Source organism: Nasonia vitripennis, assembly GCF_009193385.2.
Source record: "Nasonia vitripennis strain AsymCx chromosome 1 unlocalized genomic scaffold, Nvit_psr_1.1 chr1_random0004, whole genome shotgun sequence".
In the NCBI taxonomy this organism is placed as follows: Eukaryota; Metazoa; Arthropoda; class Insecta; order Hymenoptera; family Pteromalidae; genus Nasonia; species Nasonia vitripennis.
In genome coordinates this window covers 284-576999 of record NW_022279590.1, presented here as the reverse complement: position 1 = coordinate 576999, position 576716 = coordinate 284, and the positions used below count along the sequence as shown (strand labels likewise).

At 37.8% G+C, this 576716-nt stretch overlaps 3 protein-coding genes and 2 long non-coding RNA genes across 42 annotated transcripts in view; 2 read left to right on the top strand and 3 right to left on the bottom strand.

Moving 5' to 3' along the window:
* Window positions 1–281692, top strand: part of LOC100113758 (AP-3 complex subunit mu-1) — an 835720-nt gene extending 554028 nt beyond the window's left edge. For 18 of the 38 annotated variants that reach the window (XM_032601272.1, XM_031933577.2, XM_032601274.1 and 15 more), the window contains 8 exons: window positions 62711–62895; window positions 62959–63193; window positions 124976–125135; window positions 194851–194964; window positions 195061–195240; window positions 222332–222490; window positions 222577–222627; window positions 281462–281692. In XM_032601272.1, coding sequence (XP_032457163.1) covers window positions 62711–62895; window positions 62959–63193; window positions 124976–125135; window positions 194851–194964; window positions 195061–195240; window positions 222332–222490; window positions 222577–222627; window positions 281462–281596 — 1219 coding nt within the window. In that variant the 3' untranslated portion in view covers window positions 281597–281692. Of the gene's footprint in view, window positions 1–3410; window positions 3676–3783; window positions 3964–4046; window positions 4295–5766; window positions 5808–34977; window positions 35305–53719; window positions 53798–62710; window positions 62896–62958; window positions 63194–124975; window positions 125136–194850; window positions 194965–195060; window positions 195241–210911; window positions 211829–213527; window positions 213834–213921; window positions 214201–214280; window positions 214364–222331; window positions 222491–222576; window positions 222628–281461 lie in introns of those variants that run through there. The other 20 variants (XM_032601276.1, XM_032601275.1, XM_031933641.1 and 17 more) reach the window with 9 other exon arrangements.
* Window positions 17050–22236, bottom strand: LOC107981647. Its single transcript, XM_016987888.3, has 8 exons — window positions 21861–22236; window positions 21635–21749; window positions 20290–20453; window positions 20012–20219; window positions 19737–19925; window positions 17993–19668; window positions 17734–17905; window positions 17050–17201 (listed from the first exon to the last, which is right to left on the bottom strand). Exons 3-6 carry the CDS (start codon window positions 20296–20298, stop codon window positions 19544–19546), a joined length of 531 nt encoding a protein of 176 aa, XP_016843377.1. The 5' UTR covers window positions 20299–20453; window positions 21635–21749; window positions 21861–22236; the 3' UTR covers window positions 17050–17201; window positions 17734–17905; window positions 17993–19543.
* On the top strand, window positions 28286–32841 carry LOC107981646. The gene is made up of 3 exons (XR_001729494.3): window positions 28286–28552; window positions 28636–29288; window positions 29360–32841. It is a non-coding gene; the product is annotated as an uncharacterized LOC107981646 (long non-coding RNA).
* Window positions 281693–300195: 18503 nt separating the features above from the next.
* On the bottom strand, window positions 300196–572521 carry LOC100680504. Its single transcript, XM_031933565.2, has 16 exons — window positions 571893–572521; window positions 566045–566188; window positions 565796–565976; window positions 536409–536533; window positions 536148–536340; window positions 498434–498599; window positions 450451–450598; window positions 428680–429474; window positions 428151–428526; window positions 390231–390935; window positions 356665–356917; window positions 338443–338696; window positions 338218–338381; window positions 302122–302380; window positions 301912–302043; window positions 300196–301838 (listed from the first exon to the last, which is right to left on the bottom strand). The coding sequence occupies exons 1-16, from the start codon at window positions 572519–572521 to the stop codon at window positions 300444–300446; spliced, it is 5919 nt and encodes a 1972-aa protein (XP_031789425.1). The 3' UTR covers window positions 300196–300443.
* Window positions 351373–353014, bottom strand: LOC116418389. Its single transcript, XR_004228411.1, has 3 exons — window positions 351718–353014; window positions 351558–351640; window positions 351373–351469 (listed from the first exon to the last, which is right to left on the bottom strand). It is a non-coding gene; the product is annotated as an uncharacterized LOC116418389 (long non-coding RNA).
* Window positions 572522–576716: the final 4195 nt, after the last annotated feature.

Below are 576716 nucleotides of genomic sequence, written 5' to 3'. Positions count from 1 at the left end.
TTAGTAGTCTGCAAACGACGTGGAATAATACGGCAGGTTACAGTAACCCAAAAATTAAAATCGCTGTACTTAAACTCGCTGGTGATACCAGATAGGCATCAGTACATTGTACCGAGGAAAATGCTTCTAAGCAGTGTTCTCGACAGTGGGGCACGAAAGTAAATTTTAAGGGACTCTACTCGAACCGCTAGCGTCCGTAATTATTATCAATACGTCCGCGAACTATGAGGAGGGTTACGACCAGTTTCGTACGTCAAATGCACATGGTTGTCGAGATACGAAAGGCATTTATTATTCTCATCGTTTTATAAAACCGTTCGAAGCTTCTCGTGAGTTAATCTAACCGTCGGACACAACAAATGGCAGATATTGTCGCAATTCTTTTCATGGTATGAAATTTATGTTAGACCGTTTAGGATGATGCATGTACGTCCGGTTGAAAAGTGACAAAACCCGTCCATACGTATTCGATCGAGTTAGTCAACCACCGACTGAATAATGAGAAACTTGCTTTGACAAATGTAAAACGGGTTATTTGTTCCAGAAGTTAATCTCTCCGTTCCTTTTCGTTTTGCGTTCGACGTTAGGCATAAGTCTGCCGACATTAGTCTGTATACAAATTCGGTAACGGCCGTGAATGACGTTGTAACAAGCTATAGCTACCCCTCTAACTTGATATACTTTTGTTTGATTCCATATTCTTTTCTTTTCTTATCATCTTTATTTCTTTTTGATTAAATAAAAATAGAATTGTCCTGGATCGCCCGGATAGACGTAGTGGATAAGAGCTGGTACACCTGACCGGCCAGTGCAATTAACGCACGTTGAGCACGTTACGGCGTCTCTCCGGGACAGAATCAACATTCTGTATAATACTTCTGTTGTTACAGCTAATAAAGGCGCAGCATGTGAGAGAGTAAGAGAGACAGAAAGAGAATAAGCATCGAGAGAGATTTAAATTCAGCAACTTACAATGTTGCCACCTGCTCGCACACTGCTGTTAAGAGTTGACAACAGTGTGTCAGAGGGCATAGGTAAATCTGTGCTCGCGCTAGCGAGCCATTCCGAGCCTGTCTTCGTTTCGCGAATAGACGCTTCCGTCATAACAGCTACTTTTTTACTATAAAAAGTATCTGAATAGTTTTAGTTAAAAATGCATCCCTTATGAGCTACAAATCACTGCAAATAGGCAAAAAATACAAAAATTGTTTGTAATCCCAACTTTGACCAACTATAACTTAGAGCCAAGTAAAGGAATCGCGCAGAAAATTTTTTTTGGAAATAAGGTACAAAATGTAAAATATATGTATACAGTTTAAGCAAAAATTAAAATTTTCATCTATGATTTCACTTATTCATTTATTTATATATATATATATATATATATATATATATATATATATATATATATATATATATATATATATGTGTGTGTGTGTGTGTGTGTGTGTGTGTGTGTGCGTGCGCGCGTGCGTGCGTGTGTGTGTGTTTATACCTACATATACATCTTTATTCAATAATATGAAACTCTAACAAAAATTAACTTTCGAAAAAGTAAAAGATTTGGCGAGTTTGATATATTCCGCAACGAAATCACAGATAGAAAAGAACTGAGATCAATCAAACAATGTCAAGTTTATTATATTTAATCGTAATAAAGCGAGGAACAACTCTCAAGATAATTACTACGTAACTTGCCATGCCCGTTTCATTTTGTTTATTGGAGAACAACTAAAATTTCCTTTTTATGTATTAGAACATCATGCAAACACCATAAGTACAATAAAACGGGCATGGCAAGTTACGTAGTAATTATCTTGAGAGTTGTTCCTCGCTTTATTACGATTAAATATAATAAACTTGACTTTGTTTGATTGATCTCAGTTCTTTTCTATCTGTGATTTCGTTGCAAAATATATTAAACTCTCCTAACCTTTTACTTTTCTAAAAGTTAATTTTTTTAGAGATTTCAATCCTTTTTAGTAAATTTTTTCCAGTATTTCATATTCGACGTCGTAAAAATAAAATACAAGTATCTTTAGCATCTTTCGACCACAGCCTTTTTTGTAACATATTCATCACTAATATGAAATCACTGATTGTTCTGATATACACCACCCTCGAATTATTTCTACACCTAGACAAGCGCACCACCCAGACCTCGTTATTGGCCAACCCTGTACACCTGGACATCGCCCTTGAATAATTTTTACACCTAGACACCAAAAACCACGAAGCGCACCACCTAGACCTCGTCATCAGCCACTCTGTACACCTGGACACCGCGTTCAAATATTTTTTACACCTAGACATCAAAAACCACGAAGCGCGCCACCTAGACCTCGTCTTCGGCCACCCTGTACACCTAGACACCGCCCTTGAATGATTTGTATACCTAGACACCAAAAATCATGGAGCGCACCACCTAGACGTCGTCATCAGCCACCCTGTACACCTAGACACCGCCCTCGAATGGTGTGTTTACCTAGACAAAAAATCACGGAGTTCGCCACCTAGACCTCAAAAACATAACCTTAAATTCAAGCAGAGAATGTCAACACATTTACTCTACGGGAAAGCGATACCCTACTGTATTACACATAATAGCTTACTGTGGGAAAGCGATGCCCATCTGTATTACACATGATAGCTTGTGCGGCCAACTTCACGCTTCTACCACTTTTCAGCTAGAAAGCCAACTTCACGGTCCTACTACACTGGAGAAAAATGTAGAGAAACTGTTTCGAGCATTCGCGATTTATACACTTGTTTATTATTAAAACATACGGCTTGTTTACAAAAATTTTCGTTGGAAATCATAGTTCAGCTTAGAAAAGATACTAATAAGCCAAACAAACTTACGAATAGTAACGATAAGTAATTTTTTCTGTATCATGAAAAATCCGAACATCAATATATAGAAGTAAATAGTGTCACAGGCGCCGCGGCTCCGTCTGCTTCTCAAACTCGCCTTCGTGGCGCTAGCGCGCCACTTGATACAGCAAAATTTTGATGAAAGAAGAAATAATTCTATTAATCAAATATATTTAGTCCTAGTACACGTATTGACGTGATGTAGATGTGGCCTTGTCGGCTTTGTCGTCGATGGTATCTTCTGAAATCAAAACGATTATTTTTCTACAGACTGTACAGCAATACATCGATTTTATATTACTATTATTATTCTAACGATAAATACCTGGATATGCATACTTCTTTACAACTTGGAGTAGTTTTATCCTGTACTCGAGCCTCTTTACTGGATGCAAAATCATCATGAATGGCGTTAGAGTTTCAAAGAACTGCTTATCTCCACTGTTATCGAAACTGACTTAAGTCGCTACTGCATCAAATAAACTTTACTTGCCACTGTCACCCATTTTTCACTAATAAGATTAAAACGATTTCAGGTTTCTGAAGACAATAAGTGCGCGAACCCGGCGTAAGACGTAGCGGTCCTCTCGCGTGTTACTGCTTGTTCTATCTGTCAACCTATAGCATTACATGTGCAAGGCGCTAACCATACTTCTGTTGCCGATCACGTGACCGTAAAAACCTCGCTCTTGCTTTGAGAGTCACTGCAACGATAGTCAGTAAATAAAAGTGGATCGTTCCGAAGCTCCCCAAAAGTTGCCAAGTAACGTGGAACTCCAGTTCGTCCTGCCTTACAACTTTGTAAGTTGTTTCCCGTCATTGTTGATACGTTCTTTGTTGAGTCCAAGAAATCCTTATTCTCTAAGAAACTGTGAAAAACATTCTGTTACATCCATGGCAATTTTTTAGGTCGTTTATTTGGCATAAATATTTCCGACTTTTGGGATAATGAGAAAGAGGAGAAGTTAATCTCTCTCATTTTTAAACAACCGGCATTATGAGATGAAACACATAGCCAATGGATGAACAGTCATTACGAGACGGGGGGGATACAGTGGGACGAAATAGCAAAAATGATGGGTATATCGCGTAAGTATATTTTATTGTCACAAATTGAATATTCTATTTGAATTTAGATTGCATCTACAAGTATACTTTTTTCTCTTTTATAGATGAAGAGAAAGCGATAATGAAATGGAATAGTCTGTATTCAAAATATTTAACAGAAACCGCTAAACTAAAAAGTTTGCGGTCAGGTGCTGGGGCTGACAAAGTTGTAGAGAGGCCACACTTTGAGTCCTTGCGATTTTGCTAGCAATGTTTAATTGATATTTTTCAGATAACAAAATTTGTTGCTAAGTATATTTAATTCATATTTTCTAGAAATGTCTCTCGATCAATCCGAGGCGGCATGTTTAAGGTACATTTTAAGCCCGGATAGAAAGCCGTGGCAAGTGACTAAAAACACTTATTTATATAGTGAAATGTCATGAATTTTGGTCAATGGTTTACAATGTATATACATGTTTTTTTTTTCGATAAAAATGGTGTATATTTTATATACTTTCGATAGAATTTGTTTTTCAAATTACATCAAATAAAAAATTTTCGGTGAGAAGAATATCTTTTAGTTTTTTTGCTGGATTTTACCCAGGCTTGACCTCTTAATAACGTCAAGCTGATATTATTGAAGAATTAATACGTATTCAAAATTGATTTTTCCGTGAAATTTCGGGTGACAAAGCTTTGTATGTAATATCATATTATATTGAATTTTTTATTTGGCTTTAGAAACAATTTTCCAAATGCATACTACAACTGGTAAGATAGATTTTTTTATTACACACACCTACATAACGTCATTTAAAAAATCACATTGTAACTAAATAAATCTGGATTGATTTTCGTGAACATGATGCGATACATTTTTTATGTATTTTTATTATATTTTATTAGTTTTTATGGAGTTCTTGCGTGCTATTACAAACATTTTACAGATCATGTTCAACGAGTCATAGACGAGTCTATATAACGCACTAATAGACATTTCTTATAAAACGCATTTAGAAAGTGACAACTAAAACAATCCAGCGCTAACGATCGTGTACCATGACCGATTATTAGTGTGACTCACTAGCGATATAAGAAAGAGATGGATCGACATGTCAAATAATGCTCGTTGTGCGAGAGGGTGCGACTCACGTGAGATGTTTTTTTCTGTTATTTAATAAAAGGGAGGTGAAGATTTATATTATTTATATAGGATCTTTGATCATTGGCTCAGATGGTCACGAACACAAAGCACGAAGAGAGAGAGAGGGAGAGAGAAACTATATTTATTATGTGTGTGTGTGTGCTTTTATGTTGACTCGAAAACTATAGGACCATATTTGATTTTTTTTTAGTATTTGAATTACAAGATCTAGTAAGACCGTAGTGTATAAATATAAAGGTAATTCGACTGATCACAAATCAGGATTCGTGGTCTTGATAGCCCATTTTGTCTGTAGCATTAATTTGTTTTTTTCTGTTATTTTAGGTATGTACGCAGCCTTCTAACGAAACAATCAAAGGTGCCCGTGATCATTAAAGCGTTATATTATGTATCATTACAGTCAGTTATATTTAACTGCTATTTTAAAATATAGTGTTTTTAAAATTTGTTTTCGCTGATTTTGAAAGCACGACACTATAATATCGCATTCACATAGTTTTATAATGCCTTGTGTTTTCACGAATATATAAATATAAATTTCAAACTTCATTATCACACATTAGAATTATTATTTAATCATGGCAATATGAATTATTAAATTTTTGTAAAAATGAGGTCTAACAGTCCAAAAAATTACAAGGATAATAATTATCAGGTACTTTGACATATTAATGTATAGTATATATACATACATGCTACGTGCAGTGTTAAATTCAAGGTAAGATTTTTTATAATATTCAAGACTCGTATAATATGCGATGTTTATATCGTAAAAAAGAAGTAGAAGATAACAATATAATTTAAAAAGATCAGAGGATATCGAGTATGTGTATATATAGTTTTAAAAGAAATCTTAATTCCATACGAGTCGTTTATCAATATATCTACCTATATTATATAGTTCTAAGTGTGATTTGAGGCCAAAGGTCCTTCCCCCTCCATTCCCCTCCACTGGCCCCTTCACTGGCCCTTCCACTTTTTAACGTGAAATCATTACAAAATTTACGTTATTTTGAAGGGTCGATTCCCCTCTACCCCCTCCACATCTCCTCCATCGGCCCCTCCACTGGCTCCTCTACCTCATTTTATATTAACCTCTCATCAGCCTCTGTCAGCACGGTGAAGTCCGAAAACGACTTGCGAATATTGCAATAAAAAAAAATTAAAAACTATATGCGTTACGAAAAACGATAAATTCAGATTTTCTTTGATCTACGTTGATCTACTGTATGCATTGCATAATCTATACTATAATATGTTTTTGACTCACCATGTAATAATTTTAAAACTCTATCATTTAAGTTTTTGATGTCTTCATTGTGAGGAGCTAATATTACACTATTAATAGAAGCTTCCAAATTAATATTTTTGTAAATTTCTTTACAAACATTAGTAGTTTTTTAATTTTGGGGTGTTTCAAATGTATTGATTTTGCCTTCTCTTACTTCTAGTAAAAAAGAGGAAAATTCTATGTTGTTTAAACGTATATTTTTATTGAGTTTTAATATTTTAAAAATTTAATTTGCCTGCAAGGAATATCGTTACTACATATATCTCTTAAGGTACGATCAATAATTTCTAAAGCTTTTTTATGTATCATTGAAGCTTCATCCCAAATTATTAAATCTGCCTCTCTCAATATTTTTTGTCGGACTCTAATTTTAAAAAAGCACTATCTATTTTATTTAAGTTCAAAGGTAATCTAAAAGTTCGATGACTTGATAAACCTTTCGGTAATAAAATAGATGCGATTCCAGTCCATGCCATTGACAAAACTTTTTTGATTAATGACATATAATAATAAATTAATGTTTTATATAAAAATGTTTTTCCTGAACCTCCGGGACCATCAATAAAGTAAATTTTGTCTTTATTGCCAATTAACTCTTCAAAAATTAACTGTTGATCATTATCCCGCAAAAAAATCGCTGACACGCTGGCTTAGTATCGGCACGCAAGACTGGCGTGACGACATTGGCCCGGTGCCGGACCAGTACTGCATCTATATTTGCATAATTTTCAAAAAATGATCAGTACCGCTACGACGCTAGGCTGATGCTGGCACACTCGCAGAAAGTTTCTAAGTACTTATGTCTCGTCCGGCTCGCGGTCCGGTCGAACGGTTTTTAGAGATTTTCATCCATAAGCCCGCGGGCTTTCAGCCATACGGCGCCGATGCCCTTTTGGGCGTTTCAGTATATGTAAGGCGATGAATAAATCATTTCCTACAATACTGGCACAATGCTGGTCTAGTATCAGCAGAAAGTTTAGGAAACTTTTATTTATTTTTTTCGACTTTTTAGGACTTGGCCTTAGCATTGTTTAGTACTGGCCCGACGTCGGGATAACACTGGACCGAGGTTGGCTGATAATTGGCCTAATACTGGCACAAATATAAGTATATAAAACCCACCAAAATATTACGACCGACCCAACTTTGTCTAAGTATTCTGTGCAAGTATTCGTTCAGAATACTTTTGCAAAGTACTTAACTGAAGTTGAATCGGTCGTAATTTTTATTTTATTATTTATATTATTGGATATTTTATTTAAGTATTTTATTCTTTTTGTTTATACCAGCACTGGGCCGACCGTCAACCAAGCTCGGCCCAATGTTGACCCATTAGTTTTAGCCATACTTAAACCAGTATTGGCTTGGCGTTATCATTCCGACGTCGGGACAGTGCTGGGCCGATGTTAATGCCAACACTGTGCCGACGTCGGCATATCGGCGTCAGTACCGGGCCGACGTCGGGCCGGACGTAAATTTTTTCGCGGGATTTGATTGATTGAACATACATTTAAAGGTATCAGCACTAAGTAAAATGATCTGTAGATGTTGCATTATCTTCATTAGTCATATTTGGTTCTGGTAAACTGAAATCTTTGCGAGATCTTTCTTCGTTCCATAATTTTATTTGAATACGAGATAGAATATTATTTTCTTTATTTGTTTTAAAATATTCTGTAAAATAATTTTTAAATTTATTCCGGATTGTATTAGCATGTATGTTTTCGGCTAAAATAAACCATGCAAAAAAATTTCGTGATTGAAATGGTAACATAATGTGACAAACTTCTTCAAAAATAATAAAAACATGTGATATAATTATGTTAAACATAATCACAACAAATCAAACATATCAAATAATTTACTTCCACCTCCTCCGTTCCCCACCCCCCTTTACCTTCCCTCCACTAAATAACGCAAAATTGTTTTAAGGGGGTTCATCTGATTTAGAAATAACAAACAGATTCGGGGGAAAAAATCCACACACGTAGATATGTCTAAATAAAAAGCTTTTGCAAATTTTTGAGTCATTTGGATACCTTTAAGACGAGATATTAATAAAAGTATTTTTTCCATTTTACATAAAGTCTTATGGAGAATCACATTTTCCCCGTTTTAATTTGCAAATAATTATAAATTAACAGACAATTATTGTCATCACAATTATCAAAGCAAATAATTATTTAATTAACAAACAGTTTCTGTTGCAAATTTTTGTATGAGAAAACTAATATTTGATGAATTCAAATTGCTTTTGAAAACGATTAATGGGTACATCTATGCATAATAATTAATTGGTCTAATAAAAAAGATGTGCACTTAACCTCAAAAACGGAGTAAAATGTCGTCTGTATTAAATTTTTTTGTCACATATAGAGTTCGATTTCTTTATCTAAAATCATTATTAGTTATAAATTAGTTTTTCATAAGTCCTAAATAAATTATGCCTCTTGTATCAAAAGGAAATAAGAATTTATAAAAATTATCCTCTGGTTAAATAGCGACGTACCAGATGAACCTCCTTAGAATTAACGTTATTTTAAGACTTGAAATCTCCTCCACCTACCCCTCCACTTCTCCTCCACTTAATAACGTTAAATTGTTTCAAAAATAATGTTATTTTGATCAAACTTTGCCCCTTCACTTACCTCCACCCCCCTCCACCTCCCTCTACTGCCCCTCCGCTGCCCTTCCACTAACCCCTCCACTTCCCTTCACTCCCCTCTACTCTATTTTTATACGTTTTTCGAGCTCCTGCACTTCCCATCCACTTCCTCTCTACTTGCCCCCACTTTTTCTCTTTGTCTATCTCTACTTTCTTTCTTTATTATTTATTCTAATATTGAATGTAAACTTCTGTCTCGGTTTATCAGACTTGAGACCGACATATATTTATTACGTTAATATTTCAAATATAATTAGTCATTAGTAGTTTAAAACAATAAATTAAGGTTTGAAAGATCACGGAAGTAACCTTTTTACAATTAGCAATGCCATCATGTCGTATGATAACAGGTACATTTTATAGTATATAATTAAACTTGCTCATACGCTTTTATCACATTGTATAAAGATAGGTACATCTTGGAGTATGTAATTTTATTTGCCAATACACTTTGAGAAGTAAAACATTTTAAGGTTTTTTTGTAAGACAGAAGAATGCAACAATTAGATGCATATTTATAACATTCTATGATTAGATGGAATTAAATTGGAAGGTATTGAATAAAACAAAGTGTAACGTTATGATTAAAGTTATATTAAAGCGTCTAATGGTTATTAACATCAAAAGTGTAAAGTTCAAAACCTCACTAAATTTGTAATCGATACATTGGTTTAAAGTTTAAAGTTTAAGATGACAGTTTTCTACACCACCCAAGAGTACTGTCAGAAGCACATTATATTAGAGTCATAATACAATATACTTCAGGCGCGTGGATTTTTTTTTTATTTTATTGTATCCGCGAGTCTTAGCGTACCTCGTGCGTACCACTTTGGGCCGATAAAGGCTTCAGCATCAAAGTGATCACCGGAACTTTAAGCTACTACCAGCTGTTAGCTATGTACCCGGTTGACCCAACGAACACTCGTGACGAGACGTACGACATGCCATCACATCAAAATCCAAGATGGCGTCGGGAGGCAAGTAGCCGCCCGATGCCGCTCTTAATAATAAGTACTTTAAATGTCATACAACCAATAAAGTAAGTGCAGTAGTATGCATAGTTTGTGGTGATTCCTATCACACGAGCGAATTTGTGTCAAATTATAACTCTGGAAGTCCTGTGAAATTCCTAAACAGCTCATTTGTAATCTGCCAGGAGAAGAAGTCAAACGTGAGATATTAAATGACATGGAACTCAGCAAGAAACAAGACGATGAAAACAACAGTACTATTGATGATTATAGTGAAAATGAAAAACTAAAAATCGAAAACAGTTTACTAAAAGAATTATACAAGGAACTACAAGGTAAAAATCAACTACTAAACGAATTACTAATTAAAGAAAAATAAAGAATCAATAACACTGATTTTAACAAAGTTAAATCATTCTCTGAGGCATTAACAAGTTCAATAAACAATAGCAAACCCAAACCCAAAAGAGTTCCTAAATTAGTTGTCAAGAAAATAAATAAAAATGACAACACTAACTTAGAAAATACAATTGTCAAATATTTAACCAAGGATAAATTCATACAAACTAAAAATGTCATTAATAAAAATAAAGATACCGTAATAATAAATTGCATGAACGAGGAAAGTATTAATTCACTCGAAAAAACTTTGATCAGAAAACCAACCGTGAAAGTGATTGATATAGACAAAGTTTATAATAATGATAGAGATTTTGAACAAGATATTAATCAAAGAAATTTCAGTGATTTTGATAAAAAGTGCAAAGTTTTACATATGTACGAAAACGTGAAATCTAAAACCATGTGTGCAATACTAGAAGTTACACCAGCGATTTATAAACATATAAAAGAAAACAAAAACAGATTATTCATTGGATATCAAAATTGTAGAGTTTTTGACATCATAAATACAAATCCATGCTACAAATGTGCTAGATTTGGTCATAGTGGCAAAAACTGTAGGAACCAAGCCACGTGTTACCAATGCGCGGGAGATGACCCAGCTGCTCAGTGCAATAGTGAAATAAATAAGTGTCCAAACTGTGAATTTAGCAATAAAAAATATAAGACAAATTACAACATCAATCATAGTGCCATAGATAGTGATAATTGTGAAGTTATAAAACATAAAATAAAAAAATTCATTGAAATAACAGACTATCCAATTCAGCCTACTCACCAAAGATTCTTCGGTAAAGTAGAGCGCACAAATGGTAACACGTACAAGAACAAGATTAGCAAGTGCTACATCAGCAGGGTCATTAACATCGCCCATACAAACAGTACCATCCAAGAATACTAAGAAAAGGTAATGGATATAGACTTTCAAAAGGATATCCTTAATCAAGAATACAATGTTGATAATATAAACATGTTAAATAGGCACTTGTTAAATGATAAAGAAATAATTTTGTGTATTAATATAAGAAGCTTAAATGCAAATTATAACAAAATACTTGTTTTTTTAAACAGCCTAGAAGTAAAACCGTGTATTATTGTTTGTACTGAAACTTGGAATCTTGAAAAATATGAAATTTTTAATATAAAAGGCTATAAAATGTACTACAATGATAGTAAAATAAATAAATCAGATGGAGTAGCTATATACATAAGTGAAAACATAATCGAAACAACAGAAATTATTCAAATAAACAATCTCAAGATTATCAACTCTACAATTACTTTAAAAAATAATAAAGAAATAATATTATCAACAATTTATAGATCGCATGATATGCACAAAACAGAATTTTTATTAAACATCAAAAACCTTATAAAACTTAACAAGAAACATAAAAATAACTTAATAATAGGAGATTTTAATTGCGATATTTTAAATCAAGATGTGGTAGGCCAGGAATTCTTACAAGTATTTCTAGAGAATGGGTATTACCCGGGAATAACCAGCATAACTAGACCATCGACTACTAATATAAATAAGGGCTCTTGCATAGATAATTTCTTTATTAAGCTAAGCAAGATAAAATACAAAACTTTCACACTCAGTGTCCCTTTCAATGATCATTATCCAATAATGATATCGCTAAAGGGCATTAAAAACAATTCTAGTCAAGAAGAACATAAAAAGATAAATTACAACAAGCTAAGGAAAGCTGCAGAAAGGGTAAATTGGTCAGACATCTTATTAATGTCAGATCCAAATCCGGCATTAAACGACCTAATTCTAAAAATCGAAACGTGCACAAAAAAGGCTGAATATAAAGTGCGAAAGAATAATCACAATAAAATGAAACCAAGAAAAGACTGGATAACGAAAGCAATAACGATATCGTGCAATAAAAAAGAGAAACTGTATAAAATATGGAAAAGTGATCCTAGTAATCTAACAAAAAAAGAAGCATATAATAATTATGTCAAAATACTTAATGGAATTATATACAAAGCAAAAGAAGAATTTGATAAAAACCAGATAGAAATGAATATGTGCAATCAAAGGAATTTGTGGAAAATTATTAATAATAAAATGGGTAAGAATCCTAAAAAATGCAATAACATTAATTATATTATAAATAACAACAACAAAATCACTGATGCAAATGAGATGGCCGAACATATGAACAACTTCTTTTGCGACATAGGTAAACAGTTACAAGGCAAAATAAATATGCCAAAGAATGAGAAAATAAAGATGCCAAGCATGAACAACAAAAGTATTTTTATACACCCAACAAACTATAAAGAAATACATGAAATAATTAATAATATGAAAAATAAAAATGGTGGAATTGATGGCATCAATACTCTGACTTTAATTTGTGATCCTCTGGTTCACATAATAAATCTGAGTTTGGAAAAGGCAATATGGCCAGGAGCTCTAAAAATTGCAGAAATTATTCCTTTACACAAAGCTAAAGAAAAATATCTACTAAACAATTACAGACCAATTTCGCTAATATCTAATATTGCAAAAATTTTCGAAAAATTGTTACACAAACGTATACTAAATTTCTTTAATGAATGTAGCTTGTTCTCAGATAAGCAATTTGGTTTTAGGAAAAACAGAAGTACTAAAGATGCCCTCTCCCAAATAACAAATCAGATTTATAATCAACTTGACAAAAGCAGTCCTATCGCAATCACTTTCCTTGATCTTGCCAAGGCGTTTGATACGGTGGACCATCAAATTCTCCTTGACAAGCTATATAACTATGGAATTAGAGGAATCGGTCATGAACTTATAAAAAATTACCTAAGCAACAGAAAACAAAGGGTAAAAGTAAATAACAAAGTAAGCCATTTCAATACTCCAAGCATAGGTGTACCTCAAGGTACTATTCTTGGGCCATTACTCTTTATCATCTACATCAATGATTTACTAGTTACAATGCCAAACAACACAATTTTATCTTTTGCTGATGACACCGCAGTTATAACTGCAGGTAATGATTGGCAAGAGGTTGAAGCAAAAATGAATAACCGCCTTGACAATATAGCCAACTGGCTGGCATTAAATAAATTGTCACTTAATACAGAAAAAACTGTATACGTAGAATTTGGTAATACCGCTACTAGTATCCCAAAATATCTAAACATAAATATTCATGGTAAACAAATAAAACGAGTTGATGACGCTAAATATCTCGGCGTTATTTTCGACAGCAACATGAAATGGGATATTCATATTAACTACATATATAACAAAACTAAATATTAAACTTTTTTGTTTTACAAGCTTTCAAGAATGATGTCTACCGAGAATTTGAAAATGCTATATTATGCACTGTTTCATAGCATCACCTTTTATGGCATCATAGCCTGGGGTGGTGCATATACAAGCTTAATTGGATGTCTTCAAAGTCTACAGAACAAACTACTCAAAATAGTAAACAAGAATAAATACTTAGTTGATAATCAACCACTTAATTTGGAACAAACTTTCACATATGAATCACTGATGTACCATTATATAGAACTACAGGATAACTATTTAAATTCCGATAAACAATTAAGATTTTCTCTAATATTGTTTGCATTGCCAACAATAATAATACTTTGTTGATAGGGTAAATGTACTGCCAATCTTATTATAGCATGACTTTTGTCTTGTAATATTTTACTAAGTATGCGGTAGATTGCTTCAACAGGTCCGACATATCGAGCTTCTAGAAAATCTTGAATCTCATCGTGATTAATTAGTGTTTCTTCATTAAATTCACCAATTACAATATTAGCAGCATCATGACCTTTATAAATATATTTATATAAATATTTAACTGATCGGATACTTGTCACTACTTCTACGTTGATATGACAGTTGAACATCTCTAATAAAGTTGGGCAATATGGTACGACCCATGTATTGTTAACTACATTGCCATTATTTAGTTCGTATGTAATTCCAGTATTTCTTCTACGATAATTAGGATAACCGTTTTCATCCATGTTTGTCTCGTCTACAAAACGTTTAGGAAATTTTTTAGAACATTTTCCTTCCACCTTACACCAATTACCACAAGGACCATGTATCATGTTTTTCAAAACTATTTCTTGCAATGTTGGTTTTTGAGCATCAGGGATTTCGGCAAAAATAAATTTATCAACAATTTCAGGCGTGGTAATTTTAAAACCATGTGCTAAAGTAATTAATAAGTGCATGTGTGGTAGACCTCTTTTTTGAAATTCAATGACATATACATATGCTGCAACTTGTCCAAAAAAATTTTTTTTTATAATAAAGCCAAGCAAACGTTCTTTTTTTAAATGAAATACTCTGGCTACTATATCGGGTCTATCAGAAACTTGTTGATGAGGTAAAAGATTTTCTGTTATCTCTGACCACTTGGGGTTATATGTCATTGTAAGAAAAATATCAGGTTTACCCTTGCGATTAATTATGGCCATTGCATCTTGATAACACTGTTGCATGTGGCGGGGTGAACCGATGAATGTTGATGGAAGAATAATTGTTTTTCCAACTTGTCCATTCATATCATTAGCAGATCGTTGCATATAATCATGCAATCCTTCATATGTATCTGCCTTAATTTCTTTTTGGTGATTTTTGCAATACATAATTCTATCTTTTTCTATTTTAACATAAGAATCTACTACATATTGTTGAAACAATCTACGTATCATAATAAAAGGATTAAATTCGTCGGGTCTAATAGCTATTTTGTATCTTGTGTAAGCTAAACGTGTTACACGTCGAATATTACCATTATTATTTGTACTAATACGTTGTAAATTTTGATGCCATCCTTGAGTTCCGTAAGGATAAAATAGTGGATAAATCCATGGTTCCACATTAGGATCCATTATACTGACATACTGTAAAGTTTTAGTATTCTTGTTTCGAATAGTTACATAAGACTCTGGAATTTCGCCATCAGCCGTTGTAGAAAAAATAGCAGCAACTTCATTAGTTCGCTGAAAATTGTATCTTCGTCTATCAGTACCTGGCTTTAATGTAAATAATAATTGCAACTCTGGAACTGTTTCATTAGGATCTAATAAAGTTTGTTGATTATTTATTTCTTCTTTCATCATTTCATAAGATTTGGCAAATATATTATTTTCTCTTATAATTTTATCTAATATTTCTAACGTTTCATATTGAAGATCAGAATTTTGCTGCATTCTAAAATGTATAGCTTCTAGTGGATCAATAATGAAAAGTTGTCCATAAGAAGAACAGTCATTGTCTTGCGGATATAGGGCCGTATTAATCTGATAATATATTTGTCCTTGAATTTTGAAACAATACGGACCTCTGCGGGTTGAATTGAAATTGACTAAATTAGAATTGAAGGAAGCAAATGCCAATGAGTTATTGTAGACGCGAATATGTTGAAAAAAATCATTGGATTTAGCATGAGATGCGTTAAACAAATCAAGCAAATCTTTAGGAAATATAGGTGAAGGTTCTAATACAACTCCTCCATGACTACAACAATCGTGAAACGATAATCCTTTGTTCGAAACTGTTTCCGAGACAAAATGTTTAGCTTTACAATATATACATAGAGTATTCATTGGGCCTAAATAATCCTGAATGATATGTTGACAATTGTTTTGATGAACATCAGGTGCTACATCATTTCTACGTTCATCAATAATAGCGTCACGCGGAGCCTGTCGTCTGCGTCTTTGGTATTCAGCTCTTTTTTCTCGTACGCTGTTTCGATGTATTATTTCTTCTTCGACAGTACGAACAATTCGTTGACGAGGCATATTGTTATATGGTTCAATCAATAAGATAATAGTTAATAGCAAGATATACCGAGTAACTATATATATATATATATATATATATATATATATATATATATTATATATATATATATATATATATATATATATATATATATATATATATATATATAATATATATATATATATATATATATATATTATATATATATATATATATATATATATATATATATATATATATATATATATATATATATATATATATATATATTATATATATATATATATATATATATATATATATATTATATATATATATATATATATATTATATATATATATATATATATATATATATATATGTGTGTGTGTGTGTGTGTGTGTGTGTGTGTGTGTATATATATATATTATCTGAACTATTGTATGATAAATGCGAAAAACGAAAAAAATGTATTTATAAATAAAATGAATTAATTGATTAATAAATAATATAAAAATAGCACGTTATGTAGCACGCACAACTATTTAAAAGTGTAAAGTGGTCCTGATTCGCTTTCTTTCTAATGGAGCTAAAATTTAAAATTGTTATCTTCAAATCTAGTATAAGTAAATTTTGTATTTGTAAATGTATTGAAGTTGTAGGTAAATGCAGTAATAGTAATTATAATTGGGTAGGTTATTTGTAGTTAGAGTTTTTGAAATTAGGTAGGTTGTTTATTTATAGTTTTTGAAATTGGGTAGGTATTTGTAGTTAGAGTTTTTGTATAAGTTCAGTAGTTTGTACTTAGGTATCAGTTAGGTTAGTTATTTTATAAATTGTTAGGTATGGTGGCTGAAAAAAGTAAAACAATAATTAATTATATATTCAAATATTATTTTTGTTATTTTTTATACAAAAAATATTGGTTTAAATAATAACAGGAATAATAAGGCTATTGTATCTTCTTGAAAGATTTATAGTTGCAGGAACTTTGTTACTATTCGGCCGTTTATTTTCACCCCAAAAACCTGAAACAAAGAAAATGAATTTGATTTAGTGTTTAAAAATAATAACGTATGACTAATAAGTTCCTTATGAGCAATGCTAAGTACGTTTATTTTACTGTAATAAACTGTATTCAGATATATTTAACGTTGAATATAGAATGCATAAATTAAATACTTATACGTATAAATAAATAAAATAATAATCTGTAAGTAATGTCCTTGATCAAATTAAGGAGAATGCCGATGGATAAACATTGATATTATTTATATATATATATATATATATATATATATATATATATATATATATATAACTTGTACAGATAAATTTACATGTTAATTGAGGTTATGAGACGTATTGGTATTCTCCTTAAAAGGTTTTCATTCAAATCCCTACTTAAAAAAGAGAACAGAGAAAAGTGAAGCCGACTAAAACGCGTTTTGATTGGTGGACTGAAAAGACACGAAATTTAAAGATTCTAACCTCTAAATTTGACGCGCGCGGAGCGCGCATAAATGCACTTGTGTAGTAAAATTATCAATTTATACTTACAGAATTTAGCACTTGTGATGAACACGTAAAGTAGTAAGACACTCGTGCTGTATACAATTATATTCACGTAGCTTTGATATAGATGAGCAGGATTTAGCCAAGAACAATAATAAAAATTTGTTTCCAGTTACTTTTACTACGTATACTTCTTTCAGCGATTTGGTTGCCAATTCTATATTATAACAAAGAAAACAGCATACATTAAAAACCAATTCATCAAAAAGTTACGTCTAAAATTGAAAAATAACATGTTATATACCTCAATTTTGTAATGAGAAGATAATGTTTGGCGCCTCGTGGAAGATGATAGATCCACAGTGGCTAAAATACAATACACGTGGTCATATATGACGTGTATTGTAATAAAACTTGGCTTAGCCTGAGTCCAGACCACTAAACTACAGCAAAACTGTTATAATTAATTGGAGGGATCGTACACTGACAAATTTTCAACACTTTTTTTGCATTTAATGAGACACGTTATTCGTTATGCGAAGTCCGTACATGCAATGCTGCCGCCATGACAGTGATGTAGGTAGTTATTGATTTTTCTGCGCCAATTCTGTGAGTCACGTGACCATCGTTTTCAGTTTACATATAACGGACCTGTCGCGTTCCGAAACTCACTACAATCTGCGTTTATATTTAAAATACGCTTATGCTTTTTGTGATGAATAGAATAATTGTTAACAGTAATGATAATTATTATATTTATGATGTACAGGGCCTCATATGATGGCAAAGCTCATTTTAGATTTGAATAATAAACTATATAAAATAGTAGCCTCACTTGAACATGTAGAGAAGCATACATGTAAAGATTAGATAATTTATTTTGTAATGTTTGTGTGTCAGATGACGATATCAATTGTTCGTCTCTTGATTATACAGGCGGAAATAAATAAAAACAACATTGTTAGTTTATTGACATTTTTTAAATAAGATGAGTTTTATAAACCTTTCAAATCATTTCATATAATAATTTATTGATTAATCTTTATAGCTCTATCTTATACAATTTAACCGCTATATCACATGTACTGTTTCTATATATATCTATATATATACTTTGCTATATAAAGAAAGATTACTCAATAAATTAATATAAGCTTACATATATGTTACATTATAAATGGCCTTATTGGTCCATCATTAGTCATTATTTAACATTTTTGTTGTGTAATAATACTTTAAAACCCTTTGTTTAAATGACCATGGCCTCTGTACGAGTTGCAATGAAATAATAAAGTTTGTATCGAGTCCATTGTCATTCAAACCAAGAATTTTTTTATTGTAGCCGCAGGCTAAACAGGTTTTTTACAGTATTACAGATTTAAATAGTTAATATATTTAAAAATACATTTTTCATTTAAAAATATCATAAATAATTCTTATAAAAATTACATACAGTAATTTATTGATTAATCTTTATAGCTCCACTAAAAATACTTAACCGCTACATCACATGTTCTATATATTGCTAACAATACATATTTTGCTATATAAAGAAGATCAATCAATAAATTAATGTAAGCTTACAAAGCTTAAAAGTTATAAATGAACTTATTGGTCCATAGTTAATCATCTTATGTATTTTTTTTTTAATACTCGAAAACGTTATCTTTGATAATCTAGCAAATATTAAACAATCACATGCTTAACGTCGAACTTGAACAAAACAAAATAAATGTAAATTATGTTTTTTTTGGAATGATTTTTTCCAAGGACAATAAATCTCATTGTAATACCATAATCTCAATACGTAAACACACACGAAAAAATACGAACTATAAAAATTGAGGTATGAGGCTTAACCTACAGGAGCTAGCCGCTTTAGGGGTTTTCCACCTTGGGCTAAGTCTGCATCCGACATTGCTGGAGTGTTGTCCCTGAGGGTAATAGCATTCATGTTGTTGCACGTAATGCACAGTATACCTGAAAAGTAATTATTCTAATTTAAAATAAACAAAGTATAGAATTGTGAAAATAAAAAATATCTTTACCATTAGTGGCATCTACTGTTCCAACTACGTTTACGGCTACACCTTTCTGAATGTTGTCAACTACAATGAAGTTTGTAATTTTGACAGTTAATTTAGAGCGTCCATCAGTTATTGATCCGCAGCCATAACTGGAGTTTTCAAAACGACTGGGGATCATTGTAAACGTCATCCTCACAAATCCATCAATGGCTGTAAAATCAATTAAATATATTAAAAATTCTCATTAGATATGTATACAAAATTACATAATTATAAAGTATCTATTAAAAACTTACATATCAGGCCTTCAGCCTGATTGATGTTTTCAAAAGTAACTGCTGTTGGTAAAACCTTTATTGGCACTGGTATTTCTTGTTCAAACATTCCAGAGAAAGTTAGCATGGTTGTAGGTTGAATCACCAGATCGAAGGGAACGTATCCCTCATTTTCCATTGCCAATGAAATCCTTGAACTCTTGCAAAGAGCACCATCAATATGCAACCTCTGTAAATAAAATCAATTGTATTAATATAATGCAAATTAAAATATTATTATATTGATAAATAAGACGTACTCGGTTCATGATGATATCGTTGTTATGCACATCAATCAACGGTTGTCCCCATATGCAACAGTATACTTTCTTGCTGCCATTTGTCAGAGAAGATTTTAATAGACGATATTTCCCCAGCTCGCCAACACTGGTTGCGGCCTTAATCCAACAAATATAACCGTTCACTGAAAAAAAATAATAAAATAGAAAACTTTGAACTTTTCAATTTGAATGAGTGAGCCCCATTCATTCATTGTATAAAGCTAAAGATGCTCTATGCATGCTTTTTATGGGTTATCCAATGATTTGGTAAATTTTAAGAGAGCAAAAGCTGCTTTTTGGTATGAATTCACATGCGCCCTGTCAACTTTGTATAGGGAATAACGCCTTTGACTATCTGAATATTTTTTAAACTGTTTACACACCATGCAATACATGCTAAAGGTAGAGTATATCAAATTTCAATTCCAAACAATCAATCAGTTTGGAGAAAATCAATTTTACATTTGAAAAGTACACACAAAATGCTGTATTTGCACACTGACTGATTGTTTGGAATTGAAATTTAAAGTACTTTATCCTTCAGCGTGTATTGCATGGTGTATACAAAGTTTAAACAATATTCAGCTAGTCGAAGGCGTTGTTCCCTATAAAAAGTTGACGGAGCGCATGTGAATTCATGCCTAAAAGCAGCTTTCGCTCTCTTAAAATTTATAAAATCATAAGATATACCATGAAAAGCATGCATAGGGAGAGCATACAAAGTTTTAGCCTTATACAATCAATATTTGTGGAGAAAATCAATTTTCTTTTTGAAAAATAAACACAAAATACTGTATTTCTACACTGACTAATGATTTGAAATTTAAAATACTCTATCCTTCAGCATGTATTGCATGGTGTATAAAAAGTTTAAACATTATTTAGCTAGTCAAAGGCGTTGTTCCCTATAAAAAGTTGACGGAGCGCATGTGAATTCATGCCTAAAAGCAGCTTTCGCTCTCTCAAAATTGACGAAATTATGCAATATACCATTGAAAGCATGCATAGGGAGAACGTACAAAGTTTTAGCTTTATACAATCAATATTTGTAAAGAAAATCCATTTTCTTTTTGAAAAAAAAACACAAAATACTGTATTTCCACAGTAAATGATTGTTATAAAACTGAAATTGAATATACTATCCCTCAGCATGTATTGCATGGTATGCAAACAATTAAAAAAATATTCAAATAGTATAAGGTGTATTAGCTATAAAAAAGCAGCTTTCGCTCTCTGAAAATGTACTTGGCTATAACATACACCATGAAAAAACATGCATAGAGAGAGCGTACCAATGTTTACAATGAAAGAATAATGTACTTACGCAGTTCTGTCTTTGTCTGTCAGATCATCGAAAGCTTCATCTGTAGAAAAAGGGATGACAGCTTCAGCCATTGTCCCCGTTTGACTCGTGCTCGAGAAGTTACGTAACCTTTAAGCTACATATAGAAGAAAAAACAAAGAATAATTAAAAAATATGATTACCTGTTGACAAATGAAGTATGTTGAACATTTTATAAATTTTATAAAAAATTGTTTAATATACTTACGGAGTGCTGATTACAGCGATAAAAGCGGATGCGACTGGACGGCCACGAGGCTTGCTTTAGAGTAGGGAGAAGCCGTACACACACACGTCACAGAGGCACAGATTTTGAGCACTATTATTGTCCGATTCACGACACTTACTAAGCACAAAACGTTAACTTAGATTCCGATTGCCCTTTTCTATTGTATACAGACTACGTTTATTATACACTCGTGTGGAGAGTAGAGACTGCAGGAGACATCCATCCGTCTTCGTTCGTTGCTGCGATGGTTATGGGTTATGTTTGTCAGGCGGTACAGCAATGGCGGACGGCTTAAGGAACAGGAATGGGACACAGAACGCGGAATTCTACCGGACATTGAAATTTTGTCTCGGTTGTTCTGCGGCATTTCTAAACGTTTCATAACGACAATAGAAAACTGACCACACTAAAAAAATTAATTATACTTTATCAATTTAATACTTTAACTATTTGTTTTTCAATTAACATGTCCAAATTTTCAAATCGACCACTACATCGAATAACTGAATCAGCGGATTTAAAAAATTTTAAATTCTAATAGCGGACCAATCACATTGTCAGTTTTCGGCGGACCAATCACGGCTTTCATTTTTAGGCTTCACAACATCCGGTCATGACTTTTTAAAGAGAGGATAATCAGAAAAAATTAAGTGTAGGATGTTATCAAGGTCTTGTTGATCACGTAACATTGAGTGCGCTTAACAATAATAAAAATTTAAAAAATAACGAAAGATTAGGTAATTTATTTGTTTTGCCATCGAGTTATATAGGAAGTCCTAGATACATGCACCATAGTTTTCTTGATTCAATAGCTATAATGCGAAAAATATGCAGCCCACCGGATATATTTGTTACAATAACAACTAATCTAAAATGGCCTGAGTTAAAAAAAGTACTAAAAGAATTTCCGTCAGGAACTTCATGCATATATATTGCAATAATTACTGTTAGATTATTTAATTGTAAATTTCGAGCAATCCTAGCTGGTATTCTTAGTGGGAATATTTTAGGAAAAATTATTGCCTATGTATCGACTCCTGACACAGATAGTGACCGGGCACATCCGCTTAAGGTACCACGGTCTGAAGATGGGGAAGGAGGCTACGGGTATATGCAGGTGGTGCGAGGGGGCGGAAGAAACGCCTACCCATGTACTGACTGTTTGCCCAAAATTTGCGCAGCTCAGAGATCAGTGCTTGGGGGAGCTTTTCCCCACGTATGAAGAGATTAGGACACTCGACGTGGGAGCCATATTGACCTTCTGGAGAAGGGCAGGCTTACCTGCGTAGGGGATGCCATGACGAAGGGTGGTACAATGGGTTTACAGCCTAAGTGTCAGGGATCTTGGTGGTCCACCCTTCATAGTAATAATAATAATAATAATAATAATAATTGCCTATGTATACGAAATTGAATTTAAAAAAGAGGTCTTCCGCACGCACATTGTTTTTTTAATGAGGTCCATGTGACATATGTTTGAATACTAATTCTTGTAATTCCACATCAGGAATTTCAGCTGAAATATGTTCATCAATCTTATCAGGATTTGTTAATTTTGACTTATGATCCAATACTAACAATAAAAGACTATGTTATGATGTAGTTAAAAAAACTTGTTAAAAAAAATTTTCAAAAGCTTTTTGTGATGCAACGCAATTTAAAAAGAATGGTTTTCCTAGATATCGTTGTCGTAATAATGAAAATAAAAACTATGTCTATGACAAAAAAATGTATGATAAACCTAGAAAGGTTGATAATAGAGTGGTTTTTCCCTATAAAGCAACTCTTGTTATAAAATGTAATTACCAATTTGTGCTTGTTCTCATAGCGTAGTCAAATTAGCTCTTTATTTAGAGAATCAACAAAAAATAATTTTTGATGAAAACGACATTGATATAGATTCTCTTAAACGCGAGACAACTTTAATAGCATGGTTTAAACTAAATAAAATTGATGATTATGCCAGAAATTTGTTGTATTATGATATACCAGAACATAATGTTTTTACGAAAAGAAGTGGATTAGACGTAAAAACTATTCAAATACTTTAGGAAGATTAATCTGTGTGATTCCTAACGAACAACAGTTATTTTACTTAAAATTAATATTACACAGAGTTAAAGGTGCAACCTTATTTGTTGATTTGAAAAACTTAGAAAATAAAACGTATTCAACATTTACTGAAACAGCAATAGCCATGGGATTAATAGCAAACGATGAAGAAATTTTTCATATATTTGATGAGGCATGTACAATTATGTTCCCAACGCAATTAGATTTTTTTTGCTTGGTTTTTAATCGTAAATAAATTAACATTAGCACAAACTGTTTGGGAAATAAACAAGAATGTTTTTGTGAAGACTTTGTAGTAACTTGAATTCATTTGCCTTGCATGAAAATTGTAATGTTTTTTTGTTATTAAAGTAAGCCAAATAAAAAATAAAAGTTGTATAGCATAGCTTGATTTTTTTACCTTCGCTTTACATTTTAAATTTCTGAACCAGTGGCAGTACAATTTTTTTGTTAGATTTAGATTTAAATTGATGAAAGAATATGGTTTATATGTGTGTGTGTGTGTGTCTATATATATATATATATATATATATATATATATATATATATATATGTGGGTGGTTTTCTGTAAAATCAAAGATGTACGTTTTTTGTCCAAACTGTGTGTGTGTGTGTGTGTGTGTTCTATATGTTGTACCTGACTCCCAAAAAAATTTCAGCGCGATTCCTTCATTAAGCTTCGGGTTCTAGCTGGTCAAAGTTGAGGTTTTAAGCAATTTTTGCATTTTTTGCCTATTTTCAATGATTTGTAGCTTGTACGGAATGCATTTTTAACTAAAACGTTCCCGATACTTCTTTTGCGAAATTTTCTGAATTTTTCAATAAAAATACTTTTGAAGCCCTATATGTATGTTAAGGCTACCTTATTTGCATTTTAAACCTTAATATATAAAAATCTGAATATTTGATCCGGACTTTGACAACCTCAATGCAGTAAAAAGATACCTTTTTATAGTAAAAAAGAAGCTGTAAAGTTTTAGAATAGGTCTGAACTTCTACTAGAAGTTATGTAGAAAACAAACATGATATAATGGCTAATAAGTGGTTTTACATTCAAATTTGACACTTATAACCTAGTACATTTCATGACTACCGATACCAACATGTGTTTGTATCAGTAGACATTGAATTTACAACAAAGTTATTTTTGTATATGTTTTTTAAGAATATATGATATTTTTCTATACGAAACGAAAACTTAATAATTGTCGCTCTCTTTCCCGCCTTTCTCTGTTAAATAAAAATGTTTTTTCATCTCCTCTTTTATGCTTTTAAGATCAAAAAAAATTTTTAAGGGGGGGGGGAATGATACGGCCTCGGGATAAGAGAGCGACAATCGGTAAGTTAGCGAAAACTGATGTTACCGATAGCGGTTGGTTACCAGGCGAGCGGCTACTAAATAGTTTACAGCATTAACACAGATGGCAAGCGCGCATAAAGCATCGCGTAGAGTGGCTGGCCCAGGTATAAAAGGAGCTCCACGAGCAGCAACGAGACACTAGTCTACTAGTCGTACGAGACTCTAGTCGTCTCACTGGCACTTACTACGATTTAGTTAAGTACACCCGACTACCTATGCATTTAATTATTGCACGCACGTAGTATGCCTGGAAATGTCAGCCCATCCTTTTTGTACAAGACTAAGAGAAGGTTAATATAATAAATAGTTCAAATGAGTATACCTTGTAAAATCTTTTTCACTCCTCTCCATACTCGGGATAACCTCTAGTAACACAGGCCAGTAGAATCCTGTAATAAGCTAGGGGAACCCTCTAACCGGCATACCACACGAAGGCACCCTGATACACCTTCACTATTTGTCGGTCTGCACGACTCCTAGAGAGTCAAGTGTGCGGACTGCAGGGGAATATTCCCTCCCCGTTGATGGCCTCGTAGGCACACTACACAGCATCCTTATCACGGCTACATTGCTCTCGTAGTCGGGTAAGGTCAGGGAAATCCCTAATCAACGCAACCTACTACACGTTGATAACGGATCTAAAACCGACTACTAGTGCATTCACCGCCCTTTCGCATCACTCGTGATCGATACTCTCACACTGCCTCGCGGTTTTGATCAGGAAACAGTCTGGCCCGTTTCACTCTGTTTCTATACTCCGAAAGACTCGACAATACCCCTCCCCGGCATATCTACTTTTATGAACGACAGGAGCAACTAACGAATATCTATCGCTGTATATTGTCTGTACCCGTGGTCTGTACTCAGCTGATTAGAACGTAGTCCAGCTTCAGCATCGCCAGTGAATAATCAGTTTCAGTTTATCGGTCGTCCAGCTTACTGTCAGTGAAAAATTGTATTTTTTTTTTTTTTTGTACCACATAGTTTTTACATAAAATAATAAGTTTAAGGGGACACACCACCTTTGAAATTAAAATCAAAATTTTTCATTAAAAGTTTATAAATACTTATATAAATAAACCAATTTTTTTTACTATTCTTAGACATAATTACCTTTATTTTGATGGGTTTAGACCTTCTATATACCTCTATAATAGCTACGCATATTAGGGAGTCCATACCGTAAGATTCCAAAGGATCGAATGGCCCAAATGAGCTCAAACTCCAGGATATTGTTTAAAAGTACATTAGTTATAGTACGAATGAGGGGATTTGGTTTAAATTTCATAGAAAAAGTTTTATAAGCATATTACTGATTTTTTTATCAATTTTTGATTAATTTTCACATAATTATCATGTAACTTTTTTTCCATGAAATTTAAACTAAATCCCCTCATTCATACCATAACCAACGTACTTTTAAACAATATCCAGTGAATTATGGACTCCCTACTATACGTAGGTATTATAGAGGTATATAGAAGGTCTAAAACCATTAAAATAAAAGTAATTATGTCTAAGAATAGTAAAAAAATTTGTATTTATATAAGTATTTATATATTTTTAATGAAAAATTTTGATTTTAATTTCAAAGGTAATGTGCCCCCTTAAGCTATCAATTACGCGACTCTTGATTGTACTGTTCCACGTTTCATAAAGAAGCTTCGCCATAAGAGCATTTTATACGTTAGAGGATTGCGAAATGGGAGAACTTAATATAATGTAATTGCAAATATAATGCAATATACTATCAGGACCCTGCGTGTGCGTAGACACAGTTTTAAAAACTGTCAGAAGATATCAAGTTCACGAAGTAAATAAAAAACGTACTGTTTTCAGCAAGTATTAAGAAATATAACAACAAATTTCAAAAATATACCAAAATGACTTTAGATTCATTCAATGACGTCTTGACGAGGATCCATAGTAGTTTGAAAAAAAATTGGTGTGACTTACACAAGCTACCCATTGTACCTGAAGAAAGATTGGTAATTCCACTAAGGTACGTTGACAAAATATTATAAAAATAAAATATTCTGCTCATTGAAAGTCAAAAATAGTAGATATAATCAATTTTTCAGATTCTCAGCTACTGGCTCATCGTACAATAATGTGTCGTTCTCATTCCGCATGGGAGAATCAACAAATTGCCATTTGATTAGTGAAGTAATGGATGTTTTGTGGAAGGAATTGTGCCCTGTGCATATGCCAATGCCAACCGCAGAAATGCTTTTCAAGATTGCTTAAGATTTTCATTTATTATGGGATATCCCACACTGTTTTAGGGTAATTGATGGTTGCCATGCGCAAATCTAGAAACCTCCTAATTCTGGAAAATTATATTTCAACTATAAACAGTACTATTCGATTGTCTTGCAAACAGTCATGAATTCTCACTACAAATTCATCTCTATTGATGTGGGTAGTTACGTTTCTCAGCATGATGCAACAACATTCAGGATGTCTACGTTTTATAAAGCATTGATGGATAAAACTATAAAAATTCCAGAAGACGATGAACTGCCTAATTCTGATATTATTTTTCCATATTTTCTGATTGGAGACGGTGCTTATCCTATCAGAGAGAATTTCATGAAGCCATATCCAGGGAAACGTTTGTCTTAAGATTAAATAGTTTTCAATATAAGATTATTGAGAGCTCGATTTGTCGTAGAGTGTACATTTGGAAAATTGTTTCAAAAGTATCAAATATTTTACACCATTATTCAGCCTTCACCAGAAACAGCTGAATCGATTGTTAAAACTGCGTGTATCCTCGCAAAAGAAAGATAGAGAGAGAGAGAGAGAGAGAGAGAGAGAGAGAGAGAGAGAGAGAGAGAGAGAGAGAGAGATTTAATTATATATATATATATATATATATATATATATATATATATATATATATATATGTGTGTAATTGATTCGAAATAATTTTATCCATCAAACAAAAAAAACTTGATAGAATTATATATGAAGTAAAAACAATTCTGATATTAAGTAATACATAATGTTGAAGGAAGCTACGTGCCAAAGAATTGGCAGCGGTTTTAGGTTATAGATTGTGGTCCTTTATTTGGCATAAACATGTCCAACTTTTAGGATAACGAGAAAGAGAAGAAGTTGATCTCTCTCATTTTTGAGCGTCCAGCATTATGAAATAAAACGCACAGCCAATGGATGAACAGTCGTTACATGGGCAAACAGTAGGACGAAATAACAAAAATGATGAGTACATCGCGTAAGTATATTTTATTGTCACAAATTAAATATTCTATTTGAATTTAGATTGCATCTACGAATATACTTGTTTCTCCTTTATAGATAAAGATAAAGCAAGAAACAAATGGAAAAGTTTGTGTTCAAAGTATACAGTCGAAACCTCTAAACTACAAAGTTTGCGGTCAGGTGCTAAAGCTGACTAAGTTGTAGGAAGTAACTGGCCACACTTTAAGTCTTTGCGATTTTTGAAAAATGCGCTAACCAATGAGTCATCTGAAAATGTTGATGTGTTGCAACCAACCAAAAAATTACATAAATCAAATGATGGCATTTCTACCAATGCTATTAATAAAGCCCTACATGATGAAGCAGGTTACTCTACCGAGAACAAATGTTCTGAAATCCCTGCTAAATTACAGAGCCCCTTGGACAAAATAACCTTTGAAGAAGCAGATTCGTATCAATTCTTAAGTTTGATACCATATGTAAGAAAAATCACGAATGAAAGAAATAGATTGAAATTTCGACTGGAAGCAATGTATATCATAACTGAATTTGTTGAGGAAGAAGGAAAAAAACTTGAGTAAAACAGGAAGAACCTTTTTCTGTTAAAGTAAAGCAACAAAATCCTGTTTCTGCTGAATCGAAGAAGGAAAAACTTATTTCTGCTAATGTAAAACAGGAGAAGCCTGCTTTTCACGAAGTAGAAAAAGAAAATAATGCTACAAATGATATAATATATTTAGATGACAAAGGTAATAATTATAATTAATTATGCTTGAATACTTAAATTTTAATGAATGATTAAGTTTTATTTTTCCTGCAGATTGCATGATTGTGGAGGTTGAATCGCTGCTAAAAAAATTAAACTCGATAATCAAAAAGTATCAGCAAGGCTGATCAAAAAGAAATTTAAAATGTCAAAGGAGTTCGATGAGTATGTTGTAAATTATTTCTTTGTTAAGAGAGATAATCAATTTCTCATGCGATAGGCCCTCTTACAACTTAAGATGAATGGTGAAAGTGCGAAAAGGGGTTTCATCCTTATGATTAGGAGTGTTTGTGTAATGCTTGTATCGCTTAATATAACATTATATTAGTTTTGGATGTTATTTGTATATTTTTAATATTCAAGAAGGGGTCGTTCTACTTAATTTAATAATAAATATACAAAAACGGTTTTTATACCAATCATTTAGTTTGAAAAAAATAAAATTTTTTCTGTAATTCCAGATCAAAATAATATTTTATATAGTATCATATTATATTAAATTGTTTTATTTAGTATTAGAATAGATGTAGTCCTATTATTTTTTAAATCAAACTTATGTTTTTAAAGTACTTATAAATACACATTTTATATAGGTGTTACGTGTGAGGGTCGATGGTTTTGTTCTCCGTGAGGTGTTAAGCTCACGGTTACTGCGAAAATACCGGGGTAATGAATGAACACGAGAGATTATCGGTGAATGTGTCTGTTTATTAATCGTAATTCACAATGGACTGATTGTATGAAAGAGAGAACGCGTGTTAAAGTGATCTCGGAGAATGTGTGTTCTAAGTATACGATCCTATCAGTCGTCTCCGAGTCAAAACTACCTGTCTAGTGCTGGATCGTGAGTGGCGGAATCGAAAGGGAGCACCCGCATGCACCCCTTTTTATAGACTCCCCGGGTGGTGTGATTCCTACCCGCTCGGTCGTCCGAAATCGTGGAAGGGAGGTTATGCTGAATCGGATGAAACGGGCTTCGGGGTGAGTCCGAGCTGTTGCTGTGCGCGTATTTGGTGACTTATGCATCGATTGCATTATAACTAGCAACGCGATATACTTGTGAGTATTCACACGTGACATAGGATTATGCATGAAATATTTTCTGAGTTCATCTCTCACTTCTTGGCCAAGGCCTTTACTTGATGAACATGCATACTTAACGTCTCAGACTATTGATCACGCAGCATCTGATGACTGAGAACTCGGTTGTGTCTCATAAATATCTCCTTCGAGGTCTATGATAACGTTGTAGAGGATCTTCGCAAAGCTCGCATAGCTAATTGAATGTAGGTGCATGTGCATTCGTCTAGTATATATTATTTATCACATATGTGGGGGAATTCACGTTGGCTGCACTGTCAAAAAGATAGACCAAAATACTCTCGGGTATCTTCGGTATAATCTTGAGTATCCTCAGTATACCCTCGGGGACTTCCGGTATACCCCCGGTATACCCCTGGTATATCCTCGGTATATTCGAAAATATCTTGGATGGCATCGAGTACCGGAGGGCAGCCGTATACGCACCGCGCCGTCGGTGTTGGGGTGAGAGTAAAAATTTTGAAAAATAAATATTTAAAAGACGAAAATTACAAATTGAATTACAACGGAAGGTAAAATTTTGAGTCCCAGAATATTGGAAAGGTATGATTCTGAAAACCTAAATTTGAAAATTCCTAAAAATATCGCTTTTGCAATATTTTAACTACAAATATCACCTTTCGCAATATTTCAATTCAACATTTTTGTTTTATAAATTTTTTCATTTCAAAATCTCATCCCCGGCGTTGCTGCCGCCGCTTGCAAATACTGACGCAAGATGGCAGTATGTCTGAGGTGACCGCGAACTCCAATTTCCATGTACCCGCACGTTGAAGTTAAAATTACTTAACCCACCCGCCACTGTGAGGACGCTAGAGATATAAGCGATGCAGTTTTCAATTATGCAAAGTATACAGGGTGAGAAACAAAATTTTGAAGCTTAATATCTTTGAAATCAACTGGTATATATATACACAATAAATAATAAACAACCCAAAGAAAGGAATCAAGATGCTATTTAATACTAACTAAATCCAAAATTTTAAATTGATTATTGCCTTTTTACTCCAGTTATCGCGTCACGTATAAAAACGACTTTTTTCAGTTGTTGATGTTTTTCTCATCTGCCCCATAAAATGACCTAAAATTAAATTATAGACCTAATAACTTCCAATAATCATGATTTTTTTAGAAAGATTCAAAATTTAGTTTTCGAGTTGAAACAATTTCAAAAATTTGCGCTTTATAGTGTGTAATTAAAAAGCGACGAACGATAATATAAATTTTCCGCGGTAAAAAGATAGGTAATTTTATTCTCTTTCAGGTACATTGTAAGCAATTTACTTGCATCAAATTTTTGAATAACTTTATTAGAAAAAACTGAAATCTCAAAACTAAAAAATCGATATAAAAATAAACGGATCCAGAAAATGTAAAAACGGACTGTTATTCCGCTATGTACTAGTAAAAACAAAGAAAATGAGATTTGGTGGAATAAAATCTACTGAGTAGAAGCTGAGCTAGAGGCGATACGAACGAACACACACACGCACACACATATACACACACTTCTATACGAACATTATCTGAAAACACTATTTTTCGACTTAAAATGCCTCAAAACATATTTCCTACATGTTTTTTATACAAACTCCAAAAATTACCATTACAAGGCGTCCTTAAGAAGGAAGCAAAAAACTAATAATGCCTGTAAATAACTGTTGTCTTTGTCTCAATTCCGACATTCTTTTACTGAAAATTTCTGTTTTTTTTTCAGTTATCTTCTGTTTTAGTCTTAAATCTTTAGATTATGTGCAGAATTTTTCTATAGAAAATTATGAAATTTTATATAAAATCATATTTCATATCCTTACATAAAGATCAATTAATTTCATTGTCATTTTATTTAATACTTATCTAAATTATTAAATAAGTCAGTATTTAAAATATATTTTGATATAGTGTGCGTAAAGTGCACTATTACGCACGCTCCGCCTGCGTTCAAGCACATTTTCCGCTCCCTGTATCGGAAAATAACGTTCGCATGCAAAAAATTGATTTTTGAAATATTATAAATAGATAAAATTCAGTTGTCAATAATAGAATGACACTTTATTGATTGCGGAATCACTATAAGTTACTCACCTGAAATTTTATTATTTAATATTTTAAAATCAAAATATTGCTTGGAATGCTTCAATGCATCTATTTTCGAATACGGTTTCACAATTTAAAAAATAATTTTTAATTATGACAAACTTTATAAGAGTATTTTAGAAGTAAACCTAATAGTAGAGATGTCATTTGAGATTTATCAATAGGGATGACTATAGATAATTGATGAGAACGTTAAAATATTAAAAATTCACATCAGCTTGGGGTGTGCAGTCGCACGGCTCGTGGGAATATATATATATATATATATATATATATAAATATTATAGTAAACATATATAAAACATTAATCAAAGTATATCATTTATTGTGATGTTTATTTAAAACATCTATTTAATTATAAGTTACGGTTTATTTAACAAAATTTATATTGTTTGTTGTTTATAAACAATCAATTTTCTAATATTTTAATTGAAATCCTACAAACGAAATATCATCCTTTTGTTTACTTCCTCTTGAAAACTGCGATACAAAAGTGTTGTATTATTTATCTTAAATTACAATAGAATAAAATTAAAATAAGATATATTTTAAGAATATCTACAAACAAAAATAAATAATTGATACAAATACAAATTAGTTACTAATTTTCCAGTAGTTCTGATGATAGTGTTGATGACCGCCAAAAGAATACCAATCAAAACTTTGACAACAATATTGAAAAAAAAAACAGGATAATACTGTATAAGCACCGACAGGTATTACGAACGCGAAGCGCGAGCATTTTGCGTACCTTGCATCGCAAAGCGGTGCAAGGCGGCAAGCCAACGCGGCCGTAAAGCCGCGCGTGGCGCGCTAGTCTTAAGCATACAAATACGACTTAAATAATTAACATAATAAATTCAATGAAACTGAAAAATGGTGGGGTTGACAGAATCAATGCTAAAACTTTAAATGCAATCTGCAACTATATTGCAGAAGCTTTGACACATATTTTTAACAATCGTATTGAGAAATCTATATGGCCGGATGCACTAAAAAAAACGGAAGTTGTACCAATTTACAAATGGTGAAAAACATAATATTATAAACTATCGACCTATTACACTAATATCAAATGTTGCGAAATTTTTGAAAAGAATTATCTATAATAGAATATACGATTTTGTTGAACAGGAAAAAATAATATCAAAACATTAATTTGGTTTCATGAAAAATATAGGTACAAAGAATGCTTTAAATTTTATAACGAATATACTGTATAACAATATAGATTGGAGTAAACCGACAATTGTAACTTTCTTCGATTTAGATAAAGCGTTCGATACGGTTGATCATAGGATATTGTTAGATAAACTATATTGCGTGGGAATTAGGAGACAGGCGTTGGATTTACCTACAAGTTAGCTTAAAAACAGATATCAAACAGTTAAAATAAATGGCAAAGAAAGTGATGAATTTTTAATAAATACAGGTGTACTGCAGGGTACAATCCTACCACTACTGTTTCTACTATATATTAATGATGTCTTGAAGGAAATCCCCCTGGAGGCCATAATGTCGTATGCTGACGACACTGCAATAATATCAAGTGGTGACAATTGGAGTGAAACTCAACAAATAATGAATAAATATTTACTAGTCATATCTAAGTGGTTAGCAGTAAATAATTTATCGTTAAATATAGATAAGACTGTTTGCATAACTTTCGGTTGCTATAGGTTGATATTAGGATTCAGGGTAAAAACATGACTAGAGTTGAAAACGTTAAATATCTGGGAATAGTTTTTGACTATAATCCAAAGTGGGACAAACACATCCAATTTATAGTTAAGAAAACGAAATATTCAGTATATATTTTTTACAAAATTAAGCTATAGGATCATCGCTTGGGGAAGAGCATACCGAAATAACCGAGACCTTGTACAAAAACTGCAGAAAGAAATTATAAAAAGAATCAACAAAAATAATTTTGTCATTCAAGAGAATCCCATGAATCTAGAGCAATTGTTTACCTATGAAGCTTTAAGATTTAACTATAATGATCTCAAAGAACAATATCAAAGATCAGAAAGATTCACTAGGAATAAAAGTATTATTATACCTAAAAACAAAAAAAGAATTAGCAATAAAAATAATTACATTAAGGCCATTGTTATGGCCAACTTTCAATCATTTACTAAATAAAATGAAATTTTTGAATCTTGAGAAAACCTCTCAAAATAAAGCGATAAAAAATTGGATATAAGCCAACTGTTAAATAGTTTTTAAAATGTTTTGTACTAAATAATAAAGGGATTGTTACTTTTTTTAGTTTTAAGTTTAGTATTTAAGTAATCTATTTTGTATAAGTTTTGTTATATGAGCCCAGACCTGCAAACAGATAACCATGTTTATCTCTGCGGGGTTAAGTAGTGTTATGAACACTATGTAAATTTATCTGGTGTAAATAAATAAATAAATGTGTGTGTCAAAAAAAACATTAATTACGTCTATTTTTTTTTTAATTGTTTTCACAGCTCCCAATCTACATGGACCAAATCTTGAACGCATTTCTGAACTGTGCTTCTCTTCGTGGCAAATCGTGAGTTGTGCTAGTTTTCGTTTGAAAATTTGAACTGTGCTAGTCTTCGTACGGAGCGACGATATGTACCTGTCTTCACCATTAAATAGTTTTTTGCTTATAAAATACATTAAGTTTTGTTGTATAAATGCCAAAAAAAAATCCAGATGGACGAACGGAAGGACAAAGTTCTATGATTGCTAAAAACTAATTGAAATTTGATACATTTGACATTTTTTTCGGTAACCTGAATGATTTACGTTCAAAGAACATATCTACCGTAAGATAAATTTAATTTTTATTTTTCACGAGTTTTGGACGGTTTTTACAAAATAGACCAAATATAAAATTTTAATATAGTGTAGATAGAAGATTTTATTCCAAACTACATATTTAATTTCTGAATTATTTTCATTTTTATTTTAAATAAACAATCGATTAGGTTTTTTGTATCTAGATAATGATACATATAATTGCCCATGAAAAAATAACAGTTTTTAAAAGTATATTTCTACCTTATTAAAACTTTGTCCTTAAGATTTATTAATAGTCATATAGCAAACGCTATAACTACAGAAAATTGTTTCCGGTACAAAATAATTGGCAATGAAGATTCATTTCCGGTATTTAAAGTAATTCTAGGTATAAGAACTTTATTTCGAATTTTTTCCCGAGTTATAATTTTGGCTTCAATATTGTACTTAAGGGGGCACACCACCTTTGAAATCAAAATCAAAATTTTTCATTAAAAATTTATAAATGCTTATATAAATAAACCAATTTTTTTACTCTTCTTAGACATAATTACCTTTATTCTGATGGTTTTAGACCTTCTATATGCCTTTATAATACCTACGTATAGTAAGGAGTCCATAATTCACTGACCGTAAGATTCCAAAGGAACGAATGGCCCAAATGAGCTCAAACTCTAGGATATTGTTTAAAAGTACATTAGTTATGGTATGAATGAGGGGATTTGGTTTAAATTTCATAGAAAAAAAGTTACATGATAGTTATGTTAAAATTAATCAAAAATTGATAAAAACATCAGTAATATGCTTATAAAACTTAATTTCAAAGGTGGTGTGCCCCCTTAAATAATTAGTAACTTTTAATCGCGTGCCATTACGCAAACTGTCTGTTATGCTTAAGTTTCTTATTAACATAATAATAGATTCGATTTTAAATTAAGTTTATGAGGTGATAATCCTCCACAAATACTACTTAATATTTTGATCAGAAAATTCATGTAAATGTCATCATCAAATTTATCAACACCTTAATAGGTTGCAGTATCTACACTGTAATATGTTTTTGTCTCTACTTCTATTTGATTTAAGATTTTATAATTCAAAAAATAAGTTTATTTATTATGAGAAGTGAGTATTACACTATTTAATGAAATATCTATGCTGTAACCAAAGATTTTTGAACATAAATCATTCGTTTTCCATACTTAGGGAATTTTAAATTTTTGTATTTTTCCGTCTCCTACTTTTAATAATAATTTTGCAAATTTTCTATTGAGTAAACACATGTTTATGTTTAATTTTTAAATATGGAAGTGTAACCAATGGTATGATGTTTTTATAGCTTCTGCTATTATAATAGTTCTACTAATATTCTTTAAAACAGGTAGAATTTGCCAAAAGTCTTCCTATAAAACTATTCATTTATTCCCGAAAGGAATTTTAGTATCACATAGCTGACGTAAAGTTAAACCGACTATTTCTAGTGCTTTTTTAGGAATCATAGAAGCTTCGTCCCAAATAATTAAATCTGCTTTCCGTAACTTTTCTTTATCAGATTCAAATTGTAAAAATGCAATTTTCAATTTTCTCAAATCTAAAGGTAAACGAAAAGTTCTATGACTCGTCATTCCTTTTGGGAGTAATATTGAAGCAATACCAGTCCATGCCATTGATCAATTTTTTTTATTCTGCAAAACTCGTTTTTAAAACTCAACTGTATAAACAGAAAATAATAATTCACCAAAATTATTTTTGTGTGTTATGTAATTCATTGTTGATTGTAATTTCGTGTGAAATAGTCTAACGATGGTGTGAGCTATATCATTTGGAGTTGAATTTTTTGGAAATCGTTTACAAATTAATTTTAATTCTTTCCATTTTAAATTGCATGTTACATATTATAACTCGCAATTTTCCAGGTACATCTGGAAACCATATAAATTATTGATAGATGTCGGCAGCTACAAATTAGTCGAAAAAGGAAAAATCTACTATTATATTAAAGTGCTTAATATCCCCGTGTGCTGTGAAGCCTTTCACATCTTTTTCCAATAACTTAACATCTTGAATATAATTTTTGGGCCTTAACAGTTTTGGATCCTAAAATTTATAATCCTAAACTGTTCCAATCGGTTGTCTAGAATTTCAAAATACTGTGAATTTGTTCAAAATTCAATTTTCTACAAAATAGCTAGAGTACTTTTATAAAAAAAACTTTTTGTAACAAATAGCACAAAAAGAGTTGGGAAAAAAAACATTTTTGGCCAAACCCAATATGCTTTCGTTCTAGGTATGAAGCGGTCACCACTCTTCTCAGTCCTGTGCGCATAAATGAATTTAGTTTTTATTCAAGAGTAGTTCACATTTGCTAATCTGCGTCGTAATTATAACGACAGGTCATAAATATAAATTTATTTTTATGTTGTAATATATCAGTTTTGTTGAGATATGAGTAATTTATATGCTACTATCCGTACACACTATAAAGAGTATACGAACAGGCATGCGTGCGCGACTATAGCAAGCAGGATATACTAGCGCGCGGTAGCGGTAACAATAGGTATAGTGTGAAAGCGTGAGTATAGAGTAAGAGAAGCAGCTCGACCGCCGAGAGCGTAAGATGGCTATATAGAGAGCCCGAGCACATGTTGTGCGTATCCGACGATGTAAGTGTAATCTCCAACAATGAGTATTTAATAAAGGTACAACACTAACCCGAAGGGTCCACTGGAACAATGGGTGATATTATTTATTGCACCAAATCCCTCATTTATTAACATGTGGAAACAGGCTAGCGTAACAATTTTTACTTGACTGTCTTTGCTAGCTGATCTACACCGAAGACCAGGGCTCCGGGGGCAAAATTTACACATGGGTGTTTACATAAGAATTTAAACTACAGCACTTGGGATGAATACAAGTAGATATATTGTTTTAAAAGCCTAAAATAAATCACCATGCAAAATTTCAGCTCTCTACGTATGATAGATTTTAATTGAGAGCAAAACCAAATTCTCAATGATTCTACGATATCTTTTTTCTATTTTCTTTTTGCTCTCAATTAAAAGATCTCTAAGATCTCGACTGCTCTCTTGCAAACCTCATGCGCTTATTTCCCCGAAATAAAATAAGATTTTGAGACCTTCTTTTTTCTTGTGCTGCCCGACAATATGTTGGAAAAATGCGTCTATGACAATGATCTCACTGAGTCTGAGAACGATGAAAAGTACAGGGTCGTCCAGGACGATGAGTGAACACTTGCATATAGGTCGTCTCAATCACGACGTGTGAATTTTGTATGAAGACCGACGGTAGACACAGTAGTGCGCTAGATCACGGGCCAGTCTGGGATCCCAGGAATGCAACGATGAACTAGATACTGAACATTGCCAAGTTGATCAACAACAAGCACAATAATGCGATCAAAGGCCACTCTGCATGAGCTTGTTTTTAAATTGATGTGCTCTGACCACTCGAGATTGACGACAACCCCATCGATTTCAAAGACGATCTTCACGGTCGTTCGACTCGCATCGGAGCCTTTCTCTACGGCAAGTATATATTCTTCATCCAGGATGTCAGTTCGCTCTTCTAGAATAAGTCACAAATGAACTATAAGATCTTTCTTTTTCCATTATGATTGTTTCAACCTCGACCTTAGTGGCTGGAATGCCTCCTCGACCATGGTCAACTCCTCTGAACTCAATCGGGCCTCACATATCATCGGTACAAAAGAGTTTGATTAAATAACTAGAGGTTTAAAGAAATTAGACGATTCAGAGTTTTAGCTTTTTTAATTTAAAATTTTTAGTTTTTCTGATTTTTTTAACAAAAAATAAAAAGTTAATACAAAAAAATGTTTTTATTATAAAAATACAGAGTTTATCCCGGATCGGGTGCGGCATATTGGGCAAAGACGACCGTCCTGAAGCTGCCTAAAGCAAGCTCTGCAAGCACAGGCATGGTGGCAAAGTACCCACTAGACTTTGAAACGGTCACGACTCTTCTCGATCCGTAGCGCGTATGAGATTTTAAATTTTTTAGAGAAGAGCAGTAATCATTTACTGATCTACGTCCGAATTTTAACAACAGATCATAAATAGGAAAGTAATTATATATAGTAGTGTATTATTATCATATAAGACAGGTCCGAGATACCAGGTAGTGGAAATTTAGTTCAATAATAAAAGTTTTTATAACAAAATAAATATATTCAAATTATATTTAAGGATAAGAATATTGCATTAATTGTTGCATATATTCAGTGTCACATAATATATGAATAAATCCGCTTTGATTTTTACAAATAAGATTTTAAGTAGATACGATTGAATTTGCGTTATCTGCTTTAGTTTGAATTTTTATAAGTGTTTGACAAGTTTTTAATTTTATAACAAGTGTAGGACTGATACGCTTTAAGATACGATATCGTGCCTGACTCGAAATTTTATAAGTATAGAAACGATTCGAAATAATTCTAAGTCGTTTATCTTCTCAAGGCGTGAGTTGCTCTTGAGAAGAGATTAGGCGCTTAAGTTGCGCTGGAGCTAGTGAGCTAATACGAGTTGTGCGGGTCCTTTTATAGGCCATGGAGAGAGCGAGAATCGAGCCGCCGGAAAAATTATCTCATTCATACTTGCACACAATCATTCACACCTATATACAAAAATCATTTACATACTTATAATATAATGCGCACGCCGCGCCGCCGCTCGCTCTCTACTCCTACTCTCATTATAATTGCGCCGCTCGGTCTATATAGATATAAGCGCGTGTTGCGCGCTTTCCCCGCTTTCTTGCTGTTTGCCGCTGTTGCCGCTGGCTGGCTCGTGGCACTGCTGTTGTACTGCTGCTTTGAGCTCAGCTGACAGCTGTGGCGCGTAGCTTCATATTGTGAGTGGGGGAGCATAAGATGCTCTTGTATAATCTAAAACGTGATTTCATATAATTTAGTATTTATTATTTATACTTTTTTTTTGCGGAGCTTGTACGGGGTGTTACATGTCCTTTGACTCCACATTTGTAACAATGGTTACTTCGATCCTGTGTTACTGTGCAGTTTTTGCCGATATGTCCAAATCCTAGACATTTATAGCAGCGAAGTGGACGTGCATTCTGCTTTATCTCTTGTATTGTGCATACTACCCAGCCTATCCTGATTTTCTGCTTTGCGATCATCTGCTGAGCCATTTTTGCTGGCATTAGAATGACTGCCGTCTGCGTATTGCCATATGCCTTGCGCACAGACTTTACTGTCGTTGTTTCCACTGCATTTGAGCCGCTATCTTGAAACTCCCTCCGTAGCGCTTCCACGATGTCCTCCTTAGTGGTTAGAACATCAAGATCCTTTACTTCAAAGACCTCTACATCTTGTTGGGTTCTTACAATGACACCCTCTTCTAGCACTTCTTGCATCGCTTGTCGAAGTTCCGTTGCCTTCCCTTCCGATGTGCGTTGGAGTTCCAAAAGTTGGTCACCAACCGCCGATTTGGGTATCCTATTTACGCTATCCCCTAGCATCTTCAGTTTTTGGTCTGCTTTCATCGTTCGCAAGATATCAGCGTAGGACTTCCCGTCGGTAGCTTTTATGATTAGAGCCACCGGTCGGGTTGGTCTTGCCCTTGGCGGCTTAGATTTTCTAGTGCCTTTTTGATCTACAACGATCTACAACACCATTCTTATTCTTATCGTCTTAGATTTCCTTTTGAATTTTGACATTTCCGTACATCCCCTATCCACCAAGGTGATTAGGGGTTGAGGATCAAACTCGTCTTCTTCATTCTGCATCGTCCTGCCGTCTTCTTCCTTCTGCATCGTCTAGCTGTCTGCTTCCTGTCGCATCGTCCGGTCGTCTACTATGAGCAGCATCGACCGGCCATCCTCTGAACTAGCTCAACCCCGACACCTACGTTCCTCTGCATCGGGTGAGGGAGTCTGGGCTCAACTCAGTTACCTACGTTCCTTAGCATTAATCTGAGGAGCACTTGGAGGTACTCAACCCTAGCTCCTACATTCCTCTGCATCGAGCAGGGGAGTGAAAGCTCAACTCTGTGACCTACGTTCCTCTGCATCAGTCCGAGGACCGTTTTGTATCTATTACCTACTGGACTTCGTCTAGCAACAGTTTTACTCAGCTGTTTTGCCATGTTCTTCCCTTCTATTCTCTTCGTCATTTCTAACCTTCTTGATAATAGTCTTTACGTAGTTGTTTACTGCTCACCAACCATCTTTCGATGCGAGCATAGCTGTCATCGTTGACTCAGGGGTCACCCTAGCCTGAAGGTACCGCTCGAGTCCCTCTCGTTTAATTTCGTATCGAGAACAGTTGCAGAAGACATGTTCCGCATCTTCGTTTGTTTCCAAACATACTTGGCAATTTGGATTAACCTTTATTTTAAAGCGGTGTAGGTAGGCTCGAAAGCACCCATGTCCACTCAACAACTGCGTAAGGTAGTAATTCACTACCCCGTGTCGTCTATTGGTCCAGCCAACAATAGATGGTATGAGGCGGTGCGTCCATCGCTCATTTCCACTGGAGTCCCATCGTCTTTACCACTCAGCTAGGGTTTGTTCCTTTGCGGATTTCCAAACTTCCTCTTGAGTATTGTCACTACGCCGGTTTTCTTCGTATATATTCTTTCGTTCTGTTTCTAGGAGGTCAATAGGCGGCATACTTGAAATCACGCACACTGCATCTTCTGATACTGTTCGGTAGGCAGAAGCGACCCGCAATGTACTTCTCCTATAAACTGTTAACAGCTTTCGTGCATAGGACTTTACCAATATAGCGTCCGCCCATATTGGGGCACCATATAACATAATTGATGTAGTTACACTGGCTAGGGGTAACCTTCGGCCCTGCGTTGGCCCACCTACATTTGGCATTAGTCGCGATAGTGCAGCACCAACTTTTGCTGTCTTATTGCTCGCCCTCTCAAGATGCTTCTTAAACGTTAGTCTAGCGTCTATGGTGATTCTTAGGTACTTAATGGTCGGCTGAGAGTTTATTTCGTGTCCGTCCACTAACAGCGTTATTGTCTCTATTTTCTTTCTACTGGATATAAGAATGGCCTTCGTTTTTAGTGCCTCCTGTATCTTGCCTCAGCTGGCTGAGTTAAACGCATTTTTAACATCCAGTGTAATAATAGCACAGTATTTCTTGAATCCTCCTTTCCATCTTTTTCCTACTGTTGCAGTTTTAGCGGTGTCTACTACTTATGACGGTAATTACTAAGCTTATGACATCAAGAGTGGAGCGTTTTTTCCTGAATCCGTATTGATATTCCGCAAGTCCGCCTGGTTTTTCAATGACTTGATATTTTAACGCCGACGATGCGCTCTAAGATCTTGCCGGGGGTATTTATGCATGCAGAGTGGTCTGTATAAGGAAGCTTCTCCAGGTAGCTTATCTCCTTTTGGTAGTAGCACAGAAAACGTCCCTTTTTCAAGATATGAGTTGTACATGTCCACGAAGACATCAGGGCGTGCCTGTATAGCTTGTTTCAATGCAATATTGGGTATGCCAGCCAGGCCTAGAGCCTTGTCGTTCCCAATTTTTTTGCATGCAGCCAGTAATTCGTCTGTGGTGATTGCTGGAATGGTTTCGTCATTCCCCTTCTCTTCAAGAACAGCTGTTACTTCCAGTTGAAAAGGAAACAGTGTGGTCACAATACGATCCAGCAATTCCGGGCTCTTAGGAGGGCGGATATAACCTCCCTTTATCTTCTTCATTACCACTTGGTGCAGACGCCCACAGGGGTCCAGCTCGTCCTGTAACTCTTTCAGGCACCGTCGTTTTTCTCTCAGATTTTCCTCTTGAGTATCCGTTTAGCATTCTTCATTTCTTTACCTAGGACGTCTATTTCTGTCGACCAGTCTTGTAGTATTTCTTCCGAACCCGCTGTTCCCGTCTTCTGGTTCGATGACAGTCGTTGCGGGCCGCGTCGATTTCTTTATCCCACCAGTATACTGTCGGTCGTCTATTGTTGGGAGTTCTCCTTGGCATTGTTGCTTCGCAGGCTTGGGTAATATTTTCCATTACCTGTTCGACCTTATCATTCGCAGATCCAGACAGCTGTATTTTTTCTAGAGCCAGCAGGAATGTCTCCTTATCCCATTAACGTCCAAAACAGACAAATCGTAACTCTGTTTTCAACCGTAAATCTATCACATATTCCACGAATATATTCAAAGCAAACATACTTTTTCTGAAGTATTTTTTTCTCTACTTTCCATTTCTGGTATCAGAATTGCGTATTTTTCACTCAAAAATCCAATATGGCGACGTTTAAAAGAAAAAATGCAAAATTTCGATACTTTTTTTTTTTTAAATCCAATTTCTTGTTGTGTTAACGTTGGTCCCGAATCCAGAAATTCAATATGGCGGCTAGAAAATGGTGCCTGAAGCGCAAAATTTTGCCCAAACTTTCACGAATTTTTTTCACGAATATAATGCATTCGACGAAAAAATCAATAAGAATAAAAAGTGCTTAGAATCAATCAAGGAATATGTCTAAATTTTTTCACTGAGTTTTGAGCAACTTTTTTATATTTGCCAATTGGCAATTTATGACAAATTGGAAAATTTCATCGAATCGTCTCGAAAAAATTCAGATATACTTCTTGGTCAATTCTAAGTACTTTTTATTCTCTAACTTTTTCTTATATAACGCTTTGTTTTTGAGTAAAAAATCAAAATCCTTAAAAAATTTGAGTTATGCAACTTTTGGAATTGTTTCATAAACTATATTGAATTCTCAATCGAAAAAGTCTGAATTTAATTACTATATTCAATTTGCCGAATTTTGCCAAAAAGTGTCGGGAAACGTTGTACATCAACGGCTAAGAAATGAGAATTTTTCAATGCGAAAATCATATCATCTGGAATGTGACAGATACTCGGGAACAAATTTGAAGTAAATTTGCTCATAATTGACCAAAAAGTGCGTCTATATTGAATTCTCAATCGAAAAAGTCTGAATTTAATTACTATATTCAATTTGCCGAATTTTGCCAAAAAGTGTCGGGAAACGTTGTACATCAACGGCTAAGAAATGAGAATTTTTCAATGCGAAAATCATATCATCTGGAATGTGACAGATACTCGGGAACAAATTTGAAGTAAATTTGCTCATAATTGACCAAAAAGTGCATATAGAACAAAACATTTTAAAGTTTTTAATTTTTTTTTTAATTTCAAAAAATCTTAAGAATTTTAAGGTTTTTGATTTTTTACTCAAAAACAAAGCGTTATATAAGAAAAAGTTAAAGAATAAAAAGTACTTAGAATTGACCAAGAAGTATATCTGAATTTTTTCGAGACGATTCGATGAAATTTTCCAATTTGTCATAAATTGCCAATTGGCAAATATAAAAAAGTTGCTCAAAACTCAGTGAAAAAATTTAGACATATTCCTTGATTGATTCTAAGCACTTTTTATTCTTATTGATTTTTTCGTCGAATGCATTATATTCGTGAAAAAAATTCGTGAAAGTTTGGGCAAAATTTTGCGCTTCAGGCACCATTTTCTAGCCGCCATATTGAATTTCTGGATTCGGGACCAAACTAAATTTAAAGTACAACTCATTTATGCACTCATAGTTGAAAAATAGAGTTCCGTCCTCAACGTTAACACAACAAGAAATTGGATTTAAAAAAAAAAGTATCGAAATTTTGCATTTTTTCTTTTAAACGTCGCCATATTGGATTTTTGAGTGAAAAATACGCAATTCTGATACCAGAAATGGAAAGTAGAGAAAAAAATACTTCAGAAAAAGTATGTTTGCTTTGAATATATCCGTGGAATATGTGATAGATTTACGGTTGAAAACAGAGTTACGATTTCTCTGTTTTGGACGTTAATGGGTTATCATAATCCTTTGTTTTCCAGCCGACTTTATTTGTCGTTGCCCTCCCGTTGGATCTCTATTTTGATATTCTTATCTCCATTATTATCGCTTGGTGGTCACTGTTTGTGTAATGATCGCTAACCATCCACGATCTAACTGAGCCAATTAGGCAGCTGCTGACAAACGTGAGATCTATGATGGACCCTGCGTCTCCTCTTTGAAATGTGTAAGAACATCCCTGGTTAACTAAGACCAAGTCAAGAAGGGCGAATGCTTCCAATAGCGCTTGTCCTCTTTCGTTCGTCCTTTGGCTACCACACTTTACTGCCTAGGCGTTAAAATCGCCTGCTATCAGTATCGGTGTTCTTCCTATAGCATCATGTACTATTTGGTCCAACAGTTGTCTGAATTGTTCTATTGACTAGTTGGGTGAAGCATAGCAGCTGTAAATGTGTACGCCTGCGACCTTAGCGCATACGAATCCTTCATTACGTCTTGTCATTTTTTCCTGGAAAGTGACGTCTCTGCACTCACATATCGCCGCTTTACTAGTACTGTCCATATCCCACGATGGTTTGTCTAGGTCTCTTTATTGTTCACAGACGATGGCTATGTCGATTCCTGTCTCGTGGACATACTGGCTCAGTAGGTCCTGTGCAGTCGCGCAGTGATTTATATTCAACTGAACTATTTTAATTTTCTTCGTCTGTCAGTGGCTTCTACTGCAGCTCGGTAAACTGGGCATGCATATCTACCAGCTGCGTGGTCACTCTTCACCCCTGTGCCTCCTTTGCAGAGTATACAGTTGGGCTGGTTCTTATACTCCTTTGCTTTGTGCCTATCTTTTCCACATTTAAAGCAAAGCTTACTTCTGTCTTCAGTTACTGCGCACTTTCTCCCGATATGGCCAAAACCTAGACATTTATAACACATAAGCGGCTCGTTTTTGTGGTTAGCCACCTGGATCCTACAGTTGTCCCATCATATTCTGATCTTCTGTAGCTTAGTGATCTTAGCAGCTATCTGAGCTGGTACCTGTATCACTGCAATCTGCGTGTCACCATACGTCTTTTCGCGAGATCTTATCGTAGAGACTTCTATGATGTTCTCCTCGCCAATTTCCTTCTGTAGTACTTCTAGTACCTCCTCTTTTGAGATAAGCATGTCCAGATCTCTTACTTCAATGGTTTCTTCTTCCTGGAGTGCTTTTATTGTGGCACCTTCCACTAGTACCGCTTTAACTGCTTCTTGGAAGTCCGAGGTTTTGACTTCGTTTGCGCGTTCGAGCTCTATCAGAAGATCCCCTGCAACTGTCTGCGTATTTTATTTACGCTATTTCCCAGTGTGTTAAGTGACGGAGCCGCTTTTATTTTGGACAAAATGTCTGCATAGCTCTCTCTCTCTCTCTCTCTCTCTCTCTCTCTCTCTCTCTCTCTCTCTCTCTCTCTCTCTCTCTCTCTCTCTCTGTGGGTGTGTGTGTAGGGGAAGGGGGAGTGGAAAAGTGTATACAAAGGATAGCTCCGAATTTATACCTGCGTTGACCGTCGATGTATAGGTATACTTGCTTTTAAAAGAACGAATACTGTTACAGTTCCGTCACAGAATATAATATTTTACGAAATATAACAAACACATACGCTTTGCTATTTTAAATAAAAATATATATTTTAAATATATAATTGGACTAAAAATATTTATGAACAACATAGTAGTCGAGCGCGCAATTAAGCACGCAGCGCACTGTTGTGTCGACTGACGGCGTATGTTAAATAACCATTCTGGCTGACTATGTTTTTTGGATTTTTCCTATTGTTAACAACTTGTATACCAGATTTAATATTTTAGAAAACAGTTTTACCTATCATACTTTTTGTATGACTTTGACGCGCGACTTGCGCGTCCCCTTACGATATTTTCATGACTGACGGTATCCAAATCATTTTTTAGTTAATTCACTATTTAGAAACCAAGATTTTAGATTTTAGAAAACTGTTGCGACATTATATTATATTTTATATTATATTATATTATACGTTATATTAAGCATGTACACTTTTTCTCCGCTCCTTCGGGGTCACACTATCTATATTTCTTAATTTTATTAGTATTAGAGTGACCTCTTTGTAATTCGCATCTCATTTAATCGTCCTTTACGTACATAATCCTTCGAAAGAAAAAAATATAGAAACTATATTTCTAAAATATTTTATAGCACAGTGTGGCTAAAATCCGCTGTTAAGTCACGCCTATCTGTGACTAAAGTAGTCCTTTTTTGCACCGTGTTTATCACACTTGCTACGCTCGTGCGCTAACCTCACGGTGCAAATAAGGACTACTTTTGTCACGAATAGGCGAGACTTGCGGACTTTAGTAGCAGTCTGTGCTATACAATTTTATACGATACTCTTGACAAATGGTTCAGTTTTACACGGCGCTGAGCGCCCTCGCTACGCTCGGGAGCTAACTACGCCGTGTGAAAATGAACCATTTAAGTCACACGTATCGTAATGTACTATTGATGTTTACCGTCCTCTCCGCTTCAAAGGGCAAGAACAGACTGAAAAATAAAAGCACTGTCCTGGCTATTTATATACAAAGTTGCGCATGCATCGGGGCAATATGGAAATTAGTGTAGTCTAAACTGACTTGTTAATTAATGCTTAGTCAACTATAGTTTAAAAATCACGTATATCATCCTTCGAATGAAAAAGTAGATTGAAAAAATGTAGAAATTATATTTTTGAAATATTTTCATGTTTTACCAACCTCTCTACTGTAAAAGGCAAAAAAGACAGGAATAATAGCACTGTCATGGTTATTTATGTACAAAGTTTCGCATGCATATACAAACATCGATTTTCTCTTATACGAACATTGATTTTCTTCTTACAAAATATAATCTTAAATTTTCAACTTTTACAAAAGCGTCTACGATTGCCTGTTGTGTAATTTTGCCTAAATTAAGGTGAGGATTAAATTTATTTTAAAATTGCAAATAAGAAATGTTACTATTGCCAACTTTACACTTCATATTAGGCATCCATCCATAACCACCATTTGGATAAATAAGAGGATATGTCATTGAATCTGTGTGTTTACTTATTAAAGGGATAGTAATTTGTTTATCATGCCTTGAATATATAATAATATCAGGTTCAACAGGTGGTTGACCGTCTTCTCCAACAAAAACCAACTTCATCGCAATTAGCTTCGTTATGTGTATTTTTATCAAAATTGTTATTTCGTTTTATTGACATATTAATTGTCCTTGGCTGACGGTTACTATTATTACATCGTTTAATTTCTTCTCGTTCTACCTCATACATCATTTTGTAAGCTCCAGCATTAGGATTAATTTTTCTAAATAAATTATCTAATCGACTTAATAGGTTTAATTTTGTGTCTGAATTACTTTTATTACTTTTTCGTTGAGTTGTTGCCATTTCATTATCTAAAATATGCAATTCTCCGTATTTTCGTGCTTCATCTTTATTTGGATGTAAAGAATAAACATTATGATATATTTGACCACAAATTCTTATAATTTCAGGACCATAACCAGTTATTTTGTCAAAATTTGCACCAGACTTGCAAAAGCCAAAGAATTATTGTATTCACGAATATTTTTACGAAAATTAATGCTGTCCTTTGATAGACCTGTAGCCAATAACATCAACTCATCTGATAATGAGGATTTCCTGGAAAATTTATTTTTCCTTTATGAAAACTATTAGAAAAAAATCTGCACCTCTGGTACCTTAATAAATGTGTGTGTGTGTGTGTGTGGCGCACGGTGTGAAAAACATTTTTTTGTATTAAAACGTAATATCTCACGATTGAATTAATGGAATTGGATGAAATTTGATTAGAGTATAGTTTGAACTATGTGGAATACGAGAAAAATATTGAGAAGTCCCAAAATAGTTTTTAAGGGCCCCAAAATTCAAGGCAAAAAGGCCTATTTTGCGAATTTAGCGATAAAATCTTACCTTTTAATTTTTTACCAAACTTTTTACCATAACTTTTTATCAAAAATACACGATTTATCATATTTAAGTCGATTTTCTTGAAAACTGAAGGAGCTCAGATAACTTTTCTTGGTAAATATAAGTTCAGTAGACAAAAATTTGCAAGTCAAATAGTTTTTTTACCAAAAATATTATAAATATTGTAAAAGGAAAAGATTATATCGCTAAAATCGCAAAATGGGCTTTTTTGCCTTGAATTTTGGGGCCCATAAAAACTATTGTGGGACTTATCAATATGTTTCTCGTATTCCACATAGTTCAAACTATACTCTAACCAAATTTCATCCAATTCCATTCACTCAATCGTGAGATATTAGGTTTTAATACAAAAAAAAAATGTTTTTTTCACACCGTGCGCCGGTGCGAACAGACCTAGTCATCTTAAGTCTTTGTACATAGTTTAGTTTAATATAATCTAGTCACAATCAGCACTCGGTATTGTCTTTATTCCTTGTACCTTGTCTGTTCGTCCTTGCCTACCTTATCTCCTATTATGGAGCGTAGAAGAAGAGATTCAACCCTCAAAAAAAAAAAAAAAAAAATATATATATATATATATATATATATATATATATATATATACAGGGTGACCCAATTTAAACGAGCACCGCTCATAACTCGTCAGGGACAGCCACAATCGAAAAAATGGTAGAGACCAAAGTTGTAGGATATCGAAGGGGCAACCCGATGGTGACCTTGGATTTGACTTTGAACGCGTTTTTCAAGGTCATTTGAAGGTCTTTGTATTTTTTTAACGGGAACCCCTATTTTGACCTCGGAATACGGAGCAGCGGAAAAAATTACGTCGGAAATGACATTTCAAGTTTGCCTTAGTGACCTTGAGAAGGTCAAATAAGAAGTATCAGCCTAAGATTGTTTTCCTTTCAATTTTTTCGTAGAATTATCATTTTGTTATTGTAATAAACATTAAGAGAATAATTGACTTAAAATGTGATTATGCTTTGCTGACTTTAAAGCCATTTTGTAAGGTCAAAAGTGCAAAAATGCAATATCAAATGTTATGTGAAGTCCATATTTATATCCTAACTTTAGCGTTACCCAGGAACAACGACGTGGATGTAATAGGATTGTGTTCCCTTTGGGGTGCTTGACTATAGTGAGTCCCCTTGCCTCTCACTTTTCGGGGTGCTTGATTAGAGTGAGTCCCCTTGCCTCTCACTTTTCGGGGTGCTTGATTAGAGTGAGTCCCCTTGCCTCTCACTTTTCGGGGTGCTTAATTAGAGTGAGTCCCCTTGCCTCTCACTTTTGCTCAAAATTCAACGCAGGTGCTCAAAGACACCACCATTTTGTTGGATACACAATTCAATTCGCTGCTGAAAATGTTCTACTGTTCTGAGTAATACAGCTCTTGGGATGTTTTCACAAGCGGTTTGAATTCTGTGGATCATATCTTGTTGTAGTGTCATGTTCATAAACAACATCTTTCAAATACCCCCACAAATAGAAATCGGGTGGTGTCATATCTGGAGATCTCGGTGGCCATCGAACACCCAAATCTCCACGTCCAGTGCGTCTAATCCACCTGTCACGGTAATTTTGATTAAGATATTGTCTAACTATTCGAGCATAGTGCGCAGGAGCTCTATCTAATTGAATCCACATTCTTGCTCTTGTGTATAAATCTACTTCTTCAAGAAGTACTGGAAGACGTTCTCTCAGGAACTGTAAAAAATTATGGCCATTTACATTTTCATCGAAAAAGTATGGGCCTACAAGGTATCCGTTAACAATTCCACACCAAACATCAAGACTCCAACGATTTTGGTTATCTATCTGCCTATACCAATGCGGATTAACATTCGACCAATAATGACAGTTGTGTCGGTTAAGCTCTCCATTGCTTTTGAATTTTGCTTCATCAGAAAACATTACGTATTGAAAAAAGTGACGATCATTAGCAATCATTTGTCGTGCCCATTGGCAAAACTGTAGCCTTAACCTCATATCAGCAGGTGTGAGATCCTGAGTCAAAGTAATATGATATGGATGATAACGTTGACTTTTCAGTATTCTCCAAGCAGTAGCCATAGGTATACCACTTTGCCTTTGAATTTCACGGGTACTAACGTGGGGATTCAAATGAACCATTGCTAAAACGACCATTACACGAAGAACATCTTCGTTGTAATTACGACGTTCTCTAACCCGTGCTAGTTGCCCTTGTTGAGCTCTACGGTAAATCTCACGAATGGTTGTATGACTTGGATGTCTTCTATCGGGATATCGAATTCGATACAAGGCTGCAGCTTGTCGATAATTACGTCTAGATTCACCAAGAATCATTAAAATATCAACCCTTTCAGCGGCTGGATAATCAGCCATTGTTAAAAATGTATAACAAGTTCAATAAAAAATTTTGTTTTTACCAAACTGAACAAATTAGCTTTCGATGAGTAATAAATTTTAATAGAAAAAATAAAGGTCAATGAATGAAAAAGAGAAAATGTTAAACAAATGATATTTGATTAGTTTGGCTAATCAATAACTATTCAATAACTAGTAAACTATTGAATACTAAGTGTAAGTAACAATGAGTAGAGGATAAATTCATATGAAAAGAGATCTCTTATTAGAAAAATTGTCTATTTCAACAATGAGTCGCGGGAAAATTCAACATGAAAAATCATCTTTACAAATTAAATTATTTATTTCAACAATAAATTCAGGCAAAATTCGATGAGGAAAATTAATAGCCAATTGTGTCCACGTCGTTCCTGAGTAACGCTAAAGATAGGATAAAAATTCGCTTACGAAAACATCCCAAGAACTGAATAGAATCCAAAAAAATGGTGGTGTCTTTGGGCACCTACATTCAAATCTGTACATAATAAAAGTGAGAGGCAAGGAGACTCACTATAATCAAGCACCCCAAAGGGAACACAATCCTATTACGTCCACGTCGTTGTTCCTGGGCAACACTAAAGTTAGGATATAAATATGGACTCCACATAACATTTGATATTGCATTTTTGCACTTTTGACCTTACAAAATGGCTTTGAAGTCAGCAAAGCATAATCACATTTTAAGTCAATTATTCTCTTAATGTTTATTACAATAACAAAATGATAATTCTACGAAAAAATTGAGAGGAAAACAATCTTAGGCTGATACTTCTTATTTGACCTTGAATTAACCTTCTCAAGGTCATTAAGGCAAACTTGAAATGTCATTTCCGACGTAATTTTTTCCGCTGCTCCGTATTCCGAGGTCAAAATAGGGGTTCCCGTTAAAAAAATACAATGACCTTCAAATGACCTTGAAATCAAGTTCAAGGTCAAAGGTGTTATTAGATGGCCCCTATTGCTCCCTTCAACTTTTGTCAAGGTCATCTTTCGACATCAGTAAAATAAAACCAGACAAACAGCTGTTTAGCAGATTTTTTGTTATTTGACCTTGAATTGACCTTCTCAAGGTCACCCAAGCAAACTTAAAATATCCTTTGCGACGTAATTTTTTCCGCTCTATCCGATTCCAAGGTCTAAAATAGAGGTTCCTATTTTAAAAAATCACAATTACCCTCAAATGACCTTGAAAATCGAGTTCAAGGTCATAGGTGTTTGTGTCATTCGATGGCCCCCTTTACCCCCTTCAACTTTTGTTAAGGTCATTTTTCGTTAAAATTAGTTTTTCCATGGTTCTTTGTCGTGGTCGGATTAAAATGAAACACCCTGTATATTGAAGGTACTATAGCTAGAGATTTTTCTAATTTTTCTAATAAATACACTCTAACTCCCAAAGAGTAAAAATTGACGCAAAAAAGTAGAAATTTTGTGATTTACCAGTTTGAAAAAGCAAACTGTCACTTGCGCTCTTTGTAAAGTGGAAATCGTCAAATTGCTCTTTTATAAAGAGTAAACTTATAAATTTCTACTTTTAGAAAAGAGAAAATGTTTCGTCCTCACTTCAAAACAGTAAAAACAGAAGTTCGCTCTTTACCAAAGAGCAAATTAAAAATTATCTTCTTTCTAAAAGTAAAACATCGTTAAAAGCGAAACGCTTTGCTTTTTACATAAGGCACTCGCTGATATTTAAAGGTTCGCTAAACTTCATTAAACTGTAATAGGGTAAGACTTGACGATGAGAGAAAACATCGTCTTTTTTTCCTGTTCTAATTACCGGTTGTGTTATCAGATGTTATTTTCAATATACTGACCATGCTTTCTAGAAGAATTTCGTATTTTTATAAAACAGATCAATTTTTCAGATCAGTCAATTGCATAATCTAAATAAAACTACTCAGTTTCATTCAAATACTTTTATTGATCTGCTGCAGCAAAAAATAATGTTGAATTATAATGACCATTGATTTGTGTATAAAAGATTTTAGAGATTGTAATGATAATAACATATAAAATTTATAAGTTAATAATACGATTAGAAAATAATAATCAACGAGACTTTTTTGCAACAGCATTATTTCAGCTCAGAAAACAGACTAAACTATTCCTCATAAATGCTGCAATACGGGATAATACTTATTTAACATAATGGGTCAGTATTTATTTGTTTCTGTTCCTTTTTGCATGTAACGGGCCTAATCTTCAGTCACGACAGTGGCAGCACTTCCATCTGTCTAGCAGCTACGGCTATGCTGGAGCCGGAATGGCAATACGACACTGCAACGTACGTAAGTCCCGCCATCTACAACATGTTGTACGATCTTTGTAATGGTTTATGTAGCGTTGTTGCGGCCTATAGTATTGGACTTGCTGAACGACTACAGCGCCACTGTGTGCTCTCTGTTAAATAGATGTGTTCTTATCCAAATAGTTCTTAATTCTGTTACTATAAAGTTAAGTGAGATTTATATTTATGAAGCAAATTATATCCCTCTGTGCATTAAAAGTATAAGCTAATGTTTTTTAGCGAATTAATAATTTTAAGATTTTTCGTAAAATCCATGGAGTCATACTAGCAAATTGTGTAAGGAGTGCAGTAGCCTTCGATTACTAATAGTGTTATTCTATAGTTATATTTATGTAGTTTATGAGTCAAATCGTTTGTCCAATTTTAATATTGAAGTCTGCACTCCATATTTAGTTAGTATTTTAAATTTTAGTTTGTTTTGACTTTTCAATTTTAAATTGTAAATTATATCGCATATATTGTTGGTCCATAATAATATTGTTTGATAGTTATTATTTTTCTCTAATTATTAGTGGTATATGTGCATGTATGTATATAATTTGTTGAATTGCACAAGTGTTCCATGTATGTGTATCCTGCCTTTAATAAAGTACTTCAATGGAATTATTAGATAAGTGATTCATTATAAGTTAAAAACAAACATTATTGTTTAAAACTTTTTCTATTAAGCATTTACTTTGTGGAATTTATTTTATTGTTGCAGGTTCTTCAATGTTTATGATGTTTGTAGCAGATGAATTTTTCTATCAGCCACTTGACTAGTATATTATTTTTAATTTATTAAAATTATTATTTATCTTGTATATAAATGAGTTTGTTGCATTTTATTGCAAAGTATAATGTCATTGATATTTATATGTATTTTCATAATTATCAGGCATAGTGGTACGTTCAGAGCAAGCAAGATTAAAGATTTATCGTTTTAGACTTTGTGTTTATATGCGGTAGTTGTATATGTATGTTATACACATCTACACATATGTAAGTGTTTAGTGGATGCAAGAGTATAATAAATTCACTAATGCAAGATTTTAAGTAACATGCGAATATTAAATGTATATACATATATATATATATATATATATATATATATATATATAATATATATATATATATATATATATATATATATATATATATATATATATATATATATATATATATATATATATATATATATATATATATAATATATATATATATATATATATATATATATATATATATATATATACATAGTGATACAAGCAATATAAATGACTTGCTGATGTCAGCCATAGCAGGGTAGCACAAATTTTGTGTACGACATGACAAAGTAGTGGTTGACAAAGACAATCCTCTACCGTTCACAGGCTTACAGGATACGGGCTGTGCAATAATATATCGTGATGATACGTGTGCTTTTAAAAAAAAGGAGTGATAAGAAAGTAACAGGATTACAAGATTCACGAAGACAGAAGAAAGAGAAGGTTTAGTCAGAAAAAAGGTAAAAGGAACTAGGGTAAAACTATTCTAAAAATTTAGTCTAGGCATGGTGTAGAGTTTTTAAGTGCAAAAAGGTCGTTTAAGAAAGTATGAAGTGTAATATAAGGTCACTTCGTACAAAAATTAGTAAACGTTTGCGTATATATACATGGTGATGAATATAATAATATACAGTTACAGAGCAAGTGTTTAATATAGTTAGAGTGAAAACAATTCATATTTTCTTAAGATTTAAGGTTATGCAGAGGGATAAAATATCAAATATACGTATATTTAGATACATATGCTCAGTGATGATTTTGAATATAGTATATTGAACATATATAGTCATTGTACAAGTATTTCATAGAAGCAAGTGAGAAAAGTGTAGTTTTTCAAGAATTTAGTATGGGTATAGTAAAGAAATGTCAGTTTCTACCTTTATTGGTCAACAAAAGTATGTCCAAAATGATGCATATACATGGTGATCATGTAGAATATAGTATATTTTATACATATTGAATTTGATTAAAAAAAGTTGTTTTGAGCAAGTATGGTGTGTAATATAAGATCACTTCTTACGAACATCAGGTCCTGCGCACGGACGGAAAGTCAATTTTTGGAGAATGAGGCTTCGCTCGTAGAAAGACTTTTTTTAATTGGGTATTTAGAATTTTTAAATACTGTGAATTTGTTCAGAATTTAATTTTCTACAAAATAGCCAGAATACTTTTATGAAAAAACCTTTTTGTAAAAAATGGCTTAGAAAGAATTGAAACAAAAAACACATTTTTCGTCAAATTCAGTAGGCGTTCGCCCAGGGTATAAGACGTTTTTTTGAAACCCTTTATACAGGGCAAGTGCCTAAAAATGTATCCCAAAAATTCAAAAGCGTAAATTGAGGATTTTACTCTTTACCAAAGAGCAAATTGAAATTTTTTTCTGCAACCTTTACTCGTGTATGAATTCTCAACATCAAAAAATAAGATTAAGCAAATATAATTGAACAAAAATGTGTGCCTGAGTTATATCATCATCATACCCTAAAAAAACATGTTTATTATTCTATCTGCTCTTGTATAAACTAATCGTTTTTGCTCGAGAAAAAAGTATATACTTCTTTTGAAATTTCCAGAATACATTTTCTACTTTGTAATGAGTGTCGTTTTCATGGGGAAAACTCGGCTATACACAAACGGATCAATATCCCCCGTTGCGTCGGTGAACTCTCTCAACGCCTGTGATTTTACCCGCGTTGCAAGGAAGCTCGCTGCAAGCGCTGCTTTGCGAACGTCGTGTTCGCACGTGTGCTATCCCTCTGCACTCTTCTGTGCGGAGCCGGGTTCTCAGATTTGCGTTGCAACCGCTTATTGCAACGCCCGCGGAGGCGGCGGTATTCGCGATGAGGATGTAGGGAACGGGAGAGAACAACTCGGGAAAATAAAGCTAGTCCCAAATTAAGCAAAATAACAAAATAATGTATTGTGCGGACAATATTGTTTCTATACAATTGTGCGCCGAGTCACCGTAATATCGACTCGGCGTGGAGAGTATCTCGCGAAGCGTACGCGCGCAAACGAGAAGGCCGCTACTCGGTACTGCTGCACCAAGTCGCAAAGCTGTAGCCGCTGCTACTGCTGATGCGATACAGAAAAAGAGCTCAGCCCTACTTACTCGCTGTCGCCGTTCTCGGTAGGCGCGCACCACACACTCAAGAACACTGCGGCGTGGTGTTGGCTCACTCGCAGGAGCCGACGTCCTCTCGTTCAGTCGCTAATCGACAGGCCAGGTCGTCCTTCCCTATATAAGCAGAAGTTGCTATGGACGTCTTCTCGCGATCACACACACTCTCACTCTCTCGCATACTATTGGTCGTCGCTCGATTGCGTCAGTCTCACACACGACTCGTCAAAAGTACCAGTGGCATACCGTTGTTCTTACTGAACAGTTGTTACGGTGGCAGAACGGTTAAATCTACCGGACTTTACAGCAGAAACGACTGTTTTTTTTTTCGTTGTGACGCGTTCGCACCAGTGGCCGGAAGCTATCTATTCGTCCAACGAACCGCGACTTATACGCGAGGCCCCGAATCTTACCACGCGCTTGCGCAACGTCGCGTTTCAACGATGCGCGAATCTACCTGATTTCGCACCTCGTTACAACTTTTAGAAAGAAGAAAATTTTCAATTTGCTCTTTGGTAAAAAGCGAATTTCTGTTTTTACTTTTTTCAATTGAGGACGAAACATTTTCTCTTTTCTAAAAGTAGAAATTTATAAGTTTACTTTTATATAAAAGAGCAATTTGACGATTTTCCACTTTACAAAGAGCGAAAGTGACAGTTTGCTCTTTTCAAACTGGTAAATCGCAAAATTTCTACTTTTTTGCGTCAATTTTTACTCTTTGGTAGTCAGAGTGTGTGTGTGTGTGTGTGTAGGAGAGTTTTTGCGCCTTTTGGCTGAATCGTACGCGTTTTATTTGGGTATACTTAGTGCACTGTGTTTTGGTAGTTTTGGAAGAGTAAGAATAGTAAGGGATAGAAGGGGAGGGAGAGGAGAGAAAAAGGGAGAAACCAAATAATAAAAAGGTATAAGGGAAAGAAGGGAAGAAAAGAGGGACGAGAGAGAAGAGGAGATAAATAAAGTGAGGTTAGGGCAAGTAGAAAAGAATAGAGATAGAGGGGAGAGCGACAAAGCCGCAAACCATGAACTACAGTAGTGACCAGATAGAAGAGATTGTAGGAATAAAGTGGAACGAAGAGGAACGGAAACAGGAATTCAAAACCCCGCGAGGATTTGAATTGGCGCGAGGAGAAGAGAGACGGGAAAACTACTGGGAAAGCACTCCTAAGGAGGAAAAGTAAAAAGGACGACAAGAGGAAGAGGGGGGACAGAAAGGCAGTTAAGCCTCACAGAGAAAAGAAAGAAAAGAAAGGGAAGCACACCGGGGGAAGAAAAAAAGGAGAAAAGAGATAAGCGAGAAAAGCTCGTTCGAGAGTAGTAATAAAACTGCGAGGACTCTAACAAAAGCAGAGAAGAAAGCAGTAGAAAAGGGAAGAGAGAAGATGGATAGCCTGCAAAAGTCACTGGATGAGATTTTAAAGAAGATGGACGAAGAGAAGGAAGAGAGAAGGAGGGAAAGAGAAAAGTGGGAAAAGAGGTGGAAGGAGGCAGAAGAGAAGATGAATGAAAAGGTGGAAGAGGTAAGGCGGCTAATGGAAGAAGAGAAAAGGGAAAGAATGGAACTGGAGGAGAGAGTGAATAGGGATGCGGAGAAGGAGAGAAGAAAAAGGGAAGAACTGGAAAGAAAAATGGATGAAAGGGTAAAAGTGTTGGAGGAGAAGGCAGAAGGAGAGAAGACAGATAAGGCGGAAGCAGGAAGTAAAAGGAAAAGGATGATAAACAACTGAAGGAGCTAGAATGGAGGATTGAGGAAGGAGAAAGAAAAAAAGGAGATAAAGGAGATGTAAAAACTACAGAGGGACAACCCTAATGCATACAGGATACAAAATATATGCAGAGCTGATAAGAGGGCGAATGGAGAAGAAGATAGAAGAAGAGAACAGACTGAGCGACACGCAGATGGGATTTAGAAAAGGGAGAGGGACCATAGATAATATACGTGGTGAGTAAGGCAGTGGAGCAAGCGCTGAGAAACAAAGGTGGGAAGGTTTACGCATGCTTCGCAGACATGAAAGCAGCTTTCGACAAAATAAATAGGGAGGAAATATGGTGAATGATAAAGAGACTGGGAGTGAGCATGATGATTAGAGAAAGGGTTGAAGAGATTTATGAAAAGACGGAATGCGAAGTGAACATAGGAGAAAAAAAAGTAGGTAGCTTCGTCACGCAAAAAGGGTTAAGACAGGGATGCCCACTTAGTCCACTACTTTTTAATGTGGCAATGGCAGACCTAGAAGTAGAGATGGGGAAGATACAGGAAGGCGGGATCATTCTAGGAAGAAAAAAAATATGGTCGATTTCGTATGCGGATGATGTGGTGCTCTTAGCAACGAACGCGAGTGGACTTAAGCAAATGCTGAAAAGATTTAAGGGATTCATAAGAAGAAAGGGACTAGAACTGAACACTGAGAAAACAAAGATTACGATATTCAGAAACGGGGGAAGAAGGAAGAGAGAGGAGAAGTTCGAGTGGAAGGGAGAAGAGATAGAGGTGGTGAAGAAATTTTAATACCTAGGCTACACTATGAAAGAGAACGGGAAGGAAGATGAACAAATCAAGAAAATGAAAGGAAAGACAATCGCCGTGCTAGGCACAGTATGGGGAATAGGGGAGCAATCTTTAAAGAGAGCTGGACGCTGAGGATGAAACTCTTCGACGCACTAGTTCAGAGCGTAATAGAGTATGGAGCGGAGATTTGGGATTGGAAAGGGCAGGAAGAACTGGAGAAAATACAGAGAAGATACATGAAATGGGTTCTGAAACTGGAGAGAACAACTCCAGCACACATTATACACTGGGAGACGAAACGCTTCAAACTGGAAACAAGAGCAAGAAAAAGGGCAGTTAGATACGGGGGAAAATTAAGGAAGGTTAAAGAAAACTCCTTGCTAAGAGAAAGCAGGAGTTTACTGAAAAAAGAGGGAGAAAAAGAGATACGGAGAGGAAGAGGGAAGGATGTAAGAAGGAGTGAATTAGAAAAATGCGGTATATCGGTGGAAGAACACAACAGGAGAGTAGAAGAGGGTGAAGAGGTAGATGAGGAAATTGAAATTATAAACAAGGACACACAATGGCAAAAGTGGAGAGAGGAAATAAGAGGGTCGAAATATGCAGAAGAGGTAAGAGTAACTGATGGAACAAGGAGCAATACCAGAATATCTAGGAGAGACAGGAGAAAGGAGGAGAGGGTCACTGGAAAAGATAGCAAGATCCAGACTAGGAATCAAAACGAGAGGCAACCACTACTGGATGAAAGAAGAAGACAGAAAATGCAGGATGCGCGGGAGAGAAGATGAGACACTGAGATACGTAATGGAAAAATGTGGGAGACGAAGATATCAGGGAAAAAATGGGAAGAAATATAAGGAGGCAAAAGAAGTCCAATAGAGATCCTTAACAGTATTATATGGAAACGGAAAAACAAAGAAAAAGTAACAGAATAAGGAAAAAGAAGAATAAAGAAAGGGAAGGAAGACAAAGTGTGCCGGGAGCAGTTTCAAAGAGCGCGCGGAAACCACCTAGGGAACTCCGAGGAATAGTCCCTAGGAGTGTAGAGAGAAAGAAACTAGGAGCGTCGGCAAGGAAGAAAGGAGTAGAAAGAGGGAACGGACGAAAAAGAAAAGGGAACGAATGAAACAGAGGCGAAAGCAGGGGTGGAAAAAGGCAGAAAGAGGTTAAAAAGAAGAGATCAGTCAACTAGATAAGAGATAAAAAAGTGAAAAATCCAGATAGCGGAGATGACTTACTTCGAGAGAAGAGTGGAGAGGGAGATGAGAGAAATAAAAGAGGAGGTAAAGGAGTGGAAAGTGAAGATGCAACTAGAGAGGGGAAAAAGAGAAGCGGCGGAGAGGAAATTGATGGACCTAGAAGGGGATGTGGAGATCCTGAAGGGAAAAGTGAGAGAAGAGAGAAGAGAAAGGGAGAAGATGCAAAGGGCAGTTGAAGAGATGAGGGCTAAGGAGGGCTAAGATAATGAAGGTGAAGGAAAAGGGGAGACGCGAGAAAGAGAGAAAGGGATCAGAAGAGGTAAGCAAAGTGAAAGTGAGAAGTGAGGTTAGGTTGGTGTCAGTAAGCAAAAGAAAAAGGATGGAAGAGGGAAGAAGCAAGAGACATCCAACAAAGACACCAAGAAAATTATTTTCGAATCAAGAGAAGAGATGGAGGAAGTCTGGAAAAGGAGAGAAGAGATTAACGAAGAGGACAAAGTAAGAATGGAGCAGTGGATTTAAGTTTTTAACAATTTTAGAAAGGGTAAGAAGAATGGAGGAGGCAAAGAGAAGGGGTGAAGTAATGAGAAGAGGGAACATCAGGGTGAGAGTAGAAGGAGAGACATACGAATGGATAGAGGAAGAGGATAGGATAAAGAAGGTGGAAGAAGCGGAGATGAGGGATGAGGAGGAGGAGAGAAGGGCAAGAAGGAAGAAGGAAGACTAGGGAGGAGGAAGCTACAGTGCACTATGTATAAGAAAAAAAAGAAAAAAAAGAAAAAAGATGTACGGGGAGAATTTTTTGTATACTATTGTAAATACGTTATGTATAAAAACAATAAAGCTATATAAATATATATATATATATATATATATATATATATATATATCGCTCGCGCGCGCTCGGCCGCTTTTGCCGATTTTTAGCTGCATGTTTCGACCATTCAATGCATTTTAACAAAAACTTAGAATATACATATTTTAGTATTTTACTTATACTTTTGAATGCTGTTAGAGAAAATCTGACCATTTATAGAGCAAGAAGGCTTCCGACAAAAAAATGCATAAAAAATTGAAATTGCAATTCCGCAAAATCTATTGGTCCGACAGTGCCTGCCTTATGCACACTTAAAGTTGATGTAACTATCTACGTCTGCGCCAAATTTCAGCTCTTAATCTTTATAAACTACAAAGTTACGAATTTTCGAAAGAAATGCCAGATTTTCCGGGATTTTTCTGGTTCTAATCAACCGATCGGATTGTTCGACGTCTCATTCTCTTCGTAATTTAATTTCCTACAACTTTTCTTTTTAAAAAATTCATATTAATGAAGTATTTTTCGTTTTATAAGCAAAAAACTAAAAAAAACGCGTTTTTTCACTAAATTGTTAATAACAAATTTAGTAATGCGTGTTGCGAGTTGGAAACACATCATTATACATCTACGGACTGTATTTTAAATGATGTATTTTGGTCAAAATATCTATTTTATTTTGCTCTATTGACAGGCCTATAACCACTGAGTTAACGTCTACGATGCAAGCACATACTATGCATCGTAGTACGGCTGTGCGGACTCTTATCGCTGACTCGTCTCGCATCTCGCGTTGCAGACGTGTACGTCTGTGACACTCTATAATCTGTACAACGTAACTCTATAAAAAAGATATTTTAATGTTCCATTAAGTCTTTTAACTCATTGTCAGTACTTTAATTGCGTCCTTTTTAAATTATTTTTTCGACGATCCCCTATAGAGTGTTTAATTTGTTATTTACCTTAAAACACCTGGAAAATGTAACTAATTTTTAATTTTTACTTTGTACCTAATTTACTCTGCTCTCAAACATTTACATAAGGTTATAACTCACATTGTCATGTACATTAGTATATAAATACATTATTCCAATAATGTAGAATTCAAGAGTATTATAACGATTATTATTTTACATCACTTTGTTTTATATAATATGTTTATATTTGACTTTATCGGTAACTATGTTATATATGATTAAAAGAATATATATTCTATTAAATAGTGATGTATTCATGGAAAAACACTGGAAAAGTGCTGTTGCGCGATCTCTTTGTGATTATTTTTTCGATCAACAACATAAAGCTTCAAATCCTGATGATACTCCTCCAGTTATAGCAACACCTCATCATTATCTTATTAGTATTCATCGATGTAGTATGTTCTTTGTTGCAGTCTGCATTTCTGAAGGTGAGTTACTTTAATTTTTTTAATTTATCCGTACTTTTATTTTATTTACAATTTTTCTTTCAGTGCCTACTTTGTTTGTAATTGAATTTTTACACCGAGTTGTTGATACGTTCGAAGATTATTTTGGAGAGTGTAGTGAAACAATCATAAAAGAAAATTATGTCGTTGTTTATGAACTATTGGATGAAATGTTAGATAACGGATTCCCTCTGGCAACTGAATCAAATATTTTAAAAGAACTCATTAAACCACCTACTATTTTAAGATCCATTGCCAATACTGTTACTGGAAAATCTAAGTATGAAAACAAATTTTATGTATTAAGTAATCGTTGTATAATTTGGGTTTAAAAAAGGTTCTTATAGCACATTGTGGCTTAAATCCGCGTTTAAGTCACGTCTATCCGTGACCTAAGTAGTCCATTATTGCACGGCGTTTTATCACCCTTGCTGTGCTCGGGCGCTAATATACGCCGTGAAATAATCGGCAACTTTGATCACACGTATCGTAATATACTATTTTATGCTTTTCAGCCAGATAGAAAAAATTAGTACTTAAACAGGAGTAATGTGTACAAAATAATATATTGTGTAACTAGGGAACATTTAATTTTTCTAGCGAGGATGATGTTTGAGCACAAGTGGGAGTTGATGGCATCGAAGGCCTTCAGCGCCCTCGACTCCGACTCGTGCTAAAAAAACCTCACCCGAGTCTGACATAGGTTTTATTCCCGTGTTGCACGCCGTGTTTTATCCAACAAGGGCATGAAAGGGACTTTTTTTATGCGTGAAAGTTGGGTAGGAGATCGTGGATCTCAAGTCGTGCACAAAAAATTTGAGAAATTTGAAAAAATTAAAATATTTGAGAAAATTTGGAGAGATTTGAAAAACGAGTATTAACAGAGGGGAGAATAGTACATTGCACAACAAGGGGCGAAAATGGGCATTCGCAAAAAACACATTCGCCCCTTGTTGTTCACCATGCTTTTTATAACAAGTGTATAAGGAAGACCATTTCTGTCGCCTATGAAATAGATCAAGAAAAGAGTTTTTCAAGTCGTTCACTACGGTGTGCGTGTATAGATGCATATATATATATATACATATATATAGGTCGAAATTTTGAAAATTTTGGAAATTGTTTCAAAAAATTTTAAAGATTTAAAGCTTTATTAAGGAGATGGAAAAAAGTGAATCAAGAGGATCGAAAATGTTCGTTTTCACACCTAACGACGAAAACGACCATTTTCGCTCCTCTGGATTTCCGATTCTCAAATTATTGTAGGCTCATTCTACCTTATAGTGAGCGAAAATGGATTAATTTATACATGTACTATGACCAGAGACTCTTGCTCTACATTTTGTCTGACGCTCGGAAAACCCTATTTTCGGTCCACTTTATAGGCGCCGAAAATGATCTTTTTTATGCAAGTGTTATAAAAAATGATTTTCTCCCCGCTACTCCTCAAGCGAGGAAAAAAAAATTTCTCCCCGCTAGTCAAGCGGAAAGAATAGTATATTGTACAACTAAGGGCGAAAATTGACTTTTTCTAGCGAGGGTGATGGGTGATCACGGGTGCTCAAAACATCACCTAAGAGTCTGAAAAAGCCACTCCCCCCTTGTTGCACACCGAACTTCTTATAAGTGCCCACTTATCATGCATATGAAAGGAATGGGAAATTCGTGGACTTTTCAAAGTAAAAAAAATATGTATTTTTTGGTTATTTAATTATTTATTGTTTTTTCGAAAATTTTGAAAATTTTGAAAATACTTATATAGACACACACATCCATCGGATAGGCTACAGAGTGAAAAAAAACTACTCCCTTGGGAGGAAAAAGTTTTTTCCTCCCAATGGAGTAGTTCTTTCCCGCTGCTAAGAACAACTTGATTTTCCATTTATTTGACATGCGTGGAAAGTGGCCTTTTTCGTGCACATAGCATGAAAAATTATTTCCTCCCCGCTCAAGATTCAACTTTTTCTAACACGCTTGGAATGGACGTTTTTTTACGCTACTTGATGAAAAAACGCCCATTTCATGAGCGTGTTAGGTAAAAGTTCTTTTCCTTACTCTGCAGCGACATTAAATTAAACTAAGCCGTAAATTGATCTTACCCTTGCGCAGTTGTAATCAGCAGCTGTAGTTACGTAAAATTACATTGCGTTTACCAAAGGGCCGGAGTAAATGTATAAGAAAACTGCTGATTTTTGGCTAATCTTGCGAAAAACGTGAATTACTCTTCAACTAGGCAGTGGAACGACATGAGCCTTGCGCGGTTGTATTAAGGAGCTCGAGTTGCGTAAGATAGCATTGCATTTACCGTTCGATTAGAGTAAATTAGCATAGAAAGCTGCTGATTTTTGGCTGATCTTGCGAAAAACGTAAATTTCACTAAAACTAGGCCGTAAATTGATTTTACCCTTGCGTGGTTGTAATCAGCAGCTTGAGTTACGTAATAGTATATTACGATACTAGTAGCATAAGTCGTACTGTACGGCACGGCGTATATAAGCGCCCGAGCGTAGCAAGTGTGCTTAACGCCGAGCCATGAAGATCGACTTATGGCGCGTGTATTGTGCGATATTTTATAGCACTAACTAGCATAAATCCGCTGTCACGCCTATCCGTGGCATCAGCAGTCCTCTTTCGCACCGTAAGGTTAGCGAAATGCACAGCGCAATAAAGAACTACTTATACCATGGATAGGCGTGACATAAATGCGGATTTATTCCACGCAGTGCAATAAAATTATATGGCGATTACCGTCATGCTAGAGCAAATAAACATAGAAAACTGCTGATTTTTCCCTTTGACTTCTGCGTACGTCGTGTTTTGCCCCACTTTCACTAGAATCCCTTCAGGGTGCTTGTTTTTGTTGGGCCTGGCTTTCGCCGGTGGCTCTGGTGCATTGTAAGGGGCTCTCGGGGCGAGGGTCTCACGTTGCATCACCGCTTTCTCCTGTCGTCGTCTCTTCCTGTCATGTTTTCCTTCGCTCTTCTCTTCTGAGCTGTTAGTGAGACTTCCTCTTGGCCTCTTGCTTCCGACACTGGCAAGTACCGCATCTTTGAGAAGACGTCCTCGCGCGCCTCTCCTTGCATTCTCTCGTGTTACGTGCCACATTTGGTAATAGTGCACGTCACCTTCAAAGCGTGCATCTTTATTATTTCCTTCCTCGTGCTTTTTCCTTAACTGCATCAGTAGAACTTTAAGTTGTTAAGCACGTTCTGTGGTTCGTTTCACGTCCTTTGGTGCTGACTGACAGTCCTCGATAAGCTCATATACTTTCTTTTCTTACTTTGTTATATAGTCCTCTTCTTCTTTGCAAACTTCTATGGCTTCTTGCCGAGCTTTTCTGTAGTCTGCTATTTGTGCCATTGACGAGGTGCTGTCCATGCTCCTAGCACTGGAAATGCTCGCTAAACTCTCCATACTGGTCGTTATTGATCCCAGAGATTCTCGTCCCAGGCGAAGCTCCTGCACCTTTAAGAAGGACGTACTTTTTTCTTCTATCTTTCCTAGCTTTTTCATCGCGTTCACGAGGCCCATCTTTATCGGACCATGCACGTTACGCCTGCCCTCTGCGTACTCGATTGTTCCGGTGATTATACTCTTCAAAAACTTGAGGTTTTCTCTTTGGCTTTTTTCCACAACCTTGTGAGTTTTGCCCGCCCTCAAATCCATGGAGCCTGCGCCGGCCTCCAGGGCTTTCACCCGATCGGAACCGTCGGCGGGATTTGGCTCTGTGGCCTTACCCGCTTGAGGATATGTTGTTTTTAACTCACTTATCATGTTTGATTTTTTTTTAGGGTTTCTTCCCTTATCCTGTATCCTAGGAAGGAGCCCTTTAACAAGGTGCTAGCATCCGGGCCAGATGTATCTTGGTTATTTTAACAAGGTTGATACTCCTACCCCTCCTACCTTGCCGCTTGCACTACAGGGCCCCGGGCTTGGGACCGGTGTAGCGGAGTTGCAGTGTGTGTATGTGTGTCTATGTGTGTGTATGTATGTGTCTTCATCAGTAAACCTTAAAATATCAGCGAGTGCCTTAAGTGAAAAGAAAAGTGTTTCGCTTTTAGTGATGTTTGTTTCTTTCATTCTTCTATCACGTGCTTCAGTAACTCCTCTTCTATCCCGCATATCCTGCATTTCCTATTCTCTTCTTTTCTCCAATACTTGATTCTCCTTGTCTCATTTGCCCAACCTGAATCCCGCTGTTATTCCGAGTGCCCCTTTCCTTTGCTTTTCTGTTTCCAAAAGATATTCCGGCGTTTCTCCATAACGCTTCCTAAACCCGTGTTCGATGTGTCGCAATGCAAAATAAAATCTGCGTTAGAATCCGGTCTGTGTTTAAAAGAGGTGCCTCGATAAGAGCTTTCTTTATTATTTGAAACGCGTTTTTGTGCTCCTCTTTCCATGCGAATTTGACCTCTTTTTGTGTCAGTTTTGTAAGCGGATCTGCTATTGATGCGAAATCTCTAATAAATTTTCTGTACCACGAGGCCATTCCGAGGAAACTGCGCAGCTGTCGTAGAGTTCTTGGACTCGGGTAATTTAAAACTGCTTTGGTTTTGTCGGGGTCTATCATAAGCCTTTTCTCATTAACTAGAAAACCTAGGAATTTTACTTCTTTACAACCGAATTGGCTTTTATCGCGGTTTATTGTTAATCCGGCGCCCGTAATACGGTTTATTAATTTCCGTAGCATTCGCAGATGCTCTTCGAACGTTTCTGTTGCGAGTACAATATTATCTAGATAATTATACGCGTATGGTTCGAGGTCGCCGATTAACTTTTAGCAGTCTCTGGAATGTCGCTCCGCTCCCGCTCAGCCCCATGGGTAAACGCGTATATTGCCATAATCCGCGGCCCGGTATCGTAAACGCCGTAATTTCTTTCGACGCTTCCGTCAGTCGTATTTGGTGATACGCATTGCTTAAGTCGATCGTAATTATGTACTTTGCGCGTTTTAATTTATTTTAAATGATATCCGTATATGGTAATGGATACGCATCTTTTTTTGACAAACTATTCGCGACCTGCATATTTACGCACACTAGGAATGAAGGCGCGCTTCGCGCGCTCCTTATTCTATCTATGTCTAATAACCCTGGTAGAAAAAACAACATAAGTTTTGGGTACACTAATTTCTGCTAATATTTTTACCATATTACCTACCATATGTTACCATATTCTGTAATACTTTTAATATAAATATATTAACAACGCCCAAAGTCGTTGTCGTTAAGGTCTGAGAAGTGAATTTGAAGAAAAGTTCAGTAGAAGAGTCAGTGAGTATAAGCCTATTATTACAACCCTATTCATTTGCATTGTAAAAAAGCTAGGCAATTGAAATTTTACACAGATACTTGATATGCTACCTATAAAAACATGTAATCCAGATGATTTTAATTTAACTGTTTTCATTCATATTTTCACATTGAGGCACATGTGAATTTTTTAATTTGGCGGGTCACATTTTGCTTATAGGCAATTACGCAGTAAATACTATCTCTAGCACATTGTATTTTTGGTTTTCAGTGTATTTTTACATGAAGAAAGTGATAAATATTTTGCCTTTCTTGTCAAGACATTAATAAGAATTTTAACTCTTAACAGTCGTGAGAGATTTTGAGATCGATGCCTATTTCTCTATTTTTGCATTTGCTCTCATTCGAAAACTAACGGGTCTAGAGAGCACATATTTTACATATAGATTTATTTTGTGTCAATGAAACAATATACAAAGTTCAATTAACCTTAACTGAAATACTTTTTATTTCGATTCCGACACTGATGTGAATAACTTATACGACTAAATAATTATCATGGGTGTTGAAGTCGAAATCAAAAGTATTTCAGTTAAGGTCAATTCAACTTTAAATATTTTCACAACCAAAACAGAAATATATATGCAAAAAATGAGCTCTCTAGAAATTAGTTTTTAAATGAGAGCAAATGCAATGCAATGGAAAAATCTCAAAATCTCTCACAACTATTAAAAGTAAATATTCTCATTAATGCCTTAACAAAAAAGCCAAAATATTTATCATTTTCTCCAGGTAAAAATACACTGGAAACCGGAAATACAATGTGCTAGAGATAGTAGTTACTGCGTGACTGTCTATAAGCAAAATGTGAGCCGCTAAATTAAAAAATTCACATTGCCGTTGGTGTGAAAATATGAATGAAAACAATTCAATTATCTAGATTACATATTTTAAAATTTAAAGGGCATTGTAGTGATAAACTCAAATTCACTGACTCGGATACTGAACTTTTCTTTAAATTCACTTCTTAAACCTCACCGTGGGCGACTTTGGGCACGGAGACACAATATATCTTTATACTTTTTATTCTTTTAATTGCACTTCTCACTTATATTTAAAAAAAAACTAAATAACATACACACACACACACATTATTACCTACTTCAAATAGGGTTAGGGTGACACTTTTCAATGCACATATTTCAATACTACACTTTTGGTAATGATTAATTTATCAAGATTTCTTGTTGGTAATATTGCATATATTTTTTTCTGAATCCGCTATTCAGATTTCATACTATTTAACCTCATTTCATTTTATTTTAAACACCTGAAAAATTTCTACCAGGGTTATGACTGTTATGAGGGTTATGAATTTAAAGCGTGCGGGTTCTCATCTGTTACCTAGGCAACCGACCATAGCAACCAATCAGAATCACGTATTAAAGGCTTCACAACCAAGTCCATCATTTTTTTAAGAGAGGATTCTAAACGAACCGTTGCTCTTTTTTACCATGACTATCGGGCTGTTTCATGCGCTGTGCGACTTTTGTCTGACATTATTTTTTGCATTTTATCCGAAATTGGGTGATATCTCTGCTTAACTGGTTTCGCGTTAGATAATAATTGTATTTCGAGTTCAACGAGGTCAGTTGCTTTTAGGATTTTATTGTGTTGTCCGTCGCGCAGCAGTAACTCGTCTATCAGATTATTGATTTGCTGTTGCTCGTTAGCCGATATTGGATAATCCGCAACTAGCAACATTTATCGGACTGTCGCATGTATCGATTGACCACACTTCAAAAGTAATTTCTTTCTTGTCTTTTCGGTCTGGGAGTTTGAATGTATCGCGTCGTGCATCTATTTTCATACTGAATAAGCGTACTAAATCCATACCCAGAATGAAATCGGTCGGTATTCCGGGAATAACGAGAATTTGCACTCTTTTGCTCACTCCCGCTATTTCCAACGGTACAGTAATTTCTCCGTCAATTGGCTCAGGAGAGCAGTTCGCCATTACGGCATTTTTATAAATCGTCGGTTTAATTTCCGCGCCTAACTTTCGCGCTATTTCTTTTCCGTATTTCCTACCATCGTACGTGATGCTCCTAAGTCGACTAAGGCTTTGAATTCCGTGTTGCCGACTCTTATTTTTAGCCAATATCGCGGATGTTCTACTGGTTTTCCCGCGTCCGGTACTGACAGTGGCTCCTGCGAGTTAATGCTGGGCTGCCTGGTATCGCCGTTTTTTAATTTTCCCTTTCGTGTTTTTGAGACCTTACACTTTTTGACTAGCATAGTGGTCTCACTTACGCTGCCCACTATTCGTTTCCCATCTCTTCGGTTTCTATCGTGTTCGTAGGTGGTCCGCGGTTCTGATTCGGATTGGGGTTCGCGTTATTTCCGCTGTAGCCGCGCGCAAGAGAGAGAGAGAGTAACAGGTGCGCTATGCTCCGACACTTACAGGACAATCGATGCGCTGTAGGTCTCTACTGCGTCGTTGAAGTCGGCCGTACGCTGCTCCAGGAGTCCGTCGAGCTGATTGTGCCCTGTTTCCTCTTGCCCTCACGTGCCCAGGAGATTCTGTCTGTGGCTGCGCCTTTCTCTCCGATCGGGCTGATGCTCGCCCTGGTCGATCGGGATCGCCGTGTTGAAGTCCCGCTCCGTCCGCTACTCGCCTCGTCGAGAGCGCCGGGCATTTCTTGCTGCTACCGCAGCTATCGGAAGAGTGACCAGGCTCGGTTTCGCTGCCTTGTATTTCGGCTCCCCTCTCTTGGCCCATCGAGATAAGCTGGTGTCTCTTTCTCGGCGGCTAGGCGCCGTTTCGGGTATAGCGCTGGCTCTTGTGTCGCGCTGTACTCGCTTTCTCTCTCTCTCTCTCTCTCTCTCTCTCTCTCTCTCTCTCTCTCTCTCTCTCTCTCTCTCTCTCTCTCTCTCTCTCTCTCTCGAGCGCTGGCTTAATTCCTCGCGCAGAAGGTGTCGAGGTGTGCGCCCGCACCACTCACAGGTACACTCGTGCAACGTTGCAGTATCGCGAACAGTTACAGAAAACATGTTCCACATCATTGTTAGCGTCTAAACAAATTGTACATTTTAGATGATCCTCTATTTTGAATCTGTGTGGATACACCCGAAAACATCCATGCCCCGTCAAAAACTATGTCAGGTAGTAATATACTTCCCCATGCCCTCTTTGCATCCAGTCCTCTATTTTTAGAATGAGGTGAACTGTCCATAGCCCCTTATCACTGAAATCTTATCTTTTTTGCCACTTATTCGTTGTCTGTTTTCTTGCGGAGTCCCGAATTCCATTTTGCGTGTTGTCGTTAATTTATCTCTTTGCCTCGAATATGTCCTTCCTCTCCATTGCTTAATGGTCAGTAGGTGGTATTCTTGTACTATCTCTTGTAATATTCATCTTTTATCTACATCAATTGGATCAAATCTAATTCACCTCCAATTTCTTTGTCAATTAGGTCAAAGATCTTACTTGGTAAATACGCGTCTGTTAAAGTAGTTTTTACTTTTTTCCATTTATTGCTAAAATCTACAATTTCCTTAACGAATAAATCTCTGGATACCTGTGGATAATTATCAATTATTTTCAAATATATATATATATATATATATATATATATATATATATATATATACACATGGCGATAAACACAATATAAGTGGCTTGCTGTTGTCAGCCACAGCAGGTCAGCCAGCAACTCTACCGTTCAGTGGCTTACAAGCTACAGGCTGTGCAATAATATATTGTGATGATGCGTGTGCTTTTAAAAAAAAAGAGTGATAAGAAAGTAACAGGATTACAAGAAAGAGAAGGTTTAGTCAGAAGAGAGGTAAAAGGAAGTAGGAGAAAAAACTCTAAAAATTTAGTGTAGGCATGATGTAGAGTTTAAGTGAAAAAAGTTAGTCAAGCAAGTATGGCATGTAATATGAGGTTTTTTCAAAAATTAAGGCTAGACGTAGTGTAGAATATAGTATATTCAATATATATAGTGAGTTTGAGTGCAAAAAGTTCGTTCAAGAAAGTATGAAGTGTAATATACAATTATTTTGAAAATTTAGTCTAGGCGTTCTGCAGAATATCGTATATTCATTATATATAGTGAGTTTGAGTGAAAAAAGTTGATTCAATCAAGTATGACATGTAATATAAGAATCTTTTAAAAATTTAAGCTAGGCGTGGTGTAGAATATAGTATATTCTATATATATATAAGTAGTAAGAAGGGCGATATAGCGAGACCGGCGTTATTGATTTTCCCCCTCCCCTCGGCTTCGGGACCTAGGCCGGTATAGCGTACATCCCCCTCTATCTCGCGGTATGTTTGATCTGCGCCCGAATATAAGATAGTCGTTCGTCATGGCGGAGCATTTTCTTGTGTACACGCAGACTATCAGTGTGCTGATTATGCATCAAACCTTCATCTATGCGCAGAATATCTTGAAATATCTGCAATTCTTGGGGCTGCTCCTGCTGTTGTTGCTTCGGCTGCTGCTGTTGCTCCTGCTGCTGCTCTGCTTCACAATCAGTCGGTGGAATCAGGGCGAGTATTTCGGCAGTCATGAGGCCAAACATTTCTTCGTCATACGCTGCGAGATCGACGTCGGCACTATCACTGTTTACTTCGTTGATGACGTTACTGGCAGGTATCGCGGGCACGGATTCACGACACTCGTTAGCAGGTGACGATATATCCATGGGCTCACCCTGGGCTGGTACTTCGAATAATTCTTGGAACAAATTATCGCCAATTTGCTCAGACCATACATTAGACACTGCACTAGTGGGATCATTACCGAACGCTGAACAGTCGCTGTCGGCCACTTCACTCGCGGCGTTACTAGGAGAATTTTTCACTTCTTCGCACTGATCGCCTATCGCTTCGGTCAACACCCGTATCATATCCGGGTCGAAATACGCAGCACATATTTCACGCTCTGGCACATCACTAGTCGTAATAGTCGCAGCAGGCTCTGTTGCAGTCCTGGACTGCAATTCGTGCAGAATGGTGTCTAACTCTTCCGGGTCGTACTGGGCGTCCGTCATAGCGCACACTTGATCGATTAAACTGTTGTCGAAAGAGGCCATTTCTACTTTTTTTCTAAGCTTTGAACGTGGAACTACGTGTCGAACTATATGGTTCGGAGAAAAGTTTTTGACTGAATTAGCAGAATAACTTTATCTCCGAGAAGCTGTGTGCTTTGGAAAAAAACGGTGGGTCTAAATAATATCGTCGTTATCCTGGCGAAGGGACATCTGTATATTTTTGTATACTCAAGGTGTGCGGCTGCTGAGGTGGTAATATGCTGTTTAAGCCCACGCTAGGATGTTCGTGTTTCCCGAAACATCTTTCACGGAATGTATACAAATGCCTTAACGAATGATTATCTATAGGGACCGGCATATGTACGTTACAACCGCATATCGATGGCGGACGACGTCCGCCGTGTATGAGTATACAAGGGGGTAGTGGCGCAATGGCGCTAGCATTGCAGCTGAACGAGTTCTGTATACGCGTGGTGATTTCGGCGGGGGTGTTACAGAAATCCGTTATTTTAATCGTTTTCCCTATTAGACATAAAAGGCGAAGCATAACGAGAAGTGTGTGTCCCTTTCATGAGTGTTGTGCACGGAAAAGACCTCTTTCATTTACCGTTCATAATGGAAAAGTCTACTAAAAATAAGTTTCGCGGTATTAGTATACGTGTAGTGGATTTGTTGCGGTTAGCTACAGTAGCAGCAGCGACAGCCTCTACAAACAATGCTCAGCGCGCAGCAATACAAAACTTTTACTCGCGGCCCATCCCAGAGGCCGAGCATTCTGATCATCAGATCGTCGATCGCGCCCGAATGACGTATCATCGGTACGATGAAAGAGATGCTTTTGACAATAGAATAAATGAGCGTAAGTTTAATCTTTATTTCTGATAATTTATAGTTTGAGTAAATTTTTAGCTTACATTTTTTTTTCATTTTTTTTTTTTTTTTTAAAGAAAAGTTATAAGATGAATCGAAAATGGCACCGATTCCATAGAGCGGTTCAACGCGCCAAATTTAGAGGTTTATATTGATCTATATACAAAGTGCGTAGAGCCCAAGAGATTCGATGGTTGTATACACAGGCCGAAGACGAAAATTCTCCTCTGTATACGGCACCGGACATCGTAGATTTACTGGACCGTGTTCATGAAAGTTTTAATGGGCCGCCAGAAGAATGAATTCAAAAGAAAACATTTATTACTTCGCGCATGTGTGTTTTTAAAAATAAATAAAAATAATGGCTATATAAAATAATAGACTTGTTTTTTTTTTTTTTTTTTTAAGCTATTATTGCAGCAGCCGGTAGTGCCTCGATATCGCCGGAGTTTCAAATGCAGAACCATGTCGACGATTTCGACTAATCCGAAAGTGTCATAAATACTGCTGTAAACACGCCAACACAGATAGGCGGTGAATCACCCGAAGCAGCAGCGGCAGCAGATATTGCAGCTGCAGCAGCAGCAGCCGTAGCAGCAGCGGCACCCGTAGTAGCAGCAGCAGCAGCCGGAGTAGTAGTGGTGAGCGTAGTATACATAGCGACAGTATTGTGCATCGTGAGAAATTTCCCTACGGCCAGTTGCAAATTTTTTCGTGGATGATTTATGGATGCTTGTCAGCGGAGTAACGCAGAGCAATGAAAATTTCGAAATAGACGATAATTTTTCTATTGAAGCTACGTACGTGAAGGTGCCGCTTGGGGCTGGACGAAAGAAAAATTTTGGCATAAATATACTGGGTCAACGGTCTTTAATTTCCGTCATTCGAAACTCTGATAATTTGTGCTCGCCGCGAGCATTAGTTGTTGGTAAGGCTTTTGTTAACTTAAAAGAAGACGCGACTGACACGACGAAAAAAGCATGGACTGTAATACGTGACAGACGTCGCGCTTTACCAAAGGAGCGCGCGTTAGAGTTAACTGCTGCAGCTGGCGTTACAATACCGCCGGCTGGGTGTGGGTTTCGCGAAATTCAAAAATTTCAATACTATTATGCGCGAAAGAATATAGCGATAGTCGTGTACGATAGTCAAACTTTTGGTTCTGGGGAGGCTCCTTTTTCGACGGTCGCCTTATGTTATACAATCTTCTATCACCGAAAGTTGTTAATATTTGTTGTTGTTAATAATGCCCGCGTTGTTTTGTTACACCTAGTTGTAGCAAAGATGACATTCAGCTGATTAAGTGCATCGACTGCTTTAGAAGTTTTTTCGGAAACAGTTGTTTTCAGAATCATAAAACGGTGGAGTCGTATAAAAAGCGAAATAAGAAAATTTGCGATTTGTTGAAAATATGTCAAACATGTCAGAAACGCGTACACATACATCGTGGAAAGCATGAATGTGATATTTTATTTTGTAAAATTTGTCGGACTTTTGTAAAAGAATCTAAAAAGTACCTTTACGTGTTTTACGATTTTGGAACACAACAAGATACGCTGTATAAAATGCGAGCGGATACGTGTTTGCATACTCCAAATCTGCGTTGTTCAACATTTGTGTACGGACAGTCTGACACGCGCCGATGATATGAAAATACGCTGCGACACCTGCGGTATACGCGAGCACATCTTTCGAGAAAACGCCATAAAGCATTTCATTGAATTATACGTTCGTGAAAAATCGGTGTTTGAGCGTATTATATGCATCGCGCATAATGCTAGTGATTTCGATGCCCAGTTTATTTTGAAGTATTTAGTCGAAGAGTGTGAAAATGCCAATCCTCGTGTCGTGCTCAATGGAAAAAATATCGTTTTGCTACAATATGGCCGTACCAAATTTATTGACAGTCTAAATTATTTTTACATGCGCTTAAGTTTATTGCCCGAAACTTTTGGTCTGCCACCGTGCGCGAAAAAGGGCTATTCCCCGCATTTGTTTAATATCCCCGAGAATGGAAATTATCATCCTCTAATGAGTCGAATAACTTTAAATCCGCGAAATGCATTTTTTGGAGGGCGAACAGAAAACATCATACCTTTTTACAAAGTCAAAGACGTCGAGAAAATCAAATATACAGACATTTGTTCGCTGTACCCGTACATCTGTAAGCGTGGAAAATTCCCAATCGGTCATCCGCGTATTTCCGCAGGTGAAGAATGTCGCGAATTGATTGGCGATGATTACAACAATCTTGACGGTGTCGAGGGCTTGGTCAAGTGCAGAGTTTTACCGCCGCGAAATTTGTATATGCCGCTGCTGCCTGTTAAAATGCACGGTCGCCTCCTCTTTGCGCTATGTCGCTCTTGTTGCGCCGAGGCGCGCACCGAAGATTGTCATCACGAGCAAATAGCGGATCGTGAGTTTACCGGTACTTGGGTGGCGGACAAGCTGCGCAAAGCCGTTGAGCTCGGTTATCATATAAGCGAGATATACATCATTTGGCAGTACGACACGACGTACTGCCATTCGATGGTACGAAAGGTAGGCTCTTTGCGCAGTATGTAAATCTATTTTTGAAGATAAAACAAGAAGCCTCCGACTGGCCCAGCTGGTGTATCAACGAAAATGCGAAAGCGCGACATTTAGCCGAGTACGAGCGCGATGAGGGTATAGTTCTAGATCGTGAAAAAATTAAGAAAAATCCTGGATTACGGGCTGTTGCCAAAGTTTGTTTAAATAGCTTATGGGGTAAATTCGGTCAGCGCACAAATATGAAACAAACCACTGTTGTCAAGTCACGCGAAAATTTGTTGAAGCTTTTATTTACTACCGATAAGGAGGTTTTCGGCATCTTACCTATCAATGATGATATTCTGCATGTAAATTGGCAATTCAGAGAAGAAGCTGTAACATCGACACCGTATACGAATGTCGTCATAGCAGCGTACACAACGGCGCAGGCACGCCTCGAACTGTATGGTTACTTGGAAAAACTCGGATCGCGCCTACTATACTGTGATACAGACTCGTGCATTTTTGTGAAAAATGAAAATGACCCGGCCGAATATGAGCCGCACAATAGGTAATCTCTTAGGTGCTATGACGGATGAGTTAAGAAGTTATGGCGAGGGTACGTACATAGAAACCATGATGTCTGCAGCGCCGAAATTTTACGCTTTTCGGGCAATCACACCGGGCAACTGTGCCACTATAGAATGTTGTAAAGTCAAAGGTATACGTCTAAATTAAAATAATTTTTTAAAGATAAATTTTGACAGCATAAAATCTCTAATTGACGATGAATTTGGTGAAAATGCCGACAAACGCGACAACGACAATGACGATCGCGATACCGTCAAGGACAAGCGTACACTTAAGGTACTTTTCAACAATCAGGCGCACACTTACTCACGAGGTTGTGACTCGTTCAAAACTTGTAGCGTTGTTCTTAAAAAAAGACGATATGTGTCGAAAAACTGTTCTCTTCCTTTTGGTTATAAAAAATAACTAATCCATTGTAAAATATGTCTACATCTCAATAAATATGATTGAAAATAAAAGAAAAACCTTACCTTGATGTATTCTTATCTACACTGTAAAAGTAAAAAAATAAATATATTTACCATTACCCATCACTCCAAAAATCAGCTTATTACCGCGGCGGCCGATCATCAGCTGATCACACCGCGTGTAATAGGCTAGAAAGGAGCGGTCGGGTCGTTTCAGCTTATCTTGCGCCCACCCGCCCGGGAAAACAGCTGATAACGAGGCACGCTATGAGCTGACTGTGACGTGCCTCGACCGCGCCGTCACCGCGCCTTCCGCCGTGGGGATCGTCGACAATAAAACAGGTGGGCGGTTGTTTGTTTTTGTCAGTGACGAAGATGGATATTCGTTGGAAGCATCCGTTCACATGCATCATATCAGGCCCAACGATGTGTGAAAAAACCGTATTCGTAAAACGGTTTCTCGCTAATCTGCCTGAAATGTGCAACGTGCGCTTTGATCGCGTCTTATTTTACTATGGCGAATGGCAAGATACGTATAGGAACGAATTCAAAATACCCGGTAATTAATGTAATAAATGAATATAGAGTTTCGGGGAGGATTGCCACAGCCAAGCGACTATTCCAACGATAACGATAAGAAAAAATTGCTAATTTTAAACGACTTGATGCATGAATCTTCTAACAGTGTAGTACTCGATTTATTTGTACGTGGCTGTCATCACGAAAACATATCCACTATATATCTATGTCAGAATCTTTTTTACAAAGGTGCAAATCAGCGTGATTTGTCTCTCAATTCGAATGACATCGTTCTGTTCAAGAATCCTCGCGTCCGTGCGCAAATCCAGTACCTAGCGCGACAAGTTTATCCCGAAGACTCGAAATTTCTGCAAGAGGCCTACATGGATGCATGTAGTCGCCCCCATGGTTATCTACTCTTGGATCTAAAACAGGATACGCCGGACGACTTTCGATTTCGAACATGTGTTTTTCCTGACGATCAGCTGCAATACGCGTACGTGCCTCGTCGTGGGAAACCGACTCGACGATAGATGCAGTGTGCGATACACAACATTATTTAATGTGCCGATTGTAACGAGACTAAAGCAGTCTCTCTGTGACGATGGCCGTACGAACATCCTGCAACAGCAGCACCGATCCACGTATTGTTTGTGGTAAACATTTTTCAAAAAAACACGTTGCACTTTTGAACGCCCTCAGTCACGCCAACGCAAAACAGCGCGATGCCTTGATACGGACCGCTGATAAACAGCTCATCAAGTGTATCTGAGAGTGCGCGCTCAACGTCTTACACGGAATAGTCGAGATCAAGGAGTGCGAAAAACATCGTCTAAAAAAGCACAAATGCGTCTTGAGAAAATTGATCGAACCACCAACCGCCGCTCAGGGTAAGGTAGCCGCAACAGCTACCGCCGCCGCCACCGCTGGTACTTGGAAACGTCGAAAATACATTATAATTCAGAGCGGTGGTTTTTTCTTACCACTGCTTCTCGAACCGCTCATCAGCACGATTTATTCAAAAATTTTACACTAACATGGAGCACGCCAGAAAAATGATTGTTGTACCGGAGACGATGGCCGAGCGTTTACAAAACACCGCCCAGCTTAGCAGCAGCAGCAGCAGCACGCGATACCAGCATCACCAACAACAGAGGGCAGTGTACAAACGCCTGGGGATAACTTATTACGACTAGACGCGGAAATGCATGAGATTCTTAATTCAAAAAATTTATTAGTGAAGAAGAAAAGTGTAAAATATACTTGCAAGCACTGCGACGATTTCTGTTCTTCAAGGAAAGCGAACAACTCGAAGAGCCTCGCGATGAGAATCTCGCGACACAGCTGTCGGAAGAAACTATTATCGAAAGTGTGCCAAAAGTTCATCAGAAAAAAGCACGCTTGCTGCTTAAACACTGGCAGGCTAACGAGTCCGATCGGCTCAAATGGAACAACACGGGTGTCAATCGAATATAGCAGACTTACTGAGCGATATATTGATAAAGCCAAAAAAAGATGCCCAGTACGAGCCGCACGTTGGACAATTTCAATTTGCAAAGATTATCGCCAGCTCCGAAACGCCAAATGAATTCGTCGCACGTTTCAAAAATGATTTGACAAATATCGGCTCGAATAAAGGTGGCGAAACGCAAAAGTACGGATACAGTAGCCACGTCACCGCCGCCGAGTAAATTCAGACACGAGCCGCGGCCGCCAAGACGATTGGCTCGTGAAAAAAGATGGTTAAATCTGCCGGTATGAAGTTTGAGAAACAGTATTATGATCCCGGACACGAGGCCGGTTACGCCGGTGCTTGAAATCTCCTCCGTGTCAATACTCGAGGCAAATCTTTAACCGACGACTGGCTGAGCAACCAGGACACGTACACACTTCATCATCCGATACGCAACAAATTTTCAAGATTGCACTATAACGTCACCAAGATTGACGACGTTTGGGAGGCAGATTTGTGTCAATTAACCGCGATCAAAGAAGCGAATGACGGATTCTGTTACATACTCGTCGTCATAGATGTTCATTGATGACGCCAGCATCAATAGTGTGTAACACCGATAATCACACTAAACCAGGAATACACTGGGTAGCTATTTACATTGACAAAAATAGATTGGGCATGTATTTCGACCGTTATGGCCTGCTACCGGTATCAAGACATCATATAGAACGCCTACGTAAGAACTGTAAATATTTTCGCTGGAATACAAAAACTCTTCAAAGCATCGACTCGATTTGCTGAGGACAATACACTATTATGTTTTGATATCACATGTGTTGCGGTACGAGACTCGGGATATTTTGCCGCTTATTCTCACAAGACACTGGGCAAAACGATACCCTTGTCGTTAAATTTTATAAAAAGATTAGCAATAAACTTAAATATAAAAAATATAAACGAGCGTCTACATTTGCCGATGAGCGTTCTCTAGGCTCAGAACCATGTTATCAAGCGTGTACCTCTAGATTAAGATGTGTTTGATGTAGTTGTAATCTTGAATAAAGAAAAATATTAAACGTAATATAAATATGTTCTCATTCTACCTACGCACATGTATTCCTTTATTAATCAATCAGTAACGAATTTTTCTTTTCTAAACAAACGGATGTCGTCCGTCGTATTTTTCTCTGATGAAAGATTTATTATTTATTTTTAACGGCCAATTTGTAACGTCCTTACGCCGTATTTTCAACAACCGTATAACTGTTGGACTACGAAAGGGTAGTGGGGGAAATTGTATTAAAGAGACGACGCCGGGCGCGAGGTTTCATAGTAGCATCGAGACTCTCTGACTGTGCACTTGTACGCTATAACAGCTTTCTTTTTACAAGTGAGATAGTACCGTGAATTTTTTTTTGTGCTTCACCATGGCGAACTGTCAAACACCCGGCAAACGTAGTCCGACTGCTGAATTTCCAAATCTACTGCTGTCGACGACCTACGCGCTCAACAAACCCAATTCAAAGAGAGTCTGCATCGGCCTGGAGTACAGTGATGGGTACTATCATCAAGTTATTAAACTCATAAGTAACGGGCCAATGTACAAAAACATAACTCTTGACGAAACAGCTGGACTCTTTTAAAAGATCAGTTTGACGCTATAACAGCTTATTTGAACAATTCTTATTCGTTTTATCACGAATTTGGACACCCGGTTAAGATCTATCTTACAAATCACGACTTAAACTTTACAAATCACGACTTAAACTTTTCAACCGCGTACGGCATCAAGTAAATCACAATCGACGAAAGGCCTAAAAACACACAGCCAAGTGAAGAAGATGAAGAAGGAGAAATCGCTCAGCCGGTTTGTAAAAAAATGAAAACATCCAACCCACCGGGTATAGTAATGCAACACCCAACATTTGAAGGACTCCGTCTACATAGTTCACTAGTCGATCAACGTTTGGATGCTTTGAAAACTCGGTAAGGTAAACCGTACCTACAACTACGTTCTCGAATATTTGAAGACTGCTCTGATTTCAAGGAATTTAAACAGTTTTATTCGAGACATAACATCGCTATAGAAGGCTTTGTACTGGATAAAATGGTCGACGATAACAACGACAATTTTAAAGAGCAATATTTGAGAATTGTATTATCCGAAATCCTCGTGTCCGGTTTACCGTTCATCACAAAATATGTACTAAATTATGTAAAATTTGACTAATAATTTAACCTCTTGCGTACACCATGTATATACTTTCCTGAATAAACTTTTAATACATTAAAAAAAAAAAACATTTTATTATTATTCACCATCACATCTTTCCTTATTTATACCGCAACAATTATTAAAGCTCCTTATTCGGCAATCAGCCAATGCGCAAGATAGGTGTATGCGCAGGAAAATTAGCGTTAGCGCGTTCGAATGACAGTGGGGTAAAAAAAGACTGTTATAGAGAGTGTTAAAAAAACGACACACTAAACTAGAAACATTTCGTAGAACCAACAGAACAGATAATTTCAACGAGAGAATCGTCTTTGACAATAAATGTTTACCTATCTGGAGATCGTAACGTTTTCCCTCTCTTTCCAACTATTATTTTACCGCTATAAATAGCGCCCGATAAGCGTCGCGTCTCACTTGAAGACGACTAGGCAACCACGATGGGTCAGGAGCACAGCGCAAAAAAGACCGGCTATAAGCCACTCATCGATGATAAGAAAAACCAAAAGAAGGAAGAAAAAAACGCCTTCAAATCAATTACAGAAAAATACTCTACAAATACCGGATCTATACCCGAAAAAAAGGGTTATAAAAAATTATAATTTATATTTCATAGAAACCATCGGCCCTTTTCAGGGCCACAAAAACATCCATACATATAGAACAAACGCACACACATGAAAATGGAGGGCGCAAATATAGCGCTTCTACACCATGTCAACCTCAAATAAGGACATATCTGTTGCATTATTTAATGTACACTTAACAACCGGTACACCTTATCTGCCCCTAGAAAAATCAAAAATGCCTACACCATAACAGACCCCCAGGCCGAGAGGGAGATAACGAGATAGATGGGATGTACGCTACACCGGCCTAGGCCCCGAAGCCGAGGGGAGCGGGAAAATCATTAACGCCTGTCTCGCTATATGGCCCTTCTTACTACTTGTATATACATTTAATATTTGCATGTTACTTAAAATCTTGAATTGGTAAATTTTTTATTATACTTTTGCGTCCACTAAACACTTACGTATGTGTAGATGTTTATAACATACATATACAACTACCGCATATAAACACAAAGTCTAAAACGATACATCTTTAATCTTGCTTGCTCTGAACGTAACACTATGCCTCATAATTCTAAAAATACATATAAATTATAAAAATGTAAATCATTAACTCAATGAAATATGGTTACTGCATCACAGAATCGACTTCTTAAACAAATATTGAACAAGATACTTTTACTAAATTGTAATTTACGCATTGTATACATTAATTAAATTGTAACTAGATTATACATAGCAAATTATAACAATCATAAATAACAATCACTATTGAATTGAAAAATTAATAATAATAATAAGAATTAAAATAAGAACAATATTTTAATTATAATGTTATTAAATTAAAAATAATATACTCTACTAGTCAAGAGGCTCATAGAAAAATTCATCTGCTACAAGCATCATAAAACATTGAAAAACCTGCAACAATAAAATAAATTCCATAAAGTAAATGCTCAATAGAAAAAGTTTTAAACTATAATTTTTGTTTTTAATTTATAATGAATCACTTATCTAATACTTTTATTACAGTACTTTATTAAAGGCAGGATACACATACGTGAAACATTTGTGAAATTCAACTAATTATATACATACACGCACATATATCACTAAGAATTAGAGAAAAATAATAACTATTAAACAATATTACTATGCACCAACAATATATGCAATACAATTTAGAATTAAAAATTGAAAAGTCAAAACAAACTAAAATCTAAAATACTAACTAAATATGGAGTGTCAACTTTAATATTAAAATTGGACAAACGATCCGAATCATAAACTACATAAATGTAACTATAGAATGACATTATTAGTATTAAAAGGCAACTTCAGTCCTTACACAATTTGTTAGCATGACTCCATGGCTTTTACGGAAAATCAGAAAATTATTAATTTGTTAATATACATTAGCATACATATACATAACATACTTAAACGCACAAGATGATATAATTTGCTCCATAAATATAAATCTCATTTAACCGTAGTAATAACAGAATTAAGAACTATTTAGATAAAAACACATCTATTTCAGACAGAACACACAGTAGCGCTGTCGTCGTTCAGCAAGTCCCAAACTGTAGGCCTTAACAACACGACATAAACCGTCATAAGTGTCATACAACATGTCGTAGATGACGGGACTGTCGTGCGTTGCAGTGTCTTACCGCCATTCCGGCTTCCGTATAGCCGTGGCTGCTAGACAGATGGAAGTGTTGCCACTATCGTGACTAAAGATCAGGCCCGTTACACGCAAAAAAAGAACAGAAACAAATAAATACTGACCCACCATGTTAAATAAGTATTATCCCGTAGTACAGCATTTATCAGGAATAGTTTAGTCTGTTTCCTTAGCTGGAATAATGCTATTGCGAAAAAGGTCTCGTTGATTATTATTTTCTAATCATATTATTAACTTATACATTTTTCATAACACGTGCATCGAAAACCATCCGCCTACGAAAAAGTGAAGCGAAAGTCGAGTTTGTCAAGCCTGGGCGAAAGGCCTTTTTAGTGTTTTAGTGTGTATATGTATAAATAAACACACCTAAACACACACACATATACATATATCTTAAGGCGAAAGTGTTTTTTCCCTAAGGGCGAAAGTGAGCACGTCCGCCCGGGAGCAGAAGTAGAAAGCACTTTCTCCACCAAAATTTTCAAAAATTATTTCAGTTTTAGCATTTTTTAAATTTTCAAAAATTTCGATAACACAACCCGTAATTAGAACAGGAAAAAAAGACGATGTTTTCTCTCATCTTCAAGTCTTTCCCCATCACAGTTTAATGAATTTATCAACAATTTTCGAATATCTGCATACTTTTTGTGTGTATGTACTGTGTATACATCTATGTGTGTGCATATATGTGTGTTCATCAGTGAACCTTTAAATATCGGCGATCTCAGTTTTTAACCAAGTGTTCTAAACTCTGTTACGTTTTATATTGCAATGCAATTCTAAAGGTATAAACTCTGTTGTTTCATAGTAAGTTTCGTTTATAATCGATTGTATAATATTTACATATGGTGCCCAATGAATGTGCTTGTCGCTCACGAATGTTCTAAAAAATCTTTCCAGTTCTCTGTTTACCCTTTCTACCACATTCCCTTGAGAATGCTGAAGAATACACCAATTGCATTTCTTCCTTTTTCAATTTTTATTGCTACTTTTTAGATGTAAATTATGCGCCATGATAGCACATTATCCTTAATGGTTTTCAAAATTCTTGATGTAATGTTCGAAGATTTTTTTCAGTACCGTTGCGGTATTAACCTTTTTATTGGATATAAAACTACAAGCTTGCTAAAAACGTCTATCGTGGCAAAAATATATTTCATCCCTGTGTGGAGGTAGGCAAGAGATCGTAAAAATCTACAAATAACAAATCACCTGGCTTCTCTGGAGTAATGACTTGCCTCTTTGCTGAGCTCGCTTTTACTGAGACTTTGTTTTTGACATGAGTCACACGTTGCTATGAGATACGGTATTTTATGACGCAATTTGTTAATGTAAAATTCTTCCTCTATCATCATTTGCAGCTTTCGTGTCCCAATGTGTCCATAAAGTTCATAAAACTCTAAGATAAGTTGAGCTATGAATTTTTTCGGTATGATCAGTAAATATTGATTGAAAAAATTGAAATTTTTGAAGACTCAGAGTATATCTCTACTCAGTTTTCTTTTTTTTTTTTTTTATTGCTGATATTAATATTTCGCCTGGTTGATTTCTTACAGTTTGTAGATAGTCTGGATATCTCGATAACAAATCAGGTATAACGTTGTCCTTACCCTTTACGTGCTCCAATTCGAGATCGTAATCTTGAATAGCCATAATCCACCGGCGTATTCTTGGACTTAAATCGTACGTAAATCTACAGCTGAACATGTATATCAGTGCTTTGTGATCAGTCTTTACCTGCACTTTGGCCCTTCTCAAATAAGCATCGAATTTAGTGATACTAAAAACAATGGCTAAAAGCTCCTTTTTAGTTGTGAAATATGCTAGTTTGCTGTTTTTCAAGGTACGACTGACAAACTTTACGACTGTTTCCACTCCGTTTTCATCCATCTGCGACAAGGCTCCCGCAATTGCAAAGTCACTGCTGTCAGTTCTCAGAATATAAGATTTAGTGGGCTCTGGGTGTGACAGTGTTGCATTCTTTATGAATAACGCTTTTATTTTCTCAAAAGCAGTATTGTCCCCCTACTCCCACTATTGACCCTTTTTTAACAAACGTAGTAATGGGACCATTTTCCCTGCAAACTGGTCTGCCATTTTTCCATAGAAATTTACCAGTCTCGGAAAACCTTTTAGCTGTCTCTGATTTCTTGGTATTATTTTTGGTGTATGTTGTTTTTGTCCTTTGGTTTGGTTCCTGTACCCTGGTGACCAAAATTAGTTACGTTATTCTTTGGCCCGTGCGAAGTTCCTGCGGGATTGATTGTTTAATGTGGGGCCGCTGTCCAATTTCCTTGAGTTTTTTGCTCTTGTTGTTGCAAATAACTATTAACTTTATTATTTGGCCAAAGTCTAGAAGTTTTTTGTGGATTTTGGACGCTTCTTTGGACGTATCCCCGTCTATACAACTCAATAATCGACCTGAAAGTTACAATGTGCCGCCAATTTTCTGACCAGTTCTTTCTCGGTCAAGCCCCTAACGTCTATTTCTTGACTTATCAGTTTGGTCGTGTAGTCTACTCGGCTTTTTTTCATATTTGGATCATATTTTCCGAATTTGATCTTTCTTTTTATTTGATCTGTGATCTCGGAATTTTAGAATCTCTCCTGAAATTCTTTTTCGAATTTCTTATACGAGGTTATCGAACTCTCGATCATATCCCACCAACTAGTGGCTGAGCCTCGTAAGGATCTCGCATGCACATATTTTATACTTCCATGTGCTGTTTCGTCGGGATTTGCGTAACTTCTGATTTCTCTGAGAAATTTAATTGGTTTTTCGTGCAATTCACCCCTGAAAATTGGCGTGGACACTTTCTTTCTCTGAATTATTGATTGAGAATCCGTGCTTTTTGCTGGAAATTTGCTATGAGTCGACGTCACACTAGGAGAACGATGGTGACGAGCTGCTCGATAGTCTATTTCTAGTGGATGCTCTTATCTGCCTCCTATACACGGATTTATTCAAATGAACCGAGCCAGCTCTGTATTTTCTGGTGGATCTGGGTGAGCGTTCAATACTCTCGGTTTTTTTTTCAACAAAAACTTCTTTGAGATTCTTGGCCATTCTTGCTAAATCAACCAAATTATTCTCATGCGTGTGTAATTTATTCTCGGCTGTTCCCATCCTGCTGTCTAAAGTATTAATGCCTTGAGTGAGATCAAGCTTGGAGATCCTCAAATCTCTTAGTTGTTGGTCTCGATCCGCAAGTTCCAACTGTATATTATTTAAGGAATTCCAATACTCTTAATGAATCTCTTTACATCGTTTTATTCTATCCATCTTTTGTAGCATTGGAGTATTCTTTCAATTCTCAAATTCATTAGCTTCATCAAATCACTTTTGGCACTAACCATCAATTTGCAGCCGGCATCAATGTCCGCTCCTAAGCCCTCTAAAAGTTTTTTGATGATTTCGACTTCTGATGTTAAATCTTGGATCTTAGGCTTCAACTCATTCAGTACCATAGAGGTTTCATTTGAATTCTTTATACACAAGTCTCGAGTTTCTTTAACTCTTTCCTCGCACCTTTTGTTGATTTCTCTCTCATTCAAGTTCATATTGCCCTTGAACTCCTCTATCTGATTCACTGCTGATTGATAGTTAATTTCAGTTCCTTTAATACTTTTGTGCACTTCTGTCGTCACTTCCTCATTTTTTTTTTTCAAATTATGATAACACACATTGTATGTTCTCATGTAATTGCTCACTGAAGACGAGTGCTTCAGGCTCAAGCGATGACTTATTTCCGGCATCTCCTTTTAGTTTGACAAAGGACTGTTCGAGTTCGTTGTGTCATTCTGTCATTTTATCTGGTGCTAGTTCTAATTGTTTATTCTTCTGCATTTTCACTATTTTGATTTTGCTTTTATATTTATCTATCTAGTATGCACAATATCAGGTTGTCCCTGTGACAGCAATTCTCTTACTCTTGACTTAATGCATGTAACATTATAAGTCATTAACCATACATTAAATATTAAGCTAGAGTATCACTAGTGCAGATGGGATTCTAGATATTACGACATCGTAAAGATTCCACCTTAACTCTTCAAATCAATCAGTTTGAGAATTTCTGCTCTATATTTCTCTTTAGCTTACTCTAACTAGCCTTTATCGCCGTATTCTACCGCTCACAATATAGCTCAGCGGCATATTTCGCGTCTTCCCTCCCCGCGGACAAGGGTTCAAGTGAATTTTTTTTTTATTTAAGTCTCGTTTTTATTCGTTATTCTTTTTCTTTTCTTTCACTGTCATCTATACGTTTTCGACTCCTTGTTCTAATTCGCCAATCGGATTTCCTCTGGATTTATTCCCTGCAATTTATTCTTTCACAGAGATACTCAGCCATTAAATTCCTGTTTTATAAGTCACAGTAAAACCCATGGTACAAAGGTCTCTTTTGAACAAATGACAAGAAACAATCCAGTCGAATTCTTTTCCCGGCTTCTTATTCACACCGCACAGCAACGGTAATTTTAAATTCCAATATGGCGGTGTGTCGCGTCGTTTCTTGACGCCACGAAACCCGAGATTTGCGCGGGAATCGCGCGTCTCTTTCTTTTCTCGGGTAAACTTTGCTCTCACTGTTGCAATGAATTATTTTTTTTCGGGATTTTTCAGTTGGACTTTCTAATTAAATTATTAATTAAGATAGCTTGTTTAATTAATTTACTTTTTTTTCCAACTATTTCACTGAAACGCCTTCCACTCTACAAAAAACCATGCAACGTTATAAGTCATTGGCTACAATTTGTCATAGAGCGCAAACCGCCTCTTTGTGTAAATAGTTTCGTGCCTATTTCAAGTTGATTATTCTCTCATTGTCTTTCTCACTTTCGATTTATAGAATTTTGCTAGATTTTTTTTTTCACGATGGTTTTCACTACCGTCTCCTCACAACAATCACTAATTTCAACTTTGATGGTTTCTGACTTTATTCGAGAATTCGCAGATTTGCAGTTCTAAAAATTATTTCGATCACGTTTTCCTCTAATTTGGATAGATGCTGATCGACTTTAGCGCGTTCAGCGGCTAACTCTCTTTCCAACTTTTCGACCAGTTCCAGGGCTTCTCCGAGCCTTTTACGGATTTTTCCGTTAGTTGTCTCAAGCGCGAATGTTTCCGGTTTTTTCTCCCCACACACTTTCTAGACGTACGCAGACGTCTTCACTCTCCTCACTTCGTATTCCTTCTCTTTCTCATCATATGCGCACGCATTCCCTTTCCTCTCTTCTTACCCTCACTCTTTTCATCTCTCGCACTCATACATACATATGTCACACTTATTGTCTCGCGTCTCTCACTATCTGCGCACGCATTTCATATCATTTAAATCGAATGTTAGCGGTCCGTTACAGACTTTTATTTTAGTTTATTTTATTTTAGTTTTAACATTTTGTCTCGAAACGTATCAACACTGTTGCAGTTTTCACTGAAAAAAAGCATCTTATGCATGCAGGGAGATACAATTACTAATTGGAATACAGGGTAAAATTACCTATCGTTTATTAAAGCTGATTACATAGTGTACAGACAGTGTGCCCTGTAAGGAGAGTTATGTCCATCTGACGCTTTGCAGAGCGCCTCGCACCTCGCGGTGTCCAGCTCTCAAACAAAATCCTATAGGTTTCCCGACTTACTCTTCAATATTACGTAATCTATAATATATTACACTCCCCTCTTCTTAGTTTTTACATTTTTCCACTAATCTCGCTGAGCATCTACACACTTTTTGTTCGCTGCTATTACCTTTATTAAATTGCTTTTTATTTCCACTATTAACAATATTTACTTTTTTACATAATTTTTGTTGAGATGACAAATCAGTATATACCATATTCTCCCCTCTTCTTGAAATTGCTTCTGTTTGCGTTGTTATTATTTGATTTTTGTTGCGTTTGGTAATGTATCAGTCGCTAAACTTAATTAAATACGAAACTGGTGATTTTTGCTCTACAATTATTGCTCCAGATCTATTATTAATGCCTCATGGATAATCTTTTGCATATATAGTATCTCCATTTGAAAACTCACATTTCCAGCTTTGTTTGATTTTAAGTTTCTTTAAACACTCTCAAAAATTAGCACTCGTCAATTAAGGACCGTTGTTACTCACTAATAATTTGGACAACCCAAAACGATTAAAAATTTTATCTAGCATTTCTATTAATTTCTTTGTGGTTGTGTCTTTCTTCATATTGATTACTTCGGGCCATTTCAAATTTGCATCTATGTTAATCAGATGACTCAGATGCTCTGGAATAGATCGAATCTTTTGTTAAAAGCGTTCGTAACCTTGTCAGATCTGATGAGAAATTTTGTTTTCCGAGATGCGACAGGGGTATTGAGTTCACAAGCCAGGCTAAACAAGACCTGCTAGCTAGGTACTGCGAAGAATTTTGTCCTAACACACCGCAACACAATGGTGTTGCAGAAAGGTTGAATTGAATACTTGAGAATATACTAAGAGCAATGATGCATGACTCTAGATTACCGCACAGAAATTGGGATTTGACTGTTAAACAGCTGTTTATACTTATAATAGAACACCGCATAAATCGGTAGATATGAAAACGCCATTAACCGAATTACTATTCAAACAATCTGAATGTGCAAGCCAAGTCAAGCGCTTCGGTAGCGTAAGTACACTAAGTTAGGTTTCGTGGTAGGATACTTAAGCACGGGTTGTACGATAGCAAACATGTTAGATTTGTTGAAAATTTAACATATAGGAATTTTCTTGATAAACATGCTTAAGTAAATCAAATCGAATTGAGTTTCGGAGATTCGCAAGATACAGATAATATAGACCAAGAACACCAAGAATCCAGGGAGATCCTCAAACTTGTAAAGAGGCAGTTAACTTATCAGAGAGTAAACACTGGATTGGAGCTAATAATAACACAGCCCCACAATAAAAAAAATTGTAAGTCCCAAAAACTTGACCACGATACTTATATGTTTTTGGGATCGCTGAATCCGAATCCAGGGTCATTTTAACCCCATCAGAACTTTCTCAAGGTCAGTTGAAGGTCAAATTATCGAAATACATGAAAAATACACTAAAACCATGGTATCTTCGGGTTTTTTCGGGCGCTGAATCCGGATCTGGGCTTATTACAACCCTATCAGGTCATGGTCAAGGTCAGTTGAAGATCAAATGATAAAGATTCATAAAAAGTAAAATCAAACCATGACATTTAGGAGTTATTGGGGTCGCTGAATCCGAATCCAGGGTCATTATAGTCCCATAAGGTTATATTTATGGCCAGTTCAAGGTTAGTTCAAGGTCATGGACGTAAAGAGAGTGAAAAAATTAGTTATAAACTGAAAGAATGCAAAAGGTAATGTAAACCATAAAGCAAAGAACAATATGTATGCAAGTACAATCGTATCCTTTAAAACTATATCATAGTTTGCTGCTCCATCGTTTACTTTAAATTTGTTAGAAGTATATGTAATTCAATAAAATACCCGTAAAAATATTAAGCCCATTACTCTTTTTTATGGTAACGAACTATTTTATTGTCAAATGATCTACGAAGTGGATTACGCTTCCGCTTCTCCGATGTTGATGGTAGATCTCTTTTTAACGACCAACAGTAATCTGCTAACATATTTCTACTGCTAATAGTCTTCATTATCGGGTGTCTCTCTCAGTGTAAGTCCCAAGACGATTGATGTTGACTATCTTGGGTTTGTGTTAAGGTCTTATTTTCCAAAAGGTTTCCAAAGTCATGTTACAGTAATCTTCATCTCACTTGTATCAGTTGTATTTCCTACTTGATACGAATGGATATGAATATGCTGTTTGTTTGCTCCCACAGTACCTCCACGTGGTGACGGTGGGAAACGACCGATTCTTTTTTTCGGTCGGCTAAACCCCTGGGTGAAGGTTTTAGAGCCGTCATGGCAGACAAACAGGAAAAAATTACGATGCAGGGATTCGGAACCCCAGTATCGGCGGCTGGTCAGGGTGAGCAAGCGGGCCCGCAGGCGTCGTCATCGAGCGACCGCAGCTCTTTGTTAGTGGGAAACTTGGCTTTCGAAGAGTATAATACTACAAGAATTTATCACTTGAGGTCTGGTGACCAATTAGGCAGTGGTGATTCATTAGGCAGTCTTGATTTTTGTAACTATTTACTAAATTTAAAACTATTTGTTCGTAATTTGGGCTCTTATGATTTCCAAGAAAATTTGTAATTACGTCCTCTAAATATAACCATGCTTCTCTCTCTGCATGATTCATTTTCGTAACAAAAATTTCATCATTTATCATCTTACGAATCTGAGGGACATCGAAAATTCCTTCATTTACTTTAGCATCACTTAATTTGGGAAACTGATTTCGCAGATACTTAAAGCAGCTACCATCTTTGTCTAAAGATTTTACCCATTGTTTCATAAGTCTCAATTTAATGTGCAGAGGTGGTATAAGAATTTTTGATGGATCAACAAGTGGCTTTTCTTTTATATTCTTAGAACCCGGTTCAAACTTTTTTCTAAGGGGCCAGACACTCTTTATCTAATGATTCTTTCTATCCCTACTATCCCATTCACATAAATAGCAAGGATATTTTGTGAATCCCGATTGTTGCCCCAGAAGTATTGTTATGATTTTAAAATCCCCACATATTTGCCATTTATGATCATTGTATTTTATTCGGTCTAATATTACTTTCATGTTACAGTACTCTTCATTCAGTATTACCGAATATCCTATGGGAATGGCTGTATAAACATTTGTATGGTGTAACAGAACGGCTTTTAAACTTCTCGTCGACGAATCGATGAACAATCTTCACTCGTTGGGGTTGTAACATCCATGTTTAAAGCAATTCATCAACCCAACTATATCTTTGCAGTAAACTAAGGAAAATTCTTCATCTTTAGCGAAATAATCACGATATTTCTTATCTCTGTCTCGGTAGTAAGAAATTTGAATTTTTCCAGCTTCATTAGTATTTTCTTTTAGCCATGAAGCCAAGTACTCCGCCCCATCCTTTGGTAGGCCCAAATCGCGTAGATCATTCACTTTTTCTTGTGTAAGTGGACCTTTCTCCTTCTTAGCATTATAGGGGATGTATTCCTCGTCACTTGTATCACTTGTACTAGCAACGTCATTGTCTTCATGAGGCGATTTTTCTTCTTCCGCAATAACATCTCCTCCCTCCATTTCTTTTTCTATCATTTCATCTTTATCATGTCTTTCTAAATTTTCCTCAAGATCCATACTTCCACTTACGTACGTACCCAGTGGATCTTCTCTTTTATCAATTGACGATTCATATATAGGTTTCGTGACACTTTCAACGTTAGCGTAATTAATTTGCGACTTGATTTTACTATTAACTCCATGCAAATTCGTATTACAAAAATAACAGTCTTCTTTCCTTAAAGGTTCCTTCCATATCGTAGGCACTTTCATTTTTACTTCAGTTTTACCATTTTTGCCTTTCTGTAGCATTTTCCTACATATTCCGCATATGATTTTAGGAACCCAATCAAATTCGTCAATTTTCATGTCTAAGTTAAACATGTTCTTGTACTGCTCTTTAATATTTTGATTGATTTTTCTTCTATTTTTTGGGGTCTCATACTTGCCACAAATCTAACAAAAACTATCCCGTTTTGCTATAAGGCATTCTTGGTCACCAGACCTCAAGTGATAAATTCTTCTAGTATTATACTCTTCGAAAGCCAAGTTTCCCACTAACAAAGAGCTGCGGTCGCTCGATGACGACGCCTGCGGGCCCGCTTGCTCACCCTGACCAGCCGCCGATACTGGGGTTCCGAATCCCTGCATCGTAATTTTTTCCTGTTTGTCTGCCATGACGGCTCTAAAGCCTTCACCCAGGGGTTTAGCCGACCGAAAAAAAGAATCGGTCGTTTCCCACCGTCACCACGTGGAGGTACTCTGGGAGCAAACAAACAGCATATTCATATCCATTCGTATCAAGTAGGAAATACAACTGATACAAGTGAGATGAAGATTACTGTAACATGACTTTGGAAACCTTTTGGAAAATAAGACCTTAACACAAACCCAAGATAGTCAACATCAATCGTCTTGGGACTTACACTGAGAGAGACACCCGATAATGAAGACTGCCTAATGAATCTAAAATTACACTTTTTATATTCGCATGTTGATGAGTTTCCAGAAAACCTAGGTGATTACAGCGAAGAGCAGAGAGAGAGAGAGAGAGAGAGAGAGAGAGAGAGAGAGAGAGAGAGAGAGAGAGAGAGATTTTACCAAGATATCAAGGAAATGGAGTGCAGGTACCAAGGAAGATGGGACGTAAATATGTTAGCAGATTACTGTTGGTCGTTAAAAAGAGATCTACCATCAACATCGGAGAAACGGAAGCGTAATTCACTTCGTAGATCATTGTCAATAAAATAGTTCGTTACCATAAAAAAAAGTAATGGGCTTAATATTTTTACGGATATTTTATTGAATTGCATATACTTCTAACAAATTTAAAGTAAATGAAGGAGCAGCAAACTATGATATAGTTTATAGGATACGCTTGTACTTGCATATATATTGTTCTTTGCTTCATGGTTTACATTACCTTTTGCATTGTTTCAGTTTATAACAATTTTTTTCACTCTCTTTACGTCCATGACCTTGAACTAACCTTGAACTGGCCATAAATATAACCTTATGGGACTATACTGACCCTGGATTCGGATTCAGCGACCCCAAAAACCCCTAAATGTCATGGTTTGATTTTACTATTTATGAATCTTTATGATTTGACCTTCAACTGACCTTGACCATGACCTGATAGGGTTGTCATAAGCCTGGATTCGGATTCAGCGACCCCAAAAACCCCAAGATACCATGGTTTTAGTGTATTTTTCATGTATTTCGATATTTTGACCTTCAACTGTCCTTGGGAAAGTTCTGATGGGATTAAACTGACCCCGGATTCGCATTCAGCGACCCCAAAAACCCCAAGATACATTGGTTTAGTCTTTTCTTAATGTATTTTGATAATTTTACCCCTATTTGACCTTGACTTAAGATCTGATGGGGTTAAAATGACCCTGGATTCGGATTCAGCGATCCCAAAAAGATTCATAGACAAGAATGTGTATGACTTGCGTTAAACTTATGCCCCAGTGTACAGGATGCCACTGATTAGAGCCTATTTTTCATAAGCAAACAAATTGAAATTCAGAATAAGACAATTGGATGTCGAAACTGCTTTTTTCTACTTAAAATTGTCCGAGGATATATACTTAGAAATTCCAGAGAGGATGTTGGTCAACAGTGACACTAGAAAACGTTTCATCTGGAAACTAAATAAATTCTTGTACGGTTTAAAAATAAGCACAAAGAAATGAAATTGTACGTACACTGATTTGTGACTAGACTTGAATTTCAGACAAAAGTCATTGATCCCTGTTTCTATATTCAACAGGCAAGTGTTGGTGTAGTATTGGCAATTGTATACGTCGATGATATCCTCTAAGCTAGCCCAAATGAAGGTTTATTAGATAAACTGAATATGAAACTGAGTCGAAAATTCAATATTAAAAATCTAGGTAGCCCTAAAAATTTTTGGGAATTAAAATCAATAGAGATTTTCAAGGACAGGTTATACAATTGAATCAAACTAAGTTCATAGACAAAATGTTAAGCAGGTTTGGATTTGAAAAAATGCGAACCAGTAAACACGCCTATGAGAGTTAGCAAAGCTATGAGCCGTGATAGAAAAGAGAGGGAGAGAAAAAGAATACACAAAAGAAGTAGCGAATAAACCAGGAGTACCTAACAGAATGTGCAGAAAAGCAGTAGATACTCTATTATATCTGGCTAATGTAACAAGACCAGATATATCATATGCAGTAAATGTCTGCAGCCGACATCAAACATTTGATAATTCAAGAGACGATATGGTGGCTTACTCTGATGCCAGTCTATCAGACTGCAAAGATTCTCTGAAAAAATCTGGATTTGTAGTCAAGCAGTCTATCCGCGCGATCGTCCGAAATCGTAAAAGGGAGATTGTACTGATCTGAAAGAAACGGGCTCCGGGGTGAGTCCGAGCTGTTGCTATGCGCATATTTGGCAATACACAAGAGCCTGTTTTTTGTTACATGTAAGCCGGAATATGATATTGGCTATGCATGATCCAACCTAAGCTAGCAATGCTCTTTAAAATTACATAAGGAATTGCTTAATTCTTGTTACTGTAAATAAAAAAAAATGCAAAACAAACGAGATAACACAAAACACAAAAGCTATAAAAAGATGTATTACTAAGGCCATAAAAGAATCGTGATAAAAGAAAGATTTACTATATAAGATCTGGCAAATGGAACCAGGAAATACTAGGCAATACAAAAATTCTAAATATCAAGTTATTATTGAGGAAAAATTAAAATTTATTTATTCATTTTTTAAATCCATAATACATATGCCTTTACAGGCATCCAATAGAGGTAAACAAGTTGCCTCTACATAGGAATGGACAAAAGACTTAAAACTAAGAACCTTACGTATAATAATCATGGAGATAGGTCACATTTGTAAATGTCTCACCTAAACTATAATTTCTTTAATAAAACTTTTTAGTTTTCTTTTTATTGCGACTTCACTTAAATCTAGGGCTTTGTGATCATTGCTCACTTCGTTGAACACATAAATAGCCACAGAATAGCTATTGTTTTGAGTGATAGTTCTATAAACTTATGGCAACTGAATGCTTTTATTTCTAGTACAGCCTATAATTGGAACAACTGCCTAACTGTTAAAGGACAGTCATGCGGCACGATATGATTGTTATTTGAATTTTTCAACCGTTTGTTTTGAATACTCATCGTTATATTTAAACAGTTGTTATAGGCTCCTCCCCATGCCATTATACCTTAACCAACTAGGCTTTGGAAAAAAGCATGATAAATAATCAAAAACGTTTATCTATGCACAATATTTCTAATTTCAGCAAAGATCAAAATCAGATATCTAGTCTTTTTTACAAGGGAATCAATATGTTTATCCCAGCGCATAATGAAATCGAAAATTAGTCCTAAATATTTATGGCTTTCTACTCTCTTAATAACATTATTGCCGATAATTACATGCAAATTGCCCAGCATACTATAACAATAGTTTCCATATGCAATATGCACAGTTTTATACATTTAAAGACAATTTCTTTAGAACAAGCTATTTCGCCAGTTTATTTAAATGAACGTTCATCTTATCCTAAGCAGAGGACCACTTTACATCACTCGAGATGATGACAGTGTCATTCGCATAGGACATAATGGTATCCTGGTTCATACCTATCTATAGATCATTTACATATAATATACAGAATAATGGTCCTAGTATGAGCCCTTGAGGGACAACACTTACAATTTAGTATCTTTACGCATTGTTTTCCATCAGATAGATTGTTTAATAACAATTTTAAAGCACTGACCCTTGAAAAGGTTTGCAATATTTGATACTAGTGATATAGACCTGTAGTAAGACATACAAGCAATTCCACCAGTCTTGCACATAGAAAAAAAGTTCACTTTTTTAAGTGCTTCTAGCCATGTGAATTGCTGAATACTGAGATTAAAAATATGTTATAATAGTTACATAATACAATTCGCAATTATCTGTAAAGTATTTGCATTGATATTATCCACTCTTCCAAATTTATTTTCCAAGTCCATTATATATTTATATATATATATATCTTGACTACTAGTTTGACAAATAAAAAATTGATTTTTCATTATTATCTGGTAGCCTTATTTGATCGTCACCCAAATTCGGAATTTGGTTGCTTAAATCAATTCCCACTTTATAATAGTGATCATTCATAGCATTAGTCATATCCGTTTTATCAGATATTTTTTGATTATTAATTACTAAGTTTGGCGCTTTTTTTTCGTTGTGAGTTTTTGCCTAGCTTACTGTTTATGTTTATGTTCCATAGGTGTCTTGGATTTTGACTGCTTCTTTTTATTTCATTTTTCTCAAATCTGTACTAAGCATTTTTAATTACTCTATTAAAGATTTTTTTTGTTTTTTATAATTATTTTTAAAAGATAAGTTGGTTGGATTATCTTTCCATAATTTATACAAATTCTATTTGTGCCTACAAGACACGATAATTGCACTAGTTATCAATTTATTTCTTGGCGTTAAAGCTTAGTTCTTACGCCTCTGTTGTTTGTAACAGGTTGCTTTTTCCGCGCAACTATGGATCATTATTATTAATTCAGTCATTGCATTATTGGAGTCCCGAATAGTTTGTAAATAGTTCTAATTAACTGTGAAATGCTCACTTTTAGCAATTCAAATCATTTTAATGAAAACACAAACAAGTAAAAACAAACAAACAAATTTTGAATATAAAGACAAATTAATATTGAAAAGATCAATGCCCTACCCCATAGAAACCGAGAGAGATTAGGCACCTCGATTCCGAGTAGCGAAAAGAAACTAGGCATCGAAAATCAGAAAAAGTTATCCGAAGACGATAATACAAGAAATACAATTAAATTAGAAAAACAATAGGATTTTATTGAATTGAATCGAATGTTGAGACACTCGCGAAAAGAACTGAATCCGCGAACATACAAATGACAATGTAAAATTTTCAAGCGCGCAGGGCATTGATCACGGTCTGTATCCGAATATATCAGCAACAAGAACAATGCACTCTACAAAGATATCTATCTATCTACACTATATTAAAATTTTATATTTGGTCAATTTTGTAAAAACCCTCCAAAACTCGTAAAAAGAAAAAAATTAGATCTTTTTTACGGTAGAAATGTTCTTTGAACTTAAATCATTCAAGTTACCGAAAACAAATATCAAATTGCAATTAGTTTTTAGCAGTGAAAGTTTCGTGGTTTTCTATTTCTAGGTACATACATCATACGTGGACGCCGTCTTGGTGTACAGGGTGGCCGATGACAAGGTTTAGATAGTTCGCAATTGGTTTTGGTATCTAGGTGTAGAAATCATTTGAGGGTAGTGTATTAGAACAATCAGTGATTTCATCTTTGTGATAAAAATGTTACAATAAAACAATGGTCAAAAGGTGCTAAAGATGATTATATTTTATTTTTAGGAAAAATATGAAATATCTAAAAGAACTTACTAAAAAGGACTAAAATCTCAGAAAATTAACTTTTAAAAAAGTAAAAGGTTAGGCGAGTTTGATATATTTTGCAACGAAATAACAGATTAAAAAGAACTGAGATCAATCAACATAAGTCTAGTTTATTATATATAATCATTATGAAGCAACAACATTTTTTTGGTTAATAAAGGGCTTACTTAACATAAGTTAAGTTATATACTGATCAATTAGAAAAATGTGGCTGTCTCGGGGACAGCCAATAGAAGTGAGTACTTAAATAGATGGTGTGGAATTTTGGAAAATTTTGAATAGTTTCGTTGCCAGAGAATAAACGTATACGAAGTAAGAAATGTACTAGTCTTCGCAGCAGGACTACAAATGTACTTTATAGTCTTTGACGCAAGAGTTAAAAATATATATACTACAGTCATTGCGGCAAAACTTGAATGAATTAGTCTTCGACGCAAATTCAAATGTGTCTTCGTTGAGTGCAAAGTACTAATCTACAAGGATGCATTTAATTGTGACTTTTTTAATAAATTTTTATAATTTTTTTACTTAGTGATTTTGACAGAGAGTTAAAAAATCTTAGGTGAAGTAATCATTGATCAACTAGTAAATTTAGGATAGGCAAAATATAATACGAATAAAAAAAATATAATAAGAATAAAAGTATCGTACGATAGTTTATGACACGTGCGTAATCCAAGATTTAGAAAGTGCATTTTCGAGGTTTACGCCAGGGCGTGTCATACATTGATAATGTTTACCGCAGTAAGTCGATAATGTTCACCTGCAAACGTTTTGCGCATATCAAAAAAGTCACGTCGTCTAGTTGACGCAAAAAAATTAAAGTACCATGAAAAAGTACCGCTATATATAGCGCGTCCGAAATCCGAGAAAATCCGATATCCGCTTGCAGCGTGTGTAAATAAGTGCGGCTGATATGTAAGGAAAGAGCTGAGCTGTGCGAGCATGCTAATATGCGCGGCGAAGAGTGCGTGGTGGGGAGAAAGAGCTGCCGCGGCTTTCGTGACGATCAGTCTGTCGCGCCGCCGTGACAGTCGCCGCTCGCCAGTCAAATGTATACCCGGCGAGCCTATAGAAGTATTTAATTCAAAACTATCAAGACACTTACTACGTAACTTGCCATGACCGTTTCATTTTGTTTATTGGTGAATAACTAAAATTTTCTCTTTGCGTATTTTATTATAACGTCATACAAACACCATAAGTACAATGAAAAGGTCATGTCAAGTTACGTAGTAAGTATCTTGAGAGTTCTTCCTAATCGATCAGTATATAATTCAACTTTAATTTAAGTAAGCCCTTAAGTTAATTAAGTAAACTCTAGAGCGAAAGCCGAGGAGACTCTCAATTTTCATAAAATACTTGGACTATGCGGAAGCTTTGCCCGTTTCTTCGTCGGTTAGTACCTTCAACTTATTAAGTTCAACTTCAACTTCAACTCACGAACAAAGTCTTATTCGCATAGTGTCACAATTTCGATTCAATCAACATCGATTTCATTGTCTTGTGTCGCCGCCAAGTATTGTTGTATTTGAAAACGCTATAATTTATAGAATTCCGAACATTCGTGCGTGCGTCAGTTTAATCCTTATTGTGAATTAATTAACTAGTTCGATCAAATTAAATAACTCTACAAATTAACACGTGTGTGTGTATTATTTTGCGACCTCCTAAATCAACCTGCGCCAATCCAGTCGCGCCGCAAAACAACGACATGGAGGGCGAGCAGGTAGTGGACCTGTTTGGACCTGACGTCGATAAAGGTAAGTGTCATTCAGTACGTCAATAGGCCAATAACGCATCTCTCTTTTCCTCTTTTATCCTATTGTAAAGACCGACTAGATAGTAGGACGGGCTGCGCGAGTCTTACAAATAATTATTTATTTGCGAGAACTAGCCTTCGGCTCGAGAGCCTGTTCTGTTACTAAAGTTACACGCGGACTGTGGAATTGAGGATGACCCGCGCTGATAGTCTGCGCGGACGCGTATTTTGCGTGCGGGCGGTATTCTGTCCTAGACTGCGTTTGGCGGACGTGTGAGTGTCCGTTGTAATTACTGTCGTAGCAGGCAAGTCGCTTATGACACTTCGGTGTCCTGCTGACTCTACGTTATGTTCGCTCAACTTGTTTCGTGTGTAGATGCTGATGGTTAGTCCACAAGTAAAGTACTCTTACCTGCACGTCGTGACTGCGAAGCTGATTCGAATTTATTTGTTCTGATTGAGGTTTAGTTATTATTATCAATTTAATACACAATGGTTTTATTTATATTGATTGTTATGTTTTTATTGGCCCAGAGCACTTCACAGACGTTTAGTTTACAGAGTTGCCGGAGATTCACTATATTTAGCTTAGGATGTTGTCGTTTTACAGTTGTATTTAGTAAGTTTAGTCTTATTTATTTATTAATTGTAAAGTACTTATGATTTATCTTAACAACTTACTATTATTTATATCCTGCGCACTCTAGATGGTTCTAATCACCCTTTGTGGCAGATGCTGACTGTATTATCTACACGCGTTCACGTGGTAATTTAAAATAGGGATGATCAACTGCTCTTGCTAACGCCGGAGATTCCACTCGACGGACCTTAGCTTGTACTTCTCTCTGTGGCACTGATCTGTATTCAAAGGGCTCTCCGGTGTATGCTATGCCAAGGGACGGATTTAGCACGCTCCCAAGGTGATGGACGGATTTAGCACGCTTCAAACACTGACACTAGCAAACACCGCCGCTTCACCTTAGAATCAGTCGTAACCGCCAGGGAATAAGTAACTACGCAAAAAGGCACTGCGTAGATCGGCTCCGGGGTTTTTAAAGTCTCGGTACCGATTCACGCAGTTAAGAAATTTAGATGACAAAGATCGTGGTAGTCCAATTAGCAGTCGCCACAAAGGATCGACGCGTACGCCTTGTAGTCGTCTTTCATGCGCACGAGGAGTGCTGATACAAAGGTCAGAACCCTCGCCTCGATTTTCGGCGATCAGTTGTGTAATGTCGCAGTCGGATGCACCTGCGATCCGTATGCACTATCTATGTGCTCACATGGTTGCCGGTTCGCAGGATGTACAAATAAATAATTTAAGAGTATAAACGTGGGACATTAAACTCTCTTTCAAATAATTAACATCCAGGTAGTTCCTCTTTCTTACAAATTAATGACGTAACGGCAAAGGGTAACGTCCTATTACTTTATTAGTCCAAGCATCGACTTGTCGTTTTAAAAGTGTACTCGGACAGTTGTCTCCGGTTGTTTTTTAGGATCGCGGAGATAGTTAAGCACCGTCGGCGCCCAGATCTATTATCTAGAATCTCTGCCGCCCTCTGTGCTCCCATATTTTTAAGCAACCGCAAAACGTTACTGTCTGACGAAGACCGTCGCGTCTAGGACATACCATAACATTAGTTGCGACATTTTTTAATTTTTGTACTTTAAGTAATTTTTGAGGTTTCTATTATTATCCCAACCTTTAAGCTGGTCAATGCTTAATGTCAATGGATAATGATCAGTAAATGGAATATTTGCTTTTAATGCGTACAGCTTAATATTCTTCGTTTTTGCAAAGCAATTATCTATACATGTACCGCTTAACTTGTCATAAGACGATCTTGTGATTCCACTAAAATATGGTACATATTCTTGTTCAAAAAGGTTATTCATTAATTCATGAGCAATTGATTTATCGCTAATGTAATGTCCCACGTTTATACTATTAAATTATATATTTGTACATCCTGCGAACCGGCAACTGTGTAAGCACTTAGAGAGTACTTACGGATCGCAGGTGCATCTGATTGCGACATTGTACAACCAAGCGCCGAAAATCGGAGTGAGTCCTCTGACCTCTGTGTCAGCACTCCTCGTGCGCGAACTACGACTGCAAAGCGTACGTGTCAATCCTTAGTGCAGCGAATGCTGATTGGACTACCGCGATCTTCTTCATCTAAATTTCATAACTGCTTGCATCGGCACCGAGGCTTTAAAAACCACAGAGCCGATCTACGCAGTGCCTTTTTGCGTAGTTACTTATTCTCTGGCGGTTACGACTGATTCTAAGGCTCTTGAACTCAGATCCGTGCCACAGAGATAAGTACAAGCTAAGGACCGTCGAGTGAAATCTCCGACGTTAGCAAGAGCAGTTGATTATCATAACTATATATTGCCACGTGAACGCGTGTAGATTCTAACAATCAGCATCTGCCACGAACGAGTGATTAGAACCGTCTAAAGTGCGCAGGTTTATAATAATTGTAAGTTGCTAAAATACATTATAGATACAGTTAAGAAATTAGACTAAACTTTCTAATAAACAACCGTAAAACGTACAACTTGCGAATCTAATAATACAACATCTAAAGTCAACTCTGTATTCTGAATGTCTGTGAAGTGCTCTGGACCAATAAAAACAGAACAATCAATATAATTAAAAACCTTGTGATTTAAATTGTTAATAATAATTAACCTCAATCGGCACAAATAAATTCAAATCAGCTTCGCAGTCTCTTAAAGGAGCATTACACAAATAATTAACGACGAAGAAAAAGTAATCTCATATGCAAGTAGAGCATTACGCAAAAATGAATTAAATTACAGCACGACCGAACGTGAGTGCTTAGCGATAAAATTCGCGGTAGAAAAATTCCGATCGTATATAGAAGGAAGTAGTTTTACCGTGATAACCGATCATAGCGCACTACAGTGGCTTTTCAAGAAAAAAGACCCTGTAGGAAGATTAGGCCGATGGGCGCAAGAGCTCATGAGTTACGATTTCAAAATTGTACACCGAAAAGGTAAATATAACGAGAAGTCAAAACAAAAGCCCGAAGAAAACGTCAAGAAAACCGGCAACGCCAACAAGTCCAAACTTGTCTCGGTCGGAATCAACCGAGGCGAACTCTTGAATACTTTGATGTTGTTTTTTTTAGATGATAATCCAAATTTCGGAATATAATGTTTCCAACTTGTCTTTTTTCTTTTACAATTTGGAACATACACTTCATGACTCTTTGACTGTCCCATATTGAAAGACTCAAAATCTTTTATATCCTTATTTTTCAGGCATTGAATTAGTGTTTGTCGAATACTTCTGAGAGTTATTGCTTCCAATTTGAAGTTTTTTCCTTTTTCTTCTTGTTTTTAGAATCAGGTAGAGGAGTATATCCTGTACTGCTTGGTGTTGGCCCCATAGTATACAAAATACGAATGATGTGGATAGCAATCAATGCAGCATATTTATATATTCTTACTCCCACTCCATTGACAAGTGATTTAATGGTATACTTCGCTCCTTCAAATATTTATGCATAAGTTGTACATTATGGAGAGCACAGCTGGCTATATAAGCGCCATTATGATGAGGGCAAACAGTAACAACTTTCAACTTATGCAATGGCGGATACCCCTCCTCAGCTATATCATGAACATTTAGCTTAAAACGTTCTAACCACTTTTTCTTAATGGAACCCATGACTAGTATACGAGTTGCATCTCGGAAAAGTTCTCGAAGAATATTTCCAATTTCTGTATACTCAACGTCACCTCATAACCAAGATATACCGTGGTAGTGTTGTTCTAGCCACATATTTTCATTTTTATATTTTTCTGTGAGTTTCCGCCATTTAAAAGGTGCTTTGAAGAGTAACACTAGCGGCTTAGCATTCTCACCTAGAGGAATAACAGCGAGCTCTTTGAGAATAAAATCATTGCCTGGCTGCTTGAAGCCTTGCTTATCCACAAGTACTCCATCTCGAATGAGTTGAATCAACGATGCTCTCTCTCCTTTATAGCACTCTCCCCACCTCTCTCCCCATTCAAACAAGTTGAAACAAGTTTTCTCACATTACCATTGGCAGGATTATACTGAACAACACGATCATGTAGAATCAAGCAATAAGCAGATGTTCCAAGAGGAAAATTCTCTCGACTCAAATTCCAATCGTAAATCGACTGATGCGTTTTTTAAAGACTCATTTTGCTTTGAGCAATCAATTACGATGAGAGGTATTGTTGGGTTATTGTTGGGTTATTGTTAGGTTATTGTTGGGTTTGAGAGATATTGATATACCTTTCAAAGCTAATGTATCATGTAGATAATTTTCTATATCTTAAATTTCATAGCTACCTGTCGGTAAGTAAATTATCTCCTCACCTACGTAGAACTTGTTATTGTCTGTATCTATATTAGGAATTGAGTTAAATGTGAGCAATTCAACTAATCCGAGAACGTAATTTTTATTTGGAGATAGTTCAATGGGAGGAAAGTATTGAGCTTCAAGTATAGAAGTTGTAGCAGAGAGACTCAGAGTTAATGAATCCTCCATGACAGTTAAACTAATAATGACTTGTCAACTATTTTTTTATCTTCTTATATAGGCTTCTACTCAAAAACTTCAGACAAAGATGACCACAATTGAATGTATTATAATCTTGATATCTTTCATGATTATATTTTACTTCATTAACACCCAGATAAAGTACTAATTCTATTGGAGGTTGAAGATCATCAAAACTATCGAAGTAAATTACATTTGGACCGCGCTTACGGTATGCAACCCAATGCGTACCAGGGCCACGAGTATCATCTAAATTTACTATAGCTAATTCATTGTAATGCGGGCCATTTATCGGTAATGAATCACGCATAAATATACCACGAAAGTTCGAGATCTTCATAATTTTAGCATACTTTAGAAGATCAAAATCTGTTAGAGCTCTGTCAGGCAATCTTACTACGAGGATCTTTTTTTTTTCTCAATCCATTTCCAAGCTCCAGATGAAGACCTAATCCCTTCTTGTGAGGTTTTAAGTAGAGTCCTTTACCAAGTGTAATCTCTTCCATCTTTTGATTATGTCTCTGACTCTCTTCCAATCTAAGTTTGGCAGCTTTAGCATCATTAACAGCCTTAGCTATTCCAGCAGCGCCACCTGTTAGTGCACCAGTTGTACTAAGCCCAGCAAATATAGGAACAAGAAATGGTAGAAAAGCACCTACCTCAGATGGAACTGGTAATATTCGAGGAACTATAATATTTTTCTTATCACCAGCCTTCTTAACTATTTTGCGAGCACCTTTTAAAGCAGAAAGAATAACTTTATTAGCAAAGTTGCTTGGTACAACTGATTTTGAAGCAGCCTTCACTACTCTTCTAAGTGTAGTGCGAGACTTCATTCCCATTCCAAGGTTTGATTTAATTAAGGAAAAATCAATCAGAGTATTGATAAAACTCACGTTGCTTCTGATGGTGAGAATAGTGACACTAATGGTAATGATAGTCTCGATGAAACTTTAGCTGATAAGGATGCTCGAATGAGTGGATTTGAAACAGCTGCTAGTGATGATGATGAAGATGATAAAGAAGAAGTAGAAGAGAAAAAAGAAGAAAATGATAAGTATATGAAGATGTTAAAGCAACAACAGAATGTGGAATATGATTTTTCTATCATCTTTGGTGATAAGAGTATCAAAGTAAAAGATGGAAGATATCATAAAACCCTAGGATTGATGGAGTTGCTAATAGCAAAACATCCAAATAAGCAGATATATAATCAAACAGATCTACAGAACTATCAAAGTATACTTGAAGCGACGAGTGCTATAAGAAAGGCTTCAAAAGTCATGAATCAATTCGCATTCATAATAGTAAAAAGTATACTGATATCATAGCACCTTTGTTTCCGAAGAATGGTGGAGCATTACCTCGATACAAAGTAGCTCGAAGAAATACTCAAATGGACTATGTATATTGGAATGATCCTAATGAACTAGTCGATCGTCTTCGTCTACTTATAGCTGAACAATCAGCTGGTAATCCAAGCCACATCAATGAGATTCACTCAATTTTTGAGGAGCTCCATGAGGAAGGGTATATATATTGAACGCTTTGATAAGTATGCATCATTTTAAAGATGAGTGTCGACGTGTTCGGGCGTTATCTTAAAAAAGCGAAGGTGGTCGTGGTCCTCCTGGTTTCGGTTTCAAAATCACAACAGATGGTCAATACGACATGGATAAAAAGAGGTTATGCAACGTGGCAGGTGCGCAACACGTAGATGAGGCTATTAGTTTGTTTCAACTTCAAATGGAAAACCAAAAAATTCTAGATTTAATATCCCGACAAGAAAGAGACTTGAACAATTTAGATTCTCTTTTTGAAGCATACAGAGAACAATTTGATTTAAAATTACTTACCTACAAGCTAGAAATCGATACTATAAAAGAAACTGTGTCACAGATCACAAGCAACATTCATTCTGCAAACGTTTAACATGCAACATAAAGTAGTAGTTGAAGAACTCCACAAACCAGCTCGACGGAATTATTCTCGTCGCAGTTTTGATGTTCGAGGATTAGATGAGATTTGGCAAGCTGATTTAGTAGAAATGCAACCATATGCTAAGGAGAACAAGGATTATAGATATCTTCTCACAATCATCGATACATTCTCTAAATTTGCATGGGCTGTTCCAGTAAAGAGAAAAACTGGAGAAGAAGTTACAGCAGCTATGAATTCTGTATTATGTCAAGGTCGAGTACCAAAAAATTTGCATACAGATAGAGGTAAAGAGTTCTACAACGCGAATTTTGAAAAGCTCATGAAGCAATACAAGATTAATTTATACTCCACATATAGCAATCTTAAAACTTCCATATGTGAGCGTTTCAATCGTAATTTAAAAACAAAGATTTGGATTCAGTTTAGTCTTCAAGGAAACTGCAAGTGGCTAACTATCTTACCCGATTTGATAGCTAAGTATAATGGTAGTAAATATCGAACTATTGGAATGAGACCTAATGAAGTCTCTATCAATAATCAAACTCAAATTCTAAAACGTTTTGCTCATACAATTACAAAAACAAAGAAACCTAAATTTAAAGTAGGAGATCATGTACGATTGAGTAGAGTAAAGCAGATTTTTGAGAAGGGTTATACACCTAACTGGTCAACAGAGATATTTACAGGGAGTAGAGTAGCTGCAAGGAATCCAGTTACCTATTATCTAAACCAATCACTGGAGGATTTTATGAAGAGGAGTTATCGAGAACAAAGTATCCTGACATATATCTCATAGAGAAGGTTCTGAAGAAACGAGGAGAGCAAGTCTATATCAAGTGGCTTGGATTTGACAATTCTCATAACAGTTGGATTAATAAAAGCGATATGTGATTTTGGGAAGTGGTGGAGGCCCCTACCATCGCCCCCACCTGTGATGTATAACCATCTTGAATTTACCTCTCCATTGATTTCCCATTCAATACAGCTTGAGGTTTAATCTAACCCTTTTTGCAAGTGGTAGCATCTTGTTAAATAGATCTTCATCATTAACTATGCTCCAAAACATCACATATGCAGAAAGTCTTCTATCGGCCTTGAAAGTTAGATTCAACTTACCATGATTTGCAACTGATATCATTTCATCAAGCAAATCATCATCATTCAACAAACATGTAGACAGATGATGTGGAAGCAACATTGAAAACTTCTCATCGAGAACTGTTAAGATTTTTGGACTATACTTAAACGATGTTATCACGTAAGTATAATCTTCTTTCGGTTTTAGGAGTGGATAGCTATTCACCAAGAGAGACCAGCTCATGAATTCCATTTCAGCAGTAAATGATCTCCACCGTCTGCTTCACTACCTTTTAACCAATTGGAGAGAGCATTCAGCAGGTTAAAGCTTTAACAACTTGTTGTTGTTTGGAGTGGTGGGGGCCCCAACCACGCCCCCACCCGTGAGGTACAACTAACTTCTAACTACCTCTCCGTTTCTTTACCCACTTAAGCGTTACCAAACTGCACGCTGTTATCTCCAAGATAGGTTATGTTCAACGAGCTTATTCGCAGCTTCATCCTTCATCACGCCGAGAACCTTCTTGTTCTGGCATGGCATCCCGAACCTGTTGTCCTCAGGGTAGTCAGACGTGTCGAATCTTGCAATGTCTTGCTTCATCACTTCGTACACGTCTGTACCTCGTACCTCGTAGACGAGTCTATCGGTGTCCGTGTATAGAAGTTTGCACCCCACACCGTAGCGCTCGCGCATGTACGAGTAGTGAAACTCGTACACATTGATTTTTGAGAGATCAAGGACTGAGAGACCCACATAGATGGGCTTGCCGATCTTGATCTCCGTCCTGGCGAGCTGATCGCTACGAGGTTCTCCGAGATGATGGAGCTGCTGTGGAAATTCGGTTTGGCTATCAGCGCCTCAGCGCCGTACCGACCTTCCCACTTATTGACCAGCTTGACGCCCACTCTCTTGCGCTCGTTCTCCATGGTCTTGCCGTAGACTGCGTTAATGAGAAGCTTGAAGAAGAGCTTCTCAAACTCATTCTTCGCTTGCTTCCTCTTCTCGGTGGTGAGGTCTACATAGGGCTTGAGCCATGGCTTCTGCTCGAAACGCAGGGTTCTGTGGATCTTGCGTAGGACCAGCCCATGACTCAGAGCCTGCTTTAAGGCGCGGTTGTATATAACATACCGTTCCTTGTTGTGCAGGGTGGTCATGAGCTTCTGCTGTTTCGAGCCCGGCGCAGCTCGATGTTCGGGGCAGAGTGGCAGGTCTCGGTGCGTATCGTGGAGGATCTCCGGGTACTCTAGGTCGACCTCCAGGATGTAGCCATAGTGATCGTTGTCATCGATCTGGGAGATGGCACGAGTGTCCATATTATCTACCCACTGGAAGCCTTTATATGGTAGGGCCTGAGTTATAGCCCAACCATAGAGGTTATTGACGTCATAGTACATTAAGTACTTCGACTCTTCCAGTGGGTTGTAGCCCTCGCTCATGTAATGGTTGTTCGCTTTCCCATAACGATTGCAACACTGGCTTGCACCACCCCGGATACCTCTCTCAACGAACAAGAGCATGTCTATGTCCGTGAAGAGTTCTAGCTCGACCATGGTGTACTTGAGCATAGCATCCTAAGTGAGGCCGGGGGTGGTGTAATAATGAGCGGGGTCGAGATCGTACGCTTCGAGACATGTCGAGCGGAAGTTCTCGAACACGTCTGCAAGCAGGAGTACTTCCATCTTAAGGTATAGATCGGAGTACTCACCCAGGCTTGCGATATTGAAGCACTGCCAGACATTCTGCACATGCGCATACTCGGCATCATCTATACCGCTCTCAGTCAGCTGACTGAAGAAGTCGGTTTGAGAGGGGAGCTTTGTCTCCTTTAGCTTGTCAAAGCTGGAGACGTAGTCGTAGGTAAATACTCCCTTACGTTTAAGCAGCTCCATCTGCTCACTCGAGTAGCCATCTTCCTCGAATACTCGCTTGGCGATATCGAGTTGATCGAGGTAAGAGGCTAGCTTCTCAAGGGAGGATGCCATGAAGCGGAAGCTGATCTCACTTCCATCCACAGACTTCGTGAAGGAGATGTAGCGATCCTTGTTCTCAGGGATGAGGTTGATATGTCCCTTGAAGTTTGCAGCGGTAGCGATCTCCTTGATGATGAAGTGTGAGTCGTATCCGGTTAGATTGTGGAAGATGACCGGAATGAAGCGGGAGTCCTGGAAGTTCAGGTTGCATCCCTGATGGCCAGCTCCACGGTATCGTCCAGTTAGGTGGCAGTGGTCGCGCACTTTCGTCTGCTGTTTGAAGAAAGACTTCTTGCAGATGTGGCAGGAGGTAGCCAGAGAGAACGCCTTTTCCTCATCCTCTGTGAGCACCAACGGTTTAGGTTTACCATAAACCTCCTCCATCTTGAATTTTACTGCGTCAAGTTCAGCTACAAACCATTGGGCAGTGGTTTGCCCATCCTCTTCCTCTACTTGTCTATAGCTTCGATAGCCAGAGTGGTTGTCATTGAAGCTACTCTTTAAATAGTAGCCTATACTGTAAGCTTAATGCTCTTGGTAGGCATACTTATCTTGCATAGGCTTCAAGAGACACTCAAAGTCGGCATAGATGACATAAGGAACGCGCTCGTTGTGTTTGAAATTCTCAAATTTGAGAATTTTTTCCTTCTCACTTGGTAATGTAACCTTACACTTGTTGACTAGAGCACAGTCAAGTTATATAGTACTATAAGATGTTAGTAGAGAAAACATGAAAATATACTAAATAAATGGGTTTTTTCAGCCGGTCGTTTTTGATCGGGAGTTGGATGGGCTGCTAATTTTGAACCTCTTGAATCGGGTTCGATTGATTCGTTTCGAAGAGGTGTACTCGTGGTTTATACCCGACTTCCCTGGTTTCACACCCACCTTAGTCTATGAGAGAGCTCTCTGGTTGTGTCAACCAGGAAAGGAAGACATCATCACCGTTGCCATACTTGCTGTGAAGGAGGAGGAGGATGTAACTGAAGATTTTATCCTGACAGCGATAAATCGCTTATTGTTTTTCATGCTAGCTCCTGGTGACATTTGAAGGCCACCATTGAATGTGAGACCTGATCCAAATTCGGATGATATGATAATCTACTCTACATTCAGTGGTGTGTCGAGAATCACCAGGAGTTAGTGTAAAGCTAGTACAGTTTTGTACTTTTATATTTTTGTAAAAAATAAAAAAAATATTTATTTATTTCCTGTTTATTTTTATTTATGTATACGTGTGTGTGAGTAAGTTGGGTGTGTGTATGCTTGTATATATGAGTGGCCCTCCGACACCGTCAAACTCGTCTTATTCTTTCTGCATCATCCAGTCGTCCGCTTCTTGCAGCATCGTCCGGTCGTATACTTCTTGCAGCATCGTCCGGTCATGCTCTGGACAGACTCAACCCCGACACCTACATTCCTCTGCATCGGTCTGAGGAGCACTTAAAGGTACTCAACCCTAGCTCCTAGGTTCCTCTGCATCGGGTAGGGGAGTGAGAGCTCGACTCTAGGACCTACGTTCCTCTGCATCAGTCCGAGGAGCGTTTTGTCCTAGCGACTTAATGGCCTTCGTTTAGCGACTTTTTACTCGGATAATTCGTCTTGTCTTTTCCTTCTTCCTTCTTCGTCTTTCCTGACCTTCTTAAGAATGTCCGCGGCATAACTGTTTTCCGTCTTCCATCCTTCCTCTGAAGCCAGTAATGCTTCCATTATAGACTCAGGGGTAACTCTGGTTTGGAGGTAGCCCTCAAGATTTTCTCGCTCCTGCTGATATCGTGAGCATTCACAAAAGACATGCTCTACATCTTCGTCAGCGTCCAAACAGACTAGGCAGTTTGGATGGTCCTCTATTTTAAATCGATGTAGGTACGCCTGAAAGCATCCGTGCTCCGTCAAAAACTGTGTGAGGTAGTAATTGACTTCCCCATGTCCTCTTTCCATCCAGTCCGCTATTCTTGGAATAAGGCGATGTGTCCATCGCCTCTTGTCCCTGGAATCCCATCTTTTTTGCCAGTCGGTCATTGTCTGCTTCCTAGTGGAGGAATAAGACGTGCTCCACGTCTTCGTCTACTCCAGGGCATATTGGACACTCCGCGCTCCTGTACACTTTAATACGATACAGGTAGCTGCGGAAGCATCCGTGTCCGGTTAGCACCTGGGTGAGATGGAACTTGACGAAGCCGTGTTTCCTGCTCGACCACCTGCTGATGTCCGGGATGATGCGGTGGGTCCAGCGACCCTCGCTGAATCCCACCGTTGCTGCCACTGCCGATATGTGTTGACGGCCCATCTTGAGCCCAAGTTGTCCTATTCTTCTCGTTCTGTACGCAACGCTTCACGATATTTTTCCGCTCTCTCGGATGCTAGGAGGTCGATGGGAGGTAGACCAGCGACTGCCGAGAGAGCGGCATCCGACACGGTGCGGTAGGCTCGGGCCACGCGTAGCGCGGCGACCCTGCAGGCCCGCCGACAGGGAGCTCCAAAGCTCGCATTCCTCATCAATGCATCAGCCCAGATTGGGGCTCCGTATAAAATGACGGAGCTCACCACCGATGCGAGGAGGGACCTTCGAGGCTGTTTTGGTCCCCCGATATTGGGCATGATGCAAGCGAGCGCACGAGCTACCTTTGTTGCCTTTAAGCCTGCGTTCTGAAGATGTTCTTTGAACGATAGTCGCGCGTCTAGCGTGACCCCAAGATATCGGATGGAGTCTACCGATCGGACTTCCTTGTTACCGACCGTGAAGGTAGCGTACATCCTCTTCTTTGTGCGAGAGATGAGCACCGCTTCCGTCTTTTCTGCCGCCAAACTTAATCCATGGTCGCTCAGCCAGTCCGCTACTACCTGAATGGAGACGTCTCCGAGGTATTGCACCTCCTCATCGCTCTTCGCAACGACGACAAGAGCTAAGTTGTCGGCGAAAGCCACCATTGAAACCCCCTGGGGGAGCCGCTGTCTTAACAGACCGTCATACACGACGTTCCAGAACAGCGGCCCCAGGACCGAACCCTGTGGTGCGCCTCCAGTAATGTTGTATGAGAGCACACCTGCATCGGTGTCGTAGAGCAGGATCCGGTCCCTCAGGTAGCTCGAAACGACTCTTCGTAGGTAAAGCGGCACCTTGAGATGTTCTAGGGACAGCATGATGCTGTCCCATCTAACCGAGTTGAAGGCGTTCCTGATGTCCAGGGCAATGACTGCGCACAAGTCTGGCACTTCTACTGCCACCGATGGCGTTGGTGGCGAGCTCGACAACTCGGCTTATGGCGTCGATGGTTGAGCAACCCTTCCGAAAGCCGAACTGGTTTTCGGAAATGTCTCCTTCCGATAGGATGGCTGCCTTCAGCCTGGCACTTATTATCCGCTCAAATAGCTTCCCGGGTATATCCAGCATACAAAGTGGTCGGTAAGAGGATGGCTCCTCCGGGGGTTTACTTCCCTTCGGTAGGAGTACCAACTTTTGTACCTTACACTGATCCGGGAAGCATCCTTCCTTTAAGCATGCGTTGAAGGTGTCTCTAAAAAGGCTAGGGACCTCCAACGCTGCGGTCTTGACTGCCAGGCCAGGTATACCGTCCGGCCCTGGGGCTTTTCTGGGGATGATCTTCTGAGCAGCCATCCTCAACTCGGTTTCTGATAGGTCTGGCGGCTCGGCTGCACCGTCCGCTACCATCAGGCCCGTATCTGGTGCCCTTTCCCGTTGTTGTGGGAAAAGGTGGCGAACGACCCTGTCGAGGAAGTCGGGGCAGGTGGGCATTGCCGCACCCGTGGGGTTGATCTTGTTCATGACCGTTTTGTACGGCCTGCCCCAGGGGTCGTTTTCTACTTCCTCACAGAAGTCGCGCAAGCACTTTCTCTTCGCAGCCTTGATGGCAGCTTTGAGCCTCTTCCGTTTAGCCTCATATTCCGCGGTCAGCTCCTCAAACCGCGGCCTATTCCTCGCTCTCTGGTGCAGCCTTCTGGCCCGCAGACACTCGCGGCGCAGCTCTGCGATTTCCTCTGACCACCAATAGACTGGTGGTCGGCCACGGGAGTTTAATTTTGTGGCCATGGACGCATCGCAGGCCGCTGCTATGGCCGTCGCGAGGTCTCGGGCTCTCTCGGTGGGTGTCCCTTCCACCACTGCTCCCTCCAGAGAGCAGAGGAACACTTCTCGGTCAAAGGAAGCTGGTGACCACCTCTTCTTCACAGCTCGCAGCTTTGCCCTGGATCTTCTGTTGGTCAGCTGGAGCCGATACACGATAGCTTGGTGGTCGCTACCCGTGTATCGACCGCTAACTTTCCAGTCGTGCCCTTCCCCCACCATGATTGGATCGATGAAGGTCAGGTCAACTATGGACGACTTGCTACCCTTAGCGTAGGTAGAAGTCGTCCCTCTGTTAGCGATCTCCAGCTCCAGTGAGGAGAAGGCTTCGAGGAGTGTGCGTCCGCGAACGGTGGTCTACGCGCTGCCCCATTCCGTCGCCCAGGCGTTGAAGTCCCCCCCGATTACAACTGGCAACTAGGATGATTGGGCGCTGGTGACGATGGCGTCCAGGGACCTCGTGAAATCCTCGATGGTGTCGCCGGGCGGAAGATAGCAGCTGTAAATGCGTACCCCGGCTACCTCCACCCAGGTAAAGTTGGGGAGGGGGCAGCCATATTGCGGGATATGTGGAGGCTTCCACATACCCAGATAGCCGCTTTGCTGGTACTGTCCCTCACCCAGCTTGGGTCCTCGAGATCCCTATACTCCTCGCTGATGATGACGATGTCTGCCTTCTCCTCCCTGACCAACTGAGGCAGGAGGTCCTGAGCCATCCTGCAGTGGTTCAGGTTGATCTGGAGTACCTTAGTCATTTCTAATAGGTACTCCCGCCTCCTGCGGGGCCTTCACTATGGCCCCGCAGTCCACTACTTTATGGCCCTCTCGGCCGCATCGGTAGCATTGCGCCGACCGGTCGACTGCGCTTTTGCAGTCCCTCGCGATGTGTCCAGCTTCATGACACCTGTAACACCGCGAGGATCCTTCTCGCAGTCGAACTCTGCAGTTTACCCATCCGATCCTTATTGTCCCATTTTGTAGCAGCTTTTTAGCAGCTGCTGCCGGGAGTTGGATGGTCGCCGCTAGAGTGCCGTTATAGGACCCTCTGATTTTAATGCTGTCAGGGGGCAGCACATTTAGCCCGATCTTTGCCGCAATCACCGCGGCTACCTCCAGTGCTGTCGCCGACTCGTCCATGTTCTTGATAGTGATGGACTCTTGGTGAGTCAGCAGCCCGACCTCTGCTGACCCGCTCAGGGTAGATGAGACCACTGTCTTCAGGTCTGCTGTTTCCGTACCCGGTCGCCCCAGTTCGAGGAGAAGCTCCCCAGCCCTGGTGCTCCTGATACGGGTGACCCGATCTCCTAGGGTTTTAAGCTCCGGTGCGGACTTGACCTTCCGGAGGATGTCAGCGTGGGAGGAGCCCCCGCTTGATGCCTTGATTTTGATGGCATCTGGGCGCGGGGGTCTCACTCCGGCCTTAGACTCTGACGTGCCTTTGGCCGGTTTGCTGGCACCTCTCTGCTGTTGTTGTTGCTGCTGCGGCTGGCTGCCCTTTGTCCTCTTCTTGCCCTTCTTTACTACGGTGGCCCAGTCAGGGGCCTTTAACTGGCCTTGCGTGTCGCCATCCGCCTTCCTTTTTTTCGCCGCCGGTGGTAGTGGCGGCGATGGCAGCTCATGCTCCCCGGTGTTCTGGGGGATATTCTGGCGGAAGATGGGGGAGGTTTGGCATCCCCCATCCTTCCTCTTGACCGTCGGTGTTGCCAAGGCTAGGCTAAGATGGCGCAGTTTGGCATACTCGCCAAGCGCCTTGCTAGTAGCCCTAGCCAGCATCTTAATCTCCTTGTGGACATTGCTCCTTGGCAGAACAAAGTCCACAAGGGACTTAATCCGTTCGCTGAGGAGGGTAAAGGCTTTGTCAGCCTCCTCCTCGCGGTCCTCCTTCTTTGCTCTACTGTCACTTGTAGCATTGGATGCTGCAGGGGCCGAGTGACCAACCTCTGCAGCATTGCGGTCGCCGGATGACGACGCCTGGGAGCCCGCTTGCTCACTCCCTGTAGGCGCCGGTACTGGGGTATCCCTCCCCTGCACCGTAATGGTATTCTCCTTCACTACCCTTTCCATATTTGGTTTATTTTCGGTTCCTTCCCCTAGTCGCTTCTTTTGTCCACCTCGTGTATTTTATTTCCACCATACCCTCCACTAGTGGCGAGCGTTCCCCTATTCGCAACCTGGGGAGGCGCCAGATGGGAGAAAACAGCAAAACTCCGCACTAGCGAGTGTGTAAGTCTGTATGCTTGTATATGTATGAGTGTGTGTACGAGTATGTTGTATGTTTATATACGTGTGTATGTTTATATACGTGTGTATGTTTATATACGTATGAGTATATAAATATACATGAGCCAGTGAGTGTGTGTGTGTTTGCACATATATGTGTGTGTTTGCACATATATGTGTGTGTATGCACGTATATGTGTGTATGCACGTATATGTGTGTGTATGCACGTATATGTGTGTGTATGCACGTATATGTGTGTGTGGGGTATTTATGCATGTATATATGGGTGTGTGAATATGTATGCGTGTGTGTGAGCGTGCTTGTGTATGTTTGTGCGATTGTGTGCTAGGTTTGGAGTATAGCTCCTTGTACTAGTAAAAGTGTTTTTTTTTAGGAAGGGTGGGGGCCCCTGCCATCGCCCCCACCTGTGAGGTACAGCCATCGTGTAACTACCTATCCATGACTTCCTTAGGGATTAGGGTTTATGAGGGAGGAAGGGGGGTTGTGCGCTTGCGGATCCAAGGCCCAATCTTCTCCTCCGCTGGCCGCTTAATGCTGGCAGCTCTTCTTTTGCGCTGTTCCTGCATTTCTTCTCGGGTAGTGGCATACTCCTGCAGCCGCTTTTCGCTCAGCACTGCTCGGCTTCGCACTTCTGGTATAACTTCCAGCATCTTCCTCCGGGGATGTTGATGTGGATTTCCCAATGGGATGACCTCCCTGATTGCCTCCCGTAAACGCTCCCTCACAGGTCTCAATTTTTGCAATAACTCCTTCTCCAATTCTTTGCGCAATTCTTTCTCCCACTCTGGGGTTGACTCTATCTGAGCTGCATTTTGCGACTTAAGGTATCTCGGGATACTCCACTCCTCATTGCATAATGCAGTCTCTGGTAATACTGGTAGAGGTTCCATTGTGCAATGAAGGATGGAAATTGATTTAGCTGGCGACTAACTTTTACTTATAGAAATCTCTTCGCTAGTTTACTTGTGGGAAAATAATACGCCATCTAGCGGATTAATGCTTTTTAACAGGTTCGAACCTGTTAAGTACGCTTCCCCCCACCACAGCAAGCGTGCTTCCCCCATCAGTGAACGCACAGCTCTGTTGCCACGCGTTCTGCGCACATGCTTTTTAACAGGTTCGAACCTGTTAAGTACGCTTCCCCCCCACCACAGCAAGCGCGCTTACCCCATCAGTGAATGCACAGCTGTGCTGCCACGCGTTCTGCGCACTGTCCCCCACCATCACGCGTTGCAGTGGAATCTCTACCGCTAGGTACCGTTGCGCAACCTGCAAGCGAAGTAGCTTCACGGAGGGTACATGTAGCAGTGCGCTCGGGCGGCCGACGGCCGCAGCGGCCTCATGGGTGAATCGAGGTTCGGTGACTTGGGTGAGCCCATGACTTCGGTGAGTCCGTACCCTTCTGTCCCCGTTGTAGAGGATTCGCCCTGTCCCCGTACCGGCCTGTCCTCGTACCGTCCTGTCCCCGTACCGGCCTAGCTCACCTACTGAATAATTGTCAAAAATTCTAAAATCTATCGTCATTTTCTTTACTAACTTTTTATTAACAAATGGTATCACTGCGAGGCAAATAAATTTATAAAATACAGTATCCAAAGAATATATTCACTAATAAAAAAGTCATTTGAGGTGCAACCCCGCTTGAAACACGAATTTTGTCCATTATTTGTATTCTGATATTCAAGCGCGATAGCGACTAAAATAACTTCTATCGCAGTAAAAATGTTCCTTTATAGGTGTTCCTACCAAAAGTTACAGCCAATTTGAGAATTTGAATTATTGAACTTGAAACACGCTTTAGTTCATTTGTCTGCAAATTCGGTGAAATTGATGAAATTCTAATGATTTTCCTCCTCCATGCCAATTTTTCAAATTGCTAGGAATTATCGTGGAGGAATCGGATCCATAGAATAGACTTACTAAAGAACATTTTCACTGTGGTAGAAGTTATTTTAAGTGCAAACCCAGCTGACACAAAATTTTGTCAATTTTTTTTTCATTTGGCCCCACTGTGCGTCGTTACGTGCTCAACATGCATTAATTGCACTGGCAACTGTTACGCTGTTTCCTTGAAGAGTGTTGATAAAATCCCTATATGTTTATCCCATTTCATATTTGTGTCGAAAATTATTCCCAAGTATTTTGTTTCATTTAATCTTTTTAGTGTTTCATTATTTATTTTAATTTCAAATTTCTTTGGTACACTATCACTATAGATTCCAAAAGTTATAACTGTTTTTTGTATATTTAATGTTAATTTATTTAACGCTAGCCATATAGGGACATCTTTTAAATATTTATTTATTTTGTTTTCAACTTCTGACCAAGTTTTCCCATTTGCTATAACTGCAGTATCATCAGCATAGGATAGAATAGAGTCTTTAGGCATGCTTGTTAGCAGGTCATTCACATAGAGTATAAAGAACAGAGGACCAAGTATAGTTCCTTGAGGGACACCCGTATTGACATTCTCAAAGTCACTTACATGAGAATCTATTTTTACTTTTTGTTTCTATTGCTTACGTAGCTTGTAATCAATTTATGCCCCTTTCCTCTTAGACCATATAAATAGAGTTTATCTAGTAGTATTTTATGATTAACTGTGTCAAAAGCCTTTGCCAGATCCAGAAATGTAATAGCTATAGGTTCACTTTTTTTTGTCTAAGCTTTCATATATTGTTTTAGATAAAAGGCCTAATGCATCCTTAGTTCCAATATTCTTAATGAAACCAAATTGTTTTTCGCTTAATATTTTACTTTGATTTATAAAGTTTATAATACTGCTGTGAATAATTTTTTCAAAAATGTTTGCTATATTTGATATGTCTATAGTTTCCCATATCATTTTTTTCCTGCTTTATAAATTGGTATAACTTCAGCCGCCTTTAGCATATCAGGCCAAATTGACGTTTCAATACAGTGATTAATCACGTAGGCCAAAGTGTCTGCTATAATGGGAGCTATAGTTTTTAATACCTTTGCACTAATTTCATCTATACCACCTTTTTTCAGTTTTAAGTTGTTTATTACCTGTATAATTTCTGTTTCATTTGTGGGATTAATAAATATTGTTTTTGGATTACTTTCAGGTAGTTGTAAATTTCTGTTAATTGGTGTAGTTATTTTATTACTCAATGTTTCTCCAAGTTTACAATAGTACTCATTCATTTTGTTCGCGATTTCTTTCTTATCTTTTATAATATTATCGTCAATTTTCAAATGAGAAATATTAGTATCTGTTTTGTTTTTAGTTTTACCTATTTTTTTATTTATGCATGTCCAGAGTTTTCTGGGATCATTACTATTTTTTTCTATTGATTTTTGATCATGGTTGATTTTTGCTTCCTTTATAACCTTATCTAAGGTTTTTACAAATTTTTTATAGTTGGCTTTTAGTTCATGATTATCTGGATTTTGTTTTAGTTCATTAAATTGTTTAAAATTTCTTGTATTAATATCTGTTTCTATTTAATTTTTATCCATATTTGTATTATTGCTTATACCAGTTATTTTTATTTTTGGATTACCTTGTTGTTCTATTTTGATTTCACAGTTTTCCAAATTATTTTTTAATGTAGCCTCCACTGTTTCTATACTTTGTGAATTCATACAACTAATTTCAATTACACTGTCATTCTTCTTGGGAATGAACTTAGTTTGAACTTCTTTCTCTGTGACAAGGCAGCGCGTCAGCAATTCCATTGTATTACTCTGGCTGGGGTCATTGGCCTTCACTGTTTTGGTTTAATTTCACTCATCACTCCAGCATATGTTTTCTTATTTACCTGTGTTTCAGTTTTTTCTAACTTTTGTAATTCTATAATTTCTTTCTGTAGTTGATTTTTATCTTATAGTTCAGCAACTAGTTGTTTTAATAAGTTGTTTTCAGTTATGAGATTGTCTATGTCACTTTCTTCACCATGAATCGTTGAATTATATTTTTCCATTGTTGTATTTTGTAATTCCTGAAGCAATTCTCCTCTGATTTCTTCAGTTTGTTTCATTTTTATGAGTGCAATAACTTTTTTTGCCACATCATTTAGCATATGCTCACCAGCGTCTGTTGTAATATCTCTCAGTACATGTTCTGGACAGATTATTAGGTGTTCATCAACATATTTAGGTACTTTCTTTTTATTAAAATCACTCTTGTAATATGCGTTTCCGCATATAATACAAATGACAGTTTTTACTTGTTTATTAGGATGATACTTATAGTATTTTAAGTCGGACTTATCCGGCGGTGGTTTAACACTCTCGGCCATCTTAGTTGTTATTATTTAAACAAAAATCACATGTTTATCACTAGCTATTTATATATACAAAGTCTTATATACTGCCCCGAGCAAAATGGACACGCGCGCAAAAGACGACCGCTCGCTCTGAGCGCTGCTGACAGAATGGAATTATCTGAAACTACAATAGAATAAAAATAAAATAAGATATATTTTTAAGAATATCTACAAACAAAAATAAATAATTGATACAAGTACAAATAAGTTACTAATTTTCCAGTAGTTTTGATGATAGTGTTGATGACCGCCAGAAGAATACCAATCAAAACTTTGACAACAATATTGAAAAAAAAACAGGATAATACTGTATAAGCACCGACAGGCATTACGAACGCAAAGCGCGAGCGTCAGCGGCCGTGCCTTATGCGCAAAACGCGAGCGTTTTGCGTATCTTGCATCGCGAACCTACTGCCTCGTTAGCGATTTCCGTCACCTCTTCCTTTTGATTTTCTACTACTACTACTGCAATTTCATCTGCAAACCTTACAATCGTTGCCCCTTTGGGTAGCTCTAGCCTAAGTGCTCCATCGTACATGATGTTCCACAATAATGTGCCAAGCAGTGACCCTTGTGGGACCCCTAAGGTTACTTGATTGGTTTTCGTGCCGCTCTTTGTGTCATACAAAAAGTCTTTCAGGTAGTCAGACATAATCCTTCTTGTATATGCGGGTACCTCCTTTTTCCTGCCTCTTGCCCCAGCTGGCTGAGTTAAACGCATTTTTAACATCCAGTGTAATAATAGCACAGTACTTTTTGGATCCTCATTTCTATCTTTTTCCTTCTATTGCAGTTCTAGCGGTGTCGATTACTAAGCTTATGGCATCAAGAGTAGAGCGTTTTTTCCTAAAACCGTATTGATATTCCGCTAGACCGACTGGTTTTTTAATGACTTGGTCCATTCTAACGCCGATTATGCGCTTTAAAATCTTGCCCGGGGTGTCCAGCATGCGAAGTGGTCTGTATAAGGCAGCTTCTCCCGGTGGCTTATCTCCTTTTGGTAGTAGCACCAGGCGTTTGTTCCCAATTCTTTTGCATGCAGCCAGTCATTTTTCTGTGGTGATTGTTGGAATGATTTCCTCATTTGCCTCCGCTTTAGAGATAGCTGTTTCTTCCAGTTGAAGGGAAAACAGTGTAATCACAATACAGTCCAGCAATTCCGGGCTCTTAGGAGAGGGGATATTACCTCATTTTATCTTCTTCATCACTACTTGGTACGGTCGCCCCCAGGGATCCAGTTCAACCTCGACCTGTAACTCTTTAAGGCACCGTCGTTTATTTTCTTTGGATTTTCCTCCTGAATATCCGTTTAACATTCTTTATTTCTTTATTTAGGGCGTCTACTATTTCTTTACCACGACCAGTCTTGTAGTATTTCTTCCGAGCCCGCTTTTCCCGTCTTCTGGTTCGATGACACTCTTTGCGGGCCTCGTCAATTTCTTTATCTCACCAGTATACTGGCGGTCGTCTATTGTTGGGAGCCCTCCTTGGCATCGTTGCGTCTCAGGCTCGGGTAATATTTCCTATTTCCTGCTCGACCTCATTATTCGCAGATCCAGCCAGCTGTATTTCTTCTAAAGTCAGCAGAAATGTCTCCTTATCGTAATCCTTCGTATTCCAACCGACTCTTTTTGTCGTTGCTCTTTTATTGGATTTCTGTTTTGATATTCTTATCTCCATTATTATTGCTTGGTGGTCGCTATTTATGTAATGATCGCTTACCCTCCACCATCTAACTAAGCCAATCAAATACCTGCTGATAAACGTGAGATCTATGATGGACCCTGCATCTCCTCTTTAAAATGTGTAAGAACATCCCTGGTTAACTAAGACCAAGTCAAGGAGGGCGGATGCTTTTAATAGCGCTCGTCCTCTTTCGTTCGTCCTTTAATGGCTGTCCCACTCTACTGCCTAGGCGTTGCAGTATTGCCTGCTATCAGTACTGGTTTTCTTTCTACAGCATTCTGTAGTAGCTGGTCCAACAGTTGTCTGAATTGTTCTATCGACGTGTTAGGAGAAGCATAGCAGCTGTAAATGTGTACGCCTGCGACCTTAGCGCGTACAAATTCACTACGTCTTGTCATTTTTTCCTGGAAAGCGGCGTCTCCGCATGCCCATATCGCCGCTTTATCAGTACTGTCCATATCCCACGATAGTTTGTCCAGGTCTCTGTATTGTTTACAGACGATGGCTATGTCGATTTCTGTCTCACGGATATACTGGCTTAGTAGGTCCTGTGCAGTCACGCAGTGATTTATATTCAACTGCACTATTTTCTTTTTCTTCGTCTATCAGTGGCTACTACTGCAGCTCGGTAAACTGGGCGTGCATAGCTACCAGCTGCGTAGTCATTCTTCTTACCTGTGCCTCCTTTGCAGAGTACACAGTTGTGTTGGTTCTTATACTCCTTTGCTTTGTGCCCATCTTTTCCACATTTAAAGCAAAGCTTACCCGGATCCTACAGTTGACCCATCCTATTCTGATCTTCTGTAGCTTTGTGATCTTAGCTGCTATCTGAGGTGGTACTGACTACAATCTGCGTGTCATCATACGTCTTTCGCAGAGATCTTATCGTAGAGACTTCTATGATGTTTTCTTTGCCAATTTCTTTCTGTAGTGCTTCTTACACTTCCTCTTTTGAGGTAAGCATGTCCAGATCTCTTACTTCAATGGTTTTTTCTTCCTGAAGTGATTTTATTGTGGCACCTTTTACTAGTACCACCTTATCAGAAGATCTCCTGCAACTGTTCTGCGTATTTTATTTATCCTATCCCCTAGTATGTTATGTGACGGAGCCGCTTTCATTTTTGACAAAATGTCTGCATAGCTCTTACCTTCTGCAGCCTTGATGATTAGAGCATCCGGTCTAGGAGGTCTTGCCCGCTTTGGTGCATTGTTGCTGGTCCTATTCTGATTTGTAACGCAAGGGACACTTTTATCCTTTTTGCTTGCCTCTTTCTCCTTTTTCTTTGACTTTCTTGTGACGACTTCCTGCCACGCTGCCTTTTCAGGTTGATTTTCCTATTTTTAATTTCCTCCATTTCTATCCTGTGGAGTAGTTGGGACTTCCTCTGTTGTACCCGCCTTCGGAGATCTGAGACTCGGGGTTGTCTGGGTTTCCCTCCCCTGAGTTCCCGGGTGTTGGCTTTGCTGTAAGTTATCGTCTGCCATGCAGAAATTCTTATAGCTTGCTCTTATGATTTGGGCAAGATCTTTAATTTGTTTGTGCACATCGTGCCTGTCCCTGACATAGTCCATTAATTCATCGATTCTGCTGCCAAGGCAATCCAAGTGCGCATTCCTTCGCGTTATGCAAACAGCAAACAGCTCTCTTATCCCTGTCCGCCTCAACCTCCATTTTCATATCACCTGCATCCCTTGATGCAGCAGGGGTCAGGTGCCAAACCTCTGTGGCTTTTAAGTGAGTTTGCCTTTCCCCCAAACTTCATGGGGCCAGCGTCGACCACCGGGGCTTCCACCCGATCGGAATCGACGGCGGGACTGGGCACTGTGGCTTGACCCGCTTGCGGTAGTAATGTTATCACTATCCATGTTTAATTTATCTGAGGTTTCTTCCCCTAGCCTGTTTGGTCCGCGGATCATATTTTATTTCTGCTCTACCCTTCGGCTGGTTGAGGAGACCTCGACGCGCCGATGAGCATTCCCCTATCTGCCACATACGGGGTATCGGCATCCACGAGTGCGCGCGTGTGTGTGTAATGGTGTTGGAACAACTAGTAGACATTTGTACCGTTTGATTAGGTTGTTCTTCTTAATAGCCTAACTTATAATTCTGCAAAACTTACAATTTATTTGTTTCAGTGTAAGTTCTACGTTACCGAGTGGACAATTATCGAACGTTCCTTGGAGACGATCAGGTGTAAAATACACAAACAATGAAGCATATTTTGATATAATTGAAGAAGTAGATGCTATAATTGATAGAACAGGCGCAACTGTCTTTGCGGAAATTCAAGGATATGTAAGTAGACTTTTTAACCAGTTTGCTTTCCCAAAAATGAGCTTGAAGGCAATTAACGTTTATTTATTTATTTATTTACACCTGAAGTAATGCAAATAATCGGCGAGATACAGTCTCTAAAACGGACTGCCTGTGAGCGACCAGATAGGTACGACGCCAAGAGCGAATGGAGAACCCCACTCACACCAAAGTTCCACAGCTTTGACAACAGCCTAGAATGATTGACCTTATCAAAAGCCTTAGACATATCTGTGTATAAGGCGTCAACCTGCCGATGCTTAGCGAGAGCGTCTGATAAAAAATCGTTAAAGTTAAGGAGATTAGTGAGCGTTGATCTCCTTCTGACAAAGCCATGCTGCTAGTCGGCCAACCGAAGGGTAAGAGCACCAGCTAGTTTGTCCGTCACTAAGCTATCCAATACCTTAGGTAGACAGCTGTTGATGGAAATGGGTGTATAATTGGCAACGTTATGTTTAGCATCTGACTTATGTATAGGCAAGACGTAAGATAGTTTAAACCTGCTTGGAAAATGACCAATTGTTAAAATCCTATTAAATAAGCTAACAATAGGTCTCTCGAGGGCAAACCAGCAGTATTTTTCGAAGTGAGCCGGGATGCCATCCGGGCCGGGATTCGTGTTGGCCTTGAGACCGTGCACAATTGAGCGGACCTTGAGAGGGGTAGCGAGAAAGCTTGGGACAGGCTCCAAGTCATCGCAGCGAGCAAGTTTAACTACCTTGTCTTTCGTATAAACCGAGGCAAAATGTGACGAAAACGCGCTCGAAATTGACATGTCATCGTGTGCATAGCTCTCCAGAATGAACATAGGAGGGCAGACCCGATTCACTGCGGAAAAGCCTGACAAACGCCCAGAAAGCCCAAATGTTATATTTGATCCTGGCCTCGGTGGGCTCGATAAACGCACGATACTTGCACAAATACAAACGGCTCTCACACGTTTCAATTCGATTTGGTGCGAGGCAGCACGTAACTCCTTCCAGAGGCTATGAGCCATTTTCTTATTACAAATCGCAGCAATAAGCTCAGCGTCGTACCAGCTGGGATAAGTATAAGAACGCTGCCTTGAGAAAAAGACATGACTCTCAATAATACTATTTACATTAACATAAAAACGATCTACAATGGAGTTAATATCACCCCCGTCGAGGACAGCGTCCCAATTTACAAGGTAAAGCGAGCGATTGATTACGCTATAATCTACCGCGTTAAAATACGTTTACAAACAGAGAGGGCAGATGCTGGATGTAATTCAGCGTAGAATATGTGGAGCAGATGTACTCAGCAGATGACTTTTGATTTGGCTCTATAAAGGCTGCTGCCTTAAAGGTCAGCAGATCACCGTTCTAGGACAGTTGTGGAAGATTGAAATCACCTGCAATGACAATTGGTGATCCTTGAATCTTAGGGATAGTTACTAGACACATATAGAGTGCTCCTTGACTAGAGTTCAGTCAGACCTTGGCTGGAAGTAGCAAGCACTTAATAAGAGTTTCCTGGAAGGAAGCTGTATGAACAGCTGCTCAGTTGTAGAATCCACATCCACTTTCAGAGCCGGAATAGAGCTCTTGACAGCAATAAGTATACCACCTCCACGTGAGACAGCATAAACAGGCAGATTCCTATCATGTCTGAATACGCTGTAGTTCTTCAAGCCAAGCTCGCTAGAAGCCAAGTTTTCGTAAGAATAATAATTTTAGGAAGAGAATAAAGTTGGTAGAAGTTGGGTTTGAATAGAGACACTTTAGTATGGCTACTAACCGAGTGAGCATTCCGATAGTATACTAGGATTCTCTCTTCCTCAGCTGACTCTCTGCTGCTTAGTTTTTTTAAATTCTTTTGCTGGAGCTCCCTTTAGCATCCACTAGGGTAGGCGTCCAATGAATATAACGAACAACATTTCTATTGTGTATGTATAGTGTAAACTTGAAGAAAGTGCGAAGATGTTTACTCAAAGATAGGTTTATTTAGAATGTTAGTTATTATTTACAATCAATAATATAAAGTTGCATGAAAAACAATAGAACTTAAAAAGAACGTTAATTGAAATATACTACATTTCCTCCCTCCTTTATAAAGATTTCTTTAATTATCATGGTGGAGAGTAAATAGTTCGTGATTTACGCATCCGAGATGATCGTCGAATCGGCGGTGTGTTTGGAATGAAAAATCACTGTTCTTGAGGTAAACGTTCAGTACGTTGATCTTGTGTTTGAAACGGAAATTCTTCTTGAAGAGTTACAGAGGTAGATAGATTTTGGAATGAATCATTTACAGTAGGTGGAAGAGATGCGTGAGATGTTAAGGATTGAACTTCCGTTGTAGTCGTAGACATCTCAACACTTAAAGTTGGTGAAGATTTTAAAATTAAAGATTCTTGAGTTGACGTGGCTTGTATAGTTGGTGATTCTTTAAACGACACAGTCTGAGAAGTCGAAGGATTCTTATATGATGGTATAATTACTTCAGTATTTACTTCTTGTTGTGCACTCATAGATCTTGGAGTTACGTTATTTTTGTAAAATCGAGTACGACGTCGTGTGCTTGTGGTGGAAAGCGTTGTCAAATTAGCACCAATTTTATCTTTAAAAAATGTTACTCTTTCTGGTTTCTTTCTTGTTTCTTCCCCTTCTTCTGATTTCTTTGTGAAAGCACGAATTTGATTGACGTGTCGTTTATACTTTTTATCCATGTACCTGATTTCATAATGTAGATCTCCCAGACGAGAATTAATTTGTCCTGGAATCCATTTATCTAATTTTGGATTACCGGAATGAAAATAAACATGATCAAGTGGTTTAAATTCTCGGTACGTATTGATAAAATCAGCGTGATGTTTCTCAGAAATCTTCTCGTTGATAGGTTCGGGTCGAACAAGGTCTAATCGTGTGCGAATGTTTCGTTTTAAAAATAATAAAACAGGTGGTTGTCCAGTAGCTGAATGGTGAGCTTTTCTATATTGTCTCAAGAACTTATTCAAGTTCCGTTGCAAAGAACCTTGTGTCGTATCCATTTTAAGTAAGGCTCTTTTTGTTGTACCCACGCATTTTTCTGCTTGACCATTTGTCGAAGGGTGATAAGGAGCAGTAAGTTTGAGACATTTCACTCCACTTATCTTGAGAAATGTGTCAAACTCATCTGAAACTAATTGACGGCCATTATCTGAAACAACAATGCTAGGTACACCATAAGTAGCGAATAACTGATCGAGAATATCGATTGTAGCAGTGCTATTACTGGAACTTGTGATCTTGACTTCAAGTCATTTACTAAAAGCATTAGTGATAACTAGAAGCATCTTACCAGCTACTGGTCCAGCGTAGTCTATATGGATACGTTCCTATGGGACTTTAGGATATTCCCATTGATGTGTGTTAAATTTAGGAGGAGCATGAGCATGCTTGGCATACTTAGCACAAGATTTAGCAATAAGTTCAATATCTGCATCAATTCCTGGCCAGTAAACAAATGATCGTGCTAAACCTTTCATTTTGACAATGCCCAAATGCGCCGAATGAATGTCGTTTAAAATTGCTTGACGAAGAGACGATGGAATCACAACTCGATGTTCAAAAATCAAGCAATTTGAAGATAGACCGTAAGAAGACTCAGGCGCTTTGTATCCATGACGAGGTAGATCTTGACCAGGTTCGAGTAGTTGTATAATTTTACCTAGGTTAGAATCTTTACGAGTTTCCTTTGCAATCTACTCTGCTCGTACAGGAAACTGATTTATCTGGTTGATAGTAAATGTGTCAAAAGAATCAAGTTCTGAATTTTTCTTCAATAGCGTCAACCGTTGAAGGAAGTGGAGCACGTAAACAATAATCTGCATTTGCATTAGCTTTAGTTGGCTTGAACTTAATATCGTAGTTAAAATGAGCTAAATAATCAGCATAATTAGCCATTTGACTGATTCAAAGAATAGGAAGTGATTTTTCAGGATTAAAAATCTGTGTCAATGGCTTGTGATCTGTAAACAGCGTAAAATGATGAGCGTATAAATAAATGAAAAATTTTTGACAAGCCCATACAATAGATAAAGCTTCCTTGTCGATTTGAGGATAGCGTTGTTCAGTAGCAGTTAATGTACGGCTCGCCTAAGCAATTGGCCTTTCGTTTCCGTTGCTAAGTTTATGTGATAAAACAGCTACGAGTCCTACTTTGTTGCATCAGTGGCGATTATGAGAGGTAAGGATGGGTCGTATGGCATCATAACTTGGGGCGAAATGAGAATATTTCTAAGTTCTTCTTATGCTTTATCAGCAGTAGGCGACCATTAAAAAGATGATGTAGGAATCATGTCCCGAAGTGGTTGAGCTTTTGTAGCTAAGTCAGGAATAAATGAATTGTAGTACGTAGCTTTACCAATAAACAATTCTAATTCTTGAGGTGTAAAAGGTTTAGGTGCATCACGAATTGCCTTGATTTGAGAATCAGATTTATTAATGCCTTGAGTATCTAGTTTATGACCCAGAAATTCTACAGAATTTGTAGCGAAAACACATTTACGTCGATTCAGACGAACCCCATTTTCAAGAAGACGGATCAAACACGTTCTCAGGATAATCAACAATTCTTCAAAACTTTCAGCCCATACAATGATGTCGTCGAACAAATTTTCAACGTTTTATAGACCTTGTAAGATTTCTTTTAATCGACGTTGCCAAACTGCAGGAACGTTAGCTGCGCCGTAAACAGCTCGTGTAGGACGAACTAACCCATGTGTAGGAGTATTGAGGGTTAAAGCATGGCTGTACTCGTCGTCAGCAGGAAGATGAGTATAAGCATCTATAATATCAAGATGTGCGTAAATTTTGGCTCCTTTTACTTTGTTGAAAATGTCACTAGGTTTTGGAATAGGACATTCATCTATTATTATACGTGGATTCAACGTAGGTTTATAATTGCCAGTTATACGAATATCATCATTTTTTTTAATAACGACGTGTGTAGGCGAAGCCCACTCGGAAAAATCAACTTTTTTGTAAAATCCAGATGTAAGTTTAGCGTCAACTGCTTTAGAATATCTGTCGCGTAACGCATATGCTATACCTTAAGCACGAGCAAAAACAGGAGAAGTTCCAGGTTTAAAATGTACCTTAACCGGAGGTCCAGTAAGTTTTCCATCTGTTTCACTGAAAACTTCAGTGTACCTTGTCAAAAGTTAATCCAGCTGTGCTTGTTGATCACGAGTTAATGAAGGTGGAAGAGTAGAAAGCGCATTAACCTTAATTGGAGAAAAGAGTTCGGTGCAATCAATTTCGTAACTGAATTGTGCGATCCATTCACGACCAAATAAGGACTCGTAAAAGCCTTGAATAACGTAGACCGGAAGTTGACGAGATGTAGAACCAAATGAGACATTAACAGAGCAAGTAGCGATGCAGTTGAAGCGATGTTGTGAGTAACTCATCAATTTCTTAGAAGTTGGCTGCAATTGAAGATTAGGTTTGAGATGACGAAGTGTATCGCTACCAATGAAACCATATGGTGCACCAGAATCCAATTCCATATTTAATTTATGGCCTTCAATAAGCACTTGGAGTATTTTCTTACCACAAGAATCAATAACGTGGATTTCTTCGACTGCGTTGAAACATTTTAATGTATCTATTTGTTGTGCAGGCTCTTCAGAACTTTGTATTTGAGAAGTAGAAAGCGAAGATGAAGCTCTGCAAACTTTCGCTATGTGTCCATGTTTTTTGCACTTATGACACTCAGAAGTACGAAATGGACACTCACTGCGTTTGCGATATTCTCTTCATCCATAAAAAGCGTACTGACCTTAATTTTCACCATGATCTTGCTTCCGAGAAGCACTGCGCGATGTTTGTAAAGCATTCCGTTTATGCTTGAAATGTGTCGTTTAATAGGATAGTGCATGTATCTTATAGAAGTAGAGGTAACCTCATTCGCTGTTTGACGAGTTGACTCCAATGTATGTGCTATTTCGTAAGCGTCCTTGAATGTAGTAGGTTTCTTGGCGATTATTTCGGCGCGCATATCACGATCCGTGAGACCACGTAGGAGCTGCTTAATTAGCATCTTATCAAGAAATGTGTCGTATTCGCAGAACGTAGCTCCTTGCTTTAATCGTAGTGAGAAATTAGTAATGGATTCATTCTGTAGCTGTACAATTTGTCGGAACTTAACACTTTCTGCATATTTATTTTTTCTTGACGTCGAAATGTGTACTTAAAACAGTGCGAATTTGTTGATACGTACGACTTTCTGGTGTATCAGGAGCAACAAGAATTTTCAGAGCATTATTAAGGTCTGCACCCATATATACTCGAGCGAAATTACCGTATTCTTCTTCCGAAATTTTACTCAGTTGTAATGCCCACTTGAATCTCTTGAAATAATCGTCGACTGTTGTTCCGTCGGACGAACAATATTCTTGATACTTGAACGAGGGAGCTTTGTAACAGAAGTGGTAGCTTGTGGAATAGCCATCCTCAGAGCATCCGCAAACGCCTTCGTCACAGCAGCAATCAATGCAGTAGAAGGTTCCTCTACGTCCGATATGGTTATGCTGACTTGTAATGAAAATATGCACTTTTCACTATTTCTTTCTGCGTGTTATTGTAGTAGAATATAGGAAATCAAATAATTGGCGTATTTGCGAAACCAATTCTGATACCAAAATATTATGTATGTATAGAGTAAACTTGAAGGAAGTGCAACGATATTTACTCAAAGATAGGTTTATTTAGAATGACAGTTATTATTTACAATTAATAATATGAAGTTGCATGAAAAACAATAGAACTTAAAAAGAACGTTAATTGAAATATACTACACTTTCTTAAGTCCGGATTTGCCCTGTTGTGAGTGACAGCCTCGACACAAAGCCACAACACTTCTCGTCAGCTGAATTAAACCATTCAACATTAAAAAAAAAAAATCGCTGTAAAGTCATTGGCACTTATCTTCCTCCTAATCATTTTTTTATTATGACACAAAATATACTTACAATTTTGTATTATATTTCAATTGAAAATTAAGTCAATGACCTTTAAGTGTATATTTATATTTATTAAGACGGCAGGCCCAGCCCGGGGGATAAGAGAACAGCAACAGATAACTTGCTTGGCGTAGGCAAGTTACCGACCGAGTGGCGCTAGTAGCCACATGTAAATAGTCTACCTAAGCGCTGGTAGAGGGCGTGCGCGCAGATAACACAGGAGAGAGGGAACATCCCGGGTATAAGGAGCCCCGGAGCCAGCAGCGAGCACTCATGATCTGGCTCTCAACTGAGCAACGTGCGAATGGTAGTACTCGCTGCTTGCTCCGGTCTCCACCATACCCAGTAGTCCATGAGCCCCAGGCTCTCGAAGAGTATGTGTGCAGTCCACTCCCTCTCCTTGTAGACTGAGATCCAGCATCGCTTATCATAGAATATTGAATGATTAAATAAATAAATGAAAGACATTTAAAACATATAAACCCTTATTTAGTATTACCCACTCCCATCCCCCCATCAGTTGTGTCACCGGTGTAGGATGGTAGTACCCTGCATTTAGGTGGCGCATCTGGTTCTAGACTCATGGTGAGATGGTAGTACCTCACACATCAGTCTAATAGCTGCGTGGTTTACCTAAGTGTGCGGGATATGCGTAGCTGGAATACCCTACTCATCTCCCTCTACGCACGAGCAGCTCTCCTCTGGTGGTTCGGCCATTACAGAGGATAGGGAGGTCTTTTGTCCACTCAATAGATATTACCGGGTGGATCAAAGACTGCTATCACTCTTCGAATGTGCTTCTCTCCCGCTTTACTAACCTCGGGTCTCGAATCCTTCGCGTTCGCGTAATAACCCTTCGCGGACCGTTTCATTATTGAGAAAAGCCCTGGTCTCGCGGCTATACTGTACTTATAAAAAAACTGCGGAGAATTCAACGACTAAAGGTGTTGTCGTGTAGCTGCGTATATACTTGTATTATTTATACACGTGCATTATAACTTTTATTACTGTTTTATCATTTTAATAGCCGATTTGACAGTTTGAACGCATGCACAGTATATGAGCCACATGACATTGTTAGGTTGACAAGAGAGAAACTACGTCAAATGAAACTAAATGGAAGTCTTTTGGATTGTTTGTGTTGTCAAGGATTCCTTTCAAAGCAAAGCTATTTTTGATGTTTGATGTGGGTTTCTCAACTTATTAATTTGACATATGCATTTCAAACTTTTTCAATAAACTTATCCCTAAACCTTGGACAAAGGATGAGACAGCTACAGGTTATCTTCGCGACCCTCTCCCTCTCCACATCCCTTGGGTCGCCCTTAGATAAGTAAGTTTACTTTCACGATCGCATATAATTATGCTTTCTCCAAGAGAAAGCTTTGTGATGGTGAAAATTTCGATATTAAAAATTTTGATAGATTTTGAGGATTTTGAGGTTCTTAAGTCAGAAAAAAATTTTGAAGCTGTTTGATCAAAGTAAAGTTTTTTTTTTAATTTCTTCTTAAATATTAAAAATGGCATATTAGGCTAAAAATGCTTACCACGATAACTCGAATGCATTTGTATTTTTCGCTAAAACTACACAGGTCCATTAAGCATAACATGAAAAGAATTGATTAAATTTTGAAGCTGTTTGATTAAAGTAAAGAGTTTATTTTCTTACGTGAGATTTTTGAACAGAGTATGCTATTATAAGTATGTGTTAAGTTTTTAATATTTTTATTAAGAAGCTTTGATTAATTTTCTTAAAGAAAAATGATTCTTTTAATCATCGTATCTCTGGGAAAAAGCAACTGGTTAGCTACTTCACTGTATGCATTTTTATACGATGCAATTGGTAAGAATTCTATTTCAACTAATTTTTCGGTCATTCAATTATTTTTAATTATGATTGCAAGTGGTTATTACAAGAAAAAGTAGTACAGAGTATTTCTCAATGCTGGAAATACCCATACCTTGCAGAACTAACTATAGTTACAATAGGGAACAGACATGGTTTTGCTATATACATATAAATACTTAAATATAGTAAAAAATAGCATAAGAATACGTTATGTATCAATTTTTTGCTGATTTAGTACCTCTAGGCCCTAATATGATTAATTGAAAATTCATATGTTTGAGTAGTTTTTAAAACGGTAGTTCTCCAATATTGCAGCTCAAAGGATAAAGACCTAACCTAACGTACGGGCATTTAAGTACATAAATTCAGTCATCATAAATTTATTTTAATTTTGAAGCATTATCTCTCAACTCTATTATGATTTTGAAGAAAACAGTAAGGTTATTTTATGTATTAAAATGTACATACGTTTATACATCTATATTGTAACGGGGCTTGATTTCGGGGGAACACTCGGTGATATTCGACTGGATCACAATCCCTCGGTGCGGCGGAGAACTCTCTTAACGTCAGTGATTAGTTTTACGCCTCAGTTTTGAGTTGCAGCCGCTTGTTGCAACGCCCGCGGAGGCGGTGGTATTTGCGATGAGGACGTAGGAATCGGGAAAGAACAACTCGGGAAAATGAAGCTAGTCCCGATTAAAATAAAATAACAAAATCATATATTGTGCGGCCAATATTGTCTCTTTACAAATGTGCGCCAAGTCACCTCAATGTCGACTCGGCGTGGAGTCGAGTCGACTTCTCGCGAAGCTTACGTGCGCGAACGAGAAGGCCGCTACTCGGTGCCGCTGCACCAAGTCGCAAAGCTGTAGCCGCTGCTACTGCTGGCGCGATACAGATAAAAAAGATCAGCCCTACTTACTCGTTGTCGCCGTTCTCGGTAGGCGCGCACCACCACTCACACACACTCTGCGCCAATAGTGTTGTTAGCTCAGTCGCAGTAGCAGACGTCCTCTCGTTCAGTCGCTGATCGACAGGCCAGGTCGTCCTTCCCTATGAAAGCAGAAGTTGGCAGGGACGTCTTCTCGCGATCACATACACTCTCACTCTCTCGTACGCTATCGGTCGTCGCTCGATTCGGTCACTCTCACACGAGAGCTGACGCGTTCACACCTATGGCTGGAAGATATCTCTCTCTCTCTCTCTCTCTCTCTCTCTCTCTCTCTCTCTCTCTCTCTCTCTCTCTCGCTCTGGTGAGTCGCTTTGACAGCTTTTCATTCTGCTCCTACTTTCGCACTGCTTTTCTGCCGCTTCTTGCCTTCGGGCCCTCTTTTGTTGTAGATTGTTGCACGCTCTTTTTTGCAACCTTTACGACGACATATAAATCGCTGAAGGTTGCAATTTATTTTCAACATCTTTTCTGCACAAACTTTCTGCACGGCTTCTAACCTCAAAATCTACTCGGCTCGGCTTGGCTTGGTTTCCCGCTCGCACGGCGTCTCTCTCCGCTCCTAATCAACATCGAGGAGACATCAACCGCATCGAGGGAGAACTTCTAAGGCGTCTGCACATTGTTTGAGGTCGGTGCTTTCTCGCTCTTTACACTAACGCTCCATCTAGCCGTAAGAGTTTTAACAACGACTCTACCACTCCGTCGATAACTCAACATCACATCACGAATTTCTGCTCTACCGACTGCCAGTAAGTTATCGACGAAAATGAGTGAAAACGGCGAAAAGAGCGGGGAAGTGCCTTTTCGGCAATGCGGCAGCTGTAAGCAGCCTATTCAGCACAAGGAGCCGAAAAGGTGTGCTTTTTGCAAGCTCCATTACCACGTCAAATGTCTGAACACCATCAACATCAAGACAGTCGTGGTAAACGATAGGCAGTTTATAGCCTGTCCTCCCTGTGCGGACGCCAAGGGTGCCAAAGCGGGGCCCAGGTCAACATTGGCGGCGGGGGTGACTGCGATAACAGCGGCTAAGACCACCCCAAAACAACCGGGGATGAAGAAGACGAGATCGGCACCACCATCAGCCAGCAATTCACGAAGTACTTCACCAACTCGCTCACCACCGACCATCAAAGCTACATTGAAGGACATTCGTGAAGCTCTCGATGACATCCGCAATGCTCATGCGGAAGCCATCCAGGCACAAAACATCGTGTCGGAGAGGATCTCGAGAATTGAGCAACGTCTTAGCCCGCTGGAGAAGCGCCTAAAGGCCCTCGATGAGCTGCCTGCACTCAAGACTCGCATACTTAATGCTGAGTCCACCATCACCGAGTTGCAGGCGCAAGTCCAAGATCTCTCATCGAGGAGCCCTGCATTGCAGCAGGACAACAACAACAACAGCAACAACAGCAGCAGCGCTGCGGAAATTAGCAGCCTCCGCAGTGAGCTGGCTGAGGTCAAACGACGGCAGGAGCAGACCTCAAATAGTGTTGTTGTTATCACGGGCTTGCACTACACCCGTGAGACCTCGCTGCATCTTCTCGCGTTTGCAGTCATAAACGCACTTGACCCTACGGTCCTGTGGAGAGATATTGCATCCGTCAGGGTCATGGGTAGGCTCGATGCACCCCGGAACACCGCCAGGAGTGACGGCAGATTGCCACCACTGGCCGTCACCCTCTCGTCGAGTGCACTAGCACGAGCAATCGTCGTTGCCAAAGCTCGTAAACGCAAGCTCCACACCAACGAGCTGGACGCAACCATCTGTCATTTTAATGCGAACTCTCTCACGGGTCACATTGAGATGATCAGGCTCTTTTTATCCACTCGCTCTTTATTCCACGTAATAGCTGTTACTGAGACCTGGCTAAGCGAGAAGGTGACATCCATCCCTTCGCTGGATGATTACCTGCTCTACAGACGAGACAGAAACAGAAACGGTGGAGGTGTGGCCCTCTATATACACAAATCTCTGACGGTTAGTGTTATTTCAACATCCGACGGTGAATGGTCCGGCAAGCCAGGCAAGCCTGAATACCTCTTTTGTGAGATATCGGCCAAGGGAGTTTCTCCCATCTTCGTGGGGGTTGTGTATCGTCCACTTCATGCTCCTTTTTTCCAAGGCTCTAACTTTATTAACGAACTAACAACTCACATGCACAACTACTCCACGAAGGTTATAATGGGGGACTTTAACTCTGACCAACTATCCTCATCTGAAGATGCCAATTTCATCAGGGCCTTCATTGATGAGAACTCCCTTTCGTCCGTTCCCTATTGTGCCACACACCATAAACAGGATTCTGACACCTGGCTTGATCTGTGCCTAATCGACGAGCAGGATCGCCTGCAGTCATACTGGAAGACAGACGCACCTTTCATCAACGGACACGACCTTATCACGGCCACTCTCGACGTACAGATTCCACGCTACGTACCAAATACATACTCATATAGAAACTTTAAAGAAATCAGCGCTGATAAGCTGAGAGACTTTCTTAGCGACTGTGACTGGTCATCTCTCACCACCTCATCACTTGACGACTGCATATCTTTACTCAACGCTAACCTCACTAACGCCATCAACCACCTCGCTCCATTGCGGACTGTGACTCCAGGACGACAACGTCACCCGTGGTACACTGCGGCTCTTCGTGGCCTTGTATCCGAGAGCAATAGACTTTACAGGCGTTTCAGGGACTCCAGGCTCGAATCAGATCGACGCGTTTACAGATTAGCTAGAGACTATGCTCACAAACAAGTCGAGGAGGCCAGGCTGAATTATTACTATTCACGCCTGTCCACCTTGACTGATATTGCTGAGATCTGGAAAGAGCTGGAGAAACTTGGAATTTCTGCCACCAAGGCCCCCTTACCATCTAGATTCACCACATATGAACTCAACACGCATTTCAGCGCGATCTCAAATGATCCGCTGGCTCCTGCTGTTGAGGATTATCTTGTTACCCTGGAAAGTCTTGACCTCCCGGAACATTTCGAATTCAAACCTATAACGGAATCGGACGTGTTGGCTGCGGTATCGCACTTTGACACTCAGGCCAGGGGGAGCGAAGGCATCCCACAGGTTGTCATCTCAAAAGCTTTGCCGGTTCTTGCTCCCTTACTAAGTCATATTTTCAACCTGTCCCTTAGCGAACCCTGCTTCCCATCTGCCTGGAAAATGTCACTTGTGCGCGCACTCAACAAAGTCAGCTCGCCAACAGCCCTGACTGATTACCGTCCGATTTCACTTCTCTGCTTTCTCTCCAAGGTTCTGGAGTGGCTAGTGCATAGGCAAGTCTCAGAATACCTTGAATCAAGGCTATTACTAGATAATCTTCAAACAGGCTTCCGCACTGGTCACAGCACTCAGTCTGGCCTAATTAAGCTAACTGATGATGCCAGAGCTGGGATAAACAAAAAGAAAGTAACACTACTCCTTCTCTTTGACTTTAGCAAGGCGTTTGACACTGTGTGTCACGTCAGGCTCCTGAGAAAGCTATCCACCTTCGGCTTCTCAAAGCAAGTCATCCGCTGGTTTGCCTCCTACCTCTCTGGTAGAGAGCAGGCCGTCGCTGGTGACAATAACGAACGTTCTTCTCCTCGGCGTCTCAACATCGGCGTTCCGCAGGGGTCCGTTCTGGGTCCACTGCTGTTTGCATTGTACATCAATGACATCGGTTTCTGCCTTGATACCGATGTTTTCCATCTCATCTACGCGGATGACTTGCAAATTTACAGTCAATGCCACCTCGAAGAGCTCAATTCTTTATCAAACAAGATGAGTGCCAATGCTGAGAGGATTACTGGTTGGGCTGAACAGAATAAGTTAAAATTTAATGTTGCTAAAACTAAAGCAATTGTCCTGGGCTCTCCCTACTACATAAACGCATTACCCTCAACAGCTAACACTTTCATTAACATAGGGGGTGCCCAGGTCAGCTTTGAATCTTCCGTGCGTAATCTGGGATTGGTGCTCGACTCTAAGCTTACGTGGAGGGAGCATATTACACAAGTGTGTAAGCGTGCTCACACACTAATGTACAGGCTTTACTTTTTCAGGAAAAGCACCAATCTCAGGTTGCGCAAGCACTTAGTGCAGGCCCTCCTGTTTCCTCTTATAGACTACTGTTCCCTCGTATACTGTGACCTGACGCAGGAACTCGACCTAAAACTTCAGAGGCTCGTGAATACAGGAATTCGGTACATCTATGGTGTAAGAAGAGATGAGCACATTTCCCCATAGAGGCGGGAGTTGCAGTGGCTAACCACTGCCGGACGCAGGAAGTATTTCACTGTTTGTTTCCTAAGAAAAATGTTTAACACAGCCGTACCATCATACGTACTGGCATACTTTGACTTCCGCGTGACACTTCGGCCTGTTAGGGGGGAGGTGATACCTCTGGATATTCCGACATTCGCGACGGAGACGCTGAGGAACTCGTTTCATATCAGCGCCTCATACCTATGGAACAACCTGCCATCTCACATTCGTAACACTACATCTGTCTCAGGTTTCAAGAGACTAGCTAAAGAGCACTTTCTTGAGCTTGAAAACACAAACACTTGAATTCGCTTGTACACATTCACTCAAACGCACACACACACGCCTGTACACACTCACGCAAACGCACACACTCACACACTCTCGCTTGACCCATCTTCACATTATCATACTTTCACAATACACATTTTTGCTGTACTACTATTGCTGCTGTATACAATTTATCGTACAACATATTGTACGTCAAATAAATCTAATCTAATCTAATCTAATCTCTCTCTCTCTCTCTCTCTCTCTCTCTCTCTCTCTCTCTCTCTCTCTCTCTCTCTCTCTCTCTCTCTCTCTCTCTCTCTCTCTCTCTCTCTCTCTCTCTCTCTCTCTCTCTCTCTCTCTCTCTCTCTCTCTGTCCGACGGACAAAAAAATCGTAACTCTTGTACTTTTGTTTAAGATTTATCCTTAACTTTATTTTAAAAAACGTTTTCAAAATCATGTCTGTTCCCTATTACGCAAAATCTGAAGGCGCAGGCTCTTACCATTAGCCAATAGCGCACTACCCTGCAATCGCGCCGACCAGCTGTTAGACGGGCGCTGTTCCCGTTCACCGCCCGTCACAATATCAAATCATATAATTTTCATAAAAAAAATTTAAACCTCAATACTTTAAATATCATAGAGTCCTCATGATTTCATAAAACCATGAATTTTCTTAAAACATACTGAACTCTAGTTAGCGTGTGTACAAAAATAGTAATTTTCAGTTATACAGGTTATACAGGGTGAGAGACAAAGAATTTGAATCTTTTATACTAATCGGTTTTATATACTTAAAGTATTTTTACTCCTGTAATCGTGTGACATGGAAAACCCATTTTTTCGGTTTTCGATTTATAGCTCAAAAACTAGTTGCTAAAGGGGCTACAAATTTTTACAGTAATTATATATTACGTTTTTCGTTGTCATTAATTTTTTTAAACGAAAATCTTGCGGAAAAAATTAGGCAATTTAATGCTCTTTTAGACACGCTATTGCTAAATTTATTGTATAAAACATATCATTACAAAAAAGCAAATATATTTTTCCTAAAATCGAAAAATGGTTATAAAATAACCATAAAATGGTTGGAATCATAAAAAAAGTCCGCAGAATCAGAAAATATATATGCATGTTGAATTTTATTACGACCGGTCACGTTCTTCCAAAATTATGACGTTATACATACACACACACACATGCACACACACTAAACCATTAGCACGGACATTTTCCAAAAACGTATGATTCGAACTCCATATACCTTTAAATACGTTTCTATGATGCTTTATTAAAACTAAAAATTTTACTGTTACAAGGCTTCCTCTATAAATTGCTAACGACCTAAATCCTGTAGAACATGGTTGGGTCGTTAATGACGATAATAAATACGACTTTCTACGGTTCATGGGAGCCCAATTTCAAGAAACAGTTCGGTATGTTACTGTAATAGATGATGATATAGAAGCGGAAGAAAATAAATAGTGTAAAAGCGATGAATCAAAAAATAATTAATTAAAATTATATATACTAGCTAAAAACTCACTCGCTAACGCTCGATCGTTATATTTAAACATTGATTCAGGTTTTAATATATATATATATATATATATATATATATATATATATATATATATATATATATATATATATATATATATATATATATATATATATATATATATATATATATATATATATAATCCACAAATTTTTAATAATAGACATATGAAACAAATACAATAATTCAATAATATACTACTATTAAAATATAATTTTATTTGATAATCAGATGTAATTACATCATAACATTAAAGCATAATACTTATTGATTAAATTCAAATTGAATTCGAAGAATGTATTGTTATTGAGTAATATTATGTAGTTATTAAAAAAATATATTTATTTTGATGCGATGTGATGTATTAAACATAAACTACATCACTATAAACGATAAATGGGACATTGCGAAATGTTCGTCATGGTGGCGGTCATAGTTTTTCAAGATGTTCTTTACATCGAGAGCTGACGATTAGATGAATTAACTTAATAAAGGCGCGATATAATATAGATTGTCACGGGGCAACTGGGCTTTAGCGCGACAGCCGCGAAGGTGCTGTCGCGTCGACGAGGGCGACTACTCACTCTTTTTATCTCCGCACGGCTATCCCTCGATGATGCTGAAGTCGGCGATGGATGTTAGCCGTCGGTGCAATACTGACTCCGTACTATGCAGCCGGGTAGCCTCGGTGTACAACTGCGCGGCGAGTGAAGCTCGCCGCGCTTTCTTCGCGTATAGAGTCTCCGGCCAGGCGCGCGTTCTGTAGCCGCGCCGAGATGTAACCGGCTTTACTCTACCGGGTTCGTCGGAAGGACGCAACGAGAATACGGAATAAATACTCATGCATTCGTGTACAATTGAAAGATGGCTATATTCTTCAAGATGTTGGTACAATAGATCGCGCGTCGCGAGAGGACGAGTTCGCACTCGCGGCTCGTACTGGAGACGAGCCGATAATATATAAATCGCGCAATAGCTAAGATGACGAACTTCGACGTTTCGACGCGCGCGTTGGACGCTCGGTCGCCGCGTATCTGTTGCTGCCGATGGGGAAAAGTCCTGGGTAGCCGGAAAGCGTCCCTCCTGGCTAAGCGATGCTGTGCTGGGGTACCCCGGGTGCTCGAGATGATGATGGCTCGGGTATGCTTTTCCAGCGGATCTCGGGTTGTCGCTGCTCTTTCTCGTCTCGTGCTCGTAGATAATCGCGGGTGATGTACCGGTCAAAGGTCTCACACGTCTTGGTTGTACTCACGCCTTTGCCTATCTGCCCTCGCGCTCCGAGTCCGCGCACGCTTCCCGAGTATCGCCGAGCTGGCAACGTCGCATCACGCATGAAATGGTCACGCGACGTGGCGAGCGCGCGAAATACGAATTCGCGTTCGCTCGTCACAAGATGTTGATGTCATGTTAATTGAACTACTTCGATTAGTTGTTAGAGTCATACAACAGATATATGACATTGTGATTTTTTTAACTCGGTTTTCTAATATGCTTAATACTGGATCTGTTGCCATATTATGGTGCGTTTATCAAAGTTACTATGCCAGTTTTGTCTATTTATTATTTATTACTATAAATTTAATTGTAAACTAATATAAAAATTTAAGTTTCTAACATTGAAGTCTTTAATTTAAGTTGAATATAATAAGATAATTTTTAATTTATAAATAAAAAAATATTGCATGAAAAAGTATATCAATGTAGTAATATAAAGTAGAATAAAAGAGCTTTAATTTAAGCCTTGGATAGTTAAAAATTACTGCCTCGGTCAAAAGTTATGAGCATTGTCACTTATGAACATATCTACCAATAATCTCAAATAACTAGGTCAAAGAATAGCCTGCGCCGTTTTTGCTTTTTTAAAATCCTCATAACTGTCGACCCAGGCGGTCATTTTTAACTATTCAGGGCTTAAATTAAAGCTCTTTTGTTCTACGTTTGTTTGAAAAGCAAACCTGCGCGAGAGTGGATGTAACTACCTGCTTGATCGCCATTCTCTCTCTCTGCATTAGATTCCGCTTCGTCTCTCTCTTGCCTCGCGCCGTATTTGTGCATTATTTTGCGTTACATAAAACTATCTCTAAACTCGCTTTGTTATTTCGCTCCTGACTCTTTACCTTTCCCAGCGCTTGTCTCTCATATACATGAATTACTCGCGACCGAGCTGCGTAGCATAAAACTCACGACGCCTCCGCGGGCTCATATGTTCAAGGACGAGTACGTGTAGTAAACTGCGCTAAGGGCCAGGCTTCGCATAGCCTGCAAGAGGCCTGCAACAAACTGCTTTACATACTTTTATTGTTGCCTCTAATCGTTTAAAACTATTTATCGGTTTATTTTAATTAACCCTCGTTGTATTACTTTATCTTGTGCGTTGCGTTTCCCTCGCTACGTTCACGTGTACCCTCGACAAATCGATCCAGAATTTTTTTTTTGTTAATCCTGCTTGCTGAAATTTGTTTTTTTTTCTTCCCGTTTTCAATTAAAAAATAGGCATTAATATAAATTCGTAAAAATGGCGTCAAGTTGGACTTTAGCTGATTTGACAATTTTTAAAGAAAACGTAAATGTTAGAATACGCGACTGGATTCAATTACTATTCGAGCGAGCAAATAGATTATTAAGAAGACTATAAGGCAACTACACGGCCGAAGATTTTATTCAAGATAGTGATCCAGAAGAAGATATAGCTAGACGAGTTGATTTATGCATGACCTTCGTACAGTCACCAAGTTTTCCAGAAGAGTTGAAAAAGGACGTCCTAACAGTAAAGAAGAAGCACTTAAAGACAGTCTCCAAGACAATGCGCAACTACGGTCAAGCTCGCCACATGATCGCCAAAAGGCCGAAAACATGTCGCTCACAAAGACTGTTGATTCGAGGCTACTCATGCGTAGAGAACAGGACCTTATAAGGTTCAAAGAGACACAAGTGCCAACGGTCCTTAATACAGGCACGCCAAATAGTGCGGCGCCATCGCACGTTGCTACCACAGCAGTCACAACTACAATTACATCAGTGCCTATAGGCGCACACTATAGTAGATCAGCTGGCGCGCAAGTTACTGTAACCTCCACAACGCCGCAGGGCACATCAAAGACAAGTCAAAGCAGGGATGTGCCTCTGGTCCGCACAGTTTTGCCGAACGATGATGTTCAATTAATCCAGGTTGCGGTAGCTACAGAACTGCGAAGAGCTTGGATAGCGGAAGGTGAACTGCAGAAAAATCAGTTGGATATGAATAATTACATCTCCGAGCAAGCAGAAAAAGTTCAGACTCATCATCAAAAATTGTTGACTTAGAAAATTTAATAAAAGATCTTCAACAACAATTAAAGAATGTAGTCTCTAATGCGCAACAAGTAGCGGAAGATACGTTACGTAATAAAGTAAACCGTAGTGCAAAAAGCGTTTAATTTCAAGATACGTTCGACTTAAATTATTATGATATCAGTAAATAAAATTTAAACGAGATAAAACCTCTGAATGCACACGCCCCGATATTTTACTCCACAGCTAAGGATTATTGCCCGAATGCTCCTATAGCAGCACATACATCATTACCTAGGTCCTTTTATGCGGGCGCTCCGCAGCATCCTAAAGTCTGCTTGCCGGCCGCGATCATCTCTAGTCAGCCCGTATGCTCGAGCTGTGACGGGGGGGGGGGGGGGGGTTGGCCTCAGTCGATTAAGAATTCGCTCTCGCAGTTGAATGCTCGTACAACTTATCCGACTATGGGAGTTGCACCAAGCGGCACATGGTATAATCCGGACAACTTCCGTCCGAGAACCAAGAACCTCGGTAAAACCGTTCGAGAGTGGAAGCTAAAATTCTCAAGCGACAAAGGAGTGAGTATCGAAGAATTGTTAGAGCAAGTCGAGGAGAATAGGCGTTTAGATAATATTCCCGATGAGGAGCTTCTAAACTCCGAAGATCTGGAAAAGCACTTTGAGAAGTTTTTCCAGAAGAAGACTCAAGAGCTTGGCTCTCCCAGCCGCAACACGTTCGGCTCAGGAAATAATTCCCCAGGAAATAAGACCCCCTCGACTAAAGCAGAAACTTCACTGAAACAGGGAACGGTTGACAGCAATGGAGTGTCAACTCGCGGTGGTGGTCGAGGTCGCGGAGGAAGATGTGGTAGAGGTGGCTGGCAGCGGGGAGGTAATCGAACAGAGACGATTACTCCCAAGTCAGATAAAAACGAAGATAAAACGGCAGGTCCTGATGGCGATAAAGTTCTCTGCTCGGATTGCAGCTGGTCTGGTTATACCAAGTTTACCTGTCCAGAATGTGCAAAAGAATTGCCAAAAAACGAGAAAGAGAGCGTGTAGATAAGGTCTCTACCGCTCCAAAGAATCCGCGGACCTTCAACACTGATAGCGTAACAGGAGTAGAGCAAACACTACACGGCACGGCGAGCGACTCACCGCTAGCAACGAGAAGTCCGACCGATGTGGAGTTGTCTTGCGATGGAGGTACTGTTGCCAGCGCTTTAGTAGAGAAATACCCACGGTGGTGGCTGGCCGTAGAAGTTGGCCAATATAAATTAAGAGGACTCTACGACACCGGAGCTTCGCGCACTGTCCTCGGCCCCATAGGCATGTCTCTCGCGGCCTCGTTAAATAGGCGCGTCCGACCTCATGTGGGCCCCGGAGCTAGAGCAGTCGACGGTGATTATGTTCCTATAATTGGTAGCGTTAAATTGCCCTTCACTATGGGAGGGATAATACATTCGATCGATGTCCTTATTTTGAGCGAAGTCGATATTAAATGCACCTTGGGTGCAGACTTCGTTCGCGCATTTTCGGCGATGCTTGATCCAGTGGCAAATAAGCTACTGCTCCAAGGCACAGATGTTGAGGTATCCGTTCTCTCATCTATGCGTGCTGAGGACCCTGCGGTATTACCCTGTTTCGAAAATCTTAGAGGACGAGATGCACGAGCAAGTGCACAAGATGCTCCTTGCTGGAATAATTAGAAGATCCAAAATTAATTGGTCAAGTCCGGTGGTTATGGTACGGAAGTCTGATGGCAGCTTTCGCTTCTGCGTCGACTACCGAAAGGTTAATGCTGTGTCAAAAATAGCTACGTACCCGCTTCCTTATATGGACATGATACTGCGGAAAATACAGCATGCTAGATACATAACTGCGCTGGATTGCTCAGGAGCGTTTTTACAAATACCTCTTACAGAGCGATCCATTCCAATCACAGCTTTCACCGTACCTGGACTTGGCTTGTTTGAATTCGTCAGAATGTCGTATGACCTGGCAGGAGGGCCGGCTACGTTCCAGATGCTGGCTAACAAATTGATTACGCCGGAAATGGAGCCATATGCTTTCGCATATTTAGACGATATTATTATTGCGACTGATACTTTCTCAGATCACATCAAGTGGCTGACTTTAATCCTGAAACGGATAAATGATGCCGGTCTGACCATAAATCGTAAAAAGTCTAAGGTTTGTATGTCCGAAGTGCGCTACCTCGGCGTACTTGTGAATCGCGAAGGTTGCCGCCCTGATCCAGAACGAGTTCGACCTATTGTAGAGTACCTAGCTCCCAAGAATCTAAAGCAACTGCGTAGGTTTCTCGGGATGGCATCATAGTTCAGAAAGTTTTTAGAAGATTTTGCCACACTATGTGAACCGCTCACTGCGCTCACCCGCAAAAATATTAAGTATGAGTGGAAGAATGAACAATGGACTGCTTTCGAGCAGGTTCAAGCACTAGTTGCTACCGCTCCAGTTTTAGCAAGGCCTGACTTCAGCGCTCCATTGATTGTTGAATGTGATGCTAGTGATACAGGGCTTGGAAGCGTTATTCTACAGCGCATTGATGGCGAGGACCGCGTGCTCTGCTTTGCGAGCCGCGTCTTGTCTGCCACAGAGCGAAGGCTATCGGTGACCGAGAGAGAATGTCTCAGTGTAATTTGGTCTATCGAAAAATTCAGACCTTACATTGGAGGCTATCATTTCACAGCCGTGACAGACCACCATAGCTTAGTGTGGCTTCAAAACTTAAAACATCCGAATGGAAAATTAAGTCGTTGGTCTCTACGTCTTCAGTCTTATGACTTTGATATTTTGCACAGAAAAGGAAAGGACGATGTCGTCCCCGACGCACTTTCTCGTATGTATGAGACCGACGAGGACGAAACAGCTGTTTTAGCATCCCTCTCCGGGGATGAGTCCATCAAGGACCCATGGTACTTGAAGAAGGCGAAGCAAGTGGTCGAGGATCCCACGGTACATCCCTTTTGGAAAATCACGGCTGGACGGTTTTACCATGACCGCCCTGATCCGATAGTGGATGACTTACTGGGACAAGATGTGAATGCTTGGAAACTTGTACTACCTCGCGAAAGCTTAGAAAAAGCCGCGCAGGACGATTGGCAAGCTCGCATGGAAAAATTGGACGACTTTAGAGCCAATGCCCTTGAAAATTCTAAAGCCGCTCAGGAAAGGCAAGAAAAATACTATAACGCTAAACATCGCGACGTTGAATACAAGGTCGGTGAAAAGGTATGGGCAAGGAACCGTATACTCTCTTCTGCTACGCAAGCTATCGCTGCAAAGCTCTGCCCGAAATACGCAGGGCCGTTCATCATCACGGCTCGTGTAGGAATGAACTCTTACAAGCTCCAGACAGAGCAAGGAGTAAAGTGTGCGACTTAAAGCCGTGCCACGATGAAGAGCAGTTCTCAGAGGATCCGCAAAAACCTCAAGGTTTAGACAGTACAACATCAGAGCCGCCCACTTTGCCGAAGATAAATGGGCACGTATCGATTGTGCAACCTGCGTCGGCGACGGACGCGATTACTGACACTGTGCCGCAAATTCTAACTACGATCGTACCGAAGGGCAGGGGCAGACCTCAAGGCTCCAAGAAAGCTGTATCACCGCTGACTGAAACCTCGCCTCGGCGATTGCGCCCCAGAGACAAACCTAACTAATATTCCTTCTACTCTTTGCTTGCTTGGACTGCTTTTATACCTGGCTGCTTTCTCTTCTGCTTAATTTTTTTTTTTTTTTTTTTGCAACATTTACATCTACGACCAGGAGACCGGCCCTAACAGATTCTATCATCTCTCTCGCAGAAGCATGCTGCCTGTCAAGAAGTCGACGACGGTCATTAAGGTACCAGCGGAGCTGCTACAGCAAATCAGCAGGTAAAGCAGATGATCCTCGCGCAGACCAGTGAAATCCCGCCGACTCTAGGAGAATTAACTCCGTGGTCGGACTTCTTCTTATTCCTGGGAGGAGTAGCCAGAGAACCTGCTAGGCCATCGCCAGACCTACTAGCTCCCGCCCTACCAGCTCTGTCTCCAAGCCAGGAGAAACCACCACAGGACATCGTGCCGGAGGCTCACGCCCAGCAAGATCTTGCTAAAGAAGAAGACCGGTTGAGCACAACTCCCGACACTCCTCCTGCACCAACCACCAGCGATCCCCTGACATTGATGCGCGAGAAGTGGGCAACGCTCGAAGCCAATGCTCGCACTTGTCGACAAGCTCGCCGACAGGTCCAACGAGAGGAGGAAGCGGCTTATAAGGAGGTGCTCCTCTGCGCGCGAAATCCTGACGCTAGGGTAAAAGCGGTGATTTCTCCGGACTTCCTCACCAAGGTCCAGGATGCAGTTAAGCTAAGGGAGCATGTGGAGAAGGCTGAAGCTCAGTGGTATGAGGAGAAGAAGAAGGAGGAGCAGAGGAAGGCCCTGAAAAGCTGCACCAGCTCGAGGTTCCCCAGGCCAGCAAGCAAAAGGCTCAGCATATCAGCGAGCTGCTTCCAAGAGATCCTGGACCAACAGCCATAATGAATAAACATACTACGGTGCCTTGTGATCAGATGGATGGCCCTCGCGTAGATCTGAGATACGTTAGATACTGCCAAGTATGCAATCTGACAGGGGTGTCAAGGACTAAGAACTGCCCCAACTACTTCCTTCACCGCAAGTTCCAGAGTGGAGAGTTTCAGCGCTACCGCTACTAGAAACATCTACTGGGAAGATCATTACACCTCTTGTCAAGCTTCGCAGCATTTAAAATCAGGAGACTGATCGTGTTATACTTTCCTACTTTTTTTTGTTGTTTGTTCGCTGTAACAATATGACAAGCATAACGATTATTATATGGCACCGACGCCTTCGAATTTCGTTTATTTCATTATATTTTCCTTTATTTAGACAAGAGAGACGAAGAGGCTAATTAAGGCTCTTTAAGATATAGTACCTTATTACACCTTAATTTAGATGTTTAATAAATCAAAATATTTTTCTACTATTCAAACTATAATCTTTTATTTCCCATTGGTCGAGAGAGACTAGTTGATCGAGTTGGTACCCCGTACTACCAACGTCTGGGGGTGTGGCATATAACGAGCTGACTCTCGTACACTCGTTATGTCTCTCTCTCCCACATTATATATAAATATATATAAACACACCCATGTGTTATTTCAGCTACAAGTTAAGCGAGAGAGCAGAGAGCTTTGCGAACGCACAGAGAGAGCCGCGCGCGCGTGTGAGTGTGTCGCCAAGAGGAAGAATGAGAGAGAGAGAGAGAGAGAGTGGAAGAAAGTCCGCACGGCCCATGCTGCCGCGTTCTGCGCCGGACGACTTAGCTTCCGATCGCCGAGCCGAATAGTCGAGCCTCCCGAGAAATCTCAAACTTTGTTTCTTTTTGCGTGCGTGCGGATCCCGGAGGATTGTAGCTGCAATAGTACCGTGTCCTCGGTGTGTTGCCAGTTGAAGTATTCCTGATGCGAATCAGTTCCGCGTATTTGTGACGAGCGGTGCATCATCTGCCGCCCGTCTCCCCGCTGCATCCGGTCACACACTCAAGTCCACGAGGCATATTCCCTGGTGCCCAGCCAGGGCCACGGTCATCCGCCTTGCGCCACTCCGACGGGCCATGAGGCATAAGAGCGAACCTGCGCGAGAGTGGATGTAAGTACCTGCTTGATCGCTATTCTCTCTCTCTGTATTAGATTCCGCTTCGTCTCTCTTTTGCCTCGCGCCGTATTTGTGCATTGATTTGCGTTACATAAAACTATCTCTAAACTTAACTCGCTTTGTTATTTCGCTCCTGACTCTTTACCTTTCCCAGCGCTTGTCTCTCATATACATGAATTAATCGCGACCGAGCTGCGTAGCATACAACTCACGACGCCTCCGTGGGCTCACGTGTTCAAGGACGAGTTCGTGTAACAAAATGCGCTAAGGGCCAGGCTTTGCATACCCTGCAAGAGGCCTGCAACAAGCTGCTTTTCATTCCTCTCGCTTTAACGGTTAACCCCGTTACAATTTTTTAAGTTTACAAAAATATTTCGTTAACAAATTAATAAATTATTTATAAAATATGTACAGAAATAATTTAAAAATTATATGTAAGTTTTATTTTTGGAAGGTTTCATGAACATTTTACTCATGTTTTTGGGACATGCAAGTTTTCGTAATTCATATATTATGAATCAAGAGGCGCAACAGCGCCACACTGGCAAGAAAGGACGAACTTCGGTTCAGGACAGGGCGACCCTATATACTTTACAATTGGGTTTTCTTACCTTCAACAAAAATCTCGATTGCATTTGAATCATTAGTATTACGCGTATGCGCAATCTGTTGGTATTTGAAATATATTAAGCGAATCTTTCATCTTTAAAAGGATTCATTTGAATATATTACGTTATATTAACTTAATATTGCAAGTTAAAAATTCGCTCAATGAGTTTCTTTTCGTCAGATTTTCTTCTTTCGATATTTTGTCTCCTCCGGTCACGTGACTTCCGGTGAGATGTATTATATGCCAGTGGTTACAGCAGTTATAATCTACTTTACCGACATTGGTCAGCTACTCGGTGATACGCAATTGTGCTATTATATATTATGTACATATAATAATGCTATACGATTATATGAGCGATGAGATCAATATCTTAAGCAATAGTAGCTTGTTGTCTATCAAATTTTCAAAAGTAAAAACCTTGGCAAGAAAAAGACTAATAAAAGTAGTGAAATCTATAAATATAAAAATGACAAGTAAATGATCTTTTTTTGCTATACGCATTCAGATATTTTTTGAAAAAGGTTTCAACTTTAATTTTATCTTAGCACGTATAGCAATAAAAGAACATTTACTTGTCATTTTTATATTTATAACTTTCACTACTTTTATTAGTCTATTTCTTGACAAGGTTTTTACTTTTGAAAAAAGTGATGGGGATTTGAACCAGCGACGTTCTACGCGACAGTCTGGCACTCTACTCAGTACGCTATGGATGAACTTAGAATTATAGCTTAAAAAATTTCACTTATACACCACCACAATGATTTCGGAATCTTATACTTGTCATACAAATGTCTTATACAAATCATGTACTTTTGTAAATTACATGACGAATCGCGCAATCTATCTAAAACAAATTTTTGAATAAAATAAATATGTTTAAAATGTAAAATTAGTTAGAAGGGTGGCTTGTATAGGTGTTACTATCCGTATGGTAACACCCAAATTAGCCACCCGGCTTAATAATTTTGCATTTTAAACAATTTTATTTTATTAAAAAATTTATTTTATATTTATCGCGCGATTAGTCACGCGATTAATCGTGCGACTAATCGCGTCGTTACAATTTTGATAAATTAACACAATTAATCGTGCGATTTTTTTTCAGTAGGGCCGCAGTAAAAAGATAGGTAATAGGTTATATTCTCTTTAAGGTATATATCAGACAATTTACTAAAATTAACTTTTTTAATAACTTTATTAGGAAAAACTTAAATCTGTAAAATAAAAAAACTATAAAAAAAACGTGTTAACAAAATGTAAAAACAGCTGCTAACTAAATTAGCAGTATGCTTTCTTAAAGATTATGAAATATTGATAATCGTTAAATATAAAAATTCAAAACAAATCAGTCATTTAACTCCAAAATTTAATCAGTTCTAAGTTGAGACATAGTCAAATAGCATGCAAAATTTTAGCTTATTATATGTACATACGTACAGTTTTTTAAAACGTATTTTCCGCACTCAGGAACCTCAAAAATATCAAAATTTATCAAAATCTTTGATTCGATAATTTGCACTGTCCGTGATTAATAATCTTAGAACGAATGAAAGAACTCAGAGTGAGTTCCAACAAAAGGAAAGGGTTGAGTGAGTGAAGGGTTCTTTTTAATTAACACACACGATTTCGCGGTACACAAAAAGCACTTGCTTTGGCGTAAAAACCCTCACGGTTTAGAGGGAAAAGCCTCAGCAAGTGTAAGCTTTATTGAAAATAAGGAAAGGGAAACTATACAAATAAAAGAAAGAGAACAGTGACTCTAAAAGAGAAAAAACTCAAGTGAAAGAACGCACGCAAACGCAAAGACGCGAGGTACCTTTTCCGCACGCAGAGAGAGCTCTCTTACCGCAAAGACGAACGCAAAAACCGCCGCTGAAGAGGGCGTTGAGCAGGCCTCGTCGTAGTCCGCCGCTGCTTCCGTCCTGGCCTGGAGGTCTGGAAGCCGGGCCTGGGGAGCGAAAGGATGGTCCGCAACCGTGCACCAAGCGCGCCCCGACGTCTCGGGGAGCCAGACGCTTGGCACGAGGGCAACAAGGGGTGTTGCCGCTGTTCGCTCGCCCCGAAGGAGTCACGTACAACACGTGGACACCTTCGCCAACAAACCTTAAGACTGTCGCCTCGAGGCACACTCACACACTCGCACAAATACACACACGCGAACGACGCGATCGCGAATTTTCCGCTAAACACTATCAACACGGCGCAGAACGAGGTGAACAGTGATAGCTCTGAGAAGAACAAGTCACTGGCTCACCGTCAGAAGACAAAAAAAATCGAAAAGCGTAAGGAAGCCAAACGTGCGAAGCGCTAGGCAGTCCGAACAGGAATCCGCGCGCGCGGGCCCTTCGCGCGCTCGCAAGCGGGGCCGGCGGCGCGCAACTCGACGCATGCGCGCGCGCTCTCAACGTCGCAACGGAGAGCGAGCAGCGGCGCGAAATTCAAAAAGCCTAAATTTACACCTACACTATTTGAACGAATAAAACGAACTGAACAGTCCGTACGATTACAAAAACACTACTTTTCAACTTGAATCAAAACACACTTCCTAAATGTGTTTACGCAAACTCTAAAAATTACTATTACCTACTGTTGATAAAGGTTGGATCAATAAACAACAACTTGAGGTTTAATTATTGTTTAAGTATATTGTAAAAGGCTTGAGAGCCTAGTCGGCGGCACGTCTGCTCACATCGGAGTCTTACAGGCAAGAGAGAGAGTGTATAGTACAGTACAGCATAGTCTGGCTCTACACACGGAATATGATATAGTACGTAATAGGCGATTAGAGTATAGCGCGAGACATGCGCGGTTCGTCAGCTCTCGCGTGAGCTCGTCTCAATGCACAAAATCGCAGTTGACCAATAGATGGCGCGACGTGTACCATTTTGGTACTAATAATCAAGATTATAATACTTACTATATTACAACACGCCTCCTTAAGTTTATAATCTTGATCTTTAGCATTAACTTTTCATTTTCGATACATTTTTCTATTACATTTCAAATTAATCTTAGCGCTTTTCTATTTACTATAAACTTTGTTTTATCTAGACTTTTCGTTAACATATCTGCTAAATTGAATTGAGAGTCTATTTTTATAATATCAATTATGCCATTTTCATAATTCTCATTAATATAATGATATTGCACTTCAATGTGCTTCGAGTTTTTAGTGAAGTTACCATATTTTGCAATCGCAATTGCACCTGAGTTATCCTCATACATATTAATTGGTTTATCGAATTCTACATTGAACATTTCGCTTAATAAATTTTTTACAAACAATATTTCTGTTACTGCTTCTGACATAGCAGTATATTCTGCGAAAGTTGAACATTTGGTTACAGTGCTTTGTTTATGAGTTTTCCAGAAAATTACATTACCATAAAGTCTTATTACAAAGCCTGTTGTAGATTTTCTATCTACATTATCACCTGCATAATCAGAATCTACCATACAATCTAATATTTCGTTTTTCAAGTTATCACAATATGTCAATTTTAGATCTTTAGTTTTATACAGATATTTTAGGATTCTCAATGCATATTTATAATGTGTTTGGTCGTAGCAACTTTGGTATCGACTTAAATAATTTACGCTATACGCAATATCTGGCCTTGTGCCTGTACTAATGTATAATAATTCTCCTATCAAGTTTCTATATTTTATATTTTCATCAATTTCACTAGCTTGATCTAGTTTTAAATTTGACTCCATTGGAGTATCATATAATTTGGCTTTTTCTAAATTATATTTAGTAGCTAAAGATTCAATGTATTTTGTTTGACTTAAAGTCATTTTGTGTCTATCATCGCTATAATTTATATCAATACCTATATATTGGCTTATTTTGCCTAAATCTTTCATCACAAATCTTTGCATTAGACTAGCTTTAACTTTATCTATTTTATTTTTATCTTTGCAACAAATTAGGAGATCATCAACAAAAACTAAAATATATATTGAATCTTTGTTCGTATTATTTACGTATAGACAGTAATCGTAGTTACTTCTCACAAAATTTAAGCTTTCGATAAATTTATTAAAACAATCGTACCAAGCTCTAGGACTTTCTCGCAGTCCGTATAATGCCTTTTGCAGTTTGCAAACTTTATTGTCACCTGTTTCGTAACCTTTTGGTTCATTTATATACACCTCGGTTTTTACATCACCGTTTAAGAAAGCTGTCTCTACATCCATTTGTTCTATAAATAAATTGTTTTTACAACTGTACGACAAAGTAAAATTTGTAAAATTTTCAAAGTTTGCATTTTTCCTACGGGCGAATAAACATTATCTAAATATTCCTTTTGTTGAAATCCTCTTACAACTAATCTCGCTTTATACACATTATTGTTTTTCTTTTTGTAGACCCATTTCACATCAATGACTTTTTTGTCTTTTGGCCTTTCAACAATTTGCCAAGTTTTATTTTTCATAAGACTATTGATTTCGGAATCCATCGCAATTTTCCATTGTTTATATTCATTTGAGTTTAACGCCTCCTCGAATGTATTTGGTACATTTGCATCAATATGATTTACATATATAAAATGAGTTACAGGATTTCCGTATCTATTTACAGGACTTTTCTTTCTATTAGATTTTCTTTGTACTTTTAAACTTGAATTATCATTTTCAGCAATATCAAAATTTAATTCATTTTCTCTACTTTCATAATTATCTATACGATTTTCGAAATTTATTTCATTACCCCTACTTGACTCGAGAGTCGAAGTATGGGTAAAAGAGTTTAGTTTGTTTTCTACATTTTCAGATTCGCTATTTTCCAAATCTCTATCTTTTTCATCATCAAGTTTTTCTAAGCAAATAATTTCTGTATTTTCTTCGACTACTTGTACATGTCTAGCATGAATAACTCTACCATTGACGAGAACTTTATAGCCATTTTCTACATAACCTACTAGTACACCTAATTGGGCTTTATCGTCCCATTTGCTTTTTCGCAACGCTTCTGGTACTCGTACAAAGACTCGACTGCCATAAATTTTTAAATGTTCAACATTTGGTTTTTTACCAAAGAATATTTCGTATGGCGTTTTATTTTTAGCTGTATTTGCAATTGTGCGATTTTTTAGATAAGCTACTGTTTTCATAATTTCAGGCCAATATCGCCTATGAATTTTTGCTTCACGCATTAAACATCTGCCCATATCCATTGCGGATCTATTATATCTTTCCGCTACTCCATTTAATTCATGGACGTACGGTGGGCATGGCAATAGTTCAATTCCTTTTGATTTTATAAAATCATGAATTTCCTTATTTAAATATTCTTTGCCATTATCACAACGTAATTTCTTAACTCGCTTACTAAATTTATTTTCTACTAAACTAACAAATTCTTTTAAACAACTGGCAGTCTCTGATTTATTTTTAATGCAGAAAATTCTAGTACACTTACTATAATCATCAATGAAAGTTACAAAATATTTTTCTCCCCCATAACCGATTGTGTTATGTGGACCATTTAAATCTGTGTGAATTAATTCTAAAATTTCCGTAGTTTTTGATCTATTATTTTCGAACGGTACATTTGCCATTTTACTCTCTATACAATTTGCACATTTCATTTCGACATTTTCTATTTTTTCTGGCAATCCTTTTACTAATTTATTTTTCACTAATTTGTTCAAATATTGAAAGTTAACATGACCTAGTGCTCTGTGCCATTTCTCTTTATCAGTTAATTTTAATGAATTTACAAACATTTGCTTATTTTCCTTTTGAATTACATAGCTTTTCATAAAATATAGATTATCCTTTTTGTTTGCGACTGCTATTAATTCTCTATTTTTATTGTAAATTTTGGCATCATCATTTTTTGCTACTACTGTATAATTTTCTGTGACTTTAGAGAAACTCAGTATGTTTTGTCTAATGCCTTGAACATAATAAACATTTTTTACGTCTACTTGTTTTTGATTGTAATAATTTTTAAAAAGTAATTTTACAGTTCCAATTTTAGTAGCTTTCAAACTTTTACCATCAGGTAATTTTACTTCAATAGGATTTTTTAAATATACGAATTTATCAAAATATTTATCATTATTTACAATGTGGTCTGTGCAGCCACTATCTAGTAACCAATTAATTTGACCTAAACTTTCGCTACTATTTTCTAACGCAGTTACCTGGTTTACCTCTGGGTTGCAGACCTGGGTCAGCCATGCTTCGGATGAGTAGTCGCCCTGTTGTTCGCCTGAAGATTTAGCTTTGGGTTGACCTTGACCTCTGCCTCGCTGATTGTCTCGGTAGTTGCCTCGGTTGAAGCCTCTGTTGAACCCTCTGTTGTAGCCTCGTTGATTTCCTCGTTGGTGACCTCGTTGACCTTGACTGGATTGAGCACCTCGTCCTCGGTTGCTCTGCTGCTGTAGTCTCGTACACTCGTTTATGACGTGGCCAAATTTTCCACAGTTAAAACATTTGCCTTTGGTTTGTACCGCAAAGGTACTGGCATTACTTTTATTATCTGACTCAGCATTAGTCATATTTTTCTCTTTTATTTTCGACTTTACATAGTCTACTGTTCTTTGGTCTTCTGGGATAACATCTATAAAATCCCCAATGTAACTATAGCTTGGTGGTAAAGCTCTAAGTAGATATCTCAATTTTTCGACTTCTTCTAATTTCCCACCAGCTGATTTGAATTCATTAGTTACTTTTTCGAATTCTACAAAAAATTCTTCCACTGAATTATAATTATTTAATTTGATTTCTTCGATTTTTCCTCTGCATATAATTTGCAAGGCTGTTGATTGTGTTAAATACATTTTATCGAATTTTGTTATCATCTCGAGAGCTGTTTTACATTCACCGATGTATTCTAATTGTTTGTCTGAGATAGCACTAATTATCATAGTGCGAGCTTTTAAATCAATCTTTTTCCAATCATCTTCTTTGCCTTTATATTTATCAGGCATTTCATTTATTGCTGGTTCGTTGCACTCTTTATACTCTAACAGGATCATTAATCTAATTTTCCAACTGGAATAATTTGCACCATCAAACACTGGTATCATAATGTCTTCGATTTTCGCTTGCTTAGCCATTTCTTTTTCTTTTGCACTAATGCTCTCGTATACTTGATTTTTCAATTTAATAATCTTCTTGAGTGCTTTTAAAAATATTTTTCTAATTTAATTTCTTGATTCTTCTTTTAATTCAATATTTTTGGCTTCTAATCCGTCTTCTTGTTTTACTTTAGGCTTAAGCCACAAGTACATGTGCTTAACCTCTAATTTGCACGTGCTCTGAAATAGCACTTCACCACGTGTTTCACTCGCCGACTTTAATCTTCTTGCATCGCACTTAAATCTTGATTAGTTTTTAAAAATCTTTTTATTGTTGAGTAGCTGACGACTTTATCTACGTCACTGAGCTTATATTTTTCTTCTTTAACCCTTTTTGACCGGTTAATTTTCACTTGAAAATCTTCTTCTATCGACAGACGTTTCTATACGAAAATTCGAATATCAATGCTTCACATGCATATAATTTCTCCAGATATTTTCTTCTTTAATTTCACTGCTCAATTTTTCACTGTGCGATTTACTTTTTTTAACAATAACCGTTAACTACTTTCCACGTGGCTTTTCTTCTAACCTCACTTTGTTTTACACTAAATATCTCTCATGTCACTCATATGAGTAGACATGCGGGATAAAATATAAATACCAACCACGCTCTGCTACCATGTTGATAAAGGTTGGATCAATAAACAACAACTTGAGGTTTAATTATTGTTTAAGTATATTGTAAAAGGCTTGAGAGCCTAGTCGGCGGCACGTCTGCTCACATCGGAGTCTTACAGGCAAGAGAGAGAGTGTATAGTACAGTACAGCATAGTCTGGCTCTACACACGGAATATGATATAGTACGTAATAGGCGATTAGAGTATAGCGCGAGACATGCGCGGTTCGTCAGCTCTCGCGTGAGCTCGTCTCAATGCACAAAATCGCAGTTGACCAATAGATGGCGCGACGTGTACCATTTTGGTACTAATAATCAAGATTATAATACTTACTATATTACAACACCTACATAGCTTCCTTAGGTAGAAAGAAGAATAAATAATCATGCATTACCCGAATGTGGTCTCTTACTTATCTCAACTTAAATAAAAAAAAAATTACCCCTATCACAGACGCCCACGTCTGCAACGCGAGCTGCGAGACGAGTCAGCGATGAGCCCGCACAGCCGTACTACGATGCAAAGCATGCGCTTGTATCGTAGACGTTACCTCAATGGTTAGAGCTCCCTCTTGTTAATCTCGGAGTCCGCGGTTCAAGCCCGCGTTTACTCTTTTTCGCTTTCCGAATCGTCTTCACTCCGTCCGTTACACTCCTAAAATGTTTATAAAATATTGCAATTTCATTAATTTTAACCAAAATAGCTATTTGTTTATCTCCAAAACAATTGAATTTTTTCATGTAGGGAAGATCTGAAATGTACTAGTCTTCACGGCAAATCTGAATCGTACTACTCTTCGTAGGGAACGACGATATGTCCAAAGTTACCAATAATGAGGTCTGAAAAGTGAATTGCACAGATATTTTCATCTCATCAGTATGCGAGCCAGTTACTGTCAACGTTCAAATCTGTCATTATCATGCTAAATCGATGATATTGAAGTTCAATGTCTGTTCTGCCGCGTATAGACTTGTTAAATTCTCGAGGCGACCCGGCTGCATTGTACGGAGTCGGCATTGCACCGACGGCTAACGTCCGTCGTCGACTCCAGAATAATCAAGGGATAGCCGTGCGGAAAGTAAAGAGTGAGTAATCCCCCTCGTTGACGCGTCAGCATCTTTGCGGCTGTCGCGATAAAGCCCAGTTGCCCCGTGACAATATATATACAACTAATCGTTCTGAACATAAACACTTTTACGCAATCCCCTATTATATTAAAGAGAAATCCATTTGGGCATTCTCCGTTTCTCCGGTCCTCCGGTTCTCCAATCCTCCGGTTTTCCGAGGTCATAATTTTTTTTATGAATTAGAGTGACCTCTCTATTATATTAAATCTTATTTGAGTCATTAATTAATTAACAACCTTGTGCAATAGCATCGACTTAAAGGTAATGATTTCAGATTCGTCTCACCGATCGCCAAAGCGAACAGCGTCCCTCCATTGAAACCTATAGAGTCAATATATGCACAAAGTTGTCGTTATTAAAATTATTTAACACGCTTCAAATGAGAAATAATATAAATGATAACCTGCGCAAACTTTAAAACGTTTCTGTTTCTGATACTAAATTATCTATGTCTGTGATTTACCGATCTTAACACATACATATTACGCATACGTACTGCTTCTACAGATCAGAGCAAAATAATCAGAAGAAAATTTAATAAAAGTTCATTGATAAATAACAGGAAAGTATTTATATAAACTCAACCTGCGCAGTCTTCCGAACGTTTAGTCTGCTTCTGATAGTGCAATAAATTCAATCGAATAACTATGAAAGTATATTCCAGATAATTTTAATAATCAAAATAATGGGATTCACCGATGTTACCGCTTCTAGAGGTCAGAGCAGAATGAGTCCTGGAACCAATTTTTTACGCTATTTATACCTATTTTCGTGCATGCGCAGGCGTCATTAATAAACAACATGCGCAGTTTTCCGAACGTTTAGTCTGCTTCTGATACTACAATAATTCAAGTGAATAAGTATAAAAGTATATTCCAAATAATTTTAATAATCAAAATTATAGGATTTACCGATATTACTGCTTCTAGAGGTCATAGCAGAATGAGCACTGAAACCAATTTTTCACGCTATGTATACCTATTTTCGTGCATGCGCAGACGTCATTAATAAACAACAGGAAAGTATTTATATTAACATAACCTGTGCATCCTTTCAAACGTTAAGTCTACTTCTAATACTGCAATAATTAATAAAAATTAAAATAGAAGAAAACTCTTCAATATTTTATTTAATAAAATACTATGATTCACCGATGTTACCGCTTCTAGAGGTCGGAGCAGTAAGAGCACTGGAACCAATTTTCACGCTATTTATACATATTTTCGCGCATGCGCAGACGTTATTCATGAACAACAGGAAAGTATGTATACAAGTTCAACATGCGCAGCCTTCTGAACCTTTAGTCTGCTTCTAATACTGCAATAATTTGAGTTAAAAATATTTAAAGAAAATTCTAGAAAATTTTATTTATTAAAATGCTACGTTTTAACTATCTTACCGCTTTGAAAGGTTAGAGCAGAATGCGCACAGAAACCAATTGTTTATGCTTTTTATACATATTTTCTCGCATGAGCAGGCGTCATTGATAAAAAACAAGAAAATATTGATACTAATATATTTCGAGTGAATTTAGTACATTCCAAACAATCTTAATGCTTCATATATTTAAGATTTACTGATTTCTTATCGGTCAAAATTAAGAAGATTTTTAATCTATTTCATATAGTTCGTCTTACCTATTATTAAGTATGAAAAAATTTTCATCGATGGTGTCTCGTAAAAGGTTGTGATGTCCGATATTCTTGCAATTAATAAAAAAAGAAACAATAAAAAATTATGTTCTATTCTTTCAACGTTAGCTAACTTTATTATGTTGTTAACCGACTTTCACGGCGAGGACATATTGGTAAGGTATATTTTTCGAAAGTCATATGAATTTTTTTTCTTTTATTTTATTCATTTTCAACGCATCCTTTTATTAAAATGCTGCAACTGTCTTATGTTATTTCATATTATGGTATTCAGCGCATGCATTTATCTTGAAATGCTGCAGCCGTTTCACAAAATACTTTCTAGTGTTCAAGCGCATTAATTTGTTTAAATGCTGCAGCCGTTGTATAAAATTTTCTATTATGGTTTTCAGCGCATGTATTTATCTTAAAGTGCTGCAGTTGTTTCACAAAATTTCCTTTTAAGTATTTCAGCTTATCCATTTATAAAAATGCAGCCGTTCTATGAAATTTTCTATCGTGGTTTTTGTTGATAAAAACTATTTGCAGACTATATATACAGCAATGTTAAAAAATGCAAAGTATACTTGAACACAATTCGTTAAATCTATATATATATATATATATTGTTAATTTCAAACATATACATGAAATGTAAATATAAAATATTAAAAAATAAATGCTAAATTACTATTTAATTTATTTATTTATTTATAACCAGAATGAAAATACAGAGGTATTTACACCCTCCACATTCATGCAAAGATAAACAAGATTATCTGACCGCAGGCCTGGCATTATAATTACATTAATCGAAAAAAATATATAAAATAATAACTTAAAAACTAAAACTTATCCTATATCATGCATACTTAGTAGCCTTCTCACTACTTTAGCATCATCTGTATATACATTTTTCAATACTCAACATTTAACATTTTAACTCGCAGATATATATTTCAGTTATCAACAATTGGATTTAATCTATTCTTTGATTATTTTTTGTTGACTTGGTTTGCTTATAACTTTTAAGTTGTTCGGCAAAGCATTAAGCAAGATCGCTTTAATATATCAATTCTTATTACTAATTCTTTTTTTGTTGATCGGTACAATAATGCTTTTATTTCTCGTAATACTAGATGAGTTGAGATATTGCGCTTTGAGATCATTATAGTATATCTTTAAGGCCTCCAGTGTAAACAATTGCTTAAGATTAAGAGGATTATTTTGCGTGACAAAATTATTTTTGTTTATAATTTTTAGAATTTTTTTCTGTATTTTTTGTATTAGATCTCTATTGTTTCTATAGGCTCCACCCCAGACAATTATACCATAACTCATGATACAATGAAAAAAGGCATAATAAATCAACATCAAAGTATCAGTTGACATTGATTTCGCAATTTTGTAAAAGATATACACTAGATATTTAGTTTTCTTAATAATATTTAACATATGCATATCCCATTTTAGATTGTAGTCTATAATTATGCCCAGATATTTGTAGTTCTCAACTCTAGTTAAGTTTTTATCTAGTATTTTTATATCTATTTGGTTAGGAACACTGCCGACATAGCTACCGAAAGTCATACAAACAAATCAACAACAAATCAACATTTAATGATAGCTTATTTACCGCAAGCCATTTGTGTATGCGTAGCAGGTAATTATTTATATTTTCCTGGGTTTTCGCCCATGAATCCCCTGTTGCTATTATAGCAGTGTCGTCAGCATACGACAGAATAGCTTCCGTAGGTATCTCTTGGAGTATATCATTTAGGTATAAAATAAACAATAGTGGACCAAGTATCGTACCTTGTGGTACCCCAGTATTTATTAAAAGGTTATCACTCACACCATCATCAATTTTTACTCTTTGGTATCTGTTACTAAGGTAACTAGTGAGTAGGGTCAAAGCTTGTCCCCTAATTCCCATGCAGTATAATTTATCTAGTAAGACACTATGATCCGCTGTATCGAAAGCCTTGGCCAGGTCCAGAAAAGTGATTAAAGTAGGAATACTCTTATCGATATTGTTGTACAATGAGTTCATTAAATAATTAAGCGCATCTTTGGTACCCTTTTTCTTTACGAAGCCAAATTGGTGTTCAGAGATTATGTTAGATTCATTTACAAAATCATATAGTCTATTGTGTATTATTTTTTCAAATATTTACGCTACATTCGATATCAGTGAAATAGACCTATAGTTATTGATATTACTTCTTTTGCCAGATTTGTAGACTGGGACAATTTCAGCTTTCTTGAGTGCATCAGGCCATATACCTGTTTCAATCCTTAGGTTTATAATATAAATTAGAGCTTCAGCTATATAGCTGCTTATTAATTTCAAGGTCTTAGAGTTAATCCTGTCAACTCCCCCACTTTTAGTGCATTGATTACAGATACTATCTCATTCGTGTTCGTTGGATTAATGAATATTGTATTTGGATTCATAGCCGGTAGTTTGAGTTCCGCATTATCCGGTTTCTTAATGCGTCCACTTAACTCTCGACCTATTTCACTGAAAAATCTGTTCATATTATTTGCAATTTCTGTTTTATCCGTTACTTTGCTATCACTAATTTTTATATGATTTATGGTTTCACTGGATTTCTTGTTGTCGATTTTATTATTAATGACTTCCTAGAGCTTTTCTGGGTTATTGATATTGCTTTGAACTTGTTAATGATCATATTTGATTTTCGCATCTTTAATAACATTGTCTAGTATTTTAGAATATTTTTTGTACTATAATTTCAGTTGGTCATTGTTTATATCCAGTTGCCATAAATCATACAAAAACTCTTTAGTTTTACATGATTTTATTATTGCACTTGTGATCCAGCTCTTTCTTCGACCTTGTTTGTTCTTTCTTTTTTTTTGTGGTAGCTATGTCTATACAGTTTTTAATCTTATTTATGAGCACATCCGTCGCCAAGTTATTAATCTTGTTTAATGCAATGAATATTGGGTAATGATCTGTTATTGAAAGTTTTATTTTATATGTAGTTCTTGTTAAATTATTTGTTTTGATAAAAATATTGTCGATATAGGAACCCTTTTCGACTCCGATTGGCGGCTTCGTGATACCAACAAACCCGGGGATGTACCCTTTCTCAAGGAAATTACATAGAAATTCCTGGCTAAGGTTATCATATTCTAGTAAATCAATGTTAAAATCACCTATTACTAGGTGATTTTTAACACATTTATTCGCAATTAAGAATTTGTTTATCTCTAGAATAAATTCAGATTTCGAAATCCCGTGTGACCTATAGAACGCTGACACCTCAAGATTAATTTGGTTACTTAGTTTAATACTCGTATTTACAAACTTAATCCTACCAGTTTCAATCACCTCAGTGTATTGTTCTAAATTAATATTTACAAATACTATTACGGCATCATTTTTATTTATTGAACTATAGTTATAATAACATTTGTATTCATAGTCAGATCCTGATCATCAGCTGAAAAGTTTCAGTGCATATAACAATAGATGGCTTTGCAACCAAACTATCAATTAGTAATTTAACTTTGTCAAAGTTATATTCATACTTCTGATATTTATATGCATAATCGTATCATTTTTACTACTACTAATTTTGTTGATACTTTCAACACTACTACATGTTTTTTCACTTCGAAAAGAATCTTTTTGGATCATATTTATGAAAACAAATGTAGCCATTTTTACCTATCTTTGTTTTTCTTTTCTTTGTTAGACGTTGGTGGAGTAGTGTACAGATCTAGTTGTTGCTTCTGCTTCTGATTCGCTGCCTGGATTATTGTAAGAGCCGTCGTATTCTGAGCTTTGTCTGTTTTCTGTGGCTGTGGAGTACTTTGTTTCCCAGGTGGTTGCATTAAATCTGGTTCTACTGGGCCCTTGTTATCAGCTGTCGGTACCTGCTATCTTGTAAATTTTCTACTATTGTAGACTGTGTCGTTTGACGGTAATGAAGGGGTCAGCGGATAGTCCGTTGAGTAAATGAACTTTGACAATTTCTTTTTTAGAATAGAGCATAGGTTAGCGTCATACGCAGTGTGATTTATCTCTAGTTTTGTGGAATACTTGTTGTTACTAAATGAACAGTTGACACACTTAATAGTTTCACTTGTACAGTCACTCGTTTTATGATTTTCAGCGCATTTCAAACATACAGTTTCATTTGTGCATTTTTTTCACTGTGTTCAAACCTGCCACACTTATTGCACTGGCTAATGTTTATTAAATCGTAGGCTCTACAGTTTGGATAACCTACGAAAACTCTATTTTTATTTTCTCTTATACGTATATTTATACAGGGTGACCCAATTTAAACGGGCACCGCTCATAACTCGTCAGGGACAGCCACAATCGAAAAAATGGTAGAGACCAAAGTTGTAGGATATCGAAGGGGCAACCCGATGGTGGCCTTGGATTTGACCTTGAACGCGTTTTTCAAGGTCATTTGAAGGTCAACTTTGGATTTTTAAATAGGAACCCCATTCTTTTATTGCGGGAATGGAAAGAGCGGTAAATTTTACGTTCAGAATGGTATGTTCGGTTGCGGCACTGAAGGTCATCGCAAGGTCATGCAGCCAGAACGAAACCCCGCCTACGTAATTCCTCTAGCAACGCCAAATTAAAAAAATAATATTTTTGGCGGAAGGCCGAGTGTGAGACTTTCGACAATTTTCGGAGGCTATTTTTATTTTTGCAAATCGAAAGTTCGGGCGGCAGGTACGGCGCGGGGCCGGGCGCCTGCTTGAAAATCATTCGTGAGTTAAGCGTCGTAGGGGAAGGTTCGACGGAGTCGCGGTGGCAAGACTGAGCGCGGGACTTATATTAAAAGGCTTATTTCGGGAGCCATTTTTATTTTTCGCACATCAGGAGTTCGGGTAGGTAGGTGGCGACCACCTAGAGGAGTCATTCGCAAGTTAACCGTCGGAAGGGCTCATTCGGGGAATAGCGAGACTTATGTTTGGACGCTAGCGAGGGCTCATTTGCGTCTTGGCCGCTGGACAGAGAACATCTAAGAAGGGATTTCATCTCGGATACAAAGTAAAAGTAAAGTTTGAAAAAAAATAATTTGACCTTGAAATGACCTTGTAGGACTGGCTCAAATTCGAGGTCACAATTCTCCCCCCCCCCCCCCCTATACAACAACTTTGGTCTCTACCACTTTTTTTTTAATTTGGCGTTGCTAGAGGAATTACATAGGCGGGGTTTCATTCTGGCTGCAGGACATTGAGATGACCTTCAGTGCCGCAACCGAACATACCATTCTGAACGTAAAATTTACCGCTCTTTCCATTCCCACAATAAAAGAATGGGGTTCCTATTTAAAAATCCAAAGTTGACCTTCAAATGACCTTGAAAAACGCGTTCAAGGTCAAATCCAAGGTCACCATCGGGTTGTCCCCTCGATATCCTACAACTTTAATCTCTACCATTTTTTTAAATTTGGCGTTGCTAGAGGAATTACGTAGGCGGGGTTTCATTCTGGCTGCAGGACATTGAGATGACCTTCAGTGCCGCAACCGAACATACCATTCTGAACGTAAAATTTACCGCTCTTTCCATTCCCGCAATAAAAGAATGGGGTTCCTATTTAAAAATCCAAAGTTGACCTTCAAATGACCTTGAAAAACGCGTTCAAGGTCAAATCCAAAGTCACCATCGGGTTGCCCCTTCGATATCCTACAACTTTGGTCTCTACCATTTTTTCGATTGTGGCTGTCCCTGACGAGTTATGAGCGGTGCCCGTTTAAAATGGGTCACCCTGTATATTTCTGCAGGTACTTCCATTAACACTGTGCTTAGTTTGCTGAATTTACTGATGTACATGTGCAGCACTTTACCTTTCCTTGGAAAATCACTAAAGTTCCTAGTATTGATATCCATTTCGACTTCTTCCATACTCATATTTGTGTAATTGTCTATTCCAACAATTTTTATTTTCGGATTATTTAGTTCATCTTTTTTTACACTGCAGTAACCTTTTAGTTTTTCTTTGAGTACACTTTCTGTTAAACTATCTATACTTGTACAACTAATAATCACTTCTTCTTTCTTATTTATGTAAATATTTTTGGCTTGACTAGTTTTTTGTGCAGTCAGACAATTTATAACTGACTGTTTGATATCAACTTGGCTGTTTCCACTTTTGTGTACCTTGATCTTAGGTACCTTTTTTGCAAAGGTTTTGGTTGATTAACAGCATCTTTGTAAGAAAAGGTCTTAAACGTAGCTTGATTCGAGTTTCTTCGTAGTTTTTCTTTAAGTAGGTAATTTTTCTATGTTAGTTCATCAACCAGGCTTTTCAGTAGTCTAACCTCTGTTTTCAAAAATCCCATTTCACTACGATTTACAGTCGATTCTTGGCTAAGTAGTTCAGAAGTCTTATCCTCATTCTCAGCCAGTAAATCTCCTCTTATTTCCTCAGTCGTTTTCGATTTAATCTGAGCAATCAATATCCTTGCTGGCTCAGTCAGGTTTTTCTCCTCAATTTTTGAGGTTATGTTCTTCACACTGTGTTCGGGGCAAATTACAAGATGTTTCCCCAAGTATTTTAAGGTGCCTGATATCTGGTTTAGGCAGTTGATGTGAAAAGCCTCATCACAGATGATGCACACTGCTGTATCCACTTGTTCCACAAGATGACACGCAAGAAAAGCGGGACGCTTATCAGGAGGCTTGCGTACTTCCGCCATGTTCGATATAATTTTCTATTGAAAAATGTTTAGTGTTCTTTTCCTGAGAGTATTATAAAAAATGGATATGTTTAAAAAAACTCAAAATATTCTTAAATTAATTCAATTATCTCTTAATTCCAAACTTAAAAAATCTAAATTTTATAATATAGAATGAATTATACTCACAAAAGAACTAACTCATATAATCTTTAATCTATAAACTAAAAAATCACGGGTACAAGTCCGGATCTCAACTCTCTTTTAATTGTCAAAAATAATAATTTACTGTATATTAGTCTACTCTGATGGTATGAAATTTCAAGCGAACATCTATATTAAAATAATGCGAAACAAAACATTTTTGAGAATTATTAGAAGATTTGTCCCTTTAATAAGTTTCAAAATGTAATTTTACAATATTTTAACAGTGTCAGATTATCTGTAATTATAAATTCCAATACTACAAAATGTATTTATGAAATATATATGTATTTATGAAATATATATATATATATATATATATATATATATATAGACACACACACACACACACACGATCGTCATCGATATACAACCGAGCGAGCGGCAGCGAGCGAGGCATCTGCTACTAGTTTTTGATTATAATGAAATAAATCAATCAAGTGGCGCGGTAGCGCCATGAAGGCGAGTTTGAGATGCAGACGAAGCCGCGGCGCCGCTACACTATTTACTTCTATATTGGTGTTCGGATTTTATAGTATCCAGAAAAAATGCATATTATCACCGTTTTTAATTAATTTTTTGGATCATTAGCATGTTTTTGTGCTAAACTATGATTTTACCCAAAATATTGGCAAAAAAACTGTTTCATTTTTAAAATAAACGGATGTGTAGCAATCAGTGATTTCATGTTAGAGATAAAAATGTTACAAAAAAGCCATAGTCGAATGGTGTTAAAGATCTTTATATTTTATTTTTATGACAAATATCAAACTCTAAAAACATTTTCTAAAAAGGATTGAAATCTCTAAAAAAATTAACTTTTAAAAATGTAAAAGGCTAGGCGAGTTTGATATATTCCGCAACGAAATTACAGATAGAAAAGAACTGAGATAAATCTAACAAAGTCAAGTTTATTATATTCAATTGTAATGAAGCAAGGAATAACTCTAAAGATAATTTCTACGTAACTTGTTATGCCCGTTTTATTTTGTTTATTGGTGAACAACTAAAATTTTCTTTTAATGTATTAGAAGGTCATATGAACACCATAAGTACAATGAACATTATTCACAGTTTATGAATAATACTTATCAAAATCTTCAAAATTTTTATTAATTATGTATTGTTTAATTTTTGATATATATATATATATATATATATATATATATATATATATATATATAAAATTAAGCAATACATATTTAATAAAAATTTTGAAGAATTTGAGAAGTATTCCGTCTAAAATGTATTACGGACCCACTAGGGCCGCCAGTGATCTTTTTCCGGGTATTTTAGCTCCGTTTATAGAACGGATTCTCTGCATGAGTTTGAGTCTAATGGCGATCCTATGGTTAGTTTATCTAACATCGTACTGTCCATTAAAACCTTACGTGGCATAGTGGCCAATTTAAACGACAACATCAATGGCGGCCCTAATGGTATTCCACCGTACTTCATAAAGAAATGTTGGTCATTATTCGAGCGTCCTATTGTTCATATTTTTGAGTCCATACTTCGCTCTGGCTATTTCCCTACCTTTTGGAAATACTCTTTTGTCGTACCTATTTATAAAAACGGAGATAGTCATAGCGTAGCAAACTATCGATCAATATCCACGTTAAGCTGCATTCCCAAGATTCTCGATGCCTACCTGGCATCAGAACTGTCTGTCTCTCTCCTATCTAAAGTTGCTCAAAAGCAGCACAGCTTTATCAGTGGGCGGTCCATGATTACTAACCTTCTCGTATTTAACGATTTTCTGGCAGAATCTCTTTGTAACCATGAGCAAACTGATGTTGTTTATACCGATATGTCAAAAGCGGTTGACTCCGTCAATCACAGCCGTCTTATTTTGAAACTCTTTAACTTTGGTATACGCGGGAAGTTTTTGGATTTTTTGAGATCCTATTTAACAAACTGTTCGCAAGCGGTAAGAGTCAACGGGGCAGTGTCGTCTCCCGTGGACGTACCATCCGGAGTTCCGCAAGGTTCCTACCTAGGACCTTTATTGTTTTGTTTATACGTTAACGACCTCGTTCCTAAACTCAGTGCTGCGCAGGTTTTGATGTATGCGGACGATATTAAATTGTTTATGCGTGTTCGTTCGGCGGATGATTCCGTTAAGCTTCAGATGGATTTGGATACACTTGCGGCCTGGTCAGTTGAGATCGGACTATCTTTTGAATACCAATAAATGCTCGGTGATCTCATTTTCCATGAGCAAGTCGTTGCTTCTCTTTGATTATTGAATTAATGGATCAAGGCTGGAAAGAGTTGATTTGGTCAAGGATCTTGGCGTGATCTTTGACTCATCATTGACGTTTATACACAGCAAACTGGCGCGGTCGTGTCCAGGTCCATCCGAATGCTGGGTACATCAACAGATCCACCGATGATTTCTCGGACCCCTCTGCGATCATCTATTTATATAAGACTTTGGTACTCCCTCACTTTCTATACTGTCCACAGATTTGGCGACCTCACTCTCAATATCTAATTTATAAACTTGAATCGGTACATCATTCCTTCCTTAGATATATTGCTTTTAAAATTGGTAAACCCTTACGTAGATTTTGTCATGACTCAGAAATCGCAGAGGGGTGGCGATATCCCAACGGTGGACTCAACGTTTTATCTCCATGACTGCGTTATGACCTTTAAGATTCTTCGTGGTCTAACTAACGTGAGAGACTGAGTAATCTCTTCGTTAGTCGAACGGTGGCGTATCTGTTAAGGAACTTGCGAGATCTTCGAGAAGGCGACTTTTCCTCTCGGGTTTTACAGCTCTATTAACCGAATGAAACGCCAATGGAATTCTAGCCCGAATAACGTCCAAAGTAATCCGCTCGGTATCGCTGGCCTACTAGCCAGATATATGTATTTCCGTATTATTATTGTTTTTGTACATTCGAATCTAATGAACTATCTGTCACTTGTTTTACATTTATCAAAATTTAACGTATTTATTACCTATAGTATTTTTGTAAAGGGTGCTTCGCCCGTTAAATTATATTATATTAATATATATATATATATATATATATATATATATATATATATATATATATATATATATATATATATATATATATATATATATATATATATATATATATATATATATATATATATATATATTATATATATATATAGGTATATATATAGGTATCTGTGAAATCAAAGATGTGAAAATTTTAATTTTTGCCTAACTGTATATATATGTTGTACCTGACTCCCAAAGAAATTCAGGGCGATTCCTCCATTTTTTTCGAGTTCTAGCTGGTCAAAGTTAAGGTTTTAAGAAATTTCTGCATTTTTCGCCTATTTTCAATGATTTGTAGCTCATAAGGGATGCATTTTTAACTAAGAACTTTAACTACCTTTTTTTGGTGAAATTTTCTGAATTTTTAAATAAAAATACTTTTAAAGTCCTATATATATGTGTGTGTGTGCGTGTGTGTTATATTTATCTTATTAGCTATTTAAGCCTTAATATTGGTGAAAGTAATATTTCGATCTGGACTACGACCACCAAAAAATTCATGGAGATACCTTTTCATAGTGCAAAAGTTTCGCATGGGTTCCAGAATGGCAGAGACCCGGTATCTTTGGATAAAAATGAATTTCTTGGAACATCCCTAAAAAAATCACAGAGCAAACATCAAAATAAAAAAAGTCGCTCTAAGAAAAATTGTTCCTTAATGTCCATCAATGAGTAAAAATTAAAAGCTTAGTGATGAATTATTTCAATACATGTTTGCTCATAGAAATAAATTGTGTCACTTGGATCATCGCCAAAAAAATCATAAAACTTGATTTTATTGTTACAAATATTCCTACCGAAGTCAAGAAATCGTAAATATATTATATCTCTTACAAAAATTAACTTAATTATCCACTGACTTTGAAAAATTATGATCGAGTGTATGATTTATGTTATAATTTTTTCCAAGAGACATTGAACATTGCATAGGTAAATATTAAATACAATAGCGACTGCAAATGCTATAACAGAAACACCGCAAGCATAATAATCAGTCTGATACTGTACTTGTTAAAAAATATGCGTAAGTTATCTTTATTCGGAAACAGCCTATCAATAAAATTTTTATGATCATCATCAAGACATTCTTTGTTAATACTGTAATGTGCCATGTTCAAATATATGCATATATGTGTGTATATGTTATAAATGAGTATGTATGTACGACTACATGAAAATATATATACATGTGTTTATATACGACTACAAATGACGCCTGCGTGACTGCAACCATGCGCTCTGTATTTACAACCGATCAAGACGAAGCAATTAGATTGCAACACACGCTGAGCCGATAATCGGAGCAAGTGCTTGGCCTCTGTGTCAGCAGAGTGATTCTAAGGTATATTTTTCATTTTCATTTTCATCAGGTATTTCTGCACTAATTATTGGTTTGCAGCATAAATTTCTTTTAACTCTTTTTTAAACAAATGTCACATCTACAGTGACCAACTGACGTAGGAAACTAAAATAAAATTGTATTACAAAACAAAATCACGTCAATGTTCTTGCCAGTGATAAATAACTATATGCAAACATAACTAAAGCATGAAAGGCAAAAATTAAAAAACTGAAATTATGAAATCAAACAATTTCTAAAACGAAAATGTAAAATTAAAATATTAGGAAATATAAAATAAGAAGAGTTCAGAGTATTTTTGTTTAAAATTTACAATTTAAAATTTATGTTTTTGACTGTTATCTACATAATATTAAAATTCTTTAATTTGGAAAACTCTGTCTTCTGTAAACATTCCTATCTTATGTAGATATATTTTGTGAAAATAAATTTATGTTAAATTATTGTAATCTTCGTATATCAATACATAGATTCATCACAGAAATTGAATTTTTAAATGATTAGTCTTTATAAGCATTAACAGTAAACATTAGCTAAGTAGCGTACGTACGTACAAACATAAATATCTCTTAATTATTATAAAAAAATATAATTTTTTCTCATACACTAATCGTACAAGATTATATGTATAAAAATGCCAAATAAAAAATATTAAATGTGGTCCAGATTACATGATGTTGGGAATAATCATGATAAGAACAAAGTTGATATTTCTGGTCTTTATAAGATATATACACCTAGTGCACTCATTCGTAGACGATGTCGTGTCATCCGTCCTGACACCTGGACATCGTCTACGAGATATGACAAATATTCGACGATTATTTTGATCGAGATCTAGTGCTCTCATCTGTAGGCGATGTCCCGTCATCATGGTAGTTGTACTGGCACCTGGACATCGTCTACGAGATATGACAGATATTTTACAATAATTTTGATCGAGATCTGGTGCTTCCATCTGTAGAAGATGTCCCGTCGTCCTGGAAGTTGTACTGGCACCTGGACATCGTCTACGGAATATGACAGATATTTGACGATAATTTTGATCAAGATCTGGTGCTCCTATCCGTAGACAATGTCCAGTCATCGTGAGGGTCTTTTTAGACCCAAAGTATATATTTTATTTCAAACTATTATAATAATTCGTGAAAAAATTTGGATTGTAGTATAATAGAACTTGCTCTCTTATACTAATTAATTGATTTATTATTCCGTGTGCTATATTTCAAATAAACAATGGACGTAAAAAACGGTAATTTTACTGGTGAATTATCTGTATTGTTAACTAAATTTAAATGTGAAATATGTTTTAAAATAATGAAATATTATAAATTATATGATATTTTTCAATAAAATATGTTAATGAAATGTTTGAGTGTTTTAATATATATTAAACAATATGAATATGTTTATTATATGCTATGCTAGTGCAAGTGAAAAATATTTACACAGGTCGACAAATCCATTATTATATTTATTTGATTTAGATATGTAATGATAGTTCATATTATATTTAAATCAAATAAATATAATAATGGATTTGTCGACCTGTGCAAATATTTTTCACTATAAATATCTTAATTTATAATTAAAAATAATATAAAAAATAGTTAAAATATCACGCTTAAATAGTTTCTTTTTGTTTATCCAGAGAGTGGAGAAATGCTTGATGCACTATCTCACGAGTCGTGTAAGACTCCCCGTGTGTGGGACTCTCCTGATTCGGGACTATCGCCAGGCATACCCACTTAAACTCCACCTCTTATAGGGCCGCGAAAACCCCCCCGGTATCCGCTTTCGCATTCCTTTGGGGGGTCGCCTGTCTTAAGCTATGCTAGCCGTCAACTAGTCTTGTAAACAACCGTCATTGTTTTTCGCGCGGAGAACCGTCTCCACGTACACTATTATCTCTCCCCAATTCTGCTTGCTGCCAAGTGTTGTATCGACTACAGTCTCAGGCGTGAATGCCCCTATCGTCAACTCCAGTACTCTACGCTTTTCAACCCAGTGGGGGCAGTCAAAAAATGTGTGTCTCACGTCGTCTTGTTCGTCACCGCAATACTTACACCCCGTTGTTGCCACCCTGTCCATCGCGAACAGGTAGCTCCTAAAGTATCCGTGACCGGAGAAAAATTGGGTAAGGTAAAAGTTGACCTTTTCCCATTTCCTGTCCACCCAAGGACCTACATATTTTATAAGGGTCCTAGTCCATCTAGCTTTTGGACAATCGGTCCATCTGGTCTGCCAATTGCGCATTGTTATCTTCCACGGCAATCGAGATGCTACTCGATTGCCGTGGACGCGGATCTACGAGGCTAGCTTACTCGACGCTAAGCTAGCCTCGTAGATCCGCTTGCGTTCGATCGCAAGAAGATCCACGGGGATTACCCCCGCGATTACCATCGATGCCTCGGCCGCGACTGTCCGGTAGGAGCATGCTATTCTAAGGGCCCCTCTTCGCTGTACCACCATAATCTTTTTCCGATACTTATTCATAGTCATAGCGTCGGCCCACACCTCTGCTCCATATAACAGGATAGAGTTAGTGGTCGCCATAAGTAGCCGCCTAACTGTTGGCCTAGGTCCACGGATGTTAGCCATAAGCCGGCTAAGTTGCGCTATTCTACTCGTGGCTTTTTTACAGACGCGATCTAGGTGTTCTCCATAGTTGAGCTTTGTGTCTACAGTTATTCCTAGATACTTGGCTGATGGTTTCGTCGTTATAGTCTCGCCGCCTACCTTCATAGGTATAATGGTCGGTATTCGCTTTTCTGTCAATAGGACAATTTCGGTCTTATCAAGCGCTAAAGTCAATCCGTGGTTCGATATCCACCATAGCACTCTGCTCATGATCGCGTTAACATTCGCTTGCGCAATGCTCACATTCTATGCTGTTATAACCGCTGTCACATCGTCTGCGTATCCAACGAGCATCACGTCCCCCGGCATTTCAAGTTTTAGAAGTTCGTCGTACAAGATACCCCAGAAGTCTGAACCCAAAATCGAACCCTGCGCTACTCCTGCAGTTATAGGTCTTCTTCTGTGCCCTTATTTCGTTTCATATTCGATAACCCGGTCCCTCAGATAATCTTCCGTAAGACGCATAATGTCGGCTTCTTCGTGTACATTTTCTGGTACGACGACGTTCTCTTCGACGGCGTTGTCTAACGTTCTCTGTAGTCGTCCTTGGGTTCCTGGGTCCGAAATCAGCTCTTCCAGTGGATGCGGATTAATGTCGATTCTTTTCTCTTCTGCACAAGTGGTCTCCAAGAATGATCTGCGGCTCTCCGCTCTCTCTTGTTTTACTGCCGCGGCTCCTAGTTCGCCTTTCACTTTTCTGGTTAGGTGAGGAACCACCCAGCTTTCCCTGTAAGGGTTATTTGAAGCTGGGCGGAGGCACCACCCTTCATCCACCCTCTAGCCCCCGAGGTCACACTCGATGGACAAGTGCACCCCGTTCTCTCTCTTTCACTCGCTGACTTTCTTTTACTTCCTGATTCTCCTTTACTCTCTGGCTCTCCTTCACTCTCTAACTCTCCTTCACTCTTCTACCTCCTTCTTGCGTTCAGACCCTCTTCCCGGTCTCTCCTCTCAGCTTCACGACGAAGCAATTCTCTCGTCCCAACTATCGCTCCTTCCAGGCCTCGCAGGATTTGCAGAATTTGCTCAATGCTTTGTGGCTGGGGAGCTTCTCCTGCTTCCTGCTGGTGCCGGTTGGGCTCTCTTCTTTCTACTGGCTGCACTCGTTCTCTTCCTCGTCTCTCCTCGTTGACGCTTGCCGCGGCTCCGATCTCGGGAGCTCTTCTAAGTGTGCTTTGTCAACGTTCCTCCCCGCGGGTATCCTGGTTGCGGTATGCCTCCGCACAAGGAGGGCATTCTGGAGTGGTTGTCTCACGCCTTCCACAATTAAAACAAAAATCGCGAAAGATCCCACGAGGGCAGTTGTTCCACGTAAGGTCTTGCTGCCAACAGTTGAAACAGTGGTACGGCGCTGGATCCACAGTCGGGTCGGTTGGAATTGGGTTCAGACCCCCAAACCACACTCCTCTTACCCTGATCGTTAGGGGTCTGCGTCCCAGCGATCTACTCCTTCCTCTATCTCGCCCTGATGACTGGTTCAGCGCACCTTGCTCCACAGATGACCCTGCGGCCAATCTCCTTCCTCCTCGTTGGTCCCTATCTCTTTTTTCCTGACTACTCCGACCCGGGGGGTGAGGTGACCGCGCCGTCGGGTTTTCTATTCCTGAGGCTGGTCTTTCCTCATTCCCGTCGGCATTTCTTCTCCTTCTCCGTGTTTCTCGTCTGCGAGTAGCCCTAGCTACATTTCGTCGCTGATTACATGAGGTCACACTCCCATCGTCGGTTGAGTCGGTGGGCGAGAGCTCCAACAGTGGGATTTTGAGGTGATTTACCGTAAAGGGGAATTAAACCACTTTCCGGATGTCCTTTCCCGGAGCGGTGAAGACGACGGCGATGCTGTCGCCGCTTTCGAGGAAATTTCGGATCCGGAGTATCTCAAATTGCTCGAGCAGGTGGAGAAATTCCCGCAAAAGTATCGGGGTTGGAGACTAGAGGACGGGATGCTGTATCGTTGGCGCAACGATCCGCTGCTGGATCCGGTCATGCATAGAGAGGAGGCGTGTGATGAGAGATGCACATTTCTCGAGTGTCAGAAATACAAGGTATTGCAGAGTAGTGCAAAGGGACTCATGGGACGGCGAGTGGTCGAGAGGCCTTGGGCCATCGTCGCAGCCGATCTCATGGAGTTTCCGCCAAGCAAGAACAGGTTCAAGTACCTATTTTCGTATTTCAGGACCTGTTTACACGATGGATAGAATTGAAACCTCTTCGGAAGGCGGATGGAAAGTCGGTCGCCAGGGCGTTCGAGGAGTTGATTTTGTTGAGGTGGGAAGCTCTTGAATATTTTCTGCCTTTGGAAGTATACGGAGTAGAACATATCACAACTCCGCCGTATCACTGCAGGCGAACCCCGTAGAGCGCACCAACCGCACGCTGAAAACCATGATCGCGACGTACGTCAAGAATGACCATCGTGGCTGGGACGTGCACTTGCACGAGTTCCGGCACGCTATCAATACGGCGGTCCAGACGTCCACTCGGGTTGCTCCGGTGTTTCTTAATTACGGGCGACACCCTCGACGTGTTAAGTTTGCTTCGGGAAGTCGAGGCAGGTAAGCCAGGCGTGAGCCAGAGTAGTGGGTAGAAAGAGTAAAACGGTTAGATGCGCTACGAGATTTGGTGACAAAATTCACGAGTTTGGCGACAGAGAAATAGGAGCGGGTATACAATAAAGGGAGGAAAGATGTTCGCTTCAATCAAGGCGACTGGGTAATGAGAAAAACTCACGTTTTGTCGGACGCGTCAAAGAGTAAGTCGAAGAAGTTGGCGCCACATTGGGAGGGTCCGTATGAAATCGTTGAGGTCAAATCGCCAATCGTATACATACTGGATCGGGGAGATGGGAGTTCGAGGCGGTTAAATAAGGCTTATGTCGACGAACTCAAGCAGTGGATACCGCCGCGAAAAGCGAGAACAAATTAACTAATGCCTTTAGTATATTCTAGGAAAATGGAGGAGCACCCGATGGATGGGCAGGACCAACACCCTAGCCCACCGCCGCACGTTGTGAAAAAAACATTTTTTTTTTTTATTAAAACCTAATATCTCACGATTGAGTGAATGGAATTGGATGACATTTGGTTAGAGTATAGTTTGAACTATGTGGAATACGAGAAAAATATTAAGAAGTCCCACAATAGTTTTTAAGGGCCCCGAAATTCGAGTCAAAAAGGCCCATTTTACGATTTTAGCGATAAAATCTTTTCCTTTTTCAATATTTTTAATATTTTTTGGTAAAAGAACTATTCGACAAATTTTTGTCTACTGAACTCATATTTATCAAGGAAAGTTATCTGAGCTCTTCTACGACTTATATTGTAACTTTGCCTATCGTTGGTACAATAATCAGAGGAGCAACAGGGTTAAAATCGACTCGACTTAATAAATAATTGATGTGTCCTACACAAATCTGTACTATTACAAAAGACTTAATCTTCTTGATCATTCCTAAATTAATTCGGGATTGTATTCTTGGAATTGATGTAATTAAAGAACTTGATTTTCTTATAGACGCGAAATACGATGAAATCACAATACGCACGAATAATAAAATTGAAAAATTATCATATAAAAATGTGAGGTTATTAGAATCGAGAATGGACCATCGTTATATTGAAATTATCGAGGAGGATTCAATCAATAGTGTTGATTCTCTCTCATCAAACCGGCCAGTGCTAATTAAAGCCAGATGCCAAAATTCTCTAAATGAATTAATGAGTCAACAAAGCGACCATAATTCATTAGTCAATCCTTACGATATCTCCGATAAGGAAATCGACGAAAAGTTAAAATTCTGTATAGCGAGAAGTCCAGAAACGATCGATAAACTCAAAAATTTACTACAAAAATATCGTAAAGTGTTCTATGGAAAGCCAGGTAGATTAGCGCCATTCGAACATATAATTAAAGTAAAAAATCCTGAACCATTCTTTATCCCTCCGTATCCTGTAGCTACAAACATGAAAGGTAAGCTCAGAGAGCAGATTGGAATAATGTTAGATTGGAAGGTCATACGTCGGTCAAGTAGTAACTTTATAAGTCCTATTGTACCAGTATTTAAAAAAGACGGATCAATTCGTTTGTGCCTTGATGCGTGAAAAGTAAACGAGATGTTTGAGGATGATCTCGAGTTACCTCAAAATATCGAGGAACTCTTGCAACAGTGTTTCGGGGTCGAAGTCATGTTTAGTTTAGATTTAACGTCCAGCTTCTGGCAAATACCTCGTAGTGAGGAAAGTAAAAAATACACGGCATTTATGTTCGAAGGGAAACTATAAGAATTCGAAGTGGTTCCTTTCGGTACTAAAATAAGCAGTGCAGCTTTATTACGTGGTCTATTGCATGTTACAACAAATCTTGGGGATTCTATATTGAACTTCGTAGATGACTTCTTATGCATCTCAAAAAGTGAAAAACATCATTTGGGGCACTTAGAGGCATTATTTCAAAATTTAATAAAATGGAACTTCACTTTGGTTTTAAAAAATCAGAATTTTTTAAAAAAGAAACTAAATTTTTAGGTTATATCCTTTCAAAGACGGGCATAAAACCACAAGAGAATAACATTGAGGCAATAAAAAATTATCCAACTCCAAAAAACTTCAAACAATTACAAGCATTCCTAGATACTATTAACTTTTACGCAAATTTCGCAAAAAAATCATGTTCAAGAATTATTGCAATTGCTAGAACTTGTAAGAAAGGAAAAACAAAAATCCTGGGGGTGGGAGGACAGACAACAAAAAGCATTTGATAAAGTAAAAGAGCTTTTTGAAAAAGATGTTTGCCTTGCATATCTCGTTCCATCCAAACTATACATTCTCCGTTGCGATGCGTCGGATTTCGCAATCGCCGGTGCATTATCACAAATCGATGACAACGGGTCATTATATATATATATATATATATATTTATATATATATATATATATATATATATATATATATATATATATATATATATATATATATATATATATATATATATAAAGTCAGTCATACGCTTAAAGCAGCCGAATTAACGTATTTCACTAGAAAAAAAAAGGAACTACTCGCTGTCGTATGGAGTTTACAAAAACTAAGTACTTACCTACAGGCCGCGCAAATTTATATAAATAAAAACTGATTACAAAACCTTGATCTTTTTATTTAAATGTAAATTCGCGGGTAACAGAATCCGTCGGTGGATTCTGGGAACCCAAGATTATAATTTAGTAATTGACCACGTACCGGGCAAAGATAATGTTGTCGCAGATATGCTTAGTCGACACTCTAATTTTAATCCGGAAGAGCAAAGAAAACCGGGAGAAATTATTATTGCACTTTTAAGGCACAAAAATTCTCTCAAGACTTAATGTACAAATTCAAACATTTGTCAAAGTTCCAACAAAATAACGAGTATTTAAATAAACTATTTACTAAAATTTTGGATGATAAGGATCAGAATTTGAATTTCACTTACATAATTGAAAATGATATGATTTACAAAAAGAATCAGTCAAATCAATATAAAGTAATGGTTCCTAAAGAAATGATAGAACCTCTCATTCTTGAAACACACGAAACTTATGGTCATGTAGACGCGAAGAAAATAATTCGTGTGTTACAAGAAGATTTTTACATTAAAAATTTGAGACATAAGGCGCAAAAACTTATTTCATTTTGCGACTCATGTCAAAGGAACAAAGTTTCCACTAGACCATGCGTTGCGCCAATGGAGCCAATAATTCCGGAAGCGCCACATAACTTATTATCAATCGATTTTTTTGGTCCGCTATCAACCGGGTGCGGCGGTATGAAATATATTCTTGTAATTATATATGCGTTTTCGTGCGTAGACAAACATATGCTACAGCGATAAAGAACATTTTTGACGATTATATTTTGTTGTACGGAAAACCGAAGCGTATTTCATGTGATCACGGCTCACAATTTACTGCAAAGGCGTGGATAGAAAAATTACAAACAGAAAATATTGATTTAGTTTTTTTATCTATTCGACATCCACAAAGTAATATCGTCGAACGCGTGAATAAAGAATTAGGTAGATTTTTTCGTACGTTCATGAGTCAAAAACATACGGGTTGGGTCGGGTACATTAATATCATTCAAACTATTATAAACGAAACCTATCACGATACAACAAACTTTACTCCAATCGAATTACACTTAGAAATAAAACCTAAACGTGAGTGGAAAAATCGATCCAAAAAATAAATCGTCACATGAACAAAAAATTTTCTTGGAGCGCGAAGGAATTATTTCCAAGGCTCAAAAGCGGGCTGAACAATATAATTTATTAAAAAAGCCATTTTTGTTGAATTCAACAAAGGAGACGAAGTCCTTGAAAAATCCAATAATGTATCAGATCTAGAAAATAAAAAGATTTAAAATTCTTTTACAATTTACAAAGGTATCCGTATATTATACACAGAAAAATCGGAAAAACCTCATACTTTTTAGTTGACCGAGAAAATCAAAAAGAGAAAGGTCGTTTTCACATAAGTGACTTAAAAAAATATAAGCGAAAATGTTTAAAATCTTTAGAATAATTAATTATTATAAATGTACATATGCAAATATAACTATATATGTAAAAAAAAAATTATTCACTGTATAGAACTCACCCTACCAGTACTGCTTTTATCATAAAAATAAACCGAATCATTTAATTCGATTAAATACTTGTAGAGGAATTTAAAAATCAATAATATCACTTAGAGCAATGCAAACACGGCTTTAACGTACTCCATACAGTCTAAGAATGGAATGTAGACAAAGCCCCTGTCTTCCCCATTTTTCACTCAAACACTGCAATGTCGTGACAATACCTTCAAAACAAACTCCCACTACGAGTTTGAGGAGTTTTTTGTCAATTTTTTTGTGCAAATTTTGGCCTATATAAGAGCAAACTAGAGCTGACTATCGTCAGTGCATTTTTGGAAGTCGCAATTTTTGAGCGCTTTTAAAAATTCAATGGTAAAATGGGACGCAATTTTAAGTGCTCAGTCCATACATCAATGGTTTTTTTTTTTTTTACATGGCATTTGGAACTCGAAAGTTCATCGCCTCATCTACGCAAGCCTTCCACGCTGCCCTATCTTGTGTCAACCCCACCCAAGATGCACATCTCCGATCGACACCCACCCGTCCTATTTCTACTAGATCCGCTTTTACGTTGTCCTCCCATCTACGTCTACGTCTACCTACAGGTCGCGTTACCATCGGCCTGCCGTTCATGACACGCGCTGCCGTACGGTCGTCTCCCATTCTCACTACGTGCCCTGCCCATCCCAATCTGCGCGATTTTATTATTCTGTTAATATTTGGTGACGCGTACAGATTGTGTAACTCATCATTGTGTAGTCTCCATTCCCCGGTTTCCTCATCTTTCTGCGGCCCGTATATTTTTCGCAAGACTTTATTTTCAAATACCCTAAAACGGTTGTCCGCCTGCTTAGTGAGAGCCCACGTTTCGCACCCGTACAGAACCACCGGCAGTATTATTGTCCTGTATATTCTTATTTTAACGTTTTTAGACAACAGCCTCGACTTAAGTAAATTACTCACGGCGTAGAAGCAAGCATTTTACCCGAATGGAGTCTCTTATTTATTTCGACATTAATCTCGTTTCTATCATTTATGATCGTACCCAGATACCTGAATTCGCTAACCTTTTTAAAAGTAAAATTCCCAACTCTGAGATCTTCCTCCCCTCTGCAGATGCCTAGCTTATCCACAATCATGTACTTTGTTTTTGATTCACTCACTTCTAACCCTGTATACTCCACCGCTTTTATGAGGATTTCCGCGTTTCTTGCTACCGTTTCCCTACAATCCCCCAGTATATCCAAATCATCTGCGTAGCCTAGTATCTGCGTTGTTCCATTAAGCGTTGCGCCCAGCTGGCTAACATGCATTTTTCTAACGGCATACTCTAACGTTAAGTTGAACGGCACCGTCGAGAGCCCATCCCATTGTTTTAAACCATCGCGTATCATGAAGGGTTCTGATACATTACCGCCTACTCGGACCTTTCCCGTGCTTCCATTCAGACATATTTGAATTAATCTCACGAGTTTTTTCGGTACACCGAGAAATACTAGAATTTGATACATTTTGCTTCGCTTAATAGAGTCGTACGCTTTTTTAAAATCTATAAATAGTTGGTGTATGGTTTCGCAAAATTCCCACTTTTTCTCTAACAACTGTCTTATGATAAACATTTGATCGCTCGTCGATCTGTTGCGCCGAAATCCGCACTGATAATCTCCTACTATATCTTCCGCGAATGGAGTGAGTCTAGCTTGTATTACGTTTGACAGAACTTTGTAGCACGTTGCTAAAAGTGAAATACCCCTATAGTTATTGCAGTCTGTCTTATCCCCCTTTTTAAAAATCGGTATAATGATAGATTCCTTCCAATTTTCGGGTATTGTTTCATTTTTCCATTTGGCACATACTAGTTTATAGATTTTGAAAGTGAGCTCGACGCCCCCATATTTGAGTAACTCAGCTGGTATACAGTCATTTCCCGCGGCTTTATTGTTTTTTAGTTTTTTAATCGCGGCCTCTACTTCTTGGTAGCTCGGTTCCTCCACGTGGGGTTCAGCAGTGTAAATTTCGTCCCCTATTTCTTCGCTATTTTCGTGCACGTTTAATAATTTATCGAAATAATTTTTCCACAGCGACAGTAATTCGTTGTCATTTGTTACGAGGTCCCCGTTTTCGTCCTTCATAAATTGCGCTCTACTCCTAAAACCCTTTCTGATGGCGTTAATCCCTCTGTACATTTCGCGGGGGTTATTTTCCTTACTGTTAGTTTCTATTCTCCTAATAAGATTCTTTTGATACTCCCGCTTCTTATTTCTGTAGATCGCGCTCGTCTGTTTCCTTACGTTAGAATACTCTTCTACGGTCCTATCGCTTCTATTTTGTAAGCTATCTAATTTAGCCTTTTTGCGTCTTTCAAACCAGAGTTCGCACTCTTCGTCAAACCATGGTTTGCTCTTTGGCTTTTTCTTTTTACCCAGTACTTTGTTCGCGGCCACTTTTACCGTTTTTTCGATGTCCCCCCATAAGCTATTCGGTTTGTCATTCCCCTCCGGCGATGTGTTTGCTTCTTCAAGTGCCTGAAACCTGTTATTAATTTCTATCTGGTACCTAATTCGCTCTGTTCTATCTCGTAGTTTCTCAATATCGAAGCTTTCTACCTTGTTTGCTCGCTTACTATTTTGATTCGCTACTAGTCTAGCTCTTAATTTGGCTACTACTAGGAAGTGGTCCGAGTCGCTATCTGCCCCTCTGTAAGCCCTTACGTCAAGAACATTAGTATGACGTCTTTTTTCAATGAGGAAATGATCAATTTGGTTCTGTGTGGCCGCGTCCGGCGATGTCCACGTTGCCTTGTGTATGTTCTTGTGCTTAAAACACGTAGTTTTGATTATAAGATCTTTTGCCGCCGCGAAATTTATGACCCTAATACCGTTATCATTGCTGGCTTCGTGCAGGCTTTCCTTACCTATAGTAGGCCTAAACATTTCCTCCCTACCTATTTTAGCATTGAAATCGCCTAATACTATTCTTGTGTCGTAAGACGCGAACTGATCGATTACCTGCTCTAAAGTTTCGTAATAGAGATCCTTAGCTTCTTCTTCTTTGTCCTCCATAGGACAGTGTACATTAATAAATACATATCTATACCATTACCCTTCGATAATGATGGACGAGAGCCTATTATTGACGGATTTGAAACTTTTAACCGAATGTATGATGCTTTTGCTTACGAGAAATCCGGTGCCTAGAGATCCCCCACTCCCGGCCCCATACAGGTACGTGAAGTTACCCGATGCTTGTACTCCGCCATCTGGCCACCGCGATTCCTGTATTGCTACCAAATCTAGATTGTACCTATCAGCTTCCTTTACGAGTTCTTTAAACGCACCTGCTCTGTATAGACTGCGAACATTCCAAGTTCCGACCCTTAAGTCCCTTTTGGTTCGGATTTGATTTTTTTGAGCCATGATGTTATGTTAAACCCGCGCGCTTCGGATCCTGTTCCGATCGCAGGTGAGTCCACCGTTCTAGAGGTGATAACCCCCATACCTCTCTAGAACTAAGTATGAGAACTTTCCGACTTTGACGAGGACAGTGTCAATTCGTCGTCAGACACACTACGGTTTCATTCTCGCATCCTAACGCCCCCCTGCAAGGCAGCGCGCCTTCGCTGGCATCGTTACCGCGTAAGACCAGGTGACGAATCATTCTACACATCCCCTTTCGGGGCAGTTGTCATCGCTTCCGCATCCTCCTCGGCAGCATTGTTGTAATGTGTGATGAAAGAGATAGATTGAGAGATAAGAGATAATGTGAAGTGTTTTTGTTGTTGTGGTGCTTGCGTAGTGTTTCTAGATGAATGCGTTCGATAGTGTGGGCTCATCACACCCACGCCTGTTCCTATCGGCTGTCCGCGGCTGCTTATTCAATTTATTCGCAGCTAACCTCTTTCTTAGGGGCTGTTCCTCTATCCGCAACCTAAGGACGCGCTGTGTAGTGGTGATAGGCACCCACCCGTCCGATCTGGACGACAACGCCCAAGACCCGCTTAGGGTAGCAGCATTGTAACAGACATCAATGGTTTATCCACGAAAATTAATCTCTGGGCAGGACGTTTTGGTCCAGACTGTTCAAGTTAGACAGGAGGTAATCCAGCCCGGAGATCGCGTGATAATGCCGAGAACGGTAGAGAGCGGGCGCGATTATCGCACTCGTGAAAATCGCGTGGCATCCGGATGCCGTATGGTCGGGCAAATCAGTGCGACCTCGCACCCTCAGTCCAAACGCCAACTACTCTGCAGGAGAGCCTCACGCCTCCTCCTACAGCATTAACTACACCAGCGAAACCGATAGTCACGGCAATCAAGTCCGTCCGGATCAACCTGGAGTGGTTCCAACGTCAGCGACGGGAGGAGGAAGCTCACCGGATCGAGGCGGGGCTGCATGCGCTTTTCAACGCACCTGCCATCCTCAGTTCCACCATGAAGGCCTCTCTGGTGAGCGGAAACAACGAAGTGCTTGACGCTCTCAATTTCAAAGTATCGTTTAGACTTAGATTAAATATAGAAAATATCACATACTTATAAATTAATTCGATTAGTTTTAGATGACGCAATTTACGCGCATCTAATTATAAATTGTATCTCACCGAAATAAACACTTGCGTATTTAGATTCAAATGATAACGCAATTTAAGCATATCATTTACAAACAAATATAACATATAGATTGTACACGACATCTATAAAAACGCACTTTAATTAGTTAGAGATATCGCAAAATAAAGCGTATCTGCTAAATAAAGCGTATCTATTGTAGAAATCAAAAGCGGATTTACACATTCTTTTTGTTAAAAAGAATATTGCAATTCACGCAATATTCTCCATAAAAAACGATTCATTGAATATATTTCATTTGTCATTTAAACATACAACAAGATCTTATTATTTTGATAAAATTCCAATACCTGGTATTGCGGACCTGACCTATACTAAAATCATTAATCACATTCACTCTTTCTTGACCTGTCGTCAAAATTACGACGCAAGGCAGTAAATGTTCACAACTTTTCTATGATCATGTAAATCAAATATTTGCACCGGACCGAGAAGAGACGTAACCATTTCAAATTCTAAAACAAATTTGTTTAATAATTTATTTATCTTGTATCGCGAGCAGCTTTATTAAATTATTAGTATTTATTCAACTATTTAGGTTTAACTATTATTTTTCCCGATTCATTCCTGGCAAACAATAGTTTTTCCATTTATAGTTTTCAGTATATCATTAACTAACACTAACCTCACAATATTCTAACAACCCAACAAATGTTTATTCGCAACCATTATAATTACTATTTCACGATCTAATAATACTCTACGACGCACAATATATGTTTATTTTGAACAACTTCGTCAACATTGTACTTGGACAAATTTTTTCTTCTGTGTTGACTTTTATATTTCTTTCTAACTAAGTCATACCCTGCTTTAATTGTTGGATAAATTGAAGGGATGTGCAAAGCTATATAATGTTATAATAGTTATATCTACTCGTATTCAACTCTCAATAAATAAAGTAAAATAAAGGCTTCGTGTTACAACCATATACTATATAATCATAAATATATGAATTTTCATTTACCCGATACCATCAATAATCACTCTGTACCACAGGTACTCACGCAATTTATTATAATTATATAACTCAAATATTAATTACAAATATTAATATTTTGGCTCAATTAATCTCAAATTTTAGTTACGCAATTAAGAGATACTCATGATTAATCTTATATATGAACACATAATTTATGTTCGGGTTATGTATGGCCGTTTAGCGAGATTTGAATTTCGCGCCGTAGAGCGTCGATCGCTGCGGAGAGAGCGGGCGAGCGCATGCGCGCGCCGCCAGGGGCGTATCTTTTTTGCGCGGGATTGGGGCTCGCGAGCACGTGCCAGTAAGTTCTGACAGCTTCTCCCGAGGAACCGGTCGACTTTTGCATCTTGCGTCTACACCTCTTGGATTTGCGTGCGATTAAAGTCGTCACTCACGTCCTTTTCAGGACGGTCGACTCTACTTTTAATTCCGTGCGTCGCGTATTGTGTGCGAATTACGAGCGGTGTGCTGTGTGTGTGTGTTTTCTTCGTGTGTTGGGACGTCGGCCACGTTCGAGTTTCCTCGGCGTGCCGATCTCCACCCGGCGATCGCTACCTACGCGGCAGGGCTGAAAAAGTCTGTCCGTGGTCCAGGATAGGTTCCCTCGAGACGTCGAGACGTCCTGCGACCGAGGAAGGTGCATCCCACCCACGTGCGGCCAGGGCTTTACGTCGCACCGTCCACGTTTCGTTCTGCGAACAAGGTAGGAGAGCTCTCCAGCGTGCGAAAGGTACCTCGTGGCGAATTTAGCGTTTAGTCATAATTGCGTTTTTCTCTCTCTCTTTATTTGGTCTATCCTAGAGTCAATTTGCATTGTATAATTTCATTATTTCTTCAATAAAGCTATTCGCTTGTCCCGGCTTTTCTCTCTTCTCCGTGAGAGTTTTTACGCCGAGACAAGTCGTCTCTTTCCCGTGCAATTCATTGTGTTTTTATTGCGTTTGATTTATTCACCTAACCTTCCCTCACTCATTCCACCATTTTAGTTTAAAACATATAAATATATATATATAGAACTCAGTAGCTTTTTTACATGGTGCCCCGGGTGAGGAGTGAGTGATTGTTGGGTGAAAAATCAATAACTTCAAAAAGCGGCCGTTGTTAGCGAGCGCGCTAGGACCTCGTGCGTCAACTTGGCGCTGCGGCGTTGTGCCGTAGGCTCGCGACGTAAAACACGTCGATCATCACACTCGTGCCGCGTATTCTGCTATTATTTTGACTTCTCTCTTCATAGGTGTGTTTGTTCTTTTCCCTCGAGCATTATTAATTTCAGATTTCCATACGAGTGCAGTCTTTCGAATTTTGTTTTTTTTTTCTTCTTCTCTCGTTCGTCCTAATTGGTTTAGCAGGAAGGCCAGTCTACCATGGCTCCCTCAGCGCTGAAGAAGATGACAGCGTCACAAAAAAGGCGTTTGGCGGAAATTAGGGGCTTGCATAGCCGGTTGTTCGCTAAACCATGGGCGTCGCTCAACAAAAATATACTTCAGGCACGCATCGATGCTGTGAAGCAAATCTGGGATGAGGCTCGAAAAGTTCATGCTGACATCGTCGCTAGGGATGATGCTGAGAGAGATTTGTACGTCACCGAGGACGAGTTCGGTACTCTTGAACAGGCGTATGAGGAGGTTCTCGACGAGTTTTTGACTTTGCTGGCGCAGTTTTAGTTAGCTGATCAATCCACACTTGCTGGTGGAATTCTAAATTCTACTTTGTCAGAATTAGGGCTCACGAAACTCCCCAAAATTAATCTTCCTTCGTTCTCAGGGAATTATGAGGATTAGGCAAGTTTTCGGGATAATTTTAGGATCATGGTTCATGATTTGCCTCGGATTGCTGATGCCACTAGACTTCAGTATTTGAAAATGTGTTTGACCGGCAGTGCAGCCGATTTAGTTAAAGATGTGCCAACCACTAACGCTAACTAGATATTTGACGGCTTTCATGGAGCTTCCTCACCTCAAAAAGGAATCAGCTGAGGAGATACGCTTCTTTATTGACGAAGCTAAGCGTATCGTTCGTGCTTTGCGGGGACTGAAGATGCCAGTAGATCATTGGGATGTTTGGTTCGTGTTTCACTTGTCTGAGCGCTTAGATCCAGAGACTCGCAGCAGGTGGGAGTCCTTTCTTAGCGAAAAGGAGCGGACAACAGTCGAGGCGGGAGCAGAGGCAGTGCAGGGGGAAGCTGAGCAGACGTACACTCCAGCAACCTTCAATGAGTTTGTCGAGTTCCTCGAAACAAGAGCTCAAACTCTGGGCATGCTTGCTCCTGAGCGACGTGGTGAGAAGCGGCCGGCTCCTCCGTCTAAATCGGTTCAACCTCGTAAGATTTTCCATGCTAGCCCTTCGCAGTGTCCTCTCTGTGCTGAATCCCACGCTCTTATGCGATGTCCTCAGTACAAAGGCAAGAACCCCCAGGATCGCCAGAAGGAAGTCCAACGGTTGCGGCTCTGTTTCAGCTACCTGGGACATCATCGAATGAATTCTTGCTCCTCTTCTGGTCGTTGTTCGGTATGCAAGCAGAAGCATCATTCTTCTCTTCACGATTCTAGCAGGAGCAGTCAAGTTTCACCGTCTGCAGCACCCAAGATCAACCAAGGGAACCTTGGTAGCGGCTCGGCGGTGGTGCTGCACGCAGCTAAGTCCGTGAAGCCTTCAAGGAAGATTCTGCTCGCTACAGCTCGTGTGTTGGTAGTAGGTCCAAAGAGCAAGGGCACGCATGTTCGGGCGCTCTTAGATCAAGGCTCAGAAGCGTCATTTGTGTCCGAGGCCATTGTGCAGTTACTTGGACTGCCTAAGCGACGTATACATGTGCCACTGTCTGGTCTTGGAGCTAGTGCAGCTGGCACTGCTCGTTCGATCGCTCCACTCACTCTTAGATCAGCTGTAGATTCGGGCTTCCAGGTCGAAACTGAGATGTTGGTTCTTTCTAAACTCACGTCGCTTCTTCCTTCCTATGAGGTTAGTGAGGATCTGGCGAAGGAGCAGTTTCCAGACGTCACTCTTGCTGATCCTGAGTTTGCGGTACCGAAGAAGATCGATATGATCTTAGGGGCTGATCTTTATGGTCAGCTACTCCGCTCCGGGGTCAAAAGATCCGCATCGTCGCAACTCGTAGATCAGAATACTGTGCTTGGTTGGATCGTTTCTGGGCCAATGGATGCAGGGATGTCACGGCGGGCGGCAGAAGCTGAGGTTCACCCTCCAGTCCAGGCGCTCCACTGCGCTGTCCAGGATGATTTGGATAAGCAGTTGCAGCGGTTTTGGAACCTCGAGGAGATCGTGGCGCCATCCATCAAGCTGAAACCGGAGGATGAAAGATGCGAGAAGATCTTCACAGACACTCACCGGACGGACGCACAGGGTCGGTTTGTGGTGAATTTGCCTCTGAAATCCGATCTCCCTTCCGTTGCTGCAGAGTCTAGAGGGATAGCTCTTAGTTCTCTTTCCCATTTGCATCGTCGTTTTTCACGTGATTCGAAGCTTGCTGAGAAGTATCGTGAATTCATGGAGATGTATGAGAAGCTAGGGCACATGACACGCGTGCCGCGTTCGGAGATACCCAAGTCTGACGCTTGGTACCTGCCCCATCATCCAGTGGTGCAAATCCTTCTCTTGTGGTGGAAGCTGAGAGTTGTGTTTGACGCTTGTCGCCGTACCAAGGACGGGCACGCGCTCAATGCCTTCTTGTTAGCAGGGCCTTCGTTGCAAAATGATCTCGCCTTGATTCTCTTAAATTGGCGTAGGTATCATTTCGCATTCACTGCTGACATAGTCAAGATGTTTCGACAGATTCAGGTGGATCCAGAACACCAGGATTACCAGAGGATCGTCTGGTCGCCCGACGCAGCATCTGAACCGGTCGATTTCCGTCTGACTACTGTCACTTATGGGACGGCTTGTGCTCCTTATTTAGCAATTCGCACTCTATTGCAGTTGGTTAAGGACGAGGGTCATCGCTTTCCACTCGGAGCTCGTTGCTTGGTGTCGGAGACGTACGTCGACGACACTTTCGCAGGGGCTGATGATCTTTCGGTTGCAATTCAGAAGAGGGTCGAGCTTACCAAGCTGTTAGCTTCAGCGGGAATCGAGCTGGACAAATGGGCTGCAAACCATAGGGAGCTGCTTCCAGAGTCAGCGCGTCAGGTCTCGGAGAAGCAGATCGGCGAGGACGAGTCGGTCAAAGCCTTAGGCGTTCACTGGGTTCCATCGCAGGACTATTTCAAGTTCAATGCTGCCAGGGTGGAGAGCTTGTCTGCAGCCTATACGAAGAGATCTGTCCTCTCGAACATTGCTCGCTTATTCGATCCCTTAGGTTGGCTTGCTCCAGTCACCATCATGGCAAAGATCCTGATGCAGGATATGTGGATTCTGAAGTGAGATTGGGATGTACCTCTACCAGCCGAGATTCGTGAGCGTTGGTACGAGTATTGCAAGGGTTTATCCGCATTGCCTTCCTTGTCGATTGAGCGTTGGTTAGGTGGTACGGCTGATTGCTCTTACCAGATACATGGGTTTTCAGATGCTTCCTCTCGCGCGTATGCTGCGGTTGTGTATCTGCGAATCGACGAGGGCAACCGACATTTCGGGGTGTCTTTATTAGCGGCTAAGTCGAAGGTGGCTCCAGTGAAAACGGTGAGCATCCCCAATCTGGAGTTGTGCGGCGCAGCGCTTCTTGTCAAGCTCATCCAGCATGTGACCAAGTTAGATTTTCTGCAAGGGTTACCAATATTTACCTGGTCTGATAGTCAGATCGTGCTTATGTGGCTCCGCAAGCATCCATGCCACTGGAAGACCTTTGCGGCCAATCGAGTTTCGTTGATTCAGACTCACGTTCCGACTAAGGAGAATCCGGCTGACTTGGCAACGCGACGAGTTCAGCCGGGGGAGTTGGCCAACAGTACTCTTTGGTGGCAGAGCCCGGCGTGGCTATCTATGCCTCCAACAGAGTGGCCTCAGCCTGCTGGCCCGGTTCGGACTAATCACGTTCGCCCAAGATCCGAGGAATCTGAGATCCTGACTAGATTCTCGTCTTTGACTAGGCTTGTTCGTATCGTGGCGCTCTGCAGACGCGCTCTTGATCGAATTCTGAACAGGAGAACGCCAACAGAGAGCTCTTCGCCCTCATTTTTGACCACTGCTGAGCTGTCCTCAGCTCGGGTGGCAATCCTTCGTCTAGCACAGACAGATGCGTTTGCTGAGGAAATCAAGCTGTTGAGATCGGAAAAGAGACTGCCGAAGGGCAATCGGCTCAGCAACTTAAACCCGTTCTTGGGCAAGGAGGATGGACTCTTGCGTGTAGGAGGTCGATTGGCTCACTCCGGTCTCTCTTTCGATCAAAAACACCCCCCGATCTTGCCACAAAACTCTGCTCTGAGTTTGTTGTTCGTACGACACGCTCACCATCAGTGTCTTCACGGTGGTCCCACGTTGACATCGAGCATTCTAATGCCTCAGGTATGGATTTTAGGTAGGAATCGGCTGGTCAAATCGACGATTTGCGCCTGCGTGCCCTGTCAACGGGTTAAGCCTCACTCTGCTCAACAACTTATGGGTGAGCTCCCTGCCGATAGAGTGACGAGTAGTAGGGCCTTCTCTCACTCTGGACTTGATTATGCTGGTCCCTTCCAAATCCGGATGGCGAAAGGTCGTGGGAATCGCTCTTTCAAGGGATACATCGCTCTGTTTGTCTGCTTTGCTACTCGTGCTATTCACTTAATGCTCGTTAGTGACTTGACTTCAGCGTCGTTCATCTGTGCGTTCCGTCGCTTTGTAGGGAGACGAGGCATTTGTGCGAATTTGTACAGCGACAACGGTACAAATTTTCAAGGAGCTGATAAGGAACTCAGGAGTATGTTCCAGCGTGCCTCAGCTTTTTACAAGGACGTCGGCGCTGTTCTTGCCAACGATGGAACCAACTGGACGTTTATTCCTCCTAGCGCACCCCATTACGGCGGTTTGTGGGAAGCAGGTGTCAAGTCGGTGAAGCATCACTTGAAGAGGGTTGTCGGCGAACACACTCTCACTTTCGAGGAGTTTTCTACAGTCCTGGTTGAAATCGAAGCCTGTCTCAATTCTCGTCCTCTGGGTGCGTTGAGTACTGACGTCAACGATCTAAGGGCGCTCACTCTCTCTCATTTTCTCAATGAAGGAGTCTCTGTGTTACTTCCAGAAGCTGACTGTCCAAAGTTGCCAGAGAATAGGTTGTCTCGATTTCAGTTGCTTCAGCGCATCCGAAACAACTTTTGGAAGCGTTGGTCGACAGAGTATTTACTCCACTTGCAAGAGCGGGAAAAGTGGAGGGATCCGTGCGAGAACTTTTCGGTAGGTCAGCTGGTGCTGGTGAAGGATGATCGGTACCCTCCATCAAAATGGCCATTGGGCAGGGTCGTTGAGGTACACCCTGGTTCAGATAGTCTAGTGCGAGTCGTCACCATCAAAACAGCCACATCTTCTCTCCGACGACACGTTGCTCGTCTTTGCCCTCTGAGGTTAGAGGAGAAAGCGAAGTGATCGGTTCTTTCGACTTTCTTAGGGCTTGATTCGTCCGTCGGACGAAGGAGGGCGGAATGTTCGGGTTATGTATGACCGTTTAGCGAGATTTGAATTTCGCGCCGTAGAGCGTCGATCGCTGCGGAGAGAGCGGGCAAGCGCATGCGCGCGCCGCCAGGGGCGTATCTTTTTTGCGCGGGATTGGGGCTCGCGAGCACGTGCCAGTAAGTTCTGACAGCTTCTCCCGAGGAACCGGTCGACTTTTGCATCTTGCGTCTACACCTCTTGGATTCGCGTGCGATTAAAGTCGTCACTCACGTCCTTTTCAGGACGGTCGACTCTATTTTTAATTCCGTGCGTCACGTATTGTGTGCGAATTACGAGCGGTGTGCTGTGTGTGTGTTTTCTTCGTGTGTTGGGACGTCGACCACGTTCGAGTTTCCTCGGCGTGCCGATCTCCACCCGACGATCGCTACCTACGTGGCAGGGCTGAAAAGGTCTGCCCGTGGTCCAGGATAGGTTCCCTCGAGACGTCGAGGCGTCCTGCGACCGAGGAAGGTGCATCCCACCCACGTGCGGCCAGGGCTTTACGTCGCACCGTCCACGTTTCGTTCTGCGAACAAGGTAGGAGAGCTCTCCAGCGTGCGAAAGGTACCTCGTGGCGAATTTAGCGTTTAGTCATAATTGCGTTTTTCTCTCTCTCTTTATTTGGTCTATCCTAGAGTCACTTTGCATTGTATAATTTCATTATTTCTTCAATAAAGCTATTCGCTTGTCCCGGCTTTTCTCTCTTCTCCGTGAGAGTTTTTACGCCGAGGCAAGTCGTCTCTTTCCCGTGCAATTCATTGTGTTTTTATTGCGTTTGATTTATTCACCTAACCTTCCCTCACTCATTCCACCATTTTAGTTTAAAACATATATATATATATATATATATATATATATATATATATATATATATATATATATATATATATATATATATATATATATATATATATATATATATATATATATATATATATATATATATATATATATATATATATATATATATATAATTCAGTAGCTTTTTTACAATTTATTTAAATTAAAAATTCAAATTTGAGCACAAAATAAGATCTTTCATGTTATTACCTTAATCAATATCTTTATAGATTGATTGCTGTATCAAACTAAGTGGTATGCCAGATCTAACGCTATCTTTCGTTAACTCAAGATTATTTGATGATGTTAGTTTTCATCCTTGTGTTAGATTCAAAAGATGGGAGGTACGTAGAAGACATTTTAAAATTATAAAACCATTAATATTTTATTTTTTACAGTATCATATTATAACACAACAGTAATTTAATGTTTTATTTTAGTCAGAAAAGATACTTTCTTTTATACCTCCAGATGGAAATTTTCGATTATTATCATATCATGTCGGTTCTCATAGTATAGTAGCAGTTCCTTTATATGTGAAACATAATATAAATTTGAAGGAAGCTGGTGGTGGAAGATTAGATATAACTGTTGGGCCAAAACAAACAATCGGAAGAATTGTAAGTAAAAAGTGTCTCTATTTAATTAGTACTATTTTATATCCCTCGTAGGAAATTCTGGCTAATATGGCCACGATATGTCCCTGTCAACAGGCGACAGTAAGTGGGCATAATATGCTATAAAATTATGGCCAACGTTTCAAGAATGTCAACCTAACCTTGCACACATTTATGCATATGTGCAAATATATCCACTTGTCTTTATCTCAAGTGCTGTAGTTTCAATTCTCATGTAAACACCCATGTGTAAATTTTTCCCCCGGAGCCATGGACTTCGGTGTGGATCAGCTAGCAAAGACAGACAAGCAAAAATCGTTACGCTAGCCTGTATCTACGTAATAAAATAAGCATCTACATCACAAATTAAACATCTTGCATGAATACACTGTACATAAGGGAATATAATGATAGATACTGCTTGCGACTGACTGGAACACTGAGTTGGGAGAATATCTGTCAAGATCAAGAATTTTACACTTCATTGTTGATAATCTTGAACTTACAAATTTCATCTGATGTTGTTTCTAATATTCACACTTACATAAAACACGCATGACAGAGTAGTATACATATATGTTAGTAAGTTTTAAGTTTGATTATATTGTAAATTTGTATGCATGAATATTCAAGGTTAGGTTACTACTCTTAACACATTACCTTGTATTTTCAAAATTTATTGTAAAATCCATTTTTAAACGTAAATGATTTTAAAATTTATTGCGTTAAAAGAAATTTTATTATTAAGATAATGGATTTTAGGTTATAAACCCATTGGTGGAGTCAAGTACTTAAAATAATGTGGGCATATTATGTTGACATATTATGCTAAGAAAATATGGCCAATAGGTATTCACCGGCCATATTTCTTATGGCGTATTTTCTACGAGAGATTATACTATTAATTATATATATATATATATATATATATATATATATATATATATATATATAATATAATATAGTAATATAGTGAATGTAAAACCACTGATTAGCCATTATATCATGTTTGTTTTGTTCATAACTTCTAGTAGAAGGTCAGACCCATTATTATGAAACTCCACATCTACTTTTTCACTATAAACAGGTATCTTTCTACTGTAATAAGGTGGTCACAGTTAGGATCAAACATTCAGCTTTTTCTATTTTAAGGTTTAAAATGCAAGTCAGGTAGCCTCCACATATATACAGGGCTTTAAAAGTATTTTTACTAAAAAATTCAGACGATTTCACAATAAAAGTATGGGGGTAGTTTTCGTTAAAAATGCATCTCTTATACGCTACAAATCATTGAAAATAGGAAAAAATGCAAAAATTGCTTGAAACCTCAACTTTGACCAACTAGTACTCGATGTCAAATGAAGGGAATTGCGCTGAAGTTTTCAGACCAATACAATACACATGTTGGTATCAGTAGTCGTGAAATGTCCCAGTTTATAAGAGCCAATTTTGAATGTTAAACCACTGATTAACCATTATATCATGTTTGTTTTGTTCATAACTTCTAGTAGAAGGTCAGACCCATTATGAAACTCCACAGCTACTTTTTCACTATAAACAGGTATCTTTCTACTGTAATAAGGTGGTCATAGTTAGGATCAAACATTCAGCTTTTTCTATTTTAAGGTTTAAAATGCAAGTCAGGTAGCCTCCACATATATACAGGGCTTTAAAAGTATTTTTACTAAAAAAATTCAGACGATTTCACAATAAAAGTATGTGGGTAGTTTTCGTTAAAAATGCATTCTTATACGCTACAAATCATTAAAAATAGGCAAAAATTGCTTGAAACCTCAACTTTGACCAGCTAGAACTCGATGTCAAATGAAGGAGTAGCGCTGAAATTTTTTTGAAAGTCAGGTACAACATATAGAATATATATATATATATATATATATATATATATATATATATATATATATATAGAGTTGGGCAGAAATAAAAATTTTCATCTTCGATTTCACAGACCAATACAATACACATGTTGATATCAGTAGTCGTGAAATGTACCAGTTTATAAGTGTCAGATTTGAATGTAAAACCACTGATTAACCATTATATCATGTTTGTTTTGTACATAACTTGTAGTAGAAGGTCAGACCCATTATTATGAAACTCCACATCTACTTTTTCACTATACATAGGTATCTTTCTACTGTATTGAGGTGGTCAGAATTAGGATGAAACATTCAACTTTTTTTATTTTAAGGTTTAAAATGCAAGTAAGGTAGTCTTTACATATGCAGGGATAATAAGTATTTTTACTAAAAAATACGGACAATTTCGCAAAAAAAAAGTATGTGGGCAGTTTTAGTAAAAAATGCATCTCTTATACGCTACAAATGATTAAAAAAAGGCAAAAAATGGAAAAATTGCTTGATACTTCAACTTTGACCATCTAGAACTCGATGTCAAATGAAGGAATTGCGCTGAAATTTTTTTGGGAGTCAGGTACAACATATAGAACATATATATACAGTTTAGGCGAGAATTAAAATTTTCATCTTCGATTTCACCGACCAATACAATACACATGTTGGTATCAGTAGTCATGAAATGTACCAGTTTATAAGTGTCAGATTTGAATGTAAAACCACTGATTAACCCTCTACTACAAGTTATGTACAAAACAAACATTATATCATGTTTGTTTTGTACATAACTTGTAGTAGAGGGTCAGACCCATTATGAAACTCCACAGCTACTTTTTCACTATAAATAGGTATCTTTCTACTCTATTAAGGTGGTCACAGTTAGGATCAAACATTCAGCTTTTTCTATTTTAAGGTTTAAAATGTAAGTCAGGTATCCTCCACATATATACAGGGCTTTAAAAGTATTTTTACTAAAAAATTCAGACGATTTCACAATAAAAGTATGTGCGTAGTTTTCGTTAAAAATGCATTCTTATACGCTACAAATCATTAAAAATAGGCAAAAATTGCTTGAAACCTCAACTTTGACCAGCTAGAACTCGATGTCAAATGAAGGAGTTGCGCTGAAATTTTTTTGAAAGTCAGGTACAACATATAGAATATATATATATATATATATATATATAGAGTTGGGCAGAAATTAAAATTTTCATCTTCGATTTCACAGACCAATACAATACACATGTTAGTATCAGTAGTCGTGAAATGTACCAGTTTATAAGTGTCAGATTTGAATGTAAAACCACTGATTAACCATTATATCATGTTTGTTTTGTACATAACTCCTAGTAGAAGGTCAGACCCATTATTATGAAACTCCACATCTACTTTTTCACTATAAACAGGTATCTTTCTACTGTAATAAGGTGGTCATAGTTAGGATCAAACATTCAGCTTTTTATATTTTTGGGTTTAAAATGCATGTAAGGTAGCCTTCACATATGTACAGGAATTTAAAATTATTTTTACTAAAAATTCAGAAAAGTTCACAAAAAAATGTATGTGGGCAGTTTTAGTTAAAAGTGCATCTCTTATACGCTACTAATCATTGAAAACAGGTAAAAAATGCAAAAATTGCTTGAAACCTCAACTTTGACCAGCTAGTACTCGATGTCAAATGAAGGAATTGCGGTGAAATTTTTTTGGGAGTTAGGTACAACATATAGAACATATATATACAGTTTAGGCGAAAATTAAAATTTTCATCTTCGATTTCACCGACCAATACAATACACATGTTGGTATCAGTAGTCATGAAATGTACCAGTTTATAAGAGCCAATTTTGAATGTAAAACCACTGATTAACCATTATATCATGTTTGTTTTGTATATAACATCTAGTAGAAGGTCAGGCTTATACTAAAACTTTACAGTTACTTTTTTACTATAAAACGGTATCTTTCGACTGTATTCAAGTTGTCGGCGCCTGGATTAAACATTCAGATTATCATATTTTTAGGTTTTGAATGTAAAACCACTTATTAGCCATTATATCATGTTTGTTTTGTACATAACTTGTAGTAGAGGGTCAGACCCATTATGAAACTCCACATCTACTTTTTCACTATAAATAGGTATCTTTCTACTCTATTGAGGTGGTCAGAGTTAGGATGAAACATTCAGCTTTTTCTATTTTAAGGTTTAAAATGCAAGTAAGGTAGCCTTCACATATGCAGGGATAATAAGTATTTTTACTAAAAAATTCGGAAAATTTCGCAAAAAAAAGTATGTGGGCAGTTTTAGTTAAAAATGCATCTCTTATACGCTACAAATTATTGAAAACAGGCAAAAAATGCTTGAAACTTCAACATTGACCAGCTAGTACTCGATGTCAAATGTAGGAATTAAAATTTTTTTGGAAGTCAGGTACAACATATAGAACACACACATATATATATATATATATATATATATATATATATATATATATATATATATATATATATATAGAGTTGGGCAGAAATTAAAATTTTCATCTTCGATTTCACAGACCAATACAATACACATGTTGGTATCAGTAGTCGTGAAATGTACCAGTTTATAAGAGCCAATTTTGAATGTTAAACCACTAATTAGCCAATATATCATGATTGTTTTGTACATAACTTCTAGTAGAAGGTCAGGCTTATTCTCAAAATTTACAGCTACTTTTTTACTATAAACGGGTATCTTTTTACTGTATTGAGGTGGTCAGAGTTAGGATGAAACATTCAGCTTTTTCTATTTTAAGGTTTAAAATGCAAGTCAGGTAGCCTCCACATATATACAGGGCTTTAAAAGTATTTTTACTAACTTCGATTTCACAGACCAATACAATAGACATGTTGGTATCAGTAGTCATGAAATGTAACAGTTTATAAGTGTCAAATTTGAATGTAAAACCACTAATTAGCCATTATATCAGATTTGTTTTGTACATAACTACCACTGAAATCATTCGAAATATGCCACTGCAATATTTCATGCTGTGTGGGTACCGTGCCGCATTGAAAGTACTAAAGATCAATGAAATTGAAGATAGTGCAGATAAATCTAAACCACTGTGAGACAGCACAGTACCTACTCAATCAGTATGTCCGCGAGAGAGAGATAGACGTAGCTATTATGTGCGAACAATATAAGGATCTAGACGAACCATCGTGAGAAATGGACACGACGGGTAAAGGAGCGATCTGGGCATGTGAAAACGTTGCTTACTGTGATAAAATAAAGGTAGCAGCTGCTACACTTCACCTAACGCTTCAATCGAGTAGTTCGAGCAACTGCTAGATCGGCTTATATTGGGGCAGCATAAAGACTAACCACAGAAGACGAGTACTCCTGGATTTGATCCTATTTAACCAAGTATGCACCCACACATTTAGAAGAGGAGACGCAGGCTCTATTGTCGACCTGACGGTTGTTAGTAGCACCCTTATTGGCTCAGTTGATTCATAGACAGTAAGTTAGCACTACACACATAGTGATCACGAGGCCATAATAATGAAGGTAGGAATATCAAAAAAGGGACATAGCGCGAGTACAACGACAAATAGATTTAGTTGGAAAATGAAGGATTATGATAAGGAGATGTACCTGTGAGCACTAGAAGAAATGCAATTATCTGGAACGGCGAACAGCAAAGCAAAGCAGGTGACGGTAAACATCACCCGAGCATGTAACGCTGCCATGCCTCGAAGAGTGTCATGCAGTAGACGACCACTAGTATACTGGTGAAACAAGAAGATTGCGAATGCATGTAGCGAGTGCCACTGGATCAGAAGACGAGAACAACGGACGAGGAAGAAATACTATAAAACTGGTATAGGCTAGGAAATAGTAGATGCCTGCATACAAGAAATGAAAGATGCTAAAAGGAGTCTTAAGAAGAAAATGCAGAAACAAACAACGGTGCTTTAAGGAATTACAGGATGAGGTCGAACAAGACCCTTGGGGTCGACCGTACAAAATAGTAATGAAGAAGATTAAAGGAAGCTACGTGCCTCCACCTAAATGCCCAGAACTATTACACCGGGTGACCACACTGTTCTCCAGGCAACTGGAAGAGCCGAGTGTGATCAAAAGAGGTTTAAATGAAGAGACTATCCTACCGATCACGATTGAGGAATTTTTAGCCGCCTGCAGAAGAGTAGGAAACAACAAGGCCCCAGGGCCGGATAGCATTCCCAATATTGCATTGAAGCATGCCATCCATGTTCACCCAGAGGTCTTCGTAGACTTGTACAATTCATGTCTAGAAGAGGGAACATTTCCCACAAACTGGAAAAAACAGCGACTAGTGCTTCTGCCAAAAGGAAAGAAACCACCCGAGGAGTCCTCATCATACAGACCACTCTGCATGCTGGATACCCCAGGTAAGACCCTCAATCGCATTATCTGCGTCAGAATAGATCATTTTATAGAAGGAAAAAGTGGATTAGCGGAACACCAATATGGCTTCAGAAAGAAGCGTTTAACCCCGGACGCAGTTAGTCTAGTGATTGACACTGCACAGACAGCGATAGACGAGAAAAGATGGAAGGGAGGAAATAAGAAGTATTGCGCCATAGTTACATTGGATATCAAAAATGCCGTACGGTATCGGACGATGCTGCCTGCATTATAGCAGGTATGCCACCGATTGACCTCTTAGCGTTGGAAAGAAAGGACGTATTCGAAGCTAGGAGACGATCGTGTGACAAAAGCCAGAAGAAGATCTGGGATCCCGCAAGAAAGAAGACGATGGCTGAATGGCAAACAAGATGGGACGCTAGTGGCAAAGGGCGATGGACTTATCGCCTTATACCAAGGATAGAAGACTGGATCTGAAAAAGGCACGGGGAAGTTAACTACTACCTCACGCAGTTTTTGACCGGGCACGGATGTTTCTGGGCGTACTTGCATCAGTTCAAACTAGACGACCATCCGAACTGCCCAATATGTTCGGATGCAACAGATGATGTTGAGCATGTCTTTTGCGAGTGCTCACGATATCATCAGGAGCAAGAAGATCTTGAGAGTTATCCTCAGATCAAAGTAACTCCTGAGTCAATTATGACGGCGATGCTGACCTCAGAGGATGAATAATGCGCAGTCTGCAACTATGCAACAGACATTCTCAAGAAAGTCAAAAAGGACAAAGAAGACAGAAGAAGACGAAGATGCTGAGTACGTACGTGTGTATGTGCGAAGCAGAAAATACAGGATGAATATAGTGATGACGACCACATCAACCAGAAGCGGCCAAAAGCTTTTCGATCCCCCCCCCCCCCTCCTCCTCCCCGCGAAGCATTGCTTGACGGTAGTACCGCGGGGTTCAGGGGCATAGAAGAGGGCTAGGCACCTTTACCAAGGGTCGATAAAGGCAAGAAGGGCGTTTCTTTTACGGCTGGGTGTTTTTTCACCTGACCGTGGAGGGAATGGGTTTAGTAGGTGGGAATTCGACATACGGCTGACATTAGGGATGGGGCTGTTTCGACGACCCCATAAACAAGGTCATGCTTTGGTCTTTCTAAGATTCTCCCTAATACCACTTTCTCCGAGAGAAAAAAAACAGACACACACACTAGGGGGGTTTCGCCTGCTCGCTCCGCTCGCCCACTCCCAATATAATTAATTTGACATTTATCTGAATATCAAAATAGGTAATGAATTATTTATACATCTATTGTTTCCACAGCACCCACGAAGTAAATAAAAAGGCGCGTTTTTTTCTCTGTTTACATTAATGTTATGGTTTATTTAACTTGATTTAAATATGTTTGAATTATGTATTTTATTCGTTAATATTTAATACTTTCATCACTTTTATTCAAAATTATATAAGTACATAAAAATTTCAAAAGAACTCCATATCGCCACACAGTGTAAAAATTCAATTTTTGTGGCCAAAATATGCTTGACAAGCTGATTTGCAATGATTCCTAATAAAAAATTGCAAAATACTTGTCCGATGAGTTCTGTTTGTGTAGAACTGCTTATATTTAATAACGCGTTACATACTCTATAAGAAAAATAGAAAAAGTTACAGCATTTGTTTGATAACACAACCCCACAATAAAAAAAAATTGTAAGTCCCAAAAACTTGACCACGGTACTTATATGTTTTTGGGATCGCTGAATCCGAATCCAGGGTCATTATAGTCCCATAAGGTTATATTTATGGTCAGTTCAAGGTTAGTTCAAGGTCATGGACGTAAAGAGAGTGAAAAAAATAGTTATGAACTGAAACAATGCAAAAGGTAATGTAAACCATAAAGCAAAGAACAATATATATGCAAGTACAATCGTATCCTTTAAAACTATATCATAGTTTACTGCTCCTTCATTTACTTTAAATTTGTTAGAAGTATATGCAATTCAATAAAATACCCGTAAAAATATTAAGCCCATTACTCTTTTTTATGGTAACGAACTATTTGATTGTCAAATGATCTACGAAGTGGATTACGCTTCCGCTTCTCCGATGTTGATGGTAGATCTCTTTTTAACGACCAACAATAATCTGCTAACATATTTACGCCCCATCTTCCTTGGTACCTGCGCTCCATTTCCTTGATATCTTGGTGAAATCTCTCTCCCTGCTCTTCGCTGCAATCACCTAGGTTTTCTGGAAACTCACCAACATGCGAATATAAAAAGTGTAATTTTAGATTCATTAGGCAGTCTTGATTTTTGTAACTATTTACTAAATTTAAAACTATTTGTTCGTAATTTGGGCTCTTATGATTTCCAAGAAAATTTGTAATTACGTCCTCTAAACATAACCATGCTTCTTTCTCCGTATCATTCATTTTCGTAACAAAAATTTCATCATTTATCATCTTACGAATCTGAGGGACATCGAAAATTCCTTCATTTACTTTAGCATAACTTAATTTGGGAAAATGATTTCGCAGATACTTAAAGCAGCTACCATCTTTGTCTAAAGATTTTACCCATTGTTTCATAAGTCCCAATTTAATGTGCAGAGGTGGTATAAGAATTTTTGATGGACGCTGGAGTAGCCCACGGACGTTAGCCGTCGGTGCAATGACGACTCCGTGCAATGCAGCCAAGTCACTCGCGTATACAAAATGCACGGCGAGTAGAGCTCGCCGCCCTTTCTTTGCGCACAGAGTTGCTCAACTGCCAACAGCGACGACGATGCCGCGGCTATATCTTAGTCTAACCCTATCAAGTCCGCAAACGGAAGATAGGAAGGACGGGGTTCGTAACAGCACAACGCGAAAACTTGTGAATAGAATAGTTGCATATATTGATCACTTTAATTAGGTATTCGTAATAAATGCATCGTAGAATCAACAACATTGTATTGTATTTTCTGCTATCCTGTTTGCCTGGGGTTCCCAACCTCGCCTGTCGGCGCCGGAGCCAGAGTGGCTTCCCGGTGCTAACAGAAAGAGCATTACTCGCGGTAATAGCGCCAATGCGGCCCAGCAGAAACCCTGGGTCGCTGCTATATCGGCAGAACCGTCGTGCCTGTTGCTGGTGACGGCACCAGGAAGCTTCGCGAAGTCCTTGGGAATACGAAAGGATCCTCGCGCGATAGCCACGAGCCCGCAACTGACTGTTGCGCATCGTCGTCGCGCATCACTCTCGCGAGAACAGTCGTACGAGTAGGTAAGCGCCGAGCCGCGAGCATATAAGCCGCGATAGTATATATAGTCGAGCAGTGAGACAGCGATAGCCGCGGACAGAGGAAAAGTGCGTGCGAGACTCGGCGAGAGAGAGCAGCGCAGCTGACTCGCGTACAGTTGGCGTAAAGACGCATCGATACTCCCGAGCGCTGCTGGAAAATATCCCGCGTCGCCACTAGCAGTCCCCGTACTATGCGTTATCGTCGTGAATGACTGCGTTATGGGGCGTCAGGATGAGACTATAGCGCCAATTCGTAATTGGCGCCGCGGGACGCCATAAATATTCATTATGACTCGCGTTCTTTCGCGCGGGAGAAAAAATATATAAAAGGCGTTTCGAATGCGTCTTTTCCGGGACACGCAGTGTCTTGCACCGCGAGGAAGCTTCCTTCTCGTTCACTCTGTCGTCAACCCTGGAGCTGAACAGTTGGAGAAGTTGGAGTAGTCGTGAAGTTGTACGCCGTAGAGTCGTCGAGTCGCGAGTTCGGAAGTATCGCAAGTGTTCGACTTAATCACGCCGGAACGAAGTTGTCGCAAGTGAAACCGTAGATCTTGGTATTTTGGTGTTCTGAAAATCGCGTAAAATAAGCTCACGAGCGAAGCAAGTTGAGTATCGCATTGTTGGGACAAAATGTCGAGAACTAAATGATAGACTCGCAATTCGAGACGCGGAAGTAAATAGCGACGTCGGAAAACAGAACATTCCTGAGTAGCGCCGGCGTCAAGCCATTGCGACCAAGGATTCTCTCCTCCTATTATTGCGCCACAACCGGCTCCGAGTCCCAATTGTTCTCGCAATTTCAGGAAACCAAGGAGGATTGATACCACGGTCCACGGCTATAATCGTAGACGTCACGTTTCCCAGGATTTCCTCCAATGACGAGTTGTCGATCGCCATCTTGGTCGAGACGCGTCGGTTAGTGGGACGCCACCGCCATCTTGGACCACATAGAGTGCGAATGTCGCGGAGAAGTGCTGAATAAAGTGTTGAGGTGGTTGTTTCTTGGTATATCGAGGAGTCGCGTGTTATTAAAGGTTGTACTTTGAATTTAAAAATCGCGCTTTGAATCACGGACAGATTCGCGTATCCTTGAAAGTAAATCGCGTCTTGCCGACTAATAGTGCCATAAATTATGACGTAACATAGACCGCCGTTTTGCGAAAATGCGAAAAAATAAAGTAATTATGAACCGTGACGAATCTTTTACCCGTGGAAAACATTGTAATCTTATCGAATGCAACCAGGGGTTGAAAAATATTTTATGACATTTTGTACAGCATAAACAATATTGAGTGACGATTTATTCAACCATCCGCCACGCCAGGCATTCCTGTTCCTAAACCTACACGTTTGTCCCCCTCTATAGATGTAAGTGTCTGAAGGGGGTGGATCGGAGTAAAACTAGTGTAAACTGACGGTTTGCGTAGCGACAAGGTTCGCTATTAAATGTGCAACGTCACAATATTAATTTCTAATTCTAAAACATTAAAATTTATGACATCAGAGAAAAAAACGAGCTCTTCTATTTACCTAATAGGTAGCGAGAAAAAATAGAACTTCAAGTATAATAAATTATGTTATTACTATAAATGTTGAATTAAGTATGTCTGAGAAGGCCAAGGGTAGGCTGACGGGGGGGACAGAGAGGGACTAATGAGGAGTGGCGACGTAGGTGAGGGGAGGGGTGGAAGGGGCTTCAAGAGTTAAAAATATCATGTTTTTTGAAACGTTTTAACCTTATTTTAAGGATGGCGGGGGGCTAGAGGTGTTGAATCTCACCATAGTACAAAACAACTATATAATATAGGTATATATATATGTGTGTCTGTGTGCGTGTGTGTGTGTATATATATATATATATATATATATATATATATATATAAATACTGAATTTTTCCATGGCGAAAAATTTATTTAAAAAAAAAACGAAAACCATCACAAATTTTTGTGAATACTCATGATTTTTTGCATTTTTTCGTAAAAAATGTGATGTTCTGTAATTTATTGTGAATTGATGTGATTTATTAAAATAATTAAGATATTTTTTCACGAATTTTTAACATTAAATGACAAATATTGACAAAAAAATGACAAAAAAGCACAGCAGATAATTATTAATGTATCTGTATAAAATTCACGTTAAGACCTTCATGATCTTTTGTTGTGATAATTTATGACCTTTTGGAAGTTTTTGTAAATATTTGTAATTTTTTTGAGAATAAATCGTGAAATACATGTACAAACTCTGACAATAAATCACAATACAACATAGGTTATTTGCTACATTATTTAATATAAATGAATATTTTTCTTCAAATGAGAGTACCATAATCATTGAAAATACAAATAATTTGTCTATGAATTACTTACCTACATAGTCCACTATATTTTCCAGCATCACCAAATTTTAAAAAGCTTTTAAAGAGAAATGTACTTAAATTATACATTAAAAGAAACAATCTAATTATTATTTATTATCATAGAAGTTTTATTTTCTTTCTATAAGAATAATTTTTAAGATATGAATTACAATTTAATTTAGCACCTAATCAATGTTTTAAATATATTTTTGTGATTCCAATATTTGCGATAATATATACATTATATACGGAATAAAATATGCGATAAAGAAATCATATAGTACATATATGTCAAAAGCCAATGCATACAGTAGCGCACTTTTTACATATATTTACTATTTGATTTCTTTATAGCATATTTTTACGCGAAATTACAAAAATTTTTTTACGATTTATATATAAGCACCTCTATAACTATTTAATTCTTATTTTAGATGTTTACTATTTACAAAATTATTTATAGCTAAAATATTTATTAAAATTATCAAAGTTTGATAATAGTAAATACAGCATATTGAGTGAATCAAGGCCATGCCAATAATTCTTGTCAGTAACGGCTTTCGTATTCGTGTAGAATTAAAAAATATTAATTATTTTGTATAATTAACTTTTTTAGAGATCAAAGTAAATTTTGAGAATATTCGCACTAATAATTTTTTTGACATTGGTTGTATATTCAAAAAAATTATGAAATTAATTTTAACAATAAGTACTTGAATAATAACCATACCAATAACAATAGCTAGCATCAAAACCTCTAATCTAGTTTTTTTGAAAAGTCGACAGTACCCCAGGAACCAATATAAGAGCTAAACAAGGTGTATATCATAGAAGTTTTCATGCACCTATTCACAGATTTGATACTTCGATTTTTTAGCCAATTTCAAACGGCAATATCTTCAATTCTAGAGGGGCTAGAGAGTCCTCCAAAAAATCAAATTGAAGGTTTTGAAGTCTACTTTTACAATATATTATTTTGCTAACTTAATTTTGTTAAAACATAATTAGAATCTTCTTTGTATATTTTAAATCCTTTAACTCCCACTACTCCGTACAGATGTCGCGCTAACTCGCTTGTACATTCACTCACCACTTACTCGCTCACCTTTTTGTTCAACCTCTCGACCATAATGGTCGCCTGTATAAGTTCTAAATAAAGTTCCTCATTTATAACTAAGTTCTCTCGCTCATTTGCTCTGCTTAACAGGTTATGAGCCTGCGTATCACGCGAACAATCACAGCGCATAGTAATAGTGTAGCGAAACGTTCTCAACTAAAGAGAAAGCAGTGAAGTGCCAAACGTAACCTAAAAGTGCCGCTTCCTTTTCACACGCACTCGGACGCACGATATCAGCCTAGACCACCAAAATGTCAAACGGCTCGAGCATTACGCACTCAACGCGATTGGAATTGCTGACACGAAACAATTACGATACGTTGAAGATCCAAGCTGAGGCATTACTCGTGAAAAACGACACGTGGGCATACGTTTGCGGCGAACATCCCGCACCGACCATATCGGAGGGAACTTCTAAGAACGAGGACGAGAAAAAATACAAACAGTGGTTGGATGCCGATCGAAAGGCAAAAGCTGATCTTATCCTGAGCATAAGCCCGTCCGAGTTAAAACTAGTCAAAGGTTGCATAACAGCAAACGACGTATGGAAAAGGCTCGAGACGACTTTCGCTTCACAAGGACCTGCCCGAAAGGCCACCCTCTTAAAAGGCCTGATACATCATAAAATGAAGGAAAGCGACGACGTACACACACATGTCAATAACTTCTTCGACACAGTCGACAAATTACAGTCCATGGACATCGAAATCAACGGTGACTTGACGACGATCATGCTACTGTATAGCCTACCAAGCAGCTTTGAAAATTTTCGGTGCGCGATTGAATCTCGCGACAAATTGCCTAGCGCAGAAGACTTGAAAGTCAAAATCATCGAAGAGAGCAACGCTCGCAAAAACGAATTCCAAGAAGCAGATTCAACCATGTTTGGCTAAGCAAAATAATCGCAGCAAAAGACCAACCCCAGCGCCACCAAAAACGCCACGGAGAAACGCTAAACTAACTCGAGTGCCTCGAAGGGGAAAGTAAAATACAAATGTGGATTTTGCGGTATAAAGAGCCACAAGGAATCAAGCTGCTTCAAAAAGAGAGACCAAAATAAGCAGGACGCTGATTGTGATGCTGCAACAGCTCATTGTTTCTTCATCAAGCCAGAAAACGTCTCCGCAAATGATTTTTGGTGCATCGACAGCGGCTGCACTTCACATCTGTGTAGAAGCAAAGACGCATTCACAAACCACGTGGACAGTGATGGCTCTCTCAAGCTAGCAAGCAATGCCATGAAACATTGATATTTTCGCATTATTTGCTTAGAGAAATTATTTAGAGTGAGTTGAATTTATTTCTATCCTCTTAAGGGAGAATAACTAGTGTGTTGAAAGCAAGACGTTTTATATGTCGCGGTATATGTTAGGTACACGAGGGGTTATGATGATACGATTAGTGATACGAATAAAAAAAAAACGCGAATTGCGTCCATAGGCAGCCGACTTGGACGTGATATGATCACCATCAGCCGGACAGCGACAGCTGTCTTTTTGTACCTGTCAGTGGCAGGGTTATTATATTAGCACATATGCAGAGTATTCTCATGATGGGAATGACTCCCCGGATCAGTCTACAAGAGAGATCCCCGGGTGCGAAAAAAAAGAGTTAGTCAAAGCAAGTAACCAAAAAAAATTACTGTTAAAATTTACAACGGAGAAACCAGCGGTGAGGCGAGGCTGCAACTCAAATGGCTGGATCCGGGCTTTCTGCTGGACTCCTCCTCCACGTGGCTTCGTCGCACTAGGTAACGCAAGGAGAGATATAGTCAGCATAAAGGTTGGGAAGGAAGTCAGCGCTGCTGCGCTCATGCTGGTCAGCGGGGCTGCAAGCGAAACAGGAATGCTTGGAGAGGGGTATGCGCAGCGGACGAAATCTCGTTTTCGGCGTAGTTCGGTTGCGTCGGCCGCTCTCACGCGATCAATACTTGAATGGGATCCGTGTAGGCGCGCGCGCGCGCGAGAGAGAGAGAGAGAGAGAGAGAGAACGACGCACCCCCCTGTACCTGCGCTCCTTGGCTCCTGGGCTGGTAGCTCAGGGCCGTACCTGTATGGGCCTAAAACGTGGCGGTTGCAGCCACCACAGCAATAAAAGCCAGAGGCGACGTCAAGCTGACGACAGCAGACGACACATGCAAGTCAATAACACTGAAGACACACTATTCGTGCCGGATTTGCGCACCAACCTGATAGCTGTAGCCAAAATAGTTGATAACAACTACGAAGTGACATTCACGAAATCACGCGCCATTATTAAAAACTCACAAGGTCAGGTACAACTAACCGCAGACCGCATTGGCGACTTGTTTTATCTAAAGGATAAAACACACACCTCATATGCTGCAGCCATTTTGAGCAACTAAAATTTGCACTGGAAGTGCACTTGTCTATCGCTATGGACAATTACTGTAGATTTTTCAAGCTCGTGCGAATCACATCCTACTTGAAAGCCTGTATACCTCTGCTTTACTTAAATCAGGTATTCCAGATTCTGATTATCACATTATATTATATTTTAAAATTTTATCCTGGAATAAAATGAGTGATTAAATAGACTAATCTCAATGGTCTTAATATTTTGAGATAAAAGATTATTCAAATTGTTTCAATTTGTTGATTACAATAATAATGTTATTACAGGTTTTGAGAAGAATCACCTTTGGACATTCAAAATATAGGACTGCAAGAGGTGCGATAATTACAAGGATTGAAGCAATACAGGCAGTTCTAATCTGCTTAAGATGATCGACGAGTCCTTCCAGAGCATCGCCAATAACAACTTCGACATTATCAAGGAGATCAAGAAGATCAAGAACATCGGCAACATGCGGGCCATAGCCGGGGCGGCCAATTGGGAGCACCGCACCCTCGTGACGCACTGCAACTTCTCTAGAGTCGACCAACTGAAGCAGCTTTGGCATAACTCGCATGCAGCAGGCCCAGACCATGGCCACCAAGTGCAAGATCGTCCAGTCGGCAGGGGAGGTGCAAGGAGTCGCTGCGCACCCACGAGCGCATTTACGAGCGCAAGCGCCAAGCATACAGGTCGGTCTACCCCGAGACACAGCTCGCCTCCAACATCCTCGTGCAGGCGCTGATACGCGACTGCAAGTTCGCCTTGGACATGGCTATGCTCGAATAGCGCCACGAAAGCGAGAAGACCGCGATCGGCGCCACCCATCCGGACTGCATGCAGACTCGGCAGAATATGGCCCTCATGTACCTGCAGCAGGGCAAGTACCACACGGCGCTGCGCATCTACCGCGAGTGCCGCGACAAAACGGCCGCGGCTCTCGGCCGCAACAACCACAAGATCAAGAACTACGACAAGGCACCCGCGGCATCGCGGAGGAGATGCGTCGCATCGGCTACCTAAACAACACGGCGACAACTTGGAGAACCTTGTGCGCATTGCCATCAGAAACGAAGACGAGGAGGTGATCTGCTGGCTGCTGGCTTCTTCGCCGTAAACCGGGGCAACCCGCCGGTGGTCCGAGCTCTGCTCGACGCCAAGGCCAACGTCCACGTCTCGACCAACCAGGGCAACAGTTGTAAAGGTAATGGCAAATATTTTTTTAAATTCTATAATACTATAATACTAGCGATTCTAAATCGCTAAAATAAAATTCTAAAATCTATAATACTAGTGATTAAAACACAATATGAAACTTATGACCATGAAGGAAAAATGTTAAAATATAAAGCAGTATGATTATTTATGGTAATATTTTTTAATTTGTTAATAGACAAATAAATTAGTCTCTTTTTTAAATAGAACTTTTAAACATCAAAATTATTTCAATATTTGTTCATAAAATGCATGGTATATAGCACAAATATAGTAAATCCTTCTCATTTTCTTTATCTAACGTTATCTTCCTGTTATAAAATTTATATAATGGATACGTTTTACCAATGCACTTTTTGGTATCTATTAAAATACGTTGTGGTTATTCCTTGTATTCATATTTTATGAAACAATTTGTCTCATTTGGAAATACAGCTATTTCTCTCACATGTGAAATATTAATTGCTTTCCGGTTCTGGTCCATAGCCAATGTCCGGAAATTCAAAATATCGTTTGAAGAAAGCTGTCTGACATTGTAAAAGGGCTCTTCTTTCTTAGCTTTCAGCATTATGTCACACCATTGCTCTTGTGTGTACACTGACAAACTTTTGCATGAATTTTCGATTCTCGCGTGCGAATGATTTCGCGTGAAAATAGCGAATGACTGATCGAAAACTTACAATTTTGCTCAAAAGCATTAGTAAAACTAGAGAGACTATTTTCTGGATAAGGTATATCTACAGAATCTAATTGTTCGGATAATTTTTCTAAATCTGTGCTATCGAGAGACTGAAATGCTGCAAAATTAAAAAGAAATACATTATGCCTATCCAGAAAATGATGCATGTTCTTTAATTATAGATTATTCATGCTACTCTATAACAAAAAACTTACATTTTTCTGTTTTGAATAAAAATTCAGAATCTTCTGAATTAATCGTAGTATTTTCCACAGATATTATTGGATTATTGAAAAAAGCCGAGTAGAAATCTGAATCTCAAAAAAGGAATAGTTAATTATATAGTTACCTAGCACTCCGATAGATTCAGAAGGATATTTCTTACCATCCATTGTTCAAATCTTTGTGTGCTTGTGTCGAACAACAAAAGCATCTATTTTTCTCACTCGAAAAATAAAATTTGTATTTTCACTATGGGAAAATTTCACTTTCACTTTGATGTAAAACTACCTACAGCGGTCAGAGACAAAGACAAAGTAAATGTTGAATAAAGGTCACTGCTCAAGTGTGCCTTTATCTTTGTTATTTGAATGTATATTATATATACAAGATCATGGAAAATAACATGCGTGTTCATAATATGTGAAGTTGTAATTAAAGATTATATACACGTATACTCCTCAAAAATCTAAAGAATATATTCATGATAGCTATTAAATATATAAATTTTTCAAATTGTTTAATTTTATTTATTTTATAAAATACTTATGAAATGTATAGGGCATAAATTATGTCAAATTCAAAAAATTGCGCCGAACACCATCTACCAGAATATTTGTAAACGATTATTGTAGGTTATGTTTCTGACAGTGTAAATTGCATTATAGTTTTGCTGCATCGTCTGGCCAGTTTTTCTGCTTATGGATACAAATATCGATTTCAACATTCCTACATAAATTTCAATGAACAATAATTTTCTTTTAAATTTATTTGTTCATTTTTTCGTCAGGTTTGCTGTGTGAATGATTGTATCTAGTGCTCGCTGCCTCATTCCTATGGAAAATTGGGAAACATTGCATAACTTCAACATTGATTAACAAGTAAGGAAGAATTAGTAAGCCAAGATGAGTCGTTTCTTGGCCACTGGTTTGGACTCAGAGTCCAACACTTAAACTGAGAAGGATGTTTGGATAGGCTAGCCATCAAATCATTCCTGATAACAGTTTAGCGGTGCAAAAGAAAAAACGAATAGATATGAGGAGATCACGAATCTCATCAATTTAATCAGAAATTACAAGAAAATCAAAGATATGAGGTAAATTCTTAGCGGTATGTACATTTAATTGCTTCAGAATACAATCTATGTTATTACGATACTGAATTTAATATTCATTTATTTATAGCATTTGAGGACCTGATGTGAGCCTACCAAAAAGCTGCACCTGTTATCTCAAAGGAAGAAAGTGGACAAACTACACGTTCACATAAGTTGTTTAGTTGGGATTAAATATTTTATCAACGAAGTGTGGGAAGACAGACGAATGTAAGAGTATGTCAAAGAACAACTGTAAATCATCAACATCCCTGCGTCAAAAACTGAGGATATACTACAGAGTTTGAAGAAGAAATTGCCAAGCTCCGTTAAAATCCAGGCCAAGATGATAATAAAGAAGAAGAGAAGAGTACAAATTTCTACTCTAATCGTAATTATTTTACTTGCTTTTTTGAGCAAATGTACATTCATTGTGAAATTTCTTTTCAGCTGAGCAGTTAGAATCTGATGATGACGGTGACAATGAATTCAGGGAACAAGAATCCAGTGCACCAGATACTTATAAATTCAAGGTATTTAAACTAGGGGACGCGGATCTCTCTCTCTCTCTCTCTCTCTCTCTCTCTCTCTCTCTCTCGTGTAATAAATAATGCATCCGGCAGCGCGGCAACGGGAAATAAAAAAGAATTCACACGCCAACCAATTGATTGATTGATGCTGCAGCTTTTAATACCTGTCGGCCGAGCGAGTCTTTTTTTTATCTTGGTAATCTTGTAGCTGAAATTGTAGTAAAGACATTAAGAATGAAAAGCCAGTCGCAAGGGCGGTAGAAAAGTGAAAAGAAAGGGAAAAAGCTGCGGGCTTAACGAGTGTTTCATCGCGCGCTCTCTTTCGCTCTCACTCAGCCCGGCCTTTATAAAGCTCGCGAGCACCTCTCTTCCTGGGCGAACGGAGAGCGCGGGCTATTCATAGGATTTGAAATTTCCTCATTATTGCAAGGAGGACGTTAATCATTTCATCATCGACAATCTGCGTGCGTAATTCGCGTACACACGTGCCCGCGTTATGCCCTGCCAATGCAAATTCAATCACTTTGCCTCGGGACGATGCGCGCGAACTAGCCTGTAGCAGCAGCGGCGGCGCAGCGCCAGTGGTATTATAGCGGCTCTTTTCCACCATTCGTAAATAGCCCTCTGTGTGTTCTGCCGATAATCAGGCGCGGCCAGTGTATGCGACTCCCGTCAGCGGATGTTTATTAATATAATGTACATTGTACGAACGTGCCCAAGTGCGTATAAACAAACGGAGAAACTCACGCGCTACTTCCCGGTGCAGTATAGTCGGCTCAATAGTGGGAATTTAGCCGATGGCGGGTAGAATTATACACGAGCGCGCGCGCGGAGCGTTAATGCGCCCGCGAGCCTCGTGAAGCACCCTTGGCTCAATTAAGCTTTATCTGTAAGCTTGATCAAGTTTCACGTAAAACTTTAATCCATAAAATTTTATGGCAAATAATTGGTTTTTAAGCAGCCAAAAATCAATTTTGGGCTGTAAACTCGAGTTATAAGAATTTCATAATTCAATGTTAATTGGAAAAAGTTGTATTTTTCAAAGATCTACAACTATTCCGTTTAACTTTTTTTTTGTAGAATGCTTAGAATTTGAATTCAAGCCAAAAAACTATTTTTAGCAATTTTTGGAGGTGACCGCATTTTGCGTATATATGCTGGATATAGCCCAAAGTAAATTTGGCACCTTACTATTACAAAGGGAGTTTGCACACAAATTTTTAGCCCGAGTGATTAAGGTCTCTCAAAGATAATCGTGTAACACTACATTTTTTATTCAATAAACACGTAAAAATTAAACAATGTGCCCGCATTTTGAAAAAACGTAGACGATCGGGATAAAAAAAAATTAATTGTAAGGTTTGCGCGAGAGGAGACACCTCCTAAAATTTTAGCCCGATCGGTTAAAAATCGCGTGAGATATCGCATCTCACACATTTTTCGATGACAAAACTATAAGGCACTTTCGTGTCGTGGCCGTGCATAAAAAAATAGAATATTTATGAAAGGGACTACAAAAAATTACCTATCTCGCCAGTGACTTTGCTTGCGGGAAAAGGAATGACTGTGACGTATAATAATGATCAAAGGTCACCCCATTTATAGAACAAAAATTGTGTCCATTTTTTACGAAAATCGTTTGTTTTCGTGATACGATTAACACAAGTCAGGGGTGAAAAAAATGTTGTCCAAACATTTTATTCTCCTTTAGAATAATTGCTACCGAAAATTGAAATAATTTTCATCCAGCGATTTTTTTTTTACCTTTTCACCCACGCACGCCTATATCCACTCTTAAAATAAGGGATTATCGCAGCACGGTTTTCGAGTACGAAAGGACTCAAAAACCACTTGCGAATATTTTTTCACCGATTTTTTTGAATTATTTTAAAGCCTTGTTTTATAATTTTCACCCCCAACATAAGTGATGATAACCAAGTGGATGTAGCTGTAGCTCCCTGCAAAATTTACTTATCGCGCACCGTTCCAAAGTTTGATAAAATCACTTTTCAAGATTCTATCTCGTAAAAGAAACAATGAGATTGCCGGTTAAGAACAGCACGTAAACAAAGCCCCATTCCTTACGGCGCGTGTGAGCAGCCCCCCGCGCTTGAACATTATCAATTCCTGCCTAATCAAATACTTTAAAGTTGTCTGGGATGTCTACTTATTGACTCGCGCGTTAAATTGACTGGTTTTTGAACTAGCTCTGATATAGCTGCTTCTTGCTACTGGAAAAAGGAATCTGGTTGTTGGACGATTTTCTCGACTACCTGCTTTCTGACACGCTTTCTAGAGCAGCTGCTTTCTGGCTCGTTTTCTGGAGTGGCTGCTTTCCAAGACTTTTTCTGGAGTAGTTGCTTTCCGAAGCGATTTTCTGGAGTAGCTGCATTCTGAGACTTTGTCTGGACTAGCTGCTTCTCGTTCTCGACCGTCAAATATACTGGTGGTCGTCTACAATTGGGCACTCTTCTCATCATGGCAGCGTCACAGGCTCATGTGATATTACCCATCACCTGTTCCGCCTTGCTGTTCGCCGTCCCCGAGAGTTGCAATTCTTCCAGTGCCAGTAGGAATATCTCCTTATCATAATCCTTCGTTTTCCGACCGACTCAGTTGGCCCTTGTACTCGCGCTGGGTCTCTGCTCTGATTTTCTTACATCCATTATTATGGCCTGGTGATCACTATTTGTGTAGTGTTCACTCACGGTCCACTCGTCAATTGAGCCAATAAGGCAACTATGCCCCACTCTACGGCCTATGCGTTAGAATCGCCTGCGATATAATTATTGGCTTTCTTTCCGCAATATCCTGCACGAGTCGATCTAACTGCCGCTCGAACTGTTCGATCGGTGCGTTAGGCGAAGCATAGCAGCTGTATACGTGTATTCCTGCTATCTTTGCACGAACAAATCCTTCCTCGCTGTTCAACATTTTTTCCTGGAATGCCACGTTTCCACATGCCTAGATCGCTACTCTGCCAGTGTCGTCTGTTTCTCACGATGTCTCGTCCAGAGCCGTGTATGGTTCACATATAATGGCTACGTCGACCCCCGTCTCATGAACGTACTGGTTAAGTAAATCCCGTGCCGTCTCGCAGTGATTTAAATTTAACTGCACTATCTTCATTATCTTCGTTTCTTCAACTTCTCTACTACCGCTCGGTATACTGGACATGAGTAGCTACCAGCAGCATAGTAACTTTTTTTCTGTCGCCCCTCTTTCTTGGCAGAGAACGCAGCTCGGTTTGTTATTACAATCTCTTGCATTATGTCCTTCGACTCCACACTTGTAACAGTGGTTACTTCGATCTTGTGTTACTGTGCAGTTTTTGCCGATATGTCCAAATCCTAGACATTTATAGCAGCTAAGTAGACGTGCATTCCGCTTTATCTCTCGTATTCTGCATACTACCCAGCTTATCCTGATTTTCTGCTCTGCGATCATCTGCTGAGCCATTTTTGCTGGCATTTAAATGACCGCCGTCTGTATATCGCCATATGCCTTGCGCACAAACTTTACTGCCGTTTCCTTCACTGCATTTAAGCCGCTATCTTAAAACTACCTCCGTAGCACTTCCACGATGTCCTCCTTAATGGTTAGAGCATCAAGATCCTTTACTTCAAAGACCTCTACATCTTGTAGGGTTCTTACGGTGACATCCTTTTCTAGCAATTCTTACACTACGCTTGTCGAAGTTCCGTTGCCTTCCCTTCCGATTTGCGTTGGAGTTCCAAAAGTAAGTCACTAACCGCCGTTTTGCGTATCCTATTTACGCTATCCCCTAGCATCTTCAGTTTTAGGTCTGCTTTCATCTTTCGCAAGATATCAGCGTAGGTGTGTGTGTGTGTGTGTTTATGTACAATGGGCAGAGCAAGCTCTGCTGAAGTGGACCTCCGACACCGGATCCCCACAGGTACTATTATTAAACAATACTTCCGTGGGGCTCGTTAACTAGCCTTTTTTGGCTTCTCCTTTGAAGTTTGACGTTTTCATACATTTCCCATCCACCAAGGTGATTAAGGGTTCAGGATTAAACGCTTCTTCTTCATTATGCATCGTCCTGCCGTCTTCTTCATTCTGCATTATCCAGCTGTCTGCTTCCTGCAGCATGGTCTGGTCGTCTACTTAGAGCAGCATCGACCAGCCATCCTCTGTACAGACTCAACCCCGACACCTACGTTTTTCTGCATCGGGTAAGGGAGTCTAGGCTCAACTTAGTTGCCTACGTTCCTCAACATCGGTTTAAGAAGCATTTAGAGGTACTCAACTTTAGCTCCTTCGTTTCTCTGCATCGGGCAGGGAAGTGAAAGCTCAACTTTGTGACCTACGTTCCTCTGCATCAGTCCGAGGAGCGTTTTGTATCTATTACCTAGTGGCCTTCGTCTAGCAACAGTTTTACTCAGCTGTTTCGCCTTGTCCTTTCCTTCCATTCTCTTTGTCACTTCTCACCTTCTTGAGAATGGTCCTTACGTAGTTGTTTACTGCGCACCAGCCATCCTTCGACGCTAGCATAGCTGTCATCATTGACTCAGGGGTCACCCACGTCTGAAGGTAACGCTCGAGTTCTTCTCGTTCCATTTTGTATCGCGAACAGTTACAGAAGACATGATCCGCATCTTCGTTTGCTTACAGACATACTGGGCAATTTGGATTATCCTCTATCTTGAAGCGGTGTAGGTAGGCTTGAAAGTATCCATTTTCGCTCAAAAACTGCGTAAGGTAGTAATTCACTTCCTCGTGTCGTCTATTGGCCCAGCCAACAATACGTGGTATGAGGCGGTGCGTCCGACGCCCCTTTCCGCATGAAGTCCCATCGTCTTTGCCACTCATCTAGGGTTTGTTCCTTTGCGGATTTTCAAACTTCCTTTTGAGTATTGTCACCACGCCGGCTTTCTTCGTATATATTCTTTCGTTCTGTTGCTAGAAGGTAGGCGACATACTTAAAATAACGCACACTGCATCTTCTGATACTAAGCGACCCGCAATGTTCTTCTCCTATAAACTATTGACAGCGTTCGTGCATAGGACTTCACCAATATAGCGTCAACCCATGTTGGGGTACCGTATCACATAATTGATTTAGTTACACTGTTGAGGAGTAACCTTCGACCCTCCGTTGGCCCACCTTTAATTGGCATTAGTCGCGATAGTGCAGCACTGACTTTTGCTGCCTTATTACTCGCTCTCTCAATATGCTGCTTTAACGTTAGTCTGGCGTCTATGGTGATTCCCAGATACTTAATGGTCGGCTGAGAGTCTATTTCGTGTCCGTCTACTAACAGCGTTATTGTCTCTATTTTCTTCCTACTAAATATAAGGATAGCTTCCGTTTTATGGCTAGCAAGCTCAAGTTTAGTCTGCTTTAACCAATCGTAGATTATGCCTACTACCTCGTAGGCGATTTTCGTCACTTCTTCATTTTGTTTTGCAACTACCACTACTGCAATGTTATCTGCAAACCCTACAACCGTTGCACCTTCGAGTAGCTCTAGCCTGAGTACGCCATCGTACATGATGTTCCACAATAGTGGGCCGAGCACTGACCCTTGTGACCCTACGGTTACTTGATAGGTTTTCGTGCTGCTCTCTGTGTCATACAAAAGGGTTCTATCTTTCAGGTAGTCAGAAATAATCCTTCTTATATATGCGGATACCTCGGGTACCTCTTTTTTCAATAGTGCCTCCTGTATCTTGCCCTAGCTGGCTGAGTTAAACGCATTTTTAACATCCAGTGTAATAATAGCAAAGTACTTATTGGATCCTCCTTTCCATCTTTTTCCTTCTGTTGCAGTTCTAGCGGTATCAACTACTAAGCTTATGGCATCAAGAGTGGAGCGTTTTTTCCTGAAGCCGTATTGATGTTTCGCAAGTCCGCCTGGGTTTTCAATGACTTGGTCCATTCTAACGCCGATTATGCGCTCTAAGATCTTGCCCGGGGTGTCCAGCATGCAGGGTGGTCTGTATGAGGCAGCTTTCCTAGGTAACTTACCTCCTTTTGGAAATAGTACAAGGCGTTACTTCTTTCATATCTTGGGAAACGTCCCTTCTTCGAGACATGAATTGTACAGGTATACAAAGACATCGGGGCGTGCCTGTATAGCTCCTTTCAATGCAATGTTGGGTATGCCATACAGGGCTGGAGCCTTGTTGTTCCCGATTCTTTTGCAGCTAGTAATTCCTCTGTGGTGATTGCTGGAATCTCTCCTTTATTTTCTCTATTTCTATACTGCGGAGTAGTTGGGGCTTCCTTTGTTGTACCCATCTTCCGAGATCTAAGACTTAGGGTTGTCTGGGGTTTTCTCCCCTAAGTTCCCGGACGTTGGCATTGCTGTAAGTTATCATCTGCTATGCAGAGATTCTTATAGCTTGCTTTTATAATTCGGGCAAGATCTTTAAATTGTTTGTGGTCATTGTGCCTGTCCCTGACATAGTCCATCAATTCATCGATTCTGCTGCCAAGGCGGTCCAAGTGCGCATTTCTTTGCGTTATGCAAACGGCTTTCTTATCCCTGTCTGCATCAACCTCTATTTCCATATCACTTGCGTCTCTACATGCGGTAGGGGTCAGGTGACAAACCCCTGCGGCTCCTAAGTGAGTCCCCCCCCCCACCCCCAAACTCCATTCGGCCAGCGCTGACCACTGGGGCTTTCACCCGATTGGAATCGACGGCGGGACTGGGCTTTGTGGCTTGATTTACTTGGGGCAGTAATTTTATTAACTCACTATCCATGTTTGATTTATCTTCGGGATTTCTTTCCCTAGCCTGTTTGGTCTGCGAAGCATATTTTATTTCTGCTCCACCCTCCGGCTGATTGAGGAGACCTCGACGCGCCGATGAGCATTCCCCTATCCGCCACCCAGAGGACACGCTACATATGGGGTATCGGTACCCCGCGAGGTGTGTGTGTGTTCATTCGCGGTCGTGTTGATTGTATGAGACGTTAGCCGACTTTGGCTCTCACTAAAAAGATAAGCTCATAAATGCGACATTACTCTGATCTAGCTAACGTGCTTACATGCACCATGTGCGTATCGCACTTTTCTGCAAGAGAGAGAGGGAGTTGTTCTCTCTCTCTCTCTCTCTCTCTCTCTCTCTCTCTCTCTCTCTCTCTCTCTCTCTCTCTCCTTCTCTTACCCGTTCCTTATATGCTCTGTGGGCGGCACCTGTCACCTCGATTCCTGCCTCGGCACGCATGTGTATAGTTGCATGTACTTCTTCCGATTCATGCACGTGCACTATCATAACTTGATTCTTGAGTAAAATAACTTATCTGTACGTAAAGTGATTCTTATCATTTTTCATTACTATAATTTCTTTTAAAAAATACTCGGTTTGACAATCTAATTTATAACAATTTTAAAAATGTTTAAAAAAAATTAAATTTCAAATATTTTTCGAATCAAATTTTTGATTATGCTAATGTCTTTTCAGTAATTGAATTTTTTCAGGAAATTATTGGTGAAGTAACTCGATATTCATACAGAAAGTGGTTTTTATTATAGTTGATGATCGTTAATTTATATTTAAAAGTTCCATTTTGGTTCTCAAGTTAGAGCAGTTACAACAAATTTTAAAAACAAATTAAATTTGCAACATCTTAAAATAGATTAAAGTTAATAGCAGCCCAAACTTTTGATATGATTCCTGCATCTTTAATTTTTCATTGCAGTCTATGTTTTATTCGTAGAATTCTCAGGAAATAAATGAAATTTTATAATATGCAGGCAGCTATCGTAATCCTTTTTAGCGCTGTAGTTTTGCAATCTAGTTGCACTTTTTTGTTTGATTTGTATGTGATGTACGCTTGAGAGCATCGTTGCAGTCACGTAGACACCATATGCGGTGTTAAAAATTGCATGTTATGAAGTCGTATATAAAATTTGGATGACGTTTATATCAACATATATTTACTATGATTAAAACTAAAATGTACTATAAAACATAAAATTATTTTTATAATTTATAGGTAGAAAATGTACGTTTAGAAATACCGATGTCTAGAGTTGTTCTAAATTGTAACCTCATTCCAAATCAAGGAAAATATTCATTTGATTCAGTTAATAAGATTTTGCATTGGAACATTGGGAGAATTGATACTTCTAAACTGCCTAATTTACGAGGAACGGTATGGATATAATTTTGTTAATGATAATAATAATCCATATCGATAATTTAATTATTTTGAGATTAAGTTTTGTTTTCTTTATATAGGTTATGGTGCAATCATCGTCTATCTCATTAGAATCTAATCCAGCTATTAACGTGAGTAATGCTTTGAATAATACATTTTTGTTGTCTTACCTGCACTGAAAGCACCTCAGAATATAACCTACACGATTTGCTGGCAAGCAGCGTCCCCCAGATTTGCATGCAGCTGAGTCGCAAGTTTCGGACTTCAGCAGCCCAAAATCGCCTCGAAAGAGCAATACAGTGCGTGCATAGATAGGCACAACGTAGCGTGTTTTCGGGCAGCAGAAGCTTAAAATCTTTTGCATTGAGCCATACATCGTTTCGTGAAGTGGGGGCACTGATTCGCGCAGTGGTGTCTTGAGGTGTTTTCAGTATGCACTAAAAATATGCTATTAGGTCTACTAAAAGAGCACAAAGTCATTCTTTCAAGTTGTAGGTCAAGGAATCCAGGTATAAATTTTATCACAATATTCATAAATGTTTTAGAAAAAGCTTTTAATGTTTTTTCCGGCCCATCTAATAAGCGTAATGGTAGTCCTGCTTAATAAGGTAAATAAATGCCGGAGTCATGCACGTGTTACATAAGAAAAAAAAATTAATTGCTTGAAATAAAAAACGCTGTAAAAAGCCTTAAACATTTTTTATATATACCATAACGGAAGCAATAACATATAAGGACAACAATTACATTTTTTATTATTTCACTCACCTTAGACTTATTTGAGACTGAGGACTTCATGGGGGTCTATTTGAGGACTTCATGGAGCACTCTTTACTATAGATATGTTTTGAAAACTGCTCCCAATACTTCGTCATGTGGTTTTTTTAAACCAGTATAAAAATCTCTCTCTCCCTCTCTCTCTCTTTATTCCTTTATCATAATACACTATATTTGTTAGATGTACAACAAAATGTACAAAAATAAAGAGCAATTAATCTAATCTAATCTAATCTCTCGCTCTCTCTCTCTCTCTCTCTCTCTCTCTCTCTCTCTCTCTCTCTCTCTCTCTCTCTCTCTCTCTCTGAGTGAAATGTTGCTAAACGAAGGCTAATAAGTCGTAAATACGAAATGCTCCTTGAATCGATGCAGAGAAATGTAGGTCACAGGGTTGAGCTTTTACTTTCTTGCCCGATACAGAGGAACGTAGGTGCTTGAGTCGAGAATCTCTATGCGCTTCTCGGACCGATGCAGAGGAACGTATGTCACAGAGTTGAGCTCTCACTCTCCTGTCAGATGCAGGAGAACGTAGGAGCTAGGGTTGAGTACCTCTAAGTGCTCCACGGACTGATGCTGAGGAATGTAGGTAAGCTGAGTTGAGAGTCTCTCACTCGATGCAGACAAACGTAGATGTCGGGGTTGAGTCTGTCCAGAGGATGACCGGTGTGAAGTGGCAAAACCCGCAGAACGAATTTTCGCTTTTGTTTAACAGCCCCGAATCGGCGACACTATAATTTATGAAAACGTTTCCGAATCTCCTTGCGATCTCGGGTGAGGTCCCGTTAGATCTCCTCGAGTCGGGTTACTCGAGGATGATTGGAAAAAATACACTTAAATTCTATAAACTCACTATTAATTCTTTCTCTCTTGCGCGACAATACGCCTCTCCCGACTCTCCAACACTCGCTCTATCTCTCTCGCACACACACACACACACACACACACACACACACACTCGTTCTCTATCTCGCTCGCTCGACTCGACCCGTCCCGACGAAATCAAGGAAAACGCGATAATTTGCGCTTTTCTCTTAAGGGGGCTATTCTACGTCAATTGAGCTACAGTAGTTCGATTTAGCGTAAAAAAATAGATTAGAAAACATGTCCAGAAATAAATTAGATCTATTTTTTCTAAGCTTTGGAAATAAATTAATACATTTTTATCGAAAGTTTCCATGTTCGGGCACCTTTATTTAGGTTATGTAACAACATTTGAATATCGGGGCTATATATATATATATATATATATATATATATATATATATATATAATGGTTTATTCAGCCTTTTACATGGCCCAGAAATGGACTTGATTTTTACAAAAAATTTTTACAATCTTTTATTATACTCTCGCAATTACATAACCGTAGCAATACGGTATTTTTTATATTTCCATGCTCTCCCCTCTTTCTTCCCTCCTATCATTATGGTTTGCAATTACATTTATTACCTTTACATTTATTTTATCTTAACTTAATTTCGGCGTTACCTTATACATTTTTACACATTTATACATTTATATAATTATACATCTATACATATTTACATTTTTATCTTTTACATTTTACCTTTTACATTTTTTATATTTTACATCTTACATTTCACCATCTATTTTACAGTTTCTATATTTCTACATTTTTACATTTTTTACACATTTACCTTATTACATTTTTGCCTTTTTTACGCTTATACCCTTTTCCAATCTTACATTTTTTATTTTTACATTTTCATTCCTCCTATTTATTACAGCACTTTTACATTCTTATCTCTACTTTTGCGCTCTTTCTCTTTTTACAACTTATTTACGTTTTGTTTTTCTACCCTTTTGTAATTTTACCCTCTATCCTTCTTTCCCCATTTTGTGTCCTATGCCTGCCCTTGTCTCCGTCTCTCTTTTTCTATTTCTAATTCTAATTCTTTTACCCATTTTCCTACTTCTTCATTTCTTCTTCCCTCCCAGACCTCTTTCAGTTGCTCTAATCTTATTACTATATTTTTGTTTGTATCTGTTTCCCATTTCCTAATTATTTCACAGTTTTCGACTACGTGTTCCAATGTTTCTAGTTCTTTCCTACATAGCTTGCACTTTCCACGTTCCCACACCTAAGCCTAGCTATTTCCCTGATGTTTCTGTTCTCTTTCTTTAGGTACTCTGGTCTGCCTAGCGTTACTATCTCTTTGTATCTTGTATTATATCTTTTTATAATCTCTTCTCCTATATCTTTTTCTAATCCTTTCAAAATTTCCACCTCCACCATGCTAAGTCCTATATTGTTTAAATATTTTTCTTTTTTCATCATGTGCTCATCTTCTTTCCTGTTCTTTAATTTTTCTTCCCAGCATATCCTTATTAGTCTCCCGTTTTCTTGCTTTCTTATCCTATCTTCGTGCTTCAGTGCCCTTAGAGCCCATCTTCCCTTTAGCTTTGTTAACTTCGCTTCCTCCTGAATTAAGTACTTGGGCGTGCAAAAATCTAATCCTAAGCTCCATCTCCAATACAATATTAGAATGTTTTCCAATTCTAATTTTTCTTCCCATCCCCATATTTCTACTCCGTATTCCATTACACTTCTCACTAAATAATTGAATAGCATCTTTCTTACTTTTATATCATACTTGCAGGACCTTTCTCCTAATCCCCATACTTCCTTAACTGCCGCTAGGCCTTTCTTTTTCATCTCCTTTATATGATCTTTATAGTTGCCCTCCCTATTCAACGTGAATCCTAGATATTTGAATACTCTTACTTCTTCTATCCTATCTCTCTCCCATCTCCATACTTCTTTCCTTTCATTTGCTTTTATATTAAAAATCAGTATCTTTGTCTTTTCCGTGCTCAATATTAAGTCTCTCTCTTTTAAAAATCTTCTTAGAGTATCCATCATGTCTAGAATTGCTTCCCTATTCAGTGCTAGAAGTACGATGTCGTCTGCATAGTCTAGGTTCCATATCCTAACTCCATTCGTCTCTACTCCCCCTATATTCCTTTTCCTAAACTCTTTCTCTAACTCTCCTATATATAGGCAGAACAGAATTGGGCTCAACACGCAGCCTTGTCTTATCATAGTTCCGTCCAGAAATCTTCTGTAACTCCTCCTTCCGTTCTTACCCTCACCCTGGTTTCCTCATATATTCCCTTCAGTTGCTCTATTATATATTTACTTACTTCTATGTCTCCTAGAATATTCCATAGTTTTTTTCTGTTTACCGTGTCGAACGCCGCCTTCAAGTCTATGAATAACGCGTATAGTTTCTTTTTATTTCTTTTACTTTTCTTTATCAAATGGTCCAGTGTGAAAATGTTATCTATTGTCGATCTGTTTTCCCTGAACCCTGCTTGACTTTCTGACAATAACCCTTTTTCTTCTACTTCCTTTACTAGTCTTTTCCTTAGCACTTCTGCATAGATTTTATACGCCGTCGGCAACAATGTTATTCCTTTGTAATTGCTAGGTTCGTTTACGTTTCCTTTTTTATATATCTGTACTATGACCCCCGTTTTCCAGTCCTCTGGGATCTCCCCACCGTCCCATATTTTTCCTATTATTGCTACTAGCTTTTCCTTTATTTCCTGACTACCGTGTATCCATGCTTCATTTGGGATTTCATCCCATCCCGGCGCTTTCCTCCTCTTTATGCCTTTCCACGCTTGCAAAATTTCGTCTGCCGTAATACCTTCTCCCTCTTTTTTTTCTGCTATCATTTCCCTTTTTTCTCCTACCTTTTTTGTCCCAGATCCCTGTAGTAGTTTTTTAAAGTGTGTTTTCCATTGTTCTTCTGAGATTTCATTTTTAATCCCTTTCTTTGTTTTCTTTTTCCTAAATTTTCCTATGTAATCCCAAACCTGACTTTCCCTTTTTATGTTCTCTAATTCTTTCATTTGTTCTTCTTTCCAAATTTTTTCTCTTTCCCTGCATTTCCTTCTCCATTTTATTCTAGCTAGCCTATACTTTGCATTATTACTCTCCCCTTTTTTCCACTTCTTATACTCTTTCTTTGCTATCTTTTTCATTCTTGAGCAGTCCCTATTCCACCATCTCCTGTAGCCTAGTTTTCTTTCTTTTACCCTTCTTTCTTCTACAATCCACGCTTTCTTTATTATTTCCTTTGTGTCTTTCCATCTTGTTTCAATGCTATCTTCCTCCTTTTCTTCTATCTCTCTGCACAGCTCTTTTGTTTTTTCCTTGTATTTTTCCACCGCTTCTTCCTCCCATATCAATACTTTCCTTGTTTTTCCTTTTTCTTTTACTTCCTCTTTTGACTTTTGACCTTCATTCCTATATTCGAAAACTAGTGGTGCGTGGTCTGAATCTATGCTCTCCTGAATTTCAAACCTTGACTCCTCTTCCCAAACCTCCTCATTTACTATTATGTAGTCGATGACCGTTGCTCCCCTACCTCCTATAAAAGTGTATTCTCCTTCTTCGTCCCCTTCTTTATTTCCATTTAGAATTTTCCAACCTTTTTCTTCGCATAAATCCACTACTTTTTCCCATTCATTGCTACACTTTTTGTCTTTGCTTTTCCTATGTCTCGTTTCACCGTTTTCTATGTCTATGTAGCCCCCTTTTTCCCCTATTCTGATGTTAAAATCTCCTCCTATTATCACTTTCCCCTCTTCCTTTATTTCTATCTCTTCCAATTTTTTTATTATTTTATCCGTGTTCTTCTGGTTATATACTGACCAAATTTTTACTATCTCCTTTTGTTCCCTGATTTCTGTTTTAATTAAGCCTTCTGTTATTTCCTCCGCTATTACTATCTCCTCCTTGCTCCAGTTTCTCTTGATTCCTATAATAAAACCCCCTGCTGCTCTTCCTCTTTTTTGTGTCCTCTTTGCCTCTACTATTTCCCATTCGAACTCCTTTGGTAATAAATCTCTTACTTTATCTATATCTTTTCTTTTCACCCATGTTTCTGACAGGCTTACGAAGTCTTTCCCTTTGATGTATCTCCAAAAATCCATGTCCTTATTCCATAACCCTGCAATATTCCAGAACAGTAGCTTCTTTGTGTTTGCCTCCCCTGTCCCTCCCTTACTCTTCTCCTCTTCCCTTTTTTTCCATTTTTCCTTCCCTTTATTTTCTTTCTGCTTACTTGTAAAAATTTTTTCTCTTCTTCCTACCTTCCTTTCCTCCCTCTCCTGTTCCGATCTCCATTTCTGGCCTACTCGAAATGTTCTTCTCCGTCCACCTTTTCTCCTTCTGTTACCACCGACCTATTTTCCTTTCTATTTTCCCTCATCCACTCAAATTGCTTTGTTACTTTCTCCTGTCTTTTGTTGTCTTCAGCTTCTATCTCTTTTAATCTATCTTTTTCCTCCCACCTTACCCACTGCCCGTTGATTGCTACCCTACCTATTCCTATTCTTATATTCCATCCCTTTCTTTTCTTTTCCATGCACCATCTCTTAATTTCCTCCTGCTTTCTCCTTTCCTCGTAACTTAAATCATGCTCTATATAAATGTTCGTCCCTCTTAGCTTGCTCTTATTCTTCATCACTTTTCTCTTCTCCTCTTCGCTTCTTAATTTAGCAATTACGACTCTATCTACCCTACTTCTTCCTCCTCCTATTCTCGCTGTCTCTACCTTTACTTCTGTTCCTAATTTTTCCTCTATTAATTTTTCTACCCAATCCTTCACCTCATCTTTCTTTCCTATCAACCTTTCTAATTCTACCATGTGCTCGGCCAATCCTTTCACTACGATGTTGCACGCTCTTTCTGCCCTATCCTTATCATATAACATCTTCTTCATCAAACTCACCTCTCTCCCTGAGAACGCATCTGACGCACCGCTGCCCCAGCTGTTGCCGCTTCGTGCTGTGCTTCTGCCGCTGCGCATCGACCGCATGCTCGTCCCCGCTCCTTAAGCTCCAAGTGGAGCCTCTCGCGCCCTCTGTTGCTCCGGCATCGAACCGCTCCTCTCCCGCCTCGGCTGATGTCTCCGCCTGCCTCTCCGTTGCCGCCGTTAGCCTCTCGTTCAGCTCCGCTACCGTGCTCTCCAAACTTTCCACCTTCTCTTCCATGGCCTCCATCTTTTCCTTTCCATTTTTCAATGCTTCTTTCAGCTCTCTCACTACACTTTCTATTTTCCTCATCTCTATATCTCTCTCCTTTCCTTCTTTCGCGATTTTCTCCTTCATTTTCTTGTTCTGTTCTTTCATTGCTCCTAATTCATCCCACACTTTCTTCACTTCCGCCTCGTCTTTGAACGTCACTTTTCTTCCTCCTACTAAGCCTTTTAAAGTTGACTGCCTTGTTAATACTTTTTTCTTCTCCTCCTTATCTTTGCTCGCCGCACTCTTCTCTCCGCTATTTCCCGCTCCTTTCGGTTTACCGTCCGCCATGACACTCGTGGCTTTCTAACCTTTTGTGCCTTCTTTCCTGTTCTTCCTCTCTTTTTCTTTTCCTATTCACTTTTTCTTCTTGCTTCTTTCACACACATCTTCTTACACTTTATCTTTCCTCCTTTTTTGCTTGCTTTTTATTTTTTCTCACCTTCTTCCCACTCAAAACTATCGTAACTGTCGGTCTCGCTCGAGACACCTGTTGTCGCTCACGCGCCCTTCAACCAAGTCCTCGAATATCGGGACTATTTTTTCCATGATCTAGAATACTTCATCTTATAGCATACCGAATTTCAGTATCCTAGCTCGTTTCTACTGGGGGGTCTACGATTTTGTCACGAAAATCCCAAAACACGCCACTGTGCGGCGTTTCTCTTGAGTCAACTCGCGTTTTCTCCCGCGAACTTTTCTTGCGCTTCTCTACACACACGACTCTCTCGCAAGTCACTCAAATCTCTCTCTATCTCTCTCACACGCACACTCGGCTCCACTGCTACCTATCTCCTCGTCGAACTCTCTCTCTCTCTCTCTCTCTCTCTCTCTCTCTCTCTCTCTCTCTCTCTCTCCCAAATGTCTTCTTCCTCAGCTTTCTCGCTTGCTCGCCCAACTCTCGCCCGCTCGCTTGCTTCCTCTCGTACTGACAGCGTGTCCGCTTCCTCTTCCTCTGGACCTGATGCTGGGCTGAATCTCTCTATCCCACTCTCTCTATCTCTCTGTTCGTTTTATTTTCAATTTCAGACCTGACTCAGCATTGTAACCATATTAGAAGCAGCTAAATTAGCTTTCACTTGCCTAAAGACGAAATTACTTTCTTGGTATATTGTTGTTCAAAATTTTTACACGCCAAATCCAAGCTACTTAGCTGAGTTCTTTCCAAAAGCGACTGAAGAAGTGCGTCTTTCAGCTAGAAATGAGTCTTTTGCTTTTCTATTCCCGTTTGCTGGGACCGAAATGTATAGGAGTTCATTCACTATCCAAGGCATACATTTTTGGGACTTGATACCATTTAGCATTCGACTCAGTGTATCATTAGAAAGTTTAAAAAATCGTATATTCGAACATCTACGTATCCGTGAGCAGATCTATGTTAGATAAGTTAAATTGAGATTAGAGTTTATTACTAATCATACATTATATTCCTAATTATACTAGAATTATTTTAATTTATTTCTCTGTATCGATATAGCGTATGATAAGCAAATTTAGATTTATTTTATTTTATTTTATTCATGCGAAAATTTTGTACAGATTATGCTGTGCAGCATGTAAATGATTGGAAATTTTCTTATCATTTACACGCTACGAGTCGTTACTATGCCTTGTAATTATCCACCATTACTATGCCTTATACATTCTCTTAAAGTATAAATCAATACTCTTTGCTTAAATGTACGTAATTAACGGTTAGATAATGGTAGCGAAAAAATACGACAAGTAAATTGGATTCTAGATAGCGGTTGTGCAGACCACATTGTAAATAATGATAAATTCTTTGATAAATTCATATATTTGAAAAATCCTATCGAAGTAAAATTACCTGACGGTAAACATTCGAAAGCAACAAAAAAAGAAACTGTAAAGTTATATTTCAAAAATTATTACAATGAAAAATAAGTAGATGTTAACAACGTAGAGAGAATTAGACAAAATCTACTAAGCTTATCCAAAGTCACTGAAAATTATACCGTAGTAGCCAAAAATGATAGTGCTAAAATTTACAATAAATCTAGAGAATTAATAGCAGTTGCAAATAAAAAAGATAACTTATATGTCATGAAAAGTTTTGTATTACAAAAATATAAAAAATCTATGTATGGGAATACAGTAAAAATAACTAATAAACAGAAATGTCATAGGGCACTTGGTCATGTAAATTTTCAATATTTAAATAAATTTGTCAAAAATAGATTAGTTGAAAACTTGCCATATAGCATTAAAAATATTAAAATGAAATGTGCAAATTGTATAGAAAGTAAAATAGCAAATGTACCGTTTGAAAATAACAGGTCAAAAACAACCGAAATTTTAGAACTTATTCATACAGATTTAAATAGTCCACATAATACAATTGGTTATGGTGGAGAGAAATATTTCGTAACATTTGTTGGTGATTATGTAAATGCACTAGCATTTTTTGCATTAAAAATAAATCAGAGACAGCGAGTTGTCTCAAAAAATTTAGTTGAAAATAAATTCAATAAAAAGGTGAAGAAAATACAATGTATTAACGGTAAAGAATATTTAAATCGCGAGATTTATGATTAAATCAATAGGAATAGAACTAGTTGCATGTCCACCGTACGTCCATGATTTAAATTGAGTAGCGGAATGATATAATAGATCCGCAATGGATATGGGCAAATGTTTAATACTAGAAGCTAGAATCCACTGCGTTATTGGCCTGAAATCATGAAAACAGTTGCTTATCTAAAGAATCGCAAGCGGTATAGTTATTCATGCTAGACATGTTCAAGTAGTAGAAGAAAATACGCAAATTATATGCTTAGAAAAGAACGATAATCAAAAAGATAGAGATTTGATAAGCGTATTTAAACTTGATCGAAATGATACTGATGTGGATAATATTCCAAGTAACCTTGAAAATAATAATTCAAGCTTAAAAGTGTAAAGGAAATCTGAAGAAAAGTCATGTAAATAGATTTGGAAATCTGGTAACTCATTTTATTTATGTAAATCACATTGATGCAAATGTATCGAATACATTTGAGGAGACGATGAATTCTAACGAATATAAACAATGGCAAATTGCGATGGACTCTGAAATGAAAAGTTTAATAAAAAAAAAAACTTGGCAAATTGTTAACAGGCCAAAAGACAAAAAGGTCATTGATGTTAAATGGGTGTTAAAAAGAAAAGTAATAATATTGATAATGCTAGACTAGTTGTAAGAGGATTTCAACAATAGGAATATTTAGAAAACATTTATCCACCAGTAGGAAAAATGCAAACGTTAAAAATGTTATTGTCATACAGCTGTAAAAATAATTTATTCATAGAAGAAATGCATGTCGAGACTGCATTTTTAAATGGTTATGTAAAAACAGAAGTCTATCAAATAAACCGAAAGGTTACGAAACTGGTGACAATAAAGTTTGCGAATTGCAAAAAACGCTGTACAGACTGTGAGAAAGCCATAGAGCTTAGTACGATCGTTTCAACAATTACTTAAAAATAAACTTTGTAAGAAGTAACTACGATTACTGTTTATATGTAAACAATGCAAGCAAAGATTCAATTTACATCCTAGTCTTTGTAGATGATCTCTTAATTTGTTGTAGAGACAAAAATAATATAATCGAAGTCAAAACTAGTCTAATAAAAAGGTTTGTAGTGAAAGATTTAGGCAAAATTGGAAGCTATATAGGAATAGATATAGATTAGAATGATGATAGACATATGATGACCTTAAGTGAAACAAAGTACAAAAATATTTTTAAAGAAAAATGGTTTTTCTCTGTCTGATGCTGTCCCTCGATGGTGATCAAGAATATTGGTTCGTCTCTATCGGTCTTCCCGAGGCAGGTTGTGTGGTGAGAAAGGAGAGAAAGAACTTTAACACATTTTCTCATTTCTTCTCAACGTTTCGACGGACAATGCCGCCCTTGTCAGGAGACTGATGTGAAAAAATTTTATTAAAAACTTGTTGTATAACAATATATGTACAGTGTGAAGAATAGAACTTACAATTATGGATAAGATCGGTACAAAGTTTTGTCGAGAAGGCGCTTCCCCGTCGCGTGGCGGGGGGAACGTAGGTGAACAGTGTTTCTCTCTAAGCTGTTCGATTCTAATTCGCGCGAGTCAAGATTTTCGTCGTGTTTATATAGCGCAGAGCAGTGAGAAAAGAGTCGAGCGGCCGTGTTGACAATTTCTTCCGCTATTGACATCAGAGCCTGGCTTATGTTTGTTTTGTTTTCAGCTGGTGTATAAAATGTGTGTATACTGTATTAAAATTTTGAGTGTCTTTCTTCTTATTAATACCGTTTTGTTGTAGGTGTATGTGTAGCATTTCGGAAACTAGTCTTTTATTTAAATTGATCTCTCTGTCTTTAATGTGGTAGTTTTCAAAATTGAAAGTGTGATTCAGATTGTTGACGTGATCGGAGATTACAGATTTTTTTTTTTTTTTTTTTTTTTTTTGTTCATTTATACGTATACACACATTCCTTTTTGTTTGGCCTACATACGTGGCAGAGCAATCATTACATTCAAGTTTATAGACAACGTTGTTTTCTAGATCTTTATCTTTCTTGTCTTTGCCTTTTATGATGATGTTTTTCATTTGGCTATTTATTTTTGGTACAGTTTAGATGTCGAGAGTCTTGAATGTATGACTGGTCTGCTCGTAACAACCTTGAATATAGGGTAGGCTTACAATACTATATTTTTCATTACTGCTAATCTGTTGCCTTGACAATGTGTTCGATGTTAACGTTGACATTCTTTTTCGTATATATTTGTTAACAAAGGCGGGTAGATAATGATTTTAGAGGAGGACGAAAATTCAATCCAAAAAGTGAACTTGATGACACAAAAACAATCGAATGTATAAAAAACATAGAAAACTTGATTACTCACAATAACATACCGGATAAAACCGCCAATGACATACGAAATATACTGATAAAAAAAATCACACGATACAGACACAAAACTAAACACACAAAAATAGAAGAAAAATTGCAAGACACTAAAGATTTTATTAAAAATAACAAAAACGTGTTCACTTTAGCCGACAAAGGAAATGTGACCGTTGCGATGCTAAGATCCGATTACATAGAAAAAATGGAACTACAATTGTCAGATAGAAATACATACACCGAAATAGCGAAAAATCCATTATCGAAAATCCAGAACAAAGTTAAAAAATTCATGAACAATTGGAACACTAACGGCTTTTTCAGGGAAAAATACAGTAAATTCAAATTCACACAAACAGACACCACCTTGCCAAAATGTTATGGATTACCTAAAATTCACAAAAAAGATATCGTTTTACGACCTATTATCTCTACAATTGGCTCACCTACGTATTTTTTATCAAAAAGCCTTCTTGAAATATTACAACATAGCATCAAAAACCTGACTCATACGTAGAAAACAGCTGTGATTTTATAGAAAAAATTAAAAATGTTACACGAAATTTTACAAAAAAAAAGTATATGCATATCTATAGTGAAAAATTCTTCCCTGAGGAGCTATGAATTAATTAATTTGTGCTGAAAACCCAAAAATTGACATCTTTGGCACCTTACCATTTAGGTAAAAAGTAATTTAAAAATCTGAAAAAATTCAAGTGCATCGGAAACTGTTTTTGGACCATATTTACCATGAGTTGAAATAGAAAAAAATGTTTGATCTTCGATGTGACAGAAAACAATATAGAGACAGAATATATATATATATATATATATATATATATATATATATATATATATATATATATTATATATATATATATATATATATATATATATATATATATATATATATATATATATATATATATATATATATATATATATATATATATATATATATATATGACTCTCTTCACCTCAAAAAATTACTTAAGGAAGTCATACGCAAAAATTAATAATCTAACAAGGAAGGGTCCTTAGGTGTACCTCACCGATTTTGATCATTTTGTGATATGTTGTAGTACTCGAGAACTATCACGCTATCCGAAAAGTGTCTTACATAAGACACTTTTCGGACAGCGTGATACTAATGAATGAAGAATTTAATCTTCATTTGAGAAACAATATCATTAAACTTCAATTTTTAGTGCACAATCAATTATCGTTTCTATCAACATCTCTTTTCCGAGATACATAAATCTGTTTAAATATTCATGGTATAAAAGTGGTTACACGGATGTTCATCCTGAAAATTTTTAAAATCCAATAAATTTTGCTTTTAAATCACAATCTAATATACTTTGTGAAATTGCAGGGTACTCTAATGTCCCAATTGTTTAATGTTCATGGTGGAAAAAACCTTTATGCTTGAAACACTTTTTTCATGATTATCATTATTCTACTTATGATTCTTAATTACAATTAAGAAAATTATGCAATTTTCAATTACCGACGTATTATACATAAATTGCATATTCTAAATAATTGTAATATCATAAGTTTGCAGAATGTATTTAAAATAAAATTTATTACACTAGATTATTCGCAGTTAATATTACTCAGCATCTCTAAATACAATTATTGGTAATAGAATCTTGACAAATAATTTATTACACTAGAGTTCAAAATTTAAATTCATTTCAAACGTCATTGTTGCTTTATTAAAAAGTAAAAAATATACAATAAACGTGTGAATCTGCAAATTAATTAAAAAAATTTTAAAATAATTTAAGAATATAATTTTTCATTTAAGGATACAATAAAATAATAACCTTAAGGGTAAAACAATCGAGAAAAAAGTTTTTTCTTCGTAAATCTCGAAACACATTAACTTTAATTTCTTATTTTCTTGATGATTTGGCAATTTTTAACCAAATCTATCCGATTTGATCAATTTTATATTGAAAAAATAGCAAAAAATTGCATATTTACCCCTAAAAACAATAGGGGTTGACACCCTTCGGAATAAAAATTGTGTCTATAGTAGTGTCTTTGTATAATAAAGAATTTGGCGTTGGTTTTATTTAAAAACTTCAAATAGTTTTTGGGATATTAGAAAAATCCTGTTTTTGGGTTTAAACTTTAGGGGTGATTTTCACCTCTTGAATCGATGGGTTAACACGTAAGAAAAAACACTTGTCTAATATTTTTTCGAGTACTACAACATATCACAAAATGATCGAAATCGGTGAGGTACACCTAAGGACCCTCAAGGATGATCATAGAAAGAGCATTTGCCCTTTTAACTAAAACGTGGAAAATTCTGAAATCCGCACTTGATTGGATATATGAATACTAATTATATATAAATTAGGACTTATGCTGACAAAAAGTACATACACAGGGGGACTTATGCAGACTGTCAGTATAAGTATACCTACACCATATGTTTGAATAAATGTTTAACACACTTCAACGTTAATGTGAAAGTTAAATTTCAATAATAATATAATACCTCAAGTTCATCAATATTAATTTTATCAAAATTTAATTTAAATTCAGCAAATTTTATTACGTAAGTAACAATTCTTATATTTGAAATTTCAGCAATTGTTTCAAAATAAATTTTATTTTTATAATCTTTTGATATTGGAAAAAATGATAAAGTTTATGTATCAAATATTCTAATTAAATGTTTTCGCATTTTACTAATATTAAATTGAACATTGCATGGGCAAATATTGAATACAACAGCGACTGAAAATGATTTAGAAAAAACACCCCAATTAAAATTAGTCTGATACTATACTTGTTCAAAAGATATGCGTAAATTATCTTTATTAGAAAACAGTCTATGAATAAAAATTTTATGATCATCGTTAAGAAATTTTTTGTTAATACTATCAAAAATTCGTATTACATTGCCTTTGCACCACAAACAAATCCAGTGTCCGTTTGTACTCAAACTAGAAAAAAGCATTCAATTCAAATATATTTTTGATGTCTATCAATAGGTTGAATATTAGACAATGTCTGAAAATTAACTGTAGATTGCATGTCAAAAATCAAGTAAAATTTTGAAATGCTGTTGAATTCAAGTATATGGTTATCATTTAATTGACTTTAATAACAAATTGACGTAGAGAACTATAAAAATTTAATACATAACAAATTCTCGCCAGTGATAATTAACTATATGCATGGATGACTTTTTTAATAATATAAAAATTTTAAGTTGCTTACTAGATAATAATAAGACATCATATTTTTCTATTTGTTTACTAAAATTTTAGCGTCTTTAATTCCATGATAACTAGTTAAAATTCGAAAAAATTGAAGCATGAAAAACAAAAATTAAAAAACTGAAATTATGAAATTAAACGATTTCTAAAACGAAAATGTTGAATTGAAATATTAGGAAATATAAAATAACAAGAGTCTTTTTACCTTCCATTAAAAATCAATGCGTAATTTTCGTGTTTCAAATCATCATTATTTAAAATTTTTCAGTTCCACTCCTATTAGGAATTGAGAGTAGGAAAAAGATCTTAATAAAACTTGAATTTTATTACTATTACAATATATATATATATATATATATATATATATATATATATATATATATATATATATATATATATATATTACCTTATATTACACATCGTACTTGCTCGAACCAACTTTTTTCAGTCAAATTTACAATATATATATATATATATATATATATATATATATATATATATATATATATATATATATATATATATAATATATATATATATATATATATATATATATATATATATATATATATATATATATATATATATATTAACCGAGCGACGTTAGGTGTGAGCTGAATCGCGCTAGAAAATTAAATTTTGAACAGATCCACAGTATTTCAAAATTTAAAATACCTAATTGGAAAAAGTTTTCCTAGTAGCGAAGCCTAATTCACCAAAAATTGACTTTCCGTCAGTGCGCAGGACCTGATGTTAATAAGAATTGACCTTATATTACACATCGTACTTGCTCGAACCAACTTTTTTCAGTCAAATTTACTATATACATTAAACATACTATATTCTATATGATCACCATATATATGCATCTTTAGACATACTTTTGTAGACCAGTAAAGGTAGAAACTGACATTTTTTCACTACATCTACACTAAATTCTTGAAAAAAAAACCGCTGCCAATTAATTTGCACGTAGCTACCTTTAACTAAATTTATAGGTCCAATAAATAAAATATTGTTTTAATATACAGTATATCTACCTGCTAATGAATCAGGCGGTTTAGTGGTCTGTATGAGGAAGTCTCTGCAGGTGGCTTATCTCCTTTTGGTAGTAGCACCAGGCGTTGCTTCTTCTAGTTTTCAGGAAACGTCCCTTCTTCAAGACATGAGTTGTACAAGTCCACAAAGACATTGGGGCATGCCTGTATAGCTTGTTATAATGCAATATTGGGTATGCCATCCAGGCCTGGAGCCTTGTTCTTTCCAATTCTTTTGCATGCAGCCAGTAATCCCTCTGTGGTGATTGCTGGGATGGTTTCGTCATTCGCCTTCGCTTCAGGAATAACTGTTACTTCCAGTTGAAGGGGAAACAGTATGGTCACAATACGATCTAGCAATTCAGGGTTTTAGGAGGGGAGATATAACCTTCCTTTATCTTCTTCATTACCACTTGGTACGGTCGCCCTCAGGGATCCATCTCAACCTCGTCCTGTAACTCTTTCAATCACCGTCGTTTATTCTCTCGGATTTTCCTCTTGAGTGTTATGTCGGTAATCCGGAATGTTTATAGGAGGATACAGTACTAATAATTACTCACTTCTTCAGTCTATAGGCAACTTTATTTATAATAACGTGAAGCTTTTACGACTATGTCGGAGTAGGTGTATACTCGACTTGAGTCTATACATAACTGGGGTGTGAGTGTGTAATGTACATTTGGGTATGCGTGTTCGCTACTACCCGACCTACATACTATGATGCACAAGTATTTACTACTATCTTTGATGAATACATTACATTGAGTATCCATTTAGCATTCTTTATTTTTTTATTTAGGGCGTCTACTATTTCTTTATAGTCTTGTAGTATTTCTTCCGAGCCCGCTGTTCCCGTCTTCTAGTTCGATAACACTCTTTGCGGGCCGCGTCAATTTCTTTTTCCCACCTAGATCTCTTACTTCAATGGTTTCTTCTTGCTGGAGTTCTTTTATTGTGGCACCTTCCACTATTACTGCTTTAACTTCTTTTTGGAAGTCCGAGGTTTTGACTTCTCTTGTGCTTTTAAGCTTTATCAGATGATCTCTTGCAACTGTTCTGCGTATTTTATTTACGCTATTCCCTAGCCTGTTAAGTGACGGAGCCACTTTCGTGTTTGACAAAATGTCTGCATAGCTCTTTCCTTTTGCAGTCTTAATGATTGAAGCATACGGTCTGAGGGGTCTTGCACACTTTGGGCCATTCTTGCTGGTCCTATTCTGGTTTATAACGCCAGGGACGCTTTTATTCTCTTCGCTTGCCTTTTTCTTCTTCTTGTGACGACTTTCTGCTACGCTCTTTTTAGGTTAGTTATCTTTTCCTTTATTTCGTTCCTGCGTTGCTGTAAGTTATCATCTGCCATGCAGAGATTTTTATAGCTTGCTCTTATGATTCGGGCAAGATCTTTATTTTGTTTGTGCACATTGTGCCTGTTCATGTCATAGTCCATCAATTCCTTGATTTTGCTGCCAAAGCGGTCCAAGTATGTATTCCTTTGCGTTATGCAAACGGCTTTCTTATCCCTGTCTGCATCTAACTCCATTTTCAAATCACCTGCGTCTCTACATGCAGCAGGGATCAGGTTGGGGGGCTTTTACTCGATCGAAATCGTTGGCGAGATTGGGCCCTGTGGCTTGACCCGCTTAGGGTAGTAATGTTATTAACTCACTATCCACGTCTGATTTATCTTTGAAGTTTCTACTGCTAGCCTGTTTGGTCCGCGGAGCATATTTTATTTCTGCTCTACCCTTCGGCCAGTTGATGAGACCTAACGCGCCGATGAGCATTCCCCTATCCATCACCCAGGAGACGCGCCATATACGGGGTATCGGCATCCCCGCGCGGGTGTGTGTGTGTGTGTGCATGAGCATGTGTGCGTATTGGAGTGACAGATAGTATGTGTGTGTTGTACTATGACACACTGAGTCGTATCGTTACAGTCTAGCTCTGTAGATAGAGCACCAGCCTCTCATTCTCGGGCTCGCTGGTTCAAATCCCCGTCTTGTAAAAACTTTTTTATCCTGCTGCTCTCTCTCTCTCTTTCTTTCTCTCTAAATGACGGCGGTGGTGGTAGATTTCTACCTTCACGAATTTCGTCATCCCCTCCTCCTTGCCAAACCTCTCTCTCTCTCTCTCTCTCTCTCTCTCTCTTTCTCCCTCTACCACCACTATGGTCTGCTTTCCGGACTATGACGCGTCAAGACAGGTCTCACTTCATGAACAAAGAGAGGGAGTTGTTTTGACGCCCCATAGTCTGGAGTATACTACTTTTGTATACGTCTAAATGACAGCCAGATGAGACCATGATTAAACTGTGCTAAATTGATCGTGATACTAACAGTCAGTTAGTGTACATCTCTTGCAAATATTTCGGTAGATTTCTTGTACACAACTCTCTAACCAGATGTAAAAGTCTGTATTCACTGGAGGCTGGGTTATATATTTAACACTCTCTCTACCCTCATATTTAAATAACGATAAAAACGCATTGATTCTCTTTCAATCACAAATCTAGGGCGCTCGTCTCTTCCACCGGTCTGTGAAGAAACACCTATAAATTGATTATGATTATTTGAAAAATTAATTGAATGTAACAAAAAACTTAAACACTATTTTAATCTTGCCTTCTTCAGCTGTATCTGTACCATTACTACTAATGGTACTGGAATTATTACTGCTACTAAAATTACTGGTACTACTATTAGAACTACTGATACTACTGCTACTAATGTTACTAATGCTACTACTACTACTACTGCAAAAAAAGTTACTACTGTTACTACTGTAAAAAAGGAATAGATCAAAATCTATATTGACAAGCTTAGTACTTACGACTATTTCCGTTTGTCGGCTGTTGGTTGTCAGACATTGATGGAATAGCTTTTAGAAAAACTAGAGTGGGAGTATGTGCCATAATTGAATAATTAGGAAACAAAGGAAAAGCATCTTTGTCGACATGTAATCATGATGATTATGCTGTTCTTGTTGTTGTTGACTTGACTCTAAAACTAATTCTTGCTAGTTTCCAAAGGAAACTAGGAAGACCCTTAAGTTTGGGTCCTTAAATACTCTCTCCACTGAAAAAAAATGGTCGTAGGGAAATTCTAAGCCTGTTGAGCTTCCCTGCTACGCGTCCCGTGGTAGTAGGAGCCTCGCACGCCTGGCCATGTGGCATGACCACGCGTAAATGCACACAAGAGCGAGCGCCGGTAAAATCCACGCTGGTCATGCCACACGACTAGACGTGCGAGGCCCCTATTACCACACGACGGGCAGCAAGGAGCTCTACAGCCTAGTATCTCCCTACCTCCATTTTTTTCAGTGTCAGTGCAGAGTAAACGGTGGGAATACAGTGCAAAATCCCACGCTCTTTTTTTTTTGTTGTTTTTTAAAATTTATTTCCAAAGGCTTCTTAGAGCGACACCGGCGAGTCCTAATATTTACAGGTGACATAAAAGCTAATGAAAAGAAAGTTTAAAGTAAGGATTTTTTAGAATGATTAGTTGAGAGGCATTCGTTTAATTTCTACAAAAAAATAAACGAATATTGGTTCTCATACGAGAAGCGATTATAGGGGTCCAATACCCATACCCATAATCAAAATAAAGTTTTAGGCATTATTTAAATAATATTATATGCGCTAAGCTAGGATACATGCGCAATTATTTTCTCTCGAGAATTATTACTTATACAGCAGCTGTATGATTATACTAGAGATGCATGTTTGAATGTCTTGGGTCTTAGGCAGTATCTTTGCCAAACTTATTTGCTCTGCTAGTCAGTGAAAAAAAGAATGACTAAGAAGATGCTCCTGCATAGTACATACTTTAATGCACGTGCAAAAGTCTTGCGACTTGGGCATTGTTTCCGAATTTTTGGAGCATCAGCAAAACGAGAGTTATTAAGATGTGAGCGTAGGATCGCACGTGTTTAGGGGCTAACAAATTGTCGTAACATCATACCTCTAGAAAAGAACATGCATCAGTGTCTGCATAACTCTCTCTGAGTAATCGCGAGAGATTACCAAGGTAAATACGAAGGAGATACGAAGGGTACGGACATTGCTGCATTGTGCTAGGACTACGGAAGTTACAAAGCGGACAGCGAACTGTCGGGCAGTGAATCCGTAAAAGTGACAAATCTTTATAGTGCAAATAAAATATTACGGACAGATAAGTGCTACCTATGCCAGAAGCAGTTTGATCAACAGGGGAGGAAATAGACAGTGATGCTGCTGCTGTTTCTCTCGAGGTTGATGTACAAATCGAACAGCAGTTACCGGTGTCAAGTAGTAGTTGACCGTCCTAACTTGTTAGCACAGCAGTTATTTGTTCAATCTCGTTTATCTTAAGACACTCTCTGCTGTGGTACCTTAATTTTCGTGCCCGATTATTATCAGTTATATAAGATACATCAGATGCCATTGGAAAGGGCTAAAGATTTATTTAGGTCACCAAGAGATAAACTTTTAATATGGCGTAAAAAACATTCAATGGTGCCTAAATTAAAGAGTGGTCGCGAGCCAAAATACGTGGTGTTGTACTTAAGTGTGTTTTGCTAGGGCATTTTTGAGACAACGTGTTTAAGGGCTAAGGAAAGACAGCTGAAAATAGTCTTCATATATCGCGATTAGAGGTATATTATTTAAATTATTTTATATATTTATCAATTATTCTTTGTGGCTTGCTGGACAAACCGCGTGCTCGGTATGGCATCATGTAATTTGACTCCCTCTCCACCCCACACTATGGAGCGAACAGGCCCCCGTGCAGAGGGTTTGTTTTAACGCGCCATAGTCCAGGGTATACTACTTACGTTCTCCACTTTTGAGCTAAAAAATAAATTTGAGCCCAAAGTTTGAGCCAAATCTCTGACCCGAAGTTCATGGACTCTCCGTGTAAAACACGTGGTGCGTTGGGTCAGTAAATTTAGGTGATCTTTTTTATTTGTTCCTCGCCTCTCCACTCGCCTTCCTCTGATTTGTCGACGTAATTGTTAAATCAATTTTTTTTCAAAACTTGCGGCGCGTAGCATAGGTTTGTTAAGTCTTTACCTAGCCCTATAACTATTTATAATTTTATTGCACTTACTTTGTGTAGTATTAACGGGATGGTTTCCGCTCTACTCCGGCTGCTGGGGATGCTCGGGACAATCCGCCAGTAGTGGGCAAGGAATGATTCACTCTCGTTAGAAATTGTATTTATTGGATTCTAAATAATTCTCACAAGGCTGAGTACGACTTGATTACTGCTAGCTCTGTCAACTGCCCAGAGCGTCGTAGCAGAGTGCAGGTCTGAAATCTGACTAATAGTCAGTGGATTCCACGTATGCTCGTTGAGTCCACTGCTCTACTTAATTGTTGAACGCGGCATTATTTGGCAATATCATTTTATCAATCACCGCAATCATGTCGATACGTCACAAGACGTGATACCCCCGCAACTAACTGGTTGCCAATAGGTACAATAGCAACTTAATTAAAAAATAGCTTAACAAACAAATTTGATTATTAAAATACTCAATTTATTAGGTTTGCTTCTTATCAAAATCTTTTAATTTTCATAAAATCCTAGAATATTTAATTTAAATTCTAAAGTAGTTGTTTCTACTTGTATTATTATTTTTTTTTAATTTATTATAAACTGATATGAATACTAATTTTTATTTTTAAAATCGCGGTTTGTGAGGTACGTGGAAAATTAATTTAAAGTTATACGGCACGCGCGAGGAGGGAGAGTGTCCACTTGGATTGATGCGCCCAGTGGGGAGCGTGCACGTACACCACTAACGCGCACCACTATCGCCGTCATACTGAGACGCGACGAAGGTGCGTTCACACGCGGCGTGCCGAGTCGAGTCTAGTGCAGCGTGACTCTACATTGACTATAACATGACTTCTTGCGCCAGATGACGAGGTTAACGTACAATAACCGTCTAGCCTTATCTGTATCTATCAGTTTCATATTAGGCGCGCCTGTCGTGAGGTTCATATCGTGTGTGAAAGCGTCGCAGAAGTCGTTATAGCATACACGGATTAAGGCCCTTCCGGGGACACGCCAAGCCTCAAGCGGGCGCAAAACTTCTTCCTCGCTCCTTTTTATCCCAGCGATCAATTGTGCCGGACGCCTTTCTGGATAATATTTACTCGAACAATGGTGTCAGATCAAAGAACTGATTGTATTATTGCGAGGTTATGATCACTTGTTTTGGTATAACTTTCAAAGCTTCTGAATCTATATACCAGGTGTGCCACTTTTGCCTTAACTTTCAAATGCTTAAAACGGGATCAATTACCATATTATGACGCGTTTTTTAAAGTTACAGCTATGTCAGATTTATCTATTCATTAGTTTATACTGCAAAATTTAATTGTAAACTCATATAAAAATTTTTAATTTCAATTGAATATAATTATAAGATCATTTTAAATTTATAACTTAATAAATGTTAAATGACAATTATATTAATGTATTATTATAAGTCATGCTTCGTGAATTGCGTGGTAGCATGGCCGAGTAAATTGAGTACGTTATTATAATAATAATAATACTAGCAAAAAATGCTCGCATCACTCGCGATTTACAAATTAATTGTGATGATATTGAAGGGGATGTTGTTCCAAATAACACTGTTTTTCTATTAAATAAAACTTTTTGAATAAAATTTGCAAATGAAAAACCGAGTCTGTAGCGCCATAGTGTTGAGTTTAATGAATCGTTCTACCGAAAGAAAATTTGATCAGACTTTTTGTTTTTCTAAAATCTTGGAAATACGAACAGAGGTTTACGCGTACTTCGTTGTACTCATGCGATTGCAGCGTCAACCTTAAAATCTAATTTTACATAAAACTTTTTAAATAAAGCTTGCAAATAAAAAACCCAGTCCGTAGCGCGGTAGTGTTAAGTTTAATGAACCGTTCGTTCTACCGAAAGGAAAATTCGATTAGTCTTTCTGTTTATCTAGAAGTTTGAAAATACAAAATACTCCGTGGTGGCCATGCGAAGCTTTTGCGCCGACATCCTCTTGATTATTTGACCTGTCATTATTAAATATACTGTTAAATATTAGATGTACACTCGATGGTAGTTAATTCTTGTGAAACATTTTTGAAATGCTCCAATAAGATTGCCAGATTGATAAATTCTAACCAATCAAAAGCACGACTTCAAAAACGTTTCATAAGAATTAATTACCGTCGAGTATAAATCAATGTATTCAATACAGCCAACATTCTATAATAGTAGTTATAGCTACTAATACACAGGACCGACTTTAAAAATATAGAATAAAATAGAAATAAATTTTAGATATTAAAAAATGTTTTTAAACTCTTTGTAATTATTTGATGACAGTATTGTGGGAAGGCATTTAAGACCCGAAGCCAAGCGACGCTTTCCCGTTACAAATTGCGGCAAGCGAAGCGACGCTTCCCCCCCCCCCCCCCCCCCCCCCGCACGGCCGAAGTAAGTCACGGGGAAACCCTAGATTCCGAGTCCCGGCGGAACGTTCCTAAACACTCCGAGTGAGCGGCGGCGGCAGAGTTTTAGTCTCTATCAGCCGACTAGCAACAACGAGTACGATATCCAATGTAAACCCTAGACAACTCTAAGCATTTTTTTAATATACAACTACAAGCAACTAAGTGTTTTGATTCTCTATGGAAACCCTGTCCAAGCAATCCTTCATTCCCACAAGTGGAGCTTTAGCCGGGATGCAGGTAAGAGAATCGATGGAGTAGAGTGAAACCAGGAAGTGCCGATTCAAATGATGACCGAAGGAGCGCAACGAGACGACGGTGAAAAATTACTCAAGGTGAGTTGCAAGGAAGCGTTCAGTCATAGGCGGACTAGAGACGCGCGGCGAAGTTATCCGAAGGTGCGGATAGTATACTCGCAACGTGGGACCGCAGAGGGGCCAAAAGCGTCGGTGACGAAGACGTAAGGTGGAACAACGCCAAGGCAAGGCGAGTTGAACTGCCGCCAACAGGTCCAAGGAGCAGAAGACGAGACGCAGGTAACGCGTCAACTAGAAGCCACCACGGAGAAGCCGTCGGCGAGGTCAAGCAAGGGAAAGGTGTTCCCTGAGCCGTCGCGATAGCAACCGCAAAGAGCTGCCAAGGGGACAGTGCTCCGACAACAAGAGACAAGGCGAGCACAGCGAAAGGCAACAGGCGATACCGGAGGGATGTCCGAAAAGAATCCGACCGCATCCGAACAACAAACAACAACAGAGGTAACTAATATGGCAGAGGCAGCAGAAAGGCAGAAAACGAAAGAGGAGATGGACGCGATGAGAGCGGAGCTGAAGTCACTCCGAGAGCAGCTCCAGGCGACGAGGGCCGCAGCGGTGGTAGCCCAAGCGCAAAACTCGCTCAATGGCCGCACGTCGTTCGAGACGCTGCCATTGAACAACCAAGATGGCCTCCGAGGAGAGACGCCAGGGATCGAGGGCGGCGAGGGGCGGGAGAGAGCGAGAGTCCCCTTCCGGGAGGAAGCGAACATGCTGCCAAAGTATTCCAGAGAGGACACTACGCTGCTCGTCGACCGCTGGGTGATCGATGTCGAGGAGCAAGCGCGACTAAGCGACTGGGATGATTATCAGACGCCCATCGCGGCGAAACGCGTGCTGACGGAAGCCGCGAAGGACTGGAGCGAGTGTCTACAGGGAGTCCGGACCTGGACCGACTTCCGAGCCCAGATAATCAGCTCTTTTAGACACCAGGTGAACGAGGGGTAGGTCATCGAGACGCTTCAGAAGAGCCGGCCGGAACGAGACGAGACCTGGGTGCGCTACGTACACCGCATGCGACGGCTAGGCCAGCAAGGCGGTCTTTCAGACACGCTAGTAATTCGGTACATTGTTAACGGACTGCTGGGAGACGCTAGCATAAAGGTGAGTTTATACGTCTGTCGAGACCTCAACGCGTTTACCAGCCAGCTGAAAGCATACGGCACCGCGTACAAAGAAGCGAAGAAGAAGCAGAGCAGCCGTGGACAATTCCAAGGAAAGCCGTCGGGCTCGTCGGCCAAGCAGCCGCAGAAGAGCGACAAGCCCGCGGCCAAGGACAAATACTACAACTGTGGCCAGGCGGATCACAGGAGCCGAGACTGTCCAACGAAGGACGTCGTCATCGGCGGCGTCGCCGCCACAGCGTTGCTGGACACCGGAGCGACGAAGTGCGTCGTACGAGTAAACGTATGGCGAAAAATCCAGCAGTAGATCAACCACGACTACAAGGTAGAGCCGCACGAGAGCGTGATCAAGGGATTCGGCTGGGCGCTCACGCGCGCAGAGGGATTGGTGAGAATCCCTACCGTCGTCGGCAGAGCAACCTACGAACTCGAGTACTTAATCACGCCCGAAGACGCTGCGACCGAGGAAGTATTCATAGGCGACCCAATAAGAGACTTCGCTAGACTCATCATTGACGAGGAAAAAGCCATCGTCGAGCTGTGCTTCCCTAGCGAAAAATCCATTCAGGCGATCGTCGAAGAGTCAAGTGAGATGACGCGAGCTCTCGAAGGGGTCCCGAACAAGTACCTGGAAGAGGTGCGAGACCTCATTACCAACTACAAGCCAGAGCCGAAGGAAGAGGCGCCGATCCGTATGAAGGTAATTCTCAAGGACGAGACGCCGTTCCACAGCCAACCCCGACACTGTCACCATCGGAGAAGAAGGTCGTGGACGCGCAGATCAAGGAGTTGCTCGACCAGGGAGTCATCGTGCCAGGCTACGGCGATTACTCCAGCGCTTTGGTAGTCACGACGAAGAAAGGAGGTGAGATGCGCTTGTGCGTAAACTACCTCAAGCCAAACCAGAGAATGGTCAAGGAGGCCACACCGATGCCAATCGTCGGAGACGTCCTAGACAGCCTCGCTGAGCCCAAAGTCTTTTCAACGATTGATTTGAAGAACGGATTCTTTCACGTGAAGATCGAGGAAGATAACCGTAATTATTTGGCGTTTGTAACGCAAGACGGTCAGTACGAGTTCACCGTGGTGCCGTTTGGTATAAGCACGGCGCTGGCGGTCTTCATGAGGTTTATCCGCTACGTGTTCGCCGAGCCCATCAAGGAGAAGAAGGTGGTATACTTGTGGGATCGTCAAGGAGAAGGACCATCGCGAGGCGCTCGACAACCTGCGCACAGTCTTAGAGAGCGCGGAGCGGTTCGGAGTCCTGATCAACTGAAAAAAGTGCTAACTACTGCGGACCAAGGTGGAGTTTCTAGGCCACCTGATAGAAGACGGCAAGATCTCTCCGACGCCGGATCAACTACAGAGAGCCAAGCAGCTGATGCGATTCCTAGGACTGGCGGGATACTTTTGCAAGTTCATACGCGACTACGCCAAGATCGCAAAGCCGCTAAGCGAGTTGTTGAGAAAAGACGCAGAATTCGTGTTCGGCGAGCAGCGGCGCAGAGCGTTTGTCACCCTGAAGCGAGCGCTAGTCGAAGCGCCGCTGTTGCAGATTTTCAGCCAGCACCGAGAGACGGAACTCGATACCGACGCGTCGAAAGACGGCTACAGCGCCATCCTGCTGCAGAGGAATTCCGAAGATCAGAAGCTACACCCCGTGTACTACTTAAGCAGGAAGACGTCACGGGCAGAGAAGAAATATAGCGGCTACGAACTGGAGTTCCTGGCAGTAATTCAAGCATTAGAGAAGTTCAAAAACTACGTGCTGGGACTACACATCAATATCGTCACGGACTACGCGGCATTCCAGATGACGATGAACACAGAGGAATTGTCACCCCGAGTCGGCAGATGGGTAATGTTTATTCGACTATTTGATTACGAAATCGAGCATCGCGCGGGGACGCGAATGCGCCACGTTGACACACTCAGCCGCGTGGACTCGGTAAACGCCATCGAAGACGAGATGATAGCCAGACTAGTGAGAGCCCAAGGCCGCGACGATCGACTGGTCGCTGTCAAGCTGTGCCTGCAGAACGAAGAGTTCCAAGACTACAGCTTGCGCAACGGACTAGTCTACAAAGACCCGCCAGGCCTCAAGAAGCAGGCCGTGCCGGACGGCATGTGCGACGGAATCATCAGAAGAGCACACGAAGTTGAACACTTTGGAGTCCGCAAGACAGCCGAGCTTCTAGCGCGATTATTGGATTAGAAATCTGGACCGGAGAGTCGAGAAGGTAATCCAAAATTGCTTGCCATGCATACTAGGTGCACGGAAGATCGGACGCGCCGAGGGGATGCTCCACACGATTCCCAAGACGGACGCGCCGATGCACACCATTCATGAAGGGTATGCCTGTTCAAGATCTCAAATTTTGAGAATAAACAGTGTCATAGCCTATTACTTCAAAATTAATTGTGCTCGTATAGACCAATAGAAACATTTTTGTAAAATTTTACAATTTAGAGAATAAATAAAAAAATGAATACAACAGACAATAACTATTGATAAGTGAAAACAACAGTTTTTTATAGTTCAAAACAGTTTTCTTCATTTTATAATTGCTGATTTCTACGTTCACTAGTTTGTTCCCAATCAAAACAGCTATCTTCGGATTTCTATACATTTTTCTTAACTTTTTTAAAAACACACCTTTAATAACATAAGAAAAAAAAACTTTAAAAAAAGTAAAAGGTTTGATATATTTCGCAACGAAATAACAGATAACAAAGAACTGAGATCAATCAACCAAAGTCAAATTTATTATATTTAATCATAATAAAATAACAAAAGTTTTTTTGGTCAATTGCGACGTTGCAAACGTCGCAGCCGCGTCGATACGAGGAATCTCGTTCGATGCGGCCAAGCTCTGAGTGCGCGGAAGAAACAAGCGAGTTGGATTGTTGTTGTCAGTGCCAGCCTGACCTCGAGTTCGAGGAACGGGCCGGCTAACCGTCCACGTTAGCGCGAGAGTGAGCATCGTTGGCGCGAGAGTGAGCCTCGACGGCGCGCGCGCTGATTGGTCCTCCGCATGTCGCGAGCCAATCAGTGGGCGCCGATGTGCGACTCGCTATCCGCGCGGACTGCCAGCCAATCAGGCGCGAGGAAGATGCGCGGGCCCGACGAGCGCGAGTGGAGAGTGAGCGCGAGAACGAGCGGGAAATCGGAGAGTTCTCTCACGACTGTCGACGGAGTACGTCGACGTGCGAGAGAGATACGTGGCCTCCTCTGTTGCGAGGAGAATCGGGAGAGTCTCCCGAGGTTGTGCGAGTGTGTGAGAGTGTGAGAGAGTCATAGGTGCAGCGCGTTGGCACGAGCAAGTGCCGACACCCGGACGAGCCAGCAACCATCCGCACGAGAGGAAGGAAGCTAGCCAGTCCGCCATCATTGTCCGGAGGACCAGAGCAACCAGCAGCCTTGGCGTGGGAGAGCCGAGGAAGCTAGCCGTCACCAGGTCCACGAGAGTCAGGGAGGCGCCGGCGGGAGCACCGACGGACGTCCACCAGGGAGAGAGCGAGTAAGAAAGTATTAGAGAGAGAGAGAGAGAGAAAGAGATAGAGAGAGAGAGAGAGAGATCCGAGAGTGAGACGAGTGTGGTGCGGGCACACTAGAGAGAGAGAGAGAACTCGAGAGACCAGGGTGTTGGTGTACAGTGCGGGCGCACACCAAGACGTCTTCTGCGCGAGGCGTCTGGCCAGCGCACGCGAGAGAGAGAGAGAGAGAGAGAGAGAGAGAGAGAGAGAGAGAGAGAGAGAACAGTGCGAGGAGACGCGTGTGCGTGAGATAGAGACAGCGCAAGACCCTATAGCTGCGCGGCTGCAGCAGGTCGGGCTTGCCACAAGCGGGAGGCATAGCCCGCGCGCGCGCGCGAGAGAGAGAGAGAGAGAGAGAGAGAGAGTCAGCCGTCAGCGGACTGGACCTGGGCCTGTGGCCAGCCGTCTGCTGCACGAGCGTGGCTCGTGTTTAAGCGTCCCAGTGTAAGCCCTGCGTGGCTAAACTGTGCGCGGGAGGCACTACAGCCACCGTATTGTAGGGAAGGGCTGGGCGAAATACATGTGCAATAAAACTTAACCATTGTGTGTGATCATTTTCCCCTCTCCCTAGCGTTCTCCCAAACGTGATGATCGCGGTCAAATCCTACGTTTAGAAAAATCCTAGTGCATGCGAGGCTCTAGGTGTTGCGCACCTGTGTTGGGAGGCACAGCGTCGCAATTGGCATCCCTTGTGGGGATTCGCGATCATCGAAAGGGAGAGGTAAAGTGTTTTCGCGAGTGTTAGTGTAAAGTGCGCGGAGTGTGAGCGACGGAAAGATGCGCAGCGGGCCACGAGGCAAGCTGCTGACGTCTTTTCGTGTGGAGAGAGACGGCGAAGAGAGCTCAGCGATCAGTCGTCAGCTGTTGAAGTCGCACCATATTGTGCGATGAATCAGCTGACGAAACGGCCGTTCGTAGTGGGACTCGGAGTAGAGCCCAACGCTAAACGTGATAGCGTGGGAGGCTCTACCGTGTCCCCACGAGATGTGCTGCGACGCGTGCGCTCTAGCGACAGCGAGTCAGCCAACGGCGACGACTGGCACACAGTTAGTCATAAGCGTCGTCGGCGGGGCTCGCGAGTAAAGCTTTTCGACGGAAGTCGGAAGCGAGAAGACTCCTCGGTCTCGTTGTCGAGTGACAATGAGAGCCAAGAGAGATCTTCGAGTTTGTGCTCGAGTGAGAGAGACAGTGTGTATACTGTGATCCCGAGGTGCGAACGGCCAGGTTACTTGCGTTTGTCCGAAAGGACGATAGCAAGAACCGCGGCCTGCGCAACCTCCAGCACAGTCAGTGACGTGGCCGAGGGAGATGTGTTGCGAGGAGGCTCGGGCTCAAGCATAGACGTCAGCGTAGACAGCGGCTATGCGAGCCGAGTGAGTGTCGATCGCAGCGAGAGAGACGCTCGTGTGAGAGAGTTGGAAGAATGCGGACTCACTCTTGAGGATGCGAGAGCTCGAGTCTTTGAGGAGGAGCTTTCTGTAGCTTGGCGAGAAGCTTACGAGGAAGCCCTCCTGGAAGCTCGAGCGAAGCTGCGGGACGAGTTAGCCACGCTAGAGCATGAGCGGCGCTGCAACGAGTCCGTGAGGAGGCGAGGGAGGCGGCGCGAGAGCAGGTACGGGTCGAGGCGATAGAACAGACGCGTAAAATGGAGGAAGAGCGAATAGGGCGAAAGCCATGTTTGCGAGCCCCAGTCAAAATGACTGATTCAGTTCGCCCAGATACTCTAGACCAGCTGAGAGGCAGACCGTCTGTGTTCACGAGTGATATTGGTGACGCGGACAAAGAGTTGCTAGAGCCAGAGCGCGAAACGGTGCGACGCCGCGTCTCTTGGGGCAACTCTGGAGGTCGGCCGAGTATGCAACGGAGCTGTGTGAGCTCGGGTGAGGAGTCGGAGGAGGAGAGTGGACAAAGAGAGAAGAGTGCGGAAGAGGAGTCGGAGGAGGAGAGTGGACAAGGAGAGAAGAGTGCGGAAGAGGAGTCGGAGGAGGAGAGTGAGATGAGAGAGAAAAGTGCGTCGAGAAAGAGACGGAGACAGAGAGGTTTGCTGAGCAGTGACAGCGAGCTCGAAGTTAACTCGAGCTGCGAGTTTAACTCAGCGAACCTGACGTCATCCGAACGCCGGAAAAGATCAGCCGACTCGCTCAGGGCTTTGGAGTTCCTGAAGCATTGGGAGCTCCAGTTCTCCGGCGAGAGTGATCACGAGGAGGCGGAGGAGTTCTTTGATCGACTGTGTGAGTGCAGAGTAGCGTTAGCGGTGCCAGACCGCGAGCTGCTAGCGGTGTTGCCGTGCATTTTCAAGTTGCAGGCAAGCCGCTGGTATCGGGCGAAGAGAAAGAGCCTACGAACATGGGAGATGTTCTGCCGGGCCTTTCGTCGCCGATACATGGTTCCGTATTGTCGGGAGGATTTGGAGGAAGATCTGCGCAAGCGAACGCAGCACAGAGAAGAGAAGATTGCGGCGTATATCGCGAGTCTTCAGTATCTGGCTTCGCGCTTTCGCCGACCTCCATCCGAACGTGATTTGCTTCGTATCGCATATCAGAACCTCCTTCCGGAATACCGGAGAGCTATTGGCGAAAAGTGCGTCAACAGCTGGGAGGAGTTGGAGAGGTACGGCCGACGCTGGGAGCGGCTAAAAGAGTTAGATAGCCGTTACGCACCTCCGCTGCCAGCGGAGAAGATGCGCGTTCCCGGTGCGGCGTACAAGGAGGAAGGAGAGACCCAGAGAGCCGCTGCAGTCGAGAGGACAGAGCATGCAGGCCCTGGTGACGAGTTGCCTTCTATCGAGGTTGAGGAGAGGACGAGTGAGAGAAAGAGAGCTTCAACGAGGAGAAAGAGAGCTACCGTATGGCGCGGCCTGGTGCGTCCGACCGCTAATGCCGTGGCTCGAGGGGAGAGGCGAGGAGATGGTACGTGCTTCACCTGCTGTAAAGTGGGGCACCGGGCATTGAATTGCCCGGAGATGATCTGCTGGGCATGCCAACAAAAAGGACATTCACGAAGGGAATGTCCTGCGCGTAGGCAATTGCCACAGACATCATGACAACTTTGCAGACGAGTGAGCCACTCAGGTCTGTGTCTAGATTGCCGGAGAAAAATGGCAATGCTAGAAAGACGGAGTGCTGAGGAAGGAAATGAGAAGAGAGAGAAGACAGCGGAGGTGGAGAGAAAAGGATGTGAGAGAGTAGTGCTAGAGAGATGTGCAGGGGAGAGAAGAGTGTTGGTCTGGGACCTAGTGAAAGGGTTAAGGCCAACTTCGAGAGAGAGGAGTCAGCGAGAATGGAGAAGAGAGGAAGTGAGAGAGTGGAGCTGGAGAGATGCTGCGAAAAGAGGAAAGTTTGGACCCAGGACCCAGTAAAAGGTTTAAGGCCAACTTCTCCGAGAGAGGAAGCATTGTTAAGGGGAGGGGATTGCGACGTTGCAAACGTCGCAGCCGCGTCGATACGAGGAATCTCGTTCGATGCGGCCAAGCTCTGAGTGCGCGGAAGAAACAAGCGAGTTGGATTGTTGTTGTCAGTGCCAGCCTGATCTCGAGTTCGAGGAACGGGCCGGCTAACCGTCCACGTTAGCGCGAGAGTGAGCATCGTTGGCGCGAGAGTGAGCCTCGACGGCGCGCGCGCTGATTGGTCCTCCGCATGTCGCGAGCCAATCAGTGGGCGCCGATGTGCGACTCGCTATCCGCGCGGACTGCCAGCCAATCAGGCGCGAGGAAGATGCGCGGGCCCGACGAGCGCGAGTGGAGAGTGAGCGCGAGAACGAGCGGGAAATCGGAGAGTTCTCTCACGACTGTCGACGGAGTACGTCGACGTGCGAGAGAGATACGTGGCCTCCTCTGTTGCGAGGAGAATCGGGAGAGTCTCCCGAGGTTGTGCGAGTGTGTGAGAGTGTGAGAGAGTCATAGGTGCAGCGCGTTGGCACGAGCAAGTGCCGACACCCGGACGAGCCAGCAACCATCCGCACGAGAGGAAGGAAGCTAGCCAGTCCGCCATCATTGTCCGGAGGACCAGAGCAACCAGCAGCCTTGGCGTGGGAGAGCCGAGGAAGCTAGCCGTCACCAGGTCCACGAGAGTCAGGGAGGCGCCGGCGGGAGCACCGACGGACGTCCACCAGGGAGAGAGCGAGTAAGAAAGTATTAGAGAGAGAGAGAGAGAGAGAGAGAGAAAGAGATAGAGAGAGAGAGAGAGAGAGAGAGATCCGAGAGTGAGACGAGTGTGGTGCGGGCACACTAGAGAGAGAGAGAGAGAGAACTCGAGAGACCAGGGTGTTGGTGTACAGTGCGGGCGCACACCAAGACGTCTTCTGCGCGAGGCGTCTGGCCAGCGCACGCGAGAGAGAGAGAGAGAGAGAGAGAGAGAGAGAGAGAGAGAGAGAGAGAGAGAACAGTGCGAGGAGACGCGTGTGCGTGAGATAGAGACAGCGCAAGACCCTATAGCTGCGCGGCTACAGCAGGTCGGGCTTGCCACAAGCGGGAGGCATAGCCCGCGCGCGCGCGAGAGAGAGAGAGAGAGAGAGAGAGAGAGAGAGTCAGCCGTCAGCAGACTGGACCTGGGCCTGTGGCCAGCCGTCTGCTGCACGAGCGTGGCTCGTGTTTAAGCGTCCCAGTGTAAGCCCTGCGTGGCTAAACTGTGCGCGGGAGGCACTACAGCCACCGTATTGTAGGGAAGGGCTGGGCGAAATACATGTGCAATAAAACTTAACCATTGTGTGTGATCATTTTCCCCTCTCCCTAGCGTTCTCCCAAACGTGATGATCGCGGTCAAATCCTACGTTTAGAAAAATCCTAGTGCATGCGAGGCTCTAGGTGTTGCGCACCTGTGTTGGGAGGCACAGCGTCGCACAATAAAGGGCATACTTAATTTAAAGTTAAATTATATACCGATCAATTAGGAACGACTTTCAAGATACTTACTACGTAACTTGCCATGACCGTTTCATTTTACTTATGGTGTTTTTATGACGTTCTAATACATAAAGAGAAAATTTTAGTTGTTCACCAATAAACAAAGTGAAACGGTCATGGCAAGTTAGGTAGTAAGTATCTTGTGAGTTTTTCTAATTGATCAGTATATAACTTAACTTAAGTTAAGTGAGCCCTTTATTACCAACACAAATTTTGTTGCTTCATTGTGATTAAATATAATAATCTGCAATTTGGTTGATTCATCTCAGTTATTTTTTATTTGCTATTTCGTTGCAGAATATATCAAACTCGCCTAACCTTTTTACTTTTGCGACGATGTGCGTCGCAGCCGCTCGGGATTTTGCGATGAAAATCCAGAGCGGCAACATGGTTTTAGGCTAAGCTGCGAGAGGGCCAGCGTCGCGGCAGCGTGGCGGCTGTCTTCCGAGAAGACCGCCAGCGCGCCGCCGCCGGCTTCAGAGAAGAGTTCCGAGGAGCCACGTCGAAGGGACGGCTGATGAGCCAATCCGCGTCTCGACCGCTCCGCGTGAGGAGTCCGTGCGGACTCATAAGCCATTTGGAGGCCTTCTCCCGCGTGACGTAGGGAGAGGCAGAGTGGGGTTTTCGCGAGCGCGAGCGTGTTCGCGCCCGAAAATCGAAGAGTCTTTGACTGTATCTCGAGGTGCTCACACGTATCTCGAGCTAAAGGAAAGAAGAGTAGTGGCTGTAAATTCGATAAGATCTTCCCCGGAGAGAGAGAGAGAGAGAGAGAGAGAGAGAGAGAGAGAGAGAGAGAGAGAGAGAGAGAGAGCAATGAGGAAGCCTTGAGAAGAAGAAGAGGGAAGTAGAAGGAGAGAGCCACGACAGAAGACCCGCTGACCCGGACCCGAGCGCTCTCCGCATCGGATTCCAGGCGGCCTTCTTCGCGGCGGGTTCGAGGAACGGGAAGCAGGGTCCGTCCCAGTCCCGCGGAGGTATAGTTAAACTGAGTGTGAGTGTGTGCGTGTAGACGGTGTGCTCTGACGTAGTGCGGCACGTCGGAGAAGAGTGTTAGTGTAAGAGCGAGTGAGAGAGTGAGCGTGACAGAGAACGAGCGCGAGCGAGAGTTGCGTCAGCCAGCGTTCAGGTGCAGCGGCACTGGGACAAGGCACGCGTGAGAGCGAGACAAAGAGGGCGGCCATTGTCGCGTGGCGTCGTTAGCCGCTAGGGCTTCGGCGATGTAAAGAGTGCTAGGGAATAAAGAGTGTGATCTGACAAAGAAACAGTAAGTTTTCTTGAGAGTTTCCTCCCCATCCTCACTCGGACCAACGTACGCTCCCACGCGCGTGACGATCGCGGAACCTCCCCGCGGAAATAATAAATCAGTGGGAGCTGATCGCTGGCAACTCCGTCGCACTTTTTTAAAAGTTAATTTTTTGGGATTTTAGTCCTTTTTAGTAAATTTTTTTAAGTATTTCATATTTTTCCTAAAAATAAAATAAAACCGTTTTTTGTACCTTTTGACCATGGTTTTATTGTAACATTTTTATCACTAAGATGAAATCACTGATTGTTCTGATACACCAGCCTCGAATGATTTCTACACCTAGACACCAAAATCAAGTGCGAACTACCTAGACTTCGTCATCGGCCACCCTGTACACCTAGACGCCGTTACCGTATGATTCATTTATCTTGACACGAAATACCACGGAGCGCGCCACCTAGACCTCGTCATCGGCCACCCCGTACACTAGACACCGTCTTCGAATTACTTCTACACCTAGACACTAAAAACTACATGTGAGTGAGCATGCAGAATACCGATGAGAAAGCAATATCCATCTGTGTATAGCTGTGGGGCCAACCTCACGGTCTAACAATTGTTGCGGCTAACTTAACGGTCCTAACATTTTTTAATTTGATTTCAGCATTTTGTGAATGACACACTCGTGTATCATATCAAAGGCATTTTTTATTAATATTTTTGTTGAAAATCATAGTTAGGTATAATAAAACATGATATAAGTCAAAATATATTAGAGACAAGAAAAAAATGCATTTATTTCTTTTTCATGAAGAATGCGAACCTTAACATAGAAGTAAATAGTAGCGTGGGCACCGCGGCTTCATCTGCTACTCAAACTCGCCATCGTGGTGCTATTGCGCCACTTGATAATAGAATCTATCTGTTGAAATCTGGTACCATCCGCAGTAGACTAAAAAAAATAATAATACCTGTCAATAACTGTTGACTTTGTCTTAATTCTGACATTCTTCCGCTGAACATTTCTGTTTTGTTCAGTTATTTTCTGTTTTAGTCAAAAATCTTCAGATGGAAACTGATATGTACAGAATTTTTGTTTCACTAAGGATCAATATAAGTATGGAAAATTATATAATTTTATACAAAATCATATTTTATATCCTCATATAAAGATAAATTCACTTTATTATTATTTTATTTGATACTTATCTAAATTATTAAATAAGTCAGTATTTAAAATATATTACGAGTATTTTAGAAGTAAACCTAAAAGAGCAGTAAACCTAATAGTAGAGATCTCATTTGAGATTAATCAATAGAAATGACTATAGATAATTGATAAAAACGTTAAAATATTGAAAATTCACATCAGCTTGGGATGTGCAGTAAATTTGTATTAAATATATTTAAAAATTATAGTAAACGTATATAATACATTAATGAAAGTATTCAATTTATGGTAATGTTTGTTTAAAACATTTATTTGATTATAAGTTACGGTTTATTTTAAGAATTTATATTGTTTAATATTAATTTCTCTTTCTTTACTGATAAACTTATGAGAGTGCTCTTTATATAAAGAAAATAATTACATAACAATTTTTGTTATTTCATATTCACAAACACATAGCTTTAAAAAAAGGATCATATCTGCAGAAATGATTATTCGCTGCATCTCTTTCATCAGGATCAAATCTGCAGATTTCATCTTGTGATATGCATAAATGCGTTCAGCATTAGCCATTTTATATTCACAAACAGATATCTCTGAAAGAGAGATCTTATCTGCACAAAAACTTATTTGCAGCATTCTTTTGATCTTGACTAAAACTGCAGATTACATTTTGTGATATGCATGAAACCATACGGCATTTGTCATTTCATATGCACAAATACATAGTTTTAAAAGAAAGATCATATCAGCACAATAAAATTATTTGCAGCATGCCTTTCATCTGGACCAAATGTACAGATAACATCTTTTCTTCTTCAAGCAGTCATTTCGTATTCACAAACACATAGCTTTGAAAAAAAGAACATATCTGCACAAATAATAGTTTGCAGCCTCATTTTTTTCTCGACCAAAACCGCAGATTTTATCTTGTGATTAAATTATTTTTAATTAAAATGATATTTTTTATACTTTATAAGTTCTAATGAATTATTATTAACTTTATATATTAAAATTTTATTTTTAATACAAACTAATTCTAATCTCTTATTTATTATACTAGGATTAGATCAGCGTGCTTTGCGCTTATAAACTTAGAATTTATCTGGTAATAATTTAATAATTTTTTAATCATTTTTCTTAATACTTAGAAAAAAATTTAACTTATTATTCTTTAGAATCATATTTATAAAAAAATGTATATTTTCCACTTTTTAAAAATTTACAACATCATAAAATATATTCCAAAGAGTTTAAGTATAAAGTTTAAAATATACATAATCAATCAAACTAAGTGATAACGCTAAATGTAAAATTTCTTTCTAAAAATATCATTAATTCCACATCAGTACTACATTCAAATTTATATATTTTATTTTATATATTATTTTAACTCCTTAGTACATATTTTATAATAATTGCATTAAGAGATTCATAAGTTTGTGGAGTTTTGTTATCTTTGAATTTAAAATGTTTTTTTAAATGTCATTATTTTTATACTGACGCTAGATCTAGATTTTATTCTTGACCCTGGTATATGTTTTACAATATTTAAGAGATTTGTCAATTTTCTAGAAAGTAGACGATTTACTTTGTTCTAAAGCATAGACGTTGATTCCTTATTTACTCATCAAAATAAATCTTCCTCATTATGAATCTTAACGAATATAATAAAACACACATTAATTAAATAATGATAAAATAGGATATATTGATAATTCTGAATATGATGACAAAACGTATACTTTAAATTACTTAGGCAAAATGGATCAAGAATGTGAATTTTGTAGTGCTTAACATTTTTTATTAGAATTACCAGTTGATAAAAAATATAGCAATTGTTGTCATAAAGGAAAAGTTATAATAAAAGATAAATTTCAATATCCGATTTGTTTGTTGCGAAACAATTTATGCGATCAATACGAAATTATAACAATGCTTTAGCTTTTGCCAGTTTTGGGGCTCAACTAGATATTGTTCCTGGCCAGTTTTTCGCATTCGTGGTCAAACTTATCATACTGCTTATTCATAGTAACAAATGAAAATAAAAATTTTAGACAATTATATATAATAGACAATAAAATAGCTAAGGAAATTTGGTTTTCAACTGATATAAAATGCAACATAAAATTACTAAATGAAAATTACTATATCTTACGTAAAATAAATCCTTATGCTGAAGCATACAAAATGATGCATGAAGTTGAGGAAAAAGAGTTAAAACGTTCTCGAAACGCCAATGAATTACCTAGAGAAGTTAAATGTTTATTACACGGCAAAATTATTCTAATAATAAAACCTTTGAACTTCTGCCATCATGTAATGAAGTTGCAGTAGTTTTTGTAGGTGAGAAAGGAGAACCTCCATTTAATCGTGATTTTTCTATTGATTCTAATATTCAAAACCTGAAATATTCCAATTATAAGTAAACATGTTGATCCTATGACATATCCTTTAATTTTTCCTTTGGGACAAGGAAGATGGCAACCTAATTATGAAAGTGAAATCAAAAATAAAACCGAAGTTACAGCATTGCTATATTATTCCTTTCTTTTAAGTGTACGGAATGAATTTCATAGTTCTGATCAAATTGACAATATTATTAGTACTGAAATACCAGATGAAAGTAATGATCCTATTTTGTATGGTCTTTTTAAATAACATATGATACATGGACCATGTAAAATTCAGAATAAAAAGTCACTATGTACGGATAAATCAAAATCTATATGTACTAAAAAGTTTCCTGAACCGTTTGCTTCATCTACTAATTACAATGTAGAAAATGGATACCCAATATATCGTTGACTTAATGATGGACGAATAATAAAGTGCGGATCGAATCGTACTACTAATAATCAATTTGTACTCCCATATAATCTTTATTTATCGCTAACATTTAATTGTCATATTAATGTCGAGATGTGCAGCACTGTGAAATTAATTAATATTTGTTTGAATATTTACATAAAGGTCCCGATTCCGCTTTAGTAGGTTTTAGAAAAGAGAATGATTTAAATAATGAGTCTAATATTACATCTAATAATTCAAATAAGATCACTAATGTTTTAAATTACGATGAAATAGAACAATATTTAGCTATGCGGTACGTATGTCTGCCCGAAGCAATGTATAGATTATTAGAATTTAATTTATACGATCAATCCCACGTAATTTATCGATTAGCGGTCCATTTAGAAAATGAACAATTTGTATATTTTAAACAAGGATCTGAAACAGAATTAATAGATTGTAATGTGAAGAATAATACATTAATAGCTTCATTTGAATTAAACAAAATTAATTCTTCAACACGAGATTTATTATATATTGAAATTCCCAATCATTACCTGTTTGATAAAATATTAAAAATTTGGACTCGAAAACGAAAACGAATATATAAACCCCATATTGAGTCGTATGTATTTTGTTGATCCTAAAAAACGTGAATTATTTTACTTACGTATGTTATTATTACATGTAAAAGGTGCCACATCATTTGAGAATATACGAACTGTAGAAGGTATCGTATATTCTTCATTTTATGAAGAACATTTTACATTTAATATTAGCGGATAATGAATGGAATATATGTTTATAGGAAGCAATAAATTATCAATTCCCCAATGCATTAATTCAGTTATATTCTTTTATTTTAATATTTCATCATCCTTGCAATGCTAAAGAACTATACAATAAATATAAAACTTATCTTAATGATCCTAAATTAAATGATAAAATTGCAGAACAAACTTGTTTAACGAAAATTTATAATATTTTAATTTTACATGGAATAACGTTACGTGATTATGATTTACCTCTAATTGACGAAATATTCAAATTTTCAATTACTCTAATGATTGCCAAACTACTCCATTAGCACCTTCATATGATTCGAACATTATTTACTCACTTTATCTAGAGGAAATTTAACATATGAAATTTTCAGAAATAAGATTGATCTTGATGATAAAACATTATATCCAAAAGTAATATTAGCACCGACTAATATTGATGTTTTAAAAATTAATGACGGAATATTAGATCAATTGGAAGGAGAAAGTCATACAAATTTAAGGATTGATTCGGTAAACGCAGAAAAAAATTAACATATGTTTAATTCAATATCAATAGATTTGTCCATTCATTAACACCCAATGGACTTCCTCCTCATAAATTAACATTAAAAGTTGATGCGATTGTAATTTTATTGAAAAATTTTAATTTATATGGTGGTTTATGCAATGGAACTAGATTAATGATACAAGAATTACGATCTTATGTTGTTAAAGCTTAAATTATTACTGGTACCTCTAAAGGTAAAATTATTTGAATACATAAAATTTTATGTTGGATCTCCTGATTTCATCGATCTCTTTGAACTGAATGAACAGCTTGTTCCTACCGATGGTCATCACGTTCCGAGTGCTTTTAATGTTAATATTTGTTGTGATAGTGATTTTGTACCTGTGTCAAACGTAACTTTTTTGCTGCCGATTACGAATCAATTGTTAACCATCTTAGTTATGTGGACTGGGATTCGATCCTTTCTAGTGACTGTCTCGATGATATTTTATGCTGTATTAGCAAACAGGTTCCTCTGTCGAGATCGAGTCCTAGTACATATCCTGTATGGTATGATCGAGAACTTATACGTGCTATTAGAGATAAAAAGTTGGCTCATAAAGCGTGGAAGCTCACTGGCGAAACCAGCGATGAAATTGAATTTAAGAGGCTCCGCGCCGTTTGTATCCGGATGTCGAGATCTCGGTACCGGGATTATGTTCAATCTGTGGAAACCGGCCTTAGATCCAACATAAACGCGTTCTGGTCATTGGTCAAGGGTTTGAAGGGCGAGGCTGGTATTCCAGTTACAACGTATCTTGATGATTTAAAGGCTGAATGTTCTCCTCCCATTTCAATTCAGTTTATAACTGTAGTCCAGCTAACCCTTTGAATCGTCTTCTTGACTCGCACGAGCTTATTTTCAATGTAAGTGTTTTGGCGGAGGATCTGCGCCCTATCGTCCGTGAGTTGAAACAAGATGTTGGCTAATGGGTATTTTCCTAAGGCGTGGAAGCGTTCTTATATTTTTCCGGTGTTTAAACACGGCGATAGACACGATGTCAAAAATTATAGGCTATATAATTTATATATTTCTATAATTATATATTATATATTTCTCTCATCAGCTGCATTCCGAAGCTTTTCGATGCGTTTTTGACTGACGTATTGTCATCTTATCTTTCGAACCGCTATCAGTCAGTCAGAATAAATAATAGTATGTCTCCAGCTGTCTTGGTGTCGTCTGGCGTACCTCAGGGCTCTCACCTGGGACCTTTACTGTTTTGTATCTATATTGATGATCTTGTGAAGCAATTTCGCTTCGCGAATGCCCTGTTGTACGTTGACGATGTCAAGATTTTTATGCGTATTCATTCGGAAGATGATGTGGAGAGACTGAGGACTGATCTTAATGCTTTGGGCGGTTGGGCGTGCGAAAATGGCCTGGTTATAAACGCGGCCAAGAGCCAGGTTGTGTCATTTTATAGGGGCAAGACGCAACTACAGTTCCAGTACGAGCTTGACGGATCGGTTATTGCCCGCACGGAGGTGGTTAGGAACTTGGGGGTTTTATTTGACTCGCGCTTAACCTTCGGACCTCATGTTGATTACGCGGTCTCTAGGTGTCGTGGGCTGATCGGATTTGTGAAGAGAACTACTCGTGACTTTTCCAACATATTCGCTATTCTTTATCTTTATAATACTCTGGTCATGCCTACTTTCATTTATTGTTGTCAAATTTGGTCTCCATACACTCAAATTGCTATTAACCATTTAGATTCCGTTCAACATAAATTCATTCGTTACTTGGCCTACAGGTCCGGCCAGCCCATGGCGCCTATTGATCACGATTATTCACTCATTGCGATATCGTTGGGTATTCCTTTGATACAGTCAGTGCATCGGTACCACGATGGTCTGCTTACGTTTAAACTTTTGCGTAAATTTATGATTTGTCCGCCGATTTCCGACCTTTTCTCAGTTAGACAATTATCCTATAATCTGCGTAGCCATAGACCTATACACGAGCATCTGGCGCATTCGAACTTTGGGTTCTATTCGACCTTACCCAGACTAAAGCGTGCCTGGAATTCTCTCCCTCAACGTATCACTGTCATTGAGCAATTGTCGGAATTTTAAGTGAATCTCAAGTCATTTGTATCGGCATTTAGTTAGGTGACTTGGTTTATATTATCTTGTTGTTTTATATTGTTCGTTCTATTCAATATTTTATGTACATGAATTCTATATTTTTGTAAGGACATTCTTGCCCGTTGATTTATAAATAAACAAATAAACAAATAATACCCCGAATTGATTCGAAGTTTCAATTGCGAAGTCCTTCAATTGAAGAAGTACCATTTACCATGGTACGAAGTCAATTTCCATTTAGATTAGGATTCGCAATGACTATAAATAAATCTCAAAGTCAATCGTTTGACAATGTAGGATTATATTTACCGTCTTCAGTTTTTAGTCATGGTCAATTATATGTTGCATTATCAACAAAATAATTTAAAAATATTATTAGCAGAAGATTCAGTAATAACAGAAAACCAAGAATTAATTATTTAAATAAATGTTTCAATGATAATCTAAAAATTTATATTAAAAATGTTATATCTCTTCCTATCCTCTTTTATTTATTTATTATTACCAGAAGAAATTTACAAGGTATGTATTTCATACCTGGAAACCTGCAGAGGTAAATAAAATTACCTGTTCGCAGTCTGGTTACAAAGGAAAAACAAAAATATAAACAAAACTTAAAATTAAAACTTAAAACTAAGATATATACATTTGGCATTAGCTTCTAATAACAAATTTGTGTATTGCATACAGAAACAATTTTGTTCTTTTGTTATTTTTCTAACAGTTGTATCGTATCCAGTCTTTTATGATTTTCTTTTGAGGGTATTTATTTATATTTAATACTTTTAGTCGATTAGGAAGCTCATTATATACATTAATTGCTTTCATATAGCTGTTCTTATTGCTGATTCTCTTATTTGTTTTTGGTATAATAATACTTCTATTCCTAGTAACACTATCTGATGCTAAGAATTTTTCTTTGAGATCATAGTAGTGTAGTTTAAGAGCTTCGAAAGCAAACAGTTGTCCTATATTTAATGGATTGTCTTGTAACAAAAAGTTATTTTTATTGATGATTTTTAAAATTTTGTTTTGTAATTTTTGAACTTGGTCTCGGCTATTCCTATATGCACCGCCCCAAGCAATGATGCCATAAGTTCTAATACTATGAAAAAAAGCGTAGTAAATCATTCTGAGAGTCTCTATGGGCATTGATATTGATATTTTATAAAAAATATAGACTAGGTATTTAGTTTTTCCAACTATATATTGTATGTGGTTATCCCACTTTAGATTACTATCAAAGACAACTCCTAAATATTTAAAGTTCTCCACCCTAGTTATACTTTTATCAAGAATTTTAACATTTATCTGAGCTGGTACGCTTCCAATATTACTTCCAAAAGTCATGCACACTGTTTTTCCTACATTTAAGGACAACTTGTTTACTGCCAGCCACTCGGGAATTACACTTAAGAAATTGTTCATGTTTGCTTGAGCTTCTATCCAGTCTTTACCTGTAGCTATAATGGTATATAATAATAATCTTTACTTGGGCATTCTTCTTCCTGCACTCTTCATCCCACCAGGTGTTCCTTTTTTCCTTGCCCTTTTTTTCTTACTCTTTTCTTGGTTGCCCTTTCTATTTTCTTTTTTTTTTATTCCTCTTCTCCCCTCCTCATTTGTTATGGCATAGTCTATTACAGAACAGCCCGCTCCTCCTATATAAGTATACTCTCCCTGTTCATCTCCCTCTGTGATTCCATTTAGAATGCTTAAGCCTAGTTCTCTTGTCCTGTCCACCAATTCTTTCCCTTCTCTATTTTTCTTTTCGTCTTTAGAGTTTCTTACCTCCGCCATTCCTTCCTCATCCAGTCCTCCTCCTTCCGTACCTGTTCTTGCGTTCATATCTTCACATATTAGCACCTTCTCTCCTCTGGCCCTTTCTATCAGTTCATCTATTTCTTTGTAGTTTTCCTGTTTCTCCTCTCTCATGTATGTTGTCCCTATCCACAATGTCTCTCCCTTCTTTTTTATTTTAGCCCCTATGAATTCATTTGATTTTTCCTCTATCCATTCTACCTCTTCTGCCTTTTCATCTATTTTTATTGCCATTGCTAAACCTCCGTTTACTCTTCCTCTTTCTCCACCTTTTTTTGCATCCCTTGTCTTGAACTCGAAGCCAACCAGCTTCTTTTTCCAGAATGTACCCTCTCTATCTTCTATCCATGTCTCTTGTAGACAGATGATGTCAAATCCTCTCAAGTATTTCCATGTACCCTCATCTGATCCTTTTATGCCCGCTATATTCCAGTTAACTATCCGTATGTTCCTCCCCTCTCTCTCTCTCTCTGGTGAGTCGCTTTGACAGCTTTTCATTCTGCTCCTACTTTCGCACTGTTTTTCTGCCGCTTCTTGCCTTCGGGCCCTCTTTTGTTGTAGATTGTTGCACGCTCTTTTTTGCAACCTTTACGACCACATATAAATCCCTGAAGGTTACAATTTATTTTCAACATCTTTTCTGCACAAACTTTCTGCACGGCTTCTAACCTCAAAATCTACTCGGCTCGGCTTGGCTTGGTTTCCCGCTCGCACGGCGTCTCTCTCCGCTCCTAATCAACATCGAGGAGACATCTACCGCATCGAGGGAGAACTTCTAAGGCGTCTGCACATTGTTTGAGGTCGGTGCTTTCTCGCTCTTTACACTAACGCTCCATCTAGCCGTAAGAGTTATAACACCGACTCTACCACTCCGTCGATAACTCAACATCACATCACGAATTTCTGCTCTACCGACTGCCAGTAAGTTATCGACGAAAATGAGTGAAAACGGCGAAAAGAGCGGGGAAGTGCCTTTTCGGCAATGCGGCAGCTGTAAACAGCCTATTCAGCACAAGGAGCCGAAAAGGTGTGCTTTTTGCAAGCTCCATTACCACGTCAAATGTCTGAACACCATCAACATCAAGACAGTCGTGGTAAACGATAGGCAGTTTATAGCCTGTCCTCCCTGTGCGGACGCCAAGGGTGCCAAAGCGGGGCCCAGGTCAACATCGGCGGCGGGGGTGACTGCGACAACAGCGGCTAAGACCACCCCAAAACAACCGGGGATGAAGAAGACGAGATCGGCACCACCATCAGCCAGCACTTCACGAAGTACTTCACCAACTCGCTCACCACCAACCATCGAAGCTGCATTGAAGGACATTCGTGTAGCTCTCGATGACATCCGCAATGCTCATGCGGAAGCCATCCAGACACAAAACATCGTGTCGGAGAGGATCTCGAGAATTGAGCAACGTCTTAGCCCGCTGGAGAAGCGCCTAAAGGCCCTCGATGAGCTGCCTGCACTCAAGACTCGCATACTTAATGCTGAGTCCACCATCACCGAGTTGCAGGCGCAAGTGCAAGATCTCTCATCGAGGAGCCCAGCATTGCAGCAGGACAACAACAACAACAGCAACAACAGCAGCAGCGCTGCGGAAATTAGCAGCCTCCGCAGTGAGCTGGCTGAGGTCAAACGACGGCAGGAGCAGACCTCAAATAGTGTTGTTGTTATCACGGGCTTGCACTACACCCGTGAGACCTCGCTGCATCTTCTCGCGTTTGCAGTCATAAACGCACTTGACCCTACGGTCCTGCGGAGATATTGCATCCGTCAGGGTCATGGGTAGGCTCGATGCACCCCGGGACACCGCCAGGAGTGACGGCAGATTGCCACCACTGGCCGTCACCCTCTCGTCGAGTGCACTAGCACGAGCAATCGTCGTTGCCAAAGCTCGTAAACGCAAGCTCCACACCAACGAGCTGGACGCAACCGTGATGGAGGAGGCCAAAGCTCTGAGCCCTGACCACCAAGGGCTCATAAACATCAATGAGCTACTCCCCACCGACGTCCACAAGCTGCGTTCACGGGCTAGGCTGGAAGCCAAGAGGAGGCAGGGCTGCCGAACGTTCGTCAGGGACGGGAGACTGTTCGTCCGCTGCAACGATGACAACGAGCGTGCCACCGTCATTACCACCGACGCCGAGCTGGATAATTTTTTAGCTCGGATCCCGCTCGCCGTAAACATCACTCCACAATGAAGCTGCCACACATACACTTCATCCCACCACGTCCGCCATCAAGCTCATCCGCCGTGTCTTCATCGGGTTCTAAGGTATCTCTGTCTGAAGGTCTAAGGGTCTATCATTTTAATGCGAACTCTCTCACGGGTCACATTGAGATGGTCAGGCTCTTTTTATCCACTCGCTCTTTATTCCACGTAATAGCTGTTACTGAGACCTGGCTAAGCGAGAAGGTGACATCCATCCCTTCGCTGGATGATTACCTGCTCTACAGACGAGACAGAAACAGAAACGGTGGAGGTGTGGCCCTCTATATACACAAATCTCTGACGGTTAGTGTTATTTCAACATCCGACGGTGAATGGTCCGGCAAGCCAGGCAAGCCTGAATACCTCTTTTGTGAGATATCGGCCAAGGGAGTTTCTCCCATCTTCGTGGGGGTTGTGTATCGTCCACCTCATGCTCCTTTTTTCCAAGGTTCTAACTTTATTAACGAACTAACAACTCACATGCACAACTACTCCACGAAGGTTATAATGGGGGACTTTAACTCTGACCAACTATCCTCATCTGAAGATGCCAATTTCATCAGGGCCTTCATTGATGAGAACTCCCTTTCGTCCGTTCCCTATGGCTCCACACACCATAAACAGGGTTCTGACACCTGGCTTGATCTGTGCCTAATCGACGAGCAGGATCGCCTGCAGTCATACTGGAAGACAGACGCACCTTTCATCAACGGACACGACCTTATCACGGCCACTCTCGACGTACAGATTCCACGCTACGTACCAAATACATACTCATACAGAAACTTTAAAGGAATCAGCGCTGAGAAGCTGAGAGACTTTCTTAGCGTTTGTGACTGGTCATCTCTCACCACCTCATCACTTGACGACTGCATATCTTTACTCAACGCTAACCTCACTAACGCCATCAACCACCTCGCTCCATTGCGGACTGTGACTCCAGGACGACAACGTCACCCGTGGTACACTGCGGCTCTTCGTGGCCTTGTATCCGAGAGCAATAGACTTTACAGGCGTTTCAGGGACTCCAGGCTCGAATCAGATCGACGCGTTTACAGATTAGCTAGAGACTATGCTCACAAACAAGTCGAGGAGGCCAGGCTGAATTATTACTATTCACGCCTGTCCACCTTGACTGATATTGCTGAGATCTGGAAAGAGCTGGAGAAACTTGGAATTTCTGCCACCAAGGCCCCCTTACCATCTAGATTCACCACAGATGAACTCAACGCGCATTTCAGCGCGATCTCAAATGATCCGCTGTCTCCTGCTGTTGAGGATTATCTTGTTACCCTGGAAAGTCTTGACCTCCCGGAACATTTCGAATTCAAACCTATAACGGAATCGGACGTGTTGGCTGCGGTGTCGCACTTTGACACTCAGGCCAGGGGGAGCGACGGCATCCCACAGGTTGTCATCTCAAAAGCTTTGCCGGTTCTTGCTCCCTTACTAAGTCATATTTTCAACCTGTCCCTTAGCGAACCCTGCTTCCCATCTGCCTGGAAAATGTCACTTGTGCGCGCACTCAACAAAGTCAGCTCACCAACAGCCCTGACTGATTACCGTCCGATTTCACTTCTCTGCTTTCTCTCCAAGGCTCTGGAGTGGCTAGTACATAGGCAAGTCTCAGAATACCTTGAATCAAGGCTATTACTAGATAACCTTCAAACAGGCTTCCGCACTGGTCACAGCACTCAGTCTGGCCTAATTAAGCTAACTGATGATGCCAGAGCTGGGATAAACAAAAAGAAAGTAACACTACTCCTTCTCTTTGACTTTAGCAAGGCGTTTGACACTGTGTGTCACGTCAGGCTCCTGAGAAAGCTATCCACCTTCGGCTTCTCAAAGCAAGTCATCCGCTGGTTTGCCTCCTACCTCTCTGGTAGAGAGCAGGCCGTCGTTGGTGACAATAACGAACGTTCTTCTCCTCGGCGTCTCAACATCGGCGTTCCGCAGGGGTCCGTTCTGGGTCCACTGCTGTTTGCATTGTACATCAATGACGGTTTCTACCTTGATACCGATGTTTTCCATCTCATCTACGCGGATGACTTGCAAATTTACAGTCAATGCCACCTCGAAGAGCTCGATTCTTTATCAAACAAGATGATTGCCAATGCTGAGAGGATTACTGGTTGGGCTGCACAGAATAAGCTAAAACTTAATGTTGCTAAAACTAAAGCAATTGTCCTGGGCTCTCCCTACTACATAAACGCATTACCCTCAACAGCTAACACTTTCATTAACATAGGGGGTGCCCAGGTCAGCTTTGAATCTTCCGTGCGTAATCTGGGATTGGTGCTCGACTCTAAGCGTACGTGGAGGGAGCATATTACACAAGTATGTAAGCGTGCTCACACACTAATGTAGAGGCTTTACTTTTTCAGGAAAAGCACCAATCTCAGGTTGCGCAAGCACTTAGTGCAAGCCCTCCTGTTTCCTCTTATAGACTACTGTTCCCTCGTATACTGTGACCTGACGCAGGAACTCGACCTAAAACTTCAGAGGCTCGTGAATACAGGAATTCGGTACATCTATGGCGTAAGAAGAGATGAGCACATTTCCCCATACAGGCGGGAGTTTCAGTGGCTATCCACTGCCGGACGCAGGAAGTATTTCACTGTTTGTTTCCTAAGAAAAATGTTTAATACAGCCGTACCATCATACGTACTGGCATACTTTGACTTCCGCGTGACACTTCGGCCTGTTAGGGGGGAGGTGATACCTCTGGATATTCCGACATTCGCGACGGAGACGCTGAGGAACTCGTTTCATATCAGCGCCTCATACCTATGGAACAACCTACCATCTCACATTCGTAACACTACATCTGTCTCAGGTTTCAAGAGACTAGCTAAAGAGCACTTTCTTGAGCTTGAAAACACAAACACTTGAATTCGCTTGTACACATTCACTCAAACGCACACACACACACGCCTGTACACACTCACGCAAACGCACACACTCACACACTCTCGCTTGACCCATCTTCACATTATCATACTTTCACAATACATATTTTTGCTGTACTACTATTGCTGCTGTATACAATTTATCGTACAACATATTGTACGTCAAATAAATCTAATCTAATCTAATCCGTTTTCTCTTTGTTACTTTCCCCTGTCCTTCTTCTGCTCCGAAAAAATTCTTGTTCCCTTTCATTCCATGTGTGCTCTGCTCCATCTATCCACAGTCTATTGTATCCTATCCTCATCACTTTTCCCTCTTTTCGTAGCTTTATCACAGCCTCTCTTATTATCTCTCTTATTTTTCTATATATCTCTCTTATTTTTTCCTTATTCCTCCTTTCTTTCCAAGTTAGGTCGTGATCTATGAAGATGTTTGTGCCTTGTAGCTTCGACTTTTCTCTTCGGAAAAGCCGAAAGAGGATAGCTTTCCGAGTAGCTTGACGTGGCACACAGTATCAAACGCCTTGCTAAAATCAAATAGAAGTAGCAAAGTGACCTTCTTCCTGTCTATCCCAAGCCTGACATCATCAGTCAGCTTAATTAAGCCAGACTGCGTGCTGTGGTCAGTGCGAAAGCCAGTTTGGAAATTGTCAAGGTAAAGTCTTGTTTCAAGATATTCAGAGATTTGTTTATGCACCAGTCACTCTAGCGCCTTGGACAGGAAACAGAGTAGAGAGGTCGTTTGAGATGGAGCTAAAGTTTTTGTTGAGAGCATCTGAAGAGAACCGAGCAGATGAAGGAGATTTAGAGGTAGTAATACCAAGATTTTCAAGCTCTTTCCAGATCTCTGCAAAGTCGGTCAAGGTAGACAAGCGTAAATAGTAGTAATTTAGCCTGGCTTCCTCAACCTGTTTATGAGCGTCGTCCCTTGCGATTCTATAGAAGTATAGATCCCAAGGTAAACGACTCCTGTAAAAGCGCCTGTAGAGTCTGTTCCTTTCAGTTAAAAGGTCAGGAAGAGCCGCGGTGAACCACGGGTGACGTTTATGTCCAGGTGTCACAGTCTTTAATGGGGCGAGATGATTTATGGCGTTCGTGATGTTAGCGTTAAGAATGGTAATGCATTCGTCAAGTGATGGCTTGGTGAAGGATGACCAGTCACATGCGCTAAGGAAGTCCCTTAGCTTCTCCCCTAGCTCTCGTGATAAGGTCATGTCTGTTGATGAAAGGAGTGTCTGTCTTCCAGTATGAGAGCAGGCGATCCTGCTCATCAATTAAGCATAGGTCAAGCCAGGTGTCAGAGTCCTGTCTGTGATGGGTTGCACCATATGGCACAGAAGTGAGGGAGTTTTCATCGATGAAGGCCCTAATGAAATTGGCGTCTTCAGATGAACAAAGCTGATCGGCATTAAAGTCACCCATGATGACCTTCGTGGAGTAGTTGTACATAAGTGTTGTTAGTTGTTCAATGAAATTAGATCCCTGCATAAAGGGTGAGCGAGGAGGGCGATACACAACCCCCACGAAGATGGGCGATACTCTCTTAGCTGTGATTTCACAAAAAAGATACTCCGGCTTACCTGGCTTGCCTGACCATTCGCCGTCAGATGACGAGATAACGCTAGCCGTCAATAAAAGATGAATGTAGAGGGCTAAACCTCCAACGTTCCTGTTTCTGTACCGTCTGTGCAAAGTGTAACCACCCAGTGAAGGGATCTTGTCACTTAGCCAGGTCTCAGTTACAGCTATTACGTGAAAGGGGGAACGAGTGGATAAGAAGAGCCTGATCATCTCAATGTGACCCGTAAGGGAATTCGCATTGAAATGACAGACCCTTAGACCCTCGGACAGAGACGTTTTAGAGGCAGATGTGGATGAGTTGGATGATTTAGATGGTGGTTTTGGTGGAATGATATGTGTGTGTTAGTGTGTGGTATCCATGTTGGCTATTGGCGGCGTACGGGCTAAAAAAGCCTCAAGATCAGCATCTGTGGAGATGATGGTGGCCCGTTCGCTGTCCTCGCCAGAAGGGATGTAGACTGTCCCGTCTCTCACGAAGGAGCGGCATCCCCCTCTCTTCTTTGCCTTTAGCCTGGCCTTTATGCGCAGCTTGTGAATGTCTGGAGGAAGCAGCTCGTTTATGTGGTGGTTTGGGTGGAGAGCTCTTGCTTCCTCCAGTAGGGCAGCATCCAGTTCGCTAGTGTGGAGTTTGCGTTTCCTGTCTTTGTCCACGATGATGGAGCGGGCCAGCGCACTGGAAGAGAGAGTGACAGCTAGTGGTGGTAATCTGCTGTCACCTTGCGCATTGATGTTGGTTGCCACATCCCGCCTAAGGACCGTGGGATCCAGTGCAGCCAGGACGGTGTAAGCCAGGAGTTGCAGTGATGTTTCCTGGGTATAGGCCAGGCCAGAGATCACCACCACATTATTCGCCGAGCGCTCCTGCCTCCTCTTAACTTCAGCCAACTCGCTGCGGAGGTTGTTGATCTTTTCAGAGGCAGGAGCAGTGCTGATGTTCTGCTGCTCTGCGGGGCGTCTTGACGACAGCTCTAAATATTGTGCCTGCAGCTCATAGATGGAGGACTCAACATTGTTTAGTCGAGTCTTGAGTGCAGGCAAGTCGTCAAGGGCTTTGAGGCGGCTTTCGAGAGGGCGAAGCCTTTTCTCTATTCGTGAGACCCTTTCAGACACGGTGTTTTGCGCCTGACGGGCCTCACTCTGGATCTTTCGAATTTCATTCAGCGCCGCGACAATGTCCTTATGGGACATCTCTATGGACGTCGCCTGTGTTCTCGCTGGCGATTGATTCTTGGAGCTAGCCAGAGATGCGGGTGCCGATTTGTTTTTCTTTGGCGCACCCGTTGCAGGCGTGCCCTTGACGCTAATTTCGCCCTAGTCTGTGTGGTTTTGGGCGTGACAGTGTCATACTCTACTGCGCAAGCAGCACAGGCAAGTGTGGCAGCATCCCTCACTATTATGGACCTAAAGGTGACGCATATAGTGTGGAACTGCTGATTACACAACTCGCAGGTCTTCATTTTTCCCCTAGCCGTTTTATTGCAGTGTGCACACGTGACGAGCAATTCGACGTTCTTCCCACCAATTCCGCTCATTTTATGGTGGTGTTCCATCTATCCAACAGGTGGCTCCATGTGGTTTACTTTGAGGAAAAAATAGACGCTGTGGAGCGAATAGAAAGCCGTGCGAGTTTGCAAGTTAGGTTACAGCGACAGATGTTTAAGTAGAAAAGTAGCGTTGAAAGAAGTTGCAGCCTCCAGTGATTATTATCTCACGTTGAAGGTTGCAGAAAAGCGCATGCAACGATCTACAAAACAATATGCCCGAAGGCAGGGTGCGGCAGTAAGAGTGCTAGGGAAAATGAGCAAAGCGGAACAGGTCTGTTGTACTCACGAGTGAGTGAGAGAGAGAGAGAGAGAGAGAGAGAGAGAGAGAGCTCGAAGCGAGGAGGTAGGCGTGGCTACACTGCCGAACGCTCGCGGCCGCAGCTCACTGCTCACACCCGTACCTATAAAAATGAAAATTTGTGGTGCCGAGCCCTGATGTGTAGAGCAACAGACTCTGGCTCCATACTCTATATTTGGTGACCTTGCATGGACGTTGCAAGGATTTTACTAGAAAATTTACCAGTTATGATTTCTCTATTAAATTTATATATATATGGGGAATTCTTTGTCAAAAAAGCCACCCCCCTGCCCATTTCAATTTTGGGGAAAAAAATTTTTGAGCATATGAAAAAATTTGTCAAGAAGTGTAGTTTTTTATGCCATTAGGTGTTTTTTGAAAAAAATTAATTTAACCTCAAAAAAACTGTCTAAAGTGAGGCATCTCGCAAAAAAGTGCCATTTTTTAGTCAAAAATAATCGAAAAAAATATAATTCCTCAATAATTTTGACCAAATTACTCATTAAAAGTATTTTGGCAGTCGCTGAACAAGAATCCGATGTCAAATTTCAAATTCAAAATGGCGGATCCAAGATGGCGGACATTTTTTTTCTTACTGTTTACCCATTTCTACTAAATTCTGTATGTTGGGGTTTTTGGGATTGCTGATTAAGATTCCGAATTCGAATTTCAAATTCAAGATATTTGATCCAAGATAGAGGATCTTAATTTCGAATTGCTGAATGCAGATCCAAAATGACGGACAGATAATTTCTTATTATTGGCTGTATTCTACAAAATTTTGTAAATGGAAGTTTTTCAGGTCTCTGATAACGAATTTGAGCTCAGGTTTCAAATTCAAGGTGGCGGATTCAAGATGGCGGACATTCCTTATTTATCATCGAATAATATATTCAAAATTCGATATTAAAAAATATTGATGGTCAAAAAATATTAATGTTCACTTAATACAAAACTGAGGTTAGGTTAACAAAATTCAAAATAATTTTTTACTTCTTTGGTTATTGTGGTGACCAGTGATTTGCATTTGTTTCCGTATCATTAGAAAATTTTTTAATCAAAACAATTCCATTGTTTCGTACTATAAAACCGTGGTTTTTCGAAATCTCAGGAACACTCTCACAATTAAGATATCTTTGATTCAATTTTCGCCTCACCTTGTCATGTAATACTTTATCAAAGTAGAAAATAGATATGTTATCAAAATGTTTTTTTGCCCAATTGAATAGGGCTTGGGGAGTTAATATTGCTTCAGATGGTTTTGCCGTAAGGCTTGCCTTGTAGGCTGACCTTTTGAAAGTAGCACCTATTCCATCATACATACTTTTTCCATGTGCAGTTGCTGTGTAATGCCATTCTGCTTGAATATTAAAATCTTTTTTATGATTAATCAAGTTGTTTATTTGAAATTTATTTTTAAAATGTTGCCTAGCGCCATCAGTCGAATAATAAATTTTTTGAACTCTTTTAACTTTTTTTTTAATTTCTGGTATCAATAGCGTTTGAATAGCATATACAGCGGCAGTGTCATGTTTCAGGCTATCAGACAAAAAAACCATACTCTGATGGATAACGTAATTATTTTCTTTGTAATAGAAAATCACAGGTACCACTGTACATTGATTATTGTTGAAATGGAAAGCTTGGGAAGCATCATGACACACGTAAGCATAATTCTCTGAGAAATCAAACATTACAAGTACTTCATGAGGGCTAAGATTTTCTTTTTTTTTTTCATTTATAAACTGAGTCTGCTGCTTAGCAATGTAAGAATGAACTTACAGAGTATTTAGCTTATTGTCTAGATCCAATAAATAATCTTCAACACTCGATGTCTGTTCGGTTAATGTTGCTCTATCAGTGTCAGTCCACGATGAATATTTTATATCAGAAATACAGGAATCTTCTAATTGTTTACTTATTACAGATATAATTTTTTCAGTTCCTGGACATTTATTACACTTGTTGATGTAACAATCGGAAGTTGGATTAGAACAAACCATTTTTTCTATGCAATCTTTATAATTAGAAAGAGGAGTACTTGTATTTTCAGTCAATTGCTTCAGGTTTATTGCATCTAACATTAGTTTCATATTTTGATGGATAGTGCATACGCATACCGAATGCGTTCCAGATGCTCCGGGAAGAATACAGTATTTTGGTCTTAGAAATGCAAATTTACTAAAAGAAATTTCGATTTTCGGATGAGTTTCTTTAAAACAAGAATAGAGTTCTTTCATATTCAATAATAATAAACGTTTACGTTTTTCTTCTCTTGCGCCATCTTTATTTTTTACGGAAACAACGTCTTTCTTTGATGGCATGATTCGACTGTACATATCGTTAATGTAAAATTCTTCAATATTTTTCACAGTTTCCTGGGACAAACTACGACCCGCTTTCGAAACAGTTTCACTTAAAACCCCATTCATACTCTTCAGCCTTTTAGACTTTTGAACCAAATATCTTGAAGCATTAAACTCATTAGCAATCTTTCTCGTGCTCCATGAACTTGGAGCAATAGTAAGAATCCTGAATCTTAGAGGATCGTTCCTGTCCAAAGATGAAAATTTAGTTTTAAGCCCATCTAGCATTTTCTCTAGATCAATTTCTCTTTGGGATCGAACTTCTGGTTCCGGTGACACTCTAGAATCAAGGTTTTCTTCATCCTTGGACATACGAGAATCAGCATTATACGATTCATCAGAAGCACTTGTATTGGCTTGAATAGATTCACCCATTTCGTTTGAATTTAAATCAGAAGCCTTTTTTCGACAAGCCGCACAAATTCTAGAGTCGGGATGTAAACTAGGGAATTGTTTTATTATAGCACCAGAAACCCTACGGAGATCTTTTCCATAATGACCCTTTTCACCGGGTTTCCTAAACAAATCCACGCATCTGTCTGTTCTCAACTTATCGCCCATCTTGATCAATATATTCATAAATATCCAAAGAAAAAGCGCCCAATATCTCAAAAAACTGACTATCCTGAAAAGGACTGTCGATACTGATGTGAGAATAAAGGGTCACAAAAATTTGTGGAAAATTGATCAACTATCCTAAAAAGGACTGTTGAATATAAACCACAAATTTTGTTATGGAACCTGAAAAGAAATCTCAATAACTATCCTAAGAAGGACTGCTATTGAGAGTACGCCGATGGTGAAGAGCACCCAATATCTCAATAAGCCGACTATCCTGACAAGGACCGTCGATACTGATTTGAGAATAAAGCGCCACAAAAATTTGAATTGAATCAATTTAATAATTCTATACATTGGAGGGAAATAAAAATATGTCGTTAATTCAATCTCAGATCCATAATAAAAAAGCAATGTCCGCCATCTTGAATCCGCCACCTTGAATTTGAAACCTGAGCTCAAATTCGTTATCAGAGACCTAAAAAACTTCCGTTTACAAAATTTTGTAGAATACAGCCAATAATAAGAAATTATCTGTCCGTCATTTTGGATCTGCATTCAGCAATTCGAAATTAAGATCCTCTATCATGGATCAAATATCTTGAATTTGAAATTCGAATTCGGAATCTTAATCAGCGATCCCAAAAAGCCCAACATACAGAATTTAGTAGAAATGGGTCAACAGTAAGAAAAAAAATGTCCGCCATCTTGGATCCGCCATTTTGAATTTGAAATTTGACATCGGATTTTTTGAGGTTAAATTTATTTTTTTCAAAAAACACCTAATGGCATAAAAAACTACACTTCTTGACAAATTTTTTCATATGCTCAAAAATTTTTTTTCCCCAAAATTGAAATGGGCAGGGGGGGGTGGCTTTTTTGACAAAGAATTCCCCATATATATATATATAAATATATATATATATACCCTGGTAGAAACGTTCACCATTTATTGATTACTTGACGAAATTCGGAAAGCTTTTTTATCCCTTGGAGTATCAGTTTGCAAATAAAACCCGTTATTTCGTCAAGGATTTCAGTATTTATTGCCCAACGAATATGAATGAATTCAAAGTATATCTTTATGGTACATTCAATTAATAATTCAGATTAATTAAACTGATTGAGGTTAAAATTTACCTATAACGTTCCTACATCTTTGATAAGGGCCTCCCTACGTTCTACTGCCATTATTTTCTTCCCATACTACTTATTTATAATCATAGCATCGGCGATGAGTAACTAACTTACTGTTGGCCTAGACACGCGGACCACGTTGGCCATGAATCGGATAAGTCGTTCCCTAGTCGTGTCTTTTACAGATGCGATCTAGAGGCTTAAGTCGTATAATGTATCACGGTATACCGAATGATTCTAACGCATTAAGTATGTTAGTTCATCTTGCTGAGTTAAACGTGTTTTTTACATCTAACGTTAACCGAACTACGATGTTTCTAATCGCGTGTCTAGCTTCTTTTACTTTTTTAACCGCGTTTATTACTTTTCTAATTAATCCTATGGTTGATCGCCCTTTCTAAAACCATACTGCTTATCGGAGAGGTCTCCCGCTTCGCATACGGTACTTAGTATTGCAGTTTGATCAGTTTTTCCCCCGTCTTCCTTATCTAAGAGACTTGAGATTAATCGGTTTTTCGATCAGCACTGATTGTACATCTCCAAGAGTAGCTTAGGCCGTTGCGACGCAACGATCCTGAGCATTTTCCTGGGCATGCTATCCAGTCCTAAAGTCCTACCGTTTTTAAGCGACGAAGTTTCCGCGATAAGATCGCCTTCTGAAAAAAAGGTATCTCGATCTGCAGGAATCTCCGTCGCTTCTTTCTGGGGTCGGATGGGGTGTGAGGAAAACAGCGCATCGATTACTTTTTCCATCGTTTCCATGGGTTCAGTTCTTTTCATTTTGCCTATCTTTTGAGTAACGATAGCATATCCATCGCCGAATGGATCTTTTTTCATGTCATCCGTGATCTTTACCCAGCAACGTCGTTTACTTTCTTTTATTTCGTTTTTGAGAAATTCCCGCAATTCGTTGTGTCTCTTGAACGAGTCCTGCGCTTCAGGCCTATATCGTTTCCAGGTTCTTTGGGCCATTCTCCTGGCGTGAAAGCTTTTTTTTCGGAACTTTTCGCCTTTATCTGTCCACCAGTACTGGTCTTCTCTGGTGGCTAACGAATACCCTAGGCATTGATGCGTCACAGAACTCGGTTATTAAGTTCACGGTTCAAGCGACGTGTGTGCCATCTTATTACCCGACTGTAGTTTCTCTCTGTACTTTTATCACGATCTTTATTGATATTGAATAGAATAAACTGATGGTCGCTAGCTGTATATTCTTTCGTAATATGACAGTCCCGTATGTTGCAGATCGTGATTTCACTTGCAAAGGTTAAATCCCGTATAGATTCCCCGTAGCCTGGTTTGCGATAGGTAGTGGTATTACCCTTGTAGGTTACTACTAAGCCCAGCTCCCATCTCCAAAATGCCTTCCATATCGGGTTCATCGTAGGCATGCCTTGTTCCATGTACCTTGCGTTGAAGTCGCCCCCTATCACGACTTTTCCAGAAGTCTCTCTAATATCGTCCTCCAAGATCTCAAGTCTCTTTTTGGATTGGACCGCAGTTAGGTTTAGTGAAAGATATACGCTGAAGTATATTTTATGACCTATTCTTCTCCGCGCATAATCTTCTTCTGTACCCATATTCATCATACTCAGCCTGGGTACCCAAATAGCGGCAGTTTTCTTTGTTATACACCCAACTGAGTGGGTTTAGGTTCTAGTATTGTTTGCTGATCAATAAAATATTCACTTTATGCTTCGTTGCGTATTGGATTAGCAGATCGTGTGCAAACCAACTTCTGTGTGGTGTTCCTTGAGTATCTTCGCCGTTATCTTAGAATTTTTCTTGCCTGTTTGCATCGTCCTATCCTCAGGCGTCTTTGCGTCTTTGCCGCCAGCGGGAGTCAAAGATGGTTCAGGTGACTTCGGAACACAGCCATAGGTCTTGAGAAAAGACCATTAGATCACCGCTCCATCCAGGACCTCCTTTTATCAGCTCACTGGCCACAGCAAACATGGTGGCGTCATTTGGTCCACGGAGAATATTTTATTTTTGCTCTACCCTCCGAGGTATACACCTCAGCAAGCCCTCCTCCAGCCGCTACTCGGAGGACGCGCTGCATAAAGGTTACCAGCTTCCCCACGAGGTATTTCAGATTCAATTCCAAAACTTACAAACCTCATTTATAAAGTAATCACCGCGTTCCTAATTAATTTCGTTACTTATGAGTTAAAACATCGATCCCATTACTCTGCGTTTGCCTGGTATCAGTGTGTTATTGATTTTCATTTAATATTAGTTATTAAATGCAGTATAATTACTGTTAACTTAGTTAACGAAATTAAACGAAAATAATCTTCAGCGATATATGCACATATCCTTACACATTATTTTCGTAAGGGAACTCAAGTACGTCTCTGCAAAGATGCAGTTTTGAGTTTAAAATGTTAATGATTCTATCCTTGGACAAATCTTCGACATCATCATTGACATTTTATACGGAAAATAAAAAAATTGAGCATCATATAAGTGTTAATTATTGTTTGTAATATTTATTTCTTAAACTTTGTATGTGCATACAATATTGATTTACAAAATTGTACACATTTTTCAGGTTCACTTCACTATCAATCAACTAGCATTATCAGGATTGAAGGTTAACAGATTAGACATGTATGGTGAGAAGTATAAACCATTTAAAGGTGTTAAATACGTAACTAAAGCTGGAAAATTTCAAATGCGCTTGTGAAATTAAATAAATTTATTACACCGATCACAATGTTTTTTAATCATAAAACAATCTGTACATGCATGCATTATTTTAAATAAAATTGTACGAGCAGAATTACCCTTTTTAAATATCTCAGATAAATAAAAGTTCCTGCGTATTTTTTTACATAGTGCTAGCTAATGGCAGAACAGCGCTAGTTTACAATTCAGAGGACTCACCGGGGTCTCCAGCGTGATAGACTTGAACCCTACCAACTGAAGTAGTAAGAGTATCAGCAGTATTAGCGGCACTAGGTATAGACAGCTTAAATTATATCCTTGACCTCTACAGATTTCAAGGATGATATTTAAGGGGATGTGGGAGCTAAAAAACCTGTTTTTTTACTTCATGTAACTTTTTAAATAAAGCTTGCCACGAAAAACCAAGACCAGAGCGCCATAGTGTTGAGTTTAATGAATAATTCTACCGAAAGAAAGTGTCAATCGAACTTTTAGTTTTTCTTGAAGTTGTGAAATACGAGCGGTTGTTAACGTGTGTTTACATGATTGCAGCGCCAATCTCAAGCCCCAATTTTACTTATTAACCTTTTTTAATTTGAAATTTCATCAATATAATGAGCGCACCGCCATAAGGTTAAGATCAGTACATGAAAGAAAAGGTCAATCCGACTTTTAGTTTTTTTTTTGGCATTTGAAATACTAAATACCCCGTGGCGCATTTGCGAAGCTTTAGCTCCCCCTTAAGGGTACACAACACCTTTAAACTTCGAAAAAATCAATTTTTTTATTGCTTATTTTGACAGGAAATTTTCCGTAGAAAATTATACGTATCTACGCTCCTGAAACCCGTTTATCAAAAAAAAATTTCCCGTAAAGTTATAAGCAAAATAATGAAACAAAATTTTTACCATTTTTTCGTAAAATTGCGTAGTTTTCATTCTTTGTCTAATATGACTTATAATTTTAATTTTAAGTTTTTTAAATTCAATCTAAAAGAAATTTTCATTGTGAATGTGAAAAATACTAGTTTTTTACTGTATTATATACGTATATAATACTCAGCGTATTTATTTTAGTAAATAAATTTGAGCGTATTCATAAGATTTTTTTGCATTTTTTCGAGATAAATTTCTAGTTTCGCTTCTTATATAAGGCTCCGATCGAAACGTAGGAACATTTATTTGAATTTAAATATCGCGCACTCGCGCGCCACCTGTAGAAAGGTTAGAATTAATGTGTCGGAAAAGGACAGAGCGACTGTTCGGTTGTTCTGCTAGCAGACAGCAAATATTTCAAAACACAGCTGATATAGTCCTGGGATGTGTTTTACACTGAGTAAACACAGCTGAAGTCTAAATACATCAAAACAGCTGATATTTCAATAAATTTTATTCGAATATGTGAAAATAAGTGTAGTGTCTTTGAGTTATAGCAATAAACCTAAAAAAATGGAAAAAAGTGTAGTGCTATTTGTGAAAGCAGAGCAGTAGAGTGATTTTGTTATGTTATATTGTGAAAGTTTCATTAATAGTCTAGTGGTAGAAGTATTGTTAAGAAATGTGTGCACGTGGAGTTCTAAAGACAAGTGTGCGAGTACGCACATCGGCAAAAAGTAGTCTCGGGGAAGAATCAAGAAGAGGATAAAAAGATTCTTTGGAAAAACTTATCAGGATGAATCCAGTAAGAAGTCAGACCATCAACCCAGATGAAAATATCTGGCTGGATATACATGTTGATTATCTACGTGGATCTACATGGATTGACATAGATTCCACATGGATTTCACATGGATATCTACGCGGATAATTATCATGGATATCCAGCCAGATATTTTCATCAGAGAACGTATTGTGAAAGAATGAATATCTGGAAATGTCATTTCCCTCACAAACTATGAGCTCTATCACAAAAATGATAGAAGCACTGTTAAATGTAAATACCACAAACACTCTGTTAATGCTCCCATAATTTATTTATCCCTTAAATTGAAAAAGTCGAAAATGGCTACCAATTGCCGATACATGAAGTTTTTTACAGTATTATTTTTACCATAATTTAGAGTGTGCTACTTGATTCTTTGTGTCATTTTAAGAAAAAAAAAAATATTACTTCTATTATTATTCCGTGCGTATTTAAATACGCGTCCGCGTAGACTAGCTGCGCGGGATATCCTTAATTCCACAGTCCGCGCGTAACTTTAGTAACAGAACAGGCTCTCGAGCCGAAGGCTAGTTCTCGCGAATAAATAATTATTTGTAAGACTCGCGCAGCCCGTCCTACTATCTAGAACGGTCTTTACACAATTATAGAAAATTAAAAAAAAAGTGTTAACCGTAAACCTTTAGCCTCAAACCCAAAAACCTTAAGCTGAGCAATTTTAAAATTGTATCACTTCATTTTAAGTTAAAGTTCTTAACAGCATCATCAACATCAAGCTTTATATTTTTAGGCACGACCGCGACACGGAAGTGCTGCATAGTTTCGTGTGCGAAAAATGTGTGAGATGCGATATCTCACGCAATTTTCGACCGAGCGGGCTGAAATTTTAGGAGGTCTCCTTTTGCAAAAGCTAAAAAACTATTTTTTTTATCCCTAATCCCTCTACGTCGTTTTGAAATGCGGGCATAATTTGTTCGATTTTTAAGCGTTTTTTAAATAAAAATTTTCCTGTGATGCGATTATTTCGGAAAGATTTTAATCAATCGGGCTAAAAATTTGTGTGCGAACTCTACTCCTAATACTAAGCCACCTCCAAAAATCGCTAAAAACGGTTTTTAAGCTCTAAGTCGAATTATAAGCATTCTACAAAAAAAAGTTTAATGGAAAAGTTATAGATCTTAAAATACAACTTTTTCGCATTAACATAACTCGAGTTTACAGCCCAAAATCGATTTTTTACAACTAAAAACCAATTATTTGCCATAAAACATTACGGATTTACGTTTTACATGAAAATGTTAAATATAAAAGTTGTAGACATATTTAAAATACAACTTTTTTCTATTGACATCAAATCATGAAAATGCTTATAACTCGAGTTTACAGCCCAAAATCGATTTTTTACAACTAAAAACCAATTATTTGCCATAAAACATTATGGATTTCCGTTTTACATGAAAATGTTAAATGTAAAAGTTGTAAACATTTTCAAGATACAACTTTTTACCGTGGCGAACATTTTTTTTAACAATTTTTGATATACACAACCCTAAAAGCGATTTTTTGATACATAAATTAAATAATAACTTCGGTGCAACATGCCCCATCTAACCCAATTATTTTCAGCAATTTTCCTATATTATTAAAAGCTGAAAGTTATATTTTGGCCTTTATCTCATACATATATACAAAATTAAACCATTTTTTTAATTAAATTATAAAAAATGCATAATTTAGGAAATACGTAATCGCGGAATACAATCCGTGTAACTTGGCATCATATAACGACGTACGCTATATTAATTAAATCTTTTAAGCTGAATCAGTACAATTCACTTTCAAAATTCAAGTGTATATACTAAACTAGAAAAACCTAAACTCAATAAAGAAAATTGCTTAGATTGAAGAAAAGCTCTAAGTAGCTTACTACATCCGTCTAAACTATGCTAAATACTTAAACAATCAATTTTCCAATATTTTAATTGAAATCCTACAAACGAAATATCATCCTTTAGTTTACTTCCTCTTGAAAACTGCGATACAAAAGTGTTGTATTATTTATCTGAAATTACAATAGAATAAAATTAAAATAAGATATTTTTTAAGAATATCTACAAACAAAAATAAATAATTGATACAAATACAAATAAGTTACTAATTTTCCAGTAGTTTTGATGACCGCCAGAAGAATACCAATCAAAACTTTGACAACAATATTGAAAAAAAAAACAGGATAATACTGTATAAGCACCGACAGGCATTACGAACGCGAAGCGCGAGCGTATGACGGCGTGCGAGCGCGAAGCGATCCACGGCGGCAAGCCAACGCGGCCGTAAGGCCGCGCGTGGCGCGCTAGTTTGCCTTGTACCTTAAACTAGATATATAAGGATCAGAAGATTAATCATTTATGCAATAGATCTATATTCGTGTAGATTCTACCACATTTTCGAGTATTAAATTGACGATGGTATTTATAATCTTTATTCCGTGATTCTTAAGCTTCTTCGGATAAAATGCCGATTGGAATGAGAAAGTGATTTATAATGTTCGCACCAGGGAGGAGAATTTTATGCACAGATGCAGGCCAATCGTACAAAGATACATATAACTTACTTAGCAGTTTCTTTTGCATAATCGTCAAATTTGTCGGAGTCTATTTTAGATCCAGAAGCAAGAGCTTATAGTATTACACTGTATCTTGTAATTAAACTTTCATTGACACCTGTAATTTCAGCTGTCAGTGCAGGGTCACGGAAAAATCTTCTAGCAGTATTACCATCGTTAAAATTACCCGATCCTTGTTGTAGATAATCGACGATGAGTCCAGTTTCTTGTCTGAATCGGTGTTAAATCCTAAGCTTTCTTTCTTGGCATTGTTTTTTTTTTGTTGATCTGATGTTGCCTGCCACTTACAAAAATCCAAACGGTATGCTATGTGGATTTTTCCATAAATCTTGTTTTTGCACGTAAAGATGAAAGGCCATACTCTTCTCGCCATACAATTTTCTTCATTTTCGGTTCTTTTAGCCAATTTATACAAATCTTTCATTTGTGGAGGTTTTGCTCCGCAAATACAACACGTTGCAAAAGAAGGAGAACCTATTATTGTTTGGCATACTTTTCCATCTATCATTGTTAGTTTTAATGAGTGGTGTATTTTGAATTGATTTACATCTGTATTTACAATTGAAGGCAATAGTTTTCATAGCATTAACATCAGCGACTGTTTTCTTACTGATTTTCTTGGCATACACAAAACTGATTGGCCGGCAATGCCTAGTCGAACCAGGTTGAGGATTACGCCAAATTACTGTTGCACTGTCTGAAGTATTGACTTTTAAGATAAGTGGTACCATACACATCATGAAAATACTTTCATCTGAGCTAGTTCCATCGGAGAATATTTGCTTAAACTCGTTATGATCTGATGATCCGTCACATCCCCATTTACTAGTCAAAACTAGAAAGTATTCAGCCACACTAATTTTGAAATTAGATAAAATAACCGGTATCTGTAGGAGACGTTTAGATGTATGATTCAACATTCAAGTTGTTTATAAGGTATGAAAATATCAACATTGTTTCCTTCTACCTGTTGGCGAATAGTATCATACTGTCACTTCGACAATTTTGCATCTTCAATCAGAGCTATTGCTTCATCTTCGGTGAAAGAAATTATTTCCTCTGAAACGGAATTATTCATAGAACAATTGGGATCGCTTAAAAGATCTTCAATTTGTTTAATTAAATGCTTTTTCCCAGAATCTCGTAAATTTTTATAAAAAGCTTTTTTATTTCTTCCTGAGAAAAGCTACTAGTAATAGACTGTATTATTCTGTATTTCGTAGATCTCGAACTGCCTTTAAAACTATCAGTGACAGATCTTCCACGCTTCAGGTTGTTATCAAAATTCACAACAAAGTTATCTGCTATTCGAAATACATATTTTTTCCTAAATATGTGTTTTTTATAAAGTACAGCAGACAGTTTTGACTTGAAAGTGACCGTAGAAGAACTCTCAAGTTTTTTTCTAACGATGCTTGATTCCTCATCGCTGAGCTCATATTGCGCTTTAATATAATCAATCAAGCAATTGACACTTTTACTTTTATTGTCTAATTTTAACAGTATATCACATAATATACCGTTTTGAATGGAAAAAGAATTCATTGTTAGGTTTCACTTAGAGGGAATGAATGAAAGGTAACTTTGATGCAGTCGTGATGATGACTGCTCAAAAATTAACCTGAAAACTATATATGAAAATAGTAGCCGTGAAAACGGCTGATAAGAAACTGTTTGCAACAATAATCGCCGGAATAGTCGTGAAAATATCTGTTTGAAAAAGACCATAAAAATGATCTATGCAAACAGTAGCCGTGAAAACGGCCGATGAAAAACTATTCGCAAGGATAATCGCTGGAGAAGCAGTCGTGAGAACAACTGATAAATATCGTGAAAATTATCTATGCAAATAGTAGCCGTAAAAACGGCTGAAGAAAAATTGTTTGCAACGATAATCGTTGAAAACTCCTAATATTTATTCTAGTTTTGAAGTCTAATTTCAATGCTTATTTATAATAATATTTAACCGTTAGCCTGCCACTCGAACGTGATCTCTAACACGGCAAATTTTTAACACGAAAAAGTACGGTAAAAATTCATGGATTAGTGCATTATATGCCTTTGAGGACGCTACTTCGCTGACGGATACGAAAACTGGTGTCGTCACCGCCTAGCGGCCAAGCGCAGTACTACTGGTGCAATGATGAACGCTGCTGCACATGTACGGAAAATTAAGTACCTAGTGCAAAACTAGACTAAACTTATGTAGTTTTGAATAAAAAAATAATTTTGCAATAAATTGTTTAAACAAATCAATTTTGCAAAACTAATGCCAGATTTATAATCAGCGACCCCAATGACCACTTACAAATATGTATAGCTTCCTTCAGTAGTCGCCCATTTTCTTATGGCCATTGATGCCTTAAGGTTTATGGGTTTATTGTTTAACTTAGATTTTTAATTAATTATTATAACATTTTTTTAAAAATCTGGCCCTATGGGTCTTTTAGAATTTTAATAAACTTCAATTTAAAAAAAAAGATTATTGTGATTGGTCGAAAACCATGGTCTGTAGAGAATTTTTAAACAATAAATGTCTATAGGGCCCAGTGTGCAGCGCAGCGTTAGTTAAGCCGAGTTCCACGCCTGAGGAGAGACCGATCCTGGAGTCTGGGTGGAGTGCCATGACGAGACCTGGGATCAACCGGGCTCGGAAGAGATCTCCCTGGTCTGTCATGCGCTTTGAGGCTCACCTCCGGGAAGGATCTCTCTTGAGGGTCATGGGGTAAGACTTGTTTCATTATGCTTATTTAGATTATATTGTTTTATTTGTGATTCTAATCTTTTGTGTATTTGTTTGATTTTCGGCTTGGATTCGGAAGCCACTGCCCGTCTTCTTCACTCCGGCCGAGGTAGAGTCCTTGACTGCTGCCGGATTTTTCTGATTTGTCAGCAGTCTGCCTCGGTGCGGCGCGAGCCATAATTTAATTAAGATCAATTCCCATTTGTATTTAATGTGTGAGTCGGAAATTTCTTATTAATTTATTATTAAATTTATTTGTTTCTGACGCGATTAGTCGAAAGGTTTTTACTCTCTATGAGTGTTATAGGCTTTTTGTCCTTGCAGTTTATATATTATAATATATGAGTTTTGTATAAATATAAATTAATACTATTACGCAGATTCTATTTGCTGCAGTTTCAACATAAGAAAGATGAAAAATCTGAAACAACCAATCAATGAAAGTTTGTCGTACTGACTATGTCGTAAGTTACTTTTTCTCGACTCGTTTCCAGAGCGTCCAATATCTCATTTCACAAATTCGTTCGTGTCTCGGGATTCCTTGCCAATTCGTACAAAGCAAAAGGTGTTGTATTTGAAGAGGATTGAGGTAATCCTTGCGGGTCTTTCAGTTTATATATATATATATATATATATATATATATATATATATATATATATATATATATATATATATATATATGCCTTAGTATCCACGCAGGTGCTGTAGCGACTCAAAGTGTGATGTATGCCGGTGTTGTTAAAAAAAAAAAGAGAGAGAACAAAAATATTCCCTGTCCCGGACTTGAACTCGGGTCCCCGACTTCTGAGGCAGGCACCTAGTTCGCGCTGCCATACAGGTCTCTTGTTGTGTGCCATTGTGTTATCGGTTTCGCTTTTTGTGCTCTGTCGGTAAAGGAGGTTGCTGTGTCGGCTAGCGATGCTTAAATAGCCTGTTTCTTATGTTTCTTTTGTTATTGGGTTGGGTTTGTTTCATTTATTTATTTATTTACACCTCTGATCTCGTATTTCTCCTCTTTCTTTCCTGTTCTCGTCCATCTTTTTCCCAAATCTTTCCTTATTTATTTCGGGGTCCTTAGACATTACGCAGGATGTGTCTCCTGTCGAGTCGTATAGAACTGCTCCTGCGATGTCTATTTGCCGTCGGAAGGTCGAGTTTACCATTGTTACTACGGTTCCGCAAGGGCAAGTGTACTCGTAGTGTTTGGCCGTGAACCATTTCTTCAGCAACTCCCTCGTCTCGGCTAATTCTTTCTGTCAGAGATCCTTTAAGACATTACTCTATTAATAAACCTTTTCTAAGCGAATGCTTTTGTTTTCCTTGCCATTTTGCGTGTGTACTGGTTTAATTCCATTTTGCTGGTCTGACGGTGTTCTCTGCTTTGCCGTTGACGTCGGTCTGACCGTTTCTATGCCAGTGTAGGCGCTGGATATCTGATGCTGTCTCTAGATGGATTTTTTGCTTACCGCGTTTTTTCTTTCATTTTGTCTGAATCTTAGATTTGTTTTATGCCGGGTGTGTGTGTGTGTGTGTGTGTGTGGGTGTGTTGGGCTTAGCTTTAGGGATGCCCGATACGTGTCTACGAAATTTTCTTGACCTTATTGTAACTTTTCAAGTAATGCATTAGTCATCTAAGATTGTTTAAATATTTGGGCGACTATTTTCGCTTATCTGTTAACTGTTGAAGATGCCTAACATGTATGTGTAAAATCTTTCGGATCGAATTCGTGAATTATGTCGCGAACTGCGCGACAAAATAGTGCAAGCATATCTGGATTTCCGTCGTAATGAGGGATTATGTTCAATGCTTTGTGTAGCGAGAACATCCAGCCTCCGTCCCGAGAGAGGTCTATATGCTGTTGTACGTTTTGCGTGTGTCGAAAATCGGAGTCTCCCGGTTGAGGCCCAAGTTGTTGCTCTGCGTCAAGCTTATGAAAGAAATTACCTATAGAGGGTAGCCCATGATTTTTAGGATCGGGTAATTCGCCTAACAGCGATCGATTAAGACGTCTATCGGCGGGTAGCTGTTCGGTAAAGGTGTTCGGTATAAGGTGAAGTCGTCGGTTGAAGTCGTCTCTCGTGTCGATCAAGCTTTCTCTATCGTTTCGAGCTGAGGCGAAGATTGGTTTTTTGTCATAGATGTCATTTACTGTGTCTAACGCACCGGAGTTTAATCCGATACACATATTTTCGCGAATAGTTGGCTTTCGGTTTGTAACGCAGTCGTCTAATTTTTCTTTCTTGATATTGAGCGCTAATAGGTCGTTTTCGTTAAATATTTAACACTTGGGGATCGTTCCGTTATTATGTGTAACATGGAGGTCAGATTGTTGCGACGTTTTGTTATTTGTCTCCGAAAGTTCTATTTTGTCTTGGACTTGCAGTAGGTGTTCTTTCGCAACCTTTAACAATTGTATTTTATCGGTTGTCGCGGTATCGATCATTCCCCTTGACGGATATGCCATGGCCACGTCTACGAGTTGCAATGCGATCGTTAATCGGGTGTGCAGAAGTATCACCGGTTCCGTCGACATCTCGAATTCTTGCAAATGTCTTTGAAAGGTGTCGGAATCGTTAGCCTCGAATGTGAATATGTTATGTGTTTCGAGACCATTATGTTCGTTAAAGTTTGATATTTTATCAGATGGATTCGATTCTGCCATATTTCGTATTTTATCACAGTATCTAAGACCGCAGAATTTGATATTTCGGAGTAGTTTAAGTTGGTTGTTAGTTATCCGAACCGAGAAGTTCTCACTGGTGTTAGTCCCAGAGTATAATTGTCAGTTTTTTTTTTATTGAATTTTACTTGACTTACCTTAATGTGGCTGAAAAGATGAGTACGCAGGCAAGGTTCATCCTTCCTGGAGAAGCTCACGGTTGCTGCGAAAATACCGGGGTAATGAATGAACACGAGAGATTATCTGTGGATGTGTCTGTTTATTAATCGTAATTCACAATGGACTGATTGTATGAAAAAGAGAACGCGTGTTAAAGTGACCTCGGAGAATGTACGTTCTAAGTATACGATCCTATCTGTCGTCTCCGAGTCAAAACTACCTATCTAGTGCTGGATCGTGAATGGCGGAATCGAAAGCGAGCGCCCGCATGCACCCTCTTTTATAGACTCCCCGGGTGGTGTGATTCCTACCCGCAAGGTCGTCCGAAATCATGGAAGGGAGGTTATGCTGAGTCGAAAAAACGGGCTTCGGGGTGAGTTCGAGCTGTTGCTATGCGCGTATTTGGCGACTTATGCATCGATTGCATTATAACTAGCAACGCTATATACGAGTGAGTATTCACACGTGACAACAGCCAACATTCTATAAAAGTAGTTATAGATACTAGTACACAGAACTGGTTTTAAAATTATAGAATAAAATGGAAATAAATTTTAAATATTAGAAAATGTTTTGAAATTCTTTGTAATTATCAGATGAAAGTATTAATTATATTAACGAAATGTAACAATAAAATAATATTAATTAAACAATTTTTTTATTTACATTTATATTATAATTGTAGGATTATAACAATCATATAATTTATATTCTGTACTACAATGTAATACATAATACGATATTTACTTTTATATTAAATGATAATGATTGCAAGTTTCTATATTTTGCCTTCGGAATATAAATGTTGAAGTATGACTCGTGAAATAAAAACCTCATAAATACAGACTGATGATTGGATAATATGAAAATTATTATTGTGTGTATATTTGTATTTAGGCAAAATATAGTATTTATTATCTCACAGAAATTACCTTGTGATAGTGCATATGCCCTCAGCAGCTCGGCATAAGCCCAGCACATACACGCGCACACACACATACAAACACGCATTGCGACGACTATCAAGGCGGCAGGAGTCGCGCGCGAAGCATGGAAGTAGAACAAGAGAGAGAGAGAGAGGGGGGCAAAAGAAAAGCAGCGTGGCAATAGCCGACGCTGACTAATAAACACGCAACAAGAGAGAACGATATAGCAGAGCCGGATTCGTACGAAGCAATCCGAAGGGCCCCGAATTGATTGAAGAAGGACTATCGATCAGCAGAGAGAAGCGCGACTCACTCTCTTGACTCCCGACTCTGGTAGCGATCACACGTGGCCAGGAGCCACGGAAGCCGGCCAGTCGTCCGAGCCGCTCATCTCCAAGGCCGCGGCTCTAGACCAGACCGTCAGGCCGAGGGCCACGACATCGTGCCCAGGCTAAGGCAACTCAGTGCCTGCAACTCTCGCCAACGCCACGAGGAGTTCAGTGGGACGCCGATCAAACGGCGCTGACGAGGTGTAACCCAGAGCAACCAGTCCGTCCAGCAGCGGCAACGCGACGTTCATCGGCAAACTCGTGACTCTGTCCTGTGTCGGCGAATAGCCCATCTCTCTCTCTCTCTCTCTCTCTCTCTCTCTCTCTCTCTCTCTCTCTCTCTCTCTCTCTCTCTCTCTTTCTCTCTCTCTCGGTTAATTTGGCGCATGGCACACCACGTGCAGAAAATCACGAGCGAGTATATAGCTTAGTGTAGGGCCGAGGGCAAAGCCCGATTGTCGCGCATAGTGCGTCGGCCGATCTCGATGGTCGCCTCGACGCACAACACACGCACACAGGATTGCACGTAGTGCACATTGTTATTCCGAGTGAATAAACGTTCTGAGGGCAGATGAAGCCCGAAGGTTCTCTTATCATAAATTACACAGCCCCACAATAAAAAAAATTGTAAGTCCCAAAAACTTGACCACGGTACTTATATGTTTTTGAGATCGCTGAATCCGAATCCAGGGTCATTTTAACCCCATCAGATCTTATGTCAAGGTCAAATAGGGGTCAAATTATCAAAATACATTAAGAAAAGACTAAACCATTGTATCTTGGGGTTTTTGGGGTCGCTGAATGCGAATCCGGGGTCAGTTTAACCCCATCAGAACTTTCTCAAGGTCAGTTGAAGGTCAAATTATCGAAATACATGAAAAAAATACACTAAAACCATGGTATCTTGGGTTTTTTGGGGTCGCTGAATCCGAATCCGGGGTCAGATTAAACAATCAGGTCTTTCTCAAGGTCAATTGAAGGTCAAATTATCGAAATACATGAACAATACACTAAAACCATGGTATCTTGGGATTTCATGGGAAGGTCAAATCATAAAGATTCATAAAAAGTAAAATCAAACCATGACATTTAGGGGTTTTTGGGGTCGCTAAATCCGAATCCAGGGTCAGTATAGTCCCATAAGGTTATATTTATGGTCAGTTCAAGGTTAGTTCAAGGTCATGAACGTAAAGAGAGTGAAAAAAATAGTTATAAACTGAAACAATGCAAAAGGTAATGTAAACCATAAAGCAAAGAACAATATATATGCAAGTACAATCGTATCCTTTAAAACTATATCATAGTTTGCTGCTCCTTCATTTACTTTAAATTTGTTAGAAGAATATGCAATTCAATAAAATACCCGTAAAAATAGTAAGCCCATTACTTTTTTTTATGGTAACGAACTGAATTTTATTGTCAAATGATTTACGAAGTGGATTACGCTTCCGCTTCTCCGATGTTGATGGTAGATCTCTTTTTAACGACCAACAGTAATCTGCTAACATATTTACGTCCAATCTTCCTTGGTACCTGCGATCCATTTCCTTGATATCATGGTGAAATCTCTCTCCCTGCTCTTCGCTGTAATCACCTAGGTTTTCTGGAAACTCATCAACATGCGAATATAAAATGTGTAATTTTAGATTCGATAGGCAGTCTTCATTATCGGGTGTGTCTCTCAGTGTAAGTCCCAAGACGATTGCTGTTGACTATCTTGGGTTTGTGTTAAGGTCTTATTTCCCAACAGGTTTCCAAAGTCATGTTACAGTAATCTTCATCTCACTTGTATCACTTGTATTTCCTACTTGATACGAACGGATATGAATATGCTGTTTGTTTGCTCCCAGGGTACCTCCACGTGGTGACGGTGGGAAACGACCGATTCTTTTTTTCGGTCGGCTAAACCCCTGGGTGAAGGCTTTAGAGCCGTCATGGCAGACAAACAGCAAAAAATTACGATGCAGGGATTCGGAACCCCAGTATCGGCGGATGGTCAGGGTGAGCAAGCGGGCCCGCAGGCGTCGTCATCGAGCGACCGCAGCTCTTTGTTAGTGGGAAACTTGGCTTTCGAAGAGTACAAGAATTTATCACTTGAGGTCTGGTGACCAAGAATGCCTTATAGCAAAACGGGATAGTTTTTGTTACATTTGTGGCTAGTATGAGACCCCAAAAAATAGAAGAAAAATCAATCAAAATATTAAAGAGCAGTACAAAAACATGTTTGACTTAGACATGAAAATTGACAAATTTGATTGGGTTCCTAAAATCATATGCGGAATATGTAGGAAAATGCTACAGAAAGGCAAAAAAATGGTAAAACTGAAGTATAAATGAAAGTGCCTACGATATGGAAGGAACCTTTAAGGAAAGAAGACTGTTATTTTTGTAATACGAATTTGCATGGAGTTAATAGTAAAATCAAGTCGCACATTAATTACGCTAACGTTGAAAGTGTCACGAAACCTATATATGAATCGTCAATTGATAAAAGAGAAAATCCACTGGGTACATACGTAAATGGAAGTATGGATCTTGAGGAAAATTTAGAAAGACATGATAAAGATGAAATGATAGAAGAAGAAATGGAGGAAGATGTTATCGAGGAAGAAAAAAAATCGCCTCATGAAGACAATAACGTTGCTAGTACAAGTGATACAAGTGACGAGGAATACATCCCCTATAATGCTAAGAAGGAGAAAGGTCCACTTACACAAGAAAAAGTGAATGATCTCATACGCGATTTGGACCTACCAAAGGATGGGGCGGAGTACTTGGCTTCATGGCTAAAAGAAAATACTAATGAAGCTGGAAAAATTCAAATTTCTTACTACCGAGACAGAGATAAGAAATATCGTGATTATTTCGCTAAAGATGAAGAATTTTCCTTAGTTTACTGCAAAGATATAGTTGGGTTGATGAATTGCTTTAAACATGGATGTTACAACCCCAACGAGTGGAGATTGTTCATCGATTCGTCGACGAGAAGTTTAAAAGCCGTTCTGTTACACAATACAAATGTTTATGCAGCCATTCCCATAGGATATTCGGTAATACTGAATGAAGAGTACTGTAACATGAAAGTAATATTAGACCGAATAAAATACAATGATCATAAATGGCAAATATGTGGGGATCTTAAAATCATAACAATACTTCTGGGGCAACAATCGGGATTCACAAAATATCCTTGCTATTTATGTGAATGGGATAGTAGGGATAGAAAGAATCATTAAATAAAGAGTGTCTGGCCCCTTAGAAAAAAGTTCGAACCGGGTTCTAAGAATATAAAAGAAAAGCCACTTGTTGATCCATCAAAATTTCTTATACCACCTCTGCACATTAAATTGGGACTTATGAAACAATGGGTAAAATCTTTAGACAAAGATGGTAGCTGCTTTAAGTATCTGCGAAATCAGTTACCGAAATTAAGTGATGCTAAAGTAAATGAAGGAATTTTCGATGACCCTCAGATTCATAAGATGATAAATGATGAAATTTTTGTTACGAAAATGAATCATACAGAGAGAGAAGCATGGTTATGTTTAGAGGACGTAATTACAAATTTTCTTGGAAATCATAAGAGCCCAAATTACGAACAAATAGTTTTAAATTTAGTAAATAGTTACAAATATCAAGACTGCCTAATGAATCTAAAATTACACTTTTTATATTCGCATGTTGATGAGTTTCCAGAAAACCTAGGTGATTACAGCGAAGAGCAGGGAGAGAGATTTCAGATATCAAGGAAATGGAGTGCAGGTACCAAGGAAGATGGGACGTAAATATGTTAGCAGATTACTGTTGGTCGTTAAAAAGAGATCTACCATCAACATCGGAGAAGCGGAAGCGTAATCCACTTCGTAGATCATTTGACAATAAAATAGTTCGTTACCATAAAAAAGAGTAATGGGCTTAATATTTTTACGGGTATTTTATTGAATTGCATATACTTCTAACAAATTTAAAGTAAATGAAGGAGCAGCAAACTATGATACAGTTTTAAAGGATACGATTGTACTTGCATATATATTGTTCTTTGCTTTATGGTTTACATTACCTTTTGCATTGTTTCAGTTTATAACTATTTTTTCACTCTCTTTACGCCCATGACCTTGAACTAACCTTGAACTGACCATAAATATAACCTTATGGGACTATAATGACCCTGGATTCGGATTCAGCGACCCCAAAAACCCCTAAATGTCATGGTTTGATTTTACTTTTTATGAATCTTTATGATTTGACCTTCAACTGACCTTGACCATGACCTGATAGGGTTGTAATAAGCCCGGATTCGGATTCAGCGCCCGAAAAATCCCAAGATACCATGGTTTTAGTGTATTTTTCATGTATTTCGATAATTTGACCTTCAACTGACCTTGAGAAAGTTCTGATGGGGTTAAACTGACCCCAGATTCGCATTCAGCGACCCCAAAAACCCCAAGATACCATGGTTTAGTCTTTTCTTAATGTATTTTGATAATTTGACACCTATTTGACCTTGACTTAAGATCTGATGGGGTTAAAATGACCCTGGATTCGGATTCAGCGATCCCAAAAACATATAAGTACCGTGGTCAAGTTTTTGGGACTTACAACTTTTTATTTATTGTGGGGTTGTGTTATTAGAGTGTCATTATTGTGCATGCTAAAACCCTTGCTTCCATTCATAAATAAGCCGAGCACAGAAGGACTCCGCCACTCTCCGCGGTCCGTCAAGACGGAGATGCTGAGCAACCGAGGCGAGTGTCTGGTCGTCACCCGACGATCCTCTTGTTAACGTGGTAGCTTTGCGCGTCGGTCCCTAAGCTCAGTGGGACACACATCCGATTTCGCGCTAGCAAGGCCACAACGTTACAACTTAGTATTTTGATTATTTAGTTTGGGTAAAATGTGGTACAGAGCAGGATAATACGATGAGGTTAATTCAATAACACTATTCTTTTTAATGTTGGATAATATATGGGGGCACGGAGCCTTTATTCATTTTATTTATCCGAATTATTTTGAATGCTTATGAAAGAAAATACACGGAATCATTAACTCATCGAAACGAACAAGGTTGTATACGGGCTTGATACACTAAAATAATAATTGATTGTATTGTTTACAAAGTGAGAAAATGATGAAACGAAAAACTTGAATCCAAGGTCGTTAAGATGCGCACGGTGTGTGCATTGCTGCTCCTAAAAGTAACTCGATATTCCTGGCTGCTAATATAGAGAAAAATACTATTATGTTAGTATACTGAGCTGAGATGTTGGTTAGATTGTTGTGGAAAAGGTTACGTTAGAAATGATTTTTTAAGTTAATTATTTGTTGTACCTTGCCTGCGACACAAGCGTGTTCCTGGTATTTAACAGGTCTTACAGACTGAACAAATGGTTAGTAGTAATTGAAAAGAAACACGAATGTTGAGTAGAGAAATATTGAATAGCGATTTTAGAGTGACTTGGAATGAAACACGTACACATGAGCGCAAGTAACAATGAAGATGATCGTCTTGTGCGTATTAGTTAGGCAGTACAAGATTGATAGAGCGATGTGATTAATAATTCTGATTGTTGTGCGTCCTAGGACAACCAGGTGGGATCTGACGTAGCCAGCCCGGCTGGACGGCGTATAGCGGTACTTTTACGTCCCGTCGGAGGTGAATTAGTTATTAGTATTTTCGTGTTGAGCTTCTCCAAGACAGGAAAACCCCCCGGATCAATCCGCAAGGGCGATCCCCGGGTGCACTGGGTTAGTGTAAAATATGTTAAAATGTGAATCAAATACACTTGATTCCTGAGCAGCGTCCCACTGGATTTGTCGCACTACAGGAAAACTAGCTTCCATCTAGGATGCGTGTATCACGTGACAGCGACAAACCTCAGATTGATGCGTGTGTATAGCTTGAGTGTAGAATACGTACTAGATCCCTGCGGCTCGTGGTGTGAACAGGCCAAGCGGAGATGTGCTCGAAGATAAACTCAGTAACGCGTTTGCATATACGCAACGCTGTAACTGAGTTTAATTGCGCGTAGACGCACCCGAAGAAACCCGAGTGGTACAAGTCTGCATGCGCTAGAGAGAGAGAGAGAGAGAGAGAGAGAGAGAGAGAGAGAGAGAGCGCCCGAAGCGAGATAGTAGGCGTGGCCACACCGCCGAACGCTAGCTCACGCAGCTCGCTGCTCACCTGCGTTCCTACAGCTCGCTGCTCACCTGCGATCCTTCAAAACAGTTTTCTTCATTTTATAATTGTTGTCTTGTACATTCACTAGTTTTAAACTATTAATACCTATAAATAACTGTTGTCTTTGTTTCAATTCCGGCATTCTTCTACTGAAAATTTCTGTTTTGTTCAGTTATTTTCAGTTTTAGTCTTAAATCTTCAAATATAAACTGTTATGTGCATAATTTTTTTTTCATTAGGGGTCAATATGAGTATGAAAAATTATGTAAGTTTATATAAAATCATATTTTATATCCTTACAGAAAGATCAATTAATGTCATTATCATTTTATTCAATACGTATCTAAATTATTAAAAAAGTCATTATTTGAAATATTTTTCAATACAGTGTGCGTAAAATGCACTTTTTCCGGCCCCTGTTTTTCACTATATTTTTTTCAATACAGTGTGCGTAAAATGCACTTTTTCCCCCCGAAAAAACTCATGTTAGTGCTCTTTACACAAACACATACCTTAAAATGAACATGTCTGCACGAATAATTATTTGCAGCATCCTTTTTATCTAAACCTGCAGATTACATCTTGTGATATGCATGAACACATGCAGCATTCGTCATTTCATATGTACAAACACATAGCTTTAAAAAATGAATATACCTATACAAATAATTACTTGCAGCATCTTTTTCATCTGGATTAAATCTGCAGATTACATCTTTTGATATGCATAATGTAACGGGGCAACTGGACTTGTGCACGGCGGCCGCGAAGCCGTGTCACCGAGTGGTTTATAGCTATACTGTCTAATGCGCCACGGCTCTCCCTCGATGATGCAGGAGTCGTCGACGGACGTTAGCCGTCGGTACAATGACGACTCCGTGCGATGCAGTCGGATTGCCCGCGAATACAAAATGTACGGCGAGTGAAACAAATAACGCGTTTTTTGAAACGTTTTAACGTTATTTTGAGGGGGGCGAGCGGGGCGAGGAGGGGGGGGGGATGAATCTCACCTTGGCTCAAAACAACTATATAATATAGGTAGATATATAGACAAAATCTGATTTTTTGGCACTCGTTCTTGACATGAAGTCCCGCCACCCTTACCCTACATTAAAACCTCACATGAGTTCTCATGCCGAAATCTCATGTATATTCGCAAGTGAGAGTCAAAAAACTCTCCAAAAGACAAGCAGAGTAAATGTCCAAAAATCAGATTTTGTCAACACAGTGCAGCGCTGATCGGTTCTCTTGTAGAATGATTGGGCGAATCTGTAATATATAATTTTTTAATTTCACATTATTAAATATTATAGACATATTTTTTATTACATTTTATTTTATTTCATTCTATTAAACCAGCTGTAAGTCCTTAACATCTCAAGTAAAAGAGAAAATACATCGCTTAAAAATTTTATGAAAATTATCATGCAGTATACACATAAGTAAATTAATAATAAACTACTATTTTAATCTCATAATTTTCTTTTTACATCATGAAAAGACATATTCAAAATATTTTTTTCCATTTAATGCATTACCAACTTTAACAAAATTTAAGAATAATTTAATCATCTAAAGTTATAATTTCTACTTTGTTATCTTTAGATTTGTCTTGTTTCTTCAATTTCACTGCACCACTCGAAGGGATGGTAACTGTTTGTTTTGGTAATTCAAAAACTGAAGTTCTATCCGTTTTTAAAAAAGGTGATAGCTCAGATTGGTTTTGTTCGGGAAAGGATCTTTTGAATATGTTTTCAGTTTTAGGTCCAATGATGGATTGAGGAATTATTTCAAGATGTGGTTGCTGCTGAAGTTGTGAAAACATACAAAAAGAATTGTTAATATTTTGTACAGTTGGAGCTGATGAAGTATCAAAAGAAATTTTTGGTCGAATTGATTTCTGTGTAGATCCTGAAAACCTTTTAGTATTAGCAGAATTTAAATAACTATTGCCTTCAGTTGTACTGTGAGTAGTTGGAAATGCATAAGGAGCTGTACTACTGTTTGCTAAACTAGTACTACTGTTTGCTAAACTAGTAATTACTCTATGTGGTTTATGCTTTTTTACTGGATGAAATGGTTGAGGTGATTCACAAAGTTGTTGGCGTTGTTTTTTAGATAAAAGCTTATGCTGCAATGAGAGATTTTGTTGCGAGCTACATATATGTTTTTCAGAAGGTAAAATAGTAAATTGATCCTTTAAAGTATTAGTCGTACAATAATTGCTTGGTAGAATATCTGAAGATAATGAGTGCATAGACAAAGATTTCTGAACGTCAGTTATGGGCAACAAAGAAGATTTACTTATTGGGCATGAGGTTTGGTTTACAGAAGAAAATTGCAACCTCTGTTCTGGTTTTGATACTGAAACTGATATAGTTGGTTTATTTCTAGTTGCATGAGAAGATAATAAATCAACGGATTTTGGCTTGATATTACTGCTGCTCAAAGCTACAGGTGTTATCGATATATCTTTTCTGTCCTTGACAGAACTTAAGCAATTTTCAACTGTACTAATATTACTTAATATTTGGTAAGGCAGCTGTCGATTTGTTTCTTTTTTACAATAGTGTACTTCACTGCTAGAGTTCATATTTAAGTTATTTTGATATTGTTTCACTGCATTTTGATATTTTTCAACTTGACTCAAATATTCCAACATATTTGTATTAACACCTGATCCAAGCATTACAGACAGCATTTTTTCATTTAAATATGAATTTATAGAAGAACTATTCGACACATTGCTAGAAAGTGATATGTATGAGTTATTAGAAATAGTGGATTTTAATTCGGTTTGATTTGGAGCCATACGGGTATTATTCATTGTCTGAATGTATTTTGGTGAATTGGACGGTCTTCCACGTGATCTTCCACCACTAACGTTCTTTTGAGCTCTTTGTTGCTGGCTAGTAACTTGCAAATTTGGAACAATATATTTTTCAGCATCGGATGAAGACTAAAAAGTCAACAATATTAAATTACTAATGGCTCATGCAGTAGATAGAAAAAAAAGAAATACAACTACTTACCATTTTATTTGCGTTTGCTCCGATGAGTCGTGAGTTGACGGTGACATCATTACTTGTAGCTTTCGTTTTACATCCTCGAATTGTTTGGCGGCAAAATTCAATTGCAATTTCAAAGATATTTCCGTGCACGGTCTAAAAAAAAGATTGTAATGTATATATTGTAATAAACAAGTCTTAGGAATGCATTTAAGGTTTTTCAAAAAAACTTACGAAATTGGCACTCAATGATGAGTACGCATCTTCCAACAACTTTCTAATCTTTGGTAATTCGACAGATTCAAACTCAGGTATATTTTTAATGTTTTGATACACATCAAAAATATCTAGTAACACCTGTTTTTGTTGATTTTTGGGAGAATCAAACATTTTAATTGATTTGTCAATCTTTATTTTATTACGTAAACTTTGCGAGCATAGAGTCAGGGCTTGACTTGAAAGTTGTTTTCTTTCGCTATCTCTTAAGTATTTTCTGAAATAGATAATAAAAATATCTTTAATAATTTATAAAAATTAACTAAATATTAGTAAAAATAATTCAAAGATTTTATCAGAATAGGAAAATAAATGATATTTATTTCAACCCCTAGTATTACACAATAAGAAATAAAGTTGGCTTTTCCAAGTGAGAAACACTTGAGAAATCCAATTCTCGCTCGTTATGAAATAACACATTCGAAATAGTAAGAAAATGTAAAAACCACTGCCAATTCTTTGGCACGTAGCTTCTTTCAACATTATGTATTGCTTTAGTTTCAGAATAGTTTCTACTTCATATATAGTTTTAAACACTTTAAGACACTATGGCTTGGTTCGATTGGGCTTACTTTGTTTTTTACCCGGAATATTTCTCGGCACCGTCCACGTGTTTTCTTAGGCTTAGCGACAGTGCAGGCTCTCTTGAGGTCTATTTCTTGCGCCTGCACTATCGCGCCATTGAATCTTCCCGCAGCTCAACCGTGATAATGTTTAGAGCGGGAAGGGTCCTTGGTCAGTAGAGGAGGTGGAACAAAGGGAGAAATTACGCAGAACTCAAGCAGTTTATGCTGTGACTTTCTTATTTACTCATGATCTTATGTTCATATTTACAGCTTATTTTACCCAAAACTTTAGATAAACCGAGTTCATGCAAAACCAATAGAATTCGATAAACCGCCGAAAACAGCCGAACTTTGCCCCGAAGCCGAACTCATTCACCCTAATACTTATACACACGGTCGTACTCCTCCTCATGCAGCGACACTCCGGTCAAGCTCGTGCATCGAGCGACGTTCTATCGCCTGTCCCCAGACGACTCCTTCGCATTCATCCGCCACGCTCATCGCCTCGATAACTCGTACCCGGAAAGCCCAGACGTGGCTGGCCCTTCCCAGACACACCTCACGTACCGAATAGACCCTGCCCGTGCCTTTGCTGCCCGCAACGGATAACCGTTGTTATCCTTGTTCGCGCCAGGAGATGGCGGACAAACGTCTAGGATGTGCACAACACGCTTCTGACCGGCCGCGCAGGACTCTGCCTGCGCTCGGCGGTCTCGCTTGCACCAGGTCGTCGCTGGCACGCGCCGTTTGCCTAGTCCAACTAACTGATATGCACCTTTTGCTTAACACTTCTCGAACTTAACGACACTAAACGGTGATACACTTTTTCCTCCGAAACCTCCGATTTTCTACTGAGCTACATCTTTACCCATAAACCACGCTTTCTGTGTACAACCGATCAAATGCAAACCAATTGTCGATCTTAGATAAACCTCGATTTTCCCATTTAACCAAGAGATAAACCAACTTAAGCAAAAACAAAGACACCGGGAGACAAACTCGTGGAAACCCGTGAACACCTGCAATTTCTTACAACGTTACAAAATCTATAAAGTTTATTTACATTTACATGATCAAAAGATAGATAATTTTATTCTTCTTCAGGTACATATACAAGCAATTTACTTTTATTAACTTTTCCATTATAAGGAAAAACACAAACAAACAAATTATTATTACAAGCCTTTGTTAAGAAGAAAGCCAAAAAATATTTATTTATTTATCTATTTAATCCAGAGTTATACAAATTTACATTAATTACATAAACTTATACAACGATCGCAGATTCTACTAGGGTTGTGCGAGTTCCCGCCCGAAAAACTCGACTCGACGAGCTCGAGTCGAACAAAATTCAAATTTGAGGGCAGACCTACCGAGCCAACTTTTTTGTGTTCCTTAGTCCATCCAGAACACGAAAAACCCTGCATTCCCGAGATTTCGAAATACTTATTTTTTTGCCGGGCAGTTTAAATTCTCTTATGGAAATTTAACATAAAAAAAATGAACGAAAACTAACCATTGCTCAACTGTACGTATTTAATGTCCGAGATCACCAACGGGAAAAACATACTCATAGGACCAAAGTATGGGAAAAGATCTGTACTTTGAGCCCCGGTAGGTTAAAAATGGTTACTTGCATAAAAAGTTGTCTACATTTAAAAACAGCAATAAATCATAAATATTTCGATTATTTACGAAAATTAACGATTTTTCCCATTTCTAAAATCCTTATAACTTTTGATCTGAATGGTCAATTTTAACCAATTGACCCTTAAATCAAAGCTCTTTTCTTCTACTTTCGCTTTCAAAATTTAGATTAACATTTTAATGGTTTCATCAGCTATATATATGGCAATGAAGAAAGGTAAAAAACAGCCATAAATGATAGGTAATAATTTTTTCTACTTTCAAGCATAGACAACTTTTTACCTGAACAACCATTATTAACCCAGTAGCACTCAAATTCAAGCTCCTTTTCAAAACTTCGATTCTAGTAACAATGTATTTTCTGATTGCACCTCCGGACGATAAAATTAAAATATATGATCCTAAAAATTTAAAAAATCATCAAGCTCTTCGAATTTCCTGAGTTTTTATATCTGCTTGAGTTTTTCAAGCTGCTCCAGTTTTTCGAGCTACTCGAATTTTTCGAACTGCTCGAATTTTTCTAGCAGCTCGACATTTTCCCGTAGCTCGAAAAATTCGGGAATTCGACTCGAACTCGGCAAAAAAACTCGACTCAACTCGACTCGGGTTTTTTGGGAACTCGCACATCCCTAGATTCTACAGTATTGCAATTTGTGCCAAATTACGCACTATAGCACCGCAATCCTGCAGAAGAAAATAATATTTCCTGTACGCAGATTCGGAAACAAGAAAACTAAAAACTAAATATTATTCATTCCTGATAGTATATTTCCCGATCCGACTTCAGGAACTACTATCATATTCATTAGGGTTCATTTGAATTTCCTAACGCGTAATTTTAACATAATTATAATATGAAAAATTTTAACACTTATAGTTATATATTCTATCTATTAAGCCTAATTTTTAAGTAAATATATTTTTAAATAATTGCTTAACTTGTAATGATTAAATTGTTTGTATTAATATTCAACCGATTATTAATAACTATGTTGCTATATTATCTGTTTTTGTGTAAGATTCAATTAACTATTTTGTTCATTTATTACAACCTTACAAGCATAGATCTTGCTGTTGTGAACGTTTCTGTAGTTCCATTTCTGTTTCTAGCAAAAGCTATCCTTTCGAATTTATTGAGCCTAGCGGAACATGTAAGTCCTACAATTGAAGTGCTAAATCGCATCTACAGTCGTACGTAAACACAATGTCATCTGTTACCACAATGTCTTTGTGAGGTTGCTGATGTTTGATGGAGTGCATTGAGTTGGTAAAATTTTGTGTTCCTCTTATACCGCTGTAAAAATAAAAAAATGCTTTGTTGGAGCCTAGGTAATTATTATCTCCGTAAGTCATCCTGTGTCTATTGATGTCCGTGATTTTCTGTCCTATAGCTTCTGTTGGTTCCTTATTTCTTGCTTTAATGTTATTGCGTTCTGTTATTTCATCTATCTTGAGAATATTGTTTTCATAACACGTGCATCGAAAACGCGCTTTTCGCCTATGAAAAAATGGAGCAAAAGTAGAGTTTCTCGAGCCTAAAGAAAAGGCCCTCTAAGTATAGTTGTGTGTATATACATACGTATAAATATACCCACACATACATATATACATATATCTGATGCGAAAGTGTGTTTTCCCTAGGGGCGAAAGTAAGTACTGTTAGCTATAGGTATGGTAGGTGCTTAGAATGATGAAGTAAACGGTTACGAAGTAATACGTTTATTAACTTAAAGATAACACAAAAATGTGATGCACGAGGCATCTTACATGCTTAGCGGTTAGCTTCTAAACTTGGACTGAATTCGCGATAACATAGACGTACGCGACTCGACTGTGCCAGCGCCCCTGGCGAACAGTATACAGTGGTTGGATCTTGTAGCGCCTAGGTCAAATCTAGACAAGTACTTTCGCCCACACTTTCGCATTTTCGTGTGTATATATGTGTGACGCATCTCATACATGTATGTATATACCATCGATCCGTGTGACATCAAACAAAATTCAGATTTACAACGAAATTCTACTATGAGATACTGGACGACTCTGCTTTTTCAGACAGGCTCAAAAGAGCGTTCTTAATGCACTGATTATAAAAAACACGATACACAACAAGGAGCGAATTGGCTTTTTCAAATTCGAAAAAGTCAGAAAAAGCCAACTTTTGTTTCTAGTTGTGTAATATACTATTCTACAGGGTGATTCTAAAACAATACAACATTTTGGTACCACCGTGATCAACGTGAAAAACTGAGTCCAGGGGAATTAGTCCGAAAAATTTTCCTCCACTTTTCACTTTCCCAGTCAGTAAAAGAAAGTCCCCCCACCACTGCGCTAGGCGGAGAAGCGCATGAGGGGAAGTGTGCGCGGCGGCGCCACGCGGTGACGAGTGAGGGAAACCGTTGCTAAGGAGGTCAGCGACGGCTGCGCGAGTAAAAGGGGAAGCGGACGCGATTTAAACTATTTCCGCAGAATCTGATAATCGGCTTGCGCCGAAAACTAATGTTCCATGAGCAAAATCTTTGCAATTTGAGAATAGCTAGGAGGTGCGTAGCCCAACGCAGATCGAAACGTAACCTATTTACAGGTTATCTAGCTCTTGCATTTTAATTTCAAATGAGTCTGTGCCTTGACGCATAGCCCGAACTTGGTCGGTACAGCTGCGATTACGAGCTATCAAAAGCTAGGCGCAAAAAAATTTCAAACAAGAGACCGCTTTTATAGCACAGAACGTGCAGCCTCTTGTTTCTATTGCGTGAGCGGTGATTAGAAATGTTTTGTGTGTACGACCGTTTAAGCCTCTACGCCCGGTTTTACTTTTTTTAGTTAAAAAGAACGTAGGTCTAAAGCCCCTTAGAGGTAGCGTAATTTTGGAGCATAGCACACGAGACAGCATGCTTCTGCTTGCCTTCACCGCAAGGGCGTAAGGTTTTAGAATGGAATAAAAAGGCGTTTTAGCAGAATATCCTAACTTTATACCAGAATTTTCCATATCACAGAATATCCCATGACCTAATTCCTTTTCCTTTATTTCCAGATTTCCTCGATGGCCTGGGCATTCTCCGATCACGGTGAATTGAAAGCAGCAAAAAACTCTATTCTGATGCCAACTTTTAAGGCTTTCTATAAAGAAAATTTGATGGAAATAAATGTCTAAGAAAGTATCAGTTGTTATTACTCAGTATCTGTTTATTACTAAGAAACTTATTGTGCTTTAAATGGCTCCACGGCAAAGTGGCGCGTTGTGCACACGTGTACACAGCTACTCCGCCTTACAGCATCGAAAAATCTGCGGAAAACGAAAATTCAGCATCTGAAAAGTAACCATCCTCTACCGTCACATTCTTCACTACCTCATATAAGCTCAATTTTAAAAATATTTCTTTTTCGTGTACGTCTAACAATTATTCCTCTTTTTGCATTCACTAAAAAAATCATTACGCATCTCTTCTTTTTTTCCCAGCTTTATATAGTAGTAGTACTTCCGCTACTTTCAGCATTTCCGGCCACGTTTATGTTTCAACACACGGATTAATGGCGTATACCAGAACATCTGCAATCGGCAGTGCTATTGTTTTTGGAGTCTTTGCGTAGATTTCATCTACACCTCCTTATTTTAATTTTAGATTAATAATGATTTTAAATATCTCTAAATCGTTTGTTGGTTTAAGGGGTCCAGTCTGGGTTAAATCCTGCAAAAAAACAACAAAATATTCGTCTGATAAATTTTTTCTTTTCATGTAAATTACAAAACAAAAAATATCTACTGAAAATATTTACAATATACACTATTTCTACCAAGAAATATTTACAGTAGATATTTTTTGTTTTTTATTTTACGTGAAAAGAAAATTTTTTATCGGACAAATATTTTGTTGTTTTTTTTTTGTAGCATTTAACCCAGGCGGGACCCTTTAATAAATAATGTTTTTTGATTGTTACTAGGCAAGTTTAATGTATTCTGCCTTGGAGTTATGATTTTGTTACTCAGATTTTCTCCTTAAGTACAATAATACTCATTCATTATGTTTGCAATATCCAAATCATCTTTTAAAACTGTGAATTAATTGTTTAACTATCACTTGTTTTCTATTTTTATCCCTTTCTATTTTGTTATTGATACAAGCTCAGAGTTTTCTACGATCATTTTTGTTTATTTCTATTAATTTTTTGTTGTGATTATTTTTTGCTTCTTTAATGACTTTGTCTAGGGCTTTTACAAAATTTTTATATTGAGCTTAGAGTTTTATATTATCTGGATCCTTCTTTAATTTATTGTAGAAAGACTCTTTAGTTCGGAACGACATTGATATTGTTTCAGTAATACAATCTTTCCTGGTTTTTGTTTTCGATTTTTTTGCTCCCTGTTGTGTATACTTTGCATTTTCTATGTAATGCTGAATGTTTTCTGTTATTTCATTTACTATTTCGTTAGGATCTTCTATTTTTTTACAATATGACCAGGTAATTTGATTACCAATCCTAAATAGTTTATTATAGTTGTATCGGTATTTTATTCTTTGTTTCGTTATTGATAGTATTTATTTTGTTACTATTTACTCTTAAAATTAAAGGATAGTGGTCTGTGATTGGTATTCTCAATATTTTCGCATTAATAGATAGGAAGTTAGTTTTTATCCCCTGGTCTGTTACGTTATTCGCTGGCCTTGTAGTTTTTGTAAAGGCAGGGAAGAATCATTTATCAAGACGAATATACATATAAAGTTTTGGCTTATTGTATTTTGAATATTGATATTGTAATCACCTATTTTTATGTGATTTATTACGTTTCCTTTTGTGTTTTAAGTAGTTGTTACAATTAAGAAGAAACTAGCAAGAAACGCTCGCTTAGCTCGCGATTTACAAATTAATTGTAATGAATATTGTGATGATATTTAATTATTTGAGGTGTCATTATTAAATATATTATTAAATATTAGATGTACACTCGATGGTAGTTAATTCTTGTGAAACGTTTCTGAAAATCTCCAGATTGCCGAATCGATAAATTCTAAACAATCAAAAGCATCAAAATCAATACAGCCAACATTTTATAAAAGTTGTTATAGCTACTAGTACACAGGACCGATTTAAAAGATATAAAATAAAATGGTAATAAATTTTAAATATTAAAAAATGTTTTGATACTCACTAATTTGATGAAAGTATTAATTATATTAACAAAATATAACAATAAAATAATATTAATTAAACATTTTTTTATTTACATTTATAATATAATGTAAATTGTAGGATTATATCAATCATCAAGAGGCGCAATAGGGCCGCACTAGCAAGACAGGACGAAGTTCGGTTCAGGGAAGGGCGACCCTATATACTTCAAAATTGGGTTTTCTAACCTCCAACAAAAATCTCGATTGCATTTAAATCATTAGTATTGCGCTTATGCGCAATCTGTTGGTATCTATTTGAAATATATTAACCTAATATTTCACCTTAAAAGGATTCATTCGAATATATTACGTTACTAACTTAATATTGCAAGTTGAAAATTTGCTCGGTGAATTCTTTCCGTCGGAGTTTCTTCTCCCGATATTTTGTCTCTTCCGGCCAGATGTATTACACGCCAGTGGTTATACAGCAGTTGTAATCTACTTTACCGACATTTGTCTGCTAATCGGTGACACGCAATTATGTTATTATATATTATGTACATCTAATAGTACTATACGATTATATGCGCGATAGGATAAATGTCTAAAGCAATCATAACTTATCGTCTATCAAATAGATCAAGATTTCAAGGAGAATATGCTTCGTAAAAGATGTGAAATCTTCCGTAAAAAAATTTTTTTTTAAAGTAAAAACCTTGGCAAGAAATAGTAGTGAAATCTATAAATTTTAAAATGTCAAGTAACTGTTTCGTTTTTGCTATATGCATTTGGATATTTTTTGGGAAAGCTGATTTTAACCTTAGTTTTATTTTAGCGCGTAAAGCAGAAAAATCATTAACTTGACATTTTAATATTTAAAGATTTCACTAATTTTTTTTGCCAAAATTTTTACTTTTGAGAAAAAATTTTTCCAATAATATTTATATTATGTACTAAAATTTAATACACAATACAATATTTACTTTTATATTAAATGATAACGATATCTTAAAACTCTAGCAAAAAAAAAAAAATAATGAAAACAACTGAAGTAAGCAGTTATGAACTGCAGATAACAGCAGAAAAATGTCGCAATTAAGACACATACAAGAATAATCTTCTGTTGTCTTTAGTTTTATTTAGTTTTCTAGAGTTTTCTTCAGTTGGCTTTAGTTTTTTTTACACATAAAATTTTACAATTTTATGAATGAAAAAAAAATGAAAATAACAGACAATAACTATTTAAATATTTTAAGACAACAGTTGATTCATAGTTTGAAACAGGTTTTTTTTTTCATTTTATGATTGTTATCTTCCACATACACTAGTTTTTTCCTAATCAGAACAGTTATCTTCAGATTTCTACTAATTTTTCTTTTAAAAACACGCCTTTAATAATATAATAAAACCAAATTAACGTAACTGTTTAAAACTGTTAAAATCTGGTACCATCTGAAGTAAACTAAAAGAAACTAAAAAAAAAAACTAAAAATACCTGTAAATAACTGTTGTCTTTGTCTCTATTCCGATATTCTTCTGCTAAAAATTTCTGTTTTGTTCAGTTATCTTCTGTTTTAGTAAACGCGTCAGATAAAAACTGTTGTGCAGAAATTCATTTCCACTAGGGATCAATATAAGTATGAAAAATAAAGTAATTTTATATAAAATCATATATTTCCTTACATGAAAATCAATTAATTAAATTATCATTTTTTACAATACTAAATTATTAAATTAGTCAGTATTTAGAATATTTTTCGATACAGTGTGCGTGAAATGCGCTTTGACGCACGCACCGCGAGCGTTTAAGCACATTTTAGGCCCCCTGTATCGAAAAATAACGTTGAATACACATGCAAAAAGTTGATTCTACACGAGTGAAAGTTATATAGTTTGTCAGTCGATCAAAGCAAGAGTGACAATCTCACAAGTGTAGACTCAACTTTTGCGCACTTGTATCGACTTTCACTTGTATACTATTTTAGTCTCCAAGCGCTTGTAGAGGTGAGGTAGGGAGAAATTTGACACGTGTGTTCGATTGAACTTTGTATTTGTTTAGAGAGCTTGGAATTACTGCTATCAAACTTTGCTTGGCTCGGTAGAACGCAGACTGCAGGACAGGCAGGAGGGCCTAGGTCTGTGCAAGTCTCTGGTTCGAGCGAGAGTGACGAGTGCCCCCAGCGAAGCCACCCTTCAGACCTCGGTGGGAAGACGTTGGTCTCGCTCATGAGGCCCGAAGGGAAGGGATAGCTTGGGCTCTTTAGCGGATGAGTGGCGCGCGTGCTTTTTTGAGAATTCCGAAGATTATCGAGCGCGCGCGGCCGGTCGTTTTATTGCTTTAAGTGCAATAGGCGACAAACCGCTCGGCTGCCGAAAATCCGGGGACTGCCTCGTCTGGGGGATTAGCGAGTGCGCGTGCGGCGGATCGCTTTATTGCGGTGGGGCAATAAAGCGAGGGACCGCTTGGCAAAAACTCGAGAGTGTTGTAAACGCTCTCTACCAGGCCCCACAGATGCGGGAAACATGCACGCTACACTATTTTAACAATCCTTATTGAAAACTCTCAAGTGAGATCTTCAGTCAGAAGTTTATCTGTGATTTTGCGTACGGATTTTTTAAATTTTACGAATAGATAAAAATCAGTTGGTAATAATTAAAAGACACTTTATTGATTATGAAATAGCTATGATTTATTCACCTGAAATTTTCATGTCTAATATTTTAAAATCAAAATATTGCTCAAAATGCTTCAATGCATGTATTATTGAATAAGGTTTTACTATTGCAGAAATAATTTTCAATTATAACAAACTTAATAAAAATATTTCAGAAATAAACCTAATATAGCAATATACCTAATAGTGGAGATCTCATTTGAGATTTATCAATAGGAATGACTATAAATAATTGATAAGAATGCAAAAATATTAAAAATTTACATCAGCCTTGGGTGTGCTGTCGCACGGCTTGCGGGAATATATATAACTATAATTTTTTATAACAAATATTTAGATTTTATAATAAAAATATATAATACATTATTTATAGTATATAATTTATTGTAATGTTTGTTTGAAACATCTTTTTAATTATAAAATATGGTTCAGTTTAAGAAATTTATACTGTTTCATATTAATTTATCTTTCCTTACTGAAAAAACTTATGTGAGTGCTCTTTACGTAAAGAAAATGATTACTTAAAGATTTTCGTTATTTCATTTTTACAAACACACAGCTTAAAAAAAATGATGTCTGCACAAATTATTATTTGCAGCATCCTTTTTATCTGGGCCGAATCTGCAGATTACATCTTGTGATGTGTATAAATACATACGACATTCGTCATTTCATATTCATAAACACTTAGCTTTAAAAAAAACCGCTGCCAATTCTTTGGCACGTAGCTTCCTCCAACAAAATTTATAGTTCTAATAAATACAATATTGCTCAAATAAACAGTATATTGATGATTTTCAAAATATTTTCAATCTTACTTATTTTACTGAAAGAGCAGCCGTCACAATATAAAGTCATATAATTATCATGAAAAAATTTAAACCTCATTATTTTAAATACCATAGGGCCCTGATAACCTGATAAAATCATTTATTTTCTCAAAAGATTCTGAACTTTAGTTAGTAAGTTAGAAGGTTTAACAAAAATAGTGATTTTCGGTTATACAGGGTACATAATTATAAATTACACAAATGATGAGAGACAAAGAATGTGAATCATAATATCATTTAAACTAAATGGTTTTATAAGCTGCAAAAAGAATTTAGCTAAGGTGCTAAAAAGATTTGTCTTTTCTAAAAATTTCAACTTGAATAAAGTCTTTTTACTCCCGTAATCGCACGACATCAAAAATCCATATTTTTAGTTTTCGATTTTTAGCTCCGAAACTAGTCGCCAAAATGGCTTAAAATTTTTACAGCAAATAGATATTATCATTTTTCATTGTCATAAATTTTGCTTCCTTCCTGAGGAAGCGTTGTAATAGTAAATTTTTGAGTTTGTGTAAAAACATGTAGGAAGTGTATTTTGATACATTTTTTGTAGCATTTAACCCAGGCGGGACCCTTTAATAAATAATGTTTTTTGATTGTTACTAGGCAAGTTTAATGTATTCTGCCTTGGAGTTATGATTTTGTTACTCAGATTTTCTCCTTAAGTACAATAATACTCATTCATTATGTTTGCAATATCCAAATCATCTTTTAAAACTGTGAATTAATTGTTTAACTATCACTTGTTTTCTATTTTTATCCCTTTCTATTTTGTTATTGATACAAGCTCAGAGTTTTCTACGATCATTTTTGTTTATTTCTATTAATTTTTTGTTGTGATTATTTTTTGCTTCTTTAATGACTTTGTCTAGGGCTTTTACAAAATTTTTATATTGAGCTTAGAGTTTTATATTATCTGGATCCTTCTTTAATTTATTGTAGAAAGACTCTTTAGTTCGGAACGACATTGATATTGTTTCAGTAATACAATCTTTCCTGGTTTTTGTTTTCGATTTTTTTGCTCCCTGTTGTGTATACTTTGCATTTTCTATGTAATGCTGAATGTTTTCTGTTATTTCATTTACTATTTCGTTAGGATCTTCTATTTTTTTACAATATGACCAGGTAATTTGATTACCAATCCTAAATAGTTTATTATAGTTGTATCGGTATTTTATTCTTTGTTTCGTTATTGATAGTATTTATTTTGTTACTATTTACTCTTAAAATTAAAGGATAGTGGTCTGTGATTGGTATTCTCAATATTTTCGCATTAATAGATAGGAAGTTAGTTTTTATCCCCTGGTCTGTTACGTTATTCGCTGGCCTTGTAGTTTTTGTAAAGGCAGGGAAGAATCATTTATCAAGACGAATATACATATAAAGTTTTGGCTTATTGTATTTTGAATATTGATATTGTAATCACCTATTTTTATGTGATTTATTACGTTTCCTTTTGTGTTTTAAGTAGTTGTTACAATTAAGAAGAAACTAGCAAGAAACGCTCGCTTAGCTCGCGATTTACAAATTAATTGTAATGAATATTGTGATGATATTTAATTATTTGAGGTGTCATTATTAAATATATTATTAAATATTAGATGTACACTCGATGGTAGTTAATTCTTGTGAAACGTTTCTGAAAATCTCCAGATTGCCGAATCGATAAATTCTAAACAATCAAAAGCATCAAAATCAATACAGCCAACATTTTATAAAAGTTGTTATAGCTACTAGTACACAGGACCGATTTAAAAGATATAAAATAAAATGGTAATAAATTTTAAATATTAAAAAATGTTTTGATACTCACTAATTTGATGAAAGTATTAATTATATTAACAAAATATAACAATAAAATAATATTAATTAAACATTTTTTTATTTACATTTATAATATAATGTAAATTGTAGGATTATATCAATCATCAAGAGGCGCAATAGGGCCGCACTAGCAAGACAGGACGAAGTTCGGTTCAGGGAAGGGCGACCCTATATACTTCAAAATTGGGTTTTCTAACCTCCAACAAAAATCTCGATTGCATTTAAATCATTAGTATTGCGCTTATGCGCAATCTGTTGGTATCTATTTGAAATATATTAACCTAATATTTCACCTTAAAAGGATTCATTCGAATATATTACGTTACTAACTTAATATTGCAAGTTGAAAATTTGCTCGGTGAATTCTTTCCGTCGGAGTTTCTTCTCCCGATATTTTGTCTCTTCCGGCCAGATGTATTACACGCCAGTGGTTATACAGCAGTTGTAATCTACTTTACCGACATTTGTCTGCTAATCGGTGACACGCAATTATGTTATTATATATTATGTACATCTAATAGTACTATACGATTATATGCGCGATAGGATAAATGTCTAAAGCAATCATAACTTATCGTCTATCAAATAGATCAAGATTTCAAGGAGAATATGCTTCGTAAAAGATGTGAAATCTTCCGTAAAAAAATTTTTTTTTAAAGTAAAAACCTTGGCAAGAAATAGTAGTGAAATCTATAAATTTTAAAATGTCAAGTAACTGTTTCGTTTTTGCTATATGCATTTGGATATTTTTTGGGAAAGCTGATTTTAACCTTAGTTTTATTTTAGCGCGTAAAGCAGAAAAATCATTAACTTGACATTTTAATATTTAAAGATTTCACTAATTTTTTTTGCCAAAATTTTTACTTTTGAGAAAAAATTTTTCCAATAATATTTATATTATGTACTAAAATTTAATACACAATACAATATTTACTTTTATATTAAATGATAACGATATCTTAAAACTCTAGCAAAAAAAAAAAAATAATGAAAACAACTGAAGTAAGCAGTTATGAACTGCAGATAACAGCAGAAAAATGTCGCAATTAAGACACATACAAGAATAATCTTCTGTTGTCTTTAGTTTTATTTAGTTTTCTAGAGTTTTCTTCAGTTGGCTTTAGTTTTTTTTACACATAAAATTTTACAATTTTATGAATGAAAAAAAAATGAAAATAACAGACAATAACTATTTAAATATTTTAAGACAACAGTTGATTCATAGTTTGAAACAGGTTTTTTTTTTCATTTTATGATTGTTATCTTCCACATACACTAGTTTTTTCCTAATCAGAACAGTTATCTTCAGATTTCTACTAATTTTTCTTTTAAAAACACGCCTTTAATAATATAATAAAACCAAATTAACGTAACTGTTTAAAACTGTTAAAATCTGGTACCATCTGAAGTAAACTAAAAGAAACTAAAAAAAAAAACTAAAAATACCTGTAAATAACTGTTGTCTTTGTCTCTATTCCGATATTCTTCTGCTAAAAATTTCTGTTTTGTTCAGTTATCTTCTGTTTTAGTAAACGCGTCAGATAAAAACTGTTGTGCAGAAATTCATTTCCACTAGGGATCAATATAAGTATGAAAAATAAAGTAATTTTATATAAAATCATATATTTCCTTACATGAAAATCAATTAATTAAATTATCATTTTTTACAATACTAAATTATTAAATTAGTCAGTATTTAGAATATTTTTCGATACAGTGTGCGTGAAATGCGCTTTGACGCACGCACCGCGAGCGTTTAAGCACATTTTAGGCCCCCTGTATCGAAAAATAACGTTGAATACACATGCAAAAAGTTGATTCTACACGAGTGAAAGTTATATAGTTTGTCAGTCGATCAAAGCAAGAGTGACAATCTCACAAGTGTAGACTCAACTTTTGCGCACTTGTATCGACTTTCACTTGTATACTATTTTAGTCTCCAAGCGCTTGTAGAGGTGAGGTAGGGAGAAATTTGACACGTGTGTTCGATTGAACTTTGTATTTGTTTAGAGAGCTTGGAATTACTGCTATCAAACTTTGCTTGGCTCGGTAGAACGCAGACTGCAGGACAGGCAGGAGGGCCTAGGTCTGTGCAAGTCTCTGGTTCGAGCGAGAGTGACGAGTGCCCCCAGCGAAGCCACCCTTCAGACCTCGGTGGGAAGACGTTGGTCTCGCTCATGAGGCCCGAAGGGAAGGGATAGCTTGGGCTCTTTAGCGGATGAGTGGCGCGCGTGCTTTTTTGAGAATTCCGAAGATTATCGAGCGCGCGCGGCCGGTCGTTTTATTGCTTTAAGTGCAATAGGCGACAAACCGCTCGGCTGCCGAAAATCCGGGGACTGCCTCGTCTGGGGGATTAGCGAGTGCGCGTGCGGCGGATCGCTTTATTGCGGTGGGGCAATAAAGCGAGGGACCGCTTGGCAAAAACTCGAGAGTGTTGTAAACGCTCTCTACCAGGCCCCACAGATGCGGGAAACATGCACGCTACACTATTTTAACAATCCTTATTGAAAACTCTCAAGTGAGATCTTCAGTCAGAAGTTTATCTGTGATTTTGCGTACGGATTTTTTAAATTTTACGAATAGATAAAAATCAGTTGGTAATAATTAAAAGACACTTTATTGATTATGAAATAGCTATGATTTATTCACCTGAAATTTTCATGTCTAATATTTTAAAATCAAAATATTGCTCAAAATGCTTCAATGCATGTATTATTGAATAAGGTTTTACTATTGCAGAAATAATTTTCAATTATAACAAACTTAATAAAAATATTTCAGAAATAAACCTAATATAGCAATATACCTAATAGTGGAGATCTCATTTGAGATTTATCAATAGGAATGACTATAAATAATTGATAAGAATGCAAAAATATTAAAAATTTACATCAGCCTTGGGTGTGCTGTCGCACGGCTTGCGGGAATATATATAACTATAATTTTTTATAACAAATATTTAGATTTTATAATAAAAATATATAATACATTATTTATAGTATATAATTTATTGTAATGTTTGTTTGAAACATCTTTTTAATTATAAAATATGGTTCAGTTTAAGAAATTTATACTGTTTCATATTAATTTATCTTTCCTTACTGAAAAAACTTATGTGAGTGCTCTTTACGTAAAGAAAATGATTACTTAAAGATTTTCGTTATTTCATTTTTACAAACACACAGCTTAAAAAAAATGATGTCTGCACAAATTATTATTTGCAGCATCCTTTTTATCTGGGCCGAATCTGCAGATTACATCTTGTGATGTGTATAAATACATACGACATTCGTCATTTCATATTCATAAACACTTAGCTTTAAAAAAAACCGCTGCCAATTCTTTGGCACGTAGCTTCCTCCAACAAAATTTATAGTTCTAATAAATACAATATTGCTCAAATAAACAGTATATTGATGATTTTCAAAATATTTTCAATCTTACTTATTTTACTGAAAGAGCAGCCGTCACAATATAAAGTCATATAATTATCATGAAAAAATTTAAACCTCATTATTTTAAATACCATAGGGCCCTGATAACCTGATAAAATCATTTATTTTCTCAAAAGATTCTGAACTTTAGTTAGTAAGTTAGAAGGTTTAACAAAAATAGTGATTTTCGGTTATACAGGGTACATAATTATAAATTACACAAATGATGAGAGACAAAGAATGTGAATCATAATATCATTTAAACTAAATGGTTTTATAAGCTGCAAAAAGAATTTAGCTAAGGTGCTAAAAAGATTTGTCTTTTCTAAAAATTTCAACTTGAATAAAGTCTTTTTACTCCCGTAATCGCACGACATCAAAAATCCATATTTTTAGTTTTCGATTTTTAGCTCCGAAACTAGTCGCCAAAATGGCTTAAAATTTTTACAGCAAATAGATATTATCATTTTTCATTGTCATAAATTTTGCTTCCTTCCTGAGGAAGCGTTGTAATAGTAAATTTTTGAGTTTGTGTAAAAACATGTAGGAAGTGTATTTTGATACATTTTTAGTCGAAAAATAGTGTTTTTAGAAAATGTCCGTACGGATGTATGTGTATGTGTGTGCGCGCGCGTGTGGGTGTGAGTGTGTATGTGTTCGTTCGTAGACATCTGTATCTCAGCTTCTACTCAGTGGATTTTAATCCACCAACTCTCATTTTCTTCGTTTTTACTATAACATGATGGGAAAACAGTCCGTTTTACATTTTGTAGGCGCGTTTTTTTATAGCGATTTTTTAGTTTTGAGAATTCAGTTTTTTCCAATAAGGTTATTGAAAAAGTTTATAAAAGTAAATTGCTTAATATGCACATGAAAGAGAATAAAATTACCTATCTTTTTACCGCGGAGAATTCATATTATCGTTCGTCGTTCATTTATTATAACACCATAAAGTGCAATTTTTTGAAACCGTTATAACTCGAAAAGTAAATGTCGAATCTTTCTAAAAAATTATATGATTATTTAAGGTAATTATAACTATGTATCATTTTAATTTTAAGTCATTTTATGGAGCAGATCCGGAGAAAAACATCAAAAACTGAAAAAAGTCTTTTTTCTATGGGACGCGATAACTGGAGTAAAAAGACAATAATCCATTTGAAATTTTGGATTAAGTTAGCATTATATAGCACCTTGATCCCTTTCCTTGGGTTGTTTATGAAACCAGTTAGTTTCAAAGATATTAAGCTTTAAAATTTTGTTTCTCACCCTGTATACTCTATATAACTGAAAACTGCATCGCTTCGATCTCAGCTTCTATTGAATGGATTTTAATCTATACCTAGGCTCGTTTTTTTCTGTTTTGCTGTTTTACCAATTCGTTAAAAACAAGATTTTCAGTTACGCATGTGTGTTTTTTCATGGCGATTTTTCGATCACTATTTTATTATTCATTTGAACCCTTTTTAGATTTTATTGTATGCACTTTGATGTTCATAGATTTTATCAGAATCTGAAATTTGTTAGTCTTCGTGGCAAAAACGTGAAATCCGTTAGTTTTCGTGGCGAAAATGTGAAATCTCATGGTTTTTGTGGCTGGAAATGAAATCTCGCAGTTAAAATTACAAATGCAATATTCCACCATGGTAATAATATCAATTTAGGACATTATACGAACATGTTACGGAAAAATAATAAATAAATAAGGGTCGACGACTTAAATGTAATAAAAAAAAATTGGCCTAAGTACAGCAAAGATGCTTATCTTATTTTATTAGAAGAAATATAATTCATAAAATATCTATCAACAATTGAGAAATGATTCTAAATAAACAAAAAAAAAGTGGATTAGGCATTTTTGCATAATATTGTCCATTATATTACGTTTTTTGTTCTATTACACTAAAAATATGCTATTAAATTGATGTAAATCGGGTGGAAAGTATCACTTTTCCACACTATTGGTTAATTAATTTAGAAAATATTATGCGATTGGGGATACCACTTTAAACAAAGTTTTATATCATTCATTTTAACACATATGTAAATCTCATTAAATGATGAGATATAAAACATTGTTTTAAAGAAATGTAAAAGAAAATTGAAAATAATTTCAGTTTAGTTAATAGAAAAATGTTAAGAAAGGAAAACTGTTACATTTCCTTAAAAAAAAAAACGCGCCGAGATATCTACCGCTTGGTGGTGAGGAAACGATATCATCAAAATGTAATTATTACAAAGATTACGTAAAATATATTTTATTAAAGTGTGTAAGAAAATGAAACATAATGGCAGAGATAATATATCAACTAATTAAATTAACACCCTGTTTACAAATATATAAGATAGTAAATAGAGTGTCAGGTAAAAAAGAGAGGGTGATGACTCTTGGAGATCAGTTTAACAATTATAGCTATGCGAAATAAAGAGAGAGAGAATTATAATTGACTATGTTTATGCAATTAATTAGAAATAATTTTATCTATCAAACGAAAAAGTACAAAAACTTGATAGAAAACTTTATATATGAAGTAAAATCATTTTGATATTAAAGCAATACATAATGTTGAAGGAAGTCAAATTTTGATACAATCGTTCGCGTGGTTCGAGAATCATAATACTATACGTACATATACACACACATACACACACAAACACACACGCGCACACCCATCCGCACGGACATTTTCTGAAAACGCATGATTCGAACTTTAAACACCTCCAAATGCGTTTCTACGAAGTTTTGGCAATACTGAAAATTTCACTACTATTACAAAGCTTCCTGTAGAAGGAAGCAAAAAGCATACGTACACAAATAATTATTTGCCGCATGTCTTTTATCTCGACCAAAACTGCAGATTACATTTTTTGATATGCATAAATAGATACATAATTTGTCATTTAATATTCACAAACATATATCTTTAAAAAAAGATCGTATCCGCACAAATAATTATTTCCAGCATTACTTTTATCTGGAACTAATCTTAAGATAACCTCTGATGAAGTATGTGAAATATACATGTAAACTATATGTCGCATATGATTTATAAAATATAATTTAGATTATAAATACGAATAAACATATTTGCCATATTGTTCTGAGAAGATTATTATTTACAGCATCTGAGATATCTGGACCAATCTAACTATTGTAACGAGTTGAGCACCACGGCTAACTCGTATGAGTACCGCTGCGCCGCGACGAAACAGGGTAGACTCGCGCGCGCGAACAAAAACACGTGCGAATTCGGGAATAAGAGCGAGAGAGGTAGAGAGAGTGAGCGCGCGGGCTAATTCTTCAGGCGCGCGCTCAGATAGCTCTCGGCCTTCGGAAAGTAAATACAGAACTTCGCTCGTGATTTCGTGTGCTGTGCTGTGTCTAGCGGATCGAATAATATCTTGTGTGTGAGTGCGACGCGAAGTCCGGGTTTCCTGATTTCCCTGCTTAGCGGTCCAGCAACGTCCAATCCTGAAGTCTGTTCGGGATCAGGAGCGTCAGCGACGAGATCGTGAAGGTTTGTGTGACGCGCAGTGACTGTGATTGTGTGCATGAGAGTGTATATCACCCGCGCGAGGTTCACGCGACCTTCACGGCGATATACGCGGGCGAGCGCGATTATTCCAGCGTCGCGGCCAGTCGCAAAATTGTTGGCGACTCGCGTATAATTATTATTTTTCAGATTTGTAAACTCACAGTTTTGACGCGCTAGTGAAATATAACTTAGTCTTATTATTTTACGTGCCTTTTCGTCATTTCTAAACCTCGCTCGTTTACTTCCGATTCCTGTTCCTTCCTGCGAATACCGCCGTCTCCGCTGGCGTTATTTATTAGTATCTAACGCAGTTGAGCAGCCAAGCACGCGCCAGGCGGCGCGTAGACCCAGCAAAACAAAAGCAATTGATACAGCTGCATGCAACAGAGGTGTTTCGCGGGCGTAGAGGAGTCCTCCGCCGCATCGAGGGAACGCGATGCAGTCGTTTAGCGCGTTATTCGTTTATCGAATTTACACATCGTTACACTATGCCGTATAGTATATGTATACATATACATCATTAGTAATTAATTACAAAAGTAAAAAAAATGACATAAATCTCTCTATATTATAAAAAAAATTTCGTCGCCGCTGCAGTTTTAAGAATTTTCCTCCCATTTACTCCCCCTCAAATAGTTCCCCTCAATTACTCTCCCTCAATTACTTCCCCTAAATTATTTCCTTAGTCATACTTCTTTAGTAAAGATCCTCTCAATTATTATTTATATACTTACTAGGGGGGTAGGGTACCCCCTCCTGCTGGCTTCGCTCGCCAACCTCCATTCATTTTTGTTTAAAATGTAGAAAACATACTTATATTAAGTAGAAATTAAGTGGCAGTTTTTTTGTTATACGTAGCATGTGCAGCGAATGACTTACATAAGTATAAGTATAAGTAACTTATAAATACTATACATACACGGCGAATGCATGACAAAGCGCTCGCACGTTTAATAATATATCATATATTCGTACTCGATTGCATCGTTTCTTTTTGTTTTTACATTCCACTCCCACATCTGTTTTTGTGAACGTACTGTAGCTGTAGTCTCATTAAGCCGTCGAGTCGAGACACATGCACTACATTATGTAACACAAGAATCAAACAGAAAGCGACTAATTCCGCGCAATGGCTCACAAATTGCAGCAGGAGCGTCGCTTTTCAGCAACATTGACGCGAGCTCAACTAAAAACGTTGCTCCATTTTTCCCGTCCGGGTATGCTCGGCATAAAGCTGTTACACTAACGAGCGCACGCAAAAGCGTTTTGCAGTATATGGGCCATATGGGAAACTGCGTGTCATGCAGATCCGTGCATTCAGCACTCGGCGAGCGACTCGACCTCTTGCATTCTCCAAAGACTGTTGAAAATGCAGCCGAAAATTGTGTATCTACTGCTGCTGCTTTTGTGGACAGTTGCCAGGTGCGACGCGGTGCTCTCGATCCTGTTTAACACAAGAACGAAGCGGTGTATCATGTGCCAATTACTCAGGAGATCCGACTAGAGACGCCGATCCCGGTGTCCAACACTACGATCTCATACCTCTTGCGATTTTTTTTATCATACAAAAATTTCGCCGTCACTGCCACCACTGTTTCATAAATTTTGTCTGTCAATTAATGTCCTTCAATAAATGCCCCACTATAATTATATTTTTATTGTCCGTGATTACTACTTCTAGATTACTCGATTCAGCATGTAGAATGCAATAATAAATGATAGCGCCTTTTAAGAAAATCATTGTTTTGCCTTTGTGTGTTATTCATATTCGATTCGCAATGCTTTCGTTAAAAATTTATAACCAAGAAAAATTGTTTATCAAAGTGTAAAAGCTCTTACAAAGCACAATACAAGCTTTTTCTTGGCCCCTCTTAAATAATTCATTGAACTTATGGCGTCGGTAGTGTTTTTGCAGGGATACGTTGCGGAAAAGGAACAAGTAAGTGTATGTAGAATTTTAATAATTTATCAAGTCCTATTTCAAATTTTCCATCACCAATTTTTAATGAAAATGATGAAAAATCATTATTTTCTGATCTCATGTTAGTTTTTAATTTCAATACCTTGAAATTTATCCATAAATCTGAATGTTTAATAGATTTATTTATAAAATTAAATTTAGCGCCATATTTTATAACAAGAAGTGTTTGTCTAAAATCGCCACCTAGAATCACTAATTTTCCAGCAAAAGGAACGTTTTCTACTTTGCAACAATCACGTATAGTATTATCAACAATTTCTAAAGCTTTTTTAGGAATCACGGAAGCTTCATCCCAAATTATAATTTCAGATTCTCTGATTTTTTCTTATCGGATAGGTGTTTTAAATTTGCTGTTTTTATATCTTCTAAGTTCAAAGGTAATTTAAAAGTTTTATGGTTTGTCATTCCTCTTAGTAATAAAACCTGTCCAAGCCATTGACAAAATTTGTTTTTTTTTTTTACTTAAATAATAATAAATTAAGGTATTATGTACGAATGTTTTCCCTGCACCACCAGGTCTATCGATGAATATCATTCATTCATTTTCAGGAAATTTGGTTGTAGAATCAAAAATATATTTTTGATCATTAATAAGTTTTTCACATAATTCATTGAATATTTTTTTGTAATAATCTATAAAAGATTCTAATTTATCGTTTATTTTATTTAATTCAAAAACAGGTTCTGGTAATCCAAAATCTAAACATTTATATTTTTCTTTATCCAAAATTTCATCTATATGTTGTAAAGCTACAGTTTCTGCATTATCTACAAAGTCTCAACAAAAAAATTCTTATATTTTTCCTAAACAGTTTTTGCCAATGGTAATTTGTTAAAAATTAAAAACCAAGCAAAAAATAAACGTAATTTTTTAATTGCTTTGGTAACATAATTGTACATGCTTAGTCAAATATGTGAATAATTTCTTTATCGTCTTTTATTAATCCCATGGCTATCGCTGTTTCAGTTAAGGTTGGCTATATTTTATTTTCAAATTTTAATGCTCTTATAATATAATAATTGTTATAACACTCGGTTAATACTTTCCTGCCGTGTTATAACCAGGGCCAGAAGGGCCCTGTTTATTGTAAATTAACGTCGGGCGTGCAGAAGGCACGGCTCGGCCGACTCAGATCATGCACGTGTTTTTACACGAGCCCGCAGAGGCGGCATAGGTCGGGTCGTAGGAAATAACACACGAGAAGTTTAGATAAGGAAATGTATATTCAATTGTAACTATACACGGAGGTGCAAACGCCGCACACTTCGACGAACGATAAAGAGAGACGAGAGATATTACCCTGTCGACGTGAGAGAGTGAGAGTGCAGGTACTTACAACTCGGTAGTGGCAGTAGTACTTGACGCAACGGACGTGGTCCAGTCTCGGACGTGGAGATGTACAGTTCGGACGGGCATCGCAGCAACTCGTCGGTAACGCACGGACGAATATCGTTCGCTCTCGAGATGCTCGCAGGACTCACAACAAATCCGCGTATACAGTAGCGCGAGCTACTCGTGTGGATAGCGCAGCGAGACTAACTCTAGTCGCGGTTCTCCCGGCCGTCGGCACATCGTTATCATATCTCGCCAACGCTGTGCGGCCAGGCGGCAACCGCGCTACCTATGCTCTCACTCTCTCTGACTCTATCTTGCCTCGTTTCTCGTTCTCGCTCGTTTCGGCGCTCGTTGGCAGCTTGCTGAAACAATAATCTTATTACATTTAGTACATGATTAGCCGTTAGACATTTGACGTGCACTTGGCCGTCACATTGTTTAGTATAATCATCTACTCTATTTAGTTTAAACCATGCTGCTAAAGTTATCTCATGATTAAGAAAATCAATATCGATATGATTTCCATAAAAAATTACTTTTTGTTGATTCTCTAAATGAATAACTAATTTAATTACACTATGAGAACGAGCGCAAATAGGTAATTCTACGATACGCCAAGCAGCTTTCATTGGACCAATGTATCTATAATTCATGTTTTCTGTGAGTTCATCATATATTATTGTGATTTCATTATATTTATTCATTTTATTATATGCTTGATCGTGTCCTTTGTGTAAATATTTACATAAATATTTTATACCCATCATAGATGCACAGTATTCAACATTAGTATGGCAATTGTATTTTCTTGGAAGAGTTGGATTATACGGAAGAACTATAGAATTATTAACTTTTACAGTTTTTCCATAAAGTTTTTTGTTATAGACGTAGTTTTAGTTTTTATTGTTTCGACGACGATATCTAGGGAAACGATTGTTTTTGAATTTTGTTGAATCACAAAAAGATTTTAGATCTAAGAAAATTATTTTTTAAACAAGTTTTTATAGTTTTATTATAACACAAGTTTTTTTTTTTTTAATAAGGACCATGTAACAATTGCTTAAATACTAATCCTTGTAATATTACATCACTATCATCAGGAATTTCAACTGAAATATGTTCATCAATTTTTTCAGGATTTGTCAATTTGGACTTATGATCCGACATTAATAACAAATGTGCATGAGGAAGAACTCTTTTTTTGAAATTCAATCACATACACATTAGCAATAATTTTTCCAAAAATTCTTCCACTCAGAATATCAGCAAGCATTGCTCGAAATTACAATAAATTAATCTGACAGTGATTGTTGCAATATCATTGCATGAAGTTCCCGGAGGAAATTTTTTTAACTCCCTTTGGTGCTTGGACTTACTGAATATGTAGATGGTAAAACATACAAATTACCTAATATTTCGTTATTTTTAAAATTGTTATTATTATTGAGAGCACTTTTCGATAAATGATCTACAAAGCCTTAATAACATTCTACTCGTCATTTTTTTTGATTATATCTTGAAAAATTGAGTCTACAGTATTCTAGAATTATATGACCTTAAATAATATACTGTTGAGTGAATCTTCCACAATATAGAAAAGAGCTAAATTTTGACATAGGCCTATAAGCTAATCGATACGAGTAATACTGTAATGGAGATACATTTTTATCATTATTTTGATTTTGTTTAAACATAGGATTCCATCCTGTATCTCCGTAAAGAAACATTATAGGGAAAATCATAGGATCTATGTATATGAAAAGATAATTTATTCAGAATAAAAGTTGGACCTCTTCGTTTGGAGGAATTTTTGGATAAACACAAAGATCATAATCTAATGGAATCTCTCCATTTTTTGAAACAATTAACGTACATGAAACAGAATATAATAATATATCAAACAATACATTAAAATATATCAGAATATAACAAACACTAAAATTTACAAATGGAGGTTGGTGAGCGAAGCAAGCAAGGAGGGGTACCCTCCTTAGTATATATAATTTTATATCTGTATGTGAATTCAGCTGATTTATGTGAAATGTTCCATGACCTGGTCACTTTTTGTAAATCATTTTTCATTAAAAAACATAACTAAACCCAATTTTTTTTAATTTATTTTGCGGTAGTATAATGTATACATGTTTATGCCACATATCTATCATAAAATAATTGTCATTCCGGTTTGCTATTTTTATAATGCAGTTAATGCACTTGTTTCGTCCCATATCGGTAATACAGGTGCGATCGGGCAATTGATCGAGTCTATGTGTTTCTTAACTTTCTTTTTTAATATACGGCATTTTATTCTATCCGTGGATAAGTGATCGGTTGGTAAACTTGTTCTGTATTTAGTATTATTATAAACACAATTGACACACTCAATTTTGTCGTTTCTACAATACAGATTTATATTAATTATAGCACTTTCTATTTGTTTAGAATTCATTTGTGTTAAATTTTCTATACCAACTATTTTTATCTTGTTGTTCTATTTTGACTTCCACGTTTTTAACTTCACTGGTAATAGCAAATTCTGCTGCTTCTACATTTTTCGCGTCTATGCAGCTAATCTCCAGTTCACTCCTATTTTTTTTTTTCGAATAAATGTTGTTTGAATGTTTTTTCTTTTATTAGACAGCTCGTGATTAAATCCACTGTATTTATTTGGTTAAAATCGGTTGTTTTCACCATGCATTTTGAAACTCTTTGTAGTCATATATTTATATTACATATCACTTCAGCATACGTCTTTTTTATTAGTTGTGTTTCTGGGCATTTTGGTCGTTGAAATTCTATTAGTTCCTTGCGCACTTAATTGTTTTCCGCTATCAGTATATCGATATCACTCTCTGTTATTATTCTCTCCAGTTAACAAAATAAATAGAGGGATCATAGTGCTATATGGCTAACTAAATCTAATATTTGAACGCGATTATTGTCGTTGTACTACAGTTATCGCGTCACGCAGAAAAACGACTTTTTCCGTTTTTTGTTTTTCTCAGGATCTGCCCTAAGAAATTACTTAAAATTAAAGTGAGGTATGGCTCTAATAACCTTCAATGATGATGTCAATTTTTAGAAAGGTTGGACATTTAGTTTTTGAGTTAAAACAATTTCAATCTTTGCGCTTTATAATATATAATAAAAGAACTACGAACGATAGTATACATTTTTCGACATAAAAAGATAAGTAATTGCATTCTCTTTCAGGTATATGGTAAGCAATTAACTTTTATCAAGTTTTCCAACGACTTTATTGGAAAAAACGGAAATCTCAAAACTTAAAAACTACTAAAAACAAAAACGTGTACACAAAATATGTAAACTATGTACTAGTAAAAACAAAAAAAAATGAGATTTGGTAGGTTGGATAGAAGGAAATCGGCGAAGAGAACATCATAGAAGACTATACAATAAAATTTCTGCGAAAAACGTACGGTGATACACAGATTGAAGTAATACAAGTACCAGCTCAGATAGCGGCTAAGATCACTAAGCTACAGAAGATCAGAATAGGATGGGCAAAAACGAGCCGCTTAGTTGTTATAAATGCCTAGGTTTTGGCAATATCGGCAGAAACTACACGAAAACTGAAAATAGAAGTAAGCTTTGCTTCAAATGTAGAAAGGATAAGCACAAAGCAAAGGAGTGTAATAACCGATCCAACTGCGTACTCTACAAAGGAGGCACAGGTGGTAAGAGTGACCATGCAGCTGGTAGCTACACAGCCATTGTATGTAAACAATACATGGATCTGGACGAACTATCGTGGAATATGGACAGTACTAGTGAAGCGGCGATATGGCATACGGGGACGTTGCTTTTCAGAAAAAAATAACAATATGCACATTTACATTTACAGCATACACATTTACAGCTTCCATGCTTCTCCTAACGCGCTGATAGAACAATTCAGACAACTGTTGGACCGGCTAGTACAGGATGCTGTAGAAAGAAAACTGGTACTGATAGCAAACGATTTTAACGCCTAAGTAGGAGAGTGGGGCAGCCAAAGGACGAACGAAAGAGGACAAGCGCTATTGAAAGCCTTCGCCCTCCTAGACTTGGTCTTACTTAACTAGGGATGCGCTAATACATTTTAAAGAGGAGACGCAGGTCAGGACGAGGTTAAGCTGGATCCCTGTGGGCGACCATTCCAAGTAGTGGTGAAGAAAAAAAGGGAAGGTTATATTCCTCCTCCTAAAAGCCTGGAATTACTGGACCGTATTGTGACTACGCTGTTTCCCCTTTAACTGAAAGTAACAGCTATTCCTGAAGCGGGCGCGAATGACGAAATCATTCCAACAATCGTCACAGAGGAACTACTGGCTGCATGCAAAAGGGTTGAGAACAACAAGGCTCCAAGCTTGGATGGCATGGCTACTTGGAGAAGCTGCCTTACACAGATCATTCTGCATGCTGGACACTCCAGGCAAGATTTTAGAGCGCATAATCGGCGTTAGAATGAACCAAGTCATTAAAGAATCAGGTAGACTAGCAGAATATCAATACGGCTTCAGGAAAAAACGCTCCACTCTGACGCCGTAAGCTTAGTAGTTGACACTGCTAGAACTGCAATAGAAGGAAAGAGATGGAAAGGAAGGGCCAAGAAGTACTGTACTATTGTTTCACCGGATGTTAAAAATGCATTTAACTTATAACATCATCATGTCAGCTGGGCCAGGATACAGGAGGCACTACGAAAAAAAGAGGAACCCGCATATATAAGAAGGATTATATGTCTGACTACCTGAAAGACAAAACCTTATTGTATGACACAGAAAAAGGCATAAAAACCTATAAAGTAACTGGAAAAGTTCCACAAGGGTCAGTGCTTGGCCTATCATTATGGAACATCATGTACGATGGAGCCCTCAGGCAAGAGCTACCCTAAGGGGCAATGGTTGTGGGATTTGCAGATGACATTGCAGTAGTAGTAGTAGCAGTAGGTATACGATTGGCTGAAACAGACAGGACTTGAGCTTGCTAGCCATAAAATAGAAGCTATCTTTATATCTAGTAGGACAAAATAGAGACAATAATACTAACAGTGGACGGACGTGAATTAGACTCCAAGTTGACCATTAAGTATCTGGGAATTACCATAGACGCTATACTAACGTTTAAGCAGCATCTCGTGAAGGTGAGCAATAAGGCAGCAAAAGTCGATGCTGCGCTATCGCAGCTAATGCCAAATGTAGGTGGACCGACGAAGGGTCGAAGGTTATTCCTAGTCAGTGTAACTACATCAATTATGTTATACAGTGCCATAATATGGGCGGACCCTATGTTGGTGAAGTCCTTTGCACGAAAGGTGTCAACAGTTTAAGGAGAAGTGCATTGCGGATCGCTTCTGCCTACCGAACAGAAGATGCAGTGTGCGTTATTACAGGTATACCGCCTATTAACCTGCTAGCAACAGAAAGAAAGAATATATAAGAAGAAAGGCGGCGTGGTGACAATACTAGGAAGTTTGAAAATCCGTGAAGGAACAAACCCTAGCTGAGCGACAAAGACGATGGGACTCCAGTAAAAAGAGGCCTCATACCAAGAATTGTTGACTGGACCAAAAGACGACACGGGAAAGTGAATTACTAACTTACGCAGTTTTTGAGCGGACATGAGTGCTTTTAAGCCTACCTACACCGCTTCAAGATAGAGGATTGCCTAGTATGTTTAGAAGCAAATGATGATGCGGAGCATGTCTTTAAGACTGTTTGCAATACGAAATGGAACGAGAAGAACACGAGTGTTATCTTCAGGCATAAGTAACACCAGACTTAATGATGACAGCAGAGCGCAACAGAGAAGCTAGCCACTGTTAAGGGGGCACAACACCTCGAAATTAAAATAAAAATTTTTTATTAAAAGTACATTAGTTATAGTATGACTGAGGGGATTTGGTTTAAATTTCATAGAAAAAGTTTTATAAGCATATTACTGATTTTTTAATCAATTTTTGATTAATTTTAACATAATCAAAAAATAACTATCATGTAACTTTTTTTCTATGGAATTTAAACCAAATCCCCTCATTCATACTATAACTAATGTACTTTTAAACAATATCCTAGAGTTTGAGCTCATTTGGGCCATTCGTTCCTTTGGAATCTTACGGTCAGTGAATTATGGACTCCTTACTATACGTAGGTATTATAGTGGTATATAGAAGGTCTAAAACCATCAAAATAAAGGTAATTATGTCTAAGAATAGTAAAAAAATTTGGTTCATTTATATAAGCATTTATAAATTTTTAATGAAAATTTTTGATTTTAATTTCAAAGGTGGTGTGCCCCCTTAAGGGGGAAGCTACGCTGAAACATTAGACGCACTTATCTACAAGATCTGGTTTTGATAGCATCCTGCGTCGTAAGATTAGATTTTTGTAAAGCTTTGCGTGTCGTTTTGCAGGGCACGAGACTTTGTCCGAACGAGAGGACGAGGAGCTTGACATCTTCATATTATTTTAGGTAGCAATATATTAACTAAAAGAATGTCAGCGAATTTCACAGACCTTTAGCTGAGTTGTAGCCGTTCTCGTCGCAAGTTTAATTCATATAATTGCCAAATTCTTCAACGGTGATGTAATCTTTCTTGATATCGTTACCTACCAGTCGTGCTTTCGGATGCCGTATGTTGCTCCAATAGTCATCTGAGGTCTTCAGCAATAGTATTTTTTGGTTATTTATTTTCTCTATCGAAAGTTTCAGGACCTATTTGTTGATTTTGATCCGTACCGTAGACTATGGTGTGCTTAAATCGGTGTGCATTTTTACTGAGCAGTTTACCTGCATCGCGAGGTGCAACTGAAATAGTGGATGTGCTTTGTTAGCGTCATGATTAGCACCTAACGCTGAGCAATTTAAGCGTCCTGAGACCTCTTTGGACGTCTGTTCGATGAACACCGCGCGCCACCCTTCTTGCTTGGTGCGCACTTCTCTTGCAGATATACTAGAGGATGGCACAAATTTTGTTGCAACGTAATAGCCTAGCAGTCACTTCTGCAGTCTTGCAGCTTGAGTGATACGTCTGGCATCTCAACGCAAATTAAACGAATCTCGCGCTATCTTGAGTTTATCGCTTTTCAGGCTCATGCCTCATTATGCGGTGACTTTCTCAGAATCTACCTTTATCTTTATTCTTGACTATAAAGAATATTTGTTCGTGCTTTTTATCGCCGCGTATCTTGCACGCGAAACCGTAACACTTATACACGCACTTAAGATAGCTGCTAGGCTGTATTTTCGTTGTTACAACGCAAGCTATGAAATTACAATCTATCTACCTGCACACGCACTGGTCGACGAGACGGGTCGTCCTTCTCTCTCGTGGCGGGATCTGACCAAGATGCCTTTTTCTCGTGATCAGACACACTTTCACTTCTTAGCACGCTATCTGTATTGCTCGCTAGTGTCAGTCTCACACACGAGATCTAGCGCGTTTGTACCTATGGCCGGAAGCTATATGCCCGTCCGACGGACCGCGAATAATAAGCGAGGCCCCGAGTTTTGTCTCGCGCTTGCACAACGTTGCATTTTAACGGGTTGCAATAGTGCCAGCGACCAGGAATGAAGAGAAAGGAGACACAGACTACCCCAAGTCTGCGTGGCAAGAAACCGAGCGCGGTCAACCCAGGAAGTCATTAGAGCACATCTGCCACTCAAGTCAAAAAAGAAAGAAAAGAAAAATAAAGAATACGATAAAAGGGCCACAGTGGCCGGAAATCAACAATGCCAGAGACCACCAAGGCCGATCACCTGCACGGCTTAAAGCCCTGATCGTAAAAGCCTAGTTAAAGGCGGATCCCAAACTGAAAATACTAGGCGAAAATGTCAACAGTCTACGCAGGGCAGCGGCTGGAGATCTTCTACTTAACTTTAGCGCACCGCGGACCTTAGGTTAGGTTAGGTTAAGTTGTAAGGGTTCAGTGCAGTTTTCGAAAGAAAATCGCACTTCGCTCGGTGGCCTCTGGCCTATTGCGATACCCTGTTTGTCGATAGATCGGAGCTAACTTAGTTCCTTTACTTTTGCTGCAAGCATTTCCACTTTTTGCAAAGTTTGTTATCTTCCCTATGTCCATTCCTGCTGCCTCACCCAGTTCCGCTAGGAAGCTGTGGTCCAACGTATTAAGCCTTTTGCTTTTCAGGGCTGGGCAATAACATAGCAGGTGGGATATGGTTTCTTCGCAGCAGCAGCATTCTCTACAGAAGTTGTCTTTCGTCTTTCCCCATCTCTTGAGATTGAACCCAACCGCACAGTGACCTGTTACTACTCCTGTGATCGTGCTTACAAAAATTTTTCTGTGATTTAGCAGCTTCTTTGTTCTTTCCTTGTCCACCTCTAACCACAGCGTTCTCGATGTATAACAGTCGACTTGTGTTATTCATCTCCGGCTGTGAATTACCTCGATGGCTCTGTCAATGGTCGTCTTTATCACGTTGATCGTTGGCAGTGGGTGGCTAATCGCTTCGCTACTGCCCTTCTCCACTTCAAACTTTGCCAGTTCATCTGCCTTGATGTTCCCTTCGACGTTATTGTGTCCGGGTAACCAGCAGTCTGACTTCGCTGTTGCGGATCTATGACAGGGCTTCACAATAGCTCATCACTGTCTTTGATCTCGTTTATTTCAACGCCAGAGTTTTGAGAGCTGCTTGACTGTCTCTGTAGAAAGTCACCTTCATTCGCGCACTATCGCTTAGCTGTGACAATCTCGCTGCTTTCTCAATTGCCAGGATTTCCGCTTGCAGAATGTTGCAGCCGTTCGTGAGCCTGTATGACTTTTGAACTCCTATTTGTTCTGAGTAGACTCCTGCTCCCGTTCCTTCTATCGTTTTTGAACCGTCTGTAAAGATTGAGATCTCATCCGCTTTTATTATAGAGTTTTGTTCCCAGTCTTTTTTCGTCGGTATTCTTTTGATGTTCTCTTTGAAACTTAGGTGAGTTACCGTGTAGTCCGTCTGCTGTGTTAGCAGGTTCTTTAACCACGGACCTTAAGGCAGCAGAACTTCTACAAGCAATGGAAATGGTCCGACAAGTCGGTGCTGAAGTAAAAACTCTGCAAGAGCAAGCGGTCTTTGAAAAAAGATACTTTGATATATTTATAATTAAATTTACAACCAAGGTTGATATAAGACAAGCACTGCAAAAGGAATTTCAAAATAGTAAAATGTTTGCAGTAGATGAAACGGCAGTAAAATAGGTGCGATAGACGTACAGTGATACACAGACCGCGGCCATTGAAATGCCAGCGGCAATGGCTAAACAGGCGAAAGCAAAGCAGAAAATTAAGATAGGATGGGTAGTCTGCAGAATCCGAGAGGTGCAACGAGGGACACGGCCACTACGATGTTATAAACGTCTAGATTTTTCGCATATCACCAAAAAGTGCACAGCAAAACAGAACCAAAGTAACTGTTGCTACAAATACGGGAGTAGGGTACATAAAGCAAAAGGCTGTAACAGTCAACCGAACTGCGTATTCTGTCAGAAAAAGGCGCAAAAGAGAAACTTGACCTTGCAACTGGTATCTACACTGAAACACTGGGGTCTGCTAGCGCAGCCCAGCGTTCTTAAATCTATGTTCGCGCGCCGTCACGCTCCAATGCATATACGGTGGCGGGCCGCCTCGGCCCAGGGCGCCAGGCATCGAGATGCCAGGGATCCCGCGATCCCCTTTCCGTGTGAGCGCCACCGTGTGTGAAGGCGAGCTGCAGTGGCACGCGGGCACCGAGACAATCGAAGCCTCGGTGAGCAGCGCAGGCGTCCTATCGGTAGCAGCGTTGCGGAGCGAAAGAGGCCGAGCTCTCCCGACGCGGCAACATATGGCCGCGGGGCCAGCGCTGCGCGCGCTCCCCACGCGAACTACTCCCCCTTCTGTGCGCCTACTCGTGGCTCGACCTGCCATGTTGCGAGGTTGTCGTCGCCTCTCTATTGCGCGGCGCAAATTATCCACTTGTAACGTGCAGTCGAACTGCCGCGTTACAACACATGCCCAGTCTACAGGGCTGTAGTAGAGAAGTTAAAGAAGAAAAAACAATGAAGATGGTTTATCTAAATCTAAATCACTGTGAGACAGCACAGGACTTACTTATTCAGTATGTCCGTGAGACAGAGGTAGACATAACCATTATATGTGAGCAGTAAAGGGATTTGGACAAGCCGTCATGGGAAATGGACAACACTGGCAGAGCGGCAATCTCGGCATGTGGGAACGTTGCTCTCCAGGAACAAATAAAGACTCGTGAGAAAGGATTCTTTCGCATAAAGGTAGCAGGTATACACGTATACAGCTGCTATGCCTTACCTAATGCACTGATTGAACAATTTAAACAACAGCTGGATCGACTCGTGGATGCTGCTGCCGGAAGAAAGTCAATAGTTTTGGCAGGCGATTTTAACGCATGAGCACTAGAATAGGGTAGTCAAAGGGCTAACCAAAGAGGATGAGTGCTCTTGGAAGCATTTGGTCTTCTATACCAGATGTCAGTTAATTAAAGTAGCGCTTACACCTTCAGAAGGTACAGGATTTATTGTGGACCTGATCTTTGTTAGTAGTTGTTTAATTGGTTCAATTGACCAGGTGTCCCATCTAATCTATGCGGATGACCTGCAAATATACATCCAATGCCACTTTGAGGAGCTTGATTCTTGTTCTGTCAGAATGAGTGCTAACGCCGAAAGGATAATGGTCTAGGCTGGACAAAACCGTCTCAAACTTAATGTTCTTAAGACTCAGGCAATCATCCTGGGCTCTTCCTACTACATAAATGCATTACCTACTGTTGCTAACACTTATATCAAAATAGGGGCAGCCCAGGTCGACTATGAATCATCTGTGCGCAATCTGGGGTTGGTGCTTGACTCCAACCTTACGCGGAAAGAACACTTTATACAAATATGTAAACGTGCACACTCTTTGATGTATCGACTTTACTTCTTTCGGAAGAGCACTAACCCCAGGTGCACCAATACCTTGTGCAAGCACTCCTATTTCCGATCATAGACTATTGTTCATTAACTTTGTTGATAAGCGTGGATAAATTGAGAACACTGAGGTTGATATTAATGAATAATAATAAGTTTATTGATACATGGCAATAGCCATAGTTGGAAGTACGTCCGCTCTACTCGAAGTCTTACAGGCAAGGGAGAAAGAATAGAGTATACAGCATAGTCAGTGTTTAGTGTATAGTCGCGAGGCATGCGCGGTACGCTTGCTCTCTCGTGAGCTTGTCTGACTGCACGAAATCGTCGACAGCCAATAGATGGCGCACCGAGTACCGTTTTGGTACATTAATCAAGATTATAATACTTACAATATTACAACAAACTTACTGGAACCTGACTCAGGAATTGGACATTAAACTCCAAAGACTTGCTAACTTTGAAATTCATTACATCTATGGTATAAGTAGGGACGAGCACCTCTATTCTTATAGGCGTGAGTTGCAATGGCTTACCATCGCCGGGTGTATGACCTGCTTCTTGAAAAAAATCTTTAATACATCAGTGGCCACCTACATTCTAAGCCTTCTTTGACTTTTACGTCACACTCAGGCCTATGAGGAGTGAGGTAATCCCCCTGGACATCCCGGTTTTTAAAACGGAGACGCTGAAACATTTATTTTTCATAAGCGCCTTATATCTCTAGAATTCGCTTCCATCACACCTTCAATTAGCTAAACAATACTTCTTAGAACTGGAAAACACATAATCTTTACACAATCACCTACACTCTTTCATTTTATTTCATTTAACTCTACATGCTTCATATCTTGCCTATTTACACAAACTATTTTCTGCTTTTTCTATGTATACTAATTTTTTAAATTGTACAACATAATGTACAGCAATAAAAACAAATTCAAATCTAAAGCTTCATGATGTACCTTAAGGTTGAATATCCTTGAGCGTAACCTTTACGAGCTAGCGAATCTTTTGGGTAAGTCAGAACACACATCTTGGGTAAGTTAATGCACCAGAAATCGGGGGGGGGGGGACTAACGAATTCGCCTATTTTTAATTACTTAACTAATCATAACTTTTTACATTTAAAGGTCTATATCATAAACAAATACGATACAATCGTTTTTGCAACGATGTTACTTCTATACGAATATAAAAATGATTAGGTAGGTTGGTAACTCGCCCGTGTGATAATCCAAAACTTTAAGGTAGTTCACCGGAATATCAATTTTCTCAGGATATCGCTCAAACTTTGTTTACATGTTCAATTAAGTATCCTCTACAACGTATTTTTTTACCCCCAAGCGACATTATTTTTAGAGATATTGAACCTTGAAATTTTGTATTTTAACATTGGAAGCCTATACCGAGTCCAAATTTTGAGGACATTGAGTCGAATTGCGAAGCGAGTTTTCTTGGAATATTTTTAAAAAACTAGCTTATGGTGTAAAATAGCAATACAAATCATAAAGAAAAAGTTGGATCGGGCAAACGAGGCTTTTTTTTAAGATACAACAATTCAAAGTTTTTATCCCATGCTATCAGTATATCTATATAGGTGTGCAGTGTTCCTCTCTCTTACAAGTTTTGGGAATATTTTATACTCTAAACAATTTATATCACCATTCTAATGTTTGATACTATGAATTGTAAGGCTTTGACATTAGATACGACTGTATGATATCTTGAAAAAGGAATTTCCTAATAAAAACCCTATTTGAGCACAACTGCAGTCGGTGAACTACCTTAATCATTATTTTAACAATAACTATACATATGGTCAAATCTTGAATAATTTTGTTGCACTTGTAATAACTTTGTTAATTGTTTATATGTACTTCTATCAAATTTTCATTACTTCCGTTACGCTTTACAGCCTCCTTAATTGCTTACATTTAAAAACTACGTAGAGAATTAAAATTTAAAAAATTAGGATATTATGTTATTCAAGAGAAAATTTCTTTAAATTCATTCATATCGTTTGAAAACTGCGTGAGATATTATATCTCACACATTTTTTGTGTACAAAGATACAAGGCATTCGTAATGCTACTATGTCTAAAAACTACATTTGCGGAAATGCAATAGCAAAAGAGGTATTAAGGTGGTAGATGAAAAATTTTATAAAAATGTTTTATTACGTACTTGTCAGTATCTGGTGTTTTTCGAAGTTGTAAACATAATTCTATTAACTTTTTGCTATCACCAGTATCTTTGAGTACTTGCATAAGTAGTAAAATGCATCTAGACATATGAGAAGCAAAACTTCCTGGTCTATCAATCTCATTACTAGGAATCCGCCATATCCCCTAAAAAGCACAAATGTAATTTATATGTTGAAAGGGGTCGTAAATACTTAATATTACTTACATTAAAAAAATTATTGTTTTTTCGATCAACGAAAAGCCCTTGAATAACTTGATTTTTATGGAATTGGCATTCGTATGTTCCCAGCAATAATTGTTTGGATTTATTAATATTTCTATAATTTTTATTGTAGAAGAAAAAGTGAGCTAAGCGATAAATTGATTTGTAATGTTCAGGAAATCTCAGAACACACTGCTCTAATCCCGCTAGACAGCTCTCTACTATTTTAGCTGTGTCTTCATATGAGATAGACGAGTCTGAAAAAAAACTATCTGTTATATTTTGATGGTTTCCTTTTGTTAATGAAATAGGGTATTAAATATGCTTCTCAATATAAATATTATTATTTTGATTATAATTACAATTTTTGGTAAACTTGTGAATTATTTAAAAAGATGTGTCAAAGGGTGGTATAAGTAGATAGAAGAATTTAATTTCTCTGTATTATATAGAAGACATTTCCAAAATGCTTAGTAATGTATATGTATGTGTGTGTGTGTGTGTGTTAATAAATGAGGGATTTGGTGCAATAAATAACATCACCCATTGTTCCAGTGGATCCTTCGGGTTAGTGTTGTATCTTTATTTAATACTCATTGTTGGAGATTACACTTATATCGTCGGATACGCACATAATGTGCTCGGGCTCTCTATATGGTCATCTTACGCTCTCGGCGGTCGAGCTGCCACTCTGACTCTATACTCACGCTCTCACACTATACCTATAGTTACCGCTACCGCGCGCTAGTCTATCCTGCTTGCTATAGTCGAGCACGCATGCCTGTTCGCATACTCTTTATAGTGTGTACGGATAGTAGCATATAAATTACTCATATCTCAATACACCTCATTAATTTTGATGCTACTTAAACTTTAAACGATTTTTAAATTCATTCTGAAATTTTCGAATTTATTTCTACCCAGAGCCTTTGTTAAAATATTAGCAATATTATTTTCTAAGTCTACTTTTACGATTTCAATTTCTGTCTTTTCCTAGCACTCGTTTACAAAATGATAATGTACTTCAATGTACTTATATATACAATGTACAACATAATATTAGTCCGTGATACTGATCCGTGTCCTGAACTGACTACTAAGGAAAAATTAATTTGCATTATAAATCTCAGTGTTGGATTTAGACTAAAAATACATAAAGATCAATGGCGGTTTCAAAAGACTTTCCAGCGGCTACTGGAGGCTATTCTTTCTTAGATCGCGAAGGTAGTCAGGCACCGATGGCGCCAAGACTTCGCGTTTTAAAGCTTTGTCGTCATCTGTGCTTATAAAGCAAATCAACCTATAGAGTTACTATCCTGTAACACTCTCTTAAGTTTAGGACATAACAGGTTAATTACTTACTAGCAAGAAACGCTCGCTTCGCTCGCGATTAAGAAACATAATTCTGATAATATTTAAGGGGATCTCGTCCCAAAAAACACTGTTTTTCTATTACATGAAACTTTTTGAATAAAGTTTGCTAATGAAAAATCAAGTCTGCAGCGCCGAAGTGTTAATGTAGTTCACTTAGCCCAGTAGTGCTCAATTCGAAGTTAAATTAGAAAGTTAATTTTTTAAAATATTATGCAGTGTTATCAAGTGTGAAAACTCTAGAATTTTTAGTTCTGTTTATTTATTTATTTATTATTACCAGAAGAAATTTACAAGGTATGTATTTCATACCTGGAAACCTGCAGAGGTAAATAAAATTACTTGTTCGCAGTCCGGTTACAAAGGAAAAAGAAAAATATAAACAAAACTTAAAATTAAAACTTAAAACTAAGATATATACATTTGGCATTAGCTTCTAATAACAAATTTGTGTATTGCATACAGAAACAATTTTTTTCTTTTATTATTTTTCTAACAGTTGTATCGTATCCAGTCTATTATGATTTTCTTTTGAGGGTATTTATTTATATTTAATACTTTTAGTCGATTAGGAAGCTCATTATATACATTAATTGCTTTCATATAGCTGTTCTTATTGCTGATTCTCTTATTTGTTTTTGGTATAATAATACTTCTATTCCTAGTAACACTATCTGATGCTAAGAATTTTTCTTTGAGATCATAGTAGTGTAGTTTAAAAGCTTCGAAAGCAAACAGTTGTCCTATATTTAATGGATTGTCTTGTAACAAAAAGTTATTTTTATTGATGATTTTTAAAATTTTGTTTTGTAATTTTTGAACTTGGTCTCGGCTATTCCTATATGCACCGCCCCAAGCAATGATGCTATAAGTTATAATACTATGAAAAAAAGCGTAGTAAATCATTCTGAGAGTCTCTATGGGCATTGATTTAGAGATTTTATAAAAAATATAGACTAGGTATTTAGTTTTTCCAACTATATATTGCATGTGGTTATCCCACTTTAGATTACTATCAAAGACAACTCCTAAATATTTAAAGTTCTCCACCCTAGTTATACTTTTATCAAGAATTTTAACATTTATCTGAGCTGGTACGCTTCCAATATTACTTCCAAAAGTCATGCACACTGTTTTTCCTACATTTAAGGACAACTTGTTTACTGCCAGCCACTCGGCAATTACACTTAAGAAATTGTTCATGTTTACTTGAGCTTCTATCCAGTCTTTACCTGTAGCTATAATAGCAGTATCATCTGCATAAGAAATTATGGACTCGGGGGGAATCTCCTTTAAGACATCATTAATATACAGGATAAATAGTAGCGGTCCTAATACAAAATTGTATATCATTGTATATCAAAATATTGATAGAAAGTGTTTAGAGCATCAAATATCCTTAAAACTTACAAAAGTGAGAAACACTGCGCGCATATATAGATATACTGATAGCATAGAATTGAAACTTTCGATTGCTGTCACTTTTCAAAAAGCACCGCTTGCCCTATAAAATGTTTATTTCCTAGATTTGTATTATGATTTTACATCATGACCTAGTTTTTCAAAAAGATGTAAGATTTATTTTCTTCGTAATTAAACAATATGTACACTAAATTAAGACTTAGCATATGCTTCATATGTTAAAATACACAACTTCAAGACCCGATATCTTAAAAAAATCATACCGCTTGGGGGGTAAAAAATTATACAACGTTATAGAGATAGAGTTATGTAGTAAGTCTCTTGAAAGTTTTGAAGTGAATACTTCTATAGGCTCGCCGGGTACACATTTTACTAGGGAGTGAATCGGCGAGCGGCGACCGTCACGGCGGCGCGACAGACCGATCGTCACGAAAGCAGCGGCAGCTCTTTCTCCCCACCATGCACTCTTCGCCGCGCATGTTAGCATGCTCGCACAGCTCAGCTCTTCCCTTACATATCAGCCGCACTTATTTACACACGCTGCAAGCGGCTATCGGATTTTCTCGGATTTCGGACGCGTCAATATAGCGGTACCTTTTCATGGTACTTCAATTTTTTTTGCGTCAACTAGGCTACGTGACTTTTTTCATATGCGCGAAACGTTTGCAGGTGAACATTATTGACTTATTGCGGTAAACATTATCACTATGACACGCCCTGGGGTAAACCTCGATTTACCGCACGTTCGTGCAAAAATGCACTTTCTAAATCTCGGATTACGCACGTTGTGCTATAAAATATCGTACAATACTATTATTCTTATTATATTTTCTTTATTCGTATTATATTTTGCCTATCCTAAATTTACTAGTTGATCTATGATTACTTCACCTAAGATTTTTTAACTCTCTGTCAAAGTTTTGATTAAGTTAGAAAACAATGACGGCGATTTACGCATCAAAATCACTAAATCAAAAAATTATAAAAATTTATTAAAAAAGTCGCAATTAAATGTATCCTTGTAGATTAGTACTTTGCAGTTAACGAAGACACATCTGAATTTGCGTCAAAGACTAATTTATTTCAGTTTTGCCGCAAAGACTATAGTATATATATTTTGAACTCTTGCGTCAAAGACATAAAATAAAGTACATTTGCAGTCCCGCTGCGAAGACTAGTACATTTCTAACTTCGTATACGTTTGATTCTCTGGCAACGAAACTATTCAAAATTTTCCAAAATTCCATACTATCTATTTGAGTATTCACTTCTATCGGCTGTCCCCGAGATAGCCACATTTTTCTAATTGATCAGTATATAACTTAACTTTACTTAAGTTAAGTAATCCCTTTATTAACCAAAAAAGATGTTGTTGCTTCATTATGATTAAATATAATAAACTGGACTTTGATTAATTAATCTCAGTTCTTTTTTATCTGTTATTTTGTTGCGAAATATATCAAACTCGTCTAACCTTTTACTTTTTTAAAAGTTAATTTTCTGAGATTTTAGTCCTTTTTAGTAAGTTTTTTTAGATATTTCATATTTTTCCTAAAAATAAAATATAAGCATCTTTAGCACCTTTTGACCATGGTTTTATTGTAACATTTTTATCACAAAGATAAAATCACTGATTGTTCTAATACACTACCCTCGAATGATTTCTACACCTAGACACCAAAACCAAGTGCGAACTACCTAGACCTCGTCATCGGCCACCCTGTACACCAAGACGCCGTCCACGTATTATGTATGTACCTAGAAATAAAAAACCACGGAGCGCACCACCTAGACTTTGTCATCGGCCACCCTGTAAACCTAGACGCCGTACCCGTATGATTCATTTACCTAGACATCAAATACCACGAAGCGCTCCATCTACACCTCGTCATCGGCTACCCCGTACACCTAGACACCGTCTTCGAATATCCATTTATTGTCTCCATTTATCTCGACCAAAACTGTAGATTTTATCTTGTGATAAGAATGAATACTTACAGCAATCATCATTATATGTCACGAACACAAAATTAAAAAAAAAAACGGTTATATCTGCACGAGTAATTATTTGTAGCATTCCTTTTATGTGAATCGAATCTGCAGATAACATTTTGTGATATGCATGAATACATAAATCATCATTTCATATTCACAAACAAATAACTTAAAAAATATATATATCTGCACAAATATTTAATTGCAGGATCCCTTTTATCTGGAACAAATTTACTGATTACATCTTATGATATGCACGAATACATAAAGCATTCGTCATCTTATATTCACAAATAGATGGCTTAAAAAAACAGCATATCTGCACAAATATTTAATCGCAGCATCCCTTTCATCTGGACCAATTTTAAAATAATCTTTATTCATCCATGTATTTTTATATGTCATAATATATGTCAAAAATGTAAAAAAAATGAATTAATTGCGTCTATTTTTTTTAAATTGTTTTTAAGTACCTGTCTTTACCAATCAATAGTTTGTTGTTTATAAAATATATCGTTTTGTGGAATAAATGCGAAAAAAAAAACCGGACGGACGGACAGACGGACAATTTTTTAAGTTCTTTCACTGCTAAAAACTAATTGAAATTTGATACATCCGATTTTGTTTCGGTAACTTGAATAATTTAAATTCAAAGAATATTTCTACCGTAAAAAAGATTTATATATATTTTCTTTTTTACGAGTTTTAGAGTTTTGGGTTTTTACAAAATTGACCAAATATAAAATTTTAATATAATGTAAATACTTTTTTGGTGCATCGCAGCCGGAAATAATTTTGAAACGCGAGAAATTCAGACATTTTTAGGTAATTATTTGACAAAACCTTGTGAAATTGAAACTTAAAATCGCGTCGAAACAGGAATAGCTACAAAAAACCTCTTTTGAAATTAAGAATCTACAAAAAGTGATCGTTTAACATAATATTTTATTTTGCATAATCTACAACATTATTCATCTATATGTAAATTAGGACAATTAAATTTATTGAAAAACAAACCTCTAAAAATAAAATTCTCTGAAATACTTGTATGAAGAGAATTTATAAATAAGTATACAATAAGAAATTTTACTTTAATTTCATCGTAATATTTTCTTATACTAATAATTTATATTTTTTAAAGGCTATAGCCGGGTTACTATGGTGAAATGGCCCCCTTGGAAAATGTATATATGTTATATACCATTCGATGGGGGATAAAAAAAAACTCCCATAGCCAAATTTTTAGCTCTCTGCCTAGTGCGCATGCGCAGTAACGTCGATAAACGTGTTTTTTTGATTTTATTTTTTTCTGAAGTCCCTATAGGATAAAAATTTTTTTAAAAATTCACATTGGTGTATTTTTATGTCATGAATAACTGAAATTTTTTTGGGATTACATAACCTCAAATATCGGATCTAAAAAAATTATTAAAGTTTTCAATTGATATTTTGACCCCCTTGTTTTTGAGGTGCAACTTTTTAAGTAGACTTTTTTTGTGTACTTTTTCCCGTTCTTTACGATGGCACTAACGTTTTTTCCTTAAAAATGGTGGCACAACTCGATTTGAGCCAAAAACTGATTTTTTTGCCATTTTTTCACGTTTTTAGCTGGTTATGTTACAATTTAGTTACTAAAGTGACTCCTTTTGAGTAGTTTTGCATATCTTCCCATGAAAACATAATCAAATGAAATATTTTGTTCGCTCCAAGCCGTATTTTTTATATTATCTTACGTTTTCAATGATGGTCTTATCAGAATTTGAGGTAATAAAGGGTTTCTCTCTATATATAAAAAGAATATCGCCTCTGTCAGTGTCTGCTTTTCTCTTTAACCTAAAAATGCCCTCATTTGAGTGATTTAACGCCGAAAAAGGCCATTTTTGGTACCATGTAACCCAAAACTAACCTAAAAATGTCATAATGCAAGGGTTTTCACGCAAAAAAGCCTGTTTTTAGCTAAACATAGCCTTGAAATCGATCGTTTGAGGGTACTTTTGGCGTCTTGTGGTCTTAAAAAGGCCATATTTGGCTTATCTGCCTCTACTTAATTGATTATTCAAAATCTATTGACAGTAATAATTATCAGGTAAAAAGGAATTGAAGTTAAGTATGTTCAATTCGTACAAAGTATAATTTATTATCTTCATAGGCTATTTAAAATAAATTATGGAACGTATACAAGTAGCTTTTTAAAAATAACGAATGTTCACAATAGAAAAAATGATTCACTCATCATTGTCACTATCTTCATCAATACACACTTCAATTTGATCATTAAGAAACATTTTAGACAGAATTTCAGCTGGTCGTATGATTTTTGATAAATATCTTCCATGTGAAAGATAATAGATTATGGCAGCAATATGCGCACAACATCCTATAGTACGGTTACCGTTATCACAATCACAACAGTGTCTTAAGATGCTAGAATAACCAATACCATTTGGTTTATACTCAACGAAACATTTGTATTGTTTTCTGTTAATATGCCTGGATTGAACTTCAAGTTTGAGAATATTGTTAGTCTCTTTTGAATATCCAATCTTCAAATTATTATCTGCGTCAAGCATTTCCGCTAAGTAAGATATTGTCTGTTTAAGCTGATATGTTCCTGTAAACAGAATTTTCAAATCTTTTATTGTTAATTCAGGAAAGTCTGGTAAATCATCCGAAGTTATTATTTTAAATGGTAGTTTCCGACGACTCCATCTTTTGTCTGCTACTAAAACTGCTAATGTATTTTCAACATTTTTTCTAGATTGCATAGCACTAAATATTTCATCTTGCATGTCTTCATCAGAATCTAGGCGTTTGCCAAACAAGTTATTTAAGTAGCAAGAAATTTTACAATAAGATCCAGTATTTTTCACCATTTTATTATCAAGTTTGTGATCTAATAACCTATATTTTTTCTTTTGAACTCCGTGCACTGCTTCAACAACCCATCGCAGTTTTGTCGTGAATCTTGTTTCATTTGATTCTTGCGTAGAAAGTTGAGATTTTGAACCTTTGAGTGCAGGCATCAAAACAATATAACCCATATTTTCTAATTTTTGTTTAATGTCCCTGAAACCTCTATCCAGTATAAAAATGTCCCCTTGGCGAAGAAGTTTCTGTAAAATATTCTGCTTCTCTTCCAATATTTCAATCAGTATTGTAGCATCATTTTTATTTGCAAGATATGGACCTAACTGGTCAACAACATAACCATTAGTAGTACATATAGTAAATGGTTTAGTCAGAGGAACTTTTTTTTGGCCTGAATAAGATTTTCTTTGGTACTCGTTATTAGAGCTTTTTTCATGCCTTATATAAGTACCATCAGCAATCAAAATAAGTTGTTTACCAGGATGTAATTTCTTTGCCATATTAGAAGTTTGATTTTCAATCAATTCATTTCTGTCTACATTTTCTAATCCAAAGTGTTTTGGTAGTAAATCTTTTTCGAAAGATAATAATACTGATTGACAAAAACGAGATACTTGTTGTTCGCTTTCAATGTCAAATATTGTAGAGATGAGCGAGTTAGAATTCCCAGAGCGCATTTTGAATAAAAATACGACAATGGCTTGTGTCGCTGTCCTTACACAGGAATTCTTCAGAGAAGTGAGTTGATCTTTAAGATAATTAATATTTTCCCACGTTAATCCCGTAAAAACTTTCAATTTTTTTTCAGGCATGGAAAATTCAGCTACTGTATCTAATAAAGTTTCGTCTGCTTTCATTGATAATTGACTCAAAAATTGTAGTAATTCATCAATATATACCGTACTTGTAGTGGAAAAAATATTAATTTTATTTAGTTCATCTTCATAAAATCTTTTTTTAATTAAATGTGTGCAACAGCATCTATTGCCATGTGGAATAAAAACATTCATTTTACTATAAACTTGAATTCGGGCCTCTAAAGGAACTAATATATTATTAGTCTGTTTTTGGTACTCACAAACAAAGCAATATTTATGTGTCGCAATCGTCCTTTGAATAAGTAATTCCGTGGTTGCTCGTACTTTTTGTTCCTTTATTGTGTATACAGATGATTGTGTACTTTCCTGAGATGATGAAGTGACAGTTAGCTGAGAAAATGATTCAGAAACATTTGAATCTTGAGACGAAGCAGTTGCTGGAACATTAACCTTTTTAGGTTTAGAGCTTGATATGTATTTGGATAATCGCTTTCTACATGAATCACAAATTACATCATGGATGTAAATATCTTTATTTGATAATTGTTTAGCATATTCGATTTCAACTTCAGATTCGATTTCCTTTTCTCGACCAATTGATTTTCTAATATAAATATTACACATGGCACATCTTCGATCATCGCGTTTCCTGATGTTATCTGACTCTTCATTACTATTAGATGCCATATTTATTTAACCATTAGACAAGAAGATCACTTCTGAAATAATAAAATATAAATATTTTACAATACATTTAAAAATGCTGTTAGTTAGTTTTTAAAAATCTAAAAAAATTGTTTGCCTTTTTTTAAATTAAAAACTAGAATGAATAATAAATATTACAAAAATATTATAATCTAAGTTCTTGTATAATCCAGTTTTCTCAGTAGCTTTACATGAAAAGTAAAAAAATAATATTGCCTAGTAAAAGTGAAATAAGTTGTATTTCATTTATAAGTTTTTTAAGCAAATAATTTTTTTTTGTCATAAAAACTGTATTGAAGTGCTTGCACCTAGTGATTTTATAAAATCAACAAACCTATGAAATTATTATATTCAATTTGTTTTTTTGTAAAAATATGTTCTTGTATCTAGACATGAATAATAGTGTATTTTAAAATAAATAAATAATGTTGTTTTTAATGATGTTTCATATACGTATGTGTTTAAAGCATAGGTTAGCTTGTGTTTACTTTATTCATTTTACATTTTTTTAACTTAAAAGTTAATTGACAATTAATAAGTTCGCATCCTATTAGTTCTATTTTTCATTTTTATTATTTCTCATGTATTGTTTTTATGTAAAACCAAATATTTTTTCTCATCTCATAATAATTAACTATAGTAAAAATCACATCATATATAGTCATATGCAGATATTTATGTGCATTTTTTATTAATTTGACAGTATTTTATACATAAACAAATTAATTATTGTTCAAGACTTTCTATATTTTATCAATTTAATCATACTTGTATAATTAATATACCGCATTACATCAAAACATGCAACGCATCAATCGTCAAATCCGTTTCTAGCAAAAGTTTATTGTCATATTTTATTCAAATGTTTTTCCTTCTTAATTTTATTTAGTTAATAGTTTCAACAACTTTATGTTTAACTAATTTCTCATTTTACTTTATGTGATTAGCCTAAATTGGTTAAGTTAAATAGATAAAGACTCGTTCCCCTTACATGCATTGTACGTATATCTATATCTATAGGATTGAAAATTCATTTTTATTAATTACTTTTTTGTTAGCTTATTGATTTAAAATCTGATTGCTATTTTTGTTTTAGGATAAGATCGGATCTTTATGCGAGTACTAAAACAGTTTATAATTTAATGTTGGTTTAAACTTTTGATTTTATGCAAGAATTTAATAACGTACACAACATGTTTTTCTTATTTAGCGTATAAAAAGGTCTAATAATTATCTGTTATTATTATTACATTATTATATTTTTATATTATATTATTATATTATTATATCATATTATTATATTATTATATCATATTATTATATTACTATATTATCTGTCATTATTTTTGATACAATTACTCTTAATACTACAGAATTTATAATAAAAATTTTATTTTTCTACCCATTAATAAGTCTTACTCTGCATATACCGGTAAAATACAAGTGTATTTATTATAAATACATGGGAGATTTTTTATTTATCAGTAGGTTGGTTACAGTATTTTTTTCAAAACTCAAAGTGTCGGTATAAAAATAACATTTTAGATATTAATAATAGGTTTTGATTTTAAAGAAGTTATTTAACAAAATATTAATTTATTGTGTAATATGTATTAGAAATACATATAACCCTAATATCAAAGCATATAATCTGTGATGTCAAAACTTTTGAAAAACTTTGTTAAATCTTCATTTTTTTAAAAGATATGTAAAATATATAGTACTCACTTTAAATATACAAGATTGTTAGTTTTGAAGTAAACAGCAGAAAGATTTAAAGTAGCCGCGTCAGCCTTCGGTTCCAACTAACTCCAATGTATTTGAAAATAAATACTTAACTACTTTATTATTTTTTCTAGTATTGCTATCAATTATCAGTCAAAAGCCGAAATAGTAAAAAGAAAAATCGAAACAATTTTTATTTGCTAGATTTTAATTTACTTTAAAAGTTATAAACTTATACTAACAGCGTTTTCACCATTCACTTGTATTAGTATATTATGGAGAAAGTACAATTGAGTCCGTCGTCCCGTACCGACCTCGGGACATACCGTCTGAAATAAGCTGTTTTTACGGGATTGGCTAATTCTGTACCGTCGATTGGGTTATCGAACAGAATTAGCCAATAATATAAAAGTGACTTATTTCAGACGGTATGTCCCGGGGTCGGTACGGGACGGGACGGGACGTATTGTACTTTCTCCCTTATATAGACAATTGTAAGAAAAAAAAAAAATTAGTTTTGAAAAAAACAATGTTGGCCATTGGTTTGCGCATCGTTTAATTAATTAAGAAATCAAAATACTTTATTTGTTTATGCTCCTGATAATTCTTAATTTTATGATTGACCATTCACTACGCAGATCGTCTGCATTGCAGCCGCCGCGTCAACCGCGCGGCCAAGCATAACCTTTTATTATAAATAAAAATAAACAATAAACAAAAAAGTGCGACAGAGACAATACTTTCCACCAATCACAGAACGTTTAAAAAGAACATAACATTAGCCATCAGTTTTATAATAAGGTGATATCACAATTCTGATAAGACCATCATTGAAAACGTAAGATAATATAAAAAATACGGCTTGGAGCGAACAAAATATTTCATTTGATTATGTTTTCATGGGAAGATATGCAAAACTACTCAAAAGGAGTCACTTTAGTAACTAAATTGTAACGTAACCAGCTAAAAACGTGAAAAAATGGCAAAAAAATCAGTTTTTGGCTCAAATCGAGTTGTGCCACCATTTTTAAGGAAAAAACGTTAGTGCCATCGTAAAGAACGGGAAAAAGTACACAAAAAAGTCTACTTAAAAAGTTGCACCTCAAAAACAAGGGGGTCAAAATATCGATTGAAAACTTTAATAATTTTTTTAGATCCGATATTTGAGGTTATGTAATCCCAAAAAAATTTCAGTTATTCATGACATAAAAATACACCAATGTGAATTTTTAAAAAAATTTTTATCCTATAGGGACTTCAGAAAAAAATAAAATCAAAAAAACACGTTTATCGACGTTACTGCGCATGCGCACTAGGCAGAGAGCTAAAAATTTGGCTATGGGAGTTTTTTTTATCCCCCATCGAATGGTATATAACATATATACATTTTCCAAGGGGGCCATTTCACCATAGTAACCCGGCTATAGCCTTTAAGCTTATTTGCTTCATAGTTTGATTTAGAAAAATAAAAACTAAGAATTTGAAGAACATAGGTAATAATACTAATTTAACGGGACCTAACCACCTTAAAATAATTATTACAATAATGTCTTGTTTTTTGTAAAAGTGAATGATTTTGTATGCCAAATTGTAAAGTATTATTTAATTTAATATTATAATGTAAAAAACTGTAGAAATAATTTTTTATATATGTCTCAATAGATATATTCTCTTAAAAACTGCTGCAGTGTAAAACATGCTATTTTTTTGAGTACCGCAGGATTCAGACTACACGGATCAATGAATTGTACTAAACCAAGGCTTGTTCTGTTCATTAGACATCTCTCTACGGAGTGAGTGTGGGATTTTATAAAATACTGACAGCGTATAAAGTTATAGCTTTTTAAAGTTAAAAATTTCAATAAAATATAAAAAATACAAGCCTTGCTTTGGTACAATTCATTGATCCGTTTAGTCTGAATCCTGCGGTACTCAAAGAAAAATACAGGGTATTGAAACAAGCATTATTAGAATAATATTTAAAATAATACAAAAACGTGTTTCTATTATTTTTCTGAAATTTGCATCATAATTCTGTATTAAATATATTACAATATGTTGTTCTACTACTTTTTTACATTTATTTGGAGTTCTAGCACTATACTTTAACTTTAGTAGATCATAACCTGTAAAACAAAAGTACGTGTATTTACAAATTGCAATATGTTTTACATATCATTATAAATACTTATATAAAAATATCTTATAATATACCTGTATTTAATAATGTAACTGCAGTTCTGTAAAACTGTTTATAGGTTATACTATATTACTGTGTATACTGTATACTGTTTATACTGTAACAAAAAAAAATTATTTTTACATCTACAATACTAGAATATTTTGAATATAATTTAGATACATTCATACATACCAATTTGATTACAAATAACATTTTAGTGTCCGCCACTGACATATGCACCATCATCAACAGTTGAAATGCGTAACAGTCTTCTCAATTTTCTTGCCTCTTTTGTATTACACTTTGCTTGTTTTTCAGCATCTTTGATACGTGCTTGATCTTTTGTTACTGCAGCGAATAATGCATTTTTGCCAGGCTTGATATTCAACTCTGACATAAGATACAGTAATCCTTTCCAGCCACTTGAAAACATTATACAAGCTAAGAAGGCAGATATTTGTAGAGTCTCAAGTCCAACAAAGTCCGTTTTAGGAGCAATATTCCACAAATCATTATTAAAGGACACATTAGCATTCTGAGTTTTTCCATCCAAAATATCCACAATCGCTGAAGACTCCATTGACCCAGAAGAACCCCAATGGTTTTTTGTACATGATGGTAAGTGTGCGCTGTACAAAATTTTTCATTGTTTAGTACCTTCTGATCCATGGACTTTTTCATACTGGTTGCATTGTAAACTGTAAGAAAAAAGAACTTCTAAATCAATAATCTTTCCACTTTCTGGACTCAAGATTATAAAAACTCCATTGTAGTATCTCGACGCTGCCATGTACCATCACCTTGAACACCTATTTCTCGTTTACAAGCTACGACTTCATCTGGAGTATTCGTATCATCTGATTCATCATCTAACATGTTTTCATCTAAATCTTCAATACTCAGTTCACTAATAGCTTCTGGATTAACACTTTCGGGTTCACATATCTCATTTTGTGAATTGGCACGTGTAAGTCGAAGTTCTTCGTCTACAGCTTCATACATAAACTTATCCGCAACTCTTGATGTAACTTCAAAAAGCACATTACGTATTTTAGTAAAAGTTGCATTCTGAATTGGACGAGGAAAGTCCATTACTCCACAAAAAGTTCTCAAACTTTCAAGGCCACCACCAACCAGTCTCATGATTTGGACACTGCGTCTATTGATTTCAAAAATATTTGATTTTTGTTCAATTTTTTTACAGTTGTGAAAATTTTTCTCATGTACATACTTATCACACGTAATAGAATGATTGACACCTAATCCATGACATTTTATTTCATAAAATTTTATATTTCCACCACATTTACACATCAAATTGTTCTCTAAGAATGTAAACAAAAGTCTCATATCAAAGAGACGACAGTTTACGGGCAGAAGAACTTTTTATTTTTTTTATTAGCAGAACAAAATTTAGGTCTTTTTTTCTGCCGATATAATTTCTTGAATCAACTTTTCTGTGACGCTGTCTTGAAAAATCCATTATGCACACACTATATAAAAATATAAATTTATTATGAAAACACTGTTTTTATAGTATATATTTATAGTATATATTTATAGTAATATTTTTATAGTATATATTTTTACTATAACTTTATAGTTTATATTTATAGTATTTTTATATTATAAATTGCACTATATCTTTTAGATATTAGATTTTATCAGATCCAATAAATGACATGTAAACATTGACATTAGAGGTTATGTTATCCTTGTTGGCCTTATGAAAATTGTACATATAGATATAGATCTATGTATAAAAGTTACTGTGGCTGAGAGCGCCCCCTGCTGCTCATGATGGTCTCTAGTCTTCATGAACAATAGCGCATTTTTTTCGACCTAACGCTCTGAAGTTAGCTCGTAAGCTTGAATTCGGAATAAGGACGTTACCGGTCACAGTCGAAAAGGAACAGGGAACAGATATACAGCTTAGATAATAGCTCGCTGTTTCTCACTTATATAGATATACTAACCAATGTTATCTTCTTGTATATGTTCCTGTATCTGTATTTGTTCCCTGTTCTTTTTTGCCTGTAACGGCCCCAACGGGCCTTATACATAGGTAAGTATAACTATAGATATGAGGAGCAGCGAGCTGTTCCTTGTATCTGTATCTGTTCCCTGTTGTGGATATAGGTTGATTTATTTTACTTTTATATTACACACGCACGCACACATAAAAGAAGCTAACAAATAATAAATATAGTAGATATATGTATGTATGTGTGCGTTAGCGTGCAAAAAGTATTTACTTGAAAAATTATTAATTTTACTATACATTATTTATATAGGTTGTTTAAACAATTTTTTTGCAAATCTGATGACAGATTCGTAATCAGCGCACTCGAAAACCTTATATTACATACATTTCACGGCCCATAAAATATAAATTTTAAGAATCTTAAAAATGTTTTAAACTTTTATATCAACTTTCTTTTTAATTTATTAGGTTTTTTAATTTATAATACTTAAAAACACCTTTTGCAAGGTAAAATGTTGGCAACTATAAGTTTGGTTTCCACCCTGGTAGAAAATAACCCAACAGTTTATTATGGTTGGCGAACGAACCTGCTAAAAACGTCACTTTGGCCAACAGTTTACCGATAAGCATTGATAAGCATTTCTACCAGGGCATCTTCATAAATCTGTACATTTGTATAAGAATTCTATTCTCATTTCTCCTTTAAAATTAATAAAATCATTGTAAGAATCGCCAAGTGTTTGCAACTTGCAAAGTTTCAATAAAACCCTTCATCCATACACAAAAGTTTATGGTAAAAAAAGAATCGTAAAGCCAATATGATTCCAAAAATACTTATTATTTTTGCAAATTATTATATTTGGCTTGAGATTTTTTTTTTGTTATAAACTTTCACAGTTATATTTGAAGATTTTTACAATTAAACAAAGCTTCTTTCAAATTATAATGAAAAAATGTTGTAATTTTAATATGATTTAACAGATTTACACCTTAATATAATAAAAAAAAAAATAATAATTCGAATGTTTAATCAACTAGACAACTTCTAGCTTTAAAAAGTCCTCTTTCCTCAGAATCTATGTGTAGATAGATGCTTACTCGATACGTTCGGCTCTCTGCAAATGCGATTCATTTCGTAAAAGGCAGCAACGTTTAGCAGACACCTTTCTCACTCTTTTACCATTAGAGTTGCGCATAATTAATATGTTCTAGAGACATTCGCGGCGTAGTATAGTATATTGCACTGATTGTTGAAGATAACCTTATGTAACCTATTATCTCATAACATATTCTTGTATTGTTGTACTTAAAAAGATGAGAATCGCGTGGCCAAAATTTTAAGAAATTATCGCAAATTAATTTTTAATCGTAATTATTTTGCTAAAAGAGAAATTTTTGAAGCAAAATATTATGATCATCAGAAAATTCTCATTAAAATCTTCAAGATACATTACTCAAACATAAGCATCTAAGACATATCAGACAAGAAATCATTGGAGACAATAAAACGCATTTAGGTTAAAAAGCATATTCAAAGTGCAATAGGGTCGCGCTGCTCCTCGGCAGCACAGTGTATAAAAAACGTATACTTGCCAACGGGGCGCCACCACGCCCCTCGATATTTTAAAAATAAAAATGATGATCATAATTTCTTAATGATGATCCAATGGAATTAGAAGATCTGATCTCAGGCACTGAAAACTTTCTTACTGAGGTATTAATGGACTTAGTTTCAACTTGATGGGTGCTATATGTAACTTATGACGGATCCATAAAAAATGAATCCAACCATTTTTTTCAGCTCCGAATTTCGACTTTATAGAATTAGTTTAAAATGCTTTTTTTTTAAATGTATAGAGCAAAATACTACAGCTATTTTTAAAGTGTTTTTATAAGCATTCGTTTAAAAAGATTTTTTAATATAGATGATATTGGCATGCCAAACCGACCCGCCTGACACGCTGTGCCCCACCCTCCCCTACTATCATTCGTCGTTCTTTTCTTATACACCATGAAGCGCAATTTTTCGAAATCGTTTTAACTCGAAAACTAAATGTCGAACCTTTAAAAAAAAACATGATTATTGCAGGTTATTAGGACTATACACCCCTTTAATTTAAAGTCATTTCATGGGGCAGATCCTGAGAAAAACATCAAAAACTGAAAAAAGCCGTTTTTCTACGTGACACAATAACTGGAGTAAAAAGGCAATAATCAAGTTCAAATTTCAGATTTAGTTAGCATTATATAAGTACCATGATCCCTTTCTTTGGGTTGTTTATGAAACTAGTTAGTTTCAAAGATATTAGGCTTCAAAATTTTGTTTTTTCACCCTGTATACTCTATATAACTGAAAACTGCATCGCTTAGATGTCAGCATTCTATTTAATGGATTTTAATCTATACCTAGGCCTGTTTTTTTTTAGAAATTTGTAAAAAGGAAGATTTTCAGTTCACTAGTGATTTTAGACGCGTTCCGCAAACTATCCTAACCATTATAACTCAGAAACTAAATGTTGAACTGTTCTCAAAAAATTATGATTATTGAAGTTTGTAATAACTATATACACTACTTTGATTCCAAGTCCTTTCATGAAGCAGATCCGGAGTCCTTCTGTTTGTTTCTCTTTGGCAATTGGCGCGCGTTATCGTGACGAATGTAAAAAAGTAAGTAAGAATAGTAAATAATACATTATTTTTATTCCTGGTTGATGAGAGGAAATAATTAAGGGGCAGTAAGTGAGGAGCAATAATTCTTATTATAAAGTAAATTATTGCTCCTTAAATACTATAGTTTTCATTTCCTGCACATACCTTACATTTGTTTTTCTACTATGACGAACGTGGGAGTTGGCGAGCGGAACAAGCAGGGGGGTACCTCCCAGTAAAAGTATAATAAATGCCCTTGGTACACAATCTACTATTTTGCTGATTATCTTAATAGGGCAAACAAAATTCAGCCGGCAAACAAAATTTATGTTTCTGTATTCGTAAAACAACATTACTTATAAACTAATGCTGTTATAGAAAATGTAGTTAATTTTTTGATTAAATAATAACCTAGTATAAAAAGCTAAGATTAAATAAAATGTCAGATGTTTTTTTTTAAGTCAATTAGTTAAGCAGTAATCATTATATAAGAAACAAATTCTCACCTTGATCAGAAATAACTTTCTTTTTCTCTGCATCACTATTATTTGAATCGCTATCACTATTGGTCGTACTAGAGCTACATGAAGTGTCATCACTACTAGTAGAGTCATCGCTACTGCTAGAGGTTGAATTGTTACCCGTAGTACTGGTATGCGAGGTAGTTGTACTTTCTTGAGAACCTCTGCGACTAATATTTCTTGTTGGATTATTATTTTCCTTTAATTCTTCGAATGTTTTTGATATAAAATTATTTTCCTGCAAATATAAAAAAAAATATGATCTTACAAAAAAATTCAAGTCAATCCTCTTATTTAAACCGCAGGTATCTCAAAACTCTCTCTCTCTCTCTCACTCTCTCTCTCTCTCTCTCACTATCTCTCTCACTCTCTCTCTCTCTCTCTCTCACTATCTCTCTCACTCTCTCTCTCACACTATCTCACTCACTCTCTCTCTCTCTCTCTCTCTCTCTCTCTCTCTCTCTCTCTCTCTCTCTCTCTCTCTCTCTTCCCCTCCTATACTCTCCTGATACTATCTGCCAAAACTGTACCGCACCATAAACAATTACTTATGGTAGTGGGCTTGCTTTTAGAGAACATAGAAGAAAACTGCAGCCAAATAGCCACCGCATGTCTCCGCCGAAGAGAGTTGAATGTCGATATGTTAATATGTAATCTCGGACGAAAATTAGGTGTCAGAATAAACGTAAAATACACTTGTACAATAAAGATTTGTAGAGTAAATACAAATTCGGTAATGATAGTAGAAAAGTAAGGTACCTTAATGTGTGGTCTTGGGTTGCAAACCTTTCTGCCAAAAATCTACCTCGTTACAACTATTATCTTTTTCTTGATCTTTTGCGAAACGATTTAGATGAATACCGTGTACATGGTTGTATGTTTTTGGATGATAAATTGCATTACGTTTATATTCTAAATATCTCAAAATTCGTTTAACATTAAAGTAGAAGATTATGTTATAAAATTAGTATCACAACTATGAATATCTTTAATAAACAATGCTTGCGACAATAGAATGACCTTGTTGTAGATCTTTTTTACTAGTTTGCCAATATTTAACAAAATAGAGCGTATTACTCCCCTATGCTCTGAAAAATTGTAACGATTGCAAAACGCGTAAAGCATTGCTACGATCGTTTTATTGAAGCTCTCTAAAGTTTATTTACGAATGTATTCTAAATGGTCTGCACGGTGTTATTGAACCCAGAAAGAGTAAAAAATAAATAAATTGGAAAGCATAAACACCTTGTCCTGAAGGTTGGTAGAAAAGAAAGCAAATATTATTACAAAGTAGCGGTGATTTTTTTGAATTATTTGTAGCAATGGGATGATAAAAAAGTCATTTAAAATTTTAACCGCAATTAGTTTTTGCTATGGTAAACCACTAAATTCTTTTTGAAAGAGTTTAACTGTTTAGTTCTAGAGATATAAGGAATCAAAAATATTTCAAAAAGAAAAATTGAATCATCGATATCTTGAAAACCATAGGGTTTTGAAAGCTGCGCAAAAAACTTAGCTGAGACACTAAAAAAAAAAAAATACTTTTTATCAAAGTTGTAGGTGAATAGAAGCAGTTTTACTTTCGTTAACGTTGGACATAGAAAACCCATTTTTTTCAGCTTTCGAATTGCTACTGAAAAACTAGGTGGTCAAATGAATTAAAATTTTTGTGGTACACAGTTTAACTCATAACCTATCAACAAATTTATTTTGTGGGTTTTTGTTATTTCATTTAAGATATATACTTTATTTCGAAAAAATCACTTTATTTGCTTTTTTTGCCAAACATTGCGGTCAATCCTGAGTGTCAAACGGGAAAAAGTAGGTAATTTTATTATCTTTCAAATGCATTATAGTTGAATTGTTTGTAGCAATGGGATTTTAAAATAGAAGCAAAAAAAGATTTGCAAAATTAAAAAATAACGTTACTTTTCTCAAATTCAGAATCAAAAAACAAAACTTCATGCAAAATTGCAATAACATGGCCTGTATCGTTTCGGAGATATAGCGATATACATACACACACACACATACCTCCATACCGACATATTCTAAAAACACTTGATTTAAACTTCTAACACACCATAACATATTTCTAGAAGTTTTGACAAAACTCGAAATTTTACAATTACGAAGCTTCCTCTAGGAAAAAGCAAAATAACAACAAAATTTTCGTTTGGTGCCAACAATGTAAAGCATACGACTTGACAAACCATGTTTCAAGTGTGGGAGATTTGGTTACATCGCAAAAAAATGCAATAATGACACTTTGTACCTCAAATGCTCTGAAAAGCATAAAACGAGAGATTGTGACAAAGATAACATTAAGTGTATAAAATGTGAATTTGGTAAAAAAAATATAACACTAAATTGGACACAACACAATACACACATGATTATAACATATGTAGCATCTTGAAAAAAAATAGCAAAATATATTGCGCCAGTTGATTATCCGATAAAACCTACCTTCTAGCAACTAAACCGATTTACAATAACCTCAAATTGTTGAACAGGCATGAAGTACCTACAGATGACAACAAAGCTCTAACTAATAAAAAATATCAAATAAAAAACCGAAACAAGCTACTCACAAGACATGAATAACAACTTCTACTGAGTAAACAGAGACAACATCACCATCCAAACCAGCAACCTACTGTATCCTCACCAGTCATCAGGAGTAATGAAAACGAAGAAAAGATATAGGTAAAATGGATACTTTTGATTACTTAGTATTCAAAACAAATCAATGTAAAAAGAACGGGCAAATAGTAGCATTGTGAATTTTAATAAGGCTATAACCACTAGAAACAACATTATCTTACATTTTAATGTCCGAAGTAAGAATGCAAATTTTGACAAAATAAAAATTCTAATTGAAACTTTAGTTGTTAAACTAGCTGTAGTTGTATGTATAGAAGCTTTGGAGCAAGCAAACTATAATATATGTTGACTACAAGGTAAAGATTACGAATAAAGAATTTACTATAATGAAAGTAAGATAAACAGAAATGACGCAATTATCGTTTTTGGCAATAATCTATTTCAAAACACCGGAGTTATGGAATCAGAGAATGCAATAATAAATACTAGAACACAATTAAATGATAAAATCAATCTTGAAATATCGGCCTTGTACATATCTCACGAATTACCAAAAACTGAGATTTTGTTAAATTTAAATGTTTTTTATATATATATATACGTGTGTGAAATCGAAGATGAGAATTTTAACTTTTGCCCAACTGACTGTGTGTGTGTGTGTGTGTGTCTATATATATATATATATATATATATATATATATATATATTTATTTTTTTTTTTTTTTTGATGCCGCTCCTTCGTGAGGGACGGGAGAGTCTACATCCGTTCTGGCAAGGACAGCGAACGGGCCACCATCATCTTCATAGATGCTGATCTTGAGGCTTTTTTAGCCCGTACGCTGCCAACAGCCAGCATGGATACCCCACACTAACACACACATATAATTCCACCAAAATCACCATCTAAATCATCTAACTCATCGACATCTGCCTCTAAAGCGTCTCTGTTTGAGGGTCTCAGAGTCTGTCATTTCAATGCGAATTGCCTTACGGGTCACATGGAGATGGTCAGGCTCTTTTTGTCCACTCGTTCCCCCTTTCACGTAATAGCTGTAACTGAGACCTGGCTAAGCGACAAGACAGCATCCATCCCTTCACTGGATAATTACATTTTGTACAGACGGGGCAGAAACAGGAACGGTGGAGGTGTGGCCCTCTGCCTTCATCATTCATTGACAGCCAGCGTTATCTCGTCATCTGACGGCGAATGGTCGGGTAAGCCGGAGTATCTTTTCTGTGAGATCTCAGCTAAGAGAGTATCGCCCATCTTCGTGGGGGATGTGTATCGCCCTCCTCACTCACCCTTTATCCAGGGATCAAATTTCATTGAACACTTATGCACAACTACTCCACGAAGATCATCATGGGTGACTTTAATGCCGATCAGCTTTCTTCATCTGAAGACGCCAACTTCATCAGGGCCTCCATCGATGAGAACTCTCTTACCTCTGTGCTGTATGGTGCAACCCATCACAGACAAGACTCTGACACCTGGCTTGGCCTATGCTTCATTGATGAGCAGGATCGCCTGCTCTCACACTGGAAGACTGACACTCCTTTCATCAACGGACATGACCTCATCACGGCCACACTCGACGTACAGATTTCACGCCACGTACCTGCTACATACTCTTACAGAAACTACAAAGGAATCTATGCTAAGAAGTTAAGGGACTTAGCGCATGTGACTGGTCATCCTTCACCATGCCATCAGTTGACGAATGCATTACCATTCTTAATGATAACCTAACGAACGCCATAAACCATGTCGCCCCATTAAAGACTGTGACAACAGGACGTAAACGTTACCCGTGGTTCACTGCGGCCCTTCATGACCTTTTGACTGGAAGGAACAGACTCTACAGGCGCTCTCGCAGAAGTCGATTACCTTGGGATCTATACTTCTATAGAATCGCAAGGGACGACGCTTATAAACAGGTTGAGGAGGCTAGGCTGAATTACTACTCTTCACGCTTGTCTACCTTGACCGACGTTGCAGAGATCTAGAGAGAGCTTGAAAATCTCTTGGCATTACTACCTCTAAATCTCCTTCACCTGCTCGGTTATCTTCAGATGCTCTTAACAATCACTTCAGTTCCATCTCTAATGACACTTAAGCTCCATTTGTTGAGGAGTATCTGCGAACCCTAGAGAGTCTGGACGTCCCTGAACACTTTATCTCCAGGGCTATCACAGAGTCGGATGTGTCGGCTGCTGTATCACACTTTGACACCCAGGCCAGAGAAAGCGATGGCATCCCACATGTTGTAATCTTAAAAGCACTGCTAATACTCGCTCCTCTTCTATGTCAAATATTCAACCTGTCATTGAGCGAGGGACGCTTTCCCTCCGCCTGGAAGTTATCGCTCGTAAGAGCACTAAACAAAGTCAACTCTCCAACAGCTATGACTGACTACCGTCCGATCTCTCTACTCTGTTTCCTATCCGAGGCACTGGAGTGGCTGGTGCACAAGCAAATCTCTGAGTATCTTGAAACAAGACTTTACCTTGACAATTTCCAAACAGGCTTTCGCACTGGCCACAGCACGCAGTCTGGCTTAATGAAGCTAACTGATGATGCCAGGCTTGGGATAGACAGAAAGAAAGTCACCCTGCTACTTCTTTTTGATTTTAGCAAGGCGTTTGATACTGTGTGTCACGTCAGGCTACTCGGAAAGCTATCCTCTTTCGGCTTTTCTAAGCAGGTTAACCGTTGACTTGCATCTTACCTCTCGGGAAGGGAACAGGCCGTCATTGGTGACAACAACGAACTCTCCACATTTCTACCATCAAACACCGGTGTTTTACTGGGGTCAGTTTTAGGTCCCCTGTTGTTCGCGTTGTACGTCAATGACATTGGCTTCTGCCTAGATTTAGATGTGTCCCATCTAATCTACGCGGATGACCTGCAGATTTACAGCCAATGCGACCTCGAGGAGCTCGATTCCTGTTCTGTCAGGATGAGTGCTAACGCCGAGAGGATAATGGGCTGGGCTGCACTAAATAGACTTAAACTGAATATCCTTGAGACTAAGGCTATCGTCCTGGCCCCCCCCCCCCCCTACTATATAAATGCATTACCTTTTACTACTAACACCTTTATAAATATAGGGGGAGCCCGGGTCGACTATGAATAATCTGTGCGCAATCTGGGGTTGGTGCTAGACTCTAAACTTACGTGAAAAGAGCACGTTACACAATGATGTAAACGTGCTCACTCTTTAATGTACCGTCTCTATTTCTTTCGGAAGAGCACTAACCTCACTTTGCGCCAAAACCCATTTGGACTATATGGACTTGAAACTACAGAGGATTGTCAACAAGGGGATCCGTTATATCCGTTATATAATGAATAATAATTAAATCATTGAGCGGTTTTTTATAGAACTCAAGAATTGTTTTTTTTTTTGTTCTCTCTGATTTGGTGGCACAGACTTGGTGGCAATTGTAGGCTTTGAGGTAAATTATAAAATAAATAAAAACAATTAAAAATTGTTTCTTTCTTTTTGCAAACAAATTGGAGTGGATTTTCTTCACTATACAATCAATTAGATTTTTCTTTTTTCTGTTTATTTGTTAGAAATTGCATATTTCTTCGGATTTCCTTTAACTTGTCCTCGTTTACTACTGCGCATAAGCAAATAATAAAAGAAGAGAATGGATAATCCCAGCGCTGGCCACTTCGACGTGGCACAAGAAGTAGCAGCATGGGCATATGAAATTCCAGAAGAAGGTATAAGAAACGCTTTTACAAATCTAGAATTAAGAGTAGAAAGCGATCCATCTCGGAATATAGATAGGTTAATTAGGCGATTGTGCGGCGACTACACTGCAGAAGATATTGTACAGTCCACCTTACCAGAAGATATAACAACTTCAAAAAGAGCGGCAAAATTGCAAAAGGCATTGCTAACGAATATAGCGTTCTCACGACTTTCGTCCGCAAAGAAAAGTCAAATTCTTGAGCGTCAACGCCCGTATCACGATCGCAGCTCCAATATAGAACTTACGAACATGGCGGCAGGAGAACCAATGTACCATACCTCACCTAGACAGCAGCTAGAGAGTAATCCTTCCAGCAGCAGGGCTTAAGATGTCAGAAACCAAATAGCAGCAGCTTCGAATGTGAACGACAGGCGCTGGGGATTGAGAGAAACAACAAGTCGTACAACAACGTCGACGTCAGCAATTAACACAGTAGCAGCTGCGGCAGCGTCAATGTACGTACTAAGCGACAATCGCAGCGGATTGGCAATAGCAACCAGTGGCATGAATACTACAGAGGTTACAAAATTCATGTGTGAGGTGTAGGGAGGTACGAGCATACCTCTCCTTTCAGGAGGAAGCTGGATGGATATTAAAGAAGAAAAAACCTATTTTACGGCGGTGTTGATGTATAAGGCGTATAGCATGGGGCAACCTCCGTACATTTCGACCCTCTTCGAAAAAAAATGTAGGACTTCGGGTAGGTCATCGCGAGATATCTCTGTTCCGGGAACAAGAACCGATACCGGCTTGAACTCGTTCAGGGCGCAGGGCGCTCGCCGTTGGAATTCGCTCCCACATGGTATGCGTACACTGCCTTCGCTTTCAAATTTTAAATTAGCGATGCGAAACTACCTCCTGCCGACACTCGGCGAAACATAATCTGATTCTGTTATATTGTATATGCGCCTGCGCTTTATGTAATTGTATTTGTTACTTTTCTAATCTAATCTGTCTTATTGTATATATTTATGAAAGTACATGTAATTTATGTGTCATACATTACAAAATGTGATGTGTACCTGTATGTACGTATGAATTGTGATGACGAATTTGTGATAACCAGTATTAAAGACTTATATGTATGACATTTGTATATTTTCACTATTTGAAAATAAAGCCTACCCTATACTATGACAGCAGCAGCGGCAGCTCAAAGAACAGAACAGGTGACAAATAGTGTCAGGCAACAACATGCAAGTACACAGCTGGATATAGTGTGCAGCAACAGCAGGCAGCGTATGCTGTAGAAAATGAGAAGCTCAAGAATAGAATCAAGAACTTAGAATATCTAGTGCAAGAGTTAGTTTTAGACAGTCAAGAGACCACTGCCTCGATACTGCAAACAGCGAATACGCAACCGAGCAAACAGGTGCACTTTCAAGATACGTTGAATATAAGGCACATCGAGCTAAATGCGCATAGTACTCGTAATTCGGGAATGAATCCTGTGGCTAGTGCCTTCCTACCAGCAGCAGAAGCGAGCGCCAACTATATGCAAACCAGAGCTCTTCAACAACGGAAACAGCTGCAGAGGGGTTCTAGGAATGGGGGAGGGGGAGAATTACCCTTAAGTAATGATAACCCATTTCTCGAAGAAGGACACATTCCAAGCTACTGTGGCAACCCATGCATGACCGGAAACTCCTACCCGTTTTCGTGGAGCAACTCACGCAGAGATATCGAAAAAATCGCCAGAGAATGGAATATCAAGATCGACGGGAAAAGATAGCTGCATTAAAGAATTTATTTAACGTGTAAACGAATGTAGAACGGAGTCTCAACTCGGCGAGGAAGATTCGCTAAATTCCTTGCTACATATACTGACAGGGCCAGCGTTAGTCTGGTGTAGAGAGCTGCGACCCACATGGTCAACCTGGAGCGATTTTTGCAAAGCGGCAAGGAGAAGTCACGCAGTGGACCAAGACATACAAATGCAGCTCCTGGCAGAAGCGCAAGCACGCACGCAGGAGAAAAAGAAAGAGTTTAGAGACTACATCTTTGCTGTACTGACCATTCTAAGTTGGTTAGACGCACAACCGCCTGTGGAAACCGAGCTCAGCATGATTTATGACAACATGCTGGCTGAGATTGAAATGCTTGTGCCAAAATAACAAGGTAGTTAATTTAGATGCGCTAATAAAGCTCGCCAGGGCAGCACAAGAATTTATTCACGATTAAGATCATTATAAAGCTCCATCGCCGCCAGAAGTGTTTCTAATGCCACAAGTGGCTTACAAAGAAGATGCAGACGCAATAGGGCAGAAGACTGCGCCACATCGCACCTTAGCAATCGCCATAATGACAGAGATACCTGTAGTAGCTGCGTACTTCACTACGGCTTTTAAGAAAACGCTAGCCCAACTTAGCGCTCCTGTATTTTAGGTTAAATGTGCTTACACATGCGCACCGCGCATTGTCGGTCGGCGTCAGCGGGCTTGGACCGCTCGGACGTTGATCTATGTATTCCTTCGCAAAGTGTTTGCCTAAGCATGCATTATTGCTTTAGCACATTGATGCCTCTGCTTAGAATTGTGCTAAAGCAGTCATACATACTTAGGCAAACTCTTTTATTTACTATGATGAGGTTATGAAACTCCTTTAAAGCTTTGAAGATTCTTGATCTTAAGTTGCCGCGCGACCGCGCGTCACTGTATGCGCGCATGCACACCGCATAACTGCCTACGTAAAAACTATCTTTATTTATTTGACAATTAAGAAAAGTAGAGCTGGAAAAACTCTACTTGAGCAATTATTTATGCAACTTGAGCAGTTAAAAATATTACATCAGAAGATATAGAAGTTTAAAAATACGGATAAATGAATTTTTTCCAATGAATTTATTAATTTTTAAATAAATAATTTGAGGTGAGCAATTTTAAGGGACAACGTAGTTGAATTGAGCTATTAAGAATCTATCAATTAGTATTTTTTATTGCAAATATCATTATTTCGCAGGCTGGAGTAGGGTAGGTCGCTTGTTGGAGGAAATGCGACTCGCAAAGAAAAGGGCCGTGAAGCTGGAAGGGACAAAGATGCCTTACTGTTATGTGTGCGATCTCGCAGGTGTAATGCGAGGCAGCGAGTGTCCTCGCTGGGACAACCGCACCCCACCCACACAGAAGTAAAATTCGATTACGCCCTGTAGGCGATGACAGCGTCTCGCCAAAACCAAATTATCTGTAGGATAATATATCTGTTGTAAAGGGATCAGGAGAGTCTCTTTCTTATTATTGCTCGCTACTATATTTCAATTTCAGGAGGTAGGATTGTACGTATTTTCTTTTCTCTTTTGAATGGTGCTTATCACATCAGTTAAAGACTGGAGTAATTTTCTTTCAGTTTTCATTACATTAATTTTTTTTTTATTTTTGAATTTACAGAATTTATTTTTATTTCTTTTTGTTTTTTCAAAATTATTCAAAAAAAGAATCGCTTTGGAAAATAGAATTGTTTTGGAGAGCTGATACGCCTTTCGGCTGCTCGGCGTCTTGAAGGGGGGAATATGACGAGGAACGTTGTTAACTTGTCATAATATCCTCAGCATACAATAATTACACCGGCACACAAAATAAAAAAAGATGTCTGTACAAAAAACCAGACCCATGTATCCTTATGTTTTTCGAGTCGCTGAATTCGAATCCGGTCTCAGTTTGGCCCCATCACGCCAGGGTCAAGGTCAGTTGGAGGTCAAATTAAGAAGAAACGGTTCAAAAAAATTAAAATGCCATATATGTATGTTTTTTAGGTCGCTGAATCCGAATCCGGGGTCAGTTTGGCCCGATCACGTCAGGGTCAAGGTCAGTTCAAGGTCAAACTGAGAAGAAACGGTTCAAAAAAATGGAAATGCCATATATTTATGTTTTTTTTGGTCGCTAAATCCGAATCCGGCGTCAGTTCGAACCGATCACGTCAGGGTCAAGGTCAGTTCGAGGTCAAATTGAGAATAAACGGTTAAAAAATGAAAATACCATATATTTATGTTTTTTTGGTCGCTGAATCCGAATCCGGGGTCAGTCTGGCCCCATCACGTTAGGGTCAAGGCCAGTTCAAGGTCCAACTGAGAAGAAACAGTTTAAACCGATAAAAATGTTATATAAAACTTTCCAAAAATGGAAAAAGATACCAAAAATTGTAAAAAGTCTTATTCAAGAGATTTGATCACTTAATATCTTCCTTGTGTACAGAGCAAAGTTGCTTTCGTTTATATTGTTTTCTTATTTTTTTTCTACTAGTTTAGTAACTGTCGATGTCTTTCTTTACTCCTTTTTTCTCTTGTAACGAACTCTTTTTTCTTCAAATGACCTATGCAATGGGTTTCTTTTTCTCTTTTTGTTATTTGTTTTAATGTCTCTCTTCAGCGTCCAGCAAAAATCTGCCATCATGTTGACATTCCATCTTCCTTGGTATCGATTCTCCATTACACTTATATCTTGATGAAATCGTTCTCCCTGTTCTTCACTGACGTCTCCTAGATTAGAGCAGATAGAGGATCTTGCTCGCAGTATAAGAGCCACATAGAAAACGGTGTGCGCGGCCGATCACAATCTGCAACACTGTCAACGACCTGGATTGGAAGGAAAGACTACGCAGAACACTCCAAGTCTTCGCAGTAGAAAAGAACAAGGCGACACCAGCGAGGTTCCGATTACCCCCCAACCGCAAAAAGACAAAAAAACCCAGCCACAGAGCCAGCAGGCCGCTGGAGGGGCCAAAAAACAACAGGAGAAACCCACCGACAGGAGTAGGGTAAAGGAAAGCGAGTGGCACAAGGTCGCTAGCAAAAAGGGGAAAAAGAACAAGATCCCCTGGGAGAGGAAGCCCCCTCCCTTGTGATAAGGACCAAAAGCGGTGTGTCCTACGCGGATATCTTAAAGGATATCAAAAGTGACCCGGAGCTAGTTGACCTCAAAAAAGAGGTCACAAAAATAAGAAGAAATGCGGGAGGTGCGCTGATCCTAGAGCTAGACAGCAAAAGTACGAAAGCGAAAGAACTGGCTCTCAAGGTGGAGGGAAAAGTAAAAGAGAAGGCATCCGCTATGACAAGGACCCAGCAAATCACTCTGGAGATCAAAGACATCGACGAAGTCACTACAGAGGAAGAAGTTCGGGAGATCCTATCCGAACACATAAAAGATGGGTTATCTGGATCGATATCAGTAAGATCCCTACGACCAGCCTACGGAGGAACGCAGACAGCAGTCGTAAGTGCTCCACTTAATTCGGCTACAAACCTGATAAGGGAAGGCAGAGTTCGCATAGGATGGGTGAACTGCCGTGTCCGGAGAAAAATAAAAATAAGGCGCTGCTATAGATGTTGGCAAATAGGTCACACTGCAGCCAAGTGTGGACGGGCAGATAGGTCAAAAGTCTGCAGACGCTGTGGTGGCACAGAGCACGAAGCCATGTCGCGCAACAAGGATCCATGCTGCTTGCTGTGCCAAGAGGCCGGAAAATCCCAGTCGAAGCATGCATCATACAGCTATGCATACCCGTTTACCTAGGAGTACATTAAAAAGTTTAGAGAATGAGACTTCTGCAGCTCAACCTAAATCATTGCGAAGTTGCACAGAATCTCCTGGAACAGACCGTTCGCAAATCTTCCATAGATGTTGCTATCATCTCGGAGCAGTACAAAGACAGGGACGCCACACAACAATGGTTCACCGATTGCAGCAGCAGGGCAGCAATCTGGGTTAGCGCGAATGCCCATTTACAGGAACGACCACACGACCAAAGAGAGCTATATACCTGGGTAAAAGTGAGGGGTATATACATTTTTAGCGTGTATGCTCCTCCAAGTCTTACTGAAGCCCAGTTCGCAATGCTACTTACCAGAGTAGAGGATGAAGCAGCCAACAAAAGGCCCCTAATTATTGCCGGAGATTTCAATGCGTGGTCCATCGTCTGGGGGAGTACCTCAACTATCAACAGAGGAAACATACTCCTTGAAAGTTTGACAAGACTTGAGGTCTGTCTCATGAACACGGGCTCTGAACCAACGTTTGTTAGAGGCGAACAAACCTCAATAATTGATCTGACCTTTGTAAGCGACGATCTTAGCACTTACCTACAGAATTGGAAAGTAAACGATCAATATACGCACAGTGACCACCGAGCTATATTGTACGAAATAGTTGATAGAAACAAGACTGCGAGTTGTCCGAAGATGTATAATATGTGTAAATGGAATGCCAAATCACTAGATCGGGAAGCTTTTGAGGTCATGATGGAAGGGGAAGGGCTCAATGCGGGTACATCCAACTCCATGGCAGACTCTCTTACGGCCCTTGTTACAGAGGCGTGTAATGCATCCATGACACGTTCCATACAAACGAAAAAAGGGCACAAGGAAACATATTGGTGGACAAGTGAAATAGCTGAACTGCGCAAGAAATGCCATCGAGCACGAAGACTCACTCAAAGAGCCCAGAACGATCGAGGAAACTTAAGGGAACAATACCTGCGAAGCTAAATTCTTGAGCCGGATAATTAAAGTCCTCTTTCCCAAAGACGATAAATGTGAAGTTCACTGGAAAGCCCCATCACCAGATAGTATCCCACCTCTATCTGAAGAGGAACTCAGAAGAGCCTGTGCAAAGACCAGGGACGCAGCTGCACCCGGCCCAGATGGCGTCCCAAACCAGGCTTTCAAGCTGGCAACAAAAGTTAACCCTGGAGTATTTCTGAAGGTTTTTGAAGCGTGCCTTCAGGAGGGCATCTTTCCCGAACGCTGGAAACTACAACAGCTAGTCCTGCTGCCAAAAGGTGACAAACCACCGGAAGATCCGTCGTCCTACAGGCCTATTTGCTTGTTAGACACTCCAGGGAAGATTCTTGAAAAAATCATAGTCGGACGACTTGAAGATTTCACCGAGGGGTCTTTAGGGTTATCAGAACGTCAATTCGGCTTTCGCAAAGCCAAATCCACCACAGACGCGATCAAGCTAGTGGTTGACACAGCACGCGAGGCAATTAGCGGCAAGAGATGGAAGCGAGGATCTAAGAAATACTGCGATATCATCACCCTGGACGTTAAAAATGCTTTTAACTCTGCACGTTGGCCCCAAATCATCACTGCCTTAGAAGGCCTAAGGGTACCAAGTTATATTCGGGAAATAGTGGCAAGCTACTTAAGCAATAGGACACTACAATATCGCACGGATGACGGTATTGTAAAACACGGCGTTACTGCAGGCGTTCCACAGGGGTCAGTCATGGGCCCACCACTATGGAACATCATGTATGACGGGGTATTGAGGATTCCGGTACCTCCCAATATTAAGATTATTGGATTTGTGGATGACATTGCGATAGTAGTGACCGGTAAAATGTTGGAGGATATTACCGAAGACGCTAACGACGCAATCAGCATCATCAGAAGCTGGCTCACGACAGCTGGTCTCCAACTGGCAGACCACAAGACGGAGACGGTCCTGGTGACAAGCCGGAAAAAAGTAGAGACCATTACTCTAAGGGTTGGAAGCAGCGATATTATCTCGGCGCCCTCCATACGATACCTAGGAGTACAAATCGACGCCCGATTAAGGTTCGATGAACACCTTAAAAGAGTCGGCAGGAAAGCATCGGAGGTGGCGAATGCGTTAGCGGGACTGATGCCCAACATAGGCGGACCACGGCAAACACAGAGACAGCTGCTGGCACACGTGATTGACTAAATTACACTGTATGCCGCCCCGGTCTGGCATGAAGCAGCAACGGTGAAGATGTACACTAAGGAGGTTACATCAGCACGCCGACAGGCCTGATTACGCGTCACTAGCGGATACAGAACGACCTTTAGCGATGCTATCGAGGTCCTTGCGGGAATTCTTCCGCTGGATCTTGCAGCAGAAGAAAGGACAAGGCTCTTTGAGAGGCTTCAAGAAGAAGAGTCGACAAGGGCACAACTTAAAAAGGAGGAGCGTCAACGCACTCTGGAAGCGTGGCAGCGTAGATGGGGCGCGTCAACAAAAGGAAGGTGGACACACCGTCTAGTGCCTAATATAGGAGTATGGATAAACAGACGACATGGCGATCTGGATTTTTATCTCACTCAACTACTGACGGGGCATGGCTGCTTCAGGTATTACCTGCACCGCTTCAAGTTGGACAACGAAGCTACTTGCACAACCTGCCCGAATTCCCTCGAAGATGCCGAACACATCATCACAGTGTGTCCACGGTTTGTCGCAGAAAGAGAAATTCTCTTAGAAACTTTAGGTGAAGCCGTCACGCCCGAGAACTTCGTTGGGCTGATGCTGAAGTCAACCAATAACTGGAAGGCTGTGGCGTCGTTCGCTGCCACCGTAATGAGAAAACTTAGAAGTGAGGATACGGCAAGACGCCAGCTTACGGAATCCCGAGACGATGAGACTACCGTCCGTATATCTGCTCCTTAGACCGATGCTGAGGAACGTAGGTAACTAAGTTGAGCCAAGACTCCCCCACCCGATGCAGAGGAACGTAGGTTGAGCTGAGCCCAGCTCCCCTGCCTGATGCAGAGGAACGTAGGGCGACGGTTGAGACTGCCAGAGGATGACCGGACGATGCTGTAGGAAGTAGACGGCCGGACGATGTAGAAAGAAGTAGACGAGTTTGATCCTGAACTCCTAATCACTACGGTGGATGGGGGATGTATGGAAATGTCAAACAATCCTTGGATAGCCCTATCAGGCTAATGAACAGTCCCCACCGAAGAAATGTCTAACGATGGTTCCGGTGGGGTACTGGTTTCGTATGGTCACTTGGGCAGAGCGTGCTCTGCTTACGCCTTATAAAACATATGCGTGTGTGTGTGTATGTGTGTGTGTGTGTGTGACTGAAAGTTAAGTTATTTTGCTATATCATTCACTCCTATCTAAATAAATATATTCTGTAACAAATATTTCATGTAAAGCGAATAAATTCCCTATTATATTAAAGAGAAACCCATTTTGGCCTTATCCGGTTCTCCGGTTTTCCGAGTTCATAATTTTTTGTATTAATTAGAGCGACCGATTTTGTAATCTGTATCTCATTTAAATCTCCTATTATATTAAATCTCATTTGAATCATCAATTAATTAAAAACCTTGTGCAATAGCATCAACTTAAGGGTAACGATTCCAGACCCATTTCACAGATCGCCGAAGCGAACAGCGCCTTTCCATTGAAACCCATCAAGTCAATATATGCACAACAAGGTTGTAGTTAAAGTGTTCAAATAAAAAATGATATACACAAAACGCTAAATAATTTTTAACTACAATTTTTCAAATAATTTTACAGATTGCGTTAATTGTAGGTTTAAAAACAGGACAATTTTTAAATAACTATTGTCTGCACAGCTTTTCCCACGTTTAGTCGGCTATGGTACTACAATGCGGCTTCGATCATCCTGTAAATCAGAAACCATTTTAGAAACATACACATTAATTATGGTTTAAAAATTTACCGAAATTATTGCTTCAAAGGTTTAAAAAAGACTGAGCAACAAAACCGCTATCTTGGCTATTTATACACATTTTTAAAATATAAAAACTTCCAGCTTTAAAGGTTTAGAATAGACTGAGCAACAAAACTTTTCTCCTGACTGAGCAGACTGAGCACTAAAACTAATTTTTTACGCTATTTATACGTAATTTCACGCATGCGTACATGTCACTGATAAACAAAAAGACAATATTTAAATAAATATAACCGGCACAGCCTTCCGAACTTTTACTATGCTTCTGATACTAAAATATTTGGAATAAAAAATCATGTATTAGAAAATTCTAAAAAATTTTATCGTTCGAAATATCTATAATTTATTGATCTTACCGCTTCTATAGGTCAGAGCAGACTGGGCACTAAAAGCAATTTTTTACGATATTTATCAAGTGACACGGTAGCGTCATGAAAGTGAGTTTACATTATTGCATCTAAATTTTTTTGGCGTATAATCATATTTTGTATCCTTAACTATGATTTTTAATCGATGTATTGGCAAGAAAGAGGCGTTTTTATAATAAACGGGTATGTCAGTGAACAATAATCTTCAAATCATCTTGGGATTTTTTAGCTCGAAAAAGGTTAAGACCATAAAGTTAGCCGCACGGCTAAATTTTTACGGGACAAACACAAAGTTTATAATAACAAATTATTACCAAATAATACAAATGTAAACATTACTTTTGGGGCTAGAAGGCGTGGATAAGAGCAGTCGCGTGCGATAGCGTCTCCGTGAATTTAGAATTTTTCCCATAATTAATGATTAAATTAATAAGAATAAAGTATACAACAGTGTGAATTATAGTGTGGGGAATAAGCAGGGATAATAGATTTTGCGAATAATTGCACGGGCTGATTGTAAAAAGCGTGCGAAGGGAGAGGTCCCGATTTGAGGTTAGGTAGAAGAGCAGCGGGCCTCGTGTTGCGGCACGGAAGAAAAGGCGGGCAGCAACGAATTTAACAGCGAGATGACGGGCAGAACAAAAAAGACAACCAGCGAGGATGTCAAACAGGAGGAGAAAAATAACTCAAAGACGAGAAGCGTCAAAAACATGGTGGACCCGAAGCAACCGACCCTGGACAGCAAGCTGAAAAAGCTGGCTTTTTCGGAGTAGGAAAAGGATTTTAAGGATAACATCAAAAAGGAAGTAAAAAGATTAGGCTAGAAGCGTTAGAGATAGGAAAAATAAAGACTGAAATGAAAGAGCGCGAATTACTGTTAGTCGAAAGGGTAGAAAAAGTAGAGAATAAAATGAAGGAATTAGAGGATAGAATAAACGAGCGGAGAATTCAATGGCGCGAGATAATAGATGCAAGGTTAGAAGAGCTCTTCATAGAGGGCACCACAGGTCTCGCTTCGTTGCGCGGTTCAACAAGGAGCCTTGCGAGCGGCGCCTCCGCGGGGAGCGATCGAACGGGAATGAGCAATGCAAGCCGTTGGAGTCCCGTGAGTTTTTCGGATAGGGACGTAATACAAATGAAAAGGATGTTAGTCGAAAAGAAAAAGAATGAAAATCAAAATGTAATTGTAATAAAGGGTTTAGAAATAGATGAAAACAAAGAGCCGGTAAACGCCACAGTTGTAAAAATTTTAAAGGATAAGCTAAACGGTGAAATTATAATAAGTAGTCATAATATAAGAGTTAAAGGTAATGTAATAAAGCTTAGAAACGCAGATGATAAATAGACAATTATGTAGAACGAAAACAAACTTGCGAGGACGAGACTTCGCCTTGATCATTACAGAAGTTATGAAGAAATTAGCGCGTGGGTTAGAGAAAAAAATGAGAAAGGTTTGCAGTTAAAAATTGGTTTCCGGAAAATGTTCTATAAGAACACGTGGGTGAGATGGGAAATACTGCTTGAGAGAATAGCCGCGGAAGAGAAAAGAGACAATGTAGAAAAAAGTTATCGGCGGAAAGAAGCAACGTAGAGGTTAGGGGGGACAAACTCCATGATGGTTTGTCTTTTCATTAGGCCAGGAATGGAATCGAGAAGAAGAGGTCATAGAGAGTGTAAAAGGGGGTAATGCGAGAAAATTTATATTTTGGAACGTAGCAGGAATTTTTAATAAAGATAGAGATTTTTCGGATTACATTAAAAAAGGGGATTTTATAAGTCTAGCAGAAACTTGGGTTGCAGAAAAAGACACGGAAAATCTTAAAAGAAAATTAGGTGGGGGTCAAATAATTACAATATGGTCAGTGTATAATTTGGGTAACGAAGAAAAAATTTGGGAAAAACTTGATGAGATGGAATTTGTAGACGAAGGGGATATCATAATAGGAGGGGGTTTCAACATCCGTATAGGAGAGGAGGGGAAAAACGATAACCTTGACGGGATGCTAGGGGTGGATAAAAGGTGTAGTAAAGATAAAATAATAAGCAACGGGGGTAAGCAAATGGTAAATTTTATAGAAAGTAGAGGTTGGGTCATTTTTAACGGTAGAACAACAGGGGATGAAGAGAGCGAATTTACTTTCATAGGACCGAGGGGCAGCTCGATAATTGATTATATAATTGTCACGGAAAAAAGAGGGATAGAATAATTAGATACATGGTAGAGGAGAGGGTAGACTCGGGCCATACCCCTGTATGCGCAATGGTTTCAGTAGCAGTAGAAAAAGAAATACTACCGTGGAGCGAAGAGGATATAGCAGAATTCAAAGAAAAAACAACATCTATTGAAGGTCAAGTAAAAAGGGAGGACTCAGCACAATTTACCTGAAAAGGAATTAAGAAAGCGATATCAATTATAAAAAAGAAGATCAAAATAAAAAAAATGGAAAATAGGTATGAAACGTTGGTGGGACAGGAGCTGTGCCAGAAAAGAAGGGCTGCAAATAGATTACTGAAGCAATGGAAAAAGGGCTCAGTTCATAAGGAAAAATATATAACTAAAAGGAAAGAGTGGAGGGAATATTGTTGGGAAAAAGAAAAACAGTATAAACAAATAGAAGAAGCAGAATTAAGAAGTATAAAAAATGAGAATGATGTATGGACATTTTTAAACAGATTCAGAAAAAGGAGAAGAAAAAGAAAACAGCATCAAGGAAGGGGATTAGATAACGCATTTCAAAACCCTTTTACAAGGATCAGATGAGCGTCAACTGTGGGATAAAATAACAAAAGAAGAAATCTTAGCGGAGGAGGAGAAAACCACAGGTTTGGAAATTAAAGGGGCATGGAAAATGCTGAAGAAGAAGAAAGCAGCGGGCATCGATGAAATCCCAAATGAAGTTTGGATTTATGGTGGAGAAGCACTAACGAGTAGATTAATTCGTGTTTAAGGAAAAATTTGGGATGGAGATGACATACCAGAAGAATGGAAAACGGGGTTAATCGTATTTTTATATAAGAAAGGTAATCTTAATGACGCAAAAAACCACAGAGGAATATCCCTATTAGCAACGGCCTACAAGCTTTACACGGAAGTTATACTGAGAAGGTCAGAAAAAGAGGTAAAAGAAAAAATCTTCTGCCAGAAGGACAAACGGGCTTTAGAAAAGGAAGAAGCAACACTGGATAACATAGTATACATTTTAAACTTTCTGGCGCAGAGGGCAAAAACAAGAAAGGATAAACAATATTCAATATTCGTGTATCTAAAAGCAGATTCTGATACAGTGGACAGAAAAATACGGAAAATAATGAAGAAATTGGAAATCAGTAACTACCTGATAGAGAGAATAAAGGGAATGTATAAAGAAAACATAGTAAGCATCAAGATGAAAACGGGGATCTCTAAAGAATTTTGGATCAACATGGGTCTAAGACAGGGGTGTGTTCTAAGTCCATTACTCTTCTGTCTGTATATTGCGGGGTTAGTAAAAGAACTCTAGGACAGAAATATAGGGGCTATGAAAATAGGTGAAAATAGAATATGGTCCTTAACTTACGCAGATGATATAGTAATGCTAGAGGAAAATAGAGAAACGCTACTAGATATGTGTGACACTTTCAAAAAATTCTTAAAAAGCAGGACACTAATCTTGAGCACAGCAAAAACGAAAGTTCTAGTCTTTAACAAAGGGAAAAAATAGTAAAAAAGAAAAATGGGTATGGGAAGGTAAAGAAATAAAAGAAGTTAGAGAATTCAAATACCTAGGTTTCGTTTTCAACAAAGACGGAAACTATCAAGATCACATTAATGAACTAAAAAATAGGAATAAGTGCAGCAAAAAAAACGGGGGATTAGGGGAAAAATGCAGTAGGGGGGAATTCGAAAAAAGAAAAAGGCTTTTCAATTAATTAGTTAGGAGTGTGATGAAATATGGAGTAGAAATATGGGGGTGGAAAGAAAAAAAAAAGAGTTAAAATAAATAAAGTTAGATTATATTAGGTGGATCCTAAAACTGGATAATTGGACTCCAAAATACATACTGTATAAAGAAGCATTTACAAACAAATTGAGTTTACATTGGGGGACAAAGGAGTGCGATTCGAACAAAAAATAGTGAAACAAGACGAAAACAGGTTAACAAAAAAGAAAATTTTGAAAATTTGTATAGTGTAGAAAGGAAAAGATATTTAAATGAAGCAGGACTGAGCAAAAAGTATTTTTTAGATAAAATTGCGCAGAATATAGATATAGAGGAGAAAATATACAGAAAAACGTAGATATAGAAAATCAAAGTATTAATGCGAAAATACATAGTTCAAAATATAATGTAAGATACAAAAAAATATTGTGTGATAAACTATCGAGCTACCTGAAAAAAGGAAAATGCGAAAAAATAATGTCGGTAATAGCTGGAGTAAGATGCGGAAACGTTGAAAATGTAAATAAATATTGGTTAGATGATAAAGATAAATTATGTATATTATGCGGGGAGGACTGGGGAACTTACGATCATTATATTGAAGAGTTCGAAAAAACTATAGAATGGACCAAAAATCTACGGGGGGAAAATACGAATGACTGTATCGCTTAATCCAAGGCGAAGGCGACATAAAAATGGTAAAGGCGATCGAAAAATTGTATCGGCAATTAATGTGGGTCCGGAGAGGTAAAAGTGGGGTGACAGTCGCAGCGAAATCTTCGGTTATGACTATTGTGCGTGTGCTGTGGACGCAAATCGTCAATGTACTAACCTTGGCTAAAAATATTTATCCACGTGTGCGAGCGCACGGAAAAAAAATTACTCTGTGTTCGACTCGTCATTACTCGAGCTAGCCTTAGCTAAATGACTTGAAAAAAATTGTATAATAACCGCGAATATACGTATTTTCATATTATGTGATCACAATTAGCTCAAGCCGTTGTTTGAACGAATAAAAAATATACATGCATGTCAAATTTTAATGATATTGACGGAGTAGTTGCAGAAATATTACGGTATACACGCACACACACACACACACACGCACACACACGCACACACACACACACATGCGCATCCGTACGGACATTTTCTGAAAACATGCAATAGATCAAAAGTTATAAACATTTGAAATTCAGAATCGAGTGCACGCGAGCGCGAGGTTAGGTCGCTTCACTCGCATGCAGTAGCCGCTTAGTATATCCATTGTGGCACACTATTTTTCCGGCTCCATTTACGTTTTGGTCTTTTTCTCATTTAAATAGCCAGTAAACTAAATTTTTAAGGGTACTAATCGATTCAGCATGTCATTCTCTTGCTAAAAGTTTAATTATATATATATATATATATATATATATATATAATTAAACTTTATAAAATTATATATATAATTAAATCTCTCTCTCTCTCTCTCTCTCTCTTTCTCTTTCTGGTTTAACAATTAGCTATGCGAGCTACTCAAAAGGAAAATAGGGAGAGAAAGAGAGATTTTATTATATATATATATATATATATATATATATATATATATATATATATATATATATATATTAACCGAGTGTTATAATATATATATATATATATATATATATATATATATATAGTATAACACTTGGTTAATACTTTCCTGCCGTATTATAACCAGGGCCCTGTTTATTGTAAATTAACGTCGGGCGTGCAGAAGGCACGGCTCGGCCGACTCAGATCATGCACGTGTTTTTACACGAGCCCGCGGAGGCGGCGTAGGTCGGGTCGTAGGAAATAACACACGAGAAGTTTAGATAAGGAAATGTATATTCAATTGTAACTATACACGGAGGTGCAAACGCCGCACACTTCGACGAACAATAAAGAGAGACGAGAGATATTACCCTGTCGACGTGAGAGAGTGAGAGTGCAGGTACTTACAACTCAGTAGTGGCAGTAGTACTTGACGCAACGGACGTGGTCCAGTCTCGGACGTGGGGATGTAACAGTTCGGACGGGCGTCGCAGCAACTCGTCGGTAACGCACGGACGAATATCGTTCGCTCGGGATGCTCGCAGGACTCACAACAAATCCGCGTATATAGTAGCGCGAGCTACTCGTGTGGATAGCGCAGCGAGACTAACTCTAGTCGCGGTTCTCCAGGCCGTCGGCACATCGTTGTCATATCTCGCCAACGCTGTGCGGCCTGGCGGCAGCCGCGCTACCTATGCTCTCACTCTCTCTGTCTCTATCTTGCCTCGTTTCTCGTTCTCGCTCGTTTCGGCGCTCGTTGGCAGCTTGCTGAAACAATAATCTTATTACAATTAGTACATGATTAGCCGTTAGACATTTGACGTGCACTCGGCCGTCACAATATATATGTAATTGATTCGACATAATTTTATCCATCAAACAAAAAAAAATCTTTTTTAGTTTTTAGTTAGCAATTATTTGATTCAAAACTTACTTGATCCCAACAATTTTGTGTTTGTTATATTATGAATAAAATAATATTGTAATATTACTATAATATTGCATAACTTATATTATTTAATATACTATAATTCACTTTATTCGATTGATCATATTTCTTTTTAGATCTGTAATTTTGTTTTAATCGAAATTATTATGTTACATACTATTATTGACATGCACTGTAGTATAGAAGAAATTAAACTCGGCTAACCGTTTACTTTTATTGAAAGTTAATATTTTCGAGACATTACATTTTTTTTCAATCAAACTTATTGAAAGTATCTGAAATATGGGCTAGAAATGAAATGTATGTTTTATAAACATCACAAACAAAACACAGTTAATGGACTCGACATTGACAATTTTTGAATCATAAATAATTTAATGTGATCGAACCATGTAAAAAATATAGTTTGATTAATGAAAAAAAAACATTGATTGAAGTTTCTTATTAAGTTATTTTGATTCCTCCTAGAGGAAGCTTTGTAATAGTAAAATTTTGAGTTTCGTCAAAACTTCTAGAAAATACATTTTGGTGTGTTAGAAGTTCAAATCACGTGTTTTTAGAAAATGTCCGTACGGATGCGCGTGTGTGTGTGTGTGTAGATGGGTGTGTGTACGTATACCGTAATATTTCTGGAACTACTCCGTCAATATCATTAAAATTTGACATGCATGTATATTTTTGGATTCTGAATTCAGGAAAAACATTTATTTTTTATTTTTCTAACTTTTTTTATGGCCAATTTCTGATTTTTGAAAAACACTATTTTGCGTTTTTTTCAATCATCCCATCGTTAAAAACAATTCAGCTAATATACATTTGAAAAAGAATAAAATTACCCACTTTTCCCCGTTTGGTCCTCGGGATCGACCGCTTTGTTCGGCAGATAAAATGAAAAAGGTGATTTTTTTTTAAGTTATATCTCTGAAATTAAACATCAACCTCACGAAAAAAATCATGTTGATGGAAAACGTGTCAAACTATATCCCATTAAACTTTCAAGTTATTTGACTACTTATTTTTACAGTAAAAAATCGAAAACTGGAAAAATGATTTTTTTTTTGTGCCTCGATTACGGAAGTACAAAGGCTTTATTGCACTTGAGATTTTGGGAAAAAGTAGATATTTTATGTGTCTTGGCTAAGTTCCTTGCGCAGCTTTCAAACCCCTATGGTTCTTAAGATATCAAGGTTTCAATTTTTTTTTGAAAATTTTTTGATTCCTTATATCTCTAAAACAATGCAGTCAAATGCTTAAAAATTTTATTTGCTGATTCACCATAAAAAAGCTATTTGCTGCTAAAATTTTAAACGAATTCATCGAGCGGTTCTCAAGTAAAGAGCTAAAATGTAAAAACTGATTTTTCTCAAAACTTTTTCTTCATCTTATGTGGGTTGTCGTTGCACGTCGTTAAAGTCCCTCCTTATGAATTGTCCGTATGCAACATGTTTTGAGAGTAGAATTATACGGCACAATATATATTTGTTTTTTTATAGTAAAATTATACGTAAGTTTTTTTAGATTACAATCTTATTCTCTTAATACGATAACTTTATTTTTACAGAGTTATCCTTTTATCAAGCTCTTCTTTTTCGCGATTTTGAGCGATTTTGATCGGATTTTTCTGATTATTATATATTTTTTGTTATAAGAAAATTGCTCCTACAGCAAAATAATTAAGCTTTGAAATATTTAAAATAGCATTCACATACTGTATTTTAAAACAATATTTTATTTATTAGAACAATAAATTTCGTTGGAGGAAGCTACGTGCCAATGAATTGGCAGCGGTTTTTATACATTGCAACTGCAGAAAATTCTAAAATTTTCAGTTTGCGGGCTCCGCCTCAATCAGTTACGTCAGTGACGTAAGCTCGCGGCCCGTGATTAAATTAATTCGCACTATTATATTATTTGCCCGAAAAAGGTATGAGAGGCTTCACATGTTGCTAATATATATCTAAAAAAACTAAACCATACATTGTGAATTACGATTAATAAACGAACGCATTTACCTATAATCTATTGTACTCATTTCATCGCCCCAATATTTTCGCAGCAATCGTGAACTTAATACCTCACGAAGAACAAAACCATCTCTCACATGTAACATTTGTACGATAATATTCATATTTTACAATAGCAGTCCGCGCATGCGTACAAATATTTTATAGGATAATCTTTGTAGATTTTTCTAGTCTTTGCGACAATATGTATATGTATATATATATGTGTGTGTGTGTATTGTGTGTGTGTGCGCGCGTGTGTGTGTGTGTGTGTGAAAGTTGTTTCATTGATCAGTCTACTGGAATCTTTTGATTTAGTATGATCAGTAAATCATAAACAATTTGTACGATAATATTCCTATAAGTTTACGTGTAATATTTTTCTAATATAGTATTTGATGCAGAAAATCATAGTGTCAAAGCCGACTTAACTTTGGGAGGCAGTGTAAGTTAAATATATATTGTAACGAGGTGCGAAATCAGGTAGATTTGCACATTATTGAAACGCGACGTTGCCCAAGCGCGAGGCAACACTCGGGGCCTCGCGTATAAGTCGCGGTCCGTCGAACAAAGAGATAGCTTCCGGCGATAGGTGCGAACGCGTCAGCTCTCGTGTGTGAGACTGACTGCATCGGGCGACGACCGATAGTGTGCGAGAGAGTGAGAGTGTGTGTGATCGCGAGAAGAAGAAGTCCAGCAAGGCCGACCCGGCCTGTCGATCATCGGCCAAATGAAAGGATGTCATCTCCAACGAGTGAGCCAGCAACACCACACTGAGAGAAATGTAGAGTTGGATTAACCGGAAACTCCGGCGTTTTTACCGGAGCGCTCAAGCAAATGGTTTAAGGTTGAATCTGCCTTAGCACTACCGCTGTTTTTACCTGGCAAAAAACGTTTGCTTAGCTCTGACGAGCTTACGGCAATATCGGGTTTGAAGGGCAATGCAGGTCTACGGCTTTCAGATAAGCCAAGAGACTTTACAGGTATCTCACATTGCACTCTGAGGGCTTGTAAACCAATATTCATGGCTGAACAATGCATTGATTTATAATTATTTAAATTTTGTGCTTCAGCTTAAGATGATATAACAAAATAACTTAAGGTTTTATTTTAAGATCGGTACGATTGTAGCATCAAACTAGGAGTCACTCTAAATATGTAAGGAACAGTTTCTGATGAATTTATTCATGTGTGAACACGAAACGATGTTAGGCCCTTTAATTAGACTCTTTGAGTTGATAGGTGGTTGCAGTTTGAATTGAGTGCGTTGCTGGATCATTGCCACCCTTTGCTTAGTATATAGGAGGCAATCCCATAGTATATGAGCGATGTCCTAGCAATTCAAAGAGCATGGACAGCTAGGGTCGTTTATTAACGAAACTCTTGCCAGTGAAGCATTGAGTTTGTAGTGATTCGCTCGTAATCGATTGATCGCTACAATAAAGTCCCGCGCAAGTTTCTTGTTGCGGAACCAGGGCCGCTTACAATCTTTGTAGAATAGATTAAAGTAGATTTTTTCTTTTCCGGGGTCTGTATTTAGTAGCATATCTTTTGTGTTTGCATGCATATCTAGTTTGAACGTTTCTCTTAAGTCTGTAAAAGGCAGTTTGACTATGTCTACACGCCTGGAATTTGACGCAAATTTCGCTTAAAAGTCTGCAACTTCGTTACCAGTAATCGCTGGGTGTGAGGTAATCCAATATAATTGGATGTCACCCAATTCATTTTTATATTGATTAAATTCGGAGAATTGCCGTTTGATTTCGTATAAATACGGGTTAGCATTGATATTGAACAAAGAACTTTGAAGACTTTTAAACACACTCAGCGAATCATGCAGATTCCAGTACTATTAAGTGCTAGGTCAAGCGCATCTCTTACAGCGATACTGTTGCTTACACGAGGCTGTTGAGGTATCGCTCTTACTTCCATCTATGTAAAAAACCATTGCGTTGGAAATGTCAAGTTCTTCGCATATATTTTTTAGACCACGCTTTTGGTTATCTGCTAGGTCAGTTATTTTCTGAAATAGGATAGGAGTCGAGATTATGTTATAATCATTTGCGTACATATTATAGGTTTGTGATTTAACTATGTTTTTGGTTAACTAAAGCACATTTTAAACACAAGTTTCATGAAGTCTTTTTGTAACACAAGCACGATTTTCGCGTTTTTCTGACCTATTAGGCGAGACAAACAATTATTTAGCGGGCGTTTTTCATTGTCAAATTACCGGCTATGAATCCAAGGGCTATTTTTATTAACCCGACGAGCAAGAGTGAGGTAATATCTATAATCAATGCATTAAAAATTAGAAGTGGTGGAGTAGATATGATAAACTCCAAGACCTTAAAATTAATACGCGACTATATAGCTGATGCACTAACTTATATTATAAATTTATGCATTGAGACGGGTATTTGGCCTGATGCACTCAAGAAGGCAGAAATTGTGCAAGTTTACAAAGCAGGTGAAAAAAATAAAATCACAAACGATAGACCTATATCATTGATATCAAACGTAGCAAAAATTTTTGAGAAAATAATACACAATAGACTTTATGATTTTGTAACCAAAACGAATATAATCCCCGAACACCAATTTGGTTTTGTAAAAAAAATAGGTACAAAAAATGTACTACATTACCTAACGAACTTATTGTACAATAATATTGATAAGAGTATACCGACTTTAGTAACATTTCTCGACCTGGCAAAGGCTTTCGACACAGTGGATCATAGTATCCTACTAGATAAATTATACTGTGTAAGAATTAGGGGAAAAGCTCTGATCCTGCTTTCTAGTTACCTTAGTAAAAGGTATCAAAGTGTAAAAATAGATGGTTGTGTAAGTGATAACATACTAATAAATACTGGTTTACCACACGGTACGATACTTGGTCCACTGTTGTTTATATTTTACATAAATGATATACTTCAAGAGATACCTCAGGAAGCTATTCTATCATACGCGGACGATACTGCTATAATCACAACAGGGAGATAGCCCAAGATAACATCAATGATTATTTGTTGAAAATACACAAAGGGCTTGCGGTAAATAAGCTATCATTAAATGTTGATAAGTCTGAAGTACTGTAAAGATACAGGATAAGAAAATAGCTAGGGTTGAGAACTACAAATATCTTGGGATAGTCTTTGACTATAATTTAAAATGGGAAATATATATGTTATATATTATTAAGAAAACTAAATATCTTGTGTATATCTTTTATAAAATTGCGAAAACAATGCCACTGAGACTTTAAGGATTATATACTATGCTTTTTCCATAACATAAAAAGCTATGGAATCATGGCCTGGGGTGGAGTATATTAGAATAATAGAGATTTAATATAGAAAATTGTTTACGCTGGGAGCCTTGAAATTGTATTACAATGATCTCAAAACACAATACCTCAACTCATCTAGTATTACTAGAAATAAAAGCATTATCGTACCTATAAGCAAAAAGAGAATTAGTGATAAGAACTGTTATATTAAAGCGATCTCAGTTTTTAATACACTACCAAACAATTTAAAAGTTTTAGAAATAGGAAAATTAAGTCAGCTAAAAATAATTAAGGCATGGATAAAATCCAATTGTTGATATCTAAAAATATATGTGTATAATATTATTTTTTTTGCTCTATATATAAACTGTTACAAATGAAATGTATTTATATGCATATGATGCTAAAACTAAAGCAAGAAAGTAGTAGTATGGAGGCTACTATTTTTATGTAAATTGAGGATAATTTTTAGTTTTTAAGTAGTTTTTAAGAATTTTTGTTATTTTTTTTATATCTTGCCATAATTTATGCCAGCCCTGCGGTCAGATAAACTCGTTTATCTTAACAGGAATGCGGAGTTTGTATATATCTTTGTATTTTCGTTCTTGGTTAAATAAATAAATAAATAAAACATTGTGTTACCATCTAATAACGCAAACCCATATAGAGGCATACATAAAAATGCTCGTGCGTGCCTCGCTCCTAAGCAGACAACAGACAGCGCCCCAGCCCGATGACGTCTCTCTCTCTCTCTCTCTCTCTCTCTCTCATGATGATTAAGGATTATAGAAACTACTTTCTGTATAAATATCGAGCTATTTTTCTAATTATCTTTTGCATAAGAATTCTAATACTAAAAAAATATATTTTATAAACTAGCATAAATGAAGATTTGATGAACCCGCTCTTAAAACTTGCAAACGCTGAAATTTATCTAGAAACATAACACGATACGTTGCAAGGCCATATAGCTTTTAACGCATTCAATGGCGGCAGCGCCGCTTTTTCGGGCCTTGTGTGGGGGCTCGTCCGGCGAGTCTTCGCGGTCGCTTCGACTCCGGTGACAGGAGCGTGACGTCCCGAACTCGTCCGGGGTCAACTCCGGCCGGGTCCACGGGCGGAGACGGGAGGGCTCCAGGCGTTAAACGACGCAAGGGCGCCGACTCGACTCCGCCGGCGAATCAGGCCGCCAACAAACGGCCCAACGTGGAGCCTGAAATTATGGCTGATAGGATGGTGAATTCCCTCACGAGGGCGATCGTGTACGAGGGATATCCTGACGAGGAGCTGACGCATCAGCAGTTAGCACTTGTTAGTGAGGCGGTCCAGGCAGAGATCGATAAGATCCCCAATGGACCGTGGCCCGAGTTCGACGACTCCTTCGTGAAAATGGGGTCCATCGTCGTGGAAGCTAGCAACACCATCTCGAGGGACTGGCTGGTTTTGATAACCCCCCGGCTAAGACCTTGGGAAGGCGCAAAACTCCTTATGGTCGGGATAAGTGAACTCAGGAAGCCCCGAAGGGCCACTCTCCGCGTGCCTGGAAACAGGCTTGAGCCGGGAGTGGTTCTGAGCCAACTGAGCCACAGGCATCCGGACCTGTTGGTCAATAGATGGAGGGTGCTGAGCGCCGAAAAGAGAGAGGGGTGAGACTCTGGAACCTTCCTGGTGCTTAGCATACCCGAAACCTCGGTCAGGCTGCTTTGGCAGCGCAATTTTCAGCTGCACTGGGGCCTCGGCCTGATTACCGCCAGAGTGGATAAAAGTTCCCGGGGGCCATAATCACCATGGCTAGTGACGGGATAGTGTTTACACAGATAAACTTGCATCATAGCAAAGGCACCTCGGCCGCACTGGTCAGGCGCATGGCTAAGATGCACACAGGCATATGCCTAATACAAGAACCTTGGCTAGTCGCGGGGTGATCAGGAGTCTGGGGGGAGCTAGCCTGATCTTTAGAGACCCCACGTGCAGCGTTCCCAGGGCGTGCATACTTGTTAAAGGTTTTGATGCCCTGCCGCTGCCGGCTCGGTGCAGCAGGGACCTTACTGCAATAAAGATTAGGCTTCCCGTGGTAGGGGGCTCTAAGAGGGAGGTGGTGGTGGCCTCTGGCTACTTTCCATACGACTCTCAAAAAGAGCCCTCACCAAGGGAGGTACAAGATCTTGTCGAATACTGCAGACAACGAAGCATCCTACTTATACTGGGATGCGACGCTAATGCTCACCACATAGTCTGGGGCAGTTCCGATACTAACGGCAGGGGCGACGCACTGCTGCAGTATCTGGTAACGACGAGTCTGTGTATCATAAACAGGGGCAGATAACCTACCTTCTATAATTCGGTTAGAAGCGAGGTGATCGACTTAAACCTGGGCACAGTTGGAATAGAGAAGTGGGTGGGCAGTCGGAGGGTATCTAACGAATTTTCACTGTCCGACCACAGTTATATCCAATTCGAATGAAAGAAACGATGCTCGGAGACAAGGGCCTTTAGAAATCCCAGGAAAACTGACTGGGCGTTCTTTAGGGAAAACCTTAGAAACGAGCTTAAATCCTTCAAAGCAAGCTTTGAAACAACGGATGAGCTTGACCACTGGGCATTTGAGCTCGGTGAGATAGTCAACATCTCCTTTCAGAGAAGCTGTCTCTGGACCATCCTAAAGGAAACATGGAGTACCCCATGGTGGAACCGGGAGCTAGAGGATCTGCGAAGGGAAACGAGGGGAACCCTTAGCAGGGCCAAGAACACTCACCACCATATCGACTGGCGGATTCACAGAGAAGCCCAGAGGCTACATAAAAACCGCATCAACGCGGTGAGAATCAAAGGATGGAGAGACTACTGCGAGGGTATCAAAAGATATCCTGACGCGGCCAGACTCCTCCGGATACTCGCGAAAAATCCTGAGGTATGGCTGGTCAGCTATCAGACTGCCCACAGGAGAATACACAACCTCGGAAGAGGAGTGCCTGAAACTACTTCTGAAAGTCAACTTTCCGGACTTTCGGCTCCCCCACGAGATGGGGGACGAGAGCTCGGGAAGAAACAGGCAGCAGAGGGCAGCTTGGGATCTAGCGGCGAAGGTCGTCACACCGGAAAAGGTCAAGTGGGCCATAAGGAACTTTCAACTCCGTAAGGCGCCGGGAATCGATGGAATCTACCCGGCTTTCCTATAAGAGGGATTGGAGGAACTGGTGGGCCCCATGGTAAAGCTCTTCAGAACAAGCGTAGCTTTGGCTCATGTACCCGAAATATGGAAAACGGCCAAAGCTGTGTTTATTCCCAAGACAAGGAAGCCAAGTCACACAACCGTCAAGGATTTCAGACCCATAAGTCTTAACTCCTTTGTGTTTAAGACACTAGAAAGGTTGGTGGATAGATTTATTCAAAATGATATCCTAACTGTGTTTCCTCTAAACCCTAAACAGCATGCGTAAAGGCCAGGGTTCTCTACAGAGACTGCCTTACACTCAGCGATTTGGCGCATTGAGGAGCAGCTGGAAAGGGGCGAGATAATGGTGGGAGTATTTCTAGACATAGCGGGAGCGTTTAACTACACCTCTATTGAAGCAGTTGTCAAAGAGGCAGAACTGCATAGGACGCCCGAGCCATTAATAAAATGGCTTCAGGACATGCTTACCCGCAGGACTGTGACCTCGAATCTCGGAACAGTAACGGTCTCCGGCAAGGTCAGTAAGGGATGCGCGCAGGGCGAAGTGGTGTCACCCCATGGTGGGGCTGCTATGCTCAAGCCTATGCGGATGACTTCCTGATACTAATAAAAGGAAGCGAAATTGGCGCAGCCATAGACGCCATGCAGCTTGCATTAAGGAAACTGGAGAAATGGTGCTGCTCGACGGGACTTTCGGTTAACCCGGATCAAGTCAAGATGGTGATCTTCTCCCGCAATTACAAGTTAGATGCCTACAGAGCTGGATAAAAAGTTAACTTGGGAAAAGCATCTCACGGCCCAGTTCGATAAATTCCTGGTGGCTCTGTGGACATGTCGTAGGGCATTTGATAGTACATCGGGACTAAGTTCCCAGATTATACTGTGGCTATACAGGCCTATTCTGGTACCTCGTCTGGCCTACGCCGCGTTGGTCTGGTGGCCAAGTGCCGATCTGGTGGGTGCTAGGGCAGTACTGGAGAAACTCAGGGGACAGGTGCTGAGGGGGGCAACAGGGGCCTATAGGACCACGCCTACCAAGGCACTTGGAATCCTTGTGAAGGTGGGACCACTCCATCTTACTATTATTGGGATGGCTGCTAAGGCAGCGCATAGACTCAATGCATATGGACAATGGACACAAGGCACGAGGCACAACCCGGCTCCCGGGTTGGGTGGGTCTCTTGCCGGAATTTTCCATTAAAACTGATATGATGATCTCGCGCTACTCTTTGGAAGAAGATATGGGGTTGTCATACCGACGAGAGAGGAATGGAAGGCCGGCAGGGACAGCCTACCAGGAACGGGGGATGTCTGGTACACAAATGGCTCTCGGGCAGAAACTGGCACTGGCTCGGGGTACTACTGCCGAAGGGATGGAAGGGAATCCTTCTTTTCTCTAGGGTGGTATGCTACGGTCTTCCAGACCGAAATATACGCTATACTGACCTACGCTCAGAGGAACATTGAACTCGGCGCAAGGGATAGAATCATCACCATTTGTTCAGACAGTCAGGCGGCACTTAGGGCACTTATGGCGCATAGGACGACCTCCAGACTGGTCTGGGAATGCAAAGTGGTTGTAAATCATCTGACCGGGCACAACAACAAGGTCAGGCTGCTGTGGGTCCCAGGGCACACCGGGATCAGGGGTAACGAAATAGCAGATAGACTTGTAGCTTTGGGAGCGAAACACCCCCTAATCGGGCCGGAGCCCTACGCAGGTGCCGTAAGGTGCCTGCTAACGGGCGAAATCCGGGGCTAGGTTGAGAGGGAGCATACTAAGGAATGGCAAGGAACTCAAGGATGCAGACAAGCCAAAGCGGTAATGGGACAGGACACTAATGTCGGCTGGACCAAGTGCATCGCAGGAGGCAGCAGAAATAACTCCCGACTCCTGACACAGATAGTGACCGGGCATATCCGCTTAAGGTATAACAGTCTGAAGATGGCGAAGGAGGCTACGGGTGTATGCAGGTGGTGCGAGGGGGCGGAAGAAACGCCAACCAATGTGCTGACTGTTTGCCCAAAATTTTCGCGGCTCAGACATCAGTGCTTGGGGGAGCTTTTCCCCACGTATGAAGAGATTAGGGCATTCGACGCGGGAGCCATACTGACCTTCTGGAGAAGGGCAGACTTACCTGCGTAGGGGATGTGATGACGAAGTGTGGTACTACAATATGTTTACAGACTAAGTGCCAGGGATCTCTGAGGTCCCCCCATTATAATAATAAGAATAATAATATTTTCTAAAAACTATAATAAATCAAGCGAATTTCAGTACAAGTCGAAAGAGGTATAAAGGGTCCTTGAAAGCACAAAGTTTGATATTACACACTGGTGCAACATCAAACTGTAAATTTAACTGTAATATTTTTGCTGTTGATATAGTATTTTTTGTGGGATAAAATACGTTAAAAATATTTAATTTTGTTAAATTAAATAATATTTAAAAAAATTTCAATTACCATTTCTGACATTTCATTTCGTGCCCTTTTTAAAACTCCTTTTTTAAGAGTTTCATTTTTTATAACTGGATATGTTCGAATGTCACGGGATTCACTTTCTCTTGCATATGCAATTTCAATATTGCTTAATGTACTATAAGAAGGGTCGGTTCTATTCATCTCCTTAGTTTTAGAAAAAAGCATTATTTCAGCATTATATTGATGATCTTCTTTAGCAAGATCGTGAGATACATTGTTACAAACTTCAGTAATTAAGTCATCTATTAATCCAAGCACATCCTGCATAAGCTCTAAATGAGAAATATTATTCAACTTCATTCTTTTTACATTGTTATCAATTTGTAATTCACTGCATCTCTTTTGACCTTCAAATTTTGCAGCTTCATTACATAACGCTGTTTTAGCTAAATCAGTATTTTGATTTAAACTCTTATCATCTGGCTCATCCTTTTCAATTTTCAACATACTAACTAGTGCTGTATTCTGCAAGATAAACGGACCTTTCGAACAGCCGTGGAGATTTTCTTTGAATACTGTAGCCAATGACCTTTTAATAGATTCTCCTTCGTGTTGTTCCAAATACTTTAAAATACTAGCATGAATTCTGTAATAAATTTCTAAAGCTTCGATTGCAAGATTTTGAGGGCATTTATGGCTAATACGTTTAGGGTACTGAGCATTATTTTCGTTCAGTAATTGACTGGCCTGAAAAAATGGACAATAAATGCAATTAATATCATAAATACTTGATTTTAAAGAAAGCCTTAAAATATATAACGCTCTCACTACATAAAAACAGATAACCACAAGTAGTACATGGCACTATTTTTGCTAAAAAATAGTGTCGATGAACTGACAGCTAATGGGATAGCGAGAAATGGAGGCCCTATCGCCTCTCCTACGTCCAAGAAATCTGCGCAAAAAAGCTGCTATATCGAATAAGATATTAAATCATCTAATGAATCAATTTTTAGATATTAAATTTCGATACAGAGAAGAAAAAGAAAATGAAAATGATATCTATAATCGAATATAAAGGTGGATATAATAAAATACATTAATACTATACTAGCTAAAAGGTCGCTCGCTAACGCTTGCTGGTTAAATTTAAACATTGATTTAAATATATAATTTTAAAACTTATAATAATATTAATATAAAATAGAATATAATAATAAAATAATATACCGGTATTTAAATATAGTCTAATTTTAAGAAGTAAATACGTCATAACATGAAATGGATTAAATTTTAATATATAAGTTCTATATTTAAGTTTATATGCTTGTGAGTTAAGGCAAAAGTAGTACTCTTAAAGAATAAACTTAGAAGCTTAGTAAGTTATACTAAAAAATCAAAGCAGATAAACATAACCGTAGGATAGTTACCATCTTTATGCAGATTATGGGTTCAGAATACTACGGTATATATTAATTGTTGAAATTTTATTGATTAATATTGAAAGAATATATTTATCTTAGCAAATTTAAAACTAATAACATTCCTACAATATGTTTAAGAATAGATTCAAACAACCTACAGAGCTTAAAAGTGCGCCTTTTTAGCGCGGTATTCAAAGTGACTTCGAATGACTATTTCGTGTATTTATTAGTTTTATACAAAAAATCTAGAGCGCTTATTTTTACTGCACGCGGTCTTTTAATTATAATATTTAAAAAGTATTCTAAACTCTAACAAATACTTTGCAATTAAGTATACATCTGTATTTGATTGATGCTCATTCTCAAAAAGATAAGTAGTATTATTTATAGCAAAGCAGATTTTAAGACATTCTAGTTTTTGAAATTAAAAAATATTAATATAGTACAAAATTGGCTAAAATAATTTATATAAACTAAAAATCATTAATACTATTAATTATAGTCGTAAAAATAATCGACCGAATAATAGACTCAAATCAAAATATTAAACTTAAACCATAGTAAAACATTTTAAAGTTTGGCGCCATTTTACCCGATGTCCAGCGATTACCAATTAAATCGAATTTTAAAAAGCTTCACAACATCCGGCCATCTCTGTTTTTAAAGAGGATAACTATTGTACGTTATTATAATCACATTTATCATTCTAATTTAATAGGTAGGAGAGCAACAATGGATAACTTGCCTGTATCGGCAAGTTACCGACCATATAGCGCTAGCATCAATGTAATAGTGTAACATCCAACGATGCTACCGCACTTATTTATAATATAATATAATAATAAATCTTTATTTCGGCCTCTTGGCTCAGAAATGGACTTGGCTGTTACATGTGAAAAAATAATTTTCATTCATACCTCGTAATCATACACATACCTCTTACATATTATCTTTTTCTATTTATCTATTTTTCTACTGGTATTTCACTTAACAGGTGTATGTCTGAACTTTGTATTTGCTCGCTTTTTTTTACATTTTCCTTTTTTGATTTATTTACATATTTACACTATATAATCTACATTTTTACATTTGTACATATGCACACAGTTAAAGTCTTAAATATCCTTTATACAATCTAGTTGACGCATTCTACAGTACCTGCAATTTATACTTAATGAATGTTATTTATCCTATATACATATAAATTTTTCTAAACCTTGATATACTACACACTCATACAGAACATACCACCACACCGAAGCGTCTCCGTGAATTTTAGACCGTAATACAATTTAAATTTTTATTTTTTTCTATAATTTGAAGAAACTCGCTTTACTATACCTAATCTTTTTCTGTTTTTTCTTTTATCGTCTTTACAATATTTTCAATCGCATTTACAATTTTTATATTACCTTCTCCCTGAAATAATAAATATAATCTTTCGTATTTTTCCCCCGGTAAGTTTTCCGTCCATTCAATAGTTTTTTCGCATTCTTCAATATAATGATCAAACGTTCCCCAATCTTCCCCGCATAGGTAACATAGTTTTTCTCTTTCGCCTAACCAATATTTATTCACATTTTCGAAGTTACCGCATCTAACCCTAGCTATTACAGACATGACTTTTCCGTTTTTTTCCTTTTTTAAGGTACATAGGTAGCTTATCACATAATATTTCTTTGTATTTTACATTGTATCTGGAATTCTCTATATTCTCGTTTATCATTTGATTTTCTATATCAACTTTCCTTCTAAATACTTCGCCCTCTACCACGATATTCTGCGCAGATTTATATAAAATGTATTGTACACTTAGCCCTGCTTCGTTGTAATACCTTTTCCTTTTTATACTATAAAGATCCTCGTAATTTTCTTTCTGCATTTCCCTCCAACATATTTTAGTCAACCTGTTTTCGCCCTGTTTTGCTATTTTTTGTTCGAATCTGACCGCTCTCGCACCCCAATTTAGATTCATTTTTCTTGTACCCGTTTCCTTATATAATATATATTTTGGAGTCCATATGTCAAGCCTTAAAATCCATCTTATATAATCAGTTTTTATTTTTACTAACTCTCTTTTAACCTCCCATCCTCATATCTCTACCCCGTAATCCATTACGCTTCTTACTAGATAATTGAACAGTTTTATTCTCCTCTCAAAGTCCCCCTTACAGCATTTTTCTCCTAATCCCCATGTTTTTTTTTTTGCTGCGCATATTCCTTTCTTTTTTAATTCATCGATGTGGTCTTTATAATTTCCGTCCGTATTGAAAACGAAACCTAATAGTATTTGAAACTCCTGACTTCTATTTTTTTATCTTCCCAAAACCATTTCTCTTTTTTACTATTTTTCCCTTTGTTAAAAACTAATACTTTTGTTTTTTCCGCACTTAAAATAAGTTTCCTTTTTTTTAAAAACCTTTTGAGCGTGTCGCACATGTCTACTAGACCTTCTCTATTTTCTGCTAACATCACAATATCGTCCGCGTAAGCTAAAGACCATATTCTAATTTCTCCTATTTTTACCCCTCCTATATTTCTTTCCTCAAATTCTTTTTCTAATGCCGCAATATATAGACAGAAGAGTAGTGGACTCAGCACACACCCCTGCCTTAAGCCCATGTTGGTCCAGAATTCTTTTGAGTTTCCTTCATTCATCCTGATGCTAACTTTGGTTTCTTCATAAATTCCTTTTATTCTCTCTATTAGATAGTTGCTGATTCCTAACTTCTTCATAATTTCCCATAAGATTTTTCTATCTACACTGTCGAAAGCTGCTTTTAGATCCACGAAGATTGAGTATAACTTCTTTTTCCTTGTTTTTGCCCTCTGTGCCAGGTAGTTTAAAATATAGATGTTATCTAAAGTTGACCTTCCTTTCCTGAAACCTGCTTGCCCTTCCGGCAAAATATTTTTCTCGTTCACCTCTTTTTCTAGCCTTTTTCTTATCACTTCCGTGTACAATTTGTACGCCGTTGATAGTAGAGATATTCCCCTGTAGTTCTTGGTGTCATTTGCATAGTTTTTCTTAAAAAGAGGCACTATCAATCCCGTTTTCCACTCTTCAAGCATGTCATCACCATCCCAGATTTTTCCTAACACACATATCAATCTATTTGTCAGATCTTCTCCTCCGTGCATCCAAACTTCGTTAGGAATCTCATCTACTCCGACTGCTTTTTTCTTTTTTAACATTTTCCATGCCCCTTTGATTTCTAATCCTGTAATTTTCTCTTCTTCTGTTAATATTTCTTCTTTTTTTCTTTTTTCCCCCAATTGGCGCTTTTCTGCTCCTTGTAGTAGTTCTTTAAAATGTTTGATCCAGTCTTCCTCTTTAATGTTGTTTTCTTTTTTCTCTGTTGTTTTTCCTCTGAATCGATTTAAAAACTTCCAAACGTCGTTTTCATTTTTTATGCTTCTCAATTCTGCTTCTTCTAGTTCCTTATATAGTTTTTCTTTTTCCCTGCAGTGTTCTTGCCATTCTCTTCTTTTCATTATATATTTTTCTTTAGATATAAAACCCTTTTTCCATTGTTTTAATGCTGTGTGCAGCTCTCTTCTCTCTGGTGCAGCTCTTTGCCCACCATTTTCTCATGCCTAGTTTCCACTTTTTTATTTGGATCTTCTTTTTTTTGACTGAGACCTTGACAACTTTTTTTATTTCTTCCCATGCATATTGCGCTGAATCCTCGTTTTTTATTTCTCCTTCAATATTCGATGTTTTTTCTTTAAATTCCGCTATGTCCTCTTCGCTCCATGACAGCACTTCTTTTTCTTCTGCTTCTTTATATTTTTTCTTTATTCCTTCTTTTTTCTGGTAACCCTTGAGTATATTACTTGCCATCATCATACAAACAGGGGCATGATCCGAGTCCACTCTCTCCTCTATCTTGAACCTGACTATCCCTTCCCTCATTTTTTCATTCACTATTATGTAATCAATTACCGAACTTCCCCTAGGTCCTATAAAAGTAAATTCCCCTTCTTCGTCCCCTGCTGTTCTACCGTTCAAAATAACCCATCCTTTATTTTCTATAATATCTACCATTTTTTACCCCTATTGCTTATAATTTTGTCCTTGCTAACCCTCTTATCAACCCCTATCCTTCCATCTAGGTTGTAATTTTTTCCCTCCTCTCCTATACGTATATTGAAATCCCCTCCAATTATTAAATCCCCTACCTCTACCAATTCCTCCTCATCGAGTTTTTTCCATATTTTTTCCCCATTACCTGTATTATAGACTGACCATATTGTCATTTTTCCCCCCATCTGTTATTTCTGATTTTATTAGCCCTTCATCGCTTACCACTCTTATTTTACTTTTTTCAATAACTAAGTCTTTTCTAACACCTATTAAGAAACCGCCTTTTGCTCTTCCCTTCTTATGAACCTTTTCAGCCGGTATTAGGCTCCATTCGAATTCATTTGCTAATTTCTTTTTAAATCCCTCAATATGTTTTTCTTCCACCCAAGTTTCCGTAAGACTTATAAAATCCCCTTGTTCAATATAATGCCAAAAATTTCTATCTTTATTAAAAACCCCTGCTACATTCCAGAAAATAAATTTCCTCACATTATCCCTATCAAACTTGTCATCATACCTCTCTTCTTGATTCCATTCCTGATCTAATGAAAATGCAAACCCTCATTACGAACCGTCCACTTGTTTGCTTCCCTATTTTCCGCGGCTAATCTCAAGTTCTCTTCTTCTTTATCCTTCCTTTCTTCTAGATCTATTCTCTCTAGCAATTTATCCTTATCTTCCCATTTATACCACGCATTCTTGTAAAAAATTTTACCGAACCCTATTTTAAAAGCCAGACCCTTTTCTCTTTTTTCCTTAACCCACGCGGCAATTTCTTCCTGCTTTTTCCTATCCTCATAGCTTCTAAAGTGCTCAATAAAAATTTTAGTTCCCGCTAATTTACTTTTGTTGCATTATCTCCTCTTTATCCTCCGCGCTACTAAGTTTTATTACAATCACTTTGCCTTTCGTTCTAATATTATTGCTACCTATTAATACTTCCACGTTTAATCTATCCCTTAAAAATTTCAGCACCGTCGCATTTACCGTTTCTTTATTTTCGTCAAACGCTAATCCTTTTATTGCTATTACATTCATATTCTCCATTCTTTCTCGTTCCGATAACATCCTTTTCATTTGCGCAACTTCCCTCTCCGAAAAACTCGCACGGCTCCACCGACTCGCGCCGCTTATTCCCGTATGCCCGCTCTCCGCCGAGCCGCCGCTCGCGAGGCTTCGCAGCGATCCACGCAACGAAGAGAGACACGAGGCGCCATCTCCCGAGATCGCGTCTAGCCTCGAATCTACGTCCTCGCGCCAGCGTGCGTCCCGCTCGCTTTCCCTTTCTTCTAACTCTTTCAATCTTTTCTCTACTTTTTCTACTCTTTCTATCAATTCTACTTCGCGCGTTTTCATTTTGATTTTCATTTTTTCCATCGCTAACGCTTCTTGCCTAATCTTTCTTACCTCCTCTTCAATTTTCTCCTTGAACTCCTTTTCCTTCTCCGTGAATACCAGCTTCTTGATTCTGTTGTCCAACGTCGTTTGCTTCGAGTCTACCGTAGTTTTCGAACCGCTTCTCGTCCTTGTTTCCTTCTTATCTTCCTTCTCCTTCATCTCGTCGCTGGTCCTCGCCAACTTGCCCGCCATTTCTCTGGAACTCGCACGCTCTCGAGACAAAGAGAGCACGCTTCTCAGCAACCTACCTAACCTGCAATCGCTTTTTGCAGTCCGCCCGTACAGTAAAACTATAAAATTATTATCACCGCCTATCACGTTTGCACTAATTAACACTCCGATACACTTATTTGTAATTATCTTGCACCAAAATAAGGTAAAGCACGCGAAAATTCACGGAGACGCTGTCGCAAGCGACCACTCATACACGCCCTCTAGCCAAGTCCTACCGCACTTATTTAATTAGTACACCTTTAGCCTGCACTTTCTGCAATAACTGGGTGCTTTGAATGTTTGAAAAAAAAGAATGAAAGGATAATAAAACTTTTAGAAAATGACCCGGTTTTTTTTATTATTTTTATTATTATTATTACTATGAAGGGGGTACCACCAAGATCCCTGGCACTTAGGCTGTAAACCCATTGTACCACCCTTCTTCATGGCATCCCCTACGCAGATAAGCCTGCCCTTCTCCAGAAGGTCAATATGGCTCCCGCGTCGAGTGCCCTAATCTCTTCATACGTGGGGAAAAGCTCCCCCAAGCACTGATGTCTGAGCCGCGAAAATTTTGGGCAAACAGTCAGCACATTGGTTGGCATTTCTTCCGCCCCCTCGCACCACCTGCATACACCCGTAGCCTCCTTCGCCATCTTCAGACTGTTATACCTTAAGCGGATATGCCCGGTCACTATCTGTGTCAGGAGTCGGGAGTTATTTCTGCTGCCTCCTGCGATGCACTTGGTCCAGCCGACATTAGTGTCCTGTCCCATTACCGCTTTGGCTTGTCTGCATCCTTGAGTTCCTTGCCATTCCTTAGTATGCTCCCTCTCAACCTAGCCCCGGATTTCGCCCGTTAGCAGGCACCTTACGGCACCTGTGTAGGGCTCCGGACCGATTGGAGGGTGTTTAGCTCCGAAAGCTACAAGTCTATCTGCTATTTCAATACCCCTGATCCCGGTGCCCTGGGAACCACAGCAGCCTGACCTTGTTGTTGTGAGCGGTCAGCTGATTTACAACCACTTTGCATATATATATATATATGAATTTCTGTACAAACTCTTCTACCTATTTCATATATATATATATATATATATATATCGCTCTCTGCCTAGTCGAACGGAAAGGTAGCTTATTGAATTTTGATACAATACAAACTTCGCAATCAAGTACAGAATCATCGAACTTAATTTCCTTCAAGTTTTTCAAATTTGGAAATTTTCTTTGGAATTCTTTCAACTTTTTCAACGAAGCGTGTTCCAATCTGACATGCCATAGCATAGCTTTATTAGTGTAAAGCAAGTTATTGATTTTACTGATATTAGATTCACAATCTATACTTTCTAAATCAATTGATTCAGTTAAATTACTTATTTTTCTATCTTTTAGCGTATTCCCAGAATTTGAATAGCTAGAGCATAGCTCGTTGCTATCTTTGTTTACTTCTACGTCTAATTCAGTGTCCATTTGCATCGGTTCATCAAACTTATTATTTTTATCAATCTCTGTACTTTCAAGCTTGTCTTGTTCACGAGTTATCTGTTTGGTTGCGGATTCGCTCTCCTTATTGGGAGCAACACTTACAGTTGGATATTTACGACGGCTTGTGGTTATATATGCAACAACCTTATTTACATTATTATTTTCATTTTTATCCGAGTTATTTGTTTCTAACTCTATTACCCAATAAGGTTGCTCATATATCCCAGAGACAAAAATCGTTTTTGACATCGGATCAAATATATCAATTTTCTTGTTATCCAAGTATACATATACCTAAGCCCTTATCAACAAATTTCCTCAGTGATAGCAAATTTTCCGACAATGACTTAGCATAGATTACATTTTTCAAGGTTAAAAAGTCATCATTTTTGGTGTAACCAGATATGTTACCTACTCCCTCCGATTTTATAATCGCTGAATCATTGTCATTTGCACATTTAATATCGAGACTTTTAGTATTATCAAACGTTTTAAAAATTAATTTAGAATTAGTCATGTGCTCCGTAGCACCAGAGTCCGCCAGAAATCTAATCAGTCGGTTTTTATCACTTTCTTCCGCGTTAAGAAGTGTACTGTCTACATACAGACCTGTGCACTCACCAGATTCGGAGGTTTTGGTAGAATTATTGTTGTTTTGTATATTTTGTCTTCCTTTCCCCCGTGATCGGCCTCGGGCATGGCCTCTATCGGACTTGATTTTCTTAGGGTTGCTACCCTTCTGTGACTCGTAATTGCGTCATTTTACACCACGACTAAAGCCACCTCGTCTATCACCCCGATTAGAATTTGAGGATTCATACCTTCTTTGACTTTCATTCTCCTTCAAAACCTTTTCTAGCTGACTCTCCGTGTATGGGCAGTTTGCACGGACATGCCCTTCGTACCTCAGATTTTCCAGCTGATAAAATCTGTTCTTCCTCGTACAGTCGATCTTGTTCTGCCCAATACTGTACTTTTTCCTCCATCCAGCTGTACCTCTCATCCACTGCATATTTGTGCCTGATCAATTCGGTGACTACGTCATCGTGTACTCGATTGCACTCACTTTCGATTTTCCCTCTCAATTCTTTGTTTTCTTTTTCTAATTTATCCAGCTTAGCCGTTACCTCTGAAATTTCAATATTTTCATTAGAATCATTCAAAGAAAACTTTCCAAACTTAGCTGTCCCCTCATCCTGACGGAATTTGTTCAGTCCCAAATTCAGTTGTATCGGTATATTCGATTTAACAACAGGGGTGGATTTACCTTTCAAGCTTTTCTCAAACTTAATTTACCAGCTATCATTATCCACAAAATCGGACTTTTGTTCTTTCCCTTCATCGAACTTATAGGCCGGCCCACCGTCAGCAGTTACAGTAATAACATCCAGCTTTGGGGACAAGGTATTCCCACGTTGGCTTGGGTCAACCGTTTCAGCTGGACCCACCTCTTCAGCTCGAATCCTTTTGATCTCCTTCTTCACGGATTCCAGTAAACGTTCCTCGACGAGAGAGTTATCTAAGAACATTTTGTAAATGAGTTGTTTGTTTTGACGAACGACAATCAAAATAAACACTCTATCACATGTAGCAATTTATTAAGCATGTGCTTAGTTGACGAACAACAATCAAGAAAGCAATGCAAATTGCCTGTTTGTTTAAAAAAAAAAAAAATAAAATTGTGATTTTACAGCATATACAGTGTAGCAGCAACAACATACACTACCCTGCATGTACCAGCCGACATTTAAATTTTGGAACTGAACAGCATGCTATTTTTTTTTTTTTTTTTTGAAAATTTAATATGTACATATTTTGTTGTGGAAGATCGAGTTTTAATTTTCGAACTTATCAGAAAAGTTCAAACTTTACCTAAATCGAATCTTTTACCACTTGACGTCATTATGTAGATGTTCCCATCAATATCCAACTCTGGATAAAAGGAGTCATCGGGATACAGTTCTGAAATTTCCAGCTCCTGGTCCTGGAGCAGCAGAAACAACTGCAGGTTTTTCTCGTCTGTTAAATTCAAGCTAGTCAGTTAACTGTTTCACTATAATATTTAATCGGACTTAAAATTGCAATTTTTATTTATAAAAGGTTAGTGGAACTTGAGTCTAGTTTTAGTAACATTTCCGCTTCCCGATTCGATCAATGCGTCACAACATAGATTAAGATTTTATTCGAGAATGAATTTTCAATCAAAATTCGAGCCGTTGTTCTCAGTTTGCAACATAGCATTTTCGAGCATTTACGTGTATTATGTGTACATTACAGAGCTTCTACGGGATGTTACTATATAGAAGAAAAACAGTTTATACAATATTTAAATTACCATTAAATCAATCAGAATTATCAACGGGTAATATAAATCCTAATTCAAATTATGAAAAATTTATAAAAACAACACAAATATTAATTTAGGATTAAGAAACCATGGCATCAAAATATGCGTTTGATGCTATAGATAGATTGAAGATTGGCATAATTTAATAGAACCATTTGGAGAAATAGTAGTTGTTTTATCAGGAAATTTTCGTTCAATATTACATATTGTGCGATGAGGAAGTCGAGCTCAAATTAAAAATCATATGTCAAAAAAAGTTCATTTTGGAATAAATTTAAAATTATGAAGTTAATCAATAACATTAGAGTCACAAACAATGATCAAGTGTTTAAATCCTAGTTATTAAACATGAGCGAACGAAATAGCTAAATAAATCGCTCTCATCGCGATCAAATTTGAACTATTGGATCGATGCGACTTAAAAATAATTCGGTAGTGTTCGGGTGAATAAAATACTTTTTTCTTAAAAATATTAAAAAACGTAAGCTACTATATAACTAAGCTCGACTGCCGAACGAAGCGGCGAGCAACAGATAGAGGGAAAGAGCGAGAGCGGGAGTGGAGTGGCCAGCGTTGCCATGGCAACCTCCTATTCGGCTAGGTATGCTACTATAACTACTAAAACTTTCCAGAATATACGAGTACGCGCTAACTGGCACTCAAATATACGTTCTCACTCGCTAAATCTATACTTACACAAACAATTGCAAATCCAAAATTTAATAAACAAAACCATGTAACCCATTAAATATTAAATACCCAATGATGTGTTATCTAGCGAAAATCTAATATATGTTTTCAGAGATAGAACTGATCGTAATGATAAAACATTACGCTAATAAATAATATTAGCACCAAAAAACGATATTTTTGTGTAATGATCGTTCACCTTCCACATCTAACTAAGCCAATCAGGCAGCTGCTAACAAACGTGAGATCTATGATGGATCCTGCGTCTCCTCTTTGAAATATATAAGAACATTTTAACAAGACCAAGTCAAGGAGGGCGAATGCTTCCAATAGCGCTCGTGCTCTTTTGTTTGTCCTTTAGCTGCCCCACTCTACTGCCCAGGCGTTGAAATCGCCTGCTATCAGTACTGGTTTTTTTCTACAGCAACCTGTACTAGCTGGTCCAACAGTTGTCTGAACTGTTCTATCGACGCGTTACGAGAAGCAGAGCAGCTGTAAATGTGTACGCCTGCGATCTTACAGCGTTCAAATCCTTCATTACGACTTGTCATTTTTTCCTGGAAAGTGGCGTATCCGCATGCCCATATCGCCACTTTACTCTTCGTCTGTCAGTGGCTTTTACTGCAGCTCGGTAAACTGAGCATGCATAGCTACAAACTGCGTGGTCACTCTTCCCACCTCTGTCTCCTTTGCAGAGTACACAGTTGGGTTGATTTTTACACTCCTTTACTTTGTGCCCATCTTTTACACATTTAAAGCTAAGCTTACTTTTATCTTTAGTTACTGTGCAGTTTCAGCCAATATGACCAAGGCCTAGGCATTTATAACATTTAAGCGGCTCGTTTTTGCGGTTAGCCACCCGGATCCTACAGTTGACCATCCTATTCTGATCTTCTGTAGCTTAGTAATCTTAGCCACTATCTGAGCTAGTACCCGTATCTATGATGTTCTCTTCGCCGATTTCCTTTTGTAGTGCTTCTAGTACCTTCTCTTTTGAGGTAAGCACGTCCAGAACTCTTGATTTAATGTTTTTTTTTTGCTTTAGTGCTTTTATTGTGGCGCCTTTCACTAGTACTGCTTTAACCGCTTTTTGAAAGTCCGAGGTTTTGTCTTCTCTTTTTGTTGAAGCTTTATAAAAAAATCTCCTGTCACTGTTCTGCGTATTTTATTCACGATATCGCTCAGCTTGTTAAGTAAAGGAGCCGCTTTCATTTTTGACAAAATGTCTGCATAACCCTTTCCTTCTGCAGCCTTGATGATTAAAGCATCCGGTCTGGAAGGTCTTGCCCGCTTCGGTCCATCCTTCTGGTCCTCTTCTAGTTTATAACGCCAGTGACTCTGTTATCCTCTTTGCTTGCCTTTTTTCCCTTTTTTCTTTAACTGTCTTGTGACGTATTTCTGCCACGCTGCCTTTTTATGTTGGTTATCCTCTCCTTTATTTCCTTTATTTCTATTCTGCGGAGTAGTTAGGGCTTTCTTTGTTGTACCCGCCTTCCGCGATCTAAGACTTAGGGTAGTCTGGGTTTTCCTCCCCTCAGTTCCGGGGCGTTGGCATTGCTGTAAGTTATCATCTGCCATGCAGAGATTCTTATAGTTTGCTCTTATGATTCGGGCAAGATCTTTAATTTGTTTGTGCACATTGTGCCTGTCCCTAACATAGTCTATCAATTCCTCGAATCTGGTACCAAGGCGGTCCAAGTGAAGTGAAGATTCTTATATTTCTTTATCTTCTTATATTAGTGGAACAAAAATTCTGCACATAACAGTTTCCATCTGAAGATTTTAGACTAATACAGAAGATAACTAAACAAAACAGACATTTTCAGCAGATGAATGTTGGAATTGAGACAACGACAACAGTTATTTACAGGTATTATTAGCTTTTTTTCAATAGTTACGTTAATTAGATTCTATTATGTAATTTAAGGCGTGTTTTCAAAAAGTTAATGAAAATGTATAGAAATCCGAAGATAGCTGTTTTGATTGGGAAAAAACTAGTGAATGTAGAATAACAATTATAAAATGAAAAAACTGTTTTGAATTATAAAAAACTGTTGCCTTCGCTTATTAATAGTTATTGTCTGTTGTATTTAATTTTTATTTTATTTTCAAAATTGTAAAATTTTATACCTGAAAAAAAAAATAAATCCAACTGAAGAATACTCTAGCATACTGAATAAAACTGAAGACAACAGAAGATTACTATTGTCTATGTCTCAATTCCAATATTTTTCTGCTATCATCTGCAGTTTATAACTTTTTTCTTTAGTTGTTTTCTTTTTTGCTAGGGATTCAAGATATCGTTATCATTTAATATAAAAGTAAATATCGTATCATGTGTAACGAGTTGAGTACCACAGCCAACTCGTAGCGGTATGAGTACCGCTACGCCGCGCCAAAACAGCGTAGAGTCGCGCGCGCGCGTGATAATAAACACGTGCGAATTCGGCAATAGGCGCGAAAGAGATAGAGAAAGCGAGCGAGCGGGCTAATCCTTCAGGTGCGCGCTCAGATAGCTCTCGGCCTTCGGAAGGTAAACACGGGACTTCGCTCGTACAATTCGAAAACTTTCGTGGTATCGTGTGCTGTGCTGTGTCCAGCGGATCGAAGTGTACCTTGTGTGTGAGTGCGACGCGGAGTCCGGGTATTCCTGATCTTGCCTAGCGGTCCAGCGCAGTGACCAAGTCTTGCGGCCTGTCCAGGATTAGGAACGTCGTCGACGAGAGAGAGAAGGTTTGTGTGACGCGCAGTGCATGGGAGAGAGTGTATGTCCGAGTGTGTATCACCCATGCGAGGGTGACCCGGCGCACGCGACCTTCGCGACGATACACTCGCGCGAGCGCGATTATTCTGGCATCGCGGCAAGTCGCAAAGTTGTTGGCGACTCGCGTATTATTATTTCATGATTGTAAATTCACGTTTATTTCGTGACTAGCAAATATAACCATAGTCTTATTATTTTACGTGATTTGTCGTCATTTCTAAACCTCGCTCGCTTTCTTCCGATTCCTCTTCCTTCCTGCGAATACCGCCGTTTCCGCGGGCGTTATTTATTAGTACATATTTAATGCAGTTGAGCAGCCGAGCACGCGCCAGGCGACGCGTAGACCCAGCAAAACAGAAGCAGCTGAGACAGCTGCATGCAACGGAGGTGTTTCGTGAGCGAAGAGGAGTTTTCCGCCGCATCGGGGGAACGCGATCCAGTCGTTTAACGAGTTATTCGTTGATCGAATTTACACCCCGTTACACATGTATTACATTTTAGTACAGAATATAATGTTATGATTGTTATAATCTTAAAATTTACATTATATTATAAATATTACTATAGTGTACTATAGTACTATAGTAAATATTATAAGTGCGTGTAGGATCATAATTTACGTCAATATAATACCGTGCCAGCGAATAATGGCGATTGTTTGCTTAAGCGTACATTGTTTCTTTGGTTGGAATTTGAGCATATTCTTTTCCTAATTCAAAGTCCAATGATTTATACAACATTATACCAGATGACTGGCAAGGATTTGGACAAACTAGCAGGGCTATCAAGCTTCCGATATCCAATTTGCCGAGGCGCCGCATAGCCGCCGAATCGAAAATTAGTTAGCGCTCACTTCACGTACTTATCATGAAAAACTTTTCGTATACACACGAAAGATCGCGAACAGCTGTTGTACAGTAAATCGAAAGTACACGTCCCTGGTGAGGCATTGTTAATTTCACATCCCAGTGAGCCAGTAAAAAATATGTTATCGCATATGGCGATAAACATATTCACCTTTATCATGTCTGAGACGCCTTCGTATTACGTACATGCAACGACCGCAGTGCTGCCTCTCGGGTTCCTGCTCGGTGTCCAGGGTAACCATTTTTAACAGTTGTAGTGAGTGTGTTTGCTTATTTTTTTAAATACTTCTCGTAACAACTACAATGACAAACTTTATAGGCTCTGTGCACTGAATATCGACTCATGCACATGTTTTTGATTCACCCAGACTATTAACAATTTTACCATGACTGACAAATAACTACCTATCTCCTGAATCCATGCTGATTATTTAGCAATAAGGTGGCGTTGAAGCCAAAAATCAAAACGGACTCGTCTCGTGCACTCACATTTTTCCTAGAGGTGCAGGTATCTTCTGGCTTTGAACCAACGTAGATGATGATGACTAGATCCGACGTTGAGGGCTCCACTGCCACTCGCCGGATAAATCGCTGCTCCCTTGGGTTGCTGCGTACATGGATACACGTCTGAAATTTGCTTTTCTTTCTTTATCTGCTCGTTCGCTGCTGAGCAGCAAATGAGCGGATTACGCGATTCCGTACGTCTGCGAAAAAGCTTTCGATATACGCTAACTCGAGAAAGTGTATCTTATAATTATACGCTTATTAATTTTATACGCACCTACATCATAAATTATAACCTGTTAGCGCAGAGGTAATCATTATTATTTTCATTAATTGGTCATCGATTTGTACGCCATCAGTGCATTTTTCAAGTCTTGTTTTCAAAAAAGAAAAGGTTCGCGCCAATTTATATTAAGAAATAAAGCGGCGGCATTAAAGATCGAACTTTCACGGCACACATCTCGCCACGAGTTGCACCTTTTCGCATATAATAATAATGTCTTGTATAATGTTCGGGTACAATTCAGGATTTAAAAAAAAAATCGTGTTATTAAGGCCGTTAATACGAAGCAAATTTTCAACACTCGTCGAATTTTTTACGCATTGATTAAGGTAGTTCACCGGAATATTTATTTCCTTAGGATATCGCTCAAACTTTGTTTACATATTCAATTAAGTATCCTCTACAACGTGGTATTTTTTTACCCCTCAAGCGACATTATTTTCAGAGATATTGAAGCTTGAAATTTTGTATTTTAACATGAGATTGGATAGGGCAAACGAGGCTTTTTTTAAGATACAACAATTCAAAGTTTTCATCCCATGCTATCAGTATATCTATATAGGTGCGCAATGTTTCTCCCTATTACAAGTTTTGAGAATATTTTATACTCTAAACAATTTATATCACCATTCTAATGTTTGATACTATAAATCATAAGGTTTTGACACTAGATAACACTGCATAATATCTTAAAAAAGGAATTTTCTTATAAAAATCCTAATTGAGCACCACTGTAGCTGGTGAACTACCTTAAAAGAGCCCGTAACGCCACAGCACAGCAGCAACGTTTGTAATGAAAGTGCAGCTATATATTGCCGCCGCAAGAGAATTGGTCGTCAAGAGAATATATAATTTATGTTTCCTAAATCATGTAAATTTAAATCGAAGTTAAAGATAATGGCTTCAAACAAAATGTTCTGTCCAAATGATCCGCGAAGTTAACTTTTTACCGATCTATATTGTATATATTATTGAACCTACAATTAGTACAAATCGTCGTCCATCTTGCTTGTTGCTTGAGCATTATTGATTTTCTTTTGCAAATAAGATTTTAGAAAATTTATTTAAAATTTCTCGTTGTGATAAACAACAATATTGACCAGGATTATTTTTTTGTATTGTTATATTTATCTGAAATGTATTGCTTTACGCGTCAATACACGCTTTAATAACAAAAATATTACATAACAACGGTGTTATTGCGAAAATCGTGGATCGACCAATGCCAAATAGTTTTATATTGCAGAAAATATAGTAAAAACATAATTGGCATTTCTCACTCATGATGCAAGTAGCTCTCAAAACTAGAATAGTAAAAATTACTCTGAATATTGAAACATTTTTACGAAAATAGATTTTTAATTTGTTGCTTGTAGTTGAGTTTTATAGGCAATCTTTAACAATCTAATCGATCACATGTAAAAAAATTATCGCGTTAGAAGTCTTAAACATATTACCAATGTTTTTAATATTTATATAAATTTAAATTGTTGTAACTGCTAGCATCCTTCTTCTCTTAATATTTTTTTTTATTTAGTTTAAAAATCTTGGTTCTCTCTCTCTCTCTCTCTCTCTCTCTCTCTCTCTCTCTCTCTCTCTCTCTCTATTCTAGGGTTGACTCTAAAACAGTGCGAGTAGCAAGACTTACCGTACTCACTTGTTTTTCCCTTGGAACAATGCGGTTCGCCATATCATTTTTATCCTGCACCTTGTTGAATAAAGTAAGTAATAAAGTAAAAAACATTATGATTCTATAAGCATAAGACATTTTTTGGCTAAGTTTAGAATGGTGTGCTCTATGACTCCGCAAATTATACAACAGCTGTATTTCATGAAATAGACATTAATAAATTTTTTGATTTTTCTTGAAGATGATACGTTTACGAGGTAGACAGAGAACCACTGCTAGATATTATTTTGATGGTCATGTCTATTATCATGATAACCGCGGAAGCGGCACTATCTTTCTCTGTTCTGAAAGAAATGCAAGAGGATATCGTGCAAGGATTTATGTAGAAGATTTTAATGATTTGAGTCAATCGGAAATGGTTGATATGCATAACCACAAAGGAGATAATTTATTAGTATTAAAAGACGAATTTCAAACTGAATTAGATATGTTAGCACGAACAACCTATGACGATTTGAAAGAAATTTTCGATTCAGTAAGACTGAAAGAAAAGTAAGTGTGTTGTAATATTTAATCTATTTAACATTATAATTTCTTTAATTAGTTATTATATATATACACACACACACACATATCTTATAAAAGGCACTATTGAATATATTCAGTAGTATATATGAATTTAGAAACTCATTTCAGAAACTAATTAAACATGTATCATCAAAAAATGTACTACTTGCTTTTATAGGTATATTTTAATTAAAATGTTTATATAGGTGCACATGACTACGAGTATTGTTTGTATTGTTGACGTTGTTAGGTCACATTGTGACCGTACGCACCTAACTTACTAACAATATTTGGCAATATGAAATTATTTAGCGATTTATTATTGGACGAAAAAGCAGTACCTAAATATTAAAAGGCTATTATTTTTATTGTGTAAGCAATAAGCAAATCATTGATTGAGACGTCCATGTTCAGAAAGCAAAGATAAAAATAGTGGATTTCTCGAGGATGCGTTGTTAAGCAGTTCGTAGTTTATGTTAAGAGACCATGGTTTATTATTTACGATTTTCATCGTGTATATTTGTTTATAATAATCATATTTTGATGAGCTTAGATATGATCTGATACGTCCTGTTGTTCAGTATGCTCAATATGCGTCGAAAATGCACGTAGAGAGATAAAAAACAGGCTACCTGTTCCTCGAACTCTTACAGGTTTGGCTAATGCCTTGAATGATTATCCACCTGTGAGAGATTATTTTAGAGGATCTACATATGCCACAGATGGTTCATTCACGAGAGTATGCTTGAACCTCTATCAAGGTGCACGCAGTTGCTTTGCGATGGAACTTTTAAAGTACACTTTCATATTATTACGTATGCATTTATGGGTGATTATCATAAAAACGCGATTATTTCATCTGACTTTTGGACGAAAAATAATGTACGAAAATTTTCGTGTATTTCTTATGGGAATGAGGGGGGAATCAAAATAGGACACAGTAGTTACTTTTTGTTATAAAAAAGGTTGTACTATTATTGTATAAAAATCATTTTCCGCACGTTCGTGACCTGTTGCAATGTTATTATTCAAGAATATCACCAAAAAAATTTTTTTAGCGTGTACCTTTCCAATAATTTTGATGACCACGGTAATTTCTTTTTTTATGTTTTGAATTTTTTCTTGTGTTTTTCATTTGTCATAAACTTGAATCGCGTGAGTAGTTTCTCGTTACTTGATGTTGAATCTTGATATTTTGCGGTCCTATCAATCATAAAAAAAAGGTAAGACCTTTCATTCACTAAATTGCGAAAACGTCCGGCTTTACTGGCTCAAACAAGAAAAATGACGTCTTTATGACAGAAGTGTGCCCAAACGCGCGTTTTTTAGTTTAAAAATGTGGTGTAAAGTAGGAATACTACCATTTGATCTTGAGGCGGCAACGTTTTAATTGAAAAAGCTGGAAACAAAATTCGTAATGTCAATGTAGAACAAGTTAAAAAACAATCTGAAAACTCTTCCTCATTTAGTATAGTATATAGTGTACTTTTTGACCAAATAGGTTAAATATATATACATCACAACATTTCGTCGAATCGATTGAAATTTGTATGAAATTCGCGATGGCGACAGGCCACGGTAATTACTTTTAGGTCATATACTACGCTGGTACTTTGAATATAGGTAGACCATTCACGACCTGATTATCCAATATCCCTCCAGCTCATATAATTTTTTTTTAAGTATTTTTATAATTTGACCCTATAAGTATGTTTTCTTTTTGCTCTAGATATACGCAACACTGATATTCGCGTTTTTCTGATAATTACCCTTATATTCTCTTGTATTATATGCAATACAAAGAAACATTAATTACAGATAGGACCGAGACTACCTCACTGTGCACAAGTATTTATCGCTCACATCCGAAAAATGAACACGGTAGGCTAATTTTCTATAAACAGCTGTTAAGATGGTATATATATATATATATATATATATATATATATATACACACACACACACATGTATGTGTGTGTATGTTTTAAAATTTGAAATACATAAATGTTGAATTTCCATAATAATTTACGAAATTAGGTTTTAAGTAGTAGGTACAGTACAAAAATTGGATTTATTTTTAATTACGGGACTGTGTAGACAAAATTGACGCACACGCATACAAATATTTTTTAAAAATAGTTTTATTGGGCTTCTGCAGTTATAATCAATCTTTATATAACTAAAAATAAATTATAACATTCATTTTTGCTTATCACTCGTAGTTGAGAAAAACATTAATACATTAGTATATATTGTATATATACCTTTAATGAAAAAAAAAAAAGTAAAAATCGCTGTTCTTTATAATTTGAATTCTATATATGTAATGCCTTAGGATTTATTCAGATTAAAGTGAATTTTGTGTTAATGTTAAAATATATTATTCATAGGGATTTCCTGCTATTTTTGCACTTACAAGTTCAAGAACTACTTCCATGTATAATGCAATATAGGATAAAGTTTTCGAAATCATTCCCAACTTGAGGGACAATGTGCGATCTCTAATGGGTGATTTTGAGAGATCACAAATTAACAGTGGTCGAGAAAAATTCCCTAATGGTAATCATTTTTTAGAAAAATTACTCTGGTAGAAATGTTAACGGCTTCTTTGTTATTAACACACACATTTATAATTACCAATTTCGCTAAAAACTCCGACACCTGCTGAAATTTACTGATACAAAACTCATTAATAAATGACCAATTTAAAAAATCAGCCAAGTTTTACTGCCTCCCAGAGCAAACTTTGTAATAAAAATTTTTTTTTTGCAAAATTCGTTTTGCAAATGCAAGTTAAAATAATGTTCTGAAGTTTTTAAATAAAATAATGTTCTGAGTATCAACAATAAATTGAATTAATTTATAAAACGTGTATAACAATGTATAGAAAAACTCCATTGTCAGTTCCTAAGTGGAGCGATAATAAATGGCAAGTAATGGCAAGCTTCTCATTTCGAGCGTACGGGAGGAAATCATTTTCGCCCGTTGCAGGGGGAGGGAATGATTTCCTATTCGATATACACGAAAACGGGTCTTTATAAGCACTTGTCAAAAAAAGTACAGTGTGTAACAAGGGGGGGGGGGGGCAATTTTTGATATTTTTTTTTTAATCGATTTGCAAGCCAACTATGTACATTATCTACATAATCAGCATATATCGTACATGCGAGTGTTTTTCAAAATTAATAGTGAAGGATTCGGAATTAAAAGTAGCTGTGAGATGTTAAAACGACTAGATAAACTTGTTAATTTTCTACCAGGTTAATTTCCTGATATTAAGTAACAGTTTAATAACGCGAAAATAATTTTTTTTTTTATTAAGACTTTAGCCAAAACTTGGAAGCAAAAAAAACATCCCGATGGAATATGGGTACATTCTCAAGAAGGCGTACGCGGTGGCATATTTGCCTTCCAACAAAGTTGCCGAAGGATTTCTTCACGTAACTTCTTTAGTCGACAATTTGAATGGGAATGGTACAAATGAAAACATATTAAACAAACTGCAAGATTTCACAGCCTATCCAAGAAGGTATTGGCTACCACTTGCTGATGTTCTGTCAGTTTATCAAAAATCCGTCAGAAGCAACAATACGTGTGAGAATTTTCACTTGTACGCTGCTAAAAGAATGGGAATACGCTCTAATATTTTTCGGATAAGGTGTTCCGAGTTAATTCTTCCAGCACGGCACGCGAGCGTTAAACATACTATTTTTAACTCGTGTTTGTGATACGAAAATGTAGTACCTAGTTTCTTCAGATGTCCAATGGTTTCGTCGAAAACACACAAAAGATCAAAAAAATATCTGTAAAGTATATTTTTAACACTATTGTCATGCTTTAAGTCGAAAAATAAGGACTTTTTACATATAGAAACCGTTATTTTCCATATATAGCTTGAGTGCTCAAGCTTTATTGTTTGGGTGTAGTTTTTTCGCGTAGAGCCTTCCTACATAGAGGAACGATAAATTATTTTTGGGGAAATTAAGTACCAAGTTTTTTCAAGGTGATAACTCATTTCACAATTTTAAAAATCTGACGAAAAAAATTTCTTATCACAAACACGAATCACGAATAGTGCTGCGAAATTTCTTGCAAAACGATTCTTGTATTTTTTTTTCAATAAATTACAAACAAAAATATCTAGTTTAAAAGGTTTAAAAAATGATAATTCTTAAAACACTGACTTCCCGTAATACCGGTCAATTATTTAAAACAGTCATTCCATAACGTATATTTCCAATAAAAAGTAGATATTTTACGTAGATTTCATACCTTCTTTGATCAATCAAAGATGAGATTCTATTAGTTACCAATTTTCGTGTTGATAAGTATCTCAGAAAAGTAAAAATATATTAAATGCAGCAATAATCATTTTGTTATAATTTCGCTTCCTCCTATAGAAAGCTTTGTAATAGTATAATCTTCAATATATTATTAAACTTGTTTAATAGAAGAGTTAAACTATATCAGTATAAAGAGAGTTGCAATATATTCGAAGGCCAGAAACCTCAATTTTTATTTTTCTCCGATATTTTATAAGTACCGACTTGAGATCTAAGCATTACTTTAACATTAAAAAAAATTTTTTTTTTAAATGATTTGTACACATTTTAAAACTTGTCATATTTTCAACTGCAAAGAATGTTGTAGAACTTCGAAATACGTTGTTTAAAACGTAATCGTTGTAGGTGGCATGGGATTCATAATGCAAATAGTTGCAACGGATTTCGCTAAGGTCGAGCGTGGTCTACTTATCAGAGTTCGTCGGCCTCGAGAATTCCAAAGTGCCGACCTGTAGATTCAACGGGCCGAAACTGAATTCCAGTTGGGACGGTAACGGTTATTTTATATATTGTAGCAAATTTATTTTACTTTAAAGTACGATCCTACTTCATAGAATTGTCTTATAAATTAAAAGACAATACGTGCATGTCGTATTCGTTATAAAAATGTTATGTGCTCTAAGAGTATTTTGAAAAGGAATTTTCATCCGTATATATGTGTGAAAAATATTAAAAGTCAGTATTACGTGATTGAGACTCGCAAGAAGTTTAACATTTACAAGTACCTTAATTGACAGGAATTCCGACTGTTTAAATTTTATGTATGACAGAGCAGATTTAGTGCAATAATTAGTAAGGAACTGTGAAAAGTTTCGGTAAAAACTTTTATTACATTTCGGCGTTTTGCGTGACTCATCATTCATGGCCTGGCGAATATAGCAGATTACTCGTTCTTGTTCCGTTCTTTCACCGAGTGTTAAAGTTTATTTTTTAACATAAATACACGATAAAAACCGTTTACAAAACAGATTTCAAAAAGCCTCTTTTTTCCATTATTATTCTTTCCTGTCAGAGTTACCCCTACATACGTTGGTAGCATCTTGCGAGGTAATAAAGAGGATGGATGTTTGAACCGGGACAGACTTGCTGAAGAGATGCAAAGGGCGGAGCTCCCATCAATTGGGCTCCCTCAGCAACTGAGCGGACGCGAAAAAGCCGAAGCACTAGTAGAACGTACAACACGACTCATCACGGAGTTGTGCGACGCAGCTATGCTAAGGGTGTCTTGCGGCCATATAAGACACCCGGTATATTGGTGGACGGAGGAAATTGCAAAACTCAGAAAAGATTGCTTTCACGCTAGGAGGGAGGCTCAAAAAGCTCTGAAAAGACAAAGGCCTGAAGCCCAGGACTTGTACGAGAGACACGACCGGGCGCGAAAAAGGCTGAGGGACGCGATAAAGGAAAGTAAGCGACGCTGTTGGGCAAAGATCGTCGACGAAGTGGAGAAAGATCCGTTTGGCGACGGATATGCGATCGTTATCCGAAAGATAGGCGAAATGAAACAAACGGAGCCCATGGAGGCAGAAGTGATAGGAAAGGTAATCGATGGGCTGTTTCCCACACACCCCATCAGACCTCAAGCAGAAAGAACGAATGTGCCGATAGACGAGATACCCCCATTCACCGAGGGCGAGCTTATCGCGGCAACCTCATCCCTGAAAAGCGGCAGAGCACCAGGACTGGATGGTATTCCGACGGAAATGCTGAAATTCGTCGCAATTCAACGACCGGAGCTGCTACTGGAAATGTACAATCTGTGCCTGATACAGGGTGTATTCAGCTCGAGATGGAAAAGGGCAAGATTAGTCCTTATCGAAAAACTGAAAAAAGAAGCGGACGCGGACACTTCTTATAGACCATTGTCTGTCTTATACTTAGCGCCGTGCGCGAAGCGGGAGACCTCTCTGATAAGCAGTATGGCTTTAGAATAGGACGATCGACCATAGGGGCCATCAGAGAGGTAACAGACACGGTAAAGAGGGTAGAAGAGGTTAGACACGCGACTAGAGACATCGTAGTTTTGGTAACGTTAGATGTAAAATACGCGTTCAACTCAGCAAGATGGACCGACATACATGATGCCTTAGAGTCTTTCGGTGTGCCGCAATACATTATGCGTCTTACGGAAGATTATCTGAGGGATCGGGTTATAGAGTATGACACAAAGCAGGGACGTAGAAGAAGACCTATAACTGCAGGAGTAGCACAGGGTTCGATCTTAGGGCCGGACTTCTGCGGCATCTTATACGACTGGCTTCTAAAACTCGAAATGCCGGGAGACGTGATGCTTGTGGGATACGCAGACGACGTAGCCGCGGTTATAACGGCACGTAACGTGGACATCGCGCAAGCGAAACTAAACGCGATTATGAGTAGAGTGCTATGGTGGATGTCGAAGCAAGGCTTGACTTTAGCACTTAATAAGACCGAAATAGTCCTCCTGACAGGAAAGCGCATACCTACCATCATACCGATGAAGGTAGGCGGCGAGACTATAACGACGAAACCATCAGCAAAGTATCTAGGGGTAACTCTGGACACGAATCTGAACTACGGAGAACATCTAAATCGTGTCTGTAAAAAAGCCATGACTAGGATAGGTCAGCTTAGCCGACTCATGGCGAACGTGCGCGGGCCTAGGTCAACTAGGCCAACAGTCAGGCGGCTACTCATGGCGACCACCAACTCTATCATATTATACGGAGCAGAGGTGTGGGCCGACGCGATGAGTATGAATAAGTATCGGAACAAGATAACGGCTGTACAGCGAAAGGGGGCCCTTAGAATAGCATGCTCCTACCGGACGGTCGCGGCCGAGGCATCGATGGTAATCGCGGGGGTAATCCCCGTGGATCTTCTTGCGACTGAACGCAAGCGGATCTACGAGGCTCGCTTAGCGTCGAATAGCATCTCGATCGCCGCGGAAGAAAGAGAAAAAACAATGCGCAATTGGCATACTAGGTGGACCGAACGTCCAAAGGCTAGGTGGACTAGGATCCTTATTAAAGATGTATGCCCGTGGGTGGACAGGAAGTGGGAGGAGGTTAACTTTTACCTTACCCAGTTTCTCTTCTATCACGGATACTTTAGAAGCTACCTGTTCGCGATGAACAGGGTGGCATCACCGGGGTGTAAGTACTGCGGTGACGAACGGGACGACGTGAGACACACGTTTTTTGACTGCCCACGCTGGGCCGAGAAACGTAGAGTACTGGAGCTGACAAGACTAGTTATCGGCTAGAATAGCTTAAGACGGCGACCCCTCGAAGGAATGCGAAAGCGGCTATCGGGGGGGTTTTTGCGGCCTTCTGAGAGCGGGAGTTTTAGTGAGTATGCCTGGTGTTGTCCCATACCAGGAGAGCATCACACACGGGGAGTCTCGCACGGCTCCTGTCATGGTGCATTATGCATTCCTCCAACTCTCCGGATAAACAAAAAAATTATTATTATTATTATTATTATTATTATTTTATTATTATTTTATTATTAATACGTTGATTCAATTTCGGGAGATGTATTTGAGTATGAACTAGCAGTACGCCGACGAAGACGACTCCACTTTGGTAAATTCAAACATATTTTTTGATTTAGTTTGAATTTATTTTGCATTTGCAAATTGTACTTTAGGCTCGAGTGACGTACACATTACAAATGCAATTTATGCAGCGCAAAATATGTTTTTATTTGGTGGGTAAAAATTCCATATCGCCTCCATAGAACATGCACAAAATTAAATTTTTGCTCGCACTATCTCTAAAAAAACCTTCGCCTTACGCATTGGGCACCCTTAATTTAAAAAATATTATTATAATTGTATCACATTCAATCTGCTGCAAATGATTATCTTTTTTGTAGTAAGAGATGCAGAGCAGTTACCTGAGCCCGCACCTGAGGCACTCACCATAGGTAGACACCAACGCGGCGCTGTTGCAAGGGGCAGCCAATTGAAATCGCGTAAACTGTGTCATAATTTATAATATTCTAGCATAATAATTATAGCATTAGGCGTTTTTTTTACGTTGATGTTACTTAAAATTGCGAACATTTACGAGAGCTAGTGCCGACTGGCACCATATTTTGCTTTTCTACGTACTATACGATTATTGGCCCAGCATTGACAGACTAACCGCGAAAATTCCAAGGTGTAGATTCATTAAGAACAAATCGTGTATAGAATAAAATTGTTTACAAATTAAAAAATAATTTCAGATATTTCTACTAAAAGCAGTAAAATTATGTGAATTAAAGTATTGTTCAGTACTGGATTTTTGCAGGGGTTTTTCATGGGAACTATTGTAAGTTGCATTTCATAAATAAGCAGTAGCTCTTTTTTAATATATATAAAAAATTAGCACATAATTGTGTTACAATCTTGCTGCCTGTGCAGACAGTGTCTGGTGAATTTTTCGTGTCGTAGAACAAATGGATAACTCGTGGCCTTTTATTAAAACTTTATGCCTGCGTAGACCAATTCATTGTTTAATGAGACTATACGATTATTGGCCCAGCATTGACTGACTACACGCGAAAATGTATAAGGTTAATCTTTACACATTTTGCTCAATTCAAATTGCGTAAACTGTACCGGAATAACAAGTCTTTTGATGAATTTTTATTTTATAGTACAATATTTCAGAGGCTTTGATCGCGTTTGTGTTACTTGAAATTGCGAGCATTTATGAAAGGGAGTACCGACTGGTACCACTTTTATTGATGTCTGCAATGTTCGAAGATAGAGTTATCACGTATAGTAATACGTTGATAAGTAAAATATGAGGTGCCGACTGGCACTATTTTTTGCTTATCTTCCTATTGTACAATTGTTGACTCAACATTACGTGGTAAACAAAATAATCAACGAATAAATATTTTGTTAATTATCTTACCATTTGTTTTCACGGAATTTTCATTCACTATTACATTTATACATTTTCTGTTATAAGCAATTGCTAAACGATTATAAAACAGTATTAGTAAAAATTTTGCTTAATTATCAGCTTTCATATTTTTATACATCATTACGTACATCATGATGTAATAGATGTATGCTGCATTCGCGTTAGTAGAACAGCAGTATACAGTAGCATTTGTTAGAAAATAACTTTGTAAAAGCTCTTAAGAGAAGGGAGAGTACATTAAGGATCGAGAGGAATTTGTTAAAAAATATATTTTCCCTGTTTTTTAATTTATTAAGCTTAAGTTAGGCCATATTAGTTAAACACCATCCTCCTTCAATATTTTAATATAATAATATTTGATAATATTTTTGATGTTCAAAAAAAGGGTGCGTTGTATGCGACGCAAAGCAGAACCTTCATAAGCTGAAACCCTGTACACACCGTATCTGCTCGGAATGTGTACGAAACATTATTTCAAGGACATGTCCGATCTGCAGGAAGAAAATCGAGTCATATTTGCCAATCCATATGATAGGAGGCGAAAGATAGCATGAAAATATTCCGACTGAGCTTGAGACACAATTTCATCTACAGCTATTAAGGGATATGGGATTTTTTATCCAGGTAAAGAAATTCAAACTTCTATTAATAGTTTGTGTAAAATAAAGGCATTTTTACGTTCTTTTTTTAAGCGTTTTAATATTATCAAATACGCAAAAAAATTTGTCTTGAGGTTATGTTTTTGAGGGCATCTTTTTTACTAAAAATTGTTTTTCTAGGATTAAGAGGTGACTTACGACCATATCCCAATCAAACAGGGTGCCACTAAGAAGCCCTTCGCCATCTGGATGCTACTACCGGGACTTCTAACCATTTAATTCAACCATCACTTTAAAAAAATAATTCGAGGTGTCGTGTATAATGTAAAATAAAAATCCTTCATTTTATATGTCAAAGTTTGTCATCGGCACTTTACTTGCTCTTGTTCCTAGCTTTTCAAACTTTCTATTAAGCTTTGATTGAATGCTTTCTTCCCGCGCATTTATCGGACATAAAAAAACAAATAATTTTAACAACGCAATGCCCGGGAAGATGTAGCTGTTCATACCCTGGCCTGGGTATAGCATCTTGCCGCCGTAGTTCACCGAGTCGAAAGGCGAGTCACTCAAAAATGGTGCGACCTTCAGAGGCATTGTAAGCCTCCTTGGTGGTATACTCGGCTTTGCTTGTGGGGTTGCTGCGCACGAAGATGGCGGGCTTGGCGTTGTTTTTGCCGATCGCCTTAAGGATCGGGCGAGTAAAAGCACTAGCGATAGCTGCGGCTCCGATCAGCACTGAGGGCTTGGCCAGTTTGACGACTTCGGCGAAGCTCTCGATGGGCGAGCGCTCGGTTATGTTAGGTGCAAGTAAATATGGTACAATAACTCTGCAAATGCGATTTTAGCTTTAATTAAGCGGTAAAGAATTTATCGGCGCATTCGTGCATGTCGGAAGAGAGTTTGTTTTACTTTGCGGAAGGTTGTAATACTTGCGTATATATCGGTCAGATTCACCTACTCAGTATCGACGCCTGCTCTATACGACCGAGAAAGATGCAAGGATTAAATATTTTAATAGCCACTGCAGAGATGACGTCATAATCAGCGCAATTACGAGGATGGGCTGAATTTTAAATTTTGTGTCTCGTTCGATAGCTAGTAAAATACTTATTTGTTAGCCTGCAAAATTATTCCGTTCCATTCCCTGCGCATCTCCGTAATGCCGATAACCAACTAACGACGAAGGAAATACAAATAAGCTACTATGAAATTACGTGCCCGTAACAAGGAGAGAGATAAATAAATCTAACGTTTTCAGTGAAGCACGCTCCTTCTCCCTCGCGTAGCACTACCATTACACGGGAGCAAAAAAAATGAACTGTATAGCCATCACTCCAGGTTTTTTTTGTCCTCAAAAATTCGCGAGGTCGTTGACTCGACTCTTTTACTTTACTCGTACACGCCGCCTCGTCCTCCGCGATCAATCGAAAAATTATTCCAAATGCAGTAGCCATTACTTTTAACCAAGTAACGGTGAGAAGCTGGTTCATTTAAACCAAGTGTTTGTCTGCAATAAGACTCGCATGAGGCAAGCAAGCTCAAGCCAGAATGGAGTGAGTATTTCGAGCATGATCACAAATATTGCAACTCAGCAAACAGGCTAGCGCGAAAAGACCGTCTCGTTCTTGATTCACATCATATTTTTTTTAACTTACGGACGTACCTTCTCAATATTTTAAAAAGTTGTTGTTGGGTCTAAATAAGAGAGAAAATCGTGCGGGTGTCACAATAGTACATTATGTACCATGGATTTAGTAAACCGTATTTGGTCAAACCAAGGGTGTAAAATAAACTTTTTTAGACCAAATGTGAAGTTTGCAGTATGGGTCTGAGACGAGTGCGTTAATCGTGAGCGAAGACGGTAGTGCAACCACATGACGTCGAAATACCCACTAGCTCTTGGTACACACTATATTTTTATAAAACATGTATTGATTTTAGCGATTACGTAGTTACGCTGAAAAATATTATTCGACACTGATGTTATCGATATTTTCAATTTTAATAGGATCCTTAACATATCAGTGAGCGGGGTAAACTCATTATTTTACGAAAAAATCATCATTACATATTTTATAATTAGGTAAAAATAGAGGTACATAATGCCGTCCGGCATTTATGCAGCACTGCCGGTAAAACGAAAACCTTTTTCTGTTTTTATGCCCTCTTAACTTATAAGTCACGCCATCTATGAATGTTAATAGAAATTATGGTATGCACAATCATTGGGAAATTGAATTTGTGCACATTGATTTAAGGTGGTGTTCACAATAGCGAACAATAAAGAATGAGCTATGTGCACTGTGCACGAACATATTGAGCACAATAGTTCATTTAATTAATTCGTTGTGTGTGCACAATGTAATGTGTACAATAAACAAATTTGAAAAATTTGGATTTACCTTATGTGCATAATAAATTGACTTATATCTTGTGCACAACGGTTTACTGAAATAATTAATTTTGTGCATGACCTCTTGTGTACAATATACGTCATTGCTGCTTTGTTGTAAATGATATGTGCAAAATAATTATGTGTAGAATATTTATTTTCGTATTTTTTGTTTTAACTTAAAATACTGTGCAAAAATAAATGTGTACTGTGTACGGAATTTCGGTCATTATTTTCTGTGCACAATAAGAAGGTGTACAATTATTATGTGCATGAGCAAATATGCCAAAAAACAAATATTTGAAATGCCATTAGCAGTAGAAGTTTGGCGCTAATTCAGTACTTTTCCTTTATTTCTTTTGATTTTCTCTGTTTCGACAAACATTAAATTCTTGACATTTTTATGATCTACAAATTTATATAATACAATAAGATCTTTCTTAACCAACTAGAACGTAATCATCAGATCATGAAAATAACATTTTAAAAATAAAAATCACACACTATATATATATATATATATATATATATATATATATATATATATATATATATATAGTGATTTTTATTTTTAAAATGTTATTTTCACACTAACAGATAAAAATCACATATATATATATACTAGTGGGGCTCCGCCCCCCTGCTCGCTTCGCTCGCCAACCCCCTATTGTAGTTTCTGTGTGATTTTATCTTCAAAATTTTATTTTCATGAACTGATAATTATGTTCTGGATGGTTGAAAATGATCGATCTTATTGTATAAGAAAACCTGTTACTGGAAGTAAAAGTATTGTTTAACATTGAACTTCTACTATTAATGGCATTTAAAATAGTTTTAGCTAGTTTTTGAAGTTTTCTGACGCTTGAAATTCATCATTTGAATTTATATATATATATTTTTTAAAATTAATTTTAATTTTTTTTAATGTTCTTAATGTTTAAATCTTTGTGCCGCAAAAGGCATCTATAAAATGATAGACTTTTCGAGTTGCGCGCCATTGGGAGACGTGAGGTGATCCTGAAAATTAAATTATTTGGAAAACTGTCTCTTTATTCTGTCTCTCTAGTTCTGTCTGACTACTCATATTACCTGAAAATTCATCGAGGTCTTTGATCTCGCTTATCTTGTCCATTTTGTTGTTTATTCAATCAGTGAATCATCTATAATGATTATACTTTCTGATGGTTCTTTGAGTTCTTTGAACTCAATTATTCCCTAACTTATTTACACGTTATTAATAATTAACTTTAATCTTATAACTTAAATAAAATTAGAGATCTTCAATATCTGGTTCTCTTGGAACTGATACTTCTTACCTTAACCTAAACCTTAATTCTATTTAATATTATCCAATTTAAATCTATCATAATATGTTATAAATTTGTATTTAATTGGACTGTTAATGCGGCCTTATTTTACTACGCAATAGCGTTGTGAAAGTATGACGGTCTCAAGCCCGATAACGCAGAGAGCAGTCATGTTATTTGGTGGGGGGGGGGGCCAGGCGGGGGGGGGGGGGCGGTGGGGGGGGGGTTGAGATTTTCGAAAATAACAGAAAAATGAAAGAATTTTACGTGTTTTGGTGGGGGGGCCAAGGTGGGGGGGTGGTGGAGGGGTGGTGGGGGGAGTCTTGCCAAAATGACTATATAATATAGGAAGACACATATATATATATATATATATATATATATATATATATATATATATAGTGTGTGTGTGTGATTTTTATTTTTAAAATGTTATTTTCATGATCTGATGATTACGTTCTATATATATAGGCACACACACACTTTAACGTTAATGTGACAGTTCAATTTTAATAATATATATTAAAACCAGAAGTTTTAAAATGTATTGAGTTATCCAAAACAAAACCTAGTAAATGTAAACAAATAGGCAGAAAAAGTTGGGTCATTAATGCTATCATAAAATTATGCGAAACCAACAAGATTTTATATAAATTATGGCAAATGGATATTCATAATGAAGAACTTAAATATGCATACAAAACATATACTAAAACTTTGGACAAGGTTATTGAAGATGCCAAATTCTGATACGATAAAATCCCAGTTGAAAAGAATGCTAACAACCCAATAGAAGTTATGGGAAATCATAAACAAAGAAATAGGTAAAAAAAGATCCATTAATGATTCCATAAGTTATATAAAGATTAATAATTATAATAAAGTTACAGACAAAGTAGAAATAGCAGAAAACATGAACAAATTTTGTTTGTGAGATAGGCCGTAAATTGAGTGATATTATTGTAAAAAAGGTGGCGTTGACAAAATAAATACTAAGACGCTGAAGGCAATTTGCAACTATATTGCGGAACCGTTAACACATATATTTAATCTATGTATCAAAAGAGCAGTCTGGCCTGATTCGCTCAAACAAGCCGAAGTAATACCGATTTACAAATCTGGTGAAAAGCACAGCATAACTAATTATGAACCAATCTCCCTCATTTCAAATATTGCAAAGAATTTCGAGAGAATCATTTATAATCGATTATATGATTTTGTTGAAAAACACAATATTATATCCAAGCAACAATTTGGTTTTATAAAGAAAATCGGCACAAAAAATGCACTCAATAATTTAATGAACATCCTGTACAATAATGTAGTTTGGCGAATACCAACAATTGTAACCTTTTTATATCTAGCGAAAGCTTTTGATACGGTCAACCATCATATATTACAGGATAAATTGTATTGTATCGGGGTTATACGCTAGGCGTTCGATCTTCTCGCAAGCTATTTAAAAAATAGATGCCAAAAAGTTAAAGTAGATGGAAAAGAGAGCGAATTCTTATTCGTAAATACAAATATCCCACAAGGAACTATCATGGGACCACCGCTTTTCATCTTGAACATTAACGATATCTTGGAGGAGATCCCTCGTGAGGCAATTATAGCATATGCTGACGATACCGCAATAGTAGCACCGAGAGAAAATGGGGAAGATGCCCAAAATAATATGAACAATTACCTAGGAACTATATATCTAAGTTGTTAGCGCTAAATAAATTATCATTAAATGTTGATAAAACAGTATGCATGACTTTCGGCAGTTACGTCGATAGTGTACTAGCGCAAACGAATATTAAAATAAGAGACAAAACTATTAACAGGGTCGAAAGCGTTAAATATTTAAGGATTGCCATCTTTTACAATTCAAAATGGAACAAGCGTATGCAATAAATAGTTAAAGAAACAAAATATCTAGTATATATATTTTATAAAGTCGCAAAAACAATGACAGTTGAAACTCTGCGTATAATTTATTATGCTTTCTTCCATAGCATAAGAAGTTATGGCATCATAACTTGGGGAGGAGCATATAAAAACAACTTAAATATTCTACAGAACTTACAAAAAATTACTAAAAATAGTAAATAAAAACAATTTTGCAGTTCAGGACAATCCCCTAAATATAGAACAACAAGTTTTTTGCTTGGAGGCGTTCAGACTCTATGATGACCTTAAATATTAATTTCTTACGTCTGATAGTATAACCCGAACGACGTTAGAAGTGAGGTGAATTGCGCTAGTTTGTTTTAAAATTTTTTAAATTGAACAAATTAAGTTTTCATCATCGCTGTAAGATTGATTCTTAATAAGACCAATAATTATTCTTTTTGACAACTGACCTAATATAACGTTATCTATTTTTTGGCCATGCACCCTACTTAGAGTTACATTTTTCATCTCAACGCGTATAAGTAGATGCTTAGCCGTAAATTTAGAAAACTCTTTTCTTCATGAGCAATCAAAATACTCGAATTAATATTTAGGCGACGCGCAAAAAGTGTAGCCTTAGCTATGTGATCAGTATATGCAGCTTCAGGATCCATGAAACAAAAACTGTCAGATAAATGAACACTGAAACAAACTGATTGTAGCCTTGTAAATGTGGTCTTTTTCTACCTCTTGAAGATTCGTTCAAGTCCACGATTTTGACGTCACGTGCGCGCATGCCATCTACTAAAATAGTACCGAGTTTATCCCATGTCACGCTACCAGACAGACGGAGACCATTAAGAAGTTTTACGGCTTTCCCTCGAAAGCTTTTCAAAATCCTATTGATAGTATGTTGATCAGTGCTGGATTTATAAGGGCCTGCAGTTGCTGCTACTGATTTATCGACTGTCAGTATGACTTGTTAACAGTTTTACTGTTCTCGTTTATTTTGTAGTGTAAGAAACTTTGCAGCACTTGTTGATATAGGTCATACTTTAGCCGATCATCTAACTTCCTACAGCTTGAGATCTTATTCATTTTGTCGTCGAGTCGCTATACTTCCGAACCCGGAGTCTGAACTGTGTTTAGTGAGCCGCCACCACCACCACCACTACCACTACCACCGTCTCAATTGTCACCAACATTGGTCTTTGGATGTTTTACTGCTGTTGCTATTGCTACTACCGGTGAGCATAGTTGATATTATTTTATCTTGATAATACATTTTTAAGAAACTAAAATCATTTTTCAAGCATGTTCCATTCGGGTAGAGGCTTCACCATGACCGATAAGAGATGTGATTTATTCAAAAGTCTCTTACGGGTTTCAACCAATAGAGTTAGTTACAAAACAAAGGATTACGTTAAGGAGATGTTCCTGTTAGCACTAGAAAAAAATGCAACTATCTAGAACGACAAACAGCAAGGCGGAGCAGGTGACGGTAAACGTCATCCAAGCATGTGACGCTGCTATGCCTCGAAGAGTGGCATACAGTAGACGACCACCAGTATACTAGTGGGACAAGGAGAGTGCAAGTTTAAGTAATGTGTGCCACTGGACAAGAAGATGAGAACAACGGGCGAGGAAGATATACTATGAAACTGGTATAGGCAAGGAAATAGTAGATGCCCGCGGACGAGAAATGAAGGACACTAAAAGGAGTCTTAAGAAGAAAATCCCCGAAAACAAACGACGGTGCCTTAAAGAACTACAGGACGAGGTCTAACAAGACCCTTGGGGTCGACTGTATAAAATAGTAATGAAGAAGATTAAAGGAAGCTACGTGCCTTCACCAAATTGCCCGGAACTATTGCACCGGATAGTCACTACACTGTTCCCCAGGCAACTGAAGGAACCAAGTGTCATCGGAAGAGGTGTGGATAAAGAGGCTATCTCACCGATCACGATTAAGGGATTGGTAGCCGCCTGCAGAAGGGTAGGAAACAACAAGGCCCCAGGGCCAGATGGCATTCCAAATATTGCATTGAAGCATGCCATTCACGCTTATCCAGAGGTCTTCATAGACTTGTACAATACATGTCTAAAAGATGAAACATTCCTCACAAACTGGAAAAAACAGCAACTAGTGCTTCTGCCAAAGAGAAAGAAACCACCCCAAGAGTCCTCATCATACAGACCGCTCTGCATGCTTGATACCCCAGGCAAGATTTTGGAACGCATTATCTGCGTCAGAATGAATCATTTTATAGAAGAAAAAGGTGGATAAGCGGAACACCAATATGGCTTCAGAAAGAAGCGTTCAACCCTGGGTACAGTTAGTCTAGTGATTGACACTGCACAAACAGCGATAGAGGGGAAAAGATGGAAGATGGAAAAAAATAAGTATTACACCATAGTTACATTGAATGTCAAAAATGCATTTAATTTGGCCAGATGGAGTGAAATACACGAGGCACTCCGGAAGCAGGATGTGCCCTTAGATATAAGAAGAATTATGTCCGACTACTTGAAGGACAGAATCTTATTATATGACACCAAGGACAGTACTAAGACGTATAAAGTTACAAGAGGCGTCCCCCAAGGGTCAGTACTTGGCCCACCAACCTATAACATCATGTAACACAGGGTACTAAAGCTACAATTACCTGAAGGCGCAACAGTCGTGGGATTCGCTGACGACATAGCAGCAGTAGTAATAGCGAAACATAAAGAAGAGGTGAAGGACATAGCTGAAGAGTCAACTCGTATAATACACGAATTGCTAACAGAGACGGGTCTGGAATTAGCCAGTCACAAAACAAAAGTTATCCTCATTTCCAGTAGGAAGAAGATGGAGGAAATCACACTGACGGTGGGTGGACATGGGATCGTTTCTCAACTAACAATCAAATACTTGGGCATCACCGTCGATGCAAGACTAAGTTTTAAACAGCATCGAGAAGTAGTGTTAGTGATAAAGCAGCAAATATTAGCGCTGCTCTATCACGATTGATGCCAAATGTAGGAGTGCCAACTCAGAAACAAAGGTTACTCTTAGCCAGTGTAACCACAGTAGACTACCGCGTATAGGTGAAGTGCAGAGTGACGTCCGCTTACCGTACAATATCGGACGATGCTGCCTGCATTATAGCAGGTATGCCACCCATTGGCCTTTTAGCGTTGGAAAAAAGGAAAAAATTCGAAGATAGGAGACGATTGAATGACAAAAGCCAGAAAGAGATCTGGGATGCCACAAGAAAGAAGACGATGGCTAAATGGCAAACAAGATGGGACGCTAGTGGCAAGGGGCGATGGACTCATCGCCTTATATCAAGGATAGAAGACTGGATTGGAAGAAGACATGGGGAAGTTAACTACTACCTCACGCAGTTTTTGACCGGGTACGGATGTTTTCGGGCGTACCTGCATCAGTTTAAACTAGACGACCGTCCGAACTGCCTACTATGTTCGGATGCAACAGAGGATGTCGAGCACGTCTTTTACGAGTGATCATGATATCATCAGGAGCGAGAAGAACTTGAGAGTTATCTTCAGACCAGAGTAACTCCTTAGTCGATTATGACGGCCATGCCGACTTCAGAGGAAGGATGGTGCGCAGTCAGCAATTATGCAGCAGACATTCTCAACAAAGTCAGAAAGGACGAAGAAGACAGAAGAAGACGAAGAGGCTGAGTATGTACGTGTGTGTGTGCGACGCAGAAAATGAAGGATGACTATAGTGATGACGACCACATCAACCAGAAGCGGCCGAAAGCCTTTCGCCCCCCCCCCCCCCCCCCCCGAAGCATTGCTTGACGGTAGTCCCGCTGGGTTAAGGGGCATAGAAGATGGAGCTAGGCACCTTTACCGAGGGTCGATAAAGGCAAAGAGGGCGTTCCTTTTTACGGCTGGGTGTTTTTTTACCTGGCCGTAAGAGGGATGGGTTTAGTCGGTGTGAATCCGACACACGGCTAACATAGGGGATGCAGCTGTCTTGACGACCCCATAAATAAGGTCATACTATGGTCTTTCTTAGATTTTCCCTAATACCTCTTTCTCTGAGAGGGAAACAAAATAACACACACACACATACTTGCACGGACAATTTTCAAATACCTTGTATTTCGCTTTCTTCTATCTCAAAACAAATTTCTAACATGTTTATAAATAATTTTCATAAGTTACTATTACAAAGCCTTCTACAGAAGGATTAAAAACTAAGAATAAAATAGCAAAAATAATTGATTTGTAAATATTAACTATAATTTATGTAAAAAATACCTTCGAATAATGACTTAAAAAAATCAGAGGTTCATGATTTTTTTTTTCCGAAATTTTTGCTAACATATAGTGATAAAGCCATCGTTCATCTTGAGGTTCATCAATGCCCTGACAAGCTGTATAAATGCGATTAGCAGATGTAAAACATTTTTCAGCTTCTTCTAGCATTTCTTCTTTGTGACTTTCGATGGTTCTAAATCTTTCCATGCTTAACGAGTCACTTTCTTGTTTCAATAACCGTGAACAAAATGAATGAACCGTATATAAAAAATTTCCAAATTCTGTCCATATGGTAAGATGGGATGGAGCTAAATTAATTGCTTGCTCATAACTACGTTGGGCAATTTTAGCTTCTTTCAAATACCTTTCTTCGTTACTGTAATAAAAATTCATTTGAAAGCATGAAATATCATAGAATAATTATAATAATATCATAAAATAAAAAAAATAATAATAATAGCAATAAATAGTTATTTAATATTAATATTAATTAATAATTTTTAGTTATTTTAATACCAAAAATACTTACATGTTTGGTTGAAAATTATTTAGCCAGGTTTCCATCAATGTACTTGTCGACATCGCCAGTCCAGCCCAAGAATTCAATTCATTTGGATGTAAACATAAATCAAATTTATAATAAGTAATAGCTTTTTTCCATGATTGATTAGGAACAGCTTTAAAATAATAATCAGCTATGAGATAATATATGTATCCAATTTGACTATTGTGTAGTCGATTTCTAATGCAAGGAAAGTCTGATCGTTTTCCGACTAAATAGGCATTTAATTCATCTAATATTTGATTAGGATTACTACCTTGCGGCACTAGTTTACACATTTGTTTAAATAAATGTGCAACATCAGCGTTAATTGAATCCACTCGTTTTGATTCAAAACTTGGTAAAATCTCTGGCCTATAAAATTCAAATAATAGTTCGCATGCTTCCCATGTAAGCTTTGCATGACTTTTGACATGTTCATCGTAATGTTTTATCTTTATTTTACTACTATTAAGATTTTTGTCAGGATATCCATATAAACAATAAATTACTTGTTCTAAGGGTTCTCTTAATTTTTCTTTAATTGCCAAGTACAAAGGTGATCGAAATTGTGGTATAAGTAGTTTCATTATAAAAATTAAAAGCTGTCCCTCATTTATACAGCACCAGCCATGTCTTCCAAGGAATTCATGCGCTTTTAATAATATAGTAATAGAAGAAGGTACATCTTCGTCTTCGTCATCGAATTCCATATTAATCAATATACGCTGTTTATTAATATTTACAGTATTTTCTGTCTTTGCACGATGTTTGTCTTCTTCACTACAAATAATACAAAATATACATTTATAAATATATAATTTCATTGATAATCGTTTAGTATAATAATGAAATGTAATAAAAATAAGATTCGACTATTATCATGCGCAAAGTTTTATTTTACACAAAGTGAAATTAAGGGGATGTCGTTGCTAAAAACACTATTTTTTTATTACATATAACTTTTTAAATAAAGCTTGTAATAAAAAAACTAAGCTTGTAGCGCTCTAGTGTTAGGTTTAATAAACCATTATACCAAGGAAAATTTTGATTGGACGTTTAGTTTTTCTAAAATCTTGGAAATACGAAAGGGATACGTGCGAACTTTTAGCATAACGCTCAACTATATACATCGGCACGCCTAAGAGATATTGGCTCGATAGTCTGTACATTTTTTTGTAACACAAGCACGATTTTTGCGTTTTTCTGGCCTATTATGAGGGACTGAAGTAACTTTTTTCTGCACAGCGGGCATTTTTCATTTGTTTTGCCCGCATAAGATCAGGTATGTGATCACGGAAATCTTCGTGAAGTTGCGAGAACCATCAGCGTTGCCTGGAAAATGTTACGTTGCTTCACGCTATGTGCTATCCTGACTAAATCTGCTTGACCGTGTCACGTCTTGTGACGTATTGAGCGGAAACCATCCCGTAAAATACGATACAAAGTAAGTGCAATACAATTATAATCATTACAGCGCTAGGTAAGGACTTAACAGTGGTTCCAGTACCAATCAAATGCTAGACGTTTGTAAAAAAAACTGTGGTTCTAATAAGAACATAAAACATCTATTAATGCAATAAAAGCAACAACAAAAGCAATCTAAAAATAAGAAAGAAATGCTAAAAGTGACGGCTTTTAAAAGCCATATAAATCAAGTTTTGTTTGGTACGTGTGTAACCCTTTCCTCAAGTCTGCTTAGTAGCAATTTTTCCCTATACCGGTCAAATGTCAATCTTCTTGATCCTAAAGCTCGCTGAAAAGCGACTTATCCTGTGATCAGCTTAAGAAGCGATTACTCTTTTCTTAAAAAGCACATAAAATCACGGAAACCCTGTAACCTTAAAAATACGGTTTATGATTTATGAACTTATATGTCAATGAACGGAAATGAATAAAAATAAAAAATGCGAAAGCAATCAGCAAAATAGAAATATATAATCGCGAGTTCAAAGAAAATTCTCACATTGGTTGCAGTGCCAGCATGGTGATTGAACGTGTGTCAATTTAAACACCAGGTCAATTCACAATATTCAAAACAATTAATTTTGTGCATTTTACAATCTGCCTTGTTAATAGTGGTTCATTTATCGATATAAACGCACGTATTTCATTTAATGAAGGATAATACTAGTGTAGTAAAAAAAATAATAACGAAAGAGGTGGTAAAAGGATATTTTTATAAAAACTATTAAATAAAAAATTAAAAACAGGCATGCCTTTCAAAGTGGCTAAGTCTTCTTTTTTTCTCTCTCTCGAAAGCGAAAACGGAGACTCGAGCTACTTAAAGACCGCGACTTGACAAGGCGGCAGGCGTCTAAGGAAGCCGTTAGATCCTTACTGAGGAGTCCAATCTGACGGTGGGACGAAACGCCGAGATTTTTATTTTATTTTTGAAATGCATGCCTGTTCAAAGATCTCAAATTTTGAGAATAAACAGTGTCATAGCCTATTATTTCAACATTAATTGTGCTCGTATAGACCGATAGAGTCATTTTAACATCTTTTGTAATTTTAAACGAGCGATAGCCTCACTATATATATATATATATATATATATATATATATATATATATATATATATAATTAACTTTTATCAAGTACAATTATGACCTAGGATGTGTTATTTATCAAGGTGAAATAGGCAAAGAAAGACCTATAGCTTATGCACCTAGATTATTGCAACCAGCTGAAATGAAATAAGCGACGAATGAGAAAGAGGCTTTGGCGATTATGTATGCCAGAAAAACTTCTAAGAGTTATATTCATGGTAATAAATTTGTGATTGCATTTGATTTTTTTTTTAATTCTTTTTCATTTATTAAGCTTTATCAGACCTGAGTGAGATGCCACTAGGTTTATTTAGCTATACAAAAGTATTTGCATTACATATGGTGCGTAAGGTACATAGATTTTTTACAATCGAGTGTCGCAGTTAGTATTGCACAGCATTTTTACAGTTGTATGTCGCAGTCGGTGATAAAGGAAAGGATGTGTTCACAGGCGTCCGAGCACGGGTTAGCAACAAAAGATTCAGTGTTGAAGGGGTGCGTAAGGTGGTTTTTTCTTAAGTTGCTAAGTAATTTGTATCTTTGATCGTCGTAAAGGGGGCAGTTCCATATAACATGATTGATATCCTCGGTGTGAGTGTTGCATTTGTAATGTGAAGACGGTACAATATTGCATCTAAAAAGTGACGCTGCGAGATTATAATGGTTGTTGCTGATTCAGTTGATTATAATAATTTGAGACCGTTTGAGTTTTTTGTGTTTGAACCATGAATTGCGTTTTTCAGTGAAGTAAAACTGGAAGTATTGTTTACTGGTAGAAGAGCTGGAAGCTTTAATTATGTTTTGAGTTTGTTTGAAGCTGGAACTTTAAAACTGCGTAAAAGATCAGAGAACGGGATCTGTTGAATGTCGACGAGCTCTGAAAGTGCGGCACTTTTTGCTAGCGTGTCGGCCTGTTTAATTCCCTATATGCTCTTGTGCAATGGAATCCAGAAGGAGATGGAGTATTCGCTGTTGCTTTTAAACATAGTGAATTTTTGCTCAATGTCGAGTATTTACGGGTTGGCTTTAATACAGATTTTGGTAGACTTAAACGCTTGCAAGACACTTAGAGAGTCCGAAAAGATGAGAATGTTTTTATCTTTGTTTTGAAGGGCAATATCGAGAGCGTCGCTTAAGGCAGCACATTCGGCGGTGTAGACAGACGAGCAGCCATTTAAGCGGAGTTGTTTGTAATATCTTAATTCAGGGCATATGCATGCCGCGCCAATCAGCGTGTTTTCTTCATGTCGAGAAAGACTGCCGTCTGTAAACACTGTTAAGGTGCTGTCTTTTATTTCATTAGCTATCAGATCCTTGGTTTGATAAAGTTTTGGCGATATAACAATTAAATAGATGTTTGGCACGTTTGATAATGAGGGGAAGTTTCGATTCGGTAAGAAGAATATTTGTCGGTGTGGTTATGCGATATCCTAGTACAGCACGGATTACAGAGTACTGTAGTTTTTCGAGTTCGACAATTTGGGTTTGGTTTCTGGAGAGATATATAAAGCAGTTGCAGGGTAGAGGGATCAGATCTAAAGTGAGATCTGGTAAGAAATTTGACGACATTTAAGGCTTAAGAGCATTTTTTTGGATTGCTTCTATGTGAGTCTAGAACGAGTGCTTATAGTCGAAAGCGATTCCAAGAAACTTAGCTGATTCACTTAATTAAGAGTCCGACATTGTGCGTATTTTCATGAAGCGTTTCAATAGCTTTTTGGAAAATGATTTGCACACGCATACATATTCACACACCTGTATATACATCCGCGCGGGGATGCCGATACCCCGTATATGGCGCGTTCCCTGTGTGGCGGATAGGGGAATGCTCATTGGCGCGACGAGGTCTCCTCAACCGGCCGAAGGGTAGAGCAGAAATAAAATATGCTCCGCGGACCAAACAGGCTAGGGAAAAAACCGAAGATAAATCAAACAAGGATAGTGAGTTAATAACATTACTACCCCAAGCGGGTCAAGCCACAGTGCCCAGTCCCGCCGTCGATTCCGATCGGGTGAAAGCCCCGGTAGTCGACGCTAGCCCCATGGAGTTTGGGGGGGGGGGGGGGGGGGCAAACTCACTTACAAGCCGCAGAGGTTTATTACCTGACCCCTGCTGCATGTATAGACGCAGGTGATATAGAAATGGAGGTTGATGCAGACAGGAATAAGAGAGCGGCATGAATAACGTAAAGGAATGCGCACTTGGATCGCCTTGGCAGCAGAAACGATGAACTGATAGATTATGTCAGGGACAGGCACAATGTGCACAAGCAAATTAAAGATCTTGCCCGAATCATAAGTGCGAGCTATAAGAATCTCTGCATTGCAGAAGATAACTTACAGTAATGGCAAGCCCGGGGACTCAGGGGAGGGAAACCCAGACAACTCCGAGTCTCAGATCTCGGAAGGTGGGTACAACAGAGGAAGCCACAACTACTCCACAGGATGGAAATGGGGGAAACAAAGGAGTAAATAATCAACCTAAAAAGACAGCGTGGCAAGAATACGTCACAAGAAAGACAAAGAAAAAGGAGAAAAAGTCAAGCAAAGAGGATAAAAGTGTCCCTAGCGTTACAAATTAGAACAGGGCCAGCGAGAATGAGCAGAAGTGGGCAAGACCTCCTAGACCGGATGCTTTGATCATCAAGGCTGTAGAAGAAAAGAGTTATGCAGACATTTTATCCAAAATGAAAGCGGCTCCGTCACTTAACACACTAGGGAATAGCGTAAATAAAATACGCAGAACAGTAGCAGGCGATCTTCTGATAGAGCTTAATCGCGCAAAAGAAGTCAAAATCTCGGACTTCGAAGAAGCAGTTAAAGCGGTACTAGAGGAAGACGCATCAATAAAAGCACTCCAGGAAGAAGAAAAAATTGAAGTAAGAGGTCTGGACATGCTTACCTCAAAAGAGGAGGTACTAGAAGCACTACAGAAGGAAATTGGCGAAGAGAACATCATAGAAGTCTCTACGATAAGATCTCTGCAAAAGACGTACGGTGACACGCAGATTGCAGTAATACAGGTACCAGCTCAGATAGCGTTCATCAGAAGATGCAGTGTGCGTCAGTTCAAGTATGCCGCCTATTGACTTTCTAGCAACAAAACGAAACAATACATACGAAGAAAGCCGGCGTGGTGACAATACTCAAAAGGAAGTTTGGAAATCCACAAAGGAACAAACCCTAGCTGAGTGGTAAAGACGATGAGACTTTAGTGGAAAGGGGCGATGGACGCACCGCCTCATAGCACGTATTGTTGGCTGGACCAATAGACAACACGGGGAAGTGAATACGACCTTACGCAGTTTTCGAGCGGACATGGGTGCTTTCGAGCCTACCTACACCGCTTCAAGAAAGAGGATAATACAAATTGCCCAGTATGTTTGGAAGCAAACGAAGATGCGGAGCATGTCTTCTGTAACTGTTCGCGATACGAAATGGAACGAGAAGAACTCGAGCGTTACCTTCAGACTAGCGTGACCCTTAAGTCAATGATGACATCTATGCTAACGTCGAAGGATAGCTGATGCGCAGTAAACAATTACGTAAGGACCATTTTCAAAAACGTTAGAAATGTGAGATGCGACGTTGCAAACCGTCGAAATCCGCCAGTTCTCTCCTGACTGTCGACGAAGCACGTCGATGTTTGTGAGAGTTACGAGTTCTCCTTTGCTCGTCGACACCAGCTCGACGATTAGAGGAGAATTGGGAGAGTCTCCCGAGTGTGCGAGAGTGCGCGAGAGTGAGAGTGTGTTATAAGTGGAGCGCGTTGGCACTAAGAAGTGCCAAGGCCCGAACGAGCTAGCGACTATCTCGATTTACGAGGAAGGAAGCCAGCCTGCCCTCCATCACCATCTAGAGGACCCAAGCAGCCAGCAGCCTCGGCGTGGAAGAGCCGAGAACCCTAGCCGCCATCAGGTCTAAGAGAAGCCCCAGGAGACGTCGACAGGAACACCGACGACCACCAGGAGCTTCAAAAAGAGAACGAGTTAAAGAGTGAAAGAGGGAGAGAGGGCCGAAAGCAGCGAGAGAGAGAGAGAGAGAGAGAGAGAGAGAGAGAGAGAGAGAGAGAGGCGTCAGCAGACTGAACCTGGGCCTGAGCCTGGGGCCTGCCGTCTGCTGCGCGAGCGCGGCTCGTGTGTGAGCGTGCCAGCATAAGCCCTGCGTGGCTAAATTGTGCGCGGGAGGCACTACAGCCACCGCGTTGTAGGGGAGGGCTGGGCGAAATACAAGTGCAATAAACTATAACCATTGTGTGTGATTATTTTCCCCTCTCTCTAGCGTTCTCCCAAATGTGACGATCGCGCTAAATCCTACGTTTAAGAAAAATCCTAGCGCATGCGAGGCTCTAGGTGTTGCGCACCTGTGTTGGGAGTCACAGCGTCGCAGAGAATAGAAGGGAAGGACAAGGCGAAACAGACTCTACAGTAAAGCACTGCTGACATCTGTAAATTGATAAAAGACACTTCAGTACATGGCTCATGATACTCCAAAAGTTTTGTAGAAAAGATACATAGTCAGATGTCTCCTTTACTCCAAAGCAGGCACGCAAAAACTGCTTTTTCATAGCTCAGCAGACCATCCGGTCTTAGAATGGCTACCAAACTTTTCTAATATAGTGAAACTGATAACAAGGTGCCGGTTATTAAGTTTTAAACCTGCACACTTAAAAGCATGTGAAATAATGCTCTAATTTTAAAATTTCACACTAAAAATGTTAATTATCAATGTACGAAAGCACTGCTGATATCTGTAGCTTGGTGAATAATGCCACAGTACCTAGCTCATGATATGTAGAAGGTTTGGTAGACGTAGAAGAAGTCGAATGTAAACCTTACTCGTAAGCAGGCACGCTTAAACTGCTTTTTCATAACTTAGCTGAGAAAAGAATTCGAATGTCAGGTTTACTACATAGCAGGCACCCTGAAGCTGCTTCTTCATAGTTTAACAGATCATGCGCTCTTGGAATAGATACCAGATTTGTGAAACATGGGTAAAGAAGCATACGAGCTTCTGCGAAATTTGTGCTTACTGGTGCTACCTGTGACATTGCCACTGAGTCAACTAGAAAAGATCATGAAAGATCACTTGCAGCCCACTCCGTGTGTGATAATGGAACGTTATAAGTTTAAAGATTGCAGACAACAGCAAGGTGAAGACGTAAAAACGTATTTGGCAAACCTCAAAAGTTTGTCTAAATATTGTGATTTTGGGGCAGGACTAGAGAACAGCTTACGCGACCAATTTGTGTGGGGAATCGCGAGCGAGGTTACAAAAAAAGACTGTTAGGAGAAAAAGATCTGCCGTACCAAAAAGCGTATGAAATTGCTCAATCCATGGAAGCGGCAAGTAAAGATGCCGCGAGAATGCAGTCGAAAGTCGAAACAGACACGGTCAACTACGTGAAGGGTAGAAGACAAGCTGAAAGAAGACCGCCAAAAGAACAAAGCGGAAAGTCTGTTTCTGTTGTAGACGGACCAATCATCAGAAAGCAGAGTGCCACTTCAAGGATTTCAAGTGTAAGGGGTGCGGCAATATCGGACATCTACAGAACATGTGCAGAAGCAAGAAGTCGACGGTTCCGGGAAAACAAGGTAAACCGCGCGCGAAGAAAACTAGCGGCGAGAGACAATGGTTCCTGGAAGAGGCAAGCGGAGTTGACGCGAGCGGAGTAGACGCGTTAGTACAGGAATTCGACTTTGTATATGCGGTTACCGAGGGGGCTACTGCTGTAGCTAAAAGTGTAAACAAAAATAGCGAACCGTTGTACTTAAATGTCGTGGTTTAGAATAAGCCGTTGCGTTTCAGCAATTTCCGAGAAAATGTATAGCGAGCGTCATAACCTACACAAATGTACATTGTTGAGTACCAAACGTGTTTTTAAAGCTTATCATGAGCAGAAGTTAGTTCCGCGAGGCGTACTTCGTGCGAAAGTAAAACGACTAGGAAAAGAAAGAGAGCTTGAACTTTTTATTATGACCGGGAACGCGATAAGTCCGATAATGGGTCGAGAGTGGTTGCGAGAATTAGGAATAATTGCAGAAAACGGGAGTTATGTTATAAATAGTACCAGTATAAATTCGTTAAGTGAAGATAAAGGATTATTGGACACGCTTGTTAGTAAATTTAGTGACGTGTTTTCAAAGGAAATCGGTTTGTACAAGAATGGTAAATTTACATTACATTTGAAACCAGATACGGTACCGGTATTTTGTAAAGCACATACAGTGCCATTCGCATTGCGTAAAAAACAAGAGGACGAAATTGATAGGTTAGAGAACGAATCATCCAGCCGATTGAAAGTAGCGATTGGTCTACACCAATTATGCCCGTGCTAAAATCCAATGGCCAAATTCGGTTCGATCGGCATTATCAGCAAATCGAACTCGATGAACAGTCAAAAAACTTGACTACAATAACGACACATAAGAGTCTGTACCGATATAATATATAATATAACCGACTACCATACGGGAGAGCGTCAGCTCCTGGATTATTTCAGAGGAAAATGGAGAAAGTTTTAAGTGGAATTGAGGGCGTAGCAACGTATTTCGACGATGTTTTCGTATCAGGGACATCAAGCAGTTTTAAGTCGTTTTCAAGAAAGTGAATTAACACTTAAGACAGCAAAATGTGAATTTGCAAAGAATTGAGTTCAATTCTTAGGAGACCAGTTAGACGAAAACGGGTTAAGGGTCGCGAGGAGTAAAATTGATGCAATCATCAATATGAAAGCTCCGTCGAATGTAAAAGAACTGCAATATTTTATTGGCGCTCTCACGTATAATGCTAGATTTATAAAAAATTATGCTATCTTATTGAGCCCGTTATACGAGTTACTGAGAAAAGAGAAGAGTGGCACTGGACTCCAGAGCGAGAAAAGGCATTTGAAGAGGCAAAGAAAAAACTGATCTCACATGATGTACTCGTGCATTATAATTTGGATTCACCTATGAAAATTACTTGTGATGCCTCTCCATATGGCCTTGGAGCAGTGCTTTCGCGCATTTTTCCAGATGGCAAGGTGAAAACAGTGGCGTACGCATCTAGAGCACTAAATGCGGCGGAAAAAAATTACTCTCAGCTCGATCGTATAGCATTAGCATTAGTTTTCGGGGTAATATCCTTTCACCAGTGCGTATATGGGCGTAATTTCGTGCTAAAGACTGATCATAAATCGTTATCGTATATTTTTTGTAAAAAGAAGGACATATCTCAAATGACAGCGTGTCGTGTGCAACGCTGGGCAGTCTTTCTATCAGGGTACGATTTCGAGATTAAACACATCAAAGGGTCAAAAAATGGACCAGCTGATGCATTATCGAGAGTGTTCGTACAAAATATTAATACATGTAAAAAAAAACGAGGTTGCGGATTATAGTTTTTTAAATTTCGTAACTGACGAAGCTGATTGGATCAATATTGATATTGTGCGCAGCGAAACAGTGAAAGATCCAGTACTCAAACGAGGTCGAACATTTTTAAAGCAACGGTGGCCTACAAAGGTACACGAATAATTGCAACAATTTAAAAATAGATAACTCGAATTAACTATCGAAAATGATTGTATTCTGTGGGGGCATCAATTAGTTATTCCCGACGAGTATCAGCACACAATTCTGAAGGAATTGCATGAAGCCCACATGGGGATTGTAAAAATGAAAGCGTTTGCTAGATCACACGTCTGGTGGCCCAGAATTGACAAAGCAATTGAGAGTATAACAAAGTCATGTGATTTATGTTTACAGTACAGTAATGATCCACCACATGCCGTATTGCATGTATGGAAATGGCCCGACGCTCCTAACCAACGCATTCATATTAATTTCTGTGGTCCGATCAACGGATATATGTATATAGTCATCACGGATGCCTTTTCAAAGTAGGTGGCTATTCGTGAATTACAAAACATTACGGCTAGTACCAATATTAAAGTGTTGAAGGAGTATGTTAGTGTATGGGGGTTGCCCGGGGTAATTGTGTCAGACAACGGACCTACATTTGCGTCCGAAGAGTTCAAGGTCTTTTTACAAAGAAACAATATTCAGCACCTCCGAACTGCTCCATATCACCCCGATTCGAACGATGTAGCCGAGAATGCAATACAAACTTTCAAAGCTAAGTTTAAGCTACTGAGTAAAAGAATGTCACAGCATGATGCGTTGTATGAGTATTTGTTTTTATATCGTGCATCGCCTCATTGCACTACAGGTTGTTCACCTGCGTATCTGCGAATTGAAAACGAGATTAGGCACTATAGATGCCAGCGTGCGAGCCAAAGTAAAGAAGAATCAAATTAAACAAAATTTGTATTTTAAAGGAAATCGCACAAAAGATTTTGTTAGTAGAGATGCTGTTATGGCAAAAGATGTAATCAGTAATCAGTAGCGCAAAGCAGAAGTAATCGATAAAACAAGTTCTGTAATGTACAATGTAAAACTAGACGATAGTAGAATTTGGAGTAGACGCGTAGATTACGAAACCGCGAAGAGAAATCGCCATCGCCGATTATCACTAATGACAAAACAATACAAATGGAAAATGGAACAGTAAGCGCGCAAAATCTCCCGCCTGTAGACAGACTTCCGGCGATACCAGCATCCACAGAGCAAGCGCATGCGGATGCGTCAGAGAAACACGATCAGCCGAACATACAATCTACCGAGCCACTCGCACTGAAAATTGTAATCGCAGACACAAACGCCGAGTCTCTAAGATGTGAATAAAGCGGTACTGATTGAACCTAGACGGTCAACTCAAGTATGTAAAGCTCCACAGCGTTTAAACTTATAAATGGAGTATAATCCTGTATTAAGTGTGGATGAATGTTGCATCTAGCACAGTGTGCATGTAAGTAAGTGGCGCCATCTAACGCGACGACTGCGGCTTCATATATAGCCCCCGACTGGCATGTGGCCAGACCACTGCGAGCACCCCGAGTGTAAGCATGTGACCAAGCCATACTTCTTATAATAAAGCTACATTACATACATCTACTCCTGTGTGTCCACCTTTTATTGTCCTTTTGGTCTCCGGACATAACAAGAGTGGTTCGAAGGAAACGTGCAGCGACCTGTCTAGACTGGAATGGAAGAATTCCAGGAGAAGGATTCCGGCTGGAGTCTCCGTCAAATCCTGAGTCTAACAGTGAATATAAACAAGTTCAAACCCATAAAGGGGAGCTCATACATCGAACTACTAGAAGTTATTAAGAAGAAGCAAGCTTGTGTGAACGTGCAGAACAAGGACAGTGAGTGTTTTAAATGGACCATCTTATCTGCATTGTGTCCTCCGGCTTTCCAGTGCAACCCAAGGACATCAACAAGTTCGAGAGGTAGAACAACATCTCAGTGAATCGCTACATCTTAAAGAAGAGGAGTGAGTGCTATGAAGTATCACCGTGCCATGTGACTAAGACAAATTTAAGAATTTCAAGCATAGTGAGTGTGTTCCCTACATCATCTATCTTAACTTTGAGTGTCTCTTGAAGCCTACGCAAAATAAGTATGCTTACCAAGAGCACCAAGCTTACAGCATGGGCTCTATGTGAAAAGTAGCTTTAACGATGAGCACTCTGGTTATCGAAGCTACAGTGGTTTGTGGCTGAGCTTGAAACTCTGAAATCCAAGATGGAGAAGGTTTGCGCCTAAACCGTTAGCGCTCACAGAGGCTGAGGAATGCCAGTTTTAACAAGCTACCTCATGTCATATCTGTAAAAAGCCATTCTCCGAGCAGTAGACAAAGATGCGCGACCACTTTCATCTGACAAGACTTTACCGGGAAGCTGGCCACCAGGGATGCAACATCAACTTCAAGGATTCCCGCTTCATCCCGGTCATCTTCCACACCCTACCGATACGACTCCCATTTTATTATTAAAGAGTTCGATACTACTGTAAACTTTAAGGGACGCGTCAACCTCATTCCCATAAACAAGGATCACTACATCTTCTTCACGAAGTTTGTGGATGGAAGCGAGATTAGCTTCCGCTTCCTACAGAAGCTAGTCTCCTATCTCGATCAGCTAGATATCGCAGTCAGAGTCAACTGTACAGTCACAGTGCACGTACAACTCTGCTGCTCCGCACATCTCCCACCACACAGCGTAGGCTATCCCGCTAGGTGGCGTCGCGCAACCTGCAAGCGAAGTAGCTCCGCAGAGGGTACATGTAGCAGTGCGCTTGGGCGACCGACGGCCGCAGCGGCCTGCGCCGCTGCAATGGCCTCATAGGGGTGAGTTGGGTGATTCGAGGTCCGGGTGACTTGGGTAAGTCCGTATCCGCCAGCGGGCGTATCCCCTCCGGCCGTACGCGTATGCGGCCGTACCCATATAGCTCACCTACTCGAGATTGTTCATTTGCGAATAAATTAATAATCAGTTATTATTTTTAGAATATGCTTAATAAAAGGCCTTTAGTTAATTTTGATCTTTTTACATATATAAACTCAAATTTTGTATTTTATTTATTTATTTATCAAACCACTTACAATGCCATTAGAAGGCATCCTATAGAGGTAAATAAAATTACCTGTACATAGGAAATGGTATAAAGAAAAGCTTAAAAACTAACCTAAAACTAAACAAGAAAGAAAAGTAGCAAAACAAAACAAGTATGTACTTTGCATACTCGTTGTGCTCCCCACCTTTCCAGCTCTTTCATACTGTTGTTGTAAAAATTGTTACTCATGATTCTGTTTATTTGTCTTTTCTAGCTACTAATATTCATTGCAAAAATACACGCAATTGAATAAAGTTTTGAATTTGAATACCCAAATAACGATGATAAAACTTTTTAATGATTAACAAAATACTTATTAATAATACATTTAATCAATAATTACACAGACAGGATAGAATCATTTGGCATATCTTTCAGTAGATCATTCACGTATATTATAAATAGTAACGGTCCTAGTATAGTTCCTTGAGGAACTCCGTTGTTAGGTTTTATCTTCACTCATACAATTAGGAATTTTTACTCTTTGTTTCCTATTGTCGAGATAGCTGATAAATAAATCTAAAGCAGTCCCTCTTACACCATATCGTTCTAATTTTTTAAGCAGAATTTTGTGGTTTACCGTATCAAAAGCCTTGGATAGGTCTAAAAAAGCAGTTATCAGAGGTTTGCTTTTATCCAAATTGTTGTAAATTAAGTTTGTTATATAATTTAGACAATCTGTGGTGCCTTTATTACTAATAAAACCAAATTGTTTGTCTGATATTATATTATGTATTTCCATAAAATTGTAGAGCCTAATAAAAATTATTCTTTCAAGGATTTTCGCAATGTTTGAAATGTGGGATATCGGCCGGTAGTTAGACATCAGAGTCTTAACCCCAGCTTTATAAATAGGTATAACTTCAGCCCTCAAGAGGGCTGAAGGCCATACTGATTTCTCCATGCATAAGTTATAGATGTATTCCAATGGTGAAAGAATGTAATCTGCTATAGTTTGAAGGGTAGCTAAACTTATATCATCCACTCCATCTGCTTTTTTTTTCATGGAGCATATTACTTCATGTATCTCTATAGCATTCGTAGGTCTGATGAACATTGATTGATTATTACTGATTGGAAGTTTTACCTCATTTTCGTCCAGTGCGACAATATGATTACTTAATGTTACTCCTATTGTACAGAAATACTCATTCAAAGTGTTTGCTATTTCCGCCTTATTATCAAGCTTTACGTTATTGTCATATATATATATATATATATATATATATATATATATATATATATATATATATATATATATATATATATATATATATATATATATATATATATATATATATATATATATATATATATATATATATATATATATATATATATATATATATATATATATATATATATATATATATATATATATATATATATATATATATATATATAATATATATATATATATATATATATATATATATATATATATATATATATATATATATATATATATATATATATATATATATATATATATATTCAATTTGTTCCTTTTATTGTACAGTTGATTTACCTAACTTAGCCTTAATTGTTTTCCACAGTTTCTTTGGATTATCACTGTTTCGCTCTATGGTTTCGCGATCGTATTTTATCTTAGCATCTTTGATGACTTTATTTAATATTTTTGAATAATTAATGTAGTCCTGTTTCAAAATTTGACACGTTGGTTTGCTCTTCATTAAATTATACAAGTTTTCTTTTTTTTGCAAGAGATTAATATCGCACTTGTTATCCAGTTTTTGCGTGGTACAGAATCTTTCTTTTTGTTTTTGTTTGCTTTGTTTGTAATAGTAGCTTTATCAACACAGTGTTGTATTATTTCTATTAAATATTCTATAGCATAATCTGGGTTATCTATGCTCAAGATAGAGTTCCAATCAATTATACTAGCCTCTCTCCTTAGTTTTTTGTTAGAAATACGTTTCGAAACTGTATGGTCATTTATCTGTGCAGTTTCTTGTTTAATATTTATCATCAGAGGGTAGTGATCATTGAAAGGATTTGTTAACTTCTATGAATCTATTAAAATGTTATTTGACTTAACAAAGAAGTTATCTATGCATGTACCCCCATCATTGTTGGTGGAGGGTCTAGTTATCGTTGTGAAACAAGAACTATATTTGAATTCCAAAAAATTATTTATATATTCCTGGCTAAATGTTTTTTCGCATATGTCTTTCGTACTAAAATTACCGCCCAGTATATCCACATTGAAATCACCCACTATACAATGATTTTTTATCTTTCTCTGTGATAACATGAATTTTTTAATGCTATGGATAAATTCTGTTTTTGGTAAGTCATGTGATCTGTAGATCGCGGAGACTTTAAAGGGTTCACCAGTTTTTAATTTTATATTTATGTTTATTATTTTTAGTCTATCTATCTCATCTATACTAGTACTTTCAAATATGTTATTCTTTATATAAAGCATTACCCCGTCAGATTTATTGATTACACTATTATTGTAATAACTCTTATAACCTCCTAGGTGAAAGTACTCTGGATATTTTAGCTTCCATGTCTCCGTGCACACTACAATCACTGGCTTCCTAGCTAGTCGCTCAATAAAAGTCTCAAATTTCTCAAAATTTGCATTTAGACTTCTTACATTTATACATAATATTAAGTTTTTAGTGTTATCATCATTAAGAGTTTTATTGAGGGTCCGTATGTTATTATATTCTAATTCACTATTACTTATTTCAATACAGTCAATGTCTTCCATTATGCGCTTTGTTGTTCCTTTTGCTCACTATTCCTGAGTTTATGCTATGCAGACTTGTAGTCGATAATGCAGCTGATAGTGTTGTCGTCGTCTGGTAATGTTGTTGTTCTATTTTACCGAGGTATCTTGGAATGATAGGGAATACACTGTAGTCCGTTGTTTCAATCATTTTCCTTATTTTAGATTTTAACACTTCGCCTTCGTGACTGTCAAATGCTAAGTGTTCTGTATTGTATTTTGTATTATAGTTGAGCTGTGCCATATGAGTTATGCGACAGCCGACTGATAACATGTATGACGAGTGAGACTTATTCGTCTCTTATGCAATATTTTTGTTTATTTATTTAATATGGTATGACTAGTTTTTTATTGTTTTGTTAAGCAACTGACATCCAAGTGTATTTTATATTATATTATGACTGATGTACATTATTTTATTTTCTGTTAATAAAGGTTTGAGGAGGTCCCCACCAGGGACGAAACGTTCCCGGTTATTTTTATATAATTGCTGTTTGAGAGAAGTTTATTCACAACCAGGGTTATCCTCCCACTTTTGCCTATTTTAAATGTTAATACTTGTATTATAGTTGTTATTACTATGTAGACAGTTTGGGCATTTACAGTTATTTGTTGGACACTCATTTGATTGGTGGTTTCCAGAACATTTTAGGCATGTTACATCATTCCGGCAATTTGTTCCTTTATGACCGTATCTGCCACACTTAAAACAAGGTTTTACACTAATGTGATCAAAGACTCTGCAGCTTTGATGCCCTATGAAAACTCTGTTATTGTTTTCTCTGATGTTCTTGTAGATTTCATCGGTTACCTCCAGGATGAGCGTTTGGAGGTTAGTTCCAAGATTTTTGTATGTGTATAGGACTGAACTCTTTTTCTTCGTTTCGTTGAAATTTCTAGTATTGGTATCAGATTCTAAGGCGTCGTTTCCTAGATTTTCAAAATTATTTATGCCAACAACTCTTACTTTCGGATTCAGCATTTCTTCTTTCTGTACGTTGCATATGCTATTCAGCTTGTTTAGTGCTTTTATCGCTTTGTCAGCACTTTCTTCGTCTTTGCAGCTAATTATTAATTCCTCTTCATTTTTTTTATTACTCTTTTTGTTTGAATTGTTTTGTCTTTAATTAAATAATGATTTACTCTATCCGTAATTTTTTCTAATTTGTCCTCTTTATTCATTTTTTTGACAATAATTTTTGGTACACGTTTTTGAACTCTTTTTTCATTAGCTGCTGTTATTTCAGTAAAACTTTTTGTTCTTAGCGTTGGAATGATAGATTTATCCGTATTAATCTTTTCTCTTAAGAGTTGGTTCTTCTCTTTCAATTCGCTGATTAGTTCTTTTAGTAATGCATTTTACATTCTTAGTTTTTCATCCTCACTTTCAGATTCATTCCCAATTTACTATCATTGAGTTCATTTAGTATTTGATTCTTAATTTCACTTATTGTAGTTTTCTTAAGTTGAGCTAATACGGTTTTCACTTCTTTGCTAGGAGATCTTGAGTTACGTTTGTGGTTATGTTGGCATCCTCGTGGTTTGGGCAGATAATAAACACATCACTTAGGGTTTTTACTTTATCAATTCTCTCAAAACAACTCGTGTGGTATATATTATCACAGAAAATACACACAACAATTCCACTTTTCTTTTTAGTATGACACGCGAACGATTTATTTCCTGGCCTTAACACGTGGCCCGCACTCGTGGCCGCCATGTTGGCATTTTTTTGTACGTAGAAAAACATTTTAGGGGTCAATTTAGAAATTTATATTTAAATATCCTAAAAAAGAATGTGAATTAGAAAGAAAAGTGATTCAGAATTCCTTATCTCTCGCATCCATTTCACCCGATAAATTTGCCTATAACATTATGCAAAAACCTTGGTATATTGCCAGACTAGCAGGTAAGGCTATACACATAATTAAGTGCAAGCCAGCAGAAGTAAAGATTCATCATACTGATTATTGTTATACACAACTGACAGTCTCATCAGGAAACAAAACAATGTTCCTCACGCCAAAAACCTATATACTGTTAATGAAAGCTACGCAGATAATCTGCAACTCTATCGTACCTCAATATTTTAAAATTAGAGATGATTTGATAAAACTCATGCCTGCGCCAAGAAAAAGTAATAACATCATTAAGACTTTGAAAAAATCAACCAAAATTGCATGACCACCAGAACAATTGAATTCATTGGCAACTAGTAGAATTTATTCACAAGAAGATATTAAAAAACTACAGCAACATATAATGTTTCCGATAGAAGGAGCATCCTTACTTAACACGATAGCAAGAGAAATGAAAGGTAAAGAAACAATTTAAGGAAGCTTAATAGCCAATCTATTAACCGAAAATACGTTAATGAACATCGCTGAAATCACATGAAATCGATTTATGGATAAGGTGGTTAAATTTGGATTAATTATCTCACCAACAATAATGATATTTATTATACTCCATATCTGTAAATTGGCAATTGATATTATAATACGAGGGTATACATTACATGCGATGTACGGGTAGAGGCTTCATCTACTTGGTGCTATATTCAGCTTTATTACACATTTATTAATCGTAATGAAAAGCAAGGATACGATGATAAACGACAATAAAAGGCAGACACCAACGATGAATTCTTAAGATATACAGCTACAAGAAATAGTGGTGAAAAATCTTATTAGTCCGAAGGAAAAAATAGCCCCACCTATTCTTATTCATTCACCCAATTCAAAGACCTATAAAAATCAACCCATAAAATCAAAAGTAAAATCTAAACCAGAATCTAATATAAAATTATTTTTATTGAAGCCATTTTAGAATATGCAGTTGTAATTATAATTGATAAATATTCAAACCCTTTACTGTTGTTCTACGTAAACAATTTGATATCTATACTAATGTTTGATATGTTTAAATTGCTAGGATCGTAGGTAATAGATTAGTGTACAGCATAAACTTCATTTATAATTTAAAATAAACTAAGGTTATTTTAATTGAAGTTATAGGTAACCACTAAGAATAAGTGATTTAATAATAATAATGTAAATAAAATTCTAAAGTATTCATATAAGTTTATAATAAATTAGACAAAAATAATTATACAAGTAGAAACAACTACTTTAGAAATTAAATCAAATATTCTAGAATTTTATGAAAATTAAAAGGTTTTCAAATCAAATTTGTTTGCAACTCTATTCTCTAATTAAGTTGCTATTGTAATAATAGGCAAGCAGCTAGTTGCGGGGGTGCCATGTCTTGTGACGTATCAACATAATTACGAGCTGCCCCAGCAGCTGGAGTAGAGCGGAAACCAACCTGTTAATACTACACAGAGTAAGTGCAATACAATTATAATTACAGGGCTAGGTAAACACTTAACAACCGTCGAAATCCTCGCGCCAAAACACGACGCAATAAATACACACTTGTATTGAGATATAATCACAATAACGTCATCATTATAGAACAAAAAGGTTTTCGACACAAAACGCAATTAAATAATTCTAGGTCGCAATGACGATGATTCGAATCCAATTCGAAAGTATAATTTCTTTCTCTCTCACTAGCCTAGCTATAATCAATTAATGGTTGTTAAACAAAAGATTGCCATGACAGAAACGTACATGCAAGACTGGAAATCTTGTTTTTCATGAATTAATAAAAATAAAAACAGAAAAAACAAGCCTAGGTAGATTAAAAATCATTTTATACAAACTGAGTTTTCAGTTAAACAGAGTATACAGGGTAAAAACGAAATTTTTGAACCTTAATATCTTTGAAACTGGTTTTATAAACAGCCCAAAGCAAGGGATCATAGTGCTTTATAATGCTAACTAAATCCAAAATTTGAACTTGATTATTGCATTTTTACCCCAGTTATCGCGTTTCATAGAAAAACGACTTTTATCAGTTTTTGTTTTTTTCAACGGATCTGCCTCATAAAATGACTCAAAATTGAAGTGGTGCATAGTTCTAATGGTCTTCAATAGTGATGTTAATTTTCAGAAAGGTTCGACATTTAGTATTCGAGTGAAAACAATTTCAATAAATTGCGCTTTATGGTGTATAATAAGATCGTTACGAATGATAATATAAATTTTCCGCGGTAAAAAGATAGGTAATTTTATTTTCTTCAAGGTAAAAATCAAGAAATTTACTTTAATTAATTTTTTTTATAACTTTATCAGAAAAAACTGAACTCTCAAAACTAAAATTCGCTATAAAAAAAGACAAGTTAAAAAAAATGTAAAAACGTACTTTATTCCTACAATGTTTTAGTAAAAACAAAGAAAATGAGACATAGTGGCCTAAAATTCACTTAGTAAAAGCTAAGAAACAGACACACACACACACACAGAGGAGGTATACGTGGGCGCCGTACGCGAGAATTGACATTCGTTACGATAACGCGCGCCGATTGCCAAAGAGAAACAAATAGAAAAATGAACTGCACGATAGAGTTAAAATTCCTCCTTCCCATTTTTCTCTGGATATGCTCCATGAAATGACTTAATATTAATGTAGTCTATAGTTATAATAACATTCGATAATCATCATGTTTTAAAGAAAAGTTGAACATTTAGTTTCTGAGTTATAATGGTTAGAATAGTTCGCGGAACGCATCTAAAATTACTAGTGATCGAAAAATCACTATGATAAAACGCACATGCGTATCTGAAAATCTTGTTTCTAACGAATTGACAAAGACAGAAAAAAAAAACAAGCAATCAGTCAAAACAGCCACAAGTGTATATGAAAATCTATTAAATAAAAGCTGAGATATAAGCGATGCAGTTTTCAATTATGCAAAGTATACAGGATAAGGAACAAAATTTTGAAGCTTAATATCTTTGAAACTAACTGGTATCATAAACAACTGAAAAAAAGGGATTAAGGTAATATATAATGCTAGTATACAGGATTAGAAAACAAAATTTGATAGCTTAAGAGGATACAACACCTTTAAACTTCGAAAAAATCGATTTTTTTTATTGCTTATTTTGACAGGAAATTTTCCGTAAAACACGCTCCTGAAACCCGTTTATCAAAATTTTGACCATTTTTTCGTAAAATTGCGTATTATTCATTTGTCTAATACGACTTTTAATTTTGATTTTAAGTTTTATAAATTTAATCTAAAAGAAATTTTCATTATAAATGTGAAAAATACTATTTTTTTACCGTTGTATATACGTATATAATACTCGGCGTATGTATTTTAGTAAATAAATTTGTGCGTATTCATTAGATTTTTTTACGTTTTTTCGAGATAAATTTCTAGTTTTGCTTCTTATGTAAGGCTCCGATAGAAGCGTAGAGACATTTATTTAAATTCAAATATCACGCGCCCGCGTGCCACCTATAGGAAGGTAAGAATCAATGTGTCGGAGAAGGACAGAGCAACCGTTCTGCTGTTCTGCTAGCAGACAGCAAATATTTCAAAACACAGCTGATATAGTCCTGGAATGTATTTTACACTGAGTAAACACAGCTGATATCTAAATACATAAAAGCAGCTAATATTTTAATAAATTTTATTCGAATATGTGAAAATAAGTGTAGTGTCTTTGGGTTATAGCAATGATCCTGAAAAAAAAAAGTGTAGTGATATTTGTAAAAGCAGAGCAGTAGAGTGATTTCGTTATCAAGTGGCGCGGTAGCACCACGAAGGCGAGTTTGAGAAGCAGACGAAGCCGCGGCGCCCGCTCTAATATTTACTTCTATGTTGAGATTCACATTTTTAATTACAAAGAAATAAATGCATTTCTTTGTTGTCTCTAATATATTTTGACTCATATCATGTTTTATTATGCGTGCACTCCATGGTTTTTGGTCTCTAGGTAAATAAATCATACGAGGACGGCGTCTAAGTGTACAGGGTGGTCGATGGCAAAATTTAGGGGGTGCATGTGTGCTTGTGTGTATGTATACTTACTATTGTAAAATGTAATGTAGTAATAACCAAGGCAGTACACTTTCAATTATCATTACTGTTGGATGGTCAGGCACCTCTAATTGATGGCAAACTAAGTTAATTAAATTCTGTACTAGTCTTAGTCGCCGCGAGTCAGATAAATGTTTAGCTGCAACAAAAATAAATTCATATACTTAAACATGCTTACATGACTGATAGATAAATTGATAGTAAATATTTGACACACACGCACGCACGCATATTTACATGCGCGTTTACGTACACACACACACACACAACATCAATGAAGAATAATGTTTATACGAATATAAAAATGTACTTGTGATGCGAATATCGCGCCACAAGATCCGGTAGAACACAAGATCCCGACGCGACTAGCTGACACCGAGGTTGGGGCCGCGATATAACTTTTATTAGATTAACGAGAGAAATTTCTTTGTTTATTTCTTTCGAGTACAAGCGCACACGCCACTACACTGAGAAATTCTTCGGGGAGCTGCCGGCCAAGTGAATGGTGCACTAGTACTTGACGTATGAAACGAAACACGACGTATGAGAAAAATTGTGCCGAGTACCCTTTCGTGATTTAGCGAAATTCCTTCTTTTTTTTGTAAAATGTAAAATTATCTTGATGAGTTTTTTTTTTAAATTTAATCAAATTAAGCTTTGTTTAAGAGTGTTCATTCATCGTAGAGCGAGTTCCAAAAATTCTATGCTAATCAATCGTCGAGTAATAGCGCGCTTTGTCGTACGAATTCATGGTAGCGCGATTACGTCAAGTTATTTGCGATAGTAATTTATGATCCAAGATCTAGAGTGACTAGAGACCATAGCGAAATTCAATCGCGCTTTCAATTCGAAACGCCGCTGTTGCGACCTAAAATTGTTAAATTACGTCATTGTGATTAAATCTTGATACGAGTGTATATTTATTTCGCCGCGCTTCGACGCGAGAGTTCAGATGAATTGAACTGATTTAGTCAGGATTTTCTATGATACGTGCATGAAAAAGGCCACTTTCCATGCATGTAAAATGAATGGAAAATCGAGTTTTTCTTAGCAGCGGGAGGAAAAATGTTTTCTCTCCCTAGGGAGAAATTACATTACGTGCCTAGGAAGGAAAAAACTTGAACAGTCCATATCTCGTGTAAATTGTCACCCGAGCCGAAGGCAAGGGTCGCAAACACGAGGTATAGGCTGTTCAATTTTCCTCCCGTGATGCGTATACTATTTTTCTTTACACAAGCACCGAAAATGCAAATTTCTCTCCAGGCGCCTGGGAGGGAATGTGGTACTTTCGGTGCAGGCGTGGAGAAAAAAATGTTTTCTTTCCACGGGAGTAAATTTTTCCCGGAGGAAAAGTTTTTTTCTTCCCAAGGAAGTAATTTTTTCTCGAATTTCCTATTTCTTTCAGATGCATGAAAAGTGGCCTATTCATGCACTTAACAAAAAAAGTACGGTGTACAACAAGGGGGGAGTGACTTTTTCAGACTCGGGTGATGTTTTGAGCACTCGTGTCCGTCTCGTGCTCAAAACATTAGCCTCGCTAGAAAAGACCAATCCCCCCCCCCCCCTAGTTGCATAATATACTATTTTACTTTTAAGTTGTATTAGATTAGGATAACTAGGTTTCAATAGATAATCAATTTTAGTCCGAATATCTTATACTAAAATTTGTCAGTATATTGATTTTTGAATGAGATCTAAACACCTACTTCCTTTCCTATCAGAACATACGTAAACGTATTTCTTAAATTAATACGGCTAACAACGAATTCAGAATGGTTGAATTTAGGGGATTCCCCTCTGAATCACACTCTCTATCTAGCTAACCGAAAATGCATCCACCTGGCGCCCAGATGGATTAAGGTATCGATAAAAAATACCGGTGAATGTCAAGAGTACATTAACACAGAATAATCCAGATTGAGTTTTTCCCTTACCTCGGGATTGCCATTTTACATACTGAATGAGACAAAAATGTTCTGACTGAATAGCTATCGTTAATAAAAGCCCCTGTGGCAATCCTTCTCAAAACTTTTATTCAAGTTCTCTATTTATTAACGACGAACAAACTATTAATGAATTAATCAATCATATACAATACAAAAAAAAAAACAATAATCTACATAATATTAAAATTCTTTATTTTAGAAAACAATGCCTTCTGTAAACATCCCTATATTACGTAATAATATTTTGTAAAAATTAATTTTTCAACATCAATTTTAATATCTGCATATCAACACATAAATTCATCTCAGAAATGTAATTTTCAAATGATTAGTTTTTATAAACATTAACAGTAAACATTAGCAAAGTGGCGTATACGATGTGTCAATATGTGTGTTCTGTCGTCGTGAAACGCCGTTTTTTTTTCTTTTGTTGTTCTGACGCGTACAAATGTTCGAAAAACTATAGCGACACTGATTCTGAGATTTGAAAATTTGAAGTGTATGTAACTAACAGTTTCATTTATTTTGTAAACGATCTATAATTTATCCTACATCTATTAGTATGCTCTCAGACTATAGCGGATTACATAAATTATTGAATCTTCTGACGGTCTTTTTGTATATTTATTGATGAGCAACCTCGCAAGTCAACGATTGATCTCCAGATAACCCATCCATTATCGAACAGTTCGGAAATCCTTTATTATATTAAAGTGTGTCTGGTAGTCTCCAGCTATAAGTTCACTTGATCCCCAAAACTACCCCTCCTTAGAGGTTGGGGTAAACCGAAAGTAGACCGGAAGTAGACCAGAGGTAGAAAGAAAGTCGACCGGAAATATACCGAAAATGAACAGAAAGTGACTAGAATGATGTATATTTGCTGAAGTACTCCTAAGGGGTAAATAGGAAATTAAGCAATTAATAATAATTAAAATTTTGAAAAATTTGAAAAGTATTATTCATAAACTGTAAATAATGTTGAGGCCTTTCTTATAAACACACACACACACACGCACGCACGCACAGTAATAAAGCAGAATAAAGGAAGCTACGTACCCCCTCCAAAATGGCCGGAACACCGGGTAGTGACCACACTGTTCCCCAGGCAACTGAAAGAGCCAAGTGTCATCGAAGGAGGTGCGAATGAAGAGGCTGTTCTACCGATCACGATTAAGGAATTGTTAGCCGCCTGCAGAAGGGTAGGAAACAACAAGGCCCCAGGGCCGGATGGCATTCCCAATATTGCATTGGAGCATGCCATCCATGCTCATCCAGAGGTCTTCGTAGACTTGTACAATGCATGTCTAGAAGAGGGAACATTCCGCACAAACTGGAAGAAACAGCGACTCGTGCTTCTGCCAAAATGAAAGAAGCCACCCAAGGATTCCTCATCATACAGACCGCTCTGCATGTTGGACACCCCAGGTAAGATCCTAGAACGCATAATCTGCGTCAGAATGGATCATTTTATAGAAGGAAAAGGTGGATTAGCGGAACACTAATATGGCTTTAGGTAGAATCGTTCAACCCTGGACGCAGTTAGCCTAGTGATCGACACTGCGCAAACAGCTATAGAGGGGAAAAGATGGAAGGGAGGAATAAAGAAGTACTGCGCCATAGTTACATTGGCTGTCAAAAATGCATTCAATTCGGCTAAATGGAGTAAATACACGAAGCACTCCGGAAACAGGATGTGCCCTTATGTAAGAAGAATGATGCCCGACTATTTGAAGGACAGAATCCTATTATATGACACAGGGGACGGTACCAAGACCTATAAAGTTACAGGAGGCGTACCTTAAGGGTCAGTGCTTGGCCTACTGACGTAGAAAATCATGTACGATGGGGTACTAAGCCTACAATTACCTAAAGGAGCAACAGTAGTGGGCTTCGCTGACGACATAGCAGTAGTGGTAGTAGCGAAACATAAAGAAGAGGTGACAGAAATAGCGGAAGAAGCGACCAATATAATACACGAATGGCTAACGGAGACGGGTCTGGAACTAGCCAGTCACAAAACGGAAGTTATTCTTATCTCTAGTAGGAAGAAGATGGAGGAAATTAAACTGACGGTAGATGGACATGAGATAGCTTCTTAATCAACCATCAAGTACTTGGGCATCACCATCGATGCAAGACTAACTTTCAAACCACATCTGGAAATAGTCAGCAATAAAGCAGCAAAAGTCGGCGCTGCTCTATCACGATTGATGCCGAATGTAGGAGGCCCAACTCAGACGCGAAGGTTACTCTTAGCCAGTGTAGCCACATCGATTATGCTATATGGAGCTCCAATATGGGCAGATGCAATGCGGGTGAAATCGTATGCCCGAATGCTAACCACTGTGTACAGACTAACAAGGAAAGGTACCCAACCCAAACTCACCGATTTTGATGATTTTCATATATGTTGTAGAACATAAAAAAATAAGAGACACGTATTTTTTTTATCGGCTAATTTTCACTTTTAAGGGGTAAAAACCTCCCCTAAAGTTAACCCCCAAAAAGCGTTTTTTTTAAATATCTCGGCTTAAAATTAATATTTTTCAATGAAACAAATTGGAGGTTATTTCTTACAAAAAGAGCAAGTATTTCATGGTGATTTGAAGAGTAAGGGTAGCATCCCCTATTTTTTAGGGGTTGAAAACATATATTTTTTGGCATAATTTTATAATAAAAATGTTTAAACCGACTAAAAAAAATTGGAAAAATGTTTAAACATCCTTAATAACAAAATTTAGTTGACGTCTTTCGGTGTTTTCATAAATATTATCCCTAAGGGGGTAAACCACCCCTAACACAAAATAACTGTAAATATGTCATTCAATACATAATATTTCGTAGAAAGTTTGTATATAGAGGTTTTCGAGGTCGCTGATTACAAATCTGTTATCAGATTTTGAAAATTCAAAATGGCGGATCCAATATGGCGGACGGAAATATCGAAAAAAAATTTTATATAATAAAAAAGTTTTAAACGACTAAAAAATTTGGAAAAAATTTGTAAACATCTATAATAAACAAATTAAGTTTTTCGGTTTTTTCATAGATACTTCCCCTTAGGGGGGTAAACCACCCCTAACACAAAATAACTATAAGTATACTTCAATCCATAATATTTTGTAGAAGGTTTGTATATAGGGGTTTTCGAGATCGCTCTTTACAAATCTGATATCAGATTTTAAAAATACAAAATGGCGAAACCAATGTGGTGGACGAAAATGTCGAAAAAAAATTTTAACTTTCATAAAAACTTGTTTACAAATGTGTGATCTTTGTAGCCTGTACATGTGAACTAAAGAGCCTTAAACCCTAAACCCCTAAAGAACAAATAGGCTAAATGGTTGTGCTTTTTAACCAAACGACTCCAAACCCCTAACCTCCAGACAAGCCGAAGGCCTATGCTTTACCGTAGACACGAGTATAGACATATTACCGATATTTTATTCTATCATTTTGTATGTAACAAATAACGTCTCGTTTTATGTTTCAATCAAAGATTATTTATTTTTCTGCTTTTATAAATTAGCATAATTTCAAAAGTAATTTCATAAATTATAAAGTATTTCATAAATTGCATAATTATATAATTTTATAAATTCAAAAAGTCCACACTTTTTTGCAAATGAAAAAACATAGGTTAATAAAATTAGTTTATCAAACTCTTTTGCGTTTTGTAATAAAATTTAATGTTGTCAAACTTGGGAGTTTTTCATTGTTACAATTATTTCGTAAGCCGAAAGTTTTTTAGATGAATTCTCGAAGTAATGATTATTGTATCTATAGTAAAATATTTACAGTCTGGAATTCCATAATAATACTATTTGCTACGATTTAATGAATTTATCAAAAAATCTAAATTTAATAATAAATATTATTCTAATTATTATTATTATTTTTCATTATCATTGCTATTATCAGTATTACTGTTATTATTGCTATTGCAATTATGCTTATTCTTCTTCTTCTTATTATTATTATTATATTACTATGATAATTTTTGTTATTGGTGAAAATACATAAAAGAATATTAATACTCGAACTTCATTTGCAATTAAAGAACACGTTGTTATTGAAAGGGAATTTTATATGCATTCATTAGTTTAATGAATATTATCGTACATTCAATGATAATTCCACAGATAAATGTCTTTCACTCATAAAAGTTGTTGACAATATGTGCGAATCAGTATGTTCTTTTTTTAGATTGTTTTCATCGAGTGTTTACCTCAGCTGCCTGTGTTATTTTTTAGGCAGTGAGTGAGTTTTGTGGGTATTCTAGTTCGATGCCGGAAAGTACGAATAGTACGTCTTTTTGTTTGTCAGTGGTATCATACAGTTGTAGAAAATTTTCTTTAGTGATTTTATATAGATTTACATTATTCAATTTCAAAGTGAATAAAAGTTGAATAAAACCAAAAATAGAGTTTTCCGAACATCACAAAGTGGAACGAGAATTCTTCTCCAATGCATAAATTAATGATTTGATTCAATTTACATTCACTCGTTTTATTCTGGTAGAAATGTAGCAGTCGTGCCTTACATGCAAAAACACAGCTTGTATAAATTTTACCGCTTGTTTTCATTTTAGATTGAAAAATGAAAATTAATCCGTTAAACGTTCTAAACTTATTATTAGCATACTTTCAAGCGTTAAACATACCAGATAGTGTCACGAATTATCACGAAACAGAGTTGGCCGAAAAAATAAAAGAAATTTTAATAGATGCAACACATGATTTCAACGATGTAGAAATGATTACTGATGACTCTTTGGATTTTCAAGAAGAGTATAAAGACCATAATGCGGAAATAATTGAAGATGAAGTGCAACATCATTTTCCTGATCCGGATATAGCACCAACAAATCAATGTACAGCAGATAATGAAGAACTAGATTTTGAATACAAAAAAGAGCTCTAGAATTTTGGAGAAGTAGCAAAACGAAGCAAAATTTAAGTCTCAAAACAGTGCAAAACAGATTCAAAAAAGTATCATCTATTAGTCAGCTACGTCGTTGGGCTCATTCAATTAATAAAGGTGGCACGTATAGAGAAAAAGTAGCACAAATTTGTCAGTATACCCTGGATAATTTTCAAGCAGCTCTCGACAGTGGTTCAATTATCCATGATGAAGATATAATTCGATGGGCCTTACAAGCTAAAAAAGAAATTGGTTTTGATGATATTAGATTCAAAGCTTCTAAACATTGGTTACTCAAATTTAAGCGAGCACACCGAATAGTTTCTAGGAAAATAAATAAGTTCATAACAAGAAAAACACTAGAAAGTAGTGCAGAACTTACGGCTAAAGCTGAAGCATTTATCGATGACGTTAAATCGTGTATACCAAGGATTGGACTCGAAAATTTGTATAATACAGATCAGAGCGGATTTCAGCTAGAAATGCATTCTGGAAGAACATTAGCAGTAGAAGGAGAAAAGCAAGTGCAATGTCTGGTACAGTCAATTTCAGCAACAACGCATAGTTATACTATACAGCCACTAATATCAGCTACTGGACAACTGTTGTCACCGCTATTTCTTGTTTTAAAGGAACCAAGTGGCAAGTTTGGCCCTATTGTAGAACAAAACATATTTAGACCAGAAAACGTGTACGTGGAAGCATCCAAATCTGGAAAATTAACAACAAGTAAGGGAACTAATAACAATTTTTACATTGTAATATCGTTGATCAGTTAATTAGTAAGTCGTTTAATTGCAGATCACTTCAAAATCTGGTTGGAAAAAATATTTTATCCCTATGTAGGCCATCACTCAATACTATTACTTGATTCTTGGAGTGGTCATTGTGACAAAGTTATAGAAGAAACAATGCCACAAAATAAAATTATTAACATAAAAAAATTCCAACTGGAACCACAGGAAAAATACAACCACTTGATGTCTATGGATTCCGTATTTGGAAAAACTTTGTCCGAACATTTTCTGATAATGTAATGTTAATGGATCATGATATGAATTTACATGTGAGAAATAATATAATTAAACTTCAATCATTGGTTCACAACCAACTGTCTTCACCGAGATATATAGATTTGTTTAAATATTCCTGGTATAAAAGCGGTTACGTCAATGAAAAACCAGATAAATTTGATAATCCTATAGATTTCAGTTTTGGAAAGTCTTGTGCAACACATTGTGAAATAGAAGGGTGCACAAACATTGCAATTGTACGATGTGGTTGGTGCAAAAAAGCATTGTGCTTTAAACACTTTTATGAGGACTATCATTATTGTAAAAACATCGTAAAATAATATATTTTATGCTCAATACAAAAAATGCACTATGGCAAAAGATAAAAGATTGTAGATTATTATTATACTCTAATATTATAAACAAAAATACATTATAAGTTGAATTTACAATAAAGGAATTTCAATAACATTCTGATAACAATTTCTACGGAAATTATAAAACTGCTTCACACACAGAATTTTCTTGTTTACAAATTTAGGAATTTGAGGTGGTTTGGTTAAAAAGCACAACCATTTAGCCTATTTGTTCTTTAGGGGTTTAGGGTTTAAGGCTCTTTAGTTCACATGTACAGGCTACAAAGATCACACATTTATAACAAGTTTTTATGAAAGTTAAAATTTTTTTTCGACATTTTCGTCCACCACATTGGTTCCGCCATTTTGAATTTTCAAAATCTGATATCAGATTTGCAAAGAGCGATCTCGAAAACCCTTATATACAAACCTTCTACAAAATATTATGGATTGAAGTATACTTATAGTTATTTTGTGTTAGGGGTGGTTTACCCCCTAAAGGGTAGTATCTATGAAAAAATCGAAAAACTTAATTTGTTTATTATAGATGTTTACAAATTTTTTCCAATTTTTTTAGTCGTTTAAAACTTTTTTATTATATAAAATTTTTTTTCGATATTTCCGTCCGCCATATTGGTTCCGCCATTTTGAATTTTCAAAATCTGATAACAGATTTGTAATCAGCGACCTCGAAAACCTCTATATACAAATTTTCTACGAAATATTATGTATTGAATTACATATTTACAGTTATTTTGTGTTAGGGGTGGTTTACCCCCTTAGGGATAATATTTATGAAAACACCGAAAGACGTCAACTAAATTTTGTTATTAAGGATCTTTAAACATTTTTTCCAATTTTTTTTAGTCGGTTTAAACATTTTTATTATAAAATTATGCCAAAAAATATATGTTTTCAACCCCTAAAAAATAGGGGATGCTACCCTTACTCTTCAAATCACCATGAAATACTTGCTCTTTTTGTAAGAAATAACCTCCAATTTGTTTCATTGAAAAATATTAATTTTAAGCCGAGATATTTAAAAAAAACGCTTTTTGGGGGTTAACTTTAGGGGAGGTTTTTACCCCTTAAAAGTGAAAATTAGCCGATAAAAAAAATACGTGTCTCTTATTTTTTTATGTTCTACAACATATATGAAAATCATCAAAATCGGTGAGTTCGGGTTGGGTACCTTTCCTTGTAAGAGAATGGGTTAAGTTTCACATGTAAAAGAAAAATCTTCTTTTTTATAAAATTAATAAGAAATATTGATAATGTATTTATAAATTGCTATGTATTCTGTATACAAATTTTATTAAAACGTTATTAATCAATCTTTCATATTGTAAAACTGTTAAAGTGTAAGTTAGGTACTACATATCTTGAAATAGATTTTATTTTAGTTATAAGGAACTATAGTTAGTAAGTATACCGGCCTCGCGAACAGGTAACTGCGTTTACCTCTGCGGGAATTTTACTATTATGTAAATAATATGTAATTTTTTGTCTGGTTAATAAAATAAAAAATATATATATATATATATATATATATCTGTGTGGCCACACAGCACCCACTCGCACACACACACACGCGCGCGCGCACATATACAAACCTCACGCGCACGCGCACGTGAAGACTCCAGCGTTAGTGCCTCGAACGACGCGGCCCGGATTAGATCTCGGTTTTTCCAGCCGGGCCGAGCGCATTTGAACAATTAAGTCATCCGCATCGAGGAGGCAGTAAAACGCTCGGGCCCGCGCTCGAACCCTTTTATTGCGGTCATCCGCACCTCGACGCGGGCGGCTAAAGCTCGCCGGCGCGGGTATTCCCTGGCGTAATAAAACATTAAATGGCCGGCCGTTTGGACCAGCTGCCCTCGCCACCGACGCGCTATCCGGACCGCGCGTGCTGCGTCCCTGCCAATCCGATCGGCGATCGGTACAGGAGGCGGAACGATCGAGACCTTCGACGGTCGACGCTGGAGCCGACCAGAAACGGTTCAACTGGAGCCACGACACGAGTCGCATCACCTCCAGATCTTGTCACGCAAATCAACGACAAATAAAACGACCGCTCCGAAACATCAAGTTCCGTGTTATTCGATTTCTTCACCTCACATTCTCCTTCACTCTCCTGCGTGACCTCACTCCCAAAGTGGTGATCCCGACGTGATCTGGCAGTGCGACGTACGTAAACGCACATCCACCGAACGAATTCAACTGGCGAGCATCGGCGCGAATAGTGCGAGTTCAGTGAAGATAAGAAAAAATGGCAGAATCAGCGACGCAGAACGCCTCGAACACCGAAGCGCAGCAGCAGTCAGTCACCGATTTCCTGCTGGAAGTCAGCCGGATTGCCTTCCGTGCGCCTCCACGTGTGCCAGACGAGCCCGAGATGTGGTTTAGCCAGTTGGAGCACAGTTTCGCCAGCGGAGAAATTTCCAGCGAAGCCAGCAAGTTCAGTTACCTCTGTAGCAGCTTGGATCCGCGGTACTCAGTGGTCATCAAGGACCTGATCATCACTCCGCCGACTGAGACGCCTTACACGACGACGAAGGAGGAACTCCTTAAGCGGCTGAACGTGTCGCAAGATGCCAAGACGCGGAGGCTGCTGGAAGACCAAGTGCTCGGCGACCGTAAGCCTTCGGAATTTCTACGCCATTTGCGCGGACTCGGCGGCACAGGCGTCTCCGAGTCGCTACTACGCACGCTGTGGCTCTGTCGTTTACCTACGAATGTGCAGTTGATTCTGGCCACGCAGCAGGATACGCCGCTTGACAAAACTGCACAACTCGCCGACAGCATCGTGGAGACGATACGCGGCGCGCCAGCAGTACACCAGCCGCAGATCGCCGCAGAGACGCCGCAGCCCAACTTGCTGCTCGAGGCGCTGACGACGCAGATCGCTCAATTCACGACAGTTTTTATATATTAATGTATTCTTATAGTATGAGAGAGGTCCATGATACCAGGTAGTGGAAAGTCATTTTAATAATAAAAGTTTGTATAGAATAATAAATATATTCAGATTATAAGTCAGGATGAGAATATTGCATTAATTATTGCATATATTCTATGTCACAATATGAATAAATAAATCCGCTTTGATTTTTACAAATAAAATTTTGAATAGATACGCTTAAATTTGCGTTATCTCTTTTAGTTCGAGAATTTTACAAGTATTTGACAAGTCTTTAATTTTATTATATGTATAGGACTGATACGCTTTAAGATGCGATATCGTGCCTAACTCTAAATTTTATAAGTATATAAAAGATTCGGAATAATTCTAAGTTTTTCTCTCTGATACGCGTAAATTGCGTATCAGGTTTGACAGGCTAAAGTTATAAGTCTTTTGAAAATAGAAAAATTTTACAAGTTCGAGAAATATTCGAAATAATTCTAAGTCTTTTATCTTCTCAAGGCGTAATTTGTTCGTGAGAAGAGACTAGTCGCATAAGTTGCGCTGGAGCTAGTGAGCTGGTACAGGCTTTGCCTTTTATAGGCTATGGAGAGAGCGGGGATCGAGCCACCGGAAAAACTCTCAAATTCATACATGCACACATACATACACACCTATATACAAAAATCATTCATACATGTATAATTCTATACGCGCGCCGCGCTGCTGCTCGCTCGCTACTCCTACTCGTATTGCAATTGCGCCGCTGCGCTCGCCGCTCGCTCTATATAGATATATACGCGCGTGTTGCGCGCTCTCCCCGCTTTCTGCTGCTTCCTGATGCTTCCTGCTGCTGCCGCTGGCTCGCTCGTGGCGCTGCTGGTGTTGCGCTCAGCTGTTTGCTTTGGCGCAGAATTAAACGCGCGTATAATTTAAACAAAATATTCACATTTACATTTTGCCCATATCTATATGTTCGAAAATTAGTTTGATATGCGGAGAGAGAGCGAGAAGGTTCGAGAGCTTGTTATCTTAATTTCAAATTCGACGTTTTCGCTAGCCCACACGGCACCAATGAGGTTGCCATGGCAACGAGCGCTCGCTCGCTCCTACTCTGTCTCTCTCCGCCTGTTTCGCGAGCGGTCTTCTGCCGCTTTCGCTGATTTGTGTTGTTTAGTTTTCGTATTGCCGAAACGCTGTGAGGACTCGCCTCACAGTGTCGACCGTTAAACAATATCGTTTGTTAACGCGTCGGTGCTCTAACACTCTTCTAATACTCTTCAATTTTCCATAGTCAATACATTTGTAATCACACTCTTTTCTTTTCAATAAACATCAATAGTTTGACGGTATACATAGTATACCTTTTCATCTCAAATTTAAAGAGCGTGTTATTATTTTCACATTAATTGTTTTGATCCACAAGTCTCTATCAAATTCGAGAGACTATAAATAAAAAACATATATATATATATATATATATATATATATATATATATAATTAGAGATATTTTATTTGTTTATAATTAATGTATATATAACTACATCTATTATTATATAAAAGTAAACGTAATGTACCTGTGTACTCTGAAGCCATTCAATTTCGGCCTCAATATTTAGGCCTCAAAATTTGTAGGCCTTTACAGTTTTGGATCTTAAAATTTACGACTATATATATATATATATATATATATATATATATATATATTGTCGCAAAGACTAGAGAAATGTACAAATATTGCACTATTATATAAAAGTAAACTTAATGTACCTGTGTGCTTTAAAGCCATTCACCTCTTTTCTCAATAACCGACATATTTTATTTGTTTATTAATTATTTAATATTTCATGATATACAATATTTTTTGTATATATCTTATTTGAATCATCATTATTTTTAGTTTCATATTTTTTCCATGTATTGAATTGGGATTAATGTTGCACGTTGATCTTCATTTATCTTCATTTATATTTAATGGTAATTTAAAAATTACATGCGAAGTTTTTCCATTTATTAATAAATTTGCTGCTATTACCAGTGCATGCTACAGGTAAAACACTTATTTTTTCATTATTCAAATGAGTGATAATTGTATTTAGTAAGTAGCTTTTTCCACTACCTCCAGGTCCATCAATAAAGAAACACTTAATTTGATTAGCTTTATTAATGACACTATATAATATAAGCTATTTTCGAATAAACAACGTAACATTTTCGATGCAGTAATAAATAATGATTGATTTTCAATTTTTTTTTGTTGCATAAAATTCTTCATAATTGGTTTCCTCAACATCCTTACTAAAATTAGGTAAATTGAAATCAGTCAGTGTATACCTTTGATTTGTTAAAATAGATTCGATATGTTTCAGTGAGATATTTTAACCTATTTCTTTAGTTAAGAATGAACTGTAAAAATATGCTTTATATTTTTCAAACAATTCTTTAACGTTCACTGGGTGATGAAAAACACATATATAACCAAACAGGTTGCACAGAGCTTTAGGAAAATCACTGTTTATGACTTCTTCTAAGCATTTGTCCCATACTTCATCGGTGGTTATTAATTTTCTAGCTACAACTACTTCATGAAATGTTGTTTATGTAACATTTTTTAATGCTTTTAATTCTTCATAAGATTGAGCCCCTTTTACATGTAATAATGATAATCATAAAAAAAATCTTTCACGATCCTTCGGATTTACAAAATACATTCTACTTATAATTGGCTTCCAAACTTTGTTCTTGGTGTCCATTTCTTTGTTTTTTCACTGAGCACGTAAAAATATGGTATACCAACATACAAGTACTGTCTAGCTTGCGGATCGTTTGCATTTAGTTCAAACCATGCAGTCAAAGTTGTGTTTAAGCTTTTATTAATCAACTCTTCTTCTGATCCTTCCTTAAAGAATACACATTGTTTATTTTTTAAATGTACAGCTTATCGGTAAATTATGTATGATAAAACGTACATTGAATATTGTAGTAGACGATACATTGCTTCTGGAGGGCTTACATATCTTGTATTAAAATAGTGTTTTATTTCATCGTATTTGAAATTTTCTTCTTCACATTCGTTTTCATTATTACCTTGACTCATTTTTGAAAATGCACAATCATGACCCTTATAACAATATTTAAATAAATATTTGACACATTGAATAGTTGAACATACTTCAACATTAATATGACAATTAAATTTCAACAATAAATAAGGATTGCATGGAGCTACAAATCAATTATCAGCTATATTGTTTTTAATGAAACGAATTTGTTTTCCATTGTCACTTCGTCTATAAAGAGGATATCCAGTATTATTAAAAGTAGTTTGCTCATTAAATTTTTTCGAAAAGATTTTGGTACATTTTTTTGTTTCGCTATTCATACATGGTGAATTTAAATTATTTTCACCACAAGGGCCATGTATCATTGATTGCTAAACGATATTATGTAACCTTGGATATTTTATTTCATCAGGTATTTTTGCACTTATAAATTTATCAACATCATCTGCATTGTTCAGTTTATGATTTTTATGAATAAAAGCCAACAAGTGCATATGTGGTAAACCTCTTTTCTGAAACTTAATTACATAAGTATATGTAATGCATTTTCCAAAAATGTTTTTTTAAGGATTTCATTTAATAATTCATTAACTTTTGCATTAAAAACTTTTGCTACTAAATCAGGTCTATCAATAGATCTTCATTTTTTCTCAAATTTTGTTTAATTTTCTTCTATTTTGGGTTACATGTCATGGCAATAAAAGAACTGGTTTACCATACTTTCGAACTATTGTCATTGCATCTGAAAAGTTTTGTTGTAACGATCGTGGACTTCCTGAAAATGTTAAAGGTAATATAAGCATTTTTCCAATTTTCACGTTGTCATCTTTGCTTTTATTTTGTAAATGATCCATGACACCTTTATATAAATCTGTCCTTAATTGGTGTTGATTTTTATTTGAAAAAAATAATTGTGAACCTTCAACTTTTACACAAGCATCAACAATGTATTGTTGAGTTAATTTTCCTAAATTTAAGTAAAGATTAAAATCATTTATAATGCTGAATTTATGACAATCAAATTGTAGCATTGAAATATTGTTTTTGTTATTTTTATTTTTCATATTGGGCATCCATCCAAAACCTCTATTAGGATATATAAGTGGATATGACATAGGATCTACATGTTTACTAATGTACGGTGTATTATTAGGAGCCCTATATTTTGAATATATACACACATTTCGCATCTTCTGGTGGTTGACCATTTTCACCTACAAATACCACAGCTACTTCATTACATTTAGCTGCGTTATATCTACGTTTATCATGATTAGAATTGCGTGTTAAATACATCATAATTTCTTTATTATTTAACTCAACGTTGTTTTCTTTTTCGAACGATTTTGTTCTTCCATTTCGACTTCGTGCATCATTTTGTAAGATTTAGCGTATATGTTTACTTGTCGAAAAAAATGATCTTATTCTTTTAATAGCATTAGAGAACATGAAACATTACTTTGTAATCGTGATTGCGAGGCCATTTCATTATCAATGATGTATAGTTGCCCATATCTCCTGGCTTCGTTTTCGTCTGGATGTAAGGTATAAATATTGTGGTGTAACGTTGTGGCCTTGCTAGCGCGAAATCGGATAAGTGTGTCCCACCGAGCTTAGGGACCGACGCGCAAGGCTACCACATTAACAAAAGGATCGTCGGGTGACGACGTCCTTCTGTGCTCGGCTTATTTATGAATAGAAGCAAGGGTTTTAGCATGCACAATAATGACAGCATAAGTCCTCAGCCATGTCCCTCACTTCTTCTTTGTGCTTCGCCACCACCACTAATGAAAAATCGTCAGCAAAGCTTACTACTGTTGCTCCTTCGGGTAATTCCAGTCTTAGTACCCCATCCTACATGAGAGAGAGAGAGAGAGAGAGAGAGAGAGAGAGAGAGAGAGAGAGATAGAGAGAGAGAGAGAGAGAGACGTAATATTATTAAATCTAGGCTTTGTTTTTCTTTACGATTTTGCTTTCTCCTAAAAGAAGTTTTGTAATAGTGAAATTTTTAACTTAAATTTAATTATATACAAAAATATAAAAGTTTGAATATTCAAACTCGGTTGGAAATCTATTTTGAGGTGTTTTCTCATATTATCTCCTTACAAACAACATCACATTTTCTCATATTATCTCATTACAAACTATATGAGGATGCTAAAATATTTTAATAATATATTCTATACAAGTTAATATAATTTTGATTATTTTAATTGTTTAAAATATGCTTCACAATAAATTATAATAACCCTTATTGACCTAATTTAATAATAATAAGATATAAATAAGCCAAGACCTTTTCCGCATCAAAAATGCGATAAAAAAATGACTAGAAAATTACGTTTTCTTTTTAAATTGAAAAGTAGACTTGAAAAGTGTTTAAATTTTGGTCTGGCCAGATTCTGAAAGAGTACAATTAAAAGTACCCGCCTATGAGTTGCTAGATCTGTTCAAGCATGAATAACAAAGTTTTTCGCGCTTAAAGTTGACAGACAAAGACGGACAAATTGGGTCAATAAGTATATTTGAATTATTTGTTATTTTATTATTATATATTTTTTTTTATTTTAGAGATCATTTGCCTGATTTTTCACAATTCAATCAAAATGTCAAGAATGGTTCCTTGAACTTGGATGCCGAAAAAACGTTGTTGTTTTGTGAACTTTATACAGACAAATGGTTATTAAAAAAGCCCTGTATTTTTCCAATGACAAGGTAAACGTTCTATTTAAAAGATAATATATTTAAAAAATAAACCATTACATAATTATTTATAATTTTAGTTCGAATACCTTGGGTATAGGTATATCATCAGATGAATTGGGATATCTTATTTTTCACAGTACTCAAACTGAATTGTATGACGAAAATAATATCATTTTTTTTTGCGCTTACTTTGGTTACAAGCAAAAATATTTTTATATCAAGGCGAAGCTGATATTTCTATCAGGACTTTGGAACTAGTAAGTACATTCTTTTAAATTTAAAAAAGATATCTTTCATATTTTATATATTTTACTAGCATTTAAGACTTCTCTCGCATGTACTCGCTCAGTTTCATCAATTTAATATTACTGAACCCTTAGTAACATTCAATTATGAGGAGATCCGTATCTGGACAGATATGCGATGACATAGAACTAGAAAAGTTGTCCTGTATTTAAAAAAATGGTACAACTTTGACAAAAAAAGTGCAGAGAAACAGAGTTTAGCCCGTGGGAAAGTTAAGGAGATAATGCGCTCGGCTGTTCTGTTGGTTCTACGAAATGTTTCTAGTTTAGTGTGTCGTTTTTTATAACACTCTCTATAACAGTCTTTTTTTACCCCACTGTCATTCGAGCGCGCTAACGCTAATTTTCCTGCGCATACACCCATCTTGCGCATTGGCTGATTGCCGAATAAGGATCTTTAATAATCATCAAACGTGATGATCGCGGTCAAATCCTACGTTTAGAAAAATCCTAGTGCATGCGAGACTCTAGGTGTTGCGCACCTGTGTTGGGAGGCACAGCGTCGCAATTGGCATCCCTTGTGGGGATTCGCGATCATCGAAAGGGAGAGGTAAAGTGTTTTCGCGAGTGTTAGTGTAAAGTGCGCGGAGTGTGAGCGACGAAAAGATGCGCAGCGGGCCACGAGGCAAGCTGCTGACGTCTTTTCATGTGGAGAGAGACGGCGAGGAAAGCTCAGCGATCAGTCGTCAGCTGTTGAAGTCGCACTATGTTGTGCGATGAATCAGATGACGAAACGGCCGTTCGTAGTGGGACTCGAAGTAGAGCCCAACGATAAACGTGATAGCGTGGGAAGCTCTACCGTGTCCCCACGAGATGTGCTGCGACGCGTGCGTTCTAGCGACAGCAAGTCAGCCAACGGCGACGACTGGCACACAGTACGTCATAAGCGTCGTCGGCGGGGCTCGCGAGTAAAGCTTTTCGACGAAAGTCGGAAACGAGGAGACTCCTCGGTCTCGTTGTCGAGTGACAATGAGAGCCAAGAGAGATCTTCGAGTTTGTGCTCGAGTGAGAGAGAGACAGTGTGTGTACTGTGATCGCGAGGTGCGAACGGCCAGGTTACTTGCGGTTGTCCGAAAGGACGATAGCAAGAAGCGCGGCCTGTGCAACCTCCAGCACAGTCAGTGACGTGGCCGAGAGAGATGTGTTGCGAGGAGGCTCGGGCTCAAGCATAGACGTCAGCATAGACAGCGGCTATGCGAGCCGAGTGAGTGTCGATCGCAGCGAGAGAGACGCTCGTGTGAGAGAGTTGGAAGAATGCGGACTCACTCTTGAGGATGCGAGAGCTCGAGTCTTTGAGGAGGAGCTTTCTGTAGCTTGGCGAGAAGCTTACGAGGAAGCCCTCCTGGAAGCTCGAGCGAAGCTGCGGGACGAGTTAGCCACGCTAGAGCATGAGCGGCGGCTGCAACGAGTCCGTGAGGAGGCGAGGGAGACGGCGCGAGAGCAGGTACGGTTCGAGGCGATAGAGCAGACGCGTAAAATGGAGGAAGAGCGAATAGGGCGAAAGCCATGTTTGCTAGCCCCAGTCAAAACGACTGATTCAGTTCGCCCAGCTACTCTAGACCAGCTGAGAGGCAGACCGTCTGTGTTCACGAGTGATATTGGTGAGGCGGACAAAGAGTTGCTAGAGCCAGAGCGCGAAACGGTGCGACGCCGCGTCTCTTGGGGCAACTCTGGAGGTCGGCCGAGTATGCAACGGAGCTGTGTGAGCTCGGGTAAGGAGTCGGAGGAGGAGAGTGGACAAGGAGAGAAGAGTGCGGAAGAGGAGTCGGAGGAGGAGAGTGAGAGGAGAGAGAAAAGTGCGTCGAGAAAGAGACGGAGACAGAGAGGTTTGCTGAGCAGTGACAGCGAGCTCGAAGTTAACTCGATCTGCGAGTCTAACTCAGCGAACCTGACATTATCCGAACGCCGGAAAAGATCAGCCGACTCGCTCAGGGCTTTGGAGTTCCTGAAGCATTGGGAGCTCCAGTTCTCGGGCGAGAGTGATCACGAGGAGGCGGAGGAGTTCTTTGATCGACTGTGTGAGTGCAGAGTAGCGTTAGCGGTGCCAGACCGCGACCTGCTAGCGGTGTTTCCGTGCATTTTCAAGTTGCAGGCAAGCCGCTGGTATCGGGCGAAGAGAAAGAGCCTGCGAACATGAGAGATGTTCTGCCGGGCCTTTCGTCGCCGATACATGGTTCCGTATTGTCGGGAGGATTTGGAGGAAGATCTGCGCAAGCGAACGCAGCACAGAGAAGAGAAGATCGCGGCGTATATCGCGAGTCTTCAGTATCTGGCTTCGCGCTTTCGCCGACCTCCATCCGAACGTGATTTGCTTCGTATCGCATATCAGAACCTCCTTCCGGAATACCGGAAAGCTATTGGCGAAAAGTGCGTCAACAGCTGGGAGGAGTTGGGGAGGTACGGCCGACGCTGGGAGCGGCTAAAAGAGTTAGATAGCCGTTACGCACCTCCGCTGCCAGCGGAGAAGATGCGCGTTCCTGGTGCGGCGTACAAGGAGGAAGGAGAGACCCAGAGAGCCGCTGCAGTCGAGAGGACAGAGCATGCAGGCCCTGGTGACGAGTTGCCTTCTATCGAGGTTGAGGAGAGGACGAGTGAGAGAAAGAGAGCTTCAACGAGGAGAAAGAGAGCTACCGTATGGGGCGGCCTGGTGCGTCCGACCGCTAATGCCGTGGCTCGAGGGGAGAGGCGAGGAGATGGTGCGTGCTTCACCTGCTGTAAAGTGGGGCACCGGGCAGGATATGATCTGCTGGGCATGCCAACAAAAAGGACATTCACGAAGGGAATGTCCTGCGCGTAGGCATTTGCCACAGACATCATGCCAACTTTGCAGACGAGTGAGCCACTCAGGTCTGTGTCTAGATTGCCGGAGAAAAATGGCAATGATAGAAAGACGGAGAGCTGAGGAAGGAAGTGAGAAGAGAGAGAAGTTAGCGGAGGTGGAGAGAAAAGTATGTGAGAGAGTAGTGCTAGAGAGATGTGCAGGGGAGAGAAGAGTGTTGACCTGGGACCTAGTGAAAGGGTTAAGGTAAACTTCTCCGAGAGAGGAAACATTGTTAAGGGGAGGGGATTGCGACGTTGCAAACGTCGCAGCCGCGTCGATACGAGGAATCTCGTTCGATGCGGCCAAGCTCTGAGTGCGCGGAAGAAACAAGCGAGTTGGATTGTTGTTGTCGGTGCCAGCCTGACGTCGAGTTCGAGGAACGGGCCGGCTAACCGTCCACGTTAGCGCGAGAGTGAGCATCGTTGGCGCGAGAGTGAGCCTCGTCGGCGCGCGCGCTGATTGGTCCTCCGCATGTCGCGAGCCAATCAGCGGGCGCCGATGTGCGACTCGCTATCCGCGCGGACTGCCAGCCAATCAGGCGCGAGGAAGATGCGCGGGCCCGTCGAGCGCGAGTGGAGAGTGAGCGCGTGAACGAGCGGGAAATCGGAGAGTTCTCTCACGACTGTCGACGGAGTACGTCGACGTGCGAGAGAGATACGTGGCCTCCTCTGTTACGAGGAGATTTGGGAGAGTCTCCCGAGGTTGTGCGAGTGTGCGAGAGTGTGCGAGAGTGTGAGAGAGTGACAGGTGCAGCGCGTTATCACAAGCAAGTGCCGACGCCCGGACGAGCCAGGAACCATCCGCACGAGAGGAAAGAAGCTAGCCAGTCCGCCATCATCGTCCGGAGGACCAGAGCAACCAGCAGCCTTGGCGTGTGGGAGAGCCGAGGAAGCTAGCCGTCACCAGGTCCACGAGAGTCAGGGAGGCGCCGGCGGGAGCACCGACGGACGTCCACCAGGGAGAGAGCGAGTAAGAAAGTATTAGAGAGAGAGAGAGAGAGAGAGAGAGAGAGAGAGAGAAAGAGAAAGAGAGAGAGAAAGAGAAAGAGAGAAAGAGAGAGAGAGAGAGAGAGAGATCCGAGAGTGAGGCGAGTGTGGTGCGGGCACACTAGAGAGAGAGAACTCGAGAGACCAGGGTGTTGGTGTGCAGTGCGGGCGCACACCAAGACGTCTTCTGCGCGAGGCGTCTGGCCAGCGCACGCGAGAGAGAGAGAGAGCGAGAGAGAGAGAGAGAGAGAGAGAGAGAGAGAGAGAGAGAGAGAGAGAGAGAGAGAGCAGTGCGAGGAGACGCATGTGCGTGAGATAGAGACAGCGCGAGAGCAAAACCTATAGCTGCGCGGCTGCAGCAGGTCGGGCTTGCCACAAGCGGGAGGCATAGCCCGCGCGCGCGCGCGAGAGAGAGAGAGAGAGTCAGCCGTCAGCGGACTGGACCTGGGCCTGTGGCCCGCCGTCTGCTGCACGAGCGTGGCTCGTGTTTGTGCGTCCCAGCGTAAGCCCTGCGTGGCTAAACTGTGCGCGGGAGGCACTACAGCCACCGTGTTGTAGGGTAGGGCTGGGCGAAATACATGTGCAATAAAACTTAACCATTGTGTGTGATCATTTTCCCTTCTCCCTAGCGTTCTCCCAAACGTGATGATCGCGGTCAAATCCTACGTTTAGAAAAATGCTAGTGCATGCGAGGCTCTGGGTGTTGCGCACCTGTGTTGGGAGGCACAGCGTCGCAGGTGTTGCATTACTATACCCGGTGGGTTGGATGTTTTCATTTTTTTACAAACCGGCTGAGCGATTTCTCATTCTTCGTCTTCTTCGCTTGGCTGTGTGTTTTTAGGCGTTTCGTCGATTGTGATTGACTTGATGCCGTACGCGCTTAAAAGGTTTAAGTCGTGATTTGTAAGATAGATCTTAACAGGGTGTCCAAATTCGTGATAAAACGAATAAGAATTGTTCAAATAAGCTGTTATAGCGTCAAACTGATCTTTTAAAAGAGTCCAGCTGTTTTCGTCGAGAACAGAAGACATGACTAGAGCAATTTGGGCAATTTTTTTATCACAAAGCCTCAACTGATCAAAATCCTCAGCACATGCACTGTCCTTCTGGATCCGACTCTTGATGTAAATACCAAAAAGCAGTAGCTTAAGGTAAACAAGATGCGTATGTTCATCCACGAACACTACCAGAAGAAATTTTCAACGAGATCAAGGTTGTATTTGAAAAATTGTCGGAGCCAGAGCTTCTAAGAAAATGTTTGGGTGGAAAAACTCAGATGCTAATGAGTCCTTTAATAATGTTTTGTGAAATATTGCTCCTAAAACGGACTTTGTTGGACTTGAGACTCTACAAATATCTGCCTTCTTAGCTTGTATAATGTTTTCAAGTGGCTGGAAAGGATTACTGTATCTTATGTCAGAGTTGAATATCAAGCCTGGCAAAAATGCATTATTCGCTGCAGTAACAAAAGATCAAGCATGTATCAAAGATGCTGAAAAACAAGCAGAGTGTAATACAAAAGAGGCAAGAAAATTGAGAAGACTGTTACGCAGTTCGACTGTTGACGATGGTGCATATGTCAGTGGCGGACACTAAAATGTTATTTCTAATCAAATTGGTATGTATGAATATATCTGAATTATATTCAAAATATTCTAGTATTGTAGATGTAAAAATTATTTTTTTTTTTGTTACAGTATAAACAGTATACAGTATACACAGTAATATAGTATAACCTATAAAAAGTTTTACAGAACTGCAGTTACATTATTAAATAAAGGTATATTATAAGACATTTTTATATAAGTATTTATAAGGATATGTATAACATATTGCAATTTGTAAATACACGTACTTTTGTTTTACAGGTTATGATCTACTAAAGTTAAAGTATAGTGCTAGAACTCCAAATAAATGTAAAAAAGTAGTAGAACAACATATTGTAATATATTTAATACAGAATTATGATGCAAATTTCAGAAAAATAATAAAAACACGTTTTTGTATTATTTTAAATATTATTCTAATAATGCTTGTTTCCCTGTATTTTTCTTTGAGTACCACAGGATTCAGACTAAACGGATCAATGAATTGTACCAAATCAAGGCTTGTTCTGTTCATTAGAAATCTCTCTACAGAGTGAGGGTGGGATTTGTAAAATACTGAAAGCGTATAAAGTTATAGCTTTTTAAAGTTAAAAATTTCAATAAAATATAAAAAAATACAAAAATTTGGGCTTTAAGAAGTTATAACTTTATACGCTTTCAGTATTTTACAAATCCCACACTCACTCTGTAGAGAGATTTCTAATGAACAGAACAAGCCTTGATTTGGTACAATTCATTGATCCGTTTAGTCTGAATCCTGCGGTACTCAAAAAAATAGCATGTTTTACACTGTAGCAGTTTTTAAGAGAATATCTATTGGGACATATATAAAAAATTATTTTACATTATTTACAAGTTTTTTAGATTATAATATTAAATTAAATTATTACTTTACAATTTGGCATAAAAAATCATTCAGTTTTACAAAAAACAAGACATTATTGTAATAATTATTTTAAGGTGGTTAGGTCCCCTTAATCCTATATATTACGGTTGCGATTCTATTACTTATAATAAAAATTAATTGAATTTATTGTTATCTGGTCCCATAGACACAGGACATTACGACATACAAAATTATAACAATTTGAATTATTGGGCTAGTTACAAAAAAAATTCCTATATAAGTTACTATCATACAAACCGTGATGCTTTAAAATTAAAAAGAGTTGAGATTGAATTTAAACACTGATTATTGAAAAAAGAAAAGGGAAGGTGACTTAATTGAAAATATGAGTGAAACCTGTTTAATAAAAAAACGGAAGAAAGACAGAGTAGAAAATATGAGTTCTTATTCTTTAATTTAGATAAAAAAAGACAAAAAGAAGCAGTCAACATCATAAGCGAAGTCAGATTACCAAAGTAAAGGTCTAAGGATATTGTTAAAAATATTACTGTTAATAGATTAGCGAAAAAAGGTGCAAAGATGTAGTTCAGAACATGACGGATGATAAATTAGAGAAAAAGAGATGCCAAGATATAGTTGAAAATATGACTAAGATAAGATTAGAAAAAAAGGTTAAAAGATACAGTGAATATGATGATAGTTTAAAAGAATTATTATTTAATAATAGAAAATTTAGAGATCTGATTCGTTATTACAATAATATTTTCTCGTTTACTACATTTAAAGCAAATGTTATCAATGAATTCAAATCTGGAATTTATAATTTAAAAATTCAAGGTCAAGTTTGTCATATATCACCTAATACAATTAAAACTTCAAATGATACAGCTCATTGCGGTCAAATTTATGTATATGACGATTTAGAAGCTACTGAAATAAGACTTTAGAAAAATTCAAAACATATTCGTGAACATATTAAAATCATTTATAAAATTTTAAATAATAACCCATATTCAAAAAAATTCAAAAATTTTAATGAATTGACCAAGTCAAAAACATTAACTACAGGTGAATGTGCGGTATTAATAGTTTCCAAAGATGGTGATGTTCCAACTAATTACGATCTTTGTGTTTATCCAAAAGATTTGCCAAAAGGAGTTAAAAGTACTTCTGTTGTGAATAAGCTCTCTTATCATTTAGACCCTATGAACTTTCCAATTATGTTTCCGTCTGGAGATTTAGGGTGGAATCCAATGTTCAAACAAAATGAGGAATAGCTCTAAACGTCTAACTCCTCTTCAATATTATTCATACAGATTAGCATACACACCCAGATCAAAATTTTCTGCTTCGTATTGTGGTAGGTTGACACAACAATATATTATTCAAGCATACATAACACAGACCCACAAAAAAATTGAAATTATTTTCTCCGATATCTGAGGAGGTGCACTTTATGTTTTTGGGGTTGCTGAATCCGAATCCGGGGTCCGTTTAACCCCATCACGTCAGGGTCAAGGGCATCTGAAGGTCAAATTGCGGAATGACTATTAAAAAATCTGGAAAATTTTATATATATGTTTTCGGGGTCGCTAAATCTGAATCTGGGGTTCTCTTGACCTTGAAGTGTCAGAATCAAGGTCAAATAAAAGTCAAAACCCTAAAATTTGATGATATGATCATTTTGACCCTGGATTCTTGAAGAGCAGAAAATTTTACGTTCCAATATGTATTGACTTTTTTTTAGGACAGCCCTTTGTAGGTCACGTGATGGCCATCCAAAATCAAATCCATTTTCCAGCTTTTGGCTGTAAATTGAGATCTTGGGTCTTTGATGAGTTGATATTTTTCGGGTCGTTGATCACGATTCTGGTATTCATTTGGGCCAATCACGTTGTAATATAACGATATAATATTTTCTTACTCCGGATTCTGAAAGAGCGAAAAATTTAATCCGTGTGTTTGCATCCAGGGCACCTCCCCGTGGTGACGGCGGGCAACGGAGTTGTCCCGCTATCCGGCAAAGTCCCTGGAACAGGTTGCCGGAAAAATATATATTTTAATCCAAGATCCATAATTAAGAATCCAGGGTCAAAATGATCATCAAATTTTAGGGTTTTGACCTTTATTTGACCTTGATTCTGATACTTCAAGGTCAAGAGAACCCAAGATTCAGATTTAGCGACCCCGAAAACATATACAGGGTGACCCAATTTAAACGGGCACCGCTCATAACTCGTCAGGGACAGCCACAATCGAAAAAATGGTAGAGACCAAAGTTGTAGGATATCGAAGGGGCAACCCGATGGTGACCTTGGATTTGACTTTGAACGCGTTTTTCAAGGTCATTTGAAGGTCAACTTTGGTTTTTTAAATAGGAACCCCATTCTTTTATTGCGGGAATGGAAAGAGCGGTAAATTTTACGTTCAGAATGGTATGTTCGGTTGCGGCACTGAAGGTCATCGCAAGGTCATGCAGCCAGAATGAAACCCCGCCTACGTAATTCCTCTAGCAACGCCAAATTAAAAAAATTGGTAGAGACCAAAGTTGTAGGATATCGAGGGGACAACCCGATGGTGACCTTGGATTTGACCTTGAACGCGTTTTTCAAGGTCATTTGAAGGTCAACTTTGGATTTTTAAATAGGAACCCCATTCTTTTATTGCGGGAATGGAAAGAGCGGTAAATTTTACGTTCAGAATGGTATGTTCGGTTGCGGCACTGAAGGTCATCGCAAGGTCATGCAGCCAGAATGAAACCCCGCCTACGTAATTCCTCTAGCAACGCCAAATTAAAAAAAAGTGGTAGAGACCAAAGTTGTTGTATAGGGGGGGGGGGGGGGAGAATTGTGACCTCGAATTTGAGCCAGTCCTACAAGGTCATTTCAAGGTCAAATTATTTTTTTTCAAACTTTACTTTTACTTTGTATCCGAGATGAAATCCCTTCTTAGATGTTCTCTGTCCAGCGGCCAAGACGCAAATGAGCCCTCGCTAGCGTCCAAACATAAGTCTCGCTATTCCCCGAATGATCCCTTCCGACGGTTAACTTGCGAATTACTCTTCTAGGTGGTCGCCACCTACCTACCCGAACTCCTGATGTGCGAAAAATAAAAATGGCTCCCGAAATAAGCCTTTTAAAATAAGTCCCGCACTCAGTCTTGCCACCGCGACTCCGTCGAACCTTCCCCTACGACGCTTAACTCACGAATGATTTTCAAGCAGGCGCCCCGGCCCCGCGCCGTACCTGCCGCCCGAACTTTCGATTTGCAAAAATAAAAATAGCGATAACCCTGGTAGGAACGTAAGCGAATGGTTAGCTGTTGGTGTCTATGAGTAACTTGCAATTAGACGCTGTCAACCACGTAACGCACGATGAGACTGAGATTTTTGCTATAAAAAAGAGATGGGCAGAATTTTTTAGAGTTCTCGGTGACCTGGACGTTTACTCAGAATGAGGATTCATGTAGACATCAAGAGCTTAGTATTCATAAGTATTAGGGTAGCTATGACACAAGTATGGATTGTAAATATATGTACACATATTATAATTGTATAACCTTGAATAACTATAGTATAGTAATACTATAATTTAATAGGAAAAAAGCGAATGGCTGCCGTAGTGAGCGGACGCATGTATTTCTGATTGAGCTTTGTGCAAGTGATTAGTAGTATAAAGGTCAGAAATAAAATAAAATATAGAATAATAAAGTTAAGTAATCTAGAAATAAGAAAAGACAGGAAAGAGAAATAAGAACGTGGAGTAAGAAACGTTAGAATAGAAGAAACGAGAGACTGATTGTGAAAGAGAGAGGGAGTGAGAGATAGAGTGGGAGAGGGGGAGCGAGGGGGGGGGGAGCATAAGTAAGAAGTCCCTAGGAAAATCACCAGAAACAGATATAGAGAAAATAAAGAGGATTAACGAGGTGATTTTTGGAACACATCTTGAGAGGAAACTGGTAACAGCAACAGAGAAAGAGAGAAGTGGATCAACGAAATGATATACGCCTAAACAAGAAAAGAATTTAGAAAGTAACTCCACAGGAAAAAATAAAAAGGAGGGCAGAAGGGGAAGGGGAAAAGGAACCAAACTACAATTAGATAGGAAAGCGCAAAGTGTAATAAACCTATTAGGAGGAGGTTTAGTGGCAAAAAGGAAAAGGAAAGAAGCGGGAGACAAAAGCGAAAAAATTAAAGGGAAGGACAGTCCGGAGAAAAATAAGAAAAAGAAAGAAGAGAAGAAAGCGGAAAAAAGGAGAAAAAGAACTGGCCTTTTAGAAAAGTAAGCTGATTGTAAGAACACTACCAAGCACACCAGACATAAGCAGGGCTACATGATTTGCAATTTCATTATATACAAAAGGGTTTGAATCTTTTTTTTCTACAGAATTTGTAATTTCATTATGCACCAAAGGGTTTAAATCTTTTTTTTTTTTTTGTATTCTAATTAAAGCTCTATCATGACCTTTGTGTAAATATTTGTTGTGTAAGTATTTGATACTCATGGTTGAAGCACAATATTCTGTATTTATGTGACAATGGTATTTTTTAAAAAAAGTCGGATTATAGGCTACTACCATAGAATTATCAACATTTACTATATCTCCATCGATCCTCTTGTTATAATGATAGTTTTTATTTCTATTGTTACGTCTACGATGTCTAGGAAAACCGTAATTTTCAAATTGAGTCGCGTCACAGACATGTTTTGGAAATTTTTTAGAGTAATTTTTTGTTTCTGAATTATAACACAAAGAGTCGTCTGTATGTTGGCCATGTAACATATGTTTTATCACTAAATCTCTCAGTTCGACATCATCATCAGGAATTTCTGCACTAATATGTTTGTTAATTTTATCTGGATTCGTGAGTTTATCTTTGGGATCTAATGTAAATAACATATGCGCATGTGGAAGACCTCTTTTTTGAAATTCTATTACATAAACGTGAGCTATAACATTGCCGAAAATTTTTCCGCTTAAAATGTCAGATCGAGTTGCACGAAATTTTGCATAGAACAACCTTACTACTATAGGTGCAATATCATTACAAGTAACTCTCGGTGGAAATTTTTCTAATATTCGTTTTAACTCGGGCCGATTTGGATTAGTTGTCATTGAACAAATAAATCTGGATTACTACCAATTTTTCTTACTGTAATCATGGAATCTAAGAACTTTCGATGCATGTATGTCGGACTTCGTATATATGTTGATGGAAGAACAAATAAATTACCTAATCTTTCTTTGTTTTCAAAATTTTTTGAATTATTCAAGGCACTATTTGCTACATGATCTGCCAAACCTTGATAACATTCAACGCGTAACTTTTTTTGATTATATCTTAGAAAATCTAATCTATTACTTTCTATAATTACACAGCCCCACAAAAAAAATTGAAATTATTTTCTCCGATATCTGAGGAGGTACACTTTATGTTTTTGGGGTTGCTGAATCCGAATCCGGGGTCCATTGAACCCCATCACGTCAGGATCAGGGGCATCTGAAGGTCAAATTGCCGAATGACTATTAAAATCTGGAAAATTTTATATATACAGGGTGACCCAATTTAAACGGGCACCGCTCATAACTCGTCAGGGACAGCCACAATCGAAAAAATGGTAGAGACCAAAGTTGTAGGATATCGAAGGGGCAACCCGATGGTGACCTTGGATTTGACTTTGAACGCGTTTTTCAAGGTCATTTGAAGGTCAACTTTGGTTTTTTAAATAGGAACCCCATTCTTTTATTGCGGGAATGGAAAGAGCGGTAAATTTTACGTTCAGAATGGTATGTTCGGTTGCGGCACTGAAGGTCATCGCAAGGTCATGCAGCCAGAATGAAACCCCGCCTACGTAATTCCTCTAGCAACGCCAAATTAAAAAAATTGGTAGAGACCAAAGTTGTAGGATATCGAGGGGACAACCCGATGGTGACCTTGGATTTGACCTTGAACGCGTTTTTCAAGGTCATTTGAAGGTCAACTTTGGATTTTTAAATAGGAACCCCATTCTTTTATTGCGGGAATGGAAAGAGCGGTAAATTTTACGTTCAGAATGGTATGTTCGGTTGCGGCACTGAAGGTCATCGCAATGTCCTGCAGCCAGAATGAAACCCCGCCTACGTAATTCCTCTAGCAACGCCAAATTAAAAAAAAGTGGTAGAGACCAAAGTTGTTGTATAGGGGGGGGGGGGGAGAATTGTGACCTCGAATTTGAGCCAGTCCTACAAGGTCATTTCAAGGTCAAATTATTTTTTTTCAAACTTTACTTTTACTTTGTATCCGAGATGAAATCCCTTCTTAGATGTTCTCTGTCCAGCGGCCAAGACGCAAATGAGCCCTCGCTAGCGTCCAAACATAAGTCTCGCTATTCCCCGAATGATCCCTTCCGACGGTTAACTTGCGAATTACTCTTCTAGGTGGTCGCCACCTACCTACCCGAACTCCTGATGTGCGAAAAATAAAAATGGCTCCCGAAATAAGCCTTTTAAAATAAGTCCCGCACTCAGTCTTGCCACCGCGACTCCGTCGAACCTTCCCCTACGACGCTTAACTCACGAATGATTTTCAAGCAGGCGCCCCGGCCCCGCGCCGTACCTGCCGCCCGAACTTTCGATTTGCAAAAATAAAAATAGCCTCCGAAAATTGTCGAAAGAGTCTCACACTCGGCCTTCCGCCAAAAATATTAACGAAAATTTTTATTAAAAAGCCAATCATCGATACAGAAAAAGATTAAGTAAAACATCGAAGTATTGTAGAAAAACGTCAAAGTTTGATAAAAACGTAAAAAAAATATTAAATGTTTTATTTTTAAAAAATCATAAATTGATAAACCGTAATGCCAAAATATGAATAGAATTTTACAATAAAAAGCCATCGATACAGAAAAAGAAAAAGTAAAACATCGAAGTATAAAGTAAAAAAGTTTTTATATTTATTTTACACACATTTATTATTTGAATCAGAAATAAATTGCATTATGTTTTTTTTAAATAACGTTGTTGTTTTTCCATTTAATTTATTCATAAATTATTATTGTTTTAAGTATACATAGATATACATACATACGTATGTTTGTATACATATGCTATACACACATACATGTAAACACGCATGTTGAAAATACATATGTATAAGCAGAATTATAAAGTTTGTAATACATACCATGTCGTCACACAGATTATACATACAATTACTGGCAACAGTTAATATAATTATTTAGTGATAATTCCACTGTATAAATATTTTAATTCTATTAGAAATATTTTTGCAGCAGAAATTGGTAGGTACTTACATTTTTTGCACTTTTCTATTAGATAAGTAATAATAAACAACCAACAACACTAAAAAATGTATGTTCATTATTTAAACTTGTACAATATGTAAGCTGTAAAATATTGTATTTAACACGATAATAATTAATTAATAACATACATATTAATATAAAATATTGCATCTAAAGTTATGTTAATGTAAAAAAATTTTTATCTAACGTAACAGAATATTTATTATTGTTAACAAATGAAGATTGTACTTTTTACATCATTTCATTTAATATTAAAAATAATACGAATATACATTTTCTATTAAAATTTTTGTATTAATGTCTTGTATAAAAAAAGTTCTGCAATACGTAATGAAGGTATTTCTTGAAGAATCAATTTACTTAAAATTAAAAAATGTTTGATATAATTTCAAGTCATAGCGATTATTCTAGAAAATATTGTTTAAGAGCTAAATATTCCGATTAATTACCCATATTTTAAATGTATGTATAAGTTTGATTTCACTTCATAAAATTTAATAAGTTAAAATAAATCTTTTACTAAAATACAATTTTAACTATTTTATAAGTTATCTATTAAAATTTACTTTTAACACTTTTGGAATTACAAAATATTTATTTATTATCTATTTCATAAAAGCTTCCTAATCAATAAATTATTTTATAATAAAAAATTAATAATTACTATTTGCAATTAAATAATTGTTTAAGTAGTTTTTTATTTATTATTTTTTGCAAAAAACAGTCTAAGTTCTAGTAATGCAGTAGAATTTTTTAATTTATTTAGATATTTATCGACTTCAAATACTAATTTAATAATTGAAAATATGTGATTTGAGTCATTTTTTTTATTTTTGTAATATTTATAATCTAAGTAAATATGCCGGACTATAGTCGAAGCGAAATTGTTGATATTTTATTGATTTTGGGAGAGTGTCGAAGAAATTATAATGCAGCAGCACAATTATATCGGAGGCGTTTCCCAAACAGAAATCATCATCCATCTCGAAGTACGATCCAGAGAATTGAACAGCGAGAGAGGCGAGGACCTCAAAGATCACGACAACGTCATAGAGTAATGACTATCGAGCGAAATGATCCACGAGTATTGGTGGTGCTTGTTATGATTTATTTAGATCCTCATATTTCAATTCGACAAATAGAAGTACGATCTGGCATCTCGAGAGAAACAGTGAGAAGAATAACAAGACTCCATCGTTACCATCCATATCATATTACTTTGACCCAAGAGCTAACAGAACGTGATTTTGAAAGAAGGTTACGATTTTGCCAATGGGCACAGGAAAGATTGCAAAACGATCCACATTTTTTCAGGTACGTCATGTTTTCCGATGAAGCCACTTTCCATAATACAGGTCAACTAAACCGACACAATTCCCACTATTGGTCCATTGAAAATCCTCATTGGGCCCGTGCAGTCGATCACCAACATCAATGGAGTCTTGTAGTATGGTGTGGTATTGTTAATGGCTATCTAATTGGGCCTTACTTTTTTGACGGTAATGTTAACAGAGATAGATACCTCCATTTTCTGACAAATGAATTACCAAATCTGTTAGAAGATGTTAATATACAAACCAGAATGCGTATGTGGCTTCAACATGATGGTGCACCTGCGCATAGAAGTTTAGATGTTCAAGATTTTTTAAATCAAACATACCGTAATAGATGGATAGGTATTGGACGTGGTGAAGATCATGTTGAGTGGCCTCCACGATCCCCAGATCTCACGAGCCCAGATTTTTATTTATGGGGCTTTTTGAAAAACAGCGTGTATGCGGACGCCCCTACTACTAGAGAAAATATGATGCAAAGAATCATTAATACTTGCAGAGGCATACCAAGGCATGTGCTTCTGTCGACTGTTGGAAGCTTTGAGCGAAGAATTCAACTATGTATTAGACATCATGGAGGGATTTTTGAACACTTAATTAGGTAAAGCTTAAACTCTATTTATAAAGTGATTTTTTCATGGTCTTGCCTTCATCTGCCGGTTTCTTCACGTCTTGCCTTCATCGGCCGGGCTATGATTCTTGCCTTAATCGGCCGGTGTCTTCACGTCTTGCCTTCATCGGCCGGGCTATGATTCTTGCCTTAATCGGCCGGTGTCTTCACGTCTTGCCTTCATCGGCCGGGCTATGATTCTTGCCTTAATCGGCCGGTGTCTTCACGTCTTGCCTTCATCGGCCGGATCAAAATGGGACCTGAAAATCCACCCTGCTACGTCCTCGTCGTGGGTCCTGGACATCAAGTTTTATAATGATGACAAAACGCAGGAAATGGTACGCTAAATGATTAAAATCTTTTCTTCTATTTTAAATTTACTACTTCGTTTAAAGTGCAACATTTTACACGCTTTCAGGATCCGGAGTCGAAAAAGTGGGTGCTGTTTGAAAAAAAAAATAATTTGACCTTGAAATGACCTTGTAGGACTGGCTCAAATTCGAGGTCACAATTCTCCCCCCCCCCCCCCCCTATACAACAACTTTGGTCTCTACCACTTTTTTTTAATTTGGCGTTGCTAGAGGAATTACGTAGGCGGGGTTTCATTCTGGCTGCAGGACATTGAGATGACCTTCAGTGCCGCAACCGAACATACCATTCTGAACGTAAAATTTACCGCTCTTTCCATTCCCGCAATAAAAGAATGGGGTTCCTATTTAAAAATCCAAAGTTGACCTTCAAATGACCTTGAAAAACGCGTTCAAGGTCAAATCCAAGGTCACCATCGGGTTGTCCCCTCGATATCCTACAACTTTGGTCTCTACCAATTTTTTTAATTTGGCGTTGCTAGAGGAATTACGTAGGCGGGGTTTCATTCTGGCTGCATGACCTTGCGATGACCTTCAGTGCCGCAACCGAACATACCATTCTGAACGTAAAATTTACCGCTCTTTCCATTCCCGCAATAAAAGAATGGGGTTCCTATTTAAAAAACCAAAGTTGACCTTCAAATGACCTTGAAAAACGCGTTCAAAGTCAAATCCAAGGTCACCATCGGGTTGCCCCTTCGATATCCTACAACTTTGGTCTCTACCATTTTTTCGATTGTGGCTGTCCCTGACGAGTTATGAGCGGTGCCCGTTTAAATTGGGTCACCCTGTATATATAAAATTTTCCAGATTTTAATAGTCATTCGGCAATTTGACCTTCAGATGCCCCTGATCCTGACGTGATGGGGTTCAATGGACCCCGGATTCGGATTCAGCAACCCCAAAAACATAAAGTGTACCTCCTCAGATATCGGAGAAAATAATTTCAATTTTTTTTGTGGGGCTGTGTAATTATAGAAAGTAATAGATTAGATTTTCTAAGATATAATCAAAAAAAGTTACGCGTTGAATGTTATCAAGGTTTGGCAGATCATGTAGCAAATAGTGCCTTGAATAATTCAAAAAATTTTGAAAACAAAGAAAGATTAGGTAATTTATTTGTTCTTCCATCAACATATATACGAAGTCCGACATACATGCATCGAAAGTTCTTAGATTCCATGATTACAGTAAGAAAAATTGGTAGTAATCCAGATTTATTTGTTCAATGACAACTAATCCAAATCGGCCCGAGTTAAAACGAATATTAGAAAAATTTCCACCGAGAGTTACTTGTAATGATATTGCACCTATAGTAGTAAGGTTGTTCTATGCAAAATTTCGTGCAACTCGATCTGACATTTTAAGCGGAAAAATTTTCGGCAATGTTATAGCTCACGTTTATGTAATAGAATTTCAAAAAAGAGGTCTTCCACATGCGCATATGTTATTTACATTAGATCCCAAAGATAAACTCACGAATCCAGATAAAATTAACAAACATATTAGTGCAGAAATTCCTGATGATGATGTCGAACTGAGAGATTTAGTGATAAAACATATGTTACATGGCCAACATACAGACGACTCTTTGTGTTATAATTCAGAAACAAAAAATTACTCTAAAAAATTTCCAAAACATGTCTGTGACGCGACTCAATTTGAAAATTACGGTTTTCCTAGACATCGTAGACGTAACAATAGAAATAAAAACTATCATTATAACAAGAGGATCGATGGAGATATAGTAAATGTTGATAATTCTATGGTAGTAGCCTATAATCCGACTTTTTTTAAAAAATACCATTGTCACATAAATACAGAATATTGTGCTTCAACCATGAGTATCAAATACTTACACAACAAATATTTACACAAAGGTCATGATAGAGCTTTAATTAGAATACAAAAAAAAAAAAAAGATTTAAACCCTTTGGTGCATAATGAAATTACAAATTCTGTAGAAAAAAAAGATTCAAACCCTTTTGTATATAATGAAATTGCAAATCATGTAGCCCTGCTTATGTCTGGTGTGCTTGGTAGTGTTCTTACAATCAGCTTACTTTTCTAAAAGGCCAGTTCTTTTTCTCCTTTTTTCCGCTTTCTTCTCTTCTTTCTTTTTCTTATTTTTCTCCGGACTGTCCTTCCCTTTAATTTTTTCGCTTTTGTCTCCCGCTTCTTTCCTTTTCCTTTTTGCCACTAAACCTCCTCCTAATAGGTTTATTACACTTTGCGCTTTCCTATCTAATTGTAGTTTGGTTCCTTTTCCCCTTCCCCTTCTGCCCTCCTTTTTATTTTTTCCTGTGGATTTACTTTCTAAATTCTTTTCTTGTTTAGGCGTATATCATTTCGTTGATCCACTTCTCTCTTTGTCTGTTGCTGTTACCAGTTTCCTCTCAAGATGTGTTCCAAAAATCACCTCGTTAATCCTCTTTATTTTCTCTATATCTGTTTCTGGTGATTTTCCTAGGGACTTCTTACTTATGCTCCCCCCCCCTCGCTCCCCCTCTCCCACTCTATCTCTCACTCCCTCTCTCTTTCACAATCAGTCTCTCGTTTCTTCTATTCTAACGTTTCTTACTCCACGTTCTTATTTCTCTTTCCTGTCTTTTCTTATTTCTAGATTACTTAACTTTATTATTCTATATTTTATTTTATTTCTGACCTTTATACTACTAATCACTTGCACAAAGCTCAATCAGAAATACATGCGTCCGTTCACTACCGCAGCCATTCGCTTTTTTCCTATTAAATTATAGTATTACTATACTATAGTTATTCAAGGTTATACAATTATAATATGTGTACATATATTTACAATCCATACTTGTGTCATAGCTACCCTAATACTTATGAATACTAAGCTCTTGATGTCTACATGAATCCTCATTCTGAGTAAACGTCCAGGTCACCGAGAACTCTAAAAAATTCTGCCCATCTCTTTTTTATAGCAAAAATCTCAGTCTCATCGTGCGTTACGTGGTTGACAGCGTCTAATTGCAAGTTACTCATAGACACCAACAGCTAACCATTCGCTTACGTTCCTACCAGGGTTATCGCTATTTTTATTTTCGCTATTAGTGTGTAGCTTTCCGGCAAAACGATTCAAGTCACATCTTTGTTTTCAAGAAATAGCAGTTTAAATGTTTTATTTGATACGTAAGATCGTGGCATACTAAACACTATGTTTATTTAATATATTATAAACTACTTTATAAGTCATTACACTGAGCAAAACAAGGTAGTTGTCTTTATGTAATGTATTAAATGACTTTACGTTAAGTCGTTATGCCGGGAACACACTTTCCGTGCTCTTGCTTAAACAACTTGATAACAAATGAAACCAGAGAGGATTATACTATTTAATAATAATGTGGATTTATGCTATTTTATATATACAGCTTTTGTACAGCTCGTCGTGTACACCATGTGTACTCAGCGACGGCTCGATTCCAAGAGAGCGATGGGAGAGAGCGTCGTATAGTCTCGACACCGCTAGTGGACATGTAACTTACACGCATACCGCAAGAGGGGATGCTCACATGTGTGCGTCCCCTCACACACTCATTAGCGCGCTCGCTCATTCTAGTGCGCTATACTTTATAGTATAGTCGGAATTTTACTCGGAGTTTAACTTAATATACATAATTGAAAATCGCATTGCAAAACTTTGAGGAGGTAAAAACTTTGAAGACAAACTATGCTTTCGTTTGTTTATAAGATTTGGTACACGCAATACGAAATTTACTTTTTACGGCACCGTATCCAGCCCAGAAGCCAGCCGTGTTACGTGCTGTAAAATCTGGCGAGTTATTTTTGGTCCCGGGCCGTAATTCGCTTTTCAGACTTCGGATCCGGCCCAGACCGTACCCGGAAGTATCATTTCTACTCGGGATAGCACATCGAAGGGAGGTGAGCAAAAGCCAGAGACTAAACTTAAAGTCCTTAATATCAACTATGTGTAACTAAGTGCCGAGATTCTGTATAAAACAGTATCTTTAGACAAATATAATGGCACTTCAGAGGTAGTCGAGCATAAGCAAAATTACAGCTTCGAAATAAAATACCTTAAAATCGACTGACTAAAATCTCGAGATTGATGTAGATCATTTTATGGGCTTTTTTGTGCATTACTAATTCTCGCTCAGCTTGCCCTGTAGTTATTACGTAAATTGGACAACTCTTGAAAGAGCTTATGGTGCGTGTGGTAGTTACTTACACAGATTAGCATTAAGGAACAGGAGTTTTTTTTCTTTGAATGATACTTTCTTACATATCGTTGCTGCAAGTGTAGCATTTGGTTTTAAGAATTCACGTTAAGAGCAGTACAGTAAACTGTTGCTTGCCTTTCTTCAATGTGCCATTGTATTTTTTGAATTGATGACGCTTCTATAAAAAATCTCCGAGCATGGGGTTGCTAGTTCAAAGAACTTTCGTTTTAAAGCTCTGATTCTCGCTGTTGCTCGCCTTCCATCGGTTTGCCCACGTACTCTCTTTTTAAAAATTCTCCTATAAGGAATCTCGGAGCGTGCGGAAGCTAGATTTGAGGGTTTCTGTTTTGGAGGCTCATTCCCGCTCGCCTTCCTTCGGTTTGCCGAAGTAAAACTCGTTATTAAAAATTTTCTCGTCTTTATAGTCTCGGAGTGTGGATAAGCTGGATTCAAGGGTTTTCGTTTTAAAGGCTCGCTATCGCTCAACTTCGTTTGATTCGCCGACGTACTTGCTTTTAAAAATAGTTTCTTTTAAGGAGTCTCGAAGTGTTGGGTAGTTATTTTAAGGTTCTCTGTTTTGGAGCTTAATTTCTCGCTCCCGCTCGCCTTCCTCCGGTTTGTCGACGTACTGTCTTTTTAAAATTCTCCTATAAGGAATCTCGGAGCGTGGGGTAGCTAGATTTGAGGGTTTCTGTTTAGGAGGCTCGCCTTCCTTTGATTTGTCAAGGTAAAAGTCTTTATTAAAAATTTCCTTGTCTTATAGTCTCGGAGCGTGGGGTAGCTAGATTTGAGGATTTTTGTTTTGGAGCTCTGATTCTCGCTCCCGCTCGCCTTCCTACGGTTTACCGGCGTACTCTCTTTTAAAAAATACTCCTATAGGGAATCTCGGAGCGTGGGGTAGCTGGATATAAAAATTTTCGTTTTGGAGGCACGCCCTCGCTCGCCTTCCTTCGATTAGCCAAGGTATAACTCGCTATTAAAAATAGTTTCTTTTAAGGAGCCTTGAAGTGTAGGGTACCTAGTTTCAAGGGTTACCGTTTTGTAGTTCTGCGTTTTAATTAAAAAAAAGTACGGATTTCAAATTTTGTATCACCAAATATAACAAATCTCAATAATGGTACATGGTTTACAATTGAAATTTGATACACAAGCCCACGCAATCTATTTCAACATATTTCTAAAGTTTGATGATTTAGCGATGACTGGAAGATCCACTTAGTTTCAGAAAACCTGCGCCAAATGCTTTTCCTTGGAACGAACTGTATCTTCTGGTTCAACTTAAGTGCTCAAACTTTACAAACATGCTTAATTACATGCAAATGGCTAGAATGACAAGTTTCAAGTTTATACAATGCATCCCTTTTGAAAAAATTCAGTTTTTATCAAAATGCTATAACTAAAAATTGCAAATCTGAATTTTTATGCATGGTTTACACTTGAAATTTGATACACAAGCCTTTGCAATGTGTTTCAACATATTTTCAAAGTTTGATGAATTATTATCGATGACTAAAAGATCCAGTTGGTTTGAAAAAACCTGCGTCAAATGCGTTTCCTTGAAACGAACTGGATCTTCTGGTTCAACTTAAGTGCTCAAACTTTATAAACCTGCTTAATTACATGCAAATGGCTAGAATGACAAGTTTCAAGTTTATACGATGCATCCCTTTTGAACAAATTCAGATTTTATCAAAATGCTATAAATAAAAATAGCAAATCTTAATTTTGATGCATGGTTTACACTTGAAATTTGATACACAAGCCTTTGCAATGTGTTTCAACATATTTTCAAAGTTTGATAAATTATCGATGACTAAAAGATCCAGTTGGTTTCAGAAAACCCGCGCCAAATGCGTTTACTTGGGACGAACTGGATCTTCTGGTTCAACTTAAGTGCTCAAACTTTATAAACATGCTTAATTACATGCGTATTGGCGCAGGTTTTTTCAAACTAACTTGATCTTTTAGTCATCGATAATTCATCAAACTTTGAAAATATATTGTGACATATTGCAAGGGCTTGTGTATCAAACTGCAAGTAGAAACCATGCACAAAAATGAGATTTGCTATATTTAGTTTCAGTATTTTGATAAAAAATGAATTTTTTTAAAAGGCATGCATCGTATAGACTTGAAACTTGTCATTCAAGCCATTTGCATGTAAATTAGCATGTTTATAAAGTTTAAACACTTAAGTTGAACCAGAAGATCCAGTTTGTCGCAAGTAAACGCATTTGGTGCAGGTTTTCTTAAACCAAGTGGATCTTCCAGTCATCGCTAAATCATCAAACTTTAGAAATATGTTGAAATACATTGCATGGGCTTGTGTATCAAATTACAAGTGTAAACCATGTACCATTATTGAGATTTGTTATATTTGGTGATACAAAATTTGAAGTCCGTACTTTTTTTTAATTAAAACGCAGAACTCCAAAACGGTAACCCTTGAAACTAGCTACCCCACACTTCTAGGCTCCTTACAAGAAACTATTTTTAATAGCGAGTTATACCTTGGCAAATCGAAGGAAAGCGACCGAGAGCGAGGCTCCAAAACGAAATTTTTTAAATACAGCTACCCTACGATCTGAGATTCCTTATAGGAGAATTTTAAAAAGAGAGTATATATATATATATATATATATATATGTGTGTGTGTGTGTGTGTGTGTGTGTTATACCTATCTCATAAGCCTTTTAAACCTTAATATTGGTGAAAGTAATAGTTCGATCCGGACTACGACCACCAAAAAATTTATGGAGATACATTTGCTTCCATTCTAACGAAGCCTTGTAATAGTAATTTTTGGAATTTGTGTAAAAGCATGTGGGAAGTGTGTTTTGATGCATTTTAAGTCGGAAAATGGTGTTTTTGGGAAATGTCCGTACGGATGTACGCGTGTGTGTGTGCGTATGTAGACGCCTGTATCTCACCTTCAACTCAGTGGATTTTAACCCACCAAGTCTCATTTTCTTTATTTTTACTAGAACATTGTGGGAAAAAAGTTCGTTTTTACATTTTGTGTGCACGTTTTTTTTTTATAGTGATTTTTTAGTTTTGATATTTCAGCTTTTTCTAATAAAGTTATTGGAAAAAATAATAAAAGTAAATCCCTTCATATGTACCTGAAAGAGAATAAAATTACCTATCATTTTACAGCGGAAAATTGATATTATCGTTCGTCGTTCTTCTAATTTACACCATAAAGCGCAATTTTTTAAAATTGTTTTAACTTGAAAACTAAATGTTGAGTCTTTAAAAAAAAAACATGATTATTGAAAGTTTTTACGACTATATTCCACTTAAATTTTAAGTTATTTCATGGGACAAATCCTGAGAAAAACATCAAAAACTAAAAAAAGTCGTTTTTCTACGTGACGCGATAACTGGAGTAAAAAAACAATAATCAAGTTCAAATTTTGGATTTAGTTAGCACTATATAGTACCTTGATCCCTTTCTTGGGCTGTTTATGAAACCAGTTAGTTTCAAAGATATTAAGCTTCAAAATATTTGTTCTCACCCTGTATACTATTAGTCGTTTTTTCTACGTTACGCGATAACTGGAGTAAAAAGGCAATAATCAATTAAAAATTTTAGATTGCATTATATAGCACCTTAATCCCTTTCTTTGGACTGTTTATGAAATCTTAATTTTACGTTATTTCATGGAGCATATCCAGAGAAAAACAAGGAGGAATTTTAACTCTAACGTGCAGAGTTCCTTTTTCTGTTTGTTTCTCTTTGGCAATCAGCGCGCGTTATTGTGACGAATGTTAATTCTCGAGTTAGGCACACACGTATACCTCCCGTCAGATGGCAGCAGAGATTAGAGGAGAGATTGCCGATGCCGTGTTAAAAATGCATAGCGAATTCGATCATGAGGCCACTTGCACTTGCCTGCGATCGAACTATACGTATCTAAAAAATAAGCGTAGGGGAAGTATATGTCTCCAGCAGCATTGGAGGAGAAGGTAGAGGCGCTATATATTCTTAGCTTCACCGCGCCTGACGCAGCGGAGGAAAAGTGACAAACGGTGACTGTCGAATTTGCGCATCCACACCTCGCGGTAGTTTCAACCAACGCCAAATAACTATTCAGGCATATTATTGGATTAAAAAGAATATTTAAACAACATGAGTGTAAAGAAATTAGAATTCAAAACTTTCGGAAACTCGTAATTGAAAACTTTAATTTTTTAGACGGATTATGGTTAAACCGACACAAACAAGTTAAGCTTAAGCTTAAACAAAATTAAATTAAACTAACAAGCCACCCCAGCCTCCCGATAAACATATGCTACTTTCAGTTTTTCTATAGCAACGATGAACGTGGCGGCGCGGTGTACGTTGTTGCTTAGTATTTTTATGCACTCGGGTTCGAGTCCGAGCCTCGGCAAATCTTTTTCTTTTTTTCTATTTGCTTATAAACTGTTTATAATACGTAATAACAAAAAGAAATATATATTATTATTTTTTTAGTACGTAGGGGACCCGAGTGCATAAGAATACTAAACAACGTAGACCGATCCGCCACGATCGTTGTTGGTGCAAGAAAACTGAAAGTAGCATATGTTTATCGGGTGGCTGGGGTGGCTTGTTAGTTTAATTTATCTTTGTTAAAGCTTAAACTCAATTTTTTCGTGTCGGTTTAACCATAATCCGCCTGAAAATTAAAGTTTTTAATTATGAGGTTTGATTTTATAAAGACGATCATGGCCACTGACATTAAGGGCTTAGAGTTTATCGGTGATTGTTCATAAATATTCATTGTTTATTAATCATATTCACCGCGTAAGCGCGAATCCTTGACAGTTACCGCCACTTATGTCATTTCTTCTCTATGCTCTGCCACGCCGCGATGTAATTGTGCACTCTTTACTTCCCTCTTCGCCGATGCTGCTGGTGGGAAAGCTAGTTGCGTACGGTCGCCACTTCTTCTCCTCTGCTTCTAGATGCGTATAGTTTGAAGCGAAAACCGCAGGGTGGCGCTAGCTTACGACTGCATATCGCATGGCACGCTTTCACCAATGCTCATCGGCAATCTCTCCTCTAATCTCTGATGGCAATATGTAAGCCTATTTATAATAGTGTAATTGCACAGTAGAAAAATAATTGAAGCTAAATAAATACAATAATTCATGCCAATGACATGCCATCAACTATATATAATAATATAATATAAACAATTATAGCTATGCGAGATATATAGAGAGAGAATTATAATTGATTATGTATATATAATTGATTCGAAATAATTTTATGTATTAAACGAAAAAGTACAAAAACTTTATAGAATTATATATGAAGTCAAAGCAATTCAGATATTAACGCGATACATATTGTTAAAGGAAGCTACGTGCCAAAGAATTGGCAGAGGTTTTTATAGCGCAAAAGTTCCTGTATGGGTTCTAGAATAGCAAAGACCCTGTATCTTTGGATAAAAATGAAGATATCCATAAATTTATGCTAAAATGATTAGAATTCATATTTAAAGCCTGTGGCAAAGCTTATGAATTGCTTGGAGCATTCCTACAAAAATCACAAAGGTAACGAACATCAAAATAATTTATTGAATCAAGTTTTATGATTTTTTTGGCGATGATCCAAGTGACGCAATTTATTTCTATAAGCAAACATGTATTTAAATAATTTATCACTAAGTTTTGAATTTTTAGTCAATGATGGACATTAAGGAACAATTTCTCCTACAGTGACTTTCTTTATTTTGATGTTTGCTACCTCTGTGATTTTTTTAGGAATGCTCCAAGCAATTCCTAAGCTTTGTCACGGGCTTTAAATATGAATTTTAATCATTTTAGCACAAATTTATGGATATCTTCTTTTTTTAGCCAAAGATAGGCTTTTAGTTTTTTTTGGGCATTTGAAATACTAAATACCCCGTGGAAGATTTGCGAAGCTATAGTTCCCACCTCCCCGTAATGGATAGAAAATTTCTAATGTGTGCAATTTGCAATAAAAATGATCATGAAGCTGAACGGTTTGAAGAAGCTAAAATATTAGTAGTACAGAATAGAGTGGAAACATGTCAACAGGGTATCCAATGCCAGATTTGCAACGAAAAAGATCATTCGGGAAAATACTGTCCCAAATTCATTGCTCAGCAACAAGCTACGAATAATGCCAACGCCTCGTATAAAGACCAAAATTATAACAACTATAATAATAACTATAGAAAAAGCAACAATTTTAATAATCAGAATGAAAATACAAGTAATCCTAATTGGAAACAAATAAGCTGCGAGGATTGTAAAATGAGAGGACATTCAATACAAAAATGCAGAAAATTAAAGAATCTAGAGAATATGGCTCAAGAGCGGAAAAATTGCAGTTATTGTAAAGAAGATGGACACACAGTGGAAAATTGTCAGGAAATCAAGGGCAAATAAATTCGTTATTATTCCCTCCAGCGATCATTCCTTCTACATCTTCTTCTTCCCCCTAGTTCTTCTTGCGGTCCCGTAGGATCTTTGCCAAGATCTTCTTGCCTGCAGCTTGCTCCGAGCATTGATAATGTAGCATCTCGGCTATTCCTTCCTCTTCTTCCAGAGATACTCCGTGCGCTACTGCTGCTTTATCCGCGCGCATCCTTTCTCGTGGTGAGCCCGTGTTAATGTGATATATTATGATGATGTCAATCGCCCGGTGCGGCACCTTGCTCACGTCTTTCGAGATTATAACGCCGTCAGCTTTGGCTGTTTAGGCCGATTTGATTTAGTCGAGCCCTTAGATGGGCTGGGCTTATGCTTTCGATTTTGCTAATTCCCCGTCGGCGCGCTTGCCGTTACAATTTTCCGAGGTCGCCCGCGCAGGCGGCTAGAGGGTTTCAAGGTAGCTCCGTTTACGGGTCCCCCACTTCTCTCCGCCACCACGGATGTCGACCCATATTTACTGGACCGTTACTCGCGCTTGCGCTTACCTCCCGCCACTACGTCCGTCGGCTTGAGCTCAGACTCGAGTTCGCACGCTTCTGGCGGGTCGCTCGTCGCCTTCACCTCTCAAGCATCCTCTAGTAATCGATACTCATCATCGTCCCCCTCTTCATCGTTTTTGTCATAAAAGATCTTCATTTCTTTTGCTGACCCTAGCTTTTTCACTATTCCTTTTTTATTGGTCCACTCGAATGTATTCGAGTCGACTTGGGCCGTAATCATATATCAATCAAGTAGATTCATGCACTGCGGTGTTGAGGGAAAATGCTACCTCGTATTCCGAGGTCAAAAATAGGGGTTCCCGTTAAAAAAATACAATGACCTTCAAATGACCTTGAAAATCGAGTTCAAGGTCAAAGGTGTTGGTGTCATTAGATCGCCCCTTTTGCTCCCTTCAACTTTTGTCAAGGTCATATTTTGAAATAAGTGAAATAAAACCAGACAAACAGCTGTTTAGCAGATTTTTTGTTATTTGACCTTGAATTAACCTTCTCAAGGTCACCAAAGCAAACTTAAAATATCCTTTGCAACGTAATTTTTTCCGCTCTATCCGATTCCAAGGTCTAAAATAGAGGTTCCTATTTAAAAAAATCACAATTACCCTCAAATGACCCTGAAAATCGAGTTCAAGGTCATAGGTGTTTGTGTCATTCGATGGCCCCCTTTACCCCCTTCAACTTTTGTTAAGGTCATTTTTCGTTAAAATTAGTTTTTCCATGGTTTTTTGTCGTGGTCGGATTAAAATGAAACACCCTGTATATTGTAACGAGTTGAGCACCACAGCCAACTCGTAGCGGTATGAGTACCGCTGCGCCGCGCCGAAACAGCGTAGAGTCGCACACGCGATAATAAACACGTGCGAATTCGGCAATAGGCGCGAGAGAGACTGAGAGAGAATATCTGTAAGATCATCTTGCATAGGTGCATCCGTGTTTGAAACCGAAGGTTAGTCAGTCTCTGATTCAAAATCAACACTCATACTGATGTTTGGAGATGACAAATCATGTAGTTTGTAAAAGGATTTTCTACATGTATCACAAATCAGTGAAGATGTTGGATAATCAGGATAGACATCTTGAAATTCTTTGAAGATCTTCCTAAGAGATTTGCTGTGTCCTGTATTAATATCAAATGGATTAACGCATCTATCGATACGATATTTTTTCGCAGGAGAAGACATTGTTGTAGGATATGAGAAAGCACAACCAAAACAAAAAAAAATGTTAGAAATAACAAAATTACGGCTAGTACAGTTGAACAAGGAGTTGCCGATATAGTAAGATTTACTCAACTGTTGGAGAAAAAGTCGCCTATGAATAAAGCCGCTGATGGATTTGCTCACCAACTATCCTGAAAAAGACTGTTGGAGAAAAAGTCGCCGATGAATAAAGCCGCTGATGGATTTGCTCACCAACTATCCTGAAAAAGACTGTTGGAGAAAAAGTCGCCGATGAAGAAAGCATTCCTTGAAGAAAATATTCCTTTCTATGGGTTGCTAAACGTGGGAAGGGGTTGGGGGTGTAGGTAAAAAAGAGGGATGAAATAAATCACTTGAAAGCAATAAATTCCTTTGCCACAAAACAGTTTTATTTGCTGAAGTCTTTGCACAAGTTGTCATTGGACACGAGCCGTGTACTTGCAGCATTAGGCTGTTGGAAGAGGGGCGAGGTACAGCGCTGGACCCGGCCTCCTTATGTGCCATCCGCGACGCTACTTCACTTGTGGGTAATGCCCAGCCGCCTAGCGGCGCGCCGCGGTACTAGCGCCGCGGTGATAAGCGCTGCAGCGTGCGTGGCGTCTTCAGCGGGTTGCGCGTTAGCAGGGGCTTTTCGCGAGAGAGCCTGCGGGTAGGTTATGACAAATATCCGCCAGTTTATATTGGCCATATTGGATTTTGAAATTTCGAGGTTAAAATAAGATTCAGCGGCCCCTTAAACTCCCATACCGATACTTTAAACTGATTTAAAATCGTTCATTGCGGTAAAATAGTTTTGGTGGTTGTATAATGTCCGCCATTTTGAATCGGCCATTTTGGATTTAAAAATTTCGAGGTCAAGCTAAGATTCAGCGGCCCCTTAAACCCCCATATCGATACTTTAAACTGATCTAAAATCATTTGTTGTTGTAAAATTGGTTTGGTTGATGTAAGCGGGTTAGTCGGGATGGTCTAAAAAGGTCGGGTGAAGAGAAGGAGGCACGTGCGCTCGTTGCGACACGCAGCCCGCTGGTGTCAGTGGAGTTCGCTCCTTGGAGAGCGGAGTGATGAAGAGGCATGCTGTAAAGCAGGCGGTGAGGAGGCAGGCAGGCAGAAAGGGCCTGCTGAGGCTTACAGTCCTTGGCTTCTTCGTTGCCTAGAGAGCGGACACTGCTCGGACCTCTCTAGGTCGACTCTTGGATCGAGTCTGGACGAGGGAGGGCCGCCCAACCCGGTGTAGGTTGCACCACCCAATTTACAAAGGGGAAAGTGGGGGTTGTAGATGTTCGGGCCATTCGGCGTTCAGCACGTCGGATGATGATCCTGGGGTGTGTGGCCTTGACCCAGGCGGTGGAGTGGCGGGCAGCGGCAGATCCGTTTGATCACTGCTGTGCCGGCGATCTGGTGTGGGATCGGTCTGGACGGCGGCGTCGGCAGTGGGAGATCTCTGATGCTGGCGTCGCTCTGAGATGAGCGCTCGGTTGGTCTCGGCAAGCAGCAGGTGCAGCAAGTTGCACTCGGCCCTCAGCTCCTGAAGAGTTCCAAAGGTCGGCTTCGATGTGCGCCGAGTTAGCGCTGAGAAGTGCTGATTAGGGAAGGGGGAAAAGAAATACAGGTGCCTCGGCCTGGAAACCGGCCCGCTTATATGCCCTCCAAGGCGCTGCTCCTCTTTGGGGATTACGACAGCCGCCTGGCGGCCGCGCGTGGTACTAGCGGCGCTGTGGGCGCGCCGCGGCGCTGTCGAGCGGGTTGCCGGCATCCAGGGGCTTGTGCGAGAGAGCCTGCGGGTGGGTTATAACCTGGTGGAGGTATAATGTCCACCATTTTGATTCCGCCATTCTTGATGTTGGAATTCCATCAGCATTGTCAATAATATGTCCTATCATGAGTTGTACATGCTTTTTAGTGGGATATTTCACAAATTAGAACATTTTTACTATTGATTTTGTTGAATGTGCTATGAAAACGTGGGTTTCAGGCTCCATATTTTATGCGCCACATTGGATTTTTAAAAGGCCAGAACTTTTTCAAAAGCCCTTGACCAGACGATCATTTTGAGACCTCAAACGTCTTGTTAGGTTAACCCAAATGTTGAGTGCACTGATGGTCCGTCCGGTTGACGTGAAACGTCCCATATATATATATATATATATATATATATATATATATATATATATATATATATATATATATATATATATATATATATATATATATATATATATATATATATATATATATATATATATATATATATATATATATATATATATATATATTATATATATATATATATATATATATATATATATATATATATATATATATATATATATATATATATATATATATATATATGTGTGTGTGTGTGTGTGTGTGTGTGTGTGTTATACCTATCTAAAATAATCAATAAAAAAATTGATTTTCCTAAAGTTATAAGTAAGATCCCCTTGAACGTGAAAGGGGTTGGCTTGATAAGAAAAGTAACGAAATGATCTATAAATATACAAAAATTAACCGTAAACTTACCTATGGAGATACTGACTTCTGCAATACATGCATTTAATTTTTCGAGTATATAAAGAATTGTTTGAATCCATGTATTAACCGCTTCGTTATTTTTTGTAGAGTTGGTAACATTTAAATAACTACGCCATGATTCATTAAAACAAGCTTCAGACCAAACGTAGCATTCCTAAAAAGAAATTATATTTTCGCGATAAATTCAGTTATTCACTAAGATATAAACCAAAAACTTTATGTCAAAAAAGTATACGTACACACACACGCACACGCACACACACACACACATATATATATATATATATATATATATATATAATTTCATCCATAAAAGATGTTCATTTCGTTATTCCGACTTTTTGTTTTAAATGTTTGTTTGTTTGTTTGACATATAAACACAAACATATATACATATATCTTAAGGCCTGCGGCGCCTTCGACTCCCACTCGTGCTCAATCATCATCCTCGCTTGAAAAAGCCAACTTTCGCCCCTAGTTGTGTAATATACTATTCCTAATCTGTCTTTTGGAAACTTAAAAATATGTTTAAATAAAAGCTAACGGAAGTAGTGATACCAGTTTTGTAATTGCAAAAGTTTCTAGTTGCCAATATAACTAAAATTTTTTTAGGAGGCTTCTTTAGAAACAAAAACAAGATAGATATAAATATATAATATATTAAAAATAGTTTTGTACGCTTACTTATTTAATATTGTTTGAATAGTTAGGATAAATAATTTATGGACAATACGATTATTCTAAAAAAGTAAATGTTAAAGATAATATAATTTAGTAAAGTTTATTCAATTAATTAATCTGTTAAAATGCTTAATGAATTCTAACATTGAAAGCACATAATTGTATCAAAATTAAATTGCTATTATTTTGGTTATTGATATTTTCATTTATTAATTTTTATAATATATTATCTATTGTAGATTTTATATTAGCGCTACCATAAAATAAAATTGGTCGCTGCTATTGTTATATTACAATTTATTAATTATTAAAATTATTTAAAATTATTTACTTATTAAAGCAACTTATTTATTGTCCAATAATGTGAAGTACCCGGTAAAAAGAGATTTTGTTCTATACTCAGAGTGTTAAGTGACGAAGTTACTGGATGAATGTTCAGAAATATTAAATTAAATGAAACAAAGAGAGCAGGAAAAATCCAGAAACTTCTACGCTTAACGAGCGCAAGAAGTAACCCTAAACCAAAACAAACTTCTCCTCCCTCGGCTGAAAGCGCGCGTGCACAGTCGACGCTGCAGTTTAGCCGTTGACCGTACTTAGGCCCATAAGGCCTAATGAGTAAGAAAGAGAGCGCGGCTAAACTGAAGTGCGGAGGAGCAGTAATGACCCTGCGTGGGAGAAAGCCATGACGCTTTCTTCAAGCTTATTCCATTTGAAAGTTATTTGAAGTCTCCAGAAACAAATAAAGGAATTTTTGAAATAATTGAGTCTAAGAGATTATTTGATTTGAGAGTTTTGATCGTCAACCTTTGGGTCATCCCCGTCAACAAACACAAGTAAGTCGTTCTCGTTAATAATTTAATCTTCCTTGGTGTTTGATTATCACGCATTCGGCTTCGCCGCGACAATCAGTGCGAAGTACTGATCTCCCCCATATGGGAGAGTAAGCTATCATCCGCATAATCACACAACGTTACTTTGTTAGTTCAGTAAATTCATTACTACCCTAACACAGAGTAGGAAATTATGGAACATATTTTGAAAGTTGTAAAATTACTACACAAAATTGTAATTTTACTATTTTGGAATGAATATTTGACTAAATTTGTAGTAAATTTACAGTTTTATTTACGAATCAGTAGTTTATTTACGAATCACACATCTTAGTTCTCATTAATAAATTCAAATTTCAAAATTTATATTATACACATGGTTTATTTTTGAATTTTTATATACATATTCTATACCATGAATTTGTAAATATAATAAAAAGAGTGCTACTAAATTTAAGATTTAGAAGCAGTTTTAAATTAATTTAAAAAGTAGTTTTGTGCTGTAAATTTAATAATATTTAAATAACTTTATTATTTAATTTATTAAATATTATTAAATTATAATGCACAAACGCTACCAACCGCAATGAAATTGGTTGCTGCTATTTTATTTGTTTGATGCTTACAATATAAAACTTTTATAATTAAATAATTATACTTTGCTACTTAATTAATTTATTATATGAAAATGATAATATACAAGCATTACTAATGGCAATAAAATTGGTTTCTGCTGTTTTTATTGCTTTGATGCCTATTGTTTAATTGTTAGGCAGAACATACTTATACATAACCATATTAAAAATTTTATAATGTATAGAAAAATTAAATTATTGTTCAGTATTAACGTATATAAATAAATAAAATATTAATTATCGAGAATACTAGAAGATACGTAATATAAAATTAGTTAAAAATTGACTAATTCAAGTTTCACGATAAACAACATTTTTAATATAAATTATTAGATTATCATTAAAACATTTATTTAAATAATTAATTTTATCATCTTGGTTTTCTGTTATTACTGAATCTTCTGCTAATAATATTTTTAAATTATTTTTTTGACGTACTCTAGATAAAGCAACATATAATTAGATAGAGGCCGCGATGCCACGGAAACGATACAGACAGGACAGAAGGCAGAACTACTGGTGGACGCAGGAAATTACCGAAATCAGAAAAGAATGCCTCCGACTCCGCAGACTAGCGGGAAGGGAACGGGACCCGGACGAAAGAGAGGCTATCTCGCGGGAATACAAGCTCGCGAGACGACTACTCAGACAGACGATCAACAGCACGAAACGACGGTGTTGGAGACGACTGGAAGACGAAGTAGAGTCAGACCCCTGGTTTAGGAAACTTTTTAGTTAACATATAAATTTTGATTTATACATACATGGTGAATTTTTATTCTAAATTTCACATGGTCCATGAATCATATGTTGTTTAAAAGGACCACACAAAATAGGATAATTACTTCCATCTGGTATTTTAGCGCTAATAATATTGTCAATTTGATCAGAACTATAAAATTTATCTTTAAAATCTAAATATAGTAGTGCATGCATATGAGGTAATCCTCACTTTTGAAATTCAATTACATAAATGTAACCACTAATTTACAAAAATTTTTTTTTGTAATTCATTCCAGAATGCAGCTACTTTAAGATAAAAAACTTAATTTTGCTTGCTGATTTCTAATACAAAATAATCTCGTTTCTTTAATTTTACACTATAAATCGACTGTAAATTGTTGAATTAATTCACCTAAATTTAAACAAGGATTACATTCATTTCGTACACTTAAAAGAAAGAAATAATATAGCAACGCTGTAACTTGGGTTTTATTTTTAATTTCACTTTCATAATTAGGTTGCCATCCTCCTTGTCCGAAAGGAAAAATTAAAGGATATGTCATAGGATCAACATATTTACTTATTATTGGAATATTTCAGGTTTTGAATTTTAGAATCAATACAAAAATCACGATTAAATAGAGGTTCTCCTTCCTCACCTACAAAAGCTACTGCAACTTACATGATGGAAGTTCAAAGGTTTGATTATTAGAATAATTTTGCCGTGTAATAAACATTTTAACTTCTCTAAGTTATTCATTGGCATTTCGAGCACGTTTTAACTCTTCTTCCTTAACTTCATGGCCAAGAACAATATTTAGTTTAGCCCCAAAACTGGCAAAAGCTAAAGCATTATTATAATTTCGTATTAATCGCATAAATTGTTTACTTTCTTGTGATTTGCGATTATTCAACTGCAACAAACAAATCGGATATTGAAATTTATCTTTTATTACAACTTTTCTTTCATGACAGCAATTGCTATATTATCAACTGGGGATTCTGATAAAAAGTGTTTAGCATTGCAAAATTCACACTCTTGATCCATTTTGCCTAAGTAATTTAAAGTATATGTTTTGTCATCATATTCAGAATTAGCAATAAATCCTATTTCATCATTATTTGAATAATGTGTGTTTTATTATATTCGTTAAGATTAATTATGATTCATAACGAGGAAGATTTATTTTGATGAGTAAATAAGGAATCAACGTCTATGCTTTAGAAAAAAGTAAATTTTCTACTTTCTGAAAACTTGACAAATTTTTTAGATATTGTAAAACATATACCAAATAGTCAAGAATAAAGCATAAAATCTAGATCTAGCGTCAGTATAAAAATAATGACATTTAAAAAAACATTTTAAATTCAATGATAACAAAACTCCAATAACTTATGAAACTCTTCATGCAATTCTCTTTCTTAAAAAAATGATGTCATTTGTTGTAAAGCATTTAATACGTGATTCTGATTGGTTGTTGGCTGCTTGCCTAGGCAACGAGATCCGAACCGCGCTTTAAATTCATAACCCTCAAAACAGTCATAACTCATAACCCTGGTAGAAATGCTTAAGGTGTTTAAAATGAAATGTGGAAACCTTGATAACAGATAAAATATATGTAATATAACTAGCAAGAAATTTTAGTAAAAATTAATCATTACCAAGAGTGTGTAGTATTACAACATGTGTATTGAAAAGTGGCACCCTAACCCTATTTGAAGTAGTAATAAAGTGTGTGAATATTATTTAGTTTTTTTTTAATATCAGTGAGAAGTTCAATTAAAAGAATAAAGAGTTTGAAGATATACTGTGTCTCTGTGCCCAAAGTCGCCCACGGTGAGGTTTGAGAGGTGAATTTAAAGAAAAGTTCAGTATCCGAGTAAGTAAGTTTAAGTCTATCATTATACAATGCTCTTTGAATTGTAAAAGGCTACTAGACAACTAAAATATGACACTGCCACTTCCTATGCTACCTAGAAATATGTAACCTAGATGATTCTGATTTAACTGTTTTCGTTCATATTTTCACATCAAGGCTCATGCGAATTTTTTAATTGAGCAGGTCAAATTTTACTTACAGCCAGTTACGCAGAAACTACTATCTCTAGCACAAAAATAATTTATAAAAGATTCTTTTATAATATTTTTATCAAAAATAATTAAACTAATAAATCTAATTATATTAATTTCTATGATTATTCATATTGAAAATCAAGAAGGTAAAATAAACTCTAATATATTAGTAAGTATAACTATTGGGATAAAAAAACATAACAATAATAATTCATTAATATTTATAATTTTTTTTTAATTATATTAATAAAGTGCCTGAAATAAAAGGATTATTTTGATAGAATAAATTATATAATATTATTATTATCTTTATTATTATTATATATATATATATATATATATATATATATATATATATATATATATATATATATAAATGAATAAATTTATATTATTATATTATTAAGTCGAAATTAAAAGCTAAAAATTTAGCTTCATTTTTACAAGTTTAAACTAGTAAAATTAATATTTTTAAATTTGCAATTTAATATTTTTAAATAAATTATTAAACTTATTTAAATCACTTTAAGGCTCCTTCTTTTCATTCTATATATAAACCTATTAATAAAATAATTATAATAATTAGTATATTTATATAATTTAAATAATAATAATATTTCGATAAAAAAATTATTGGTAAAATTAAAGAAATTTCTAGATTAAAAAAATAATTGAAATTAAATAAAAAGATAAAGAAAAAGGTAAACGATTTGCAGTCAATTTATTTGGATTAGCATCAACAAATATATTTTTCACAATTATTTAGTAAAAACAAAATAATTTATTTTAATTAGAACAAATACTTCAAGTGATTTCTGACGTAATTTTTAATGTGATATCTCACGCGAGAAATCACGCTAAATAGTTACGTGATACATCATGTGATTCTCCTCGCCAGGAAATGGACTAAACATCAGAAAAAAGAACTTAATTTGACGTCAAGACTATTACATCACTATAAACGATAAATGAAAAATTGCGAAATATCCGTCGTGGTAATGGTCATAATTTTTGAAATGTTCCGTACATCGAGATCTGATAATGAAACGAATTAATTTAGAGAAAACGCAATATAATATAGATGTTGGTGTCATGTTAATTAAACTACTTCGATTGAGTGTTAGAATCATAAAACAGGTAGATGGCGCTGTAATTATAGTGCACCGCAAGAGGGTGTCATCGGCTCTGAAAGTTATACCATATCATGTGATCTTTGGAGGCAGGTTTAAACATGATTTTACTAGTTTAAAGAAATATAAGTTAAGAACTAAAATATTATGTAGCGTAATATGGTTTCAATAGTAGACATTTTTGAATTAATATCCTATATCAATGGGGGTACGAGACCTTTTGAAGAAGAAAGCAGAATTGTTAATTCTAATCACATATTATTATGTGGACATTGTGGAATTAAACAAGATCCACAAAATATTTTGAAACAGTAAAAAATGTAAACACATTGTAGGAGTACTGTTAATTTTAAATAGACACACACACATATATATATATATATATATACAGGGTGAGTCATTTTAATCTTTAATCTCAATTATCTCGTTGGCAAAGCATGCCAACGAAAAAAGTTTCGGATAAAAGTTTTAGGATTTTTCCCTGGCTATCAGATGATGACCTTGACAATGTCATTGAGCGTGACCTTCAAGGTCATTTGAAGGTCAAGTCGATTTTTTCAAATAGAAACCCCTACTTTTGGCACCAGAAATGGAAAGAGCGGGAAATTTTACGTTTGAATATGACCTTGCCTTGACCTTGAATTAATGGTCAAGGTCATTGGTCATGCCGATAACAGTACAACTGGTTAGCTGAACTCGAATGCATTCAAGGAGAAAATGTTACCCACAAAAGTTTTCAGTTTTCTCCCCGGCTGACGAATGGTCATCTTGACCCTGTCGTTAAACAGGATATTCAAGGGCATTTCAAGGTCAAGTTGATTTTTTGAAATGGAAACCCCTACTTTTACCCCATAAATGAAAAGAGAGTGACATGCGTTCAAAAATGAAAAAATTTTCAATATTTCCAGAAATTTTCAATATTTTCTAAATTTTTCGTAATTTTTTCAGTTTTCAAAAATTTTCAAAGTCATTCCATTATTTTGTATTAGTGTCAATTTTTGAGAGTGAACTACTCTTAACAGTTATGTAGATAGCAAATTAGTGCAGAAAAGCTTAATCGTGTTTTTTACTTCTTGTAAATCGATAATTATTATTGAAAAAAATCTGTTTCCCTGTTTACTGGTCTGTAACAAATTATTTTGATTTTGATCATGGCTGATTATGGTCCCAACGAAATCGTTGATATGATCATGATTTTGGGAGAAAGTCGAAATAATTATGCAGCAGCTGCCAGACTTTATGCTGAACGCTATCCCAATAGGAGACACCCAAGTAATGTTACTATTCAAACCTTAACTCAGAGAGCTCGAAATGGAGCTTTTGTTCGTCAACGCCGTCATCATGAATACGACGAAAACGATCCTCGTGTTATTACCATTCTAGCGATTATTCATCTTGATCCTCACATTAGTACTCGACAAATAGAAAGAGAAATAGGTATACCTCAATCAACAGCATCCCGAATATTGAGAGCGAGAAGATATCATCCTTATCACATAACATTAACACAACAGTTAACTCCAAATGATATGATTTTGCGAGTACGTTTTTGTCGATGGGCAATACGAATGATTCAACAATATCAAGACTGTTTCAGGCACGTTCTTTTTTCAGATGAATCAACATTCAGAAACACTGGAGAATTGAATAGACATAATTGCCATTATTGGTCAGATGAAAATCCTCATTGGTTCAGGCCCATAGACAATCAACACCGCTGGAGTGTTATGGTCTGGTGTGGAATCATCAATGGCTATTTGATTGGTCCTTATTTCTTTGAAGAGAACGTGAATGGGGTAAACTTTTTGAGATTACTTCGAGATATTTTACCTGAATTACTAGAAAATGTAGACCTAGCCACAAAGCTAAGAATGTGGATCCAATTAGATGGAGCACCACCACATTATGCACGCATTGTTCGTGATTATTTAAACACCCGCTACAATGGCAGGTGGATTGGGCGAGGTGGCCCAGTTGCCTGGCCCCCTCGTTCACCTGATTTAACCCCTCCCGATTTTTACTTATGGGGGTATCTTAAGAATGTTGCTTATGCTCAACGGCCAACAACGCGAGATAATATGATCGAACGCATTCGTACAGCTTGTGCAGCAATCCCTCGAGATGTTCTACTTAGAACCATAAGACAATTCAGAGCTCGACTTGATCTTTGCATCCAACAAAACGGCGGTAATTTCGAACAATTAATCAATGGTTAACTCCAGTTAACATTCCATAAAAATACCAAAAAAATAACAAAAAGGGAAAAAACAAAAAATGGGATGCTAAATCCTTTTGACAACTTCCTCGATGGTGCATCCTGGGTTCGGCTGATGTCAAAGGTAAGTTCCGCACAAAAGATGATTTGTTTCCAAAATCACACGTTCGAACGTAAAATTTCCCGCTCTTTCCATTTCTGGTGCCAAAAGTAGGGGTTTCTATTTGAAAAAATCGACTTGACCTTCAAATGACCTTGAAGGTCATGCTCAATAACATTGTCAAGGTCATCATCAGATAGCCAGGGAAAAATCCTAAAACTTTTACCCGAAACTTTTTTCGCTGGCATGCTTTGCCAACGAGATAATTGAGATTAAAGATTAAAATGACTCACCCTGTATAAATTAATTTAATATTAAGAATAATTTAAAAAAAATAACTTTTATTAGCAAAATAAATATTATAAATTAACTATATTCCTATTTATTTTACTAAGTACACTTTCCAGTATACTTACTTTGTTACGACTTATCCTATTTCTAGAAGTGACGGGCAATATGTACATATTATAAAACTAAATTCATAAATAATTATTTTTATTTATTACTATTAAATCCATTTTAATTAAATTATTTAAAAATTAATTATATCTATTATTTGTTAAATTGTAACTCATAAAACTTATAATATATAGTTTCATATTGATCTGAAATAATTTATATTAATAAAATTTAAAAATTCAAGTTATTAATAAATTTTTTTATAACGAACATACAAAAATATTAAATATATTAAATTTATCCTATCGTGGAATATCAATTATGTTACAAGTTCCTCTATATAGATTATAATACCGTCAAAATTTTTAAATTAGAATTTATTAAATTTAATAATTAATTACTATAAATTGAATATTAATAATAGGGTATCTAATCCTAGTTTCTTGTAATATTTAACTAATTTAAATTAATTAATTTTATTAATAATATAAATAATTTTTATTTAATCTAAAAATTATAATTATTAATATTAATAAATTATTATTATAATAATAAATTAATATAATTAATTTATATATCATTGTATAACCGCTGGCACAAGAATCACCTATATTTAATAAAATTTCTAAATAATAATTTCTTAAATTTTTAATTTTTTTTATTAAACAAAATAATATATTTATTTAAAATATAACTTTATTTTTAAAATTATATATAAATAAAATTAATAATTAATTATTAAACTAAATTTAAATTTATTAAAATTTAATTCAATATAAATTATTTCTTTTTTGTAAAAAAAAAAGTTATAAATTAAACTAAAATTTTTATAAAAAGAATATTTAAAATTTATATTTTAAGATTATGAATCAATCTAACGACTTTTGAAAATTTAGTCTATCTTTTTATATATAAAAAATTTATTATTTAAAGCCCCCCCCCAAACAACGCCTATTAATATACATATATTAAATTAAATTTTAATTTTTTTTTAATAATTTAGAAAATTATTAATTATAATTATAATTTAGCACATATATATATATAACTTTAATAAATTATTTTAATTTATTGAATTATAATTAAATAATAATAAGACTAATACTCACTCTGAAAACACCTTCGATTTCGATCACAAATCGAAGGGGTGATCAGATTTAGCGGATTGACCAGTAGTATTAAATGTTATTCCATCAAAACCTACGAGTAGATTTACGAAATTATGAAACTCGTGTCAAATTTAATCCTACTAATTTCGATCATTTTACGGACTACCACCGCGATCGAGCAAACGCGTACACTCTCAACGTCAAGTCTCTGCATCACTCTGAAAATACCTTCGATTTCGATCACAAAGCCAAGACCGTGATTTTAAGGGAAAGAAAGAACGGATTAATTTGAATAATAAATTTTACAATAATAAAAAAGAAAATTTAATAATATTTTTAATATTAATATATTTAATTAAATTACAGGAGAAAAATTCTGATGTAGGATAGCCCCTCTTCAACAATGAGAGTAATAAATTAAATAAATAAAATTATAAATTTAAAAATTTTAATGATTTTGACATTATTTATTCAAATTATGCTAAATTTATAATTAATAAATTTGATTTTATAATTTGTCGTTACTAGTATATATATATATATATATATATATATATATATATATATATATATATATATATATATATATATATTATATATATATATATATATATATATATATATATATATATATATTAATATATAAAATATTTAAATAATTAAGTGTAAATATATAAATAATTAAAAAAAAAAAGTTATTTATTGTTAAACATATATATATATATATAAAAAATGAATATTTAATTCTAAATTTAAAACAAAAATACTCTAAACTCTTGTTATTTTATATTTACTAATATTTCAATTCAACATTTTCGTTTTAGAAATTGTTTAATTTCAGTTTTTAATTTTTGCCATTCATTCTTTAATTTTTTCGAATTTTAATTTTGCTAAATTTTTTCCGCCAAGTTAAATTGATTATTCAATCACTGATTATCATAAAAATAAAGACGCTAAAATTGTAGTAAACAAATAGAAAAATATAATGTCTCATTATTATCTAGTGAGCAACATAAAATTTTTATATTATCAAAAAAGTTATCTATGCATATAGTTATTTATTACTGGCGAGAACATTGACGTGATTTTGTTATGTATTAAAATTTTATAGTTTCTACATCAATTCGTCACTGTCGTTGTGACATTTGTTTAAAAAAGAGGTGAAAAAATGCATGCTGCAAATCACTTAAACCAATAAATTAGTGCAGGAATACCTGATGAAAATGAAAATAAAAAATAGATTATTTGCTGTTGTACGACAATTCATGATACATTTATGATACTATGGATGTACTTATTTTAAAAGGAATTGGAAATTATTCTAATTCTAAAAGTTAATTAAATGATTACCATATACTTGAATACTACACCATTTTGAAATTTTACTCACCTTTTGATGGACCTGAAGAATATATCCAAATACTTTTTTCTGGTTCAAGTACAGACAGACACTGGATTTGTTTGTGATATAAAGACAATGTAATGCGAATTTTTGATTTAACTATGATGAAACAAATTACCTAATCTTTCGTTATTTTTAAAATTTATATTATTATTGAATAATATACTATTGAGTTAATCTTCCGCAATATGAATAGGGCTAAATTTTGACATACGCCTATAAGCTAATCGATACAAGTAATATTGTAATGGAGATACATTTTTATCGTTATTTTGCTTTTGTTTAGATATAGTATTCCAGCTTATATCTCCGTAAGGAAACATTATAGGGAAAATCATTCGATCTATTTGAAAAGATAATTTATTCAGAATAGAAGTTGGACCTACTTTTTTTAGAGAAATTTTTGGATAGACACAAAGATCATAATCTAATGGAATTTCTCTATTTTTTGAAACTATTAATATACAGGAAACAATATAACAATATATATAACAACATATCAAAATATATCAGAAATACTCAAATTTACAAATGGGGGTTGGCGAGCGAAGCGAGCTGGTTATAAAATAGCACTACCTACGAGCTAGTTTATAAAATAGCACTACCCTAACCCTTCTAAAACTATATCAAGCGTCAATAAAAGCGACATCGGAAAGGCAAGAGCCGCAGACATATTGCTAAGCCTATCACTGGCAACCAAGGACTGCGGGTGGATTCCATACCTCCACCTTACGCTACTGCGACGGAGTCCGCACATTCATACAGCGTGACTGTGGACGTCTCCAACGAGTCCACGCATATCTAACGCGTCACGACTACCTTACCTTGTCCGTGGCATCTTGATTCACTATATTACTACTAATTCTAAATTATCTAAATTCGCTAACCCCCATTCACTAATACGCTCAGAACAGAAAGGCTCACGAGCCAACGGCTAGTTTCTACTGATTAAAATAATTATTTGTACGAACTGCGCAGCCCGCACTGAACCCTAAGTACGGTCTTTACAAAATGAAATCCCTTGTAAGGAGCTAGCCATTGTTACTGGAGCAGCAATTTTAGAAGTGTTAAAAAGAATTTAGAAATTTCAGAAGATTAGAAGTAGACAGTTAGAAGCATTTAGAAGATCAGATAAAGTAAAGATTATGGTGATTTTATATTTGTTGTTAAAAAAAATTACTAAAACAATTAAAGTAAGATATTACTAAATTATTCAGCTATTTTTTGTAATCAAAATTTTTTACAGAATGGATCCGATCATCAGATTTATCAGAAATGGATAAAATCTGAGTTAAATACCTTGTTAAAGAATGAGCTCCTTTGATATTTTACTAGACAATCATATCACATCGCAAAAGAATAAATTGTAATGTTCTAAAATATTAGTGTTGTCATTTCATTCATTTATGGATTTGTATAAGGCCGTATGCCTTTAGAACGCTTGTATTATCTAATTTGCTTGAGATTCTATTACATGTACCCACAGCTAAAAACTCCTCAGCTTCCCATTTTTTTTAAGATTAGATATTCTGTTTTAAATTCTTTTCATGGAGTTATTTTTAATTCGTCATGTTAAGCGTGAGCAGCGCCCCTGGCGGATTTGAAGGCGAAGCTTCCTTGATTCCCCAAACGGCTGTTTGAATCGGTCGAAATCGAAATGTAAACATTGAAATTTCACAATGTCAAAAGAAAAGGCTTTTTTTATTAATTTAACTGATTTGTTGAATTATGGAGGTGAAGGTACACGAAAGTACATTGAAGGTGAAAATGTTCTCGATGCCTCCCACATACTGTATTGTGGAATAACTTCAAATACAGAAAATCAAGTGAAAATATTGTGTTTAGTTGTAAAATCAAGTGGGATTTATGATGCTCCACATGAAGTGAAAGTTGAAATTAATGTAGAGAATGAAGTCAGAACATTATCTGACACCTGTTCATGTAAGGGAGGATTGTCAGGAACCTGTAAACATTCTATCGCTGTTTTAATTCACATAACTAGGTATGTTTAATCAGCAAATATGTACTCCGACAGAGACTATGAGTGTGAAAATATTTTTTGTAGGACAAAGAAACATGAATTTGAAGTGGCAACATGTACTGATGTTCGACAAGAATGGGGCAAATTAAAGAAAAATGTAGAAGCACTGTATGAGACAGTTCCTATCAAAGACTTTGCATGCGATGGTCAATCAAAACAGTGCAAATACAAGATCTCTCCAATTTCAAATGAACAGCGTCAAGAGGCATGTCAAATTATATCAAATGGTACCTATAATAAATGTTACATGTTATGTTATTATGTGTAAATACTGTAATTACATTTTATAAAAATTAATATTGTAGGAAACCCTGGTTGTTTGTTCAATAAGATCAAAATGGGATATAAGAAAAGTGATAATACAAATCAGATACACTGTGATGCGAGTACTTCTAATAATGAAATGACACTTATTCAGCAAGAAGAGTTCAAATAGATTTTAAATACAGTAATATACTCGACAGTGACTGAACATACACGTTTATATGCATGTTGTGATCCAACTGGTGAAAGAACGTTCATCACCTTAAATGGTCTACCTGAAGAGGAAAAAAGTTTTTATTTTAAGGAAGTTCAATAAATTTGAATAGTGCGATTGCTTTATGTTGTGATACTATTAATCAAAGAGGTGAAAAGTGGCTTTACGAGAGAAAAAAAAAGAATTACAGCCAGCTCAGCTTACAAATTTATTACATACTTAAATAATAATTTACCTGACTGGGATACCAAGATTATGAAACACTTGAATGACAATTTTCAAGGATCTGCTAGTACTGCACATGGAATTAAATGTGAAAAGAAAGTAAGAGAATGTTATGAAAAGAAGTATGGTCAGAAAGTAACGCAATCAGGCTTACTAGTAAACCCTAACATTTCTTGGCTTGTTTACAGCCCAGATGGGATTGTATTAGATAACAAAACTATAATAGAAATAAAGTGTCCAGTCGAAGGAAAAAAGACAACTGTGATGGAAGTGATTCCCTTGTGTAAATGGATAGTCTGCGTAGATGGAGTATATTTCGTAAAACAAAAGCGCGCATACTATTGCCAAGTGCAATTAGGAATGTTTATAACAAATATAAAAAACTGGGATTTTATTGTCTATTCATCTTTCTATGACAGTTGTTCAGTCATTAAAGTAAGTTATGATCAAGATTTGACAAAGGCTTATGTACGAAACTTACAGTTTGTATATTTTAAGTACATGTTAAGGCAAGTGATTAATGTAAAGGAAGGTGCAGGTCAATGAGTAGTTATGAAAGATATAACAAATAAGTAGTTAGTCGATTATATAAAGTACTACAAGTACAATATGTTAAGTAAATGAATACTTGTTCTTTAGTATATAATTTGAAGTCTTTGAAACATTTGATGGTGATATAAATAAAGTCATTTATGAGAAGTAAACTGTACGATTTATTTTTAAAAAATCACAATTTCATACAAAAATTTGATTGACACGCACAAACAGTTTACAGCACTTAAAACTTATTGTCCGCAAACAAGGGATTTTTTAAATTTACTAATGCAGCAACAACTCTGCAGATATCAATGTCCACGATATTTTATGTTTGACGATATGAATCATTTTGAAGCGCTGAATAGATCTCTCAACGTGGACTCGAGCAGCTGCAATACTGTTTGTCAATAAAGCTTCTTCAGAACTTAATTGTTCTTTTTTTTCCAATTTTGGAGGCATTATTAATTGTATGTAATTTTGCATACATTCTAGTTCGACATCAAAGCCCTTATCAACCATTATGGCATGTCTTGTCGGTTCCAGTTTATTTAAAATGCCAGACTGGTTGAAAATAGCCTTGTCTGATGCTCAGCCACCATATGCATTACTCAAAAAACTTAAACTTAAAGTTTTTGAAACACAGTGGCATACTATTTAAGATTTTTTCTTTTGTTGGCCAGTACACAAAATCTTTTAGAACTTCTGACATTAGCTGCACCATATAAAAAAAATTATAAGAACAACTCTGCCGTGTTAGTCCAAAAAGAACAGCCAAACATCTAAATTACAAATTTAAACGTAGTTTGCATAAGCACAGAACAATTCTTTCCTATAATGGGTTATTGAACTTTTTTGTCGCTGTTCACAAATTGAAATTCCTTTTGTTGAACTATCCAGCAATTCAAAAGAAACTCGCGTAAATGCAATAAGGTCCTCATCATTTCTTATTAAAGATAATAAATTTTTTTTTCTTTAACAGGGTCAGCATCAGTACACATTTCTTTTGCTCGTTCCATCACTAATTCTCTAACACGATCATTATCCACTGAAGCATTTTGGATTTCTAATAATACTTCATTTTCACTCATAGAATCCTGTGCAGTATCTTCAGCAGTACCTTCAATTTTATTACTGACGGTACATTCCTCACAATCTTCTGGTTGTTCTGAATCTGTAAACAATAAATTTTGTTCTGATGGCGTCTCTCTATCTTCAAGGTTGTTTGATTCCACTGTTGGTAATGCATTACGTTCCTCGGCATCAATATTACATCTTGTATTATTTGTGGGCATACTAAAAATAGAGTAAATTATATAGAATCCAATTTGCTAACCTCTTTATGCTTTACAACGATCAATAATATATAGGTACCTCTTTACATTGGATGATTTTTAGATGTTTGGAATAAATGCTCTCTTATTGTTATTGAGGGAACAGCTGTTTTTTTCAAATTCATTCTTCTACCACCAAGCCTTTCTGTAATAAAAACCGAGTTGCAATGTTTATCTTGCTCCAAAATGCAAATACAATGATATAACATTATTTGTACGAGTAAATTCAGTTTATAACTTGCTGCGGGCATGCCTAAAAACTAATGTACAAAAATATATTACAAATTATACAATAATAATGTTGCTTACTTGATTGATTAAATGATCCCTTTTTTTGAAGTGATCACTGCAGATAAATGTTTTGCTTCCAATAACTGTTTTGGTTAGGTTACAGCTTTCGATCCATTGTTTCCTAATATCAGGATTTTTTGGAATTCTATGTAGAGCTATACCAATGTCCGATGAATTTCTTGCACAATTTGGCACTCGACACTTACTAAGTTTCATTTTGTGCCTATTATTTATTACAAAAACAGTAAATAATTCGTCATGAATGAATGAATAATTTTTTCTACAATTCAAACGGCCTTTAGGGGGATCAAGGAAGCTTCGCCTTCAAATCCACCAGGGGCGCTGCTCACGCTTAACATGACGAATTGGGAGGAAGTATTTCTCGTTTTTGAGAGAATTCTCTACTTTGTTTATATAGGAGTCATAATCGATTGCAACAGTAACCTATGACTTCCTTTGTGAAAAATATGTTGTTGTTTTGCTTAAGAAACTTCTCAGTCAGGTTAAGATTGTTATTAATAATATATTCAGTGTGTGCGATGTGTTGCTGATTTATGAGTTTATGTGAGTTAACTCTCAGTCTGTTGTTGGCATTTTTATTCTTATATATATCATACAAAAAACCTGTTGTTATAAAAGTATTTCAGCAATTCATATTTTGTGTATATCTACCACTGTTTTGATTCACGCAGTAGCGCGAACCGAGAACAGTGCGAGCCACGAGCGTTGACGCGCTCACCATAGGAACAGATCGCTCTGTGCTATCGTTCAAGCAGGAGTAGTATATGTGCAAGGATAGGGACAAGATGGCGGCCAAAGAGGGGAGGTAAGAGCCTCAGTCGGCGTACAAGGATGGGGACAAAGATGGCCGCCGTTGTAGGGAACAGCTGACGCTCGTACAAGGTTAGGTCCAATATGGTGGACAGAGTGGTTGGTTTGTGTACATCTCCCCTCTAGCCAGCGATATAGCGTGGCTGTAGCGTCTGTGGGAGATACCCCCTCCCTTCAGCAGCTGTCAATGCATCGTGTACATGTGGCGTCCTTTTAACTATGTGTTGGTGAGGTAGATTTCTGTACCTTCTAACACGTATGCATACATATGTGTACATGCACGTACGTATGCATACATATGTGTACACGTCCGTACGTATGCATACATATGTGTACACATCCGTACGTATGCATACATATGTGTACACGTCCGTATGTATGCATATGTGTACACACATCTCCACATTCAGGCATATGTGTGTGTGTGCACGCGAGCGCCTGCTCGAGAGCGTCTATACACGCTCATATGAATATAATAATAATAATAATAATTATTATAATAATAATAAATATCAATAATAATTACGTAAAACTAAATAAATAATAGGTGTAGGATATATGTTCAGTTTCTGTAAATAAGGAAAAACAGGTTTTTATTTTATGTATATATATATATATATATATATATATATATATATATATATATATATATAAATCATGTGCTGTATTTTCAATATTTATGGAATAATAATTCACAATAATAATATTCACTTAGGTGTCGTAATTTTTTCAATTACAGTTTCTGATATTATATTACAATGTAGTGTTAGCAGTTCACTAAAAATTACGTCAAAATAATTTTTATTAAAATTGTCGTCAAAGTTAGTTGATATTGCATTTTTAATTTCAGTATTTTTCGAGCGTAAATACTGTTTGACATAGGATTTAGTTTGAGGGAGTACGGTATTTTCAATAAATTTTTTGTAAACATTATTTATAATATCGTTACTGCACTGTGACACTGCAGAGGCTATTTTGACACATGCCTCAATCGTATAGTCGATACACTCAAGCATATTAACAATGCCCTCAAAAGTCGTCTTCTGTAGAACAATTGCAGGAGAGTACGCTTTTTTCTTATTGCTCACTTCATATTCTACACGTTCATTAGTGATTATTGATGTGTAGCTAGTGGTGGTCTTCTCCTCGATTTTATCCAGTAATATAGCTTTGGTCCCATATGAAGTTGTAAAGCTCAGTGTAATTCCGTTGAACGAGATCTTGTCAAAAGCTGCTGGATTATTCTGTACTTCGTCACTAAAATAGCTATTAATTTTAGCAAAATGTAGTTTGAACGTAGTCCATGTGTCGGTTGTGAAATTTATACCAAAAAATGTTTGATTAATTATTTTTACAATACAAGTAAAATCGTTATTGCTTTGGGGCTTAAGACCAACGATAATTTTTTTAGGACACGATGTGTTTAATGGATAAACTCTTGAATATAGTAAATATTGCAGAGCATCTTCTCGTGAATTATAAGATGCCATTGCGATGCGCTTTGTATCTCTTGACAAACGAGTGTTGTTCATGTTTTAAACAAAACTTGTAATACTACTGTGAAAACTGATGTGAAAACGTACGTCTGTTACTTAATGCCGTAGCAACTTGATTACTCAAAGACTGTCACAGCCATCCTTTAAATTCGTTTGCGTGAAAGGGTAGTATACGTGTTTATACAAGAGAGGGAAAGAGAAAAGAGCGGGTATGAATAATAACTCTAATGACTAGAGTATGGTGAAATTTGTGTTTAAATATAATTACCTAGATAGTACGCTATACCGTCGCCCCACTACGGCTGATAGTATCGGACAGCGACGCTTCACTGATGCATTTAAAATGTCTCATAAACTCAGTCGTTCAAACGCAGCCTCAGTAATGACGATGCGTCGTTATCGTTCTTTTAGTTAGGAATCGGTTGTCTAAATGACTTTATTATTATTAGATCATCAGTCGCAATATCATACATGGGTAGCCTGTGTCCGTCCTAAGCACGTCATTAACGACTCATACACAGCGCGACGTTGTAGACCATTAAACTCCCTAAACGGTCACTTCGGTAGGTCATTAAGGGTCTCGGGTCGGTTCAGCGCTCTCCAGCCCCAGCCAAACGTACGTCTGAATTTCCAAAGATTCACTTTGTAGCCCGAAAAGTATCCTTCAAAATTATTTTATTACAGGTGCATTAAAGTGCCTACATATAATAAAATAATTTTCGTGGATATACGTATGGCTAAGGATGGTCCGCTGTTATTAAAGAACGGTATCGTCAGGAGGTTCAGAGTGGGGAAACTATCGGTATATAAGGTCCTAAGGAGTAGTTTAGTTTACTATTCCAAACTTACTGTCTACAAGTGCGGATTGTGCACAGTGTCAAGTGTGCAGCTATCTAAGTCACAGAGAACTTCTTGAGTGTACAAAATGGATTTCAAGACGGAGTCTTTGTTCAAAATCTTCAAGGATGCCCTGGACGTGGCATTCCTCCACGCTAGAGGTGACAGCGGGTGTGTTCCAAACTTACTGTCTACAAGTGCGGATTGTGCACAGTGTCTAGTGTGTTGTGCAGCTATCTAAGTCACAGAGAACTTCTTGAGTGTACAAAATGGATTTCAAGACGGAGTCTTTGTTCAAAATCTTCAAGGATGCCCTGGACGTGGCATTCCTCCACGCTAGAGGTGACAGCGGGTGTATTCAAGAAATACGTAGGTTTCGGGATGAACTTCACGAAGTGAAACTCTATATGAGAGCCTATCAACCTCGTGGCGGAGAACGGACCAACCGCACCCTGATCACGGTGCTGAGGGATGCTGTCAGGGATGTGAGAAGGTTGTTCCGGGAATTTATCCAGACGCAAAGCACGGTGTGTATCGGTGTCTTACATAGACACAGGGTGTTTAAAGAGGATTTAGACTCTTTAGAAACCGTGTCTATAGTGCTTAGAGGACGAGGAACCGAAAACGCACCTGAAGTAAGAGCCTTGATGGGTCATTTACTTCGACTGAGAGAGGGTAAATATTTATTATTAAAAGTCGTAATATATTAGTTAAAACTGCGACTTTAATATTATTACTTATTTTAGGTCTACAACGCGAGAATGATGCTCTCGACGCTGTGAATGCAGAGCTACCTGGAGACGTGTCATTCGGTTTAAATGACGAGGACCATCGGGACGCCGAATTGATGGTTTTGGAAGAGTTTGACGACGCAAGTTTTAATCATCATCGTCAAAATCAAGAAGAATGTGTGAATAGCATAGGTGATTATAGTGACTCTAGTGAGGGCGGCTCAATTCTAGGCAGTGGCTGGACCAGTGATTTGAGTGGCTGCTTCAATGAGTACGAAAAAATACGTACAGTGGAGAACCTGGATGAAGAGTCTATGGAGATTCCGGACGCGCTATTGGAAGAAGCAGCCATAGCAGCTGAGGAAAACTTTTCACTAAGTGAAAGAAACGCAGCAGATCACCCTGAGGTGACCTCAGCGGAGCTGCAGGAGGCCGCAGCAGCTGAGGTTCAAGAGGTAGCAGCAGAGCTTCAAGAGGCCGCAGCAGCGGGGGTTTCCGCGCCAACAGCTGCAGACCTTCCAGGAGCATCTGAACCAGCCGTCCCGGAAAATAGTGAGTACTTTGCTGTAGTTTCGGATAGTATAGATTACTATCCTAGATTTAAGACTAATGCTAGGGAAGTTAATTTAAAAATAAATGAAGATTTTTTAGTTAGCGATAGACCGGATGATTTACAGAGATGTATGCGGAATTTATTTCGTTATATAACTGAAAATTGTGCGTCCACTGATTGCGTAGGAATCACAATATCTAGTAATTTTCTACCAAACGGACCGTTACATAATTTTAGATTGTTGACCGACTACCCATTCAACGATCTCTGGAGGATGATAGATCTTATCACTCAGAGTTCGCGTGAATTGAAAGTTGATGACACGTTATGTATTAGAATAATTAGCATCACACCGCCTACAGGTAGAGGATCCCTAACAAATTATGATATTATAAAATCAAAATCCGTAATTAGCATAGTTAATAAAGACGCTAAATGTCTACCGCGCGCGTTAGTCGTAGCCTTAGCGCACTGTGCAAAACAGGAGCAGGATTCGCCTATCGTGAAGAGCGAGTGGGAACGGATACGAAAAAGCAAATTGAAATTTCAGCTGGAAAAAGCTGAAGAGTTGTGTAGAAACGCAGGTGCTGACATTAATGAAACACTTGGTTGTGGGTTGCCCGAAATAAAAAAATTTCAGGATTTTTTAAAATTAGGTGAGACTATAATTAACATATACACGTTAGAGCAATTAGGTACTGGTGACTCAATATTTTTTCATGGTTATAAATACGTAAAATCTGAAAATATAACTCCAAAACGTTTTTTAAACATACTATATAAGCAAATAGATAATGAGGTAGGTCACTTTGACGTTATAACCAGCTTAACTGGTTTAACAGCTTGTAGATATTACTGTCCCTTTTGTAACAAAAAATTAAATCGTAAATCAACGCACAAATGCGCGTATACGTGTGACCGGTGTATGACTACACCTATGTGCCCGAAAAATACCGAAATAATAAAATGTCACGATTGCTCACTTAATTTTTACGGTGAAACGTGTTACAATAGACATTTAAAAATAAACTCATTTAATAAAAATATCAGCATCTGCGCTGCCGTGAAAAGGTGCAACACTTGTAATAATATCATATCCGTTGAACAGAACGCTCATGAATGCGGTAAATCATACTGTCCCACTTGCACATGCGTAAGACCGTATAATCATTTGTGTTATGTACCGATTGTACGAAATAAAATTAAAAAAAATGTTGAGAATACGGTAGATAGCAAAGCCATAGAAAAACCAGCGCATGCTTTTCTTTTTTATGACTTTGAAACTACCCAAGAGGAAGAGTTCGAAGGTCTCAGTAAAACTTATTTTAAACATAATGTAAATTTAGGTGTAGCGCAGTTATGCTGTGAAAAATGTATTGATTCAAATATGAATCAAGAATGCAAGTTTTGTGGCGGTGGTGTAACTATTGTGTTCAAAGGCACCAACACCGTAAAACTATTTAGTGAATATATAATAAATGCAGAAGCGTCAAAACCAAAAAATATAAAACAAATTGTGTGTATAGCACACAATAGTAAGAGCTTTGACGCTCAATTTATATTAAAATACTTTGTTGAAAAAACAAACATTACACCTAAAGTTATAATGAATGGTACTAGTATCATGCTTATGACTATAGGTGAAGGGCTCAAATTTGTTGACAGCTTAAATTATTTTCATATGAAATTATCTGACTTACCAAAAGCTTTTGGTTTTTCCGATGATCTGATTAAAGGTACGTTTCCGCATTTATTTAATAAAAAAGAATATTATAACTACGAAGGTACTATACCTGACGAGAAGTTTTTCTCTCCAGACTCCATGGGTGTTCACGAGAGAGAAAAATTTCAATCGTGGCATAAAGAGATGCGAGAATCTAATTACGTTTTCAAATTTCAAACTGAAATTTTAAAATATTGTAAAACCGATGTTGACATTCTTAGAAAAGCTTGTTCAGCGTTTAGAAAAAGTTTTGTAGAAGTAGGTGGTACATGTCCGTTTGTTGAAGCATCGACAATTGCTAGTGCTTGCTCGAAAGTTTTTCGTAAAAACTTTCTCAAACGTGACGAAATAGGCATAATACCGCCTGGTGGTTACAGGAAGAAAAATACTCATTCTAAAGAATCTTTAGAATGGTTGCTTTTCAAAGAGAAGGAGACAGGATTCGACATTCAACAGGCTGGTAAAGGAGCTGAGGTTAGGCTCACCGAAAACATTTTGGTTGACGGTTACTATGAATCGGTCACCGGTGATCGATACGTTTTTCAATATCATGGGTGTTTTTATCATGGTTGTACTTCATGTTATAAGGGTACCGAACGCTTAAAATCTGTACATGGTACGAATTTCGAAGAAAAATATACGCGAACTTTAAATATGTCGGCTCGAATAGTAAAGGCTGGGTATATATTAACTGAAATTTGGGGTTGTGATTTCAAAAAAATAAAAAGTAATTTTCCAACTGACATAAAGAGATATATTGACAATCACCCTCTGTTATGGTCGGACACTTTGAATCCTCGCGATGCCTTTTATGGTGGTCGAACGGAGAATACCGTAAATTTGGCAGAAGTAAAGGAAGGTGAAACAATCGATTATGTCGATATATGTTCGCTTTACCCTTACATTTGTAAAACAGGTAAATTTCCTATAGGCCACCCTGACATTTTTGTGGGGGACGAGTGTAGGCAATTAACCGGGGATAATAACTGTTTAAGTAGGGTCGAGGGGTTAGTAAAATATCGAATTCTGCCTCCACGTGATTTATTTCTTCCTGTACTACCTGTGCGAATGCACAAACGTCTAATGTTTCCGCTTTGTAGAACATGCTGCGAGAATTTAGAGCAGGAGGATTGTAACCACGAGTGTTTAAAAGATAGAGAGCTTACAGGCACTTGGGTATCGGAGGAGTTGAAAAAAGCCGTTAGTTTAGGTTATAAAATTACTGCCATATATGAAATATGGCAGTACAAAGTTAAACAGTATAATCCAGAGAAGAATGAATCGGGTCTGTTTGTTGATTATATAAATACTTTTTTAAAATTAAAACAGCAAGCTTCTGGATACCCCAGTGACTGTAACGACGCGCAATCACGTGAGAACTATATTTCAGAATATGAGCGAAAAGAGGGTATAAAATTAGATAAAGAAAAAATAGCTAAAAATCCTGGCTTAAGATTTTTAGCTAAACTTTGTTTAAATTCATTTTGGGGTAAGTTTGGCCAGCGAGAAAATATGGGCGTTACAGAAATTATAAAGGATCAGGTTAAGCTTATGGAAATTTTACAGTCATCTGATAGAACCTTGAAAAATGTATTACATGTCAATCAGGAAACTTTTTATATCAACTGGGCTTACACAGACGATAATTATAAACCATCATCTGTAACAAACGTTAGTATAGCCGCTTATACTACGGCTCAGGCTAGGTTAAAACTATACTCTTATTTAGAAAAACTTGGTAGGAGAGTGCTGTATTATGACAATGACTCCTGTATATACTTAAATAAAAATACCCCTGGAGAGTACAAGGTACCTACAGGATGTTTCTTAGGTGATATGACTGATGAGCTTGAAAGTTATGGTGTGAAAAGTTATATCGAGTCATTCGTTACAGCAGGACCCAAATTTTATTCGTATAAAGTTAAAAAAACCGATGGTTCCACGCATGAGGTGTGTAAAGTTAAGGGTATTAGTTTAAATTATTCAACAAATAGTAAAATTAACCATGAAAAAATAAAATCTTTAGTTTTAAATAAGGGTGATAGAATTGTGCATAATTTTACTTCAATCAGGCGTACGGCGATGCATGATGTCGTTACATGTAACGAGTCAAAAACATGTAAATTAAACAGCATGAAAAGACGCTCAAATAGCGTTAATTCATCAAGTCCTTATGGATTTAAAAAAAGACGTATAAATAATTAAGTTTAATAAACTTTTTATTGTAAATAAAATTTAAGAAATATTTATAAAATGTATATATTGTAAATATTTTGCTTAGAAATATAAATCAACTAAAATTGTAATAAAAGTCGAAATATACGGAAATCATTTTAAAGAATGTACAAATTTATTTTATTCGTTATATACATAATGTTAATTTAAAAAAAATTTTGTTTTAGCTTTAAATTCAGAGAGCACTGCTACTTGTAACGTACCGACGTGTCATTATTTCCCTACATTCAAGCAGAGTTTGGAGGGTATAGCCTGGAGACAGGCTATAGGTTATTTACTTAGGTTAAAGTTGGAGAAAAATAATTATTATAAAAAATATTTAGATGAATTAAGTGTATTTGCGAAGGTCTGCAATGTAAAGTTTAGTGCCCAAGTCAAATATCAAAGCAAGTGTGAGTGGTGTATTATATGTAATAGTAAATTTTGCATTACCGATGATTGTCCTCGAAGAGTTACAATAGTAGACTATGAATATTTTTGTACTTACTCAAACAACGCCAAAGTCACCGATTTATTACGATGGATCATTTACTGTGATGTACTATCTATTCAATTTACTATAGATAACAAATATGATATTGGAGTATGTACAGATAACCATAGATGTCCTATACACGTTAATAGTGATAATGATAGTATTTTTGTAATCATCGAAAAGGAGACCCAAAACTTAGTTTAGATTATTATTTTTAATGTTTAATAAAATTGAATAAAGTTTAAAGAGTTAGCACTTTATTTTTGTCTTAATGTGTTTGTTTTATTCTTATTTCCAGTACCTAAAAAAATTAACCTGGAGGAAAAATTCTGCATAAACTGTAGCGTATCTAACTGTCGCTTCTTTCCTGAATATAAACAATCATTGGAAGGGCTGGCATGGCATCGTATTGTACATACACTTTTACTAAAGAAAAAAGAGAATAAGGAAAAATACGTTGATATGTTAAAAAACTTGAAATACTTTTCACAATTTACTAAACATTTGTTTTCATTTCAATGTCGGTATATAATACACAACTGTAGTTTCATGGTGGACGATGAAATTCTTGATAAACGTTATTGTATTTTTTCATTCAAAAATAGACATATTAGTCATTTATTAAAAATGATCGAGATAGATGATGTAACGTCAATCGACTTTATGGTTTCAACGTTGAAAAAATATATGGTTTTACAGATAATCCCTACTGTCCAATACACGTATCAAAAAAAATTAAGATATATGTATAGAACTTGTGGTGATTTATCATATGAAAAAATAATAATGCCTTTTTCGAAGAAACATCGTTATTAAAATGTAATATTTTGTGTATTTGCTAAATTTAATAAATAATAATTTTAAATAATTCTAATGTGTAAATTATTTCTAAATTCAATAGCTTACCTTATGAATTACATTATTAATATTACATACGCTAACAAGCTTATAAAGTGAAAGAAGCTAAACGATAGCGGTCATTGCTAGAGTAGCGGCCTCGGAGTGAACTTGTATATTAGCTAAATAATAGCTTGTCGTGTACACGGAGCGCGTGCGTGACCTGCTCGACAAATAAGCTTTTTCTGAAAAATAAAAATGAGTCTACCATGGAAACACCCTTGGACCTCTATGATATGTGGCCCGACAGGCTGCGGAAAGACGCACTTTGTTAAACGATTTTTTCGGAATATAGATGTCATGTCAGACACACCTTTTGCCCATAAAATGCTTTACTATTCAGAATGGCAAGACGGTTACTTAGAATACGGTAAGGACGTCGAATTTCATGAAGGCCTTCCACAGGATGAGGATTTTGTGTCGGATTCTAGACCGAAATTAATAGTTATTGACGACCTTATGCGCGAATCTTCCAACAATACGATTTGTGATCTTTTTACAAAAGGTTCTCATCATCGAAATTTATCATGTATTTTAATCTCACAGAATTTATTTCATCAAGGACCGAAACAAAGAGATATTTCGTTAAATGCTAACTATATTGTTATTTTTAAAAATCCACGAGATCGTGCTCAAATCCAGCATATGGCGCGTCAAGTTTATCCTGAAAATTCGAAATTCTTACAAGAAGCTTATTTCGATGCCACGTCGGTTCCTCACGGTTATTTACTGTTAGATTTAAAACAAAGTACTCCTGAATCATGTAGAGTGCGCACATGCATTTTTCCTGATGACAAGCATCAATATGTCTATATTCCACGTAATATAAAAAGAAACGTAGGTGAGACTGATTTACCAGTCCTGCGTATATAATGGCACCGTCAACATCTAGAACGTCACTCGATGCTAAAACAGCGAGGATATTACATGCTCTGTATCACTTAAACAAGGAGCAGCGAAAAGCTGTACTGAAAAAAGCAAACCGGAATCTAATAAAAGGTATCTGCGAATGTGCTTTAAACACATTGAAAGGTAACGTACCTTTAAACGCAGTACAAAAAGTCAAACTCAAAAAACATAAATCAATCTTACGTCGTTTATCAGACAAAAAATCGAAAGGTTGGAAAAATAAAAAACGTTTGATTGTTCAAAAAGGTGACGGGTTTATAGGTGCGTTACTAGCACCTATTATAGGTACAATTATTTCGGCATTAATACCAAGTAGGCAGTAAAAATGCAACACGCCCGTAAGATGGTACTAGTACCTCATGACAGTATAACTAAGTTACAACAACAGCAGCAGCAGCCCCTGAATAATGACATGTTACTAAGCAAAAACGAGGTCGTAAAGGTCTCAAATAGTGTACAAACCCCTGGAAACCATTTATCACGATTAGATTTTGAAATGAATGAAATTTTAAATTCTTCTGAAAAAGACGAGAGAGAAAAGTGGCAAAAATACAAACAGGTGTTACAAAGATATTTATTTTTTGTAGAAGATCTAAAGAAGAATATTAAAATTTCAAACACGCCAAGTGTTAAAATAGAAGAGCAGGAGTATGGCATTGACATGGCAACCATTGCTATGTCAGTACCAGTAAGCTATAGACATAAAGCTGAGTTAATGCTACAATTTTTAAAAAACTCAAATAACTCATCAAGATTAACCTGGAATGATCGTGGGACAGTAACGATAGATGGAGTTACTCTTCCAAATTCAAATATCATAGATCTTATAAATGATGCTGTACGTAGTAGAAAATGCGTGAGAGCTACAGGACGTGAACATTTCGGTTGGTTAATACTCGATGTCGGGATGCCTTTAGAATTTATCGGGAACACTAAGTTATATAAAGAAGGAAAAAAATTTACGCCACTATCATTACCTTATTCGAGGTCTAACAACAGTAGTCTTTTGTCTAAACAAACGGCTCTTCAAAACTCGCCATATACTTCTACACCTATACCTAATAGAAAATCAACTAATGGTTCAACGTCTTTGAATAATAGTTCATATACAGATGCTTCGACAATAATAAATGCAGCAATAGACAACGTGGCCTCCGACGACGATACCGTCAATAGTTCATACAGAATACGAAGTAAAAGAGCTAGAAGAAAAATCGGTAAAAACAGTAGTGGTAGTAATAGTATACAAGCAGGTGGTTGGTTAAAATTTCCTATGTAATTTGTAATTTGTAAAATAAATAAATATGGATGAAGCTAATCAGTTTTTAAATAAAATTTATTATAACCCAAAAGATGAAGCAGGCTACGCAGGAGCCTATCGCCTTGTCGATAAAATCAAGAATAAAGCAGATAAAAATAATATTTACAAGTGGTTAAGAGCCCAAGATGCTTATACATTGCATAAACCAGTACACCGAAAATTTCAAAGACTTCATTATAATGTACCGACTATAGATTCTGTGTGGGAGGGTGATCTTATAGAGCTTACACCATTAAAAACTTATAACGATGATTTTTCATATTTACACTGAGAGACTTTCGGTGTAGCTGCTACTCCTTAAAGTGTAGTAGTGCCTCAAAACGCGGTAGTAGGTGCTACTCTTGCAATCGGAGTAGCAGCTACTCCGATCGGCGCAGCCCGTGCGCCGAGTCGGTATTCCAGCAGCGCCACCCCGTCGGTACAACAGCTGTCTGAAGAATCGGAACAACCGTTACTCTCTACTCCGCGCCAATTTGCCTGACGCTGCTGGCTTTCCGAGCACGTTCACAATTGGATTTTGTACTGTGTTTTTGTATTGTTGTTGCGCTGTTTAATGCATATTACTGCATACAACTGCGATAACATACCAAGCATGCCACCTGTCGTTGCCTTGAAAAAGAATCAGAATCACTGCATTATTCCACGGTACATATTGTAATTATAGAAACCGTTTCTTGTACATAATAAATATTTCATTACAGTAAAAAATATTGACTTAATAACTTTTCATTTAGTTGTTAAACATTTACCGTTGTCAATTATTTGTAATATTAACATAAATTATAATCATCTAATATAAAAAAAATATTTTTCATTAATATATAATGAATGAGTTTGCATGAATATGTATTATTTGTCTCTGTAAATCGAAGTTGACGTGTTTCTTTATATGTCTGTTTCATTCATTGAAAAAATAAATTACTTTTGTCCCACTGATTTTACTTTTGTCCCGCTGATTTTACTTTTGCCCCGCAAATAGGTTTACAAAAAAATATGCTACTTTTCCCTCGATTTTCAGGCACAAAAAGTGGCCATTTTGATCGGGTGTGAAATAAAAGAATTTTCAAAATTGCAATATTTTTTTAAAGAATAAAATAATATAAATTCTTATAAAGAGTAATTATAAATTTATCATTTGTTTCTTACAGCAATTAAATAATAAACATGCGCCGCGCTTCAGCGACTAACGCGCGCTAAAGCGTGAGATGTAGAGCCCCGAATTCACTCCGACAATCGGAGTAGCCACTACTCCGATCCGTCGGAGTAGAGAGAGCGCGTGCAATATGAGTAGGATTAGTTCATTTTCGGGACACGGGCTGCGCCAAACGTACGGCGCTTCCGTCGCCGCTGTTGCAGCGAATCAGCTGCACCGAAAGTCTCTCAGTGTACTAGTGGTTATCGACGTACTAAGTAAATATGTCTTTGTCGAACCTATTAAAGACAAAACTTGTTTAACCGTTACAGAGGCGTTTAAAAAAATTCTTTCGAGAAGTAATGATAGAACGCCTATAATATTTCAAACTGATAAAGGTAGTGAGTTTTTAGGCCTTAAAATACAAACTTTCTTAAAATCAAAAAATATAACTCACCAGGTAACTAGAAATCCAGACATTAAAGCAGCTATTGTTGAAAGATTTAATCGTACTTTAAAAGAACGGATGTGGCGTTATTTTACACATAAAAACACAAAACGTTACATTGATATTCTGCAAGATCTAGTTTATGGTTACAATAATTCTAGACATTCTACAATTAAGATGGCGCCAGCAGCTGTTACTATATATAATGCCCAACAGGCTAAGCGTAACATGGATCTCAGGTATAAAACACAGGAGAGAAAACCCAAGTACTCAGTTGGTGACATAGTGCGTATAAGCAAAACAAAAGGCACCTTCGAGAAAGGTTATGAGGCTAACTGGTCAGAGGAAGTTTTTAAAATTATCAAAGTATTAAAACATAGAAAGCCACCGGTTTACGAGCTCGAGGATTTAAATGGTGAGTTCATAGACGGTATATTTTATGAGGAAGAACTCACAGTCATAGAAAAAGATTTAACCAACACAGAATACAAAATAGATAAAATTATTAAATCAAGTGGTGAAGGTAAAAAGAAAAAATATTTTGTTAGCTGGGTTGGCTACCCTAGTAAATTTAATTCTTGGATACCTGCTAAAGATATAAAAAAAATCTAAACAAAATGAAGAAAAACCAGTTTTATATGATTTTACCTAGTAATAGTAGTATTAAAGTATATCCAAAGAACACCACTGCCTGTTATGTCACGGAGCTACCTCAAGAAATCAATTTGCACGGCTCGTGGGAAGTAGGAATTTCTGAAATACACTTCCCGCGCTCATTTTTACATTTAAGAAAAGAAGATAGAGATATAACAATGTTTTCAACTATATCACCTTTATATAGAGATATATACGGCAACCAACCGGCTCATAACCTAGAAGTAACCGCATCTATTCCCTATGGCGTTTATAATAATTTTATAGAATTTTTAGAGCATTTAAATGAAATTCTATTAATAAACAATTCACATATGATATTTAGATTTTCAATTGAACATAACAATACCTACGTTTTTGCCGAACGCACATGCAGTGATGAGCTCTGCAATTTTGAACATTCAGTGCAGATGAGTCGTGCTGCATTAGATATACTAGGCTTTGCTGAGGTTTCTGAACGTATAAAAGTAGACAGTAATCCTGCTATAGCAACTCGCCCTGCTAGTATTCTGAATGCACTACCAAGACAATTGTATATTTATACAGATGTATGTGAACCAACGATTGTTGGTGACGTACAAGCAGCTCTACTGCGTATAGCCCCTGTCAATTACAAGGATTATGTATTTGCTTCTAATCAGTATCAAACTTTTACACCTGTAAACTACGTACCTTTAATAAGGAATTGCTTTCGAACGATTACAATAGATATAAGAGATCATCTGGGCCTTGTAATACCATTTGAGTGTGGAACGTCGACGGTGACACTTCATTTTAGACAAATAACATAACTTTATTTAACATGACGCATTACGATCATTATTATGAGGCGCAAGTCGGTAGTGGTGGTGTCGAGCATGTATATACAGGAGCCCCGTATCAGAAGGGTCATGGTGGTATAGGTAGTTTTCTCGGAGGTCTCTTTCGTAGGGCGTTGCCATTTCTGAAACGAAGTGCTCGCGCAGTAGGAAGAGAAGTACTCAGAGCAGGCATGCATATAATAGATGATGTAAGTGAAAATAAATCCACATTCAAACAAGCTCTACGTTCGCGAGCCCGTGAATCAGGTCTAAATTTGAAAAGAAAAGCTGAAGAAAAAATAGAGAGTCTCATGGAGGGATCTGGTTATAAAAGTAGACAACAACGGCGTAAACGTCAGTCGAAAGTTAACCAGCGTAGAAAGCACACTACACGTAAAGCAAAGACGAGGAAAACAAAGAAAGTCAGTCAAAAATCAAGCAAGAAAAGAAAGACACGGAATATTAAGAAGAAAACGCGTTCAGTACGTGATATTTTTGGTCCCGCTTAAGAAAAATGGCTTTTCTTCACGCTCACTCTTATGAGTGTGCAAAATCCGAACTTGATTTATTCACTCTACCGCCTACTCAGACGTCTATAGAAGGTACTCAATGGATTGAGTATAAACCTGTGACTAGTATTTCTGAAGATTCATATTTAGAATTTCTTATTCCTGGAAACTCAGATGATTATATTGATTTGGCTCATACTATGATAAATCTCAGTGTACGTCTTGAAAAAGGAGATTCACCCATAGAAGATAAGACTTTAGTTGCTCCTGTTAACAACTTCCTGCATAGTATTTTTAACCAAGTGGACGTATTTTTTAATCAAAAAGCAGTTTCACCTCCGAGTAACGCTTACGCTTATCGTGCATACATAGAAACATTACTTAATTATTCAGAAGAAGCTAAAAAATCCCATTTGACGTGTGCTCTATGGTGTAATGATACACCTGGCCATATGGATGCAGCTCTACAGACACCTAGCAGTGATGGAAAAACAGTTTTTTCCACTAATTTAGGGGCTTGTGCTCGTCGTGACTACACTAAAGCTGGTAAAACTATTGATTTACTGGGCCATTTACACGTTGATGTTTTCAATCAGGAGAAATTTCTCCTCAATGGAGTAGAAGTTAGAGTTCGTCTTATACGTTCCAAAGATGCTTTTTGTTTAATAAACTACGAGGCTGAAAATGTAAAAGTGAAAATTCTGGATGCTTCATTACGAGTACGGCGTGCTAAGATTAATCCCGGGATTTTGCTTGCACACGCAAAAGCTTTATTTAAAGGTACAGGTAAATATCCTTTAACGCGTGTTGAAGTAAAATCTTTTACTTGACACACTGGTATAACCGGAGAAACTTTAGACAACATTATTCTCGGTCAAATACCAACACGTATAATAATAGGCTTAGTTTCAAATAAAGCTTTTAACGGCAGTAAAAAAGAGAATCCGTTCAATTTTCAACATTTCAACTTAAACTACATGGCAATGAGCGTAGACGGGATACAAATACCTAGTAGAGCTATACAGCCAAACTATCCAGATAGATATGTAGATGCTTATCATACATTATTTAGTGGCACGGGTATTCATTTTGCAAACGATGGAAATGATATATCGAGGACAGATTATCCCCACGGTTATTGTTTATACGCGTTTGACCTCACATCTGATCTATCTGCAAATTGTAATACACACTGGAATCTGATAAAAAATGGCACCATTCGTTTAGAATTACGATTCGAAAGTGTTCTACAAAAATCGGTTAATTGCATTGTATATGCCGAATACGACAATATTCATGAGATTGACTCAACTCGTCAAGTCATCGTTGATTTTGGAGGCTAGCTATTAGAAATTTTATGATTCACTTACTGTATATAATGACCACTAATTAGCCCTTTTCACTACGTAACTTAGGCCTCCTACTGATGACAAAACTCATTACGTTGTACGGCATTAGGTATACATTACAACTCCTTAATATGACCAACAGTTAGAAAGGTCTTGTGCTTCCTACTCTACACATCTACAACAGCTCGAGATTATGGATTATATAGTCGACGTTTTGGGTTTTCGTGACAGTGCTGACAAGTTCATGATCAAAGAAGTTGCTGTTGTTTCTTTAAATAAAGAGTATATCACTCACTGGATCGCGACTGCACCCCATTCATTCTCAGACTTACCTATCAAAATACAAGTACACAATAATTGTACACAATAATACAATTAACGTTCACGGTATAGAGTGGTTCGAAGGAGATATTCCATACCGTCAGCTACACGCTAATCTTAGAGAATTAGCAAGAACAGCAAGACAGATTTTTGCTCGTGGTGCTGAAGAGACAAAACTTATACAAAGTATAACTACACGCCATATAGAAAATTTAGAGGATTATAATTGTTCATCTACATATCATTTACCAAAACGAGATATTTTCTGCTGTTATCACGGATCTCTACATCACGGTACTCATAATTGTGCTTTAAATAATGCCTACAGACTTAAAGCATGGGTTAACAAGAACATTGCTCTTTTGACTGCCCTGGATGCTCACTACAGTTATTCGGATCCAAGACTCGTTTATCGAACACCCGCTGATTGTACAGGAGCTAGCGGGTCTTCAACGAGTATACGTGTTGAACCATCTAGTACTCTGGATTATTATTATTCAAAACAACAGAAGAAAAATATTAAATATACAAGACCTCCAACACCTGGCCGCACATTATAAGAACCAATATACGACGAGGTTTCGAACAGTGGCTATTATACAAACTCAGTACCATCGCCTAAAACAAACTCTACGTATATACAAGATGAACACTAGTCAAATACGGGATGCTCTACGCTTATTAAGAATACCTTCAGCGGGTGTATTCCCTGCCGACAGGATTCCTCGGACATTGACGAGACCGACGGGATGCATATTTAATACAGATATACACACACAGCCTGGATCTCATTGGGTCGCTTTATACATTGACACACGGGGCCACGGAGTCTTTTTTGACAGCTATGGAGTACCGCCTGTTTTTCCACACCATATAAGAGCAGTGCAGCGTAATACTATTTTTTATGAGTGGAATACTCTACAATTACAAAGTCTAAACTCTAAAGTGTGTGGTCAGTTTTGTCTGATGTTTTTAGACTACATAAAACGTGGTTATTCATTAGAGAGATTTTGTAAATTATTCACTACTGATTATAGGAGAAATGATAAAATTGTAGAACGTTTTTATAACCGTCTTCGTGGTTTCACAGTCAAATTTAAAAATAGTAGTAAATATAAATATCATGTAGGTAGTGGTCATAAACGTCATTCGAAATATTGTATTCAATCATGTAAACCTAAAATATTATAAACAATTTGTATGTAACATTCCAATTATCACTATTATAACTATTATTAAAAATAAATATTATAAAATTTTATACTACTTTTCTGAATAAATTAATGTAAAAGACATTTGCAATTATTTAAAAATTATTTATTATTACATTTTTCCTTATTTACCGAAACTGAACATATATCCTGCACCTATTATTTATTTAGTTTTACGTAATTATTATTGATATTTATTATTATTATTATAATAATAATAATTATTATTATTATTATATTCATATGAGCGTGTATAGACGCTTTCGAGCAGGTGCTCGCGTGCACACACACACATATGCCTGAATGTGGAGATGTGTGTACACATATGCATACATACGGACGTGTACACATATGCATACATACGGACGTGTACACATATGTATGCATACGTACGGACGTGTACACATATGTATGCATACGTACGTGCATGTACACATATGTATGCATACGTGTTAGAAGGTGCAGAAATCTACCTCACCAACACATAGTTAAAAGGAAGCCACATGTACACGATGCATTGACAGCTGCTGAAGGGAGGGGGTAACTCCCACAGACGCTGCAGCCACGCTATATCGCTGGCTAGAGGGGAGAGGTACACAAACCAACCACTCTGTCCACCATCTTGGAGCTAACCTTGTACGAGCGTCAGCTGTTCCCTACAACGGCGGCCATCTTTGCCCCCATCCTTGTACGCCGACTGAGGCTCTTACCTCCCCTCTTTGGCTGCCATCTTGTCCCTATCCTTGCACATATACTACTAGCAGGAGCTCGAATAAATGTACAAGGTTACCGCGCCTAAAGGTTTCATAATAAATACTCTGAGTGTCTTCCATATATATTATTTCATCTTGCTTTTATTAATTACTAGACTTGGTGCAGTGCGCTGCGCGCACTGTAGTAGACTATAATTACATTAACTTATTAAATGGAATGTAAATACTTGATTGATATTTTTAATATTTGTTTTCTATCACGGAAATATATCAAACTTTACAATATATGATTCATTTCGCGCTCATATAAATTTCAAAATTGCCGCGGTTTCGTCGCCAACTTCCTTTTAAAATTTTAAGGTTATGTCTCGAGAATAGGATAATCTCGAGAGTAGAATGTCTCTAGAATATTATAAACACACAAATTATAATTTGATATGTATTATAGTATTATATTACATTTTTAATATTAGAATCAATTTTAGAAATCAAAAACAAATCAAAAAATTCTAACGATACTTTTGACGCATGCGCACTACATGAGCCAATCATATTGACGCATTCTTGGCTTCACTTCATCCGGTCATGACTTTTTTATATAGGCATACCTCTAATATACCTAAAAAACCTTTCTAAAAGGTAAAACATTGGCAAGTAAAAGTTTCTTTACAAAAGTAGTAAAATCTCCAAACCAAACATAACTGATGTCAAGTAATTGTTTTTCATATTTTTAGGTATACGCATGCAGGTAATTATTTTATATGCATGCAGATAAAATTATTTTATGAAATAAAATATTTTTTACTTCAATTCTGAATTGATACAATAGTTTAAAATCATAAGTAAAAGTTTAAATTACTTATCTTTCTTGGCATTTTCAAAGGCATATTCAATCATATACTTTTAATCTATAGTTGAGACAGAAACTATTTAAATAATCAAACCATATAATATTGGAATATATGACTCAAGATTTGAATATTTTTTAAATTTTCTCTAATAACTTCTGAATTATGGATTAAAAGTATATGATTGAATATGCTGTTGGAAATGCCAAGAAAGATATAATAAGTTTATATGATATACATGCCCTGTACTTTTTTTACTTGACCGTACCAAGTCATTAATCTTTATCACATTATGCCATGCTATTTGATTGAATAAATTGATAAATATTGTGTAAATTAGCATGATAATAGCGCAAAATGCTTTGTTTAACAAAACTAAACTAAAAATAAACCTTTTAAAACACTCATTGTCGCTTCGAGTACATTCAATAAGAATTTTACATTTTGCTTGGTATCGGTGATTAGGACAAAAATCTCAAATTAGTCAATTAAAGTGATAACACAATAAAAATTGCTTGACCTAATTCATCAGCTCTTGGCATTTCCAAAAAGAGTACATATGAATAGGTTTTGATTGATAGTTCAAAAGCTATTCAAAAAATTCCAAAAACTTTTAGGCTTCAGGACGTGGTTTTCAATTTTTGAAAATAAGAATCTTATAATAACTTTTAAACTGCAAATCAAAAGGTACTGATATGTACTCTTTTCGGAAATGAAAAGACTTTTAAAATGAATCTTTTTCCTCCAGAAAGATTAGGTAAATAGCTTTCAAATCGATAGCGATAGAACCGACATAAGTGCAACAATAATGATATGAATGCGTTTGGAAAATTATTTTCAGGTTAGAGATCCCAATATCAAAGTATATAAGGGCCGCGACCCGCGCCGTCGTCGTGTCGTATACTTTGTATACTTTTACTCGCCAGCGCGGCGCTGTCACGCTTCTTCACTAGTCTCCAGGCATTTGGAAAATTATATTGTTTCTAATCGAAGTTTATATTGATATTGAATTCGTCACAGAAGCTGAGGGAATCTGTAATATATTTTGGGATGGATGTAGTTGTCAGGTTAACGAGTCATTTTTTGCAAATTTCGGTTATTTTCATGCTGTTTATTAAGGGTAGATCGATATTGTTGTTCAGGACTCTAGATTTATAGTAAATTGTTTTAGTGTACCATTATTTGTTTTGATCTGAATTTTGTAAGAAATTTTTGGGTATAGTTATTAAAGACCATTAATATTTCGTGATTTGTTATGGATGTTAAATTGTCGTTTAGAGATTGTTTCATGAATAGTAAGTATGCAATATGTATGTTCTTGTCTGCAATCTTAATCATTCTTTATTCTTCTTTTGAAAGAGGAGGATGGGGACCGAAATATTTTTTCTTCTCGGATCTGCTAAAGAACTGAGTTTGTTTAATCATTTGCGTGATATGTTTAGAAAAAATATTATGAGTCACACACACACGCACACACACACAGATTTATAACACACGGCACGTACCTCGTATTGTTCTAATTGCCATAGACTATCTAATAAAATGCGCAATTGCTCAGCACGATCAATAGGTGTTTCTCCATAACGTAAACACGGATTCGAATGTTTGGTCATTTCAAAAGAATCCTTTAATATATCTGTTAGTTCCTCGTATTTTTCTTCTTGGTACAAGAATTTTATTTCACCAATTTTTTGGTTTCTGCAATTTATATAAAAAATTTATATATGCAAATACAAAAGTAATAAAAGTAGAAAAATTATATCTACCTTTTAATGAATTTTAATAAATTTTCTACAGTTTTCATTGCGATAAGTGAATTACTTCTGCAGTTTTTTAATTTGATTACTAATTTTTTTGAATTGTATTGGAATTGCTGTATCTTGTGAAGTAACTATACAAAACAATAACATATTATAGAAGATAAACTAATTGTTGTATAAAATTAACGTACAAAGTGTTTAAGAAAATCAAATTAACTAAAACTATCGAAAAATAAAAAACTGATTTATCAACACATGCACACACACACACACGCACGCACGCACGCACACGCACACAAACAAATCCAGGTAAAGAGAGAGTTTTTTACGAAGGTTACGACCCTGGAATGCCTGAACAAGCAGGGCAGTACAAAGGTCGCCTTGTGTGCGGCTAAAGGACTGTTCCTTGCGACCTTACGAAGGAAACTAGTTTAGTCCTTAGCCCATAATCACCTTGGTGGATGAGAGATGAATGGAAATTCATGTCAAACTTGAAAGGAGAGCCACCTAGGCTAATTAACGGGCCCCACGGAAGTATTGTTTAACGACGGTTCCTATTGGGTCCCGGTGTCGAAAAGCCACTTGCGCAGAGCTTGCTCTGCCTAAGCCACATAAAAAAAAAACGCGCACAGGTGCGCACGAGAGCACACACACATATTTACGTGCTATTCCACGTCAGCCCTTATAGTCCAGTCGAATTAGATTTTGAAGGTAACAAACTTAAATACAGCAATGTTTCTGCACTTTATGGCGTAAAAAGGTATGTAGAATGATAATTTCCAAAAACTAACTAAAAAGGAGTAGTAGCTTCTTAGTAGTAGCCAAATTAAGAGCTAGACTAGTAGCGAATCAAAATAGTAAGCGAGCAAACAAGGTAGAAAGCTTCGATATTGAGAAACTACGAGATAGAACAGAGCGAATTAGGTACCAGATAGAAATTAATAACAGGTTTCAGGCACTTGAAGAAGCAAACACATCGTCGGAGGGGAATGACGAACCGAATAGCTTATGGGGCGACATTGAAAAAACGGTAAAAGAGGCCGCGAACAAAGTACTGGGTAAAAAGAAAAAGCCAAAGAGCAAACCATGGTTTGACGAAGAGTGCGAACTCTTGTTTGAAAGGCGCAAAAAGGCTAAATTAGATAGCTTACAAAATAGAAGCGATAGGACCGTAGAGTATTCTAACGTAAGGAAACAGACGAGCGCGATCTACAGAAATAAGAAGCGGGAGTATCAAAAGAATCTTATTAGGAGAATAGAAACTAACAGTAAGGAAAATAACCCCCGCGAAATGTACAGAGGGATTAACCCCATCAGAAAGGGTTTTAGGAGTAGAGCGCAATTGATGAAGGACGAAAACGGGGACCTCGTAACAAATGACAACGAATTACTGTCGCTGTGGAAAAATTATTTCGATAAATTATTAAACGTGCACGAAAATAGCGAAGAATTAGGGGACGAAATTCGCACTGCTGAACCCCACGTGGAGGAACCGAGCTACCAAGAAGTAGAAGCCGCGATTAAAAAACTAAAAAACAACAAAGCCGCGGGAAATGACTCTATACCAGCTGAGTTACTTAAATATGGGGGCGTCGAGCTCACTTTCAAAATCTATAAACTAGTATGTGCCATCTGGAAAAATGAAACAATACCCGAAAATTGGAAGGAATCTATCATTATACCGATTTTTAAAAAGGGGGATAAGACAGACTGCAATAACTATAGGGGTATCTCACTTTTAGCAACGTGCTATAAAGTTCTGTCAAACGTAATACAAGCTAGACTCACTCCATTCGCGGAAGATATAGTAGGAGATTATCAGTGCGGATTTCGGCGCAACAGATCGACGAGCGATCAAATGTTTACCATAAGATAGTTGTTAGAGAAAAAGTGGGAATTTTGCGAAACCATACACCAACTATTTATAGATTTTAAAAAAACGTACGACTCGATTAAGCGAAGCAAAATGTATCAAATTCTAGTACTTCTCGGTGTACCGAAAAAACATGTGAGATTAATTCAAATATGTCTGAACGGAAGCACGGGAAAGGTCCGAGTAGGCGGTAATGTATCAGAACCCTTCATGATACGCGATGGTTTAAAACAAGCGGATGGGCTCTCTACGGTGCTATTCAACTTAACGTTAGAGTATGCCGTTAGAAAAATGCAGGTTAGCCAGCTGGGCGCAACGATTAATGGAACAACGCAGATACTAGGCTACGCAGATGATTTGGATATACTAGGGTATTGTAGGGAAACGGTAGCAAGAAACGCTGAAATCCTCATAAAAGCGGTGGAGTATACAGGGTTAGAAGTGAGTGAATCAAATACAAAGTACATGATTGTGGATAAGCTAGGCACCTGCAGAGGGGAGGAAGATCTCAGAGTTGGGAATTTTACTTTTGAAAAGGTTAGCGAATTCAGGTATCTGGGTACGACCATAAATGATAGAAACGAGATTAATGTCGAAATAAATAAGAGACTCCATTCGGGTAATGCTTGCTTCTACGCTGTGAGTAATTTACTTAAGTCGAGGCTGTTGTCTAAAAACGTTAAAATAAGAATATACAGGACAATAATACTGCCGGTGGTTCTGTACGGGTGCGAAACGTGGGCTCTCACTAAGCAGGCGGACAACCGTTTTAGGGTATTTGAAAATAAAGTCTTGCGAAAAATATACGGGCCGAAGAAAGATGAGGAAACAGGGGAATGGAGGAGACTACACAATGATGAGTTACACAATCTGTACGCGTCACCAAATATTAACAGAATAATAAAATCGCGCAGATTGGGATGGGCAAGGCACGTAGCGAGAATGGGAGACGACCCATTCGACGACCCCATAGACGTAGATGGGAGGACAACGTAAAAGCGGATCTAGTAGAAATAGGACGGGTGGGTGTCGATCGGAGAGGTGCATCTTGGGTGGGGTTGACACAAGATAGGGCAGCGTGGAAGGCTTGCGTAGATAAGGCGATGAACTTTCGAGTTCCAAATGCCACGTAAAAAAAACAAAAAAAAAATTATTGTTTATAGATCATCAACATCGATGGAGCCCACTGCAAATTATCTAAGTACCCTAAGAAGCTAAAGGATAATAGATATTTGGTGTTTGAAGTAATCATACAGCCCACAACGAAGATGACGTACAAAGGATTATATGCTGCAGCTGCAAATATACCACCACCTGTACAGAAGTTGATTTTGAAAGTATCGCTAATACAGAAGGAAAGATAGGTAAGAATATTAAACTATATTTATTTACTGTTATTTGATTAAAATTATATGATTAAGTAAATAAGTATATGACTAGAATAAAATTTATTAAAAATGAACTAACAGTATATTTTGAGTAAATATATATATATATATATATATATATATATATATATATATATATATATATATATATATATATATAGTAACGAGGTACGAAATCGAGTAGATTCGTGGATCGTTGAAACGCGAAGTTGCGCAAGCGCGAGGCAAGTCGGGGCCTCGCGTATAAGTCGCAGTCGAGCGAGTGTTTGTGATCGCGAGAAGAAGACGTCCCAGCCAACTTCTGCTTCCATAGGGAAGGACGACCTGGCCTGTAGATCAACGATTTAACGAGAGGGCGTCGCACAGTGTTCCCAAACGCCGAAAAAGTGATCAAAAGTCTTGATTCACTCAAAATTACGGTAAAAATGACTCTATAAGGGCTCATTTTGTTCGTTGTGTAATAGGGAACAAAAAAAAGTGTATTGCCGAAATATCTGACAGTATATTATATATATAATATTGACGAATATAGCACACTTTCCCTTATATCGGATATATCGCTTTTTCCAAACCTAATATCTTCACAAAAAATGGAGATATCGATCTGATTTTTTTTCTGAATTCAACCGTAGGTCATAACAATTGAGGAAAAATTATTGGAAATGCAAGCATCCTCCATTGAGGGGGTGAAATTAGGGGGTTGGAGGGTGAAAACAAGGAAAGTCGCCGAAAAAAAATGCTTCAAGGGTTTTCGTGGACGCTGGAGACGATTATGGCAATGACTTTATGAACAGCCACCACTTTGACCATCCCATCCCTCACTCTAGGGGTGATTTTGGGGGGTTGCCGGGTGAAAACATGGAGCATCGCCGAAAAAATGCTTCAAGGGTTTTTGTGGATGCTGAAAATGATTATGGCAATGATTTTATTAACAGCCCTCACTTTGACCATCCCATCCCTCACTCTAGGGGTGATTTTGGAGGGTTGGAGGGTGAAATCTTGGAGAATCGCCGAAAAAATGCTTCAAGTGTGAGAGTGAGAGACAGAAGGGTTGAAATAGTTTTATTTACGGCTTAACTATAATAGCCAATTTATTATTTGAAAAGCGAGACTAAAGTAGTTTTTTATTTCCTCGTATTATTTTCTGCATTTGCCGGAATAAAGTAACTCTATTTTGGAAAATCAGAATTCTTGATCATTTTTGAAATTTTTAAATTTTAAGAACAATTAAAAAAAATAAAAAATTTTATAAACTGAAAGACTTTGGTAAGAATATTTGTAACAATAAAATCAAGTTCTATGATTTTTTTGGCGATTATCTAAGTGGCGCTATTTATTTCTATAAACAAACATGTATTTAAATAATCTATTACTAAGCTTTGAATTTTTAGTAAATGATGGACATTAAGAAACAGTTTTTTCCGACGATGACTTTCTTTATTTTGATGTTTTCAACCTCTGTGATTTTTTTAGGAATGCTCCAAGCAATTCATAAGCTTTGCCAGAGGCTTTAAATACGAATTTTAATAATTTTATCACAAATTTATGGATATCTTTATTTTTAGCCAATGATACAAGGTCTCTGCCATTCTAGGACCCATACAGGAACTTTTGCACTATAAAAAGTTATCTCCATGAATTTTTTGGTGGTCGTAGTCCGGATCGAAATCTTACTTTCAACAATATTGAGATTTAAATAGCTTATTGGATAGGTATAACACACACACACACACACACACATACACACACACACACCACACACATATATATATGACTTTAAGGGTATTTTAATTAAAAAGGTGAGCAAATTTTACAAAAAAAAGTATATCCATGTCTATAGTGAAAAATGCTTCCCTGAGGAGCTATGCATTAATTAATTTGTGCTAAAAAAACAAAAATTGCCAAAATTGACACCTTTGGCTCCATACCATTTTGGTAAAAAGTAATTTAAAAATCTGAAAAAATTCAGGTGCATTAAAAACTGTTTCTGGAACATATTTACCGTGGGTTGAAGAAAAAAAAAGTTTGATCTTCGATTTAACTGAGAACCACCCGTATGTGTGTGTGTGTGTGTGTGGTAAATGTTTAGTTAGATGGACAGGTACATTCGAATATACTTCTAATATTAGGATCAATACTAATTTTGGAAAATTTGTATTCCCTTCGTTATATTTAAGTTTGACATGTTTTGATAAAATGTTGATTATAATCATAATAATACCAATGATTGCATACAAGAGTGTGTATAAAATATAAATAAAGAAAAAACTTATTTATAACTAATATATAACTGATATATATATAAACCTGTCGCGTAAACCATAAACAAACAACACGTGTGTGTATATATGTCGCGCGAAACATTAACAGACAACACCATGAGTATAAAGGTAGGTCGAAAGCGTGGAGATCGTTAGTGTGTTAGCAGTCGTATATTAGCTTTTTTGACGAGACAACTGAAAAAGGTGTTAGATTTTTTATTGTCCATTATGTATGATTATTATGTTAACTACAGTGATATATTTCATACAATGAAAAATAATAAACATTTGAGTGAAGAAGAACGGAAAAAAGCTGTTATCAACTTTTATATACGTTCTATTGATGTAGAATATAATGAAAATGTGATTAATATAATAAAAGAGAGACTTCGAATAAGCTTTTATAATAACTACAACAGAAAGTTGTATAAATATTCGAGATGCAATCGTAATTTTGCATTCTTCGAAACAAACAATGAAAAATGGCTGCAAGGAAAATTGAGATTATCTTTTGACTTATTAAACAATAATCCTGAACCTGCAGGTAAGATAATTCAAAAATATATCGGTATAAACACTGTTATAGTCATAAAATTCCAATTTCTGTATGTATATAAATATATATATCTGTGCACCATATACATAACATTGTTATTGCCAGCATCAGCGAGTCGAAGTAACACAAGTAGTAAGAAGGGCCATATAGCGAGACAGGCATTATTGATTTTCCCCCTCCCCTCGGCTTCGGGGCCTAGGCCGTTATAGCGTACACCCCCCTCTATCTCGTTATCTCTCTCTCTCGTCCTGGGGGGGGGGGGGGGCGGGCTGTTATGGCGTAGGTCATTATTGATTTCTCGGGGGTTGATAAGGTGTACCTGTTGCTGAGTGGACTTTGGATAATGCGACAGATATGTCCTTATTTGAGACTGGCATGGTGTAGAAGCGCTATATTTGCTTCCACTTTCATGTGTGTATATGTATCTGTTATATACATACTCAGCGTCTCGTATCTTTTTTTCAAATGTTAGTTGTTCTATACGTATGGATGTTTTTGTGGCCCTGAAAAGGGCCGATGGTTTCTATTAACGCTAATTTTCCAGAGCATACATCCATCTTGCTTATTGGCTGATGGCCGTAGAAGGAGGTTTAATAAATGTTGCGGTATAAATGAAGGAAAGGTGTTATGGTAAATAATAATAAAATGTATTTTTTTTAAATTTATTAAAAGTTTATTCAGGAAAAAAACATAGTATACGCGAGAGGTTAAATTTTTAGGCAACTCTAAAATAATTTTGCACATTTTTTGCGATAAACGGTAAACCGTTTTTATTTATTAAAAAAAAAAACAACTTACATATAATGGCTGTATGTGATACATTGTAGATCATAATATTGATAATTATTCTTTGTCTTCTTTCGGTGGATCGACAAAACGTCTATCCGCCAAATTTTTCACCTCAACGGGTGTGAAGATTCTCTCCATATCTTCATGCGTGATCAGGCCGTCGAAAACGTGGTCGCTGAACGGCACCGTCCACAGCCTACTGGTCACGGTTGTCTCCCAGCCATCGCTCTCGTAACGCGCTGATTTGCGTCGCCATGCCACATGCATAACGTTTTCCTGCGCCCCTTTCCGAAACCACGAGTCAGAATATCTTGCACAGCTGTAACATAAAACAAATATTTTTTTATTAAATTATGTATAAAGAAAAAAATATTTTAAAAAGTTATGCTTACTATGCGGTACAGCATACTTGTAGCATACAGAGGTCGTGCAACAATCTGTACGCCTCTATTCTCGTCACACGTGGTAGGTTTTTTTTATCAATACATCCGCCTGTTACAATGCGGATGCTATTGATAAATCTTGATGACGAAAGCGTCATCAAGGGTGGAGTGCAGATAGCAGCATTTTTATCTAATATTTTTCGCGCTAAGGCGAACATAAACATGTGACCTTTTCTTAAGCACGAGTCCGTTACTGCGGTGTTAATACACGCTACACTCCTGTTGATTGTCCGCTAGAGCGTTTGCACAAGTTCTAGTTTCTTGAAGGGCTCCAAGAATTCTAAACTGGACGTGTAAAACGCTTGTGTGCGATGGACACGGTCGGCGCGGTATGTTTGATCTGCGCCCGTAGATAGTCGCTCGTGATGGCGGCGCATTTTCTTGTGTACACGCAGACTATCAGTGTGCTGATTATGCATCAAACTTTCATCTATGCGCAAAATATCTTGAAATATCTGCAATTCTTGGGGCTGCTCCTGCTGTTGTTGCTTCGGCTGCTGCTGTTGTTTCTCCTGTTGTTGCGCCAGCTGCTCTGCTTCACAATCAGTCGGTGGAATCAGGGCGAGTATTTCGGCAGTCATGAGGCCAAACATTTCTTCATCATACGCTGCGAGATCGACGTCGGTACTATCACAGTTTACTTCGTTGATGACGGTACTGGCAGATATCGTGGGCACGGATTCACGACACTCGTTAGCAGGTGACGATATATCCATGGACTCACCCTCGGCTGGCACTTCGAATAATTCTTGGAACAAATTATCGCCAATTTGCTCAGACCATATATTAGACACTGCACTAGTGGGCTCATTGCCGAACGCTGAACTGTCGCTGTCGGTCACTCCACTCGCGTCGTTACTCGGAGAATTTTTCACTTCTTCGCACTGATCGCCTATCGCTTCGGTCAACACCCGTATCATATCCGGGTCGAAATACGCAGCACATATTTCACGCTCTGGCACATCACTAGTCGTAATAGTCGCAGCAGGCTCTGTTGCAGTCCTGGACTGCAATTCGTGCAGAATGGTGTCCAACGCTTCAGGGTCGTACTGGGCGTCCGTCATAGCGCACGCCTGATCGATTAAACTGTTGTCGAAAGGGGCCATTTCTACTTTTTTTTCTAAGCTTTGAACGTGGAACTATGTGTCGAACTATACGGTTCGGAGAAAAGTTTTTGACTGAATTTCGTCCTTTAAGACACCGTAGCAGAATAACTTTTTATCTCCGAGAAGCTGTGTGCTTTGGAAAAAAACGATGGGTCTAAATAATATCGTCGTTATCCTGGCGAAGGGACATCTGTATATTTTTGTATACTCAAGGTGTGCGGCTGTTGAGGTGGTAATATGCTGTTTAAGCCCACGCTAGGATGTTCGTGTTTTCCGAAACATCTTTCACGGAATGTATACAAATGCCTTAACGAATGATTATCTATAGGGACCGGCATATGTACGTTACAACCGCTATCGATGGCGGACGACGTCCGTTGTGTATGAGTATACAAGGGTGTAGTGGCGCAATGGTGCTAGCATTGCAGCTGAATGAGTTCTGTATACGCGTGGCGATTTCGGCGGGTGTGTTACAGAAATCCATTTTTATTTTAATCATTTTCCCTATTAGACATAAAAGGCGAAGCACAACGAGAAGTGTGTGTCACTTTTCATGAGTGTTGTGCACGGAAAAGACCTCTTTCATTTACCGTTCATAATGGAAAACTCTACTAAAAATAAGTTTCGCGGTATTATTATACGTGTAGTGGATTTGTTGCGATTAAGCGCAAATCATACTGCTATCTGGAGTGTGCGACTTTGAGTGGCGTCGTCGCTTGAGACGCATGAGTTGCGTACATCTGAAAATAATGTTTCGTTGGATTCTTAGCTGCTGTACTATTCGTGAAATTGCTCGCCTGTATCGCTTGATATTCCGTGGAAATCATTTGGCTGTAAGCACAGCGGCCGAATTAATTTTACTACTTGATCTACATAAGATGGTTCCTTTGCAGTGTTTAATGACTGAATACGACGAATATGTTGGTAAGTACTTAACTTTGTAATATTATTTTTTTAAATCAACACATTTCTTATAAAATATGTTTTACAGCGCGCGAAAATCTTCTAAGGGAAACGCGCGATGACAACGATCATGGCGATGAAGAAGATAGGCAAATTTATACCGTTTTGTCCTCGAGTGATGACAGCGACGGCGACACTATACGTCGATGGGTACCATTGCGATCTGCAAAACGTAGATTGTCTTACGATTTGGACGATGACGACGGTGACGATGACGGCGCTGGTACGAGTGTACCGCGATCACGCCAACATGTATCGGGTCCATCAGCGCTTGTGCCATATACCGACGAGGACACAGCTACAAGTGCGTGTGCAACCTCTGTTCCCGCGACAGAGCGTTTAAACGACGGTCATCAAGTCGAAATTTTGAGCGGATTTACGATGCGTGAAAGTAGCGGAGAGGGTGACGCTGATTTCACGCCGTCGTCGCCTATAGGGCCTCCGCAGGCGTGCTCGACCCCACATGCTGATAACGAGAATGACGAGTCGTGTTCGGAAGAAGATTTTTTTTCGTCTCCAGATGTCGAAGCTTCTAATCGGGCTTTTATCGGACGATCATATCCGAGAAGTGATTTGGTACGTGTGATTCATCGTAATTACGCTGTGCCGAACGAAGCTGTGCAGTGTGCTATCGATGCACGATCAGTATCTGAAAGCAGTAACGAAGATGATGAACCTGCCAATAGCACAGCTACAGCAGCAGCAGCGGCAGTAACTACAAACAATGCTCAGCGCGCAGCAATACAAAACTTTTACTCGCGGCTCGTGCCAGAGGCCGAGCGTTCTTATCATCAGATCGTCGATCGTGCCCGAATGACGTATCATCGGTACGACGAAAGAGATGCTTTTGACAATAGGATAAATGAGCGTAAGTTTAATCTTTATTTCTGATATTTTATAGTTTGAGTAAATTTTTAATTTACAACTTTTTTTTTCATTTTTTTTTTTTTTTTTAAGAAAAGTTATAAGAAGAGTCGAAAATGGCACCGATTCCATAGAGCGGTTCAACGCGTCAAATTTAGAAGTTTATATTGATCGTATATACAAAGTGCGTAGAGCCCAAGAGTTGCGATGGTTGTATACACAGGCCGAAGACGAAAATTCTCCTCTGTATACGGCGCAGGACATCGTAGATTTACTGGGCCGTGTTCATGAAAGTTTTAATGGACCGCCAGAAGAATTAATTCAAAAGAAAACATTTATTACTTCGCGCATGTGTGTTTTTACAAATAAATAAAAATAATGGCTATATAAAATAATACTTGTTTTTTTTTTGTAAAACTATTATTGCAGCAGCCTGTAGTGCCTCCATATCGCCGGAGTTTCAAATGCAGAACCGTGTCGACGATTTCGATTCATCCGAAAGTGTCATAAATACTGCTGTAAACACGCCAACACAGATAGGCGGGGGATCAGAGGTACGTCGTCGGCCTCGTCGTCAAAGTAGCGATAATGACAGCTCTACCACCCGAAGCAGCGGTGGCAGCAGATATCGCAGCTGCAGCAGCAGCAGCCGTAGCAGCAGCGGCACCCGTAGTAGCAGCAGCAGCAGCAGCCGGAGTAGTAGTGGTGAGCGTAGTATACATAGCGACAGTAGTGTGCATCGTGAGGAAAGTGCGCATAGCGGTGACGAGCAACGTGTACACAGCGATAATGATAGCGTCGAGAGTAGCGTTAGAGAAAACGATAATAATATGGGAATTCAAGGTCCAGGTGTTCGATTTGCCATCATAGAAGAGAGTAATCACTATGTACGTAGATTTCGTGTAAATGGTGTGCGAATAGTCATGCGTGTGTTAGAGACTATGCCTGAAAATGTTGATCCTATTTTGTAGCTTGAGTTAGTAATGCGCGATATCCACGCGTATTTAGTATCAATGGCGGGGGAGTAGTGATTTGATAGGCGTTACGATAAATAGTGAAAATTTCGCGCGCAGTTCAGCTGGTATTTCCCTACGACCAGTTGCAAATTTTTTCGTGGATGATTTATGGATGCTTGTCAGCGGAGTAACGCAGAGCAATGAAAATTTCGAAATAGACGATAATTTTTCTATTGAAGCTACGTACGTGGAGGTGCCGCTTGGGGCAGGACGAAAGAAAAGTTTTGGTATAAATATGCTGGGTCAACGGTCTTTAATTTCCATCATTTGAAACTCTGATAATTTATGCTTGCAGCGAGCATTAGTTGTTGGTGAGGCTTTTGTTAACTTAAAAGAAGACGCGACTGACACGATGAAAAAAGCATGGACTGCAATACGTGACAGTCGTCGCGCCTTACAAAAGGAGCGCGCGTTAGAGTTAACTGCTGCAGCTGGTGTTACAATACCGCCGGCTGGGTGTGGGTTTCGCGAAATTAAAAAATTTCATTACTATTATGCGCGAAAAAATATAGCGATAGTCGTGTACGATAATCAAACTTTTGGTTCTGGGGAGGCTCCTTTTTTCGACGGTCGCCTTATGTTATACAAACTTCTATCACCGAAAGTCGTTAATATTTGTCACGATGCAGCCGTGCATCATTTTGATACAATTTTGAATTTAACGGGTGCTGCTAAAAGTAAATTTTTTTGCGACCGTTGTAATAAAAAGTATCAGTACGTTGATCGACATGCGTGTAACTCGATATGCCCGCGTGTTACATGCAGATTGAGCGCGCTCCAAAACAGCTAAAAGAATCTAAAAAGTACCTTTACGTGTTTTACGATTTTGAAACACAAGATACGCTGTATAAAATGCGAGCGGATACGCGTTTGCATACTCCAAATCTATGCGTTGTTCAACATTTGTGTACGGACTGTCTGACACGCGCCGATGATATGAAAATACGCTGCGACACCTGCGGTATACGCGAACACATCTTTCGAGAAAACGCCATAAAGCATTTCATTGAATTACACGTTCGTGAAAAATCGGTGTTTGAGCATATTATATGCATCGCGCACAATGCTAGTGGTTTCGATGCCCAGTTTATTTTGAAGTATTTAGTCGAAGAGTGTTAAAATGCCAATCCTCGTGTCGTGCTCAATGGAAAAAATATCGTTTTGCTACAATGTGGCCGTACCAAATTTATTGACAGTCTAAATTATTTTCACATGCGCTTAAGTTTATTGCCCGAAACTTTTGGTCTGCCACTGTGCGCGAAAAAGGACTATTTTCCGCATTTGTTTAATATCCCCGAGAACGAAAATTACGTCGGCTCTCTACCCGACGAAAGATTTTACGCGCCAGATTCTTTGTCTGTCAAAGAGCGACAAGCGTTCTACGCGTGGTATAACAACGAAACTCGGCGTGATTATGTTTTCGATTTTCAAAAAGAAATAGTAGAATACTGTCGTATGGATGTGGAGATTTTGCGCCGCGCCTGTGTTGCTTTTCGAGAGATATTTCTGAATGTGGGTAAAATCTGTCCATTCGTTGAAGCAACTACTATAGCAAGTGCTTGCTCGCTTGTGTACAGAAAAAATTTTTTATGCGATAAGACTATAGGTATTATACCTGCTAGCGGTTATCGCCGAGGTGACAAACATTTTTAAAAATCTATAGAGTTGTTGGTTCAGTGCGAACGCGAGTGTGGTCGAGAAATCATTCACGCGGGGCGCGCTCGAGAGTTTCGATTACCCGAGGGTTTTCGAGTGGACAGATTTTTACCACCTTTAAATAGAGAGCATAAAGGCACAGTATACGAGTACGAGGGTTGTTACACGCACGGCTGCCCGAAATGTTTTGATAAAGAGCGTGAGAAATCGCTGGCTTATGGTCGCACCTTTAACGCCGCATACGAAAACACAATGTCTAAATTGTAAAAAATGCGCGATTGCGGCTACGATGTTCGTAGTGTATGGGAATGCGAGTTTGACGAGGTGAAATTGAGAAACCAAGAGATCGCCTCCTACGTGAAAAATCATCCTCTAATGAGTCGAATAACTTTAAATCCGCGAGATGCATTTTTTGGAGGGCGAACAGAAAACATCATACCTTTTTACAAAGTCAAAGACGGCGCGAAAATCAAATATACAGACATTTGTTCGCTGTACCCGTACATCTGTAAGCGTGGAAAATTCCTAATCGGTCATCCTCGTATTTTCGTAGGTGAAGAGTGTCGCGAATTGATTGGCGATGATTAGAACAATCTTGACGGTGTCGAGGTCTTGGTCAAGTGCAGAGTTTTACCGCCGCGAAATTTGTATATGCCGCTGCTGCCTGTTAAAATGCACGATCGCCTCCTCTTTGCGCTATGTCGCTCTTGTTGCGCCGAGGCGCGCACCGAAGATTGTCATCACGAGCAAATAGCGGATCGTGAGTTTACCGGTACTTGGGTGGCGGACGAGCTGAGCAAAGCTGTTGAGCTCGGTTATCGTATAAGCGAGATATACATCATTTGGCAGTACGACACGACGCGCTTCGATGGTACGAAAGGTGGGCTCTTTGCGCAGTATATAAATCTATTTTTGAAGATAAAACAAGAAGCCTCCGACTGGCCCAACTGGTGTATCAACGAAAATGCGAAAGCGCGGTATTTAGCCGAGTACGAGCGCGATGAGGGTATCGTTCTAGATCGTGAAAAAATTAAGAAAAATCCTGGATTACGGGCTGTTGCCAAACTTTGTTTAAATAGCTTATGGGGTAAATTCGGTCAGCGCACAAATATGAAACAAACCACTGTTGTCAAATCACGCGAAAATTTGTTGAAGCTTTTATTTACTACCAATAAGGAGGTTTTCGACATCTTACCTATCAATGATGACATTCTGTATGTAAATTGGCAATTCAGAGAAGAAGCTGTAACATCGACACCCTATATACGAATGTCGTCATAGCAGCGTACACAACGGCGCAGGCACGCCTCGAACTGTATGGTTACTTGGAAAAACTCGGATCGCGACGGGCGCCGATGCCACTATAAAACGACACCGTCAAGGACAAGCGTGCAATTAAGGTACACTTTTCATCAGCTGATCACACCGCGTGTAATAGCCCGGGAAAACAGCTGATAACGAGGCACGCGATGAGCTGACTGTGACGTGCCTCGACCGCGCCGCCGCCGCCACGGGGATCGTCGACAATAAAACAGGTGGATGGTTGTTTGTTTTTGTCAGTAACAAAGATGGATATTCGTTGGAAGCATCCGTTCACATGCATCATATCAGGCCCAACGATATGTGGAAAAACCGTATTCGTAAAACGGTTTCTCGCTAATCTGCCAGAAATGTGCAACGTGCGCTTTGATCGCGTATTATTTTACTATGGCGAATGGCAAGATACGTATAGGAACGAATTCAAAATACCCGGTAATTTGAATATAGAGTTTCGGGAAGGATTACCACAGCCAAGCGACTATTTCAACGATAACGATAAGAAAAAATTGCTAATTTTAGACGACTTGATGCGTGAATCTTCTAACAGTGTAGTACTCGATTTGTTTGTACGTGGCTGTCATCACAAAAACATATCCACTATATATCTATGTCAGAATCTTTTTTACAAAGGTGCAAATCAGCGTGATTTGTCTCTCAATCCGAATTACATCGTTCTGTTCAAGAATCCTCGCGACCGTGCGCAAATCCAGTACCTAGCGCGACAAGTTTATCCCGAAGACTCGAAATTTCTGCAAGAGGTCTACATGGATGCATGTAGTCGCCCCCATAGCTATCTACTCTTGAATCTAAAACAGGAGCAATACGCGTACGTGCCTCGTCGTGGCAAATAGACTCGACGATAGATGCAGGCTGCGATACACAACATTATTTAATGTGCCGATTGTAACGAGACTAAAGCAGTCTTTCTGTGACGATGGCCGTACGAAAATCCTGCAACAGCAGCACCGATCCACGTATTGTTTGTGGTAAACATTTTTCAAAAAAACACGTTGCACTTTTGAACGCCCTCTGTCACGCCAACGCAAAACAGCGCGATGCCTTGATACGGACCGCTGATTAAACAGCTCATCAAGTGTATCTGCGAGTGCGCGCTCAACGTCTTACACGGAATAGTCGAGATCAAGGAGTGCGAAAACATCGTCTAAAAAAGCACAAACGCGTCTTGAGAAAATTGATCGAACCACCAACCGCCGCTCGGGGTAAGGTAGCCGCCGCCGCAACCGCTGGTACTTGGAAACGTCGAAAAGGCACTATAATGCAGAGCGGTGGTTTTTTCTTACCACTGCTTCTCGAACCGCTCATCAGCACGATTTTTTAAAAAATTTTACGCTGTTCAAAAAATTCTCAAAAAATACGACATTTCTTTTTGCACCGCCCGAAATCCAGATATCAAAGCGGCCGTAGTTGAACGCGTGAATCGTACGCTGAAAGAGCGTATGTGGAGGTACTTTACCCACCGCAACACCAAACGTTACATTGACGTGTTACAGAAAATTGTCGACGCATACAACAACACGATTCACACGTCTACAAATATGAGGCCTGCTGCGGTTAATCTCTACAATGCGTACAAAGCCCGCAACAACGTAGAACAGCAGCGCCACGCTCGTGAAAAGAAGCACCCGATACAGCCTAAATACCGTGTCAACTACTACGTGCGCATCAGTCGATCCAAGGGCACCTTTTCGAAAGGATTCGAAAAAAACTTTAGCGAAGAAATTTTCAAAATCAAACGCATAACTCAGCGGCAAGGTATTTACATATACGAATTGGAGGATCTCAATGGTGAAATCATTGACGGATTTTTTTACAACGAGGAATTGGTGCGCGTAGGCGCTGCTCGTATGCTAACTGATCAAGAATTCAAGATAGAGCGTGTAATTAAAACCAAGGGTCGCGGAAATAAAAAACAATTGTTTGTTAAGTGGCTGGGATATCCCGATAAATTTAACTCTTGGATAAAAGCGAGCGATATCAAAGGTGTTTAAACTATGGATAACGCGGACGACTTTTATCTCGTGCTACCGAGTAACAGCAGCTTGGTCTATTGTCCCGATAACGCGACAACTTGTTTCAGCACGCATCTGTGCCGCGAAATAAGACTGACAGGAGATTGGCACGTGGGCCTAGCCGAAATCCACGTGCCGCGCACCGTTATGCACATTCAAGAACCCGAGGCGTACTACACTTTTAAACTTGGCAGTGAGACCAGCAAAGACGGCGATCAGTACTACAATTTTCCTCATGGAATATACGAAACTGTGGACCAGCTGGCCGAAGAATTGAACAAAGTACGAGATATTCGCGAGCATCAAATACTCGCACCGACTGAATTTCAGAAAGGCTACTACACCTTGAGACGTACTTGTAAATGTAAATATCCTCAGTATACAACCTTTAATGAAAAGATTCGACGCGTATTTGGATTCGAAGATGCCGTGCACAGACAAACGGGCACTTTTGTAACATCGAATTTGGGTGTAAGCAATAACGGGGGTAGTAGACCTGCCTCTTTGGCACGCGCTGTGCCCGATCAGCTTTACGTCTATACAGACATATGCACACCGTACATGGTCGGCGATACGCAAGCAGCACTTTTGCGCATAGTCGCTTTTGAAAACTCAAAGTACAAATTCGGCACGTACATGGTTAAACAGTTTGCACCGATCTATTACATTTCACTGCTGCAGCACTCTTTCCAAAATATCGTTATCGATATAAGAGATCAGCACGGTGAAAAAATACCATTCGAGTACGGGACACTGACGGTTACGCTTCACTTTAAGCGTAATCTGTAGGCATAAAATGAGTCATTATATTCATTACTATAACGACCAAGTCGGTGGCGGCGCCGGTGTAAAATCTGTATACACCGGAGCGACTTACCAACGAGGTTCAGGTATTGGAAGCTTTCTGGGCTCGATTTTTCGTCGAATAGCACCTTATCTCGCGGTGCCAAAGCGGTCGGCAAAGAAGCTGTTCGCGCGGGCCTGAATGTAATCGACGACGTCGCCAATAACGGTGCTAATTTCAAAGAAGCCCTCAGCGGTCGACTGAAAGAGTCGGGTAAAAATTTGAAAAGAAAAGCAGAAAACAAGCTTGATCAAATTATGATGAGCGGCAACGGCTATATAGGTCCTGTTGCCAAGCGCAAACGGCAGTAAAAGAAGAGCCGTGCACCGGTACGTAACGTGCGTCGCAAGGCAAAATCAAAAAAGCGAATAAACAAAAAACCAAGCAAGAAATTAGAGCGCAAAAAGAAGAGAAAGAGGCGGATCAGAAGTGTGACAGATATTTTCGGTCCTAAAAATTAATAACAATGGCGTATCTACACGCGTGCAGCGGCGAGGGAATGAAGAGCGAGCTAGATCTCTTTACTCTTCCTCTCACTCAAACATCCATCGAAAGTAGCGCTTATCTCTACTACAAACCCATTTCGTCGCTCAGCGACGATGGTGACTCACCCTTCGAATTTTTAATTCCAAGTTCAACCGATCACTACATCGATCTCGCGCACACCATGTTGCACCTGACCGTTCAAATACTACCAGCTAGTGATACACCCAGCGAAAATCTCAAAGTTGGCCCTGTGAATAACTTTATACACTCAATGATTGATCAGATTGACATATTTTTCAATCAAAAGTTAGTTTCACCGCCAAACAATGCGTATCCGTATAGAGCCTACATAGAAACGCTGCTAAATTATGCGGCACCTGCTATGCGCCCTCATCTCACATCTGCTTTGTGGAGCATCGACACCGCCGATGCCATGGATACCACGCCAAATTTAGATCGTAAGGCTGATGGTGCGAATCAAGGTCTCATTAACAGACTGTTCTTTACAGCTGGTGGCAAGGCCGTCGACATGATCGGACATTTGCATTGTGACGTTTTTAATCAACCGAAATTCCTGATCAACGGTGTAGACGCGAGAGTAAGATTGGTCCGTAGCAAAGACGCCTTTTGTCTCATGCACTGTCCGACAACGGAAAATTTTCGGTGCACATCAAGGAGGTCACACTGATCGTGCGTCGTGCCAAGATAAGCCCGGGTATTTTACTAGCGCACGCGAATGCTCTTGCTAAAACAACAGCCAAATACCCCTTAACAAGGGCCGAAGTCAAGTCGTTTACGCTGCACAGCGGTATACTCGGCGACACCCTGGACAACGTTATACTAGGACAGCTACCCAAAAGGATCATCCTGGGCTTTGTTAAAAATAAAGCCTCCAACGGCAATAGAAAGCTCAACCCTTTCAATTTTCAATTTTCACTTTAACATAAACTTTATTTCGCTCTACGTGGACGGCGTTCAAGTCTCCAGTAGGCCGTTGCAGCCACGCTTTACCGGTGACCATAAACTATACGTAGACGCTTATCATACGGTTTTTTCAGGCACAGGTATACGTTACCTAAACGAGGGTCTCGATATCGATCGTTACGGTTATCCCAACGGATTTTGCCTGTTTGCTTTCGGTCTGACACCGGATTTGTCAGCGCATTTTACCAGCCATAGTTTCGCCGAAGCTCTAACGGAAACAATAAACTGCATTGTTTACGCAGAGTTTGACAACGTGCTCGAAATCGACTCGAATAGACAAATTATAACGGACTTTAATTCCTGAAGTGGCTGGGTGGTGGGAGAGAGAAAAAAAAGTTATAAGAGTTCTGACGCTGTATATCGTCGACTCAGTTGATCGACGTCGGCAGCAGCAGCACCCGATACATTCACCATGGATTACGATTACGTGATATAACTTCAGGGCTTCAGGGACAAAGAAGACAAGTTTTTGCCCAAAGAAGTGGCTGTAGTTTCTCTGCAAGGACACGTCATTTCTCATTGGGCGATTTTGCCACCGCACGAATTTACCGAGTTACCCTGCTCCTTGAGGATCGCCAGCGACTATACGATATGTCCAATATATAACGACGCGCAACGTCGAGAATCTCGATGATTACACGACAGCTGGTTTCGGTGAACTGCAGAGACGCTTTAAATGCCCGCAGGTCTGCAGCTACTATGGCTGTCAGGCAGACACCTATAAAAGATCGTACTGTGCACTCTTGAGAGCACATATACTACAAAAGTGGATCCATTCACACGTGCCCAGTGAAATATTGGAAAAAATACAAGAGACTGGCACCGATGTGTTTTATCCAGCTATTCAAAAGCCTATGTGGTCTCGAAGAGGTAACACTGTGCAATTTCGAGGAAGGGACGTGGTGGACAAAATCGACAGCAACGAAGACACCTGCGGCAGCGACGACGACGAATACGCGAGTAACGACACCGATTCAACTACAATAAAAAATGAATACGGCCGAGATTATGAGAGCCCTAGAAGGCTTAAAAGCCCGGACAATCGGGGTTTACGCTGCAGATCGGATACCGCGGGTGCTGATGACGCTAGCAGCAATAGTATGTAACACCGATGATCACACTAAACCAGGAACACACTGGGTAGCTATTTACATGACAAAAATAGATTGGGCACGTATTTCGACAGTTATGGCCTGCCACCGGTATCAAGACATCATATAGAACGCCTACGTAAGAACTGTAAATATTTTCGCTGGAATACAAAAACTCTTCAAAGCATCGACTCGATTTGCTGCGGACAATACACTATTATGTTTTTATATCACATGTGTTGCGGTATGAGACTCGGGACATTTTGCCGCTTATTCTCACAAGACACTGGGCAAAACGATACCCTTGTCGTCAAATTTTATAAAAAGATTCGCAATAAACTTAAATATAAAAAATGTAAGCGAGCGTCTACATTTGCCGATGAGCGTTCTCTAGGCTCAGGACCATGTAATCAAGCGTGTACCTCTAGATTAAGATGTGTTTGATGTAGTTGTAATCTTGAATAAAGAAAAATATTGAACGTAATATAAATGTGTTCTCATTCTACCTACGCACAAGTATTCCTTTATTAAGCAGTAACGAATTTTGCTTTTCTAAACAAACGGATGTCGTCCGTCGTATTTTTCTCTGATGAAAAGATTTATTTTTTATTTTTAACGGCCAGTTTGTAACGTCCTTACGCCGTATTTTCAACAACCGTATAACTGTTGGACTACGAAAGGGTAGTGGGAAAAATTGTATTAAAAAGACGACGGCGGTCGCGAGATTTTATAGTAGCATCGAGACTCTCTGACTGTGCACTTGTACGCTATAACAACTTTTTTTTTACAAGTGAGATAGTACCGTGAATTTTTTTTTTGTGCTTCACCATGGCGAACTGTCAAACACCCGGCAAACGTAGTCCGACTGCTGAATTTCCAAATCTACTGCTGTCGACGACCTACGCGCTCAACAAATCCAACTCAAAGAGAGTCTGCATCGGCCTGGAGTACAGTGATGGGTACTATAATCAGTTATTAAACTCATAAGTAACGGGCCAATGTACAAAAACATAACTCGACGAAAACAGCTGGACTCTTTTAAAAGATCAGTTTGACGCTATAACAGCTTATTTGAACAATTCTTATTCGTTTTATCACGAATTTGGACACCCTGTTAAGATCTATCTTACAAATCACGACTTAAACCTTTTAAGCGCGTACGGCATCAAGTCAATCACAATCGACGAAACGCCTAAAAACACACAGCCAAGCGAAGAAAACGAAGAATGAGAAATCGCTCAGCCGGTTTGTAAAAAAATGAAAACATCCAACCCACCGGGTATAGTAATGCAACACCTGCGACGCTGTGCCTCCCAACACAGGTGCGCAACACCCAGAGCCTCGCATGCACTAGGATTTTTCTAAACGTAGGATTTGACCGCGATCATCACGTTTGGGAGAACGCTAGGGAGAGGGGAAAATGATCACACACAATGGTTAAGTTTTATTGCACATGTATTTCGCCCAGCCCTACCCTACAACACGGTGGCTGTAGTGCCTCCCGCGCACAGTTTAGCCACGCAGGGCTTACGCTGGGACGCACAAACACGAGCCACGCTCGTGCAGCAGACGGCGGGCCACAGGCCCAGGTCCAGTCCGCTGACGGCTGACTCTCTCTCTCTCTCTCTCTCTCTCTGTGGTGGTAATCTCTGGCCTGGCCTACACCAAGGAGTCGTCGTTACCGCTCCTGGGTCACGCTGTCCTGGCTGCACTGGATCCCACTGTCCTAAGACGTGATGTGGCAACCGTCAGGACAATGGGAAGACTAGACGCAAACAACATCAATACGCAAGGTGACAGCAGATCTCCACCCCTTGCTGTCACATTATCATCCAGTGCCCTGGCCCGCTCAATCATAGCGGCCAAGGCCAGGAAGCGCAAGTTACACACCACCGAACTCGATGCTGGACTACTGGAGGAAGCGAAAGCTCTATATCCAGACCACCAAGGACTCGTTAACATCAACGAGCTGCTTCCTCCAGACATCCACAAGCTGTGCATCAGGGCCAGGCTGGAGGCTAAAAAGAGGAAAGGCTGCCGGTCGTACGTGAGAGACGGGAGAATCTATATCCGTTCTGGCGAAGACAATGAACGGGCCACCATCATATCATCTGAAGAAAATCTACAGGCTTTTTTAGCCCGAACATCGACTACAGCCAACACGGACAACACACAAACACACTAAAACAGCTACACATCATCCCACCAAAACCTCCATCTAACACATCCACATCTAAATCACTCGCATCTATTTCCAAAGCGTCTCTGTCTGAAGGCCTACGAGTCTGTCATTTTAATGCGAACTCTCTCACGGGTCACATTGAGATGATCAGATTCACGTAATGGCTGTGACTGAAACCTGGTTAAGTGACAAGATATCATCCATCCCTTCACTGGATGACTACACTCTTTACAGACGGGACAGAAACAGGAATGGTGGAGGTGTGGCCCTCTACATCCATCATTCATTAACAGCTTCTATTATCTCGTCATCTGATGGTGAATGGTCGGGCAAACCAGGTAAGCCGGAGTACCTGTTCTGTGAAGTCACGGCTAAGGGAATATCACCCATCTTCGTGGGGGTTGTGTATCGCCCTCCTCATTCTCCCTTTATCCAGGGATCTAATTTTATTGACCAACTAACACTTCATATGCATAACTACTCCACGAAGGTCATCATGGGTGATTTCAACGCTGACCAACTTTCCTCGTCTGAAGACGCCAATTTCATCAAGGCGTTTATCGACGAGAACTCCCTTATGTCTGTGCCATTTGGTGCAACTCACCACAGACCGGACTCCGACACCTGGCTAGACCTCTGTTTAATTGATGAGCAGGATAGACTGCTCTCATATTGGAAGACTGACACCCCTTTCATAAACGGACATGACCTGATCACGGCCACACTCGACGTACAGATTCCACGCTACGTCCCTACCACATACACCTACAGAAACTATAAAGGAATCTGTGCTGAGAAGCTAAGGGACTTCCTTAGCGCATGTGACTGGTCATCCTTCGCCACGCCATCACTAGACGAATGCATCACTATTCTCAACACTAACATCTCAAACGCCATCAACATTCTCGCCCCATTAAAAACTGTGACTCCCGGACGCAAACGTCACCCGTGGTTCACCGCGGCTCTTCGTGACCTTTTAACTGAAAGGAATAGGCTCTACAGGCGTTTTCGCAGAAGTCGTCTACTTTGGGACCTATATTTTTATAGAGTTGCCAGAGATGACGCCCACAAACGGATTGAGGAAGCTAGGCTGGATTATTATTATTCACGCCTATCAACCCTGACCGACGTTGCAGAGATATGGAGGGAACTACAAAAACTCGGTATTTCTACCTCTAAATCTTCTCCACCTTCTCGGTTCTCTCCAGATGCTCTCAACCATCACTTTAGTTCCATCTCAAATGATCCTCAAGCTCCATCAGTTGAGGAATATCTGCGAACCCTCGAGAGTCTAGACCTCCCTAAACACTTCATCTTTAGGGAAATCACTGAGTCGGACGTGTCTGCTGCAGTATCGCACTTTAATACCCAGGCCAGGGGGAGTGACGGCATCCCACAGGTTGTAATTACTAAAGCATTGCCAATACTCGCTCCTCTACTCTGTCAAATTTTTAACCTGTCATTGAGCGAGGCTTGCTTTCCCTCGGCCTAGAAATCATCGCTCGTAAGAGCATTAAATAAGATCAACTCTCCAACTGCTGTAACAGACTATCGTCCGATCTCTCTACTTTGTTTTCTATCCAAGGCGCTGGAGTGGCTGGTGCACAACCAGATATCTGAATACCTAGAGTCAAGACTCTACCTCGACAACTTCCAAACTGGTTTTCGCACTGGCCACAGCACGCAGTCCGGCTTAATTAAGCTGACTGACGATGTCAGGCTTGGGATGGACAGAAAGAAGGTCACCCTTCTACTTCTTTTTGACTTTAGCAAGGCGTTTGATACGGTGTGTCACGTCAGGCTACTCAGAAAGCTACCCTCTTTCGGCTTTTCTAAGCAGGTTATCCGCTGGCTTGCATCATATCTATCGGGAAGAGAGCAAGCAGTCATTGGTGACAACAATGAAATCTCTGCATTTCTACCACTTAACACCGGTGTTCTACAGGGGTCTGTCTTAGGACCCCTGCTGTTCTCGTTGTACATCAATGACATTGGCTATTGCCTTGATGCAGATATGTCCCATCTCATCTATGCGGATGATCTGCAGATCTACAGCCAATGCCACCTCGAGGAGCTCGACTCCTGCTCTGTCAGGATGAGTGCTAACGCCGAGAGGATTAGTAGCTGGGCTGCTTTGAACAGGCTTAAACTGAATGTTACTAAAACCAAGGCTATTGTCCTGGGTTCCCCCTATTATATAAATGCTTTACCTAATACCGCTAACACCTATATAAATATAGGGAGAGCCCTGGTCAATTTTGAATCATCTGTGCGTAATCTGGGGCTGGTGCTAGACTCCAAGCTCACATGGAAAGAGCACGTTACGCAAATTTGTAAACGTGCTCACTCTTTAATGTATCGCCTCTATTTCTTTCGGAAGAGCACCAGCCTCAGGCTGCGCAAACATCTGGTGCAGGCACTCCTTTTCCCTCTCATTGACTACTGCTCACTTGTTTACTGTGACTTATCACAAGAACTTGACCTAAAACTACAGAGACTTGTCAATACGGGGATCCGCTACATCTATGGTGTAAGGAGGGGCGAGCACATCTCCCCTTACAGGCGTGAGCTGCAATGGCTCACCACCGCCGGACGTAGGAAATATTTTATGGCCTGTTTTCTAAGGAAAATTTTCAACACCTCTACACCATCTTATCTAGTTGCCTATTTTGATTTCCACGTCGCGCTCAGGCCTGTGAGGGGTGAGGTGACTCCACTGGACATTCCGCCCTTCAAAACGGAGACACTAAGGAACTCATTTTTCATCAGCGCCTCTTACCTCTGGAATAGCCTGCCATCTCAAATACGTAACACACAATCCATATCTAACTTTAAAATACTAGCGAAAAATTACTTTTTCAATATGGAAAACACTTAAACATCACACAAACATCCACACTTCCACTTTCATCTCATCTCACCTCATACCATTTCATTTCACACTCGTCACTCGTGCTATCACCAAACTCACACACGCCTACACCAAACTCACACACTGAATACCTTATACTTTTTATTTTACTTCTTTATATTGATATATGTACAACATAATGTACAATAATAAAAATTAATTAATCTAATCTCTCTCGCGCGCGCGCGCGCGGGCTATGCCTCCCGCTTGTGGCAAGCCCGACCTGCTGCAGCCGCGCAGCTATAGGTTTTGCTCTCGCGCTGTCTCTATCTCACGCACATGCGTCTCCTCGCACTGCTCTCTCTCTCTCTCTCGCGTGCGCTGGCCAGACGCCTCGCGCAGAAGACGTCTTGGTGTGCGCCCGCACTGCACACCAACACCCTGGTCTCTCGAGTTCTCTCTCTCTAGTGTGCCCGCACCACACTCGCCTCACTCTCGGATCTCTCTCTCTCTCTCTCTCTCTCTCTCTCTCTCTCTCTCTCTCTCTCTCTCTCTCTCTCTCTCTTTCTCTCTCTCTCTTTCTCTTTCTCTCTCTCTCTCTCTCTCTCTCTCTCTCTCTCTCTCTCTCTCTAATACTTTCTTACTCGCTCTCTCCCTGGTGGACGTCCGTCGGTGCTCCCGCCGGCGCCTCCCTGACCCCCCCATCGCCTCACTCTCGGATCTCTCTCTCTCTCTCTCTCTCTCTCTCTCTCTCTCTCTCTCTCTGTCTCTCTCTCTTTCTCTTTCTCTCTCTCTCTCTCTCTCTCTCTCTCTCTCTCTCTCTCTCTCTCTCTCTCTCTCTCTCTCTCTCTAATACTTTCTTACTCGCTCTCTCCCTGGTGGACGTCCGTCGGTGCTCCCGCCGGCGCCTCCCTGACTCTCGTGGACCTGGTGACGGCTAGCTTCCTCGGCTCTCCCACACGCCAAGGCTGCTGGTTGCTCTGGTCCTCCGGACGATGATGGCGGACTGGCTAGCTTCTTTCCTCTCGTGCGGATGGTTCCTGGCTCGTCCGGGCGTCGGCACTTGCTTGTGATAACGCGCTGCACCTGTCACTATCTCACACTCTCGCACACTCGCACAACCTCGGGAGACTCTCCCAAATCTCCTCGTAACAGAGGAGGCCACGTATCTCTCTCGCACGTCGACGTACTCCGTCGACAGTCGTGAGAGAACTCTCCGATTTCCCGCTCGTTCACGCGCTCACTCTCCACTCGCGCTCGACGGGCCCGCGCATCTTCCTCGCGCCTGATTGGCTGGCAGTCCGCGCGGATAGCGAGTCGCACATCGGCGACCGCTGATTGGCTCGCGACATGCGGAGGACCAATCAGCGCGCGCGCCGACGAGGCTCACTCTCGCGCCAACGATGCTCACTCTCGCGCTAACGTGGACGGTTAGCCGGCCCGTTCCTCGAACTCGACGTCAGGCTGGCACCGACAACAACAATCCAACTCGCTTGTTTCTTCCGCGCACTCAGAGCTTGGCCGCATCGAACGAGATTCCTCGTATCGACGCGGCTGCGACGTTTGCAACGTCGCAATTCCCTCCCCTTAACAATGTTTCCTCTCTCGGAGAAGTTTACCTTAACCCTTTCACTAGGTCCCAGGTCAACACTCTTCTCTCCCCTGCACATCTCTCTAGCACTACTCTCTCACATCCTTTTCTCTCCACCTCCGCTAACTTCTCTCTCTTCTCACTTCCTTCCTCAGCTCTCCGTCTTTCTATCATTGCCATTTTTCTCCGGCAATCTAGACACAGACCTGAGTGGCTCACTCGTCTGCAAAGTTGGCATGATGTCTGTGGCAATTGCCTACGCGCAGGACATTCCCTTCGTGAATGTCCTTTTTGTTGGCATGCCCAGCAGATCATATCTTGCCCGGTGCCCCACTTTACAGCAGGTGAAGCACGCACCATCTCCTCGCCTCTCCCCTCGAGCCACGGCATTAGCGGTCGGACGCACCAGGCCGCCCCATACGGTAGCTCTCTTTCTCCTCGTTGAAGCTCTCTTTCTCTCACTCGTCCTCTCCTCAACCTCGATAGAAGGCAACTCGTCACCAGGGCCTGCATGCTCTGTCCTCTCGACTGCAGCGGCTCTCTGGGTCTCTCCTTCCTCCTTGTACGCCGCACCAGGAACGCGCATCTTCTCCGCTGGCAGCGGAGGTGCGTAACGGCTATCTAACTCTTTTAGCCGCTCCCAGCGTCGGCCGTACCTCCCCAACTCCTCCCAGCTGTTGACGCACTTTTCGCCAATAGCTTTCCGGTATTCCGGAAGGAGGTTCTGATATGCGATACGAAGCAAATCACGTTCGGATGGAGGTCGGCGAAAGCGCGAAGCCAGATACTGAAGACTCGCGATATACGCCGCGATCTTCTCTTCTCTGTGCTGCGTTCGCTTGCGCAGATCTTCCTCCAAATCCTCCCGACAATACGGAACCATGTATCGGCGACGAAAGGCCCGGCAGAACATCTCTCATGTTCGCAGGCTCTTTCTCTTCGCCCGATACCAGCGGCTTGCCTGCAACTTGAAAATGCACGGAAACACCGCTAGCAGCTCGCGGTTTTGCACCGCTAACGCTACTCTGCACTCACACAGTCGATCAAAGAACTCCTCCGCCTCCTCGTGATCACTCTCGCCCGAGAACTGGAGCTCCCAATGCTTCAGGAACTCCAAAGCCCTGAGCGAGTCGGCTGATCTTTTCCGGCGTTCGGATAATGTCAGGTTCGCTGAGTTAGACTCGCAGATCGAGTTAACTTCGAGCTCGCTGTCACTGCTCAGCAAACCTCTCTGTCTCCGTCTCTTTCTCGACGCACTTTTCTCTCTCCTCTCACTCTCCTCCTCCGACTCCTCTTCCGCACTCTTCTCTCCTTGTCCACTCTCCTCCTCCGACTCCTCACCCGAGCTCACACAGCTCCGTTGCATACTCGGCCGACCTCCAGAGTTGCCCCAAGAGACGCGGCGTCGCACCGTTTCGCGCTCTGGCTCTAGCAACTCTTTGTCCGCGTCACCAATATCACTCGTGAACACAGACGGTCTGCCTCTCAGCTGGTCTAGAGTAGCTGGGCGAACTGAATCAGTCGTTTTGACTGGGGCTAGCAAACATGGCTTTCGCCCTATTCGCTCTTCCTCCATTTTACGCGTCTGCTCTATCGCCTCGAACCGTACCTGCTCTCGCGCCGTCTCCCTCGCCTCCTCACGGACTCGTTGCAGCCGCCGCTCATGCTCTAGCGTGGCTAACTCGTCCCGCAGCTTCGCTCGAGCTTCCAGGAGGGCTTCCTCGTAAGCTTCTCGCCAAGCTACAGAAAGCTCCTCCTCAAAGACTCGAGCTCTCGCATCCTCAAGAGTGAGTCCGCATTCTTCCAACTCTCTCACACGAGCGTCTCTCTCGCTGCGATCGACACTCACTCGGCTCGCATAGCCGCTGTCTATGCTGACGTCTATGCTTGAGCCCGAGCCTCCTCGCAACACATCTCTCTCGGCCACGTCACTGACTGTGCTGGAGGTTGCGCAGGCCGCGCTTCTTGCTATCGTCCTTTCGGACAACCGCAAGTAACCTGGCCGTTCGCACCTCGCGATCACAGTACACACACTGTCTCTCTCACTCGAGCACAAACTCGAAGATCTCTCTTGGCTCTCATTGTCACTCGACAACGAGACCGAGGAGTCTCCTCGTTTCCGACTTTCGTCGAAAAGCTTTACTCGCGAGCCCCGCCGACGACGCTTATGACGTACTTTCTGCCAGTCGTCGCCGTTGGCTGACTCGCTGTCGCTAGAACGCACGCGTCGCAGCACATCTCGTGGGGACACGGTAGAGCTTCCCACGCTATCACGTTTATCGTTGGGCTCTACTCCGAGTCCCACTACGAACGGCCGTTTCGTCATCTGATTCATCGCACAACATGGTGCGACTTCAACAGCTGACGACTGATCGCTGAGCTTTCCTCGCCGTCTCTCTCCACATGAAAAGACGTCAGCAGCTTGCCTCGTGGCCCGCTGCGCATCTTTTCGTCGCTCACACTCCGCGCACTTTACACTAACACTCGCGAAAACACTTTACCTCTCCCTTTCGATGATCGCGAATCCCTACAAGGGATGCCAATTGCGACGCTGTGCCTCCCAACACAGGTGCGCAACACCTAGAGTCTCGCATGCACTAGGATTTTTCTAAACGTAGGATTTGACCGCGATCATCACGTTTGATGATTATTAAAGATCCTTATTCGGCAATCAGCCAATGCGCAAGATGGGTGTATGCGCAGGAAAATTAGCGTTAGCGCGCTCGAATGACAGTGGGGTAAAAAAAGACTGTTATAGAGAGTGTTATAAAAAACGACACACTAAACTAGAAACATTTCGTAGAACCAACAGAACAGCTGAGCGCATTATCTCCTTAACTTTCCCACGGGCTAAACTCTGTTTCTCTGCACTTTTTTTGTCAAAGTTGTACCATTTTTTTAAATACAGGACAACTTTTCTAGTTCTATGTCATCGCATATCTGTCCAGATACGGATCTCCTCATAATTGAATGTTACTAAGGGTTCAGTAATATTAAATTGATGAAACTGAGCAAGTACATGCGAGAGAAGTCTTAAATGCTAGTAAAATATATAAAATATGAAAGATATCTTTTTTAAATTTAAAAGAATGTACTTACTAGTTCCAAAGTCCTGATAGAAATATCAGCTTCGCCTTGATATAAAAATATTTTTGCTTGTAACCAAAGTAAGCGCAAAAAAAAAATGATATTATTTTCGTCATACAATTCAGTTTGAGTACTGTGAAAAATAAGATATCCCAATTCATCTGATGATATACCTATACCCAAGGTATTCGAACTAAAATTATAAATAATTATGTAATGGTTTATTTTTTAAATATATTATCATTTAAATAGAACGTTTACCTTGTCATTGGAAAAATACAGGGCTTTTTTAATAACCATTTGTCTGTATAAAGTTCACAAAACAACAACGTTTTTTCGGCATCCAAGTTCAAGGAACCATTCTTGACATTTTGATTGAATTGTGAAAAATCAGGCAAATGATCTCTAAAATAAAAAAAAAATATATAATAATAAAATAACAAATAATTCAAATATACTTATTGACCCAATTTGTCCGTCTTTGTCTGTCAACTTTAAGCGCGAAAAACTTTGTTATTCATGCTTGAACAGATCTAGCAACTCATAGGCGGGTACTTTTAATTGTACTCTTTTAGAATCTGGCCAGACCAAAATTTAAACACTTTTCAAGTCTACTTTTCAATTTAAAAAAAAAACGTAATTTTCTAGTCATTTTTTTATCGCATTTTTGATGCGGAAAAGGTCTTGGCTTATTTATATCTTATTATTATTAAATTAGGTCAATAAGGGTTATTATAATTTATTGTGAAGCATATTTTAAACAATTAAAATAATCAAAATTATATTAACTTGTATAGAATATATTATTAAAATATTTTAGCATCCTCATATAGTTTGTAATGAGATAATATGAGAAAATGTGATGTTGTTTGTAAGGAGATAATATGAGAAAACACCTCAAAATAGATTTCCAACCGAGTTTGAATAAAAAAACTTTTATATTTTTGTATATAATTAAATTTAAGTTAAAAATTTCACTATTACAAAACTTCTTTTAGGAGAAAGCAAAATCGTAAAGAAAAACAAAGCCTAGATTTAATAATATTACGTCTCTCTCTCTTTCTCTCTCTCTCTCTCTCTCTCTCTCTCTCTCTCTCTCTCTCTCATGTAGGATGGGGTACTAAGACTGGAATTACCCGAAGGAGCAACAGTAGTAAGCTTTGCTGACGATTTTTCATTAGTGGTGGTGGCGAAGCACAAAGAAGAAGTGAGGGACATGGCTGAGGACTTATGCTGTCATTATTGTGCATGCTAAAACCCTTGCTTCTATTCATAAATAAGCCGAGCACAGAAGGACGTCGTCACCCGACGATCCTTTTGTTAATGTGGTAGCCTTGCGCGTCGGTCCCTAAGCTCGGTGGGACACACTTATCCGATTTCGCGCTAGCAAGGCCACAACGTTACACCACAATATTTATACCTTACATCCAGACGAAAACGAAGCCAGGAGATATGGGCAACTATACATCATTGATAATGAAATGGCCTCGCAATCACGATTACAAAGTAATGTTTCATGTTCTCTAATGCTATTAAAAGAATAAGATCATTTTTTTCGACAAGTAAACATATACGCTAAATCTTACAAAATGATGCACGAAGTCGAAATGGAAGAACAAAATCGTTCGAAAAAGAAAACAACGTTGAGTTAAATAATAAAGAAATTATGATGTATTTAACACGCAATTCTAATCATGATAAACGTAGATATAACGCAGCTAAATGTAATGAAGTAGCTGTGGTATTTGTAGGTGAAAATGGTCAACCACCAGAAGATGCGAAATGTGTGTATATATTCAAAATATAGGGCTCCTAATAATACACCGTACATTAGTAAACATGTAGATCCTATGTCATATCCACTTATATATCCTAATAGAGGTTTTGGATGGATGCCCAATATGAAAAATAAAAATAACAAAAACAATATTTCAATGCTACAATTTGATTGTCATAAATTCAGCATTATAAATGATTTTAATCTTTACTTAAATTTAGGAAAATTAACTCAACAATACATTGTTGATGCTTGTGTAAAAGTTGAAGGTTCACAATTATTTTTTTCAAATAAAAATCAACACCAATTAAGGACAGATTTATATAAAGGTGTCATGGATCATTTACAAAATAAAAGCAAAGATGACAACGTGAAAATTGGAAAAATGCTTATATTACCTTTAACATTTTCAGGAAGTCCACGATCGTTACAACAAAACTTTTCAGATGCAATGACGATAGTTCGAAAGTATGGTAAACCAGTTCTTTTATTGCCATGACATGTAACCCAAAATAGAAGAAAATTAAACAAAATTTGAGAAAAAATGAAGATCTATTGATAGACCTGATTTAGTAGCAAAAGTTTTTAATGCAAAAGTTAATGAATTATTAAATGAAATCCTTAAAAAAACATTTTTGGAAAATGCATTACATATACTTATGTAATTAAGTTTCAGAAAAGAGGTTTACCACATATGCACTTGTTGGCTTTTATTCATAAAAATCATAAACTGAACAATGCAGATGATGTTGATAAATTTATAAGTGCAAAAATACCTGATGAAATAAAATATCCAAGGTTACATAATATCGTTTAGCAATCAATGATACATGGCCCTTGTGGTGAAAATAATTTAAATTCACCATGTATGAATAGCGAAACAAAAAATGTACCAAAATCTTTTCGAAAAAATTTAATGAGCAAACTACTTTTAATAATACTGGATATCCTCTTTATAGACGAAGTGACAATGGAAAACAAATTCGTTTCATTAAAAACAATATAGCTGATAATTGATTTGTAGCTCCATGCAATCCTTATTTATTGTTGAAATTTAATTGTCATATTAATGTTGAAGTATGTTCAACTATTCAATGTGTCAAATATTTATTTAAATATTGTTATAAGGGTCATGATTGTGCATTTTCAAAAATGAGTCAAGGTAATAATGAAAACGAATGTGAAGAAGAAAATTTCAAATACGATGAAATAAAACACTATTTTAATACAAGATATGTAAGCCCTCCAGAAGCAATGTATCGTCTACTACAATATTCAATGTACGTTTTATCATACATAATTTACCGATAAGCTGTACATTTAAAAAATAAACAATGTGTATTCTTTAAGGAAGGATCAGAAGAAGAGTTGATTAATAAAAACTTAAACACAACTTTGACTGCATGGTTTGAACTAAATGCAAACGATCCGCAAGCTAGACAGTACTTGTATGTTGATATACCATATTTTTACGTGCTCAATGAAAAAACAAAGAAATGGACACCAAGAACAAAGTTTGGAAGCCAATTATAAGTAGAATGTATTTTGTAAATCCGAAGGATCGTGAAAGATTTTTTTTATGATTATCATTATTACATGTAAAAGGGGCTCAATCTTATGAAGAATTAAAAGCATTAAAAAATGTTACATAAACAACATTTCATGAAGTAGTTGTAGCTAGAAAATTAATAACCACCGATGAAGTATGGGACAAATGCTTAGAAGAAGTCATAAACAGTGATTTTCCTAAAGCTCTGTGCAACCTGTTTGGTTATATATGTGTTTTTCATCACCCAGTGAACGTTAAAGAATTGTTTGAAAAATATAAAGCATATTTTTACAGTTCATTCTTAACTAAAGAAATAGGTGAACATATCGAATCTATTTTAACAAATCAAAGGTATACACTGACTGATTTCAATTTACCTAATTTTAGTAAGGATGTTGAGGAAACCAATTATGAAGAATTTTATGCAACAAAAAAAAATTGAAAATCAATCATTATTTATTACTGCATCGAAAATGTTACGTTGTTTATTCGAAAATAGCTTATATTATATAGTGTCATTAATAAAGCTAATCAAATTAAGTGTTTCTTTATTGATGGACCTGGAGGTAGTGGAAAAAGCTACTTACTAAATACAATTATCACTCATTTGAATAATGAAAAAATAAGTGTTTTACCTGTAGCATGCACTGGTAATAGCAGCAAATTTATTAATAAATGGAAAAACTTCGCATGTAATTTTTAAATTACCATTAAATATAAATGAAGATAAATGAAGATCAACGTGCAACATTAATCCCAATTCAATACATGGAAAAAATATGAAACTAAAAATAATGATGATTCAAATAAGATATATACAAAAAATATTGTATATCATGAAATATTAAATAATTAATAAACAAATAAAATATGTCGGTTATTGAGAAAAGAGGTGAATGGCTTTAAAGCACACAGGTACATTAAGTTTACTTTTATATAATAGTGCAATATTTGTACATTTCTCTAGTCTTTGCGACAATATATATATATATATATATATATAGTCGTAAATTTTAAGATCCAAATCTGTAAAGGCCTGCAAATTTTGAGGCCTAAATATTGAGGCCGAAATTGAATGGCTTCAGAGTACACAGGTACATTACGTTTACTTTTATATAATAATAGATGTAGATATATATACATTAATTATAAACAAATAAAATATCTCTAATTATATATATATATATATATATATATATATATATATAATATATATATATATATATATATATATATATATATATATATATATATATATATATATATGTTTTTTATTTATAGTCTCTCGAATTTGATAGAGACTTGCGGATCAAAACAATTAATGTGAAAATAATAACACGCTCTTTAAATTTGAGATGAAAAGGTATACTATGTATACCGTCAAACTATTGATGTTTATTGAAAAGAAAAGAGTGTGATTACAAATGTATTGACTATGGAAAATTGAAGAGTATTAGAAGAGTGTTAGAGCACCGACGCGTTAACAAACGATATTGTTTAACGGTCGACACTGTGAGGCGAGTCCTCACAGCGCTTCAGCAATACGAAAACTAAACAACACAAATCAGCGAAAGCGGCAGAAGACCGCTCGCGAAACAGGCGGAGAGAGACAGAGTAGGAGCGAGCGAGCGCTCGTTGCCATGGCAACCTCATTGGTGCCGTGTGGGCTAGCGAAAACGTCGAATTTGAAATTAAGATAACAAGCTCTCGAACCTTCTCGCTCTCTCTCCGCATATCAAACTAATTTTCGAACATATAGATATGGGCAAAATGTAAATAGTGTGTAACAACCCGTACAAGCTCCGCAAAAAACTAAAAAACTAAAATTTACTGAATATTTTGTTTAAATTATACGCGCGTTTAATTCTGCGCCAAAGCAAACAGCTGAGCGCAACACCAGCAGCGCCACGAGCGAGCCAGCGGCAGCAGCAGGAAGCATCAGGAAGCAGCAGAAAGCGGGGAGAGCGCGCAACACGCGCGTATATATCTATATAGAGCGAGCGGCGAGCGCAGCGGCGCAATTGCAATACGAGTAGGAGTAGCGAGCGAGCAGCAGCGCGGCGCGCGTATAGAATTATACATGTATGAATGATTTTTGTATATAGGTGTGTATGTATGTGTGCATGTATGAATTTGAGAGTTTTTCCGGTGGCTCGATCCCCGCTCTCTCCATAGCCTATAAAAGGCAAAGCCTGTACCAGCTCACTAGCTCCAGCGCAACTTATGCGACTAGTCTCTTCTCACGAACAAATTACGCCTTGAGAAGATAAAAGACTTAGAATTATTTCGAATATTTCTCGAACTTGTAAAATTTTTCTATTTTCAAAAGACTTATAACTTTAGCCTGTCAAACCTGATACGCAATTTACGCGTATCAGAGAGAAAAACTTAGAATTATTCCGAATCTTTTATATACTTATAAAATTTAGAGTTAGGCACGATATCGCATCTTAAAGCGTATCAGTCCTATACATATAATAAAATTAAAGACTTGTCAAATACTTGTAAAATTCTCGAACTAAAAGAGATAACGCAAATTTAAGCGTATCTATTCAAAATTTTATTTGTAAAAATCAAAGCGGATTTATTTATTCATATTGTGACATAGAATATATGCAATAATTAATGCAATATTCTCATCCTGACTTATAATCTGAATATATTTATTATTCTATACAAACTTTTATTATTAAAATGACTTTCCACTACCTGGTATCATGGACCTCTCTCATACTATAAGAATACATTAATATATAAAAACTGTCGTGAATTGAGCGATCTGCGTCGTCAGCGCCTCGAGCAGCAAGTTGGGCTGCGGCGTCTCTGCGGCGATCTGCGGCTGGTGTACTGCTGGCGCGCCGCGTATCGTCTCCACGATGCTGTCGGCGAGTTGTGCAGTTTTGTCAAGCGGCGTATCCTGCTGCGTGGCCAGAATCAACTGCACATTCGTAGGTAAACGACAGAGCCACAGCGTGCGTAGTAGCGACTCGGAGACGCCTGTGCCGCCGAGTCCGCGCAAATGGCGTAGAAATTCCGAAGGCTTACGGTCGCCGAGCACTTGGTCTTCCAGCAGCCTCCGCGTCTTGGCATCTTGCGACACGTTCAGCCGCTTAAGGAGTTCCTCCTTCGTCGTCGTGTAAGGCGTCTCAGTCGGCGGAGTGATGATCAGGTCCTTGATGACCACTGAGTACCGCGGATCCAAGCTGCTACAGAGGTAACTGAACTTGCTGGCTTCGCTGGAAATTTCTCCGCTGGCGAAACTGTGCTCCAACTGGCTAAACCACATCTCGGGCTCGTCTGGCACACGTGGAGGCGCACGGAAGGCAATCCGGCTGACTTCCAGCAGGAAATCGGTGACTGACTGCTGCTGCGCTTCGGTGTTCGAGGCGTTCTGCGTCGCTGATTCTGCCATTTTTTCTTATCTTCACTGAACTCGCACTATTCGCGCCGATGCTCGCCAGTTGAATTCGTCCGGTGGATGTGCGTTTACGTACGTCGCACTGCCAGATCACGTCGAGATCACCACTTTGGGAGTGAGGTCACGCAGGAGAGTGAAGGAGAATGTGAGGTGAAGAAATCGAATAACGCGGAACTTGATGTTTCGGAGCGGTCGTTTTATTTGTCGTTGATTTGCGTGACAAGATCTGGAGGTGATGCGACTCGTGTCGTGGCTCCAGTTGAACTGTTTCTGGTCGGCTCCAGCGTCGACCGTCGAAGGTCTCGATCGTTCCGCCTCCTGTACCGATCGCCGATCGGATTGGCAGGGACGCAGCACGCGCGGTCCGGATAGCGCGTCGGTGGCGAGGGCAGCTGGTCCAAACGGCCGGCCATTTAATGTTTTATTACGCCAGGGAATACCCGCGCCGGCGAGCTTTAGCCGCCCGCGTCGAGGTGCGGATGACCGCAATAAAAGGGTTCGAGCGCGGGCCCGAGCGTTTTACTGCCTCCTCGATGCGGATGACTTAATTGTTCAAATGCGCTCGGCCCGGCTGGAAAAACCGAGATCTAATCCGGGCCGCGTCGTTCGAGGCACTAACGCTGGAGTCTTCACGTGCGCGTGCGCGTTAGGTTTGTATATGTGCGCGCGCGCGTGTGTGTGTGCGAGTGGGTGCTGTGTGGCCACACAGATATATATATATATATATATATATATATATATATATATATATATATATATATATATATTTTTTTTTTATTTTATTAACCAGACAAAAATTACATATTATTTACATAATAGTAAAATTCCCGCAGAGGTAAACGCAGTTACCTGTTCGCGAGGCCGGTATACTTACTAACTATAGTTCCTTATAGCTAAAATAAAATCTATTTCAAGATATGTAGTACCTAACTTACACTTTAACAGTTTTACAATATGAAAGATTGATTAATAACGTTTTAATAAAATTTGTATACAGAATACATAGCAATTTATAAATACATTATCAATATTTCTTATTAATTTTATAAAAAGAAGATTTTTCTTTTACATGTGAAACTTAACCCATTCTCTTACAAGGAAAGGTACCCAACCCGAACTCACCGATTTTGATGATTTTCATATATGTTGTAGAACATAAAAAAATAAGAGACACGTATTTTTTTTATCGGCTAATTTTCACTTTTAAGGGGTAAAAACCTCCCCTAAAGTTAACCCCCAAAAAGCGTTTTTTTTAAATATCTCGGCTTAAAATTAATATTTTTCAATGAAACAAATTGGAGGTTATTTCTTACAAAAAGAGCAAGTATTTCATGGTGATTTGAAGAGTAAGGGTAGCATCCCCTATTTTTTAGGGGTTGAAAACATATTTTTTGGCATAATTTTATAATAAAAATGTTTAAACCGACTAAAAAAATTGGAAAAAATGTTTAAAGATCCTTAATAACAAAATTTAGTTGACGTCTTTCGGTGTTTTCATAAATATTATCCTAAGGGGGTAAACCACCCCTAACACAAAATAACTGTAAATATGTAATTCAATACATAATATTTCGTAGAAATTTGTATATAGAGGTTTTCGAGGTCGCTGATTACAAATCTGTTATCAGATTTTGAAAATTCAAAATGGCGGAACCAATATGGCGGACGGAAATATCGAAAAAAAATTTTATATAATAAAAAAGTTTTAAACGACTAAAAAAATTGGAAAAAATTTGTAAACATCTATAATAAACAAATTAAGTTTTTCGATTTTTTCATAGATACTACCCTTTAGGGGGTAAACCACCCTAACACAAAATAACTATAAGTATACTTCAATCCATAATATTTTGTAGAAGGTTTGTATATAAGGGTTTCGAGATCGCTCTTTGCAAATCTGATATCAGATTTTGAAAATTCAAAATGGCGGAACCAATGTGGTGGACGAAAATGTCGAAAAAAAATTTTAACTTTCATAAAAACTTGTTATAAATGTGTGATCTTTGTAGCCTGTACATGTGAACTAAAGAGCCTTAAACCCTAAACCCCTAAAGAACAAATAGGCTAAATGGTTGTGCTTTTTAACCAAACCACCTCAAATTCCTAAATTTGTAAACAAGAAAATTCTGTGTGTGAAGCAGTTTTATAATTTCCGTAGAAATTGTTATCAGAATGTTATTGAAATTCCTTTATTGTAAATTCAACTTATAATGTATTTTTGTTTATAATATTAGAGTATAATAATAATCTACAATCTTTATCTTTTGCCATAGTGCATTTTTTGTATTGAGCATAAAATATATTATTTTACGATGTTTTTACAATAATGATAGTCCTCATAAAGTGTTTAAAGCACAATGCTTTTTTGCACCAACCACATCGTACAATTGCAATGTTTGTGCACCCTTCTATTTCACAATGTGTTGCACAAGACTTTCCAAAACTGAAATCTATAGGATTATCAAATTTATCTGGTTTTTCATTGACGTAACCGCTTTTATACCAGGAATATTTAAACAAATCTATATATCTCGGTGAAGACAGTTGGTTGTGAACCAATGATTGAAGTTTAATTATATTATTTCTCACATGTAAATTCATATCATGATCCATTAACATTACATTATCAGAAAATGTTCGGACAAAGTTTTTCCAAATACGGAATCCATAGACATCAAGTGGTTGTATTTTCCTGTGGTTCCAGTTGGAATTTTTTTATGTTAATAATTTTATTTTGTGGCATTGTTTCTTCTATAACTTTGTCACAATGACCACTCCAAGAATCAAGTAATAGTATTGAGTGATGGCCTACATAGGGATAAAATATTTTTTTCCAACCAGATTTTGAAGTGATCTGCAATTAAACGACTTACTAATTAACTGATCAACGATATTACAATGTAAAAATTGTTATTAGTTCCCTTACTTGTTGTTAATTTTCCAGATTTGGATGCTTCCACGTACACGTTTTCTGGTCTAAATATGTTTGTTCTACAATAGGGCCAAACTTGCCACTTGTTCCTTTAAAACAAGAAATAGCGGTGACAACAGTTGTCCAGTAGCTGATATTAGTGGCTGTATAGTATAACTATGCGTTGTTGCTGAAATTGACTGTACCAGACATTGCACTTGCTTTTCTCCTTCTACTGCTAATGTTCTTCCAGAATGCATTTCTAGCTGAAATCCGCTCTGATCTGTATTATACAAATTTTCGAGTCCAATCCTTGGTATACACGATTTAACGTCATCGATAAATGCTTCAGCTTAGCCGTAAGTTCTGCACTACTTTCTAGTGTTTTTCTTGTTATGAACTTATTTATTTCCTAGAAACTATTCGGTGTGCTCGCTTAAATTTGAGTAACCAATGTTTAGAAGCTTTGAATCTAATATCATCAAAACCAATTTCTTTTTTAGCTTGTAAGGCCCATAGAATTATATCTTCATCATGGATAATTGAACCACTGTCGAGAGCTGCTTGAAAATTATCCAGGGTTATACTGACAAATTTGTGCTACTTTTTCTCTATACGTGCCACCTTTATTAATTGAATGAGCCCAACGACGTAGCTGACTAATAGATGATACTTTTTGAATCTGTTTTGCACTGTTTGAGACTTAAATTTGCTTCGTTTTGCTACTTCTCCAAAATTCTAGAGCTCTTTTTTGTATTCAAAATCTAGTTCTTCATTATCTGCTGTACATTGATTGTTGTGCTATATCCGGATCAGGAAAATGATGTTGCACTTCATCTTCAATTATTTCCGCATTATGGTCTTATACTCTTCTTGAAAATCCAAAGAGTCATCAGTAATCATTTCTACATCGTTGAAATCATGTGTTGCATCTATTAAAATTTCTTTTATTTTTTTCGGCCAACTCTGTTTCGTGATAATTCGTGACACTATCTGGTATGTTAACGCTTGAAAGTATGCTAATAATAAGTTTAGAACGTTTAACGGATTAATTTTCATTTTTCAATCTAAAATGAAAACAAGCGGTAAAATTTATACAAGCTGTGTTTTTGCATGTAAGGCACGACTGCTACATTTCTACCAGAATAAAACGAGTGAATGTAAATGAATCAAATCATTAATTTATGCATTGGAGAAGAATTCTCGTTCCACTTTGTGATGTTCGGAAAACTCTATTTTTGGTTTTATTCAACTTTTATTCACTTTGAAATTGAATAA

Excerpts from the sequence above, each read along its gene's own strand:
- LOC107981647 (XM_016987888.3), bottom strand. Across the intron at positions 19,926-20,011 it reads TCAGGCTGAAGGCCTGATAT|CCATTGATGGATTTGTGAGG; the intron begins GTAAGTTTTTAA and ends TTGATTTTACAG. Across the intron at positions 19,669-19,736 it reads AACAGTAGATGCCACTAATG|GTATACTGTGCATTACGTGC; the intron begins GTAAAGATATTT and ends ATTACTTTTCAG.
- LOC100680504 (XM_031933565.2), bottom strand. The coding sequence starts at position 572,521 with ATGGCAGAATCAGCGACGCAGAACGCCTCGAACACCGAAGCGCAGCAG. Across the intron at positions 565,977-566,044 it reads TGTATTTTTCCAATGACAAG|TTCGAATACCTTGGGTATAG; the intron begins GTAAACGTTCTA and ends TTATAATTTTAG. Across the intron at positions 302,381-338,217 it reads AAAACACCAGATACTGACAA|AAAATACTTAAGAGATAGCG; the intron begins GTACGTAATAAA and ends TATCTATTTCAG.